Source organism: Bos indicus, chromosome 19 (genome assembly GCF_029378745.1).
Source record: "Bos indicus isolate NIAB-ARS_2022 breed Sahiwal x Tharparkar chromosome 19, NIAB-ARS_B.indTharparkar_mat_pri_1.0, whole genome shotgun sequence".
In the NCBI taxonomy this organism is placed as follows: domain Eukaryota; kingdom Metazoa; phylum Chordata; class Mammalia; order Artiodactyla; family Bovidae; genus Bos; species Bos indicus.
Genome location: NC_091778.1, coordinates 18,010,250 through 18,550,127, shown reverse-complemented (window position 1 = coordinate 18,550,127; position 539,878 = coordinate 18,010,250). Strand labels below are relative to the sequence as shown.

Genomic DNA, 539,878 nt, shown 5'->3' with positions numbered 1-539,878 from the left:
CAGGGCCCATAAATCATGCTTACTGTATCCTGAGGGCAATGGAGAGCCATTGAAGATATAACCCAAATAATTCTTGGTACCTCATGGAGTCATTCTCTGCAGTTTCATCTGAGGAAGCACAGGCTGGCAGTCAAAAGTAATTAGAAAGGAAGACTGATGACAAGCTAGACAATGGTTCTAGTCTGCACTCCCTTGGAGAGACTGGGTGCCTTCAGGGTGGTATGGCTGGGTGGATACTGCACTCCCTTCGGACTAACCTTTCTTCAATCTGGACCAGATAGATGGTGGGGAGATGATGTCATCTCTCTCTCCCTTTTTAATGGCTTTTGGTCACACTGCACAACGTGTGGGATCTTAGTTCCCCGAGCAGGGATCAAACTCATGCCCCCTGCAGTGGAACCTCGGAGTCTTAATCACTGGACTGCCAGGGACGTCCCTGTCATCTCTTATTCATTTTTCTTCTCTTCCCTGGTGCCAGGAGAGAGTCTGGGTTTGGATCCTGACTCCGTCACTCCAGACACATCTCCTTTCCCAACTGCCTGCTTTTCTTCCTTTTGTAAATTGCATGTGACACGTGTTATGTGCCAAGCATTATCTGAGTGACGGAGCTACAAGGCAGAGATTAACCACACAGTTTCTGCCCACGTGGGATGATAGGCTAGTGAGGAAAGGCAAATATCAAGGAAATGACTGTTTGAATCAATGGAAAATGAAAAGTTTTAAAAAGTGTTTTACAAAGAGAGAGAAAATCTTACGAGAGATTGTTAGGGAAACTGATCTATCTAGATGTCAAGAAAGTCTTTGATTGTCGGGGATCTACTCTGTGGAGGATACGCAAGAGTTCAGAGGTGGAGGAATGGAGACGTAAGGAAGAGTCCAGGCAAACGTCCTTTGGCAGAAGGACAAGAATTGAGACAAGGCTAGTGTGATTGGTGAGGAGACTGGGAGGAAGACCAAGTTGACAGTAGAGCAGAAGGTCAAGCCACACCCAACCTTTTAAGCCTGTGAAGGATATTTATTGGTCGTTATGTGGAGTGATGTGAGTCCATTCAAGTGGTATTTATTCGTAGCTTGTGGGGTTGGAGTGAGCTGGAGGTAGAGCTGCAATAAATTTGTACTTTGAAAAGGTCTTTTTGGTTTCTCTATCAATGAACAGTTGGATTAGGGCTTCCCTGATGGCTCAGCTGCTAAAGAATCCGCCTGCAATGTGGGAGACCTGGGTTCAATCCCTGGGTTGGGAAGATCCCCTGGAGAAGGGAAAGGCTACCCACTCCAGTATTCTGGCCTGGAGAATTCCATGGACTGTATAGTCCATGGGGTCGCAAAGAGTCAGACACGACTGAGTGACCTTCACTTTCACTTTCAACTGGATTAGGCCAGACTGGGATAGGGGAGACCCAGTGCTATTGCATTAATCAAGGCAAGAGAAGACGGTAGCTTGGTCTGGGCAGGGAGAGGTCGATGGGAAGTTAGGGGAGTGGATACCTTCAAGAGAGATTTAGTAAGTAAAAGACATAGGACTTGGGGTGGATTCGCTATGTAACAGTGATGCAAGATGATGAGGTATCCAGAAAGACTCCTTGGTTTCAGGTTAGCACACCTATGTTCTAGGACAGTTTGGGAATAGGGATCCCTGGTATAGGAAATGCCAGAGAAGGATCAGGCTTGGGAAAGACGTTAAGACCATCTGCTTCAGATTTGAAGAGTATTAGGTGCATTTGAGATATCATAAGCTGAGTTTGATATTTAAGCCAAGAATTTCCAGATATACAAGCTGGATTTAGAAAAGGCAGAGAAACCAGAGATCAAATTTCCAACATTCATTGGATCATAAAGCAAGGAAATTCCAGAAAAACATCGACTTATGCTTCATTGACTACGCTAAAGCTTTTGACTGTATGAATACAACAAACTGTGGAAAATTCTTCAAGAGATGGGAATACCAGACCACCTTACCTGCCTCCTGATAAATGTGTATGCAGGTCAAGAAGCAACAGTTAGAACTGGACATGGAACAGCAGACTGGTTCCAAATAGGGAAAGGAGTACATCAAGGCTGTATATTGTCACCCTGCTTATTTAACTTATATGCAGAGTACCTCATGTGAAATGCCAGGGTGGATGAAGCACAAGCTGGAATCAAGGGAGAAATATCAACAACCTCATATATGCAGATGATACCACTGTTACGGCAGAAAGTGAAGAGGAACTAAAGAGCCTCTTGATGAGAGTAAAAGAATGAAAAAGCTGGCTTAAATCTCAGCATTAAAACAGCTAAGGTCATGGCATTCAGTCCCATCAATTCATGGCTAATAGAAGGGAAAAAGTAGAAACAATGACAGACTTTATTTTCTTGGGCTTCAGAATCACTGCAGACAATGACTGCAGACATAAAATTAAAAGATGGTCCTTGGAAGAAAAGTTATGACAAAATTAGACAGCATATTAGAAAGCAGAGACACCACTTTGCCGACAAAAGTCTGTCTAGTCAAAGCTATCATTTTTCTAGTAGTGATGTAAGGCTATGAGAGTTGGACCATAAAGAAGACTGAGCACCAAAGAATTGATGCTTTTGAATTGTGGTGCTGGAGAAGACTCTTGAGAGTCCATTGGACAGCAAGGAGATCAAACCAGTCAACTCTAAAGGAAATCAACCCTGACTATTCTTTGGAAGGACTGATGCTGAAGCTGAAGCTCCTGTACTTTGGCCATCTGATGCTAAGAGCTCACTCACTGGAGAAGACCCTGATGCTGGGGAAGATGAGGCAAAGGAAAAGGGGATGACAGAGGATGAGATGGTTAGATAGCATCACTGACTCAATGGACATGAATTTGAGCCAACTCCAGGAGATTGTGGAGGACAGAGGAGCCTGGGTGCTGCAGTCTGTGGGGTCACAAGAGAGTTGGACATGACTTAGCAAACTGAACAAGAACAACAAGCTGAGTTTGATACAATGGTTCAGGGAAGACTATGCTGGAAATTTTTTTAGTACAGTACTTTAAAACATATTTTATTTACTTCTTTGGCTGAGTGAGGTCTTAGTTGCAGCGCCCAGGATCTTTTGTTGCGGTGCACGGACTCTCTAGTTATGGCTCATGGGCTCAGTAGTTGCCATGAACAAGTTTAGTTGCTTCAAGGCAACTAAGGATCTTAGTTGGGATCTTAGTTCCCTGACCAGGGATCAAACCCATGTCCCCTGCATTACAAGGCAGATTCTTAAGCACTGGACCATGAGGGACATCCCTAGGCTGGAGGTTTTTCATAGATCCTTATGTTAGAGTTGTAGCTGACGAGGTGATGCTAGGGAAAGAGTATGGGGTGAAAAGAGAAGAGGGCTATAGGTCACTCTAACATCTCATATGATCTTGGGCCAGTCTAAGGCCATTGTAGAGTTATTTTGATGCTTACATAAAATACTATATGCCCAGTGTCTAGCACTTAGCAGGCACTTGATAAATGCTGCATACATTTCCCTTCTCTCTGTTAACTACTCTGCTACCTTTATTTTATTTTTATGTATTTTCTGGCTCCATGTATTGCCACCGGAGACTTAAACCTAATTCTTCCAACTTGAGATGGCTCCAGGGTACATGTTGTCTATACTAGGCAAGCACCATTCTCCAACACTCAGCCCGGGAGAGCCTCCCTTTTTGAGAGCTGTCTGAATCTGAACTAAGAGAACTCTGGGTTTTTGTTTGGTTGCCCAGTGACCAACACTTGGAGAGCCAGTGTTCTCAGCAGACACAGTGACACCTCCCTTAGAATTATCTACCTTGGATAATCATGCCCCCTATCATTTCTAGGACATTTTGTGTGCTTTTTTGTCTTCCCCCAGAGAATTTTCACAGCGATTAGCTCTGTTGTTCATCACAGGATTTTTCATTATGAAATGCATTTGCATATTTTATTTACCTTGAATTCTTCTCCCAGCACTGAAACCACAGCATTTTGAGCAAATACACATAAGGATGACTTAGGAATTCACTCCTCTCATGCTTAACCTCGCTTTCTCTTGTTTTCCCATTTTATTTTTAAACTGTGAGTTTTATCTTCCTGGTTGTATTCTTCCCCATGTTTCAGCGGTTCTCACAATTACAATCCTACTCTTTTTTTCTTTCTTTTTGGCACCTTGCCCTCTTCATCTCCTTTCACCGACACCAAGTCTTCTGGCCCCCAAAACCCACCAATCTGGCATATTCACGTTTTAGACTCCTCTTCACCTCATTTCTCTCTGACGCAGGTGCCGTTTATTCTGCACTGAAGCTTCATTTGAGCTTTAACTAGAGATTTGTTATGCAAGGCAGCCTCGTCCAGGTTCTTCCTTTGCCCCTGGCATCTTTAAAGATTCTCTCTGCTCCTCAAGTCTCAAATCACTCCCTTCTGCCCGCCTCCCTTCTCTGCATAACATTTCCCTGATTTTCCTTCCTCTTGTCTGGATCTTTGTCTTCTGCTCTCTGTGTTCATCCTCTCACTAAACATGTTGGATCCCCTACGATGAAGCAGGCTGTGCTGGGCTCTGGGGATTCAGACACCTGTGACCTGGTCCATGACCTTGAAGTGCCCTCAGTCTGCCACGGTGGGTTGCAAATCCAACAGCACATGAGAATCATTGAATTTAAAAGAAGGCCGAAATCCTAGACCTGGAGATTCTGATTTAATTGGTCTAGAGTGGAACCCAGGCATTGTTACTTTTTAAAAAGAGATTCTAATGTGCAGCCAGGGATGAGAAGCACTCACTGGCCTAATAGATGAGATAGGTGGGTAAACAAATGATTATAATACAATGTGAAGGCAGAAGGAAGCAAGGGGGGCTGGAGGAGAATAAAGAGAAGCTCCTCATTCATCCCAGGGCCCTAACTCAGGGCCCCCTCCCATTCTAGAGATCCTTTTCACAGAGCCTTGACCGGATTGTTAGGATGGGAGAAACAGCATCTCTCAAAGCAGGGTTACCTTCACAGAAGAGCAATTAGGAGCCGGAGCCTGGCCTTGGGTGTCAGCCCAACCTGCAACCAAATCTTAGTTTTGTCGCTTGTTAGCTGTGTGGCCTTAGGCAAATTGCTTACCTACTCTTGAGTCTCGATGCCCTCGTGAGAATAGGTCCATAAAGTGTGTGTGTGAATTTTTATTTATTTATTTTTGCCTGCACTGGGTCTCTATTGCTGTGCTTGGGCTTTCTCTAGTTGTGGCAAGCGGGGGCTACTCTCTAGTTTTGATGCGTGGGCTCCTCATTACGGGGGCTCCTCTTGCTTCTCTAGCATGGGCTCCAGAGCACAGGCTCAGTAGTTGTGGGGCACAGGCTTCGTTGCTCCACAGCATATGGACTCTTCCGGGACCAGGGATCGAACCTGTGTCCCCTGCATTGGCAGGTGGATTCTTAACCACTGGACCACCAGGGAAGCACCTATGTGTGTGTGTGTGTGAAGTGAAGGGTCTGATGTCTGTAGTGTGCCCTAGCCACTGCCCTACACCCAGTCCGTGTTCAAAACATTTTGACTTCAACCACTTTGAAGTACCATATATGCACTAAAGATGCTCAGTTTTTCTTCTTTCAGCAGCAAATACTCAAATGACCATCTGTGTTTGCCCTGTTGGTCGATCCCTGCCTGAGGGTGACACTCTTCACTTGGTCTCACTTTGTGCAGTTTTCAAAGGGGCTAACATCTGAACTTCACCCCGCCACGGCACCCACTTCTCCAGATTCTTTCTTTCAAATGTTTGCCATTTTCTTCCCTTTTTTTCCCCTCTCTTTTTATTTTTTAAATTTTTAAAAATTAATTTAACTGGAGGCTAATTACTTAACAATATTGTGGTGGTTTTTGCCATACATTGACATGAATCAGCCATGGGTGTACGTGTGTCCCCCGTCCCCAAACCCCCTCCCACCTCCCTCCCCATCCCATCCCTCTGGGTCGTTCGTCCCAGTGCACGGGCTTTGAGTGCCCTGTTTCATGCATCGAACTTGGACTGGTGATCTATTTCACATATGGTAATATACATGTTTCAACGCTATTCTCTCAAATCATCCCACCCTCGCCTTCTCCTACAGAGTATGTTTGTCATTTTCTTTGCCTCCCGAGTTCCCACCACTATTTCTCCTGGTTCATCATCTGGCCCAAAGCCAGTTGTGGACCTGAGTGTGGTGCTCTGTCTCCCCACTTCCTCTGTGGGTTCCTCTGAGACTTCTCCTAGGATGGCCAAGCGGTTGGTTGCCATCCAGCATGGCACCCACAGCCTTGTCTGCGGGGGCATCCGCCTCATGCCAACCTTGGCACAGACGCCTTGCCCCTACTTGCTCCACAGCCCTGGGCTCCAACTTGTTGGAGCTGCCCACTATCCTTTCCATATGTATTGTTATTTTTATTATTTAAATTTTTTTTTTAAAATTGAAGTATAGTTGATTTACAATGTTCTATTAGTTTCTGGTGTATAGCATAAGTGATTCATATACATAGAATAGAATTCTATTAATTTTTAAAAAATTAAAAGTGATTCATATACATAGAATAGAATTCTATTAATTTTTAAAAAATTAAAAGTGATTCATATACATAGAATAGAATTCTATTAATTTTTAAAAAATTAAAAATTTCAGCTCCACCGGTTCCCTCCGGCCCTCCCTGCCCCCAGCATTTCCCAGGGATGCATAACCCTCCACCCTGTCTGCTGCCCTGTCTTTCTCTCTTAATTACCACATCTATATATAGAATAGAAAAGAATCTGAAAAAATATATCAAAATATATAATAAAAACATAAAAAATTAAAAATTGAAGTATAGTGATGTACACGGTTGTGTTAATTTCAGGTGTGCAGCAAAGTGATTCAGTCGTATATTTCTATTCTTTTCCAGATTCTTTTCCATTATAGGTTATTGTAAGATATTGACTAGTTTCCTGTGCTGCACAGTAGGTCCTTGTTTTTTCTCTATGTTATACACAGTACACGTGTATTCTTGTTTCCTTGGCTAACCTCCTTTTCCCAAGACAGCAGTCCAAGTTCTGCTTGGTCTTGAGGCAGTTTGAAGAACTCAACAGCCAGACCCCAAGTCCCTGGGGCGCTGTCTTGGTTTTGGGGCTTGGTCAGTTCTAGAATTATGCCGTTAGCTGGGAGGCCGTGTTCTCTCTCCACAGCCTGCCCGGCTCTCTCTGAGCCTTCCTTGCTCCTGGGACAGACCTCTGAACACTGAGTGCCGTCCATGCTTCTGTCTGGCACCACCTTTGTCTGTCTCTCCTCTTTCAGCTCCACTGGTTCCCTCCGGCCCCGCCCCCACCCCCAGCATTTCCCAGGGATGCATAACCCTCCACCCTGCCTGCTGCCCTGTCTTTCTCTCTTAGTTACCACTCTATTTGTACAGGCTTCTCACTTTGGATCTTTTTTGATTTTTATTTTTGAGTGATTTCTGTTTCAGTCCATCATCTTTGCTGTTTGTCTCTCCGATCTTCATTATTTACTTCCGCTAATGGGCTTGCCTGTTCTGCTCCTTTCAACTCTGGGCTTTATTCTTCCCCGTGAGAAGCTGTCTCATATTGTCTCTCCAGGTGACCCAGCCGCATCTGGCTTACTAAAGATAAACAAAACTGCTTTTTCCTCCATCACTGTTCTTGTTGGACTGATAATTTCCTCCCGACCTGGTGGGACTTTGTGTACCCCACGTGCCCCCTCCTCAGTGGGGATCACATTCTGTACCTACCTTGCTGGGGTCCATGGACCCCTTATGCACATGCCTGGGAGGCCCATCAGTTCAGCCACTCAGTCGTGTCCGACTCTTTGTGACCCCATGGACTGCAGCACGCCATGGACAGGCCTCCCTGTCCATCACCAACTCCCGGAGTTTCCCAAACTCATGTCCGTTGAGTCACTGATGCTATCCAACCACCTCATCCTCTGTTGTCCCTTTCTCCTCCCGCCTTCAATCTTTCCCAGCACCAGAGTCTTTTCAAACGAGTCAGCTCTTCACATCAGGTGGCCAAAGGATTGGAGTTTCAGCGTCAACATCAGTCCTTCCAATGAACACTCAGGACTGACCTCCTTTAGGATGGACTGGTTGTATCTCCTCGAAGTCCAAGGGACTCTCAAGAGTCTTCTCCAACACCACAGTTCAAAAGCATCAATTCTTAAGTGCTCAGCTTTCTTCACAGTCCAACTCTCACATCCATACATGACTACTGGAAAAACCATAGCCTTGACTAGATGGACCTTTGTTGGCAAAGTAATGTCTCTGCTTTTTAATATGCTGTCTATGTTGGTCATAACTTTCCTTCCAAGCAGTAAGCGTCTTTTAATTTCATGGCTGCAATCACTATCTGCAGTGATTTTGGAGCCCCCCAAAATAAAGTCTGCCACCGTTTCCACTGTTTGCTCATCTATTTGCCATGAAGTGATGGGACCAGATGCCATGATCTTAGTTTTCTGAATGTTGAGCTTTAAGCCAACTTTTTCACTCTCCACTTTCACTTTCATCAAGAGGCTCTTTAGTTTTTGTTCACTTTCTGCCATAAGGGTGGTGTCATCTGCATATCTGACGTTATTGATATTTCTCCTGGCAATCTTGATTCCAGCTTGTGCTTCATTCAGCCCAATATTTCTCTTTTTTTTTTCCCAACATTTCTCTTGATGTACCCTGCATATAAGTTAAATAAGCAGGGTGACAATATACAGCCTTGATGTACTCCTTTTCCTAATTGGGGTAGCAATTATTGTTCCTGTTATGTAATTAGGAAAACGAGACTTAGCAGGGAGGAAACTGAAGCCCCAGAGGATGTAAGTCTCCAAGCTTGTGTGGCTAGTAAGGGAAGGTCTGAGAACAGTCAGGCCAAGGCATTCCCAGTTCGTTGCCGGGTGCAGGGCTCTACCTGGGCATGACAACTGGGCAGGCAGCCTGTGCAAGGATGAGCTCTGGATCCCGCTCTCAGGAAGGTTTCATAAACTCCTCTTGGTGTGAGCCTATGACCCTGGCCTGCTGGTCTGTTGGGTTAACCCAAATGTTTCAGAAGGGCAGATGAAACACCATGCTTCTATTTATTTTTAGGGTGTCAGCCACGGGGACTCTAGGATCAAGATTCAGCAATGTCTTCCCTTGTACACCAGATATAAGGCATGCAGTTCCAATGGTTTTCTGGCTTGGATGTGCCTTTTAAAAAAAATCATTTTTAAAAGTTTTTTTTGTGTGTGTGTGTGTGAACCATTTTTAAAGTCTGTTTTGAATTTGTTACAATATTGCTTCTGTTGTTTGCCTTCTGGTGTTTTGGCTTAGCTCCCAAACCGGGGATTGCACCACACAGTCTACTTTGGAAGGTGAGGTCTTAACCACTGGACTGCCAGGGAAGTCCCTTTAGTCCAGCTTCTATGTTCTGTCTGGATAAAAAGTCCAGCTAGGAGAGCAAACTCAATCATTCCATTCAACCTCGTGCTTCCTGCACAGGTGGGATCAGGTGGTGTGCGTGTGTGTGTGTGCATGTGTGTGTGTGTGTGTATGAATATATATGTGTACATGTTCAAGGGTAGGGATTTGCTCTTGCTTACGTGCCTGCAATGTGGGAGCCCTGGGTTCGATCCCTGGGTTGGGAAGATCCCCTGGAGGAAGGCATGGCAACCCACTCCAGTATTCTTGTCTGGAGAATCCCCATGGACAGAGGAGCCTGGTGGGTTCCAGTCCAAGGGGTCGCAAAGAGTCGGACATGATTGAGTGACTAAGCACAGCACAGCACAAAGCTAAGACTAAAAATGGAAGACTCATGTTGTTTTGCAAGAGAATATCTCTCCTCACCTTCCTTTAGAAACTCCACTCAAATGTGCTCTTCTCAAGATGGAGGCATGTCAAAGGATGTGTGGTGTCTTCTCCCCAGTTGTTCTTTATCCCTGCCCAGGAGGAGGAGTGTCCAGACTAGCTGGACAGAAGTGGGTATTCTCTGGATCACTTTCTAGTGGACAGGGCCGCTGTGACTCTAAATGAGTGAGGATCCAGGTCGACTGCTTCCGATCAAGTTCCCTGGCTCCTCAGCGAGCCCTCCTCCTACTGTCTCAAGGTGGAGCATCTTTGGTCCAGGCTTGGGGCTACCTTCTAGAAGGCTCGCATCCTTGTCGGCATAGCTGAACTGAGCTTCCTCTGAGGCCTCATCACAGTCTCTGCAGGTGAGCCTCAGGGTGTGGTGTCAGGAAGTCTGTTCCAATATTTAGATTTGAGAATTTAGAAATCCCACATATACCCTTGGCCTGATCTGAATTCTCCAACATGAATTATAGGAAAGCTCATGGTTAGAGATCTGGAACACACCAGAGTAGACGAGTAAGCTTGATATTTGTTTTCCATTTGGCTTGTAATCCTTGTGTATCTGTGTCATTGGTTTATCTTATTGGAGCTTGGAGAAGGGAGAGAAATGTGTTACCTGGGGCCCCTGCTGTTGGTCGTCGTGAGAAAGGTGTGATAAGAAGTCATAAAATCGTAAACAATGTGGAAGAGTTTAAAGGTAAACTCTTGAAGCACAGAAGCCCCGGATGAAAAACCAGAAACCATCTAATCACTTAGGGGACCCCTGATCACCATGCGGAGGTGCTGAAGCTGCAAGAAGCCTTGAGAAACAAAGGCCTTGTGTGGGCTGGATCCCCGCTGCCCGTTGAGCTGATTTAAATGCTGTCCGTGCATTATTTCATTTAATCTTCACAATCAGTGAAGGATCTTACCAGAAGGATGTGATTATTCTCATCGACTTTTGGATGAGGGCGATCAGGTGTTGGCCCGAGGCTGCAGAATGACTTAGTAGCAGATTTGGGATAAGCACACAGGTCTCCCAAAGCCTATTTTCAGGTCCTTCTCTCCCTATTATGATTCACCCAGTTTTTTTTTTAACTTAATTTTGGCTGCACTGGGTCTTCATTGTTCTGAGTGGGCTTTCTCTAGTTGCGGCGAGTAGGGGCTACTGTGCAGCTGCAGGGCATGGGCTTCTCATTGCAGCGACTTCTCTTGTTGTGGAGCACAGGCTCTAGGGAGCCTGGACTTCATTGACCCCATGGCATGTGGAATCTTCCCGAACCAGGAATCGAACCGTGTCCTGTGCAAGGCAAGGCAATTTCTTAATCACTGGACCACCAGAGAAGTCTTTGCCCAATTTTATATGGGCTGGGTCTGCCCACGGTCCCTGAGACCATGAGGTGCTCCCCCCAGGAGGGGCTGGTGTGGGGAGGACAGCCCTGGCTCTCAGGCCTCTGCCTGGATGCAGCACTGTGGCCAGATGGACCCGTGGGTGTGGCATGAGTAGCCCTCCCTTTCTTAAGTACACAGAGGGGAAAAGTCTCCTGCCTGGGGACAAAGTCCAGAAGGTGCGGCTGGGTGCTGCAGTGTTGGCTGACTGCCAGCTTTGAATAACAAGCCATAACACCTGGAATATGGCACAATAAGATCCAGACTGAGCAAGGACCCAAGTTCATAGTCTTTCCTCTGGGCTTTCAGCAGCCCCTCTTTTCACGCTCCTAGTGCGTGGGGAGCTTGCAGCTGGCAGTTCGCGTATGTTACTCTTCCCTTCCCTTCAAGGTAAAAATTCAGATTCTTGTCTATAGACTTTTTTCATTCGTAGGGGTTTTCCTGAGATTTACTCAAATCAAATAGGTAGCCAGACCTAACACACAAAAGCCCCACTGACGTCCTAAAGTTGGAGACTCATGATTCCTGCTCATGCCTTTAGCCCTGATTCCGCCTTCACTGTCTCCTGGCTTTGGACGGGTTCCCTCTGCCTGGAACATCCTCTGTTGCTCAGTTCTCCTTCAGGGAACCTCTCAAATGTCGCCTAATATAATAGCTAACACTTGTAGACTAATACTGTGTGCTAGGCATGTTCCAAACATTTTATGTTTATTCCCTCATTTCATCTTCTCAACAACCATATAGCCTAGCAACCATTATTATTCCTATTTTGCAGATGAGAAAGATGAAGTGCAGAGAGAGTAGGAAACTTGACCACACAGATGTAGAGAACAAACGCATGGATGCCAAGGGGGAAGGAGAGAGTGGGATGAATCGGGAGCTCGGGATTGACATATACACACTGCTGCTGCTGCTGCTGCTTCTGCTAAGTCGCTTCAGTCGTTTCCGACTCTGTGCGACCCCACAGACGGCAGCCCACCAGGCTCCCCCGTCCCTGGGATTCTCTAGGCAAGAACACTGGAGTGGGTTGCCATTTCCTTCTCCACATATACACACTACTACGTATAAAATAGAGATTTCCAGGCGGCACAGTGGGAAAGAATCCACCTGCCATTGCAGGAGACGCAGGAGGCTCAAGTTCGATCCCTGTGTTGGGAAGATCCCCTGGAGGAGGGCGTGGCAACCCACTCCAGTATTCTTGCCTGGAGAATTCCATGGACAGAGGAGTCTGGCGGCTATAGTCCATGGGGTCCCAAAGAGTTGGACATGGCTGAGCAAATGAACACGCAGCACATGTACAAAATAGATAGAGAACCTGCTGAAGAAAACAAGGATCTCTACTTGGTGCTCTGTGGGGACCTAAATGGGAAGGAAATCCAAAAAAGAGGAATATATGTATACATATGGATGATTAACTTTGTTGTACAAGCAGAAACTGACACAGCAGAGCAAACTAACTATACTCCAAAAAAAAAAAAACCCAAAAAAAAACAAACCTCATTCAAGGTTACACTGTTAATAAGTGGCAGACCTGAGATTGTGTTCTGGTCTATTTCCAAATATGGAAATTGGCAACATGGTATATTGAAGGCGCATAGGTGGGTGCGATTCAAATCCTGGTCCCATCATTAAAGCTGTGTGAATTTGGGAGGTGGTTTAGCCTTTTTGAACTTCAATTTTCTCATCTTCAAAAGGCAGTAATACATCCAACATCATATAGTCACTTATGAGGTTGAAAAGAGATAAACAGAGAAAGAATCGATCACTCATGAGTAAGTAATAAATCTTAGTTTCTTTCTCTTGCCTTTTAAAAAAATTTTTTTTTAACTGGAGGAAAATTGCTTTACAATGTTGTGTTGGTTTCTACTGTACAACAACGCGAATCAGTCATAATTATATTATATATCTGCTCTCCTTCTTGAGCCTCCCTCTCCTTCCCTCATCCCACCCTCCAGATTATCTCAGAGCACCAGGCTGAGCTCTGTGTGTTGTACATTAGCTTCCCACTAGCTGTCTGTTTTGCACAGGAGAGTGTATATATGTCAGTACTACCTTTTCCATTCATCCCTCGCTCTCCTTCCTCTACTGTGTCCATGAGCCCATATCTGTGTTTTCATTCCTTCCCTGCAAAGAGGTTCATCACAACTGTTTGCTAGATCCCATATATATGCATTACTGTATGATATTTGTTTTTCTTTTTCTGATTTACTTCACTTTGTATAAAAGGCTCCAGGTTCGTCCACCTCACCACCACTGATTCAAATTCATTCCTTTTTTATGGTTGAGTAATATTCCATTGTATATACGTAGCACAACTTCTTGATGCATTCATCTGTTGATGGACATCTAAGTTGCTTCCATGTCTTGGCTCTTGTAAACAGTGCTGCAGCGAACATCCAGGCACATGTGTCTTTTCAGAATTATGGTTTACTCAGGGTATATGCCAGTAATGGAGTTGCTAGGTCATATAATAGATTTATTCCTGTTTTTTTTTTTTTAAGGAATTTCCATGCTGCTGCTGCTGCATAATGGCTGTATCAGTTTACATTTTCATCAACAGTACAGGAGGGTTCCCTTTTCTCCACATCCTCTCTAGTATTTACTGTTTATCGATTTTTTGATGATAGCCATTCTGACTGGTATGAGGTGATACCTATTGTAGATTTGATTCGTATTTCTTTAATATCGAGTGATGCTGAGAATCTTTTCGTGTGTTTATTGGCCATCTGTATGTTTCCTTTGGAGAAATGTCTGTTTAGGTCTTCTGCCCACTTTAGGATTGGGCTGTTTCTTTTTCTGATATTGAGCTGTATGAGCTGCTTATGTATTTTGGAGACTAATCCTTTGTCAGTTGCTTCATTTGCAATTATTTTCTCCCATTCTCAGGGTTGTCTTTTAATCTTTTTTATTGTTTCCTTTGCTGTGCAAAAGCTTTTAAGTTTAATTAGGTCCCATTTGTTTTTTTTGTTTGTTTTTATTTCCATTACTCTAGACGGTGGGTCAAAGAGGATCTTGCTGTGATTTATGTCAAACAGTGTTCTGTCTATGTTTTCCTCTAAGAGTTTTATTGTTTCTGGCCTTAACATTTAAGTCTTTAATCCATTTTGCACTTATTTTTGTGTATGGTGTTAGGAAGTGTTCTAGTTTCATTCTTTTACACTTAGCTGTCCAGTTTTCCTGGGCTTCCCCAATGGCTCGGCAGTAAAAAATCCTCCTGCAATGCAGGAGAGACAGGAGATGCTGGTTCGATCCCTGGGTCAGGAAGGTCTCCCGGAGGAGGAAATGGCAACCCACTCCAGTATTCTTGCCTGGGAAATACTGGATTCCACTCCTTGGTCCGGAATCCCTGGGACAGAGGAGCCTGGCAGGCTACAGTCCATGAGGTTGCAAAGAGTCGGACATGACTGAGCAACTAAGCCCTGACTGTCCAGTTTTCCCAGAACCACTTATTGAAGAGGCTGTCTTTTCTCCATTGTATATCCTTGCCTCCTTTGTCAAAGATACGGTGCTCATAGGTGCCTGGGTTTATCGTCTTTCAACTTTGGAATCAGTGAAATATATAAATGTAACATTTTAGCTTAGAATAAGGATGTCAGATCTGGGGAGGGTCTCAGCTATGACCTACCTAGACCTGTGCACTGACTGAACGACAACATCTGCTCAAGGTGACTCAGGAAGTTGGCAACTGTGGCAGAGATTGCAAGCTGCCTTCTCTAATATCTGTTCTCCTCCTCTTCCTTAGTAATGGAGCTCTTGGTTTTCAGCTGGGTTCATAGCTTCTCAGAAAAAGACATTTTCTAGCTTTTCTTGGAGAAAGTGTGGCCATTTGACTATGTTCTGGTCAATGAGATGTTGGTGGAAACATCATAGGGTACTTTCTAGAAGCCTCCTTCAAAGGCGAGAAGGCAGGTCCTTCTCTATTTCTTTCGTCTTGCTACTGGGAAGGCAGATCTGATAACTGGAGCTCCAGCTGCCATCTTGGAAGCCAGAGGACAAGTCACACCATAGGGATGACAAAGTCTTCATACAGCTCTCAATTGTCTACCTGTGGATTTATTTCACATGAAGCAGAAATAGACTTCTGTCTCATTGAAGTCACCGTTGTCTGGGTTTCTTCTTACTTCAGTCTAACCTAATCTTAATGGACAGCTTTAAATGTGGACTAGAACTAAGGTCAATCAACAGTCGTTGAATGGATGATGGATCTCCAAGAGAAGGCTTGGGAACTGGGCTGTCTTTTCCATCTCGGCAGATACAGGTGAGAGAACCTGGGCTTTCACAACGAAACATCTTGAAGCCCTGAAATGCCTTCTTGTGCCTCATGGGTGAAGACGGGGTGCCCCTGGAAAGTGGGTGTGGCTTGAGCATGTTTCTCAGGGATGGCTGGTCTGGGCTCCGTCACGGGGACAGATTCATGGGTGGAACCATCCAAGGGTTCCAAACATGGGTCTCTGAGTCAGGTTTGCCCCGCTGAGTTCTAAGCTAGCGGAGAAAACCCAGAAGGATAAGTGAGATGAACTGATAGCCTCTTCTGTTATTCCTCTAGCTGCTACTGGCATGCTTTGAAATTACAGGCTTTTTTTTTTTTTCCTTAAAAATTTGTTCCTCTCTTTGATTTTCCCCCTTTTATGAATTAATTTTTTCATCGTGAATTATTTCAAGGATCAGACAAGAATAGAAAAGAGTATAATGACTACCTATTTACCCACCATTAAGCTTGATCAAATCTTAACATTGTGTCATATTTGCATCAGATATCATTTAAAGAAATAAAACATTACTGATATAACTGAAGCTCCCTGTACTTCCCACTCCCATTCCTATTCTTCTCCCTCCTCCTCAGAGCTAACCATTACTGTGAATCCAGTGTTTATCATTCCTATGTATGATTTTACACTTACATTGCATATTTATGCATGCATTAATACAATATAGCATTATTCAGTAGGGTTTTAAGTTTTAGATAAAATTGTAGCATCTTCCACTTATCATAGTGTATTCCATCGACTAATTATTCCACAATGTATTGCTCCATTTTCCTCTTGATGAATAGTTAGGTTATTTCCTTGTTTTTTCTTTTTTTAATAAGCCAGAGAGTGCTGTGATGAACTCCTATACTTATCTCCTGGGCACATCTGAGAGAATTTCTTTAGGGCAAGTGTTATTTACCATGGCTGGTAGGTCAAATCCCCCTGTTTTAGTATGGGATCGTAAATTAAGAATAGTTTTTAGTTTTTATTTTTTTAATTTTAAGAAATTAACAATATACAAAACATATAATGTTACTATTTTAACCATTCTTAAAAAAAATTTTTTTAAACCATTCTAAAGTTTAGTAGTCTTGAGTACCTTCACACTGGTGTATAACCATCACCATCATTCATCTCCAGAACTTTTCCATCTTCTTAAATCAAAGCTCTCTGTCCATTAAGCAACAACTTCCTATGCCCTTCTCCACCATCCACTTTCTGCTTCTATGAATCTGACTACTCTAGGGGCCTCATATGTGTGGAGTCACATGCTATTTGTCCTTTGATGATTGGCTTACTTCACTGAGGGCTTCCCTGGTGGCTCAGACAGTAAAGAATCTGCCTGCAATGAAGGAGACTTGAGTTTGACCCCTGGGTTGGGAAGATCCCCTGGAGAAGGGATGACAATCCACTCCAGTATTCTTGCCTGGGAAATCCCATGGACGAAGGAGCCTGGTGGGTTACTGTCCATGGAATTGCAAAGAGTCAGACGCGACTGAGTGACTAACACTTTCACTTCACTTTGCATGATGACTCAAGGTTCAACCATGTTGTAGCATGTATCAGGATTTCCTTCCTTTGAAGGCCGAAGAATATTTCATTGTGTGTGTCTACCACATTTTGTTTATCCATTCACCCTTCAATGGATGATTTTTACATTTTTAATGGTTAAGGAAATAAGAATATTTTGTGATACATGAAAATGATATAAAATTCACATTTCAGTAGCCACAAAAAACAAGGTTTATTGAAACACTGGTAGGGGCATTCAATTAAGCATTCTCTGCGTCTGCTTTTATGCTGCAATTGCAGAGTTGAGTGGTTGTATATGTTCATAGAGACCGTCTAGTCTGAAATGCCTAAAATGCGTACCCTCTGGCCCTTTATCTCTGTGGTGCAGAATGACCTAGAGGTGGAGTAGTTGACTGCTAAGGTATGTGCATCTGTCTTCAGTTCTTCTGGATGTGAAATTGCTCTCCAAAGTGAGAGAAACAAGGAGTGCTCAAATTTCCTGTAAACTTTTCTATTTTAATAGCCAGACTCTTTCTTTAAATGAAGCACTTTTTGAAAAGGCCCTTCAAAAGACATCACGTAGTCAGTGATGTTGCTGCATAACAAACAACTGTGAAATTTCAGTGAGTTACAGCGAGCATTCTTTCTGGGCTTTTGGGCTATGTGTTAGCTAGGGTTTGGTTGATCTGCATTGGGCTGACCTTGGCTTGGCTCCAAGCACTGAAGTGGGTCCTGGTCTTCTCCACATGCCTCTTGTCCACCTCGGACTTGTGGCTAATTGAGGCAATTTTTTTCTTTATTGAAAAAGGCAGGAAATCTAGAGGGTAGGACCAAGGGTTTGTGCATTATGTGCTAAGTTGCTTCAGTCGTGTCCGACTCTTTGCAACCCCATGGACCATAGCCCACCAGAGTCCTCTGTCCTTGGGATTCTCCAAGCAAAAATACTGGAATGGCTAGCCATTCCCTTCTCCAGGAGATCTTCCCAACCCAGAAATTGAACCCAGGTTTTCTGCATTGCAGGCAGATTCTTTACCGTCTGAGCCGCCAGGGAAGCCCGACAGGCATGGAAGAGGGTGTTATTTTAATCCCACATTATGAATGAGGAAACTGGAGTTGAGGGTTAACTGACTTGCCCGAGATTCCAAGGTAGTTAAGTGTTGGAACTTGGGTTTAAGCTTCAAACCCAGGCCATCTAACTCCAGAGCTGTTGGCTTAATCTTTCCACCATGCTACCCAATTAGACTTTTAAAGAATCTTTACATTATGATCATTTCATCGGAAATTTTTCTTTCTCATGGCTGGTGGAGGAGGAATCTCTGACATCGTTACATTAGGGCCACATCTGAGTCTGCATTCTTTCCATTTTCCATTCCTAGAGACTGGGTGTAGAGAAGATGCTTCTGGCCGCACCTGAATGAGGGCAAAGCCAGACGACAAGATAACAAACAGCCCCAGTTTGTGCTGTGACTCAGCCCCCACCAGCTGGATTGCAGCAACCCCAGCTCCTTGCCTGCCTCCGACTCAGATGAAGGACATCCTTGTCCCGTGGAACATCTGGCTCCCAGGTCCTGAGCCTCGGCAGAGGGATGGTGGTTCCTCTCATTACCAGTTTTTCACCGTGGTCTCAGCAGTTCCTTTGCGGCAGGCAGCCTGCTTGCTGTTTCTAGAACTGAGCCAAACCCAGCCCCCTCCGACCCGGCCTCCTTACCTCTTTGCTTCCCCACTGGCTGCATGAGGAGCCCACGCAGGGAAGGAAGAATGCCCAAGTGACGAGCCAGGTCATACCCCATCACAGGCTGGCTAGATTGCTGTATATGGTTTTAAGTCCCCTGCAGACCAAGGCCAAGAAACGAGGTCCAGCCTCCTCTGCCCTTCTCAGGTCACACGAGGGACAAGCCCACAGGGCATCCATCGCAGCCCCTCTTGCTTTGGCAGTGGCCACCTTTACCCCTCCCAGGCCCTGTCCCCAGAGCTCAATCAGCAGATCCATCTCCACACTCTATGTTTTCCATTAGATTTCTCCCACAATAGTCTCGTCCTTGGACTTCCCAGGTGGCACTAGCAGTAAAGAAACTGCCCGCCAGTGCTGGAGATGGAAGAGACACAGGTATGATCCCTGAGTCGGGAAGATCCCCTGGAGGAGGGCACGGCAGCCCACTCCAGTATTCTTGCCTGGAGAATCCCGTGGACAGAGGAGCCTGGCGGGCTACAGTTCATGGGGTCGCAGAGTCGGACACGACTGAAGCGACTAAGCACGCACGCATGCATTCTCATCCTTTACAACTTGGCAGCGTTCGTCCTTTTGTTCTTGATGCCTAATGAAAATTAGTGATTCAGGAAATCACCAAGGAGTCCTTAGGCAGGCAGCGTATCCTCTCATCCTCACAGGGAAGGATGGTGGGGGCAAGAAGGAGGTGCATGGACTTGGTCTCTCTAGAGGCTTTGTTGTGTGTTCATTGATGCTGCAAATGCTTATTAAGCACCTATTGGGTACCAGTGTCTGGGTCGGGGCCTGAGAAGATTGTGAGAAATGAGAAGGTAAGGCTGCATACCCGTTTTCTTCCCTATTTGCTTGCTGGTGAGGTCTTGCCACAGAGGGATAGATTTTTCAGGACTGACTTCTGTACACGTAGCTCTGACTGGTTGCTCAGACCTTCCCTTGATGAACCCTCATCCCCCCAGAGCAGCCTTCCTGACATTTGTTTCTTTCACACTTGAGCTTGCTTTCCCTTTCTGAACTTAACCCCTTGAGCCCCGAGGGGGGCGCCTTCTCCCGAGGCCAGCCGTGGAGCCGAAATCCTCCTCCTACTCACCCTTGCCCTGAGCTCTGCTCTGGCTTATTCTCACCCCCTTGCCCTAGACTCAAAGGAACCGGGTGCTTTTAAAGGACAAGCATTGCATTTAAGGCTGAGTGCTGATAATACAATTAGACTAAAGCTTCTGGAATAACTCCATTGCCTTCTTCTACAGTACATTGACTTCCTTTGCAGAGAACACTGAATGATGACTAAAAGCCAGCTTCCCTGGAGAAAGGGTGGATTAACCAGGAGAAGAGCGCATTTCCACTTCCTTTTTTAAAATGTTGAAGGAAACAGAATTGGATGTTACCGTCCATTTCTGCCTCCTCTACCTTCCTTTCTATTTCTTCTGCGAAGGCTGAGTCTCTCCATCCTCCGAGCAGGAGGAAGGCACACCTGGGAGCTCACCAATGTGCCGTACAAGCCTGTGAACTCGCTGCCTGTGTGCAGGACACATTCACGCAGTGTAGATTCTGAGCTCGGCCACCGTATGTGCGAGAGCCTTAGCAGGATGCTAGCAATCTGGGTTTTAGATCCAGTGGAGTGGCTCAGATTCTAATCATTCCTTGGGGTTGCATCTCCTTGTATTTTGAATGATTGATTTTAGATATTTAACCTGAAGACTTGGCATTTCAGAATGTTAGTTCTCTGCATAGCTTAACTTATCTATGTCCTTGTTGACCTTTAGTGAGTAAAGAATGGTCTTGGCTTTACCATGGGACACATTCTGTATTACAGAGTTGCTTTTTTTGCTGAGGCTCAGGGTTGAAAGACCCCTGCCCTGCTTTAAGCAGTTGGAAGCAGCAATCTTCACTTCCTTTGACTCACACATTCCTCAGCAGTTGAGGGAGGGAGAAGATGCTGGGGTTTAAAAAAAACACAAGCTGGGAATTCTCTGGTGGTGCAGTAGTTAGGATGGGGCTTTTTCACTTCTGGGGCCCAGGTTCAATCCCTGGTCAGGGAAGTAAGATCCCTGCAAGGCATGTGGTATGGCCAAAACCACCACCTCCCCCCCCCCCCGAAAAAAGACAAAAAAATACAAGTTGATATGCTCCATTCATCAGATCTTCATCTTGAGCAAACAACCAATGTTTACTCCTCTGTGTGTGTTTATATATTTCTTTTTCTCTCTCTGTCTGCATGTAGAGAGGTGGTGGGTAGCACAGTCCATCAAACATTTTTGTCTTGGAACCATAAGGGGCTTTGTGGTTTCTCATGAAAATCTTACATTGAGAATACAGTTGAGCCTAGGCAGTACATTGACTGGTACCCATCTGTGGTCTTTAGCATATCATAGCGATGAGAGCTAACAATTATGAAGCACTGACTGGATGCTTTCTCTCACTTGAAATTCACAAGACTCCTAATTGATTTGCAGTTTTCATCTCTATTGACAGTTAGGTCACTGTGTAGGGAATGCAGAGGAGGGGTTTGATTTCAGGCCAGATTTGCATCAAAGCTCTGTAATCCCCACTCCATATTGACTGGGCTGTTGAAATGATTCTCCCATTTAAAAATTTCCTGGTAAAAACATTTCTCCTTAGGATGGATCAGAGGCCCAAATGCAGGCTGTGTTAATCTCCAGTGCCCAAATTGCCTCTACCTCAGAAAGCTGCCTGCAAAGTCCAAGATCCATAGGGGCCTCTTGGAAAGTTCCATAAAAAATGTGATTCTCTTGTTTCAAAGGTCCCACTGCTCTGGTGGCTGTTGAATGAGGACACTTTTGAGGAAATCACAGTTCCCTTGAACATTTCCCCCTTCTGATCCATTATGATTTTTTTTAAGACAAATATTTGCTAAGTGCCGACTATATGTAAGGTTATTCATTTCTTCTCAGACAATGCAGGAATGGTGAAGTAGAAATAATTATAGTTGAAGAAATGGAGGCAAGGATATTCTCTATTTTGCTTGCAGAGACCCAAAACACCATAAGCAAAGTCAATGGGTGGGTGATGCTGAAGCGTAGCTAGAGGATGGGGAGGGGCCCAATCTTAGGAGGGGCCATTTAGATCATCAAACCAAACTGAACATCTTATTTTACAGATCAGAGAACAGAATGCAGCCTCGAGATGAGATGGCTTGTCCAGCATCACACAGAAGATAGGACCCAGCGTGTGTTCATGCATGTTAAGTCAATTCAGTCATGTCCAGCTCTTTGTGACCCCGTGGACTGTAGCCCACAGGCTCCTCTGTCCGTGGAATTCTCCAGGCAAGAACACTGGAGTAGGTTTCTGTGCCCTCCTCCAGGGGCTCCTCGTGACCCAGGGATCAAACCCATGTCTCTTGCTTTGGCAGTTGTGTTATTTACCACTTTCAGTACCTGGGAAGCCCAGGAGGTCCCAGAGTGGGGCTTCTCTATGCTGTACATCAGAGTTTCGACCTCGGCACTATGGATGTTTTGAGTGGAATAATTATTTGTTTTGGAGGGCTGTCCTGTACATCGAAGCATGTGTAGCAACATCCCTGGCTTCTACTCACTACACGTCAGCAGCACGCCTCTCCCCACTTTGGGGTAACCAGAAACGTCTTCAGTCATTGCTAAGTGTTCTCTGGGGGGTAAAATCAGCTCTAGCTGAGAGCCCTTTCAGATCCATTGAACAGCATGAAGCTGGTGCTGAGTTTTCTCCTGGCAGTTTGGGAGGGAAACTGGCCTTGGGTCCAAGAGGAGAAAGCCTTTCCTCCCAATTGTACCATCCCAGTACCTTGGGGAGAGCTATCTGGGGCCCCTGATCTCAGCCAAGAGAGGACAGCTCTCAGAGAGGCGGGGAAAGGGGTCCGAGGGCACGCAGCAGGGCAGCCAGGCCTTCTGAGAGTGTGTGTCACTCCCCCATCTCACAGATGGTCAGCGGGTCAGCAGCGCACATAGAACCGAGTGTGGTTTCTCCTCCACACGCCATAAGGAGCCCCCGACAGTATGCAGGCTGTGTGCGCTGAGCCCGAAAGCAGTAACATCAGAGGGCTCCGCCTGTGTGCTCTTTGTTAGTTACAGGAGGCGTGTATTAATATGAAGCTGTGTTCTGGAAAGTTGGGTCTGGCCTTGGCCCTGACTCTTACCTGACATGGGACCCAAAGCAATGTCTTTTGAGGATTTTTGTCCTCATGTTCATAAAATGACGATATCAGACCATATATGTAAGGAGAAAACTTCCTACTGTCCCCATTGGCCTCCCCATACCCCCAGCCTTGAGAATTGAACAGCTAATAAAGCTGTTTATGGGTCATATTTATTTTAATGAGCAATGAGAGTAGCTTTTTTTGAGTTCTATGGAGGAATAGGGATATTCTTAAAACTCAGTTTAACCTGTTCATTTCACAAGAAAGATGTTACTAAAAATGACATTTTTAGCTCCTGAAATGTGAGCATTCAATATCTGGGCCTTTTAGGAGCAGCAACATGGAGGCAAGTTTCCACACTTTGAGCCATAAGCAAAACGAGTCAGGCCGCGGGTGGCCTGGGTGTGGTCTCAGTAGTCTCTTGTCGCTCTGAGCTTAGTCGCTCAGTCGTGTCCAGCTCTTTTCCACCCCATGGACTGTAACCCGCCTGGCTCCGCTGTCCACGGGGATTCTCCAGGCAAGAATGCTGGAGTGGGTTGCCATGCCCTCCTCCAGGGGATCTTCCCAATCCAGGGACAAACCTGGGTCTCCCACATTGCAGGCGGATTCTTTACCATATGACCCACCAGGGAAGCCCCAATAGTCTCTTGAAGTGAAGTGAAAGTCTCTCAGTCTGACTCTGACAGTCCATGGCACTCTCCAGGCCAGAATACTGAAGTGGGTAGCCTTTCTGTTCTCCAGGGAATCTACCCAACCCAGGGATCAAAGCCAGGTCTCCCGCATTGCAGGTGAATCTTTACCAGCTGAGCCACAAAGGAAGCCCAAGAATACTGGAGTGGGTAGCCTGTCCCTTCTCTAGCGGATCTTCCCGACTCAGGAATTGAGCCAGGGTCTCCTGCATTGCAGGTGGATTCTTTACCCACTGAGCTATGAGCCAAGCACAACAGTCTCTTCAGTGAAGTTGCTCAGTCGTGTCCGACTCTTTACAATCCCACGGACTGTAGCCTACCAGGCTCCTCCATCCATGGAATTTCCAGGCAAGAGCACTGGAGTGGGTTGCCATTTCTTTCTCCAGGGGATCTTCCCGACCCAGGGATTGAACCCAGGTATCCTGCATTGGCAGACGCTTTAGGGACTGAGCTACCAGGGAAGTTAACAGTCTCTTAGGTCTGATATATAATATGTGGTTTTGTGTGCAAGGAGAGCGCCCCCTAGTGTAAATCTTGAAGTTCAAGACTGAATATTGTTCAGAGAGGGCTTTCTGGGTGGCTCAGTGGTAAAGAATCTGCCTGCCAATGCAGGAGATATAGGAGACACGGATTCGATACCTGGGTTGGGAGGGCCCCCTGGAGAAGGAAATAGCAATCTACTCCAGTATTCTTGCCTGGGAAATTCCATGTTTAGAGGAGCCTGGAGGGCTACAGTCCATGGGAAGGCAAAGAGTCAGACACGACTGAGCGACTGAGCACGCATGCTCTTGCAGAAAAGGATGGAGGGGTTTGGGGACAAGATCAAAGTTGGTTTACTAAGAGAATAACCAGAGAAGTATGTTTTTGGGAAGCCTTTTGGACTGGCTTTGCAGTCAAAGGACTTGGATTTTGCTGTCAGACTTGGCTTCAAATCACTACTTCCAAGATTGTACGCACTTGGGTGAGTTACTTCCACCCCATTTTCTTTTTGTGAAACCGAGATGATTAATACCCACCTCTCAGAGTGTTTTTGGGGTAAATGAAGGAAGCGGGGGTTGAGAGAGTGATTGAAGATGAAGTTGGAAAGATTAGGCTTGATCATGAAGAGTTTACGTACTGTGCCAAAGAGTTTGAACTTGACTCAAAGAACAAGAGAGCCAATGGAAGCTTGTGAGCAACAGAGACAGGGTAGCACTTAAGAGTTGGAAACGTCAGGTTGGTTTATTTCTCTTCTTCAGTTCTTGTCTCATGGCAACAGAAATTTGGAGCGATGGACCAAAAAGTATAGGACAACAGGCAAGTTACAGCTCAGTTCAGCTCAAGCAGACAGATCTTTTATCAGTCCAACACTCCCAGAAGAGTCCTCTTTATCCTTCCTATCAATTCCTACTGGCTTCCCTCTTTTACACTCCCAGCTCTTCCTTTTGGTTATGCCCAGTGCAAAGCAGGGCTTGCACCCACCACCAATCAATGAAAGGAAATGCAAATGGGCATAGACTCAAGGCCAAGTGACAATTATGCTATAAAACAGCAAGTTGTCTTGTTTGTATCTTCCTGTAATTCGTCTGTTATAATTAGATGCAGAATATTCATGAGCCCTAAATGGGCTCCTAACTGGCTAAGGTTACGTGGAGAAGCCCCTGTGGTCAGTTTGCATTCCCTGTGTGCCTAGGGCGCATGTGCAGGGCTGGGAAGGTATCTGTGGTTACTTTGTAGCATATCTGTGAGCTCTCCCGTGGGAGGGAGTTTAGAGATCTGCACGCATCCCCGCCTTCCCTCATTGCTCCTGTGTAACGTCCTACCTAACAGAAAGATAAGTGGTGGCAGTGTAGACAAGGGGGCTTGAGACTTTGGTGGTTTTGATGGAGCTGGAATATATGGGAAAGAGATTTTGGAAGTAGCATTGACTTGCAGTTGATGCAATATTATGGTGGGTCTTGAGATGGGAGGGGACAGGGTGCAGCCGGAAATGGCAGCAAGCATATGTGCAGCTTTTGTTAAAATCCTTTCCTATAAGCCTTCTTACCTAATTCTCACAATAGTTTTATAAGGAGATATTGTAATTATCCTTCTCATTTTGTATGTAAGGAGTCTGATAGGGAGATTAAGTCAAAGGGTATACAGTTAGCAAGCGGCCAAATCAGAACGTTTCACCCAGGTCTTTGGTTCCGATTCTGTCTCTATTTCTCAGATCACACTGCATCTCAAGGTTTAGAGTGAAGTCACTGCAGAGAGAGAGGCAGTCTGGGTCCAGGGTTGGATGTGTGCTGGGGCCCCAGGTTGTACAATCTCCCTGGTTGCTAGGAGTCTCTGATGATCAGAGTCCCCAGGTTGCTAGGCGACCTGGGTTGCTAAGAGTCTCAGTTTATTATAGGCCTTGGGTTGTCAGAAGCCTTGGGGTATTCAGGCTTTCAGTTTATGAAAAGCTTCATGGTTCTCAGAGACATCAGTTATTAGGGGCCCCGGGCATCTAGGGCTCTTGGCTCTTAACATCACCAGGTTGTGAGCCCACCCTGCTTGCTAGGAATCTCAGGATGTCAGAGGTCCCGGGTGTGTGAAGGCCTTCAGCTGCTGAAGTGCTGGTTTACTGGAAACCTCAGTTTTCAGCATCTCAGACTTGTGAGGTTACTAAAGATGTGGCCTCCGATTTTTAGGTCCATGGCTTCCCAAAGTCATGGGTCAACATGCAGCTTTCTCCCACCCATTTCTCTTCTTTCTCTTGTCAGAGTTTCTGGAGCTTTCTCTTTTTCTCAGGTGCTTTATCACAGACAGCCTCATTCTGCTCCCGCAGCTGTGCTGACCTGATTTCTTCTACTCCCAGTTCTTCCCACTTAGGTACCAATTCCAAGACCTTTGAGTAGAAATTTGTTACGGTTCCTAAATAAAGCAGATATCGAAGCACATCTGGGTTATGTTTATGTTCTCATCATTCACCCTCTGGCCAGTCAGCTTTAATAATCTTAAATCAGACTTTGTGGAAAAGTCCAGGGTTGAGTGCCCCTCATTTCCAATTATTTTATTAGATGAGTCAGAACAGTAAAACTTGCCTGTGCATATTTTTGTAAAAACATTTGATTATCAAATAGTTATTCTCAGAAAGTTGCAAGGATGGTAGAGAGAGATCCGGGGACTCTTCATCCAGTTTCCCCCAGTGGTTACATCTTACATATCCAAGTGATTCAATGCTAGTATAGTAATTCTCTGCTTATCCAGAGATCTCGTGACTTCCATGAGGGCTAACACCGTGCAAACTTGGATGGGGAAAAGGCCTCTGATTGGTTAAAATAAGCTCCTGCTTTCCCTTTGCAATATCCTTACAGAACACAATATATAATTGGCCTCTTGTATCCATGGGCTTCCACCTGCAGTTGGTTAAATATGAAGATACAAAACCCGTGGATATAGAAGGCCGATTGTACTAGGCCATTCACTATAGGGACTTGAGCATCCTTGGATTCTGGTATCCTGGGTGGGGGCGGGGAGGTGGTCCTGGAACCCAAACCCTACAGATACAGAGGGACCCACTTTTAGTATCATTCAGGACACTTCGATTGTGACATTGTGTGTATGCAGTTCTGTGTCATTTTCTAACACGTGCATTTGTGTAGCTACCACCTGAATCAAGATACAGAACTTGTCCCAGCACCACAAAATCTCCCTTAAGTTCTCCCTGTGGAGTCAAATGCTTTCCTGTCCCTCCCCAGCCAGTGTGGTTTTTAAAAAATATTTCTTTCTATGTATTTATTTGGTTGCACTGGGTCTTATTTGCAGCATGTGGGATCTAGTTCCCTGACCAGGAATTGAACCTGGGCTCCCTGCACTAAGAGTGCAGGGTCTTAACCACTGGACCACCAGGGGAGTCCACCAACCAGTGTGTTTCAAAATATGTAATCCTAACCTTTACTCACTGCCCCTGGGCATCTCACTCATTAATAGGTCACGGAAATGCAGAGATAAATATAATGTCCTCCTTGCTCTGAAAGAACTCACAGACAGGGCTACAGTCATATAAATCATAAATTAGAGTGCAACATGGGAGTCCTGTGACTGAAAGAAACTCAAGGGACTTTGGCAAGAAAATAGACTGGAGGGTTCGGAAGGTGGAGAGTGTTGGAATTAACAGTTTCTGTGGAAGTTACAATGCTGGACTGATTTTGAAGGATGGAATGGAGTCCATCCTCTCCATGCCCAGTGAGGAGAGATGTTGGAAGATCAGTTTGGGGAGGACTGGGTGGCGCAGCACTGTGGAAACCCGGAGCGGGGTATTGCATGGAGAGCGGTGTTGGGAGGAAGGGCTGGAAAGAGGGGGAGAAGACAGCATGTGGAGGACCACCCGGCTGCTGAGCTAGTCCTGCAAGGGGCAGAGAAATCCATCGAAAGATTTAAAAATGGGGGCTGCTGTATTCAGTTTTACCACTTCGATGTAGGGGGACCAGTTAGGGAATGATTGCAGTCCCAGATAAGGTACGCTGGCAGCACCAATCGGAGTGGTGGGAGCAGACAGGGAGGGATCGTTTTTGACCTCTGAAGGACATCGAGATGGGCAGAGGGGAGTATGACAGGGATGAGCAAGCTCTTTTTCCAAAGGGATGTTTTCCCTTTCTCTTTGCTTTATATGTATATATATAACTTACTTATTTGGCTGCAGTGGGTCTAGTTGCCGCAAGTGGGATCTAGATCCGTCATGAGGGATGGAACTTGGGCCCCTTGCATGGGGAGCATGGAGTCTTAGCCACTAGACCAGCAGGGAAGTCCTGTTTTTCCTTTCTCTTCAGTCTGTGTCAGTTTCCTTGAGAGCAAATCCCTAGGATGGAAGTGCAGGAATATGAATGCTAGTAGAGTAATTCCCTGCTTATCCAGAGATCTTGTGATTTCCACGAGGGCCCACACAACACAACCTTGGATGGGGAAAAGGCCTCTGATGGATTCAGACAAGCTCCCACTTTCCCTTTGTAATATCCTTCAGGCCCTTCTACTCAGAGCCTTTTCTAACAATTCAAGTGCAGCTCTTTAAAGGGTGTTTAGTTGGTTTCGTCTCCACCCCCTCAGATAACAATAACTGAAAACTACCTTTATTGGGTGTCTGCTTGGTGCCAGATTCTGTGTAGAATGCTTTGCCTGTTATCCCATTAATCCTTTCAATGATCCGCTGTATGGCTCTTCTTTTTCACTTTACAGGTGAGGATATTGAGGTTCAGTAAGGCTAACAAACCACCAAAGTCACAAGCTAGTGAACTCTGTGACATGAGGACCAAATATCTGGGTTCCAGCCCAGCCAGCCCAGCTGCCCTGGACTGAGGAAGCCACTTGTCACAGGAGGGGAGGGAAGCCGGTCAGCCGGTAGTGGCACCACCACGAAGAACGGAATTATGTGGGTTGATGAACCTGACGACTGTTAAAAATGATCTTCTACCAGCTTCACAGGAGGAGTGTGTCAGTCAGGGTTCTCCAGGGAATAGAACACACAGTATGTGTGTATATAAACACACATATTTGTGTTCCGTCACTCAGTCACGTCCCACTCTTTGCGACCCCACGGACTGTAGCCCATCAGGCTCCTCTGTCCATGGGATTCTCCAGGCAAGAATACTGGCGTGGGGTGCCATTTCCTACTCCAGGGGATCTTCCTGACCCAGGGGTTGAACCCAAGTCTCTTTCATTTCCTGCATTGGCAGGCAGATTCTTTACCACTGAGCCTCCTGGGAAGCCCAGTAAATATACATATGCTGCTGCTGCTGCTAAGTCGCCTCAGTCGTGTCCGACTCTGTGCGACCCCATAGACGGCAGCCCACCAGGCTCCCCCGTCCCTGGGATTCTCCAGGCAAGAACACTGGAGTGGGTTGCCATTTCCTTCTCCAACGCATGAAAGTGAAAAGTGAAAGTGAAGTTGCTCAGTCGTGTCCGACTCTTAGCGACCCCATGGACTGCAGCCTACCAGGCTCCTCCGTCCATGGGATTTTCCAGGCAAGAGTACTGGAGTGGGGTGCCATTACATATAGGGAACTATAAAAAGTTTGGTTAGACCAGTTGTTATATATATATGTGTGTGTGTGTGTGTGTATCCCAAATATATATATATATTTGGGATAAGGCTTATGCAGTAATGGAAGTGGGCAAGTTCCAAGATCCATAGAGTGAGTTGGTAAGCTGGACACCCAAGAGAATCAATGGGTGTCATTCCAGTCCAAAGGCTGGCAGACTTAAAACCCAAGAAGAGATGTTTCAGTTCTATTCCATAGGCAGGAAAAAAGCCAATGTCTCAGTTTGAATTGCAGTTTGACAAGAGGAATTCCCTCTTATTTGGGGGAGGATTCACCTTTTTGGTCTGTTCTGGCCTTCTACTGATTGGTTGAGGCCCACCTACATTAGGTAGGGCAATCTGCTTTCCTCAATCACTGATTTAAATGTTAATCTTGTCTCAGACACAGTATAGTGAATATATGGAGAAGGGTAGTGGTAACCCACTCCAGTATTCTTGCCTGGAGAATTCAGTGGATAGAGGAGCCTGGCGAGCTACAGTCCATGGAGTTGCAAAGAGTCAGACATGACTGAGTAACTCACACACACACACACACACACACATACATAGTGAATATAGACAGAATATTATAATCATCAAACTTGCTGAGAGACTTAATTATTCCAGCTATTAATAAGAAATAATGATGTAATGTGACTGAGGTTCTAATTATGGCTATGATAATGCTATCACAATATAGAAATGAATCAAATTAACACATTGAACACCTTAAACTTACACAAGCTTGTATGTCAAATATATTCCAGTTTTAAAAAATGTTAATCTCATCCAAAAACACCCTCACAGAAACACCCGGAGTAGTGTTTGCCCAAATAACTGGGTACCCTATGGCCTAGTCAAGTTGCCACATAAAATGAACCATCACAAGGAGGAAGACAGATTAATGATGGAGACACAAAAGTAAAAGAACATGACGGGGAGAGACTGTGGAGTGTAGGGTTAATGACTTTATATGCCTCCCAACTCCTGATAACAATGTCTCAAAATTACAGCCACGCCCTGATCAATAATGAAAGTAAGAGGAACACAACTTGCTGAGAAGAGGTTAGCTCTGTTTTCAATGTTCTGAGTTTGGAGTGAATGGAGTGAGCAGGTCTGTTTCTAGGGGCTCCAGGGGCTCCCTACTCGTAGGCAGAGGAGGATCCATTTCTTCATTGTCCAAAGAACCTTTGCACCCTCTTTTGAGACCAGCCTCCTGATGGAGTTCTCTGAGCTGAGGTTCTTCTGAATCAACCATCTAGATGATTTGCATTCATTTCTTCATTTCTTTCCATAGTATTTTTGATCTTGCTCTCAATAATGGAGAAATAGACGATTGAGACACAATGGGCATCTCCTAGTTTGCTGGGAGGGATGGAGAAAGAAGATACTGCTGTAGGGACTTCCCTGGTGGTCCAGTGGCTAAGACTCCGTACTCCCTATGCAGGGGACCCAGGTTTGATTCCTGGTTGGGGAACTGGATCCCACATGGTGGAACTGAGAGTTTGCATGCCACAATGAAGATCAAAGATCCTGCATGCCGCAAATAAGACCTGGCACAGCTAAATAAATATAATAAAAAGAAGATGCTGATGTAGTGTGATAGATGCTGAGATGGCACATTAGCATTGCTGGGTGTGCCAGGATGTAGGGGACTCCTGACTCAGCAAGGAGTCCAGGGGAGGAAGTCAAGCTCCAGCGATGCTTTAAGGAGGACCAGCAGCTAGCAAGTTGGCTGGAATAGAATGGGTGTGTTTGATACAGAGAATAACATATATAATATCATGCAAGACAAGGTTGCACAATATCGGCACACATTTAGGGAACTAAAGTTTGACTAGAAAAGTGGTTCCCACCACTGGTAGCACTTCAGAATCTCCTGGAAGGGTTAAAAAATACTAATGCTAGGTCTTACCCCTAGAGATTTGGATGTAGTTGGCCTAGGGTGGGGTCCAAGTGTTTTTTTTTTTTTTTTTTTAGTGCAGCTAGGACTGAGAACCAGGAAAGTAAGAGGTGCTTTTGTTGTTGTTGTTTACTTGCTAAGTCCTGTCTGATTCTTTTGTGATCCTGTGGACCGTAGCCCGTCAGGCTCCTCTGTCCATGGGATTTTCCAGAAAGAGTACTGGCATGTGTTGCCATTTCCTTTTCCAGGGTATCCTCCCAATCCAGGGATGGAACCTACATCTAATGCATTGGCAGGTGGCTTCTTTACCATTGAGCCGCCTGGGAAGCCCAAAAGATGCTTTAGGATAACTTAAACCTGAAGGCAGCCAGTGGGGGAATCTCTGCTGGGATGGGGTCAAGAATCTGAGCTTGCTTTGGGGAAACCGGAAAGACTTGTGTTGAGCTCAGCAGAGAAATAAAGACCCACCAAATGTCAACAAGGGCCTTGTCTGCCCTCATAACCTTTTTTTTTGAGCTGCTGTTTCTTCTTCTCCATTTAAAAATAAAAGTCAAGTGGGAAATAACAAAGCATACAGTAATATAATAATAAGCTGAAAGATGACTCAATAAAAAGAAGTGATAAAATAATAAAAGCAGGCTGATACAGTAAAAAAAAAACAAAAAACCCAAAACTCAACCAAACAGAATCACCACCCAGGGCCAGACAATAAAAGCAATAGCTAAGATGTACTGATCCAACTGGTGATCGTGACAGTGAAGGAGGATTATTCTCATTTTACAGAGGAGAGAAATGATGCTTGGGGAGATTACGTATCATGGTTCCAGGGGGTGGGGCAGGGGAATGACTCCATGTGATAGGTGAGGAAATGGAGGTTAACCCAACAAGAATAAATAGCCAGTCAGGGGCAGACCAAGACACTGAGCTCAGGTTTTCTAGCTCAAGTCCAGGGAACTTTCACCTGGACAGAGGCCAAGCCTTGGTGGTATATTGGCATCATCAGGGAAGCTCTGAAGAAATCCTGATGCTGAAGAGGTATTTCTTCAAAGAAGACATGCAGATGGTCAACAGGCATATGAAAAAATGTTCCACACCTCTAATTATTAGAGAAATGCAAGTCAAAACCACGATCACACCTGTCAGGATAATTATTATAAAAAAAAAGTGAAAGATAAGTTTTGGCAAACATATGGAGAAATTGGAACCCTTGTGTATTGTTGGTAGGAATGCAAAATGGTGAAGCTGCTATGGAAAACAGTGTCCTCAAAACACTAAAAAATAGAACTACTGTATGATCCGGCCATGCCACTTCTGGATATTTATCCAAAAGAATGGAAATCAGGATCTCAAAGAGATGTTAGCACTCCTATGCTCATTGCAGCATTATTCACAAGTGCCATGATGTGGAAACAAGCAAAATGTCCATCACATGAATAGATATTTAAAATGTGATATATACATCCAAGGGTATAACTATTCAGCCTTAAAAAGGAAGGCAATCCTGTAGCATATGACCACGTGGATGAGCCTTCAGGACATTATGCTCAGTGAAACAAGCTGGTCACAGAAAGACCAATACTATATGACCCCACTTATAGGAGGTGTTTAAAAGAGTCAAGTTCATAGAGTCGAAGAGTGGAACTGTGGTTGCCGGGGGCTGGGAGAGAAGGGCATGGGGAGTCACTGATCTATGGCCATAAAGTTTTAGTTAAATGAGATGAAGAAGTTCTGAAGTTCTTCTGTACAACACTGTGCCTACGATCAACAACACCGTACTAGACATTTAAAATTTTGGTGAGGGTAGATCTCACGATAAGGGTTTCTACCACAATAAAATTAGAAAATAAAAAAGGAGATCCTGATGCAACCACAGGTCAACCCCTCGATTCTAATCTGGTCCATCTGTGGCTAGGGGGGAGGCACACAGGACGGACAGGAGCAGCCTGGCATGTTTTTGGCTGTTAGTAGTAACGGATCCTGTGTCTCGTGCACCTTTCAAGGTATTTCCTGTCTTGCTATTCCCCCTTGAGAATTAAGGAAACAGAGAGGTTAAGTCCCTTTTACTGGGACACCCAGCTGGTAGTCACTGGCGCCTGTCTTCATTCTCAGATCAGCCTGACTGCCAAGTCCATGCCCTTAAGGCTTTGAAGCAGGGGCCCCTGTGGGGCGTGGATGTGGTTGTCACATGCCCTTCCATTTCATTTCTCTGCCCCGCAAGCTTTAGCATCGGCAGCATCACCTTTGTCCTGGGCTTGTCCACTATCATCACACAGATGGAGAACGGGGTGGAGGAGAACGGGAGCAGAACGGAAGAGTGGAATGGTGAGGTCAGCTGCCCGGGGAGACGGTGGGCACCCGCCAGCATCAGCATTGCTGGGTAACCCCCAGAAGGGCCTGTTGGGAGGAGAGGAGCCATCCTTCAAAGTGTCGTGTGTAGGGGCAGAAGCAGGCAAGAGGAGGTGAGCTTAGATACTCTGAACAGGTCTCCAGGCCCTGAAACTGAGGGGTTTGAGTGGGGGTGCTATCAAAGCTCAGTGGGTGAAGATGGTTCTAGAAGATGAGCTCACAGAACTGGGGAGTTCCAGAAGGCCCCGCGTCAGTTTCCCATCATTCTCTCCCAGCCGGGTGCTGGGGGGCCCATCAGTATCATGGGGCGTGTTCTGGGCTGAAGCCGGGTGTCGGGCCACCGCTGTTACTGCTACGGTCACTGCTGCGCAGCTCTGGTGAGGACGACACGGTCAGTGAGCCGCCTTCCCCCTCCTCCTGCAGCTGTTAACCAGGGCCCTGGGCTGGTCTGACCAGAGAGGGGCTTGGGAAAATGAAGGTGGTGGTCAGAGATGGTGAGGGGATACTGGGCTGGTGAGGATGGGGGCGCTGAGCTGAGAGAGAGAGAGAGGGAGAGAGAGAGAGGGGAGACCACGCTGGCAGGTCTCTGGTCTTTGAATCACCAGACCTGACTCCTTCCACCTCTAGACCTGCTGGGGAAGGCTCAGGAAGAAGTTACTTTGAAATAACTCTTGCTACTGAAAAAGCAGAAACAGTCTCTGTATAACAGTGGGTTTTGTTCCTTCATCTATAATTGGGGATAGTAATCCTCCCCGCCCCTCAAATTGTTGTGAGGATTAGATGAGATTAAGTCAGAAAACAGCCAGAAAAGGGCCAGCACAGTGTCGGTCACACTTTAAGAACTCAGAAGGGTGTCTGCCTCCCTCTCACCCCCGACACTTTGATGAGTGGGCTCATGCGCTGAGCACATGACTTCCGTATACTTCAGTCTTGAGAAGGGCCCATTTGATCAGCCACTCCAGGCCGGCAACTCTGCTTGACTCTCAGGATAAGAAGAGAAATAAGAACGCCATTGTTCTCTGGAGGCTCACCTTGTAGTGGGGGAAGGCTGATGTCTTTTACAGTCTAGTGTGCAGAAACACGGCGCTTTGGGGGTCTTGAGGGGGGCCGGGCGCTTCCTGGGGACATCTCACTGGGGAACTCACTTCTGATGTGACCTTTGAAATGAGTAAGAGTGATGCAAGTAAAGGAAAAGGGTTCTCATTCAGATGGCAGGTTCATCATGAGCAAATGACATGGCATTATTGCCGTCATTTAGTCGTTAAGTCGTGTCTGACTCTTTGGCGAGCTCATGGACTGTAGCCCACCAGGCTCCTCTGTCCATGGGATTTCCCAGGCAAGAATATTGGAGTGAGTTGTCATTTCCTTCTCCAGGGGATCTTCCAGACCCAGGGTTCAAACCCACATCTCCTGCTTGGCAGGCAGATTCTTTAACACTGAGCCACCTGGGAAGCCCTGACATGGCATGACTGGAGCTTAAAGTATCGTGGGGAGAGGTCAGCAAGCCTGGGTCACCAGGGTCGTTGTGGACCACACTTGGGATCAGTGATGAAGGACACCATCTAAGGATGTCCCCTGGCCAGGCTTTTTGTTTAAAACCTTCAGTCTGGTGAATGTGTGTAGAATAGTTTGGGAGAAGAGTCAGGACTAGATGCAAGGAGACCATCAGCACACCAGGAGGGTGGTCTGAACTAAGGGAAAGACGTTGCTCTTGGAGGGAAGGTGGCCTCACCAGCACTTCGGGATTGATGGGTTGCGGATGAGTGAAAGATGTTGTGATGGAGAGAAGGAGTGAAGAATGACATTTATATAGCTAGTTTGGATAACCATAGGTTTAAACCATGCAACATGATGAGTTTAAAGCCAAGAATGTTTTAAACCAAGAAGAGAAGACATAGAAAAGAGCTCTAAAACAGTGGGACCATGGGCTGTACTTTGGATGTGCTCAGCTGGAGGTGCCGGTGTTACCCACATGGAGACAGTCAGGAGGCAGTTAGCTGTGAGGTTGGCCGCTCTGGGGAAGATGTAATAGGAGCCATCATCCTGCAGGGGGCAGTAGGGACAGGCATGCTCAGGCATCCTGCAGCCTGCCAAGGTTTCCTTTGTTTTGTCTTTGCCGGGCCTCCTGTGGCACGTGGGATCTTAGTTCCTGGACCAGGAATTGAACCCGTGCCCCCTGTAGTGGAAGCACAGAGTCGTAACCACTGGACCACCAGGGAATTCACAAGAGTGTTTCCTGAAGTGGGAGCGAGGACAGCTCAAGGCAGAAATGCCTAGGAAGTGTATCAGCATTTAAGACCTGGGCAGAAGTGTGTTGCACAAGGGGAGTCCGAGGGAAGCATCGTGGTAGCAGAGAGAGGGAGAGGTAAGAGTTTGAACCAGGTGGAGCGGGCAGCAGGAGGCAAGGCTGCTGAGAGCTCCTGCGAGACAGGAGGCCACGAGGGTCCACTGCACTCCTGGGCAGAACAGTGTCAGGCGAGAGGTCGCGATGGTGATGCCAAGTGTCTCTGGGTTGAAAAATAGGAGGCGAGAAAATCATAGATTTTCATGTAGATGTTTAAATGAGAAGAGAGGAAGAGGGACAGGTCAGTAGAGAGAGCCCAGGGAAGGTATTTTAGGAGCTAAAGACCTAAGCACGTCCGTACCTGCAGAGGAAGGAGGAGCCGATGGAGAGGAGATGCTGGTGATGCTGAGAGAGGAGGAGTGGCTGGTGGAACAAGTCTGAGAGATGGGGAAGGATGAAACGCAGAGCTTGGAGGAAAGATGGGTCCAGATCGGCGTAGAGGCACCTTCTCTGTGAGGACGGCTGAGGCTGTGGATGCCTTTGTGAGTGGGGTGGGGTGAAGGCAGAAGGAAGGAGGACATCTCACAGGGGATCACCTTGTTTTTCTCAGTGAGGCAGGAGGTGAGGTGGGACAGGCAAGGGAGGGGAACTCGAGGACGGTAACGAAGGTCCTGAGTACCCTTTGAGCAAAACGGTAGAGAGAAAGCTGACCGAGACGAGCATCAGTACCTGTGCCAGCATCGCTTTGTAATAGAAAGAACAACCAGCTGAGCTCTAGTGCAAAGAGCCCAGTTCTCTCTGTGTCTTTCTTTTCTTATTCATTCTTTCAACCGTCGGATGAGGCAAGTGTTATTAATTTCCTAATTTTATAGAGGAAGGAAATGCAGCTAGAAAAGTGTTCACATCAGAAACGTAAAGCAAAGAGGTGGGCTTCCCGCTGAGACAAGGCTTGCTGCAAAGCACACCCTTGTTTCGTCACCCTTGGGCTTGGGGCCACCCGTTTTCAGGGACACCCACTCCTGTGGCTGGGTTTCATTTCTGGAGTTTATGAAGGTGGAGGGCCAGTTGGCGGGGGCGGTGTGGAGGTCGTGAGAGACAGGTATGTCAGAGGTGGTCAGGGAGAGATAGAACTGGACTAGAAGGCTGCAGAGGTTGGGGGGATGTGGAATGATGACGGGATGCAGGGATGACGAGGCTGTGGGAGCCGGTCGCTGAGACAGAGTGGAGGTCAAGATGGTAACCAGGTGCAAATGGCCTTTGTGATATTGGGGGCTGATCCGCAGAGCCACTGATGAGAGGCGTGGAGGGCAAACCGAATGGGGTGAGACGAGCTTTGAGGGAGGCAGAGCTTTAGCAAGGAGATGGTTTAGAAGGGGTGGTGGGCATGGAGGAGAGTTTTCAGCACTGCCTGGCCTGGGAGAGGGTCTGTGTGTGGGAGAGAGCAGCCTCCACTTGAGAGGCTGCAGGCTGGCAGTGCTCTAGGGGAAAATCTGTCCTCAGTTCAGGCCAGGAGGGGGAGGCTCACTGAAGAGAGCTTCATGGCCGTGGGGCTGCAGGATCGATATGCACTGATGCTGCTAATCAGCCGTCCCCTCTGGGAACATCTCTCTGTGTGTGTCTTCAGTTGCTCCATTATGTCTGACTCTTTGCAGCCCCTTGGACTGTGGTCCACCAGGCTCCTCTGCCCAAGGAATTTTCCCAGTAAGAATATTGGAGCGGGTTGCCATTTCCTTCTCCAGGAGAGCTTCCTTATCCGGGGATAGGACCTGAGTCTCTTGTGTTTCCTGCATTGGCAGGCCGATTCTTCACCACCAGCGCCACCTGGGAATATCTGCTTATGGCCAAATCCCGGTGGGGCTTTGGAGTCATGTAAACTTTGGTTTCAGTCCAAACTCTGTCCCTTCTGGGAGTTCCCTGGCAGTCCAGTGATTAGGACTCTGAGTTTTCACTGCGGTGATTCTGACTTCCATCCCTGGTCCGGGAACTAAGATCTGCGAACTTTGTCCCTTCTGAGTTGTGAAATCTTGGGCTTTAGGACTCAGTGATGCCTGGCATTTTTTTTTTTTTTTTTTTGGCTGTGACACATGGCATGTAGGATCTTAGTTTCCCGGCCAGGGATCAAACCTGCTCCCTCTGTGTTGCAGAGTCTTAACCACTGGACTGCCAGGGAAGGCCCATGCCTGACATGTAGTATGGAGCTCAGAATGCGTTTGTGTTCTCCCTGGTTTCCCTCCTCTTCTCTCAGCTGCTGGGGCAGGAGGGTACGAAGCAGGATTGGAATGACCCAGCAATCCCACTTCTGGCTATATACCCTGATAAAACTATAATTTAAAAAGACACATGTACCCTGATGTTCATTGCAGCACTATTTACAATAGCTAGAACATGGAAGCAACCTAGATGTCCATCGACAGATGAGCGGATAAAGAAGTTGTGATATATACATACAATGGAATATTACTCAGCCATAAAAAGGAATGAAACTGGGTCATTTGTATTGATGTGGATGGACCTAGAGTCTATCACACGGAGTGCAGTAAGTCCGAAAGAGAAAAACAAGCATTGTATAATAAGGCATATATATGGAATTTATTATAGAAAAATGGAACCGATGAACCTATTTGCAGGGCAGGAATAGACATGCAGACAGAGAGAACAGACTTTGGACACAGCGGGGGAAGGAGAGGGTGGGACGAATTGAGAGACTAACACTGAAACATTTACATTAACATGTGTATTGAATAACATAGACAGCTAGTGGGACCCTGCTGTGTAGCAAGTGGTGCTGTGGGATGACCTATGCGGGTGGGATGGGGTGTGAGGTGGGGGGAGGTTCAAGAGGGAGGAGACGTATGTATATTTATGACCGATTCACGTTGTTGTCTGGCAGAAGCCGGGCTTCCCAGGTGGCGCTAGTGGTAAAGAACCCACCTACTGCCGCTGCAGGAGACACAAGAGACGCAGGTTCGATCCCTGGGTCAGGAAGATCCCCTGGAGAAGGAAATGGCAACCCACTCTAGTATTCTTGCCTGGAGAATCCCATGGACAGAGGGGCCTGGTGGGCTACAGTCCTTTAGGGTTGCATGGACATGACTGAAGCGACTTAGCTGCAGGCACACGAGGCAGAAGCCAACACAATATTGAAACAATTATCCTCGAATTAAAAATAAAGGGAAAAAAAAGCATAACTGAAGGGGAAAGGGGCTGACCTTGGGGAACCCTCTTGGGCTCTTCGGGGTGTGGCTGATGCTCCACCAGGGCGGCAAGGTGGCAGGCTGGCTGCCCCCTTGTGAGGGAGCCCCCCTCCCCACTTTCCCATCTACTCAGGCTCTGTTTCCCTTCTTCTTCCAGGGGTAGCCTTCTGTGAGCGGCCTGCCATCTCAAAGCCTAGCTCTGAGCTAGTGTGGCGGGGGCTCTGTGCCCCCCCGCCCGCATGGAAGCCGGGAGCTGGGCTCCCAGAAGGTGGCCCCGCCCGCCCGGGATCGTGCTGCTGGCCTTGGCTTCTGTCCTCAGCAGCCTGCTCTCCTCCGGCCAGGCCAGGGTCTACAGCCGCTGCGAGCTGGCCAGGGTGCTTCAGGATTTTGGCTTGGAGGGATACCGGGGCTACAGCTTGGCTGACTGTAAGGACCTCGATCTCTCCCTCCTGCTCCCCCTCCCTCCTCCTCACTCAAGGGCTGTGGCCTTGGGAGCCTCTGTTCTCCTTTTTCAAATCAGGATCCTATGCGCTGACAGGTGGAGAACTCCCAGGACTGGGGTAAATACCCAGCAGGCAGGCGACGGGCTGTTGTTGTTGTGGAGTCGCCCAGTCAAGTCTGACTCTTTGCGACCCCAATGGACTGCAGCACGCCAGGCTTCCCTGTCCCTCACCATCTCCCAGAGTTTGCCCAAGTTCCTGTCCGCTGAGTCAGTATTGCATAGGAACCTGGAAGGGTAGGCGACAGGTGACCAAGCAGAATTGCTCCCTTATGTCCTTTCCTGCTGGTAAGTTGGGTGCCACAGGGAAAGAAGGGTTTCCTATCTTTAATGGAATCATGGCCACTAGGATCAGACACTGCCAGTGAAGTCAGGGGCACGCTGAGCAAAGCTAAGGAAGACCAAGCTTTTCAAGCTGGTGGAAGTTTCGAGACACTAACAAGTACAACCACCCCTGGACTCATTTCTTCTCTAGTTCCAGCCCTTTCTCTCGGTCCCACCTGTGCCTTCCCAGTCGTGTCTCTCAAGAGTGAGCTCTTGTTCATTCATTCCCCAAGCATTTCTTGGGTCTTGCTATGTGCGGACGATGAGACCGAGGGAACGTGGCAGGAAGGAGGTCAGGAGACCCATGGACTCCTGCTGTTTGGTAGCTGTGTATAACCTTGAGTAAGTCACTTTGCCCCTCTGAGCTTCAGTGGATTCCTTTGTCAAGGAGGTGAGAGGGTGTCAGCCCTGATCTCCTGGAAACAGGAGTTGAGGCTTGCAGGAGCTGATGCACAGGGTCTACCCCGTGAGCTCTCTGGTCTGGGGTGGCCTTTGTCATCCCACCCGCAGGCCTGTGTCTCCACCCTATGCAGGGATCTGTCTTGCTTACTTCGCAAGCGGCTTCAACACAGGTGCCGTGGACCATGAAGCCGATGGCAGTACCAACAGCGGCATCTTCCAGATCAACAGCCGAAAGTGGTGCAAAAACCTCAACCCTAATGTCCCAAACTTGTGCCAGATGTACTGCTCCGGTAGGCGGGGCCTGGGCCCGGGGCTGGCTGGGGCCTCCTCTCTGGCCTTATTTGCTCCTCTTGCTTTTTTGTCTGAGTGGGAACCCCTGCTGCCTGCCGGGTCTACCAAGGATCGTGGGGTGGGGCAGGTGATGAGAGTGGCCCTCCATGAATCTGATTTAGGATCCCAGGTGGGACACTGTCCGGAGAGCTGTGGGAAGAAATGGGGGATGGCTTCTGATGGGGAAAGTGATGGAGTAAGACCTGTGCTTCCAGAGGGCTTGAGGGACAGGGATGGAGCTAGGATGGAGGAGGGTGTGTGTGTGTGTGTGAGTGAGAATGACAGACAGACAGACTCTGGATGTCCAACTCCACCTCCTGGTCCTTCATCATGTTTCTCTGCCTCCCACCCCAGACTTATTGAATCCCAACCTCAAGGATACTGTTATCTGTGCCATGAAGATAACTCAAGAACCCCAGGGTCTGGGCAGCTGGTAAGTAATGTGGGTTGGAGCCCCCTGCTCCAACTAGGACCACAGCAGGGAGCTAACCTGGGTTGGGAAGATCTCCTGGAGAAGGCAAAGGCTACCCACTCCAGTATTCTGGCCTGGAGAATTCCATGGACTGTATAGTCCACGGGGGTCGCAAAGAGTCAGACACGACTGAGCGACTTCTGCTTTCACACTACTTTCCATCTTAAACCAGGCATCATTTCATGGCCTCACACTCTAATCTGCTCACCACCACCAATGTATTTGAAGACAGTACATTGAGTTTTAGGGAATAAACAAGTCACTGGAGGTCACAGAGTCAAGCCTGGCTCTTCCAAGATCTTCCTAGGTTGGACCAGGGTCTAGTAACTTTGTTTCTTAACTGTGACATCTTTGTCTAGTACAACAGATCAAAAAAGTTCCCTGCTTGAAGCATGATGAGTTCTCTGGAGACCCCACTGTCAGTCTTCCTTGCTCACCTCCTTTCCGCAAGATGGCCTTTGGGAGCCATCGTCAGGGGCAAGAGAGTTGGATGAACATCTGCTGGGGCATCAAACTAGATCTTTGGAGCCCCTGGAGCAGCAGCCCTACAGCTTCCCAGCCTCTTCTGATGGGAGCTTCACTCTGTAGAGCCTCCTACCTCCCTTTCTTCCCATATCTAGATGGGAGACCAGCAGGGGACAGAATGTGGGGCAGGTAGAATTCCCCTAGGTGGTTGGAGCACAAGAACCCATGGCGGATGCGAAAGTGACAAAGCTGGTGAGGTCATCGGGAAGGCATCAAATGTCAGCGCAAAAGTAGAAGGAAGGGGGGTGGGCTACAGGCAGGGGGGACTAGTGGGGAAGCCTTGGCAGGAGTCCAGTGAGAGATGGAAGGTGTGGACGTGCCCAGTTGTATGGGCGATGGGCAGGAGAGGGATGGGGGTGAGGGGCTGCGGAGGAGAAACAGGGACAGGTGATATGTGGCCAGTGAGGGAAAGGAAGAGCTGAAAAGGACTGCAGACATAGAGAAAGTCTAAGGTGGGCCTTGAGGTTGACCACAGCTTTGGAGACATGTTGATTTGCACCCTGAGAACTGAATCTGGAGTGAGGCAGGCTCAGCAGGAGAGGGTGCACATCTGTAAAATCAGGAAGGGTGAATGCAGGCTAAGGCAGGAATCCGAGGACTTGGAGGTACCACTCTGGGATGGGAGAAACAGATTCCATAGGGCTAAGTCAAAGAACAACTCTCTTGTATGCTGGGAGTAAGTCTCTGAGAGGTGTCCCCAGAGGGCAGTGGTCGCAGAAAGAAAGGTGCTGTCTGTTCCCTCCACACAGGCACCTGAGAACTTATCTGTGCCAGGCTCTGTGCTGGGTGCTAGGCTTCAGAGGTGGTGGAGACCCAATTCTCGGCCCTTACGGATCTCAGTCTAATGGAAGAGATGAACAAGCCAGTCAACCCCTCTCACTTAATAGATCTACTGAGGTCCTTTAAGGGCACTCTTTGCCATTGGGCTTTTTGACACTGACATTCTAGAGGACACTAGTTATCCAAACTTGGAACCCCTGGGAATGTAGGACCCCCAGGACCCCAGGATCTTGCTTATCATCCTCAAGATGCTTGTGTGACACTGGAACAAGGTAATGGTCCTAAAAGAGCCTATAAACTATAGTTACCATCAATGAAGAGATCCACATTGGTAGCGAGGGAGAATAAGACCCAGATTGGTAGCCAGGGAGAATGGCATGTGGGTGCATTTCCATCGTTTACAAGCTGTGGGCCATGGGCAAACAATTTCCATCTTAGTTTCAGTTTTTCATTTGGAATATAAGGAACACAGTATCAGCTCAATCTAACTTACAGGGCTGCTGGGGGGATGGCAGATTAATGCGTGATGGGTGTGACAGTGCTGTGTAAACCATAAAGGGCCGCACACCTGTACGGTGGCACTGTCTGCAGAAGCAGCATGGTGTAGGAAGAGAGAATTGGACTGAGGCTCTGGACCTCAGGACCCCAGGCCTTTGCCACTGACTCCTGGGTGAACTCGAGCAAATTATTCTGTATCTCCATCAATAAAATATCAAGCTAGACAGATAACTTGTTACGGGTCATTCTCTTCCTTTAAAAAAAAAAAAAAATCTTTTTTTCCCTAGGGGCTTCTTGGCTAGTTAACATGCTGGCTTGTCTCTCTTCCCCTTGCCTGGCCCCTTTCCTCACCTCACTTCTGGTTTAGTGCCCACACCTCCTTCCCGTTCTTCCCTGGGCAAAGACTGAAGACTGCAGCTGACTTGCTCTCTCCTCTTCCCCATCTTCCACCCTCAGGGAGGCATGGAGGCATCACTGCCAGGGCAAAGACCTCAGTGACTGGGTGGATGGCTGTGAGCTGTAGGATTCTCTCTGGATGGACGGGCAGAGAGAATGGATGGCAGCTTGGGAGACGTTGCCTGGTTCCTGACCCAGGCCTGGGAAGACAAAACAACTAATAAAGTATAGTTTAATACATGTGTTGTTGTGCAGTTGCTAAGTCATGTCCGACTCTTTGGGACCCCATGGACTGCAGCACGCCAGACTTCCCTGTTCTTCACCATCTCCCTGAGTTTGCTCAAACTCATGTCCATTGGGTCGATGATGCCATCCAACCATCTCATCCTCTGTCAGTCTAAGTGTGGTTCTCAGCTATCACTGTGTTTCCAGGTGGTATGTTGGAGCCAGAAGCATCTCAGGAGTTCCTCATTTGTCTCCATGGGCTGGGGTTCAGTTGGTCTTCAAAACCTTCGATGGAGGTTTGCCTCCACTCCTGGAGGCCTGACTGGGGGGTATGCGTCAGTGCCTTTATTGCCCACCCCTGGCAGAGTTTCCCAAGTGAACCTCGTGAGTATATGAATGAGGCATCTTGAATGAATGGTAGACACTCAGCTCAGTTTGTAGAATCAGTGAACGAATGGGCCCTGATACCTCAATGGTATTGGTAAGCGCTAGCTTTCAGGTTCCAGGCATATCTCTAGAGGGAACCATGGCCCCTCCTGGGCCCTCATGGGGAGTGCTCTATCTCTCATAGGGGCCATTCAGGCTGCTTCTCATCCAAGTCTGGCTCACCTCCCTTGGAGCAGGGAGTTTGGCATAGTTTGGGAAGAAGTGGTTGAGTGGGATTTTCTCCTTTATCCTGGCTGCCTGGCCTTGGAAAGGTCATTCCACCTCTCATAGGCAAGTTCCTCATGGGTAAGAGGAGCTAATAAAGGACATCTTACAATAATTTATCAGTGACATAATATAGCACAGTGAAGCGTCTGGTACAGGACAGGGCACAGAGTGGGGGAAGGGGGCTCCAGAAACACTGACCTCGAGTCTGGTTTCCCTGAGGTCTGGGGCTGCCAAGCCCCCACCCGCCTCGTGGGCACATGTCCTGCTTGTCTGGTGACCAGGGCTTCCTTGGGAAGTCTGCACCAGTGCCCTCATCACTGTTTGCTGAGGAAGAGGAAGAGGGGAGGAGAAGGTGCTGGAAGAAGGAGCAGAAGGGGACAGACTTTGGATAAAGCGGCAGAAATTTCTATGGGAAATGGGGGCAAATTAAGTGAAGTTCTCTCATATTTTAAAAAGACTGTTTTGATGTGGACCATTTTTAAAGTCTTTATTGAATGTGTTACAGTATTGCTTCTGTTTTACTTTTTGGCCACAAGGAATGTGGAATCTTAGCTCCTCCACCAGGGATCAAACTTGTACCCCTTGTATTGAAAGGTGAAGTCTTAACGCCTGGACCACTAGGCAAGTCCTGTTTGTCATTTTTTAAAGTTCACTAATAAGGACCTACCATACAGCCGGGGGAACTCTACTCAATACTCTGTAAAGACCTACATGGGAAAAGAATCTTTAAAAAAAAGCAGATATATGTATATGTATACCTGATTCACTTTGCTGTACACTTGAAACACACTGTAAATCAACTATATTCCAATTTATAAAAATAAGGGGAAAAAAGTACAGGTCACCTCATCATTGTACCAGTGTGGTTCCAGGAAACTCATTGGAAATGGACTTTTGTCCAAGGTAATGCAGTTGGTGGAGCTAGGATTCCGACAGGGCTGTTGAACTCCAAAGGTTGTGCTTTGTCCTCAGCGTGTCCCAGCCTCCACAGCTGGGCCAGCTCTTGGACGGGACCCCCGGCATGGGAAGGCACGGTGGACAGAGCGCAGCAGAGAGACAGTCCAGTTCTCTCCAGCAGGCACCCAAGCTTCTCCAGACATTCCACGTTCTCCTCTACCTCCAAGCCTTTGCTCAGGGATCTCCTCTGCAAACCTGCCTCCCTGGCAACTTCCCCCCACCTTTCGAGGCTTCAGCCAGAAACTGCTCCTCCTCAGGAGACAGTCTGGTGCCTCTTCTTTAATGGGTACCTGGTACATCTCTGCTGCCCGACTCTCTGCTCAGGTTCTTGTGTGCTGGTCTGTTGCCCATCTCTGCCTGCCTCCACTCTGAGCCCCATTCTCTTGATATATGAACCCCCTCAGTGGCTAGTACTGGGGATCTCTGCAAGGAGATCAAACCAGTCAATCCTAAAGGAAGTCAACCCTGAATATTCTTTGGAAGCACTGATGCTGAAGCTGAAGCTCCAATACTTTGGCCACCTGGTGCGAAGAGTTGACTCATTGGAGAAGACCCTGATGCTGGGGAAGACTGAAAGCAGGAGAAGGGGACAACAGGATGAGATGGTTGGATGACTTCATTGACTCAATGAATATGAATTTGAGCAAACTCTGGAAGATAGTGGAGGACAGAGAAGCCTGGCGTGCTGCAGGCCATGGGGTTGCGAAGAGTTGGACACAACTGAGCGACTGAACAGCAACAAAGTGCCTAGCGCAGTGCCTGGCTGCGTAGGAAGCTCACAGAAAATGTTCAAGGGGTGAGGAAGTCTGGACAGAGGCCCCACCTGGTGCTTTGAAGTTTTCCAGCTGTTTCTTCTCCTTCTTCCCCGTAAAGCAGGTGGAGCTGAGGATTCTTTGGTGGCCGCCAGTATCTTCCTCTTGGGCTTAACTTGGATGGAATTCCTTTTGAAACGAAGCTGCAATGTCTGAGTTACACTGAAGACAAATGGCCCACGGTGGTGCTAAGTTAGTCAAATGAGCTACTGCAGAAGCACGGCAGCGTGGATAGCAGATTTAAGGAGGCGAGGCGTCCAAATTCCCCATCCCAAGTCATCACTCACAGCCATTAGCACCGGGTGGTTTTATTCTTTTTTTTTTTAAACAAAAGGCACTATTACAGCCTCGCTTGGGAACAAATGAGATGTCAACAAGGTGCCTGTCTGGGGACTCGACGGCAGCCGGAGAACATGCCCACGCATTTCCTGAATGCGGTGGATGCGATGGTCACCTTCCTGAAGAAGCAGGTCACGGGGATGTTTGCAAAGCGACGCTGCAGTTGCTTTCTGCATGTGCAGGTCTCCTTGGCCCTTGCGATCTCCACACGTACAGGATAATCTGATGAAATCCCATTTCCAAGGTTCTCTTTCATCCTCTCTTTCTGCTCATTCATTCATTTTGCCATCTGTGAAAACTTGCTAGTACCCAAGCTGCAGCAGGTGCCAAAGATTTAAAAAATTGCGGGAGAAAAAAAAAAAGGAAATCGATCAAATCCCATCTATCTTTTTACCCTTCTTCCTGTAAATTGAAAAAGGACAGAATATCCTTTATGGGAGGAAAGTTGCTCTTGTGATACCCTGGAGTTCTTTTGGAGGAGAGTTTAACACTTTCTAGACCAGGGGTGAGTTCCTAGAGGATCTGGCTCCTTGGGGTCCATAACCCTTCTAAAATTGTATGCAAAATTTTGTGTACATCTATTAGACCATGTGCCTTTTTTTTCTTGGGGAGACAGTTCATAGCTTTCACGTTTTACAAAATACAAACAAGGCTAAAATCAGTGTTTTACGGGAAGAAAAAGAAAGAAGAAAAGATAGAAAATATACACCTTAGCTCATTTAATTCTCATACTCAGCCTGGAACCTAGGAACCATCATCTCTGTCACATAGATGGGAAACAGAGGCTCTGAGAAGTAAATGGAACATTTGCTTGGATACCTGACACCTATTCTCAATTTAGAGTCAGAGACTATTAGAGTTGAGCTGTACCAGAGACTTTCTGTCCATTTCCCACCCCTCACTTTTTTTCTTTTAATTTTAAAAATTTTACTTTTTTGGCTGCACTGCGTGGCATGGCATGAGGACTCTTAGTTCCTGACCAGGGACTTAACTTGCACCCCCTGAAGTGGAAGCATGGGGTCTTAACCACTGGACCACCAGGGAAGTCCTTCTCATCTTTCATAGAGGGGGAAACTGAGGCAGAGAAGTGAAATAAATTGTCCAAATTTATATGGTCAGTTTATAGCAAAAATAGGCCAGAAATTCAGTCTTTTGACTCTGTCCAAAGCTTTTGCCAACTATTGCTTTGTTCTTGCAAAGCCAGTGAGTGTAGGTTTCACAGAAGGTTAAATTGAATTAGTAACAGATCGTCCCCTTCTACTCATTCTCAGGCTAGGCTTATTCCCACCGACTTGTTTCATGGTCTCCAGGCAACTTGCGGCCTCAAACACACTGAGCCCATCAGTCTTAGGAATACACAGATGCATGTGCAAAATGATTCCACACTCTAGGAATCCCAAATGGGTAGGGACAAAGCCATTAGATAAGGACATCAACCCTTGGCTTGGGAAATCCAGTCCTAGACATTTGGAAAGCTGAGGAAGAAACTTAAAGGATTTCAACCATGATGCAGAGTGGTACCTCAGTGTGGTGTCGTGGCCCTGCATCCATACACGTCCACCAGCCTCTCGGTGGTCATTTTGGACATTTCCCCCCTTTTTTTCTTTACTTGACTCCCCTGGACCTTTGTGCAGTCCCACAGCTGTGCCTCCTCCAGCGTTCCGCCCCCCGGGCTTCCCATATGCTGCTCTAGCGTTCTTCTGATGCAAAAACTCAGATCCATCTTTCAGAATTGTTTACTTGTCAGTATCCCCACTCAGATGAGAAATGTCTTGAGGGCAAGTGCCCGGCGCTTAATAGACAATCAATGAATGGAGACCCTTTGTTCTTCATGTTCTTTCCGCTTCTTTGGTTGCCTGCTCCCTTCCCAGTTGTGCCAGGAAGCTCGCTCTGTGCAGTGTGGAGTCTGCCCCGGCTGTGGCTGGATTAGGGCTGGCGGCACCTCCCCCACCCCCAGAGGAGTCAATTCCTTGCCTCTCTGTAACAGGGGAGCTCATTCATTGGTGCTTTCTGGAGGCGCTTGTCTCTGCTCCAAGTTTAGTTCTCAAAATCGAACTGAATCTCTGAGCTTGTGGAGGAGGAGGTCCCAGATTCCTCCTTGCATTCCAGGCTCAGGCTGGCTGAGCTGAGCTTCACCCAAGGGAATCATTAAAAGATCACACTTGGGCTTCCCGGATGGCTCAGTTGGTAAAGAATCCGCCTGCGATGCAGGAGATCCAGGTTTGATCCCTGGGTGGGGACGAATCCCTGGAGAAGGAAATGGCAACCCACATCAGTATTCTTGTCTGGAGGATCCCACGCACAGAGGAGCCTGGTGAGCTATAGTCTGCTGCTGCTGCTGCTAAGTCGCTTCAGTCGTGTCCGACTCTGTGCGACCCCATAGACGGCAGCCCACCAGGCTCCCGTCCCTGGGATTCTCCAGGTAAGAACACTGGACTGGGGTGCCATTTCCTTCTCCAATGCATGAAAGTGAAAAGTGAAAGTGAAGTCCGTCAGTCATGTCTGACTCTTCGCGACCCCATGGACTGCAGTCTACCAGGCTCCTCCGTCCATGGGATTTTCCAGGCAAGAGTACTGGAGTGGGGTGCCATGGCCTTCTCCGGAGCTACAGTCTACAGGGCTGCAAAGAGTCGGACACAACTGAAGGACTAAGCCACCACACCTGCGGGTGGGGCCAGGCTCTCCCATTCTCCCTTCCAGCTCACCAGAACCTATCTAGAGACCCTCTGTGGATTCTTTGCCATTAGGTGTGCTCACGGTTAAGACTTTGACAAAAACAGGTCCTAGCTGGAGAGGAAAATAAAAGAACTCTGGGCTCTCTCGGCACCAAACAACAAAAGATCAGTGTGTAAACAGCAGGCTCAGCCCCTGGCAAATACTTTCTCCTTTCACCTAACTGTGGCTGATTCTGTTTCTGAGATTATGTGCCATTATTTGATTGATTGATCAACCAGTCAATTGGTTGGTCTGACTCTTTGAGGTCACTGATAATTCATCCTTGTGGTTTGACCCTATGATTGCACCAAGCTCCTAGCCACTGTGTCACCATTTGGGCAATTCTTGAAAATGTGACGCTGGGACCTCCCTGGCAGTCCCATGGTTAAGACTCCACCTTCCTGTGCAGGGGGTGTGGGTTTGCTTCCTGGTTCCACATGCCATGGAGTGTGGCCAACAATTGAAAAAAAGAAAATGTGACACTTTCCAAGTCTCCTATGTCTACCAGACCTCTTCACGTCATCCCTAAAGAAATGATCGCACACATGACTACTTGTTTGAAATAATGATAATAAAAAATACCACCACTCCCAGGAATTTAGGCTTACGACTGTATCTTTGCTCAACAGCAAGTTAATTATTATAATCGGTAGCTGGCTATTGATTTACTCTCTCGGATTTCCTGCCTTTTCTTTAAATAAGTAAAGTTTACAGACCTGCTCCCAGATGAACAAAGCCAGAATTCTTAAATCAGAAGGGATGCATACATACCCAAAGCCTGGAGCAATCCAAACCTGTTAGAATATTCTTCATTCGGTATCCCAGATTGATCTGAAAAAATTTAAAAAGGAAGCCAGAAATCCAATGAAGTAGTTCAAATTGCAATTCAAGTTATAGATTTTAAAAAAATATATGAAACTATTAAACTGGAATGAGGCAGAAGCATCCGACAGACTCCCAACTCACTGAATAGACACTTAATGTGGTTTCCATCCCCCATGGGAGCAGTCTGAAGACACTCTGTTCTACATCCTATAGTCAGGCACCAGAAGGACTATTTCCAGTCTGATGTAGTGAGGACTGAACTTCTCTTTGGAGAGGGACTTCCACACTTCAGGTGGCTAAAGTATTGGAGCTTCAGCTTCAGCATCATTCCTTCCAATGAATATTCAGGACTGATTTCCTTTAGGATTGACTGGTTTGATCTCCTTGCAGTCCAAGGGACTCTCAAGAGTCTTCTCCAACACCACAGTTCAAAAGCATCAATTCTTTAGCACTCAGCTTTCTTTATAGTCCAACTCTCACATCCATACATGACCACAGGAAAAACCATAGCCTTGACTAGATGGATCTTTGTTGTAAAGTAATGTCTCTGCTTTTGAATATGCTATCTAGGTTGGTCATAACTTTCCTTCCAAGGAGTAAGCGTCTTTTAATTTCATGGCTGCAGTCACCATCTCCAGTGCTTTTGGAGCCCAAGAAAATGAAGTCTGTCACTGTTTCCACTGTTTCCCCTTCTATTTGCCATGAAGTGATGGGACCAGATGCCATGATCTTTGTTTTTTGAATGTTGAGTTTAAGCCAGCTTTTCCACTCTCTTTCACTTTCACCAAGAGGCTCTTTAGTTCCTTTTCACTTTCTGCCATAAGGGTGATGTCATCTGCATATCTGAGGTTATTAATATTTATCCCAGAAATCTCGATTCTAGCTTATGCTTCATCCAGCCCGGCATTTCAAATGATGTACTCTTGCATGTAAGTTAAATAAGCAGGGTGACAGCCTTGACATACTCCTTTCCCAATTCTGAAATAGTCCATTGTTCCATGTCCGGTTTGAAAGTGTAAGTGAAAGTCCCTCATTTGTGTTCGATTCTTGGCGACCCCATGGACTATAGTCCATGGAATTCTCCAAGCCAGAATACTGAAGTGGGTAGCTGTTCCCTTCTCCAGGGGATCTTCTCAACCTAGGGATCAAACCCAGGTCTCCCACATTGCAGGCAGATTCTCTACCAGTTGAGCCACCAAGGACGATGTGACCAGTTAATAACCTTGAGATGGGAGGATTCATATGAAATATTGGTTGGGTCTAATACAAAGAGTCTTTTAAAAATGGAAGAGGCATACACTACCATGTGTAAAACGTAGGAAGTTGCTGTGAAATACAAGAAGCTCAGTTTAATGTTCTGTGATGACCTAGAGGGGTGGGATGGGGATGGGTGGGAGCGAGGCTAAGGAGGGAAGAGATATATGTATACAAATAGCTGATTCACTTCATTGTGCAGCAGAAACTGACACATTATAAAGAAGCAATTATACTTAAAAAAAAAAACCTAGTTACCTAAATACAGAACAAAAGAAGAGGCAGGCAGGAGAGGATCTGAGTTAGAGGAAGGCGAGACTAGTAGATCATTGTTGCAATGTAAAGACTCAAACCATCATTGCTGTCTTTGAAGAAGGAGGAAGAGGCCACAAGCCAAGGAATGTGGGCAGACACTAGAAGCTGGAAAAGGTGAGGAAATAGCTTCTCCTCTAGAGCCTCTGAAAGGAAGATAGCCCTGCTGACACCTAGATTCTAGCCCAGTGACAGCCACGTCTGATTTCTGGCCTCCAGGACTATAATACATTTGTACTGTTTTAAAGTCACTAGGTTTATTGTTTTGTTACAGCAGAGATAGAAATCTAAAAGGTCCCTTCCAGTGGCTGCATCCTGTTTCTGGAAATGAAACCCCAGCGTGGCCAATGCCAGCTGAAAGGATGCGTGGAAGGACGCGTCAGGGCTGTGCTCTGTCCCAGCTCCCCCTGGAGCCCTGTGAGTACCAGGTCCTGTCCTTCTTGTGCGTCAGTGTGGCTGGTGTACCTTGTCCCACCGGCAGGGGGAGTAATGCTGTCCTAGCATCTCGAGTCTGAAGGGGCCTCTGGAGAGCATCTGTGAAGACAGGTAAGGTATTATTTGCAGCCTCAGGTGGAGGGAATGGAGCCCAGAGAGGTGCATGATCTCATCCATCACTTCCTTGTGTTAGGAGAGGGAAAGACAGGGATTGGATAGCAAAGCAGGGACCAGACCCCTGGTCTAGCCAGCACTTTCTGTGCACTTGTGCAAGAAGAGGGAGGTATGAACCATCTTAGGTCTTCCTTCATGACTTTGGGGGTGACTTTGAGTTGGGAGTGGTTGGGGGGCAGTGAAAGATTAGACTACAGGAGCTGCCCCTGTGGAATTAGCAGGGCGCTGTGAGGGCAAGCATTCTGCTGGAGCAGTAGAAAGCTGTCTCTTGCCACAGAGGGGCTTGAAAGGGCATGTTCTCTCCCCACCAGAGGCATCTTCCCACCTCCTTTCCCACATGGACATCCTCTCAGGAGGATGCTAGAGTCATGGGGAGCAAGGCAGAAGCAGGTCTGTTGGATGGGGAGACGGGGTGGGTTGTAGAGTGGGATGGGAAAGGCAGGAGGGCGGGAGGGAGGCCAGGCTGGGGCAGGTGTCCAGACCGAATTCACTGACCGGGTCAGGAGGACCCAGGGAAAGCGATGTGAAAGCCTCCTCTAGGGTTTGCAGGTCTGGGCAGCGAGTCCTGCCTCCCTGTCTTTGTGGGCGTGGTGAAGCCATTTACCGTGTTGCAATCAGCACGGTATTTGATGCAGGATAGGACAGAATAGAATAAGAGTGTACATGTTTTGTAAAGGTAAGTGTTTCATAAATTTTATCTCCCCATCTATTTGTCATCTATCTATTATCATCTATGTCTGTCTATCTGTCGGTTTTGACTTGGCAGGTCTGGCCCTTTGCTAACATCTTGGGGAGAAAGAGTGTAGGGAAAAGGCAGAGACGACTCGGCCATGTCCACAAGACCAGCTTTTAATATGACCGTGATTGGAAGCACGAATAAATAAACGCCAGAGAAAATGGAAAAACCAAACCAAAGCTCGGAACATCAAAACCCAGATTCAGAAAACGAAAGGAAACATATCTCCGACAAACAAACAAATCAACAAACAAAAAGCTCGCCCCACCGCGAAGAGACAGAATCAGACTGTACAATCCGTGTCACAGGGAGAGCCGACGGCGGGGGCCCCGAGGCTGTGTCCCCCCGGCCGCCGCACCTCCGTCTCGGGCCCCTGGGAGGGGAGGAGGGCGGCCCCGGGCACCCTGTGGGCCGGCCTGGGGAGGCGGAGGGCGGGGTAGGTGGGCAGGTTAAGAACCTTCACGAACGACAAGAGGACCGGACGGCGTCCAGGGCTCTGCGGGTTCCCTCTGGAGTGTGCAGGTGTGATTCCAGGGCGGCCTCGTGGTGGTGCACTTCGGCGCTGGAACCCGGTCCCTCTGCAGGGCTGCTGGAAACCGCACGGCGAGGGTCGCGGACGGAGAAAGACGCGGACGCGGCGCCGTGAGGGTCGGAGCATGCAGTGCTTTGTACATCTGGCAGTGAGATGTGATGGCGGGTCGGTTCTCAGACAGTTTCAGGGCGGGACTCACTTCTCCTAAGAGGGTCGGACGCGCGGCGGCGGGGCCCGAGGACGCGTCGTGCCAGACGTGGCCGGAGCGAGGTTTCAGCAGAGTTTGCTATGTGTGCATAGGGGGCTCTTGCTTCTTTCCGTCGGTGGGCAGGGGCCATCCGACCTGAGCCTGCGGTCCCCTGTCCTGGTCCCGGGCCAGGTCCGTTTGGGGGTCGGGGGTGGTGGTGCCGGGTGGTCCGAGGGCCGTCAGCAAGCAATCTCCTCCAAGGTCCCCAGGGCCGTCTGCAGGGGCACGTTCACAGTGTGGCTGATGGTTTCGGAGTGGTTTGGCATCGTGTCACAAGTGCTCTGGCGGGGAAGAGGAAAGTGCCTGTTGATGTTCATTCAGCAAAAATGTGTCCCAGGGTCCCTGCAGCCCAGCCCAGGCCCTGGGAACCGTGCAGCCCACATTGGGCTCTGCCGGGCACTGCTGCTCCGCCCCAAACCCCTCCGGTGCTGGGTTGCCACCTTCGGTCATGAAGCTGGGGGTGGGGGGCTCACTGCCTTCAGAATCCTCTCCACTGTCCACCTAGGCGCTCCCCCGACCCCGCCCCACGCCCCAGAGTACAGAGGAAGCTTCCTGGTGATGGGGTTTAACAGCTAGTTTGACCTTCTCTCTAAGGGCTTCCCAGGTGGCTCAGTGGTAAAGAATCTGCCTGCCAATGCAGGAGACATAAGAGACACAGGTTTGACCCCTGGGTGGGGAAGATCCCCTTGGAGGAGGAAATGGCAACCCACTCCAGTATTCTCGCTTGGAGAATCCCATGGACAGAGGAACCTGGCAGGCTACACGTGGGGTCTCAGTGAGTCCGACACAACTTAAGTGACTTAGCACATCTATAAAGAACAAAGCAACCCAAGGGTGGTAGCTGTATTCCCTGTGCTGTACAATATATCCCGTATTTATATCCTGTGGGCCTCTCCAGAGGTCCCCTGCTGTGTCACTGGAAGCTACATCTGAGTGGTGCGTAACCTTGTGGTGTGGATGACCCATCCCGTCCTCGTCCTTGGACCTCTGTTGAGCCCACCTGGGGTGGAGGAGGGGCCACCTGTGGCCTGGCCTGGGCAGGAGCGGCTGCCTGATTGCTGAGGCAAAACAGTGGAGGTCTCTGACAGCTGGGAGTCTGACCCCTGATCCCAGCTGCCCCCAAAGGACCTTGGGGTTAGGCTGGCCTCAGAGAAGGGTTATCTCGGATCCCTGAGCAGGGTGGGGCTGAGGTGGCTTTGAGTCTTCTGGGTGATTCCTGGCCCTGCAGAGGGCTGGAGGCTGGGAGGGATGTGAGCGGAATTCTGTGCCAAGAATTCGGGGGAGATTAGATGAGGATGAGGCTGGGAGCGGTGCAAAGGAGGAGGCTATGTCTCTGAGACATTCTGAAGGCAGAAGAGAGGGTGGGGCGAGGGGAGGGGAGCCTGTATTCGCTGAGTGCTTACTACAGACTAGTCACTGGAAGCTCACTGCTTCCCAGGGCCTGGTCTCATTTAATCTGATGGCACCCCCTGAGGTCCCAGTGGTTTGGCAGCTGCTCAGAGAGGGAGGTGATGTGCCCTCAGGTGCACAGCTGGGAAGAAGGGCCCTGGGATCCAGGCGGGTCAACTGAGTTCAGAGCCCGGAGCTCCTTCCACCCACACTGCCCTCCCCTCCACAGAAGCTGTCTTCTGTTCAAACAGAAGCGGCAGGGACCCGAGAGAATCAAAGTGGGATGTTTAGCCTGGGAGATGAGTAGAGAAACAGTGTCTGGAGCAAAAATGGGAGCCCAGATAGGAGGAGGAGGAGGCTGGGATCCACTTGGGATGTTATGATTTTAAGGCAGCAATGGCCACGGAATGCGGTGTTCTCTTGGGGCGGGGGTGCTGACATGGGGGATACCCACGACCTTCAGCGGAGACCAGGGTCCAGGAACAGACTGAATCTGGGAAGGAGAGTGTGGACGGTGTAAGAGGGGCTGCCTCTTAGACTTGAGGAGAGAGGCAGAGTAGGAAGGAGGCTAGGGTGCCTCCCCAGCTGTGTAACCTGGGCCTCTGGGCCACAACCGCCTCATGTACAACATGGAGATAAAAACAGCCCTTCCTCCAGGTGACTCTAGGGCTGAAACTACGTGTTACTCTTAAGGCACATAACACAGTGCCTGACACATACCAGGCTTACAATGGTCAGCAGTTATAATGGGTGTTATTGCTTCTACCTACTTCAAGGAATCTGTCTGCTAAGCAGGAGATACGGGTTTGATCCCTGGGTTGGGACGATCCCTTGGGGAAGGAAATGGCAACTCACTCCAGTATTCTTGCCCGGAGAAGTTCACGGACAGAGGAGCCTGGTGGACTACAGTCCATGGGGTTGCAAAGAGTGGGACACAACTTAGCTACTGAAACACCACCACTACTTCAGAGGGCCCCACACCCTATGTCCTGTTCAAATGGGGTAGAGTAACAGGGACATTCCTGCTCACATTCTGCCACCTAGGGAATAAGGGAGTGGGCCTACATGGAGCCTCTCCTTGGTCTCCCAAGGCACGAGAACAGGGGCATGGCTTCTGGCTGGGGAGAAGCTGAGCTGGTCCAGGCAGAAGCATCTCCTGGTCTCTGCTGCATCCATGGAGCAGATCCAATCTACAGCTGGGTTCCAGGATGGGTCTCAGAGAGAGGCTCAGGGTTCAGTTGGAGTGTCCTTGGACTTGGGAGCTGCGGACGGTCTTGAGCTATGGAAAGGTGTGAGACGGAGCACTCCTGTCCTGCCTGGCACCGGCATCTGCATTCACACGGCTTGTACACACCAAGGAACTAACCAACCTGCAACCCCCTGCCGGCCGCCCTTACCACATTCTCATCGTGGCTCCCTTCCTCCTCTTCTTTGCCAAGCAGGTCTAATAGCTTCTCTTTGATCAGCTGCAAGAAAGGCAGGAAGGAAGGTCAGGCCGGGAGAAAGGCATCAAAGTAGCGAGAGAGACCTCCTTCCACATGGTTGGGCTGGGGAGGCAGGGGCAGCAGCAGCCCGGGCTGCAGCTGGACAGACGTTGGTAGGAGCCCAGCCTGGCATCCCAAACTGGGGTGCCTAGCCAAGCTTCTGGTGCAGGAGCTAGAGACTGTGTGGTCTCTCAGCGTGGCTGGTTCCCCATCTGTCCTGGGGGGATAGTTACTTGTCACTTTTGAGGCCTGACAATTCCACAGTTCACAAGGTTGGGACACAACTGTGTTAACATTTCATTCTCAATAAGAGAGTAGTTATTAAATATGTTTTCTGATGTGATTCAATTTCTATAACTTTGTGCATCTTTGCACAAAAATGATTAAACAGGGCAGAACCAAGTATGGCTATGGAACCCAGTTTGGGAGCTGGGTCACCATGCTGAGAGGTGGGGTGTGGCACTCCACAGGCCCCTGGTCACCCAGGCCCACCACTTCCCACAGTGACCCCCAGTGGCCTTTGGCCATTGCCGGTCCCCTCTGGGAGGCAGGCCACTGCTCTGCAAGCCCGATCTGCTGGGCTGAGACCCAGGCGGTCCTGGGCTTCCCTGGGGGATTCTGGAGTCCCTGGAGCCAGCCCAGGGCTGGGAGGAATTCAGTAGGAAGACTGATGAGCCTCCAGAGCACACAGTGCCTGAAACTGCTGTTTGTTGTGTGAGAAGCTTCCAGAGACTGTTCCAGCTGCCTCCTGAGGGCGACAGCTCCCTGAACCAGAGTGGCTGGAGTGCCCTTGCTCTTCCTGCTCAGGATTGATGACTTCTCAGGAGTGCTCCTTCCCTAAAGCTGCCTGGACCCCAGAAGGTGCTGCTCTGGTGATGGGTCCCCTGGAGGGCAGGTGTGTGTGTGTGCATGTGGTGTGTGTGTGTGTGGTGTAGGTGTATTTGCGAGCAGTGTGTGAGTGTGGTATAAGTGTAATATGTGTGTGTGTGCATGTGTGGAGTGTGAGTGCATATGTGGTGTATGAGTATGGTATGTGTGTGTGTGGTGTGTGTGTATGTGTTGTGTGTGAGTGTGGTATAAGTGTGTGTGTATGTCATGTGTGTGCAAATGGTGCGTGTGTACAGTGTATGTGGTTTATCTGTGGTGTACGTGTGTCTTTGTGAGCAGTGTGTGAGTGTGGTGTAAGTGTGTGTGGAATATGTGTGTGGGGGGTATATGTGTGTGTATGTATTATATGTCAGTGTGGTATTAGTGTTATGATGTATGTGCATGTCACGTCTGTGCAAGTGGTGTGTGTGTATAGTATATATCGTGTGCCTGTGGCATATGTGTGTATTTGTGAGCAGTGTGTATAAGTGTGTGTGGAATATGTGTATGTGGAGTGTGTGATATAAGTGTGTATGGCACATGTATGTGTGGAGTGTGTGGGGTATATGTGTGTGTATGTTGTGTGTGAGTGTGGCATTAGTGTGTGTGATGTGTGTGTGTATATCAAGTGTATGTGAGTGGTGTGTGCATGGAGTGTATGCGGAGTGTGTATGGAGCGTGTGGGGTATATGTGTGTGTGTATGTTGTGTATAAGTATGGGAGAAGCGTGTGTGGTGTGTGTGTGTGTGGAATATGTGTATGTGGAGTGTGTGGTATACGTGTGTGTGGCACATGTATGTGTGGAGTGTGTGGGGTATATGTGTGTGTGTTATATGTAAGTGTGGCATTAGTGTGTGCGATGTGTGTGTGTATAGCATGTGTATGTGAGTGGTGTGTGTGTGGACTGGATGTGGAGTGTGGCATGTGTGTGTGGAGCATGTGCGGTGTACATGTGTGTATGTTGTGCATGCTATGCTATAAGCGTGGTGTGTGTGTGTGTATGTTGTGTATGTGTATGCTATAAGCGTGTGGTGTGTGTGTATGTGTGTGTGTGGTGTGAGTGTGTGGAGCATGTGGTGTGTGTGTGTATGTTGTGTATGGTATGCTATAAGTGTGTGGTGTGTGTGTGTATGTGTATGCTATAAGCGTGTGGTTGTGTGTGTATGTGTGTGGAGGGTGTGGGGTATATGTGTGTGTATGTTGTGTATGCGTATGCTATAAGTGTGTGATGTGTGTATGTTGTGTATGGTATACTATAAGCGTGTGGTGTGTGTGTATGTGTGTGTGTGGTGTGAGTGTGTGGAGCATGTGGTGTGTGTGTGTATGTTGTGTATGGTATACTATAAGTGTGTGGTGTGTGTGTGTATGTGTATGCTATAAGCGTGTGGTTGTGTGTGTATGTGTGTGGAGGGTGTGGGGTATATGTGTGTGTATGTTGTGTATGCGTATGCTGTAAGTGTGTGATGTGTGTATGTTGTGTATGGTATACTATAAGCGTGTGGTGTGTGTGTGTATGTTGTGTATGTGCATGCTATAAGTGTGTGGTGTGTGCATATGTTGTGTATGCATATGCTATAAGCATGTGGTGTGTGTGTGGAGGGTGTGGGGTATGTGTGTGTGTATGTTGTGTATGTGTATGCTATAAGTGTGTGGTGTGTGTGTATGTGTGTGTGTGTGGTGTGAGTGTGTGGAGCATGTGGTGTGTGTATGTGTGTATGTTGTGTATGTGTATGCTATAAGTGTGTTGTGTGTGTGCGTATGTTGTGTATGCATATGCTATAAGCGTGTGGTTGTGTGTGTGTGTGTGGAGTATATGTGTGTGTATGTTGTGTATGTGTATGCTATAAGCGTGTGGTTGTGTGTGTGTGTGTGTGTGTGGAGTATATGTGTGTGTATGTTGTGTGTGTGTATGCTATAAGCGTGTGGTGTGTGCGTGTGTGTGCGTGTATGTTGCGTATGCATATACTATAAGCGTGGTGTGTGTGTGTATGTTGTGTATGTGTATGCTATAAGCATGTGGGGTGTGTGTGTGTGTGTTTTGTGTATGCGTATACTATAAGCGTGTGGGGTGTGTGTGTGTGGTGTGTATGTGTATGCTATAAGCATGTGGGGTGTGTGTGTGTGTATTTTGTGTATGCGTATACTATAAGCGTGTGGGGTGTGTGTGTGTGGTGTGTATGTGTATGCTATAAGCATGTGGTGTGTATGTGTGTGTGTGTGTGTAGTGTATGCGTATGCTATAAGCGTGTGGTGTGTGTGGTGTGAGTGTGCGGGTGCAGACACACCCAGGTGTGAAGCCCCACACGAGGCCCAGGGGCTCTGCGCCGGCCCCTGCACTGTCTCATCCCCCCTTCTCATCCCTCCAGCTCCCTGCGTGCGGGTGTAGACGGCTCCGAGGACAGGCCTGCGGCTTCCGTCTCTTACCCACCCCGCCCCGGTGCCTGGGGCGCAGGGACAGACCGTGTCCATGCACAGGGAGGGGAGGCGGCCCTGGGTGGAGGGAGGCCGAGCTCTCCCCGCTCCATGCTCTGGTTCTGGGCATCGGGGCGGGATGAGGGCGCCTGGTGGTCCCCCACAAGCAATCCCGCATCTTACCTCATAAATATAATCAAAGAGCTCTAGTATTGTGAGGATACTAGCACCAATGAACAGTCCCATCTGACCACCAATATCACCTGGAGAGAGAGAGAGAAGAGAAAGACTTGGCTTTCCTGACAGCGCTTCTGGAAGGGTGGATGGACAGAGAACTCGGAAAGCAGGCTTTCTGAGAGGGGCCCCCTTCCCAGAGGTGGGGCCTGGGCCTGGTGGCTGGAGGGCAGGCCCTTGACAAGCTGCTCCCTCACTGCGCTGCTCTGAGAGCTGCTGGGTTTCAGCACCCATAGGGGTGGGAACTAACCTGGATGTTTACTTGTGGGGCCTGGAACGGACCTCCCGTGCTGACGGCCTGGTTCAGTTCCATTCAGAACCACAACGTTGGGGCCCAGCTTTGGCTCCGGGCTGGGAACAGATGAGACGTGTGTGGTCCCTGCCCGGGTGAGGGCACAGTCAAGCCTGAGACGTGTGTCAGTGTGTCTGAGTGGGGGTCTTGGGAGCAGGCACGTAAGAGACACCCCCAATTACGACAGGGCCTTTGAAGCTATCTTGAGGCCCCTCTGACCCTTGGGATAAAGTCCTTGGAAGCATCTATCTCCCCTCCCTAAAGGTAAATGTTTGGTTTCTTTCTATTTATTTTTTATTTATTTTTATGATTTTTGGCCGCGCTGGGCCTTCATTGCTAGGCACAGGCTTTCCCTGGTTGCGGTGAGCAGGGGCTACTCTTCCCTGTGGTGTGCGGGCTGCTCACTGCGGTGGCTTCTCTCGTGGGGCGTGGGCTCTAGGCGCGTGAGCCTTGCAGCTCGCAGGCTCTAGAGCACAGGCTCAGTAGCTGCGGTGCACAGGCTTAGCTGCTCCACAGCATGTGCGATCTTCCAGGACCAGGGATTGGACCCTTGCATTGGCAGGCGGATTCTTAACCACTGGACCACAAGGGGAGTCCTTTGGTCCCTTTCTAGAGTACAGGTTCTTGCCCTGAGTGTATGACCCCGTTGACCAGGGGTCTTCTGATCCCCTTGTATCAAACTCCCGGGAGACTTGTAATCAGTATAGATGCCTGCACCCACCTGTTGTTGTGCTTAGTCGCTCAGTCGTGTCCGACTCTTTGAGACCCATGGACTGGAGCCCGCCAGGCTCCTCTGTCTATGGGGGTTCTCCAGGCAAAAATACTGGAGTGGGTTGCCATGCCCTCCTCCAGGGGATCTTCCCAACCCAGGGCTTGAACCCAAGTCTGCCATATTGCAGGTGGATTCTTTACCATCTGAGCCACCAGGGAAGCCCTGGGGCCTATGCAATCAGAGTCTCTGGGACTGGAGGTCAGGATTTTTATGTTCCCAGGTGGTTCTCCAGCCCACCAGAGTTTGAGAAGCACTCTCCTGTGGGAGCTTACGATGGTTGGAGACTCCTTGAATTGAATGCAAATCGTTACGTGTGGGTACCTGGGCATTTGTAGCTGGAGAGTCCGTATTTCGGAAGCTATTATCAGATTCTTAAGGGGGTTCTGATCCCCTGAAAGCCCCCAAACGCTCTGCTCCAGAGGCAGTATGTTGGAGCACAGGGCTCTGAGGCTGTGAATATGGAGGGTGGCCATCAGCTGGCTGTGTGTCTTTGATAAGCCCCGACCTTCTAAACAGCTTTGCCTACCAGGAACATTTGGTGGTGGAGGTGGTTGGGGGAGGGTTGGAGGAGATGAACAGTGAAGTCCTTTCCAGGTGTGACCTCTGGGACTGTGAGCTGCTGGTCTAGGAAGAGCGCTGGGAGTGGGGGCCCTGATGGGGGTGGGTGTACCATCCTCCTGGAGATTCCAGGCTGACCTCTTAGTCTGAGAACTTTCTGATGACACACTTATCCACTCCTCCCCTGATGATGGCTAGGAGAAGGCCAACAAGCACATCCCCAGCTGAGCAGGCTGAGATGGTGGGAAGAGAGCTCTTCCCGGGGTGGAGGGGGACTTGGTGTTGGGCTCACCAGAGCCCCCGCTTCCTTCCCGCTCCCCCCACCCCCTCTAATGTCCTTAATGGAGGCTCACTGGGGCGTGCATACATGCACGTGCCTGTGGGGGGTGGGTGTATGTGTGAGCCCAGTGGCGGAGTGTGCAGGGCGTGCCAGGTGCATTGTGTGTGCATGTTTGGGACAGAAGCAGGCCTTACATCTGGCCACCAATGGCTTTATATAGGTGGCACACGAGTGTGTCTAGGGGTGGCTTTGTGGGGGTGGGCACAGTGCTTCTGAATGTGTAGAGGAGGTGTGAGCGTGCTTGTGTATGGCAGGTATAGGTGTGTAGGCATGTGTGCACCTACGTGTCTCTGGAGTTGCGCGGTTTGCACGTGGGTCTGTGCAGGTGTGCACTAGTGTGTGTGGCTCACTCTGGTGCATGTGTGTACGCTGGGGTGAGGCATGCTCTCTGAGTGAGGGGAAAGCGGCCACAGGGCGGGAAGACAGGGGCCAGCGTGAACTTCCTGACTCAGGGCTTGCAATTGGCACTCGCTCTTCTCGCGAGAGGTACAGACAGCAGTGAGATTTTCCGCGGTGGGCGTGTGAAAGAGCACGCGTGCGCACTAGCGCACACGCGTGTGTGTGGGAGGGGAGCAGAGGGAAGGGGGCGTGTCCTCGGTGACAGGTGCTAAAGCCCCGCCCCATCCTGGGAGTCTCAGCACAGTCCCTCTCTGGCCACAACCATCTCCAAGGCCCTTAGTGATGACCACCTTAGCCCAGTGGGGACCCTGCGGTGTCTGCCGCTTCCTGGGAGAGTGTCTGTCTGGTTGCTGGAAACCACTGTTTATGGGCCTTCTGTGGGCTAGGGCTTGATCACATTTCACCATCATGGCAAGCTCACAGAGGGTTTTATTAGACTCATTCTACAGACGAGGGACCTGAGGTTCAGTGAAGTGAAGCCACCTGCCCACATTCTCCGGGCTGGTGTGCAGCAGCCCCTGACTTGTGCTCCCCTTGAACTGCCAGGTAAAAGGTGTCTGTCTCCCCTGCCCCCCGCTCAGGATGCCTCTCTCACCTGGTTCAGTTCACAGAGACAACAAGAGTGATTTTTCCTCGAAGCCACAGACATCGGATCCTTTTTTGAGAGTGAGTGAGAGTTGGGGGGATGGGTTCAGGGCAGGTCTTTTAACCCCCTGGGGTCTTGTTAGATTTAGCTGGGCTGGGACACCGTGAAATTAATACCCTGCATTCACCATGTGCCCTAGGGGCCAGAGGAGCTGATGTAAACTAAGGTACGGCGGTCAGGTTTGTAGATTTCTGGGGGTACATGGCCCTTCTTTAGTGTTTGACAAAGAGCTCTCAGTCCAGGGGCACCTGGCGTTCTCAACGTGGCAACATTGCTTTCCAGGTGGAGCCTCCATGGGTGGGACCTTCGTGGTATCTGCTGCCTGGACCCATCCATAGCTCAGCCCCGCTGCACCTATCTGCCACGGCCCCAGGGCTCTGACTCCAATCAGGGGGCAGAAGACTGTGGCATCTAAGAAGGCAGCGCCAGAAGGGTCCCGAGAAAATGGCTGGCTCACCTGCCTCATTGTGTCAATGGGGAAACTGAGATTAGACCAAGGAATGAACTGGGCCTAACACCACCGCATGGAGTGCTTCCCACTCTGGGGCAGGAGCAGTGCAAGGGAAGAGGGAGCAATTAGTGGATGAAAGGCTGGACTCTTATAGATTCACCCTCAGGCCACCCACCTGCCCATCCCCGCTTCCTCCCATCCCCTTGGGTGCTCAGTTGCTCAGTGGTGTCTGACTCTTTGTGACCCCATGGACTGTAGCCCGCCAGGCTCCTCTGTCCATGGGATTTTCCAGGCCAGCATAGTGGAGTGGGTTGCCATTTCCTTCTCCAGGGGATCTTCCTGACCCAGGGATTGAACTTGCGTCTTCTGCATCATGGACAAACCCCCTTTCTTTACCATCTGAGCCAGCTGGGAAGCCCCACGTTATAATGCATGCACACATGCGTGCTAAGTTGCTTCAGTTGTGTCCAACTCTTTGAGACCCTGTCCATCCCCATGAGATTGGGCATTTGTGCAATGGACACTCTGACTTACCAAGTAAGGCAGCGACTTCATATGCCTTCTTCTGTTCGATGGTCTCATAATTGAGAGCTTCAAAAAATATATCCAAAACGAGGATGTTTTCTCTGCAGGGGAAACGTTCAGTGTCACACGTGGTGAGAATCATCAGGATCCACAGGGATCATATCATACGATTTTCCCATGGACAGAAAGGGAAACAGAGGCCCAGGGAAGTGAGACAACGGGCTCAAAGTTAGAGCCGGTTAGCCACAGAGCTGGAGTTTGAACCGGGAAGTCGTGATTCCCAGCCCATTGCTCTTCATGGGCCTGGAGGGGTATGCTAGCTCTCTCCCCTTGGCCCCTTATCACTAACCCACCCTCTCTCTGCCCCCTTTTCCAGGAGTCCTGCCCCAGGCCTCCAGGTCTCTATGCTCCAGATGGTCTGCCTGGGTCCTTATGTGCAAGTGAGCTCAGAACTCACTTAACAAGGCTTGCTTGCCTGCCCCCAACTTACCTCCCCTGCCCACCCTGGGGAGGCCCTCAGTTCTTACTGAGATTGATGACAAGCTTCTTCTGGTGGGGGCCCTACCCCAGCATCACCAAGTTAGCTGCAGGAGCCAGGGATCTGGCTGTGGGGTTTTCTGGCAGAAGCACCTTGATTCCCTTCTGCTCTTTGGGGCACTTGTATTCATGAGAAACATCTTGGTGAGAGAAGCCATTACCGTCAGCAGAATGTTTGCAGCTGCAGGGCCTGGCCCCTCCTCTATCGATAATTACCCTGATTCTTTGATGCTGCTCACTAATGCTCTTAGTGTCTCTTGCCCTCAAGGGGCACACACCGTCCCAGGATGAGAACTGGTGACTGTGTGGGAGGGAGAGGCTGGAGGAGGGTTGAAATTAACACCCTGCATCCATCATGTGCCTTGGGGGCCAGAGGAGCTCATGTGAACTAAGGTGGGGTGGCAGTCAGGTTTGTAGACCTGATGGGGGCGGGGGTGGGAGCGAGAGGAGCCCTCTCCACCCGGGGCTCACCCAGGAGCTATCCACCATCTCTTGCCTGGTTTATGACAACTGCCTTCCACCAGGCTCCCTTCTGCCCATCTGTCTGCTCATCCATCCTCCTAACCAGGTCTTCTAAAACCTCTAGACTAGCCCACATAACACAGAATTAGCATCCAGTGCTTCTGTCAGCCAGGCTGCCTTTAAAATGCTCAATGGTCACAGATGGCCAGTGGCCACCACATAGGACATCATGGAGATAGAACATTTCTAGAAGGTTCTACCATAGAACACGTAGTCTAAAATGCAGATGAGACCCTATCACTTGCCTACCTGAAGCTCTTCTGTGGCTCCCTACCCTCTTAGAATCAAATCTACTCCCTGACTCCCACCCCTGCCCAGCTCAGCCTATAAGACCCACATCCACCTCCCCCGGCTTCCTTTTGCTGTACTCTTGTGACACCCTCTTCTCCTGTGTCTTCCTTTCATTTATTTTGTTCAAAGATTATTTTTTTGAGCATCAACTCTGTGCCAGACACTCCACAGCAGAGAACAAAAAAGAAAGGTTCGTGCCCTCAAGAGGCAGGCAGGTAATTGAAGGAAACAGCCACGTGAATATTGAATTACACACAGTGGCGAGTATTATAAAGGAATACACTTGAGTGTTTCGAGAGAAGAATGACAGGAGGGGGCCTAAATTATTGGTCCAAAGACATGACATTTAAATGGAGACCTGCGAACCGAGGAACCAGTTGGGTGAAGAGTGAGAGGAAAAGCATTCTAGGCAGAGGGAACAGAATATGCAAACTCTGCCTGGAAGACTCTTCTGCATCCTGTTAAAACACCTCTGAAACTTTCCTTGACAGCACCCCTCTGCAGGGTACGGCCAACAACCTCTCTTATTATATGCACCAGCCTGGACAGCTTTCAATGGTGTATTTGTCTCTCTGCGGGTCTGTAAGCTCCTGAAAGATGGCGCTGCCTCTTAACATGCTTTGTCTTCATACTCTGAGTCTGAGCACAGAACTTGGCCAAGAGCAGGTGCTCAATTAACGTCTGCCAGATGGAACTAACTGCTTACCTTTGTCCTCTTCCTTGACTGTCCCCCCCTCCTCCCCATTTTTTCCTGGTCCCTCCTCCCCCCACCCCTCTCCACCATGTCCACTTAGCTTACGAGATATATTTTTCTGATTTGTTAAATTTCTTCTCGAGGTACTTGGCTGATGTCTTGCTGGGGATCTTCACCATGGAGAGCTCTTTGTTGTAGCGGGTCAGGTTGCAGGGGGTCCTGCAGAGACAGTAATTACTGTCCTTTTCTGCCAGCAGACCTGCAGGGGAGAGGGAGGCAGGGCTGAGTGGAGTGCAGGGGACTGGGACCTCTGGGCCCAGAGTAGCCGGGTCCCAGGTTCCTGCAGCAGAGAAGAGGAGGAGGTGCCCTCTGTGTGAATGAAGGGTGAGGGGCTGTGGAGAGAAGTGGGGCTGGGCGTTTGCTGGAGGTTGATGGGGGTATGAGCGGTCATAAAAGTGCCCACTGTTTCTATGTTACTCTCTTTTAAAAAAAATAACTCTTTTAATGTACTTGTCAACTAACTCTATTATCTGAATAATTTCTGCATCCATTTCAGCTGAGTTTTTAAATTTAATATTTATTTACTTATTATTTTTGGCTCTGCTGGGTCTTCGTTGCTACACATGGGCTTTTCTCTAGTTGTGGCGAGCAGGGGCTTCTCTCTGGTTCTCAGTGGGGTGGCTTCTTTTGTTGTGGATCACGGGCTCTAGGGCAAATGGGCTTCGTTAGTTATGGCACACGGGGGCTTAGTTGCTCCTCGGCATGTGGACCAGGGATTGAACCCGAGTCCTCCTCACTGGCAGGTGGATTCTTCACCACTGGACCCCCGGGGAAGTCCTTTCTCTGTTACTCTTGGTTCTGTGTTCCTCCTGCTTCCTTTACTGTTAGGTTAACTTTTGTGAGTATGGGCACCACTTTGGAAGCAGGGGCTCCAAGGGAGTCCTGGACCTTTGACCATCCCAGGGCTGTCTTCTCTGCTCTCAGCTTCAGATCTCATCTGCAAAGGGGGCTGTTCATCACAGGCAAGTGTGGGAGGCCACTGCATCTGAACCCCTAGGCTCCGTGGTTTTCCCTTGGGGGGCTCCATAGCCAGCACCCACCGCCTCTGCCAGCTGGTTGAGGACACAGAGTGAGTCTTTGTGTTCACCGGAAGTCCCTCTTTCCAACCAGCCCTCCTGGAGGCATCTGGACATGCGAGTCCAGAACTACTCGACTTAGATCCAGCAAGTACAACTGCTGAACAAACTTGAGTCCGGATGACTTAAATACCCACTGCTTGTCTTGCTTGTAAATCATTTCCCAGATCCCGGAGAGGCGGGCGTGTGGAGTGGGTCACGCTCTGGGGTTGCAGCTTGTTGGTGTGATCCCCGTCACTGGAAGTTTCCCGGGGTGGGAAGTGGGGTGGGCCAACAAACCCCCAGGAGCAGAGGCGGTGGTGGGGGTGCTCCTGCCTCCCCTGTGTCCCTGAGCAATGCACACTGGGCCTCACCCCTCTGCCTGACCTCACCTCTCCTGGCTCAAGGGAACAATGCAGAGAGGACAGCTTGGGAATAACCTCCAGGGTGTGTGCCAGGAGGTATCGCCAAGCTCCTTTGGCGCCCACTCGGTGCCCACTGTCCATCCTCTCTCCATCTCTGCCTGCTCCTCTGCATTCCTCAGTGCTCTCTGCGGCCCCAAAACTCACCCCTTCTCTGTCCCCACCTCTCTGCCTCCTTTCTCTCCTTACTTGGGTTTCCACCCTCATCACTAGCATCAGTTCCCTCGCCCACCCTTCTCTCCTTCCTCCTCTCCACCTCCCTCTCCTGTCCCTGCCGGGATGCCACCCTGTCCAGCCTCTTTCCCCCTCACCCTTCCCTATTTCCCTTTCCCACACCTGGAAGGGCTCCAAGGTCTCAATCGCAGCCCCCACCCCCGTCATTCCACTGGGCCCCTGGTACTGACCTAGGGCAGGCTCTGCACACTCCTTGTGCTGCTCAGGGGTACAGAAAGGGGCATCCCCTGCAAAGAAGAAAGACAGGGAGAGGTACTCAGGCAGCAACCCCTCCCCTCCTTGGGCCGGGGGAAGGGATTGCATCGGGGTACTTGGGAAGGGTCGCAGTTCACCAGTGGACAGTCAGAAGGCAGCTGTCAATCAGGACTGCCAGGGGATAGTGGGGGACCAGAAGACTGGGCTCTGATCCTCTCTGTGATAACAGGAGCCATCTAGCTAATTTCCCCCAGGTCAGACAGCCTGGTTCATACAGGTGAAAGGAAAGTGTTGACATAGGGAGGCAGTGGCAAGTATCTACTAAGCGCTGGGCATGCATTGTCCCCTTTAACCCACTTAGGTACCTTTGGAAATAGGAACTACAGTGTCTGTTTTATTGATGAGAGAATTGAGGTTTAAGTATCCTGCTCTCCCAGGCCTGCAGTGATGGCGGTGGGCTTGGAGCCCAGGTCTGTGTGCTCCCGAGCCCAGGGCTCTTTCCATCACAGCATGCTGCCACAGGTGAGGAAGGCTGCTTGGTCAGTCTCCTCTTTGCTGTGCCCTTCATTCCACATTATAACTGAGATGCCAGTAACAGTGTCATGTGGGGAGCGATTAAAATCTCTCCTGCCTGCTTGGGCTCAGGTTCCATGGGGAAACCTCACTGGCTGGTGACGCAGTCTGAGCATCAGGCCGGTAGCGTGTTTGTTGTTTAGTCTCTCGGTTGTGTCTGACTCTTTGTGATCCTGTGGACTGTAGTCTGCCAGGCTTCTCTGTCCATGGAATTCTCCAGGCAAGACTACTGGAATTGGTTGCCATTTCCTTTTCCAGGTGACCTTCCCAATCCAGGGAGTGAACCCGCATCTCCGGCATTGGCAGGCAGAATCTTTACCACCGAGCCACAGGGATGCCCAGATAGCATTTACCAGTGCTCGATTCTCTCTGGTCTCTGTAGAAATCCAGAAACTTTGTTTTTTCTTTTCGCACATGCTAAAGTCAAAGCCAACTCATTGGAAAAGACCCTGATACTGGGAAAGGTTGAAGGCAAAAGGAGAAGGGGACGGCAGAGGATGAGAGGGTTGGATGGCATCACCGACTTGATGGGCATGAACTCAGGTGAACTCTGGAAGATGGTGAGGGACAAGAGAGGCCTGGTGTGCTGCAGTCCATGGGGTCGCAAAAAGTCAGACACAACTTAGCAACTGAACAACAACAAATGTCAAAGTTCACCACAATATCCTCCTCTTATTTTTTCCCTAAACACTTTTTTTCCCCAAGAGCTGAAGAACTGAAATGGTTCCTCTTTTCTAATAATAAGAATGTAACTGATATGTTTCTCTTTTTGTTTTGTCTTCTATTCCATTCTGTCTTTGCCTGCTTCTCAGAGGCAATTTTAAAGATTGATAATCCTAAATTTAGATTACTAGAGAAATTACTGATTCCTAATGCAATCGTTCAGAATTTAGCTCTAAGGATGTTCATTTCAGCATTGGTTATGACAGAAAACAATTGGTAATGAGCGAAATGTCCAAGGTCAGGATTTAGTTAGATAAACTTAAAGTATGATATAATCATGAAACAATAGCCATGAAATACAATAGTAAAGTTCCCTGCACATAGTAGGTCTTCAGTCAGCAGTACTCTCAATTCCCTTTCCCCATGTGTTAACACAGTCACCACTGACATTTGCAATTGACAAAGCATTTTTTTTTTTGGCTGCACTCTGGGATCTTAGTTCCCTGACCAGAGATCAAAGCCAGGCCCCCTTGCACTGGAAGCTCAGAATCCTAACCACTGGGCCTCCAGGGGATTCCCAACAAAGCATTTTTATATCTTAGCTTAATTTTACCCTCACAGCAAACGTTTGTGTTTTAAAGACGATGGAGGTAAGAACAGAGACGTTTAGTAACTTGTGCCAGGTCACACAGTAGTCATGTGGCGGGAGCTGAGTTGGAAGCCAAGGCCACTGATTGTAGCCTCAATCAAGCTCTTCCTGCCCCAGTCAGCACCAACCCCTGCTAGCTGTGACAAGCCGACTGCCTCTAGTGATGGCTATGTGCATTGTTAGTCTGACAACAGAAATGTCAGGACACACGCGTTCATTTGCTGGCTGATGGACTCTTGCCCCACTTGAAAGAGTGCCAGACATTTGTATGCAAGAAGGGAAATACCTGGAGGAAAGCAATAAACATCTGGGTGTCTGAATGTGTACCACACCAGGATGGGAGAATTGTAAGCATCTGGATATGTGGTCACTAAGCTCTAGGAGGGAAGAAGAGCAAGCAGCTAGCAAACGTATTGAACACTGGGAGGAATGCTCTCCAAGCTTCTGTCCACTCTGGAGACCAGGAATATTGCCTTGGTTGCCAGACTGGATGTTCCCACCTGCCCCCGAAATGTCTGCACATCAAATAACCGTCTTCCCAGAACAGCATCCCTTGGCATCCTTGTGGAGCGGGTGAAGAGTGTCCCATCGGGTGAGAAATGCAAAGAAGGTCGCAAGCGGTCCTGGGTGCCCTGTGGCCGCCCTCCCCCGGCACTGACCTGGCATGTGGACCATGCGACAGTTGCAGTTCTCCACGATGTAGCGGGTCTCACAGTCGATCCTACAGGCGGTGATGCTGTAAACAGGGAAGAAGTCGAGCCCCATCTCGGAGGACCGGCACTCGCCCCACGGCGGGGGCAGGTATGTGAGCTGCAAGACAGGAAGCAGGGGTCAGCAGTCAGCCCTGGAGCTTCAGCTGCAACACATCCAGTGGCACATTCAGTGGAACACATCCTTCATTCACTTATGCAATTAATAAACAATTAATTGATCAACTACTGCGTGACAGCCTAAACTGCAAGGACCTCCCAGGCCTTCAACATCTGGCTCCAAAACCAGTTTTCCTATCTTATCTTTTATAACCTTCCCTATAAATGCTGATCTTCTCAAAGTCTTTTATCCCAGCTGCATCTTCCCACGTCCACAATTTGTTGTCTTGCATTTCTCCACAGCAGAGAAGTGGGATAAGGGCTCTGTGGGTCCCTCCCTCCTTTCTAGGGTTTTTCTCCCCATTTTTTAGCTTTTCTGGCAACCCTGAACTCTGGCTTGAGACTTTTTAACTCCATTATGACTGCTTTCTGCTTGAGCTATATCTATAATATTTCCTTAGAAGTTGATGTGTTCTGAAAGGAGCGATCCGATAAATATTGATAAATGTGTGTTTCATCCAGGGTGGTTCCCTTCCTTCAAGGTCTGTATAAACATTCCAGTTCCTCCCTGTTTTTAGTCTCCCTCCCATAAAGTAGTACTTTTGAAATCTTTTGCCTAGAGTTTATAACTGTTAGTTCCAGGAGGGTTAGTTAGCCTTGTAAAAGTTGCTCCACCGTAACTGAGAACCAAAAATCTCTTTATATTTTATTTTAAGGCTTTCAGGATTCCTTTGAGGGAGATGTTCCTGTTATAATTTTATTTGGGAGGAAACTGAGTATAAGACAGGTTAATAGGGACTTCCCCGGCACTCCAGTGGTTAACATTCCACGCTTCCACTGCAGTAGGTGTGGTTCAATTCCTGGCCAGGGAACTAAGATCCTGCATGACGCACGGCATGGTCAAGTAAATAAATAAAAGAAAAAATAAAAAGAAAGGTTAAGTAGCCTGTCCAAGGTCATGCACAAAGTCACTGGCAGAGTCAGCATGTGGACCCAGGATTCTCTGACTTCAACCTTGCTTGTATATGTACTATTACATTGTCTCTGTGTCTCTATAGGAAATTGACACAAGAGAGAGAGAAAAACACTCCAGAGAGGACCTTTCAGAGCTTTTCTCTTTTGTTTTTTCCTACAGCTCATTTCTTCTTTCTTTCCCCTGAAGGTTTGCATTACTCTCTCATCTTTCTTTGGAATTCATGAGCAGACCAGGATTTTGCAGATTTCCTGAACAACTTTGGATAAGTCACTGCTCTCCTCTGGACCTCAGCTTCCCCATCTGTAAATTGGGAGGGTTGACGAGTAGGTTTGATAGTGTATGATTAGGATGGACTGGGTCCCCAAGTTGCTCACTATTGGATCCATAAGCACACAAACTGGATTTGGGAAGAATTCATAATGACTTTTGACAAGACTGGAGGTCTAAAATGATGTAAAATCATTTTGGGAGAGACTCATTTATTTTTCCTCTAAAACGGTTTCCCACAGTGGATGAACCTAGAATGTAGCAGGTGAAGCTCTGTGGATGGGCCACCGTTTGTTCAGGGTTAGTCACCCCCGCCCTTTTTTAATGCAAAGGTCATGATCCAGACCTGGGGCTTCCCAGGTGGCACCAGTAGTCAAGAATCCTCTTGCCAATGCAGAAGATGCAAGAGACTCGGGTTTGATCCTTGGGTGGGGAAGATCCCCTGGAGTAGGAAATGGCAACCCACTCCAATAGTCTTTCCTGGAGAATTCCACGGAGAGAGGAGCCTGGCGGGCTACAGTCCACGGGGTTGCAGAGAGTTGGACATGACTGAGCACGCATGCACGCGTGATCCAGATACTGTGGCTTCCCTGCAGGGGCTGGTTTATCGTTCGTCCCATCAGCTTTTCTGAAGCCTCCCACAGCAGCAGCTGGAAAATTGCAGTGTGAACAGCATCAACTCTTGCTTTCCAACGGGTGTCTGAAAGTGGGTTGGACTATTTATCCTGGGTAAGCAATGCCTCAGGGGGACCCTGAAGCACTGTCTTCAAATATCTGAAGGGCTGTCTCCGGGAAGAAGAATTAGATTTGTTTCTTGGAATCCCCAGGGAAAGACAGACACAAGAACAGGTGTACTGAGGGAAGTGGGGAGGGCGATCACATTGATTGATGTTGCAGACACGGCGGTAGGCACAGCCCCTGCCTTCCCTTCTTTAACGCTGAAGAAGGATACACTCTGTCTCAACTTTGCAACCTACTCTTATGATTCAATAATAAAATCACTCTCTTGAGGGTGAGCTCCCCATCATGAAGGGTGTGCAAGCAGAAACCATACAACTACCTGGCTGGGATGGGAAGAGAGAGACTCAAGCATTGCAGGTACCATTGGGGATTCAAAAATCTCTTAAGCCCTTATGCCTAGCCATAGACCCTACGTCTATAATTTTAAATTTTTATTTATTTTTAAACTTTTTATTTTGTATTGGCGTATAACAGATCAACAGCATTGTGACAATTTCAAGTGCACAGCAAAAGGACTCAGCCGTACATACACAGTCTCCCTCAAACTCCTCTCCCATGCTGGTTGCCGCATAATATTGAACAGAGTTCCCTGTGCTATACCATAAGACCTTGTTGGTTAATCATTTTAAATCTAGCAGTGTGTACATGTCCATCTCAAACTCCCTAAGTATCCCTTCCCCTGTGGTAACCATAAGATCATTCTCTAAGTCTGTGAGTCTGTTTCTACATCTATAATTTTAATCTGAAAATCAGAGACAGTGGAACAAGTCAGACAGAACCTCGAATCCCACTGTTTCATGGACTAGCTCTGTGACTTTGAATAAGTGATGAAACCCCCATTCTCCAGGCCCAGATTTTAGCCTCCTCATCGGTCTAAATGAGATAAATGCCCAGCAGCTAGTCGGTCCCCTGAGACTTGGTTCCTATCTTCTTCCCCCTAACAAATGTCTTCATGCTTTTCTGCCCTTTCGTTCCTTCAACAAATAGACCAGCCCCACCTCTGCTGTCCTTACAATCTGGTTTTACAGACCAGAAAATCTCCATCCTTTTTTGGCTCAAGTGATTTTGTGTTGGGTTTATTATGATACAGACTCCTGTCAATGCAGACATCCAAGTCGAGATGGTACTCAGACAGCTATTCTAGGGGTCTGAAGCTGGGGACGGAGATCTGGGGTGGAGATGTAAATGGGGGGAGGGTTCTGGTGGACCTTGAAGCTGTTGGGCGGATGAGCCAGCTCAGGGATAGAGGAGAGATGCTCAGGATTGAGTCTTAAAGTGTTCCTGCCTTTACTTGACAACTCATCCATCCTTAGCTTCCCCCCACCGCCGACCCCCATTATGCCATGGAACCAGTGGCTTTGCACAATTGCTTACATTTATGAGCTAAGCCAAGATCCCAGAACTTTTGTGATAGAATACCCTGGTGCTTGCCTGTCGTTGCTCCACTGTCTTGAGGCCTTTCTCCACAGACTTTTTCATTTTATAGAGAAACTGGTGTTTGCACCCTCCCTGTGCTGGGATAGCCTATGCTGTTCCTCAGCTGCTGGCTTCCCCAGCCTCTCCCAGCCCGCAGATTCCGAGGTGTGCCAGCAGGTGGCGCTGCAGTCAGCCTGGCTGCCCATAGTCAGAGATGCCCGGAGGGAGTCAGCCAGTGGCTCAGTCGAGTCCGACGTTTTGCAAACCCATGGGCTGCAGCCCCGAGGCTCCTCTGTCCAGGGGATTCTCCAGGCGAGAATACTGGAGTGGATTGCCATTTCCTTCTCCAGGGGATCTTCCCACCCCAGGGATTGAACCTGGGTCTCCTGCATGGTAGGCAGATTCCTTGTTTTCTGAGCCACCAGTTGACTCATTGGAAAAGACCCTGATGCTGGGAAGGATTGGGGGCAGGAGGAGAAGGGGACGACAGAGGATGAGATGGCTGGATGGCATCACCGACTCGATGGACATGAGTTTGAGTGAACTGCGGGAGTTGGTGATGGACAGGGAGGCCTGGTGCGCTGTGATTCATGGGGTTGCAAAGAGGTCGGACTGAACTGAGCGATTGAACTGAACTGAGCCACCAGTTGCTAAGCTCCGTTGGCCTTTTCCTTGTGTCTGCAACCCACACTCTAAGGCCTTGGCTACGATGCCCCTTTAGGGAGGACGCTGGGACAGTGATGAGACTGTATATTAATATGTTCCTCCTACTCCTGGAAAGGGTAGGAAAGACCAGAGGAGAGAGACAGGAAAAGGGAGACAAGGAGCGATGCCCACTGAGCTTAGCTGGCACCCACCCGACTCTTTTGTTGTGTCAGCCGCTTGGCCTTTTGATTTAGGCACTGGACACCATGATCACCTGGACCCAATCCTTTTAGACTCTGGAATTCTCTTGCCGGCTCCTTCCCAGGGCTGGCTCGGGGTCTTTGTTCTGAACTGCCTGGCTTCTACTTCTTCCTCGGTAACCCACCTGGCTGGGATCCTGGTTCCCTGTCCGCTGGGAGGACCCATCGTAGGAGCACGCGCTCTGTGCTCAGACCCAGCTGGATTGGAATCCTGACTCTGCCATTTGCTTAGTGGGGGACTTGCCCTTTCTGCATGAGAAACACCCTGAGATATTAACTACTTCAGAGGGACACTGTGGGTTTTGAACACAAGGTGTGTGTAAGCCAGCTGTCACCCTTGGCTGATGTCTTCCGGTCTCTGTTCTGTGTCATATGGATGGGATGCAAAACTCAGCCCCTCATTCATTTTCATGAAAGCCCGTTCTCCCAGGGTGTTAGATTATATGGAAGATGTCAGAGTTGGAGGAGGGTCTACATCAGAGCAAAGCCCCTTCTCCTTGCCTAAGCCTAACCCCTCTCCATGTTCCTCCTTCCCTTCCTTCTCTCCCTCCTGCTCTCCTCTCTCCTCATCTGCTTTGCCATCCTTTCCAGAAGCAGAACCCACATATTCTTAAGTAGCTGCATCATCCTGTGACATCTTGGTGCGTGGCAACATCCTCTCCTATGGAGTCTCAAGGAAACGCACTTTCCTCCCTGGGTGGAATTCTAAAGCCAAATGTTAAGATTTTTTTCTGCCGTGTTCTGTAATAAGAGGAAAACATCTCCAAGAGTGTCTGGTGAATAACAGATCTGAATAAACTGAAGATGTTGTTGGCATCTTATCTCCTTACCAGGGCTCTGTCTCACCTTGTACAGTGACCTGGCAACAGAGACCCCTGCCGTGCTTTGACCAGAAATGCAGAAACACACCCTGACGACTCGTGATGCACATGTATTTTCTGTTACTTCTGAAGTCTCTCTGGGATCTCTATCAACCTTTGATTAACTGGGAAGCTAGCTAGCACGCTGTGGTTTTGACCGTTTCTTCGTGATTGTGTAAGAAGTGAAATTAACAGGTAGTGTCGTGAGAGGAGCGTTGCTGGGGCTTCTAGGAAGAAGTGAAGCCCCGTTATCGGGTGCCATCCATGTGTTAGGCTCTGTGCCGGCCCTTTGAGTTTTCTCATTTTATCTTCTCATCGAGCAGCAAGGTTGATATTGTTATCCCCATTAAACAGATGAAGAAACTGAGGCTCAGTCGGGTTATGCCCCATTTCCCTGGGTCACAGATTACATTGATTCCAGGTCTTTCAGACTGCAAAACTCCTGACTTTCAAAAGCCATAAAACTTTCCCTCCCTTCAAATCAAATATGACATGAACACCAATATAATAAACAAGCAAAGAAGAGCTGCTGTGGGTGCAGGTAGGGGATGGGGAGCCCAGAGTCTCATACTCAGTCTCCTGGCCCTTGCGGCGACCCCCAAGCATCTCGCAGGAATCCCAAGGCTTACAGTGCAGAGTTTGAACACCCTGTGAGGTTCCAGTGACTTACATGGTTCCTCAGGCAGGAGTGGTAACCTGTGAACCTCACTTTCCTGCTGCATAAAGCAAGGCATATGGACCAGAGAGCTGCTGAAACGCCTCCAGAATCTTCCAGGTTTTGAGCCTCTGTGTCTCATTTGATACAAACTGGGAGAAAGGGTGGGCAGAGGGTGGGCTGCTCTCAGATGATCAATCGAGTCTGAGTATTTGGCTCAGAAGGTGTTTTCTTCCCTTTGGGTGTTGGGGAAACTGATTAAGAAGAGGCCAGAGGGATCCTGGCTCAGAGCCGGTGGGAAGCTGTCACTCTGGGAATAACCGCCTTGAGAGTGAAGGGAAAAATCCCCTTTGTGAGTTCTTTTGCAGAGAACACAGTCGGCAGGAGTGTTCAGCTCACTCCTGTGGATGAAGAAGTGCTTGGCCAGAGGGGGCTGTCCTTGGGGTGCAGGGAAGAGGCGTCAGGGTACAGCTTGGGCTGCTAACAAAGGCTCAGAGGGGCTTTTGTGGCCCACCAGAGCCCAGTGGTCCAGCTCGGTCGAGCAAGCTCTTCATTAACTCCTACAATGTGGGCGCTGGGGCTAGACGGATGAGTACAACGGGGAACCTGCTCTCCGGGGCTCCTGTTTGCCACAGACCCCTCCTGCCACCACCTGAAGGCATGTTCCCAGATCCCTGAGACCTGTTCCCTTCCTCATCCCCAAGCCCACACAGCTGGGGCCCAGCGGGAAGAGCATGGCACCCTCAGGGACCGGCTCTGTGCCCTCGGAAAAGTCACCTAGCTACTCTGGGCCTCAGCTTCCTTCTCTGCAAAACAGAGCTAATGTTCTGTGAGGAGCAGGGCTTCCCTGAGGGCAAAATGAGACAATAGGTGGGAAGAGCTTCGCTTGCAGTACTTCCTGAGTTTGTTGAGTCTTAGGTTTGGGAAGTGCTTATGAAAGTCCTTCATTTAAGGTGTCAGTAGGCGGCTGGTCCCACGTGCCTGTCCTAATAGGCATCTCGCCTCTCCAGCCACAGTCTTAGCTCTTCCTGATTCACTGGCTCTCAGGCCTCTAATACAGGGCCTGGCACATAGTGGGTGCTTGGTACTTAACTGGATGAATGAATGAGTGAATGAATGAATGAATTGCACCATCCTGCTTTCTCCCAGCCACAGTACAGAGGATGAGTGTGGGCGGCTGGAGAGCCAATCCAGCAGGAGCAGAGGATCCTTCTTGTTGGTCCCTGTGAGCCCTACATTGAGGTGGGCTCAGCATCGAATCACATCTGAGTCCTGGGCTGAGGGCAGGTTTTCCTGTGTGACCCTGAGCCTGTCACTCAACCTCTCTGGGCCTCCCTGTTCCATCTGTTATGGGGCGATGCGTGTGTGCTCAGTTGTGTCCAACTCTAAGCGGCCCCTTGAACTGTAGCCCGAGAGTCTCCTCTGTCCATGAAATTTTTCAGCAAGAATACTGGAGTGGGTTGCCATTTCCTACTCCAAGGGATCTTCCTGACCCAGGGATGGAACCTGCATCTCTGGGCATCTCCTGCATTGGCAGGCGGATTCTTTACCACTGGTGCCACCTGGGAAGCCCCATCCCATCTGTGATGGTTGGGGCCTTAAGTCTTTGGTGGTCTGAGACTCATGAGGTCCCCCTTGGTCCTATCCATGCCCTCCCACCTTCCACTACAACAGTAACTTCCCCTGGCCCAGCCAGATGGAGGGGGAAATCAGAGCCTGCCTGCTTTCTGAGCTGTGATTTTTGGTTTGATGTTTTTATTTCATCCTGCTGAGTGATTTAAGTGTGTTCACAAATGATTATATTGTGCTCCTTTTAAACAATACTAAAATCAAATCAAATACGAAAATCAAATCCACCCATCAGTCAGTAACAGGCAGCTCTGATGTCTCAGGGGAAACAGGTCCTTGTAGGCAGCGCAGAAGCAGTGAGGCATCCCTGCCTCCTGTCCCTGCGGCTCTAGTCACAGCTCAGCCACCAAGGTCAAAGTAGGAGAGATGGCACCAGGAAGAAGTCAAAGTCACCGCAGAGAGACTGAGCTGGGGTCCCGGCTGGAGAGCCCATGTAGGTGCTTAGAAGAACAGTGTCTCAATCCTCACAATGACCCTTTGTGAGTAAGAACTACTAGCCCTGAAGACCCACGGTCGACTAATTGATGATATAGACATTGCTGATATTTATTGAACCCTTACTAACTTACTTGGAGTGACTCTTCAAATCCTGACAACAACCTTGTGGGGTTGGTACTTTTATGATCTCCATTGTAGCAATATATCTCGGGAGACTGGAGTGGAAAAGAGACCTACAGTCACTACTAGTAAGAGACAGAGCTGGAGGTAGAACCCAACCATTTGCACGTTCGTCACTACCTATCCTGCCTTGCCTAATACTGCAGTGGGCGGGGTCCACAGGAAGCAGAGCCAGTTACTGGGGGCGGGGTGTGTGTGTGTGTAGATGGATGGTGGAGACTGTGGCAGAGATCTGGGGATGGGAGCATGGGTTCTCCAGATTCCAGTGTTAGGGGAAACACTGGCTGAAACCGCCCACCCTGCCCAGGCACCATAGTAACCATTTGCATGAGTTATTTTACAACAGGAGGTCCTGGTAAGGAACTCGGAACTAACAAGCCACCACCAACGGGAAGAATTCAGGAAAGGTCAAAAGGAGATGCTGTACGTCCTACCAATCTCCCAGAATCCTCCTTGCTGGAATCCATCTTGGCTGAGTGATGCGTGCGCCACCAGGAAGGACCTTGAGTCGGAGTGATTGGCCAGAGACAACCTGGAAACTAATCCCATCCCCATAAACTGGAGACTGTGAGCCACGTGGCAGAGCAGTCCTCCTGGGTTCCCTTACCCTGCTACGCTCCACCCGCATTCCCCTTCCCAGTAAAGTCTCTTGATTTGATAGCACATGTGTCTCCTCGGACAATTCATTTCCTAGTGTTGGACAAGAGCCCACTCTCGGGTCCCCCTTTGTGCCACACAGACATGGGAAATACTGCATAGGTTCCTTGGACAGTTTATCCTTCACGACAGCTCTGCCACTTAAACATTATCCTCCCCATTTTACAGATGAGCAAACTTCAGGAACTTGCCCAACACCGCACAGCTAAGAAGTGAGAGGCAGGAGTCAAATTCAGGTCTGTCTGTCTGCAAGGCTCCTGAAAGGTACTCAGGAGACAGCTGACCTTGGCGGTGCCTGACCCTACTGTCCTCTCTAGGGGACACAGCTTTTTCACCTGCAGCATCTGGGAATAGATAACCCCCAGGTGTAGTATGGTATAAGGTGTGATCTATAAGGCAAACCACGTGACTGCACTCCTGCCCCGACTCTGGTGTCTGGCAGACATCACCAATCGATCACAGATGTGAAATCAGAACCGAGAGGAAATGTTGTATTTTGGGGAAGCTTCATCTGTAGAAACCATCAAACTACATGCTGTTAAACATTCCCATAGATTGAATAAGACTTAGTATGTGCCTTATAAAATACAGAATGTGACTTCCCTGCGGGAATGGGAACCACAGCCTGCCCTCTTGTGCAGGAAAATCCTTGACTGGCATTCAGACCCTTTGGACCACAGGAGGATCCACCCAGTGGAATAGAGCAACACCCTGGACCTGCAGAGGGGTCACACACAGAGCTCCTTGTTGTGCTGGCGGGAAACTAAGTCATAGTAGTGGCTGATGCAGCACTTCAGCAAGCAACAAAGTCCATTTAAAAAGCGAATTACCCATGGTTTATGACTAATAATAAAATAACGAGGTTACATCCATTGCAAAAATGTCTGTGAGTGGGAGAGAATGTGAGAAGAGCAAAAAAAATGTGAATTGTTTACTCAAAAAAGAAAGGATTTTAAAAAAAAAGACTATAGCTTTCCTCATTCTAGCATGAGTTTCACCTTGGGCTTTGCTGGCTCTAGGTATGCCTCTGAAGCTCTCCAAGGATCTTCCAGCTTTGGTGTCATGGGGTGGACAGTCTTGTGCAGTTTTATTTGCATAAAAATATCATGTTTTCATTATTATTTTCATCCATCCACCCACCCTCCATTCATCCCTCCCTCCATCCATCTATTCATTCATCCATCTATCCATCCACCCACCCACCCTTCATTCATGCCTCCATCCTTCCATCCGTCCTATCCATTTATCAATCCACCAACTCCCCATCCACCCATCCCTCCCTCCATCCATCCATTCATCCATTTACCAACACCCATTCATCCATCCACGCCCTCCACCCATCCATTCATCTAGTCTCCATCCATCCATCCGTTGTCCATCTATTCATCCTTCTACCCACTTACTCACTCATTCACTTTGCAAGTGTGCAATAAATCTGTCCCAGGAACATAGCTAGGAGGAACTGAGGCTACAAAGATGAATAAGACCTGGTTCCTATGACCTGGGGGCTTACACTCTAGAAAGAACAGGCGTGCACCTAATGAAGCACGTGCTGAAATGGAGCCACAGTGCATAGGAATCGTGGGGACACTGAGAAGGGCACAGCCAGACCAACCTGGAGTGGGGGCGGAAGTCAGAAAACTCTTTATGGAGGCAGTGGTCACCTGCGAGCTGAGTCTAGAAAGACTGTTGTTCATTAGATCTGGTGTGGGAAAGGTGTTCTGGGTCCAGGGACCTGCCCAGGCCAAGGCCCAGAGGTAAAGAAAGTCCTGGCCTGGAGGGGGAGCCTCTGGCAGGGCAACAAGAGTGCATGTGGGCGAATGTCGGCCGGTGTGCCTTGCTCAGTGCCCTGGAACAGCCCCGGGTGACTGAAACATTCTCCATCCTTGTTACGGTGACTCCCACGCCTGCAGTGCATCTACATCGCGGGGAGGCAGCAGTCCCTGCAGGATTCACGCCCTGCCTCCACTCCCCAGGGGTGAGAGCTGCCTCGGCAGAAGAGCGTGCTTAAGTGTGTCTGTGCATGCCGACACACCATTATCATTGCATCTTCATCCGGACACAATTTCTTGGGCGGGTGCTGTCAGTGCCGGCAGCGCGTTCTCAGCAAATTGTCTCGGTGTGTGATTTGTTGGTTGAAACAGGGAGAGGGGAAGCGTCGTAGGGATGCAGGCAGGGAGGGGGTCTTATCCAGAGGAGGGAGCTTGGAGGCACACAGCCTGGCTTGGCCACTCACTCTGGGCCTGCCCTGGACCATGCACCACCCTACTCAGAGCCTCGGGTTTTCTTTACTCCCTCCAACCCTGGGCAGGTTGTTGGCATAAGTATCCTTGTCTTTTCCTGTCCTGGGCTCCTAGCAGCTTCTCCCCTGGACTTCAGTGCTGCTGGGGTTCTTGTGACATGGTTCTAGGGGGTCCTGACTCACCCAGCTCCTTTCTCTGACTCACACTCTCAGCTCCATAAGCTGGAAAGTGGCCCTTTGAGCTCCAGATTCTGCCCTGAACTTTCTTTCCCTCCTCTTCATCTACTTCCTCTGTTTTCTTTTTTAAACCCTGGGAGTATTTTCATCTTTCAAAGAAGATCCCTCCATCCATTGTCTACCTCTGAGTATCATCAGCTGGAGAGGCCAAACGAGGGACTGATCACTCGCTCTGTTAGATTAGACCATCTCAGAACTGCCATGCACAGCTGTGCAGGGCGTGCACTGCGCAACAGCAGGACATTCACATGGATCAAGGTGTGCATGTCACCACCAGAGGGCGCTCTGGGACCTGGAGCAGCCTGTCTCCCTCTACTACAGCCCTGCCTGGGTTCCCTCCTTGGCTGGCCGTCAAGCACCATCATCCCATTGTCTCCCCTTGAATTACAGCAGCTTTATAAATAATGAAAACATTCCTGTTCCAATGGACAGGGCAGGGGGTTGGGGCTGGGGTCTCGAATGTGTTTGTAGGGCCACAGAACTGGCCTCCATGCACAGTCTCTATTGGAATGGGGGCCTTTTACAACCCGGCTCTTTTCAGTGGGTGTATTTGAAAGAGAAGTTGGGTCCAGGGTGAAACGTTCACCTAACAGCTTTTCTCCAAGTGAAGGTATCTCAGTGCATTTGCTACAGTTTTGGCTTTTAGCTCCATCCAGAATCCACTTTCCCGACATCTGGATGGGCACAGAGTTGGGGTGGGGGTGGTGTCTGAGGAGGAATAAAAAAATCACAATCACAGACCAAGAAAATCTGGAAGGAAAATGGAATAGTAAATTGTTCTGTATCGTCAAGGCCAAGGCTGTGGGTCTATTATCTCGGTGTGGCTTCCACCCAGGCTGGGAGTGTGCGTGGGTGGGTGCTGGGGGTGGGGTGGGCTGAACACAGGGCGCCCCTCCCAGCTCTGCCCTCTGCCTCCTCCAGTCCTCACTGGGGCCAATTGCCTGTCCCCTCCTCCCCATCCCCACCTCAGCCCTCCATCGGCCCTCAAGCAGATTCTGAACCAGCTAGGAGGACGTCCAGCTGACCCAGCAGCACGCTACATGTCCTAGCCCTGAATATGGACAGACAGGATGCTTGCTGAGCCCCTGCACAGACCGAGTGTGCGGCTCCAGAGAGGTGGGGGTGGGGGCCCTGTGATACCTCTGTGCTCCACACTCCACCCGAGGCCTCTGAAAGTCCAGCAAGGGGATCAGAATGAGCGGCCGCCGCCTTCACCCTATGGGATGGCACTGCTGCCACCCTAGATGCCCGAGTTCGGGAGCCTGGGGGAATTTCCTCCCTGGGCTGTGACCCTGTATGGTGAAGGCTCTGCAGCAGGTAGGCAGGGAGTTTCTGTATGCCTACAACAGGGGCCATAAAATTCTTTTATTATCCTCTTCCTGGAACTTCCCAGTGTGGGGATGGTGGACATTTACAGGCATAAAATGTGTGGATGGAGGACTTCTCCGGTGACCAGTGGTTAGGACTCCTTTGCTCTCACTGCCTTGGGCTCTGGGTTCGATTCCTGGTTGGGGGACTAAGTCATGCAGCATGGACCAAAATAAAAATAAATGTGGATCCTGGAAAATGATCTAAAGTTTATGCTCTTGAGCCACTTAACTCTCAGGTTGGGGCTGAGTTCTCAGGTCTGATCTTTCCAGCTCAGCTCTGCACCAACTTGTCGTTGTTTAGTTGTTAAGTTGTATCCAACTCTTTTGTGACCCCATGGACTGTAGTCCACCAGGCTTCTCTGTCCATGGGATTTCCCAGGCAAGAATACTGGAGTGGGTTGCCATTTCCTTCTCCAGGGGATCTTCCCCACCCAGGGATCAAACCCACGTCTCCTGCATTGCAGGCGGATTCTTTACGACTGTGCCACCTGGGAAGAACCAACTGGACTCACATTTAATTGAATCTTAAGCACTTTTTCAAAGAGGGCTACCTGCTTTGCATCTAGGCTGTTTATAACACCACACTGTGTTCCATCATTCCCCAAATAATTAATATTCATGGGGGGCTCATTATACTCATAAAATCTCATCTATCACTACCTATCAGTCCTTCAAACTGTGACTTCCTGGCCGTCGTCTCTAGAAATGCCACCATCGCCAGCATGCTGGGCCACATTTTTTACACAGTCAGAGTACTTTACAAGCTTAAAGAAACCTTTCTTTTCCACTAAATGATTTCAATTTTGTATGGCTGGGCTGGTGATCCCAGTGATAGTTACAGTCTACGGGGTACGTCCAGGAAATGTTTTGAGGGGGAACTGGGGACACACTGCCCTTTCATAGACATCATCTTAAGTGCTTAGACCATTAGGAAGGACTACAGTGGAAAGATCGATACACCACCAGCCTCTGGAGTTTAGAGTCATTTGTATCCGTTACGGGCTGGCTCCTGAGAAGGACATTCACCCTCACCTTTCCACTGAGGGAATGTCAATGTCAGTGTCCACACAGGACACCACATGGGCTCGTGGAAAAGAGAGCTTGGGGATAAGATATGGAGTACTTCCTGCCATATCAGTAAACAAGAATGTCACCATCATCAGCGATTCTAGCCCTCCACCGTCATCTGGTGAGCCCTAAGGACACTCAGGAAGGGGAAGAATACCTGTGACCTAAGAGCCACCAGGTTGCAGTCACTCCTTAGGGTGAGCCCAAGGGGGCTCAGGGTGTGAAAACATAGGATACTGGCCCCAGATGGCTGAGATGCATATGAGAGGAACGACTGCATTTAAGCCCAGACTCCTGCATCTTCCCATACACAGAAAAGCACTCAATTCCACAACTTGAGATATCTGGCTTCCTTTAATTAACACCAATCTTTTGATGGTCAGACTACCTGCCCTTTGTTGCAGAACTTCTGTGTCACCTGGCTCCTGCCCTTGCCTCCTCAGAACAGTTCTCTCAGGTCCCTTGAGATGCTTTCTCCTGGGCTTGGAGTCCTCAAAAATTCCCACCGAATAAAACACAACTCTCAACTTTTAGATTGTGAATATTTTTTAAGTTGATAGGGGTTGCAGAGGCACGAAGTGTCAGAGGATATACAACATGATATTGAGAAAAGAGAGTGGACTTTGGAATGGGGCTCCGGATTCTAATTCTCAGCTGTTTCTTCACCTCTAGAAGGGGGCACTGGTACCTTCCTGCGAGTCTCCATGGAGACTGAAGAGATGGTCTAGCAGAGAGATGGCACTGGAGCAGAGCAAGGACTTAATCAATACTCGGGGGCAGGACTCTGTGGTTAAAAGACTGGGCTCTGGACTCAGGCAGACCTGGTTTGGGGTTCAAGCTCTGTCACTTAACGGCTCAGTTTCCCCAATTGTAAATTGAGAGTAACAATGCCTATCTCATTGTTGTAAGAATGTCTATATTTCATTAATTGTAAGACACATATTTCCCCATATCCTAACCCCTCTGTAAGACCTTACCATCCCATCCGTGGTAGTGTTTTTCTTTCTTACAGGCACATAACATAATATTGGCCCCTACAGCTGTCGCTGTCTTAGATTTGATGAAGTATTCTAAATGGGCTCATGCCTGGTACCTGGCACACAGTGGGTGCTCAACAAACGGCAGCTGTTGCTATGACTTCCTATGTGATCCTGGGCAAGTTTTAAAATATCTTTGAGCCTCAGTTTCCTCATCGGCACAATGGGAATAATTATCTACTTGTCAGGGCTTGAGGGTGTATGAAACAAGGGAGCATGGAGACTGAGGAGCCCTGGTGTATGAAGGAGCTCTAGATGCATCCTCCCATGGAACTGTACCCAGGGGACACCTCCCCTTTTTGGAGTTTCAGCACAGGTCGGGTGGAGAAGGGCCAGATACCTGAGCTCTGCAGCCTTGCAGGACAACATCCCCTGCTCACCGCTGCCCCTGGTGGTACCAAGGCTCAAGGCAGGCCCGCTTGAAACAAATGGGAAGGTGAGGGAAGACAATGGGGGCAGGCAACTCTGCTGGGCATGAAGACCTTGGCCTCAAACCTGAAGCCCCATGGGGGATGGCAACTAAGATGTCAATAACCCATACGAAGACCTCAGTGGAAGTCCTCCTTCTACCGAATGTGGCTACTGGGAAAACTCCCCAGATCACAGATCTCGTAGAGCCACTCCTGAGTCCCCACTGGCCTTCCGGCAGAATGCACCTCTGTGCTGGAGACAAGCGGTAAGAGAGGGCAGCTTTTGGTTGGCAACAGGGATTGGCAGCATCCCTTCTCCTGTGTTCCTGAAGGACCACGGTCTGGATTGGGGTCGATCAGAGCTAGTGTCGAATCCTGACTCTAGATGACCATGGATGCATGACCCCCCTGTACAGGTCTCAGTGTCCTTATCTGTAAAGTTCACATGTGTGTGCATGCGTGTCAGCTCTATTGTGTCCAACTTTTTACAACCCTGTGGACTGTAGCCTGCTAGGCTCCTCTGTCAATGAAATTCTCTGGAGTGGATTGCCATTTCCTCCTTCAGGGAATCGTCCCTACCCAGGGATCAAACTTGCATCTCCTATGGCTCTTGTATTGGCAAGTGAATTCTTTACCACTGAGCTCCCTGGGAAACCCGCTGTGTGTTTAAAAGTGAAAATGTTAGTTGCTCAGTTGTGTCTGACTTTCTGCAACCCCATGGACTATAACCCACCAGCCTCCTCTGTACATGGGATTCTCCAGGCAAGAATACTGGAGTGGGTTGCCATTCTCTTCTACAGGGATCTTCCAAACCCAGGGGGTGTTCATGAATAGAGTCATAGAGTTGGTACCCCAAAATGTTGTGCTGCCCACCCCACTTCCCTCCTCCCCAACTCAGAGGCTTTGGAAATCGCATCTGGAGAAACCATAAGCGATATTGACTTAACTACAAAATGCTCTGATGTCTTCCCTGCTGCTTTGACAAAGTGGTCTTTGAAGTCAACCTTCCCTTGCAAGTCTGGAACATCACAGATGAACAGATGCAAACTGTCAGACCATGAGGAAGCCTTGGGTTGCTCGCCTTTCAAAGAGGAACAATCCTCGTTCAAGCTCTTTCCCGTTCAAGCTCCTTGAGGTTGTTCCACGGCTTCAGCCCTCCTGCATGGTGGTGGGCATGCTGGTGTATGGCATCATGGTAGAGAGTGGGAGGCTGGGGGCAGGGAGGAAGTGAGACAGACACCTTTTGGCCCAAGCACTTTGCATAGATAAAGTATGAGGTGGGTACCATTGTTATCCCTCTTATACAGAGGAGGAATCTCAGACAGAGTTGTGTGGAGGTTTGCCCAAGATCTCACTGCTGGGAAGTGATGGAGTCAGGATTCAGAGTTGGACAGCCTGATGCTGAAACCTAGCACCTCTCTCCTGTGGTCCCCGCTCCAAGGAAGCCCTCCCTGTCTAATGCCAGGTGATGGCCACTGCCCTTTGAGAGAGGTCACCCATTCAGAGACCCAGGGAGGCTCTCCAGAAGGCATCCTCTTTCTCTCAATGTGAGACAGCCATATTATCACCACTGTACTGATGAGGAGACTGAGGCTCACAGCAGCAAAATGATTTGCCTGTGATCATCCAGCAATTCAGAGAAAGGGTTTAGACAAGAACCCAAGTCTTTTGACTCCTGGTCCTGTCCCACGCCAACTGAGCCAGCTGCCTCCCGCTCCCTCACCCCATCTAGACCTCTTTCTGGGTTATCGCCCAGCCACCTGTGAGGGCAGGGTGATCTCGTATACCTAGTCAACCACTGCACTGTCCACAGCCCTGCGGCTTCAAGTTCTGTCTTTTCCTGGGAGCTTATTTATTTGGTCTTAGCAGCAGCATGGGGGATCCTGTTCCCTGGCCAGGGATTGAAACTGGGGCCCCTGCATCAGGAGCATGGAGTCTTAGCCACTGGACCCACCAGAGAAGTTCTTTTCTGTGAACTTTGCAAAAACACAAATAAATGGACTCAGCTCTGGGGTCCTCCAGGGAAGCCCACAGACAGGCACTTTACTTGGGGGTTGTGTTGGGAGCAGAAAGAATTATGTTTGGAGTTAGACATCCTAAACTTGAAACCCAGCTTCACTGAGTGCTAGCTTGGCAACCTTGGGCAAAACATTGACTTTCTTTGAGTATCAGTTACCTATTGTCTCTGTCCTGGAGAGCTTTTATGAGATAATATATGAACTGAATCCAGTGCATTGTTTATAGGACACAGAGCAGGTGCTCAACATAGCTGAGATCTTGGCCTTCGTCACTGGCAAAAGAGTCCAGAAAATTTTGTTTGCCTTAAGAGCATCCTGTCTATAAAAGTCACCCAGCCTTGAACCAGGGCAGGGGTTATTTTAATGATTCAAGGATCCTCGATTTTCACAAAGGGCTTAGCCAGGGTCCTTTAAGTGGCAGCTACATGTGCATGCTGCCATGCCTGTTTATGATTCATTAGCCATTTGACAGTGACTTTAGTGGCGAGAGAGAAAGCACTCAGCCCGTGTTATGGACAGCCAGCGCTGGGAAACATTACCCGCTAGAAATCAAACAGAATTGGTGGGAAAAAAAAAAGATCTGAAGGAGTAACCCAAGGAAAAGATTTCGTTTATAAATATCCTTCTCGCCCTTTTTCCCAGGAACCCATCCTTCAGTTGTTTAAAAGCAAGATAGAAACACAGAATCAGGCACCCCCTCTTCCAAACGTTTCTCCCTAAACTTTAAAAGCCCAGTGACAGGTGATTGGAACAAGCCTTCACAATGTAAGAGGCCACAGCTGTAATTGTTCATTCTTCCGGCTGTAATTTATCTTGCTATCCCTTTGGGTAGCTAAACAGCTCTGATCATGGGCTGCCCAATCGGCTTATAAGTCTTCTTGATGAATTACTCTCCCTCTCCCCGTCCTTTCTCTGGGCTGCGGTAATTCTTGACAACTGCCTTAGAGCCTCAGTCTCCTGTGGGTGCGGAAGGGAAGAGCCATCTATTAGGAGGAACATGCGGAGAACAGAAAGCTTTGGGCATTGGGAAGCTGGCAGGTGGAGAGCTGAGCCCTCGTCTCAAGACAGAGAGGCCAGGACGCAGAATGCAGTGGATGTTCAGTGACGCCCAGGGTTTGAGGCACCCTTGTCTTTTTGGGGTCTTTGGATCAGGAATGGCTGGGCAAACCTCATCACTGAGCTCCAGTAAGTATCTGGAGCATCTTAAGAAAGTGCCATGTGCTGGAATTGTGGAGCCACTGCAAGGGTAAACTGGACCTTGTGTGTTTCAGTTTTGGAACGCTCATTTTCCTCCTGGGCTGGTGGGCTTTTCCATCCCCCTGTGCCTCTGAGTGGCGTTAGTGGTAAAGAACCTGCCTGCCAGTGATGGAGACATAAGAGACACCGGTTCGATCCCTGGGTGAGAAAGATGCCCTGGAGGAGGGCATGGCAACCCACTCCAGTATTCTTGCCTGGAGAATCCCATGGACAGAGGAGCCTGGCGGGCTACACAGTCCATAGGGTCAAAAAGAGTTGGGCATGACTGAAGCGCCTTAGCACAAATGCACGTGTCTCTGGGTGGCGTGTAGGACTCTTTCTCTTAGGCTGAGGCGGTTAAGAGTAGATGTGCTCTCTCTTTCCACAGCTGATGTCAGAAGGAATGATGAGTCTGAGAGCCTAGAGGAGGAGGACAGAGCCACAGATGGGAGAAAGGTGGGTCCTTGAATGACTGCACGGAGCAGGGCTCCTCTGTCACTTGCACTAGACTACAACACGAAGGAGAAATATCCTTTCACTGTGCTTAACCGTTCACACTGAAGGGTCGATTGCTACGGCAGTGAACCTCTCTTATCTGCTTTGACTTCCCAGGTGGCCCAGTGGTAAAGAATAGGCCTGCCAATGCAGGAGACACAAGAGATGTGGGTTTGATCCCTGGTTTGGGAAAATCCCCTGGAGTAGGAAATGGTGACCCGCTTTGATATTCTTGCCTGGAGAGTCCCATGGACAGAGGAGCCTGGTGGGCTACAGTTCATGGGGTCGCAAAGAGTTGGGCGTGACTGAGCTACCGAGCACACACATCTACTGTGGCAATACTTTATTTAACAGAACTCAATTACTCACACTGAAGGTTCATTATGAGTGAGCACAGTGGCTTCTACTCATCAGACTGTACATGGTATCTCACCTCTACTAGCTGTTATGTGGACACTCAGCTCACAACTCAGAGAACATTGGATACCTGAATTCTTAAATTTTAGACCTGATAAATTGATCCCTCTTCCTTTTCCCTTTGGGCTCCCCAGGTGACAGTAGTGGTAAAGAGCCTGCCTGCCAATGCAGGAGATGTAAGAGACATGAGTTTGATCCCTGGATCGGGAAGATCCTCTGGAGGAGGGCATGGTAACCCACTCCAGCATTCTTGCCTGGAGAATCCCATGGACAGAGGAGCCTGGAGGGCTACAGTTCACATAGGTTCACACAGAGTCGGACACCGCCGATGTGACCTAGCATACACGCACCTTTTCCCTTTACTCCTATTGGATGGGTGAGCAAGTCTGATTCCATCTCGCCACGACTATGCAGGTGTTCCCTCTACTCTACAGTTGCAACTGTCCTCAGCTCCCTCCTGGACCATTGTAGCAGTCTCCTAATTGGACACCCCACCTCTTATGCACCCCCTCCAGTCTGATTCCCACCTGATCTTCCTAAAATGCAGCCTCAGTCACATCACCACCTTCCCCAGTAAAATCCAACCTCCTTTTTTCTGCAGAAGACCCTCTGTGATCTGCCTTCCTGTCTCTCCTTTCATCCTCCCCCAAATCACTGGGCTCCCATAGCCTCTCCACCTTTGCTCTTCTATTTCCTGCTCCAATGTTTCTTCCTGCTTTTCAGCCTTCAGCCAGCTACCTGGACTTCAAGGCTCAGTTTGTGTCCCTCAGCCAAGAAGCTTCCTTCATCCATTCCTTCTTGCCTTTAGACCCTGGTGTTCAGACCTGTGGGCTTCCCCGGTGGCGCTAGTGGTAAAGAACCTGCCTGCCAGTGCAGAAGACACAAGAGATGCGGGTTTGATCCCTGGGTGGGAAAGGTCCCCCTGGAGAAGGAAATGGCAACCCACTCCAGTAATCTTGCCTGGAGAATCCCATGGACAGAGGAGCCTGGCGGGCTACAGTCCATCGGGTCACAAAGAATCAGACATGACTGAAGCGACTTAGCATGCACACATGCATGCCCGTCCAGACTTGTGTTTTATGCTGGCACTTCTGGAACACTTTCTTGTAATCATCAGCTGACCTGCTTACTCCCTAATAGTCCTCAAGCTTTTGAGAAGGGAGGTGGAGGGCCGATTTCTCTTCCCCTGGGTGGGCACAAGGCTGGAACCCAACAGAATCAACAGCTCTCACTCCAAGGCAGCCAAACCAGTTGCCAAAGCAACCTTCCCTCCCTGGGCCTCAGTTTCTCTGTCAGTAAAATTAGGAGGTTGTTTGGCAAGGACCTGTCCTTAATGGTCTCTCTGGGTTTTCCCAGCCCAACATTCTGAGATTCTATCCTCCCGCAAACACAGCATAGTCACGTGAGAGAAATCAATGCTCAGAGTTTTTCCTGAGCTGTGTCTGTGCGAGTCACAGTTCTGCAGGAGACCGTCCTCGGGGGTGCCTGTGGCTTTCGGCTTTGCCTGACGCCAGAGAGAATTCATCATTACAGAAAAGCTTATGGTGCAGGTTTAGTGAATGCGGCGTCTCAGGCATTCCAGAGTATCATTTATCAAGTAAACACAGCTTTGTTATTTAGACTTCAGCCACTTAGCTCATAAACTATCCCTTGGAAATAAAAAACTGGGGTAAGATGTCCCCTTGTATTGATCCCGATGAGGAATGGGCTTGATCAATGATGCCTCGGCCCAGGAATAAGGCCGTTTGCAGGCTTGCAGCTTGTTCCACAGATGCTCTGACTTCAGGGAGAGTGTGGGGTAGGAAGAAGGGACTCTTAGCACACTGCATGCTTGTGCCATGAACAGGCTCAGGGAGCGCCGCCATCATGGGTCACGTGGTTTGGGGCAAGCTCCTTCTCCTCCACCCTGGGTCAGGGCTCTCCTGGCTGCATTTCCCAGGGAAGTGCCCTCCTGGGGTGGGGTCAGGATGGTCCATCCCTCTCCCAACACTCCAGGACTACAGGGTAGTCAGCTGCCTCCAGTGGAGTTACATTCATAGGCTGTGTTTTGTTGTTTAGGTTCTAAGTTGCATCCTACTGTTTCGCAACTCCACGGGCTATAACCCATCAGGTTCCCCTGTTCATGGGATCTTCCCAGACAAGAATACTGGAGTGGGTTGCCATTTCTTTCTCCAGGGGATCTTCCCAACCTAGGGATCCAACATGTGCCTCCTGCATTGGCAGGTGGATTCTTTACCACTGAGCCACCAGGGAAGCCCATATTCATAGGTTTAACAAGCTGAAAACAGAATTCAGTGGATACTTAGGGAGCTGGCAGCCCCTCCCTGCCAAGTACCTGGTGAAGGATTGTGCCCCTGATGCCTGCATGTGGAGAGATTCCTTGTGCATCTCCCCACTCAGTTCCGGCCACCCTACTTACTCGGACTCCACCACAGCACCTCTATTAATCAGTTCAGTTGTCACATGTTTCTCTCCTGCCCCAGGACTATTCATTCCCTGAGAGTCGCTTCTGGTTTCCCAAGGTCCTCTGGGGTCAGCCAGTCTTCTGAGGACTTCCTGTGTCCCTGTCTGCTTGGAGTCCCTGTATTATGGCTGAGTTTGCTAATTTGCATCTCAAGTCATGCCTCCTCCAAGAAGCTCTCCTGGCTCATCCTCCCACTCTCCCTTTCCTTGACGCCCATAGCACTTCCCCTCTGATCACTGGGTGCTCAGTGCATGCGATCCTCTGCCACCATTTATCTTTCTATGATGTGGCCTCTTTCTATCTGTCCCAAAGGCCTCAGGATCTTTGGGACCTCATCTTGCCTGGTGGTTCTTTTGACCCAACTTTACTTAGTTCAGGACCCTGTGAAGGCTCTCATTAAATATCTGTTGCATGACAACATAACAGAAATCCTCAGGTTAAAGACCAAGTCCTTAACCTGGCCTTCAGGCCCTGCTGGATCCACCCCACCTGCCTCCTATTTCCTGATGCAGGCTTTATGTTCTACGGTATGAATTACTCACAAGTCCGTCCTTGCCTCCGTGCCTTTTCTTTGTTCATGATGGTTGGGATGCTTTTCTTTCCACTTTTCATCCAGATAATGCTTGCTGATCCCTGAATACCAGTTGAGACAGGACTCTTCCAGGCAGCCTTCCCTGACCCTCTAAATTTGAGTGAGACTCCTCAAGCACTGTCTGCTTCTCCTCTCCTAGCACCTACCACAAAGCGTTACAAACAGTGGCTCTTGCGTTGGCTGGTCTCCTCCACTAGACTGTGGGCTCCTCATGAATGGGGCTGGGTGTTAAGCATCTGTGGGTTCCCTAGGTGTGCAGATGCTTGATAAATATTTGTCAATTAATGGATGGTTGATGGATGGATGAAGAGGGGGCACTGGGGGGTACAGCCCCTGCAGAACTGGAAATAAGAACACAGGAAGTTGGGGGGGGTGGGATGAATTGGGAGACTGGGATTGACTTATATACACTATTAATACTCTGTGTGAGACAGGTAACTAACAAGAACCTACCGTATAGCATAAGGAACGCTACTCAGTGTTCTGACGGTGACCTAAATGGGAAGGAAATCCAAAAAAGAGGGGATATATATTATATATATATTTCGGTCATCTGATGTGAACAGCCAACTCTTTGGAAAAAATCCCTGATGCTGGGAAAGATTGAGGGTAGAAGGAGAAGAGGGTGTCAGAGGATGAGATGGCTGGATGGCATCACTGATGTATTGGACATGAACTTGGGTGGACTTCAGGAGACGGTGAGGGACAGGGAGGCCTGGTGTGCTGCAGTTCATGGGGTCGCCAAGAGTCGGACACGACTGGGCGGCTAAACAGCAACAACATATGAATATATACGTCTGATGGCTTGTGCTGTACAGTGGGCACTAACGCAACGCTGTGAAGCAACTATACTCCAATAAAACTTAATTTAAAAAAGAAGGACACAGGAAGGTGGGAAATACAGATGTAAAATTTAGGACTGGGGCAGAGATGAGCCGCCAGGACTAGACTGGGTATCAGAAATCTAATGGGGCGGGGGGACTTCTCTGGTGGTCGGGTGGTTGAGAATTCACCTACCAAGGCAAGGGACATGGGTTTGATCTCTGGTCCGGGAAGATTCCACATGCCTCGGGGCAGCTAAGCCTGTGTGCCGCAGCTACTGAAGTCTGTGCTCTAGAGCTCTGCTACAAGAGAAGCCACAGCAAGAGAAGCCCGCGCACCGCGACTAGAGAGTAGCCCCCTCTCACTGCAACTAGACAAGGCCTGTGCACAGCAATGAAGATCCAGCGCAGCCAAGAATAAATAAATAAAATGAAAAAAAAAAAAAAAAAAAGAAATCTAATGGGATTATGGGTTCTCCGGGAAGGGGCGGGAGGGTTCCAAAAGTGAGGCCCAGGAGGGAGAGGGGGGATGCTGGAAGTGCCGCTGCTGGTGCCCACCCCCAGTTCTGCCGTCTAAGGGGGCGTGGTTACAGCTGCCCTGACTTTGCTGCCTCACTTCTGGCTCTTAAAGGAATAGTATGTGCCTATACCATCCCAGGGTTTTCCTTCCTAATTCAGGCTTCAAATCAAACCCCTCTTCACGGTGTATGCAAGCGCGAAATGAAATGGAGCTCCATGGAGGTTCTTATTTATAGTGAGACTCTGGGTGAGTGTTCCCAACAAACAGATTTAGGTGTCTGTGTGTTTTCGGTGGAGGAGGAGTGTGAACTCTTATCGTTTTCTTCAAACTTTAATACTCCTGGAACCACCAGTTCAGTTGCTCAGTCATGTCTGACTCTTTGTGACCCCATGGACTGCAGCATGCCAGGCCTCCCTGTCCATCACCAACTCCCCAAGCTTGCCCAAACTCATGTCCATCGAGTCGGTGATGCCATCTAACCATCTCATCCTCTGTCGTCCCTTTCTCTTGCCTTCAATCTTTCCCAGCATCAGAGTCTTTTCCAATTAGTCAGTTCTTTGCATCAGGTGGCCAAAGGACTGGGGCTTCAGTTTGAGCATCAGTCCTTCCAATGAATATTCAGGATTGATTTCCTTCAGGATTAACTGGTTTAATCTCTTTGCAGTCCAAGGGACTCTCAAGAGACTTTTCCAACACCACAGTTCAAAAGCATCAATTCTTTGGCGCTCAGCTTCCTTTATGGTTCAAGTCTCACATCTGTACGTGATGTGAGAAAAACCATAGCTTTGACTAGACAGGCCTTTGCCGGTAAAGTAATGTCTCTGCTTTTTAATATGCTGTCTAGGTTGGTCATAGCTTTTCTTCCAAGCAGCAAGTATCTTTTAATTTCATGGCTGTAGTCACCATCTGCAGTGATTTTGGAGCCCAAGAAAATAAAGTCTGTCACCAGAGAACCTTGTTAAAACGCAGTTTCTGATATAGCAGGTTTCAGGTAGGTCCCAAGACACTGGGTTTCTGACCAGCTGGTGTTTCTGATGTGTTGATGTCGCTGGTTCGTGGCTAACACTGAATGGCAAAGAACTAGCAGAAGGTGCTGCCTCTCCATAGGGCTTGATGCATATACTCATCTTTAAAAAAATATTTATTTATGTATTCATTTTTGGCTACACTGGGTCTCTGTTGCTGTGCTAGGGCTTTCTCTAGTTGCAGCGAGTGGGCTACTCTTTGTTGAGGTGTGTGGGCTTCTCATTGCGGTGGCTTCTCTTGTTGCAGAGCACCGACTCTAGAGTCTGGGCTCAGTAGCTGTTGCCCACGCATGGGCTTAGCTGCTCTGAGCACATGGGATCTTTCTGGAGCAGGGATTTCGAACTGGGGTCCCCTGCATCAGTTTTCTGGATTATCTCTGGATCCTTCATTCAAGGCTCTAACTGGCCTACATCACTCACCCATTTACTGTAGGTGGCAGACCCCACTGGCACACATCTGTATGTGTATAAGTGTATGTGTGCGTGTGATTCACTCTGTGTCAGAAAATCCAGGCAGAAGTTAACAGTAGAGCTTGGAAGGGAGTTGAAGTAAAGACTTCAAGTTAAAAATAGACATGCTTGATGCTATTTGCCCAGTCATCATGCCTGACAGTTCAGGCAGGGTGTCTAAGCCCTTCCCAGTGCCCCAGATGGGGTTCAGCCTCTTTTGAGGACGGGATACATCACCAGTTCACAGGACTTGTTTCCCAGGCCCTGAGCCATGCTAGGGACCATCTGTGGACTTTTTCAGGTTCTCTATGTCCTTTTATCAGAGGGCCTGCTATCTTCACTGTCTTGTGTAGGAATTTCAAGTCTGGGTAGCCTAGGTTGCTCTATGAATGTTCACCGGCCAATAAATGACTTAAGAGGGATTGATGGAGTTCCCATCAGAGATTGCCCTCAGGAAGAAACTAATGGGCAGAACTGGCTATTAAATTATCTGGGAATGAATATCTTGTTGGGCTGGTATCTTCGTGTACGTGAGCGGCTGACATTGCGAGAGGTGGAGTGTGTTTTCAGTCCTTCCCCATCTGCCCAAGATTTCCTTCTGAAGCCAGGGAGTGGGCTTCATTAGTGGCTCAGGGGTAAAGAGTCTGCCTGCCAACATAGGAGGTATGGGTTCGATCCCTGGTCCGGGGGGATCCCATGTGCTGCGGAGGAACTAAGTCTGTGTGCCTGACTACTGGGCCTGTGCCCTGCAGCCTGCGCGCTGCAACAAGAGAGGCCGCTGCAGTGAGAAATCTGCGCAGCTAGAGAGCAACCCCTGCTTGCTGCAGCTAGGGAAAACCCCATGCAGCAACGGAGACCCCGCACAGCCAAAAGTAAATAAATAGATAAAATTATATCTTTACATGTAAAAGAAGCCAGGGAGCTTCTCCCGAAGCTGCTGAACACATACTGAGCGGCCCAGGTGACACTGTCCTTGGGTCTCCTCTCTGGATTTGGAACTTGCCTGGTCACTAGCCTGCCCAGTGTCAACAGGCCCGCTGTGATTGCACATGTCTCTGTGTTTGTGTGTGTGAGTGTGTAAGCAGGTGGAGAGAGGACGCAGTACCAGCAGGGGTTAAACTAGGGCCACCAGCTGCATGAGTCAGGGCTCTGGACATTGAGTGGCAAGTGGTCCTACCTACCATTCAGGAGTTTTATAATTTGGGGTGCCTCTGTATAACCAGGAGGCTTGTTACAAAGGCAGATTCCTGCGTCCCACCTTCAGAGAGTCCGATGTAACAGGCGTGGGGCTGGGCCTAGGAACAGGCATTTAACCCACTTCTTCCCTGCTTCCCATGCACACTGAGATCGAAGAACAGCTGAATTAGGAAAACGTCATGCCCAATAATGAGGAGATGGAACCCACCACCTCCCTGGACCCCGATATCTCAACTGTAAATCAAGGGGAAGGATTACGTGGCCTTTCGGGCCTTTCCAGCCCCATGCACCTGTGGTTTCCCTCCCTTTGTGGGGAGATGGACGTGAACATGGAAGATGCAGAGGCATGAAGCTTTAAACGCTGCGCAGTGCCCTGGGCGGAGCTGGCCTCATTGTAAGGACTGCCTGCCAACCCCTGGAGTCTTCTGAGGTTCCACTCGGTGGAGGAACCAAACACCTTTCTGGACTATCCTTCTGGAGAGCGGAAGTTCCTTCATAAGAAGGGGACTGAAGAGAATGGTTCTGGGATGTGGTCTTGCCTCCAGGGCTGACTCGCGGAGCCAGGGATACTGGCTGGGGGCAGGCTGTGACTGAGATCCCCAGTTATCCCTTTTTTTGGCTGCCCTGGGTCTTCATGCAGTGCACAGGGTTTCTCCAGTTGCAAGGGGGTTTCTCTCTAGTTGCAGCATGCAGGCTTCTGTTGCCATGGAACATGGGCTCTAGGCTCAGTAGTTATGGCGTGCTGGCTTAGTTGCCCGAGGCAACTCAGTTTAGTTCTCTGATCTCAGTTCTCTGACCAGGGATTGAACCCATGTTCCCTGCATTGTGAGGCAGACTCTTAACTGCTGGACCACCATGAAGTCCCGATCCTCAGTGATTAAGTCAGCCCCATCAGCTGTGGGTCAGCTCAGCTCCCGAGGTCATCTGAACCAGCAGTCTTGTCTGACTTTGGAGCTGGAGGCATGGGGCAGGGCTATCGGCCCACATTCAGAACAGAGAAATGGTGTCTTGCTTCACATAGTCTGAGGTTTCCAGTAAAACTGAAGCCATACCTCACTCTTATAAATTAATAGAAGCCTATTTCCAATGAACTGCATAAAGTTTCCTAGTGTAGTAAAACAGTTTGAGAAACTGTTGGAATGCCTTCTGTAGAGCCCTGAAGATCCTTATACTATGGATCATAATTAATAGGAAATTATTATTTTTTTTATTAATTCTTATTGGCGTATAATTGCTTTGCGCTGCCCTGGTGGCTTAGGGGTAAAGAATCTTCCTGCAATTCAGGAGCTGCAGGAGACACAGGTTCGATCTGTGGGTTGGGAAGATTACCTGGAGGAGGCCATGGCAACCCACTCAAGTATTCTTGCCTGGAGAATCCCATGGATAGAGGAGCCTGGCAGGATTCAGTCCATAGGGTCACGAAGAGTCGGACACGGCTGAAGCAGCTTAGCACACGAGCACGCATAGTTGCTTTACGGTGCTGAGTTAGTTTCTGCCGTACAGCAAAGTGAATCAGCTATATGTCTACACATATCCCTTCTTTTTTGGATTTCCTTCCATTTAGGTCATGCAGAGCGCCGAGTAGAGCTTCCTGTGCTACACAGTGGGTTCTCACTAATTATCTATTTATCTACATAGTACCAATAGTGCATATATGTCAATCCCAATCTAATAGGAAATGATTTTTTGACCAACAAATTATATCAGTGATGGAAATTTTACAAAGGATTTTCATATAGATGAACTTATTTTTTCCTTCTAAGAACCCCTGGGGGGCAGGCCAGGCCGGACTATAAACAAAACCAAAGAAAAGACAGCAAACACAGGGCTGTTCAGTAACCGGCCTCGTGTTAGAACCTGGGCCTTGTTTCTCGAAGCACAGAGGTGTGGCAGACAGGACAAGGCTGGAAGAATTGTTTGCGAAGAGTAGATTTCCATGTGCTTTTTTCCTTTCTTTTTTTTTTTTTAGCTAGCACCACACCTGTTGTGCTTTTAGAGTGATTGAAAATATCTCACTAATCCACATGCAGTATTTATTTTTTTTCCTTCCAAAGAAGAAAACAGTTTTTTCTTGCTATCACTTCTCTCTGACACAGCTCAGCCCGTGATAAAGCTTTGTAGCTGGCAGGCTCTGTTTTTTCTTGTCTGTGGCTGTCAGCTGTCCGGTAACCATCTATCTTTCTTTGGTCTCTACTCTCCATTTTTTTTTTGTAACATGAAAATCTTTGAGAAAATACACTTGGCACTCTATTTTTCAAGAGCCTTACAAATGCTCATTTCCCTTGACTCAAAAATCCCATCCTTATACAAACTAGCATACTGCTGCTGCTAAGTCACTTCAGTCGTGTTCGACTCTGTGTGACCCCATAGATGGCAGCCCACCAGGCTCCCCCGTCCCTGGGATTCTCCAGCAAGAACACTGGAGTGGGCTGCAATTACCCTCTCCAATGCATGAAACTGAAAAGTGAAAGCGAAGTCGCTCAGTTGTATTCGACTCTTAGTGACCCCATGGACTGCAGCCTACCAGGCTCCTCCATCCATGGGATTCTCCAGGCAAGAGTACTGGAGTGGGGTGCCATTGCCTTCTCCAGAAACTAGCATAAGGAAAGAATTAAAATTAGCTTAAGAAGATCATCTTCAAGCTCGGTCCACAAGAGATCAGGCTGAGTTTTATTTACAATAGCAAAAACAGAGAAAGCAATTTCAGTGCAACAATAGAGAGATGATAGGTAAATTACGGTATGTCCATTTGATGGAAATATTATGTAGCCATTCACTTGATGGAGCAAATTGTAAAAACAAGGAGAACATGCTTTCAACAGACTATTAAGTAAGGATACACACTTGCTTATATCCCATGATGATGGCTTAAAAAAACCAAAACCAAACTTACAAAATCTACACGCAGAAAAAGAGATCTGAAAAAATATTTCAAGGTATTCAACTTATGATGTCTTTAGGTGGTTAAACTTTGATGCTTTCTACTTTTATGTCTTTTCCAAGTCTACAGTGCTGCATGGGTGTAACTTCTGAAGTGGAAAGATGATAAATCCTTTGCACAGTAAGGGTGTGAACTTAAAGAAAAGTCGGACTTGAACCAGAGCCCTGTCAATTCCAAGGTCTGTGGGTTAGGCCTCTTGGTGTCAGTTTCACCAGATGAAAACTGAGGATGCACCACACTGAGTGGACAGGGTTGTTTGGGAGTTAAATTAATTTGCTAAAATTAATAGCACATATTAGAGGCATTATACCTATTAAAATGGTTGAATGAATTATTTCTTACTCAAGTGATGAGGGTGGGGGGGGGCAACTTCCATCCTCACCTTCCAGGTATGACCAAATATTTATTCAGCCATCTGGTGTACATTTATGAAGTATCTACCATGCGCAAGAAATTACAGTAAGAGCATGGTTTCCGTGTCGCTAACATCAGACACAGATGTTGCAGCCTCATGCGACATACAGGCTCAGGAGAGAGAACGGAAACTGGGGAGAAATCGAGTTATACACTTCAAAGAATAATGGTGTAAAATGAAAAAAAATATGTAAATCAGATTTTTAAATTGTTTATTCCGTGTAATCCTCACAACAGCCCTTTGAAGTCTAAATGCTTTCCATTTCATTTGGACAAGCAAAGCCTGAGAGACTGAGGCCCTTGTTTAAGATGCCACAGCTGGTGAAGGCAGAGCAGGGTGTCCATCTCAGGCTGGTGGGTCACTAAAGCCCACGCTAAATCACCTCCTACTCTGGCTCTGCAAGGCCCTCTTTCACCAGGTCCTTCCCCATCATGCAAGACCCCAGGGACATCTTTTGGGTCAGAATTTCCTTTGAGGTCATAACTCAGCAGTGGCCACAGGACTGGAAAAGGTCAGTTTTCATTCCAATCCCAAAGAAAGTCAATGCCAAAGAATGCTCCAACTACCGCACAATTGCACTCATCTCACACGCTAGTAAAGTAATGCTCAAAATTCTCCAAGCCAGGCTTCAGCAATACGTGAACCGTGAACTTCCAGATGTTCAAGCTGGTTTTAGAAAGAGGAACCAGAGATCAAATTGCCAACATCCTCTGGATCATGGAAAAAGCAAGAGAGTTCCAGAAAAACATCTATTTCTGCTTTATTGACTATGCCAAAGCCTTTGACTGTGTGGAACACAATAAACTGTGGAAAATTCTGAAGGAGATGGGAATACCAGACCACCTGATCTGCCTCTTGAGAAATCTGTATGCAGGTCAGGAAGCAACAGTTAGAACTGAACACGGAACAACAGACTGGTTCCAAATAGGAAAAGGGATACGTCAAGGCTGTATATTGTCACCCTGCTTATTTAACTTCTATGCAGAGTACATCATGAGAAACGCTGGGCTGGAAGAAGCACAAGCTGGAATCAAGATTGCCGGGAGAAATATCAATAACCTCAGATATGCAGATGACACCACCCTTATGGCAGAAAGTGAAGAGGAACTCAAAAGCCTCTTGATGAAAGTGAAAGTGGAGAGTGAAAAAGTGGGCTTAAAGCTCAACATTCAGAAAACGAAGATCATGGCATCTGGTCCCATCACTTCATGGGTCCCATCACTTTATTTTGAGGGGCTCCAAAATCACTGCAGATGGTGACTGCAGCCATGAAATTAAAAGACGCTTACTCCTTGGAAGGAAAGTTATGACCAACCTAGACAGCATATTCAAAAGCAGAGACATTACTTTGCCAACAAAGGTTTGTCTAGTCAAGGCTATGGTTTTTCCTGTGGTCATGTATGGATGTGAGAGTTGGACTGTGAAGAAGGCTGAGCACCAAAGAATTGATGCTTTTGAACTGTGGTGTTGGAGAAGACTCTTGAGAGTCCCTTGGACTGCAAGGAGATCCAACCAGTCCATTCTGAAGGAGATCAGCCCTGGGATTTCTTTGGAAGGAATGATGCTAAAGCTGAAACTCCAGTACTTTGGCCACCTCATGCAAAGAGTTGACTCATTGGAAAAGACTCTGATGCTGGGAGGGATTGGGGGCAGGAGGAGAAGGGGATGACAGAGGATGAGATGGCTGGATGGCATCACTGACTTGATGGACGTGAGTCTGGGTGAACTCCAGGAGTTGGTGATGGACAGGGAGGCCTGGCGTGCTGAGATTCATGGGGTCGCAAAGAGTTGGACATGACTGAGCGACTGAAGTGAACTGAACTGAACCCATTTATTGCTGGTCCCCATGGAGGGAGCTTCTGTGTTAGAAAGAAGATGTCTTTGTTAATGCTGCTGCTGCTGCTGAGTCGCTTCAGTTGTGTCCGACTCTGTGTGACCCCACAGACGGCAGCCCACCAGGCTCCCCCGTCCCTGGGATTCTCCAGGCAAGAGTACTGGAGTGGGTTGCCATTTCCTTCTCCAATGCATGTAAGTGAAATGTGAAGTCAGTCAGTACTAGGAGACAGTAAAGAGCTTACGGAATTGGGCACTTACTCACAGGCCAGGAGGGCTAGAAAGAATGACTTGGGAAGAATGACCGCAAAGGGGTACCTGGGGGAACAATGGCTGTCTCTGATGATGTACCCTTAGAGATGCTCACCCTGCTTCCTGGTGTGATTCCCTGGACCCCCTGAATGGCCTAATATTTATTCAGAAGGCCTTTATTAGGGCTTTGGGGGCACCCAGCCTGGTCTTCGACTTGGGCTGGGGGGAAGGATGACTTCATGGAACACTTGAAGAGACCAGACATATAAATATTAAAGATTTTAGGCTAAAGCTCAGTGCCACTGAACCAGGATCAGGAAAAGGGAAACTTGGCAGGGCCCTCTTTTTCTATCAAGTCTAATTTCCCTAATATTATAGGCGAACAACTAAAGATTCAGAGACGGAAATTAACTTTCCTGAAGCTGCACAGCAATGGTAATCAGCTTTCAGTACAGGAGGAAGTAAACGAGGATGGGCTTTCGGAAGTGGGGAGCTGACTCAGCAAATCATAACTAAAGAGTGTTGACGCTGAATTATTCATTCAGCAAACATTTGCTGGGTGCTTTATCGGGGGTCAGGTCCTGTGTTTGGGCCTCAGGGATATAGAAGATGCCCTCAAAGTGCCACCACGATAGTGGTGGGGAGGGGACAGAGATGCCAGGAGTTGGGAGAGTACAGAGTAATAAGGGCTCCCTTGGCAAAAGGTGGGAGCCTGGGGACTTGGGGAAGTCAACCTGGGGTTGTGAAATGATGGATGAGTTCCCAAGTGGACCCAGAGGAGGGGCATAACAGGGAACGGCATGGGCAAAAGCCCAGAATCTTCAGCGAGCGAGCATGTTTCTTCAGGGGGGCCAACAAGCCATTTGTTTGTTTGTTTGTTTTTTAATTGTATTTACAGCAAAGGAGATGCAGATGTAAAGAACAGACTTTTGGACTCAGTGGGAGCAGAAGAGGGTGAGATGATTTGAGAGAGTAGCATTGAAACTTGTACATTATTGTATGTAAAACAGATGACCAGTGCAACTTTAAAGTATGAAGCAGGGCATGCAAAGATGGGGCTCTGTGACAGTCTGGAAGGACAGGGTGGGCAGGGCGGTGTCGGGGGCGGCGGTGTTCAGGATGGAGGGGACACAGGTATACCTAGGGCCGATTCGTACTGATGTATGGCAAAAACCATCATAGTACTGTGATTATCCTCCCATTAAAATAAATAAATTAATTTAAAAATTATATTTACAGTTTTTCATTTTAAAATACGTAGATTTATTTATTTGGCTGCGTTGGGTCTTAGTTATGGCACGTGGGCTTCTCTAGCTGTGGCATGCCTGACAAGCTATTTATTATGATGGTTAAAATACAAGATTCTGTGGGGGCGGTAAATGATGGGGCCAGCTTATGGCTGGACAGCCCTGGGCAAGGATTAGAAGATGGGGCGTCTGCTGTCAAGGAGGGATTAGAATTTAGGAGTCTAGAAAACTTGTGTGTGTGAAGAACTCTAACACACAGCAGAGACTGTCAAGAGCCACAGGCAAAGCTGATTCAGAGGGAAAAAAAACCCCTCACTTCCAGCTGTGGGCATCTGAGCTGGTTTCCTGGAGGAGGTGGCATGTAAGGTGAGCAGGAAAAGAAGCTTGTTAGATTTATACATGAAGAGCTGGAAGAGAGGGAATTCTGAGAAGTAGAAATAGAGCAGACAAAAGTTCAGAGTCAGGGGCCTGCCGTGAGTGGCCCCGTTTGATAGAGCATCTCAGGCAGTGTGAACCAGGATGACGGCAGGCCTTGAACTTTGGCTCCACGAAACCATACTCGACTCTTTAGACAGCAGGGAGCCACGGAGGGTGCCTGAGAGAGGGGGGAGCGGGCTCAGGGATGGCTGTGAAGTCTGACTTTTGGAATACCTCCCTTGTCTCAAATATGCAGGAACTCCCACTAGGGCAGGGAGAGGCAGAAACACAGAGAAGTTTAAAAAGAAGGAAAAGTGAACCCTCAGCAGTGATGGTTAGCGAGGCAGAGGATGCCAATGGGCTGGGGGCAAGACCAATTACGCCTTCAAAGCCACTTCCAGCCCTGGCTGTTAGGAGTCACTTTTTAAGGCTTTATCCAGAGGCTGTTACTGAGAACCTGGTGACCTCCCCCAAAGCAAAGGGAGGATTAATTGGGTGTATTTGCAGCCTGGGGTGCCTTTGTAAGACCCTGGCTCTGACTCCTGGGGCCAGTACGCGGAGAAGGCCAAGCAAAGACCCACTCAGATAACCCAGAGGTCACAGGGCAGAGTCAAGATCCTTCTATGGGCAGCTGTGGCTTCTGGGTGATTGGACTGGGGGGAGGGGAGGGTGACTAAGAGGAGGGAGGCTTCTAGACCATTCTAATTTTAGCATCAAAAGTCCCATATCCCCTCAGACTCCCTCAGTTCTGGGTACACCAGGATGGTTGACAACCCTAGATGTAGCCGCTAGAAGCTTCGGAAACTTAAGTGATTGCAAACTTGAACCGTTGCAGCCCAGCCCCAAGTCCTAAGTTGCTGAATTTATTGGCATAGGTTACTAATCATTTTCTCTTACTGCCTTTTCTCTATCTATAAAATCTAGGGACTTCCCTGGCAGTCCAGTGGTTATTAAGACTTCGCCTACCAGTGCAAAGGGTGTGGGTGTGCAAAGGTCAGGAAGCTAAGATCCCACATGTCTCAAGACCAGAAAGCCAAAATATAAAACAGAAGCAATATTGTAACAAAGTCAATAAAAACTTTAAAAACGGCCCACATTAAAAAATATTAAAAAAAAAAAAAAAGAATCAATACCTATGTCATTTCTCTCCTTCCTCATGCTGGTAACTTGTCCCCCTCACCACCCCCCGATCATGCTGAATAGGGGTTTATCAGTTTTATTTATCTTTTCCAAAAAAATCTTCTGGCTTCATTGTTTTTCTCTATTTTTATATTTCATTAATTTGTATTCTGGTCTTAATGATTTCCTTTAGTGTGCTTACTTTTGATTGAATTTGCTTTTCTTTTTCTAGTTCCTTAATGTGGAAGCTGAGATCATTGATTTGAGACTTTTCTTTTTCTAATATGTGTGCTTAATTTTTCAAATTTTCCCTTTTTAGTACTGCTCTAGTGGCATCTACAAATGTTTGTATGAGAGACTTTCATTTTTATTCGGTTCAAAATACTTTCTAATTTCCCTTTTGATTTCTTCTTTCACTCATGGATTATTTAGAACTGTGCTACTTAGCTTCTAAATATTTGGGAATTTTCCAGGTATCTTTCTATTATTGATTTCTAATTTAATTCCATTATAATCAGAGAAGATACTTTATTTTACTTGAATCCTTTTAACTTTATTGAAATTTGCTTTATGGCCCAGAATATTGTCTATCTTGGCAAATGTTCTGTGTGTACTTGGAAAGAATGGATGTTTTGCAACTGTTTCCGGGAGTGCTGTATAAACGTCCATGAGGTCAACTCGGTTGATAGTGTTGTTCAAATATTCTATATCCTTGCTGGTTTTCTGTCTACTTTTCCTATTAATTATTGAGAGAGGAGTCTGAAATCATCAATTATAATTGTAGAGTTATCTATTTCTTTTTTTGCAGCTCTATCAATTTTTGCTTTACGTATTTTTTGAAGCTTTGCTATTAGGCGCATAAATGTTTAAGGTTGTTATGCCTTCTTGATGAATTGACCCTTTCATCATTAGGAAATGACCTTCTTTGTCTCTGGAGATATCATTGGCTCTGAAATCTACTTTGTCTGACATACCAACTTTTGATTAGTGCATGCATGGCATATATCTTTCCATCCTTAATTTTAAACAAAACAAAACAGTTTGCATGTTTATATTTAAAACACAGGTTTTTGCTTTTTTGGTAACTAGAGTATAGTTGGGAATTGAGTTTTTATTCAGTTTGACAATCTATCTTGAGATTGAATGTAGTGCTTAAACCATTTTCAGGGCTTCCCTGGTAGCTCCGCGGTAAAGAACCCGCCTGCCAATGCAGGAGATGCGGATTCAGTTCCTGGGTCAGAAAGATCCCCTGGAGAAGGAAATGGCAACCCACTCCAGTGTGCTTGCCTGGAAAATCCCGTGGACAGAGAAGCCTGGGGGGCTACAGTCCACAGGGTCACGTGACTCAGACACTAAACAGCAACAGACCACTTTCGTAATGTATTTATGGGTGTGTCAGATTTGTCTATTATCTTGCTATCTGTTGATCCTGTTTGTTCTCCCTTCCCCTTACTTTTGCCTTCTATTACACAATTATTTTTGTGTGTGTGTGATTTTATTCATACCCTTTGTTAGGTTATTAGCTGTAACCTTGTTTTGATATTTTAGTGCTTGCTGTGGGGTTTATAGTGTGCACCTTTAACTTATCACTGCTCCCCTTCCTGTGACATGGTAATACTTCACGTATCGTATAAAAATCTTTCAATAGTCCTCTTTCATTTCCCCTGTCTTGGCTTTTATGCTATTGCTGGCATTCTTTTTACTTACACTTATGTTATAAACTTCACAGTACATTGTTATTATTTAAACAGCTATCTTTTATTTTTATTTTTTTTAATAATTTAAAAAATGTGTTTATTTTTGGCTGTGCCGGGCCCTCGTTGCTGTCTGGGCTTTTCTCTGGCTGTGGAGCTCCGCCTTCTCATTTTGGTGGCTTCCCTGGTGGCAGAGCACAGGCTCTGTGGCTCGTGGGCTTTAGCAGTCACAGCACATGGGCACATTGGTTGCAGCTCCTGGGCTCTAGAGCACAGGCTCAAAAGTTGTGGCACATGGGCTTAGTAGCTCCTTGGCACCTGGAATCTTCCTGGATCAGGGATCTAATCTGTGTCTCTTGCATTGGCAGGCAGATTCTTTACCACTGAGCTACCAGGGAAGCCCCTCAGTTATCTTTTAAATGTATTGAAATAAGAAAAATACAGACTTACCAACACAGGTATCATTTCTACTCATCTCTGTTCATTCCTTTTATGTGAATCCATATTTTCATCTGGCATCATTTCTTTTTGCCTAAAAACTTTAATATCTCTTGGAATTCAGATCTGCTGGTGATGGACCTGCTGGATCTTCAGCTTTTATATGTCTGAAAAAAGCCTTTTTTTGTGAAGATATTTTCACTGGGTATACAATTCAAGATTGAGTTTTTCTTCTTTCAGTACTTGAAAGATATTGCTTCACTGTCCTCTTATTTGCATTATTTTTAAAGAGAAATCTACAGTCATCCTTTTCTTTGCTTCTCTGTATGAGAAATGAATTATTTTCCTCAGGATGCTTTTAAGATTTTTCTCTCATCACTGATTTTAAACAATTCTGGACTAGTTTTCTTCAAGTTTCTTGAGACTGGGGTTTGTTAAGCTTTTAAGATCTGTGGATTTATAGTTTTCAAGAAGTTTGGAAAGGATTTGGCCATCATCTCCTCAAATATTTCTCTCTGCCTGTCCCCTTTCTTAAAAAATCCAAATAAACATAAGTTAGGTCACTTGACACTGTCCCATGGCTCACTGATACGCTTCATTTAAAAAATTATTTGTTTTCTCTGTATTCCACTACTATTTCTTCAAGTTAACTAATCTTTTACTCAAGTATTATTATAATATTACTTGAAATAATCTTCTGTTAATTCCTCCAGTGCATTTGCTGTCTCAGACGTTATAGTTTTTATCTCTAGGAGCTCAATTTGGGCCTTAAAAATACATATTCCAAGTCCATATGTTGAACATATGGGGTTTAGTTAATATTCTTTAATGACCTTGTTGGTTTTTTCTCATATGTGTTAGTTCTGAAAAAGTGAAAGTGAAAGTCGTTCAGTCGTGTCCCACTTTTTGCAACCCCATGGACTATACAGACCCCTTGGACTGCAAGGAGATCCAACCAGTCCATTCTAAAGGAGATCAGTCCTGGGTGTTCTTTGGAAGGAATGATGCTAAAGCTGAAACTCCAGTATTTTGGCCACCTCATGTGAAGAGTTGACTCATTGGAAAAGACTCTGATGCTGGGAGGGATTCAGGGCAGGAGGAGAAGGGGACGACAGAGGATGAGATGGCTGGATGGCATCACTGACTCGATGGACATGAGTTTGAGTGAACTCCGGGAGTTGGTGATGGACAGGGAGGCCTGGTGTGCTGCAATTCATGGGGCTGCAGGAGTTGGACACTACTGAGCGACAGAACTGAACTGGACTATACAGTCCATGGAATTCTCTAGGCCAGAATACTGGAGTGAGTAGCCTTTCCCTTTTCCAGGGGATCTTCCCCACCCAGGGATTGAACCCGGGTCTCCTGCATTGCAGGCAGATTCTTTACAAACTGAGCTATCAGGGAAGCCCATGTGTTAGTTCTGGGTTGGTTTAAAAGGATTGATCCTTCTCCTCTTTATAGGTTATATTTCCTTGCTTCTTTGTGTGACTAGTAATATTTGATTGGATGCCAGACATTGTGAATTTTACCATGTTGGGTATCATATATTTTTATATCCCTATACATTTTCTTGAGATTTGTTCTGAGACACATTTAAGTTAGTTGGAAATAGTTTGGCCTTTGGTGGGTTTCCTTCAGGATTTGTTAGGAGGAAGGAGAGCAGCTTTTGGTCTAGGGTTAATTATTCCCTACCACAGAGGCAAGGCCCTAATGGATACCTTGCCTCATGTCCCAGGAATTACGAGGGTTTCCAGAGTGGTGTAGGAATTGACACTATCCGCAGTTCTGTGTGGGTGCCAGGCACTGCTCCCTCCAACCCTCTTAGGTCATTCTTTCCCTGAGCTTGGGTAGTTTTCTCACATGCATACCCCAGTTGGGAGCCTGAATTCTGAAGGGGTCCCTCTGTAGATCTCTGGCATTCTCTCTCTGGGCCATCCTCTCCTCTCTGATCTTCTGTCCTGTGAACTCTGGCTGCCTTGGTCCTCCTGGAGCTTCAGCAAAGGGTTCCCAACTCAGGGCATCCCTGGGGGCTCTGCCTGGGTTTGCCTGCATGCACTGTGGTCTGGACACTCCTTAAGGATGCAAGCTGGGGCAGTCATCGTGCTCAATGTTTTTGTTTCCATCTCTGGGGATCACTGTTCTTTGCTGTCTAATATTCAGAACACTTGAAAAGTATTCTTTGAGGGGAGGGTTGTTTTAGGTAAGAGGATAAGCCCACTCTGTTACTACATCTTGCTTGGATGCAGGAATCAGAGCCTCTGCCACCACCACCTGTTTAAGCCATCTCTATACCAGGCTTATTTTAATCTTGGAGCTTAAATGCTTTGCCCAAGTAGAGAGCAGATTTGAGTCAGGTATGCCTGACCCAACTCTGTGTCATCAACCCTCCATGCAGAAAGGAGAGAGGGAGCTTCTTCACAATTGACATACTTGCCTAATTATTACCAAATCTGATTCTTTCAAGAGCCAAGTGAGATACATAGGTGTTATTAGCCCACTGGACGGGTAGGGACTTGCCAGGTGGCACTAGTGGTAAATAACCTGCCTGCCAGTGCAGGAGATGGAGGAGATACGGGTTCAAGCCCTGGGTCGGGAAGATTCCCCTGGAGGAGGGCGTGGCAACCCACTCCAGTATTCTTGCCTGGAGAATCCCATGGACACAGAAGCCTGGCGGGCTACAGTGCATGGGGTCACAAAGAGTTGAACACCACCAAGTACACAGGGGGTGTGCGTCAGGAGGACAGGTAGAGAGTCTGGGGCCCAAAGAGGTATAGCGAGCAGCTTGTGGCTACGTAGAGAGGGAATGCAGAGTCAGGATTAAAACCAGGGCCTCTGTCCTCCATTCTGGGGCTATATTTGCTGCTTCCTCTCTCCCTGCAAGGCAGCAGGCAGAGAGCTCAGCCTTCATTCCTGCTCTGTAGTGACACATGCATCTCCCCACTGGGAAGTGGATGAATAATACAGTCTGCTGATAGAAAACACGTGGGAAAGCAGTGCCTCATGAATGCAGTGCCAGGCAGGCCCCTTGTGCTGCCTAGACGCATAGCATGGACAGTACCATCCTGTGTCTTTTGACTGTTGCCATGGTGTGTGGACAAAATAGGGGTATGTTTCCTTGGAAAATTTCAACAGTGACTCATCCTCATTTCTACTAGGACCAACTGAAGAAATGAGTAAGCCTCGGGGAATGGCCATAGTAATAGAGATGTTTGCCAGCCATCAGGAAATGGGTTGCTATCATTAAGTGACTTCTTAAAAGCTTGTAAAATAAAGCAACATCAATCACATTCAAAGAGAAATTGGTATCAGAAGGAGATGTGGAGCTCTGAAATGGATTCTTCTTAATTGAGGGTCTCTGTTCCTTTTGTTTATAGGGAATTCTGCCTATACAAGTGGTCAGAAGGCCTGGCTCCTTGGCCAGCTGTGAGCTCAGAGCAGAGTGGGGGGAAAGGGTGCAGGCTTTGGAAGCTGAAAGGTCTGGGTTTGGCATCTTAGTAGTGAGGTGCACTTTCCACTACTCTTTCCACTATTAAGCCTCAGTTTCCCCATCTATAAGATGGGCACAGGGAAGCCCATTGCAAGGTGGCTGTGATAAGGCTACCTGGGTATAGTAGCTGGCCCACCGTGGTCACTCACGACCAGCATCACACCCGTGGTCCTGAGAGTCTAAGGACAAAGAAAGACGATGCCCATGAGAGCTCTTAAGAGCCTTGGACTGCAAGGAGATCCAACCAGTCCATCCTAAAGTAAATCAGTCCTGAATATTCATTGGAAGGACTGATGTTGAAGCTGAAACTCCAATACTTTGGCCACCTGATATGAAGAGCTGACTCATTTGAAAAGACCCTGATGCTGGGAAAGATTGAAGGCAGGAGGAGAAGGGGACGACAGAGGATGAGATGGTTGGATGGCATCATCGACTCAATGGACATAAGTTTGAGTAAACTCTGGGAGTTGGTGATGGACAGGGAGGCCTGGCGTGCTGCAGTCCATGGGGTTGCAGAGAGTCGGACATGACTGAGCAGCTGAACTGAACGGATGAGGGCATCTCCACTGAATGAACTGTGATGGAAGCCTGCTGCTGATGTTAATGAGGGCTCACGACAGGAGAAGACGCTCATGGGAAAGGGTGTTAAGGACAAAAGGAGAGAACAAAACCAAAGTTCAACAAATAACGTGGACTAGAGATGATTGTCAGAACTTGCCCCACGCAAAGCCCTACTGAGAGGGCCCAGTCACCATGGACCTGGGGCGAATGGAGGTTATGAGGAGGTAAAACCATGCACAAATGTGTAAGTTGGTTTAGGAAGGCTGCCAGTCGGGAGAGGACAGAGAGATGGAGAGCATCTTGTGTGGCCTCTGAAAGGAGAGAGAGAGAAAGAGTGACAGGGAGGAGGGGGGAAGAGAGGGCAGAGGAGGAAGAGGAAGGAGGAGGAGGAGGACTGGGAGGCAGAGAAAGGGCGAGAGGATGAGACGAAGCGAGAGGCACGCGCAGATGGAGTAAGAGAGAGCAGCTCCTTGGTTCCGGCTTTCAGACGCCATGAACTGTGCGCTCTTGTCTCTCCATAAGCCCTTCTGCAGCCTTTGAGGACCATGGCCTATTCCAGGCATTATCCTCTGAAGGCAATCTGCTCCTTGTGACCCCGAACAAACAGCAAGGCCCACAAAGAACAAATGGCAAGGAAAGATACCCAAAGCATAACCATGCCTTCCTTTAAGTGGGGGTTCTATGGGTTCTTTTTTCCCATTTTTCTGTTTTCCCCCAAAGCTTCTTCACTGAGCGTATGTGAAAACCTTGCCGGCCCGTAGGACCCATGGCAGCTGCCATCGTACCCTTTTTGGAGCCACTGTACCTGTGCTGAATTCATGTCTGCATGGCCCCTTCCCTGCAGGCCTTCTAGTAATTTCCATTTCCTGAGCTGACTTTCCTTTCCCTACACCTGGACTTCTCACAGCACCTGCTCAGAGGGAGGCCGTGTTTCCTGTCTGGGTTCCTCTCCGAGTTCCTGTTCTCTTGGATAGAATAAAAGCAGGGCACCCCAGGGTAACTGAAGGCCAAATTTCTAAATGGTTTGAGTTCTTGGCTTTGGTGTCAAGCTGGTCCTGATTCCAGGTTGTACTACTTGCTGGCTGCATGTCCTTGGCAAGTTTCTTAACTTCCCTGTGCTCCAGTTTGATTTTATGTAAAATAGTTTCCTACCTTTAATACTTTATTAAATTTGAGAAGCACACCCAGGATTGAGGGTAGGATTCTGAAAGCATTTAGAAAGATTTTGGACTCAAGAAGTACCAGTTCTGTTTCCTTGACTTTTATTTTTGTCCATGCCTTGAGGCAGGCAGGGATCTTAGTTCCCAGACCAGAGATCGAACCAGTGCCCCTGAAAGTGGAAGTGCAGTCTTAACTACTGGACTGCCAGGGAGGTCTCCTGATTCCTTGAAAATCATTTCTGCAAAGTGATGTTTCCCATGCTGCCTTGTCTGTTCTGAGAGGCGGGGAGGCCCTGCCTGTGTGCTTCCTCATTGAGGTTCATAGCTGGGTTCAGCTGCCTTTTCTTCCGTCTGCCATCACCAAGCACCAGCGTGTCCCCAGCATCCTTTCCCTTGGGGTCACAGAAGCACCTGCCCCAGCAATGGGCCTGGGGCTTGACTTCAGGAGCAACCTGACCGCTTTGGGTAGAGCATCCCTGACCCTGGCTGGGTCTGCTCACTCCTGGTGCTGCTGGCTGACTCCCTCCTGGCCTTTTCTTGGAGGTTTGGGTGGCTGAGTTCAGCTCAATTCAATACACATCGATGGAGGCCTTATTACGTACTGAGCACTGGGGAACACACACAGGAATGTCTCAGTCCCAGAGACAGGCACGTGCCAAGGAAAAGAAAGACCTGTAAGTATATATGTTACCTGTTACTTGTAGGGTGGGGCAGGGAGATAGTGTCAAGCTCAGAGCAGGGATGAAAATTGAGAGTGGGGACAGCCCTGTGATGCATGGTTGAGGCAGGGAAGAGAAAAATACACTTTTAGGAGTTATGGAATCATTAACGATAGCTATCAATCTAATCCAACTTAATCAGCACAATCCAATCTAATTCAATCTCATCCAACCCACTGGGCTAATTAAACCTGTCTTACGTGGATGGAGGATGGGCATGCTGCCAAGCACTATGCTCTTCAATCTTAGGGAACGGTGCACTCTGGCTCCAGACCTGGGTAGGGTGGGACACTAATTTTTTTTTTTTTTTTAATAACTAGACAAAAGTCTTTACAAATTTGCTTTTCCTGGAAGGGGAAGCTTCAAGCTGTCAGTCTTTCCCTATGACCTCTGCATGTGCCGGGAGCAGAAGCAAGGTCTGGTAGAGGCTGTCCTCTGGGGAAGGTGTGGCAGGGCCATCCCGCAGAGGAGGCGGTCCTTGGCTGGCGGGAACAGAAGCCGCACTCCTGGTGGGCGAGCCTGTCTGTTTGATGCCGGGTCCAAACCAGAAAACAGATCTGTAAGCAGCTACATTACAAATGTCTTTAAAAAACCGGGCTTCCCTGGTGGTGGTGGTGGTTAGTCACTGAGTCTAGGTGGTAAAGAATCCGCCTGTCCATGCAGGAGACACGGATTTGACCTCTGATCTGGGAAGATTCCACATGCCATGGAGCAATGAAGCTCGTGTGCCACAACTACTGATCTTGTGCTCTAGTGCCCAGGAGCCGCACCCACTGAGCCCACGAGCCCACGAGCTCACGAGCCTGTGCTCCACAAGGTGAGAAGCCGCCACAGTGAGAAGCCTGAGCATCGCAACCGTGAGAGCAGCCCGAGGTCGCCACAACCAGAGGAAAGCCCACGCGGCCATGATGGCCGAGCAGAGCCAAAGACAAATAATATCACTTTAAAAAGCCTGGACAATTAACCCATGAATACACAAGCGCGTTCTTATTATAAATAGTCCAGGGATCCAGAAAAAGTGGAAAGTCTTGCACTCTCAATTTTGTTCTGAGCAGCTGTCAGTATTTTTTAAATTCTCCAGGATTTTAAATCCTCCAGCATTCTTCTGTGTGTTACCATGCATACATGTGCATTTATAAATATATAGTTTAGTCTAGTGTGGGGGTATTTTTAATAAAAATGAGACCACACTGCATGTGTTTTTCTGTCTTTTTTTCCCCCACTTATCAATATGTCTCGGAACATTTCCCCAAGGGACCTCCATTTTAACTGTTGCAGGGAATTGGGGGGAAATACATAAGCATTTGCCCTCCTTAATTTTATCATCCTTTCATTGATGAACATTTAGGCTGTTTCTAAATTCTTGTTCTCACAAACAGTGCTGCAGAAAAGATCTTAATCCTTGCTACTTGGGATACATGTGGACATACTTCTTTAGGGCAGATTCCAAGAAGGAAAACTGCTCCATTGAAGAGGGGGTGTGCTTTTTTATTTAAATGGGTGCTGTCAAGTTCCACTCAACCCCCAAGTCCAAAGGCCCTACCAGTTTATCCTCCCCTCAACAGCTGACCATCTGCATTCTTCACAACGCGTGCGTGCTCAGTCACTTCAGTTGTGTCCGACTCCTTGTGACCGACTCCTTGTGACCCCATGGACTGTAGCCCACCAGGTTCCTCTGTCCTTGGGGATTCTCCAGACAAGGATATTGGAGTGGGTTGCATTGTCCTCCTCCAGAGGATCTCCCAGATCCAGGGATTGAACTTGTGTGTCTTATGTCTCCTGAATTGGAGGCGGGTTCTTTACCTACTATCACCGCCTGGGAAGCCTGCACTCTGCATAGACGTGGTGTCTTTTCTGGGGTCCTGTTCTCCTTCTGCTTCTTCCTTTTACGGTCTTCTTGGCTCTCCTAGAGACCTTGGTCATACACTATCTTCCTGTTCTTTGTCACCTAATTGTGTCAAAGGACAGGAAGTGCTATCTGAAAACATAAAACAGGACCTCCTGCTGGCCCAGTGGTTAAGACTCAGCACTTTCATTGCAGGGGACATGGGTTTGATCCCTGGTCAAGGAACTAAGATCCTACATGCTGCATGGTGTGACCGTAGAATAAAACCAAACCAAAAAAACCCAGAAAGCAGGTAAACCAAGGAGCGATGAGTCTCATTTAGGACTGATTTTTTTTTGGTTGTTGTTCCCTGATAGGATGTGCTGCAAGGTCTGAAGCAATTCATTAACCAATATTGATTCACTCTGCAATTGATTACTTAATTAACTGATTGACAGCATTACAGTCTGTGCTATATGCTCAGAGTTGTTGCCTTCAGACAGCACCCGCTCCTTGATGGAGCAAGACATGCAAATAACTTGGATTATTTAGATAACTTTGTATTAACAGCCAGTTGGCTGTTGTTAAGGGCTTCCCCAGTGGCAGTAACAAAGCCGTCTGTAATGCAGGAGATGCAGGAGATGTAGGTTCGATCCCTGGGTCAGGAAGATCCCAGAGGAGGAAATGGCAACCCATTCTGGTATTTTTGCCTGAAAAATTCCATGGACAGAGGAGCCTGGTGGGCTACAGTCTATGGGGTCACAAAGAGTAGGACACGACTGAGCATGCACATAGGCACGTGGCCGTTGTTAAAATTTTTAAATGCAAAAAGGAGAGAGATCTCAGTCGGTGAGAAATCAGAGATGCTTTATCGCGAGAGCTAACAGATTAACACCAAGATGTACTTGCTCACAGGGAATGATTACAGGGACCGTTGGGCCATTTATCACAACATAAATAGGGACTTCTCCATCCCTGAGGGCAACAGTTGTTTTCAAGCGGGAAGGAGGGGAGAGAAATAGGAAAGAGATGTCTTTCCCAGATGCCCTTGCTCTTGCCCTCGCCAAGGGAGTCTGACCGTCAGCAGGACTATTCACATTCATGCATGTTCTGGTTGATATTTCTAAAAAAAATTGTCTGTGACTATCTAGCCTTCCCCATTGTCAAGAAAAAGCTTTCAGCTTGCATAAGGAGGTGTCCTCTACAGAATTTTTTCCGCCTTATATAAAAAAAACAACAACCATCAGAAACCAAGGCCACCCTGTTCAGAGTTCAGATGCTGCTCATGAATCAAAAGAGAAAGTGGTCTGGGTAGCAGGACTCAATCAAAGAATGTTCTGATGGATTAACTTGCCTCTTGAGTAAGATAAAGTAGGTGAGTCAACAGACAGTAGATCTCCTTTCCTCTGCTGGGTCTGAGGAGGAAATAAGCCATGAAGAGATAAGCAACTGGCTTCTGATGTCAGAATCAGTGAAGAGAGGATCCAGGACAAGCTAGTTCTGCCTGGAAGGATGCTGATGAGAGTGGGTACCATTAAGTTCTGGACTTTGGACCCAGGCTGAAGTTGCCATGTCTGTACTATTTTTGGTTTATCCCTTTTCCCCCATGCATGCATGCATGCTAAGTCACTTCAGTCGTGTCTGACTCTTTGCAACCCCATAGACTGCACTTCTGCATATAAGTTAAATAAGCAGAGTGACAATATATAGCCTTGACGTACTCCTTTCCCGATTTGGAACCAGTCTGTTGTTCCATGTCCAGTTCTAACTGTTGCTTCCTGACCTGCATACAGATTTCTCTTGAAGAATTTTCCAAAGTTTGCTGTGATCCACACAGTCAAAGGCTTTGGCCTAGACAATAAAGCAGAAGCAGATGTTTTTCTGGAACTCTTTTGCTTTTTTGATAATCCAATGGATGTTGGCAGTTTGATCTCTGATTCCTCTGCCTTTTCTAAATCCAGCTTGAACATCTGGAAGTTCATGGTTCACATACTGTTGAAGCCTGGCTTGGAGAATTTTGAACATTATTATGCTAGTGTGTGAGATGAGTGCAATTGTGTGGTAGTTTGTGCATTCTTTGGCATTGCCTTTCTTTGGGGTTGGAATGAAAACTGACCTTTTCCAGTCCTGTGGCCACTGCTGAGTTTTCCAAATTTGCTGGCATATCAAGTGCAGCACTTTCACAGCATCATTTTTTAGGATTTGAAATAGCTCAACTGGAATTCCATCACCTCCACTAGCTTTGTTTGTAGTGATGCTTCCTAAGGCCCACTTGACTTCACATTCCAGGATGTCTGGCTCTAGGTCAGTGATCACACCATCGTGATTATCTGGGTCATGAAGATCTTTTTTGTACAGTTCTCCTGTGTATTCTTGCCACCTCTTCTTAATATCTTCTGCTTCTGTTAGGTCCATACCATTTCTGTCCTTTATCACGCCCATCTTTGCATGAAATGTCCCCTTGGTATCTCTAATTTTCTTGAAGAGATCTCTAGTCTCTTCCATTCTATTGTTTTCCTCTATTTCTTTGCATTGATCACTGAGGAAGGCTTTCTTATCTCTCCTTGCTGTTCTTTGGAACGCTGCATTCACATGGGTATATCTTTCCTTTTCTCCTTTGCCTCACTTCTCTTCTTTTCACAGCTATTTATAAGGCCTCCTCAGACAACCATTTTGCCTTTTTGCATTTCTTTTTCTTGGGGATGGTCTTGATTATCACCTCCTGTACAATGTCATGAACCTCTGTCTATAGTTCTTCAGGCACTCTGTCTATCAGATCTAATCCCTTGAATCTATTTCTCACTTCCACTGTATAATCATAAGGGATTTGATTTAGGTCATACCTGAATAGTCTAGTGGTTTCCCCTACTTTCTTCGATTTAAGTCTGAATTTTGCAGTAAGGAGTTCATGATCTGAGCCACAGTCAGCTCCCAGTCTTTTTTTACTGACTGTATAGAGCTTCTCCATCTTTGGCTGCAAAGAATATAATCAATCTGATTTCAGTATTGACCATCTGATAATGTCTATGTGTAGAGTCTTCTCTTGTGTTGTTGGAAGAGGGTGTTTGCTATGACCATGGAACAACAGACTGCTTCCAAATTGGTAAAGGAGTATGTCAAGGCTGTATATTGTCACTCTGTCTATTTAACTTAGATGCAGAGTACATCATGTGAAATGCCCGGCTGGATGAAGCACAAGCTGGAATAAAGATTGCTGGGAGAAATATCAATAATCTCAGATATGCAGATGACACCACCCTTACGGCAGAAAGTAAAGAAGAACTAAAGAGCCTCTTGATGAAAGTGAAAGAGGAGAGTGAAAAAGTTGGCTTAAAATTCAACATTCAGAAAACTAAGATCATGGCATCTGGTCCCATCACTTCATGGCAAATAGATGGGGAAACAATGGAAACAGTGACAAACTTTATCTTTTTAGGCTCCAAAATCACTGCAGATGGTGACTTCAGCCATGAAATTAAGACACTTGCTCCTTGGAAGAAAAGCTATGACTAATCTAGACAGCATATTAAAAAGCAGAGACATTACTTTGCCAACAAAGGTCCATCTAGTCAAAGCTATGGTTTTTCCAGTGGTCATGTATGGATGTGAGAGTTGGACTATAAAGAAAGCTGAGTGCCGAAGAATTGATGCTTTTGAACTGCGGTGTTGGAGAAGACTCTTAAGAGTCCCTTAGACTGCATGGAGATCCAACCAGTCCATCCTAAAGGAAATCAACGCTGAATATTCATTGGAAGGACTGATGCTGAAGCTGAAACTCCAATACTTTGGCCACCTGATGGGAAGAACTGACTCATTAGAAAAGACCCTGATGCTGGGAAAGATTGAAGGCAGGAGGAGAAGGGGATGACAGAGGATGAGATGGTTGGATGGATCAGTGACTCTATGGACATGAGTTTGAGCAAGCTGCAGGAGTTGGTGATGGACAGGGAAGCCTGGCATGCTGCAGTCCATGGGGTTGCAAAGAGTCAGACAAGACTGAGCCACCGAACTGAACTGATACAGCTCTTAATCTATGATTGATAGATTGTCTGCCTCTACTGCTAGACTGTAAGCTCTGAAAAGAACCAGGTCAGCCCCGTTCATCATTGTATCCCCCTGGCACATATTAGATGCTCAATAAATGAATGAGTCAGCAGGAAATGATCACAGAATGGGGCAGGAAGGCTCATGGCCTGTGTGAGGGCAACACGTGGATCAGAGGGGGCTCCTGTGGAGCAGTGGGGGTACAGTCACTGGAAAAAGTGATAGCAAGAGCCATATAAGGAATTTGGACTTTATTTTCTAGGTTGGGAAAGACATTGATGGGTATCAAGAAGGATAGTGAGATGAAAAAGTAGGCCCTTTTCTCTCTCTTTTATGCATTCATTGAGTCATTCATTCCATTCAATACATTATCAAGCATCCTCTACATGCAAGGCACTATTAAATCTGAGATACAAAGAGCAGAAATAAGATAGAGTCATATCCTCAAAGAGCTCACAATCTGGTAGGGAGATGGATAAGTAAACACATGATTATCATGTGCAAATTTTATGCTAGAGATTCACACGGAATATTCCAGGGTGGCCTTCTGGAGGAGGGAACATTGGAGCTGAATCTCGAAGGACACATACAAATTAGGTAAAGAAAGGGTGGGAAAGGGGTTGCTGGCAGGGATCAAGAGGAGTGAGCATGTGATGCTTGAAAATAACTGCACGCAGTTCAGGAGATTTAGTACTTTGGGTGGGAGGCCAGAGGAGTAGAGAGAGGTACTGCTGACATGTAGGCAGGGGACAGAGCAGAAAGGGTGTGAAGAGGTTCCTGGACTTCATTCTCAAGGAAGTGAGGGAGGGAGATGACCAGATGCATATTTTAGGAAAATCGTGTTGATGGAGAGAATGGATTGGAGAAGGGCAAGGTGGGCAGCAGAGAGACTAGCCAGGCAGCCAGTTCTTATAATGAAGGACCGAATTAAAGCGAGTCTGGGGTGGGTGATAGTGATGGCTGGTGTTTATTGAGCACTTGCTGGGTGCCAGAACTGTTCTGTGTGCATACATTAACTCAGTCTTTTTTTTTTTTCCCCACCATGCTCCGTAGCATGTTGGAACTTAGATCCCTGACCAAGGATTGAACCCTGGTCCCTTGCACTGTAAGATCAGAGTCTTAACCACTGGACTTCCAGGGAAGTCCTTCACTTAGACTTCTAGCTACCCTCTGGGATAGAAACCGCCATAATTCCCATTTTACAGATGAGGAAATGAGGCACAGGATCACCATCTAGGGAATGCGTATTTGTACTCAGGCCATTTAGAGGGTTGGGGGACCATCAGGGAGCAGCAGTTTTGCCGTAGAGGTATGTATGAGACAGGAGAAGAGCGTTCAGTTTAGACTGTTGATTTGAGATGCCTATGGGACTCCGAGAGGAGGCATACGACAGCACCTGGAGTATTGGGAAGAGATCTGGGCTGGAGACAGTGATCTGAAAGTCATGGTAAAGGAGACTCATTCAAGGAGACTGAAGAATGAGACAAGCTGCAACGAGCATCTTGGGGCTCCCATCATCTCAGGAGTGACCAGAGAAAGATGTGCTCATGAAGGCAGCTCAGGAGGAACAGGCTGAGAGGTGAGAAGGAAACCCAGACCAGAGTGGAGAGAAGAGGGTCTCAGGGAGGCCGTGGCCAACAGCCCACCTGCTACTGGGAAACCAGGCGGGATTCAGTGAGGAGTGTCCTTACCATCCAAGATTGGGTTTGGCCACAAAGATTTCATGGGCGGATGATGAAGAGTTTCTGTGGGCTGCTAGAGGTGAGCTGGGAATTGAAAGGGAGGTGAGGAAGTAGAGAGAAGCAAGTCTAGAGAGACTTTGGAGACTCTCTTAGGAAGACAAGGAGCAGAAGAGGCTGCAAGGCAGAGGGGAGGCAGATGGAGTGATTTTATCTCTTTCTAAGACTTGAGCATATTTTGTGAGAACTCACTTTGGGATTTCCCCCAACAGAGCTGTGTACATTGGCTCATCCTAACCAAGCAACACTTCTTTTAAGGACCCTTCTGCCTCTTCCACCTCCGCTGTGGCCTCCACTCTGACAAAAACAAACTCTCATCGTGTAGGAAAAAAAAAGGTGAAAACCTGACTCTTGGCAAAACCATCTGGGGCTCTGAAGACATTTCTCCCTTAGAGACGGAGTGGCAATAAGTGGGCAAGTTGCTAAGCTGGTCGATGCTTAATTGATTCTTATTTTCATCTATTTATGGGAAACACTATTCCCTGTTGATCACGGAGGGGTGGCCACACAGCAATCTATCCTGCCTTCTGGCGCCTCCCTGGTGCTTTCTGGAGCAGAACTTTATAATACCCTGTTTGTGAGGCTCCAGCTTCAACAGTTTGGAAGTTGCTGAAGGCATGTGGAACAAATTCTCTCCCCTGCCTTGAAAAACACAAGTGGGCAAGCCTCCATTTCTAATGGGGCCCGTGAAGCATATTAAGGACCGTGGATTCGGCTGTCAGATTGACAAACGAGTCTCCTTGTTTGAAAGGCACTTTGGAAGTTGTATTTGGAAGCCTGAGAGGAGCTGTCAAAAGCGACTGGGGGGCCCATCCCAGATAACATCTGGGCTTTTTTAATTTGGGGTAGATTGAGAGTAATGTTTTGAGTTGTGAGCCACGATGGGATTCCATCCAAATGTTGGTGATGTGGCCAATCTACGCTGAAGGCAAAGGCTTAGGCTTCTATAGGAACCGACTGTGCCCACACAGCCTGCCAATGACCTAATTGCGGCCTGTGGGATCCCAGCGTTTGTGTCTGCCCTGTATATTTACAGCCCCAGAGAGGCTGGCGGGAAGCTGCTTGATGCAGGGTGTGGTGTGACAGTGGGCGTTCTCCTGGGAGTGTGGCTAAGGCCCAAGTGGGGAACCAACACACAATCCAGGTTGTGGACTTGAAACCGTTCTCCTTTCCAGGGGCTCCACACTGGTTAGTAGAAGGAATTCTTGGTGAGAACGGGGTATATCTGGGCAGTGATTGTCAACTCTGGCTCCTCAAGGCATTTCTTTCTTTTTAAAATCTTTCTTTCTTTGGCTGTGCTGGATCTTAATCATGGCACGCAGGATCTTCCATCTTCATTGCGGCATGTGAAATCTGTAGTTGTGGCATGTGGAATCTAGTTCCCTTGACCAGGGATCGAACCCAGGCCCCCTGCACTGGGAGCAGGAGTCTTAGCCACTGGACCGCCAGGGCAGTCCCTCCCCCTGGACACTTCTGAAACCCTCGCATGTAAACCCAGGGCCATGTTCCCCCTAAAACTTTTTGAACAATGAGGCTGGTGGCCAACTGCCTGCCTGGAGTCTCCAGATTCATTCTAAGTCCCCCCAAGAAGCATGGGCAGGGTGGTTGAATAAAGATTTGATGGACACATTGGATAAAGATTTAGAAAAACAAGACTTGCCACCAGGATCTTTGAGGAGGAAGTTTGAGACTTTTTTTTTTTTTTTTTTAATTCCAAAGCCCATGCTTTTATTTATTTATTTATATTTTAAATTTTATTTTATTTTTAAACTTTACAATATTGTATTAGTTTTGCCAAATATCGAAATGAATCTGCCACAGGTATACCTGCGTTCCCCATCCTGAACCCTCTTCCCTCCTCCCTCCCCTACCCTCCCTCTGGGTCGTCCCAGTGCACCAGCCCCAAGCATCCAGTACCGTGCATCGAACCTGGACTGGCGACTCGTTTCATACATGATATTATACATGTTTCAATGCTGTTCTCCCAAATCTCCCCACCCTCTCCCTCTCCCACAGAGTCCATAAGACTGATCTATACATCGGTGTCTCTTTTGCAGTCTCATACACAGGGTTATTGTTACCATCTTTCTAAATTCCATATATATGTGTTAGTATACTGTATTGGTGTTTTTCTTTCTGGCTTACTTCACTCTGTATAATAGGTTCCAGTTTCATCCATCTCATTAGAACTGATTCAAATGTATTCTTTTTAATGGCTGAGTAATACTCCATTGTGTATATGTACCACAGCTTTCTTATCCATTCATCTGCTGATGGGCATCTAGGTTGCTTCCATGTCCTGGCTATTATAAATAGGCTGCAATGAACATTGGGGTACACAAAAATATGGAACGCTTCACGAATTTGCGTGTCATCCTTGCGCAGGGGCCATGCTAATCTTCTCTGTATCGTTCCAATTTTAGTATATGTGCTGCCGAAGCGAGCATGAAGTTTGAGACTTTGAGGAGGAAGTTTGAGATGAAAATTTTCTGATATCGACTCATGACTGGAAGTCCTGTCAGGATTTGCAATCGTCTTCACTTAGGGGCAAAGAGTCTGACTGGTGATGTCAATGTGAAGACAGTTCATCTGTGCTCCTACCACGCAAATGTCCCAGCTTTGCACTTTCACATGTATTCACTCACTCATTTAATTCTCCCCATCTTCCTGAGACTGGTGCTGCCCCTCCCATCTGTTCTACCCACTCTCGTGTACACAGATAGCTTCCAGATCTCTGTCTCCGGCCCTGGCCCTTTTCATTAGCTTTTGCTCTGATTAGGGTTTCTAAGGGTGCAGCCAGAAATGAGACAGATAGCATCATCCATCACAGGCTGGCTCCACTGCCTCAGGGAGAAGGTGGGCCATCAGGGCAGATTTTAACGGGCTTTTAGCAGGGGTGGGTGGGTAAGGGGGCAGGGAGAGTATCTCAGTGCTCTTTGGGCAGGGAGCACAGATTTGAGCGTACTGTATATTCATTCAGGGCTTCCCTGGCGGCTCAGTGGTAAAGAATCTGCCTGCCAATGTGGGAGACGTAGGTTCAATCTCTGGGGCAGAAAGTTTGCCTGGAGAAGGAAAGGGCAATCCACTCCAGTATTCTTGCCTGGCAGGCTGCAGACTATGGGGTCGCAAAGAGTGGGACATAACTGAGCAACTGAACATACATGCATGTATATTCGTTCTTTCAACCCTGCACATTTACCGAGCTCACATCTAAGCAAGGCATGGGGGATAGAGGATCTGAGGACATCAACCTTGCTTTCAGAGAGCTCCTGGCCTATGGTGAGCCAAGGGCTGATGGAAGCTAAGGAAGGCAGTTCTTAAGAGGCAAGTGTGGGGCTGAACCTTGGTGATCCAGTGGTTAAGACTCCAAACTTTCAATGCAGGGGACTCAGGTTCGATCCCTGGTCGGGGAACTAAGAGCCCATACTCCTTACCTTGTGGTGTGGCCAAAAGATTAAAATGCAAAATGAGGCAGGTGTAAGGAGTGGGGATGCACAAGGGGAGGTAAGTCCTGCAAGGAGAGTCTTGCATCTCTTAGGAGTGGGACACAATTGCCAAGAAAGCTGCTTGACTCTGTGAGCGCTCCAAGGCAGGACCAAGTTGCCGTCATCTTCATCTTCCCAGCAAAGCAGGGTGCTCAGTGAATATAAGCTGAAGGAAGAAGTGAATGTATAAGGTGTGATACAGAGTGACTAGCTGCTCCTTGAGGGGTGGCAGGAGAGGACGGAGGTTTTCTTAAAGATGGTGCTCTTTGAGCAGTAGCCAGAAAAAGGAATAGGCCTTTGCTAGGTAGATAAGCGGAGAAGGCAATGGCACCCAACTCCAGTACCCTTGCCTGGAAAATCCCATGGATGGAGGAGCCTGGTAGGCTGCAGTCCATGAGGTCACTAAGAGTCAGACACGACTGAGCGACTTCACTTTCACTTTTCACTTTCGTGCATTGGAGAAGGAAATGGCAACCCACTCCAGTGTTCTTGCCTGGAGAATCCCAGGGACAGGGGAGCCTGGTGGGCTGCCATCTATGGGGTCTCACAGAGTCGGACACGACTGAAGCGACTTAGCAGCAGCAGCAGCAGCAGGTAGATAAGAACAAGAGGAGATGCTGGGCAGAAGGAACAGTGGGTGTAATGTGCAGAGGCAGATGATGGAGAGCTACTGGAATATTCACTGGATGGTCCTCCAATGCTGGGAGGCAGGGCACACCCTGACTGGGCACATGATGAGGCTGGAGGTGGGCAGGGGCTGAACAGGACCTTGGATGCCATTCAGGGGGGTTGGGCTTTTGTGAATTTCAGGGAGCTGTGAATTTATGGATTCTAGGTAGGGCAGCGAAGTGGCCATTATGGGCTGGGGAAGGGGTGCTACCAAGGAGCATGCCCAGAGCCTCTCTTCCCACCCCACTTCAGTACTCTTGCCTGGGAAATCCCATGTAACCCTGGCGGGCTACAGTCCATGGGGTCGCAAAGAGGACACGACTGAGCGACTAACACTTTGACATTGACTATGTATCTCAGCCCCTGCCTCTCAGAAGTAGGAACCCAGGTTCTGCCTCCCGGACTAGGGGAGGGAGGTTTGTCTTACATGGTCTTAACATGACCGCCACCACTGATCTTAACAGCACCCCATGCCAGCTGGCACAAAGGAAGGAGTCCACAGATGGCCGAGCATGGAGCAGGTGTGGAACTGCCGTCGCCCAAACTTCTGGGTGATTCCTGCATGCCCGAGTGACCCCCCAGGTTTCTAATGCTGGAGGCCCTTTGAGGTCATCTAACCCAGCCCTCCCATTCTACGGATGGGAACCCTGAGGCCCAGGGAGGAAAGCAACCTGTCCAAGTTTTCACAGCACAGTCAGGACTAGAGTCCAGGTCTCTGGCATCGCAGTCTGGTTTTCTGTCCCCAGATATATCTGTGCTCTTTTAGCTTGGTGACCTTTGGCTGGTGACTTAGCTGGGTGGTTTTGTCATCTGGAACGTGGTGACAACAATATCTCCCTTTCAGGCTTGTTGTGGGGAATAAATGAGATAATGCAGGCAAAGTGTCTCTGCAGCTTAACGTCTGGCAGGTGGTGTGTGCTCAGGAAGAAGCGATTGTTACTGCCCTTCCTCTCTGGAGTTTTGTTTCTGCTCCCAGCGTGTCATCCCACTGCCTGTCTCTGGTGGTGGGGGGTCCTGGGATGGTGCAAGGCTGCTACAGCAGCTGAGCTGGGGTGGGGGCACTTCTCAGATTGTCCGAGGAGGGCAAGGTCATGCCTTGGCCTCACTGAGTTCAGGACAAATACAAATTTTAAGAAGCTATCTTTGGTCTGGACTACAGCCCAATGGTATGTTCTTTTGGATTACAAAACAAAGTGAAAAATATTTTGAGAACAGCATGTGTAATTTTTCATGGGTGGGATGACTTTACCACGTAAGAGGACTTTCTAGTTTACAAAGGCACTTAACAGCAGGATTCCTGTAAGTCACCAGTTCTGCACAGGCTTTCACTAAGGAGTCAGTTTCCCTAGCATGAGTCACACTCACTTTCTAGGAACAGACCTTCTGTTGCCCCACGGTCTCGTCACCCCTGGCCTTCCTGTAAGATTCCCATGAGCTTTGAGCTGAAGCAGCAGAATCCTGGAATGGGAGCAGTGCAGCCGCTATAGATTAAGTCCATCATGATTTTCATGGGCCATCAAGAAAGAAAAAGTGGGGCTTCCCTGATGGTCCAGTGGTTAAGAATCCACCATGCAATGCAGGAGACCTGGGTTGATCCAGGGTCGGGGAACTAAGATCCCACATCCTTTGGAGCAATTAAGCATTGACGCCACAACTAGAGTCTGTGGGCCTCATCGAAAGATCCTGCTTGACTCGGCTAAGACCTGACACCGCCAAATAAATAAACAAATAATGGTGAAGAGATAAAATCAAAAGAAAAAAGAAAAAGCTGCTAATTGTAACTGACATGCAATTGATTGGGAAACAAGCCCCAGTTTCAGAAATGTTAAAATGTGAAAGACCACACATCTTAGAACCAATGTTGGAAAACCAGGGTCAGCTGGATGGGGTAGAACCAATGGCAGAACACACAAGTAGGGGCCAGTCTCCAAATTCTACTCGGCTTAAGATTATTTAGTGGTTATTTTTTTAGGTATGAAAGAAACCACTAATATGTAGGTTTTGTGAGGACAGACACTGGTCTGTTTTCTTACCACTGTATCCCCATCACTTCACACCCATAGTAGGTGTTCAACAAATATTTGCTCAACAAATAAATAAAACAGAGCCACCTTATAAAATATGTGGCAAACCCAGACAAGAAAATAAATCATTCATAATCCCCTCACTGTGGGTATTTTGCCTTATTTCCTTCGAGTCTTATTTCCCATGAATATGCTCTTTTATATACATGTAAACATAATGATTATTAGATTTAGCTCCGGGATGTGTTTTTGTATTTCTCTGTTAATATGAATGAAATGATGAAATGAGATGGTGTGGAAATGCTTTGAAGACTGTAAAATGTTTAACCAAATATCTTATTATTAGTTATAATAACCACAGCAATGCTAATATGAATGAGGCTGATTTTCTGAAAATATACTTCAAAGCCAACAACGAATTTGTCCTCTGAAGCTAGGAATATGTTCTCTTCCTGATCACCATGGGGAGTCCCTCTGTTTCATTTTGGGAAGAAAAAGAGACTTAAGGATTCTGAGAAGTTATCAGTCCCAGCCACTCACCTGGTCTAGAAATTTCTTCAGTGTCACTAGCAGAGGGTCAGTGTTGGGGGTGGAGGGGAGAACAGAGGGCATCTTTCAAGACAATGACACTGCTGTCCCTACAGAGAGTTTCCTTCTTTTTAACTTTCACTAGCAGTGAAATGAATTCCCCTATGGGTTTCAGGGAAGGCTGTTCATGTCTCCTGCATGGTAATAGCAACGTGGACATCAGAGAGATGTCAGTACAGGTAAGTCAATACAGGATGGGAGTGGTGATTACTTTCAGTAAACCACAAAGGAATATTTGCCTTGGACGACTTGCCCCGAATTCCCTGTTAGATAGTCAAAGACTTCACAGACACACTGATTAGTCTAACTCATGCCTGGTTCTTCCAAGGGAGGTGGGTTGATTCACATCACACACAGAAGGAGAACTGGCAATGATTCTCTCCTTGAGCAAACTCTAGCCAGGCTCCTCTACGCCCTGTTTCCATGAGGTCTCAACCTTGACCTACAAAGGCTAGGACAAACACGAACACAGCTTCTTCCTCCTTCCCTCCCTGCCTCCCTTCCTTCCTTTCTCGTCATTAGCACTTAATTTTCATTAAAATGAATACTTTGAATGGAGAGAACTTCCCTAATGACTCAGATGGTAAAGACTATGCCTGCATTCCAGGGGATCCTCACCACTGTGGCTCAGATGGTAAAGTGTCTGCCTACAGTGTGGGAGACCTGGGTTCGATCCCTGGATCAGGAAGTTCCCCTGGAGAAGGAAATGGCAACCCACTCCAGTATTCTTGCCTGGAAAATCCCATGGACAGAGGAGCCGGTAGGCTACAGTCCATGGGGTTGCAAAGAGTCGGACACGACTGAGCGACTTCACTTCACTTCATGCCTGCATTCCAGGAGACCCAGGTTTGATCTCTGGATCAGGAAGATCTCCCCTGGAGGAGGGCATGGCAACCCACTCCAGTATTCTTGCCTGGAGAATTCCATGGATAAAGGAGCCTGGTGGGCTACAGTCCATGGGGTCACAAAGAGTTGGACACAACTGAGCGACTAACACACACATACACACACACACGCACACCTTGATGAAGAACAGGATTAGAATAGTGTTTACAATCGACTTGTGAAAAATCACATTATATAAGGGAAATAAAAACAGGTGAGCAGAAGTTCAAAAAAGGTGCAGCTTGTATATATCATTGCGCTTGGATGAAATTTGCTGCTCAGGGGAGCACATACTTAGGCCGCATGAGCCCAGGAGGAAGACATCAACAGAGGACAACCCCCCAGGTAGCAATGCTGAATGCTGAATTCTCCAGCAAGCTCAAAAAATATTAGTATTTTGGAAACATTCAACTCGAGCTCTTTACAAAAATGACCGTCTCTTCAACATGTTTCTACACTAACGTGGTTTCTCATGGTTCAACCCAAATCCTTGGGATGACCCAGCTCCCTTAAAGTACCTGCCTGAAGACTCAAGGCTGCCAAGTAAACTCAAGAGCTTACTGTTTGTTTTTTCGTGCCAGCATGGGAAGGCAGGACCCCTGTCTTCCTGCCTCTGCAGGAGGGGAGAAGCCTAACTATGATGGGGTTTTATTAGCAAACTCAGATGGGTTTCACATGCAATGACCACCCCCTCCAACTTTCCCATTTTTTTGTAATTTTCAATTCCCTGACTCTGCTCAAGTGCCTTCTGTGTCCCACCCTTCCCCCTCATTTCCCCTTTAAAACGCGAAGTGCCTTCTGCACAGATTGAAGTCGAGTTCAGTTCATGATGAACCTTCTTCCCTACTGCAATAGTATATTACTCATTAAATCTGTCCTCGCCGCTTTAACCAGTATCTGACTTTGTTGATCTCTGACAGTACACCCAGGCTCATAGCTTGGGCTCCGGGCTCTCTGCATACCTTGACCTCTGAGTCTGTGTTCTCACTCTTCCTGACTCAAATCCTCAGCCCTGAACTTGGCTCCCTGCTGTCAGCTTCATGTCCTCTAGGATGATGTTTCCTGGTTGTTCCACTTGGCTCCCACCTTGCACACTCTTGAACACTCCACTTCTGCCCACAACGTCTGCCTCCATCTCTGGGGCCTGTAGATGCTGGACCAACTTCCAAGCTTTCTGTACCCCTGCCTCGGAGCTGCCATCCCACCTGCTACGTTCTGCCATGGAGGTTGATCATGACCTTTAGCAACTGCCCAGGTGTTAAGTACAGTAAATTCATGAGGCCTGTGCCATCAATGCTCTCCCAGAGATTCAAAAATACAGCTCTGTTAGAGATTTGGCTCAGATGTGAAGAATCTGCTTGCAATGGGGGAGACCGGGGTTTGATCCCTGGGTCAGGAGGATCCCCTGGAGAAGGGCATGGCGACCCACTCCAGTATTTTTGCCTGGGAAATCCCATGGAGAGAGGAGCCTGGGGGGCTACAGTCCATGGGGTTTCAAAGAGTCAGACACGACTGAGCAACTAACACTTTCTTCACTTAGAGATTTAAAAACAGTTTTTTTCTCTTTTTTTTTTCACTTAAAAATTATTTATTTACTGTATTTATTTATTTGCTGGACCAGGTCTTTGCTGCTGCTGCTGCTGCTAAGTCACTTCAGTCGTGTCCGACTCTGTGCGACCCCATAGACGGCAGCCCACCAGGCTCCCCTGTCCCTGGGATTCTCCAGGCAAGAACACTGGAGTGGATTGCCATTTCCTTCTCCAATGCACGAAAGTGAAAAGTGAAAGTGAAGTCGCTCAGTCGTGACCAACTCTTCGAGACCCCATGGACTGCACCTACCAGGCTCCTCCGTCCATGGGATTTTCCAGGCAAGAGTACTGGAGTGGGGTGCCATCGCCTTCTCCAACTAGGTCTTTAGATGTGGATTTTAAAGATGTGGATCTTTAGTTTCGGCATGTAAGATCTTAGTTGCAGGCATGTGGGATCTAGTTTCCTGACCATGAAATTGGTCCTGGGTCCCCTGCATTGTAAGTGTGGGGTTTGAGCCACTAGCCCACCACAGAAGTCCCTAAAACCAGTTTCCAATACAGAAAATTGCTCTATAAAGTGGCTAAGTACTGGATGAAAAATGATTTGAAACATATATTAAAAACAAGCTGAGCTCTTAAGTTATGTGTGGATCTCTTTGCTCCTCCCTGTTCTCTGGGCTCTGCCTTCCTCATGCTTTAGAGCTGGGCTCCCTGTTGCTCATTCACCTCACTCTTCACTCCAGGCCTCCCAGGGCAAATTGTCTTGGGTGACCTGGTTTAGGATTCCCTCAGTGTCCTAGGCTCTCCAGCTTTTATTCTAAGCAAACCAGGAAATGAAGAGAAAAAAAAGCATCCATCCCAATGTCTCTCTGCAGTCCTGCTTTGAGACCTCCTCCCCACTGAGAATCTATGAAGGTCTTCCTTCTGAGACATGTAGCACACGTCACATCTATACGAGTCCATATTCCATGGACGTGCTGAATTGACAAAGCCATCCTGGCTGGCTGGCTGGCTGGGAGGGTCCCTCCCCTGGTGCTGAATCAGAGAGCAGACATTGACCCATGAAGAGGCTTCCCTCCGATCAAACTCTGAAACGGAGACTGATGCCTGCCTCTGTTCCTTCTTGCAGGCCACCTGGCATTGTATTAACAGAGTGATGAAACACACCAAACCCTAGCATCCGCTGGCCTCCCACCTCACCATCACAAAGATTTTTCCCCAGAATCTTTTAGGGAAAAAAAACCCCAACCAGTTCACTTAAAAAGAAAACAAGCTGGTTTTCCCTCACGCCCAATTTCAGAATCGACAGGCAGTCCAGCAAAATCCACATACAGAGGTCAACGGATACCTTTCTTCAATTTCAGAGGGAGGGTTTTAACTGAACCCAACCCTACTCCTTCCAGCCTCCTGGGTGGATTCTGAGCCTTCCAGAAGTAAGAATCCTATTTCTCCACCTCACGTGGCTGGTGGCTTAGAGAGGCCAAGGACTCCTGATCCCAGAGACCCCAGGGGACTTACCCTCTGCTCCTGTGTGGCCACAAAAGTCTGGAACCCTGGTGCCACACCAAAGCCCAGCTCTTGGATGAAAGGCGGCTCAGACTGACTGTGGATCTGAACCTTCACGCCTGCTTCAAATGTCGTTTCCTCTGAAAGAACAAAGATGGACAGAACCATGGGTCAGTGACAATGGAGGTTTGGGGATTCCTGGGGCTGAAGGACTCAAAGGGATGCTGGGAAGGCTCCACAGCAGAACCACAGCCCCCAGAGATGTATACATCTGCATCCCTGGCAACAGCAGCTATGTTACCTTACATTGGAAAAAGGATGCTGCAGATGTAACCAAAGATTTGGAGATGGGGAAATTGTCCTTGGAGATCCAGGTGGCCCAACAGGATCACAAGGGTCTTTAGAAGAGGGAGGCAGGAGGATCAGAGTCAGAGGAAAATGCTCTGCTTCTGGCTTTCAGGATGGAGGAGGGAGCCATAGGCTGAGGGATGTAGGCAGTTTCAAGAAGCTGGAAAAGGCAAGGGAATGGAATTTTCTCCTCGAGCCTCTAGTGGGAATGCAGCCCTGCAGATACCTTGAAATGCACTTTTGACTTCTGGCTTCCAGAACTGTAAGATAATAAATCTGGGTTGTTTGATGCCACTAATTTTGTGGCAGTCTGTTACAGTACTCATAAGGAAAGAATTCAGGTCATTTAGGCCAACAGCTCCTTGCTTCAGTCTCCAAACTACAGAATGGGATTACAAAGTGAGTCAAGCACCTATGCTTTTTCTTTTTCTTAATATATATATATATATATATATATATATATTTTTTTTTTTTTTTTGGATTGGAGGATAATTGCTTTACAATGTTGTGTTGGCTGCACCTATGCTTTTTATTTACTAACTTCTCTACTGGGCCATGAGCTGAGTCGAGGTGAGGGGATCAGGAGAATGAAAACACAATGTTGCTGCAGTCAGAATAAAGATATGGGGCTTGCTTGCAAGCCCCTTGGAGCTGCAGGAAGTGGGCAACTGGAAGAAAAGCTCCTCCCCTTTTTTCTCTTTCTGGCAGTGATGGAAGGCACGGCAGGAAGGGATGGGGCAGCAGGGCCTGGCTCATCCTATGTGTTGGTGCTCAAAATTAATTGGTGGGGAATGCACCTATGGGATCCTTCACCCTTTCCTGGGCCTCCTTCTCTGTCGTATGCTTTGCAAACAGCCTGAAGAACGAACTTTCCAAACTGCAAACCTGAGTCACTTATAAGGAGCCCAATTGCCTTGACCCGCCTCCATTCCAGCCTCCTTCTGGGCAGCCCTCTGCTTCATGGCACCACGTGGTTCAACCCATCAGGGCCACTGGATTGGCTGTTACCGATCCCTGATCAACAATCGGATTGGTTGTTACTGATCTCTGCTCAGCAGGGGTGCACACGCATCTCATTTGTCCTGGAATATCTTTCTACTCGGGCTTCCCCGGTGGCTCAGATAGTAAAGAATCTACCTGCAATGTGGGAGAACTGGATTCGATCCCTGGGTCAGGAAGATCCCCTCGAGAAGGGAATGGCTACTCACTCCAATATTCTTGCCTGGAGAATTCCATGGACAGAGGAGCCTAGAGAGCTACTTGGTCTACCTGACTGAACATTGCCCTCCTCATCAATGAAGGTTCAACCCTCAGCCCCACCAGAGCAACTCCTTCTGCTTGCTTGTATTCTTCACATACACTTAGCAAAGCCTCTGCCACACCACATCATCATCCTTTATCTCACTGTCTTTTCCACTAGGGCATCTTACAGGCATCCAGGGAATGATTGTTGAATAGATGAGGGAGATATCTGTGATTCCAACCTCACTCACGAATTAAAGAGCAAGGCCAATCTAGAGTCCGCATCAAGGAGTGTTTCAAAAGCAGGGAATGGGGAGAGGATGGATAAATGAAGAAATCAGTTAAGATGGGGGGTGGTAGTGGTGAAGGTCAGAGGTCAAGGAAGGGGGATTGTCAACACCAGGGCCATAGCATGGGGACAGTTTGGGGACATGCTCTAAAGCTGGCACAGAGGAGAAAGGTGAGGAGGACGGAAGGGCTGGAGCCAGGCGTGTGACTGATCAGGGCTTGGGAAACTCTGGGGGCTGGTGACCAAGGCAGGGGAGAGGCCTGGAGCTGGTGAGAATTCCAAGGTCAGGGGCACAGGGCAGGTGGAATGGGAGGAAGGATGGGCAGGGCTCTCACGACCTAGATGAGGAGGACAGCAGCTGATACGGAGTTTAGACAAAAGAGGGCCTCGGCCGGGAATCCTTTCATATGCGTCCTCCTGGAGCAGGAGAGAGTCCCAGGGACATCTCCACTTTTCCTGCAGCCGGGTCAACTCTTCCGCCGTCTCTTTACCCAGATCGCTCCATCCAAACTCCCGCCCATGTCCCTCCGTGCTTGTGTTGAGCTGTCCGGTGGATGGTGGATGCCTCAAGAGAAGAGAGGGCTTCTTGCTCTGTCTGGTACCCACCGTCCAGCCCAGGGCTTAGCCCACAGCTCCATCAGGAAGGGGGAATGCCAGAGAAGGCGGACGGGGTGGGGAGAGGAGGGCTGAGCGGCCAGCTGTCAGGGGCTGTGTTTTCTAAGGCCCGCCCAACGAGCCTAAAGAACAGGCTGTGATGGGGGAGGAGAGTGAACACCGGTGATGCTGGGGGACAGGAATGCCCGTGCCTGGATGAACAAAAAGCACATTCAGTGAGCTGCAGGGGGGTGGGACAGGCGAGATGCCAAAACGCATTTTCCAGAGCTAGTGAAGCTGTGTGCCTGCGATATAAAAGCGAGCTTCGGAAACCTTCGAGCCTGTCAGACAGGCTCGGAGGAGGAGCCGGTGGTTACAGGGAGAAATGAGGAATGAGGACTTGGTGTCAGAAGGGCTGTGAGTAATGGGCAAGGCAGACAGCCAGGCATGCCTGTGTTAGCGAGAGCCGCCCAAGGCTTCTCAGACTGAGTTAGGGTTTGGATGGGGCGTTTATTCCAGAAAGCAGCTGGGGCCGGGCAGAGTAAATTCCAAAGTATTCTCGTATCGTTACAAACATGCAGCCACCAGATGAGCAGAAGAGAACGATGAATCAGGTTTCTGCCTCCTTCAGGACAGAGCTGTCTAGAGGAACCTTCTGCGAAGACAGAATGTTTTATAATCTGTGTAATCCCACTTGGTACTGTTAGCTACAGGAAACGTGACTAGTGCAACTGAGGAACTGAATTGATAAATGAATAGATAAAAAAATAAATAACCCCCCCAACTTTTTTGAAGCATAGTTGACAAAATCATATGGTATTTAAAGGGCACAGTGGGATAATTTGATATATGTATACATTGTGAAAGGATCCTTCCCCCCTCAACGGGTTAATTAATATATCCATTGGAAGAAATGATGCTGAAGCTGAAGCTCCAATACTTTGGCCACCTGATGCAAAGAGCCGACTCATTGGAAAAGACCCTGATGCTGTGAAAGATTGAAGGCAGGAGGAGAAGGGGGTGACAGAGGATGAGATGGTTGGATGGCATCACTGACTCAATGGACATGAGTTCAAGCAAACTCCCAGGGATGGTGAAGGACAGAGAAGCCTGGTGTGCTGCAGTCCATGGGGTTGCAAAGAGTTGGACACGACAGAGCGACTGAACAACAGTCACGGCACATGTGTACCTTTTCCTGGCCTGCTTTATTCATCTATTTACTTTTTAGCCAATTGAATTTTAATTAATTAAAATTTAAAGGGTTCCACCTCTTATTAACATATACATCATTTCACATATTTACCTTTATCTGGCCTGCTTTATTTATCTGTTCATTATTTTATCCAACTGAATTTTAATTAATTAAAATTAAGTAGCCACATGTGACTGCTGACCACCTTACTGGCCAGTGTAGTTGTAGACTGTCAGCTGTGAGCAGACCCGAGGCATCTCAGAGCAGTGGGGGTGAAAAGGGCTTGAGCAGCCTGCTTCCCCATGCAGGTACCCTGCTGTGTCTCTTGTCCAGAAGCAGGAGATTTGGGCGGGGTGCTGAGCAGCAGAGCTGCGCATGTCTGTGGTCAGCCCACACCCAGTCCCAGAGGCTCCCTGACCCTGTCCTCCCAGAGCACCACTCACTCTCACATCTCCAGATAAGACTTACTCTTCCTTCACAGAACTGCCCTCAGCTCCCCTCTATGGAGCAATTCTTCAGTTTGATAAGGCACAACAGTCCCCTCCAGTGCCTGCCCGGCACTCATCCCCTCGGCTCTTGCCTCTTCTGGACAAGGCTCACTCTCAGTGCAAATACAAAGACCCACTTTAAGAAATGATGCCATGAAGCCCAGATTGTTAGAACCAAAGGCTCAGCCCATGTTACCTCCAAAGGGTACCAGAATAGAAGGCAAGTTGCAATCATGTGCAGTGCTCTGGGTGACCACTCCTGGGACTTTTCCTTTTATAAAAAAATTAATTAGAAAACCTTTCCTTTTAAAAAATATTTATTTATTTTTGGTTGCACTGGATCTTCATTGCGGTGGGGAGGTTTTCTTTAGTTGCGGCCAGCGGGGGCTGCTCTTCATTGCAGGGCACGGGCTTCTCATTGCAGTGGCTTCTCTTGTTGCGGAGCATGGACTCTGGGTGCACGGGCTTCAGTAATTGTGGCACATGGGCTTAGTTGCTCCACACACGTGGAATCGTCCTGGACCAGGGATTGAACCCTTGTCCCCTGCATTGGCAGGCGGGTTCTTAACCACTGGACCACCAGGGAAGTTTCATCCCTAGAAATTCTGGTACTATGTCTCTGGGGTGAAGCTCGGGAATCTGCATGTCCAGGGATTCTGATACAAATTATATGCGGCCAAACACATGTGGGCAAGCAGTGATCTAGTGCAGAGAAGGGAAGTGATTTGGCCAAGGTCACACAGCAAGTTAAGAACAGAGCAGGGGTCAACACCCAGGCATCTTGACTCCCAATTTGGCACTCTCCCTTCCCCCAACTAGGAGTATGGTTTATTTTGTGTGAGCGGATGACCTGGTTCATAGCTCTGGGGGCTGGAGAAAGATAATATCCTTTTTATTGTCATATCCCTGAAAGTGCCTGGAACAGAGCAGAGCTCAGTAATTGTTTGTGGAATGAAGTGAATTAGTGAGGGAGTGTCCTCTGCTACGTTGACTGTTCCCTGCCCTTGGACCTGCTGGGAGTCCGCCCAGGGTTTACCTGGACCCTGGGAAACACCAGCACCACCTACCGCCCAGAGATAGGATCCCTCCCGTGTTGCAGGAGGCAGAAGGCCTCATCTGCTGAGATGCCGCTGGGCTGCACACAAAACAACAGCAACAGCAGTGATAATAACAGTAGCCATAACTGGGACCATCTGCACAATTCTGGGAACCAAAAGAAAATGTGGGGCCCACTGTCAAAAACTTACTGAGAAACTCAAGTTAGCAGTTGTTGTTCTTTGTTCACTAAGTCATGTCCGACTCTTTTGCGACCCCATGGACTGCAGCCCTTCAGGCTCCCCTGTCCCTGGGATTTCCTGGGCAAGGATACTGGAGTGGGTTGCCATTTTCTTCTCCAGGGGAACTTTCTGACCCAGGGATCGAAACCGTATTTCCTGCATCAGCAGGTGGATTCTTTACCACTGAGCTGCCATAGCAAAGCACCAAACCAAGAGTCTGGGATTTCCCTGGTGATCTGATGGTTAAGACCCTGTGCTTCCAATGCAGGAGGCATGGGTTTGATCCCTGCTTAAGGAACTAAGATCCTATATGCCACGCAGAGCAGCCAAAACACAAAAAGCTCAAGAGTGTGACCCTCCTGAGCCTGTGTGACTGCAGTGCTCACACACCCACGAAGCCAGCCCTGATGATAACCCTGCTTGGTGCTGGACAGAAATGTTCACATCTTCCTATTCCTTTTGCCACCAAATGATTCAACACTGAGTGGCTTCAAAGAGGGCAGGCTCCCGGTGCAGTGGAGGATTTGTTTACACATCACGAACACCAGGATTCAAAGCCCCAGAGAGAGACAGAGAGCAGAGAACGGGAAGTTACTACACGCACACAGCGTCAGAAGCCCTTGCTAATTGGGACCAAGCTGAGATCCTGATGGCCTAACATGAAAGGTGATGTTGAATCAGGAGGAAGGTAGTAAAGAGGCTTCAACCTGCAGAAACCAGAGTCTCCCAGCATTTTTTTTAGCAGCCGGGTCATGGTTGGCAGCAGGCAAAGGCGAGCATTTCCTGTGCCTGCAGAAAGGGCTGGGAAGCTCTGCGGGAAGAGATGGGGAGCGAGGGGCAGAGTGCATAATGGAGCAGAGAAAGCACATCGCAAGGAAAGCAGCTTATATCTTTAATCTTTGCAAATTACAGGAAGCGAACCGAGGCAATAAACACTGGAGAGAGGGAGGCAAAGAAGCGTCTGAAAATCTGGAGGAATTTTCTAGGCTAAGGCAAGGATGTACTGGCATAAAGCAATCTTGGGTTGGAGGAAACTGTAACAGTGGCTAGGATGGCTAGCTTGGGAGTGAAGGGTGGGAGGGAGGTCAGCCATACGGTGAGATGCATCTCAGCGCAGGATGGCTCTGCGTGTCCCCTCACCATCCTCTCCACTCTGCTCTCTGCTCCGGGAGCTGCCCTTGGGTAGAGTGTACTGCTGGCCTCCCTTGCCTTCTAGCTTCTGGTTGGCTTTAGCGACTGTTGGGCCCAGGTGATAAACAAGGGGAGACAGGAGAGTCAGGCTGGGTTATTTAGTCTCTCCACTCTGTCCTCTGGTCCCTGTGGGTCAGCTGCATGCCACCTTGAATGGCACAGCCCTGGGCTGGGGGACTAGCTCTCCATTCTGATATTGGCTCTTTCCTTGTTTCCCAGGCTTGGAAATGGCTCTCTCTGCTACCAGGCTCAGCACACAGCCCCATTGGCGTGTGCATGCATGCTAAGTCACTCCAGTTGTGTCCAATTCTTTCTGACCCTATGGACTGTAGCCTGCCAGGCTCCTCTGTCCATGGGATTCTCCAGGCAAGAATACTGGAGTGGGTTGCCATGCCCTCCTCCAGGGGATCTTCCCGACCCAGGGATCAAACCTGTGTCTCTTGCGTCTCCTGCATTGGCAGGCAGGTACCACTAGCGCTGCCTGGAAGCCCCAGTGGTACTGCCTTCTTCAAGCCTTGCCTGCACCTTTGTGGACTAGCCCTTCACTAATCGTTCCTTGTATTACCCGGTCTGTGGGTGCTGCTGGTTTCCTGGTTGGATACTGACGGGGAGCATCCCCAGAGGGTATCTACCACCTCACCTCTGAGAGGCAGCAGGAGGCCCCTCTACCCCAGTGTCCACTGAAGGGCAGCTGTTGGTTGGAGTGCAGTTGGGAATGAAAACCTCACTACCTGCAGGGGTAGTCTTTGGTTTCCAAAGTGTATCTTTGCACTGAGTTGAAAATTGCCTGCTTATAGATTTTATCCCCTTTTTCTAGCTCCACCCCTTCTTCCAGGATCTGAAGATATAACCACTGAAGCACTTTTTTTTTTAAGTATTTTTAACTTATTTTCTAGGAGAATTTATTTAATCAATTTATTTATTTATTTGGCATATGGGTTCTTAGACCCCGATCGGGGATCAAACACATGCCCCTGGCATTGGAAACATGGAGTCTTAACCACTGGACCGCCAGGGAAGTCCCACGGAGCACTCTTGTTTTCATGCTGACCCCAACAGAGCTGACTGCAGTGAATCTTTGTATCTGAAGTGCTCACTAGCTGAGGTGCGCTTAGGGATGTGCTTGGCTTGGCCAGGCATATGTGGGGAGGGTCCTCGGACCCTCTCTCCAACCCCCCAGGAGAACCACCTGTCCTGCATGGCTTGTGGAGTTCCAGAGGTCCCATTTCTTACACTGGGTAGGGTTAGCGTGGGCACAGCTTGTGCCCAGAGACAGAGCATCCCTTTCTCAAAGAAGTAAACCGGGCTTTCTGAGCCAATGGACATGCAAGCTTCTGGTATTTGGAAGGTCAAAACCTGAGAACACCCAGGACAGTTGGTTAGATGCTTGCGGCTTGAGGGTCAGGCAGGGTGAGGGTTAATGTTAGGTCTTGGTTATGCAACAGAGAAGTGCAATTCTATTAAACAGAACGGTTACCAAACGTACATTAGAGAAGGCACCGAACGTGGAGTTGGGTCTAGGCTCATTACAAAAAGATTTATTTCAAGGATTATTTAAATAATGAGTTTCCCTAGTTCATTCAGGCTCAGAGATTATAAATGACTGAGAGGGCTGATAAGTCTGGGAGGGTAACCAGCGTGTAGGAGAAAGTGCCAAGTCTCTGAAACTATAGGGGAAGTTGGTGAATGATTAGGATTCTGTTGATAAAGATTCTGTTGATGCACCCTGCCAGCAGAAGTTAGGTCCCACCAGATTGCTGAACAGATCCTGTATGTAGATTGCAAATCTTGTTCAAAGCATTATCAAATTCATAGCAACTTTTTGTTATTGAATTTTTTTCAATAAATGAATGTTAAAAACACGATAGCATTCACGTGTGGGTGATGTCTGAGAAATATCCAGGGTGTTAAAAAGGCATCCTCGTATTTCCAAAGGATGGGAACAGTGGTCTAGATCAGAGCTTCTCCTACTTGAATGTGAGTCACCGGGGATCCTGTTACCGGGCAGACTTGGGATGGGGTCTGAGTTCTGCATTACTGGGGAGCTCTCTAGGGTTGCCAGTGCTGTTGGCTGGAGGACCACACTGTGGGTAGCAGGACCCGCAGGGGAAGATCTAGGCTGCAACAGAGCACACCAGGCCTGTGGAGGGCTGGTCTCTGCCTACCTCTCCAGCCCCAGACCTCACCCCTGGACCCAGCCACCTCGGGACACCAGGGGCTGGGCCTGGCCTTTGCACTCAATTCCCCTCCCTCTGCATGGCATTTCCCCTCCCTATGACTTATCCCCTCCTCTGACCTTCACATACTGCCCAGCCACCTGGCAAACAGGCCTGAGCATGGGACCAGAGGTCATCTCCTTTCTGAAGCCTCCTTGAGAAACACTTTTCTTCTCTTCCAGAACAATTTATCTTCTCCTTTGTACCCCAGCTTTCCTCTATCTGTCTTAACACTTCGAGGCATTTAATTGCTTACATGTGTCCCAAGCAGAGTGCAATTGCCTGCCATTCCTTGAGGCATTTAACGTGAGAACCCTTGGATCAATGAGTTTCCATCTCCTACATAAAAGGAGCCTTTGGGATAGCCCTAGACCGTGAATGCTTTGAAAACCTGGACTGGGCCTTACATCTGTATCCCTGAGTGTCGGGCACACAGTAGGCTCTGTGAGACGTGAGCTCTGAACTGGGGCTGTTTCATCCACCTCCTAGATGGTCCCCTCCGACCATTGCCTGGCTGCCTGGGAGATTTAACTAGAGCACCTGCATAGCACTTAGCATCTGCATGAAGCAGGTCTTCACAGATTGATCTGCTTAATTGATGCCTGCCTTCAAGAGTGCTTCTGACTCATGGCAGCATTTCTCCACATTCTTTGGCACCTGTGGAGACCACCTCTCCAGGACAAAGGTCCACTCTTGAGAGCAAGCTCAGAATCACAGCTGGCTGCAAGCAGCATAGTCGGGTGCTCTAGACTCTCAGAATTCAGCCAGAGCCCACACCTCTCCTTGTGGAGAGGTCCTTGGTACCAGGCACTAGCACAAAAGTCTCTCCTGGAGGCAGAGATGTTAGGGAAACCATAGCAACCATCTCCCTCCACTCTTGCTCTGTCCCATTTGTGATGGGGGCTGGGAACCATGCTACCTTTGAGAGTTGCTCAGGCCCTCCAGCTATATGGAAAATTTATGATTATTTTTTAATTTAATTTTAATTTTGATCAAAGCAATACATGTACATAATTTTAAGAGCCAAATGGTACCTCAAGGCTTTTAATGAAAAACCGTATTTTCCTGCTCCACCTCTCCCCATCCCCTGAGACACACTCCTCAGAGGCAATTTCTCTCAAGAGTTGGAGCTGTTTCTCCCAGAACTGACTTTCATAGTTTCATGGACATCAACTGCTTGACAGTTATTTCTTGATTTTTATAACTTTTAAGTATTATCTACTGAATTTCCACCATGGGAGCTGAAGCTGTAAGCTCCTTATATGAAATATCCTGCATACTCCCTTGCCTTTCACCTAGACGTCAGTATCCAGCTTTCACTTAATTATGACTATGCAAATATTACCCACACCCCAGCCTTAGAGTATATAACATTTTTGATCTCTTCCTTGTGAAACTGTTTTGTTTTTCCTATTTTTTTTTCTTTTTGTTTTGTTTGGCTTGTACCTATGGCAGAAATAGCAAAAAAAAAAAAAAAAAAAAAGATCAAAGTTATAGAAAGAGCGGAAAAGTGGTTGCCAAGGGCTGGGGGTGGGTGGAATGGAGAAGGTAGTAAAGGTGTACAAATGTACAAACTTTCAGTTATAAGATGTCTAAGGTCAGAAGATTTTATGTAAAACATGGTGACTATGATTGATAATACTGTAACATATCTTTCTGATCCAGAGTCAAAACCCAGGTCTCCTACATTACAGGTGGATTCTTTACCATCTGAGCCAACAGGGAACCCAAAGTGTTAACTGTCCAGGAGTGTCAGACTCTCTGCGACCCCATGGACCCATCAGGCTCCTCCGTCCACAGAATTCTCCAGGGAAGAATACTGGAGTGGGTTGCCATTCCCTTCTCCAGGGGATCTTCTCGACCCAGGGATTGAACCTGGGTCTTCAGCATTGCAGGCAGATTTGTCACCATATGACCATCAGGGAAGCCCTTCAGTTCAGTTCAGTTCAGTCGCTCAGTCGTGTCCAACTCTTTGCGACCCCATGAATCGCAGCATGCCAAGCCTCCCTGTCCATCACCAACTCCCGGAGTTCACTCAAACTCACATCCATCGAGTCAGTGATGCCATCCAGCCATCTCATCCTCTGTCATCCCCTTTTCCTCCTGTCCCCAATCCCTCCCAGCATCAGAGTCTTTTCCAATGAGGTGGCCAAAGTACTGGAATTTCAGCTTTAGCATCATTCCTTCCAAAGAAATCCCAGGGCTGATCTCCTTTAGAATGGACTGGTTGGATTTCCTTGCAGTCCAAGGGACTCTCAAGAGTCTTTTCCAACACCACAGTTCAAAAGCATTAATTCTTCAGTGCTCAGCTTTCTTCACAGTCCAACTCTCACATCCGTACATGACCACTGGAAAAACCATAGCCTTGACTAGACAGACCTTTGTTGGCAAAGTACTGTCTCTGCTTTTCAATATGCTATCTAGGTTGGTCATAACTTTCCTTCCAAGGAGTAAGTGTCTTTTAATTTCATGGCTGCAATCACCATGTGCAGTGAAGCCCTTAAGGGAGCAGAAATTAAATGTTCTACTCTTGATATATCAAATATATTTGAAACCAAATTCTATCCTTACTTAATTTATAGGTTGCTGGATATAGAGTTCTCTCTTAGATAAGAAAGATTCCTGCTCCCTGGGCCCTGCCCCAAATTTGAAGGCATTCTGTGTCTTCTGGCTTCTACTGCATGCATTGAGAAATTGATTCTAATTTTAGATTCTAGGTATTTGACTGGGTTTTTCCTCTCCAGAACCTTTTGAAATGTTCTCTTTGTGAGCCTGAATTTTGCAAGGATGCATCTTGGTCTGGTTCTCTTGCCACTTATTGCAGATAGGACTTAGTGAATTCTTTCATTATGGAAAATCATGTGGGTCAGTTGGGAATTTTTCTTATTTTATTTCTTTGGCAACATCTTCTTCTCCACTCTCACTTTTGTAATTCTAGAAATTTTAGTTGTAGGATGTTGAGCTTTCTCGGTTTGCTTTCTCATTTTTGCATTTTTTTCTCTCCCATTTTCCATCTGTTCGTCTTTTTTGTTTTACTTTTCAGGCAATTTCCTCAATTCCAATCCTTCTGTGGGTTTAAAAAATGTTTGCAATCATATTTTTAATTTTCAGTAGGTTTAAAAAAATTTTTTTCTTTGGATGTTACTTTTTAATAGCATCCAATTTTAATAGCTGGTGTTTACAAATGCAGTATCATCTCTTACCTCTTGAGAATTTTAATTAAAATGTTTTGAAGTTTCCTTCTGCTTTCTGCATTTATTTTTTATTTATCAGACACGTACATAGTGCCTGATATTATTCAGGCACTTTGCTAAGTGTTTCACAAAAATATGAACCCATATCTACCTTCCTAACAACCTTAAAGAATAGATAATAATATTATTCTCATTTTAGAGATAATGGAACTGAGGCTCAGAGAGGCTAAGTAACTTGTCTGAGGTCACGCAGCTGGTAAGCTGAATAGCTGAGATTTGAACCAAGGCTCTAGAACTCATGCCATTAACCATTATCTCTATTTCCTCAAAGTTTCTTTTCTGTTTACTTGGTTTTGATTCCTTTCCTGTTAGTGTGTGTGCAGGCTCAGTCGCTCAGTTGTGTCCAATTCTGCAACCCCGTAGACTGTAGTCCGCCAGGCTCCTCTGTCCGTGGGATTTCCCAGGCAAGACTATTGGAGTGGGTTGCCATTTCCTTCTCTAAGGGATCTTCCTAATCCAGGGATCAAACTCAAATCTCTTGCATTGGCAAGCAGATTCTTTTCAATTGTGCCACCTGGGAAGCCCCTTTCTGTTAAGTGGCTTCTCTCAAGGGCTTGACTTTTTGACTCTCCATTCATCATTAAGAGTTAGTGTCTGGACAGTCTTCTTTGTATGTGGGAGGATTACCAGGGGATTTCACCCTAGGATGATCTAACTGTATGGGGACTTCTGCCTGTCATTCTCTGTGGGTATTTTCTCTTGAGCTGGTCAGTGTCTCCAGGCTTCTGGTTAGGGGTGGGAGGGGTAGATTAGTCTGACTGAGGACCTCACTACTCAGGAGGCAGAAGCTCATTGTATCTCCCTGGTTTCTACACAGCACCTCACCCCTGCCCTCAGTTTTGTTTTTCCCCTTTCTTAAAATTAGTTCATTTTTTTCTTTTTAAAAAAAAATTAATTGGAGGCTCATTACTTTACACTATTGTAGTGGTTTCTGCCATACATTGACATGAATCAGCCATGGGTGTACATGTGTCCCCGATCCTGAACCCCGCTCCCACCTCCTTCCCCATCCCATCCCTCAGGGTCGTCCCAGTGCACCAGCCCTGAGCACCCTGTCTCATGCATTGAACCTGGACTGGCGATCTATTTCACATATGGTAATATACATGTTTCAATGCTATTCTCTCAAATCATCCCACCCTTGCCTTCTCCCACAGAGTCCAAAAGTCTGGTTTCCCCCAGTCCAGAGCCCATCTATTTCTTTTTTAAAATGAATTTACTTGTTCACTTATTTATTTGGCTGCAGTGGGTCTTAATTGTGGCCTGGGGCTCTTTGCTGCCACGTGCAGTATCTTTTATTGTGCTGCATGGACTCTCTAGTTGAGACACAAGGACCTAGTTGCTCCCTGGCATGCGGGAGGAGGTTCCCTGACCAGGGATCGAACCCGTGTCTCATGCATTGCAAGGCAGACTCTGAACTGCTAGACCACCAGGGAAGTCCTGAGCCTATCTATTTTTCCATCTGATTTTTTGCTCGGGTGTAAAGAGATATTTGGTTGCATAACTTCTTTCACAGACTTCTAACTAATCCTCCTAGTTTTAGCTGCACCTCTCATCCTCATTGTCTGCAACATCTGATGCCTCCAATCCTCATCCTTTCTCAAGGAAGGGGGTTGTCTATGGACAGAACTGTTTGGCTTTAATCAGTTTCCCTGTGCAGACCCCGATCCTTCAGCCTTGTCTGCTCTGACCAGTCAATTAACATCTGCTCTCCACTTTCCATAAACTTGCTGACAACTACTGTTCTCTTCTTTCCCATCTTCTTTGGCCTTGTGGGTTTATACTTGAAAAAAAAAATTCTCAATTGCCATTTAGGAGAGATTTGGGAGGGAGCCTCCATACAAAGTTATGTTCATTCCACTGTGTCCAGTCAGAAGTTTAGACCATAATCTTCCCTGAGGCTCAGTGGGCACATCATGGGCTCCTTTTACCATTCCAGGAGAAGAGGGATAGAAGTAGAACTGATCCCAGGATGTACACAAGCCATAGGACCAATGGGTGCTTTTCATTCCCAATAGCATCAGCTGCCCATTCAGCCTTTTTTTTTTTTTTTTTAATTTTAAGAAAGATTTACTTTTATTTTTATTTCGCCATGCCTTGTGGCACATGGGATCTTAGTTCCTCAACCAGGGATTGAAAGCACCATCTTAACCCCAGACCAGAGAAGTCCCACTTACTCAGTGGTTTTCAAATTGGGTTCCTTGGAGCCCTAGGGTTCCTCAGAGAGTCTCAAGGTTGGCCACAGTGGAGCATGGAGAAATTAAACTATCTCCAGTTGAACCAGAGCAGCTCTTCCTTTATCTGCTTTATATATTGGGGCTGTGCTAAACCTTTTGTTCAATACAAGGATTCTGCTATGGGAAAAAAAAGAGGAAAAAAATAGAAAGGGAGAACAGCAACAGACCTATCATTATATGCCATTCTGTCTCCAAAGATGTCACTGGAATATTTTTTTCTGAGATATTTTTATGGCTGTGCCTTTACAATCACTTTTTTGAGTTTTAAAGGAATGCAGTGGAAGGAGACTTGCTTGTGGGTCCATAAGTGGGTTTTCAGCTGGGTTCAACTACTTAGCAAGGTGTGTGTTCTTGGGGAGCTTCCTCAACCTCTCTGGGCTTCAGCTTCTTTATTTTGCAATGGGGATTATACGTTGTTTGGAGGGTCACTTTGGGGATTCATGGGACAGAATGTTCATGGCATTGGTGGCTCAATGGTGAAAAAAAAAACAACAAAAACTGATGGCAATGAAAGAGACTCAAGTTTGATCCCTGAGTCGGGATCAAAGATCCCCTGGAGAAGGAAATGGCAACCTACTCTGGTATTCTTGCCTGGAGAATCCCATGGATGGAGGAGCCTGGTGGGCTACAGTCCATGGGGTTGCAAGAGTTGGACACGATGTAGTGACTGAACCAACCAGCCACCCTGGTCCCATCACCGTGCACAGTACAGCAATATTTTCTCTCTCTCAACAAATGTATCAACAGATATCTATTGCCCTGGTATATGTCAGTGAGGCAGACAGTCCAAGATCCCTAACCTTTTGTAGCCTGTGTTTCAATAGAGACAGATTCACAACCCCAAATATTAGTAAATAAGTAACTCATATGGCATACTTGAAGATGACATGATGTAGAACAGAGGACAAGCAAAACAGATAAGGAGGGGTGAGGAGTGGGGTGGAGTGCAGTTTTAAATAGGGCAGTGAGGGGAGGTGAGAGCTAAGCAAGACTTGACGGAGGTGAGGGCATGAGCCACATGGTCCGAGCAGGCAATTCTAGGCAGAGGGAATGGAGGATGCAGGTGCTCAAGGGGAAGCTTTCCTGGGGTGTATAGGGAGTCACAGGGAAGTCAGAGTGGCTACAGCCACGTGAACAGGGGGCTGAGTAGGATGAAATGAGCCTGGGGAGATGATATGGGGCAAGGTATCGACTCTATTAGATCGAGGACTCTCAAAATAATTTCTATGCTTAAAAATATAACATCAAATTCATTTTCCCCCAACACTAGGATTTGGGGACATCAAGGCAGAGTTTACTTGATTAAAAAGTATATTTTCAAAACTTCCCTGGCAGTCTAGTATTAACAGTTAAGACTTCACCTTCCAATGCAGGGGGTGCAGGTTTGATCCCTGGTCTGGGGAGCTAAGATCCCACATGCCTTGTGGCCAAAAAACCAAAACATAAAAGAAGCCACACTGTAATAAATTCAATAAAGATTTTAAAAATGGTCGACATTAAAAAAATCCTTTAAAAAGTGTATTCTCAAAAGGGACCTACTGCATAGCACAGGGTCTATGCTATCTGCTCAATATGCTATCTACATAATATCTGCTCAATATTATGTAGCAACCTAAATGGGAAAATAATTTTAAAAAGAATAGATATATATATATGTACATATAACAGAATCACTTTGCTGGACACGTGAAACTATCATGGCTTGTTAATCAACTATAATCAATATAATATAAAAAGTTAAAAAAAAGGAAATATAAAAATAAAAAATTAAAGTGCATTAATATTTTAAAAAGTGTATTCTACATCAGCTTGAATGAAGGCGATAATTTTGAGCCTGTCTGTCTAGAATGAAAGTCTTTAGCGAGCTCCCAGCACACTGATTCCAGTTTGCTCAGATGTAACCCATCTCCATGCTCACCCCTACCTCCCTGAGAAGGGCCATTCCCAGGACTGGCGTGTGGAACCCAGCTCCCTCAGGGCTCCCTTGTCCTTCCATAGACACGCCCAGTGTCACTGATTGGCCCAGGGGAGAGCACCTGACTGGGCTGGGCCAATGAGTCCCTTCCTTGTTTTTCTCTTTTTAATAGAACAATGGGAGACTCAGAGTGGCCTCTCCCTGACGGTAGGATGTGAAAAATTATAAATCTATTGGGAGCTATGTGTGAAAAGATACATGTGCGGAGAAACCCTGTCTGTAGGGAGAGAGAAAAAAGCAAATCAGAGAGAGGAGAGGTATCAGAAGGGGTGAAAGCCCGAGGAGGCGGGTGCTCTTGTTTCCAGGTGTTTCTCCTGCTGCACCTTTGCCTTCCCGCAGCTGGGTTGCTGAAGCTTGCCTTGGATTCCAGGGGTAATACAATTCTTTTATGCCCAAGCTTGTCTGAATCTGGGTTTTCTCATGTGCAGCCTAGATAACCCACTGCTTATTTCTTTTATCTTTGAAGTTACTCAGAGGCATCTACACAGAGTTTCATTTTTAACAACCTCCCACCTGCCTTCAATTTAATTTCCTTTAGCAAAATGCTGGTCGTGAAATCTGCACTTCTGTAGCCTAGGACAGCTTTTCAGTCCTTTTTCTATTTTGTGAGGTCCTCCATGAAAAAGAAGGTTTTCCACGGTCAAAAGCATTAGGGAAAAAAATGCTTTATGCAACATTCCTATCTTGGAGATTCATAATGTGATGTATGGAGAATCCCTGCCCTGAATTAACGTGTTTAACTCTGCCTAACCAGGGTTCTCCAGATCATTTTTATTCCTGTAACATGTAACATCCAAAACTCAGGATTTGGGGGCATGCTCTCCAGGTCCATCTGTGACTGAGCCTGCCTTCTCTAAAGTGGCGTATTTCCAGGGTGCCTTCCACAAGGATATTTGACCAAGGAGGCATTGTCAGCCTGGGGGAAAGGACATTTTTGATCGATTTTGTAGTCACTTTCTACTTGCTAAGCATGAGTCCATAGGGCTGGCTCCACCCAAAGTGGATGTCTTTTCCTTATTCACTCTTTGGCACCAAAGGTCCTCCCTGTAAGTCAGAGTTACACCCAGAAGCATGGCTCCCTCAGTGCTTCCTGAAATTTCTGAGAGGTGAAGCAAGAATGTCCCAGAGGCTCTGCTTTGAGAATGAGCTACCCAGAGGATAAAGTGCTCCAGGACCCTTGCGTCAGCGTAGGATATTTGGAACAGTCTCTGCCTCTGGGATGGTCTGACCATCCTCCTATCTACTGGTTGTCATTATCAACCTTGACTGTTTAGAGTTTGCAGAGAGTGCTCATCTGATCTGCTGGTAAAGGCAGGGCTGAGTGTCCGATCATGGGTCTGACTCTATAAAGTTACTTCCCTGTTCTACTTCTCTGCCTCTGTCATCAAGCTGTCTGTGGCACTCTCTCAACAGCCAGCTTTCCATTCCTTTCTCCTCCATCATCACCCATCTCTCTTCTCTAAGGACTCAGGTTCCTTTTCCTGGGGATTGAGGGGAATTGGAAAGGTCAAGGAGGCAAGGTGGCATCCGTGGGGCCACCTGGCTTGGAAGGTCAGGAAGGCGGCTCCCTCCCAAAGACCAAGGTGGAATGAGGCTTGGCCATCCCCTCAGTCTTTGGGAGCAATGACCGAAAAGCAGAGTGTGGCCACACCTCCTCAGGTGGCCTTAAGGACAAACATCCCTCACTCACCAGAGCCCCCTCTTGTCCTTCAGCAGGTGTGTGGACGTCAATTCCACCCATATGAGGCTCACCCTCCACCAGGCCAGGAAACAAGCAGTTTTGAGGTGACCAGAGTCTCCAAGAAATACTCATGACACAATGATTTCTCAGCCTGAAGAAAGGTACTGTGGAGGAAGTCTGGGTGTGGGGATTCAGGAGGTGTGGCTGGGTAGCCTGGGTGAAGTTGCCTAACCTCAGCCTCCATCCCTGGCAGATGGAGATAAGGAGCCCTTCCTATTGCTCAACATGAGGGGAAGGCCGGGAGGGAGGGTGGTTATGGCCCAGAGGAATGTGGGGATGGCTGCAAAGCCAAAAATTCAAGAGGTCAAGCAGAGCTACGGAGGCTGTGCTCTCCAATACGGTGGCCACTCACCCCCTGTGGCGATTTAAATGAATATACATCCAATGATAATAAAAACTCGGTTCCTCATTGATCACATATCAAAGGCTCAGTGTGGCTGCCATATAGGACAGCACAGTTAGCATTGTAGCAATGACCAGTTTCTTCTCTAACTGATTTCTTCTGGCTTCTGTCCTGCTTTCAACCTCTTCTCCTTCACACCCAATTCCAACCTCAGAGGACGCGGTTTGAGTGACAAGTGCTGGTGTCTCACTAGGGACAACTCACGCTCACTTTGTGGGCAGGAGGGAGCCTGGAACTTCTGGATTCTGTGTGCAGCTCTGGTTCCTGATGGTAGCTTGAAAGGCAGGGGCTTTGTCCTGTGTCTTCTGCAGTCCGACCGTGTCCTGCCTGGGTGTTAGGCTCACAGTAGGTCCTTAACCACGATTATGGATTTGTCCTGAATGGATATAGCTCATGGTCCATGAGGGCTGACGGCTGGTCAAGAAGCCTGGGGCAGTACAGTCCTGGCTTGGCCACAGATTCACCATGTGACTATCTGTCCATCACTGCTTCCCACCAGGCCTCTGGAGAACAGGCATGCAGGGGCAGGGTGTGTGTGTGTGTGTGTGTGTGTGTGTGTGTGTGTGTGTCTGGAATAGATGGTCTCAGGTTCTTTCCTGCTCAAACCATCCACAGCTTCAGGGAGCAAAATGCAGATTCCCCGGGAAAGGCCCTGTGGTTGGAGCCCAGACCATCAGTGGCCAGTGTGGAGACCCAAGGTGACCCTGCAGGGAGCTGTGCTGGGTGAGGATGTCTTGGAATGGGGCTGCCTGCCTTGTGAGTGTGTGTGTGTGTCTGTGTGTGTGTCTATACATGTGTGTGTGGGTGCATGTGTGTGTGTGTGTCTATACATGTGCTTTGGCTCCTGACTCAAGGTAACAGGTGAGAAATCCAACATTACACTGGAAGGATATAACTAACTTTTGGTCAGGTTGTGGGTATGGGGTCTCCGGGATTCTTTCCTTTTTAATTTAATTTCTGGCTGTGCTGGGTCTCTGTTGCCGTGCGTGGGCTCTCTCTAGTTGCGGCGAGCAGGGGTTACTGTCTAGTTGTGGTGTGCAGGCTTCTCACTGTGGTGGCTTCTCTTGTTGCAGAGCGTGGGTTCTAGGTGTGCAGGCTTCGTTGCCCCTCAGCATGTGGGATCTTCCTGAACCAGAGATTGAACCTGTGTCCCTTGCATTGGCAGGCGGATTCTTAACCACTGGCTCAGCAGGGATGTCCCTCCAGGATTCATTTTATTTTTTATTTCTCTCTTTTTCCACAAGAGGTTCAACTAGCAAATATGTTCTGGTGTCTCCAAGGTAGAGAACCAAGTCTTGGGGACCTGGTCCCAGCTTCCAGGACCCAGGGTTGTCTTTGGGCCCCAGGTCGCAAAACACAGGCTGGCCTGAAGGATGTTTTGGAAACCCAGGCTCTGTGGGCCCTTTTCCAGAGCGTGGCACTAACACATTTCTTTATCTGTTGGTGGAGGGCAGTGCTTAGTCGCTCAGTTGTGCCCAACTCTTTCGGACCCCATGGACTGTAGCCAGCCAGGCTCCTCTGTCCATGGGGACTCTCCAGGCAAGAAGACAGTGGGGACCCTGAATTCAGGGAAGTGGATGGATTCAACTAAGCATCTGCTTGGCAGAGGGCTGCAGCCTGAGGTGAGCTCCCAGAGACGATACTGGATCCATGTGAGTGGGTGATGCTTGTGAGGCCATTTCACTCTTCAGGAGCAAGAGGAGTGACCACAACATGCCCCGAGGGGTGCTCAGAGGCGAGGAGCCTGGAGAGTTGGTGCAGTGGACGGGAGACAGCTCTGGGCTTGTGGTCAGTCTTCTCCAGGGTGGAGGCCCTTGCTGCCTTCAGAAGCCTGGAGGGCTTGGAACTGGGGAGGGCCAGGCCTCAGGACGGGCTGAGGGAACAGCTATGGGAATCACAGGATGGAGGCTGGGCTGCAAGAAATGAGGGCCGGGGTGTTTGGCCTTCACCCCCTCCTCAGCTCCAACCTGAGGGCCGAGGCCTCCTTCCTGCTGCACTCTACTCTCCCTTCCCGCTACCTCGGGGCCCTCTCAGGCGCATCTCCAGACTTCCTCTTCCATTCCCTCTTTGTTAGTCTCTCTTTGGGTCTCCTTGGCATCCAGGATCCCATGCTTGGGCACCTCTTCACTTCACTTGGTGAGATCTAGAGGCTGCCAGCCTCCCTAGGCCTCCCCGCCGTATCATTCCAACCACCGCTCCATCATCACAAGGCCTTCCCTGTCCTTCCTGCACCCCTCTCATGAGGATCTCATGAGATAATCTCAAGACTCCAGGGACCCCATGCCCTGCAATGCTTTCCCTGAAACCCCCCTCCTCCCAGGGGAAGGCTGTCATCCCACCTCAGCACTGGGGACCCTTGGGTCCCAATGGACTGTGAGTCTCCTCTTCTAGGCTGTGATCAAGGGCTTGGTCTTTTTTCAATTCAATATCCTTATTTTGGTGTAAAGCCCGAGATAGCATATGTGGCTTATGAATAGTTTGCTGAATAAATAAACGAATAATTGGATGCACTAAATAAGCTTTGGGACCTGTACACCCGGGTCCCCCATGGGCTCACGCAGGCTGAGTCTGTGCCTTTCCATTTTCCAGCAGCCCCTCCACCTTCCCTCAGCGGGAGAAACCTGCTTTCCTTTCCACTGGGCCCTGTAGCCGGGTTGGGATATGCAAGATGGTGGAAGCGGAAGGGGCTGGTCCATCACTTCCTCTTCTGAAATTGCGCCACCCACCTCTCCAACCGGACTTGTTAATTCAAGGCTTCCTCCGCACCTCCTCTCATCCTACCCGCCTTCCCTTTCCAGTATCCCATCACCAGCCCCCTCCCACCTAGTGAAATCCAAGGAAAACTCAAGGCATCACAGTTTGTGCTGGGACGTCCTTCCGACTCACCAGCATATCACCCACCCCTTGATGGAGAGCAGCCCTTCACCGGGTGGGCCAAGATAACCGCTCCAGGCAAAGGTCTCCCAGAGGCCGCTCCCCTCCGCCCTCACCCCCTGCCCTGGCCCCTGGCCCGGCTCACCTGTCTCGCCCCAGATGGGCAGGTACTCATCCTGCTGAATGTCCAGCATGATCTCCAGCCCGTTGCCTGTCCCCCCCTTGACCGTGGTGAGCAGAGGCTTGCCATCCTCGCCTGAGTTAAACATGTAACACTTCCCATATTTTGTAAACACCTGAGGGAGAGAAGAGAAAGAAGCACGTGGGTGACTTTGGACTGGGCTCCAGGCAGACTGGGAACCCCAGAAATCCAACAGCAGGCCAGCGTCCCCACAGCCCATCATAGTCAACCCTCTTGGGGACCAGTGATTCCTCACCCCCGGTTAATGGGCTGGATTCTGTCATCAAAGAACACATCTGGACACCCTTTGGGGTTTGTTGCCATGCAGTCTTGTCTCTCCCTCTGTTAATCCTTCCCTTTCCACCCCCACCCCCAGGGGGCAGCCATGTCTACTTTCAAGTGTCAAGCAGTCTGTATGCTTTCTATCCTGTAATCTGTGCCTCCAGCCCTGAGCTTTCTCTTGGGCTCCAGACACACTGATCCAGCTGCCTGATACGCATGATTTCAGGGGGACCCAGAGACACCCGACTGCAAGCACGTCCCAGTGGGATCAAGGCTTCCTCAGCCTCCGCACCCCACTGGATGGCTCTCCTGTGCACCGTATCCCGGGGAATAGCACTGTCCCCTGCCCAGGGGCTCAAACCAGACCCTCAGAGCAGGTGTCCCCTCTTCCTCTTTCTCACCCCACATCCAATCAACCAGCAGGGCCCGTCAACACTGTCTCTGCATCCAACTTGACTTTCTGCCTTCTCTCTTCCGCACGGCTTTAACTTAATGACCTCTGTCATTTCTTGCTTGGGCTGCTGCAGTTTCTTAGCTAGACTGCTGGATTCCAGACAACCTTCTCCAGCCCATCCTTTAAGTGAATCGTGGCTCCCTCCTTCAGAAATGCAAACCTGATTATATTAATCCTGTGGTTAAAATCCATCAGGGCTGCCCATCCCCCTGAGAGTAAGCTCCAGGGCCACCCTTCCACACCCAGCCTTCTATGATGCTCTCTCTGTCTGCTTCATCCTCCTCTTCCCATCTGAGTCCATGGGAATTCACTGGAAGATAAGCTCATGGGTTTGGTGGTTACCTCTGCATGTGCACTGAGGAATCTAACCCTGGTGGCTAGCACAGGGCCTGGCACCTGGGGGTATTCCAGAAATATATGTCAAATGGACAAGTGAATGAATAAATGAGTGAGTGGAGCTACATTAAACAACTCTCACACCTCTGGATGTGCCCTGCTGGTTCGCCTACTTGTGGCTTTCTAGTTGCTGCTTCCACTACCTGTAACAGCTCTTGTTCCTTTTTCTGCCTGGGCAACCTCTGCCCATTCTCCAAGACTGGATCGATGCATCGCCTCCTCCAGGAAGCCGTCCCAAGCTCATGGACCAAGTTGTATAACATCCCTCCTCACATTCCCCCTTTGCTCCTTCATCAGGGCAGCTATCACACGCAACAGTAACCACAGGTGGGTATTGTTGTTTCCACTGCGCAGAGGATAAAACCACAGCCCAGAGAGGTTAAGCAACTTGCCCAAGGTCACACAGCTATTAAGTAGAAAAGCTGAGATTCAAAACATCTTTTGGGGCATGTTGTCGTTGTCACTGGGGTGTTTCTGAGCCCTATACTCCTCCTCTCTGCCTTGCTTTTTCCATCAGCCAATCAATAATCATATGCATGAGCTCCTACTACAGGCAAGGCTTATGGAGATTGTAAAGAGGTACAAGCCCTGCACTCCCAGTATTTCCCTTTGTAGCTAGGGTCCCCAGCACCCTGGCCATGGACCGGTACTGGTCCATGACCTGTTAGGAACCCGGCTGCACGATAGGAGGTGAGTGGTGAGATGGAAGTTTCATCTGTATTTACAGCCACTCCCCACCCCTTGGGCTTCCCAGGTGGCACTAGTGGTAAAGAACCCGCCTGCCAATGCAGGCGATGTAAGAGGTGCACTCGATCCCTGGGTTGGGAAGATCGCCTGGAGGAGGGCATGGCAACCCACTCCAGTGTTCTTGCCTGGAGAATCCCATTGACAGAGCCTGGCGGGCTACAGTCCATGGGGTCCCAAAGAGTCAGACACAACTGAAGCGAATTAGCATGCACTCCCTCCCGCCCTTGCTTTACCACCCGAGGTCCGCCGCCTGTCAGATCAGATCAGTGGGGCATAATAAATGTAATACGTTTGAATCATCTTGAAAACATCCCTATACAACCCCCCACACCCCCAACCCCACCCCGTGTCGACCCCAGTCCGTGGAAAAATTGTCTTCCATGAAACCGGTCCCTTGTGCCAAAATGGTTGGGGACTGCTGCTTTTTCATGCATATCAAAGTATATAACTAGATGGTGATTTATAGGACTGTTTGTTGGAGAGAGTAGGGGCTGGGTCTGTCTTGCTGGATGAATGAATGAATGAATGGGCTTCAAGGGGTTGCTACTCCCATTCCCTCGCCCACCTCTGGGAGGCGCCCTTAAGTGTTGGCCCTCCTTGCTAGTTATGGCGGGAACTCACACCTGATATCTTGTTTCACTCCCCTCCCCTCCCTTTCTCTGCTCTGGTCTTCTTAGCTTCCCGCTTAATTGTTCCTAAGTGTTTTTGCTTGCTTTTCCTCGAGGGTATTAGAGGAGAGACAGTTTACCTTCATGGGGGCAGAAGAAGGGGCTCAGAGCCAGGCAGGTGCACACAGACCGCACTTCTCCGCTGGCCTCCCTGCCTGCACCGCCTCAGCCCGCCACTCCTGTATCAGTTCTAGCTTCTCGGAGAGGATCATTTTCCTCTTTGCTCAACATCAAAGGCTGAGAGCTATTTACCCACAGCTCAGTTTTGCTAGAAACTCAGGACAAGATGCCGCTCTCCTTCCCCGTTGCTGTGCATAATGACGTGTAAGAGTAACCGGCGCTTCAAACGTAGGCCTTATCGCCCCCAGCCACAAAAGACAATTTATTTAAGTCTAGACTGTCAGGCCAGAGCTCGCTGCTTCTTCAGACCTGCCATTCTCCGAGGCACTTCTCTGCTCTCCTGGTAAGCGCTGACAGCCTCATCTGGGATGGCAGGGCTGAATTTGCAAGGTTGCTAAGAATCAAGAATAGCTCTTAGTTGAATCCTTTTGTAAGAATTAATGGTGCACATATCAAACCTGGATCTGCAGGAGTGACAGGGGTGGGGGCTGGGGGGAAGCCTGAGATAAAGATGGACCCCAAGACCATCATTTTCATTGCTCACTGCGTGTTGCAGTTGAGAGATGACACGTGTACAGCTTCAACTTTCTCAATGGCCCCAAGAAGTTGGAGGGAAGGAGACTAAAAATTCCTGAGCCTCTACTCTGTGCTGGCCCCTGCTTGGCATTTTCAGAGGAACTATCTTTTTCCTAATTATGGTCCCGACTACCTTGATGGGAAGGCATCTTATTATCACATGCCCATTTTACAGTTGGGAAGACTGAGGCTTAGTGAAGAGGTAGGTAGTACAGCTGGGACTCATGGGTTTGACTCTACCACCAAGGAAGTTCCAAGGGAGGAACCCTGAGATTTTGAGTCAGACAGAAAGGCATCAGAGCACCTTGCTCATTATTTGTCAAGTCTGTGGCCTTGAACATGACACCTTTTTCCAATGTCAGTTTTCGTGTTTGCAAATTGAGCAAGATAACCTTGCCGCGTGGTTGTAACATCTAAATGAGGGCATGCAAGTGGATTTGTTTGGAAGATTACATAATAGACATCTTTAAGAGGTATGAATCCATACTAGGTCCTTTTCAGCAGAAGTGAGAGAAGTTATTTGAGTTATGGGGGGAGGTCAGTGATGAACTGAAGAATGGGAGGTGTTGAGGGGTCCTGTCTTCTCTGTGTTTCAGTAATACTAAGCTCATCTCTCTCTCTCTTTGCTGCATCGGGTCTTCATTGTAACTGTCAGGCTCTCTAGTTGTGGCATGTTGGGCTTAATTGTCCCCAGGCATGTGGATCTTAGTTCCTTGACCAGAGATCAAACCTGTGTCTGCTGCATTGGAAGGTGGATTTTTAACAACTGGACCCCAGGCAAGTCCCATCAAGCTCATTTTGAAGTAGTTACAGGGGATGGAAACCACCGTGTGCCACTGACTACTTATTCCTTAAGAATGTTAAGCCTGTTGTTAAAAGCCCAGGGCAGCCGATGAGATTACTGGGGCCACAGAGTTCTGTGAGAGAGGGCAATGCTTTGATGCACACAATCCACTTTGAAATCTACTTTTGGACAGAATTGCAACCAGTCACTGGTGCAGTGGACAGCCACCATAGTCTGAAGTGTGCACGTTTTAGCCTGTACTCTTCTTATCTTGGTAGTGTCTTTGTCTCATTTTGGTATCAGGGTGATGGTGGCGTCATAGAATGACTTTGGGGGTGATCCCTCCTATTCAGTCTTCTGGAAGAGTTTGAGGGACTTCCCTGATGGTCCAGTGGCTGAGACTCTGAGCTCTCAATGCAGGGAGCCCAGATTCAATCCCTGGTCAGGGAACTAGACACAACTAAGAGTTGGCATGCCACAGCGAAAAGATCCTGCATGCTGCAGCTAGAGATCCTGCATGCTGCAGCTAGAGATCCTGCATGCTGCAATGAAGATGGAAGATCCCGAGCACCACACCTAAGACCTGGCACAGCCAAATAAATAAATAAAGATAAATATTAAACAAAGATTTTGAAACGGGATCGGTATAAGTTCTTATTTGTATGTTTGGCAGAATTCCCCAGTGAAGCTGTCTGGCCCTGGACTTTTGTTTGCAGGGAGGTGTTTTTTTTTTTTTTTTTTTTTTAATTACAGATTCTATTTCACTTCTAGTGATTGGTCTGTTCAAATTATTTATTTCTTCTTGATTCAGTTTTGGTGGGCTGTGTGTTTTTAGAAACCAGTCCACTTCTTCTAAGTTATTCAGTGTTTTGGCATAAATTGTTCATATTTGGCACAATCTAAAGCCAAGAAATCTGGATGTGGGGATGGGGAGAGGGTCTTGTGCCTTCCAGTAGCTCTTAGAACAGCCCTGAGATCACAGACTGGCTTGGCTGCCCTCTCTGGAGCACCATTCACATTCTATCTGCTGTCATTAATTTTTTGCATCAGCCTTATGAGTTTGGTCTTATCACTCCCATCTTACAGATAAGGAAACTGAGGCCCAGAGAGGCTGAGCCAGGTCACAGAGCTGGTAAGTAGAGAATCCAGGGTGTAAGTCATCTTTGCCTCACTCCATTGCCTGTGTTCTTTGCCGCTGCTTCCTCGTAGCTACAGCTACTCTGTTCCCGGCAGACTGATAAAATTGGTGCCTTGCTAACACTAGGGGTCTGGAGCTTGGTAATGGTTGGGGGTAGGGGGGAGCGGAGGTTATATCTCAGAGTCAGGAGAATCTCAGGAAAGTGCAGGCACCACAGATCTTCTTGGGGACTTCCCTGGTGGTCCAGGGGTTAAGAATCCTCCTCTCAATGCGGGGAACACGGGTTTGATCCCTGATTGGGGAACTAAGATCCCACATGCTGTGGGGCAACTAAACCTGAGCCCAGCAACTAATGAAGCCCTCAGGCCACAATTAGAGAGTCTGCTGGCCACAACCAAAGGTTCCTCATGATGCAGTGAGGATCCCATGTGCCACAATTAAGACCCATCACAGCCAAATAAACAAATAAATATAAAAAAATCTTCTTGCCCAAATGTCTCATCTTGCCTGTGGAGAGTCTAAGGCTCAGAGAGGTAGAGTGTCCTGCCCCAGGTCACACAGCTAGTTCGGGGCCAGAGTTGAGACCTGATCTGGGTTTGGGTCTGTGCTCTTCCTCTAAAACCTTCTGTTTGTGCATGATGGGGGTTGGAGATGATGGCTAAGCTCCCCTTCCTGGGGCCCTGCATCCAGGAATAAAAAAGATTAGCAATGCCTGCTGGCCTGGGTACCAGCATCCAGGCCCAGTGTGACCTGTTGGGGCAGCCTGCCTCAGAGTCCAGGAAATGCACAATGGAAAAGGTTAGGGACAGAAGATATCCCTGAAGACACAGTTTTCTGGCCCAATTAGTAGTGCGAACAACATTTCTACACATGGACCTACTTAAGAAAATAAATTATGTATAAGCTCCCTTAAGGACTGTAGAAATATCCACTTACCAGCACACGACTGGGCCTGTAAGCTTCAAACCTTCCAAGCCTTCATTAATCCTGACCTTTAGGGCTTTTCTGAGGCAGTGGCTTCCTTGTCTCTTCTTGCTTATTATGCTTGAACGAAGTGAAATCCTATTGCTCCAAACCTCCTCTAAAACTCAGCCTTTCCCCTCCGCTGAGTTGAATGAACTTTCCTTCCAGTGATTTGCTGAAATTTCTCGTTTGGCTGTTTTCAAAATAATGGACATGTTAAAGCCCACTGTTTTGTTTGCTCTGGCTTTCTCTATCAAAATCTCCTAACACAGCGGTCCTCAACATTTTTGGCACCGGGGACCAGTTTTGTGGAAGATAACTTTTCCAGGAACCAGGGGAGTGCATGGTTTCTGGATGATTCAAGTGCCTTACATTTCTTGTGCACTTTATTTCTATTATTATTACATTAGCTCCACCTTAGAACATCATGCATTAGATTCCAGAGGTTGAGGACCCTGCTTTAACACATTTTGCACAGAGGGAGGAAAACAGTCTGTTAAATGGGTTACCAGGCTTTCAGTAAACAAAATGAAGCTGCTTTTTGTTTTCTTTTCTTGGAAGGAGGGGTGGAAGGTTATCAGTAATTCAACCCTTTTCATTGCTGTGTAGTATTCCACTGCACAGCTATACCAGGATTTATTCATTCAACTACTGATAGACATTAGGTTGGCTATTACAAATAAAGCTACTACTATAGCAGGTATAGATCAGTCTTTGTACGGATAAGTTTTCATTTCTCTTAAGTAAGTGCATAGGAATTGAATGGCTGAATCATATCATCATAAGTGTGTCTGTAACTGTTTAAGAAGTGGCCAAGTTGTTTCCAAAATGGTTGTATAGTTTTGTATTCCCATTAGCACTGTATGAGAGTTTCAGTGGGGGGTGGTTTCCATTTGTTTTCTGAAGTTGTCGTCAATCAACACGTTTGAGAATTAAATATGGCAGAGGGATGCATGCATGAGGAGGGGGCTATAGATGGTCAGCTCCTGGAAGGCGAGGCCTGCATCTTATTAGGAAAAATGCTTATTCACTCATCTCTTCCTGCAACAGGAATTTTTTTTTTTTTTTTGCAACAGGAATTTTTGACTGCCTATTATGTTCCAAGGACAGATGCGTGACTGTGCTTTTACCCCATAGGGAGATTTAAAAGGTGACTTCAACAAGTACCCAGGAAAGCACCTCCGTGTGGCTGTGGAGTCCTTGGGAACCAAGGAGATGAGGGGAATGCAGCCCCTTGGCCACCACTTGTCCCTGCATCCCAACCAAGAGGCCACAGTCTCTTTTAGGACGTCATTAATATCATTCATCTTTGGGTTCCTTTTCAGAAGGGAGAGAAGAACGTCCAGTCACTGGGCATTACCACGAGGCAGGCACTGTGCTGATTGCTTTATACTCCTTCTATCTTTCTGAATAATAATTTAACCAATTAATTAAATACTTTGGCTGCACTGGGTCCTAGTTGTAGCATGCAGGATCTTCAATCTTCCTTGTGGCGTGTGACGTCTTGCAGCACGTGGGATCTAGTTCCCTGACCAGGGCCCCCTGCTTTGGGAGCAGGGCATCTTTAATCACTGGACACCAGGGAAGTCCCCTGTAGACCTTCTGTCTTTCAGGGCTCACAGTGCCCACCGATGTAGATGGTATTCTTCCCAATTTGTAGATGAGAAATCAAGGCTTGGCGAGGCTAAGTCCTTATCCAAGATCCTCCAGCTAGAGAGAGATTCACCTGACTTTTCCCTTTATATTCATGGGTCGCTAAAGGAACCCATAGCATCATTTGAGCATATAATATGGTACTGCAACGCCCCTCCCCTCCACTGAGTCCCTGCCCCTCTATGCAGAGATGTGACATATGCTGTGTTGGCTTCACTAAGAAGCGCTCCTGTCTCCTTCCTCCAAGCCTGAAACACAGCCCGGGGCTTTTCTGGTGGGCAACTGTCCAGAGAGTTTTAGACCGCACTGGAAGAGATGTGTAAGCCCCATGCAGAAGAAAAGAGCATCAGGTGACTGCCAATCTGTCAGCTGGGAAAACAGCACAGAGGGGAGCAAGGGTGACTCTGAGCGCTCTCCAAGTCACACGTTTTGTGAGCAAATGTTCCCCTGGGGAACGGCTCACAGAGGCAGAGGGGCCACTTGAAGGCGCCAGGAGGGTCATTTGAAATTCCAGACCTTCACAGATGAATCCCTCCTGAGCCCTCATGTGAACATCCCAAATTGGGCCTGACTTGGGGTTATGAAATGGGCTGAGGGCAGCTAGAAGCCTTTCAAGGTGGACCAGCTTGGCTGGTGCGGGGAGGGGAGTCTGGGTGATGAAGGTTTCCAGGGAGACTTCAGGACAGGCTGGTTGCTCTTTCTGCTGGGTCCTCCACTGTCTGTCTCCTGTGAGAAGTAAGGGCTGTGTCCTTTTCACCCCTGGCATCTCAGTGCCTGGCCCCATGCCTGGCACACAGTAGGCACTTAATGGGCAGGTGTCTGGATGCAAGAAAAGACTCAAGCATGGAACTGGGAACCAGACAGCCTCAGCTTCCAATGCTGGCTCTGCCCTGATTTAGGGAAGTCATTTCATCTTTTTGAATTTTGATCCCTCATCCTGGAAATGCTGGTAAGAGTAACTTCCAATAGAATTCTTGTAAAGATCAAAAAGGTCATTATGAATCTGAAATTACTCTATGCAGAAAAAAAAAGTTTTCAGCCCAGGCAGAGAACTTTCTTGCCTGTGGTCAGTATCATGGCTAAGCCCTGTAGGGGCAGGGGAGGTGAAAGCATTGTTATTTGCCTGTAGAAATGGAATCTGAGATGTTCCATCTGGGACCACATTTGTGGCTCATCCATTCAGTTGCCTAGTGAACTCTACAGAATATCTCTTGTGTTCTAGCACTGCCCCAGGTGTTGGGGATGCAGAGAAGAATCTGCAGCTTAGACTGCAGATTCTTTAGGGACCACCTAGTAGGGAAGGTGGTCCTGCAGAGTGATTCTGTGTGGAGTGCATAGAAAGAAGCCGTCTGGTGGGTAGGGATGGGAGGATTGGGGGGGCTGATACAGAATTCTCTCTAGAGGCAGGGCTGCTGACCCCAGCAGTATTTAGCAGGCTGAGACAGATTGCTTAGGCTGGCTCCTGGTCTTAACAGGGGCATGCTGATGTCAGGGAGGCCAGTGATGTCTGCTGAGCCCTACCTACCAGCCCTTCACTCCAGCTCCCTTCTGTTTCCACTCCTTAGACAGACAACAATGGGCTCTACTAAGAGACAGGCAGGAAGGACAGACCTTGGAGTCAGATTATCCCAGCTGAACACCTACTATGTGCCAGACACCGTGCACAATGAAGAGTGGAGCTTAGCTGTTAGCCAGTTGATAATCACCAGGACACACAAGCAGTGACTCGGAGGAGCTGGCATCTTGTTCTCTCCAAGGAAACCAGTGTCAGTCTCCCAGGACCCCCGCCAACCCCCCAAGCCTGGCTTTCTGATCTGTCCACTGCCAGGAGGTCACCAAGCCCAACCCTGGGGATATGGGGCCAAGGCAAGGGGTTAATAGAAAGAGCACATTCTTAGGGAGCCACGGCTGACTGTGAAGACCATCCACTTGGCTGTCATCAGATGTGGGGAGCAGGACCCAGGAGGGCTTCCCTGCCTTGAGGGAGGGCAGAAGTGCAGAAAAAGTGAAGGAGAAAGAGTGAGCACAAACTGTCCACAGCCCATCACCATGTCCATCTCCTGCCTCCATTCCCTCCTTCTTAACCCGGCTGACATGATCCCTGCTGCCCCAGCCCATGCCAGTTCCCACGCAGAACCTTCTGAAGGCAGGGTGTGTTCAAGGTGCAGCTGCCCAGATGCACTGGAAGTAGCCCCGAGTTCTGCACCTTTGGTTCTTTCGGGGTGCAGAGCCTCGGGGCGAGGCTCACCTTAGTCTATGTTCTGATTACTTACAAGAGAATGGATGCGAAGTACCCGACAGAGTACTCAGTCAGTAACATTAGTTAAGATAATGTATGGGTTCTGCTCCTGAGTTCTGAAATCTTAGCTCTTACATGATGTGATTTTTGGGTTCCTGGTCCATATTACAAGTTCTTTTTACAACTGCTTGCCTGATCCTGTGACTACAGCCCTGTGCCCACTTCTGACTGCTGCCTACTGGACTTACAGGAATATATGCCCACTTGGTTTCCCTGTGGCCATGCCCAGATGGAACATTGCTAGGGTATTCCTCTATAGGAAGTTTGTATCACCCCAGCTGGGTATTTCTGCTCAGCTGAATTTCACCTTTCCCCCACTTTTCCAGCCTCTATCCCGGGGGCTTGTGTGGGCTTCCTATCCCATTGCATTTTCTACCTGTGTGATCCACCCTGAGATAAGACACGGGTTGTTCCTTGCAGCTGCGTCACTACTCATCTTCTGAAGCAGGTGTGGGATGGGGGGAGGAAAAAGGTAGGGATCAGAAATGTGTTCTATTGTGTTCCTAGTTAATTTCACATTATTCTACAGGGTTGCACAGAAACGATGCATGGGTGAAAACCAAATGATGGTTTATGATGTTTACGGAAGAAAAGCAGATGTTCCAATTAATGCTAGGGCTGAAAACAGTCCCAAGGCAGGCTGATTCTAAAAGCTGATCAAGAAAAGGTCAAATAGGTAACAACCCACATGGCACAAAAATCCTCATACCACATTCTTTCTGATTTCATATTTTCTCATTAAAAACATATTTCACCTTCTCCAGGAATTGCTCAGAGAATGTCAATGTCTTCTAGTTTTTTCCCCTCACTGGTCATGGAGGTTGCTGCTGCTGCTGCTGCTGCTAAGTCGCATCAGTCGTGTCCGACTCTGTGAGACCCCATAGACGGCAGCCCACCAGGCTCCCCTGTCCCTGGGATTCTCCAGACAAGAACACTGGAGTGGGTTGCCATTTCCTTTTCCAATGCATGAAAGTGAAAAGTGAAAGTGAAATCGCTTAGTCGTGTCTGACTTGTAGTGACCCCATGGACTGCAGCCCACCAGGCTCCTCCATCCATGGGATTTTCCAGGCAAGAGTACTGGAGTGGGGTGCCATTGCCTTCTCCAGGAGGTTGAGCAGCATGTAATTTCCATAGCAAAGCTTGCATTATGAATGTTCAAAGGCATCGCAGATTCACAAGTGCAGAGGGTTTGAGGCAGTTCAGTGAGATTGCTTTCCCAACGTGTGGAATTAAGACCTGGCTGGAAGATATACAGCATGCATGATACCATGCTCCTTCCTAGGTCCATAGCAGACATAACTAATGGATCACAACACTCTTTCCCTCTGAGTCTCACAGTTTTTTTTTTTTTTTTTTTTAAGCCGAATAATTCTGGCTGCCACTGTTGGAGGTGGCAAATGAGTTGAATCCTATTTGCCCTTCTTGTGCTGGAAGAATGTACTGCTGATGGTGACAGCATTTCTGTAATAAGAGGCAATGCCTGATAGTTGGGGCAGGCTTGGAGGGCAACTTGAGGGGCACAGTTCTGGGGGCTTAGGCAGAAGGGACTGTAGTTGGTGACAGAGGCAGAAGTAGGACTTTGTATACTAAAAAAAAATTGCTGGACTTCCTGGTTAAGTCCAGTGGTTAAGAATTCACCTGCCAATGCAGGGGACATGGGTTTGATCCCTGGTCTGGGAAGATCCCACACATGACTGGGGGCAGCTAAGCCTGTGTACTTGACTACTGAACCCATGTACCCTAGAGACTGCGCCCTGCAACAAGAGATGCCCTCCCACCACAACGAAGAGTAGCCCCTGCTCACCGCAACTAGAGAAAACCCATGCACAGCCACAAAGACCCAGCACAGTCAGAAATAAATAAAGTGTTGAAAATTGCTTAGACTTGCCGCTCTGCACTCTGGTAGAGCACATATAAGCTTTGGACTGCTGCTGCTACTGCTACTACTAAGTCGCTTCAGTCGTGTCCGACTCTGTGCGACCCCAGAGATGTCAGCCCACCAGGTTCCACCGTCCCTGGATTCTCCAGGCAAGAGTACTGGAGTAGGGTGCCATTGCCTTCTCCGATAAGCTTTGGAACCAAGTACCAATTTTGCCATTCATGAGTTTTTCAAATTGGGCTAATGTTTCTTGACCATCCCTTTGCTTTTCTGTCTCAGATTGGTGGACTCGACTCCCAGGCGACTGGGAATAATTTTCACGGTACCACAGTTCCTTGACTTAGGATTGAAGGATCAAAGGGCCTGAGATGATTAGGGGCTTTCAAAATGAAAGACAAAGCATTCTTTTGTTCTTTCAACATCTAATGAACTACTATCATGTGTCAAATACTCTGCGAGATCCTGGGAATACAGAGATAAATAAGACATGGACACTCTCCTCAGTTGCCCAGGTAGAAATGGAGGAAAAAACCGCTTCAGGCCGTCAAGGAGACAGAGCCGCTGTAAGGCCATCACTGACTCCTGCACATAATTTACAGGATGCAGCTCTTGAGGGACAATGAACGGGATGCAAGGTCCACTTGTGTAGTATTTGCTGTAACCCTTCAGTCCTGTTGAGCCTGTGTGCATTTGCAGAGGGCTGGTTTCCAGCTACTGTATTACTTTTTATCGGTGACTTAAAACAATTATTTATTTGGCTGTGCTGGGGCTTAGTTGAGGCACGAGATCTTTGGTTTTGGTTGCAGCATGCGGGATCTAGTTCCCTGATCAGGGATCGAACCTAGGCCCCCTGCATCAGGAACTTGGAGCCTTAGCCACCGGACCCACCAGGAAAGCCTGTCAGCTACTGCTCTGACATCAGCATGACCTACTCAGGCCTTTCCCATCCTTTCTGCACTCCTCCACCACAAGAGCCCCATCACATCTCCTTACCTCCAAACCAGAGCCTAGATTAGGATGGGAAATGTGAGGTGCCAAGGCACAGAATTTTAGGAGGTATTCAATTCTTGGGATTGAGAGTGGTGAGTGCCTCTTTAAATTTTGCACCTTGGTATCCAACTTGTACACCCTAGTCTGGGCCCTGTTCCAGACAAAGTCAGATGAAGACAGGAAGAAAGACATCCATGATGAAAGTGGCACGACAGCCTGTTCTTACAAGCTTGCAAAATAGACACTATTGTCTTATTTACAGATGAAGAGACTGTGAGTTTCTTCAGATGAAGTAACTCAGAACGGGTGAGTTACCTGCAGAGGCATCACAGAGCCGTAAAAAATCAGAGGCTTTTATTTATTTATTTATTTTTACTGAGACAGACCCAGGTCATGTTCCCAGTTCTGCCTGTCCTGAGCCATGTGACTTTGGGCCAGTGACTTATTTTTTTCTGACCTTCTGATTCCTCTATCTGAAGAATGGGGATAATAATATCTCTCAAGGTCAGATGGGAATGAAGTCCAGGCACTTCCAGCTTCTGGTTCTGTGACTCTGCTTTCTCAGATGTTAAGTGGACTGGTTGTACCTGTTTCACAGAGATGCCCTGGAGACCAAATGAAATGATGGCCGTGCCAGCCCATGGGGAGTTCTGAAGAGCTGTTTGGAGGCTCAAGTGTGAATTCCTTAATAGACTTTTCTGTCTCTCCAGCCCTGTTAACTTCTGGTCTTCTGGGGTGCAAGGAGGGAGGTCAGCGTCTGTTTGGTGAGTGCTTTTAGATAATAGCTTCAGATCTTCTCTAGATGGATAATTGAGATGGGATGCTGGCTACCGGTCAGATGCCACGCCAAGTGCTTGAATGCACCGTTCCATTCAACCCTCTCAGAAACCCTCCTACTACTCCCACTGTCAGAGAAGAAGAAACAAAATCTGGGGCAGGCCAAAGGACTCACCCAAGGTCATGCAGCACGTCAGAGGAAGAGCCAGGAGCTCCACCCATCTGTCTGATGGAGAAACCTGGGCTTTCTGTGTCCTATTAGGCAACAGTGACAGGAAGAAATCCAGGCTGTTTCTCAGCAATGGAGCAAAATCTAGGATTTGCACCTGAGCATGCTCCAATGTACCTGAATATAAATTAGACTCAATGAAAGTCAGGGCATGAAACCTTGTGAGTGCCAGTTGCTTCCTAAGCATGGGTGGAGCGATGGCTTGAGGCTTTCCCGGATGGCCTGAGAGTGTCACTGATTTGAGTCTTTGTTGTCCTTCTTGTTGTTTAGTGGCTAAGTTGGACCTGACTCTTTTCCGACCCCATGGTCTGTGTAGCCTGTCAGTCTCCTCTGTCCATGGGATTCTCCAGGCAAGAATATTGGAGTGGGTTGCCATTTCCTCTCCTAGGGGATCTTCCTGACCCAGGAATTGAACCCGTGTCTCCTGTATTGCAGGCGAATTCTTTACCACTAAACTACCTGGAAAGCCTATGAGTCTTTGCTATGTCCTCAAAATTCACCTGAAATTCTACAACCCTATTCCACCAAAGCTTTAGGGAGAGCTGTCAGCTGCCTCCACTGCAAGTTGCTGGGTGGGTGAATGCCTCCATCCTGCAGCGTTGAGCATCCTCTGTGCTACCATATTCCCTGTGTCCTTCCTAGTTCTGGGGACTTAGCAGGAAATCAATGAATGCCGAATAAATTAATACTTCCATTTATTTGTCTATTTTTTGCTCCATCCCCAAATTCTGAGACTATTTATCCAGGAGCTCTATGCAAAGCCTAGCATAGCATAGGTACTCAGTAGAAGTTTGTTGAATGATTAACTTAAGAGAGAATGATGCAATTTGCCTTATAAAGAAAGAAATCTGCACACGGCGGAGCTGATCAAAACCTGTATGAAGCGAGGACTCCTGTATGGCTCCCCCCATGAACCAGCTCCCTTCAAAGCAGGAATTTTAGCAAAGGGGCAAGACCTCTGTCTTTCCTCCTGGCTCCAGGTTGGATGGGCTGCAGAGAGATTCGGTGAGGAGAAAATCAGGCTTCCTTTTATCAAAACAAGGCAGCCGGTTCTCTCATCTTCTGAGAACAAAGACTAAATGGAGGAACTGGGAGTGTTTAGAAGGGAAAAGAGCAGGCTTAAGGAGGATCACAATAGCTATCTGTAAATATTTGAGGGGATATCATTTGGAAGAGAGAATAGACTTACTCTGCCTTGCCATGGAGAAGAGTGTCAAGATCTGGGTTGGACATAAGGAAAGAAATTACCAGTTAACATACAGGCAGTAATCTTTCTGGGGAGATGGACATATTCTATATCATAAGGCTATGGGTTACACAGGTGTATCTATTTGTCAAAACAATACAGGTAAGATCAGTGCATTTCAACATGCATACATTGTACAACAACAAAAGGAAATGTTAAATCATTATCATCATCATTGTCCTAAAGTGGGGGAGAGGGGTGAGCAGAGGCACAGAGGAAACAAGAATATATAAGTATCAATATTGTTTGATTTGGATAGTGGGCACATAGGGTTCATTGTATACTCCTGTTGATTTTGTATATGTTTAAATTTTTTCATAAGTAAAAGCTGGTGTATGTTCATTATTGAGCAGAGGTGAATCAATGGGGCTGTGTTGAGAGGCAGTGAGCTCCCTATCACTAGAAGTATTTTGCACATTCGCTGTGTATCCTCAACACCCCCCACCCTCTAAGAAACTGGGCTATTGGAGGGCAGTCCGGGAGAACAGATGCTTTTGAACTGTGGTGCTGGAGAAGACTCTTGAGAGTCCCTTGGACTGCAAGGAGATCCAACCAGTCGATCCTAAAGAAAATCAATCCTGAATATTCATTGGAAGGACTGATGCTGAAGCTGAAGCTCCACTACTTTGGCCACCTGATGCAAAGACCTGACTCACTGGAAAAGATCCTGATGCTGGGAAAGATTGAGGGCAGGAGGAGAAGGGGGTGACAGAGGATGAGATGGTTGGATGGCATCACCGACTCAATGGACATGAGTTTGAGCAAACTCTGGGAGACAGTGAAGGACAGAGAAGCCTGGCATGCTGCTGTTCATGGGGTTGCAAAGAGTCGGAGATGACTGAGTGACTGAACAACAACGAGGAGCAGGATCCTGAACCAGATAACCTTGGTCAGGACCCTCACCCTTCTCCTGGGTAGGGGGATTGTCAAGACTGTACCACGGGGGCTGAGGGTCTGGAGGAGAGCTGGACTCTCCAGAGCCATGAACTGGAGCCAGAGTCCCTCATTCCAGACAGTGGGAGATGCTGGGGGTGGAGGCGGGAATATACCCAAGGTGTCTAGGAAGGCTGCTAGACTTGGGGGGAGAGGGGTGTAGAGTGAAGAGAGGATCCAAGTCAAGATGAAGAGTTGCAGGTTTGGAAAGCAGTCTGAGTTTTCAGGCTCTGAGCCATATGCCATGGCTTGCTAGCTGAGTGAATCTGAGTAAGGCACTCTACCTCAGTCTTTTTATCTGGAAAATGGGAGATCAGACCTACCTCATAGGATTAAATAATCCTGGGGTGCCTGGCACCTAGACAGCCATGCTCATTAGGGTTATTACTACTTATAAGGTGGTGGTTGTTTTAGTCATTATGTTGTGGGATCTGTGTATCTGACTCTTTTCGACCCCAGGGACTATAGCCCATCAGGCTCCTGCGTCCATGGGATTTCCCAGGCAAGAATACCAGAGTGGGTTGTCATTTCCTTCTCTAGGGGATCTTGCAGACCCAGAGACTGAACCTGAATCTCCTGAATTGGCAGGTGGGTTCTTTATCACTGAGCCATCAGGGAAGCCCTGTAACGGGGAGATGAGCCCAAGTAAGGACTGGCTCTCGTGGGGAAAAGAGAATGGACTTGAAGGTCTGTTTCCTTCATCAGCTACCACTTAAGGCCACATTTTAGGGATGGCTGAGGGAGGGGTGTCTGAATGGGTCAACCTGACTTAAAATGCAGGGGGAAAAATCTACAAGAACTCTTCCACTGATGACATTCCAGGATTCTGTCGGGATCCAGGCCATTTCCAGGAGTGTCCACGGTACCCCCATTCATTGACGTTGCTGTAGAGATGCCCCGTGCTGGAGAGCTGTGTGTCCACATTGCCAGGGCACAGTTGCCTCTTGGCAGCCCCCAGGGATCCCAGACCCATTTGGCTGCAGCTGTGACCCCACCCCAGACGCTAAGCCCATCCTGATCGGGCCTGGAGTCACACACAGTGAATCCCACAGGGCAGGTAAGGCACTTTCATCTTACTATCTCCAGCTCCTGGCACATAGTTGGCGGGGGGATGATAAATGGGTTCCAGGCAAACAAACGGATGCTTGAGCTAAATGTGGAGACAGGTGCCTTAGTCAGACCTGTTCACTCTGGGGCTCATGTTCCTGGAGAACCTGTGAGGATGGGGGACAGTCTGTCCTCCCCCAGCTGGGCTCATAGACCCCCAAGAGGCCAGTGGACAGCTGCAGTCGACAGGCAGTGCTCCCAGCAGGCGGCAGTAGCCTCTGCATTTCCACAAACAGCTCGGAGCGCCAGTGTGGCCACCCATTGAACACACCATACATCAGATGCCTAATGGCGCGTTTGAGAACATAAGTGGTAACCACCAAATGGGACCCAGGAAAGGAATTAGAGCCAGATGCACAACAGGGAGGGGGAAAAAAACCGAGAAGCGCCTCGGAGGAAATGGGGCCTGATGCAATCATCTCGAGACAAGATAACCATCTCTCAAGCATCTGCAGGCCCGAGGAGTCCATTTCATTTAGAATGGGCACCAGGGGGCTTCCCTGGTGGCTTAGTGGCAAAGGATCCGCCTGCCAATGCAGGAGATGCTGGTTCAATTCCTGGTCTGGGAAGATCCCCCGTGCAACTTAGCCCATGCAGCACAACTACTGAGCCTGTGCTCTGGAGCCCATACGCCTCAACTGCTGAAGCCTGCTCGCCCTAGAGTCTGTGCTCCACAACACGAGAAGGGACCGCAACGAGAGGCTGGCGCACCACAATGACGAGTAGCCCCCATTCACTGCAACGAGAGGAAAGCCTGCGTAGCAACGAGGAACCAGTACAGCCAAAAAACAAAAAAAAAATCGCTCTTTAAAAATAAATAAATTAAATAAAATCGGCACCCTTTACAGAAAGCTGGGCTAGATCCCAGGGCCCTCATGCCTGGACTGGGCCTGTGCCACCCCACCCTGCCCGCAGAATCCTGAACAGCTCCGAGAGCCCGTCTGGCCACTTATTCAAGTTTTAATTCAATAAACATTTTTGCACATCTACTTGCTGGCACGAGGTTGTGTACCGAGGCATCTAAATGCAAGGGTTCAGAGTGTCTGTTTTCGAAAGCTGACTCTGTCCTGACCTGGGAGTTAATCTCCCTTCCTCAGTTCTTCTTTGTAATACCCTCCACCTTGCAAGGCTGCCATGCAGTTAAGTGAGAATATGGGGAAAGTGTTCAGAACAGCTGTGAATACGTCCCTCCTAGGATGCACACAGTCCAGCAGAGGGAGGGGACCAAGGGCCGGACTGCACACAGTAGGAACTCAGGAGATTTTATCTGAATTGAGCAAAGCACAGGCACACACATGCACACACGCATACACACTGGTATACAGGCACACACACGTGCACACACACACATGCCACCGAGAGCCCCCACAGAGATCCATTTCCTTGGTAGGTAGATGGAGTTTTCCAGACCTCTTTGTGGAGAAGTGGCTATTCCTGGATTCTGGCGTAAAGCAGGCGTCTTGGTTCCAGGGATTTCTCATTTCTGGTACCTGGAGTTCCCCTTTCTTTAGAGCTTGGCTCTGTATTACAATTCAAAAAAAAAAAATTGCATGTTGTCCTGCTTGTCTTTGTGCATGGATTGCAAGTCAGGTCTGGGTTGGCTTAGTCCACTGATGATGGAACTAGAAAGCAAGGCTGGAAATGTAATTTTATTTGCTCATGCCCTATCTTGTTTCACAAGGTTTTTGAGGTTAGTTACCGTAAGTCCTCCACGTACGAATGAGTTCCCTTCTGAGAGCACATTCGGTAAGTCCAATTTGTTTGTAAGTCCTACGAAGTTAGCCTAGGTACCCAACTAATACAATCGGCTATATAGTACTGTTCTATAACAGGTTTATAATACTGTTCACACAAATAATACATAAAAAACAAACAAAAAATGAAGAAAACATTCCACTCTCTCTTATAGTAGTTCTTTAAAAAGTACAGTGGTATATACAACACTTTGCTTCCAGGGACTGGCATCAAGTGAACAGGCAAGAAGAGTTACTGACTGCAGGAAGGAGAGGAGGTGGGAGATGGCAGAGCTGAAGGATCATCATCGATAGGAGATGCAGGGCAAGCTGCAGTTTCACTCACGCCTGATACTGACGGAACGCACGTTCACATCTTTGAAAGTTTGCAACTTGAAACGTTCATACGTAGGGGACTAATACAGAGATGAATAAGGTAAGGTTCCTAACCTTCAGGACCCTATAACCCCTTTGGGGGCAGACTGGAGAGTAAGCAAACAGCTGCAATAGACAATCGCAGAAGGAAGGATGTGGTACGAGGCGGGGGGATCAGTTGAATATTCTGGGGGGACTCAGGGTGGGACCAAGGGACAGGCTATGATCTGAGAGATTGACAAGGCTCTGTGGAAGGGATGGATCTGCACTGTGGCTGGCTGGAGGAGGAGAAATGCAGGTCACCCAAAGTGGGGAAGGGCAGAGGAAACAGCACGCGCTGAGGCACGTAGGCACAGAGGCATGGGGAGGTGTTTGGGGCGCTCTGGGAGCAGGGAGCGCGCTGGCGGGGCTGGAAGGGAGGCTGGGGTGAGGGCAGGAAGTAGAGCTTGAGATGGGGAAAGTGGTTCAGGCCAGATGTGAAGACCGTATGCTGGGCGAGGGCCAAGCATTATGTGAGACAGCCTACACAGGCAGTTATGTATAATATTTAATCCTCATTGTGATTCTCTGTGTTATTATGCTTCTTTTAGGGATGGAAAACTTAGGCTCTGAGAGGTTACAAGACATTTTACCATAAGCATAGTATTATTCCCAGATTAGTCCTTTAAGCCCATAAGCAGAGGCCAGTATTCAAACTCAGATCCATGGTCCCTCCATAGCCCCAAGAATAAAATACTATTGCCATGATGCCTTCAGGAAACCATGAGGGACTTTGAGAAATACAAAGGCTGTGTAAGGTCTATATTGATGTCTCAGGGCAGGGGTTAGAATGGAGGTGAAGAACTGCCCTGCCCCCATCACTGCCATCAAAGAGAAAGAAATGAGAAAGGACCCAGAAGCTGAATGGAGGTTGAAAGTGCACGAGCAGGGAGATATCAGTGCAAGGACTGTGAGAAGCCTCTGGGATGCAGGAGAGGGGAAGAGGCTGGTTAAGGATCAAACCCTCTACTCACAGCTCCCTCTCAGCTCATTTGACAGAGAGGGAGCTGGGGTGCGGGGAGGGGAGCCCCAACTTCTGCTTATGTGCTTGATTGACGGATGGACTCATTCATTCGTGCAGTCAATATTCAATTTCCTCTACACCAGGCACTGAATTGTATGGGGTTGCCAAGGATATAGAAGCCAAGAGAACATATATCAAGCTCATAATGTTAGGAAATTACAGGCAATGTCTCCTTTATTCCTCCGAGAGACTCAGTGTGGAAGGTCTGTATAATCAAAGCTATGGTTTCTCCAGTAGTCATATATGGATGTGAGAATTGAACCATAAAAAAGGCTGAGTGCCAAAGAATTGATGCTTTTGAACTGTGGTGCTGGAGAAGACTCTTGAAAGTCCCTTGGACTGCAAGGAGATCCAACCAGTCCATCCTAAAGGAAATCAGTCCTGAATATTCATTGGAAGGACTGATGCTGAAGCTGAAGCTCTACTACTTTGGCCACCTGATGTGAAGAACTGACTCATTGGAAAAGACCCCAATGCTGGGAAAGATTGAGGGCAGGAGGAGAAGGAGATGACAGAGGATGAGATGGTTGGATGGCATCATCGACTCTATGGACATGGGTTTGAGCAAACTCTGGGAGATAGTGAAGGACAGGGGAGCTTGGCATGCTGCAGTCCATGGGATCGAAAGGATTGGACACGACTTAGCGACTGAACAACAACAACAATGTGGAAGGTGTTAGATTCTCATGTTACATATGAGAAAGCCAGGCTCAGAAAGTTCCAGTCAGCTATCTGAGGAAGAGTGGGACTGACATCCAGGTCAGCATAATACCAACATCCATTCCTTTCCACTAGAGCACGTTGCTCCCTGCTGTCATTCCAGGGTGGTTCTATCATGTATGCCCCAAGGAGGGCACCTTTGAGTGTGAAAGGTGGGGACACTCTCAGTAATCACCCTGAGACAACAGACGGAATCTGGCATTGTTCCAAGCCAACTGGGAGGCTCGGTCACCCTACTGTAAAGGCGAATTAGCATTTACATTTGCACGGGACTTTGAAGCTTTGCAAAGCATATCCCCACTTTCAAGTCCTGCCTTAATCATATGGTGAAATGAGTAAACTTGCCCAGATAACTAAAGCTCATCCTTTTAAACGCAAGGAAATGCAACGCAGGTTTTCCTGCTTGAGGAGTGAGTGCTCCATGGTGTTGTCTCTGTGCTGACTTCCCTCTCCAACTCAGCTGAGCAGAGAGCTCCTTATAGCCTTCAGGACTCAGAGCAGAGCTCTGAGAAGGGGGTCTCTGGTACATTTCCTACCCCAAGACAAGGGCAGGCATCAACACTTGCTCTATAAGACTGTTGGCTTCTTAGACCCAGAAGGTCTATATTGGGCTTTCTACGGTCAGCTTCTTTCATAGAAACTCAAAACCAGCATCAACTAAGTCAGAGACTTTGGAGAGCAGAGAACCACCAACCCAAAGAAGATGAGAAGGTGCTGGGGTCGGGGGAGAGGAGATCTTTGAGCTCAGTGAGTTCAAACTCTCCATGTTACAGATGAAGAGAAGGAAAATGACTCACCCAGAGTCACACTGCTAATTAGTGGCAAAAATGGGACTGGAGGGACTTCCCTGGTGGTCCAGTGGTTAAGACGCTGTGCTCCCACGGCAGGGGCCCCCGGTTTGATCCCAGCCTTTGTATTTCCCAAAGTCCCTCATTGTTTCCTGAATGCATCACGGCAACAGTATTTTATTCTTGGAGCCACGGAAGGACCATGGATTTAAGTTTGAATACTGATCTCTGCTTATGAGCTTAAAGGGCTGATTTGGGAATAATACCCTGCCTATGGTAAAATTTCTTGTAATGTCTTAGAGTCTAATTTTTCCACTCCTAAAAGGAGCATAGAAACACGTAAGATTGCATACCACAACTAAGACTCAGGCACAGGCAAATAAAACAAAAAAACAAAGCATTGCAGAGGTTTGTTTCTAAAAAAGTGGGACTGGAATCCAGGTTTCCTGACCCCGCCACGCTCGAGTTCATTCACTGAAACCTGCTGCCCTTTTTCCTTCCCCAACACCACGTGGGAGCTCTGGAGAGTACTCTGGACAAGTTCCACTCTCTCACGCCTCCATGCCTTTGCACCCGCTGTTCCACCTGCCTGGCATGTCCTTCCAGGGATTACCCTGCCTGGCAAGCTCCCTCCTCCTTCGAGACAAAGTGGAAGCGTCCCACCTGGCAGGCTTACCCAAATCGCAGGACCTGGTTGGTGGGTTAATTTTTGGTATCTCTTACACTGTGAAATTTATGTGTCTGCCTGTCGTTTTGATTCCAGGCTCCCAGAGGGCACAGATTCCTTCTTGTTCATCTCTGTATCCCAGCAGCCCACACAGGGCCGGGCGTGGAATGAGCTTTCCATCAATGTGATTGCATTAAATTGAAATGCCCTTGGGGGAAGGGAGTTATGACAGGAGAGGCTGCCTGGGAAGGGGTGAAAGATGGAGGCCAAGGGGGAGCAGACAGGCGCCAACAGCTGATTCCTCCCATCACCGCGGGGCCAAGGGTGATCCTGCATGGAGAAGTGGTTTAGAAGAGGCCTGAGGATGTAGGGAGAGGGCAAGGTGGGTTGGCAACCCCAGAGACTGTTCAACCCTGCATCGGCCTGTTGGAGTCAGTCTCTGGAAAAGTACCAGTGAATTAAAGCCCAATAAAAAAGTCAATTAAGTCTAAACTGGTTTATGCCTTAAGCTCCCCCAAGTCAGTGGGCCAGAATGCAAGCTGGGCCGATATTTCTCCATTTCTTTCCACGTCTACATCGGTCTCCAGTGAGGCAACCGTGACACATTTTATTTCAGCCATAAATGGGACAGATAGGCTGATAGCAAAGTAACGGCTGCTGTGAGGCGACGGGCTCTCTGATTCCATCCAAGAGACTCATGTCAGCGGCGTGATGTCCACGTCCTGACCTTGGGCTCCGGACGGGGCACTGGCCGTCTGATCTCTGCATGTGTTCCCGTGTGCGTGTGTGTTTGCCTACATGCACTAGGGGTGTGTATGCCTGTATCTGTGCGTATGCACCATTGTATGTAGTCTGCACATCTGTGGGTTGTTTCATCCATTTATTCCATACATGTTTATTGGGCACCAAGAGCTTCCCTGGTGGCTCAGATAGTAAAGAATCTGTCTGTAAGGTGGGAGACCTGGGTTCAATCCCTGGGTCAGGTAGATCCCCCGGAGAAGAGAATGGCAATCCTCTCCAGTATTCTTGCCTGGAGAATTCATGGACAGAGGAGTCCGGCGGGCTACAGGCCGTGGGGTCACAAAGAGTCGGACAGTAGTCCATGGGGCCACAGAGTCAGGCACGACTGAGCGATTAATACTTTGTTTTCACTTTTTTGTGTGCCAGACGCTGTACTTGCTTCTGGGGTTTTCATGGTGAAAAAGTTAGTCTCAGCTCCTCCCTCTGGGTTACACAGTCCAGAGGTCTAGAGAGGAGAAGAGACAACAAAACGAGTAATAACAACAAAGCATATCGAATGTTATACGGGTGCAGGTGTGCACACGCGTGCTTGAATATCTGAGTGCATGCAGGCCTGGAAAGCTAAGAACACATGTGCGTGAATAGCATGAATAAAGTGGGATGTGTGTGGGGAGGGGGAGACACAAGAGCGAACTGAGGTCATCAGGGGCATCTGAATCAGAACAAGGGACCTAATACCTAAGGACTGTGCACAACCCATGGCCTTCCCACCTCGTCTTGTTTCTCCTCAAGCTCATCTGATCAGTCACAGGAATGCTCAGAGGCCAGTAGCTGACCCTCATTGCTGGGTGGATGGAGAACCCTGGACTGGGGTGACGGGGACATGGAGTCTATTCGCAGTGCAGCAGCTCATAGGAAATCCACTGCAAAGGGCGGGCGTGGAGTTAGGAGTCCTGAGCCGGCCGCGTAGGAGCTGTATAACCTTCCGAATGTCTCTGAGTCTCTCTGAGTCTCGGAATCTTCCCCTGTAAGTCAGAGTGAGAATACTGTCCCTGTTAACCATCACAAGATCACTGTGACCATCCACCACCTGGTGCATCCATACAAAAGTGGGCAGTAGATACCATGGCTAATAGTTATTGTTCCTACCGTAGCCAAGCCGCCTTTCCGTGTGCCTTTCTGAAATAAGACCCCACTAGTGCCTGAAAATGCCTACACAGCACTTTCCAAAGTATTTTCCAAAAAAATACGATTTCTACAAGATGCTGGAAGGAATAAAAGATCTGTGGTCAAAAAGGTTAGAAAATGCTGGGCTCAACAGAGTTAACCATGTTTATTTCCTGCCGGCCTTCTCAGAGCCTTCAATATACCAACATGCATTGTGAATCTCCAAGAGCAAGCAGAGCAAACACCATCTCTGTTTTAGACTGGACCCCTCCTTAAGGGGCTAGGACTTAAGGGCGGTGGTACATTGTGGAGTCACTTCAGGAAGTCTTAGTAGGGGCTGCAGAACTGAGGCAGGGAAGGGAAGGCCAACAAATATGGTGAACTTGGAGCCAGTTCCTGCTGTGGTGCCCAGGGCTTAGCCCTGTAGGGACCTTCTGTGTGCCTGCTGCCTGCTCCATCACTTCAGTTGTGTCCACCTCTTTGCGACTCCATGGCCCACAGCCCTCCAGGCTCCTCTGTCCATGGGATTTCCCAGGCAAGAATATTGGAGTGGGTTGCCTCTTCCTCCTTGAGGGGATCTTCCCAACCCGAGATTGAACCCAAGTCTCCTGCACTGATAGGCAGATTCTTCACCACTGAGAGGGGAGGAACTTCTAGAGATGGTGAGAACACTGCAGGGTTATCACATCAGAGTGGGGAGGGAGCTGGCCATTCATGTGTTTGCTCTTGTTTATCATTGGTTGAGAGCTGCTTCTGGGATGTCAACACCCTGAACTTTCTGCTTGCCCCAGGCTCAGGCCTAGGATGTCCCTGTGTCCAGATAATGCTCTCAAGCAGAGTCCCAGGTGTTTGCAGGAAGTGCTTGACACAGGAAAGGAGAGTGTGGAGGCCGTGTGGACAGAGCACTGAGAGCATCTCCAGAAATTCCTTAGTTGGACCTTCACGTCCATGTTTGGATCCATGACCACCATATGGGATTATGGGTCCATAGACCTCTTTTCGGTTAACATGGGCCGACATGGTAACATACAAATCCATCCCTGCGGGAGCATGCTCAGTCACTTCAGTTGTGTCCGACTCTATGACCCTATGGACTATAGCCTGCCAGGCTCCTCTGTCCATGGGATTCTCCAGGTAAGAATACTGGAGTGAGTTGCCATGCCCTCCTCCAGGGGAGATTTCGCACCCAGGGATTGAACTCTCATCATTTATGCCTCCTGCATTGGCAGATGTGTTCTTTACCACTAGCACCACCTGGGAAGCCCAATGCATCCACAGATTGGCCCTAATCTATTTTCCAGTTTATCCATTTCTACTTCCTTTGAATCTAAAGGACACACTATATGGATTACTACAGCGGGAGAGGAATTGGGCCAGGTGAAAATAAGCGTCTCTTCCAATTTGAACCTTCCTGGGACAATTTGGAACAATTTGAGTGTATGTTGGATATACCTCCTGGAACAGGGCCTGGGATTTACTGTAGGGCAGAGGTGCCAAGCAATGCAGGGAATGGAAGCTTCTGGAAGGTAAGGACTCAGAGTATTTGGCATCGAGAACGCCAGAATTCTTATTAAGAGAAGCCAGGAGTGAGAACTGGTAAGCCAGACCCAAGCTTTGGGTACAAAGTGTTAGTGAGAAACAACGGGTGGGTGGAGACAGGCCAGAATGTTCCCGAATGTTCCTTATGTGAGACACTAGCTCAGTGTCTGTTCTGGTGTCTTAAGGAGCCACAAACAGAATGCCAGAGCTGGAGGTCCCGGACCCTGGGGATCATCTAACCCCCAAACCCTTGTTTTAGAGAATAGGAAATTGAAGACGAGAGTGGTGAAAATTCATCACCATTACCCAGCGATTTAGGAGCAGAGCCTGATCAGAATGCATGCTTCTTGCTCACTAGTGAGCCCTTCATTTTGGATTTCTTGACTAATTTGGCTCCTTCCTGCCAAGAATTTGACCATCACCCATGGGTTCTCTGGGCTTCCCCGCTGACTCAGTGGTAAAGTATTCACCTGCCGATGCAGGAGACACAGATTCGATCTCTGGATCAGGAAGATCCCCCTGGAGGAAATGGCAACCCACTGCAGTATTCTCGCCTGGAGAATCCCGTGGACAGAGGAGCCTGGAGGCTACAGTCCATGGGGTTGCAGAGTCGACACGACTGAGTGACTGAGCGTGCATATGGGTTCTCTGATGAGAAAGAAACCCCATGCAATTCCCCTTTTACTCAGTCCCCTCCCACTTCTGACTCGGACCGGAGCGGCCATCACGTCTCCAGTCTTCATCTCAGCCCGTGTATTCCCTGGAGGGTTCCTTGCCACCTCAGGTAGCAATAGCATTTGCAGTTTTAGGATGTCAGCAAGTTTCGCCAGGCAGTGTAAGGGAGCGCGAATGCTAATGCCTCCATCTGGGGATTATGTTAATACACTATCCCGAAGTGACATTTTTAAAACGGCACACTTTAATTGGCTGCCTCTTCCATCTCCAAGTCCAGGTTCATATTGTATTTAGTAAGTGGGATGGTGGAGGTTGAGATGGTGAGATGACCTTGGCTGGGTTAGCAAGGTGTACTGGCCTGGGAATCAGAAGCCCTGGCATCTAGTGGCTAAGTATGTGACCTCAGGCAGGTCACTTCTTATGTCTGGGCCTCACGTCTTTAGCTGGAAAGTGAAGAGGTAGGAGTTGACAGTTCCAGTGGCTCCTTCCAGATCTAACCTCCCATGATTTGGGGACTTCCAGAGTCCCACACATTTCTTGCCTTCCTCCTAGCATCCATGACCAGCATCCCAGGACTGGCAGCAGTGCCATTTCTCTCCTGACTCTAGAACTTATGTGTTGGGGAACATACTTCTTCCTGCCTACTTGGTAGTTCCCTGGGTCTTACCTTCCAGACCTCTCAGCCTGAGTCCACTTCTGCCCCAACTGGAGTTAAATATGATAAAGATGGAGCTACTTCAAGTCCCTTCCCCAAATCCATCCTTTCTCCGATGCCCAAAACAAGGGTTCTTGGGAAAATCATTGAGTTCATTCTGTCTTTGACTCTATGGCCAATAGGTTGCTAACTCTGATCTGCCTTTAGTTCATTTAGTACTTAACTGGTGACTGTAGGGCAATGCTGTTCTGGGCATGGACTTCCACATCTTCCTTGATGCTGTCTCCCAGTACTTCAGTGACTGCCCTGGGTGGGTGTCCACTGTCTCTCACTTGGGTTACTGGGGACCCCCTGCACCCTAGTCCTGTTCCCTTCTGGCTTTTATGCTGCCAAAGCCCTACATCAGTCTGTCTCTCCCCCTGCAGGCCCCACAGAATGGCCCCTGGGCTCAAGGGACCACACCCTCACCAAGGGCCCTGTCTTCAAGAGTACCTGCACACTCCACTCCCATCTCGGCTTAGGGTGGTAAGATCGAATGCTTGAAGAAGTATGAAACTCTGAGGCAGGGTAACTTGGACTTGCCACGATCTACTGTGTTCTTATGCGGTCTTTTACTTTCCAGAAATGCACTTCTCCTGTGTGCAAAATGGAACAAACAGGTCTTGCCCTGCCTACCTGCCAGGGTGAAGCTTAATGGAAGAAGTCAGACTGAGAAAAACAAACAATCTGTGTTACCACTTATATGTGGAGCCTCCAAAGTGAAACAAACGAACATATATAACGAAACAGAAGTGGACACAGATATAGAGAAAAAAACTAGCGGTTACTAGTTGGGAGAGGGATGGAGGGGAGGGGCAAGATAGAGGTGTGGGGTTAAGAGGTAGAAATGTCTATATGTAGAATAAACAAGCACTGAGGATATATTGTATAGTGCAGGGACTACAGCCATTGTTTTGTAATAGTGTAAAAGGAGTATAATCTGTAAAAATATTGAGTCCCTAAGTTGTGCCTCTGAAACTAACGGTATTGTAAATCCACTGTGGTTCAAAAATAAACAAATAAGCCTCCCAGGGGATTCTCATGATTTTTGACGTTTAAGGATCATTATTTTTTTATTAGTTAATTTATTTGGCTGCATCAGGCCTTAGTTGCAGCACACGGGATCTGGGTTGCAGTGTTCGGCTTCCCTGCTTATGGAGCGTAGGCTGCAGAACCTGCGGGCTCAGGAACTGTTGCGTGGGCTTAGTTGCCCTGCGGCATGTAGGATCTTAGTTCCCCAAGAGGGGATTGAACCAGCGTCTCCTGCATCGAGGGGGTAGCTTCTTAACCACTGGGCCACCAGGGAAGTCCCGGCTTATTTTTATTACATCAGAAGCCCCAGATCGCACAACTCTCGACTCTCCCTTGAGCTCCTTGGACCCTCCTGCCTGAGGAGTTTCTCTCCCAATTTCCAACTCCAGGATATTTTTTGAGTGTGTCCAAGAGGCATCACCGTGAGGTGGAAAAGGCAGGAGCTTTGAATTAGACCAGTATTTTAATCCTGGCTCTGCTTTGATCATCTAAGTGACTTTAGGCAGATCTCCTAGCTCCATGCCTCTTCATTCTTCTCTCTATAATGGGGATTGCCCTGTTAATGCAGGGGTGTGATGAGGATGACGGGACATAAGCTTACATATAAAGCAGCCGCCACATTGTAGAGGCTCACAAAGAGCTAGTTCCTCCACCCAAAGGGTTGGAGATCTGCCTTGGTTTGTGGATATCACCCAAAGGCAGAAGACAAGATGGGCCCCTGGGGCAAACAGTTGGAGCTCACTCTCTGTGGACTGATACTCCAAGACGAAAATGGCAGGACCATCAAGGCAGGAGGCTGGGCCCTGTCCAGATAGAAGATAAGAGGCCATATATTTCTCATTCTCAAAGTCAAGAGACCTCCCCAACTACACATGCGCAGAAAGGCTCCTTGGAGGTCAAAAGAGAAGTGATGCTAAGTGATGCTAATTACCCATAGGCCTCTTCAGTAGGCTCCATCTTGGCTAAGAGATGTGTGTGTACATGTGGGAGGATCCTGAGATATATACCAAATATGAGCTCTAAACCAGGGAGATCAAAATGATTGGTCAAAGGAAACCCGGAAGAAATGCCCCATAGAAGTGATTTAAACTACCACGAGGACAGGACTCTTTCTGAGTCCACCAGTGTGTTTATCCACATGTCCTTTACTCTTTTTCCTCTTAATAAACACTTTGCTTCACTACTTTCTGTCTCTGTCAGAATTCTTTTTCTGCAAAGCCAAAGGGCCAGGGCCTGGTCATTGACCACTGGTCTGGTGGCTCGAATTCAGCTCTCTCACTGCCATGATCTGACCTCCGTCTCTGGCTGGAAACTGAAGCCCTACTTCAAGCCACTGCAGGCCAAGGCCACCTGAGATCAACTCCACACGGCATGTTTGAACTGAAACCCATGCAGGACCCGATTCTGAAAACCCAGCAGCAGCTGAAGATTTTGGCTGAACTCCCCAAAGCTCAAGTCCTGTCCTAAGTGAGACACACCGCTCTTTCCCTGCACAAGACTATTAAAGTTTAACTAGCAACTCTGTGTGCCATGCATTTTTAAAGCCATGCTGGGGACTGGCTGTTAAACCCAGCTGGGGCCACGGCCAGTGAGCGGGGCTGGCTCCCCTGGGGTGTGGGCCAGGCTGTGGGGCAGAGCTGGAAGACCCCATGACAGGGTGTGGGTAGCTGTCATTCTATCAGTAGAATCCATCTTGGCTAAGATGTGCACACACACGTGGGAACATCCTGAGACATACCGAACATGAACTCTAAACCAGGCAGATCAAAATAATTGGCCAAAGGAAACCCAGAATAAAGCCCCATAAAAGTGATTTAAACTACAGCAAGGGCGCAACTCTTGGAATCCACCCATGTGGACTGAAGCTGTCAGGATGGGGGCTCCAAGGCCTGAGCGATCGGCACCTTGGCCTCAGTAAAGCTCCGTGATCCTAGATAATCTGTGCTGAGCTTGGCAATGGCACTGAGTTGCAGCTTTTCAGCTGCAAAGAAAGACAGTCCACTTGCCTCTCTCATTGGACTGGGGAATCGCCTTGGACATAGCTTGGCCTCTGCCATCAGACTGGGGTTCTCTAGGGTGGGGTCGTGTCTTTTCCATTAGACTGGAGCTTCCATTAGGGCAGGACTGTGATCTCTGCATCAGAGTAGGAGGTTTCCTGGGCAGCGCTACTTCTCTGCTGTTAGACTGAGGTCCCATCCCCAGGGGTGGAGGCTGCTCGCTGGCCTTTGTCCCAGAGGTCCTAGAACACGTCCCCCCTCCTTTTCCCAGCCCTGCTGCCCTGGGGGCTCTGTCCTTTGCTTTGTAAGCAGTTAAAAAACAGAAGGCAAACAGCTTTCTTTTACAGGTTGTTGGCTTTTAAGTAAAGATAGTTAAAATAATTTATATCTTGCTCTGGGGGAAAAACGGAGAGAGAGGAAGGAGGGGCCGGTATTCCTGGCAAGGGAAAGCAGCATAAAACGTCCTGCTAAGTGCTCACTCAGCGGCCTCCAGCCCTTCAAATGCAGAGCAAACACCCGTGATTAAAGAGAAGCTTTGGGGATGGGTTAGTGCTGGAGTTGTGACTGCAGATTTGACCCAAATACTTGGGGGGCAGAGTTGAGCTTCCCAGAAGATGACAGGCAGAGATGGACGGCTGGGTTCTAGGGCCAGGAGAAGAGGGGGCTGGCAGGGTGGTGCCTGCTCGTAGCAGACACACTTTCCCTTACTTGGGCTCCAACTTCTGTTCACTAAATTTTATGCTGAGCTTTAGGGAAGGAGCTCGGGTAGGAGGAAAGGACCTTGGTTTCTCCCAGCTAACTACCTGTGTTACCTGGGTCATCCCTCACTCTCACTAAGCCTTAGTCTTTAATGACCTTGAAGTCCCTCGTAACCCTAATATTCCAGAATCCTTGTTCTAAGTATCTCTGTTAAGCATCCTCCCAGCTTTTCCTTCACACAGTCTGTGATGACACAAGGAGTCCCTGAAGCCTGGAAGCATAGGTGACTATATATCGTGTCAACATAGCCATCTTTAATCTGGTAGAACATAAAATGGTACCTATGTTTCCAGATCTTGTTGGCATATGTCTACCTGTGCAAGAGTATTTGATAAATATCTGTCTCCTTCATCTGATGGTAACCTCCATGAGGACAAGGACCAGAAGTTTGTTCTCTGTTGCCTGCCTAGCCCTCTGTGTAGTGTTTGACAGGTAGTGAGAACTCATTAAGTATCAGTTAAATGAATTAATGAATAAATGAATGGCCAGGCTTATTTTGGGAATGGGGATGGCAATGAAATGAATCGAGAACTCAAAAAGTGGGCTTGCAGAGAACGTGCCCAGGTGTTTGGGATGCCTGGGTCATTCACCAGGCCCTCCAGGGTGTCTAGAGGTAATATTTTATGGAAGATCCGAAATGAGTTTTTGGCCAACCCAACAGAATTTCCACCTGGAGACTTGGGTTGTAATAAAAGAGATGAAGGTGGGAAGCTGAGGGCCAGTATATGGAGATGAATACAGTCATCATGCAACTTCTTCTTAACATTTCTAGATCATTCTTTGTCTTCAACGGATCAGCCGTCTCCTTTGATAAAGGATTAGACTCCTGCTTGGAGAATATGGACCCATGACAGGTCCACTCATGCCCACCTTGGCATCCTCAAAGACCTGGAGCAAGTTCTCTCCCTGGACAAGGCAGAGAGAGCAAGGGAGGCTGGGAATCTCTTGGGACCCTGGGACTCTCTTGGGGTCTTTGTCCTGTGGCTTCTCTTGTCTGGAATGTCCAGCTCGCATCCCCTTCCCAGCCCACTTGGCTTCATCATCTCTCAAGACTTGGTTCAGTGATCACACCCTCTCTCTATTCAGGTAAAAGTGACCATCTCTCCTTTGGGCATCACTGGAAAAATAGATGTTATTTTATCTTGTATCTAAATGTACTAGCTTAATAAACCATTTATTATGGATTCAGCGGTGTTTTCAAATTTGGTGGCTGTCCTGGATGTGTATCTGGTAAGGGGTGAGAGCCTTAAGCTCTTAGTGTGGCCTGTCCAGGGTGTCTAGGTCCCCTCACCCTGGGCGGGCACATCCCTGTCCAGGTTTTTATGGTTGGGGTGGGGGGTGTCATTCTGACCCTGGAATATAGGAGCCTTCTCTTCCTCCTCTGCATATAAACCAGAAAGCTGAATCAGAGCTTGGTAGGGGGCTGAGAGAAGAAAGCCTGCTGTCTGGGGTGACCCGGAAGAGTGGGAAGTGATGAGTCCTGCCTGTTCCCAGTGACTCCAGGGGCTGACAGCATGCTACCTGGTTACAGTCAACAGCAATAGGAGCAAGGCGGGCGGCTTGTTGAGACCTCTGAGCCTTTTACTAGTTCACGTGTGCCGGCTAGGCAGGAAAAGGTATGTTTTGAAAGGTAGACACCTCAGCTAGACGACACGTAATTTGGCTGGACTGCACAGCATGTGGGATCTTACTTCCCTGGCCAGGGATAGAACCTGAGCCCTTGGCAGTGAAAACATGGAGTCCTAACCACCAGACCACCAGGAAGTTCCTGAGACCAGGGGTCCCCAACCCCCTGGCTGTGGATTGGTACCAGATGCTAAAAAGTTTGGGGACCTCAGCCTTAGACAACATTTAGGGATAGCTACAGGTGGGACTAAGGTCTCTTGCATTCTGTGAGGCTATCAACGGCCTATTTTGAATAGTATTAATCTCATGCTGAAAGGTGGTGCAGTCGTAAGAATCCGGCTACCAATGCAGGAGACGCAAGAGACGTGGGTTCAATCCCTGGGTCAGGAAGATCCTCTGGAGATGGAAATGGCAACCCATTCCAGTATTCTTGCCTGGAAATCCCATGGATGGAGGAGCCTGGCAGGCTACAGTCCATGGGGTTGCAAAGAGTCAAACATGACTGAGCACACCCGAACATGCATGCTGAAAACTACTACACCCTTTCAATATTTAAGCTATAATTTAAAAGTACAATTTATTGAAAACTTACTACATGCCAAGCCCCATGACGGTTGTTTTTGCTTTTCATATATTCTCCCTACTCCTCCAAATAACCTGGTTAGGTAAACTGTGTTGATCCCACTTTTGGAAGAACAGAGAATCGCCACAGAGGTCCAATAACCTGCCCAAGGTCGCAGAGCCAGGAAACAGTGGATGAACTCCAGACTGCTGGCTCCACGGACAGACAATAGCTTTTTACTAAACTACCTAATCTTTTGCCATTTGCCTAGCAACAGAGAAAATAGTTTCCATAGCAACAATAGTAAAATCAGTGTTGATATTTGGATAACCTGAGTTTTAAAAAACCCACTTAAACTCTATATAAGCTATATTCCACATCTGGGAAAGTATACAAGGGAAATAACTCTAACTTCAGGAAAGATCTGTGCACAAAGAAATGTTCCAACACATTAGTTATAGCCTTAAAAAAAAGTACCCAAAAGAAATATTCAACAGCAGGGAAACAGTTAAAGTCGGTGTGGTGCTGGCGTCCAGGGTCATACACATGGTCAGGTGTAACACGGTCCCACTTAATGCCTGGTCATCTCTCTCTGTTTCTGGGAACTGAAACTCCCATTTTCCGGGAAGTGATGACTCCTGGTGGCGGGGGGGGGGGGGGGAGGGTGCGGTGGAGGGTGTGTGGCTGGCTTCCCTGGTGGCTCAGACGGTAAAGAATCTGTCCACCATGCGGGAGACCCGGGTTCTGTCCCTGGGTCGGGAAGATCCCCTGGAGAAGAGAATGACAGCCCACTCCAGTAGAGGGGTGGTTGCCGTTTTATGTGGCCCTGCTGTCTTGGTCCAAGTGATGGGTCATAGGTGGGCGCCTGACCCAAGCTGGCCAACCAGTTCCTTTCCTGAAATTTTTGAGCAGTTTGGATAGAGTTCCATTCCTCTTTGGGAAAATGAAGTGAACTGTGACATCAGGCATATTGATTGGTTCTTCCCTTGGCTTCCCCAGTCCTAGAGGGTGGTGGCTGATTCTTGTGGTTATTGATATCTGGGTTATCCTTGCCTTTACTCCTTCAGCCCTTCCAAAACGTTCGCTACTAACTTCCCAGATTAAATGCCCTTGGGGACATCCCCGGTGGTCCAGTGGTTAAGAATCTGCCTGCCAATGCAGAGGACATGGGTTCAAATTCTGCTCTGGGAAGATTCCACATGCCACAGGGCAACTAAGCCAATAGACCATGACTACTGAGCCTGCGCTCCAGAGCCCAGGTGCTGCAATTACTGAAGCCCGTGCGCTCCACGGCCCACGCTCTGCAACAAGAGAAGCCACCGCAAAGAAGAAGCCTGTGCACGGAAGCTAGGTAACCTCTGCTCGCAACAACTAGAGAAAGCCCAAGGGCAGCGGTGAAGACCTAGTGCGGCCAGAAATAAAAATTAAAAAAAATAAATACCCTCTGTCTGAAATCCCTTGCTTATTTCTGTGCCCCCAATAATACATACCTTATTTCATTTTTTGGAATCTTAATTTCTTAACTCATGAAGATGCTGGGAGAATTTGATGAAATAAAGGCAGTCCAGTGCCTGGCACAGTGCTTATTAATGCTGGCTCCCCCTCTCACCTTGTGACTGAAACAGTCAACTCAAGTCTGTGGAAGGCTTTCTCCTCTTAGTGATTTGCTGAACCTCCCGGTCTCCAGGAGCGGCGCCCTAGGTGGTTAGAAGCCCTGTCTGGCAGGGCCCCCTCCCCAGCCTGCAGCAGTCAACCCCGAGGCATGGCTCTGGCACTGTCGTGGCCAGAGCAGGTTCACAGTAAGAACATCAAGCGTTCAGAATGGTGTTTGCGAAAACCTTCTCTCCTCTTAGCATCCCCTATTTTAGTCACTCGAGCAGATTCTAATTTGGTCTCGAAAATATCCTTCAACGGCCCCAGGCAAGTGTCGTGTGGTACGCCATGGATGGGTACACGGAGCTCAACTTCCATCCTGCCTCCTCGAGTCAATCACTGATCCCTGGAAGCTACCGAGCAAGGAAGGAGGAAAAGCTCCTCTCCTTATGACAGCGGAACAGATGACTGCAGAAACACCCCTGGGCGCTGGGCTCTGTGTTTGGGACTCACCTCTTGTTCAATCCGTACAACCACTGACAAGACAGGGGGATGGATGGGTTATGTTTTACGTTATGTCCATTTTACAGATGAGGAACTTGAGAGGTTAAGGAGGGGATCCAGTGTCTTCAGCCCAGGTGTCAGAGCTGGGATGTGAAGCCCCACCTGGCTGGCTGCAGGGCTGCCAGGTGGAGGGTGAGATCTGCCCTCTAGGTTCTCCCTGTGGACACCTGACTCAGCTGTCCACAGTCAAAAACTGGACACAGTTGGGTTCTGCAATCTGAATAGGTGACATTCAGATATCATTTCTCAGACCCTGAGCTCCTAACTGGCTCAGGGTCAAACAGTGGGAACTGGGCTAAAATGAGATCGGACGTGCAGGTCAGGCGGACAAAGGGTGCTGCCCCCAGCCCATGCCTCGGGAACCTTCCTCTCTGTGCCTGCAGAAGGCTGCATCCTGCCTGTGTCATCACCCGCTGCCCTCACCTGGCTGGATTCTCAAGAGCAGCCACTGGAAGGAAGAAAGTGTGTGTGTGTGTGTGTGTGTGTGTGTGTGTGCATGGAAGCATTTTGGAAGGATCTAGAAGTCCACACAGTAAATACCAGGGCTGTCTGTTTGGGAGCTCTTTTACTTTGATCACTCCCAAGGGGGATCTAAGGGCTTCCCTGGTGGCTCAGATGGTAAAGAATCTGCCTGCAATGCAGGAGACCCGGGTTCAAACCCTGGGTCGGGAAGATCCTCTGGAGGAGGGCTTGGCAACCCACTCCAGTATTCATGCCTAGAGAATCCGATGGACAGAGGAACCTGGCGGGCTGCAATTCATGGGTCCCAAAGACTTGGAGACAAATGAGCGACTAACACACACACACACACACACACACACACACACACACACACTCAGCAAATCAAATTTGGGGGGGTCCTCCTATGCTGATAACAACTGACATGTCCAATCAAATCCTTCTATTTTTTTTTTATTGCTGCTGTTTCTGTTTTGCTTCTTGATGTCTCTCCCCACTCTGAAAACTATGCTTGCTTATTTTTAACTCACATTGAAGTAAGTGTTTGATAACATCCCCAGTCTGGGTAATGCTAGGTTAACTGGATAACATTACAGAACTGTAGATGGGACGAGGGCTATTATTTTCACATTGTAGAGCATCTGGGGGAATTTAGATAACTACCTTAGTACATATAAATTGAGCAGTGAAACGATCAAAAAAGGTGCAGATTGAAAAGCAAGTGAAAGAGGAGAGAAGCTAGTTGAAGCCAACATTTGGGATGAGTTAGTGATTACATGTGAACAAGGAATTCAGATCTGAAATTTCTGGTAGCAATATCCGAAAAGAGAACTGATTTTCACTGTTTGATAGAAGATAATGTACAGATACAGCTGGTGTTTGAATCTAGAAGGACAGGTGGGCTGGTGATATCTTACTGCAGAGAAGCAATTGCAACTTTGATGACATTAATACACACCTCTGCTTGAGCCAGAGGAAGTGCTGGATTCTCTAACGAGCTTCAATTCACTGTCTTTTTTTTTTTTTTAATTTTACATTTAATGAGACACAGCAGGATTGTCCTAGAGAAATTGTGGAGTAGCAGCACAGAGGAGGCAAAGCAATCTTTCTGTTGTTTCCACTGTAGACTTTAATTGAGGAAGGAACTGCTAATGATTTTTTTAATGAGTCAAAATGACCCCTTACGACAGTGGAATCCAAAGTCAGTGCCAACGTTGACTCAGTTGGCGTGCAGAGGAAGGAAGAACAAATATTTATTGAGCATGGTACATCCATCATCACTTTCAAATGTTCTCAACAAGACTGTGGACCTGAATCCAGCTCTGACTCAGAGGCATCCCCCTCTTGGTTGGAGCTACCTGTCTTGGGGCTGCGGTTTTTATTGTAGAATGGGGACCAGCCATGACTGGCTCTGTAGCTTCGCTTGGATTCCTGCAAGATCCAAGTTAGGGGAACTTTGGAGATCAAGGAGTCTATTTCTTTCTATTAAACAGATGGGGAAACTGAGACCTGGAACAGGAGTCAGGGTAGAGACAGGAGGAGAACTCGACCTCCCACCATGGTCAACAAGACAGACGAGTGTGAAATGTGAAATAATACCAATCGATAAGGTTTTTTCATAACCGCTGTGCCATTTCATTTGCCCCACAGCCCTGTGACATTGGCAGGGAAATAACTGGACCTTGAATTTCTAGAGAATGTCATATTGTGCAAAGATATATAGACCATGTCACTGGACCCATGCCATTCATGCTGAAGCTGAAGCTCGGATACTTTGGCTACCTGATGTGAAGAGCCAACTTGCTGGAAAAGATCCTGATGATGGGAAAGACTGAAGGCAAGAGGAGAAGGGGATGGCAGAGGATGAGATGGTTGGATGGCATCACCGGTTCAACGGACATGAGTTTGAGCAAACTCTGGGAGATGATGAAGGACAGGGAAGCCTGGTGTGCTGCAGTCCACGGGGTCACAAAGAGTCAGACACAGCTTAGCAACTGAACAACAACACATGTACTTGCCACGTCACCTGGGGCAGGAGTCATGAAACTCGTCTCACAGACAAGCAAACTGGGATTCAGAAAGAAGAAGTGAACTGCCCAAGGTCAGCGGGCAGTGAAAAGGCTAGAACTTAAATCAAGGTCGCCTGACTGAAGTTAGGTCTTGTTCAGTCTTACCACGCTGCCCTCCTTGTACGTATTGGGATGAACTAGAAGAAAACCACTTAAATACCAAAACACCATTTACAAAGTACATGGAGATTAAGATCCTAGGGGCTGAGGTCAACCTGCCTGAGTTCAAACTTCAGTTCTGTTCCTTCTAGGGTCATGCCATATACTTAAACTTGTTGTGCCTCAGTTTTCTCATCTGTAAAATGGAGATAATAAGTACTTCCTTACTGCTTTCTTGCAAGAATTAAACAACCAGGTCATAAAGCATTCAGGTCAATGTCCTGCTCAGGCATTAAAAAAATATCATCTAGTAGTATTCTTGTTATAAAATAATAAGACAGTAGTAAGAAATAAAATTAAAAGGGATACTTCGTAATTTGGGATTAACATATACACACTACTGTATATAAAAATAGATAATCAATACTACTTTATAGCACAGGGAACTATACTCAATGTTCTATAATAAATTATAGTGGAAAAGAATCTGAATCATATATATATATGTATGATGTATGTAAGTATAACTGAATCACGTTGCTATAACTAACACAACATTGTAAATCAAGTATGCTTTAATAAAAATTAAAAAATTAAAAGAAACATTTAAAAGTTGACACATATCTTTCCTGACATCTCAGCCTCAGGTTCGCGTTTGGTTTGGTAGAAAAATGGAAAATATAAACATAAAGTAGAAAACAAATCACTATAAACCCAGCATGCAGCTATCATCACAATATTTTGATATTTTTCCAGCCACCTTTTCCTAAACACAGACAGAACTACACACACCGACAGTTTTAATCAATCTTTTAAAGTCAGCATTATCCCATGGGCCTTTCTCTATGCTATTAAATAGTTTTTAAAAGATCACTTTTAGTCACCCCCAAATGATGCCATTCTACTGGTGAGGCATCATTTAGGTACCCATGACATCATGTGAGGTTGGCTATTCATTTATTCTTGGTTGGTTGGAGAGGCTGTGTCTGGCCTACTGCTATCTCTCTGACACTGACACAGGACTTTGCACACAGTAGGTAGCTCATTAATGTGGGTGAATGAAAGCTCATACTTTGATAGGTACTTTCAGAGACTTCCCACCAATTTACATTCCAACATTTGCTGTATGAGTGTCTTTCTCCTCTCAATCCCATCCACATTGGATTTAAAATAAAAAAAAAAATCTTTATCACTTGCTAAGTAAAATATGGGGTCTCATTGTCTTAATCTTTTTCTTCTTTGATTATAGTGACGTTGAACTTTATTCATATCTTAGTTAGCTATCACTAATGTATCTCCCCCTCTTCTTCCTTTCTTCTTTCTTCCTTTCATCTTCCCCACCTTCTTTTGAAAGCCCTACTTTTGAAGGAACAGGCATCAACCCAGCGCTCTTGATACATTTCTCTTAGATGTCTTCACATTTCCAGGTACTCAATGAGGCTCATGACAAGGAATTGGGGGCTTGTTAATTATTTTAAAGTACCTGCATTAATAAATTCAGCTCTTCATTAATTCCGAGGAAGCCATGACAGCGCTCAAGGTATTCATGAATTTCTCACTCAAACTTAGGGAGTTGTGGGTTGTCAATCAGCTTCCCTGACATTTCAGCTTAGACTGCCATTTTGTTTTCCTGTAATCCCATGCACACCTTATTACAGTTCAATTACAGTTTTGGAGGAAGCTTCATGTAAGGTATTAGCATCCAGTTAATTACTGAGAAGTGATGACAATGGAAGAAAAATGGATTTTATTTCCTATCATGACAACAGATTCCCTCCCACCCACCTGCTGGTACAGGTTCACATTTTGTTGGTACAGACATCCTACCTGCTGCTCAAGGGGTCAGAGAGAGAATCAAAGAACATTCTAGAACTGGAGAGGTCAGGAGATTCGATCCCTCACCTCCAGGGGAATGTCCAAACCCTCCTGGAAAGATGTTGCCCATTCTCTTCTGAAACATCTTCATAAACCAAAGACTCACATCTACCTATAATCCATCATTTCATTGTCTTGTCGCTGACGAGCAAGACATTCTTTCTTTAATCAGAGTGAAGTCATTGCTGCTTTAATTTCTGCCACTTACTCATCTGTGACTTTGGAAAGCCCTCTGGCTTCTAGCTTTCTCATTTCTAGAATGATGGTCCTGGAGTAATGACTGTGTCAAGTCGTAATTCTAAAGTTCAAGATGTAAGCAAAGCGCTACAGGCGTGAGGGTTGCTTTAAAAATGTTTCCCTTTCTGCAGGGCGTTTTGTTTCACTGTTGAGGGGAGACGAGAACCAGCACCGATTAAGGATCTACCATCTAATGGGCTTCCCAGGTCGCACAGTGGTGAAGAACCCACCTGTCAACGCAGGAGATGCAAGAGACACTCGGGTTTGATCCCTGGTTTGGGAAGATCCCCTATGGGAGGAAATGGCAACCCACTCCAGAAATCTTGCCTGGAAAATTCCATAGACAGAGGAGCCTGGTGGGGTACAATCCATGAGGTAGAAAAGAGTTGGAACACAATGGAGCACATACAGACATCTAAATGGCACCTCATCTGGGGACTTTCCATATGTCATTGGCTTTAATTAGTGGTCATGTGGAATGGATGAGGAAGGTGATGTTCAGAAGGGTTTAATTCTCATTCAAGATACAGATGCAATGGTACACCCACTCTTCCCGCTGCCCGGTGGAGAATTCCTAGGCTGCACTAGGCATGGTGGGATTGGTCTAGGGGAAGGAGTAGCAGGAAACTGCAGGAGCCTATCCTCCCACTGAAGAGCCAAGAGGTCTTTACGAGATGCCTTACCCTGCAAGGTCATGAATGCTAAATGCCCTAGTATTTCACAGATAGATGAGATTCTCTCCAGACTGAGACACCGGAGGAGGCTTCACAGAAGAGGCAGGTCTGAGTTTGGTCCCAGAGGATGAGATCACCTAGATAAACAGCAAAGCAAAAGGAAGGAAGAGAGAACAACAGAGGCAGAAAAGGAGGAGAGAGCAAGGAGGACTGAGCGAGGAGGCCCGGGAACACGAGGTTTACAAGAGACGGTGGGAGAGAGACTGCTGGAAACGGCAGTTAGCCAATGGCTCATGGAGGATTTCCAATGTCAGGTCAAGGGGTCTGGATTTATAAATTATTCTGGAGACCTGGCCTCCCAAAGTAGCCATAGAGCATTGACTCTGGGGAGAGCCTCAGAGGAAAGAATAAAGCAGGATTCCCTGCAAACCACCCCTTTCCTGGTGAGTTACAACTCAGATGAGCGTGGTCAAGGGTCTGAGCAGTCCTGCAGAAAAGAAAGACACAGAAGGTATTTATTTTTAACTCTTTCCCTGGGAAAAATCTAAATTTAAATAAAGTTTTGTAAAAATAAATCCTAAAGGAAATTAACCCTGAATATTCACTGGAAGGACTGATGCTGAAGCTGAAACTCCAATACTTTGGCCACCTGATGCAAACAGGTGACTCATTGGGAAAGACCTGATGCTGGGAAAGATGGAGGGCAGGAGGAGAAGGGGATGACAGAGGATGAGATGGTTGGATGGCAAACTCTGGGAGATGGTGAAGGACAGGGAAGCCTAGCGTGCTGCATTCCATGGGGTTGCAGAGTCGGACAAGACTTAGCGATTGACTACCACCAACAAAAATAGAACCTAGCAGCCTGGTGATGGAAAATCTCCCTTCCTGGGCTGGTAGGAAATTCTGTCGTGCCCCTTCCCCACCCCACCATGGTGTTGGGGAGGAGGTGAGACCTTCAGAAGAAGAAATCACCTGCTGGAGACTGGGATGGCTGAGGTGCTTTTCCCCTGTAGCCCCTCCCAGCCTTTCTCTTCTCTGATTTCCAAGGATCTGTGGCTCAAAAAATCCTCTCCCACTGTTAACACACCTGGTCTACATGGTAACCCCGGGACAGGGTGATAGTTATCCCTACTGTGCTTGCACGCTCAGTCTCTCAGTCGTGTCTGACTCTTTGCAGCCCCATGGACTGTGGACTGTCAGGCTCCTCTGTCCATGGAATTCTCCAGGCAAGAATACTGGAGTGGGTTGCTGTTCCCTTCACCAAGGGATCTTCCTGACCCAGGGACTGAACCTGGGTCTCCTGAATTTCAGGTGGATTCTTTACCATCTGAGTCACCAGGGAAGCCCCTTAACTCCTCAACCAGGGATCAAAACCGCATCTCCTGCATTGGAAGGTGAAGTCTTAACCACTGCACGGCCAGGGTAGTCCCCTCTTTCTGGGTTTACATCACAGATTGGCTACCAGGTCCTGATTCCCCTCCAAGCCACAAGTGTCGGTCCCAATGAGTTCTAAGTCGCTCAGCCTTCAACTCTGTGAACCGTAGCCCGCCAGGCTCCTCAGTCCATGGGGATTCTCCAGGCAAGAATACCGGAGTGGGTTGTCATTTCCTCCTCCAGGGGATCTTCCCAATCCGGGAATTGAACCCAAGTCTCTTATGTCTCCTGCGTTGGCAGGCAAGTTCTTTACCACTAGCGCCAGTGGGTCCCGAGGGTGCCCCCTAATGGACACTCTGCATTAAGCTTCACCTCAAGGTCCACTTTCCCAAAACCAGGATGACCACGCATCCCAATTAGTCCAAGACATGGGACCTCCAGTACTAAACCCAAGACAGTCCTGGGCACACAGGCGCCCCACAGCACATCCAGCCTCTGGCAATGTGACCCTGTATATTCTTATGCTTTCATGGTGATTGATAATTATTTTTTACTCTTTCAAAAATGGATGGAGGAACTTCCCTGGTGATCCACTGGTGAGGAATTCACCTGCCAATGCAGGGGACAGGGGTTCCATCCTTGGTCCAGGAAGATGTCACATGCCTTGGAACAACTATTAGATTTCTGTACCACAACTACCGAGCTTCAGCGACACAACTGGAGAGTCCATGCACCACAACGAAAGATCCCGTATGAGGCAACTAAGACCTTAGGCAGCCAAATAAATAAATATTAAAAAAAAAAAAATGAGTGGAGAGGCAGGTACCATTTCCCCCTTAACTCTTCCCAACAATCTCATGACAATCTTGGGGAGGCAGGTATTATGATCTTGAAGGGAAACCAGGGCTCAGACAAGTTGAGTAACTTTCTCTAGGCTACACAGCCATGCAGTAGCCATCGGATTCAAACCCAGGCCTGATTAAGTCCGCTTGGGCTTTCCCCCCACAGCCCTCTTTTGTTTTAAAATGTGTTCCTTGGCTGTCTGTTCCAAACACATCTGTGGGTGGCTCTGAATGCAGAGAGGAGCGCTTACAGAATCTCAAACTAGCTCAGAACTTTTTTTGCAAAACAAAATCACACACTCTTTTTTTTTTTCCAATTTCTTCCTCCCCCATGCAGGCCCTGTTCTAAGCATCTGAACTCTCCGCTAATTACTGTCACATTAATTAAAAAATAAATCCTCTTTAATTTCATAACAGGTGGTTTGTGAGGCTGGAAGAGAAGTGAACTTGTGTGTAATTATTGTGTGTCTTATTTGCATTTCTAATTGCTCTGGAGGACACGGAAGGCCAAGCCTCCAGTCTCCTGGCTGTCTTTCACCTCCACTGGCTGTTGGCAGCCGTGGCTCTGTCTTTTCTCCAGGTACCACCTGTGAAGGTAGCGGCTCCAGCTGCAGTCCTGGGACTTCCCATCCACATGGGCAGCAGCAGGGCCCGCTCTGCCCCAGGTTTGCTGGGAAGGGTCTCTAAGTCAGTAAGGACCCCCGTGCCCAGCCTCCAGTCTGGCGTTGGTTGAGCGCTCAGTGATGCTGGCTGAGCGGTTTCTAACCTAACCCTCAGCTTCCTGCCCCAAGCAGCAGGTGGGCACTCTAAGGGCTGGCATCTCCAGTCTCCAAGGCAATGGCTCTTTTTTTCCTTTAATTTCTTTTATTTGGTCCCACCAGATCCTAGTTATGGTGTGCAGCATCCTTTTGTTGCAGCATGTGGGATCTAGTACCCCGCCCAGGGATGGAAACCAGGCCCTTGGCATTGGGAGTGTGGAGTCTTAGCCACTGGGCCACCAGGGAAGTCTCCACCCGTGCAGTGACTCTTGAAAGTGCCCCGAAGATGTGTCTCTAGAAGTTGTCTATAAACTGAACTTCTGCAGACTGAATCCATTTCCCTTACGGATCTCTTCTTTTTAAGATTTATTTATGTATTTGACTGTGGTGGGTCTTCATTGCTGCGAGAGGGCTTCCTCTAGTTGTAGTAAGCAGGGCTACTCTTTGTGTGGGCTTCTCATTGTGGTGACTTCTCTTGTTGCAAAGCATAGGCTCTAGGATACGTGGGCTCAGCGGTTGTGGCTGACAGGCTTAGCTGCTGCACAGAATGTGGGATCTTCCTGGACCAGGGATTGAACCCGTGTCCTCTGCATTGCAAGGCACATTTGCAATCACTGGACTACCGAGGAAACCCCCTTACTGACTTCTGACTCACTCTGGATACCTGCTTTTATTTTTCAGGGGCTTCCTAACACTTCAGATTGAAACTTCTTTGACCATTTCTGCCATCCCAAGTCTTCCTATAAAGGAGTTAATGAGCCACACGATATTTATTATATTATAAGCCCTTTTTAGTAAATGGCTCGATGTGGTAGAAAGACTTTGGAGTCAGACCTACCAGGCTTTGCATACTGGCTCAACCCCTTAGCAGTTGAGAGGCCCTGGAGAAGTCACTTAACCTCTCTGGCCTCAGTATTTTATCTATAAAATGGACAGAATCGTAACTTGGTTCGCCATTTCACAGACTTTAGCTATAACATTGAAATTACCTGGGGAACTTTAGAAAATGACCAGTCCTTGGACTGTACTTAGGGCTGATTAAATCAGCTTGGGCACTGGGGTGGTGGCTTGAGCATTATATATAAAGAACTCCGTGGGTGATTCTATGAATCACTGGGAACAACTGTTTGGGCTCCTGAGGAAATACAGGTTTCAATTCTCCCCTTTCCTTTCAGGGGAATGCTTCCGGGTCACAGTGGGTCTGGGAGGAGCTGGGGGTCCTGGGAAGGTTACTGAGACAGAGATCTTCCCTGCAAAGGGCAGGACAGAGACCCAAGGTGGTGCTAGCTCACGAGGTGAGGCTTAGTCCAGGCACAAAGCCAGCCGCTCCATCCTCTCCCTGGCCAATCAAAATGAGAGGCTACCACTCCAGTGGTTCTTCCAACCCCAGGCAACTCAGGAATCCAGCCCATCAGCAGAGTCAGGGGCTATAACAATGAGAAGGCCAAGAATGACATCACTGAGGAAATGGCACCTATTTTACTTTGGGCCAGCCTTCACGGCTCATCTCTTTGGATCCTCATCACATCCCTGCAAGAGAGGTACCGTGATGCCCATTTTACAGATGAAAGAACTGAGCCTCTGCAGAGCTAAGTGACTGACTCTGTATTCTTTAAGTAGCCATTCAGTTCAGTTACTCAGTTGTGTCCAACTCTGAGACCCCACGGACTGCAGCACTCCAGGCTTCCCTGTCCTTCACCATCTCCTGGAGTTTGCTCAAACTCATGTCCATTGGGTTGGTGATGCCATCCAACCAACTCACCCACCGTTACCCCCTTTCTTCTCCTTAAGTAGCAGAGCCAGGAGCAAGCTCAGTCTGTCTCATTTCAAAATTCTTCATCTTTCTCCTCCACATTAGTTTTCCTTTTATCAGTACATGGCTTACTTCGTCTTTGCGGTTTCTTGGGCCGGATGTCCTGGAGGCACTCCTCTCTTTCCCTTACAGCCCACATCTAACCCACTGGGAAATCCCACTGGATCTACCTTTACAATCTGTCCAGAACCCAAGCGTGTCACCACCTCCCTGCTGCCACGTTGGTCCAAGGACCACCAAGTCTCACTTGGACAGTGGATGATCTCCCTGCCCTTCCCCTTCCCCATACTGCATATTTGCAGCACAGTCCTTGGAGTCACTGATACAGTGTTTCCTCCACATCGGCCTCTGCTGGTTGCCCTCTCACTCTGGGTCACCGTGTCTTGTGCTGCGCCGTGTAACTGATACCTCCGGTCTCTTCTCTGATCTCATCTACTGCTCCTCCCTTGTTTTCCCCTAAACTCTCCAAGCTTGCTACCACCTCCAGCTTCTGCACTTGTGGGTCCCTCTGCTTGGGATGTCCTTCCCCCAGGGTCCACTTTGGTCCTTTCCCCTCTGCAAGATTTTGCTCAAATGCCACCCTGTTTAAAACGGAAACGAACCTGCTGGTGCACCCCATTGTTTCTGCTCCTCTAGTTATCTCCGTGGTACTTATCGCCATCTGGTACACCACTTGTATAAACTTACTGATGTCTACTGTCTGCCTTTCAAGACTAGATTTTTGTTTGTTTGGTTCACTGCTCCATCTCAGGCGCCTAGAGCAATGCTTAGCACATAGGAGGTGTTCCAGGAAGTACTTGAATGAATGAATCCAGTCATTGCCTCTTGCAAAAGGTGGGAGGCACTCTGAGTCACAGCTAGTAAAAAGACTGGGGGTGGGGGTCATATTAGGGAGGGGTGTGTCCCAGTGGTCTGCTACATTTTTCCTCCTTGGTGTTGGATCCGGGGCGGGGGTGTGTACATGAATGTGGACACGTGGTCCTACCCATTTGCTGTTTGTCCTGTCCGTGGCTCTGAGCTCTACTCCTTGCTATGTTCTCTCAGCTCCTCCTCTTCTTTATGTCCTCACCTTGCCCTGTCCTCATCTTGCATCACCATCACCTCCAGAAATGATAGTTATCAGGGACCTCCCGCGTACCAGACACTATGCAAGCCCAGGAAATGCCCCTATGTCACTGAAATGTCACAACAACTCTCCAGCAAGATATTGTGGTTATAGATGAGGAAACTGAGGCTCAGAGAGTTAAGCAACTTGCCCATGGTCACCCAGCTAGAGAGTGATGAACACAACATTCCACCCAGGTAATCTGCCTCTCTTGCTCACTCTGTTTCTGCCTCAGGTATGCATGAACTGGAAGATTCTCAAGATCCCTTATGTTCTACTCAGCCCGAAGCCATCTTCTGTATACACGTCCCAAGGGCACCTTGCTTTGTCTGGAGCCGTGAGTCTAGGGCAGGGCTTCTCAGCCTTAGCGCGGTCAGGCTGGATGTTTGGGGCTGGATAGTTCTGTGTTTTGGGAGGCTGTCTTCTGCATAGGAGCACGTGTAGCAGCATCTTTGTCTTCCACTCACTAAGTACCAGTGCACGTGTACTAAGTTGCTTTAATCGTGTTCGACTCTTTGCAATCCTGTGGACTGTAGCCTGCTGGGCTGCTCTGTCCATGGGATTCTCCAGGCAAGAATACTAGAGTGGGTTGCCATGCCCTCCTCCAGGGGATCTTCTGACCCAGGGATCGAACTGGCATCTCCTGCATTGCAGGTGGCTTCTTTATTGCTGAGCCACCAGGTAAGCCCCAAGCACCAGCAGCATCTCCATCTTCCCAAGTTGCGACAGCCATGACATGGCCAGGTGTCTGTTGTGGGAGTAAAACCACCCTTGGCTGAGAAGCACTGTCTAAGGGCTGAGTGGTGAGGTGGATCAGGAGGCCTATTAGCTGCCAGGTGGACGATTAGCTGCTGGCAGGACCGTGGTCTGTGGATCACCACAAACTCCAAGGATCTGGCAAGCTCTGAATGCACCCAATAACCAATGTCCTCTCTTGGTTCTTTTAGATGAAAGACAGGCATCGCCAAAGACATCCACTTTTACCTGTTACTGGACTTACTTCTCAGTGGTCTACCATGCACAGGATAGCTCAGCAGACTCGGAGCCTGATGGCCTGGATTCAAAACTGAATTCCACCACTTATTAGCCATGTGTCCTGAGGGAAGTTGCTCCATCTCTTGGATCTTATTTGTAAGACAAAAACCAACCTTGGACCCTGAGATGAAGCCTGCAGAGGGCTTCATGCAGGGACAAGCGCATGCTGATAGAGAGCCGCCCATGTTACCTAGCGAGGTGCAGTGAGTTATTAAACAACAGCATTTAAGGTAAAAATGAGTGTGTCATCAGAGTTTACCAAAGACTCCCATTTGGTGTTCTGTCCTCAAGTCCCAAGCCACATGAGTGGCACTTCAAACTCTCATGTACTTGAACCCCTCCCAGAGTTAAAAAGCCCTGCGGAGATCAGGAGAGGGGGGCTGTTATCCTTGAGAACATTGGCAATACTCTCTTGAGCTGGTACTGCTTTCCAATTGCCACCAATCTTGCTTTTTAATTATAAATTACCATTAGTTCAGTTTCATCATGACCAATTTATTTGTTGTGGGTTGTTTGCTTAACAACAGTAATTTGGGCTTATGATTTTTCAATGGCTGAGTTTTATAGCACATGTGTAGGGCAGTTCAACAATGAATCATCCATTCCCCTTTCCTAAAGAAGATCCATCTCTAATGTTACCCCCAAATGGTCTGCAGTGAAATGCTTTCAGATGGAAAGTTCCATCTTTCCTGATGGAACTGAGAGCAGATGGGGCAGGAGGCTATCGGTCCTTTAACCCTGCCTTAGTGGGCAAGAATGCAAAAGGGCGAGAGAGGCTCTTCTAGATCCAATCTTCCCTCTTCCTCCAGTTTTATAGATGTGGAAATTGGTGCCCAGAGAGGTGAAGGGTCATAGGTCATACATAATCACTAAAATTGAGTTCTCCTAATTATCTGTTTCAGGCTTCCTCCATGGAGGATGCTGAGTTCCCCCCAAAAGTGGCTTGAAATGGACCAGCCTTGGGTTAGAACTTCCTCATGGGTCTTCCCATATGGTGGTCTGAGCAGATCTATGCCACACATCGGGCTTCCCTGGTGGCTCAGCAGGTAAAGAATCTGCTTGCAATGCAGGAGGCGCAGGAGACTCAGGTTCAATCCCCAGGTTGAGAAGATCCCCTGCAGAAGGGAATGGCAACCCACTCCAGTATTCTTGTCTGGAGAATCCCATGGACAGAGGAGCCTGGCAGGCTACAGTTGGTAGGGTGGCAGAGTTAGGACATGGCTGAAGCGAGCGAGCACACATATGCCGGGCATAAGGGCTGGGGCTCTGGAGGTAGACTTCTTTTTAGCTGTATCATTCAGACAAGTTACTTAATCTCCCTGGGGCTCAATTTCCTCTAGCTGTATCATTCAGACAAGTTACTTAATCTCCCTGGGGCTCAATTTCCTCAACTGTTTTATTTATTTATTTTTCATATTTATTTGTTTATTTGTCTGACTGTGTCTTAATTGGTGCATGTGGGATCTTTGATCTTTGTCACAGCACACGGGTTCTTTTAGTTGTGGCACGTGGGATCTAGTTCCTTAGCCAGGAATCAAACCCAGGCCCCCTGCACTGGGAGCTTGGGGTCTTAGCCACTGGACCAACCAAGGAAGTCCCTCCTCAACTGTTACGTGAGGCTCATGACAGCATCAAACTCCTAAGTTTGGAAGAATATAATTGGACAATTCACACAGAGGGCTTAGCATAATGCCCTACACACAGAAAAAAAAAAACGCTCCGTGGATCATGATTATTGCTAACATTTTTGGATGTCTAGAGCTGATGTTTCACTCCCACCTGGAGCCTCTTATGAGAAAGAAAACATTGTATAGCTTTTAAGATGATCAAGTAACTTCATTTATATTATCTTATCTAATCCTCAAAATAACCCCAAAGCAAAGGTTGTTATCTCTGTTTTATAGATGGGAAAACTGAGCCTCAAAAATGCAATGCAGAATCTTTACTCTGAACTCAAGTCCTGTGGCTTAACAACTAGAGCCCTCCCACCCCGACCCTGGCTTCAGGGTGACCTTGGCAGCTCTGCACTCAGGTCCTACTTTGACTTCCTTCTGCCTCACCAACGCTCTGCTCTGTCATGGGAATGCCAGAGGAGCTGTCTACACATGTCTAGGCCACTTGGAGATCGTTCTCTCTTCATTCTGCATGGAGAGAGTCTCTCAACTAGATGCAGGTGACCTTAGCAGGAACAGCAGAAGCTGTCTGCTATTTCTGTAGAACACATCCGAGAGAGGGTGGCCAAGAGCAGAAAAACTCCGGTGATAGGTTCCATCTGCCTGACTGATGGGAAGATGGCTGGGGTGGGGCCTGGGTGAGGAGGCGCTGACAGGTGCCGCACAGACTGCAAGCCTCCCCATGGACCGTGAGCTGCGAACACAGCTTGTGGGTGAGGAATGGCCGTTGGGCATCTCTGCAGCCCTGGCCCCAGCTTGGCTCATGTGCACAGAGGAGCAAATCTGGGGCAATGTCAGGAAACACTGCTCTGAAATCACAGCCAATAAAAAGGACATAAAGATGGGGGAGATGAAGCTATCGACAGCAGAGACCCAGTCTGGGGGATGCTTGTAGCTGGGTTTCAGCAGGAATGAGGGGCTTCCCCAAATCTCATCACCAGCCTGGAATACAATTACCACCAGAGAAGTAGTAACATCTACTGTTACGGTGGGAGACCGGGAGCTGGCTCAGTGAACGTTCTAGCCTTCAGTGGAACGTGCTGCCATCCTCTGCCCACACTCGGAGACCCTCCCATGTTACCTCTGGTGGATCCCTCGCCAGATGTCATCTACCCACCAGCTACCACCAGGCACACAGCACCAACTGATTTCCATGCACCATCTTCCTCCCTCACTCGTTCTTTCCTTCCTTTCCTCATTTAACCACTTATGCGTTTATCCAACATATATTTATTGTATACCTACTAGATTCTGGGCACTGCTCTAGGTATGGAATTACATAGCATCGCACAAACAGATGTGAGCGCATGGGATTCACATCCTAGTGGGGATAAAGAACAAGTAAGATATATAACACATCAGATGATAAATGCCATGGGGAGAAAAGGACTATGAAAACATGCGAAGGCAGGGAAGGGGGACCCAAAAATGTCAGGGCTGGTCACAGTCTTAAGTAGATGCTTAGCACAGACTCACTGAGAAGGTCACATTTCTTATTTTGTTTTAAAGATTTTTTAATTAATATGTAGACCATTTTTAATATCTTTATTGAATTTGTTTTGTTTCTGTTTTATCTTTTGCTTTTTTGGCCACAAGGCATGTGGGATTTTAGCTCCCTGTCCGGGAATGGAACACACATTCCCTGCTTTAGAAGGTGAAGTCTTAACCACTAGACCCCAGGGAATTAAAGATTCAAAGGGGGATGAAGAACAGCCCATGTTCACGCCTTGGGGAAAAGTGTAGAGGGAACAGCCTGGCAAAACCCTCTGGTAGGAGGATCCTTAGACCTTCAACTGCAGTTGACCTCACTTTCTAGGGGAGTAAACCAGGGCTCTGGGAGGCTGAGTGCCTTACTCAAGGTCACATAAGTAGAACTGGTGGGCACACGCGTCCTGGCCACAAAGCCTGCACCCTGCACCACTCTCCCCACCCCCCAACCCCCGCTCTCCGGAGGCTGGCTTCCAAATTCCCAGCAGGCTTTTTTCTCACCTGGGCCTGGCCCAGGGCCAGTCTGAGCCCAGCACACGTGTCTGGTCACCAGTCCCGTCATGTCTCCTCCCGGCCTGCCCGCCCTGGGCTCTGTGTTTGTAGCTGACATGAGCTCATCTCCCTTTTGGCAGGGTGGCAGTTTCCATATTTAGGCGACTCGGTAACCTTGCTGGGATTCTGATGAGCTGCTGTCTTCCAGGCTCTCCCCTTGATTCAAGGGCTCACTGAGGTCTTTCCAGTGGGACTTACCGCAGGGATGGTGGGTGGTAGTGGTGGGGCAGGGGTGTAATTGGAGGGTAATTGGCAGAACTTCCTCCAGTCACTGACCCAACGCCTTGTGGCCCAAATCTTAGCAGGGGTGGCAGTGACATTGAAGAGAGCTCATGAGCTTCTCCAAGAAAAGCTGTCCCAAACCATTAACACACATACACATGCACACAATCCCCCAACACCCACAGTGACACATCTAACTACACACACACACACACAACTACACACCCAGCTGCACACACATGCACACCTTCATTCAGTCAACGAATCATTCACTGAATAATGAATTATTGGAGATGCGATGAGATATTCCAAGCCTTGTGCAGGGTGTGGAAGGGTCAAGAATATACATGAAAAAGATAAAGGGTCCACTGGTAAGCACATTCTAAATTCCTACAGTGGACACTGAGATACCCTGAGGGATGAAGGGTGCATGGACTCTGGACACAGTCCACACGGGACTGAATTCCAGGCTCCGAGTCCTGTGACAAGCTATTCAGTAATAATTGCTATAATTGATAGAACATTTGCGCCAGGCACTTGTCTAATAGCTTTTCTGAATTCACTCAATTGCTTTAATCTTAAATTTTTGCATCTGGAAAGTGGGCATGAGAATTCCTTCCATCAGGTTGTTGTAAGGATGAAATATTCTAAGAGCTGTAAAGTGACAGCATTTTGTTCGACCCCTAATAGGTGCTAATGAAACATTACTTCCTTTCCTTGCCTTCTCTGCTCTCAAGTAGCTCATAGTCTAGAGGGAGAAATGATCTAAGAATGTAGCTAATGAACGCAAAGTTGAAGGTCAAATTTCAAAGGGGAGGGACTTCCCTGGTGGTCCAGTGGCTACGACTTTGCATTCCCAAAGCAGGGGGTCTGGGGTTTCAATCCCCGGTCAGGGAACTAGATCTCAAATGCCAAAAGTAAGAGTTCAAATGCCACAATTAAAGGTGGAAGATCCTGTGTGCTGCAGCTAAGATCTAGGGCTGCCAAATAAAATAATATTGTAAAATATTAAATTAAAAATATTTAATATTAAAAAATAGTTTCAAAGGACAGTGACCAAGTACTGTGGGGGACAGTTAGCTGGGAAAATGAAGAAGTGGTTGCCCCCCTCCTTGTTTCTGGGGCCCTAGAAGCCTGTCCCCTCGCCCCAACTGCAGGATCACTGAGGTCCTGGCACGCCACATGCCCCAAGACTCCTGAGTGAAATCAGGACCTGCTTCCCTAGGGCTTCAAGTAAGGCCCGCCCCTCCTGGCCTCATCTTTGCAGTGACTGGAAGGAGATGGGCTGAAGGAAATACAGTGAGGTCTAAGACAGCCGGCGGAGCCCAGAGTCGGAGCAAACAGAACTCTGCTCTCCTGCACGAGGGGAGCAGAATGGCATAGCACAGAGCCAGCTCTGCAGAAAGCATCTTGACAACTCATCAGGGGATGTCAGATTTCACTAAAGCTTTAGAGATGACAGCGATTTGTTTGTTTCCTCCGAAGAGCTCAAGAAAGAGGCAGAATTTGACTTGCTCTGATGAAAAGAGCATCATTTGGTAACAGACTGGAATCACAGCATCACAGTATCTTACGGCTGAAGGGAGAGGAGTGCCTGTCTCCCAGGCAGGTTGTGGAGGACTAAGTGAGCCGATGCCTACAAAGATTCCCATGGAGTTAGGCACATAGTAGGTGCGCACTGCCTGATCACATGATCCAGCTCCAAGCATCAGTCTGGCACGTGACACTTAACATGTCCCAAACACATTTGCCATCTGCATCTCCGCCTTCACCAGCCCTGATGCCATTGAATCAGCCTCTCCTCCTTCCGTCATTTCTCTTGGTTGTACTTCTGCACACAAATGGCAAGTCAGCCATAACCGAAGCCTGAGAGGTAGATGGGACTCCTTTAAAAAAAAATTTTTTTTTTTAATTTTATTTTTGGTTACACTAGATCTTTGTTGCTGTGCATGGGCTTTCTCTAGTTGCCATGAGGTGGGGGTTACACTTGGGCATCTCACTGCGGTGGCTTCTCTGGGTGGAGAGTTCAAGCTCTAGGTGTGTGGGTTTCAGTACTTGCAGCCCACCGGGGCCCTGTAGTTGCAGCTCACGGGCTCTAGAGTGTGGGCTCAATAGTTGTGCTGTAGGGGCTTTGTTGCCCTGTGGCATGTCCAATCTTCCCAGACCAGGGATCGAACTGGTGTCCCCTGCACTGGCAGGCAGATTCTTAACCACCGAACCACCAGGGAAGCTTGGGGACTCCTCTCTTGACCTCTGGAGTCACTTAGCAAGCTACAGGGCTTCCTCCCACAGTGGCTCCCAATTCTGCTTCTAGCTTCTGAGCACCACGACCATCGCCCTAGTTGAGTTCCTTGTAATTTCTCCCTGGACCATTGCCACAGTCTCAGCATTGTCCCCCATCTCCCACTTCCAGTTTTTGCATCTCTTCTCTCCAAACACTGCTACTTATGAAGCCAAATGGATTTTTCCAAAGGTACCTTGGCTCTCACTCCTGGATTCAAAAATCTTAAATGTCTCCCCACTGCCTTCTGCGTTAGATACAAACTCCTCACTCTGGTGTTTAAGCTCTTACTCCATAGGGTTTTGGGCTGAGCTCTCACAGCCTTCTTTTGGCATCTCTCCTGGATAAATGCTGTGCTCTGCAAAACCAGATCATCTACCATTTCCCAAACAAGGATTTTCTGGCCCATTTGCCCACCTCCAAGCCCTCTGCCTGACACGTCTTCCTCAATCTCTATGTGTGCAAGTCCAACTCATCCTCTGGGGCCCTTTGAATGCCATTTCCTAGAGGAAGAAGTCCTTCTCATCTCCAACCAGATGTTATCACTATTTACCTATGAATAGCAGAACACGATGGCTCAGACCTCTCCTGAGACTCTTCCCCTGATGCACCCTGCATGATGGATGTTTGTAGACAGGTCCTATGTCCCATAAAGCACAGGGATGGAACTCAGTTCTTTTGAATGTGCTATAGTGCTGAGCAGGGCTGTCTACACTATAGACACAATGTGAGTGCCAGCTGGAAAATGAGATTTCCCATTGAGTGGGTGGGTCATCTGAATCCTTCTCCATCCTCCCTGGGTCAAGCTTGTGCTATCTACTGTTCAAAGAGGGAGACTTCCTGGAACCTGCAAGCTCTTGAACTTCTCAGTCTGTCTGTGCTTTGTACCTAGTCCTGTCCGACTCTTTACTACCCCGTGGACTGTAGCCCGTCAGGCTCCTCTGTCTATGTGATTTTCTAGGCAGAAATACTGGAGTGGGTTGCCGTTTCCTTCTCTGGGGATCTTCCCGACCCAGGGATTGAATAGGTGTCTCCTGCATTGGCAGGTGGATTTTACTACTGAGCCAGCTGGGAAGCCCTTGGTACTGATTAGCGGTTGTAGATGTTACCAAGTTGCCAAGCTCTGAGGACCTTGAGACCTTATCCTTTCTAATTCCCTCATTTCACAGAAGAAGAAACTGAGGTACAGAGAGCGGAAGTTACTTATCTAGGGTAAGGCTGGGCTGGGACTGGAATCTTAGTGACTTAGTCAGAGGTATTTCTAGCTAAATGGACTGATTCATTCCTTTATTTATTCCTCTGTTCAACTTCCTTCACTGAGCATCAGATACCTGCCAGGTACTGCAGGAGGTCCTGAGGACTCAGAGATAAGAAAGAGTCCCTGCCCTGAAGGGACTCACAGTCTGGTTGGGTGGAAGGGATGGATATGGCAATAGGCAAGGAGAGAGGGGGTGATGGGAGAACAGAGGTGGGCCCCTCACCCAGCCTTGGCCAGTGGTGAAGACGGTGTCTTCCATCTTCAAAGATGGTGGTTCTGCAGCGACCACACACACCCAGCTCCCACCCCCACCCAGGTCCCACCCCCCACCTCCAGGGATGATCAGCTTCTGCTGTGTCTCTTCCTTCCAAATCCTCTCCCACAGTCTGTGATGCTGAGACAGTGTTTGATTGAAGCAATGAAATGGAGAAAGATGCTTTACATCACCCCAAGATCTGCTGTAAAGATTCAATTAGACAAGGCATATAAACCACTTAGCTTAGGGCCTTGCAGACAGCGAACCCTCATTCAAAGTTAACTATTATTATCACAAATAAGAAACCAGAGGCTCAGGGAGGTTACATAATGGACCCAGAATAACACAGCTAGTAAGCAGGGGAGCTGGGCTTTGAAGCCAAGCCTGTCTGCCTTCAAAGCTCTTCTCTTTCCAAAACGCCACCCGGACTTAGAGAACCCAAGTGTCTCTTGTGCTCCTCCAGCTGATGGAGATGATCCCAGGAAGCCCTGGGGTCAGAGAACCCATGCTGTGTCCCAAGTGAGTGTCTTTTCACACACTCAGAAAGAAGGCTCCTGGACACCACTGAAGAAGCATAATACATAACAATATGTGCAGAAAGAATAATTTCTGCAGGCTTGAGTGGGCCTCTTGGTGCCCTTTTGTACCAGGAAATGCACAAGACCCCCAAGATGAGTCAATCCACTTCAGAGCCAATCTTGTCCTGTGCTAGGAAGGCAATGGAGGAGAGAGAGCTTTCTGGAAGCTAATAATATGGAACTGACAAAGAAGACCATACTCCCAGCAGCGCTGGAAACATGCACAGTCATTACGTGGTAATGTGGGAGCCCTTCCAAGAGGACCAAGTGTAGCCAAGACATCCTTTTGGTACATTCTTCCTCTAGTTTTATTCACCTAAAAAAATTTTTTTTCGTATAAATGACCGGCAGGGTGATTTAAATCTAATGGGGGAAGTGGGTGAGCCAAATGGCAGGACCCTGATTTAGAAGACTCAGTACGCAGAAGTCTAGATATCTGGAACCCATCGGAGGTTGCTTCTGTCATAAAAAGATTCATCTCTAAATTACCTACAAGTAGGAAATGGCTTCCCATTGTCATTTGAAAAGCAGAATACTATTTGACTAGGAGATGGGGGAGCATAAGTTCGAAAAATTAAAGGCACAAGTAGGAAAAATCTGTCAACTGAAAGTCCTTTAGGACAGCTCTCCAAATGCAGACAGGAGGGAAAGGGACCTCAGTCCTTTAAGACTTTGTTTTTGTAGCATTGCCTGTCTCCTGTCACGCAGGTTCCACCAAGGCAATTGTCTGCATGTTTGTGTAGCTCTCACATACACATTACAAGAGGCCCTGTGTTTCCTGTACCCCCACCCCTCAAAAAACAAACACAAAATACATCCAGGAATCCAACAGAAGAGCTTAAGAACTTCCTGCCTGAAAGAATTCAAAGATCTCACAGATCATAATGGACTCAAGATCAGATGGCTCAATCATCATACACCTTTCTATAATGTTGGTGTCAAATATTTACCCCATTTTCGCTGTGATGGGGAGCCCTCTACTTCCTAAGGCAACCCATCCCACTCTGCACAGCCCTGACCAATTGGGAGTTGTTGGTGATGAGCCCAACACATGGAGCACCATCCACTTGATCTGGGTTTCTAGGTTTTCCCTCTTCCACTCCACAGGACTTCAGATGTGTGACTTTATAGGTCCCAACCAACATACCCAAGAGTCAAGGCTAGCTCTGGCTCCATAAAGGCCAGCATTTAAATGCCCAGGAAGGCATCAAGTCTTTTAACACACAGGTATGGTTTGATGTATCATCTCTGAGCCTGAGGGGCAGCAAGATGGTGCCAGGTTTTGAAAACCCCAAGTTTTTCATCTTATTCTGCTCCTGGTTCTCTCTAACAGCCAGCAAAAACGAACATCTTTTTTCCTACCTAGGAAATTTCACTGAAGCCATGGTTTGTGTTGCCTAGCACATTTCTGTCACTAGTTCAAATGTCTTCTCAGGACTCCAGATCTGGAAGTCCCACTGCTTATTCCATATCGTGTTTCAGTACTTTTAGAGGCTCTTCCAACTCAGTACATTCAACTCAGTAATGCCTCGAATAAGACAGAATTCTCAGATTTCAATCCTTATTATTATTATTATTTTTTTTCCTGTCAACACATGGCTGGAAATTCAGAAAAAAAAAATGGTTTGCAGCTTGTGTGCGACCTGGTTGTAGAAGACAGATGTCAGCCCAGTGGTTCAAAGCCTGGCTTAGAGCAGGGCAGACCTGGGTTCTAAGTCACTTAGTAGCCATGAGATCTTGGGCAAATGCCTTATTTTTCTCAAGTATCAGTTCTCTCAATGGGAAAATGGGGTGGGGGAGGAGAAGCATAACATCTTCCTTCCAGGGCGGCTGTGAGGCTTAAAGGAGAAAAGCTCAGCAAAGCTGGCAGCACCATGCCTAACACAAAATAAAGACATCATCTATGCTACTCTTTTTCCTCCCTCTTGGCCTCTGATGGCTAATTCCTGAGTCCCAGACAACCCGGTGATGAAACCGTTGACAGGCTAGCTGCTCCATTAGCCTGGTGGAAGTAGAGACTTCAGAGTCCCTCCCTTGCCTCGGGCGTCTGCTCTGGAGGCTTCAGGAAACCAGATGTGTTCCCTTCTGGGGACTCAGAAAATTTTGAAGGAAAATTGGCTGAAAGAACATAGGCAGACTTCTCAGGACCTACACATTTAGAAAAGCTCAACAAGTTCTGAAAATCAGATCCACGTGTCAATACATTCCTTCACACATTTGTCAAAAATCCACCATCATGTACTCTGGAAGAGGCACTGTCTTGGTGGGACCAAGACTCATGAGCTGGGCCCTGCTTTTGAAGTGCTGCCGTCTTAGTGGGGGTGTGAAGGGCTCGATGGCTTTGTGCCGCTGGGCAGTCAGTGGGCCTCTCCACAGTCTTCTCCTCCCAGGCATGTGGTAGGGTAGGGCTGCACGCCCCTGCACTGTGACTTTTGGTCACACGGAGATGGAGTCTGGATCCCTGAGTGACCTGCTGTGGAGCCACACTGGACACAAAACATGAGCCAGAAACCAGATTATGTTGCGTTAAGCCACCAAGATTCGGGGGTTGTTTCTTACCAACCATAATCCAGCCCATTCTTCCTGATGCAGCCACCAAGCTCCATACCAACCCCAGTGTCTTTATCATAATGAACAAATTCTCCCCGCTGCCTGACTCCCCCACACCCACAGAAAATGGAGCTTCTGAATCTCCCTGGTGGTCCAGTTGTTAAGAATCCACCTGCCAATGCAGGCAACACAGGTTCAATCCCTGGTCCTGGAAGATCCCACATGCAGTGAGGCAGCTAAGGCTGTGAGCCAGCACTACTGAAGCCTGCATTCCCTAGAGCCTGTGCTCTGCAACGAGAGAAGCCACAGCAAGAAGAAGCCCATGCACCACAATGAGAGAGTAGTCCCTGCTCGCTGCAGCTAGAGAAAGCCTGTGCGAAGCCACGAAGACCCAGTGCAGCCCAAAATAAATAAATTAAAAAATTTTTTTAATTAAAAAGGAAATTTTACAAACAATGAGCTTCCTTTATCAGAATTTAAACCCCTGAGCAATTAAGATGTTGTAAATTGAAGAGTTCTTTCCAATGAATAAAATTCCTCTTATTTCTAATGAATATGAGATGGCTTACATGAAGCTAAGTACTCCAGTGATTATAAAATCGCCACCATAGAACATCAACATTTCTTCTTTTACTGTTTAAGTGGCCTATTAAATTGATACTGATTAGGCATTTTTCTTTCTCAAATTCTTTCTCTCTGACACTGATCTTTTGCATCATTTTTAACCCATGGTCTGATCTGGGCTGAAATGCTTTTTTCCTCCCGATCTGTTTAGGGGGCATTTCTAGGCACTTCTTCCAAGCTGCTGGCAAAAAGCAATTTCTGTGCATCTTTTAGGTCCCCCAATTTCCAAACACTGTCCTGAGTTAATGTCACTTTATTTTCAAAAGCACTCCTTTCCTCTTGACTGTTCCTAAGTGGTTTTGCCTCTGTATGACCATAGAGATAAAAGAATTCACAGATAGAAAGAAAAGGCCCTTCCCCTTCTTTTGAAACTAGAAAGCCTAGCCGTGTGGAGCCTGTGGCAGGCTGAAATGACTTCACGTGGCTCCCACATACAGAATGAGGAAGCGCTACTATATTGAAGAAGCCGCCCTTTTGATCTATAAACGCTTTCTCATTAATTCATCAGGTCTGGTTGCTGCCACTGACCTGGCGTCTGCGGACTCCATTCTGTGCCCCGAGTCTGCACGCCACCCTCACCTCTTCCCCGGATGGCTACCTTTTGCTCCTGACTAGTCTTGGTCCTCTGCATCTTGCTTTTCCAATGAGCTCTCTATCTTGTAGCCAAGAGTCAGCTTTCTAAAATACAAATCTGCATTTTTCAATGCCTTGACTCAAAAGCCCTCCCCACTGTTTTCTGGAAAAAGACCAATTTTGGCATCCCTGTATGATCCTGTCCCTGATCATGCCTCCAGCCTGTCTCTCTGACTCTCCTACTGTGTGCTGAGCAAGCTGGGAGCCCCAGAAAGGTGCCGTATTCTTGCCTCCTGGCCTTCGCACCGGCTGTTTCCCCTTCCTAGAATGCGCTTTATCTCTCCTTCTCTAGCTAACATTCATTCATCCTTCAGATCTCTGTTTCTCCTCTGAGCTGCCTCCATTTTTAAGAAAATGTTTCTAGCCATGTGGTGTGCTGGATATTAATTCTTTGACTAGGGATTGTGCCACCTGCAGCGGAAGCATGGCGTCTTAACCACTGGACCGCTAGGGAAGTCCCTGAGAGGTCTCCATTTTTTAACTTTTCAGGTTGGCAGCCTGTGAGCTTTCCTCTAGTGCGGTCACAGTTTCCACATCATGTTGAAACTGGTCACTTGTCGGTCTCCCCCATTAGATTATGAGCTCATTGAGGGCAGGTTGTATATCTCCTTTCTCTTCATACCTCCAGAGCCTGGTGCAGAGGGGGCTCAATAAGGATTTCTTGAATGTGGGTGACTGCTGCTGCTGCTAAGTCACTTCAGTTGTGTCCGACTCTGTGAGACCCCATAGACAGCAGCCTGCCAGGCTCCCCTGTCCCTGGGATTCTCCAGGCAAGAACACTGGAGTGGATTGCCATTTCCTTCTCCAATGCATGAAAGTGAAAAGTGAAAGTGAAGTCGCTCAGTCGTGTCCGACTCCTAGCGACCCCGTGAACTGCAGCCTACCAGGCTCCTCCGTCCATGGGATTTTCCAGGCAAGAGTACTAGAGTGGGGTGCCATTGCCTTCTCCGGAATGTGAGTGAAAGAACCTATTATTTCATTTGATCATGATGACCATTTAGGAGTGTAGGCAGAGCAAGACTTATCTCCAATTTCACAGGTGAGGGAACCGAGGCTCAGAGACACATGGCCTGCTCTGACTTGCTGTGATGCAGTTATCATCCATCAGTTGATGGGTGGGTGGTGCTGGCAGTGGTGTGACTGGAGGAATCCATGTCTGGGAATCTGGTGATGGTGGAGGCCGGAGTCAGGGCTTAAGACCATTCTCTCACTCACTCACTCAGCGAACACATCCTGATCACCTACTGTGTATCAAGCATTGTGCTAGCCAGGACCCTGGCCTCCGAGTGGGCACAGCCCAGGCCTCTGCAGACTAGTCTAGTTTCCAACCTTATTCTAATCACAAGAACCTGGTCAGAGCTGGGACTTTCCCTCCAGAAAAAGATGAACCTAGGTGCATGCGTGTGTGTGCACACACACACACGTTCTGTGTACATTTCAGGGTGTCTGAATTCCCCTGAAACTTACCTGTGGGCCCTCGGTTAAGAGTCCCTAGTTTAGATGAGAAGACAAGCATGGAAACAGTTATGTGATATGAAACACGGGGCTGAGAAATTAGAAGTTCCACCCTTAATGGGACAAAGGAACTAGAGAAGACTGGGCATGTCACTCACTTGACATGAGTTTTACTGAGCACCTACTATGTGTCAGGAGCTGCGCTGAACACCAGGGACAGATGGTGAATAAGACCGTAGAATCCCTATTCTCTGGCTCTTACAGTCCAGTTGACCAGGCAGTGGCATTTGAACTGAGCCTTAAGTTCAGGAAAGGAGATGGGGGAGGGCAGTCCAGGCAGAGTGAGACCAGTCTGAGATCTGGGAGGACAGGCAGACAGGCACCACCCCCTTCTCTGATGCTCCCCACCAACTAGAGGTGAGATGAGTTTCCAGCGCTCACTCTGGAAGATGACACAGCCCAGCAGGGGATAGCGCCATGGAGGGCTGGGAGACTGCGTGCATGCATGTGCGCTTTGCGCACGCACAGACACGCATGAGCCGATCAGCTCGTTGTCACCGTGGACCACGCTTCCCTCTGGCCTCCCTGCAGTAGCACCCACAGCCCGCACCTGGGATTGCCATGCCCGAGACACCACTGAGGTTGCTTCCCTGATCTCGGCCCCGAACCCCGGGAGAGAGCTTTCTCTTATTTCTTTCCTCACCTTGGTCAGAATTTCAGGTGCATGAGAAATAGAAGCTCACGGGCAGCTTGGATACTAATGGGTCCCTGCAGCCGAGCGCAGTCCGCAAAGCACCAGCGCCTTGGTGCACAGCCATCCATGCAGGCGGCAGGGGACCCCAGCGCGCAGCTGTCCGCTCGGGTACCTCTTCTTCAGCCTCAGTGCTAGTTTTCCACCTCAAGACCGCTTGGCTTTAATGGAAGGAAACCAGTTCCTGCCTTCCTTTTAGTTTCTTGGCACGTATAATGCCCCCAGTGATATTTTTGGCGGATGCGTAGCTGGCAGTTAGAGGACGTTTTGTAACTACCACAAAACAACCGTTAAGTACCAAAAAATAAAAAGAGTTTTTCTTTTTGGATCACGAAAGAATACAGACACGTCTGGCTTTGTAAAATTACTGTCAGTCAGTGGGCATATGGGTTCCTGAAAAGTTGGGCAGAAATCACAATATTGTGGAAAGCATCCTCGAAAAGCATCCCACTCTACCTGGCAAGGCCCGTACTCCTCCTTCGGATCCTGCCTAAATGGCTCCTTCTTTAGAAAGTCTTTTCTGGATCCCCTCCAGTGGAAAGAACAGATTTTTGTTGCATCTCTACCATGTGCCACTGTCTGAGCGACATTATATGTTATCGCAAACCATCCTCTCTACAACCCCAGAGATGGTAGCTGTGCTGTATTACAGGTGAAGAAAGGAAGGCTGCGAAGTGAAGAGGCTTGTACGGGTTTTCAAAGCTCATAGGTGATGCAGCCAGAGGCTGAAACCCGGACTGAACTGATGCTAAAACTCATGCTCTGTTCAAACAGCTGCTGAGTTAGTTCTTCTGCTTGGAAGCTCCTTCCCTTCTGACTTTGATCATAAGTCACATCCACTTTAAGCATTTGTTGACCGGTTCTTTCTTTCCATTTGGTGGGGCTCTGATGCAGGTATCATCATGGCCTTCTTAGGGTCTAGTTTTCTTCTCCCATAGGAGGAATGCAGGGAGTATTTGTGGAATGAAAGTAGGAATTGGTGGGTATTCCCTGATGGTCCAGTGGTTAGGACTTGGCACTTTTACTGCCAGGGCCCAGGTTTGATCCCTGGTTGAGGAACTAAGATCCCACAAGCTGCATGGTACAGCAAAAAGAAAAAAAAAAGTAGGAATTGATTATAGATTTCCTCAGAGATAGCTAATCTGCAACAATTTTCAGTGTATCTGTAACTCTTTCCTAGATTTCCTTGTTTGCCTCCCGTGGCTTTCTAGATAAAGAATAAGGCCAGGCTCCTCTGTCGATGGGATTCTCCAGGCAAGAATACTGGAGTGGGTTGCCATTCCCTTCTCCAGGAGATCTCCCTGACCCAGGGATTGAACCTGTGTTTCCTGCACTGCAGGAGAATTCTTTACTGTCTGAGCTACCAGGGAAGCCCAAGTAATAAGGCCACCTCTGCTTTAAGAAGCCTAGCCTCCCCTCACATTCTCCGAGGAGTAAACATATTCTGGAAAAGAATGGCCAGAAAACTATTTAAAGGTTGACTATAAGATCTTGACCTGAAATCCCCATTCACTGAAAACAGGACTTGGCTAACAATAGTTCTACTAATTTCCAACTTTCAGAAACATCACTTGAGACCACTGAGCAGTAGACCAACATACAAATGCCCTCAACATACAAAATGCCCTTGCTTCTTCTCTTGTTCCCCCATCACCATCCTCGCTATTCAGTCTTGGTCCTCCATCTTGGTAGGCATTCTCCATATAGTGACTTTTTGCCATCGCCCAGGGTGGGAAGATGAAACAAGAAGTTTAGGCAGAAGCAAGGATGCTTCTGATTGTCAGGCTTCAGCATCCAGCCCATCCCAAGCCTTTCAATGGATCTACTCACAATAATAACTGTGTTAGGAGTAATTGCCAATATTCATTGAGTACCTTTTATATGCCAGGCACTAAGTAGTTTCTGGGCTTCCCTGGTGGCTCAGACAGTAAAGAGACGCAGGTTCAATTCCTGAGTTGGGAAGATCCCTTGGAGAAGGGAATGGTACCCACTCCAGTATTCATGCCTGGAGAATTCCACAGACAGAGAAGCCTGGCAGGCTATAGTTCATGCGGTGGCAAAGAGACAGACCTAACTGGAGTGACAGCACTCAGGCAATCTCTGCAAACTTCATTTCATGAGTAAGGTAATGGAAGCTAAGCCGTTAGGAGATTTTGCCTTAGTCACAGAGCTACAAAATGGTTGAGGTTGTATTTGAATCCAAGCAGGATATCTGACTCCAGAATTGCAAGTGTAACTACTTTGTATCAACACTTTACCTTGGAGCATCCCAGCATCACCCACCCCCTCCAACCACCTCTTAGTCACCCAACTGTTTTGCCCAGTGCTCTTCGCCCTGGTCCTTATTTCAGCTTTACCTTTGGCACAGGCTGAGAAATGCTTTTCTGTTTGTCTTAGAGGCTCTCTTTCAGAATCTGGTTGTACTTTTGCTTGAGAACTACACACTGCGTTTCTGGATAACAGACCCCACCCCCAGCACCATGTCTCCATCAGGAGAGGGTGATCAGACTCCACCTGTCAAGGAAGCAAGATTCTCTGGCATGCAGCCAGTTTTCCTAACGAGGTGCACTTCTCTTGCAAAAGGTAGTTTGCTAGCTATATTGTTAGCCTCCAGAGCTCAGTGAAGTCCCCCGTCTATCCCAGGTCTCACAAAGGAGGAGGCGGGGAGCACTGTCTGAGTGACAGTGACCAGGTGGGAGGTGGAGAGCATTACCCTGCATTCATTCCTGCCGGGTCCCTCCCCTCGGCTAGACCCTCTGTTCCCAGCACGCTCTGAACAAAGGCAGTACGTCTTGAAGAAATTCAACATCCCTTCCCGGGATCGGGTGCTGGCCAAGTGGGCGGAGGGAATGGTTTCATTTGAAATCTCCCTTCATTCCCCCATCTCGCTCTCTGTCTACTGGTCCAGGAATCACAAGTCTTTGGCAGTGATTTCAGGCTGGCTGATTTTTCATGGAAAATTTCTATTGGAAACCATGATGGGGAGGACTCATTCAGCTATTTGGGGGACCCTATGATGTTTAGAAACTGTGCTTCTTTTAAGTCTTTATTGAATTTGTTACAGTATTGCTTCTTTTTGTTTATGTTCTGGTTTTTTGGGCTTGCAGCATGTGGAATCTTAATTCCTAGACCAGGAATGGAACCCATGCCCTGAGCACTGGAAGGCCAACTCTTAGACAATGGACCGCTAGGAAAGCCCCTAGAAATCATGCTTCTTGAAGCCCCCGACTCTTGGCCAGAATCCCATCTCCAGACGACATCCAGGCATATTCCCTGAGCCCTTGTGTGGGGAGTTGTGTGAAGCGACCAGCCTGCAGGCTCACATGGTCATGCGGCACTGGGGACCCTACCAGGCAAGTCTGATTGGCTAAATGCTCTGCTCCTTCTGGTCTCTGTGGGCGAACTGTGAGGTCGCCAGGGCGTGCCCTGTTTCACATCTGGATATACTTTAGCAATGCAGAGCCTCTTTGGGGAGTTTTGGTTGACTGAGGAAAAAAGACAAATCCCTTTGTTGGCAAGCATCTGGCCAATTCATAGACTATTAGGAGCTGGAAGAGACTTCACTGGGGCTCAGTGGTAGAGAATCCACCTGCTGATGCAGGAGACATGAGTTCGATCCCTGATCTGGGAAGATTCCACATGTTTCAGGGCAACTAAGCCCGTGTGCCGCAAGTACTGAGCCTGAGCTCTAAACCCCGGGAGCCAAAACTACTGAGCCCGTGTACCGCAACTCCTGAGCCCGCATGCCCTAGAGCCTGTGCTCTGCAACAAGAGAAGCCACCGCAATGAGAAGCACCCCCATCACAACCAGAGAGTGGTCCCACTCGCCGCAACTAGAGAAAAGCCTGCACAGCCATGAAGACCCAGTGCGGTCAAAAATAATAAATAGTTATTTTAAAAAACTAAAAAAAAGGAGAGACTTCACTGGGACTACTAGTAGCCAGAGGTCATCTGCATCACAATGCCAGGCAACCCAGCAGAAGCTGAATTCTGACCTCTGACCCAACACACAGCAGCAGAGAGCTCTCGGATAAGTCATTTATTTTGTCAGCACTTTGGTTCCATTGTCTGTAAAATAGGGCTAATACTAACAGCTGACACTGAGAGAGCTACTTACTGTACCACTCTTTATATAGATAAGATCATTACTGCCTTTCAACGACCCTATTGTGTTAGTTTCCTGGAGCTGATGTAACAAATCAGCCCAAGTTTATTGTCTCAAAGTTTCAGAGACCAGAAGTCTGAAATCTAGCTGGATGATTTTTATTAAAAAAACCATTTATTTATTTATTTTTGGCTGTGCTGGGTCTTCGTTGCCGCTCAGGCTTTTCTCTAGTTGCAGCTGGTGGGGGCTACCCTCTAGCTGAGGTGTGCGGGCTTCTCACAGCGGGGGCTTCTCCTGTTGCAGACCACGACTCCAGGGTGCAGGGTCCTCAGTAGTTTCGGCTACGGGTCTCCAGAGCCCAGGCTCAGTAGGTATGATGCACAAGCTCATTTGCTCCTCAGCATGTGGGATCCTCCCGGATCCGGTATCGAACCTGTGTCTCCTGCATTGGCAGGTGGATTCTTTGCCACTGAGCCACCAGGGAAGCCGCCATAGCAGGCGCACCATTGGCTGGGCTGTGCTCCCTTGGAGGGAGGTAGGGAGAATCCATCTTTACCTCCTCCAGCCGTTGATGGCTCCCAGCACTCCTCAGCCTCCACAACTCTCTCCCCTGGGGCTCACATCCTACTTTCCTTCCTCTCAAGGATACCAACCACTGGATTTAGGATGCACCCAAAATCCAGGATGATATCATGCTGAGATCCTTAGCTCATTCGTATCTTCAAAGACTATTTTCATGTATTCGTGGGTTCCAGGGGTTAGGACTTGGAAATATCTTTTGGGATACGACTCAACTCATGGCACCTAGGACAAAGGTATCTCTCTGATGCCCATTTTACAGATGAGGAGACCAATCAGGGTCACACAGTGAGGAAGTAATGGATCTGAAATGCAAACCCATGTGGTCTGACTTCAGAACTTGTTTTTTTTTAAGTTTTTTTTTTTTTTTTTAATGTGGACCATTTTAAAAGTCTTTATTGAATTTGTTACAATATTACTTCTGCCTTGTGTTTTGAATTTTTGGCCTTGAGGCATGTGGAAGCTTAGCTCCCAGACCAGGAATTGAACCCACACTTCTTGCATTGGAAGGCAAAGTCTTAACCACTGGATGGCCAGGGAAGAACCCAGAGCTCATTTTAAGAAATCATTACATTAGACAAATACTGAGTAGAGTTGTAGATGCTAGAGATGCAATAGTACAGAAAAAGAAAAGAGGAAAAAAACAGATGCTGAAACTGTTCTTGGAACAGCAAGCAGGCCAGAGTGGCTGAAGTGGAGACAGTGACAGAATTTATAGAACCTTCTAGTGATTTCCATGTTCAACTCACATGAGATGGGAAACTCATAGAGGGGTTTGAGGGAAGAAGTGACAGCATCTGCCTCGTGTCTTTAAAGGACTCCAGAGAGACCAGTGGGTTAAGAAGTGACTATTGTGGGTCCAAGGCATAAACAGGAAGACAGCTGGAAGGTCCAGGCAAGAGATGAGGATGCCCAGAGTAGGGAGGCAGTGGTGGTAGAGAAGTGATCAGATTCTGTGCATATTTTGATGCAACAGCCAATAGAATTTGCTGGTGGGTTGGATGTGGGCTTTGTAAAAAAGAAAAAAAAAGGATGCCCAGATTTTTGACCTGAGCACCTGGAAAGCTAGAGCTGCCCTTGATTCCTCTGCTTCTCCTGCAGGATACTTGTAGCAATCAAATGTAGTAACAAGCGGGAAAATGCTGCCCTGAAGCTCTGCCAAGTACTTTCCTTTGCTGGTGGTGGTGGTTATTATTATTTGTTCTGCGATTTGAAACTTTTTCCAGCTCCAGGTTGCCAGGAGGTGCCAGACTGGGCTGAAAAACTGTCAAGCAAATCGCTGTCTGAATTACGAGAGAATATAATTATCTGACTGTAATTTTAAACTGTCCTTTATAAGTCCCTCACTGTCTTCCCTGCCTGTGCTCAGTGCATATTTGAGATTCAAGATGCTGCTCTCCCATCATAATGGACGAGACAATATCAATATAGGCAGAGACAAAGGAAACAGCGGCAGTTTGGAAATTATCTCCTTCGGATCCTTATCATTCTCCCCTGAGCCTCTGGATGTAAATGGAACCATTGCAAGCTTTTTGCTCTTTGAAGTGTAAAGTACGCGATGACTGGCTACTGTTCTAGAAGCGATAAATTCCTTCCCTCCCAACGTGCCCAGGTTTCTGGCAACGTTCTTATCAATGTGACAGTTTTCTGTTGACTTTTTTCTTAATGGAGAGTAGTGTTCCACATTTGATCCATGAGTGTACCGGTGAATTTCCATTGCTTCTTCAATTCCTTCATTCAGACATTTCACAATGCTTATTAACACGAAGCTATTATTTTCATCATCCTTATTTTACAGATAAAGAAATTGACATTCAGAGAGGTGAAACTCACATGCTCAAGGCCACACAGCTAATAAGAGCAAGGCCTGGACCCGAGAACCAAGGACCTCTTCACTTCAAAGCGTGACCACCACACTAAGTAGTGGGTTTTCAAAGTAACTGGTTTTACTGAAACCAACCTTTACTTCCCACCCCCCCACCTCACCCTTTGCAAAACATTTTTTTTATTAACCTTAGTGAAATGTCACAACCATAGAGTGATTTTAATGAAAAACAGTTTTATTACTTTCAAATGTTATATAAATGATCAACTAAGATATAATAGAGTGCAAATAGTGACTATGAAGGGAGTTAATGAAAAAATTACAATTCATAATAAGCCTGTGGAACGCAGTGTGTATCATAAACACGAAAGACCTTTAACATTACAATAATTAATTGCAAGACTCAGAAGTCGCTGATGCATGAAAGGAATGCTTAATTTGAAAGCTCTTACTTTTAGAAAAAGGATACTGATTTTTAAATGGATTTCCCATACCTACTGAGACACCCAAAGTTCTCAGAAGTAGAGGTAATTTCAAATGATTTACTAAAAAAAAAAAAAAAGACCACAGACACTGGATCTGCTTTTATATCAAAGTGTGAACGAATGGGACTCAAATTAGGAAGCACTTATTGGATCCTTAATAATCTTCCATCAGTGGCCCCTCATCAAGCCCTGGTTAGAGCAGTGATGGAACAACAGGGCACCATCCACACTCTCCTGATCTGTTTTCCTGGGACTTATATCAGATTTTAACATTTGCATTCTAACTACATATATTCAGTTGCTATTGTTGTTGAATAAGGTGCTAAGTCATGTCCAACTCTTTTCGACCCCATGGATGGTCGCCTGCCAGGCTCCTCTGCCCATGGGATTTCCCAGATGAGAATACTGGAGTGGGTTGCCGTTTCCTTCTCCAAGGGATCTTCCCTGCCCAGGGACTGAACCCCTGTCTCCTGCATTGGCAGGTGGATTCTTTATTGTGAGCCACCAAGAGAAACCATTGGTACTTTGCAAAATTATCATTTGTTAGAGATAGAAGGGAGCCTACAGTTTTGGAGTCAAGACCTGCCATGGAGTCCTGGCTGTCACCTTGCTGTGTAAATTTTGGGCACATCCTTAAACATTCTGAGCTGCAGTTTCTTCATCAAATTGAGATGATAAAATATTAAGTGAAGTAAGTCAGACAGAGAAAGACAAGTATCATATAATATCACGCATATGCTGAATCTAAGTTAAATGAAAAAGGAAAGGAAACAAATGAACTTATTTACAAAACATAAATAGACTTACAGATATCAAAAACAAACTTATGGTTGCCAAAGGGGAAACATGGGTAGGCGAGAGGAGATAAGTCAGAAGCCTGGGGTGAACGCACACACACTGCTATATATAAGATAGATAACCAACAGTGACCTGCCGCATAGCACAGGGAACTCCATTCAATATTCTGTGATAACCTATATGAGCAAAGAACCTAAAAGAGAATGAATATATGTACATGTAGGGCTTCCCTTCTGGCTCAGATGGAAAGAACCTGCCTGCAATGTGGGAGACCAGGGTTCCATCCCTAGGTGAGGAAGATCCTTTGGAGAAGGGAATGGCTACCCACTCCAGTATTCTTGCCTGGAGAATTCCATGGACAGAGGAGCCTGGAGGGCTACAGTCCATGGGCTGCAGAGTTGGACATGAAGAAACACAAGCTGGAATCAAGATTGCTGGGAGAAATATCAATAACCTCAGATATGCAGATGACACCACCCTTATGGCAGAAAGTGAAGAGGAACTCAAAAGCCTCTTGATGAAAGTGAAAGTGGAGAGTGAAAAAGTGGGCTTAAAGCTCAACATTCAGAAAACGAAGATCATGGCATCCGGTGCCATCATTTCATGGGAAATAGATGGAGAAACAGTGGAAACAGTGTCAGGCTTTATTTTCTTGGGCTCCAAAATCACTGCAGACGGTGACTGCAGTCATGAAATTAAAAGACGCTTACTCCTTGGAAGGAAAGTTGTGACCAACCTAGGTAGCATATTCAAAAGCAGAGACATTACTTTGCCAACAAAGGTCCGTCTAGTCAAGGCTATGGTTTTTCCTGTGGTCATGTATGGATATGAGAGTTGGACTGTGAAGAAGGCTGAGTGCCGAAGAATTGATGCTTTTGAACTGTGGTGTTGGAGAAGACTCTTGAGAGTCCCTTGGACTGCAAGGAGATCCAACCAGTCCATTCTGAAGGAGATCAGCCCTGGGATTTCTTTGGAAGGAATGATGCTAAAGCTGAAACTCCAGTACTTTGGCCACCTCATGCGAAAGAGTTGACTCATTGGAAAAGACTCTGATGCTGGGAGGGATTGGGGGCAGGAGGAGAAGGGGATGACAGAGGATGAGATGGCTGGATGGCATCACCGACTCGATGGACGTGAGTCTGAGTGAACTCCGGGAGTTGGTGATGGACAGGGAGGCCTGGTGTGCTGCGATTCATGGGGTCACAAAGAGTCGGACACGACTGAGCGACTGAACTGAACTGAACTGAACTGAGCAATGAAAGTTCAAAGTTCATATGTACGTGTATAACTGAATCTCTTTGCTGCACACCTGAAGCTAACACAACGCTGTAAATCAACCACACTCCAATTTAAAAAAAAAAAGACGCTAATGATCATGTCTGTGTCGTAGGGCTATTTTGAGGATTTGAGCTTTGTATCTGAAATGCTGACTATGGTAACTGGCATATTACACAGTGCTGAGTTAAAGGAATCTCTCACTGTAATTGAGCCATACAACCCAATCCCTTTACTCTAAAGAGGAGGAACCAAAATATCAGGAGGTTAAAGTGACTTGCCCAAGTCTACCTGGCTATTTAGTGACAAGATGATGTAAAAGCAGAAGCAAGGTATCCTGCCTCCAACGCAATACCTCATCAACCATTATGTTAACACTGAACAACATCTCCTCCTACATAGCCATCGTAAAATCTCTCCACCTGGAACATGCCAGTCTAGAAAGCCTGTGAGAAGATATGCTGAGGGGTGGGAAAGTCATGAATGCCCCCAAATTTCCTTAAAATGCTGGTGTCTGAGACTTCGGAAGGAAGGACAGGCTCCCTAGTCTTATGCCTTTAACCTATGTCTTTGTGAAACTTTCTCCCATGGCATGTGGTCTATTCCCAAATGTGTTAGATTTCTGGTCCTCTGCATTCTTCATAATCGGCATCCCGAATACCCTACCTGCTCCTGGTTATCCTGACATTTGAGTCTTGTTGCTTTTTCTGACCCCTTTTAATTTTTGTTGCTGTTGTTACATTTGTGGTTGAAGCTATCTTCTTGGGAGTAGAGTTACTTTACAATGTTATATAACAAAGTGAATAGGTTATCATTGTTGTTGCTTAGCCGCTCAGTCATGTCCACCTCTTTGCAACCCCAGAAACTCTAGCCCACCAGGCTCCTCTCTCTCCTCTCCTCTCCTCTCCTGGGATTTTCCGGCAAGATCACGGGAGTGGGTTGCCGTTTCCTCCTTCAGGGGATCTTCTCAGCCCAGGGATTGAACCTTGACTCCAAGTCTGCTGCACTGTAGGCGGATTCTTTACCTCTGAGCCACCAAGGAAGCCCAAATTAGCTATATGAAATGCCAATCCACTCCAGTATTCTTGCCTGGAGAATCCCAGGGACGGGGGAGCCTGGTGGGCTGCCGTCCATGGGGTCGCACAGAGTCGAACACGATTGAAGCGACTTAGCAGCAGCAGCAGCATACACATATCTGGGCTTCCCACATGGTATGGTAAAGAATCCACCTGCCAATGCAGGAGACATAAGAAATGTGAATTCAGTCCCTGGGTCAGGAGGATCCCCTGGAGGAGGAAATGGCAACCCACTCTGGTATTCTTGCCTGGAAAATTCCATGGACAGAGGAACACGGTGGGCTACAGTCCACGGGGTTGCAAAGAGTCGGGCATGACTGAGCACACCGGGATATATATATGTTGCATGCATATATATATCCCTTCCCTCTTGGACCTCCCTCTCACCCCCACCCCCATCCCACCCAACCAGGTCACCACAGAGCACAGAGCTGAGTTCCCCATGCTGTACAGCAGGCTCCCACTAGGTATCTGTTTTACACACACATGCACATACGTCAATCCTAATCTCCCCGTTCATCCCTGCCCTCTGCCCTGCACCCACATGTCTGTTCTCTACGTCAGCATCTCTTTTCCCGCCCTGCAAGGTTCATCTGTACCATTTTTCTAGATTCCCCACATATGCATTAAAACTCCCTTCCCTTGCCCCCCACCCTTTTACACAGCTCCCTGCATTCCATCCATCTTTGTCCTCTTTGTGGCAAGTACCCAGCACCACCAGCAGACCTGCTAATCCTAAGTATTGGCCTATGTCATCTGTGGCCTTGCTGGGTTTGTTCCAATTCAACAGTGTCAGACAATGAAAGGCAGTCCTATTTCAGAGAGTATTAAGCTCCCAGCACTAATTACCCCCAGAAAGTAGTATAGATTTATATCAAATTTAGCACCTGCTTAATGTAAGCAAATGTGTTAAATTCATGAGACCTGGAATCTTCATTAAATATCTCAGAAGCAATCACCTCCCACCACTCCTTTTGTGGAATTAATAAAAGAGAGAAATTTGCCTTCAAGATTGATTCAATTCCAACCCTCTAGCACCTTCTCCGGAATCTCTTATTAAAGCAAAACAAAGCAACAATAATAAGAGAAGTCTAACCGGAAATCAAACTGATCACGCCTGTGGCATTTGTAAAAATTGACTCTGTGAGTTTGAAATATCTCCTTCCTAGGGCAGTATGTTGTTTTTCAGTTTTTGATTGAGTTCTGTTTGCTTGTTTCACCGTCTCCTTCATGACATGGCTCTTGACGGTTCGAAGGGATAATATAGTCTCTATAAAACCAGCACCCCGTCCACCCTCCTGGATGACTGAGGAAGATCAGTGGTGGGGGCGGGGGGTTGCTGCACATGGAAAAACTATTCCAGTCTGGCTCAAACAGTGCACTGTTTAGTTTGCATAAAAACCTAGAATGGTTTTCAGACACCGGATAACAGTCAGCATAGGATGGTGCTCCCCAGGAGAAGGGCAACCAACAAAGTCAGCCCCACAGTCACCCTGTCTACTTCCAGGAGAGTTTCTAGGCTGCAGGACAGGGAAGGATAACCTTAGCAGAGGCTGGCAGCGTTCGTGAGTTGAGGTGACAGAGTTGAAAAATTCAGGCGTTCCAAATGCCTAGAATTCATGGGGTAGAATACCTAAGGGATAAAGTTGTATGAAGAAAGAGTTCCGGAGATGTGCAGAAAGTCTCCCTGGAGTCTTTGCTGAGAACTGATGAGGGCATGCCTATAAGGAAACAACCAAGGCTGAGAGACTCCCCAGAGACCAAACAGGGCCAGGAACCTTATATGTTTCTCTTAGCCAGAGTGCAACAACTTTGCAACATGCCAGGCTTCAAGCAGACTCCTCAGAAGGGCATTTCTTCAGTAGTGGAGACAAATTAGCCATAGACTAAGGCTGTCTTGACCCACCTAATAAAGCTTAAAAGCAAGCTTCTGAAGCAGGGGGTTGTCAAACATTTTCTGTAAAGGGTCAGATAGTAAATATTTTAGGCTCTACGGGCCATATGGTTTCTGTCTCAGTGACTTAAGTCTCCTGTTTTTATACAAAAGTAGCCACACATAAATGAATAAATGAGTGGACGGAGCTGGTGACTGTAATCCATTAAAACTTCGTTTAAAAAACCAGAAAGTGGGCTGGATTTTGCATGCAGAATATAGCTGGCTGATCCCTGTTCTAAAGCATTAAAATCGTCTCTGAATAATTTGACAGCATCCCAGAACAAAGCCTCTCAAAATTTAAAGGAATTGAAAACCAACAGCAAACAGCAGAAAATTCATAATGTCTAACACCTAGTCAAAACTGATAAGGCATACAGAGAAACAGAGATCTACCGTCCATAATAATGAGAAAAACCAATCAATGAAACAGACCCCAAAATGAAAAAGATGATCAGATTAGTAGACAAGGACATTAAAACAGTTGATATACGTATAGACCATGTTCAAGAAATATAGGGGAAAACTGAGCATGATAAGGAGAGACAGGGATGATATCAACAAGATCCAAAGCAAAATTTTAGAGACGGAAAGTATGATATCTTCAGTGAAAAATACATTGGTGGAATTCACAGCAGATTAGGTAGCACAGAAGAAAAGATCACTGAAGCTGATGACACAGCAATAGACACTGTCCAGAATGAAACACAGAGAGAAAGGACAGAACAAGACTACTGGAGTATCAGTGCACTGTGGTATGGCATCAGATGACCTCATATTGATGGAACTGGAGCAATAGGAGAAGGGAGAAAAGAAAAAATACTTGAAGACATAAGTGAAAGTCGCTCAGTCTGTCTGACTCTTTGCGACCCCATGGACTATACAGTCCATGGAATTCTCCAGGCCAGAAGACTGGAGTGGGTAGCCTTTCCCTTCTCCAGGGGATCTTCCCAACCCAGGGATTGAACCCGGGTCTCCTGCACTGCAGGCGGATTCTTCACCAGCTGAGCCGCCAGGGAAGCGCTTGACGAAATAAAGGCCAGAATTTTTTAAAAGTTTGATGAAAAGGATAAATCCATAGATGTAAATCAATCAATGAACAGCACATGTAAGAAACACAGAAAACTACATCAAAGCACAGTTATCAAATGACTGGAAAGCAGTGACAAAGAGAAAAATCTCAAGTCAGAGAAAAAGACACATTGCATACAGAGAAACAGATATGAAAACAAGAGCAGATGTCTCAGAAACAATGAAAGCCAGAAGACCACGGAGTGGGATCTTTAAAGTGCTGAAAGGAAATGACCGTGGATCTAGAGTTCTGTATCTAGTGAAATGTGTTTCAGAAACAAAGGTAAACCAAAGGTTTTCTTTTCAAACATACAAAGAGTGACTATTCATCATTAGCAGACAACTACCGAGTGAAATGGTAAAGCAAGTCCTTTAAGCAGAAAATAAAATGATACCAGATGGATATGTGAATTTATATAAAGAATATGTGAGTAAATATAAAATATTCTTTCTTATTTAAAAACTCTTTGAAAGATGATATTTAACATGTAAAAAAATGATGTATTGTGGGGTTTACAGCACATGTAGCAGAAAATATGTGACAAAAATAGCAGTAAGGTGGGGTGGGGAAGATGTAAGTATACTTTTGTAAGTTTCTTTTATTTGGTATGAAGTGATAAAATATTCACTTGAAGATAGATTGTGATGTTAAAGATTTATACTGTAACTCTAGAGTTGTGGTTCCAGGGTTGCCTATCCTGGGGATATTTGTCACAATGTAGGGAGGGGTTCTTGGCATCTAGCGAGTCGAGGTTAGGGATACTGTTAAATATTTCACCAGGATGCACAGGACAGCATCCTGTGACAAACAATTATCTAACCTCAAATCCTGATAGTGTCAGAGTTGAGAAACCCTGTTCTAGAGTAGTCACCGAAAACAGTAAACGAAGAGACGGAACTAGGAAGCCCACAAAGGAGAGGAACGTGGAATCAAAAAAAAGATAAATCAAAAAGAAGACCAGACTAGTAGGTAAAGAAAACAAAGACTAGATGGGGCAAATAGACAATAAATAGCAAGCTGATAGACTGAAAACTCAATCATGTCAAAAACCAGATTAAATCAAATGGTCTCGACATCTCAGTTAAAGGCAGAGATGGTCAGACTGGATATTAAAAAAGCAACACCCAACTATATGCTGTTCACAACAACAACTTTAAACATAAAAACAAAGATGAAAGTATATAAAAAGGGAAACCACGCTAATTCTAATAAAAAGACAGGACAGTGGCTTTCTTACTATCAGATAAAGTAAATCTCAGAGCAAAGAATATTATCAGGGACAAAAAAGTTCACCTCACAATGGTAAAGGGGTTAATTCGCCAAAACGTGAATAATAATAATAAATATTTATGCATTTAATGGCAGAGCTTCCAAACACATGAAGCAAAAACAGATAGACTTGAAAGTAGAAATAGACATAACTATAGTTACAGCTGGGGGCATCAATACTCTATTAATAATGTATACAATATGCAGACAGAAAATTAGTAAGGGCATGGAAGACTTTAATAATAATGGAGAAAGAGTGAATGATTTTCCCCTAAAGATCAAGCACGAGCCAAGAATGTGTGCTCTTACCACTTCTACTAAGCATTGTATTGGAGGTCCTAGCCCGTGCAATGAGATAAGAAACAAAAGGCATATCAACTGGAAAGGAAAAAGTAAAACGACTTTAGTCACAGAGAAAACAATAATCTATGTAGGAGATTGCAAGCAATTTGCAAAAAAAAAAAAAAAAAAAAAAAGCGACCAGAACCAATAAGTGTGTCTAGTTGATACATACAACAATATGGAGAAGTTTAAAAGTTATTATGCTTGGTTAAAATCAGACAAGAAGAGAACATATTGTCAGCCTCCATATCTATAAAATTCTAGAAAATTAAAACTAAAGGAGGGTGACAGAAACCAGATCAATTGCTCCCTACGGATGGAGATGGAAGGAGGGATTACAAAAGAGATGTGAGGGGATGGAAATGTTTGTTTTCTTGATTGTGTTGATGGGTTTCAGGCGTCTTTGTCAAAACTCATCAGACTGAGCATTTTAAATATGTGCATATTATTGTGCAGTGATCATATCTCAATAAAGTTGGAGAAGATGCTAAAAGAAGAGGAAGGGGAAAGAAGAAGGGGAGGGGAGAGGAGGTGGGATGGAGAGAAGGAGGTAGAGATGGAGAAGGCGCATGAAGAGGAGGAAGAAGAGGAAGGGAGGCTGCCGGCCACCTAGAGCTAGGTCAGGCAACATCGCAAGGACTCCGTCCAGGCTGCCGCTCACAGCACTGCTTTCTCAGAACTCAGGCTGTCTCCCTGTGTAGCTGCCCAGGATCACTGTTCCTAACGTCCTTGTTCATGTCTGCAGGAAGGATAAACACACTCCCTAAAGTTTCCTCTTAAGACAGAAAACACTTGCCCAGCAAAGTACTCCTTATATCTCTTTGGCCAGAATGGTGCTACATGCCTTTTCCCGAACCTTTGATTGAAGAGGGGGCTTGCACGTTGAGGAATTAATCCCAGAGTTCGCTGCAGTGATCTTACTCTAAGATATTTTTCTCCTCACCATAAAAGACAGTTCTTTTTCCTTCTCTCTGTCTCCTCCTTCCTCTTCTTCATCTTGTTTTTCTTCTTCCTCCTCTTCTCCTTCCATTTCTCCTCTCCCCACCTCCACCTCCTCCTCCTTCTTTCTATTCCTCCTCCTCCTCCCCCTTCTCCTCCCCTTCCCCTTCTTCTTAATAAAGACACATCATAGGTCACATTAATTCACAGATTTAAAATAGTGTTTAGATATATTTATGAAAGATGAAGCTATAAGTGGGGACAAGAGATGGGTTTGCTCTGTTATTAAGGTGACATTCACTGAGGACCATCCACACGCCCTGGGGTCTCTCGGATGGGCAGGGAACAGAGACACGCCGCTGCTCCTAGATCCTCACCTCTGAGTCCCTATCCATCCAGCTCTGTGATGATACGGTGTGTGACTTGATTTCAAGAGGCAAGAACTGGAAGGCTGCCTCTGGGGCTATTTCTCATAAATGCATAGATATTAATATTTTACAGGTTAAAAAGCAGTGCCCAATTTTCTAATTGACATGGTCCTAGACAATAAAGCAGATAAATTAAAATTTAATAATATTTTTTTTGGGGGGGGGCATGTGATTCACTATAGCTATTTCTGGACTGAATGGAAAAAAAAAACCCTTGCACATAGGGTATTTTTCATTTGTTCTGAATTGGCCCTTGTTCAAGAAGCACTGCTCACCACAGTGGCCTACAGGGCAGGAATTTGCTGACCAACTGGAGAGCTCACCCCGGTTTTCAGGGAACTGTTTAACCTACTTGAAAGAACTAATGCATTGCTAAGTGCATTTACATGTTAATGCTCTAATTACAAAGATGTTTTATCTTCTCATTCAATGAGGGTAGCCCTACTTAACTCTACTTAGAACCCTTTGTTAATAAAACTTTCCCGAGGATGAATCTGGAGATCAGCGACTTAGTTTGCAGTGGGTCCCATTTTGGATAGTTTGCAACACTCCAACACTCTTCCCCAGCTGACTGTCTGAGTGACTTTGTGCTCACAGGTGCTGGGCTAAAGATGTTGTCCTGAATCTGCGCTTGCCCTGGGCTACGGGGGTGATCAGACCCCACAGAGCTGCACTCGAACACCTCCTGGAGCCTTCACTTTCCTGCGCGTGGCTCCTGGCCAGGTGCACTTCCAGTCCCAGCTGCTAGCCTCTGTCCATAGGCTCTCCTCTGCCTGTTGAATCTGCATCCACTACGTGGAAGCTGGAGGTACCTGGGAATTTACATCTCCTTGAAGAGCAGCCCTTAACCAATGACAGGCAGATGCAGCGTGTGTAAGTACTCTGGCTCCCTTGTGTGCCCATGGATCAACTCTGAGGCGTGATCCTCTCTTGTGGAGACGGTCTGCACAAGACCTGGAGATCCGACGCAGAGACTCTGTGCCAGGGTTGAGACTCTGCATTTCCGACAAGTTCCTTGGTGATTGGTGATGCTGTTGGTCCTCCATGCTTGGAGTCTCACCGGTCTACGCTGTTTCCAGAATTACCCACCCCCTGCCCAGGACTGAGTGAAGTTTCCTTCTCAGGGACTTTGGTTGCCTTGCTTGGCTTAGTCATCTTCAAGGTTTCCCTATTGATTTTTCCTGGGAATACTCCTAATAAATCACTTTCGCATGAATCCCTGTCTCATGCTCTGCTTCTGGGGATCCTACCCTAAGGCAATAGAAAATAAGCACGTTGGCGGGTGGAGGATGCTAGTTAAGGCGCTCTGTGACAAAGCGTCTACTCAGATCGCAGGCATACCATGAAATTCTCAAGCCTCCTGACTTTTGTTTATGCTGGTCCATAAAGCTGGAATTATTGCTTTCCACTTCTCTGCACAGTCCTCATTTTTCAAGACTAAAGCCAACTGTGCATAAGTGTGTGCTAAGTCACTTCAATCGTGTCCGATTCTTTGTGACCCTATGGACTGTAGCCCACCAGGCTCCTCTGTCCATGGGGATTCTCCAGGCAAGAATACTGGCATGGGTTGCTGTGCCCTTCTCCAGGGGATCTTCCCGACCCAGGGATCGAACTGGTGTCTCTTCTGTCTCCTGCATTGGCAGGTGGGTTCTTTATCACTAGCACCAACTAAGAACCAAAGTCAACTTAACCATGAAGCTATTTTTGATCTCTAGAGTCCGAATCAGCCCTTCCTCCCCTTGCATTTTCCCATTTTGTTGCTTGTGCCTTGGTTTCCTACTCCAAACAATGGGTTTATTGATACTTGCCCTTGTTGCTCTCACAGAATGGTTGCAACAAACAAACAAGAGGATAGATGTGAAATTTTTCACCAAGCTGAAAAGGTCTGTATGAGTGCCAGCTGCAATGACGATGAGTATTATATGGGAAAAAATACAGCACCTGTTCCGTGTGCAGCGTTTTTCTAAAATAGTTTTTGTTTTGGGGATCTATATATGAAAATTTAGATTTATAGCACTGGTAAGTAGAGAACATATTTTTTATGTACAAACTTAAGCCTTAAAGTTTCCAGATTGCAGCACAAATCTGTTACTTGGGAGCTCCCACTGCTAACTTCTAATAGCACAGCTCAACCTATTACATTCTGTAAAATCAAGACCAAGGTCAAAGGGGGCCAGGTTCTAGGGTAGTATACGGGGTGAAGTCCAGCTTCTGGGATGTCTCAGCAGGGTTCCTGAGGACCGTCAGCTTTCTCGCCATCCACACACCAAGCTTCAAAGCTGATCACAGTAGGCTGAGCAGAGCACTTTGGGGAAAGACAAAAAGCTACTGTTTGCCACTTCTCCAGGAATGATGACAGCACCCAGGCAGAAATATCTGGAGCTCAGCGGGATGTGTGAAGACCGGACTGAGCAAGAGAGGTAGGAGGTAGGAAGATGAATGTGGGAACAAGCTAAGTCGGGTTCCGAGCTTGAAAAATTATTATTCAGCCAGCTTGCCTGCGTTGTGACATATTATTTATTAAAATGGAAAGGAAATTTAAAAAGTGAGATGTCAGCCTCATCCTCAACCTTCCTAAGCATAGGCAGTTGGCACAGAGCAGCCTCTGCACAGGATAAAAAATCCCAGATGATGGGAATGTGGGGGAGAAAAACTCAGAGAGCCTATTTAGAATCACAGAGATGTAGGTATAAGTGTAGCTTTGTCACCTAGTATCTGCGTGACCTTGGGACATTCCTCTACCCTCTCTAGACCTCAGTGTTCTTACTGTAAAATGGGGATAATCATGTAGGAAAGAGTCACTTTCAGGATTAAGTCGAGTATGGACGGAAAAGCACTGTGCCAAAACCTTCGTAAGACTATGACCATTATTACCAGCGATGATCATAATGGTGGTTGGGTTGATGTCTTACAGTATTTAAAGTTTTTTTCAATCCACTATAGTAAAAGGTTACTGGTCTTCAGCTTTTTTTTTTTTTTTTTACATTAAGAAATGAACCCTGTCCTCAAGGTTTGCAGGCTGTCAGAGTAAACAGATTTATAATCCAATCATTAAAAGGTATTATTTTCGGTCAGAGAACACCTGTGATCATCTTTACTGTACAGAAGGGGGAACTGAAGATCAGAAAATCAAATGACTTGCCCAAGGTCACGCAGCTAGGAGGAAGAAGGGTCATGGCTCTAGCCCAGCTGTCTGACCCTACACTACATCCTGAGGATGGCTGCCTTCACCTGTCTTCTGGGACACAGTGAGTGGACTTGGAGATCAATGGTTGGGAATGGACGAGGGATTGGAGGAAGACAAATGATTTGAATCCTGCCAAAATCTTATTGGACAGGATAACAAATCGCAAATGATGGCAATGGTATAGGTATTTAAATACCTATTATAGTCCATGAGATGAAGCAATATTTTGGAGAGGAGGAGGCTGCCCTGCTCTCATTTGGGGTACTGGGGTGTGGTACCCTGCCTGGGACTCCCAGCTGCCCAATTTCAGGTGCCTAAGGAGAGAAAGCACGGTCTGGGTGTCACCTACCCACACAACTTTTTAGCCACACTGCTTTCCTTGGGCAGGCATGTCCTCTCTAAGGACGAAAGGAGAGAGTCCCGCACTTGTGGCCAGGCTTCCCAGGCGGGGGTCCTGGCGCTGCTGCTTATCTGCTGGGTGAGTTTGGGCAGTCACCGGATTCTTCTGAGCCTCGGTTTCCTCTTTTGTAAAAATGTGGCACTTACACATGCCCCACCTCACCCCTCAAATAGCACATCTGCCCTGTGCCAGGTTCTTGCTGGGCACTTTACATGTTTCAAAGGGATTAGGAGGCAATGAGGCACAGGACGGATGTTCCCGGAAAGTTATAAGCAGCGCTAGCAGCTCATTTTATCATTTCTTTACCATAATTCCTTCCTCATCCTTATTTTGCAAACAGGGAAACTGATACTTGGAGAAGGTTAAATAATGAAATCAAGGTCACAGAGCTATTGAGAGGTGAACCTCAGATACAAATTCTGACTTTAAATCTGTGCTCTTTCCATTAGGCTATGTTGCTTGCTTAAAAGCACATGAGATGAGGACAATGATTATCACTGATGGAAGAAGCATGTCAGTGTTAGCCACAGCAGGAGATACTCCAGTTCTTTCCATCCATGGAGAAGGGTAAAAATATATGGTGGGGCCCACGGGGCATCCCTGGAGCTCTCTGCCAGGGCTTTCCCAAAGCCCAGGCAGGAGCATGGAGCTCGCTGAAGGGAATAAATAGAATTGCAAATGGCCCCTCTCGGTGAAATCAATGGGCCCATGTCAAAAGCAATAAGCTCCAAGTGCGAGGAGGCCCTCGCTGCCCTGAGTCGTGGCCCCATTCATCCCGCTTAAGTCTGATTAGGAAACACCGTTGCCCTTGGTGGCAGCGCCTGAGGTCACAAACAACTCCAGTGATAAGAGTGTGCCTTCGGGCTGGAGATCGCAAGGAACTGAGGCTAAAATTCAGTCCTGGCAGGTGGGAAGTGGTTGGATATAAATATTTTAAGACAACAAATATGATTCAGGAGGCTAGTTGGAATGCACTGATACCTCCCAGGGCTCCCGGCGGCATGACGCACAGATGGGAGTAGAAATCACCACCTCAGCATTAGAACACACGCTGTAAGTCACTTGGAGGGAGCTGTCCCCTGCAGGGACGCATGTCCGAGTCCTCCGTAGAAAGCTGGCAGGTGGCGTGGGGAGCTCTGGGGTGATAGGGTGGGGACAAGAGTGAGGTAGCAGCCTATCACTTCATCTTTCTGAGCCTCAGTTTCTTTATAACATGGCTGGAGAGTGAAAGTAACAGTGAGCAGGAGATAGACTTGTTGTTTAGCGGCTAAGTCATTCATGTCTGACTCTTTTGTGATACCATGGGCTGTAGTCCGCCAGGCTTCTCTGTCCATGGGATTTTTCAGGCAAGAGTACTGGAGTGGGGTGCCATTACCTTCTCCAGGGGATCTTTCCAACCCAGGGATCAGAGCCATATCTCTTGCTTTGGCAGATGGATTCTTTACCTCCAAGCCATCTGGGAAGCCCCAGGAGATAGACTGCTGCTGCTGCTGCTAAGTTGCGTTAGTCGTGTCCGACTCTGTGCTACCCCATAGACAGCAGCACATCAGGCTCCCTGTCCCTGGGACTCTCCAGGCAAGAACACTGGAGTGGGTTGCCATTTCCATCTACAATGCATGAAAGTCAAAAGTTAAAGTGAAGTCGCTCAGTTGTGTCCGACTCTTAGCGACCCCATGGACTGCAGCCTACCAGGATCCTCCGTCCATGGGATTTTCCAGGCATGAGTACTGGAGTGGGTTGCCATTGAGAGATAGACTAGAAGGTCTTAAATTGCCCAGCTCTCTCCCTGCTCTAACCCCGTGGCATTCTGGGAATCATATCTACCATTTGGATTTGATGTTTTGGTTATTGAGATAATTCAGCCCAGTGGTTTAGCACCTGGCCTCTGGAGCCAGACACCCTGGGTTCAAACATCAGCTATGTCACTGAAGTTGCTCTGGGCCCTGCACTTTACAGAGTGCTTCTCTGGCTCTTTTCCATCTGTGTCCTTCCCTACAGGGGCCAAGAGGATGTGTCCACTGGAACCTGTGTTTCTCATCCTAGAACACACTCTGGTCCCCTGGAACCAAGGATCTCTCTGCCTGAATGACTCCATGTCAGCTCCCAGGGCCCAGGAGTCCCTCAGCTGTGGGTCCATCCTCCCGAGAGTGGATCACTGCTGGTGTGCACACCTCCTCCTCCTGAGGGCTGTTTGCAGTGGAAAGTCTAAAGCTCGGATGTGTGTGGGCTGGGTGACCAGAGGCACATGTGAACAGTCCCTCAAAGTTTAAGACAGAGCTGAGTTTGAGTGAACTCCGGGAGTTGGTGATGGACAGGGAGGCCTGGCGTGCTGCGATTCATGGGGTCGCAAAGAGTCGGACACGACTGAGCGACTGAACTGAACTGAACTGAGAATAGGAAGAGAACAAAGATGAGCTGTGGGTCAGGGAGAGCTCTTCTGGGGTTAAATCCTGGTCTGGACTCCAAGGCATGTGACAAATCTGAATTCAAATTGGGTTTTACAAAGAGACACCTCTACCCCAGTGTTCACTGTGGCACTGTTTACAATAGCCAGGATACGGGAGCAACCTAAGTGTCCATCGACAGATGATGGATAGAGAAGATGTGTACATATACACAGTGGAATGCTACTTAGTCATTAAAAGGAATGAAATTGCGTCATTTGTAGTGATGTGGATGGACCTAGAAACTGTCATACGAGTGAAGTCAGAGAGAAAAACAAATGTATGTTAATGCACATATATGGAATCTAGAAAAATGGTACAGATGAACCTATTTGCAGGGCAGGAATAGAGATGCAGTCTTAGAGAATGGCCTTGTGGGCATGGGGTGGGGAAGGGGAAGGTGGGGTGAGCAGCATGACATATATGCACCACCATGTGTATAGCAGACAGCTAGTCTACTTTACTGCTGCTGTGCAGCACGGGGAGCTCAGCTCGGTGCTCTGTGACGACCTGACGGGTGGAGTGGGCTCAAGAGGGAGCGGATATACAGATACACATCGCTGATGCACTTTGCTGGACAACAGAAACTAACACAACATATTAAAGCAATTATATTCCAATAAAATTTTTAAGAGGATTAAAGATGTTTTAAAAAGAAAAAAAGAACAAATTGGGCTTTGCAGTCACTATACGGGTAGATTTGTCAAATAGGATGAGAGAACATACTTTATTTAATAATTTGTGGGCTAGATTCTTAACTTTCGAATATTTGACATGTGGTCTATGGACTTCCATATACACTTGCCTTGAGCCGCACACAGGTTAACAGGGAGTCTGGACCCTGGGACCATAGCTTAACCTTTCGGTACTAGGTTTTCCCCTCTGTAAAGTAGAAATAATAGCAGAACTAACCTCACTGGAAGGACTGAGGCTGAAGCTGAAGCTCCAATGCTTTGGCCACCTGATGCGAAGAGCTGACTCATTGGAAAAGACCCTGATGCTGGGAAGGCGGGAGGAAAAGCGGGTAGCAGAAGATGAGATAGTTAGACAGCATCATCGACTAGACGGATATGAATTTGAGAAAATCCTGGGAGATGGTGGAGGACAGGGAAGCCTGGTGTGCTGCAGTCCACGGGGTCACAAAGAGTCAGACACAGCAGCTGCACAGCAACGAACCTCATAGAAATATTATACGGGCTGGTAGGCTGGTGCATGGGAATGAGCATTCTGCCCAGGGTGCGGTGAGCAGTCACTAAAATGCTAGCTGTTGCACTTTCCTACCATTGGGTATAGCATCCTTCCCACCATGCTCTGCAGACTTCCCCATCCCCCGTCAAGGCTTCACTTTGTCATCCCATCCTGCCACCTGCCACAATAACCAGATAACAACTCTGCCTGGCATATTCCTACCTCTAGAGGTCACCTTCAGCCTGGGTAACAACCCTCCTCTAAGTCCCCCAGCCTGGAAGAACCTCCCCCTACCTCTCCTGAAAGCTCCCATCCCAGGGAACAAAAGACCCATCACCTGCATGGCTCAAGTCAGTGGGGCAAAACTGAAACAGGCAAATAAAAGCTTCTTGAAATGTCAACCACCCCAGCTAGGGAAAGACGCATGGGGAGCCAAAATGAACAATCCCTCTTCTAAAGAGCAAATAAATAAGCCTGAAATACAGGCGCCAGCCCTCGGCCATGTCATTAACCATTCTGCTTAGAGACCTGACAGGTGATAACAAAGCAAGTAGGAAGGATTGCTCTTTCAATTTAACTTCGCTATCATTAAAAAGCCTTCTGTAGTTCCTCTGATACACTTATTTTATTTTTCTGGCATCACGCCAGCCAAAAGCAGGATAAATGATAAGTCTGTTAACGAACACCTCAGTTAATTTTATGGCAGAGAGAGCCGAGGGAATGGGTGGGACCCCCCTCCCCACATTGTGGTCTCAGAACCACTCTGAGCATCAAACATTTATTAAGGACCAATCATAAAAGCCTCCATGATGGGGTAATGGCTCATTTTAAATCCTTCCTGATAATAAAATGAGCACTGATTGCAAAGACAATATTTAAGCTCTATCCACAGTATGTCAAGGAAAGGACAAGGTGGATGAGGCGTGAGAAACACTTAGCCAACTTGTTTAATCATCAGGCGTCCTGCTCTTGATAGGTAGGAGGATATTCACTAGGAAATGTGTTATCAAAGGAGGCACCTCCAGACCTAGGCTCAAATCCTGCCTCCCCATATTGGCACTGAGTGACTTTGGACTTGATACATAACCTCTCTGAGGCTTTGCTGTCCATTTGCAGGGCAGCAACAGAGATGCGGACATAAAGAAAAGACTCGTGGATATAGTGGCGGAAGGAGAGGGTGGAGTGACTTGAGAGAGTAACTGAAACATACATATCACAATATGTAAAACAGAGAGCCAGTGGGAATGTGCTGTATGACGCAGGGAGCTCAGACTCAGTGCTCTGTGACCACCTAGAGGGGTGGGGTGGGGAGGGAGGTGGGAGGGAGGTTCAGGAGGGAGGGGACACATGTAGACCGATGGCTGACTCATGTTGATGTTCGGCAGAAACCAGCAGTATATTGTAAAGCAATTAACCTCCAATTAAAAAGAAATACATTAAAAAAAATAGACATCCATACTTCTCTTGTGTGGTGGTTTGGGGGTGCATAAAGTGATTAGCAGCTTCGATACGTTTGAAGCTCCCGTCCTCCTTCCCTTGAGCTGGAATGCGGTGGTCCTGATCTGGGAAAGCACCCCTTTAGCTTCAGGGCAGGTACTGTGCCAAGAACAAAGGAACAGGCTCTGAAACTGATAGCTCCTCTCCCTGGCAAAGGACTGCTTCACTGAAGTACACTGGCCACCATAAGTGACCTGGATCCAAGTTACAGGAACCAGATTCCGATTGTTAATGAAGTGAACCGAGGATGACATTCCCGTGAGCGTGGTCGTCCAGTGGCCCTTCCTTGCTTACCACGCTCCCCAGCACCTTGCCGTGCCTGTCTCCCACTTCCCCGCCTCACGGCCCCTGCCCATCCCGCATTCTTCCCGTTCCAGCCCAATGCTCTGTGCCGCCTTCCTGCCTTGGCATTTGCTGTTTCCTCTTCCTGGAGAACCTTTCCACCCTCTCCGCCTAAATGACTTCTTCTACCCTTAGAGGGAGCTCAAGGGTTTCTTCTGTAAGGATGCCTTCCTTGACATCCCCAGCCCACTCAGGGTTAGCTTTCCCTCCGATCCACGAGCTTCCCTCCTCTGGCAATGACCACTGCTTTGATGTTGTGTTCTCGTCTCTGTTGGGCCTTACAGAGAGTCTCATCTCCGTGTGTGAAGCAGTCATTGTGGTGCCGGGCACAGAGGCAACAAAACTATTATTAAAAGTTTTTTCACTCTCACTCCCTAGGGAATCTTGTCCAATCTCAGAGACTTAAAAACTATTACAGCCGCTATGGAGAACAGTATGTGCCTGCTAAGTGGCTTCGGTTGTGTCCGACTCTTTGCGACCTTATGGACTATAGCCTGCCAGATGCCTCTGTCCATGGGATTCTCCAGGCAAGAATACTGGAGTGGGTTGCTGTGCCCTCCTCCAGAGGATTTTCCTGACCTAGGGGTCGAACCCATATCATTTATGTCTCTTGCATTGGCAGGTGGGTTCTTTACCACTAGCACCACCTGGAAAGCCTGGAGAATAGTATGGAAGTTCCTTAAAAAACTAAAACTAGAATTACCATATGACAGAGCAATTTCCCTCCTGGGCACATACGCAGAGAAAGCCATAATTACAAAAGATACATGCACCCCAATGCTCATTACCACACAATTGACAATAGCCAGGACATGAGAGCCACCTAAACATACATCAACAGAGGAATGGATAAAGAAGATATAGCACATATATACAACGGAGTATTACCCAGCTATAAAAAGAATGAAATAATGCCATGTGCAGCAGTATGCATAGACCTAGAGATGATCATACTAAGTGAAGTAAGTCAGACAAAGACAAATATTATATGATATCACTTATAGGTGGAATAATACAAATATTATTTGCATTATACAAATAAAACTATGCAAATGAATCCATCTGCAAAACAGAAACAGGAATAGAAAATAAATTTATGGTTACCATGTGGGGAAAGGGAGGGAGAGAGGGACAAATTAGGAGCATGTGACTAGAAACCTCTTTGCAACCCCTTCGACTGTAGCCTGCCAGGCTCCTCTGTCCATTGGGATTCTCCAGGCAAGAATACTGGAATGGGTAGCTGTTCCCTTCTCCAGGGGATCTTCCCAACCCAAGGACCAAACCCATATCTCCTACATCGAGGGCAGATTCTTTATCATCTGAGCCATGAGGGAAGTACCCAGATACAAACTACTATACATAAAATAGATAATTAATAAGGACTTACTATATAGCCCAGGGAACCACATTCAATATCTTGTAATAACTTGTAATGGAAAATAATCTAGAAATATACATATATATGTATACATATGGAATCACTTTGCTGTCCACCTGAAACTAACACAATATTGTAAATCAACTATACTTCAGAAGAAAAAAAAAGAAAAACTCTCTAGATGCTGGGTTTTGGAGGGAGATAATGAGCTGCTTGGACTTCCCATGTGGCCCAGTGGTTAAAGAATCTGCCAGCAATGTAGGAGATGTGGGTTCAATCCCTGGGTTGGGAAGAGCCCCTGGAGAAGGGCACTGCAGCCCACTCCAGTATTCTTGCCTGGGGAATCCCATGGACAGAGGAGCCTGGTGGCCTACAGTCCACAGAGTCGCAAAGAGTCGGACACGACTGAAGCAACTGAGCAAGCGTGCACACACCATGGGCTGTGTGGTGTCCCAGGGCTGCTAGAAGCAGGAATGGTTTTCTCTCTAAGGAATCTTCTAAAGAGGATTTCAGAGCATGAATAAATTAAATGTGAGATGGAGGCAGTATGTATGGGGCCCAGACACCCCACCCACCCTGAGAGATTGGTGTCCACACCCTGGGTTCATTTTTACCCAGGGTTTGGCCAGCAGGTCTGTGCCTTCTTTGGGGCCCAGTGTAGGGTAGAGCTGGGCTCCAGCTGAACTTGGCAAAATGTAAAAGGAACTATGCACACAGAGCTAATTCCCTTCCTCCATTAACATATATATTAAAAAAAAATAGATAAGTGTGTCTGTGGAAAGAAAATGTGACTTTAAGATATAATTGCGGTTTCACTGTTCTTATAATACCTTCCTAAATAATGCTGTTATCAAAATTTCTCCTCCCTGTTTTATTGAGCTTAATCCTTGTATGTGTGACTTGATCCCTGAAGCCTTCCCAGGATGGGTAGCACTTCAAAAGCCAGAGAGAAAAAAGCAAGGAACAGCCCTGACACTGTGAGCTGGCGTCTCATGTGGTGCCTGCCCCAGTGAGCTCAGAATCTTCTCAGATGCTGAGAGAATTCATGGGCTTCTTCAGGCCAAAGAGCCAGGAAAGACAACTGTTAGGAAAAGCCAAGGCCAGAGGGCCTAAAGGACCACTATTCAACAGCTGGAGCAGCTGGGCACTGATGCCACAGGATGGAGGATGAGGAACGAATTCCTCAGGCAGAGCTCAGGGAATAAGAGAGAACATTTGGGAAAACCCTTCTGATTCAGCGGTTTGGCGTCAGGGCTCTAGGCCTGGAAATCTTGTCTTAGCCCCCTTCTTGCCATCTCCTCTGACTTGTTCATGGAGGCACTGGTCCTCTGACCTCTGTGTACCCACAGCCCCTTCCTCACCCGGGGCTCCTTTAGCGCATACATCACCGTACGGTAGAAGCGATGGTTTCCAAGTCTTCTTCTCGAGGTTGAAAGGAGCATGAAAGCAGGGACCACATTCAGTGGGTTTGCATGGCCCCAAAGCTCAGAGGGTAAATAATCCGCCTGCAGTGCAGGAGACACGGGTTCAATCCCTGGGTCGGGAAGATTCCCTGGAGAAGGAAATGGCAACCCATTCCAGTATTCTTGCCTGGAGAATCCCATGGACAGAGGGATACTCCCTGGAGGGCTACAGTCCATGGGGTCGCAAAGAGTGGGACATGACTGAGCAACTAGTACTTAAAGCTTTGCCCAATGTCTGACACATATCATATATGTATATATATATATACACACACACACGTACATACACACACACATATATGTATGTTCTTATATGTTTACATGCATATATATACTTACATGTTTTATATGACCTTATATATTTAATATATAAAGCATATATTTATGTATAAAGCACATATACTTATATATGTATAACTATACATATGTTTGTATACATATACTGCATGTGTGTTTATGTATGTATCCACATGCCTTCTAAAATCATATTTTCTGGTTCTTCCAGGTAACAAACCCTCTGATCCAGTCAGACTCCAAGTCTCATCCTGGGTCCTGCCCACATGGCCAAAGGATTTAACTGGAGCCACGAAGAGGAAAGTGGAGATCCCTGGACCGATGTGGACAGCCCTTCCTTTCTCTCCCGGAGCGCCCACTCCTGGCACAGAGGAGGGCCTCCCACAGTACTTCCGCCTCTGAGGAAGGTGAGCTGAGGGCGGGGGTACCCATTCCCCGCTCCTTCTTAATTCTGCCCAATTAGAGAGAAGTGGCTCATCTGATTGGAGAAGCCAGTGGCACCCCACTCCAGTGTTCTTGCCTGGAGAATCCCATGGACAGAGGAGCCTGGTGGGCTGCAGTCCATGGGACTGCACAGAGTTGGACACGCCTAAAGCGACTTAGCAGCAGCAGCAGCAGCAGGCTCATCTGATGGGCGGGGCCTCTTTCCTCTGAGCGGGACTTGTGCATGTTGGGAGTGGGCCATGGCCTCTGCCTGCCTTTGTTCTTTCTGGGAACCTGCCCTGCACCATGGGACTTGCTCCTATGTCCCCGGTCATGCAGGCTGAACCCCTTAGGGTGGGATTCAGACTGGGAGAGGCTTGATACTCTCCCTGCCTATGTGGGGCCGGCAGGGGTCGGTCTGGCTTTCATGATCTGCTCAACTGGCCAAGGCAGGTGTCAAGGTCTGAGTTAGTGTGGAGGGTTATTAGACCCCCATTTCAGCCTCAGGAAAGTCATGTTACCCCATCTGGCTCATGCCAGAGAGCCCTGCATTTGGGGAGGTATTATGAACATCTGCCTTGAATCAAGTTGGTATTTTATTGGCATTTGGCTGGTGATCCTTGTGTTGGTCAGACCTGGAGAGGAGACAGGATGAGATGTGGGTCCCCTCGCCTCTGAGAGCTAGGCTGGAAGGGCCCCTGTGTTCGGTTTCTCCTAAGTCTGGTAAGTGTCTGACATTTAGTTTCCTGAAATATCAATTCTTCCAGAAGGACTTAGCCTGTCACTTTTCTGGGCAGAGTCTACCTGTCCCTCCCTTGTCCAGCTCTGTTCTTCTTGACACCCGCAGGCTCAGCCCTTGTCCAGCCACTGAACCAATGAGAGGCCAGCCTGGCAGAGTGTGAGGCGTCCCTTCATGCCATCTGGGCAGGATGGGGTGGTCAGCGGCTGCCACCCCAGGGGTCAGCCAGAAATGCAGCCCATCATGGACATTCCCTGTGTGTACTGCCAGACACCAAGCACCTTCCTGGTGACAAGCACCAGCCCTGCCTTTGGGGAATCATCTCACCCACACAGCCCATGGATGTCAGATAAAGACTCTATCCAGACTCTGAGGGTGGTACCCATGGCCAAGGCCAGGCCAACAGGTACAGTTCATGCCCAGCACAGCTGGTTCAGAGCTGAGCGTATGATCCAAGTCAGGTGAATGATAGCCAGTGAAGCTCAGTTCTAGTGTGCACGGGTGTGTGTGTGAGCATGTGCACACGTGCCCGCTATTGGAGAAAAGGGCTTTCATTTCCATTGGGTATGAAGCTGGAAGGAGATAGAACTTCCTGCGGCCACTGTAAAGAGATTGTCTGGCCAAGAATAAAGCCAAAACAGAGGAAGCAGAGCCGGAATGCAGAGAGAGAAGCCTTATCCAGGTGACAGCATTGGATTCCTGGAATGAGCCATGCCTGAAGGCCAAACAATCTACCCGGATGGACTGGTCAGTTACATGACCCAAGAAGCATATATGACTGGAGTTTGCTCACTTGTAACCAAAGTATCATCACTGATTCAGAGCCTTCTGTCCCCACCGATCACGGTTTAGCAATCCCACTCTTCTTACCCTTGTTCTGTGGTGTCAGAAATTTTTTCTCTCCACCCTCAGTTAGCAGTGATCAACTCGAACCACTGCTGGGAATGGAGTCTAGCTCTCTGGACACGATGCTCAGCCAGGCCACCAATCTGGCGATTGGTCCCTCTCAACTGTCCCTTAAAAGTCTGGCCCCCATTGTCCTTATATCACCTGATACTGAGAACAGCACAACCTACAAGCTCCTGCCTTGTGCCCCATGAAAATGCTGCCAGCCTGGATCAGCAGTTCCCAAAATATGTTCTGAGGAACACTGGTACCACTGGATGCTGTTTTTGGAGATTAAAAAAAAAAAAAGTTTGCAATTAAAAAAAAAACCAACAAAGCTCTGTGTTTTATTTATCTTGAGATGCACAAGCACATTTGCTTACTAAAGGCTCTGATAAGTACTGCATTAAAGAGAAGTACTTGACATATCATAAGTTAGCCTTTTGAAATATATTTGATTACTGAACACCTATGTTCTTGGTTGTAGGTGTAATACTTATAACATCCTGAAAATGTTGTAGGGAACCTTAACTAGAATTTTCAGAAGCCCTTGGACCTGATGCCTGTATAACTGGCTTCTTTCTGGAGGGGGCTAGCCATTCAGTCCTGATTGGGGCTTGACATCTTCATCCTGGACTGGTGATATTGACATTATTTCTTTCTACCTGATCCCCCAGAATGCTGCAGGGCTGGGGCCAGCTGGTCTGAGCTGTTTCTGATCATAGCATCCCCGCAATGGTGGCAGGGGACAATTAGATTGGGCTGACAAGAGTCATTCTTTTCTGGGCCATGTGGACTCTCTGGTACTCCATTCTGAGACCACGGTTCAGATCTGGCACTGAGGGTGTCTGCAGTTACATGTAAACAGGGAGCTTAACTCTGAACTGTGATTGATGTTTCAAATCAAACGCTCTCGGGGTCAGGATGGTAGATGAGTTTACAGAAGTCAGGGCCAGTAATGAAACCCATCAGGGTCATAAAAATGCAGGATGGCCACAGGGGGCCCCAGGGAGACTCAAAGCTAGATGACAGGAAAAGAGCTACATTTTAGTATATCTTGCTCTCAAAACAGCAGCCTCGTACTTCCCAGGAAACGGAACTGCCTGCCAGGTATTGCCTCATAAATCCTCATGACCTAAGGGGGTAGGAGGAGCCAGGGGGTCCAGGCAGGATTAGTCCTGAGATTGGGCAGAAGGAGGGCAGGGAGGAGTGAGGACCTACTATGCGCCAAGCCCTCTGCTAGCTGCTCTGCATTCATGATCCTTTTTAATCTTTGTAAAATTCAATCAGGTGGATAGTGCTTATATGTTACTGGGGAGAAAACTAAGATCCAGAATATTGAAGCCTTTTGCTTAATGGAGACCCTGGGATTTGAATCCAGGTCTGACAGCCACCTAAACCTATCCCTGGAAGGGATTTCTCACTGGTGTCTTATGGTAGAGAGACATCTCAGACTTTGTGAGTCTGTCCCTTGAGTGGGGTTGTTTTCCCCTTCCTATCCTTTGACAGCCTCTCAGTTGTGAATCCCAATCAAGATAGAAATATGCTTCTATGGGTTCTGGTCTCTCTGATGGGGGAACATGAGCATCTGAGGAGATGTGAATAAATTGGATGCAGGGTGAAACTCCAAGGTGATCCAGATACCTCAAGGTTGGAGAAGCTGCTTTCTTACTGATTCTAGGTAAGTTATTAGAGATGAGTAACACCAGACAGCCAGCAGGCTGGTCTGTCCCCTGGAAACATCTACATTTATTTATTTATATTTTGCCCACGCCACACAGCATGTGGGATCTTAGTTCCCTGGCCAGGTATCAAACCCCTGGCCCCCTGCAATGGAAGCACTTAATCACTGGACCTCCAGAGAAGTCCTTGTTTATTTATTGGCATTATCCCCAAACAGTTATTCCAATGGGTGGTAAGTCAACAGCTCATTGGATTGGAATCCTGGTCCTGGCTCTGTTCCTCTCTTCCAGTACAACTCTCTCCTTCTGAGCCTCAGTTTCCTCATCTGTAAACTGGGTTTAATCATGCCTTCCCTGCCCACTTCCCAGTGACAACAGATGAGAATCTGCAAATAAACTGGAACCAGGGGGAACCTCCAAGGTTATCCAGAGACCTTCAGGTTGAATCAACTCAGCTAGGATTTATTGAGCGCTAACCACACACCAGGTACTCTACCTGATTTGAGGAGAGAGGCTTACGAAGGTGGATCACGTCAGCTTCCTGCTCTTAAGTGATTCATTTGGTGCAAAGAGGACGAAGGGAGGTGATGAACCAGGGTTTATATTTCAATGGTGTTCTAGTGCCTTCTCATTTACTACTTCACTTAAAAGCATATGATGGCTGTCTGAAGTAGGCAGAGCAAGTATTCTCATTTGACAGATGGAGGAAGCTAAGGTTATACAAAGTAAAGTGACTTGCAGAGTAGTGATAATAATATCTTAAGTCTGTGCCCACAATTCATTTGTACAGAGTTTTTCATATGGGACTTGTCATCAAATCTTCAAAATATCCCTGAGTGGTAGGACTTAGCATTAGACAGATCTCATAGATGAGAAAGATCTGTCTAATACTAAGTCCCACGAGAAAGGGCTTCCCCGGCGACTCAGCACCCACCTGCAATGCAGGAGTCACAGGTTCAATCCCTGGGTTGGGAAGATCCCCTGGAGGGATCATGGCAACCCACTCCAGTTTTCTCGCCTGGGAAATCCCATGGACAGAGGAGCCTGGTGGGCTATAGTCCATGGGGATGCAAAGAGTCGGACACAACTGCAGCAACTTAGCACGCACAGCACATAGATAAGAAAAGAGGCAGGGTCAGAATGTCAACTCCTGGAGAGAAAAAAGACGCACCATCTTCACCTACATCTTCTCAGCTCCAAGCATGAAGTCTGGCAATGAAAGCAAACCAATAACCCAGTTAATGAATGGGCTGTGGGCTTGAATAGACATTTCTCCAATGACATACACATGGCCAACAGGCATGTTAAAAAATGCCCAATAGCATTAATTATTGGGAACATGCATATCAAAACCACCATGAGACATCACCTCACAGCTCTCAGGATGGCTATTATCAACAAACCACAAGACAACCAGTGTTGGGGAGGACGTGGAGAAATTAGAACTCTTGTACACTCTTGGTGGGAATGTAAAAGGGTGCAACTGCCATGGAAAGTATTTAGAGCTTTTTCAAAACATTTAACATAGAACTACCATGGTGGTGGTTTAATCGCTCAGTCGTGTCCGACTCTTGCAGCCTCATGGACTGTAGCCCACCAGGCTCCTCTGTCCATGGGATTTTCCAGGCAAGAATACTGGAGTGGGTTGCCATTTCCTTCTCCAGGGGATCCTCCCAAGCCAGGAATCGAACCCGGGTCTCCCAAATTGCAGGCAGATTCTTTACCGACTGAGCTATGAGGGAAGAACTACCATACGATCCAACAACTTCACTTCTGGGTATTTATCTGAAAGAACGGAAATCAGGGTCTTAAACAGACATCTGCACTCCCATGTTTATAGCAGCATTATTCACACTGGCCAAGATGTGGACACAACCCAAGAGTCCATCAATCGACAGATGAATGGATAAAGAAGATGTGCTTTGTACATGCAACGGAATACTATTTTTCCTTTAAAGAGAAGGAAATGCTGCAATGGGAGACAGAATGGATGAACCTAGAGAATATTATGCTAAGTGAGGTCAGTCAAGTCACCAAAAGACAAGCACTGCTCTAGCAGTCAGAGTCTCAGAATCAGAGTGGAATGGTGGGCTGAGGGGAGGGATGACATGGGGAGTTACCAATCGACAAGCATAAGTGTTCAGTCAAGCACGATGAGTAAGTTCTAGAGATCGGCTGTAACAACACTGTACCTAGAGTCAACAATACTGATTATACGCTTAAAGGTTGTTAAGAGGGTCTCAGGGTCAGTGTTCTTCAAAACAATAAAATAGGGACTTACTTCCCCGCTACTCCGTTGGCTAAGACTGTGCTCTCCCAACTCAAGGGGCCTGAGTTTGATCCCTGGTCAGGGAACTAGATCTCACATGCTGCAACTAAAGATCCGGCATGTCACAACTAAAAAGAAAATAAAGAAAAGAAATAAAGAAAAAAAAAAACAATGAAGATGGAAGATCCTGCATGCCATAGCTGAGACCTGGCACAGCCAAATAAAGAAATATTAATAAAAATAAATAAGTGTAACAAGTGCTTAGAAAAGGTGCTTTCAGTGCCCTGACCACATCCCCTTGCACTTAATGATTTTAATGTGGGATGTCCCAATTTTCACCTACCAGCACCTGCATTTCTTTGCCTGCAGGAGAAAGCTCTGACGGCAGGAGCCCTCTTTGCCCACCCGCAGGGCCACCCTGAAGCGCCAGAAGATCAATGCTTCCTGGCAGCCACACCAACCAGCACGGCAGGAGTCGGCACCTGCATACCTGCCCTCCCTCACCCTTCAGGTGGGATGACTCCCAGAGTTCCCTGTAGGACTAAGGTCCAAGTGCCCATAGTGCTAACTTGCTTAATAATGCACTTGTGTTCATTACTCTCCTTCCCTGTCTTGCTTTCAGCTTCCCTAGCAGTGTTTCCTGGATTATCTCCCAAATAAACGATGTATCCTGATTTCAGGGTCTGCTGCTAGGGGAAGTGGACTAAGAGATGGGTTCAGTAACAGTTTATGGAGTGAGTGAACGGAGAAGTGAGAGGCTGTGTCCACCCGTGCCCCCTACCTAGGAAGGTCAAGGGAAGGGGGGCCGTTGCTCGGGCCTTGATGTGTTTGTTTCATGGAGACTGAGGTGGGCTTGGGAGGGACCTGCATCATGCCTGCTGTGCTGGTGAAAAAAAGCAGAGAAAACATGCTAAGAATCTTATGCTGGAGAAAACATGCCTTCACCTTGCCAAGGTTGGGGTCAGGAACGTGATTCCCAAGCTGTGTGGTCAGTGTATCAGGAGCACAGGATGCCTGCACTTCGGTCCCCTCCCTGGGTGCCCCGTTCTCAGTCCCAGCTCCTTACTCAGGCCCGACACCCTCCCCATCCCAGACCCCTTGGTCTCATTTGGGGGCTCGAGCTTTATACCCTCTGTGTCCTCAACACATGGAGTTCATCTCTCCCTCGGGGCACCTCTATTCTTCCTGGCTCATTGCCTGGAATGATCATTCCCCCAGAGCTTGGCCTGACTCATATTTTCCTTTTCCTTTGGATTTCAGCTTAAAAGTGACCTCCTTAGAGAGGCCTTTTCTGACCAATCAACTTAGTTACTCCTTATCACATCACCTTGTTCTAGTTTCATAAAATCTGTACCTGTGGAATATTTCATCATCATCATCATTATTATTAAACCTGTTCTCTTTATAAAGTATAGGTTCTAGGAGAGAACTGGTTTATTTTGTTCACTGATGCAACCTCAGTACTTGGAAGAGAGCCTGGTCATAGAAGATGTTCAATAAATACTTGTGAATGAATGAAAGAATGAATGAATGATGAAGTAGGGAGAGGATGGCAGTGGGCAGAGGTCTGTAAGAATTCTGGAGTGTGAGGGCTAGTGCCTTTGGCTGAAGGAATGCCCTGGTTAATATTAATTTGGACCAACTGGCTGTCTTTAAGGGTATGTAAGCTGGAGGGAGGGGTGATGTGAATGGCCTAGGATCACTCAGGCAGGTGTAGGAGGGTCAGAGCCTGAACCTTGGGTCCTGCTCACAAAGCCTAGGCTTTTGACCTCAACTACCATCTTGTAGGGACTCCCCAGGTGGCTCAGTGGCAAAGGATCTGACTGCCAAGGAGGAGACTTGGGTTCAGTCCCTGGGTTGGGAAGATCCCCTGGAGAAAGGATTGCAACCCACTCCAGTATCCTTGCCTGGGAAATCCCAAGGACAGAGGAGATTGGTGGGGCTACAGTCCACGGGGTTGCAAAGAGTCAGACATGACTTAGAGACTAAAGAACAAACATCGTCTAAGGGTCACCCCATGCACCTGAAACAAGACTTCCTGACCACATAGCCCAGTCTCCTACCATGGCACAGGTATTATTCTTGTTACTGTGATACGTAAAACTTTATTTAGAAATTGTCCCAGCTTTATCTCTTTTTTTGGCTGCACTGCTCAGGATTCAAGATCCTATTTCCCCAGCCAGGGATCGAACCCATGCCCCCTGCATTGGGAGTCTCAACCACAGGACCACCAGAGAAGTCCGTACCCAGTTTTATCTTTTGTTGGTTTATGAACAAATATAAAGGTCAACCATACAAGTAATTTGCCCTTGAAAACATGTCACATTAAAAAGACGCCCACCTTCATTCCCAACCCTGCAAAGCTTCTAGACCATGGTTTTTCCACCCCCTCACTTCTGACATTTTGAGTCGGACAATTCTTTGCTGCGGGGATTTGTCCTGTGCATTTTAGGAGGTTTTGCAGCTTCCCTGGCCTCTGTCCACTTGATGCCAACAGCACCCCACCCCCAGTTATGACAATCAAAAATATTTCCAGACACCAACCCTGGGGACAAAACTGCCCCCACTTAAGAACCATTCTCCTGAGCTAGAGGAAGGCAGGTACTATGTCTCTTTTGCTTATGATTGTGCCCCCAGGGCATGGCCCAAGTTAAGTGCCCAATAAAGATTTGTTGGAAGAAAAGACGGATACCTGAGTGACTAAGTGGATGAAGCAAGCAAACATTAGTCACTTAGTCATGTCTGACTCTTTGTGACCCCATGGACTTTACTCCAACAGGCTCCTCTTTCCATGGAATTCTCCAGGCAAGAATACTGGAATGCGTTGCCATTTCCTACTCCAGGGGATCTCCGTGACCCAGGAATTAAACATGGGTCTTGTGCATTGCACACAGATTCTTTACCATGTGAGCCACCAGGGAAGCCCTGACTAAATGAATAAAGGAGTGCAGAACTCCAGCCAGTGTCCTTGGACTGAGCCTGCTGAATCATCCCATCTCAGCAGCTTCTCTCTTGCCCATCGTCTTGACATCATGTCCAGCAGCCTCACTGACCCATCAGTGCTAGCCACTGGCACAGTTGCTCCATCTGGTTCCCTATAAACTATCGTAGGCAGCAGCTCCCAACTTGGTCTGTCTCAGACTTGTGCACAGAATCCAGAAACCAACAACCCTCCAGTGAAACAGGGAAAGGGTGCAGAACTTGGAAGCGTCTGCAACAGATGCCCCCACCAACTGGGGGGTCATTCACACCTACTGGGAGCCAAACCGAGATGCTACAGCAGAGGAAGTTACTGATAAATATGTCCCCCATATTTCTCCATCTCACAGACACCAGAGAAGCAGACATCCATCAGGGAACATTACACTGAATAATGAAGCAACCGCACTCACATCCCAAATAAGAAAATGGGAGGCTTCTATTAGACTTTAAGCTGCTCAGATTCACTCAGCCTCTGCTAATGAAAATATGAGCGGCATCCAAGGCTAAACCTGCTCCCTCATGTGGGCTGGTGAATATCTTAATATCTCCAGATTCCTTTCAGCCTTCTAAATTGTGTGCATTGCTTCTGACATTTACGAGTTATCTATGATGCCTGCAAGATTAAGCCACCACGAAAACTTCTCCATCTGCCCTCTTATTTCCACACCCCCTCCCCAACCCAGGCTGAGCTAGAATCTCTTAGACTGTTAAAGCTTATCCCATATGGGTGAGATTGGAGGCCAGCTGCAGACCTTTTAGGGCGCAGTTCCCTCCCCATGGCTATTTTGCATGGCACATGCTGGGAGATTTCATTTCAAGTCCTGGCTGAGTGAGAACCTTCTGAGTCCCAGCGATCTTGAGGGGTAGACAGCAAGGAATGAGAGCTGGTTCTGCTGTCCCAGGAAAGGCTTCAGCATTTATTGAGCACCTCCTGTGTGCTCTGTATATACCCTTACAGTAACTCCTCCAAAGAACACAGGGTGTGAATTGGTCTCTGCAGCCATGGAGCCCCCTTCCCCTGGCTGTCCTCTTAGCCCAACTGGAAACATTTAATTTACACCCCTTTCCCATAAGGAAGGCTGAGTACCAAAAAATTGATGCTTTCCAATTGTGGTTCTGGGGAAGATTCTTGAGAGTTCCTTGGACAGGAAGGAGATCAAACCAGTCAACCCTAAAGGAAATCAACCCTAAATATTCATGGGAAAGACTGATGCTGAAGCTCCAATACTTTGGTCACCTGATGTGAAGAGCCAGTCCCTGATACTGGAAAAGATTGAAGGCAGAAGGAAAAGGGGGTAGCAGAGGATGAGATGGTTAGATAGCACCACTGACTCAATAAACATGAATTTGAGCAAACTCCGGGAGATCATGGAGGACAGAGGAGCCTCGTGTGCTGCAGTTCATGGGGTTGGACAAAGAGTTGGACATGACTGAGTGACTGAACAACAACAACAGCCCTTGCCTCCAGAAGCTTCTAGCTCTGGGGTTTGGCTACTTTCAGGAGGCTGAGCAAACTAGGAAAGGAAGGATTCTGCCTGTGGTGTGTATGGGTACGCACCCAACCCTTGACATGTCTGTACACGGGGTGAGTGGTCTGTGAGTATGTGTGTGTACATCCCAAGGAACGAAGGTGAACACACCCATGTATGCACTGAAAACATGCCTCAGTGTGTCCACGTGTGTATGCATGAGTCCCTGGGTGCCCGTGGTGGGGGCTCTAACTGCATTTTTGGTTTCCTTGCTCCAGGGGTCCCACGATGCCCAAGGGGCCACCTGCCCCCAGAATCCTGCATGCTGACCCGGCCAGATGGCGGGGCCTTGGTCTGCTTGTTCACAGGACAGTAAAAGCACTTCTGTCATCCTAAAGGTTTTTCTGATTGAAGTTGTTAAAAAAACAAGAACGAAAGAAAGAAAGAAAGAAAAACCCTTGTGAAACCCTTGTTTCATATTTGAGAAACACATGTGCTTTAAGTCACAGAGCTACGAGGGGAATTTGACCAAAGCCAGTGTCTTTCCAAAGCCAGATGGCTGGGAAGATGGACATTTAGTGACTGAGCTGTACACGGGGCAGGATGAGGACAGTGCCAAATAAAGACATGAGGTGCCCCGCTGGGAAGCAGAGGAAGACAGGGTTAAATCGCATGAAGGATTTAATGGGTCCAGGTTTGAAGAACAAAGACAGTTTTGACTGGGTGGAAACTGAAACATTCCCAGGGCTGAAATGTATGCAAAAGCACAGAACTGCACGGCCCTTCCATGGAGCTAGGGTGTGTGAAGAGCTACTAACAGAGGGATGAGGGTGCACGTGGTACAGCTGTGTGCTGAGACCAGTCCGCACAAGCTCAAGAGAGCTGACCCTCTCATCCTGCCCACCTAGGTGCTCAGTGAGGTCAGGTTAGCAGCTTGAAATCAGCCATGGGAACATTCACACCAGGGACATGGACAGAGGATGTTCCCCCCGGAAGTCACTTGTGAAACATTCACTAGTACACACTGAGAATTGGGGAGCATTACCTCTAAGGTGACTCCAGAAACCCACATGTCAAAAATCAGCAAGTTGGTGATGCTATGGATGAAGATGCTCCAGGAAGGTGACGCTAGTGGCTGGAAATTCAGATCTCTGTCGTTTAGAAACCCAGAGGTGCCTGCTTCCCTCCCCACTCCTTTCCCAGGCAAAATGGAAATGCCTCATCTAAAGGGAAGTAAACATCCCTTTATAATATGTATAAAATCAATAACTAATGAGAACCTACTGTATAGCTCGGGGAACTCTATTCAGTGCCCTGTGGTGACCTAAATGGGAAGGAAATCTCAGAAAGAAGGGATATAAGTATATGCACGTGGAGAAGGAAACTGCAACCCACTCCAGTATTCTTGCATGAAAATCCTATGGGCAGGGGAGCTTGGAGGGCTATAGTCCATGGGGTCTCAAGCAGTCAGACACGACTGAAGCGACTGAGCACATACACGTAGCTGATTCACTTTGCTATACACAAAGAAACGAACATTGTAAAGCAACCATACTCTAATAAAAATTAATTAAAAAATAAATAAAAATTCAAAACCACACAAAACAACAGCAAAAATATCCCATTAAATGAAAAAAAAATTCAAAGTGAAGATCTGACCTGCTGGAGTTTCTGAGCAGGGAATCAGGCAGAGCACGCAGTTCCTTCCGTTTACCACCGATATTACATTATCCCAAACTCACTGATTCAGAATTCTCTTACCATAGATCAGGGCTTTGGCTCTTCCATTACTAGCTAATCCAAATGGACATGGTGCAAACTTAATTTTGAGGATAATAGAGGCCCCATCCATTTGCACGATCCGCTGGCTCTCGCATCCTTAAAGCATTTGCTGACTCCTTCAAATCAGGAAGGCTGTGCCAGCTCAACAGACCCTCCTTCTGAGAGAGGAGAAGCAGAGTTCTAGGATCTCCTGAAATCTCTGGCTGCCTACACTGAATACCTATACGACACCTCTTGGGCTTCCCAAGTGGCATCAGTGGTAGAGAATCTGCCTGCCAATGCAGGAGACGCAAGAGATGTGGGCTCGATCCCTGGGTTGGGAAGATCTCCTGGAGCAGGAAATGGCAACCCTCTCTAGTATTCCTGCCTAGGAAATCCCATGGACAGAGGAACCTGGTGGGCTACGGTCCACGGGGTTGCAAGGAGACGGGCACAACTGAGCAGGCAGACATACAAGGCACCTGCCACAGTGCTGGGTGTTTAATGCTGGGTGCTTGGTTCCTGGTCCTCATCACAGCCCCGAAAGGCAGGTAACATGACTTCCATTTTTTATAACAGGAAACAGGATTCCTAGGAAGGATGAAAAAATAGGGCCCAGGTCATGCGTTAGCAAGTGTCAGAGTTCAAATATGAGCCCGTGCTTGTCTGTCAGCTCAGATTCTGTTTTGTTTGTCTTTTAAAACAGTTTTCCTAACTGGATGTCATTTTTATACTTAATCAGCAATTCAGGGTCATTTCAGTTATTTTTATTTATTTATTTTCTGGCCAGGCTGTGCTGCATGTGGGCTGTTAGTTTCTTGATCAGGGATTGAAAATGACACCATCCCCTCTCCACTGCATTGGAAGTTTGGAGTCTTAACCACTGGACCACCAGGGAAGTCCCAAGGCTCAATTTCTTAAATACTCCTTATTGCTGTTTATAGTAAGCTGAACAATGTACCCCCCGCCCTTAATTTATCCACCCTGTGACTATTTCCGTATACGATGCAAAGAACTTGGCAGGTGCAATTAAGTTAAGGTTCTTGAAAGTGAAACTGAAATTAGCTCAGTCATGTCCGACTCTTTGCGACTTCATGGACTACACAGTCCATGGAACTCTCCAGGCCAGAATATTGGAGTGGGTAGCCTATCCCTTCTCCAGTGGATCTTCCTGACCCAGGTATCGAACAGGGGTCTCCTGCATTGCAGACATGTTCTTTACCAACCGAGTTATTAGGGAAGCCCCAAGGTTCTTGAGGTGAGGAGATTATCCTGGATTATCTAGAAAACTCAATGTAATCCCAAGGGTCCTTAGAAAAAGAGAGCAGAGGAAGATCTTACCACAGAAGAAGGCAATGTGATAGTGGAGACAGAGATCAGAGTGATGCGGCCACAAGCCAAGGATACCAGCAGCCGCCAAAGCTGGGACCGGCATAGAATCACTCTCCCCTGGAGCTTCCAGAAAGAACCAGCTCCCCCAACACCTTGATCTTAACTCTATAATATAGACTCATTTTGAACTTTCAACCTCCAGAACTGCAAGCCAATTTGTTTCGGCTATCTTAAGGCACTATTTGCAGTGATTCGTTACAGCAGCAATAAGAACCTTATACTTCCCAAAGCAGGAGGAAGAGAATGGGGCAGAGATGACAACAGAAGGAAGGAACAGGGTGAGGCTGCACCTCCAGCTGTCCTTGGCTTTCTCTAAGCATAGGATTTGAACAGAAGGGCCCTGCTCCCTTCCTGTCATCCCACCCCTCTTAACCACACTGACCTCAATCTGAACCAAAGCAATTGGTAATTAAGATAAGCCTTCCTTTACCTCCCTCACAGGGGAAGGGAAGGAGACAGCTGATTGACAGAGGACAGCACCCTGGGCTTGGGTCCTGGGTTCTGCTTCAGTCTGCCAGCCCCCTCACTATGTGATCTTGGGCGAAGTGTATTATTTCTCTGAACTTCTAAGATGCTTCCACTTCTCTGATCCAGCTCTAAGATTCTTCTAAGGGTGAAGCAAACTAATTTGTATAAGCTCAGAATGGGTAGAATGTTGAGCCCCCCAAAGGAGTATCTGAAACATCGTCCCTGCAGCTCCGTCCTATTCATCTTGTATGCAAACAGGGTGCCGATGCTCTGGGTGGAGGCCTACCAAAGCTGCAGGCTGGGGAACGGACCCTCAGGGAGATGCTCTAGTGCATATTAATTTGGGAATATGTCTCTGGCTGCCATGGCCAGAGGGTGGGCACAGATTGGTCCTATGAACCAAAGGGAGGGGAAAAAAAACCCTTCTTGTAAAGATCAGAAGCACCTCCTGGAAGTCTGCAAATAAATGAAATGTGCCCAGCATCAGCTGAGCTGGCAGGGATGAGAGGAGTGGCGGTCTGGGGGCTGAGAAGGGAATGCTGGTGGTCCAGGAGAAAGCATGCTACATCTGCCCACAGTGGTGGGTTTCTAGCTGATGAGTCCTGCCCAACTCTTTTGTGACCCCACGGACCATGTAGCCTGCCAGGCTCCTCTGTCCATGGGATTTTCCAGGTAAGAATACAGGAGTGGATTGCAATTTCCATCTCTAGGGGATCTTCCTGACCCAGGGATCGAACCTGAGAACTGAGTGGTGGAGTCCTAATGAGGTTATTCTTTTAGCCATAGAAGGCTGGGTCTGGTCACGTGGTGAAATTGGGCCTGGGAGTAGAGCTTAGTGGGATACAGCATGGCTTAACTGAGAATCGTGACCCATGTTTCTAAAAGCCAAGCCCTAATGCAAGTCCTGCCACCATCCTTTTTGGGGATTTTGAGTGTCTTAACTTTCAATCTCAGCTTCCTGATCTGCCAAGTGGGTGAGGGATAAAGAGCTCTTTGGAGTCCCTGCTTCATCCCTGGCAGGCCAGATTTCCTAGCTGCCAAGCTCTTGGAGGCTTGGTTTATTCAGCTGGAAAATGGGGTTTCTTATCAGAGCACTGATGGATGAGATATTAAATGGTACAGGCCCTGGAGTGCCGACTTCCTCCCTGCCCCTGCAGGCTCTCTCACAGGTCGAGAGGAGAACGAGACACAGCAGGACACCAGATGTGTGTGTGTGTGTGTGTGTGTGTGTGTGTGTGCACGCGTGCGCGTGCTGCGGTTCCTTCTGTGGGTGGCTGGATCTATGCAGCAGGGTGAAGGGTGCCTGCCTCCTTGTCCCCAACCAGCTGCTGTTCTCCCATATTCCGAGCAAAACTCCTGTCTACCTCTCAATCCCTAAGTAAGCATGATATGCACAAAGGGTGGGGCTTAAATGACCAAAGGTCTGTGGCAACCCACTCCAGAATTCTTGCCTGGAAAATCCCATGGACAGAGGAGCCTCATGGGTTATAGTCCATGGGGTTGCAAAGAGTTGGACACGACTGAGCACGCACACACACACCTGCTCTCTAAGCTCTGGAGCATCCCTGGCTCCCATCCGAGGCCTCCATTATCAGCTCCAGGTTTTCAGAAAGTTAACACGATAGGGGGCCAGGCAGTTCCATCTCATGGAGTCCCCCACCTCTTATCCGCACCCTGGCTGATTCTTCCCTGTGATGCAACCCTTTCTCAGGCAAGAAGTACAACAGTGAGCTGCTGGCTGAGGGCTGCCTTCCCAAGAGATTGCCTTGTGAGGCTGACTTTCCAGTGGAGGGGATCTGCTTGCCTTAGGGGCTGGCAGAAGGATGGGGGGGTGTGTGCCAGGTCTCCCAGTGACAGGTCCATCATCTACCTCTTTCTCTCTGAGTTGGTCATGTCTGGAGAACACACCCATTTTCCTCCAATCTCAAAGCCTAAACCAAGACTCTTCAAACCTTAATGTGCTTATGAATTACTTGGGGATCTTGTTAAAATGCAGATTCTGCTGGAATGGGTCTGGGTCAGAGCCCAAGGCTCTGCATTTCTTGAAAGTTCCCCAGTGGTACTGAGAATTTTGGTACTGCTGATATCCAAGCAGCAGGAGCCCTGAAGGATCATCGGAGGCAATGACAAAGAGCTCGAGGCTCAAAAAGAGGGAGAAGGGAATTAAATGGGAGCTGTGAGCTGGGGACTGTGTGAGGTGGTTGAAAGTTGCTCCCTGTGCAATCCTTACGTCAAGTTAGTAAAGTTAAGTGTTAGCATCCTAATTTCACAGAAGGGGAAACAGAAGGTCAGGGAGCTATAGACACACGCCCAGAGGCACAAAGCTGGCAAAAACAGGCTGGGATGGAGTTCGTATGTTCATCCTCTCTCTTTCTCTACTAAGATGCTTCCCTATAAATAAAGATGAAGCCCTTTTGCAACTCACCAATGGAAACACCTCTCACAAATAAACATATGGAAAACACTTGGTCTCATTCTGCATCCAATAAATACAAAGCAAAACGGTGTGAAATGATTTCTCACTGGTCAAAACAGAAGAGACGGTTTCAGTGGCTCAGTGGTAAAGAATCTACCTACCAATGCAGGAGACACAGGTTTGATCCCTGGTCTGGGAAGATCCCACAGGCTGGGGAGCAACTAAGCCCATGAACCCCAACTAAGCCTGTGCTCTAAAGCCTGGGATGGCAACTACTACACCCATAACCACTGAAGCCCGTGTGCCCTAGAGCCGGTGCTGTGCAACGAGAGAAGCCACTGTAATGAGAAGCCCGAGCACCGCAACTAGAGAGCAGCCCCGACTCGCTGCAACTAGGGAAAAGCCCGTGCAGCAGCAAAGACCTAGCACAGCCAAAAACACACAAATAAATAATAATAATAAAAGAACAGGCATTTTAAAATAAGGATTGCAGGTGGGGCAAGGTGTGTGTGGTAGATGGGGATTCTCATACACTTCTCGGGGGAATGACTGATTGGAAAACCAGTAGCAACATTTATCAAGAGCCTTAGAAATGTTCCTAGCGTTTGACGCAGTCTCTGCTTCCGGGAATGTGTTCTAACCACGTCTTGAAATATGTCTGTCCCAGTATCATTCAGGATAAGGAAATAGTAGAAATCATTTAAACATCTAACAGGAGAGGAATGAGATGTAATTACAAAATTCCACGCAATGGAATTTTATGTAGCCACTGAATGATGTGTATGTAACACCATGAAAATACTAATGTCATAAAGGAGAAAAGCAGTTTGCAAAATGATACATAGGGAATAATCCCGAATTTATAGTTAAAAAATTCCCTTCTACCTATACCGATGAAAAAGACTGAAAGGAAGGAAACCAATTTATTAGTCTGAGTTGTGGAACTATGGGTAGTGATTTTTTTAATGTATTTTCCAAAATGTTTCTCAGGAGTTGACTTTTATAGTGATTTTGTAAAAATGTCCTTTCAATGAGCATAGGTCCTTTGCTCTTAATCCAACTTAAAAGTCAAATGCACACAAAAGGCTTTATAAATTATTCTTTATTTTCTCATTGACTCACATGATGATTTCAGAGACAAGTGAACTTTACTTTTGATTGATCATTGATTGGTAGCAGCTTTGGGTTCTCTGTCCCAGCTCCTATGGTTAAATATATCAGGGATAAAATATGCCAGGGATTCCCTAGTGGCTCAATGGTAAAGAATCCGCCTGTCAATGCAGGAGATATGGGTTTGATCCCTGGTTTTGGAAGATTCTACATGTTGTGGAGCAACTAAGCCCATGCACCACAATTGAGCCTGTGCTCCAGAGCCTGAGAACCACAGCTACTGAGCCTGAGCACCCTAGAGCCCCAGGGCCAGTTCTCCACAGCAAGAGAAGCCACCGCAAAGAGAGGTCTGTTCACTGCAGTAAGTCCGTCCACCGAAAAGTCTGTCTACCGCAATGAGAAGTCCGTGTACCACAACTACAGAATAGCCCCTACTCACCGCAACTAGAGAAAAGCCCACATGCAACAACAAAAGCCCAGCACAGCCAAAAATAAATAAATAAATAAAATTATATGAAAAAATGTCACAATGTCTAAACAAGCACTCAAAAGTCATCATGAGAGTGATACGTTAAGAGGATCTTGTGAGTGATCACTCATTCATTCAACAGACTGGGCCTTATGGAGGCTGAGGAGAGGAGCCTGGGTATAGTCCATGGGGTTGCAGAGTCTTTTCTCTAGTTGCGGTGAGTAGGGGCTATTCTGCAGTTGTGGTGCACGGACTTATCATTGTGGTGCACAGACTTTGCGGTAGACAGACTTCTCATTGCAGTGGCTTCTCTTGCTGTGGACATGACTGAAGCGACTTAGCATGCACTCAGGCAAACTGTCACCTCAGCATCCATGGGTTTCCCAGGTGCCGCTAATGGTAAAGAACCCACCTGCCAATGCAGGAGACATAAGAGATGCGGGTTTGATCTCTGGGTTGGGAAAATACTCTGAAGAAGGAAATGGCAACCCACTCCAGTATTCTTGCCTGGAAAAATCCCATGGGCCAGGAACACGGCGGGTATAGGGTCACAAAGAGTCGGACAGGATGGAAAGCAACTTAGCAGTAGCACTGGAAGGCGAGAGGAACAGATCAATTCTGACAGTCCAGAGAGCGCAGAACTTCAGGGTCGAGTAGCGTGGGGTGTGCTGGAGACAAGGTGGAAGGGACCCCTTCTGCTGGAGACAGCCTAACTGGAGAGAGATGTTCGATAAGGAAGGGACAAGATGGAGCTCTAAGCAGTGTTTGCCAAGACTCTAAGGGGAAACATGGAGAGCATGGTAGGTTCAAGGAGCCGCCCCAGTCTGGTCTGACCCAAGGGTGGCATGTCTAGGGAGGAAGAGATGAGTTGAGAACAGCCTAGATCTTCACAGGCTGCAGATGTCATGCTGAGGGGTTTGGATTTTATTGAAAAGGTGATGGAGACCCCCAGGAGGGTTTCAAAGAGGGGGAAACATCATGACCAGACTGGAGATTAACAACGACCACTCTGGGTCCACAATGGAGGCGAGATGGCAGATGGTTTATCCCGGGAGAGTGTTTGGGTGTGTTAAGAACTAGCCCAGGATGTTTGGAATAGATTAGGTGAGAAACAGCGGAGGGAGCAGGACAGATAGAAGGGGCACTTAGGCAGTAAATCAACAACTACAGGCCTTGCAAATTAATTGGATGTGGAGAGTTAAGGAGAGGGAGGAACTTCCAGGTTTCTGGGAGTTCAGAATCTTCTGAGTTGACTGTCAGAATATTTATAATTGTTGATTTATGTATTTTTGCAGGCTTTAATTTCAGGGTACATTAAAAGGTAATTTGATTGAACAAAATATCATTTAGACAAGACTTTTCAGGGATACATACTGCTGTTGAAAACATAGTTGCATCCACAGACCAAAGGCCCATATCTTATCCACACGCCCTGGAAAGATGCAAGGGCCAGCTCCTTTCTAGCGGCTCTGGAAAGTCCTCGGCTGGCACTGAGATGCTTCACATTGAGGAGCAGAGTCAGGACGCTGGCTGGCTGGTGGAGAACTGCTCCTATATACCTGCCCTGGTGGCTCAGAAAGTAAAGAATCCACCTGCAATGCAGGAGACCCAGGTTCGATCCCTGGCTCAGGAAGATGCCCTGGAGAAGGGAATGACTATCCAGTTCATTGTCCTTGCCTGGAGAATTCCATGGACAGAGAGCCTAGAGGGTTACAGTCCATAAGGCCCTGTTGCACAGAGCCTCAGGTGGCTCCCCCAAATCGAGGCAAGGTATGGGGGTGGAAAGTGAGAGGGTTACAAGAGTACATTGGTTTGGTCACCTTCTTTCTGCAGGTGACCTTTCCTCCTTGCAAAGCAGAAAGGAATCACAATTTTGTGATTTGCTCTGATGCATCTGTGAACGGCATCACACACAAACGCATATACATGTTAGAGAAGAGTCTTGGCAGGATTGAGCCGACTACTTTCCGTTGTGATGCTTACTAGGGCTGAGCCATCCCCAGACCTGAGTCTTTGGCTCCAGGGTGCTTGCCCTTTCCTGTTTGTCTTGTGGAACCCGTTTAAACATTCTGTATCTACCGCTCCCCCAAAGCACTTTCGTTTTTGTTGTTTGTTTTTTTCCCCAAAGCACTTTGAAACCCACAGTTTGGTGAAGTGGAAAGAGCCCAGACTCTAATTGCAGACAAGAGCTGTTTGGAATGCAGGGTCTCTCCCTTCCAGGGGAGGCGGTTCCTTCTCTTTGACCCTCAGGTTTCTTCTCTGTACAACAGCCTCACCTTGTCAGCTTGCCTTGTGGATTGAGTAAGACGAACTCAGACAGTGGATCGAGTAAGACGAACTCAAAGTGCTTGGCACGAGGTGGGCACTCAGTGCTTGTTTCAGAGCTGGGAGGGACAGCCCATGGCCTACGGGTGTGACGAGTTACAGCCTCCTTTCTGTATCGTGGGGCTTCCCTGGTGGCTCAGACAGTAAAGAATCTGCCTGCAGCGCAGGAGACTCAGGTTTGATCTCTGGGTTGAGAAGATCCCCTGGAGAAGGGAATGGCTACCCACTGCAGTACTCTTGCCTGGAGAATTCCATGGACAGAGGAGCCTGGCAGGCTACAGTCGATGGGGTCACAAAGAATCCGATGTGACTGAGTGACTAACACTCTGTATCTTGGGAGAAGGGACATGTGAGACAGGTCTAATGTGACATGCTGTGCACAGGGGCCCTCATGGGATAACCTTAGCCCAGGGATATCCCTGTATAATACAGTAATTTCTGCAGTGAAATCTTCTGTAATGATAAAGACAAAGTCCTCTTTACTAACTAGTGCAACTCAACTGTCTATGCTTAAAATAAATTAGCCATGCTGTTGACGCTGGCCCAGAACCACGTGGGGCTGTGCCCCAGTCTGCCCTACAGCACCACAAGGCTGTCTCAAGTGTGGTTTGTGCCAAATTCCTGGGAATCCGGGATCCTAGCTGGGGCTGGACTGAAAGGTGGCTTTCCTGGTGCTGAAAGCCGGGCTCGGTCTGGGGTGCAGAGAACTGGCTCCTTACCCCTGCTCCCCAACTACTTGCTCATGACCTTGGGAAAGACACAGACCCCTGTATTCAGCCCAGAGCCTGTGTTCTCTGCTTTGTTGCATCGTTAGGGTCCAGTCCAGTGGCTGGCACAGTGGGGGCCTCAGAGTCCCCTGGGTGAAGGAATTAAGGAATCAGAGACTCTGCCTCACCTTCCCGAAGACTTGGATACTAATTCCAGGCTGGAAGAATTGTATCAGGGCTACTGAATATAAAATGCCAAGTACTGTGCCTGGGGCACGGTGGATGCTCTTACGTTATTATTCTTATCATGAGTATTAGTTGAGCCGTACCTCTGGGCTCAACTGCTGCTTTCACTGAAGGCTGGCAGTGAACCTCAAACACAGTGGGTGTTCAATCTACAATAGAATATTTCTTTTTAATATAAATCTATTTATTTTAATTGGAGGCTAATTACTTTACAATATTGTATTGGTTTCACCATACATCAACTTGAATCTGCCACGGAGAAGATTTTTTTTTTAAAGAAACATTTTAGTAAAAAAAAATTTTTTTAAGACCTATTTTTATTTTATTTATCTTTGTAAAAAGTGTTTTTTGGCCAAATGGCATTTGAGATCTTAGCTCCCCAACCAAGGACCAAACCCACACCCCTTGCGTTGGAAGGAGAAGTCCCAAGCCCTGGACTGCCAGGGAAGTCCCTTCTTATCATGAATATTTGTTGAGTTTTGCCTCTGGGCTCAACTGTCACTTCCACCAAATCTGTCAGCAAGCCTCACACAGAGTAGGTGTTCAGTCAATGATGGAGGATTTTGTTTTTAATGAAACATTTTAGTTTTATAATTTTCAAAAACTTTTTGGCCACGTGGCACGTAGGATCTTTGTTCCCCAAGCAGGGATTGAACTCACACCCTCCTGCACTGGAAGTTTGGCGTCTTAACCACTGGACTGCTAGGGAAGTCCCAAATGATGGAGGATTTTTAAACCCGTTTTTCCCCTTTGCTTCCAGTGTGGACTGTGACTCTGATCCAGTTGCTCAGAGTATCTCTCCTCCCCCACTCCCTCCCTCCCCTCCCCTTCTCACCACTCCAGGGGCCACAGGGATGAATTGGGGAGTGGGAAGGGGGGAGGGCTACTGTACTGGATCACTCAGGACCCCACACACCTATTTTCCAATCCCGCCCTTGGAGGGAGAACCAAACCAGGCCCCAGGAAGTATTTTCGGTATTTTCCCCAGCTATTCTCATCGCTAACATTTTGTAGTGGGTGGTTCGAGCTGGTGATTTTCCTTTCTTTTGTGCAAACGAGACCAGAATAAACAGCGTAGGGTGAGTCACTTCAGCTCTTCAATTACTTAAAAACGCAAGGGCCTGATGAAGCTTAGAATGTCACCTTCTTCAGAAAAGCCAGAGCAGATGGGAAACACTCCATATTCTGAGTAGTCTCTGCCTTCCTGGCACAGGAGACCTGCTGCTAGCAGGCGACTAGCGCCCAGAGAGAAGAGGCCGAGGAGAAGCAGCCTTCACAGGCTCCCCCCACCCAACTCTGGATGCCAAGACCTCTGCACACATGACTTCATATCTCAGTGCATTTCATATTTGCCATGACCTTATGAGGTAATGCATGGAACTTCTATGAGGTCATGAATAACAGCCCCATATGTATTTCTGGTGCTGGAGAAGACTCTTGAGAGTCCCTTGGACTGCAAGGAGATCAAATCGGTCAATCGTAAAGGAAATCAACTATGAATATTCATTGGAAGGACTGTTGCTGAAGCTGAAGGTCCAATTCTTTGGCCACCTGATGCAAAGAGCCAATTCACTGGAAAAGACCCTGATGCTGGGAAAGATTGAAGGCAAAAGAAGGGGGTGGCAGAGGGTGAGATGGTTAGATAGCATCACTGACTCAATGGACATGAATCTGAGCAAACTCTGGAAGATAATGGAGGACAGATGATCCTGGTGTGCTTCAGTTCACTGGGTTGCAAAGAGTTGGGTACAACTTAGCAACTGAACAACAACATATATTTGTCGCCTGCAGAGGTGTCTGGCCCACTCCCCACATGGTATATCCTTGAATCCTTGCAACAATCCTAGGACATAGTTATTGCTCTTTTACTTTCATAGACAAGAAAACCGAAGCTCAAAGCTATGGATTGAGGCCAGGTCTCCCAGTTTATAAAGCCTATAGTCTTATAACTCTGTGTTTCCCAAACTGTGTCCTGAGGAACTGCAGGGTCTCTTGAGATGCTGTCAGGGGCAAGAAAGGGTTCCATGGCCCAAACAGTTTGGGAATTATTTTTTAAAGAATTTTTTTGATGTGGATCATTTTTAAAGTCTTTACTGAATGTGCTGCAACACTGCTTCTGCTCTATGAGTTAGTCTCTTGGTGCTGAGGCATGTGGGATCCCAGTTCCCCGACCAGGGATCAAACCCACATCCTACCACACTGGAAGGCGAAGTCCCAACCACTGGATCACAAGTGAGATCCCAGTTTGGGAATTTTTGCTTGCACACCCTGCCTATTAGAGTCAGCACATATGTTACTTCCTAACGGTCCTGAGAGAGTGTGTGTTAAAGAAATTTGCGGACTTTGTTAGCCTAGTCACTTCTCTAACCTGATTGGTCATGTAGCTATTCACTCATTCCCAGAGTGTTTATTACCATCTCATGGACCCCTGGGCTCAGTGGAGCAGGGCTATAATCCCTGCCAGAGGACTCAAAAACAGTGCAATTTTACCCTCGTGTTCCCACTGGAGTCAGTTCTTGGGGGAGAAAACATCCAATGGAGGAAAAAGTGTAAGAAATCACTTATAAAAAGTGAATGCCATGTTCTTGAATACTCAGTGATTTATCAACCTTGCTAAAGTCTCATCTGGCACTTCTTGTTGAAGAGGCTTGAAGAGGTCCTCTGGTCTAACTCTGTGATAGCCACCAGAGCCTTGACTCCACCCTGGCCTTCCCAAGTCATCTTCCAGCCTCTGTTTACATACTTTCAGGGACAGCGAACTTGCTACTTTGCAAAGCAACCTGTCCTACATAGATAGCAGCTGTTAGAAAGTCATTCTTTTCACTGACATGAAACACTTCCCAGCAGTTCTTATCCTGTGGTTCCTCTTGCTTCTGCAAACTCTAAAAAATGGTGAACACCACTAGCATTTGTCCTAGAGTCTTCTGTTCTCCAGGCTAAACCTCTCCACTTTCCCATGGACTTGGAGTCTAGCTCCTTTGGAAGAAGTAGACAAATTGAGAAAGGGCATGGGCCTTGGAGTTTTGAGGGGTCAAGTCTCCGACTTGTTCACTAGTAGCTGTGTTGTTGTTGTTCAGTCATTCAAGCATGTTCAACTCTTTGCGACCCCATGGACTGCAGCACACCAGGCTTCCCTGTCCTTCACTATCTCCCAGAGTTTGCTCAAACTCATGTCCACTGAATCGGTGATGCCATCCAACCATCTCATCCTCTGTCACCCCCTTCTCCTCCTGCCTTCAATCCTCCCCAGCGTCAGGGTCTTTTCCAATGAGTTGGCTCTTCGAATCAGGTGGCCAAAGTATTAGAGCTTCAGCTACAGCATCAGTCCTTCCAATGACCTTGGCAATTTATTTAATTTCTCCAAGCTTCAGTTTCTTTATTTGTGAAAAAAAAATCCTGGAGGATTTTATGGAATTTGCTGTAGAACTGTTTGAGGATGAGATGAAATAATGCATGCAAAGCACCCAACACGGTCCCTGGCACTAGGGAGGTGATCAGTACACATTATTGATCTTTCTTTGCTGCCTCCTCCATCTTTCTGGACTCTCCCCTCTTCCTGTGTAGAGGTTTCAGATTGTTACCGTCCCCATCTCCAGGCTTCAAGCAATTCCAGAATTGCTCCCCTACACTGTAGCATCATTTCTCTTATTCCAGAAACCAGTTGATACCCTGGTTCTGCTGTGAACCCCAAGGTGATCTTGGCTAAGCACTTCCCCTCTCTGAGCCTTTGTTTCCACATCTGAGGTCCAACTCTGGTGTTCTGAGGATGTTCATAAGTGTTCAAATTCTCTTTTATATTACATAAAAAGCCAGCAAATGATCTGTTTTTTTTTTTTTTTTTAAGAAAATATAACAAAAGCCCCTTTGAGAATATGGTACCTCGCAGAACATGCTTGTGATTTCCCTGGGTAAACAAAAAATGTTGAATCTTCAAGGACTGGAAAACATTATTACTATTCGTATTTTTCCCCTTCTGAAAGACTTGAACTTTTGAGTTCATTTTCAACTAATTTTGAAACAAAGAGAAATCTGGTTGATTGGAATTCGGGTAAAAATTTTAGGCTTCTAGATTCTGGTTTTTGTACTGAAAAAAAAATCAAACAGTTTAAAAAAATGCTTATTTTAAAGAGGGCCAAATAAAATAAATTCAATTCTTTTAGATTTGACTTGGTAAAATAGCCATAATTTGCATTCTGAAGAGTCTATCAAATTGGTTTAGGATTTGACCCAAACACAGAATTTATTTTGAGCTTTGAAATGCAAACTCTTTATAGGAAGATCATATTTTTTTTTCCTGGGAAGTTCAATCTTAAAGATAATTATTTAGAATTTGGATTTCATTTCTCTGCAAAAATAAAGTTACAAATGGCAGTCCGGTAAACTAGAATCACAGATGCTAATTACCTATTCACAATTGTTAATAATTTATATTTTTCCTTTGGAATGATTTCTGTTTTCTTATTGTCACTGCCTCTGTGGTCCTCCCAACACTTGGGGGGCTCTGTTATAAATGAAGTGTGTTTTGGGGGGGTTGTCCCGGGAACCTAATTATTCTCTAGGATAAATGGATCCCTGCAGAGCAGCAAGAAGAGAATACGGTACCTCGAGGAAGATGCTTATGATTCCCTCTGGCAAGAATTAAATTTAAAAAAACCTGATGAATGGATAGATAAATGTAATATACCCATACAGTGGAATGTTACTTGGTACTAAAAAGTCATGAAGTACTGATACATGTTGCCACATGGAGGAACCTCGAAAGCATCATGCGAAGTGAGAGAGGCCAGGCACAGAAGGTCGCATATCTGTATAATCCCATTTATATGGAATATCCAGAAGAGGCAAATCTATGGAGACAGAGAATAGAGATGGTAGTTGCTTAGGGCTGGGAGAGCAGACAGTGACGGGTAACAAGTTCCTGTTTGTTTTGTGGGGGCGAACATTCTAATCTGCAGCTATGGTGATGATTGTACATCCCTGTGAATACAGTAAAAATACTGACTCACTCACTTTAAATGGGTGAATTGTATGGCATGAGAGTTATATCTCCATAAAGCTGTTCCTTTAAAAACAGAATTAAGCAAGGCAACTGGAGCACTATTTCCCTTTCCTGTGTTCCAAAGAGAGCTTTCTCCACCCTGTGGCTTGGTGCTGGGCTGCTGATCACATAAATATACTGGAATGTTTGTAGCGCGAGGATCTGTAATTTAGACAATACTTCTACACATCTCTTAAGAGAGCATCTTTTGTAAAATATTATCCAATAAAGCTACAGTCTAGCAGTATTCATTCATTCATTCACTCATTCCTTCCTTCCTCCAACAAACTTCTCCTGACCACCAGGTCTGTACCAGATAGCCAAGTTCACATCGGGGAACCATGTTTCTATGAGCAACCAGATTTTAACCAGGGATCCAGGTTCACACCAGGCAATCAAGTTTGTATCTGGGAGCCAGGATTTCACTAGGGAATCAGGTTCATATGAGGCATCCAGGCTCATACCAAAAAAAAAAAAAAATATGAGATTCTCACCAGAGAACCAGGTTCTTACAGGGATCCATGAAAAGTACTCTGATGTGCTAAAAGCCCTAATTAATTCTTTTCCATGCCAACCTGCATCTCACAGAACCCAACCAAAATATATTGAATTATCCTTCTCCCTTCCTCTCTTCTTTCAAATGTTTGCTCTTTGGCAACAGATTTTTTTAAGAGGAAAGAAAACAAACACCCAGATGTTTGAGGTTATCAGCTAAATTGATTAGTGTACTTTATGATAAGATTTCCAGCCTGGCTTCAAAGACAGAACTTGCCTGGTGCATTTTAATGTATGTACATATATACATATATATATATATAGTCTTCTCAGGTGGCCCTAGTGGTAAAGAACCTGCCTGTGGAAGAGATTTGGGTTCATCTTGGCTCTATTTACTTATTTGTTTTATCTTTTGACCATGCTGCCTGTAGGATCCTATTTCCTCAACCAGGAATTGAACCCACATCCCCTGCAGTGGAAGTGCAGAGTCTTAACCCCTGGACTACCAGGGGAGTCCCTAAATGTTTCTTTATAGAATATTTGGTCCCAGAGAGGAGACCTCTAAGACAAAGAAGCCTAGAACTTTAAAGTTCAAGGAAACCACACACGAAAGTTCTCTCAGAGATGGGGAGACAGTGTCCCCGAAAAGATAATGCAAGTGAGGGACGGTGCCCCAAATCTTACTTAGGGCTTCCTCTGTGACAGATGCTATGCTAGAACCCAGGTAGAAGTGGGTCACGGATGACAGACCTGGGGTCTGCCTTGGAGTTCATAATTTGCTGGGGGAGAAGAGAAGTCAAGGGACAAAGAAGATGCTGGTCACAAAACATGTGATTTTTGCATGGGACATTCCATGGGAGAGGTCTGGGTATTTCTGCAGACACCTCTGTTTCTTTTCGAGGATTTTACTAATAGACCAGCTTCTTGGATAGAGCTCCTGTTTGTATTACATGAGACTTGGAAACATCGTCTCGATACGGAAAACAACTGCAAACACAAGCCAAGAACAAGGGGTCAGGTGCTGTGCATTTAAACTTGGCAAAATCCTACCCGTAAAACGGATGGGCTGTTGGAACTGGAGTTCCCCCTCCGCTTAATGTTAATTATTACGCTCTGGCTTTCTGGGTCCTGAATTATTCATGAGGCCACATATTAAATATGATGGTGATTGGCAGTCTCCAGCTGTGGCACCTGAGTGTGTACACGTTGCCTCTGTTTCCAGGAAACAGAGACTGAGGGAAGGGACTCACGGGTCTCAGGGCTTTGGGGGAGCACGAGATGGTGGGGAGGGGAGGAGGGAAGCTGGAGAAATGAGATCCGTGGGAGAAAGGTAAAGCGATGTTGCTTTCAGAGAAGGTGGTTGTGAGCTGAATAATGAATGGGCTAAAACGTGGGGAGCAAGAGAACTGATGGAACTGGAAGGAAGTACTGGGTAAAAGTCAAAGGAATGAATAAGTGAATACATACTTGCTTAAAAGATCTGTGCTTGAAGGGAGGCGTGTGTGCTCAGTACTGTCTGACTCTCTGTGACCCCACGGACTGTAGCCTGTCAGGGTTCTGTGTCCATGGGATTTCCCAGGAAGGAATACTGGAGTGGGTTGCCATTTCCTCCTCCAGGGGATCTTCCCAACTCAGGGATTGAAACTGTGTCTCCTGCATCAGCAGGAGGATTCTCTACTACTGAGCCACCAGGGAAATCCTTTGAGACATCTTATTTAATTCTCAGGTCTGGACACACACCTGTTCACTTAGTTCCCCACGACTCTCTGATTTGGGCATTAGCTGCTTTGCTATGCTGGAAGCTGGGGCTAGTGCCATTCCTTGGCTAGTCACGGGGACTTCAGGACATGCTGTCCCATATCCACCGGGAAGAGTCTGGTTTGGAGGATAGGGCACCCCTATGAACATCAGGTGCAGTTGAGAGGGGCTGTCAAAGCCTTCCTGCCTTGGGAGGAGGAGGAGCTCTGCTGGGAACCCTGCCAAATGGAGCCCCTGAGCCCGAGTCTGATGGGGAACTGATTGCCCCTTCTGGTCCTCACCATCTAAAGCAACCTCTGCAGCTGTTTGCCAGACTGGCATAGAAAAGCTGCCTCCTGAGTGTAAAACGGTCAGCCTTTTTTGGAGGGCAACTTGGCACTCTCTATAAAAATGAAAAAATGCCTAACACCTTTGACTTGACGCACATACTGTGGCAATGTTTGTTACAGCAAGAAAACAAGAACCACTCAAGTGTTCACCAGCAGGGAGGTGATTAAATATAATTCTCTGTACAGAGAGGCAGTGTACAAGTTAGAAGGCAGCATTTGGAGCCCTGCTTTGACACTTACTGTCTCTGTGATTGAAGCAAGTTGCTAATATTTCTGTGCCTCAGTTTTCTCATCTGTAAAGTGGGGATAATAGTGCTCATAGGGTCCTTATAAGGATTGTAAGAATTAATCTATGCCAAGTGCTTAGAACAGAGCCTGGTATATAGTCAGGAGTTAATAAATCTTAGTAATTAACAGTACTCTGTAAGTATGTCCTCATTCATAAGATTCCCTCTTATTTCCCTCCCCCTAGCCCCCTATGACTCAAGTCTTTCCCCCTGGGCAGGCGGCCATTGAGCTAGTTCTGGTTCCAAGGGACAGCTGACCCCATGGAGCTTAAGGACTGGGACTGTGTCCAATCCTAAAACTCAGACAGTCAAAAGCATAGTATAGCTATAGTATACATTGTTGTTTTGTCGCTAAGTCGTGTCCGATTCTTTTGCAACTCTATGGACTATAGCCCACCAGGCTCCTCTGTCCATGGGATTTCCAAAGCAGGAATACTGGAGTGGGTTGCCATTTCCCCCTCCTCCAGGGGATCTTCCTGACCCAGGGATCTAATCCGAGTCTCTCGCATCTGCTGCACTGACAGGCAGGTTCTTTGCCACTGAGCCACCAGGGAAGCCCATAGTGTACATAGCTCTGAGCTGCCAGTCGAGGCTTCAGTGGGAGCAGGATTAGGCAGCAAGCTTTCTCTGGCACCCAGGGCTAAGAAGCCACTGGCTACAGTCCTTGATCTCAGCCAGCAGCAGCAAGGAAAGGTGAGGAAGTATAGGGACCTGTGTTTCCTGCAGGGAAAAGAAGTTTCCATGGTCCCAGGCACTGATGTCATTACTAACAGCCTCCCTAATGTCATCACTTCTGACTTTTTCCTTCCTCCTTCCTTTTCCCCCATTCATTTATTAAGAATTTGTAGTGATCTCACCATGTGCCAGGCAGCATTCTAAGGATTCTGGGCACACAGAGGCAAAGAAAATGGCCATCTTTCAAGGAGTCAAACATCCTTTGACAAGAATTTCATCTGTTTATCATTGATTCCTGGCTTCTAAAGCAGTGTCAAGTACATAGTAAACCCAAATTAATATTTATGGAATGGTTATGCACAACAGTATGATGTGTACAAGTTACAGAATTCATACCAACCAACTCTATTTTGGAGGCAAGAAAGTCTTAAGACAGAAAATGACATATGAACAGCGTTTTGGAAGATGAAGAGGAGTTTGCTAGTTTGACACAGCATGCAGTTTAAGATGTCCAAGACGAAGTTGTGTAGACAAAGAGCGTCTCCTGCCTTTTCAGCAGAAAAAGTATGTCAGCCGTAAAAGTCATCAGCCACTACTGCAACCCTGAAAAAGTGCACCCTGAGGGGATTCAGGAGTTAGAAAAACTGAACACTGGCTCTAGATAGCTAAGGTGCACTTTAAAGGCGTAGTTTGAATGAGCCCAGACTCTTGCATCTTCCCACACAGAGAAAAGCGCTAAATGCCTTACTTTGAGATGTCTTTTTTGGTATGATTAGCAGTAGTCTTTTGATGATCAACTGCATGTTTGGTTTTTTTTCCAGCAAGAACTCCTATGTGTTCTGGCTCCTCCCTTACTGCTTTGGAACAGCTTCTCAAAACTATCTAAGTGGCTGTATTCCAGGCTACAGTCCTCGATAATGTCCCGAATAAAACATAACTCTTAACCTTAAGGTTGTGTAAGCTTTTCAGTCAACAGCTACAATGATAAATTTTGAGGTCACGGGAAAACGGCACGGCACACGTTCTCACATCAACGAATGCAGAAGAAACAGGGCCAAGAGGTGATGAACAGCTTCCTCCCCTTAAGCCCCGGTCACTCTGTTCATTTTCTTCATTTCCTCTATAACCCTTATCATAGTGATACATAATCCATTTACCTGCTCACGTGTTGTCTGGGTCCCTGTCTCTCTGGCTCCTAGAACAGCGTCTGCCTCATGCTTAGAGCTCAATAAATGCTCACTGAGTCCATTAATAAGTGAGGGAAATGAGAAGAGGAGAAAGATCAGGCCCTGGGCACCCACAGCCGAGGACTCCCTCCCAGGGTGGATGGGTCTGCGGCAGCATGGTTCAACAGAAATATAAAGGGAACCGCCGATGCAATTTCAAAGTTTCTAGAAGCTATGCTTGAAAAAAAGTTAAAAAAAAGCAGACTTTCCTGGTGATCCAGGGGTTAAGACTCTGCCTTGCAATGCAGGGGGTGTGGGTTTGATCCCTGGTCAGGGGACTAAGATCCCACATGCAGCAGAGCAGCCATGCCTGGGTGCCACACCACAGCTACTGAGACCACACAGCACAGCTGGGGAGTCCGTGCACAACAACGAAAGATCCCACGTGATGCAACCAAGATCTTGCGTGCCACACCCAAGACCCAACACAGTCAATTAATAAATATCTTTAAAAAGCAGGAAAAAACACACACAGACGAAAGTAATTATTTAGCCCATTACATCCAAAATAGTATGACTTCAACCTGCAGTCAATATAACAATTATTGATATTCTTTTCCCTAATCTAAGCCTTTTCACTGGAAAAGACTCTGATGCTGGGAAAGACTGAGGGCAGGAGGAGAAGGGGGTAGCAGAGGATGAGATGGTTGGATGGCATCACCGACTCAATGGACATGAGTCTGAGCAAGCTCTGGGAGAAGGACAGGGAAGCCTGGCGCGCTGCAGTCCAAGGGGTTGCAAAGAGTTGGGCACAACTGAACAACAACGAACAGCAAAAGCCTGTGATTACACTTAAAGCACATCTCAGTCGGAACCAGCCATTTCAAGTGTTCAGTAGTCACAGGAGGCCGGTGGCTGCCAGAGTAGAGGGTGGGCCTGAGGCCTCCACCCTGCCGCCCACTGTGGGGTGGGCACGGACCCTGCACGACTCGTCACCCTGCTCTGGGGAGGTGAGGGAATGGGAATAAAACCTCTTAAAATCATGGAACGTGCACTCTGGCCCCCTCTCTATGTCAGCACTCTGGCGTGCCAGCCCCTTGACACCTCCACGCAGAGGCTGAATCCCCTCCCAACTACAGTTTCAGTCCCTTCCCTTCTCTGCTGCCTTCTCCTCCTGCTCAGCAGAGAGCCCAGCATTTTTTACAGCATATTTGCATTGATCAAGTGTGACAGCAAGACCCACTTTTCCAGGTCATTTTATTAAAAAAAATTTTTTTTTCTTAAAGTTTCTCTTTTTTTAATGCGGGCCATTTTAAAAGTCTTTATTAACCTTGTTAAAATATTGCTTCTGTTTCATGCTTTGGTATATTTGGCCACCAGGCATGTGGGATCTTAGCTGCCTAACCAGAGATTGAACCTACATTGCAAGGCGAAGACTTAACCGCTGGACTACCAGGGAAGTCCCTCCAGGCCATTTTAAATGAGTGAAGATCTGGGGTGGGAGTGCGGTGTGTCCAGGGGTACCTGGACACTCTTGAGCCCCTTCAAACAACCTTTTCAAGGCTCCCCTGCACTGTGGGGGCCTGTGGTCTGGGAGCACCAAAGCCCTCCTGTAACAGGCAGGGAGGACCAGCGGGCCACAGTCCTTCCACCCACTCGGGCATTGTTCCGAGAGCTTTGCCTGGATTCACTTGTGTAAACCCCACAGCAACCCTACTTGACAGGTGCTGCTGTTCACCCCATTTTACAGATACAGAAACTGAAGCACAGGGATTAGATAAGCTGCCCAAGGATGTATACCTCGTGGGAGGTCAATCCAGGATTGGAAGCCCGTGTGCCTTGCTCACGATCTGTGCCCTTGACCGCTGTGCCCTATAGGAAAGGGGCAAAGAAAACACTCTGGGAACAGGGTGGGGGGAGATATGGGGATGGCTTCCTGCTGGTGGGGAGAGCATGGAGAAGATGCGCCTAGCCAGCAGGTGGGGACCTGGCGGAGTGACCTGAACTGAACCTACAGGGATGACAGACAGCATTTCCCATGTGGGGTCCTTGCTTTTCTCCCTCTGAAAGGCTCTTGGGGTCCTCACCACTTACAGCCAGGAAGCCCCCAGGGCTGCTCGCATTTTCTGCTGATAAAATGGCCAAGGAGAAGGAGTGCTTAACGGCTACGGAGAGATGAAAAGCTTATAGAACTAGAATGATGATGGTTACACAAAGCTGGGAGTATACCATGTGCCACTGGATGGACGCTTAAAAAAAAAAGGTTAAAATAGCAAATTTTATGCTTTGTTATGGTTGCCATGATTTATTTTTTTTTAAAAAGGGGGAAATTGCCATTTTAAAAAAGGGAAATTGGGACTTCCCTGGTGGTCCATTTGTTAAGACTTTGCCTTACAATGTGGGTTCGATCCCTGGTCGGGGAGCTAGGATCCCACATGCCGCAGCTAAGAGTTTGCATTCTGTAGCTAAAGAGCCTGCATGCTGCAACTATGTAACCCAGCGCAGCTAAATAAACAAACAAGTCTCTCCTCATGATTCTCACGTGGGTGAGCAACAGCCAGATCCCAGCAGCGGGTCAGACCTGCCTGGAAACCTCTAACAGGTAAGAGTGAGGGTCCATCACACAGAAGCACAGGTGACCACTCAGTGTCGGGGGCTGCAGCCAAAAAATGCTCACATCTACCCGCTGCCAGGGGCAGCCTTTATCCATGCTCCTTCCCTGCCCTGGAACAAAGGTCTCTCTGACCCCCCAGCTCTTTCCATCACGCGAGAGGGACACACCTGCATCCTACGTCCCCCTTTGCCCTCCAGGAGCTGGATATCAGCTATACGGATGCAGAATCCAAGAGACTGACATGGGGACCCCCGAGCTGAGGCTGGGGAAGACAGAGGTCCGCAAGATAGTCTCTGAAAGTTGAGCAGGGGAGGGAGAGACTTCATCTGGAGGAGAAACCCCTCTGGGGAGTGGCACAACTAACCACTACTCCCCAGAGGGGTTTCTCCTCCAGATGAGAAACACTTGCCTTGAACTTGGAAATTCAAGTTCATAGACTCTGAGAGGCTACTTAAAACAGGACGATTCGGGCAAATCACCTAGCTTCTCTAACAGTGGGATGAGTTATACCCAGCAAGGGCTCTGATGGGGAAGGGGACTCAAGAGGAGGAGAGAAAAGGTAAACGGAAATGAAAGAGAGTCTATAAGGAGGCATAGAGATTACTAAAAGCATTTTCACAGCTTATCCAGTGTTCATCCTTTCAATCACTCATCTGTCTTTATTCAACAAACCTCTCTGGACCGAGAGCTGTGGAAGCGAACACAAGACACAAGAAACGTGGTCCCTGCTCTCAGGAGGCTCACAGAAGAGCGGAGGATAGGATGACTATGGAAATGGGTTTCCAGGGTGACAAGGGCACTGGTCCATGTCTACACAGGCTCCCCCTGAGGAGTGGGAGATGCGGAGTATTCTAACTATGGAAGGAAAGTCTCGGGCAAGCCCTTATGGAAGAGAAACCGCCCGTGTTGCACCTCATAAGGCAGGTGTGTCTTCCCATGCAGGTGGGAGATGTGGCTCGAGGAGCGTTGCAGGAGGGAGAACAGGGTGAGCAAAGACGTGCAGCCATGAAACGACACGGCTCATTATGGGAACTGAAATATGGCCCTAGCGTTCGACATGCAGGACATGGTAAACAGACATCTCCTTGTTGCTGGCTAACTGGGTGACCTTGGGACAAGCTGTTTTTCTGGCTTGAGAAACGTTTCTGTCTGTGCAATGAGGGGATCAGATGAGATGATTCTTGGGGGCCTCTGCAACTCTGGCTGCTTCTGGGGGCATTGAGATCCCTGTCACCCAACATATTCAAGCAGGGAGGAGGTCATGTCACCCAGGTGGGATTGTGGTCTTTAATAGGCGCTTGGACCAGATAACCTTGAAGGTCCTTTCAAGCCCTGAGCCACCCTGGTTCTGGCCCCCAGATGGGGCCTGTGGGGCTGTGCCTGGTAGCTGAGGACGGTCATGCAGGGCATCTGTCCCCTTCTCCACATCCCAGGTGGGACTCATGCTAGTTCACGAAAGTCTGACGAGCCCACACAGGCTGACCACTGAGTGACTCAGAGGAGGACTCTTCACTTCTGTCTGACAATGGTCAGAGGACCCTCAAGGCCAAAAGCTGGCAGCTTTGTGCTCAAAAAGACAGCAGAAGACTAGGGCCCTGGCTTCTGATGTATTAACTACATATGTATCAGAGCTTCTGCTTTTCTGGGCTCAGAAGTCCCTCTGGTGATAGCCCATCTTTGGTGAAAGCCAGTGCCCAGGGACAGGCTATATTCAATAAAAGGATGCAGGTAAAGAGAAAGGAACACAAAGCCCTGCCTGCCCGTCCAGAAACCACGAACAAGGCAGAGATCTATTGCCCCTTCCATCTTCTTATGGCCTATGGGGAGGGCACCCTTTGGGATGGGCTTCCAGCTCAGTTCTGCCATCGTCTCAGCTGGGTGATCTGGGGGTCATCGTGTCCTCTCCAGAGGCTTTTGTTTCCCCTCCTGTACAGTGTAAATAATCATGTCCATATGTGCACGCACGCGTGTTAAGTCACTTCAGTCATGTCCGACTATTTGTGATCCTATGGACTGTAGCCTTCCAGGCTCCTCTGTCCATGGAATTCTCCAGGCAAGAATACTGGAGTGGTTGCTATGCCCTTCTCTAGGAAAACTTCCTGACCCAGGTGTTGAACCAGGTCTCCTGTGGCTTCTGCATTGCAGAGCCACCAAGGAAGCCCATGTCCATATGTACCAAATAAAATAACAGGATTCTGTAAGCTGACTCACCAGTGTGGATACCCAGGTTGATGGTAAGGTCCCATTTCTAGGTGATGTGCCAATGAAAATAAGTCCAAGAGAGATGGGGGCTGTTTTGATATGTAAGTATATATGTATTATATCCTTGCCTGGAAAATTCCATCAACAGAGGAGCCTGGTGGGCTACAGTCCATGGGGTAGTAAAGAGTCAGCCATGACTGAGCAACTATGCACGCTGTATTATATAGTACTATGAATATTATATGGTATAGTTTTTTTCCTTTCTACTTTGACCTCCTTCCCCCATTTTCTCCCTTCCCACCCTGTCAATCTGTTCTCTGTATTTATGAGCGTGTTTCTTTTTATAGATTCCATATATGAGAGATTCTATGTCTGACATTTCACTCGGCATAATACCCTGTAAGTCCATCCATGTGGCTGCAAATGGCATTATTTCATTCTTTAAGGCTGAGGAACATGCCATTGTATGTATGTGCCACATCTTCTTTATCCACTCATTCATCAACGGACAACTTGTTTCCGTATCTTGGCTACTATACATAGTGTTGCAGGGAACACTGGGGTGCATATATTCCTTCAAGTTATTAATAGTATTTTCATTTTCTTTGGATAAGTACCCAGAAGTGGAATTGCTGGATCATATGGTAGTTCTATTTTTAATCTGGGGGGGAATCTTATTCCGTTTTCCATAGTGACTGCACCAATTTACATTCCCACCGACAGTGCCCAGGGGTATACGAGGGGTTCTTTTTTTCTCCACATTCTCATCAACACATTTCTTGTCCTTTTGATGACAGCTCTTCTGACAGGTGTGAGGTGATATTTCACTGTGGTTTTGATTTGCATTTCCCTGATGATTAGTGATATTGAGCATCTTTTCATGTGCCTGCTGGCCATCTGCTTGTCTTCTTTGGAGGAACATCTATTCAGATCTTGTGCCCATTTTTCAATTAGATTGTTTGTTTTTGTTTTGCTATTGAGTTGTACGAGTTTTTAAAAAATATATTTTGGATGTAAAAATATTGATGTGTGAATGGATTTTCAGGAATCTGTATCTTGCTTAAGTCACAGAAGAGGTTTCAGCTGGGTTCTGTGTCAATTCCCCCATTCCTTGAGGAGCCCAGTTTGTAGACAGACAGGCCACTATGCTTGGAAAACTTCCAGGACCACGGAAGTTGGTCTTGGGAAGACCCAGTGGGTCACTCAGTTAATTTCCTTGGAAGGTAAACCACACTCCTCCCAGAGCCAGTCACAGAAGCCACAGACACGCTGGCAAAGGCTCTGGAGTCTGGCAGCCCTGTGGTCCCATCCCAGCTGTGCCCTCTATTTTCTGTGTGACCTGCAGCAACTGTCCTGTCTAAGCCATAATCCCTCTCATGTAAAATGGGGAACAGCGTTGCCAACCTTACGGTGGTGCTGTGAGAATCGGCAACGATGAGACGAAGCACCTAGTGCAGTGCCTGGCACAGACGGACACTCCAAAAAGGTGCTAAGAGCACTTACTAAAGAGCAAAAAGCGGGACTTCCCTGGTGGTCCAGCGGCTAAGACTCTACACTTCCCACACAGGGGCCCCAGGTTTGATCCCTGGTCAGGGAACTAGATCCCACATGCCTCAACTTAAAAAAAAATAATATCCCACATTCGGCAACTAAGACCTGGCCCAGTCAAATAAATTAAAATAAATATGAAAAAATCTTTTAAAAAGAGCAGTAAGTCACACACAGAGCGTTACCTGGATTTTGACCAATGAAATATCACAGACGTTCCAGAGAACAGCCAATCTTGTGCGCCTGAGATCTCACATTCATTTGTGATGTGGGTCTAAATGCACTTCTAATAGTCTATACCAATGAAATCTTTGTCAAATGCCTGCTATAAAGCTCAGTACTGTGACAGGTGCCTTTCGGGAGAGAAACAGAAGACACCCCTCTGTTAAACAAAGGGGGAACCCAAGAGTCGGCCAACTTCAGGAGTCTGACAGGGCTCTCTGGTCCTCAGGGAGCTTAGCATCCTGGTGGAGGAAAGAGCTGGAGTGAAGAGTCAGCTGAGGCCCAAAGGCCAACCTATGTGCTCAGCACTAGAGGTGAGAAAGGCTGATGGTTCCTCCCGGGAATGGGGGCGTGGCATCAGCCAGCCAGGCACTTGCCTTCCTCAGCTTTGGGAGGAAACTCACCCCTGCATCTGCCCATGCCCGGGTCTGCCTGCACACAGGTGTGACATATGCTAATTTGTGGGGCTTGGCACTCTTGGGGAAGGGAATTCCAGAGTGTGGCCAGGGGTGGGTGGAGAGGTGGAGTTCCTGGTGGTCATGGTCCTTTGGAGCTCACACTGCTCACTCTGTACGGAGGTTCACGGCAAGCTGAAGACCAGAATGAACCCTCCAAAGCCTGGAGCCTGCGTCTGAGGGCATCCAGCTGCCCTTGCTTGTGGTAGCCCTGTCTCCTCACAGACGGACTCTGTTGCATCTTCCAGGGGTGCTAGCAGGATTCCCTTCCCTTCCCTGATGGACCACCATGGTGGTCCCAAGCCGCAGATCGGAGCCTCCGAGACTGACTCTGCTGCCTGGCAGATCCAGGCCGGACAGATCCTTTTGTGCCTTGCGATCAGGGTCCTGTGATCACTGACCCCTGGCCCCACTGTTTCCTCAGGTTAAGAGACTCTCCTTTCCAGCCTGCTTCTCCAGTTAGCTTCTTGCTTCAGCATTTCTCATCAACAGAGTCCCCTGCATTGTAGACATCTTTCAGGAAATCCTGATAACAACATTTGCAGAAAGTTAAGATTAGCAACCAGGAGGGAGGCAAGCAGGAGCCACTGGATAAGATTCTGGGCCCCTGTGTGCCATCCAACTCTACCACTAATGGATTTTTATTGCTATAAAAATAGTCATAACACAACATGTACCATTTAAACCATTTTCAAGTGTACAATTTGGCGCCACTTATTTCTGTTTTAATAGACAAATCAAGCATCCTCTGCAGCTTTAATCTCCTCATTCATATCCATTACTTACTTCCCCCCCCCCCCAATCCACAAATATTTATTATCTACGGCATTGCCAGCACCGTGCTAGGTACTTGATCAGTTTTGCTAAGGTACTCCTACAATAAATTTGAACAACTCTTAACCATGCGAACGTTTTAAAGCAGCGTCTAAATGTAATTTATTTTATATTTGTGGTTTAAGTATATTCTCACCACAACCTTGGGTTGTAAATTTTGCTCAAGGAATTTATGGAAAATGTCCTTTCTACAACCAGTAGGGAAGGAAAAACATTTTCTTCAAGCCTCTTTAGGGTCCTTGGCGGGGTGTGAGAACTCAGCTGACACAGATAGATTAACAGCAAAAAAGCACGCTCTTTTTTTTTTTTTTTTTAATTTTTAGATGGATATGTGAGCCTTTACAAGAGAATGGAGACCCGAATACATGATCAGGAAGTTTACAAACCTTTTAGACAAAAAAACCAATACAGGTAAGAAGAATGGATGAGACAAAGGAGTCTGGGCTGGCAGTTAGTGATGAAGAAATAACTAGCAAGACAAGGGTTAGTTTAACAGGATCTGTTTATGCAGCCTTTTTGGCCTCTATGTTCCTCTCTCAGGTGGTAAGGATGCCTCCTGGTTCAGGGAGTACCACTGTCACAGGGGAATTTTTGACCTGTTTCTGAGAAGGGTGTGGGGGAGGTCAGAGTGAACTTCCTGCTTTTGTTGTTTTCTCAAATTCTTTTTTCCCGGTTTTACTTAAAAAAAAAAAAAGTTTTTTTATTGGCATATAGTTGCGTTACAGTATTGTGTTAGTTTCTGCTGTGAAGCAAAATGAATCAGCCATACATGCACATATATCTCATTTTTGAATTTCCTTCCCATTAAGGTTCCCGCAGAGCATGGAGTAGAGTTCCCTGTGTTATACAGTAGGTTCTCATTTCGAATTCTTTCAGCTTAAGATATCTGATAGGCCAGGGTGCCATATTTTGGGGGGATCATGTCATGAACCCTATCACACCTAAATGGCAAAGTCATCCTTGCTGTCAAATGATTCAGCCAAATCAGACTTACTTTCAACCCACAAAACCTGACATCATTTTTCAATTCACCCTTTAATATGCATCCCTGTGGCCACTTCCCAACACTGAGAGGACAATGGGGAGGTCGATGGACAGTGGCGACCTGGCTGCCCCATCCCGACTTCTCACTGAGCCCTCCTTGCTCTGTCTCAGGTATCGCTCCTTCTGTAGCTGCATATTCCTGATTTGTCCCTTTGATGGCACCAAGAGAACTGTGCCACTCAGGACAGTGCCCCCTGCCCCAGAGGTGTGAGGCTTGCCTTTCTCTGTAAAGTGGGAGACTCTTCTCGGGGGTCACCAGAGGGGAGCAGAGAGGGCCACCAGCAGATTCCAGGCACCGTCCCTCCCACGTGGGGACTGTATGGAAGTTGAGGACCTGGAGGCTGATTCTTTTACCCCTTTCTGTGCCTATGCACCCCTCAGAAAGCTTCCTGCACCCACACCCACAGCCACAGCGATCTCGGTCCCTGGATTGAGGACAGCCAAACGAGATGATCGTCAGTCCTAGCATTCTCGGATCCATGCTGGTGTCAGGGCTCCACTGAAACCCCCAACCCTCCAATCTCTACCCCTTGTACATCCAGGACAGTGCCCTGGGCAGAGAGAGGTGCTCACACCGCCGCCCCAGAGCTGAAGGGCAGCACAGCGTGTCACCCCAAAATACGACTGAAGGAGTTCAGGACATGTCACTCCCAAATTCCCTGCTTTGGCACATTGATTTAAAAAATGCATTGTTATTTATTTATTTGGCTGCACTGGGTCTTAGTTGCAGCATGTGGGATCTTAGTTCCCTGACCAGGGATTGAACCTGGTCAATTGGAAACACGGAGTCTTAGCCACTGGACCACCAGGAAAGGCCCTGGCATACGGATTATTTGGAGCTGTTGGCACTTGAAAAACAGCAAACACAGGAAAAGGCTTTCTTTGAACTCTCCTTATTTGTTTAAAAATAAATTCTCTGAAAGGAACTCAACTGTCATAAATCCCCTTCCTGGGGATGTCACCAACTGAGGAAGATAGACTCTTGTCACATGAGGGGAGACGTGAAGCTGACCCCATACCCAGACATGCTTCGCTGCAAACCACCATACCTCCTACCCATTCTTCTAAGGGCACATTCATCCTAACTTGAGATCGTTTACTCTCCCCTAAGAAGTCTACATCCCCCCTCTCTTTCCCATTAAGGTGGTAGTAAATATTTAATTTAAAGCTACCTCTGAGTTACTCATTGTCTCCTGGATATCTTTTATGATTAACGTGAGATATACATGTTAATAAACTTTGCTTTTCTCTTGTTCATCTGTCTTTTATGACAGGGGTCTCAGGTAAGAACTAGGAAAGACAGAGGGAAAATTACTCTTCCTCCCCTACAGAGATGTTCTACTCTAGAAACAGAAAACTCACATACTATGCCACGTTATTTTCTCCCGAGTTTGAAATCTACTATCTGACCCAATTCATACACACATGAGCTCTTTCCAGAATTTCAAAACCGTAACGACACTTTAGGTCACTGAATAAGAAATTATACACACACACACACACACACACACACACAGACACGCATTTTTATTTTATTTTTTTGTTAAAGTGGATCGTCAAAGGACACCCTCCGTGCACACACACACGCTCACAGATTTGGTTTCTGTACTCTTGGGTTTCCTTCAAGCGGGGCAGCCCTGCCAAGCCCTGGATATTGTATCGTAAAGACCAAAGTAGGTCATGGCCACAGGCTGGCGGTTCTCAGCATAAATCAGTTGCTTTGCAGGGAGATAAAACTTGTCCCCCACAAGGAGGCAGACACGTGGCACCCACACGGCTGCTCTGTCTCCTTCTGTGAGGCTGAAACGGAAACCAAGTTCCTGGGGAATGCATTTTATTACAACCACCAAAATGCCTGGAGCAATTTTTTTTCTTTGAAGTTAGCAGCTTTTAAAAGGGAAGGTGAAGTTCGTAAAAACTGGGGATGTTCTACAAATACACCATCCATCTTTTATGAGGTTTTGGGAAGGTGGGGCGCCCTCCTGTAATTTACTAAAAATGGGGGTCTGAGAGGCCACCAGTTCTTACTAATAAGTTTCCCTTTGACTCAGGAAAGGCTGTGATAGGCTGTCCCGGCCAGCTCCCTGCAGTGTCCGGAGGGCACGCTGGTTTGTTGAGCTGGAGCAATTAGGCCTGTGATGGGAGGGGAGCAGTTTCAGAGTGTTTCAGAGTGAGTCTGGTCTGCCAGCCACAGACATTGGGGTCACCCATCTCAAAGAGACGCAGAAGAATCAGATTAGTCTGTGATGCTAGTCATACTCCTGCGTTCCCCACCCCCGTGGGATCAGGCTGAGGGTAGATACAGAGCTGTGACGTCATCCTTCCCTGCCCTTTCTGGCTTTCTTCATTCTCTTTCTCCTGAGGGCATGTGGCTCTGGTCCCTATACTGTGCTTGTCTTCCCAGCCTCTGTTTTTGGAAAGCGAGGTCACTGCTGGACCCAGCTTGAGTGAGAGTCACAGGACAAATAACCACAAATGCAGGCCGCCGAGGCTCACCGGCTCTGTCTCCATGTCTGGCAATGACTGTATACGTGGGTAAAACCAAGCGGGCCCGCTGCTCTCTGCCTTCTTCCTTTCCAGGGTCCTGCAGTCAGTCTTAACCCGAGGAAACCATAAGAGGCGTGACTCCCTGCCTCCCCGGCTGATGTGGGAGGGAATTCCCTGTTGCTGCGGAGTTTGAGAGTTGCGGGAGCAGAGGCGGGCAGCAATGACTCAAACATGGGATGGGAATTGGTCCCGTTCGGTTTTGAGAGTCTCTGCTCTATTTCTAAGTCAAATCATGTTTGGAATGAGTCAGGGCAGAAGTGCAGATTCTACATAGACATATGTGGTGATGGTAGGGGTGGCTTAGGGGCTTGGAAAGCTGATGAGTGACCCTAGTCCAGCTCCCTTAGGGACAGGGGTCACCTGCCCTTCTTGGACCTGGTTGGGAGGGGTCCTCTATGTAGCCCTTCTACTGAGCTCTGCTCGGGAAAGGAGCCGGCCCGCTGTGTACCCAGCCTTGGCCTCCACATAGCCAGTGGCCTCCACGTGGTCTGTCTGATCTCCCTAGTGAGAGATGGAGAAGAATCTTGCCTCAGGAAGGATCAGACCCAGAGTCTCATCCATACTTGATTGCGATGATGAGATAGTGGAATTTCTTGAATTGACATGATTTAAATAAGATTTTGGATTTAGAGATGATGCTGGAATGGGTTAATACTTTGGGGATCAATGGGATAGGAGTGAATGTATTTTGCATGTGGGAAGGAGGTGAGCTTTGGGAGAAGGAGGCCAGAAGGTAGACTGTAGTGGGTTGGATGCTGCTGCTGCTGCTAAGTCAATTCAGTCGTGTCCAACTCTGTGCGACCCCATAGATGGCAGCTAACCAGGCTCCCCCATCCATGGGATTCTCCATGCAAGAACACTGGAGTGGGTTGCCATTTCCTTCTCCAACGCATGAAAGTGAAAAGTGAAAGTGAAGTCGCTCAGTCGTGCCCAACTCTTAGCGACCCCACGGACTGCAGCCTACCAGGCTCCTCCGCCCATGGGATTTTCCAGGCAAGAGTACTGGAGTGGGGTGCCATTGCCTTCTCCAAGTGGGTTGGATAGTGTCCCTTTAAAATTTGTTTCCACCTGGAACCTTAGAATGTAACCTTATGTGGCAATAAGGTCTTTGCAGAAGTAATTAGTTAAGGATTTTGAGATGAGATTAGCCAGGATTTAAAGTGAGCCCTAAAGCCAATGGATTGGTGTCTTTATCAGAGAAAAGAGAGGAAGACTTACTTGGAGAAGGAAATGGCAACCCACTCCAGTATTCTTGCCTGGAGAATCCCAGGGACAGAGGCGCCTGGTGGGCTGCCGTCTATGGGATTACACAGAGTTGGACACGACTGAAGAGACTTAGCAAAGCCACTGGACTGGTGTCTTTATCAGAGAAAAGAGAGGAAGACTTACTTGAAGGTGGAGAGACACAGAGATAAGAAGGCCACGTGAAGACGGAGACAGAGGCAGGAATTACTCTGCCTTGTACAAGCCAAGGAACACACAGAGCCACCAGAAGCTGCAAGAGGCAAGAAAGTGGGCTTTCCTAGAGCTTCACAGGGATTGTGATCCTGCCAACACCTTGACTTTGGACTTCTGGCACCAAATGTGAAAGAATACATTTCTGTCATTTTAAACCACATGGTTTAGACGATTTGTTATCACATCCCTAGGGAATGAACAGAGTGTGGTTCAGGGACATGAGAAATCACGCTAAAGAGGGTGCTACCTAGAGGCCTGTCATCTGGGCCAGCAGCAGAGCACTGTCAGAGCCATCGTCATGAAGGTGATTGGTGGCATTCCCCCAGTGAGGCCAGGTGGTGGCTGGTGAGGTGTGTTAGGGGAAGCCAAGCCCCAGCCAGGGCTGGGCCTGGGGAGGGCCTTCAGCTGGGGCCATAGCAGGGTTGGGTGTGGGGAGACCCACAGGACTGGCCTCTTGAATTAGTTTAGACTTGATGACATTGCCACTTAATAGATGCTGGTGTTTTGTTTCTGTTGAAAGTTTGGGTTCTCCACCTGATTCTACTGCGACTGTAGCCCAAAGGCACTTGCTGGAGAGTTTGGTGGTGAAGAATCCTGCTGCTATAATTGAAGGAGAAACCTGGATGCCGCCTGCCTCTCCTGGGAGCTGCTTCCTGACATTGGCAGGTTTTTGGACTCAAGGCTGCTCCTTTGACTTACTCATCCCGAGAGAGGGGAGAAGGCACTGGGGACCCTGCCAGGAGCCAGGCAGCGTGGCCCAAGGTGATGCTAAGGCTTTGGCTGCAGGGAGCTGCCTCCTCCTCGGCCTCCTTGCTTCCCCTGTGGTCTCCCTCCAGGCTCTTCTTGACAACAGAGCCATCAAATTTAACCCACAACCGCTCTGCTCAAACTTGACTCTTTTCCTCATTTCACACCTAGCAAAGCTGCATGCATTCTGTGGCCTGACTGCCTTCTCCCTGAGATCTGACTCCTTTCCGTCCCTCTTGCCTCCCTGCCGTTATTAAACAGAGGAGGCTCATTCCTGCCACAGGGCCTTGGCATGTGCTGTTTCCTCTGTGAGGAGTATTCTTCCCCTAGATATCCACCAAGAACCCTGATCTTCCCTTTTCAAGTCCTTGCTCAAATGTGAGGCCTTTCCTGAACACCCTATTTAGAATTATAACCGCCCTGCTCCACACTGACCCCACAACACCATCTCTGCTATTAGCTCTGTTTTGTTTTTTCTCCATATCACTGATTCCACCCAGTATTCCATGTGGGTCACATATATATTTGTGTCTCTTATATCCACAATAGCTTGAGTCAAATTTCTGCAGGGCAGGCTTTTTTGTCTGTTTTGCTTATTGCTGTTCAATCTAGGGCCTAGAACACTCTCTGGTGTGTAGTAAGTGTTCAGTAAATATTTGTCAGATGATGAATGGATGATCTTAAGATAGTACAAGGTAATTGCGACTGCCATGGCACATAGCAGGTGGTCCGTGAATATTACTATCCTCCCCTCCAAAACACCCGATGATTATACATTTAAAGAAGAGCCTGCCAGGACTTCCCTGGTAGTCCAGTGGCTAAGACACCTCGCTCCCAATGCAGAGTTCGATCCTTGGTCAGGGAACTAGATACCATGTGCTGCAAAAGAAAGATCTCGCATGCCTCAACGAGGACCTGGCAAAACTCCATAAATAAATATAAAACAAGAGTTCGCTGATACCTGGGGACACAACTGCAGAGACATTTGCAAGCTGTCATAGATGTGAGTACTGAGCAGTCTTTGGTGTTCACCTACAATCAGCAGTGTGTGCTTTCTCCGTAAGCTCTCTTCTCCCCAGCCCCTAAGTGCAGGCATGTGCTCGTTCTTAAGTGTCCCTTCCTCCAGGAAGCCCACCCTGACTTCCAGACAAAGTCAAGTCTCCCTCATCAGTGTTCCCCCAGGACAACACATCCCACTCTGTTCCATACCTGCCTGTTAATTTGCCTGCTTATCCTACCAGTCTGTAAGATAAGCACCAGGTCTGGACCTGGCACATAGTAGGTACACAGTAAAGGCTCGTTGGATGAGTTTATGACACAGGCCCCCCAAAATTTTCCAAATGAGCACGTCTTTCCTGAGATAGTTGGTCTGGATCCTTCAAGCCTACGGGTGTTGGTTCCATCCCCACCCTGACTTGCAGCCTGCAAAATGAGAGAAGCCCCAGATTGTCTTGCTGTTGTTCAGTCGCTCAGTCGTGTCTGATTCTTTGCGACCCCATGGATTGCAGCACACCAGGCTTCCCTGTCCTGCACCATCTCCCGGAGCTTGCTCAAACTCATGTCCACTGAGTCTTGGAGGAGCACAGACGGTGCTCCAAAAAAGTTCAGTCTCCCCTACATCCTTCCCAAGATAGGGGTCTCAGGCCCAAGCGGCTTCATATATGAAGCTTAGGCCCCTGTTGACCTCACTCTGGACCCCAGCTCATAGTTAAAGATTTCTTTCAGGCCAGCCATCCCTGGCGCTCCTCTTCTAGGTCCAGGTCACTTGAGTGACCACCATTTGTTGAGGATGGAAAGCGAAAAGCTTTTTGCAGCCAGGGAGACAGGAAATGCTGGGCACTAGGCAATTGGTCAGGAAGCAAATACCAGCCTCATCTCCTGGGGGCCTACCTAGAGCTCAGGCCTGGAGTTCTTTGTTGAAAGGACAGTTTCCATTTCACTAGATTCCTCACCTGATCTGCTTGAGGGGCTACAGGAGGCCACCAGGGGCTGTCACACCCCAGGCAGTGAGACAGGAAGGATCTGAAACACCAGAAAAAGTGGGATGGGTCTCCCACCTCCCCTTCCTGGAGGGTCCTTGCCCTGCTGGTGTTTCTTGCTCCTCTGCCTTCAGGCAGCCTCCTTCCATAAATCAAGATGCTCTAGAGCCATGCTCTTTATCTTCTTTATTGGCCAGCCCTCTCAAGACACACACACACACACACACACATATACACAAAGCATTGAAAACAGAATTCTGGCATACCAGAATCTGGGCTGTGTACCTCTTCAGCTGACTTGACCATTTATGAAGTCCCTCCTCTATACCTAGTAATAAGCCACCTGATCATTTCATTTATCACCCAGACCAACTCTGTGACAGAGAAATCATAGATCTTCTTTTATAGACCAGGAGACTGAAGCTCAGGTAGCCCAAGAGAGTGGTTCAAGATCATCTGGCTTGTAAAGTGGCTGAACTGTATTTAAATACACCCCTCTCACCCCAACCCTTCCATACTTAAGCCGCCACTGTCTCTCTAGCATGACCTGTTTTATGCATGGCAAAGGTTAGCTGGGCATGAGCCCTCAATTAATAAGACTTTAAGGATGTTGGGTCTTTGACAGGCAGGAAATAAACACAAACAAACCGCCTTCTCCCTCGTCAAGGGGATGTTTCTTCTCTGCTGTTGTCTTCACACACCAAAAGCTTCATTCCTGCAATATTCAGCTTTTCTCCTGGGTCCCATCTGGGGCGCCCTCTCCTCACTACACAGGGAGGCCCGTCCAGAGCTTGCTGCCTGGTTGTGGGAGAGTCTATATAATTCTAGCACTCAGCGTTTGTTCAGGAAGTCATCTTCCTGAAGATATAAACCGTCCCTCATCTAGACCTTATTGGTCACAAAGGTGACATTTTTGGCCTCTGTCTTATTTACTCTTTTCCTCTTATTTTTCAAACGGCTTTGAACCCGGGCAGGAAAGAGGCCTGTATTGATTGGACATTCTGGAAGACCCTGGTGATCCTCTGAATGAATTCCATGAGATTGAATCTAGGACCCCTGCTCTGTGAAGCCGCCATGCACACAGATTGTGCCCATGCCACAGAGCACGCTCCCTACTCTTCTTGTAACTGGGAAGGGTTGGTGTTGAATTCACACTGGATCTGCTCTGTGACTTTAATCCTTATCTTGCCATGTGCTATGTGCCGTGCTAAGTGGCTTCAGTCGTGTCCGACTCTGCAACCCTATGGACCATAGCCTGCCAGGCTCCTTGTCCGTGGGATTCTCCAGGCAAGAATACTGGGGTGGATTGCCATGCCCTCCTCCAGGGGATCCTCCTGAGCCATGGATTGAACTTGTGGCTCTTGGCAGGCAAGTTTTTAACCATGAGCATCACTTGGGAAGCCCTTTGTTAATTTAGGCATACATAATGGCCTGCCCCAGGGAGATAACCTGACCCTGCCCATCTGTGAAGGACTGTGACTTTCTTAAAGTCTTTGTTGGCAAATGGCCAGAGCTTTCTAGGTGGCGCTAGTGTTAAAGAACCTGCCTGCCAATGCAGGAGACGAAAGAGACCTGAGTCCAATCCCTGTGTCAGGAAGATGCTCAGGAGGAGGCCATGGCAACCCACTCCAGTATTCTTGAGTAGAGAATCCCCCGGACAGAGGACCTTGGTGGGCTACAGGCCATGGGGTTGTAAAGGGTGGGACACAACTGAAGCGACTTAGCCTGCACGTGGTAACTGGTGCGGTGCCCCTTCTCTGCTGCTTATGCTGCTCAGCGGCGAGGCCCAGAAATATACATTTGGGGAGGCCAGAATCTCAGACAGACACGGCATCTTTGTTTGTGGACATGACAGGAGATGTTCCATTTCACACCACCCAAGGAATGACTGTCGGGAAGTGAAACTAACACATTCCCCTGCCTGAGGCTTGCCATTCTGGAGGACATCTGCAAGGACTGAATAGTCTTTTTTTCTTTGTTTTCTCACCCCACCCCATCTCTGATCCATAAAAGAACCTGGCAACCCGGCCCCAACAAGATGACTATTTCGAGGCACTAGCCTGTCATGCTCTGAGTCAGCCGGCTCCCTAACAAAGTCCCTTCCTCGTCCCAACATCTCGTCTTGGATTTACTGACCTATCTTTTGGCGAGCAGAGCGAGTTTGGACTGGGTAACAATCTGGGCTTCGCAACCAAGCTGGGGACGCCCAGCTGAGCCACAAGACACGTCTGGCAAATCTCAGACAACACAGGAGACCGTGCCCACTATGCCATCAGAAAACCATGGGGCAATCCATTAAATCAATATCCTAGTTCAGCGGTCCCCAACCTTTTTGGCACCAGGGACTGGTTTTGTGAAAATGATTTTTCCACAGACTGGGTGGAGAAGGATGGTTTGGGGATGATTCTCATAAGGATCCTGCAACCTGGATCCCTCACAGGCGTGGTTCATGGTATGGTTCGTGCTCCTGTGAGAATCTGATGCCACCGCTGATCTGACAGGAGGTGGAGCTCAGGCAGTCCTGTGAGCGATGGGGAGTGGCTGTAAATGCAGATGAACCTTCGCTGGCTCAACCGCTGCTCACCTCTTGCTATATAGCCCAGTTCCTAATAACCCCCCAGGACATGGCCCAGGGGTTGGGGACCCCTGCCCCAGTTGATAGGTGCCATTTAGAAATGAAAAACCCAAGTTCAAAATATTGAAATGCAATAATAAATACTCTCCATTATAACTCAGAACCTATACAAAAGGAAATTTACTCTTTCTTCAAGGAATCAGAAAGGCTTTCGTAATCTTTTAGGAACTTAGAGAAATCACAGCTGCCTGTATTGCAGAGCCGGGCTCTGCACCCAATTCTTTCCCAGTTAATCTTTGGTGCAACCCTGCTCAAGGAGGTTTTATTATCCCCATTTTGCAGATAAAGAAAATGAGGCTCAGAGGACCTCAATAACTTCTCAGGACAGACTGAAATTGGATTTAAAGCCAGCCTGTGTGGTTCCAACGCCAAGTCCATCCCAGCATATCACGCTGCCTCTCTATAAACAGGAGAGCATTAAATCCTTGACATTCACGAGAGTAATCCTGAGACCTCTGGGAGCTCCTGATTTACAAATTCCACTTTAGCATGTAATCGTCTCCATAAAACATCTATTTTCTAGCTAAGACCTATCTTTTCTCAGTCTTACTCCATTGTCAGAGGTGGCCGTTAAGACTTGCTTTGAGGCAAGGGTTGCTGTGCAAGGAGGGTGAGCAGAGATCAGGGAGGCCAGGTCAGGAAGTGAACGCAGGACTGTCTGCTGGGGTCCTCCACCAGCCACACGCCAGCCCTGTTTCCTGGAGCACCGGGCAGAGAGCTTAAGAACAAGATGTGTCTGTCACAGTGGTTAGATGGCCCTGAACCACTGCTGAATACACACACATACCCACCCTGCCTGACCTTCCACAATCACACACTGCAGCCTTCTGGGCAGAGATACTAAGCAGGGCAGATCCCAGGAGACAGCAGGGCACTGGTGTTTCCTGAAGCTAGGTGTAAATTGAGATTTTAAATTGTACATTGACAGACATTCTGTTTTTGAAATAACTGTGCATTTCATAATGACTATTTGAATAAGTGTAACTAATACAGCAAACCCTGATTTCATAGATAATACAGCTGATTTTCCATCCATAGTCATGATATGGTTTCCTCTGAAAAATATACTGAAGTAAAAAAATGAGACAGCCAAAGGAAAATATAAAGGAAACCATAAAGAAGGCTGAGCGCTGAAGAATTGATGCTTTCGAACTGTGGTGCTGGAGAAGACTCTTGAGAGTCCCTGGGACAGCAAGGAGATCAAACCAGTCAATCCTAAAGGAAATCAACCCTGAATATTCATTGGAAGGACTGATGCTGAAGCTCCAATACTTTAGCCACCTGATGCGAAGAACTGACTCATTGGAAAAGACCCTGATGCTGGGAAAGACTGAAGGTAGGAGGAGAAGGGGACAACAGAGGATGAGATGGTTGGATGGCCTCACTTACTCCGGGGACATGAGTTTGAGCAAACTCAGGGAGATAGTGAAGGACAGGGAAGCCTGGCGTGCTACAGTCCATGGGGTCGCAAAGAGTAGGACACAACGAGTGAATAGCAACAACAAAGGAAAATCTTTAGTAAATGGTGGGTGCCATGGTATCTGGTGATGGCCAAAGGGTAGTCTGTGGGTGAATGAAGTTAGAGATATCCTGGCTGGGACGTTACTATGTGGGCAGGAGGTTGAGAAGATATGGCTGGAATAGAGGCCTGCGGCTCCCTCCTGAATGGATCTGGACCTTCAGAGATGGGAAGGCCTGCATTCTGGTTGGTAGCAGAAGGGGGAAAAAAAAACAAAAAACCAAACCCCAGTCTTCTTCACCATTAGCAATTACATGGTGTGGAACAGACTGTGTGTAACATTAGAGAAATTCAAAGTAGAGGAAAGATCCCTTCGGGAAGAATGAAACAAATCTTCTTTGAAAAGGTGATTATAGAAAACAGGACCCACTCCTGCGATAATCAAACCCTCTCCTAGGGCTTTTTTTTTTTTTTAACTTTTTAATGAAAAGTTTCAAACATAAGCAAAAGTAAAGAGACTAGTGAGTAGTACAAAAAAATCCCATCTACCTTTTCCCAATTTCTTCTTAATCATGTTTAAAAATAATTTTACTTATTTACTTATTTTTGGCTGTAGTGGGTCTTCGTTGCTGCTTGGGCTTTTCTCAAGTTGCGGTGAGTGGGCTCTACTCTCTAGCTGTGGCACGTGGGCTTCTCACTGTGGTGACTTACCTTGTGGAGCATGGCCTCTAGGGCGAGTGGGCTTCAGTAGGGGCGGCTCTCGGGCTCTGGAGCTCAGGCTCAGTAGCTGTGGAGCACAGGCTTAGTTGCTCCGCAGCATGTGGGATCTTGCTGGATCGGGGATCGAATCCATGTCTCCTGCATTGGCAGGTGGATTCTTTACCACTGAATGACCAGCGACGCCCCTTCTTGATCATTTTTAACCAGCTAAAGGAAGGCCCAACTAACTGAGAGTTGGGAGAATTGCGTTCTAGTTATGGCTCTGCCACAAATTAGCTGTGTGACCTTGGACAAGACATTTAACCTCTCTGAGGCTCTGTTTTCTCTTCTAGAACACGAGGGAGATGAGCTAGATCTCCCCGGAGCTTCCTATCACCCCAACCCACTTCTATAACATCATAAAATAGCAATAAAAATGCAGAATGCTAGGCTAACTGTGGTGCTGAGCCAATTAAACTGGCCAGATCTTTCCGTCCTCTGGCACGTGTGGTCAGTTGCTAAGTCATGTTGGGCTCTTGTGGAACCCCATGGACTGTAGCCCACCAGGCTCCTCTGTCCGTGGGATTTCCCAGGCAAGAATACTGGAGTGGGGTTGCCATTTCCTTCTCCAGGGGGTCTTCCTGACCCAGGGGTGGAACCCAAGTCTCCTGCACTGGCAGGCAGATTCTTTATCACCAAGCCATCACTGAGGATCCTCTCCTATCCTTGCGCTCTTTGTATAACCTTTCCCATGGGAAAAGTTTAAAATGTGGGGACATGCTAAGTGACCCTGTTAGGACAGACGCTCAGCACGTCAAATATGCTAAGACATGTATATTCTCACCTGAAATGAAGGAATTAGCAGGGGAAAAAATCATTTTATGAAGTGTTATGGAATAATAGAGGTTTTGTATTGGCCGTATTTGGGGACACGTCTGTGTTTATCTCTAATTCACACTGGAAAGGTAAGGTAGGTGACTATCCTTGGATTTGGGAAAACCATGTGGACCACCAGACTGGAAAATGAGGTCCCCAGGAAGCCTGTGAAATCCTGATTAACACAAATGGTTGGCCTTTGTTGGTCCAATGAATCAGATCAGTGTTGACATGAGCAAACACGTATCTGACGTTGAGCACAGTGCCTGACATAATAGGTATTAAACATCAATTTTATGATTTCTATTTTCCATGCAGATACTGAACTAAAGGGTTTAAGCAGACACATATAAAGCTCACACACACTCAGCTTTGGTAACAAAAGAGCAAACAAAGGCATAATAATCTACTTTGCAGGGATAATCTTATGTACCTGAACAGCACCCAGGGAGGAAATCAGCGGCTCTTTATCCCAAAGAGTGCTTGTGGTCCTGACCACACCTCCCCACCCCGTGAGCTCTCAGAATGGCCTTGAACACCGGCTGCTATCCTCGCAACACACAGCCTTCAGCATTGATGACAACGAGGGCCCTAGCACTGGCTCTGCCTTCTCACTGGTTCGGCATCTCTGCTCAGGTGAGAATTCTGCAGAGAAAATGAGGTGGTACAGGCTGCTAGCCAGAGGGAGCAGAAGAGAACAAGACAGGGTTGGAAGCTCCGAATTTCAGTCTTGGTTCTATTATCGTGTAATTAGGGACAAGACCTTCTTCATAGCGCTCTTGGCTTCACGTGTATAACAAACAGTTAAACTGTGTCTTAGGGTGTTTTTAGCAGGAACATAGTCTATTCTATGATGATTATCATATAATAATAATAATTATATGAATACAGATAATAATGATGACAATGTATAATAATAATCACATGCAATGCATAGAATCTGAGTCAGACCCCGATTTCTGAGACTGCTATTTACCCCTTAAATAGGGGCTTCCCTGGTGGCTCAGGCGGTAAAGAATCTGCCTGCAATGCAGGAGATGTGGGTTCAATCCCTGGGTCAGGAAGATCCCCTGGAGAAGGAAATGGCAACCCACTCAGGATCTTGCCTAAGAAATCCCATGGACAGAGGAGCCTGGCAAGCTACAGTTCATGGGGTCGCAAAGAGTCAGACACGACTGAGCGACTAACACACACACTCCTTAAATGCATTTTCACAGGGTTAGATGCTGGGGCACATGGTTCCTGGCTTTGAGAAGCTCGTCGGCTACAGGAAGAGACATAAAAAAGATCAATTAAAGTGCAGCAAGAGCTATTACGGAGATAAGAACAGGTGCTTGGGGAGTCCAGAGGCGTCTGCAACGATCCTAGAGGGGCTGGGATTCTGGCTCATCTCTGGGTTAAACATCTGTTCTCCCACACGGAGTCAATATGGAAATCTTCATTCATTCAACAGCTGTTTGTGAAACATCCATGAAGTCCCAGGCACTGTGCCGGCCTCCCTGCAAGCCCTCTTGGAGTTACTGACTTTGGGGAAGCAGGCATCATGCAACTAAAGGCACAAGAATGTGGTTTATGGGGACTTCCCTGGTGGTCCAGTGGTTAAGAATCCGCCTTCCAATGCGTGGGACGCAGGTTCAGTCCCTGGGTGAGGAACTAGGATCCACAAGCTGTGGGGCAACTAAGCCCATGCGCCTCAACTACTGAGCCTGTGTGCTGCAATAAGAGAAGCCCTTGCACCCCAAGTAGAGAAAGCCTGTATGCCACAACAAAAACCTAGGGCAGCCAAAACAATAAAAAAGAAAGAAAGAAAGACTGTGGGTTATGAATTGTGTGCAGATCTATGAAGGAAGCTCAGAAATGATACAGGAGAACACAAAGACTTAGAGATCTGGGGAGGCTTCCTGGAGGAGGTGGCTATTGAGCTGGGAGCCAAAGAGTGAGAAGGGGAAAAGCATTAGATGCAATTAGGGTAAAGATGCAAAGAGCCCGGTGGGCTCCAGAATCCAGGAGGCCCAGTGTTCAGAGGGAGAGGGCTTGTGATGAGAATGAGGTCAAAGGGTAAGACTGGTATCCCATAATGAGTCCAGGAGAAGGCACTGATCCGATTCACCTTTTTTAAGAAGCACTCTAGATCCCAGTAGAGAATGGGATGGAGGAGGATCCTGTGAATGGGGGAAGGCTGGTTTAGAGACTCTTTCCATCCTGGGGAGAAATGATAGTGGCAGTCAAGATGGAGAGAAGGAAGTGGACTCTGGAAATGAGTTGAATGTGGACTTGGCCAACTTAGCTGATGAATAAAAGATGCGGGCGAAGGGATAAAGAACAGCTCCCAGGTCCTGGCTTAACGCATGGGGTGAAGGCAGGTACTGGGTACCCAGAGAGTACAGACAGGGAGAGGAAACAGAACACTTCTGAGCTCACCAGCTCAGAATACCTCCCATATATACCTCCTCCAATATAAAGAATACCTCCCATAGAGTAGTCACTCAGTAAGTGCTGGTCCTTTCAAGGCAGAGGGGCAAGTTTACTAAAATCCAGGCAGATCTGGCAGCCAGATTGACAGGCAGATTTAGAGCGAAGAACAGCTGGGCAAACAGCAGGAGCTGGGCCAGGGAGCCTTGCAAGGCAGCGGCAGGCTCACACCTGCAGCCCTCCACACCTGGGCTCAGGTGAAGTCAGCCGAGAGATTGGTAAAAATGATGGCCATAAAGAGCATGTGTATATTGCTTTCCTGTTTACAAAGCACCTGTGCCAGACACTATCCCATTTGATTCCTGCAACAACATGGAAGCAGAGCCCAAACCCCAATTCTAGGATCAGGGAAGCTTAGGCTTAGAGCTTGAGGGACTTGTTCAAGCTGACATGGTCCATATTGGGTAGCACCCAACTATTCTGGTTCCCATTGTGGGCTCCCCAGCACAGCCAGTTTATACACCAGTCACCACCGATGCAGTCCCAGGGACCTTAGAGGTTTGCAAGAGCCTACAAAAAATAATACTGGGGCCTGGAAAAATGGATGGGCTCCAAAATACAAACAGGGCAGAAATGAATGAATGTTTATTTAAGTGTCTACAAAATGCAATGTCAAGTCAACTTCATTAACTGTTCCATAGAGCGTGTATTAAAATTTCATTATGTTGGGAAATAAGGTGTAGGCTAGATTCTCCTCATTCTGCAAGAATTCCGTGCAGATATAGAGAACAAGCTGGTGGTTGCCTGTAGGGGAAAAGAAGGGGGAGCGGCAAGATAGAGATAGTAGATTAAGAGATACCAAGGACTGTGTATAAAATAAATGTGTGTATAAAACAAATAAGCAACAAGAATATATTGTACAGCACAGGGAAATAGAGTCATTATTTTGTAATAACTTTAAATGGAATATAACCTATAAAAATACCAGATCACTACGTTGCACACCTGAAACTAATATAATATTGTCTATCAACTGTATTTCAATAAAAAAAGAACTCCAAAGTACACAAGATGGTTGTTAAGTAATCATAGCCAGTAGTGAGTGAGATGAACAACTTGTAGTCAAATAACCACAAAGGCAGAACTTCAATAATCCTTCCAAACTCTATTACTGCAAAAGATTATGTTTCCTGTGGGATAAGGGGTTTGTGTTAGTGTGTTTGATGAAACATGGGGTGAGGTGCCAAACAGAAAGGTCTAGAGCAGGACAAAATAATGCCTTTTGCAGCAGCAGGGATGAGCCAAGAGATGAACACTAAGTGAAGCAAGTCAGAATAAAACCAATACCATCTGACATCACTTACATATGGAATCTAAAACACGGCACCAAGGAATCTACTTATGAAACAGAAACAGGCTCCCAGATGTAGAGATCAGACTTGTGGTTGTCATGAGAGGGCTGGAGTGGGAGTTTGGGATTAGCAGGTGAAAGCTATTACATTTAGACTGAATAAACAAGGTCGTACGGGGAACACTATCTAATCTCCTAGGATAAACTGTAATGGAACCGAATATTTAAAAAGAACGCATATATGTGTAAAACTGAGTCACTTTGCTATACAGCGGAGATTGGCACAACATGGTAAATCAACTATACTTCGATTAAAAAAAAAAAGACAGATCCAGAGTCTATGAGACCGTAGGTGTCCAGCTGTCAAGCCTCCTTGGATCTCTCTTCTAAGTGTATTTAGTTTCCGCGAACCCAGAAATACACCTGAAATGGTCCCTCAGGTTTTGAACCCACCAGAACATTTTGGAGGGAGTGTTTCTAGGAAGCAGAGATAAGCGAGACCAGAGTGGCTTCCAAAAAACCAAGGTGGGAGGGGCCACTTGTGTCCCCTAGGAATCAGGAGATCAGTAGGGGGGTGACTCAACAGGAGGAGCTTTGTTGGAGCCCCCTGGGGCAGAAGGAGTGAGTCTACTATAAGCCAAGAGTAGGTTCCCACAGGAAGGTTTAAGGAAAGGAGGGGTGAGTCTTACCTAAGAACAAAGGCAGATACATTTCATAGATCACACATGCACCTGTTCATTCAGCAAATATTTTCTGAGCATCTCTTCCGTGCCAGCCTCTGCTTTAGGCGCTTGGAATATATCAGTGTGCAAAAGCAACAAAGGTCCCTGTGCCCCAGGGAACTTGTATTCTAGGTACAGTCACATGGTGTTGGGGAGACAGGCAGGAAACAATAAACATAATAAATGAGAAAATGATATTAGGGTTGTAGAAAACTATGGATAAAATGAAAATCAGAGACAGGTGAGGAGAACTGGGCATGCCACGGAAAGAAGGGGTACAGACTGTGGCTTAAATAGGGTGATTATGGTTGAGCTCACTGAGAAAGTGAGATCTGATTTAATTCTCAGCTGCTTCTTTTTTTAAAGTGCACAATTCAGTGATGTTTATTTTATTTTACAATGTTTATTTATTTGGCTCCATTGAGTCTTAGTTGCGGCGTGCTAGATCTTCATTGAGGCATCTTTCATTGCGGCTCTCGGGCTTAGTTGCCCTGCCATGTGGGACCTTAGTTCTGGACCAGGGATCCCTTGCATTGGAAGGCAGATTCTTAACCACTGGACCACCAGGGAAGTCCCAGTCTCAGCTTTCAGGACTGCAGAGTGATAAGGGAGTGAGTCATGTAGATATCTTCTGGAAGAGTATTCCAGGAAGAGGGAATTGCAAGTGCAAAGGCCCTGGGGTGGGTGCATGGCTGGCCTGTTCATGAAACAGCAGGGAGTTCAGTGCAGCTGAGGGCTTCCCTAGCGGCTCAGGTGATAAAGAATCTGCCTGTAATGTGGGAGACCTGGGTTCAATCCCCTGGGTTGGGAAGATCCCCTGGAGACAGGAATGGTTACCCACTCCAGTATTCTTGCCTGGAGAATCCCATGAACAGGGGAGCCTGGCAGGCTACAGTTCATGGAATCGTAAAGAGTCAGACATGACTGAGAGATTAATACACACACAGTGTAGCTGGAATGGCTGAGCATATGCTGGTAAAACAGGTCAGGACAGTAATGCAGACAAGAACATCTAGCCACTGTGATGACCATTCTTTTCTGAATAAAAGAGGGGAGATTCTGAAGGGTTTTGAGCAAATGATTAATGTGATCTTATTACTATTTAAGGAGCTTCCCTGGTGGCTCAGATGGTAAAGAATCCGACTGCAATGCCAGAGACTTGGGTTCAACCCCTGGGTCAGGAAGACCTTCTGGAGAAGGGAATGACTACCCACTCCAGTATTCTTGCCTGGAGAATCCCATGGACAGAGGAGCCTGGTGAGCTACAGTCCATGGGGTCTCAGAGTCAGACATGACTGAAGCAACTTGGCATGGCACTTCTGTTTAAAAGAATGTGATAAGGAAAGACTGTAGAGGAATGTATCACTTTTCTGTGGCTGCTGTAAATAATTACCATGAACAGGGTGGCTTAAAATGACAGAAACTTCTTTCCTCACAGTTGCGCAGCCCACAAGCCCAGAATCAGTGTCACTGGGCTGGGATTGGTATGTTAGGGCCATATTCTGTCTGGAGGCTCTCTCTCTCTTTTTTTTTTTGTTTTAAGTTTTTTTGATGTGGATCATTTTAAAAGTCTTAGTGCATTTGTGACAATATTATTTCTCTTTTATGTTTTGGCTTTTTGACTGTGAGGTATGTGGGTTCTTAGATCCCAAACAGGGATTGAACCCACACCCTTTGTACTGGAAGGCAATGTCTTAACCATTGGACCACCAGGGAAGTCCCTGGGGTCTCTTGAGGCGAGTCCATTGCTCGCCTCTTCTGGCTTCTGTAGTCTATAGTGTTCCTTAGCTTGTAGTCACATCACTCAACCTCTGTCTGCATGCTTACAGCATCTCCTCTGTGTATGAATATCAAATCGCCCTCTGTCTCTTATAAGGACACTTGTGGGAGCATTTAGGGTTACCTAAGTAATCCAGGATAACCTTTCCATCTCAAGGTCTTTAACCACACCTGCAAAGACTCTTTTCCCAAAGGAGGCAACATTTATTAATATATATTCCAGGGATTGGAACCTGCTATCTTCCGGCGGGGGCAGGGTGTGTGTGTGTGCATTAATTCATTTTCCTCTGTGGGTGTGGGTGTAAGGAGAGTGTTAAAAGGTTTTTGAAGTCATCCAAGCAAGGCATCACGATGGTCTAGACCAGATGGGTGCAGTGCAAGTAGTGTGAAATCCTTGGATTCTTGGCATATTTTGAAGGTAGACCCAACAGGATTTTCTGACCCACCGGAGGTGGGGCGAGAGAGAAAGAAAGGGCTCCAGACAGACTTTCCCCCTGAACAAGGGGAAGGGTGCAGGTGTCCTCACTGGGATACAGAAAGCTGGGAGTGGAGTAGTTTCTGGGGGAGGGGAATAGAAATTCAGTTTCAGAAATGTGGGGTGTCAGATGCTGTCCCAGAAATGAAGCAGGTGGCTGGGCAGGAGGGTCTGGGGTTTTGGAGACAGGTCTGGGCTGGGAGCATTGGCACAGAGGATATTCAGAACTGTAGGACTTAGAGTGGCTTAGCTTGGGAGCCAGTGCAGAGATGGGGGATTATGGACTGAGCCCCGACGTCCCCAACACCAGGAGGTCAGGGAGAAGAGCAGCAGAGATGTCCCAGTAGAGGAGGCTGAGAAGGAGAGAGACAGGGTCCCATCCAAGAATCCAGTGGAAGAAGTATATCAAGGAGGCTGGGGAATAACACAACCTCTCAACCAAGACAAAGAACCATGGCTTCGCCTACTTGCTTGCCTCCCTGCCCTCAACTCTGTCCAGTTTTGCTCCAGCAGGAACATCTGGCAGTGGAGCACTCACTCTAGAGAGGAGGCCTTTGCCGCTCATAGCAGCAGCAAAGTCGCTTCAGCCGTGTCCGACTCTGTGTGACCCCACAGACAGCAGTCCACCAGGCTCCTTTGTCCCTGGGACTCTCCAGGCAAGAGCACTGGAGTGGGTTGCCATTTCCGTCTCCAAAGCACGAAAGTGAAAACTGAAAGTGAAGTCGCTCAGTTGTGTCCGACTCTACATGACCCCATGGACTGTAGCCTACCAGGCTCCTCCATCCATGGGATTTTCCAGCCAAGAGTACTGGAGCGCCGCTTACAGGCCCCCGTGCAAAACACTGGTCGTGGAAACTTAGTTCTGCCACAGGCGTGGTGGGCTTGCATCCAACAGGAGGTGTTAGTCTAAACCCTCCAGCCTCTCAGAATGTAGTTAATGAGCCTTCAGCTTGGGACCCTGGGCTGTCAGGCTGTAGCTGGGGAGGTGTGATGACTGGGAGATGAGAAAGAGGACCCAGAACACAGTGGGTGTGGTCAAGCCAGAAGTCATGTGTTGAGTTTGAAACAGAGATTCTGCTCACCACCCCTCACCCCGACCAGAAGTAATCCTGCCTCTGACTGCGTGCTGGCTGTGTTGGTTCAGACTCGTCACCTATCTTCTCTAAGCCTCAGTTTCCCTATTCGTAAAATGGGATGGCAAAAATCTACTTTCCCAAGGACTTACTGTATAGCACAGGGAACTAGACTCAACATCTTGTAATAACCTATAATGGAAAAGAATCTGAAAAAATATATGTATTGATATTATATATATAAATACACACACACACACACATATATATATATATATTTAATATAACTGAATTGGGGCTTCCCTGGTGGCTCAGATGGGAAAGAATCTGCCCATAATGCGGGAGACCCGGGTTTGATCCCTGGGTCAGGAAGATCCCCTGGAGAAGGGAATGGCTACCCACTCCAGTATTCTTGTCTGGAGAATTCCATGGACAGAGGAACCTGGCAGGCTACAGTTCACAGGGTCTCAAAGAGTCGGACACGGCTGAGAGACTTTCACAGTATAACTGAATCACTTTGCAGTACTCTTGAAACTAACACAGCACTGTCAATTAACTACACTTTAATAAAAAATTTTTTAAACATTTGAAGAATCTATTTCCCAGGGAATTAATTAGAGACTGCCAAGGACATCGAAGGTGCTCAGAGAGTCTGTTTTCTCACCCAATGCCTTGATTTCAAATGATGTGAGTCAATCTTGCCATAGCCCCCACCCAAAGGGACAGGTCTCTTTTTAGAGGCGCCAGTATGGGGTGGGTGTCCAGTCCATGAACCTGGAAACCAGAGCCAGGAGCCTGCTGCTCGTGTGGGCTGCTGGCCTCCTGCTTCCGCTCTCAAGGCCAGCCCAGCACCACGTGGCCATGTCACAAACACACGTCCAGTGGGAGAGCAAGCTGCTGATTCACTGCAATCATTGCCTCTAGACTCAAAGAACGCTCTCTGATCAGAACAGGGAGAGGCCTGGGGCACCGGTCTGGCCTTCAATCCTGCTGCTTTTTACTCATTCCCTGTGACCTCAGTAAGTCACCACTTCCCTGGAAGCTTCATTGTTCCAACTTGGGTGGTGAGAGGTTCGAGCTCCATTAGTCATTTTCACAGTTTTGTTTTATAGCAGAAAGCTTTTATTTTTTATAAAGCCTACATAGTATCCTGCTGTTTAAAATAGATTAAAGATGCTCTTGTTAAAGTGGGGAGGGGACTCCTCTTTATCAGCCCAAGGCATTTCCAGGAAACCCTATGTTTCCCAGGGGACAGACTTTGAAAGATTCTGACTAAAGGCAAAATTTGCTAGCGACTCTGAGTTTAAAGCTATATGTGATTGGAGTTAGATGAATTGGTGCTGATGAATATGTATTTCAAGTGGTTAAGTGTAAAAATGTATTTGTGTGTATGCTTTATTTCCATTTTTAACCTGCAGCTCGCCAGCCAGATTCTTGGTATCTTATGCCCGCTTGTTAATTTCTTGATGTCAGATCTGCTGCACTCTTATATATTGAAGGGGTTGACTTAGTATTGGTAGCCAGTTAAAAATGCTTTGACTCTGAGATAGAAATAAACAGATCCTGAGCTAAATATTTCTAAGGTCTCTCATAGCTAAAAAAAAAAAAAAAAAATCTCAAAAATCCTAACTTTTCCTTGTGGTCGATCTTTCCCATTTCATGAAGCAGGTTCTGGGTTCATAATGAAAATAGGGCAAATGCTGCTGTTCAACAATCATGGCAGGAAGGAGAGTAAAACTGGTTTTAGCTGAGCACTACTGTGTGTCAGGTACCATCTTATACCTTAAGCTGGTTAATTCTTTGAGGCAATGGTACAAGGGTGCAAGCATCTTTATTTCTATTCCACTTATGGGGAAACTGACTCTCAGAGAGGAAAGGTGACTTACCCAAGGTCATAATGGCTAGTAGGGTTAGGACCCAAACTGGGATCTGTATGCAAAGGCTGTGCTCTTCCCACCTCACATGGTTTCTGAGGGCAAAAAGTCCCTCTGATTTCAGTACAGCCATTGAGTTGTATAAAAAGCAATCCTTTTTACTGACCTCCAAGTTCTTGGTTCAGCGCCAGCTCTCCCATCTACATTACTAACGCTGATCTCCTAAGAATCCTGGGAGGTCAGCAGCAGGTACTATCGTACCCATTTTTCAGAGTGGAAAACTGAGGCTGGGAGAGCTGGAGGGACTTGCCTAGGGTTATACAGAGTGTGGGAAGAATGGGGGTTTTGCTATTCCCTTCTGAATCCTCTCTCCAACCAGAGGGAGAGCCAGAAACCCCAGGGCTCCCTTGCTCAGGGAATTCATGTCCCCTTCTTTAGCAGAACTTCATTTTGTTTTCAAATTGCTCCCAATCTTTTCATCGCGGCAGGCTTTTCATTTATTAGGCATTCAATTTCCCTCCCGTTCATCATTTATTTGCTTTTGCTTTTCATTTTTTAAGAGGTAAAGGAAATGCAAATTAGCAAGTGAATGGCATGCATAATACAGCCAGACTCTGCTATAAACAGTCTGCTCAGTTCTAGGACAAATTGGTCTACAAGGACCCGACACACCTCTCGGGGTGTGTTCACACAGACCCAGCCTGGAGACCCGATTTCCTGCTGACGGCCTGCCTCAAGAGAACAATGGTAAGAACGTGCTTTGGTTTGGTCAACCGTTCCCGAGGTTGATGCCTTGGTCAAAGTCCAGCGCACAGCTTCCCCGAGTGCCGGGGAAATGTGTTTGCGGGGACCAGTGATATATGGTCATATATGATCACAGTGATAGAGCAGCAGTCCAGTGCTGCTCATATAGCATTGCCTGGGGCAACCCCCTTATTCATTTTCTTAATTACATTTATGTGGCTGCACCGGCTCTTAGGTGCAGCAGGTGGAATCTTCGATTTTCACTGTGGGAGGTGGCATCTTCAGTTGTGGAATCTTTAGCTGCAGCTTGTGGGATCTAGTTCCCTGGTCAGGGATCGAACCCAGGCCCCCTGCATTGAGAGAGCAGTGTCTTAGCTACTGAACTATCAGGGAAGTCCCAGCAACCCTCTCACTCTTGGCCTTACTTCCTGAACTACCCCGAAGGTGTGTCCCTTACACCTTGCTCTGTTTCCCGGCTCTCATAGCTGGAGTTTTGTGGCTCTTCCTCCTAGAATGTCTTTGTCTAGATCTTGGGCTTGTTATGTGTTCTTCTAAGAACTTGGTTTTCACTGGGCAATGGCTGTATCTCTCTATTTTAGCAAGACACACACAGGGTCCCCTGGCCTCTTAGATTTACTGAGGACCCTCCCGTCCTCTACTCTTTGTCTCTACTAGGTCTGACTTGTTCTTGTGGGTGGAACGCAGATGCACTCAGATTCCTCAAAATTCACATGTTATGCTCCAAAAGAAATAAGAGTTACCATTGACTGAGGGCTGGAATCTATGGTATGTGCCTTTGCTTGCTACTTTCTATCTCAGACAGCGCTTTACACTCCCGTGAGACAGTTATTACAATAGTCCCACTTTGCAGTAGAAGAAACTGAGCCTCAGAGAGGGTATTGTTTAGTCGCTAAGTTGTGTCTTGACTTTTTTGAGATCACATGAACGCAGTAGCCCACCAGGCTCCTCTGTCCGTGAGATTTCCCAGCAAGAGTACTGGAGTGGGTTGCCATTTCCTTCTCCAGGGGATCTTCCCGACCCAGGGATCAAACTTGCCTCTCTTGCACTGGCAGGCAGATTCTTTACTGCTGAACCACCAGGGAAGCCCCAGAAAGGATATATACCTCCCCAAGGTCACACAGCTCACAGGGGACAGAGCTGGGGTTCAAGGTTCACAGGTGCTTAGTTACATGCAACACAGCCCTGCATTTAGTTAAGCCTTGCTTCAGGAACTCAGGACCAAACGGGTGCCTTACTGACTGGTTTCTAGCTTCATTTAAGTCCTGAGTGTACTCAGACACAAGCACGTGCGTGTGTGTGTGCCCACACACACCCCAGCCCTCATTCCTGTCATTGGGAGTTATCTGAACCAGACCAGAGTTGAAAATGAAAAATCACTAGTGGGTCGGCATTATTCATGCCTCATGGAAAACATTCCACTTCCAAACAGTTGGGTTGATGGATTTTCCTGAACTTCTTTGTCTTTTTCTTTTTCCCACTTAATGTTACAGATGTTTACAAGAAGAAACCACCGTTTCTGCCTAGGCAGCATTGATTGACATTTGCTGGAGGAAGAGCCTTTCGATGAGCCAGCCAGGGGCCTTGAGGATGAGGCTGGGGAGGATTTGGGCGGAACAGATGTGATCATCTGGTACCTGAGACTCTGGTTTTCATGAAAGGAAAAAAAAAGAAAGTGAGGATCTGATTAAAAAGAGGATTTTAGGTGGGATGAATTAAGAGATTGGGACTGACATATATACATTACTATGTATGAATGGATAACTAATGAGAACCTTCGGTATAGCACAGGAAACTCTACATCATGCTTGTGGTGACCTAAATGGGAAGGGAATCCAAAAAAGAGAGATCTATGTGCATGAATGGCTGATTCACTTTGCTGTACAACAGAAACTAACACAACATCATAATTGTACCTCAATAATTTTTTTTTAAAAGCAGGGGCCCCAGTAAAGCCTTTTCTGAAAAAAATAAAAATAAAAAGAGGATATTTTAAAATAAGTGAGACATCTAGTCTCTTCTTCTAAGAAACCTGGGTCTCCCAACTGTAGCCTGTGGGAGGTGGTCTGATCTCTGGAGATGTTCCAGCTCCGGGAAGCTGAGACCATTGCCCTGGGGAACATCAGAGGAGCAAGCATCCTCAGACTCGGCTGTGGTTTGGACAATGAGACTACCTGTCAGGTTCTATCATTACCTGGGTTCCCAGGTTCTTGTTTCCCCTGAACTTCTGTTTTCCGAAATACAGGGCAGGGAGGGGCAGCTGTACAAGACAGGAGCAGATTTCTTGGTGCAGGTTTTGCAAAAGCATTTCCATCAAATTGTCAGTGGTTCTGTTAAGGGGCGCTCTGGGACTTGGAGGCAATGTGCACCCGCTGAGAACATCACAACCACCAAAAAGACTCAGGCAACTCTTCCAGAAGTGCCACTGGCTTGTGGGGGCAGAAGGAGGGCCAGGTGAGTTTTTAGGTCATCATAGTGAAAAGGTCCAGGCATGTCTGTGCCCCTCTCCCCACCTCCTGTCGCACCTTCTCCAGTCCTGTTCCCACACGGTCACCAGAGTGATCATTCTCAAATGCAAATCTCAGGCATGATCATACCATCTCCTCTCCCCTTCCTCTTTCAATAGGTCCCCTTTGCTTTTAGGACAAAATTCAAGTCCCTTAATCCAGCTCCAGCCTTCCAGGAGCTGGCCCTGTCTCCCTTCCTCACCCCAACCCATCAAATCTCATTCAGGCTTTAAATGCACTAAACTTTCTTTTACCTCTTGGCCCATGCTGTTCCCTCTGCCTGGCACACCTAATGTCCTTTCTTTTTTTAAATATTCTATTTATATTTATTTGGCTGCGCTTGGCCTTAGTTACAGCTCATGGTATTCTATTTTAGTTGCAGTTTGTGGGATCTGGTTCCCTGATGAGGGATCAAACCCAGGTCCCCTGCATTGGGAACATAGCGTCTTCGCCACTGGACCACCAGGCAAGACTCCTTATTCCCCTTTCTTCTCCATCTGGCTGACTTCCGTTCATCCTTCAGCACTCTGCTGAGGTACCACCTCCTTCAGGAAGCCTTCCCTGACTGCTTGTCCCACTTCACAGCCATGACAAACCTAACCTCACAAAATTAGTTTCAATTCCTTTCAAACTTCCTATTTTAAAAGAAAACTTAATTCATGGGAATGATGCTCACATTACGATGTTAAGTCAGAAGAGCAGGATGTTAAGAAAGCACACCAAATGGCACCATTCTGTTAATCACTCCCCACACAGACAGACATGCAGACATGTGAACAGGTTCAACCAAGACACCCAAATGGAACGTACAGGAGCTAACAGGGGTTACCACTGGTGGAGGGGTTAGGGGTGAGTTTTATTTCCTGCTTTGATGTTTACAAATTATCTGTATTTTATTTAACTACTGGATTACTTTTATAATTAGATAAAATGTTCAAGAAAAAATAGTTGCACTGAATGTTGGGTTTGAATGTAAAGAAATAATTTTAAAAAAAGAGAGTGTAAGATTTAAATCTACTGGGGGATGCCTGTGATAAGTGATGAGGCTTAAAGAACCGATTTTATTTTAAATTAAAAATTTTTTATTGGAGTATAATTGCCTTACAGTGTTGTGTTAGTTTCTGCTGTACAACAAAATGAATCAACTATATGTATACAAATGTCCCCTCCCTTTTGAATCTCCCTCCCACCCTACTCTCCCATCCCACCCCTGGAGGTCATGACAGAGCACGCGGCTGAGCTCCCTGTGCTGTGCAGCTTCCTGCTGAGTGTCTGTTTAGGAGGGTGGTGTATATATCTCAGTTTTACTCTCTCAGTAGTATATATATGTCAGTTCTAATGTGATTCACTCTCCCCTCCCACCATATCCACATATCCGTTTTCTACATCTGTATAAACAACAAATTTTAGACTGCTGTGCATAGTTTCTCATTAAACATACAAAAAGAGGTCAATATACACTAATATATCCATGTGTCAACAAGGAGCAAGCTGATGACATCTATAGCAGTCTGATAATGCTGGCTGTCTCAGGGGACGGGAGGGGCAGGAGGGGGTGGACCAGGCAGGAGACTCACTTTGCCTGTGTCCATCTTTGTACTACTTCACTCGCTAATGTCAGCATGGCTTGCTACTGTGAATATTTTCAAACATCAAACAGTAAAAACAAAATAGAGAATAAAAGACTCTAAATACCAGGATGAATTAAGGGGCTTCTAATTAACAATAGAATATTTCAGGCAAGTCACAAAGTGGCTTCATAATAGGAACTTGTTAACAGTTTCAGTTTGGAAATTATTTTCAATTTAGAGAAAAGCATCAGAAATACGACAAAGAACACCCACATCATCTTTACCCACAGTCCCCTAACATCACCAGTGTGTCCCAACTGCTTCATGATTTGTTCTCAGAGTCCTGTTTATTCATCCTAGGAAAGGAAGTATCACAGGTTGATAAATCACTATTTGAGGTCAGATGAATTGCCATGGGTCTGAGTGGTCACCTTAGAAAAAGACGTATTATATCTTAGGCTACAGACATGCTGTATGTACCCCCAAAATATATATAGACAAGGTTGTTCTTTGCAGCATTGCCCATCTCAGAGGAAAACTGGATCCCATTAAAGGATCTGACCACTGGAACTGGCAAACCTGCATTGCAGGCAGATTCTTTACCAACCGAGCTATGAGGGAAGCCCATAAAATATAAAATAAATGATGGCAAATCCATGCAATGCCTCGTGCGGAACAATCAGAAACAGAAGATGAATTTGTGAGATGCTTTGAAAATACGTCTAAGGTACACTAGGTAATAAGTGCAAAACAACGTGTGTAGAATATGAACCCAGGGTATAGAAAAAAGGGATGCATGCTGGAAAGAGACATAGGAAACTATTTCTAGGAAGAAGGTTGGAGTCTTTTATACTATTCTATACTCTTTTACACCATTTGCATCTTTTAGCCATGTGAATGTTCCACGATCATGATAATAAAAACATAAACTGTCATGAAAAGACTTTTACTGTAAGAGAAAAACTGTCTGCCCGCCCTCTTAGAACATCTCTTTGGGTTTTTTGGTTCTATTTCAATTTTATTTTTTTTTTATTGGAGTATAATCGCTTTACAACGTTGTTGCTTTCTGCTGTACCACGCAGTGAGTCAGCTCTATGCATACATATGTCCCCTCTCTCTTACACCTCTCTCCCCCACTCCTCGTCATCCTACCCCTCTGGGTCATCCCAGAGCACTGAGCTGAGCTCCCTGTGCTACACTGCAGCTTCCCACGAGCTATATTACCCATGGTGGTGCGACAGTGAAACTGCTCAGTCGTGTCCGACTCTTCGAGACCCCATGGACTGTAGCCCGCCAGGCTCCTCCATCCACGGGATGTTCCAGGCAAGCGTACTGGAGTGGGCTGCCATTTCCTTCTCCAGGGGATCTTCCCGACCCAGGGATCGAATCCAGGTCTCCCGAATTGCAGTCTGAGTCTTGAGCATCTGAGCCAAAGGAAGCTCACGGCAGTGTATCAGCGTCAAACCGAATCTCCCAGTTCATCCCACCCTGCCCCCTTCCCACTCAGTGCTCACACGTCTGGGTCTCTATTCCTGCCCTGAAAACTACAATGAAGTATCACCTCACTCAAGTCAGAATGGTCATCATCAAAAAGATCTACAAGCAAGAAATGTTGGAGAGGGTTTGGAGAGAAGGGAACCCTCTTGCATTGTGGTGGGAATGTAAATTGATACAGCCACTATGGAGAATGGTATGGGAGTTCCTAAAAAAAAACTAAAAATAGAACTACCATATGATCTAGCAATCCCACTCCTGGGCATCCCTGTGGTTTTAGAATATGGAAGGAAGTCATTCCCGGTCTCCCAGGGGTTTGCCAGGTGGGCAGCCTTGACCTCCTGTGTGATTCCCCTACCAGCAGGTCTTCCCCCGACAGACAGATGCAGAGATGGGCAGGAGGCCTGTCTGTCAGGCCCTGGTCACAGATATGTCTGTTATCATCACAGACTGCAGTAAAAAATGGTGTCAATGTTGAAAAAGATTGCCCACAAGAAAAGTCAGATTCCTGGTCTATCTGGAAACATTTGGCAAAACCAGGGCTGTATTTGTGAGCTCAATGCTGGGCGGCAGCCAGGCGAGGTTGCCTTGAGCAGACGAGCAGGCTCTGTTGGCTGGACCCCCTCGTTCGCACAGCCCATCTGGGTCCTGACGCCAGGGGTGGGATTTGCAGCCTCCACTCTGATGTCTCACGGGTGGGGTCTTCCCAGTGGGATCTGCCTTTCAGCATCTCAGTCCAACAGTAGTTTCCAGCAGGGTCTCTTCACGCATATCCTAAGAAGCTCCATAGAGGGAGGAGGGTCATTATCTCACACTTCCATCATAAACATAAGGAGGCTGTGGCCCAGAGAGGTGAGGTGACTTCCTCCAAGATCACACAGCAAGCTATTCTCAGGGATAGGACAAGAACCCCGAGCACCAAACTCCCACCCTAGTGCGTGTTACACTGCCTCCCAAGGGTGGTCCCCAGACTGGATGATGGTTGAAAATCAAGGGGCTGGGTCCTCGTTGGCACCATCTCCTGGGTGAGGCAAGAGGCTGGCATGTGTGTGGATGGTACCAAGGTGCTTATCCTCCAGTGGAACCAGGTACAGTAACAATGACAGCCACAGCTTTGTTCATAGCTCGCTCATTTAGAGAGGTGTTCAGGGCAGAGAATAAGAGCCCAGCTTTGACCCATGGCTGAGTACTTGGTAACTGGGTGACCGTGGGTAAGTTATTTTCCCTCTATCGCTCTTGTTTCCTCACTTGCTAAATGGAGATGATAATAATACCATCTATCTCATAGGATTTGTTTGAAGGTTAAGTAAACTAATAGGCGCATGCATATGAAGTCACTTCAGTCGTGTCCGACTCTTTGCGACACTATGGGCCATAGCCTGCCAGGCTCCGCTGTCCATGGGATCTCCAGGCAAGAATGGGTTGCTGTACCCTCCTCCAGGGGATCTTCCTGATCCAGGGATGGAACCCGAGTCTCCTGTTTTGGCAAGCAGAATCTTTACCACCAGCACCACCTGAAACCATGCCTGCCACATAGTAAGTGCTCAATAAACGTAAGTGGGTATGATGACTGTAAGGTAGGAACTGGGCTAAGTGTTTTATCTGCTTTATGTCGGTTAGTCCTCTCAGCTGGCATCGGGTAAGTGCCATTCATTCATGGCATTCATTCACTCACCAGTTATTTATTAAATTTCTAGTTATGCTGGATCCTTGGTGCTGGGAAAACAGCATTAAATACACAATGTTGACATTCTCTCTGCCTTCTGTGCTTGCAATCTAGGGAGGGGTAGGAGGGCACAGATCCCCAAAGCATCAATTAGTTAATGGTCAGGAGTGATCCAAGCTATGAAGGAAATAAGAGCGAGAGATGGAGAATAAGGCTGGGTGGGAGGCTGGGTGAGAAGTCTGAGGAAGGGGAGTGACGGAAGGATGCTCCCATGAGTTCATCTGTACAGAGACCTGAGTGAAGTGTGAGGGGCCAGCAGATGAATACAGGAAGAGCCTTCCTGGAAGAAGAGAGGGCAAGTGTGCCACGGCCCCAAAGCAGGAATGAAAGATGGCATTCCTGGAGTGTTCCAGAAGACAAACGGAGGCCTTGGTGGTTGAAGCCAGAGAGCTGATGGCAGGGGAGTGGGGTAGAGACACACGTAGAGCAGGGAGGGAGAGAAAGAGCGAGCCTTATACTCTGATCTCTGATTTGCAGAGGAAACTAAAGCTCAGAGAAGTTAAATAACTTTCCCAAGCTGGTAAGGAGGGGAACTGGGGATTTGAACCCAAGACAGTCTGGCTTCAAGGCATATGTTCTTAACCATCGGTATATATGGACTCAGGCATGAACAACCAGCAATACAGTGGAAATCCGGACCCACCTATTTGTGCTCCAAACAGACTTCTGGGAGAACAGGAACAGAGTATGAACTGCTGGAGGGATGAGGAGTGCGTGCGTGCGTGTGTGTGTGTGTGTGTGTGTGTGCATAAGGAGGGGGTCTAAGGCAGAAGGGAAGGGCCTCTCTTTCTCTCCTGGCGCACACACCCATATTCACCTTGGCAGCTCCAGCAGGCCACTCGGGGATAATGGTGAGGGCTCAGGATTCTACAGGAAATCTGGAATAGTCCCCAAATCTGTCAGATCTTGGGGCATCTCAGAACTGACAGTTTTAAAACACCAAAGGCACTTAAATAAAAATAGCACATTCTAAATGCAATATCCTCCTTGGTAATGATATATGAGGCCTCCATGGCTGGTGGCATTATCTTCTATGGCGATATATTGCATTGTTACAATTCATGCCATCCGCCTGCAAAACCAGGGATGTAAAACCCTGTAATTTATAACAGAATCTTGCAAACCTATGTATTATATATGTGTGACTATCACTACCTGGTAATCCATATGCAGTAACCACTTGGTTCAGAAGTTGGGCCCTGAGAAACTCTCTCCCCCAAGCCATTCTGTAAATGCCGAGCTCAGCAGATAAGAGGAAGGGTGTGCCTCACTGCCAAGCCCCCAGACTGAGCAGAAATTAAGTGATGGGCTGTGTGTTGGTGGTAGAGGAAAGCCAAGATACTGAAACCGTGAGATTTGGATGGAAAGAACAAGGAATGACGGTCTGGAGACCCGAAGTCGAGTCTGGGCTTCCTCACTTATTTTGGGTCTCATGGAGCCATCTGATCACACGGCCTGTCCTCGATGTCATGAACTGAGATGGAGATAAGGATGGACAGAAGACACCATCCTCCTTTCAGGGCTTACGAATCACCTGGATCCTGTTGGACCACACCTGTTGGGCTGCAGCCCAGGGGCCCCTGATTTAGGTCTCATGCCTGATAATCTGCATTTTTTAAAAAAAATTAAATTTATTTATTTTAATTGGAGGCTAATTACTTTACGATATTGTATTGGTTTTGCCATACATCAACAGGAATCCGCCACAGGTATACACGTGTTCCCCATCCTGAACCCCCCTCCCACCTCCCTCCCCAAACCATCCCTCTGGGTCATCCCAGTGCACCAGCCCCGAGCATCCTGTATCCTGCATCGAACCTGGACTGGCAATTCATTTCACATATGATATTATACATGTTTCAATGTATAATGCATTGAATGTATACACTTACAATGTATAATGCAGACCACTTTCAAATGCATTTCAAATGCATTTTCAATGCAGACCACTTACATTTTGAGAGGCAGCATTCTGTTTTAAAGGCTCTTTTTGTTTTTCTGACAGTATTGGTGACGGGGTCAAAACATTGAAGCTGTGGTTTGGTGGGTTTTCGATTTTTTTTAAGGTCATTCTCTGTGCTATCTTCAAAAAAACAAAAATGTTGCTTCTGTTTTAATGTTTTGATTTTTGGCCACTGAGGCATGTGGGATCTTAGCTTTCCGACTAGGGATCGACCCCATACCCCCTTCATTGGAAGGTGAAGTCTTAACCACTGGACCGCCAGGGAAGTCTGGGACTCTACCTTGAGTCACTCTATTTCATCTGTTCCAGATGACTTTAGGGACCTCCATATGAAACCTGCAAAGGAAGAGATGATCTGCCCAATTTACTGTGCAGCACAGGGCAGGGCAGACGTGCAGATGAAATCTGGTCTTCTTGACCCCGAGCCAGTGCTCTTCCACTGGGCTGCAAGCCTGTCTCCCAGCTCCGCCCCAAGCATACTCCAACCAAGGGAGCAACAGCAGTCAGGGGAGGCCCCAAAGAAGGCAACCAGACCATGCAACTCGAAACAGAACCTGCCGGGCACATTAACTCTGCAGGGGCAGGTCAGAGCCACCGGCAGGGGCCACTCTGATCTCCCCAGGTCTCCTCCGAAGGTCAGGCAGAATCATCTAATGGCTTCTTGAAGGGAAAATGACGGTCTGATGATTTTTTTCCTGCTGAACTTCATCACCTCCAACAGCCAAACGATAGATCCCTGCCTCCGGGGGGCCGGGGAATACTGGGCTGGGCTGCCCTGCAAGGCAGAGAGCTCTTTCAGGAGAGGTGGTAAATGGCTTATGGGATCAAGGTAGCAAGTGGGGATGCCATCCTGAGCCCCACAGGCAGAGATGCCTAATACTCACCTCCCCCCAATCCCAGAGCCGGGCCCCTGCCTGCTTCCTCATGGAGAGCTCTTGTCTCTCCCCAGGGGTGACTTCTCACCACCACCCCTCGCTGGAGCCCTGCACAGTGCAGATCCTGGGCTTCTGCACATAAATGGGCTTGGGCCGACCAAGTACAGGCCTCCCACTGCCTCTAAGCATGATTGCAAAGATGCTTTGTTGCCACGATATTGCTCTTCCCTAGGAACCACCTCTTCAGAACCCTTTTAAAGCCTCTCCAGCAAACATGTTGATTTCATTCCTTATTGCCCTCATCTGACTGCAGACCCTCACACTCCTGATTTGACTGCAGACTTAGAATAATAAGCATCCAAGTGTTCCCTAGTCAAAGGGCCACTTTTATCCAGAAAAAAAAATCTGTGAATCAAATAGCATCCTGATTCTCCATCATTAATTTCAGAAACTTGGTTGTTTCCAGCTTGCTAGTGCATCCCCCATCATTCCCTTTCATGGTTATCAGAAGTACCACATACCCTCTTAAGCAAGATGGGACCTTTAAGGGTGAGTGCTGTCTCCCACCCTCCCTTCCCCCCCTGAATCACAGCATCATCTGATCTCATCTTCCTGCCATTCAATTATCCAATTACTGTTCTCTGACCTGCTACTATATGCCTGCTGCTGGGTTCTTATCCTCATGCGGCTTCCAGGAAAATGGGGGAAACAGCCAGGAAATGGGGAACTAAGCTTCGTCATGGATTTGCTAGTGGCCTGGAAAAAAGTCAGTTAACTTGTGCTGAGTGAGCAAGGTCTGGTCCCTGCCCCTGGGGAGCTCACACATGAATTGGGAAGACAGGCACCCAGATTGTCGCAATAATAGTAGCAGTCCAGATGTTTGCAGCACTGACCGGGTCCAAGCACTTTATGTGTGTGTGCGCTAAGTCACTTCAGTTGTGTCTAACTTTTTGTGACCCCATGCATTGTAGCCCACCAGCTTCCTCTGTCCACAGGATCCTCCAGACAAGAATACTGGAGTGGGTTGCCATGCCCTCCTCCAGGGGATCTTCCTGATCCAGGGCTTGAACCCACATCTCCTGCGTTCCCTGCATTGGCAGGCGGGTTCTTTACCACTAGTGCCACCTGGGAAGCCCCAGGCAATTTAATGTATGTCAGTTAATTTCATACTCACGTAAACACTATTGTTGCATTGTCCACATTTTACCCAGAGAAGTGACTGATAAGCAGCAGAGCCAGGATTTGAACTCAGGAAGTTGGGCTCCAGGGTTCATGCTTTCAACCTGGGAATCACGGTCCTGAGCGGGCTGGTGGGGCAAGTGAGGCTGGCGGCTGTCTTCACTCTGGAAGTGTCTCCCATTCCAGAGGAAGCCCGGTCCCTCTCTGCATACATGTAGGGTGCTAATGGCCTCTCCGTGCCACTGAAGTGTGACTCTCTGGGGCCCTTCGGAGGCAATGTCTGGATACAGGCTTAATGAAGGGGAGCTGGTGTGTAACCAAGTTGTCAGGCTGGGGACTGAACGGTCTGTGCTGGGAACTGGCCCGTGAGTCCATGTGGGCTCTGCTGAGCCGTGGAAGCATCTAGCCCTCCCAACGCCGGCTGAGAAAGGCCTCTAGGACTGAGTGCCCAGCCCCCGAACAGGATGGTCCAAACCCTTCTGCCCACTTCAGAATTCACTGATCCCTCTCTATGCCCTATAGTCTTTTCCTCTCTCTTCTCTCTCTAGGACTAGAAGAAGGGAGAAAACAAAGGAGCAAGGAAGGGAGGTGGGGAGGAAAGAAAGGAGGGAAGGAAGGGAGGGAGTGATGAGGAAGGGATGGAGAAAAAGTCCATAGCTACTCAGGTTGCTCAAGCCTTATAGGGGGAATTTCTCAGCCTGTCATTCGACCCCACCCTTGTATTACGGCCTCAACCACTTGCCAAACTTACCCATCACAATCTCCCCAAGGATCATTCATTTCTCGACAGTTAATTTATGTGTCCAAGAAAGGGACAGGTACTCTGCTAGACTCTGGTTAAACAATGTGAATACAACAGGCAGTCCCTACCTGCTGATAGACATACACAAATACATACACAAATAAATATGTGATGATGCACGCTGAGTGCTGTAGGGAAAAGAAAACAAGTGGACAAGGCATGAGCCGGCAAAGCAGGGTCAGAATGGGGGGAGAAAGCCTTTCGGGTGTGCAGGGAAGAAGAGTCTGGATAGAGTTTAAGGCTGCCTCGGGATGAGGGATGGGCACTCAGGTCTCAGCCAGGCGGGTGGTGCCGATTCTTGTTCAGTCACCCAGTCGTGTTAGACTCTTTGTGACCCCATGGACTGCAGCACACCAGGCTTCCCTGTCCTTCACTATCTCCCAGAGTTTGCTCAAACTCATGTCCATTGAGTCGGTGATGCCATCTGACCATCAAATCCTCTGTCATCCCCTTCCCTTCCTGCCTTCAATCTTTTCCTGCATCAGGGTCTTTTTCAGAGTCAGCTCTTTGCATCAGGTGGCCAGAGTACTAAAGCTTCAGCTGAAGGCAAAAAGACTCGAGAGGATTTCGAAAAAATGCACGGCTGTTTGCTCTGTAAAAGAGCTATTAAGAGGAATGTTATGGATGCCGCTTAGTTCATTAACTGGACTGTGGGCTCCCAGAGAGAAGGGCATCTGTTTGTTATTCTTCTGTGTGTTTCCCGGCCCTGGCTGAGTGCTCGGTATTTACATACGGATACAGACACCGCCTGGCTCTGCAGAGGGTGAGCTGCGGTCTCTTCAGGGGCAGGCATCCAGGAAGGTGTTTATCCTGCACAGCCCACTTGCTGCCCCTCTGAGCCCCGAAGATAATGTACATCTGGAAGGACCACTGTCCCACTCGCACGCCATGTGCTGTGGGTCTGGGCGATGAGTCCAGAGGCCAATCTGTAAGCTGCAGTTGTCAGCTTTTTGTGTTTTGGTTAGAAAGCCTTTTCTCCAGAGAAGATCTTGGTTGTAAGTCCATCATAGGAGATGGACAGAAGCAGAGAAGCCCTGGCGGAATCACTGACCACACACAGGCTGGAGCCCAGCCAGTCTCCCAGCAGGCGCTTCTGAGGCACCCGGTTTGATACCCGCTGGCCTAGGTGCTCTCTCTGGCCCCGTGAATTCCAGGCTCAGGAGTGAACACGCCGACCCCCCAGCCTGAACACTGTGGGCTGTTCAGAGCTGACTGTATGCAAGTTGGGGCTGCCTGCCAGAGAACTTCGTCTCTTCCCATCTTGTTCCAGGAGGAATTTCTAGAACCTTTTTGGCATCCGTGTGTGTTTAGTCGCTAAGTCGTATCTGACTCTTATGCGACCCCATGGACTGTAGCCTGCCAGGCTCCTCTGTCCATGGGATTTCCCAGGCAAGAATACTGGAGTGGGTTGCCAATTCCTGACCCAGGGATCAACCCATGTCTCCTGCTTGGCAGGTAGATTCTTCAACACTTAGCCACCTGGGAAGCCATCTTTTTGCCACCAGAAACCAATTTCGTGGAAGACAATTTTTCCATGGACCAGGGTGGGAGGGATGGTTTCAGGATGATTCGAGCACATTATGGTTACTGTGCATTTTATTTCTAATAGAATGCTGCTGCCGATTGGACAGGAGGTCCTGGTCCACCGCCTGGAGCTTGGGGAGCACGGCAGGGTTCCTCCTCGTGCTCATCCTCTTTGTGGAAAAGGAAGGGGCCACTGCGGACAGAGGGTGAGGGCTGGTGAGCCTCAAGTGACGCCAGCTAAGTAGCTGCAGGCCCTGGAGTTGCAAGGGGAAAGGAGAGGTGGTGAGTAGGGGAAGGGCCAGTGCTCTGGGCTAGCATCCTGCTCTGCTCTGCTTCCAGGCCACTGTGTGCCCTTGGGCAAGTGACTCAATCACTCTGAGCCTTTCTTTCCACATCTGCAAAAGCCACAGTGTTCCTGCAATGATTGAATGAGATAATATGAGTGGAAAAAAAAATCAATAACAGAATGAAGACTAATCCAGCATCTGTAACACACTTCATGAGCTTTCATGTCACCACTGCGAAGAGAAGAGAAAAGCACCCAGAATGGTGCCTGGCACACTGTGGGCACATTGATAATGGCTCTTACTGAGGCCCAAGACCAATGCCAGGCTGCCACAGATGGCACTAAGTGCATGGCTGGGTTCGAAGTGCTTTGCAGGCATCACCTCACGCAACACTCACAGTAACCCCATGAAGCAGATGTGATTATTCTCCTCGTGTAACAGACGAGGAAACCGAGGCATAGAGAGGTGAAGCAACCTGCCCCGCGTCACACAGCTAGTAATGAGGGAACGTAGGAATTAAACACAAGCTACCTGACTCTGATCCCAAGCTGGGTACCACTTTACAGGCTGTGCCTTCCCCTTCTGAACCACTCAGACCTCTCACAACGTTTAGTAGAGGAAACTGTAAGGGAAGAGGTATTCCTCCCATCTCACCCCACTCTGATCATTCAGCTGTTTTCCAGATAGCATCAGATCAGAGGCCAAGAGATCGGTGTTTAGGTTTCAGTGTTTCTACCTGAAAGCTCGGGTTGGGTTAATTCAGCTCGCCTTCCGCCACTTCATTCCCCGCAACGTGATGTTATCGGCGGGGTGAGGGTATGGGTAACAGGGAATCGGGACCACGCTGGTGTTAGGGGTTGAGCCTAGAATCTGAACAGTTGCTGGGAAGAGCAACAGTTGGGAAAAGTGAGAACCCCGCCCGAATCACCTGGAGGAGGGAAAGACATCCCCAGGCTGGCTGGAGGTCAGCTCTGCCAGGTCCTGGCACCGGCCCCCACGAGAATGGTTCTGGGATGTCCTGACTCCTCCAGTGCTCTGAACACCTGGCCTGATCACCTTCACTGGGGGAGGAGTCAGAGGCGGGCAGAACTGTACCCTGGGGACCCTCACTGGGTCACAGGATCCAGCCCACAGGCCCTGTTACTCTGCAGAGGTGCCTTTCTCACTGGGGGCTCCTTGCTTTCAGGCTCCAGGCTCTTTTCATTGCCTGGAATGTCCTCTTCCAACTGCCTGTGTCTGCCTGGCCAATCCCTCATCCCCAAGGATTCGGTGTGGGGCCACCTCTTCCAGAAAGTCTTCCTGGATTAGGTGTCTTGACTCTGGTTCTCAGAGTCCTGGGCTCATCTCTACCCCAGGAGATTCTACACCAGGCGGTCAGTGCCTTTCACGCCTTTGTCTCCCCCTCCCCTGGCTGTGAGACCCTGGAGGCAGGTGCGTCCGTCCACCCACTGCTGTCTCTCTCAGCATCTGCTCAGAGCCCAGGCATGGAGGAGGAGCACAGAGCAGGGAGAGCAGAGATGTGGTTCAGGCCCTCTGACATGAGCTCTCTGTGTTCAGAGCCTATGGTTCCTCTGAACTGCATCAGGAGCTTCTCCGTCACGTGGAGACTGACATTCAGACTCCCTACCTGAGATGCCTGGGAAGCCCGCCTGGCCCCACTGCCCCCCTCACCTCCTGCCCCGTGGCCATAATGGTTCTCTCGCTCAGTTCCTTCCCGCCCGGGGCCTTTCCACAGACTTCTCCACCAGCACTGTTCTCCCAGGGAACCTCATACATTTGACTCCTTGTCACTTAGACCTCAGGCTTCCCAGGTGGCGATAGTGGTAAAGAACCCACCTGCCAATGCAGGAGACATCAGAGATGAGGGTTCAATCCCTGGATTGGGAAGATCCCCTGGAGGAGGGCATGACAACCCATTTCAGTATTCTTGGCTGGAGAATCCCATGGACAGAGGAGCCTGGAGGAGAATCCCATGGACAGAAGAGCCTAGCAAGCTACAGTCCATAGGATCGCAGAGAGTCGGACATGACTGAAGCGTCTTAGCACCCACGCACATATTTAGACCTTAGGTATAATGCCATTCCCCACTCCCCAAAAGAGGGATTTATCCTGACCATGGTCCCCCGGTCACTCCTGTTTTCGTTACTTGGAACAGCACATGTGTGTTTTATCCCTCGCCTCTAGAACATAAGCCCAATAGGAGTAGGAACCTGGTCTGTCCTTTTTTTGACATATCCACAGCACTGAACAAACCTGACTCAGAGCAAGCGTTCAGTGAACACACACCTTATGAAAGAATAAAATCTAAGTTCTTTTCCAGCACAAGCTATCTGTGGTTAATGAAACACAAGAAACTCTCAGTTTTCCATTTGGATTGAAAAGAAAGTGCCCTTGCATGTAGTTCAAAGAAGCAAAAGAGAGTAGAGATACTTTTGCTTGCATGCTTTTCTTTTCTTTCTTTCCTTTTTTGGGGGGGTGGGGTGGGGGGCACTCCAGGGGCTCAGGGGCTGCAGAATCTGCAGAACCATCCCTGCAGAACCTGCCACTCAGTGGTCTCAGTCCTGACCCGGGCTTGTTCCCGTCTGCACGCCCAGGGCTTCCTCCTCAAACATGCTTCTCCGACATTTGAAACCAAGCACTAAGTGGATGATCGCTATAATTAAACTGCCTTTTAATTATTCAAGTAGATGTCAGTGGTGTGCGCCATTGTGACATTATAATGGACTCCGACTCCCTCGCAAATGTCGAGAAACACAGGGGACCATTACCTTGTCAAAATGTTCGCTCCTTGTGACTTTATTTCCAGTACACCAACTAATTTTTCAAGTGAAACAGCAGAGTGAGGAGGGATGGTTGACAAGGGTATCTGCTCATGAGTGATTTTGGCGACACAAGGATTCAGTTGATTCTGTCCAGATGCAACAAATGGTCCACCTTCTGAAATTCATTGACTCTCAAAAGAAATGAAGTCTTAGGGGTAATCAATCTACATTTCTTGGCTGCTCACTGGGCAGAGGGGCCTTATGGTAGGCATGAGCTTGGGCAAGGATGGGCAGAAACAAGAAGAACACTCTGAAGCAGTCCTGGCAGGGCTTTGTTTATTTAATTAATTAAGCCACCACTGGCTGAGGATTTACTGTGGCAATTATGGTACTAGGCTAGAACCTACTTAGACAGATCACACACACACACACCCCTGAGGCAACAAGGACTGCTGGTTTGGGGTTGGAAATAGTAGGAACTGGTTCCAGACCTAGAATTGTCTCTAACTAGTTGGGCAACTTTGGGTAAGTCAGCTCTGAGGGGCCCTGGTGGATTCAACTCTCAAAGGATGTTTGGTCAGACTCATTTCTAAGCTATGATAATACACCCAACATATGCCACACACTCTCATTGTAAGTTGATCAGCATGCATTTACTTGACACTGACTCTGAGTCCAACACTGTGCTAAGACCATGGGGAATAAGAGGCAAGTTTGACAAGGCTTCTGCTTTCAGGAAACTTTGAGTGGAGCCCGGATCCCAAAGGTGAAGCAGAAAACAGGCTATGTTGTCGCTCGTTATGAAGTCGCCAAGTCTGACCGCAGCCCTCCAGGCTCCCCTGTCCTCCACTACCTTGCAGAGTTTGCTCAGACTCATGTCCATTCAGTCGATGATGCTATCCAACTGTCTCATACTCATGCTCTTTCCCAGCATCAAGGTCTTTTTCAATGAGTCAGTCCTTGGCATCAGGTGGCCAAAGTAGTGGAGCTTCAGTCCTTCCAGTGAATATACAGGATTGATTTCCTTTAGGATTGACTGGGTGATCTCCTTGCAGTCCAAGGGACTCTCAAGAGTCTTCTCCAGCACCACAGTTCAAAAGCATCAATTCTTTGGTGTTAGTTAAAGATAATTCTGGTGCCTGCTGATGGCAAAGGCAATTGGAGTGCAGGAAAAGGAGCAATCAGCGTGGGCTTGGGAAGCTGCAAAACCTCTTGAGTCCCTTGGACTGCAAGAAGATCAAACCAGTTAGTCCTAAAGGAAATCAGTCCTAAATATTCATTGGAAGGACTGATGCTGAAGCTGAAGCTAAAATACTCAGGACACCTGATGTGAAGAATGGACTCATTGGAAAAGACCCTGATGCTGGGAAAGATTGAAGGCAAGAGGAGAAGGGGACAACAGAGAATGAGATAGTTGGATGGACCTGACTCAATATCACTGACTCAATGCACCTGAGTTTGAGCAAACTCCGGGAGTTGGTGATGGACAGGGAAGCCTGGTGTGCTGCAGTCCATGGGGTCTCAAAGAGTCGAACACAACTGAGTGACTGAACTAAACTATAACCCTGACATTCCTTCCTGCTCTCAGACCCCAGTCCTCTCCAGCCATAATAAACCTTCTCCCCAGCCCAAACAGAAGAAACCTACAGACTCCTGCCCTTAGCTTTCACTTTAACTAGCTGCTGATCTCATTTACAACTTATAGTCTACAGCGAGTAGGTTTTCTTTTGCATCAGTAAACTAATTCATTGCAAAAACAACTCGTTTAAAAAAATGCTTTTTTCTCCAAAAACCTATCAAACCTCTAGCTTGGCAAGTTACTTCCATTAAAAGGCAAAAACTCTTTAATCCTGTAATCATCTTTACATTTTGAGATGATCAGCCTGCACACTGATTATAGAGCTAATTATGTGATAATGAGCCTATTTCCTCTCCTGGTCCCCTCTCACCTGAGTGAAGAGTTTTCTGGCTCCTCTCCCTGTGGGGAACTCACCCGCACCCGACTCCCAACCCTTTTCTAAACCATTGCTTCCAGAGTAGTTTTTCTAAAATGCAAATCAGGGCCTGTCAATCTCGTACATTCCTGTTTAAAATTCCTCTCTGGTCCAGCGTCACCTTACAGGGGTCTCAAACCCACATGGCACTGGGGCTGCATGAATGGGTTTCATTTGGTACTCATGGGACTTAAAACATTTTCACTAGGATGTCTCTAGGCAGGTCACTTGTGCACCAGTTAACCAGTGGCCTTACCCGTCCCTACCTGCTTCTGTCTGGCTACTCCTTATAGTCCCTGTCTGAGCCGTAAAGCCAACTTCATTTGCCTCACCAAACGAAAGCTGAATTGCCCATGAAAGATTCCCTTCATCACCTGGCACCTCTGCAGCATCTCTGAGTGACACCACCAGCACCCACTCATGTAGTCCAGGGCTCACAGGGTCCGGTACATAGTGGGACACAACTGAGTGACTGAGCACACAGCCACACACAAACACACACACAGAAGCCCTCGACCAATACTTGCTGAATGAATGACTGAAATGTCTAAGAGGTGGACTGAATTCTGAAATCTGAAGTTGACTTTAGGTGAACAATACTGAGCACCTAACTTGTATACAGAGATGTCTGATGGTCTGAGGAAAGCCCTCCTCTTATCACAGAAGTCCATGGGCTCTGTGATAAGCACATGGTGGTATTTTCACCATCATCATTATCATTATCAGCAGCATCTTTATCACCACCACCATCATCATCATACTCAGCATCGGTCAAAATGATCATCACTCTCATCACTGGCACCACGACGATTATGTCATAATAATGGTGATCGTCATCCCCATCACTACCTGTACCATCATCGTTATCCCATCATCACCATCACCAGTCATCGTCATAAGAACCATCATCACCATTATCAGTCAAAATGATCATCACCATCATGCATGTGTGTGAGCTAAGTTCCTTCTCTCATGTCCGACTCTTTGCAACCCCATGGACTGTAGCCCACCATGCCCCTCTGCCCATGGGATTCTCCAGGCAAGAATACTGGAGTGGGTTCCCATTTCCTGCTCCAGGGGATCTTCCTGATCCTGGGATTGAAACTGCGTCTCTTGTGGCTCCTGCATTGGCAGGCGGGTTCTTTACCACTGTGTAACCTAGGAAGCTCATCAGCATACATCATCATCATCATTATCACCACCACCACCACCATCATCATCAATCCTGTTTACTATCACCAGCATCACTCCCACCACCATTATCATCATTATCGCCACCATCTCCACCACCATCACCATCATCATCACCACAGTCAACGTCACCATCAGAAGTCACCATCACCAGTCACGATTATCCATCACTCCCACCACCATTATCATCACCATCACCACCACCAGCGTCAGCAGTAACACACTCTCCAACATGTTTATAGTATTCTGTGGTTGTTCAGTCTCCAAGTGGTGTCCAAACTCTATGAGACCCCACGGACAACAGCACACCAAGCTTCCCTGTCCCTCACTGTCTCCCGGAGTTCACCTAAGTTCATGTCGATCGCATAGGTGATGCCATCCTACCATCTCATCCTCTGATGCCTTCTTTACATTGAACAAAACAACTTTTAGACGTTATCTTTTGGGGTTCTCAGAACATTCCAGTGAGGGAGGTCAGTCCCTAATTTTTGTCCACATTGTGCAAATAAGCAACTTGAGCCCTAATAGGGAAGTGACTTGCCCAAGATCACTCAGCAACCAGGTAAAAGAGAGGTGACTCAAATCTAGCACTTGGGCTGCACACACAGTTCTGACTGAACTGCCTCCCTCCGTACCCGCCTCCTTTGCCACCTGAAGCCAGGCGAGGCAGGTAAACCCAGGACTCAACCCTATTTTAAAAACACACCAATTGAGAAATTGCCTCTGAACCTGCACATTTTTTATTCTGGCAATGCAGGAGAGGGGATAGCTTTTAAATTATAATCTGTGGTCACATTTTATGGTTGCTGGAGGGGGGGAAAAAAGCTTAAGGTGAGTTTAAGAAGACTTTTTGGTTGGTTAAAGAAAAAAATTACAAAATTAAAAGAGTGGTAAAAAAATAAATTGCTAGTGACTGTTTTTACTACATGAGCTTACAAGCTGGAGTGGAGAATTAAAAAGTTATATAGCTAGGGTTGCTAACCATGACTTATCACAGACAAATCCTCCATATTTATAGCTTTTTCCATCTCAAGACAGCAAGCAATCCCCTGATATAGGTGATTTTCTCCGCCTGGGAACCCTGGAGGCTGTGTGTGCTCATTAGTGGAGCTGTCAAGGCTGAGGACACAGCTAGGATTTGGTTGTTTACCGTCCCTCTGCCTGGACGGGGGGGATCACTTCCTTGATCACTCAACACTCACTGGGGATGAGGGTGGGTGGGTAGAGTACTCCTCTGTGTCAGAGCCCATGGAGGAGGAGAAGGAAGCTCTAAAGAAGTTAGAATGGAAACAGCCAAGGCTCTATGCTAGAAGCTGTTCTCTCAATACATTAGTCCTTACAACCACAATACTACCAATACCCCCATTTCACAGATGGGTAAACTGAGGTTCAGGGAGACTAAACAACTTATCCAAGGTCATGCACAGTGAATTGCCTCTCAAAGTCTCAGTCCTTGAAGAATTTAAAAACAAGCAGGGGGAAAGGAAGGCAGAAAAGAAGAATGGGTGAAATTACCGAGGGAGGAAGGGAGGAAAGGAAAAAAAAATTTTTAAATGAGCATCTGCTTTGAGCCAGGCTCCAGCTGGCTATCTTTATTTCCTCCTCACTCTATGGAAATGGGTGGTACTTGTTTCCATTTACAGATAAGGAAACTGAGGCATGGAACAGTGAATAAAGTGGTCAAGGTTAGTTGGGTTACAGGGGTTTGAACTGATGTCTGTCTGGTTCTAGTCCTCCCGGCTGGATGGCCTTGGGAAAGTTGCCCAACCACGGTGGGGCTCTGTCTCCTCACCTAGGGAACAGGAATAGTATTCTCCACTCCCGGGCTGCCCTCTCTCAAGCACTGGAAGGGGAAGTCCTTGAGAAACCAGATGGCACTGCCAAGTGAAGTCTGGTCCAACACCCTTGCTTGCAGAGGGGCAGAGGAGGGCTGCTCTCTCATTGTCTAGGATGAAGGGATTGAGGCCCAGGATCCCCGGAGCTGACACAAGAGGGGCTGAAACTGAGCCTCCTGCTTCCTGGTGCTGTTCCAACATTCACTGATAAGAAGGAAATTCGCTGGGGAGGAGGTCAGACCTGAACAGGTATATCGTACCGCCGGAAAAGTCTAAACATGGAAACAAGGGACCCTGGATCTCCAGGTCACTGACTTGCCGCTTTTTTCAGTGATAGTCTCCTGTAATGTCCTGTCCAACCTAAGAAAGACTGCATGGATGAGGTAGTCCCAAAACTCTCAACTCCTGTTAAAGCACACCTGAGTCTGGGCTGTTCTTCAAGTCAAAGGAGTCAGAATCTCTAGAGATTGAGCTAGGAGCATTAGTAACATTTTTTTTTTTTTAAATATTCTTTTGATGTGGACCATTTTATTGCATTTGTTACAATATTGCTTCTGCCTTATGTTTTGGCTTTTTGGCCCTGAGGCATGTGGAATCTTAGCTCCCTGACCAGGAATGGAACACATACGCCCTGCATTGGAAGGTGAAGTCTTAACCACTGGACTACCAGGGAGGCCCCCAGTAAAATTTTTAATTAAAAATTTCCCATTGGTGATTCTAATGCTCAGCCAGAATTGAGAAATACTGATATATGATTTCCTTTACTTTCCAGATGGGACCAGAGGCTCACAGAGGGATAGCTAAGGGCCCAGCTGTTCGTGGCAGAATGCAAAGTCCAGCCTCATGGTTCCCACCTTGGAAACTTTCACTCTGGTCCTTGAGACCAGACCATCCTGGTGTCCCCTGGTATCTGAGAGATGGACACCCCCACCCCTCCCAGTTTCCCTCCCTCCTTTAGCATCTCATGTCCCGAGACAGGTATGGGCAGCTGGGAGGCCTGAATGGAATCACGACCCACAAGACTGCACCTGGACTGGTCTACATCCTGCAAGATGAAGTGGGGGAACCGAGGCAATTATCTAATGTATTAGCTAGCCCGTCCCTGCGGCACTCCTGTGAGCCAAAGTAATAAATACAAAATGGTAATTTCTCTCTAGAAGCCTGGCTCCAGCCTCCCACTCAATTCCCCTCCCACCCAGAAGTCATATACCACTGCCTGCTTGTCCTTTCCTGTATGGGGCAGCAGTAACTTGGAGTTATTTAAATATCGTGGGCAAAATTTGCTTTTCAAAACCTGAATCATCATCCAATAACCTCCATTCTCCTCTGTGGCTCACTTGTCTGGCTAGAGCAGATATTTCTAGCCTTCAGTAGAAAGTAACAAAATGCCCTACAGGTATTATTAATGAGGACCAGTGGCCAACATCCCTGTTGTGTATGTTGTAGACTAGCCTCGGCCTTGGAAAGGGAAGATTTAAGTTGTAGCTGAGACTTGACCAGCTTTGTGACCTTGAGTGAGTCACTCTGCTTGCCTAGAATTTGCGACTTTCTACCTTCCCTTAGAGCTGTCATGCAAATCCCCCTGGAGAATGGACATAACTCTGCTTGCACAGACTCCAGTAACATCTTTCGTGCATGTTAGAGTATCTCCAGACCTCCATGGCTATATGCAGAGGAGAAAGAACCAAATTCTTCCTAGCATGGAGGCATGGAGTGAAAGTTGCTTAGTCATGTCCGACTCTTTGTGACCTCATGGCCTATACGGTCCATGAAATTCTCCAGACCATAATACTGGAGTGGGTAGCCAGCTGTTCCCTTCTCCAGGGCATCTTCTCAACCCATGGATTGAACCCAGGTCTCCCGCATTGCAGGTGGATTCTTTACTAGCTGAGCCACTAGGGAAGCATGGCAAAGGGGAGAAGATGATAAAGCTGAGTCTGGAAGGATCTTTCTAGGAAGACATGGGGGTTGCGGGACATTTCAGACCAAGGCAACAGCACAGGAAAAAGCCCTGGGTGAATGTGGAAGATGTATGGAAGCTGTTCAACATGGCAGAATGCATGATATGCAGAGGGAGAGGGCTTGGAGCCTGCCTGGGTGCTTGGCCTTATCTTTGATGGGGGACCACATGATAACTTTGAGCAGATTCTCAGAATAAAGATAATAAATGGTTGGTCCAGTTTTTCAGCACTAAAACGGAGAAGCCATTGAGGGGGTATTGGCTGTGGTCTGGTTATAAGATATATACAAGGGCAAGGACATTGAATTGTCGAGGACTTAGAATGGATTCACTCTGATATCCTTAGAGCCCAGCATAGTATCTGGTATATAGAAGGCAGTCACTAAATGTATGAATGAGTAGATGAATCTGAGTCAGTGAAAGAATAAAAGAAGGAGCAAAGGGATGAATGACTAAAATAACAAACAAGAGTATGAATGAGTGAATCATATGAACAGTCCAAAGCGTGGTCAGCAAGCCGCCTTAGCAATTCTAACTGGTGGCCTGTAGCAACAAAAGCACAGGCTTCGGGCTGCATTACCTAGAAATGCCTTATTACTGGCACGATTCCTTCAAACTGAAGGCTTCTCCCGCTTAGGAGCAGCACGCTGCCCAAAGACAAAGGCTCACGATTACTGTGATCAAGCAAGAGGTTGTCCTTCCTGGACTCACACCTTTCAGGACACGTCCCATGGACATCCACACAATCAGGACAGGGTGCAGAAACACCTTGAGTCGGCTCATCCTCGTGGGGAGCTCCCTGGGGAGGTATGTGACCCCACTGCCCCATCTCCATTTACATGGTTTCCTTAAATGACTCGTCATTCCAGTATCATATAAAGACAAAGAAAAGAGTGATCTTTAACAAAGACTTACTTATTGCTGTGCCCTCCGCATTTCTAAGCAGCAGCTGTAGCAGCCTGAAGGTCTAGCTTGGAAGAAGCAGCAGCTTTGCTTCTCAGGGCAGGATTCAAGACAACATGGTCCCTCCCTGAACTCTCTCCCAAAGGGATGATTGTTGAAACACAGGATAAATTGTTGGGGTTGATACACACTTGGGTCTGGGACCAGAAGCCCTTTTTCTCTTATTCCAGGCTGTCTTTTCCTCATGCCTTGTAGATCCTTGCGAATCAAAATGTGAGCTGTGGGGACTTCCCTGATGGTCCAAGGGTTAAGAATCCAACAGGCAATGCAGAGGACACGGGTTCGATCCCTGGTTGAGGAACTAAGATCCCACAAGCCGCTGGGCAGCTGAGCTCATATACGGCAACTACTGAGCCCACACACCACAAACTACAGAGTTCTGGAGCCGCGGTGAAGATCCTGCACGCCGCAACTGAGATCTGACACAGCCAAATAAATAAATGATAAATGTTCATTTAAAAAAAAAAAAATTAGTGAGCTGTGAACCAGCAGCATCAGCCTTACTCAGGAACTTGTCAGAAATGCAGAATCTCAGGCCCCACCTACTGAATGAACCAGAACCTGCATTTTCACAATATCCACAGGTGACTCTCATGCATGTGAAAGTTCCTGAAGTTTGAGACTCTCTGCCTGTAGGGGACACAGACGCCTCCAAGCTGGAGGATTCAATCACCTGACCAGGTTTCATAAAGCCCTTCAGGGAAGACCTTCCCCAGGAGGTGGCCCTGACATTGAGGCTCTGCAGCCGGCCTCTGATTTGGTCTCCTCGTTTTAACTCATCACCACGGGCTGGGAGAAGTACCAGAGTTGGAGTCAGAACTCCTTGGGGACTTTGGGCAAGTCAGTTCTCCCTGAGCCTCACTTTCCCCATCTGTAAAATGGGAACCGTACTGCTGGCTTTTCAGACACAGGGTTATCGTGGAGACGAACAGAAGTAAAAGATCTGCAAACTCTCTCTGAAACACAAAACCAGGTGAACCAGCCTGTGTTCAGTGTGGACAACCAGCCATCCTGATCGAACACTTTAGAGGCTGAAGAAGGAAAGTCCATGTGAACCTCAAAGGTAATTGTTATGCTCTCACAAAAATTAATCAGCAGAGGAACGTGGTGATAATTAACCAGGATGTAGCCCTCCAAAGAAAGGGCCTGACCATTTCGGTCTCACTGAGCTGCCCTCCAACAGGGATTTGCAATTGGATTCTTGAAACTGCAGGTTTTTTCCACTCACTTGGAGTTATTTTTTTAAAGGAGAGTTCAGCCTAAGGACCTAGGGCTACATTACATTAGCATTCCAGAGGTCAATATTTCCAGAACAGCTAGAATCATGTTGTTCTCTTTACATTGTGTGGGTGAGAGAGGCAGCTACATTTTGGAAGGAGCCAGATGTGCTCATAGAAAAGGAAAAAAAAAGGAGACTTGAGCTACAGAAGATGAATTTCCAGTGTTGGAATAAGGAGGCCGATCCCCCTCCCCCAGCCTCAAGCCCCTGGTCCCTCTGCTGTGAATCTGTTCTCGGAACCCTCTGTTCTTAATTCCCAGTCTCAGCAGAGATATCATCTCCTCGAAGAAGCAATCCTTCCCTGACACTCTCTATCACATTCTTTTTATTTTTTGCTTTAAAAGAATTTATTAATATTGGAAACAGTCTTGCTCACTTATTTATATATCGTATGGATCTTCCCAGATGGCTAATGGTAAAGAATCCACCTGTCAATAAAGGAGTTGCAGGAGATGCAGGTTCAATCCCTGGGTCAGGAAGATCCCCTGGAGAAAGAAATGGCAACCCACTCCAGTATTCTTACCTGGGAAATTCCATGGACAGAGGAGCCTGTGGGCTACAGTCCACGGGGTCATGAAGAGTCAGACATGACTGAGTGGCTGAGCATGCGTGTTTATCTGTGCCACTGCCTTCCTCCCACCCCCGCCAACACAGAATATTTTCCTAACATCCTCAATCAACTGGGGTTCTGCATTCAGAACAGATCGCTGGATCTCTCCCCATAAATTCTGATTCAGCAGGTCTGGGTTGGGATCCTAACATCCTCAATCAACTGGGGTTCTGCATTCAAAAGAGATCGCTGGACCTCTCCCCATAAATTCTGATTCAGTAGGTCTGGGTTTGGATCAGGGATTTTGAAACCAGCCCTCCCAATGACTGTCACCTTCATGGAGATCATTCACAAGCTCCATGGTGGAGGGCACACATCCATGTCCCTCTGAGCCTTGCATCTGGCACGATGCCCCCTACAAGAGGGATCTGGCTGCCCCTTCGTGGATGAATGAACGAATGAATGACCAAATGAGTCATGTATACTTTGGTGGAACCATCACCCGTAGGTCCCATTTTAGCGGCTCAGTATTTGGGCAGGGCACCTGTCACTCACGAGAAATGGAAGTAGGTACTGGACCAGTCAGAAGATAGAGCCAGGCATGGCCTCTGCCCTCACGGAGGTGACAGTCTGACGAGGGGAGATGGAGTCTACGGAGGATAACAGTAAAAGACCGAGAAAGGAAAGAACGGTAAGAGGGACATAAACAAAGTGAGTGATGACGGGTCAGAAGGACGGGATCGTGCTTTCCAGATGGGCTAACTTCAGAAGAGCTGGGATTTTCCCCAGACAGCACTTTTATTGTGCATCATATGTTTGTTTGTGATAAATTATACATACATGTGGTTAAAAATATTCAAACCATAGAAAATGATGCAGAATGTGAAGCCAGGCTCCTTCCCAGCCACCCTGTCCCATCCTTCCACTCCCCTCCTCAGAGGCAGACCTCATGCACCCTTCCAGGTATATTCTGTGCGTAGCTAACGAAACCCACAGCTAGACAGGACAGAGAGGGTGGACAGGCAGAGACAGCAGATGAGGGGTCTGGGTAAGGGAACAGCCCAAGGAAGGGGGTGAGGGAAGCCAGAAAATTCCTTGAGAAAGATCAACAGCTCTTAAATGACTTGCCTTTGTGACTCAGGGCCATGGACCCACGACTCCAGGATGGTGGGAAGAGGGAGGTCAGACAAGGTGTTTGATTGGTGGTTTCCCACATCGCTGGCTGGCTAAGTTTCTTGGAGCATGGGGCAAGGTGAGTACGGGAGGGGTGGGGGTGGGCGTGAGGCAGCCAGGGGTCAATAAATATTAAATACTGAAAATGCTCTCCTTATATTCTATGACATCCCTTATACGGGGAGTCTAAAAAGAAATGATACAAATGAGCTTATTTATAAAACAGAAACAGACTCACGGACTTAGAGTACGAACTTATGGTTGCCGGGGGTGGGGGAGGATGGATGGAAGGGATAGTTAGGGAGTTTGGGATGAACATACCGCTTTATTTTAAATGAGTAATCAACAAGGACCGGCTGTATAGCACAACTCTGCTCAATGTTATGAGGCAGCCTGGATGGGCGGGGGTTTGGGGGAGAATGAATATCTATATATGTACGACTGAGTCCCTTTGCTGTCCATCTGAAACTATCACAGCATTGTCTACCAACTATATTCCAATATTGAATAAAAAGTTTTTTTTAAGAAAGAAAATGCTCTCCTTTAAAAGCACAAGATGCAGGTCCTCACCACCACTTCCCGCATTAACCTTATGGGCCTCGATTCCCTCATCTATAAAATGGGCACAAGAGGACTGTACAGAAAGTATTGCCATGAGGGTGGGAGACACAAGCATGAGGCACAGAGCCTGGTGCAGAGGAGGTCGTCTTCTGTCTGATTCCGCTTCCTCTCGTCCCACCTCTTGGCATCAACCATTGTACTCAACTTGCCAGAAATGCCTTTGCAGGGACCTCAGTTGACCCCGGCTCCAACATTTATTTATAAATGTCACTTTGGGCGAGTTTCCTTTTATTCTCTGGGCCTCCACTTCCTCGCCACTGCGTTGGTGGTGCCACAGCAAAGAGAGCTACGAGGACGTTCGAGACCTTCTGCATCAGCCCTGGCATTACCTGCCTACTAAGTGCCTGCCCAGCCCCTTCTTTCCTTAGCATCACAGCCCATCTGGCTCAGCTCCTCAGCCACGGCCAGAGTGATGGTGCTCTTGCTGCCCTAAAGACCCGACTAAAGAAGATGAGAGCCACCCCAGGTCAGAATTTTAAAAACAAAACTTACTTGGATGTGAAAAATGCACCCGTGTTTCTTTGGCTGGTTAAAATATTTGATGCTCATCGAATATTCAACAACAACAAAAAAAGGTTTTCACTCCCTGTACTGTCAGAAATGTAATGTAATTATAGCGATGTTAAATATCCCCAGCTGTTCTGAGATATTTGAATCTTAAATCAAGCCTGCCTCTACACATCCTGGGTTGCAGCTGGAGATCCACACCAAGTACCACACCAAGGCAGAGCTGGGGGAAGTTCAAGCGAGAACTCTGGGCTATATCTCCAAGCTTGTTTGTGAGATCTGGGCTTCATCCCAACATCGCTATATGGACCCCCAACCTGGGCTGTTGGCAGCATCACCAAAGAAAGCTGTGTTCCTCAACAGGGCTGTGCAGACTTGTAGGTCATAAGCATCTATCCAAACAGGCTTTCAAATCCATGTGCAGGGAGCATAAAGAGATAGTGTAAAATAAACGGTAATAAAGTGAATAAACACACGTCTCACTCCAGAGCCTCTGAGGTTCTTCTATAAATCAAATTCTTGCCATAATTTGCTCTGCGAGGCTGTGCTGAGCAGCAGAATCAAACCTCATCTGCTTTCCTGAGTGGTAGGCTTAGATTTATGGATGTGAGTTCACAGTGGATGCCCATGCCATTTCAAAGTGGGAAAATAATTTTCATTAGGAGGGGTTCCAAGAGGAGATTAAACCTTTCACTTTCAGAGATCAGAGAATCAACAACTTTCAGATCAGATATGCTGCTGGAATCAGAAGGGGATGGTCAGTGTATGTATTTTGCAAAAAGAGTAAACTTGCAGAGGAAGAAATAGACACTGTGGTGATATAAAAGCTTAAGCACAAATATCCTCAGAGTCGATTTCAAGCGTCTCAGTGCCATTCTACGTGACCTTGAGCCACCCAATCTCCCTGTTTGCTTTTTAAATTTGGATCAGGGGACTAAAGAAACCCTCAAAGACTGACCTACGCATATAGGTTTGGGATTAAAAGTACTTAATTATTCCTGGCTAGAATTGTAACAGTGTATAGAAGGTCATGCTATTCTTCCAGCACTTGGAAATTTTTTCTGCAAAGAAGTGAGAGGGGTCATCATTATAATGATGATAAACATGATAGTGACTTTTCACTTTTATCTAGCATGAACACATCTGTGCTTTTACATTCAAGACAGTGGTGGTGCTTTCTGTATCCATACTCAACTTTCACCCACCAGGACTAGACCACACCTGGCTTTCAAGAAATCATTTTTGAATGGATTATTATATTGTCTTTAAGTTTCATAACAGCCCTGCAAGGAAGGTATGATCTCTGCTTTACAAAGAAGGAAACAGAATCTCAACGAAGATAAGCACCTCCCACCCTAACAGCCACCTTGTCAATGCTAGGCAGTCCTGGGAGTTGAACTTGAGTCTGACTCTTGAAGTCACATTCTTCCTACTTCCTCTTACTTTTTCTAGTTGTACTCCTTTCTAGTTGCTGGGGTCCAAATTCCCAATCTGGCATGAATGTTAAACATGGATAAAATACTCCCACGTGGACTATTTTTGAACCAAGCTACATGTTTGTTATGGATTCTTTCATTTTCTTGGTTTTAGGATAGACCCTGATCTAAACCTGGACTTCCCTGGTGGCTCAGATGGTAAAACGTCTGTCTACAACGCGGGAGACCTGGGTTCAATCCTGGGGTCAGGAAGATTCCCTGGAGAAGGAAATGGCAACCCACTCCAGTACTCTTGCCTAGAAAATCCCACGGACGGAGGAGCCTGGTGTCCATGGGGTTGCAAAGAGTCAGACACGACTGAGCAACTTCACTTCACTGATCTAAACCTACTCAGCCTGGTTCACTAGGTGTAACAGAGAGTGTTTTGTACAGCAAATGAGGCCTGTATTAAATTTCTGTTGCTGCTGTAACAAATTACCACAGTCTTAGTAGCTTCAAACAGCGCAATTTTATCAGCGTATCATTCTAGGTCAGAAAGCTAAAATCAAGGTGTCAACAAGGCTGCATCCCTTCTGGAAGTTCTGGGGGAGAATCTGTTTCCTTGCCTTTCCTAGCTTCTAGAGGCTACCTGCTTTCCTTGGGTTGCGGCTCCTTCCTCCATCTCAAAGTTGTCCGTGCAGTGTCTTCAGATCTCTCTCTGACTCCCTGGCCTTAGCTTCCACGGTTCCATCTTCTCTGACCCTGACCTTCCTGCTTCTCTGTTACAAGGACCTTTGTGATTACATGGGGCCCACTAGGTGGTCAAGGATAATCTTTCCATCTCAAAGCCCTTATTCTGGATTTCCCTGGTGGTCCAGTGGTTAAGAACCTGCAGCAGTGAAGACTGCTGCTGCTGCTGCTAAGTCGCTTCAGTCGTGTCCGACTCTGTGCGACCCCATAGACGGCAGCCCACCAGGCTCCCCTGTCCCTGGGATTCTCCAGGCAAGAACACTGGAGTGGGTTGCCATTTCCTTCACCAATGCATGAAAGTGAAAAGTGAAAGTGAAGTTGCTCAGTCGTGTCCGACCTCAGCGACCCCATGGACAGCAGCCTTCCAGGCTCCTCCATCCATGGGATCTTCCAGGCAAGAGTACTGGAGTGGGGTGCCATTGCAGCCAAAAATAAATAAATAAATAAATATTTTTAATGTCCTTAATCACATCTGCAGAGTCCCTTTTGCCATGTAAGGTAACGTATTCACAGGTTCTGGGGATGAGGACCTCTTTGAGGGGCCATTATTCAGCCGACCACATGGCCTTTGCAATTTGGTTTGAGTGACACTGGCTTGACGCACGGCCCCTGTGCAACGCCTGCTGTGATGTGACATTGATGCCAGAACAACAATGCCCCTGTTATGCACTTCCTCTGGGGTTCACTGGGGAACCCAGGACTCCTCCCCCAGGTACCTTCCTTGCTCCACTCCAGAATGCCCATTCTGTGTGTTTTCTTACAGACCCAGTGAGTCAGATGTGACTGAGAAAGCCCATGGATGCCTCCTTCTCAGCATTCATGGAGCCCAAGCCTCGCCCCTCAAAGTGTGGTCCACGGACTACCAGCATCTGCATCACTTGGGGGCTTGTCAGAAATGCAAATCTCAAGTTCCATTCCAGACCTACCAAATCAGGATCTCTGCCACGGGCCCAGGAATCTGAGTATGCTAAATTTTTAGGAAGCATGGGTCTAGAAGCTTCTCTATTCATCCACAGCCGATTGGAATATGCCAGAACAAACCTGCCTGGGAAGGAGGGCAGGCCTCCGGGCAGAGATAAAGAAGGAACCCAACACCTCATCTTAGCAGCCAGTTTGAGCGCTGATTCTTTTTGGCAGGGCACTCAGAAGTCCACTGCCTTTCTCTTAAGAAAGTCTTTCAGGGCAGACAATATGCCCCCAAGTCCCACCTGGCCAGGAACAAAGTTGCTAGGGAAAGAAGCGGTATATAGGGGCCATAGGAGGACTGCATTCACAGTTTTTGGCTAATTTCTGTTCCTGTGTCATGTGACCCTGGGCAAGACACTCCACCCTCTGAAGTTAGACAGGCTGCTGCTGCTGCTAAGTCGCTTCAGTCGTGTCCGACTCTCTGCGACCCCATAGATGGCAGCCCACCAGGCTCCCCTGTCCTTGGGATTCTCCAGGCAAGAACACTGGAGTGGGTTGCCATTTCCTTCTCCAACGCATGAAAGTGAAAAGTGAAAGTGAAGTAGCTCAGTCGTTCCCGAATCTTTGAGACCCCATGGACTGCAGCCTACCAGGCTCCTCCGTCCATGGGATTTTCCAGGCAAGAGTACTGGAGTGGGGTGCCATTGTCTTCTCTGTAGACATGCAATAGAGTGCAATAATCACCCTCTGTTCTTACAAGGATAAAATGAGATGGTAATGTATATTACACAGTCCTATCCAGGTATGATCACTGGTTTAGTCACTAAGTCATGTCTGACTCTTGTGACCCCATGGACTACGTAGTCTGCCAGGTTCCTCTGTGCATGGGATTCTCTAGGCGAGAATACTGGAGTAGGTTGTCATTTCCTTCTCCAAGGTACGATCACTAAAAGTCGGCTAAGTAGAAATGCAGGTTGGACTTGCCTGGTGGTACACTGGTTAAGAATCCATCTGCCAATGCAGGGGACATGGGTTCAATCCCTGGTCCAGGAAGATCGCACATGCCTTGCAACAACTAAGCCCCTGCATCACAACTACTGAGCCTGTGCTCCGCAACAAGAGAAGCCTCCACAGTGAGAAGACTGAGCACCGCAACTAGAGAGTGAGTAGCCCCTGCTTGCCACAACTAGAGAAAGCCCACACACAGCAACAAGCACCCGGTGCAGCCAAAAAATAGATAAATTTAAAAAACAAACAAACTAAAAACACCTTAAAAAAAGAAATGCAGGTTAATCTAGCCAAAGCTGCACTGGGATTTCTTTGTAGGAAAAACTGTGACGTAGGGAAAGGAGGGTTGACTTTGGAATCCTAAGATCAGAGTCTTTGTCTGTGACCTTGGGTGAGTTACTGAACCTACTCACTTTCTTTATCTGTATCAAGGAAAGAGGAATACTTTTCTGTCTGGTCCGTTGTTGGGCTGGAATAAAATAATGAATATAAAAGGACCTGGCAGAGAGCTCAATAAATGTGTGCAGAATCAGAGGAAACAATTTACTAAGCAAATTAATAGTATAAACAATGGTGTCAGGGGAGATATTTGACATGCTCAGGAGAACAAACTTCCCCAGTACGTTCATGGCCTCTATTTGTTTTACCAACAATTCATGTTCCAATTATGCATGAGTCATTTGTTTGTTCGTTAGCGCAGGTCTGAGCTGGAACTCAATTTGGCAATAGCTCCTTAGCCAGGATTTCAAAGTTATCCATGTCCTTGAAAGAATGAATATGGGAATTTAGTTCAGGTTATGGCTACATGAAAACATTTGCATAACTCCTGAGTAAGTTCCCCATGATAGACCTATAATATTTCCATTGGCTGCAAGTCCATCATGGATCCTAGGAATGGCTTTTCCTTCTCAGGGTGGCAGGGCTTGGAAACCAGGATAAATTCCAGGGGCTGTACCAACTTGTAGTGAAAGAAATTTTCAGTGAAGGCTTGACTGTATGGGACACCTTCTATGGAAAGATTTGTTCTCACCAGCATCTTTGAGAGTTGGTAGAATGGTGTTAGAGAAGGAAACGGCAACCCACTCCAGTGTTCTTGCCTGGAGAATCCCAGGGACGGGGGAGCCTGGTGGGCTGCTGTTTATGGGGTCACACAGAGTCGGACACGATTGAAGTGACTTAGCAGCAGAATGGTGTCATCAAAAAGAATATCAGCTTCCGAGCTGGACTAATCTTTGGTTGAATCTTAACTCTGCTGCCTCTGAGCTATGACTTTGTACCTCTCTTGAGCCTCCGTTTCCTCATCTGTAAAATGGGTGCCATAATAGTCATTCGATTCTGGTGAAATTGATGTGACCCATTTACATAACAGGTGCCCTGTACAAATCCTGGTGCTTCCCTAGTGGCTCAGATGGTAAAGGATCCTCCTGGAAAGCTGGAGAAGCGGGTTCAATCCTTGGGTCGGAAAGATCCCCTGGAGAAGGGAATGGCAACCCACTTCAATAGTCTTGCCTGAAGAATTCTAGACAGAGGAGCCTGGTGGGCTACAGTCCATGGGGTCTCAAAGAGTCAGACATCACTAGCAACTAACGCTTTCATACGAATCCTGGGCTAGAGTCTGTCCCCTTTCCTGCACCGGGAGGCACACTCAGCTCTGCAGGACAGTTTACTGCAAACAGTGGGTTTGGGCTCATCTTTGTGGCCCAGTGCCTGGCAAGCAGTAGATGCTCAATGTGCACCACTGGACTGAATCTCTGAGTAGCCGATCCCAGCAAATCACTGAGGAGAACCAAAGTGACTGATGCGCAAACCGAATGGTCTGGTTATTCCTCCAGCCCTTCTCAATTGGGCAGACATCTGATTGGTGCCTTCATGACCAGCCACAGTGGCCCCCGAATAGCCACTATCAGAATCAGTGTGACGTGGGTCCATTTGGGTATCTACAGACCTGAGCAGAACTGACATCTGATTCCCCAAACTGATTTCCCCAAAGTCACATAACTGGGGGAAGTCTTTTAATGTTCCTTGCATAAATGTCTATTTAATCACCATCCTGTCTCTAGCACTCCAATAACGTGTACATTTCCCCCCGCTTCATCACCGCAAAGAAACAAAATGGTTGGCTGAAGAGCATGGGCCATCTGCAGTAGTTAAGTCCTATTTTCCCCTGACTGCTCACTTGGATGGAGAACTTTGCAGCTAAGTCCCATTAGTCATTTGGCTCCTGCTCTCATTTCACAGAGGAAGCTGCAGAGGCCAAAGTCACATAGGCTGGTCAGGGCAGAATAGAGGCTGGATTGGTCTTCCCAGAAAAACCTCTGCCCCACCAAACCTGCTCCTTCCTCATCCAGCTATGTAGCTACGCCTTTGTGGTCCTGAGGATTTGGGTTCAGATCCCAGCTTTGCTATATGCTGGCTCTGTGACTTTCAGCTTAACTACAGAACTGCCCAGAGGGGCATGTCCCCCATCAGCCAAATGGCGATGATTACACAACCTTTTAGGGTGATTGTGAAAACTGAGATGGTGTGAAACGTGCTCAGCTTGGGTCTGGCACATCGCAGCCGCCCGGTACTATTTGCCTTCGTCCTTCGCTCGAAATGTTCACTGCAAGTAATATGAACGGAAATAGCTCACATTTATTGAGTCCTTACTGGGTTCCAGAAACTCTTCTAAGCATTTGACATGTATTAGCTCGTTTATCCCTCTTTCTCTAAAGGCAAAGGTATCTTTCTCTCCTCCCTGAAGCCATCCATCTTCACAACTATTGGGCTGCCTGGCCTAGCACCACTTCAACGGAATTTGCTGATTTTAAACAACATGTTGCTGAAATGATTTCTTGTTTTCTGTGGCTGGCTTGCAGCAGCCAGCCTGCTTCCTGTGACAAAGTGTGATGAAATCACATGCTGTTGTCTTGGCTTTTAGTACAGAGGACCGGTCCAAAATCTGCACTCAGGGTTGACTCCTGCAGATGGGGGGAGAGGGTGGTGCACGGTTAGGCAATGGGGGGCAGGGAAGGCTGGAATTCTGATGGAGTTAGGAAAGGGGGTGACAGCTGGATGGGGGTTGGGACCAGATGAGATCTCCCTGTCAGTGTGACAGCCAGCAATGAAAGAAGTCAGACATTTTGCTACAGAGTTCAAAAACTTAGTGTGGCCTCCAGGTGTTCACACCTTTGCATTGTTGTCATTGTTGCTGTTGTTGAGTTGCCAAGCGGTGTCTGACTCTTTGTGACCCCATGGACTACGGCACACACGGCTTCCCTGTCCCTCACCATCTCCCAGAATTTGCCCAAACTTGTGTCCATTGAATAGGTGTGTTGTTACTATTTCCCCAACTCATCATATCCAGCCCCAACCCCCAAGCCCTGTGCACAGCTTTGAGCCACACTCAGCCCCAGAAAGGACGTGTCCAATTTCATTCTCTCACGTCTCCATTCTCCCCATTCGCACAAGGTGCCCCCTCTCCACGAAGCCCCGTTTCTCTCCTTCTCTACCTTGGAACTCCTACTGATCCTTCCAGACTCAGCTCCGATGTCACCTCCTCCCAGAAGCCCTTAGAGATCCCTAGTCTGCTCTGGGTATTCCTTCTGAGCCCACGAAGCACCTCTGGACTCCTGGCATCTGTTGCTGCTATCTCTTTCTTCAACAAAACTGCAGGTTCACGGAGGACACACCCCATGCCTTATTTAACGCTACATCCCCAGCAGCTAGTTTAGAGCATGACATACAGTTGACACTTAGTATACATTGGGTGTTGGAATGAATGAACCAGGAAATGAGCACATCGCCACTCAGGTAAGTGCTCCTGATAAGAGATGATAATGATATTGATCATAATTAATAACTGCTACCATGAGATACAAAGACTGTGCCTATCTCTTTATCATATTATAACAACAGCTCTTGAATACTGAGTTCCTATGCTGTTCAGGCTGGAGAAGGCAATGGCAACCCACTCCAGTACTCTTGCCTGGAAAATTCCATGGACGGAGGAGCCTGGTTGGCTGCAGTCCATGGGGTTGCAAAGTCGGACACGACTGAGCGACTTCACTTTCACTTTTCACTTTCATGCACTGGAGAAGGCAATGGCAACCCACTCCAGTACTCTTGCTTGGAGAATCCCAGGGATGGCAGAGGCTGGTGGGCTGCCGTCTATGGGGTCGCACAGAGTCGAACACGACTGACGTGACTTGGCAGCAGCAGCAGCATGCTGTTCAGGCAGGGGCTGGTCACTGCATACGTATTATCTTCTTCCCAGCTTTCAGGGGCTTAGCGAGGGAGGTACACAGCTAAAAAGGGACAAAGCCAAAGCTTAAACTGAGGTCTGCCTGGATGCTTCCCCTGACCCTTGCCTCCTCCCAGAGAACATCACTGCTTCTTGTCACTGGGCCCTGACTGGCCTCTGTCTACAGCTGTTCCCAGACCCTTAGGCCCTCCTCCGAGGCCCCATGCCCACAGAGCCTGGCCTCATCATTCCCCGTCCTGTCCAATTACTGGGGAAGGCTGGTCTTCCCGCCCCCAGGAAAGCCCAGAGCGGCCAGAGTGTTCAGAGCCTGAGGTCCACGGCAGAAGCCAGGGAAATCACACAGACAGTTGGAAGCAGAGCTGCTTTGTCTGACCACTGAGTGATTAACCATTTCGCAGCTGTGACAAACATAGAGAGGAGTTGCACGTAACCACATGCTGAATGGCCTGCGGACTAAAACCTGACAGACACCCCCCACAGCCCTCTGATCTCCCCTGTTGAGCTTATTTCTAGAGCCTGAGGCCAACAGGATAGAATGAGATATTGGGGGCACATCTCCCCACTGGTCCCCCCGGAAGCTCATCCCTCACCTGGGCCACTTAGGGCTTCGGAACCCCAGGTACCTTGGCATCCTCATTCTCTCTCTCTCTGCTCCCCAAAGTAATAAATGCCCCCAAACTGACTGGGCATTTCCTCATTAGAAAGGCATTCCACTGGTACTCCCTGGAGAAATTAACCCAGGAATTCTGGAAAACAATGAGGTCTTGAGGTTACCTGGGGAAGGTCTTCACTCCCCAAACCATTCCTGAGTGCTTAACATGCATATCAGGGTCTGTGTTGGGGGCTGAAGATGTCAGGGAAATCAGATCTGATTCCTGCTTGAGTCTGGGCGGTGTGCGTGAGGGGGAAGCGTGGTGACACTCATGCATGTGAGGACTGACACCTAAACGGGAGGCAGAGGGCAAAAAAGAGGAAGGTATCAGTTTCAGTGAGAAGCGGAGGTAGTGGTTGGTCAGGGAAGGCTTCAAAAGAGAGGAAACCCCAGGGCTGGAGGCTGAAGGATGACTGGGCATCCCCAGGTCACCATACACACTTACGGTAGCAGAGGAAGCAGTCCAGCTGTTGTCAGCTGTTCAGCAGAGCTTGGGCACGTGGTACCAGAGAGAGCATGGCCAGAGATAAGGAAGGGCCCAGGTTCAGGGCCTGAGGAACCAGGACCTGGGACAGGTGAGTCACTGAAGGGTTTGAAGAAATGGGATGCTACGCTCTGAGTGGAACTTTAGAAAGACTGCTCTGACTATAGTGCCAAGGGTGGATGCAGAGGGCAGGGAGCATAAGCTGGAGGCCAGAGACCAGTGAGGAGGCTGATGCCCTTTAAAGGCGGCATTTTTGTGGGGACCCAACACAGTCTAGAGTGTCTATCTCACACATACCTACGTGCATGCTCATTCATTCAGTTGTATCCAACTCTTTGCGACCCCTTGGATTATAGTCCGCCAGGCTTCTCTGTCCATGGAATTCTCCAGGCAAGAATACTGGAGTGGGTTGCCATGCCCTCCTCCAGGGGATCTTTCCCACCCAAGGACTGAACTCACATCTCCTGCACTGGCAGGCGGATTCTTTACCATTGAGCCACCTGGGAAGCCCATAGAGAATGTGGTGTATGTACTATTGTTACCACCACTAGATGGAGCAGGAAATTAAAGAACAGAGAGATTAAGTCACCTGTCCAAGGGCACACAGCAAGTGGTCATCTCAGGATATGAGCCATCAGTTCAGCCTGAGAGTTCACGCTCTTAACCACTCACTATAGTGTTCCTTCATCAGAGCCGACAAAGGCTTGGGGCAGGGTAGAGTGGTTAAAGAAAGGATTCCTTAATGGGCCCACCCACTGTATATTAAGGGCTCCCCTGAAATAGCTTCTGGCCTCCATGGATAGAGGGGTGCAATCTTTAATCCTGAGGCCCTTGGAGAAAAACTACAGCATGAAACGTGATGGCGCTGAAAACTCCCAGGGCAGTACCATGACGTGAAGCCACTAGGGGTCACTTGAGTCCCCAGGAAGGTATGGAAGTAACACTTTGGTTTAGGTGGGTGTGGGCCTGCAAAGTCTTCAGACACAGGAAGGCAGGGTACGGGTGGTCACAGAAGGGTGTACCCCAGTGAGAAGAACTCGATTTTCACCAAGTCAGGGCATTCCTGCCAGGGAGACTGAGGTCAGATGACTCCTGCAGGCACTATGTGCTCTGTAGACCCCTAACAAGTGGCCAAGGCTATGACCCCCTTGCAGGGGGCCAGTTTCCACTCTCCCAGCCTTGCTCCCAGAAGGGACAGGATTTGGAGGTGGCTGATGGCTAGAGTCCTACCCAGGGATCCTCTGATAGAAGAGAGGCCCAGGGTCAGAGAGGAAGGTTCCACGTGGCTTCTGTGTGTGCGTCTGGTGGTATACAAAGTTGGACTTTGAGCTTGCTGACTCAGGGCTCTGGACTGCATCTTAGTGCGTCCGATCCCTCATCTTTAACATGGGAATAAAACTCTGCCAAAGCAGGGCTGTGGTAAATGTCAAAAGTGAATCCTGGCAGTTAGCCCGCGAGCCACGCTTTGTAAAGCCATCATCAGATGTGCTGAGTTTTCCAGGTGTTGTATAGCTTGGAACTGGAGCTGCTGATCCTTGAATGTAACAGTGAACTTCAGTCTAATTCTAGGGGCTGCTAGCGAGTGGTCAGCCCAAGAACAACACAATAAGCTCCTACAGGCAAACGAGCTCTGTTCCAAGATCACGTTCATGCGTCCAATATTTAAGTCCAGCAAAGCCAGCCTAGATACCCAACTAACACGATTAGCTATATGGTACCATACTGTAACAGGTTTATAATACTTTTCACACAAATAATACATAAAAAAAACAAACGAAAAATAAAGAAAACATTTTTCATCTTATAGCACAGTACCCTGAAAAGAACAGTAGAACCAACTACATCACCGCTGCTTTTATGCTTATTTCCAGACATCCTGGGCTTGAAAAAAAGGTACTGTACTACTGTCTTCTATACAATACTGAACAGTAAAGGACACAAAAGCACAGCCACTTGGGGAGGATGCACGCATGTGACAATGTACTCCAGACACATGAACTTATGTGATTGGACAGGCAAAGGTAGGTTTGTATCTTTGAAAGTTCGCAACTTGAAGGTTCGTATGTAAGGGACTTACTGTAAACAATAAAGGCTCATGACCTTCCTTCCTCTATCTTTGTTAGACGGAACTCAGAATTGTATCTGAAGTCTGGGCGAAGTCACTTAGAAACATATGTTAACAGCACCTCCTGCTTGCTAAGGCGGGGGAACCATGAAATAGGTATTCTTTTAAAGCAAGCTGAAGAGCTCAGGAAACAAGGGATCTTTGGGGAGAGGATAATTCACAGCTACCGCTAACGCAGGCTTAAAGCAAAACAAAGAGTAAGACTGAGGCCAGGGTCACTATCCTAGACCAGGACTGGGCCAATCAGCCCGTCAGAGCCCTGGCCTGATGGGCATCTGTGCCAACACCTGTTGGAACCAAAGCATCTCTTTATTATCCTAAAAAAAAAAAAAGCACTGTCAGAGATGAGACGGTCAGGAGGAATGCCTAAAGCTGGTAAAATCACCATCAGAACATTATGAACAAACTACACACATGGACATTCCCGGCACTGGTGGCAAAGCCCAACCCCCTGAAGGGGCATTTACACACGAATGGCTGGCCAGGCTGGTGCCACGCTGAGGCTTGGCACCACAACTCCTCCTAGGCAGACCACACAAAGCAGATACCTTCTGTCTGACAGCTGCCTTATCCAGACTCCAGCATGGGAGAACCAGCACAACAAAACGTTTACAAAGCCTTCAATATCAATTGAGCACAGCTTCACTATCTCTGCCATGCTGCTTTCCCACTGCCGGGCGTTGGCTCCCCTAGAGGGACAGACCCATTCTCACACCTCGTGGGGACAAGGGGCCCCATGGCGCCCACCACGGCTCCATTTCCAGATCGCTTCTGACACAAGCTCGTACCAGAAGGGTACTTCCTGACACAAAAAGTACCAGAAGGGGCTGCTGCTTCTCCCACCAAACTAGGTACAGCTTCATCCTCCGCTGGTATTCTGGTGATTTCCTCCAAAGTCTCCCAAATTGGAAGTGTTTGGAAACTCTCGAGTCATAAGCTACTTAGAGTCCCCAGCGAGCTTAGGGGGTCTACCTGATTCTTGCCCATATTTAAAGAGCTTCCTATTGAGTTTCCCAAAGAGAACAAGCCCACACTTCAGACAGGCTTCTCTGTCTTCCCATTCCTTCACCCCCAACACAGAGTAGCTACGTGGATCCTGTGGATCCTGGGGTGGGGGGTGGGGGTGAGGCCTGGAAGAAAGGGGACTGGTATTCCCAGAGGGGGTTTGGATGCAAAGAGAGAGGCCGGAACAAGGGAGCCAGAGGACTCCTCCTGCAGTGACGTCCGAGTTCCCATAACCTGGAGAATATGCGGGGGACCTAAGACTGGGTTCTGCCCCGGGCCTCTTGGGCTGATATCACCTCCAGGGGCCTGGGGTCCAGCCCCCGGGCTGGGGAAGAGCTGCCAGACCCCGGGGCTGGGGAAAGTGAGGGAGCAGAGGGAGCGGGTTCGCGCAGAGGGCCACTCACGGAGGAGAAGTTGTGCGGGCCGCAGAGCTCGCCGCGGTACTTGCAGGAGAGCAGCATGTCCTCGAGCTGGTGGCCCAGGCGGTCCATGAAGGCGGCGCTGATGCCCTCGAAGTGGCGGGGAGGCAGGAAGAGGCGGAAGTCGGCCAGCTTGCGGAACCACTGGCGGCGCGGCTCGTCCCCCCGCAGCAGCTCGCTGACCAGCGGGCGCGCCGTGCGGTTGGGCAGCAGCAGCCCGAGCCAGTGGCCGGCGTAGTAGAGGTCCCCCTTGGAGAGGCGCGGGAAGCGCAGAGGGTTGTTGTTGCACACGGTGACGGCGGGGAAGGGCAGCTGGCGGCTCCACTCGCGGTGCACACGCGTGTGCGACGGGAAGCTGAGCCAGTAGAGCAGGCGGTTCGAGGACCAGGACAGCAGCAAGCCGAGGGACGTGCAGAAGGCCAGCACCCAGAGCGCCCGCCGCTGGAAGGAGCCCCCGGGCGCCGCGCGCCCCGCGCACATGTGCCGCAGCCCGTGCAGTTTAGCGCGGCTCAGCGACGGCCGCCCTCTGCGGGCGCCCCCCGGCCCCTGCAGCGCCCGCTCGCGCTCGCCGCCCCGGCCGCCCCCGGGCTGCCCGGCCGCCGCCACCGCCGCGGGCGCCGGTTCCTCGCGGGCCATGCGGAAGCGTCCCGGGCCGGTGAGTGCGGCCGCGGGCCGCCCGGCTCCGCCGCTCCGGCTCATTCATTCAGTCCGTGGCTGGCGGCAGCGGCGGCGGCCCCGGCCGGGCGGAGCCGCCATGGAAGTCCGCAGCAGCGGTGGAAGCAGCAGCGGCAGCCGCCGCGCGCAGCCCGCGCCAGGGAAGCGTGCGCCCGAAAGGAGCTCCGGTGGCGCGGCATGCCCGCCCGGCGCCGCCACCGCCGCCTCCGCGGGCGTCCGCCCGGGACCGAGCCCGCCTCGGCCCGCCGCCCCTGGCACGGGCCTTCCCGAGCGCCTCCCAGGCTCTCCTGGCTCCGAGTCCTCCTGAGGATGCCCGACGCCGGCCACTACCTTTGGAGCGGCCCCGCTGGGCGCCGCCTCTCCGGTCCCGGGGTGCTGCACCCGCGTCCCCTTGTCCTGGACCTCGGGGGACCCTGAGCTGAGTCTCTCCGGGCTCCGCCTAACCCCAGCTTTTACGCTGGTCCCGGGAGAGCAGCCACTCGGCCACCATGCCTGATTCGGACATCCCCAAGGGCCCCCCGCCGGTGGCCCGCGGTGCTGGGACACCGTGGGGAGAAGGTGCCGGGGGACGAGCGCCCCCAGAGGCGCGCGGCCGCTCCTGGCTGGGCGGGTGGGGTGGGTGTGTACCGGGATGAACGGTCGCCCTGCTGGCCCTCTTTCCCTTTCCTCCGGGACCCTCCTAACTGCTCCTCCGGCTGCGCTCGGTGGAGACCTGCTAAGGCTCCCCGGAGTCCTGCGCCGCCGGCGTCCTGCGTTGCAATGTGACCGCCCTCGCCCGGGGCTGGGGGCGTCTCAGGGTCCCGCCGGAGGCTGCCGGCCGACGGGCTCCTTCAAGGCTGCTGGCCAGAGGGAAGTGTCGCTTCTCTCCCCCGCACGGCTCTGCGAAGTGCCTCGAATTTCCAGAAAAGCCCGATCTCGCCGTCCCTCGCCTCTTCTTTTTCCTGCCTGGGTGCTCCAGGAGCTGGGGACTGCGGAGCCCCGGCTACTCCTCTCGGGGGTGACCCGGACTCGCTGCTCCGCGCTCCGGCTCCTCTCGAGACTCTCAGCCCCGCGGTAGCGGCCGCGCCGGCTGCGCTCGCCTCCCGCCTGCCCGGCCCTCCTCGGGGCCCCCGGGCGAACTTGGGCAGCGGCCGCGCGACGCTGGCGCGGCTGGGTTTCCAGCACCTGCTCCTCGGCTCGCCGGCCCGGCGGCTCCGGGCTGGCGGGAGGGGCGGCGGCGGCGAGCGCCGTGCGCTCCCGGAGACGCGGTGCTGACGCGCACGGCTCCTCCTCGCTGCATTTTAATTCCTGGCCACTGTGGCCGCTGCACACCGAGCGGGAAGCCTCTTGCCAGAGCCGGCCGGGTGGGGGATGCGCTGCACAGATGTGTCGGGTTGTGCGGGGCTGGCGGGAGAGACGTGGAGTAGCAACATTGCGTGTCTGTGGGTCGTGTGTGGATGACTGTGAGGCCACGTCTCACTGTGTCGGGTGGGCTGTCGAGAACCCGAAGCCGCTGTCTAATGTGGGCCTTTGAGCAAGTGTGTGAGTGGGGTGTCAGGCGCTGAGTGTGGGTAGGATGTGCCTGTGTACGTGTGAACGGGCATCTCGGTGTATCTGGTGGGTTTATTTTTGCAGATGCTGTACTGTGGCTATTTGAGTATGTATGTTGTGTGTAGGATAGAGGGATGGTGTGTATGCTGTACTTGGGTGGACCGTTTGCATTTAGCGGGTGGTGGGTGCCACGTGTGTTGATGTGTGGGTGGATATCGGCAGCTTCTGGACGTGGTGTGTAGTTGGTGTTTTGCATGTGTGCGGTGTGTAGATGAGTATGTGTGTTGAGCTGCTGGGAGCAGCCCCTGGGTCTCTGGCAGATTGGGCCCAGCAGGGGCAGCCGTGCCTTTTAGGAGCTTCTGGTGTCCCCTCTTAGCCACTTCCCTGGGGAGGTCTGCTGCTGGCCCCTGACCGCAGTCCACCAAGCACAGCCTCCCTGGACGGGCAGGAGGGGGAGAGTGACTTCCGTGGACCCGAGACCCCAAGTCTGCCATTCTTACAGCAGGGTTCCTACAGCTGCTTAGCTGATGATGTCTTTCTTCCCTCCTGGGCAGGTTCAAGGTCTTCCACTAACCTCTGGGCACTTTGGACACTTTCATTCAGCTTTTTAATTAATCAATTAAAGTCTTTATTGGATGTGTTTCAATTTTGCTTCTGTTTTATGTTTTGGTGGGGTTTTTTGGTCCTGAGGCTTGTGGGATCTCAGCTCCCCAACCAGGAATCTAACCTGTACTGCCTACATTGGAAGGCGAAGTCTTAACCACTGGACTGCCACGGAAGTCCCTAGCTTTTTAAAATGTTCCGCCTTGGTGTGTCTCATTCACTTGGGGAAGAAGCTCCTGAAGTTGGGTTTTGCTAAAATTCTGCTCTGGATTCGGTTCCTTGAAGACATCTGTTGCTGGCTTTGGGGGAAGGTTCCGAATCTACCAGTTTCGTGGGGGCTCTGACAGAGGCTCACTTACCCGGGCTTCAGTCTGGTCCCAGCAGCCCTGGGAGGGGGGCCACTGTGACACATATCCTGGCCAAGGTCGGGGGAGCTTGGGAGTTCAGTGAAATGACTGATGAAGCAGCCAGACATACCCCCGCATCACAGCCCTGGGGCAGCACAAAGCCCTGTCCTGTAGAACCTTTGAGACCTTTTATGTTTCTGATTTGTTCAGCTGTTATGGGCTTTTTCTTTCTTGTTTTGTTTTGTTTTTTCCCCCTTGAAATGTACACATGCAGTTTTTGGTTGCCTGAGCATCTTCTCTGCCGTGGCTTCTCCTGTTAATTCTTCAGATGGGTCACCTCTTCACAGAGAGGAAGGGTATCCTGCATGGGCCCCAGGGCTCTTGGCACAGAAATCCAGAGGCAGACACAGGGGTGATCCCAAGTGATCGCGGGCTTTCTTTTTGGCACATGGATGCAGTGCGTTTCCTACACTGCCTGAAATCCCCCCCACCAACTTCTTGACCAATACTTGGACCAGCTCTGTGAAGTTCTGCCCTTTCCTCAAATCCCAGCTGAAACATTGCCTCCTAGGTAACTGGATTGATAGGCCCATCATAGCCTTTGTATAGCGCCTTGTCACGTGTGTGTCTAGGCTTTCCTTCTGGACGTGAGCCCTTTGAGGACAGAGACCACATCTCATTCTCATTTTTGCCTCTATCTCTTAGCACAGTGCCCTGGCACCTAGACAAAACACATCAAGATGGGGAAGAGGAGAAGGGAACTAAGATTTCCTGAATATTCCTATATGCCAGGCAACTGAACCAGACACATATTTAATTTCTCATTCCAGCCTTGGGGGTGGGGGGCGTGTGGTATTTTTACCCTCTTTTTACAACTGTCGAAAGGAGTTGAACTCAGCTCTAACTCATTCCAAAGTCTAAGCTTTTCCTTTCCCATCCTGCTGCTTTCAAAAGCATGAAAAATAATAACCGTATAATAAATGTAGGTCTTCCTAATCACTAGGACATGTTCCAAGTGACTTACGTTAAAAACAAGTGTCAGGACTTCCCTGCTTGTCCAGTGGCTAAGACTCCGAGCTCCCAATGTGGGGGATCTGGATTTGGTCCCTGGTCAGGAAACGAGATCCCACATGCCCACAAGGAAAGAGTTCACATACTGCCACTAAAGACACCGCCTGCGTGCCACAACAAAGACCTGGCACAGCCAAGTAAATAAAGAGTAAACCAAGCCTGCCAATGCAGGAGATGCAAGAGATCTGGGTTTGAGCCCTGGGCCGGGAAGATCCCCTGGAGTAGGGAATGGCAACCCACTCCAGTATCCTTGCCTGAAAAATTCCATGGAGAGAGGAACTTGGTGGGCTACCGTCCATGGGGTTTCAAGGAGTCGGACACGACTGAGCACCACCACCGAGAGCAAACCCAAAAAATGACAGAAAAAAAAAAAGTGTCATAAACATTCTAAATGTTTAACCCTCAAAATAATCCGATGAGGCACCTATGAATATTGCTGTTTACTCCAAAGGAGAGGACTCCTGACCACAGAGAGCTTGAGTTTCTCACCCTAAGCCACGAAGCTTAAGCAGGAGAGCAGCCTTTCAGTGCAGGCAGCCCAGCTCCAGCCCCTGTGCTCTTAAACCCTGCCCCACGGCATCGGTGCTGTCAGAGCTACACTGACATGACCTCTCGTGAATCAGGCGAGCTCTCTTGGCTGAAAAAACAAATTTACAAGGCAGTTCCTGAACTGCCCCATGTGACCTATCCACCAAGAAGTTCACATTTAGCATTGTGATTTCCCAATCATAAGCTTTTAAGAAAATTTCCCTTTTCCTGTTTGTGGCTAAAACATCTGTCGCTCCACACCTGGCTTCCTGGCCTTCGGTGTGACCTTTGGGCACCAGCCAGCCTGCATTTCTGTTGGGTGACCACCACTGCCAATTATCAGCTCTTTCTCCCACGAAATGAGTTTGCTGGGAGGGAAGGCCCATTGAAGTCAGTATGATTTTCTGTTTTTCTAATCCTGTTGTAGGAGCTGACAGTTGTGGGCTTCATCAGGCTTCACTGGAGCCCTTGACATTCCTGCTTATCCCCAAATCCCTGCTGCTCAGGGGCATGGTTATTGGAATGCATTATGTTGCTCAGTCGCCCAGCTGTGTTCGAATTTTTGTGATCTCGTGGACTGCAGTACTCCAGGCCTCCCTGTCTCTCACCATTTTCTAAGTTTGCATCAGTGATGCCATGTCCATTGCATCGGTGTCCACTATTTATCCATTGCATTGGGGATGCCATCCAGGCATTATGTCCATTGCATCGGTGATGCCATCCAGGCCTCTCATCCTCTGATGCCCTCTTCTCCTTCTGCCCTAAATCTTTCCCAGCATCAGGGACTTTTCCAATGAGTCAGCTGTTCAGATCAGGTGTGCTCCAGTATTTTGGAATGTACCATAGGTACCACCTCACCCAGTTCTGCGGAATCCCTGCTACACATCCCATCAGTGACAGTCCACTGGTAACTGATTGTATTCCAAAACATCTGGCAGTGTTTAAAGCTCCCTTTTGTCACATTGGAATCAGTCTCTTTGCAAATGTCTCCTAATTTATCCCTGGGGAGCCACATAAAATAAGTTTGATCTTTCTTTCACATGGGAACCCTTCAAAATACTTTATAAAATCAAAGTACATCCGTGGTGAAAGGGGTGCCAGCAGTCAGCCTTCTAGCCAAATCTTCAAGAAAGTCTTTTCTTCTCCAGATTAAATGCCGTCAGCTCCTTCATCTGTTTCTCCTGCATTTTCTGCTCTTGGGATGGGATCTCGGATGTTGATGTCTTTAAAATGGTCCCATACCCATTGGTACGAACCCACCAAGCCCTTTACTTCAGACCTGATCCTTCCAGAACCTCATCTTTCTTCTGATGGTTGTGGCTTCTTTTCTGCCCCCATCACCACCTCTGGGATTAAGTGAAAGTGGTGGGAGGGAAGAGGAAAGCGTGGGCAGTAACAATGTGTTCTTGGTGGCTCTGCTTAAGATGCCAAGTGCATTTTCTTTTAGGACTCCTGGTGATGAGCTGACACTGCTTCTCCTCCTAGGGTCCATTGCTATTACGGGGCAGGTGGGCTTCTGTGGGTCTATCTGTGAACCTAAATAGCTCGCCTTTTCTTCCTTCTTTCTCTTTGTTTTTCTTTTTCTGACCCTGTACTGCCCTGGGGTCCCTATCGCTCTGCCTCTCTCTTTCCTCCCTTCTCTTTTTGCCTTTTCTTTCCTTTCTTCTCTTCCCAACCTCTGCTTAAAGCCTTGAGGTTCCCTCTTATTCTTAGCTCATGTAACTGCTGACCTCTGAGCTCAATGAGGCGGCTACAGTGCCACAAGATCTCAGCCAGTGTTGAGTGGTCATGATGGGGGCTCCAGAGCTGCTAGAAAGGGCGAGCAGAACGTCACCAGGGTTTTGATCACTGGGCACCTGATTTCCCTATCCTTCCCAGCCTCCCTCCATGGGGCTGGCACTGGAGTTGCTGTTCCATCTCACTTTGCACATGCTTCAGCCTCTCCACTGTTTCCCCCACTCACTCTATGGCTTTCTTATATTATACTTGGCCCCGCCTAGTACTTTCTTCTTCCAGGCTCTTTCTTAGATTTCTTTGAAATTTTTTTTTTTTTTGGCAGTTTTTGGTCATCCTCATTTTACTGGAGTTCAAGCTCTCAGCTTCTCATCTCTCACCAGCACTAAATCCCAGGGCTCAGAGGGCAAACAAGGGCACACAGCCAGCAGAAGAAAGATGGGGACTGGAAGGACCAGGTACAGAGTCGAGGGCTGGTAAGTTCATGCTCTGCTGAACCACTGTGCTCCAGGGTGAAAGCAAATCCTGAAAGATGGGAGGATGTAATGTAACCTAATGTCTAATTGAACCCCTTCACTCTGGAGGGTGGGGGCAGCAGGATGAAGCAGAGGTCCAGAGAGGGGAATGGCTTGTATAAATCACACAGATGGATGCTGAAAAACACACAACCAGAACCCAGATTCCAGCTTCTGGTTTGTTCTCTGCTCACCCTATGTAATGGGCTTCCCTGGTAGCTCAGCTGGTAAAGAATCCTTCTGCAAGGCAGGAGACCCGGGTTCAATTCCCAGGTCAGGAAGATACCCTGGAGAAAGGATAGGCTACCCACTGCAGTATACTTGGGCTTCCCTGGTGGCTCAGATAGTAAAGAATTTGCCTGCAATGCAGGAGACCTGGATTAGATTCCTGGGTTGGGAAGAACTCCTGGAGGAGGGGATGGCAACCCATTCCAGTATTCCCTCCTGGAGAATCTCCATGCACAGAGGTGCCTGGTGAGCTAGAGTCCATGGGTTGCAAAGAGTCAGAATAAATTTTCAACAATCCATTTTGAAACCAGAAAAGTATTCACATGGTCAAAAAGGACAAAAGAGTAAAAAGTTTAATAAAACAGTCTCTCTACCCCTCACCTTCATGGCCACCCATCTTTCCTCCCTGAAGGCCACTAATGCTATCAATTTGTTGTATAATTTATTAGTGATACTTATGAATATACATATGTGTGTATAATCACCATATGTCTCCCTTTTCTCACGCAAATGGTTGCATTCTGTGAATACCATTTACTAGAGTAATTGTATTCTATATTCTTCACAGCTTTTTCTTCTCTGTGTTTGCAGTTATTTTATGGTTGCCTTCCTTTGGCATCTCATTCCAACTTCTGTTATTTTCCTCAATTTCTCATTTCACGTTGTCCTGCTCTTCCATCCAAAAATGAGAGTGGGTCCTATGGCAAGGTGGTACATAGAGCTTGCTGTTTTATTATCAGATTTTCCGTTAACTCTTTGTTAGACATGCTGATGGATGAAAGCCCTCGTGTGGATAATCTCAAACAGCAGGCAGTGCAAAAATATGTCCATTTGGTGCTGAACAGTATTAGATGATGCATTTGCAAAGGATTTAATTTTCTAGTCATATTTTCTTTAAACTAATTATAACACACACACACACACACACACAAACACAGGCAAAATTGAGTGTCCTGAGCACACAGCTCCAGTTGGTTTGGGAAAGTGGTCCAAACATGCATTGGTAGGTAGAGAAAGCCAGTTTTGGATTCAGAAATTTCTGTGACTAATATAGAAAGCAGGTAAGACACACCCTTGAGAGAAACAGAGGGTGTCACGGCCAAAAGGGATCTTAGTGAGCATGCGGTTACTCTTAGAAGAGGATATCGATAAACAAAGTTTAGTGACTTGCCCTGGTCACTGGGAAGTTGATCTTATGATGGTGATGATGATGGTAGTGATGTTGGGTGATGGTGATGATGGTGGTGGTTGATGGTGATGGTGATGATGGTGTTGATGATGTTGGATGATGGCGATGATGGTGTTGATGATGATGGCGATGATGGTGGTGGTTGATGGTGATGGTGATGGTGGTGATGATGATGGTGATGGTTATGATGGTGTTGATGATGGTGGTGATGGTGATGATGGTGGCGATGGTATTGAATGATGGTGTTGATGATGATGGTGGTGGGTGATGGTGATGATGGTGTTGATGATGGTGATGATGGTGGTGGTTGATGGTGATGGCGATGATGGTGGTGGTTGATGGTGATGGTGATAGTGGTGATGATGATGGTGATGGTTATGATGGTGTTGATGATGGTGGTGATGGTGATGATGGTGGCGATGGTATTGAATGATGGTGTTGATGATGATGGTGGTGGGTGATGGTGATGATGGTGTTGATGATGGTGATGATGGTGGTGGTTGATGGTGATGGCGATGATGGTGGTGGTTGATGGTGATGGTGATGATGGTGGTGATGATGATGGTGATGGTGATGATGGTGGCAATGGTGTTGAATGATGGTGTTGATGATGATGGTGATGATGGTGGTGGGTGATGATGTTGGATGATGGCGATGATGGTTGTGGTTGATGGTGATGGTGGTGATGGTGGTGATGATGATGGTGATGGTGATGATGATGATGGTGATGGTGATGATGGTGGTGATGATGTTGATGATGGTGATGATGGTGGTGGTTGATGGTGATGGTGATGATGGTGGTGATGATGATGGTGATGGTGATGATGGTGGCAATGGTGTTGAATGATGGTGTTGATGATGATGGTGATGATGGTGGTGGGTGATGATGTTGGATGATGGCGATGATGGTTGTGGTTGATGGTGATGGTGATGATGGTGGTGATGATGATGGTGATGGTGATGATGATGATGGTGATGGTGATGATGGTGGCGATGATGTTGATGATGGTGATGATGGTGGTGGTTGATGGTGATGGTGATGATGGTGTTGATGATGATGGTGATGATGGTGGTGGGTGATGGTGATGATGTTGGATGATGGCGATGATGGTGGTGATGATGGTGGTGTTGATGATGGTGATGATGTTGTGGTGATGATGGTGGTAGTGGTGAGTGTGATGGTGGTGATAATGGTGATGCTGATGCTGATATTTGATAGTGAGAACTAATTGTCAGGCACTGTGCTTGACATGCATGAGCTCATTTAACCCTCACAGTAACCTTATGAGGTATGTGTCACCATCGTAGCTCTTCTGCACAGGAGGAAACTGAGGCAGATTGGATAAATAACTTGTCCAGTCAGTACATGTTTTGGCTCTGAAGTACAGGGCTGAATTAGGTGAAATTATGACTGTAGTAGATATTGACTGAGCACCTAGCATGTGTCAGACACTGTCCCAGGCGTGGGAAATGCAGCATCTACTAAGACGTGATCTCTGTCTTAGCTTGCGGTCTAGTGGGGGGTGTGGGTCAGAAAGTACATACTTGTATTAAAGTATGATAAATGCTATGCCAGAGTGTGTGGAGAGGGCTCCTGTCCCTTGGTCTGAGAGCAATCATCATACACTGAATTTGGTTTCCAACTGAATTTCCCCATGCATTTTCATTTTCTCACCCAACTCATGGAGAACTGTTTGACTCTGTCTACAGGGATCCACGTTGGAGCCAGGATCTGAGACCAGAGGCAGCACCAGCAGAAGTCCATGTGGAGGAGCCCTGACCCATGACATCCATGTGCCCACATTCACATCCTCCTCCCAATGTGGGTTTTTGTGTCCTTGGTGGTGTCCTGTTGACCTGTGACATTTACTTTCTGAAGCCAGATCACATCAATAATGAATCTCTCTCTTCCTCCCCATCACCTTCCCTATTCTGGGTTTAGGCTTGAATAACTGGGTGTTGGTTGTAACTCTAACCATAAAGTTAGCAGAGCAATGGAGCTTTGCACCCTTTTCTACCTAATTTCCTCTCCCATACACATAACAAAACTCATTAAAACAGTTAAGCATAATAACCGTCTCTAGTATAGTTACCATCCACTCATGGTACAAAAAGGCAGGCAGTTAAAATCGGATTTAATGACAGATAAAACCCGAGGTACAATTAGGCATTTTATTTCTCAATTCCTTGGCTGTCCCCTTCTCAGCCATGACTTAGTAGTACCCTGGCTCTCACCTGCCCTTCGGGGAGCACTCACTAACCAGCCCTGAATCTGTTTTGCAGACAGACCCTCTGCAGTGACTCAGAGATTTCAGGCTGGGTTGATTTGTCAAAAGCCTCCTTCCCGGCTGCCTTCCCTCGAGCCACTGCTTTTCTCTGGCTCTGCCACCAGCAGTTTGTTTACTTCCTTCCCCTTATAAATGACCCGGGCCAAACCACTACCTCGGGTTTCTCTCCTCCTGGTTTATCTTGCCTGTCCACCCACAGGAGGGGCAGATTGGGAGGGGTTTTGTACATTTTTTTCCAGTGGTACAGACCTCTGTGATTATCCAAATAGAAGACAGGGCACAGAAGGGCAGGGCAGGAAAGGCAGGATAAGAAAAGGAAAGGGGAAGGGAGGAGATGATAGGGAGGGAGGGAGAGAAAGATAACACAGCATCTGCTGGGTGCCTATCACATACTATTACGGACACCACGGAATGTTTTTTATTTTTTTGGCTGCATCATGCTGCTTGTGGGATCTTGGTTTCCCAACCAGGGATCGAATACAGGCCCTCAGCAGTGAAAGCACCAAGTCTTAAGCACTGAACTTCCAGGACATCCCCCCACGTGATATTCTTTCATGACAGTTCACGATAATATGATCCCATTTTACAAATGGGGACATAGAAATTTTATCCTTCTAATCCTACTCCCTCTGTTGCTGGTTTAAGCACAGCTCAAACCATAATTACCCAATGCAACCACTCACTGAGCTGGATGTCAAGCACTGAGTTAAGCCTCATCTTCTAGATATAGAAAATGGGGCTCAGAGACAGGAAGTTACCTGCTTAGGGTCACACAGAGTAAGTCGCATAGCAGCCGAGCCAGGATTCCAACCCAGGTCTGACTCCAACGTGTTGTTAATTATTAGAAAGGCAGGAAATTGGGAGTTAAAAGAGAGAATAGATAACGTGGGTGGCAGCATAATTTAGAGTTTTGCAAAAGCCCTCAGGGAGATGGAGGAAGTGAAAACAGAAGCCAGGTTCTCACTATCGGCAGTGCATATGGGGCTCTTTTTTCCCCCAGTTTCAGTACGATGCATCATGGGCAGAGCTAAAAAGTATAGGAGCTCAGAGGCAAGGAAGAGGTTTAGGGGGCTTCCCCAGTGGCTCAGTGGTAAAGAATACACCTGCCAATGCAGGAGACACGTGTTCGATTCCTGGTCCAGGAAGATCCCACATGCTGCGAAGCAGCTAAGCAGGTGCTCCACAACTACTGAGCCTGCGCTAGAGGCCGGGAGCCGCAACTGCTGAGCTCTGGCGCTGCAATTACGGAAGCCCACGCACCCTAGAGCCCAGGCTCCACAACAAGAGAAGCTACCGAGTCCCCGAGCGCCACAACTAGAGAAAGTCAGTGCAGCAAGGAAGACCCAGCACAGCCAAAAATAGGTATATAAATAAATACACTTATAAAAAAAAAAAAAAAAAAAGAGGTTTAGGGAAGTACGCATGTGTACAAGTGCTATAGGCTGAGCCAAGTAAGTTGAAGAAAGCCCCACAAAATATTTCCTCTCTCAACATCCAAATGATGAAACACACTGAAAACCATCACGTGGCTGCAAGGTGGGAAGCCATCTTTACAAACCACAGACTTTGAGCCTACTGTCTCCCTCCCTCCTTCCTCTCCTCTCTTCCAGACCTCAGCTTTGCTTTCTTCTTTTAATCAATACTTCTCTAGCCCAACAGTGCTTAAGTTTACTCATTCAATAATTCGCAGCAGCCTACAGTACTAACACACAACGTTAGATTCAAAAGAGCCTTCTGAAAGCCCCCGGAGTTATAAAGGCAAGTTCATTAGCTCAATGTGCAATAAGAGCAGAAAACAGTTTGCACCCTTTGACCTGGAAATCCCATGCCCTAGAAGCTTCCCCAAGGAAATAACCCCCAAAGTACAGAGGTATTTGCAATGAGTGCTTTTCATGCTAGGAAAAAAAAAAAGAAAGAAAGAAAGAAAGAAAAACAGTTCACATGCCCAACACTAGGCAAACAGCTAAGCTAATGATGGTGACAATATGTTCATGGAAAAATGATGTCATTTTTAGAGAAAAGATTAGGACAAGGATGCCGGTGTGTTAAGTTAGAGATGAAATAGCAACAAGTAAAAAGATCTGAGCACAAAGGGTACACGCACCATCCAGGGAAACACCTTTGTACCTGAACAATAGTCAGGGGAGAATTAGGAGAGACAGTGTTTATTAATAAACAGGGTTTTTTGAATTCTTTGATTTCAGAAAAACAAATGAAACATAAGCAAGCTTACCAAAGCCAAGCTTGGAAACAAGGGATGCTGTAAGAAGAAGAATTTCTGTCTCTATGCAGTGGGATCTTTGGATCACGAGCCACTGGACCTGGTCCTCTTAGCTAATCTCACCAACCTTCCCACTGTGGCACTGCCCACGTGCCAATGGAAGCGAGCCATAGGTGCTGCCCTGATGTGGCTGGAGCCATCACCCTGAACCCTGCCCAGTCCCATGTGTTCCTCCCGATTCCTGGGTACCCTTCCCCTGCATGACAGGATCCCTGCCTCAGTCTCAATCCCTTTTGAACAAAACCCCAGCAATAGCTCATACGATAGATGCTAAGTGTCCAAATAATAGCTCATAATAAAAGCTGACACGGAGGTGAACTGTCCCCAATATGGGAGAGGTATTCGATGATGATCACACTGAGTTGTTGCTTTCCTGTGTCCTTTCTGCTGGCTGAGTCTCTGAGAACTGTCTCTGATCATGGACACGGAATCTGTACCAAAGAGGAAATGACTTCTGAAACAAGGCGATTTTATGAATGTTTAAAATGTCTAGAACATTAAAGGAATCATATTTCAAAAAACAGAACAAAACAAAAACCAGACTCTGCCTAGAGACCTTACTCTGACTTGTGATTAAACTCACGGCTGGCTGACTTGGTTTGGCGCACTTGACCCCGCCTGGACCTCGACAGTATGAAGGGTCTGAGCCCTTTCTCCAACTGCATCACGCTTCTATCTTTAACTGTGGTTGAAATTCTCCTGGTCTTGGCACCGGTAATATTCTTCATTCCAGTTTAGAGGCAGTTCAAAGAGATAAGGAACAGTTTGAGCAGTCACAATGCATGCCTCCGAACTAATAATAATGATAAAAGTAGCCTTAATTAATTGAGGATAGTAATGGGGCAGGCATAGAGCTAGGGACTTTGCATGCATTATCGTATTTAACCTCCAAATAACCCTAGTGAACATGGTATTCTTTCTCTTTGTGCCAAAGAGGAACCTGAGGCTGAGAGAGATCAAGTGGATTATTTAAGGTCAAATTCGGGTTTTGCTGATGTTAAATTCTCCTCCTAACCCCTATTACATGATACAACCTTCCAGCCACTATCGCATAGTTTGAGCATGAGTGAACCTTTGATTTTAGGGAGCCTACTTTTACTTTATGTACAATCTTGAAAACTTGCTTGGTTATTTGTTTTTCAGGCTCTCAGGAGAACAAAAATGATATACATCATGAAAAGAAACAAGTAGATTCAAGATTCAAGTACCCTTATATTCAGAGTGTATAGCCAAAGTTGGACCGCAAAGGAAAAGACAAAACTATAAAAACGGGGACTAAAAGGGTTGAAAAAAAGATGCCACTTAATGTTGGGTAACCTCCATATGTTTCTAATCACCCTGAGTCTTTTAGCCTCAAAATAAGAGTTGGAATTTACAATGATGCTCTTGAGTTGCCAAGATCACATTTTATTGTGCATAATTTGCATAAGAATATATGAAAGAATGGGATCTTTTTCAGAAGCAGTTTTGGACAAATGGTTCCATTAAAAAAAAAAAGTTGTGGTGCTCAAAAGAATAAATAAATCCTTAACTCTTGGAAATGTTGGCTATGCAGAAAAACAACTTATTGCTTTGGAAGAGAGAGTCTAAATGACAAAGGTCCATTTCTTTCTTTGGTGCATTGTTGCAGCCATCACCTTGAACAAGCTTCCCTGCTGTCATTTTGGTTGATGGCCAAACCATCATTCGGTACATAGCTTAACATTTCCAATTGATTACAATGCTGTCAGTTGGGTTATGTTGTGGGTGTTTAGTTGTTCTATAAAAGGGAGTTTTGTGGTATTTAAGTGTTTCTTTTCTGTTTCTTAAACTAAAAATAATGACAGACCAATTTTTACCTCATTTTTTTTTCTCTCCCTGCAGGAAGAAACAATAAAGGAAAAATGGGATTCTATTTGAGAAAACAGTTCTCCTGGTCATGTCTCCATCAGAAACATTTTAGGGTTCTGTTCTGTAGGACCTCGAAGTCTTATGCAAATGGTGATGGAATTCTGACTTAAAGATAGGTGTCAGAAATCAGAATGTTTCATCTAATGGAGCTCATTTATTAGTTTTCTGAAGACGAACTTCCCTTGGAGGATTTTGTGTGCCAGTGTGTGTATGAGTGTGTATATGTGTGTATGCATGTGTATGTGTCTGTGTGTGTATGTGTGTGTCTGTGTGTTGCCCTTTTACATGTGCACACTAATTGACAAAAAGGAATGTGAAATGTCTGTGTGATGTGTTGACAATATATCATTTTAAATTTGGAACTGGACTTTTAGACAGGGGAAGAGAGATTTCATTCATGAATTCTGCATCCCTTTTTCACCTAGAAATCTTGGAATTATCCTCAACTAAGTCCTTACTTTGGAGGAGGAAATGGCAACGCACTCCAGTCTTCTTGCCTGGAGAATCCCATGGACAGAGGAGCCTGGTAGGCTACAGTCCACGGGGTCGCAAAGAGTCGGGCAAGACTGAGTGACTTCACTTCACTTTCACTTTCAAGTCCTTACTTAGTTGGGCTTCTGAGGTGCTGCAATGATGAAGAATCTGCCTGCCAATTCAGGAGATGCAAGAGACGTGCATTCTATCCCCCCCCCCGTCAGGAAGATCCCCTGGAGTGGGAAGTGGCAACCCGCTCCAGTATTTTTACCTGGAGAACCCCATGGACAGAGGAGTCTGGTGGGCTATAGTCCATGAGGTCATAAAGAATCAAACATGACTGAGGCACTGAGTAGGCACACAAGTTTTTACTATGACTCCCCCCACCACCCCCAACATTCCATTCATCATTAAAGGCTGTCCATTCTGTCCCTAAACTATTCTCAAGCCCCTGGGCTGTGTTCCTTTCTCATGGCTGCTAACTCGGTTCAGGCCCTCTGGTCTACAGCTCACAGCCTACCCTGTTATTATAGCTCTTAATGGGCCCCTTGTCTTGATTTCCTCCCTCGATGATCCCTTCCTGACCCTATCATTCTGATTATGTCATTCTTCTGTTTGAAACTCTTTAATGGCTCCCCAAGGCTTATGACAGTGCTTCACAGCCTGTGTGTTGTGTCACATAATGGGTTGAAGGAAGTGTGGGTATTGACTCTCACAGCTTTGGGGGCAACAGAGCAGGCTTGGGGCAGCAGGAGCCCCAGGGGCTCTTCAGGACTATAGCCTTTGCTCCAGTATGCTGTAGAGATATCACCGATTTTCTTCTTGAAAAAATTCCAGAAAGTTCTGGAAAAGCCTAGACTCTAAACCCCTTTTCACCCCAGCCCTATTTATTCCATCAGCCTCTCCTGCTACATCCTACCCCACAAACCCTTTACCCCAACCACCTAAGCTTCCTGCTTTTCCATCTTCAATCCATACCACATTTTTGAAACTTTCTGACTGAAGTTGCCATCTTCCCTTTTCTTCTTGGTGAACCTGTCACTTTTTAAAGATTTATTTATTGATTTTTGGCTGTGCTGAGTCTTCATTGCTTGGCATGGGCTTTCTCTAGTTGGGGTGAGTGAAGGCTACTCTTCGTTGGGGTGTGTGGGCTTCTCATTGCAGTGCCTTCTTTTGTTGCAGAACACAGGCTCAGTAGTTGTGGCTCAAGGGCTTAGTTGCTTGAGGCATGTGGGATCTTCCCAGACCAGGGGATTGAATCCACGTCCTCTGCATTGGCAGGCGGATTCTGAGAAGGCAATGGCACCCGACTCCAGTACTCTTGCCTGGAAAATCCCATGGATGGAGGAGCCTGGTGGGCTGCAGTCCATGGGGTTGCTGAGAGTCGAACATGACTGAGCGCCTTTACTTTCACTTTTTACTTTCATGCATTGGAGAAGGAAATGGCAACCCACTCCAGTGTTCTTGCCTGGAGAATCCCAGGGACGGGGGAGCCTGGTGGGCTGCCGTCTATGGGGTCGCACAGAGTCGGACATGACTGACTCGACTTAGCAGCAGCAGCAGCAGCAGTTCTACCAGTGAAGTCCTGAATACAAGCCAGCTACGGGAAATTCGAAAAGTTATTTAAACTCTCTGAGTCTTAATTTTCTCATTTGAAAAATGGAGATAATAATATCTGCCTTGCACTGTTAGCCTAAAGATTAAATAAAATAACATATGTAAAGCATTTAGTACCAAGCTTGGCATGTAGGAAGCACTCGGGTAAATATTTGTTGAATAATAAAGGGTAGTGGCTCTCATTAGCTGTCAGAATTTGCCGATGTATTCATCCCATAATTATGCAAGGGTTGTTAACTCCTCTTTTAAGATTTTCCTATTCATGTCAGTGCAGTAGATTCTACTCTGCTAGGGTGTCAGCTCCATGAAGAAAGGAATCTTGAGTTTATCCACTGGTGCATCTCACACACACTCAACTGGACCTGGCATGTCATAGACCTTAGTAATCGTTGTTGATTGCTTGCTTTCTTCATTCGGCTCCTGGGAAGGTCAAATGGGATGATGCATGTGAAATACTTTGAAAGTATACACATCTTGCAAATACCTTACAAGTCTAGAAATTGCCCTTTCAGGGACACTTTTAGTCTCAAGGCTGATGATCAGGCTGAGCTGCCAGCATACAAACATGCTTGTAGACCCATGTTCCGTGGCATGGCACGTCAGTTCTAGGGCAGTCTGAGGCCCACACAAAACATTGGCATTTTAATTTGTTGGACAGAGTTAACCAAGGCAGGCATTCTATTTGTGTCATTATCTTCTGAAATAGATGCTTGAACAGAAAAGTCATTTATGGATCTGTCGGCTTCAGCTCTCATGCTTCTAGTAGCGATGTAATTCTAGCTGTTTTGTCTGCTGAATTTCAGATACCCTTGTTCTCTAGAGCAGGATGTGGCCACCCTTACCAAGGAAGAGGAAGTCATCCTGGGAAGGGCAGGTGAGGGAGACTCGGGGTAGACTTCACGTCAAGTGAGAACGGGACGCTTCTTAGTGATCAGCTGGTCTCCTTGGTCCAATTCATAGAACGAAATTGATGCCCAGAGAGAGTCAAGGACTTGTCCCAGGCCACACAGCCACTGCTGGTATCCCCTTCAATATTTTTTTCCTTTTACTTTGTACAGCGTCTATAACAGAGAGAGGAGGAGGCGTTCCAGGCACTGGAAATAACACTAGTAGAAAAACAGAGAGTCTGTAGAAGGGCTCCATTCATATGGATTTGGTAGCTCAGGTCTAAACAGAGGCTGAGAAGTGAAAATTCTCTGTATGTGATAGTGAATGAACATAGATAAGGTACAAAGACCAGATTGGGGTGTGCGTGTATGTGTGTGTGTGTATACTTTATTATAAGCTTATAAAGGGATTTTATTTTTCATTTCATTTGCAGGAAATTTGGGTAGCTAAATAATATGAAGCTTCTAGAAAATTAGTTTCTCAACAGGTAGTGGCATGGATTGGGGGTGGGAAGAAAAGAAGGCAGGGACACAATTACACTCTTCTCCCCTTAAATTAATGAGGGTCTGGGCACAATGGTAACAGTGGAACAGAAGGAAATATTTCCCTGGAAAAGAATCATTAAGGGCTCTGTGTGAGAGAGACAGAGAAGGAAGGAGCATCACGAGATACCTCAATGAAGAAGTGGTAACAATTACTCAGATGCCAAGGTGATGAAGTGCAGGTCAGGCAAGTAACAAGGCTGATGACAAACATCCCTGAAAATGCAAAAAAAAAGAAAAAAGAAACCCCCAAAAACAAAAAACAGAATTTTATTTAAATGAACAAACTTTAGCTTTTTTTTAAAAAAAAAGCCATGCCGCATTCAGAACTTCCCTGCAGTGGAGACTCAGAGTCCTAAATACTGGACCACCAGGGAAGTCCTTTTATTTAGTTTTTCAAACTTTAGCTTTAATAATAGGAGTTTCTGGCCTGGAATACAGAACCAAACTAATTAGGGAAGGAATGACTCAGTGGCTTTCAGTTTATTATTTAAGAAATCTCTAAATTTATGTGTTTTTATCACAATCAGATGATGTTTACCCAACATTTGATTTTATTATTTATTTTTAGGCCTCACTGCACAGCATGTAGGATCTTAGTTCCTTGACCAGGGATTGAACTCATGCCCCCCTGCATTAAGAGTGTGGAGTTTTAATCACTGGATCTCTGGAGAAGTCCTTGTTGTTGCTGTTGTTTAGTTACAAGTCATGTCTGGCTCTTTTCAACACCATGCACTGTGGCCCACCAGTCTCCTCTGGCCATGGGATTTCCCAGGCAAGAAAACTGGAGTGGGTTGCCATTTCCTTCTCCAAGGGATCTTCCTGACCCAGGGGTCAAACCCACATGTCCTGCATTGGCAGGCGGATTCTTTAGTGCTGAGCCACCAGAGAAGCCCAGGGAAGTCCTCACCCAACTTAACAACCATGAACAGGTCCTTTAAACCACCACGTCTACCTCTTCCCCCTTCTCCAAGGGGAGACAGTCCTTTCCTGACCTTCCAGGCCCAAGACAGTGGGCTTGTTTTGTCCTGCTCACAGGACTGCGTGCTCTCTGATCCCTGCTCTTTCTTCTGTACCTTGTATCTCTTCATCTGGACATGACATTGGAATTTCTTCCTATTCTGATTTCCAAGCCCCTGCTGAGTTGCCTTATTTAAACACCTTGTTGCCTGGAGCTGGTCTTGCCAGCCTCATGATCATAAAGCAAAACCCAGTTACGGAGCCTGGCCCAGTGGTGGCCTACTGTGGGCACTGGATGATGTTATGTTGTTGCTGACTGCGTGAATGAATGAATGAAAGATGAAGGGCACAAGGAAGGGAGGAAGGAAGATGGGAGAAATAAAAGGAACACTTTTATTCCACTGATAGATTTAATGTCTATGACACCAAAACACTTGGTTGAGTTGGTTTAATTCTGGGAAAAGGCAGGACCACCTGCATATCAACAACATTTCGAATCATCTACGTAATTTAGGTAAAGAGCTATATTATCGGTGAAAAAAAAAGATTGAATAAATAGTTTCAGTGAATGGTCAACCCATTCAGTGACAACTATCCAAGTTCTTTGTTAAATAGACATTCTCTGAGCTGACTGGATATAGAGGAGTTCGGAGGACTTCCCCAGTGGTCCAGTGGCTAAGCTTCCATGCTCCCAATGCAGGGGGCCCCGCTTCCATCCCTGGTCAAGAAACTAGATACTGCATGCTGCAACTAAGATTTCATATGCTGCAATCAAGATTGAAGATCCTGCATGCTGCAACTAAGACCTGGCACAGCCAAATAAATAAATAAATATAAAAATATAAGTAGAGAAGCTTGACACCGAAGTAGCCACCAACCATTTGGAAAGGGCCCCACTGATTGGGAGCTGATGGCTTCTCACCATGTTGCAACTAGGAATAAAGTGGTGACTCATCGCTTGATTGAATCACTTCTCTACAGCCACCGTCTCTCAGGTCTACAGCCACATCCCAGATCTTTGCTCTGTTTTCTTCTCTGCCACTGCCCCTTCTTCCTCCATTTCCTCCCCTCCTCTGCTCAGATATTGACTTTTGAAACTCCTGGCTCCATTCAAGAGATTGTCTGCAGACCTTTTACCTCCATCAACCACATCAAAATGACAGTAAAAGAAGAAAAAGAAATGCTTTCAAAGACAAAGAGGAGACATGGGCGAATTCGATATTTCAATCCATTTTGGAAAGGCAGGATGTAAGTGGCAGGACAGAGGAGCTGTGAGCGGCAATGCTGGCAGAGAGGGAGTCCCTCAAGAAGTGAGCTGAGCTGGTCCATCCACCAGAATCCTTGCACTTGGGTGCCCCTTAGGCTGCCTGAACTTAGTGATGTTCCATACTGAATTCATCATCTTCCTCCCTTCACCTCCTCTACCCTTCCCACCACTGTGGCCACCTCCACTGTCCCGCTTCCTCCCCTCCTCCCCTCAGCGCACCCTTGCCTCCTGTGGTCCTTATCCCAAAGGATGCCACTGACCACACAAACTGAAGCACAACCCTTCATGTCCGTCTCTCAAAACCCATTACACCGTGACACAAACCATTTCACGGTGTCAATACATGCTCCCGTATCTATTTTCCCACCAGATCATGAGATTTTAGAGACCATTTCATTCTTGACAGTAATCTCAAAGTGGAGCACATGCTTGGCACATCCGAGGCATTAGATAAAAATTTTGTAAAGGATCCCTCTCTCTGGAGGATGATTTGTGAACATAAAAAAACACCACTCTCTCTTCCCATCCCATGGAGTCAAGCAAGATGATGCCTTTATCAGCCAAAAGTTTTCAAAATCGAGTCACAGAATAATATTACTGCAGCCTTAAATTATCCTATGAGAGTAGATTGTATTACTCTAATATTATCTCTCTGTTATTGTAATACCACTGTTTGATGCTTGTCTGTTGAAGTGAGTATTGTGATGCCTATGACATCTCTTAACCCCTTTGATGTCCATTTTCATGCCCTGTGTGTGATACTAAGAGATGACGTTAATGCTCAGAGAGGTGGTATTGGGATGATGGTGGTATTGGGTTGGCCAAAAAGTTCATCTGGGTTTCTCCTTAAGATGTTACAGAAAACCTGAATGACCTTTTGGGCCAACACACTACTTGGGAGTCAAGAGCTCTGGGTTCATGTCCCATATCTGCCTTTGACTCCTCCTGTGACCTTAGGAAAAGTCACAGGGACTAGTCTCTGGATGTAGGTCTTTCATCTTTTTTTATTTATTTAATTTTGTTGTTGTTGTTGTTGTTGTTGATTAACAATGTTGTGATAGTTTCAGCTGAACAGTGAAGGGACTCAGTCCTACTTAGCCCCCAAACTCCCCTCCCATCCAGACTGCCATGTAACATTGAGCAGAGTTCCCTGTGCTCTACAATAGGTCCTTGTTGGTTATCCATTATCAATATAGCACTGTGTCCACGTCCATCCCACACCCCCTAACTGTCCCTTCCCCCTGGCAACTAGGTCTTTCATCTTTAAGATGACATAGTTGAACTAGATAACTTCTAGAACTGTGTTTCTCTAAGACCTGTACCCACCTGAGCTGATCATTAATCTCAGACCGGAGCAGACCCTGTCCCATCCTTGGAGTGATCCCACATGCAAGCATTGCCACCTCAGTTCAGGTAGCCAGTGTCCAGCCACAAGGACAGAGCTCAGGGACTGCGGTGCTGATCTGAGGGAACAACCCGCACTTTCATCCTCAGGCTCAGAATCTGTGTTAAAAACCTCTGAAGAAGTTGGACCCTGGCTGCGTGTGGGTTTGATCCTTCCTTTGTATCTTCTGCTGTTCTCTCCCTATGTGTTTTTCTGGAAGGAGAAAATTACTCACATAGAGTCCAAGAGACAGAGTCTTCTCTTGGAACACACACCTGCTGATTCCAGCGCTGTTTGCTACACACGAGATTGCTTGGGGGCTGGGAGGAAAACTTTCCTTATCCTTTTATATGTCAAAAAGAAAGGCTGCATTTCTTTGGTTTTAGCATTGCTAATCTGGTTCAAGGGCTGGAGCTTTCTGGGAAAAAAAAAGCACAAAGCCCGATTTTCCAGCCTCTGGTTAAAGAGGCAGAGAGGTAAACAAAGACCTACCGAAGCCCCCTGTGGGTTCCAAAGGCTTGGGAAGCATGCTCCTCCGGTGCTCACCCTCTCTGCATGCCGCTGGCTCCACCGTAGACTGGGGATGGAGAGCAAGAGGGAGGCAGCACTTCCGTAGTTGGATATCTGCTGCGTGTACAAGGTGTCGCCTGGCTGCTTTGCATCTCATCTGGTCTTTTAATTTTCTTTTTTGTTGTACTGAGTCTTTGTTGCTGCCTGCTAACTTTCTCTAGTTGCTGCAAGAGGGGGCTACTCTTTGTTGAGGTGCATGGACCTCTCATTGTGGTGGCTTCTCTTGTTGCAAAGCACAGGCTCTAGAGCCCAGGCTCAGTAGCTGTGGCGCTTGGGCTTAGTTGCCCCCGGGGCATGTGGGATCTTCCCTGACTAGAGAGTGAACCTGTGTTCCCTTCATTGACAAGTGGATTCTTAACCACTGGACCACCAGAAAAGTCCTCATCTGATCTAAACCACCCTTCTAGGTCTCTAGGGCTTCTGAGTTGGTGCTAGTGGTTATAAAAACAAAACAAAACAAAAAACTTGCCTGCCAATGCAGGAGACAGAAGAGATGAGGGTTCAATCTCTGCATTGGGAAGATCCCCTAGAGAAGGAAATGGCAACCCATTCCAGTATTCTTGCCTGGCAAATTCCATGGACAGAGGAGCCTGGCAGGCTACAGTTCGTGGGTTTGTAAAGAGTCAGACGTGACTGGAGCGACTTAGCGCACATACACTCTAGGTCTCTAAGGAGGAGGAGCATAATTCAAGAACTGACACTTGGAGAGCTGAAATAACTTGCTCAACTTTCCATGTTAAACCTGGGATTTGAATCGAGGTCTGTTTGACTCCAAAGACTGTGCTCTTTTTACTGGATTCTGTACTCCCCCATGCTGCTTGTTCCTGGCAATTGTTTTGGGGTGGGGGTGGGGGATATGTTTGCACGGGGGAAGATGGCAACAATCAGGATGGGGGTCTGCAGGGGAACCAGTCTCTCTGAGCTTACATTTATTTCATAGGCAGGAAACTGCTGACTCAGCATGTATTTGTTTGCCCTGCTACATGTAGAGGAGATGGAGAGAGAACATGGGGAGCTCAATTCTATCAGAACTCCAAGAGGCAAGTAGAAGCAGGAGGGTAGATAGCCCAGAGACCAGGAGGGGAGCTGGAGGGTTGTGTTTGAACCCAGAGAGAAGACACTCCCCACCGTAAGCTAATCTCTAGGCTTCCCCTCTTTATCCTATTTCTTACTGTATAGGCTTTCTTTGGAAAATCATCTACTTTCTTGGTTTCAACTCGCAGATGAACTGATGACTTCCAAACAAAGATTTCTGCCAAATTTTGCTTCTGAGTAAATGTGACTCCTTTCGCCGACTCCGTGGCAAGTTCCCCAGCCACCTGAAATTCAGCATGACCCACACTGACCTCCTCATCATTTTCTCCTAAACACCTTTCTCTTAAGTTTCTCACCTCAGCAAATGGTGCCGCCATCACCCAGTTGCCTGGGTCAGAAACCCAGGTGTCATCCTGGACTTTTTCCTCTGTCTATCCCCAAGCCTTGTTGATCCAAACTCCAATATCTCTCAACTCTACCTACCTGTCTCACACTGTCTCCATTCTTGCCAATGCTTTCTTTTTCTTTTTCTGGCAGCACTGTATGACTTGTGAGATCTTAGTTCCCTGACCAGGAACTGAACCCCGGCACCTGGCAATGAGAGTGTGGAGTCCTAACCACTGGACTGCCAGGGAATTCCCTCACTAACCTTTTGGAGGCTCCCATCATCTGGAATCCTGCTTCAGTCTTCTTTTTGGTCTCCACTCCCACCAGCTTCCATCCACTTCCCATGCTCCTGCCAAATCAGCACACTGCACTACTCTTCTCTAGACCCTTGGGACATTCCCTTGGTCTTTAGAGTAAAGTTCAGACCCTGCGGTGGTCTTTGGGACTGCTGTCAAGAAGAGCAGGTACTAGAGGAGGATGTGTAAGGAATCTAGCTTTGAATATCACCTCTGTAACATGCTACACATGTGACTCTGGGTGAGACACACAATCTCACCAACTCTCTTTATCTTCCAGTTCAGTTCAGTTCAGTCGCTCAATCATGTCCGACTCTTTGCAACCCCACGGACTTCAGCACGCCAGGCCTCCCTGTCCATCACCAACTCCCGGAGTTTACTCAGACTCATGTCCATTGAGTCGGTGACACCACCTAACCATCTCATCCTCTGTCATCCCCTTCTCCTCCTGCCTTCAATCTTTTCCAGCATCAGGGTCTTTTCAAATGCGTCAGTTCTTCACATCAGGTGGCCACAGTATTGGAGTTTCAGCTTCAACATCAATCCTTCCAATAAATATGCAGGACAGATTTCCTTTAGGATGGACTGGTTGGATCTCCTTGCAGTCCAAGGACCTCTCAAGAGTCTTCTCCAATACCAGAGTTTGAAAGCATCAATTTTTGGCCCTCAGCTTTCTTTATAGCCCAACTCTAACATCCATACATGACTACTGGAAAAATCATAGCTTTGACTGTATGGCAAAATGATGTCTCTGCTTTTTAATATGCCATCTAGGTTGGTCATAGCTTTTCTTCCAAGGAGCGAGCGTCTTTTAATTTCACGGCTGCAGTCACCATATGCAGTGATTTTGGAGCTCCCCAAAATGAAGACTGTCACTGTCTCCATTATTTCCCCATCTATTCTCCATGAAGTGGTGGGACTGGATGCCATGATCTTAGCTTTCTGAATATTGTTTTAAGCCAACTTTTTCACTCTCCTCTTTCAGTTTCATCAAGAGGCTCTTTAGTTCTTCATCACTTTCTCCCATAAGGAAGGTATCATCTGCATATCTGAGGTTATTGATGTTTCTCCTGGCAATCTTGATTTCAGCTTGTGCTTAATCTAGCTTGGCATTTCGCATGAAGCACTCTGCATGTAAGTTAAGTAAGCAGGGTGACAATATACAGCCTTGACGTACTCCTTTCCCAATTTGGAACCAGTCTGTTGTTCTATGTCCAGTTCTAACTATTGCTTCTTGACCTGCATACAGATTTCTCAGGAGGCAGGTCAGGTGGTCTGGTATTCCCATCTCTTTAAGAATTTTCCATAGTTTGTTGTGATCCACACAATCCAAGGCTTTGGCATAGTCAATAAAGCAGAAGTAGATGTTTTTCTGGAACTCCCTTGCTTTCTTGATGAGCCAATGGATATTGGCAATTTGATCTCTAGTGCCTCTGCCTTTTTTAAATCCAGCTTGAACACCTGGCAGTTCTCGGTTCATGTATTGTTGAAGCCTGGCTTAGAGAATTTTGAACATTATTTTGCTAGTGTGTGAATTGAGTGCAATTGTGCAGTAGTTTGAACATTTTTTGGCATTGCCCTACTTTGGGATTGAAATGAAAACTGACGTTTTCCAGTCCTCTGGCCGCTGCTGAGTTTTCCAAATTTTCTGGCATATTGAGTATATCACTGTTACACCATCATCTTTTAGGATTTGAAATAGCTCAATGGAATTCCATCACCTCCACTAGCTTTGTTTGTAGTGATGCTTCCTAAGGCCCACTTGACTTCACATCCCAGGATGTCTGGTTCTAGGTGAGTGATCACACCATCATGATTATCTGGATCATTAAGATCTTTTTTGTACAGTTCTTCTGTGTATTCTTGCCACTTCTTCTTAATATCTTCTGCTACTGTTAGGTCCACACCATTTCTGTCTTTTATTGAGCCCATCTTTGCATGAAATATTCCTTTGGTATCTCTAACTTTCTTGAAGAGATCTCTAGTCTTTCCCATTTTATTGTTTTCCTCTATTTCTTAGCATTAATTACTGAGGAAGCCTTTCTTATCTCTCCTTGCTATTCTTTGGAACTCTGCATTCAGATGGGTATATCTTTCCTTTTCTCTTTGCCTTTAGTTTCTCTTCTTTTCTCAGCTATTTGTGAGGCCTCCTCAGACAACCATTTTGCCTTTTTGCATTTCTTTTTCTGGGGCATGGTCTTTATTTTAATGTGGATGGTCCTTATCTTTACTGTGGAGCTAATAACATTGATCAGATTGCCAACATCTGCTGGATCATCGAAAAAGCAAGAGAGTTCCAGAGAAACATCTATTTCTGCTTTATTGACTATGCCAAAGCCTTTGACTGTGTGGATCACAATAAACTGTGGAAAATTCTGAAAGAGATGGGAATACCAGACCACCTGACCTGTCTCTTGAGAAATCTGTATGCAGGTCAGGAAGCAACAGTTAGAACTGGACATGGAACAACAGACTGGTTCCAAATAGGAAAAAGAGTACGTCAAGGCTGTATATTGTCACCCTGCTTATTTAACTTATATGCAGAGTACATTATGAGAAACACTGGGCTGGATGAAGCACAAGCTGGAATTAAGATTGCTGGGAGAAATATCAATAAGCTCAGATATGCAGATGACACCACCCTTATGGCAGAAAGCAAAGAAGAACTAAAGAGCTTCTTGATGAAAGAGAAAAAGTTTGCTTAAAGCTCAACATTCAGAAAAATAAGATCATGCATCTGGTCCCATTACTTCATGGCAAATAGATGGAGAAACAGTGGAAACAGTGACACACTTTATTTTTTCAGGGATCCAAAATCACTGCAGATTGTGATTGCAGCTATGAAATAAAAAGATGCTTACTTCCTGGTAGAAAAGTTATGACCAACCTAGAGAGCATATTAAAAAGCAGAGACATTACTTTGCCAACAAAGGTCTGTCTAGTCAAGGCTATGGTTTTTCCAGTAGTCATATATGGATGTGAGAGTTGGACTATAAAGAAAGCTGAGCACCGAAGAACTGATGCTTTTGAGCTGTGGTGCTGGAGAAGACTCTTGAGAGTCCCTTGGACTGCAAGGAGATCCAACCAGTCCATCCTAAAGGAAATCAGTCCTGAGTGTTCATTGGAAGGACTGATGTTGAAGCTGAAACTCCAATACTTTGGCCACCTGATGCAAAAAGCTGACTCATTTGAAAAGACCCTGATGCTGGGAAAGATTGAAGGTGAGAGGAGAAGGGGACAAAAGAGGATGAGATGGTTGGATGGCATCACCAACTCAATGCACATGAGTTTGAGTAAACTCCGGGAGTTGGTGGTGGACAGGGAGGCCTGGCGTGCTGCAGTCCATGGGGTCACAAAGAGTCAGACGCAACTGAGCGACAGAACTGAACTGAACTGAATAACATTGATGAGGTTAAGATTGTTAGATGATATCACCAGTTCAATAGACATGAACTTGAACAAACTCTGAGAGATAGTGAAGGACAGGGAAGCCTGGCCTGTTGCAGTACCTGGGGTCCCAAAGAGGTGGACATGATTTAGTGACTGAACAAGACAAGAACAACAACAGCACTAATACTGTTCATTTTTGTGAAAATTGAATCAAATGAGCATAGGATACATAGCATGTGGAACCAGAGCCTGATGTATGACAGCTTTGAATGGCAGCCATTCTTAAATCAAAAGTTCTAAATCATGTTGTTGGTGGGACTTTTAATGATGTTACACAGGAAGTGTCTCCATGCCCAGCTTTCTACCTAAAGTGGGAATTCCATTTCATCATAGGTGCCAAGGGAGGAAGTGACTTTTCTGACAAATGTAGTATATCTTACTTTGCCCAATGAACGGTATTGGGGAAAAAAAAAATCATGGGTCCTATTCATCAGAAAAAAACCCTAGATACAAATAAACAAATAAACAAAAACTTAGATCAGCAAAGTCAAAGTGTAGCAAAACTACCTGGCCATCCTTTGAACAAGAAGTACAGCAAGCAATAAGGAGCGAAGTAAATCCAACCATAAAGATCACTGAGAAAGAATCAGTGAAGAGTGGAAGCAAAATCTCAGGGTTTTCTGTTATTAGAAAAGGATCTCCCTCAGTGGAGGGGTTTCTTTGGTGGCTCAGATGGTATAGAGTCCACTTGCAATTGAACCTGGGTTCAATCCCTGGGTCAGGAAGATTCCCCTGGAGGAGGGCATGGCAACCCACTCCAGTATTCTTTCCTGGGAAATCCCATGGACAGAGGAGCCTAGTGGGCTACAGTCCATGGGTTTGCAAGAGTCAGACACAACTTAGTGACTAAACCACCACCATTCAGTGGAGGCAGGGAATCTTTATTTTTTAAATTGGTTTATTTCAACTGGAGGATAATTACAATGTTGTGATGGTTCTTCCCATACATCAGTATGAATCAGCCATAGGTACACATGTGTCCCCTCCACCCTGAACTCTCCTCCCTTCTCTCTCCCCACCCTACCCGTCTAGGTTGTCACAGAGCACCAGCTTTGGTTTCCCTGTTTCATGCTTCCAACTCCAACTCCAACTCATGCTTGTTATCTGTTTTACATATGGTCATGTTTATGTTTCAATGCTATCCTCTCAAATCATCCCACCTTCTCCTCCCACTGAGTCCAAAAGTCTGTTCTTTACGTCTGTGTCTCCTTTGCTGCCCTGTACATAGGATCATTGGCACCATCTTCCTGGATTCCATATATAGGCAGTCAATCTTAAGAGCAGCCCTGCGCTCTCATGAAAGAATCTCAGCAGGACTCAGCACGCTTCTTTAACCACAGTGGTCAAAGGTTATTCTTCTTCTTTAGAGTTATTGCCTATTCTGCCACCTGGTATCATAATCCACTCGACCATTTATTGTGTCTAATTATGTCCAATAAATGTCTATCTTTTTCTTCCCAGCAGTGTAGACATCACCGTTCTCAACAAATCCCTATGTTTCCTTCACAAAATCCAGGACTAAAAACTCTGCGAGTGACTGTGTCCTGTGGATACCTGGACTGGGGAAGGGGAGGGTGGTTCCTCTGTGATATTTGTTAAGCAATCCCTTCTCTGTGAAGCTAATGGGATCTCTGCTCTCGTGTTTCCTCTTATTTCCTTGCCTATTACGTATGCTCTTTGAAGTGTTCTGATTGTTTCCTGTCTGAATGTACAAAGAGAGAGAGACTTGTGTCCAAGTGGGTCAGAAGAGCTAAGAGGGAGAGGGTCATCCTGAGAAGCCACGTGCCATGGCAGCAGAGAGTGCTCTGGCCCGGGAGCCTCCACAGAGGGATTGCTGGTGGCACTTGGACAAACAGAAGGTGGGGACAGCTGTCATGGGTGACCCCTTCCTACAGGGAGTCCTCTCATGAAGGATGTGTCATTCTTTGTGGGCTATTCAGGGTTTGCTTCATCTGTGGTTATATGTGGTCGTGGACATCATGAGCAGGAGAAGCAATGGAGTGTGAGGCTAGAGACACTGGCTTTGCTCTGCAGCTGAGTTTTTTTTGTTTAGTTTTGGTTGCACTGGGTCTTTGTTGCTGTAGTTGTGCTTTCTGAAGTTGCACGGAGCGGTGGGCTACTCTTGGTTGTGGTGCGGGGGCTTCTCATTGCAGTGGCTTCTCTTGTTGCAGCACATGGGCTCAGGAGCACAGGCTCACTAGTTGTGGTGCATGGCTTAATTGCTCTCCACAGCACATGGGATCTTCCCAGACCAGGGATCAAACCTGTGTCCCCTGCTTTAGCAGGCAGATTCTTAACCACTGGACCACCAGGAAAGTCTCTGCAGCTCCATTCTTAACAAGCCAACATGATCTTGGGCCATGTTGCTACTCAGACCCTCAGTGTCCTCCTGGAAATCTTGTTGAAAGGATGATGTGAGGATTAAAGGAGATGCGTGGTAAGAAGACTTCAGCACTGTTTTGGACACGATCGTGTTAATTTCCTTCTTATTCCTTTTCTCTTTCCTTCTATGACCATGGAGGGGGCCTCTCCGCATGATGTTATCCCAGTCTGCTGAACTTTCCCAAAGGCACAATGCCTTCTTGGTTGAGCAGGCATATTTCCAGGGACTTGGACTTTCTGAAATGTGGATGCCAGCATGGGAACCCCCAGGCCTCCCCTCAGATGGACAGGGACATGATAAGAAGCCCATTCTTGTGTACAGAAGAATTTCTAGTACTTCAGTTCCCAAATGTCCTCACTGAAATCTGCCTTTCTGGAGAGGGCTGGGAAGGTGGGGGTTCATTATATAACATGGATTTGATGTTAGGATTTGCACATTGAGTTTTCATTACCAGGCCTCATAAAAAGCAGAAGAGCTCAGTGGAAAAGATTAAAAAAAATTTTTTTTTTTTTACAAAGATAGACAAGTCAGGGGGTCTGACACATTCTCCACTCTGGTTCTTAAGGACAAAGATAAATGGGGGAAAAAAAGAAGATTCTATTTTTATGCTTTGAAAGAGCATACTTTAGGTTAGGAAAATAAGCCAGTTTTGATGTTTAGTTCTGTCAATATAGTTTGGACCAGATCTTTCTTTCTGTATCTTTTTATTAATTAAGGTAGCTGACAGAGTAGGAAGAGAGGTTGACATACAATCTTGTGAGACATACAATCTTGCCTGGTCACAAAGGGGTTAAGGAAATTGGACCTCCTTCAGTGGAAGGAAAAGCAAACAGGTTTTGATATTAAAGGGAGTTCAAATCTCATTTCCACCCCTTACTATCTGTGTGACCCTGGGCAAATCATTTAAGTGTTCTGGACCTCAGTCTTCCCATCTGTATAATGGGGATAACAGCAACTACTTTGCATACTAGAGAGATTAAATGTGATAGGGTATGTAACAACACTGTCTGATACCCAGAGGGTGCTAAGTGCAAATTCCCTGGTGGTCCAGTGACGAAGACCATGGAACCAGGTTCGATTCCTGATTGTGGAACTAAGACCTTGCAAGCCAAGCAGCAGGAAAAAAAAGATCCATGGAGTACACACCAAAACGTGTTCAGGGTGTTTTATATGGAGCAACATTGTTATTTGGGAGCACACTGTAAATGGAACCTTGAGAGGCAGGAGGCATAGGTCTTCCCACCATAGGAATGATTCTGAGGTTTGTTCAGAGTAAAGGTTGAAAGAAAAGTAGAAAATAATGAGAACACTTTCTCATACATTCTTATATATTCTCCGTTTGTACAGCAAAACGTTTTGCAGTATCTTAAAGTATATGGATACGATAAAGTAGGACAAAATTTTAAAGCCTATAAACGACTGAGAAAGCAAATACTGTAATTACTTTGGCTGACATAGCGGACTGAGTTTCAGGATTGAGTTTGGAACATCCTGGTAAACAAACCAGGAAAAGAGCAAATTGATGGGATTAAATGACTCCCATCCTCTGGGAGAGCACACGGTCTTTGTAAAGGAGGAAACGTTTCCCACAGGAATTCATCACAAATCCCTAAGGTATTTATGACATTGCACTTGACATTTGCTGCCTAGAACAATAGAAGATCACTGTCTCTACCACACTGTGTGTTCCGTTTGGCCTTGGTCATCCTGACTCTTGAGGGAAGCCACGAAGGGTAACAGATCTTGGTGGAGATGCTGATTGGACATTGAGTACGCTTGGGTTCAAATCCCAGTTCCATCACTTTCTTATTATGGATTAACACACACAGAGGTAAGTGTTAACCACTTCACACACACAGTGTTTCATGGGATACCTTTTCCTGCTGGACTCTGAGCTCTTTGAAAGCAAGAACATTTTCTCCTTCATCTTGGTATCCTTCATGCTTACCACCAGCCCATGGTGGGGAAATAAATGCTTCCCCGAGAATAAATTAATACATTCTGGGCAAGTGAATAAGTGACAACCTCTGGATCCAATGTCACTGACTCTTCAAGTGAGGGCTGGAGACTGGGATTCAGCTTGACCCTGTGAATTGACTTAGCCTCACTGAGTCTGTCTTTCCTCCCCTTCCGTGGCACCACTGTGTCCCCTGAGCGAGCAGACAGGAGTACCCCACCCAGAGTATGTGTTGCATACATTGAATCAGTTCTCTTCCCCTCTCTTTCCCAGACTATAGCCTGGGGTGTGTTTTCCTGGGAACATCTAAGCTGATGAGGTCCTTCATTTTCAAGCCTCACCATGTCATACGTTCTAATTGCCCAATAGCACCAGAGACATGGTTCCAAAATACAGCCCTGAACACGTCCCCTCTCTGCCAAACGCTCTCCAGAGTCCCTCTGCTGTCTACACATCAAGTGAGGATTCCCCCAGCTACTTTCAGAGCTCTTCACCCACAAGCTCTGTCATCTCCAGACGTTGTCTCCAACAAGTACTTGAAGTTCTAGACATCATAAACTCTTGAGCTGTCCCGAAATACATAATGCCCTGGCACAATCTTTCCCTTTGCCTGAAGCATCCTTTTCCCCTTCCTCTTGGTCAGCATGGCACACAAACTCATTCATCCTTTTTTAAAAAAAAATTTTATTGACATATAGTTGAATTACTATGCTGTGTTCATTACTGCTGTATAGCAGTGACTCAGTTTTGCACGTATATACATTATTTTCCATATTCCTTTCCATTATGGCTCATCACAGGATATTGAAGATAGTTCCCTGTGCTATACAGCAGGGCCTTGTTGTGTATCCATTCTATATATAATAGTTTGCATCTGCTAACCCCAAATTCTTCCCTCCCCCACTCCCCTCCTCCCTGTCAACTCCAAGTCTGTTCTCTCTGTCTGAAAAACTCAATCATTCTTCACGATTGGTCAAATAGTGCCCTTTCTGTCAGGCCACCTATTGCTACCCATTGAGTCTCTGTCTCTGGCTGCCCGTGGTGACTCTCTGACATTCGTTCGCAATGTCCTTTCTCTCTTTGTTTTGCTAAACTATGGGCTCTTTGAGGCCAGAGATGATGCCTAAACTGGTGAGAGTTAGTGTCTCCTCCTAGCTGGGGCCTCCACTGCAGCTTGTCCACACCTCTGACTTCCCCTCTGTCACTTTAACCACCCACGTGGTTCAAATGGCTTCCCAGGTGGTGCTAGTGGTAAAGAACACGCCTGTCAGTGCAGGAGACATAAGAGATGAGGGTTCGACCCTTGGATTGGGAAGATCCCCTGGAGAAGGAAATGGCAACCCACTCCAGTATTCTTGCCTAGAGAATACCATGGACAGAGGAGCCTGGCAGGTTCCATGGGGTTGCAAAGAGTCCATGGGGGTTGCAAAGAGTCCATGGGGGTTGCAAAGAGTCCATGGGGCTGCAAAGAGTCGGACACAACTAAAGTGACTTGACACACATGTGATATCTTTTCCTGCTGGACTTAGAGTTCTTTGAAAGCAAGAACATTTTCTCCTTCATCTTGGTATCCTTCATGCTTACCACCTGCCTGGGGTGGGGAAATAAATGCTTCCTCAAGAATAAATTAGTACATTCTGGGCAAGTGAATAAGTGATAACCTCTGGATCCAATGTCACTGACTCTTCAAGTGAGGGCTGGAGATTGGGAGTCAGCTTGACATTTTAACATATTTTCACTTCAGACGCATCTCTTTATCATTCTCTGGCGATTTGAGGGGCAGGAATAGAGATGCAGACGTAGAGTAAGACGTGTGGACACAGTGGGAGAAGAGGAGGGCCGGAAGAATCGGGAGAGTAGCAGAGATGTGTATCCACTATCGTGTGTAAAACCGCTAGCTAGTGGGAAGCTACCATATAGCACAAGGAGCTCAGCTCGGTGCTCTTTGATGACCTAGAGGGTGGGGTAGGAGGGAGGGGATATATGTATACATATAGCTGAGTCATGCTGTTGAACAGCAGAAATGAACATAACCTTGTACAGCAATTATACTCCAATTAAAAAAAATAAATTACAGCTCTCTGGAATTACATCTCTGGTGGGGATTAGGTTCTCCTATGAGGTATAAGGTGAAAATCAAGCAAATAAAAATCACCCTTGAAAATCGCTCAGGAAGGAACCCCAATTGAAAGTACTATTCCTCAACAAGCCCGGCTTAGTCAATGTCTTTTCTGCTCTGGAAAGGTTAATTTTCTCTAGTGGAATCCTAGGAATAATTCATTAGCTTGTGTTTAGGGGATCGTGCTCAATCAAAAATACATATTATTACCAGACTGGATTGGGAGCCCAGAGGGAGGGACCCAGTATAGGAGTGGGTGGTGGGGACATGGCTGGGGGACAATGAATGGATGGAGGCTGAATCTTTTTGGGCACAGGTGGCTAGAAAAGGCTCACACTGCAAGAGTCAAGGTGGACCCTAAAAGGGGGTCCACGGATGAAGACAGAAACAGGCTGGGGGTCGGGGAGTCAATGCAGGGAAACGGCATGGGTCTGAAGAAAAAGCATGGAGATGCTCAGACAGAATTACAACGTGTCAGAGTGGGTCCCAAAAGCAGAAGGCAGAGAGGCAGTAAGAGGGGTCTGAGTTTCACAAGATGCCATGGGACAACCAAAGAGGGTTGTCACAAAGCCCCTGGGCCAGTGCCTTGCTCTAGTTGCAGCCACCCTGAACTGGTGGGCTCCCCATGCAGGACTCTTGGTGCCACCATGCTCTTGGCTTAGTCAAAGAGTGACGATTTACAGATCTTAATAAAAAATGTTTTAATTGCGAAAGTTAACATTTCCAGGACTTCCCTGATGGTCCAGTGGTTAGGAATCCACCTGCCAAGGCAGGGGACATAGGTTTGATCCCTGGTCTGGGAAGATTTCACATGCTGTGTGCCAATGAAGACCCAATGCAGCCAAAATTAAATAAATGCATAAAATTAAAAAATAATTCCATCATAAAATTCAAACTTCTACCTTTAAGTACATGAAATAACACTGAAGGATCCCTCTTAGCTTCTTAGTGTCCCTAGTCCTATTCTCCAAGGGGAACCAATGAGTGTTAACAGTTTAATATATATCCTTCCACATGTATTTTAAGCACACACACTCAAACACGCACAGACATTCACACAGTCGTGTTTTTTTATGATTAAAAATGTTATTGTTACCTACAGTCTCTTATGTGCTATTTTTTCTCACTTAGTAATACATCACAGCAGCCTTCTGCATTCTTTGCTCTTGTACCTGATATTTTTCAGAGTGAAGGTCCCCCAAATATCAGATGATGGGAAACCATTAAGACCAAATCTTGATATTCTAAGAAAGCTTTTCTTCCATCCAGTTTGGTCTGTTAGCCCCAGTGAACTAGAATTTAAAGATTTATGTTACTAATTATTATTTTTTAAATAAAATCTTAAGGGCAGAGCTTTGCTGGCAACACACACGGTAATTGTGTTTACTGATTATCACTACTCCTGAACAGCGATTCACAGTATAAAACTCCAGTAATTAGAACAATAAGCCCAGGTTAATTAAAATACTGGGTAGCATTTGGGCAAGGAGAAAACCCACGCTGGAGATTTTCCAGGCACACATTCATTTTGTAGGCACTTAATTCGCCCCGGGAGCCAGTGCTGACGAGGTAAGACGCTCTGTGCTAATCTGTGCTGGTCCGCCTTTGATCATGCCTGGTACATTTCTCTCCTCTGGCTTCAGGACCAGCTTCGGAGAGCTGAGTCCAGCCACTGAGAGAACAGCCCTAAGCTTGTTTAGGTCTAATCTTGGGTCCCATTTTTGTGTTATTACCGTCCATGCCACTTGTCTTAATGGTTGCAGGCAGGTTAATTAAAGGCATTAATCAAGCCCCCCCAAGAAGTTTGGATGCTGTCTGGAGTTTCTTCTGCCTTTGTTCTCCATCTAGCGCTGGAAGTCGGCTTCCCTCGGGATGCTGTGGTCCCCATACCCTCCTGGATGGTGGACTGGGCGTGCTGTGAACGGTTCCTCCTGCCACGACCATGGATTGGCACGAACTCTGATGGAGGGCTTTGGAGGTGATCCCTCTAACATTTTCTCCAGGGGAACCTCTGCTCTAGGCTGCGTGAATGGGAGTTCTGCCTGTCAATTTTTATTGACCCGATGGCATTGTCAGTATGGCTGTACATGTCTTTGAGTTCCATGAGGCCAGACCTGTGTTTTTCATTTTGTATTTTCAGAGCTTTGTCCAAGGCCTGACTATAGGGAGTATTCAATTAAAAAAATCCCCTTGCCACCTCTGCAGGCTTCCCTGGTGGCTCAGATGGGTCAAGAATCTACCTGCAATGCAGGAGGTCAGTGTTCAGTCCCTGGGTTGGGAAGATCCCCTGGAGAAGGGAGTGGCAACCAGCTCCAGTATTCTTGCCTGGAGAATTCCATGGACAGAGAAGCCTGGCGGGCTGCATTCCATGGGGTCGCAAAGAGTCGGACATGACTGAGTGACTAACACTTTCACTTTCTCTCTTTTTTTTTTGCCACTGCTGCAGCTCCTTTTTACCCAATGATGAATAATGAATTCCACAGCTATTTATGGAGGTCTCCCTTTGGGTCAGGTACTGCTCTGGGCACCATGAGGACTCAGAAATGAATGACCAAGACATGGCTTTTAGATGCAAGGAGATTACAAGTTACTGGGAAGATAAAACACATTTACAAGTGGCTATAAGACATGACTCCCATAAGAGAAGGTCAAAGAAGGTGCCGTGGATTGTCAGAGCAAAAGAAGGACACTACCAGCTAGGGAGATCTGAAAGGGCTTCTTGGAGGAGGTGACATTTTGGCTAGATTTTTAATTAGCTAATTTATTTTTGGCTGCACCGGGTCTTTGGTGTTGCACTTGGGCTTTTCTTTAGCTGCGGTGAGTAAGGGCTACTCTCCAGTTGCAGTGCACAGGCTTCTCATTGCGGCGGCTTCTCTTGTCGTAGAGCATGGCCTCTAGGGCTCTCAGGCTTCACTAGTAGCGACACAAGGCATGTGGAATCTTCTGGACCAGGGATCGAACTCATGTCCTTTGCATTGATGGGCAGATTCTTAACCACTGGACTACTAGGGGCATTCCTGAATAAACTTTTGATATTTATATAAATAGAATATATTTGGATGTGTAGAGACACACACGTGTGTGTGTGTGTGTGTGTGTGTGTGTGTGTGAGCTTGTGCGTGGGGCTAGTAAAAGATATTGAGATGCTTCCAGGGAGTAAAACCTCCAGCATAAGCAAAGGCAGTGCTTGTATGCATGCAGTGTTACATTCATCAGAGATAAAGCACTGTTGGGGCAGCAGCTGGCAGCCCTGAGTCAGGAAGGACCTCTGCAATATTGTGGGGCAGGTGAATTTGGAATTGTCTCCCCCTTGCTGCCTTCCTCTTCCCCTTCCATCCTTCTCCCCTTCCTTCCCATTTCCAGACATGCTCTCTGGGTATCTGGGTCTTCCTTTTCCTTCCTTAACAATGCCCATTCTCAAGGAAAGATCAAATAACTCTCTGCTTGCAAGTGAGTTTGGGTTCCAGGCTGTCCATTAAGAATATCATTTAGTCTGCCTTAGCCCTGGACTGATTTCACCTACTGCGGAGCCACGAGGATGTGGTACCCAAACAAGGTCCTGATGTGCCCTCGGCTTTCTTCCTCTCCCGGAAATTGATGAGAGGGAGTGCCCTGCCTCCTCTGGCCTCTGCATCACAGTCGCAAAGCCAAACAGTTTTCTCAGCTACTTCCCATTGAGCAACTGGTTTTATTTCTTCTTCCTATAATTAGTGGAGTAAATAAATAGAGCAGGATGCCTTGCTAAGATCAAACTGGCTTTTATTTTCCTCCTCTATTCTACCGTGCATCTTTTGATCATTATCAGGAGGCAAGTCACCTCTAGGGTCCAGGAGGAGCTCCTGGGGGCCCTGTGTAAGGCACCCTGGCGATCAACAGGGTGGCTTCCCATCCCTCAGGTGGGTAGAAGGATGATTGCTCTGGGCCAGAGAGGGGTTGGAATAAAGGCCTTTTGGTTTTGCAGTTGGAAAGGGAAAAAGCGATTTACTCCCCGGGTTGGGGGTGGGTGATGTTGTTTCTCAGGGAAGCAAAGTGATTCTAGGTCTGCAAAACATAGCCTCCAAAAAACAAACCTGGGGGACTAGAAATCCGGAGGAAGTCTGTGGGAAGCACTGAGCCTGCTGACTGTTGAGAAACACAGTTCTGTGCACCTGTGGGGGGTAGTTTCAGGCACACTCAGCACTGATGGAATGGTTTTTCCCTTTCTCAAAGGTCCACAGTGTCCCGCATCGGGGTCGGGACAGGAGGATGTTCAGAAATACCTGTTGGGCTGCAAAGGACCAGCTGATCCCAACAACATGAGAGGGAGGAATCTGGGATTTCCCTGTATTCATGTGGGATTCAGACCCTCCCCTTTCTTGGTCTTCGTAGATGCTACGATTTGGAAAGATTCTATGGTGTGGGAAACCCCATGGACTGTAGTCCGTCAGGCTCCTCTGTCCATGGAATTCTCCAGGCAAGAATACTGGAGTGGGTAATGATTCCCTCCTCCAGGGGATCTTCCCGACTCAGAGATCGAACCCCCAGTCTCCTACATTGCAGGCATATTCTTTACCATCCAAGCCAGCAGAGAAGCCTCAAAAGTTTCTTGGTCTATGTAAATGCTACAATTTGGAAAAATTCTATGGTGAGGGTAGGAGGTAGAAAATAATCAAACACACTAAGCTCCCCAAGCTGATTAACTCCTTTTCAACCTAGGGTGTGACCCTGAGGCTTCCATCAGCAGCTCATGAAGCAGTAAAAAGCAGGAGTTAATAGGGATGGGAGTGGTCTCCCACAGCTCAGGGCACACAGCCCAGCCCCCAGTCTGTGAAAGCCGGTGATAAAATCATAGTCGAACATCTTCCAAGCAGACATCTCCTCCTTTCTGAGACCGGTTCTCGACAAAATTCTCTCATAAATTTTGTCTAGTTTTTGTTTTTTTTCAAAAGAGCCCCTCTGTGGTTTAATTTTTGGTAAATGTGATTTTTGTGGAGGAATTCATTACTTCAGTTGGTGGGTTTAGAGCAGCCCTCGTCTTCCATGTTTTAAAAGGTCCCATTATTATTATTATTATTTTTTATTGGACAGCTCTTGGTGTCTGATCATTATTGGTCTAGAGATGATTTGAGTAGGAAGGGACTCTCCAGACCATCCCGGCTCACCTCTTATCTTCCAGACGAGGAGCTGAGATTGAGTGAAGGTACTGAAATTGCCCCAAATCAGAGACGGAGCTGGAGCCCGTGCTAGGGCAGTATGTATAGATTTGAGATGGACAGGAGCTTGTTTGAGAATTTTGTTGTTGCAAACACATTGCCTTGTTGACTCATGCCGAGTTTGGAATTGGCTGAATTCCATAAGTAATTTGCTTTTGCGTGTGGAACCCTTAAGTCATGATGTGTCTGTTCTCTGAGCTGCAGACACTCACCTTCCTTCTCCTTATCTTTCCTGGCAATTCGTCCTTCCTGACCACTCCAGGTGGCCTCCTCTGAAAATCCTTTCCTGTTGCCCCAAGGATGTTCAAATCTATCTGTGCCCACTGCACTCTTGTGCCTGTTCTGTTAATGAATGTCATAAAGTGTCCATCATTCTTATTCAACCTTGAAACCCTTGCAGGCAGGATCAGTGCTTGAATTTTTGGGTCCTAGCACCTAGCTTGCAGTAGGCATAGAGTTGGTTGAATGATGGGACTTCCCCAGTGGTCCAGTGGTGAAGAATCTGCCTGCCAACGCAGGAGACACGGATTCAATCCCTGGTCCGGGAAGATTCCACATGCTGTGGGGCCACTAAGCCTGTGCACCTCAATTACTGAAGACCAAAGGCCCTAGAGCCCATTCTCCACGACTAGAGAAGCCACCTCTAAGAGAAACTGTGCACCACAACTACAGAGTAACCCCCACTCGCCACAACTAGAGAAAGCCTATGTGTACCAATGAAGACCCAATGCAGCCAAAAAAATATTGGTACAATGACCACGTGGGCCATTGTTTCTTTGGGCCCAAGTGTGGTGCTTTTACAGTTAATAGAAGCACGCTTCATTTCTACGGAAAGTGAAGTGAAAGTATTAGTTGCTCAGTCATATCCAACTCTGCCATCCCATGGACTATAGCCCACCAGGCTCCTCTGTCCATGGCTTTCTCCAGGCAAGAATACTGGAGTGAGTAGCCATTCTCTTCTCCAGGGGATCTTTCTGACCCAGGGATCAAACCTGGGTCTCCTGAATTGCAGGCAGATTCTTTACCATCTGAGCAACCAGGGCAGCCCATAGCATGGTTACAGAACTACAAAAATTTAGTGTTACATGTTTTCAGTATATCAACGATGGAAAGGACCAGTTCATAAATATGAAGTCTGAGGCCCAGATAGGAAATTAACTTACCCAGAGATGCACAGCATTTCTGTATAACAATTAAAACTGAAACCAGGCCTCTGTGAAAATACAAAGCCCTGTTTGCTGATCCTGTACCACTGTTTAAAATATTTATTACTTGGTTTCATTAAAATAATATTCCTATAGAATTCTTTGCTGCATAAAAAATAAAAAAGATCAAGAATTATGTTTTTAGCATTTCTTCTTCTTATTTTGTTCCTTCCTAATGAAATTATTTTGTTTCTTCCTAGAGGGAAGGATCAGAAATGGCCATTCCTCAGTCATGGAGAAAGCAAGTCTTAATTCCTGTCTATCAAATTTTTTGTAGAAATGATTCCTTCTTACACAGGGAAGCGAGATCTACTGAACTTTCATCACATATTTTCTTTTCACTGTGTTTATAGCCCCCTGATGAGAAGCGTGATGCCAGCTTAACTAGAGCATTGAAAATGCGCTGCTCTCCTCCAAGCCATCAGCAGATCATGGATGCCATGGCTTAAGCCAGATAGCTTACAGTGTGGGAAATTAAACAACAGTAGGAACGGAATAAGTGGCAATATCCGGTCTTAGCTTGCCCAAGAAATCATGGCTTCCGGGTCAGCTGTCTGGAGCCCAGGAGGGCTCATCATGGATTCATGCTCTGCTTCCCACTCTAGAAAGTGAAAAGCAACAGAGGACAAATAGGCACAGAATTAGCCAATGGCAAGAGCCCTCTCTAATGACTCTGCTTCTGAAGGCTTGGTGGGTAGAGGAGGTGGGTGGGTCTTTATTTCTATCACAGCAAGCCTGGCTCCTGGATCTCAGATCTTGAGAGATCAGAGCCTGAGCCAGGATGAAAGTGGGGCAAAGTCAGCTCTGTGTGTGGGTGAGACATGCATCTGAATCACCCCACTCTGCCTCCTGAGTGGTAGGAGAGAAGCGAGCAGGGAGGAAGATCCAAATGTGCCAGATTCCAGAATGACTCTTGTCTGTCCAGCCCTGGTTTTCAAGAAGATTCTCCCCTTTAGCAGCTGGAGGTGTTGGTTTGCAATTCACACCAAATCTTGCAGCAAGTCTCTGTTAAGTGCCTGCTGTGTGCCCCATTAATCTAGTGGGGATGATATAAGAGTAGGAGTTTTGACTTCTTGACATATCAGATAGTAGGAAAATTCATCCATTCATTCAATATTTTATGAAAACCTACCTTGTGTTCCATACAGTATTAAATACAGAAGGCATAAACAGCTAAGCCACAATACCTCCTTTCAAGAATGCTACTGCCTGATGGGCTGATGGAAGAGACAGGTGCCTACAAAATGGGTAAGAAACGCGGAGAAAACAGAATGGGCTGGAAGCAAAAAAGAGGGATATTTCATGCAGCCCAGGTGCCTATTAAAAGTAGGTGACACTTTAATAGCATCATCACCACCATCATCATGAAGGATGATAGAGTTAGTGGGGAAATAAAAGTATGTGTGTGCAGCGCACACAGTCAGAATCATCCCTTTTTAGAATTTGGAGATGGTTTAACAATTCATGAGAATAGAGGACTAGGAACTGAGACTATCTCTTTCCTGATGTACCCACAAATAACCAGAGAGCAATTTAAAAAAACAGACAAGAAATAACTGAATTCTTATATGCTGGTAGGAGTGGTAACTGGTACAACTGTATTTGGATAACTGCAAGTATTTGCCAAAGGTCAACATAAGGCTCCCCTAGGATAGAGCCATTCTTCTTCCAAGTACATACTCAACAGAAATGCATGCATATGTGCACCAGAAGTCATGGACAAGCATATTTACAGGGGTGCTATTCCTAATAGCTGCAGAGCATCAGTATAGAATGGATAGATAAACTGTGGTGTATTCATACATCAAAGCACCATACAACATTGAGAATGAATGAATCGTCACCATTCACAACAATAAGGGTCAATCTCAAAAATCTCATGTTATCAAATACCAAACTACTGAGTATAACAAATAAGAAATAGACTCACAGATATAGAGAACGAACTAGTGGTTACCAGTGGGGAGAGGCTGTATAGGGGCAGAGGATTAAGAGGTACAAACTCTTGTGTATAAAATAAGCTACAAGGAGATTTTGTACAATACAGGGAAGATAGCCAGTATTTTATAAGAGCTATATATGGAGTATGACCTTTAAAAATCGTGAATTTAGCGAACACCTATAACCTGCATAATATGGTACATCAACTATTAATATGTCAATAAAAAGCTCTGATCTTATAAAGTACAAAACCAAGCAAGTTAATCTATGCTGTTAGAAGTCAAGATAGTGGTTATGCATGGGGAGGGTAATAATTGGAATGCGTGGGGTGCTTCCTGGTGCTGGTGATGCCCTATTTCTTTTTTAAAAAATTAGTTTATTTTGGGCTGTGCTGGGTCTTCGTTGCTGCCTGGGCTTTTCTCTAGTTTCGGTGAGCAGTCTACTGCTCCCTACTTGCGACGTGCAGGCTTCTCATTGCGATGGATTCTCTTGTTGCAGAGCACAGGCTCTAGGCTTTCGGGCTGCAGTAGTAGCAGCACATGCGCTTAGTTGTTGCGGCTCCCGGGCTCTAGAGCACCAGCTCAGCTGTCGTGGTGCACAGGCTTCGTTGCCCCGTGGCATGTAGGATCTTCCTGCATCAGGGATCAAACCTATGCCTCCTGCATTGGCAGGCAGATTCTTTACCACTGCGCCTCCAGGGAAGCCCTGATGCCCTATTTCTTAAGGTGAGCACTGGAAAGATGCTCACTGTGTGAGAATTCAGTGAGCTGTAAACTCGCGGTAGTGGGCTGTCTTATATGTGTGAAGTGTATTATCCTTCAAGAAAAAATTGAAAGCCACTTGTAATCCAGGGAGAGGCTGCAGTTCAAGGGTGGATGGTTAAGACTGTAGAAATTTAGAATACAGAAACCATCCATGGTGAATCGGGTCTTTTGCGGGTAGAAGAGTGGGTGCTCACAGGAGGCTTGGTTGGTGTCCTTATGTCATGAAGTCAAGTATTCATTTTCCCACAAAGAAGGCCTCATTCCATTCATTTAGCTTTTGCAGCATGTGTTACCTTGACCAGCGAGCAGCTTGACTCTCTGCCCCTCAGTTGCACATCAGGTGAATGGAGTAACAGTCCTGGCTGCTGCTCTTGCAGAGTTGGTGCCATGATTCACTCCTAACTCCATTAATTGTCTGCCTGCTAGGCTCCAGGAGGATAAAGAACGTGTCAGGATCTTGCAAATCCAAGGGCTTATTGTATTCTGACCCGGAGGGCTAGGAGGTGGGGCGGGGGTGGGGGAGGGGCGGGGGGGGGCGGATGCTGAACTACCTGGAGATGCTGGGACAGAGGCAGGGTGCTAAGCCCTTGTGCCTGATGCACCCCTAAGAAGCCTCCCATGGAGGTAAGGACTGCTTTAATGTCACATGTGACCAAGCCACAGAGCCCATCTTTGCATTCCCTTCCTTTCATTTAGACAGGAGGCCGGGGGCCCGTGTTTCTAGCCGCATCCTCAGCAGCACAAAAGCCGCATTCTCTCTCTGCTCCAGAGAAGAAAGCAGGGAGAGGCCATGTGAAGCTGACGCTAATCATACCCCCCAGGCTGTGGTCTGCCTGCTGCCCACATCACTGCAGTCGCTAGGAAAGACACGACAAAATCACCCTGGAAAGAGATGTGACACAACCCACCATTGTCTCTGACAGCCCGGGATCCCAGCTTGGTCCAGAGCCATATGGAGGGGGAGGAGGCGGACAAAAAACACGGGCTGCACACAGGCTTCATTTAGCTCTGTGCTTGATGCTTTTCATTTGATGTTTTTTCCATCATTTGGTAACTGTCTGTTGAGAACCTATGAGAGCCTGGGCACTGAAGGTGCCACCCACACACACACACACAAATAAACAAAAGTAGATCCTGACTCCACGGAACTCATAGTGCAATGGGAAAACAGACATCAAACGGATGCTCGTGTGCATGATCAAATAAGTGGGTCTATGATAGATGCGAGGAGAAACAGAATAAGGATATCTGAGAGCACATCCCAAGCGGACCTAGGCTACTTGGGAAAAGAAGGAAAGGTCTGCAGAGGAGGCAACTCTGAAGCTGGTACCTGAAGGCTGAACAGGAGTTACTGGGTGATGAAGGTAGGGATAATGTTCTAGGCAGAGAATAGTGCACAGAGGTCTTAATGCAGGAAGGAAAAGCGTGGCATTCAGAGGAGCTAAGAAAACGCAAAGGTGGCTGACGTGTGATGCGTAGGATGGAGAACAGCCCAAGAGGCAGCTGGAGAGTCAGTCAGCATCCAGATCACAGAGGGCCTTGTGGCTTGTGGGAAGAATTTAGACATAGATTTTAAGAGTAACGGGTGGCTACTGAAGTGTTGGGGGCTTCCCCGGTGGCTCAGTGGTAAAGAATCTGCCTGCAAGGTAGGAAGCTACCTGCAATGTAGGAGTCACGAGTTCAATCCCTGAGTCAGGAAGATCCTCTGGAGAAGGAGACAGCTGCCCACTCCAGTATTGTTGTCTGGGAAATCCCATGGACAGAGGAGTCCGGTGGGCTACTGTCCATGGGGTCCCAAGAGTCAGACATGACTTAGTGACAGAAGTGTTTTCAGTATGTTTCAGTTTCAAATATAAGTATGATATGCTTATATTTGTGGTTTTTTAAGGGTCACTGTGGCTTCTGGATGGAGAGTGGGCAGACAGAGGGTTAAAAGGCCTGAGAAAGATGAGCAGGTGATCACAGCCATCATCCAGGCAAAGAATACAGTGGGTTGGACTGGAGGACTGATAGCCGTGGTGGCACAGAGTCGAGACGCTTGAGCTGTGCCTTGGTAATGGGATGGCTAAGATTTGACAATGGAAAGGCTGGGTGAGGGAAAGGGAAATGACTGGTGACTGCTGGGTTTTGGCATGTGCAACAGGGGGAGATGGTAGGACTATGGCTGAGATGGGGAAAAGTAGATATGTGGAGACAATTCTAATTTCTGTTTATCTTAATCCTCAGAAGGGCCCTCCCTCTGTGGATATAAAGTTGAGATCCAGAGTCAAGGAACATGGCCAAGGTCACAGAGCAAGTTCTCTAAGTCATGGCATCAAGGTGCTTTGCATCCAGTTTCAGAGACTTGTGTGTGTTCCACATCTGCATGCCTGTAGCATGTTATAATTTACAAAACAATTTCAAATACATCAGCTTATTTTTGACTTTGTATCACTACAGCCCTGCACGGTAAACAGAACAAGTATCATTATAGCCATTCTGTAGGCAAGAAAATTGAGGTCATTAACTTGACCAATGTCACAGCTATAACTAGTGTGGATAGGGTGGCTCTCTGGTCATCATCCCTCCCAGTTCACGCTTTTCCTACCTTTCCTCACTGCTAAGCTCACCAGCATGGGAGTGAGAAAAATTGCTCGGTGGACTAATACTGGGAAATTTATTTAGCCCCTCTGCACCCCAACGTCTTCACCTGCAAGCTGGAGAAATAATATCTGGCTCAAAGGCTTGTCATGAGAGTTTGATGTACTGGTATAGGTAGAGAATTCAGCATATCACCTAACACAAAGTGAGCACTCAGTTCTCCTTAGATAAGAAGCTGCTGTTGAGTATGCTTTTCTCTATCCAGACACCCCCTTTCTCCCTGGAGAAAAAGCAGCAGCTCTCAACGCTGGGAAGAGCCTCGAGAACTGCTGACCAACTTGTTCCCAGGGGACTCTGATGCTCTCTATCAAGTTCCCATAAGGACTTAGCACAATTTCCTCTTTCTCGCTCCTCTGTTCCCACTGCCACCGTCAGCCAGTCACTGACTCTTGACAATTCTTCTTACACAGCGTCCTTCACTGCGTTCCTTTCCTCCCCATCCCCAACACTGCTCCAGTTCAGATCCCATTTCTTTCTGTCTGATCTGTCACAACAGCCTTTTAACTGATCTCCCAAAGGCTTGCCCAGTCTAGCACATCCTTCCTTCCCTATGTTTTCCCTTTGTCTACATGATAATACCTAGACCCCTTTGCCAATAAGTCAGTCATCTTCCTTTCCTGTCAAAGTCACTTCCCAGTGCGATTCAATAGAGAGTGGAAGCCAATCCACTGTCCCTCAATGCAGCATCATCAACAGTCTCTCTGCCATACTTCTGACCATATTGTTCCTCACCCCCCTGAACAGCCTTCTCTCTGCTTCCCATTTCTTGAAGGTGCCACTCACATCTCATCTCTTTTGTGAAACCTCCTCTGATTTCTCTAGGCTAGAAACTTCTTCTATTGACTCTCAAAGTATTTACTACATTTTCTACCACTTGAGGGCTGGAAAAGCGTCTTACTCATGATTGCAGCCATAATGCCCAGCATCAATAATCTACCCATGGTATGGTTAGGACCTGTGATAGTCATACCTATGCAGTGGTTCTTTTGACGTATATTTGAGTCAATGGAAACCCAAGACCTGCACTCATTTGTTTCGTGAACCATGACATAGTGGATTGTCCACCTAATATGTGCTCTTGCCATGCTGGAATGCCAAAATGAGTGAAATCAACTCTCCTCTCACGGAGCTTGATGAATGGGAGATATGACAATGGACACTTACTTTCAGTGTAACACATGCTGAACTGCAGAGCACTACAGTAGTTTATTGGAACAGACCTGCTCTAGACTGAGGCAATGATAAGGGTACTGGGGGTTGAATTGTGTCCCTTGAAAAGCTATGTTGAATTACTACCCCCTAATGTCTGATGCTGAAGCTGAAACTCCAATACTTTGGCCGCCTCATGTGAACAGTTGACTCATTGGAAAAGACTCATGCTGGGAGGGATTGGAGGCAGGAGGAGAAGGGGACGACAGAGGATGAGATGGCTGGATGGCATCACTGACTCGATGGACATGAGTTTGGATGAACTCCGGGAGTTGGTGATGGACAGGGAGGCCTGGCGTGCTGCGATTCATGGGGCTGCAAAGAGTCGGACACGACTGACTGACTGAACTGAACTGAACTTAACTGATAGACACAGGAAAGAACAACTGTGTGGGATGACAGTGAGTCGGAAATTGGAGTATGCAGCATGCACATCTGCAGGCTGAGGATGGAGGATGGCCAGTAACCACCAGAAGCAAGAAAAGAGACAATTCTTCCCTTCCCAGGACCTTCAGAGGGAGTATGGCCCTGCTGATGCTTATTTTAGATTTCTAGCCCCCACGACTGTGAGACAATAAACATTTGTTGTTTTAAGCCACCCAATTTACAATACATTGTTATGGCAACCCTAGGAAACTAACACAAAAGAGTAACTGAAGGAGGTGAGTCCTAAGTGGAGGGAAAAACCCTTAAAATGACATTTGTCATTTTACAAAAAGTACTCGGTTATTCTGGGAATAGTGTTTGGAAGGTGGGAGGTCTGGGTTCACATTGTTGTCTAGTCACTAAGTCGTGTCCAACTCTTTCGCAACCCCTTGGGCCGTAGCCTGCCACGCTCCTCTGTCCATGGGATTTCCCAGGCAGGAATGCTGGATTGGGTTGTCATTTCCTTCTCCAGGGAATTTTCCTGACCCAGGGATGGAGCCCACATCTCCTGCATTGGCAGGCAGATTCTCTACCACGGAGCCACCTGGGCTGATATAACTGCTGAGACACGGAGAGGCGCTGCCCGTGGTGCTGACGGAGACGTTTGGTTGGTAAGTAGGTTGGATTCAGGACCAGGAGCTGGACTGAAGCCACTCCAGATCCTGAGGGAATCAGGTTATCCTTATGCTTTCTATTCCTCTCCCTACTTCTTTCCTCTCTCTTTCACTCTCCTTTTCTCCTCCTGAGATAACCAAGATGCGGTGGGTCTTGATACCTATCCAGCACCTATAAGATTTCTGTTTCAGGGGACCAAATTTTTATGATTGAGACACAATCTATTCAGGAGGCCCATGCGATGCTCACTTTCCCTCTCTCCCACCCTTTAATAGGCTTCCCAGATGGCTCAGTGGTAAAGGTTCTGCCTGCTAAGTCAGGATGCATAGGAGATTTGGGTTTGATCCTGGGGTTGGGAAGATCCCTTGGAGGAGGGCAGCAACCCACTCCAGTTTTCTTGTCTGGAAAATCCCATAGACAGAGGAGCCTGGTGGGCTGTAATCCATAGGGTTACAAAGAGTCACACACGACTGAGCGACTGTGTCTGAGCATGCACACATGCTTTAATGATTACTCTCCTGCAGGATCTCCTCTCATCCACTCTCTTTTGCTCCCTGTGTTCTCCCCTCTCTCATCTAGCAGAAAGAATCAGGCCAAAGAGCTTTAAAAAGAACCCTTGCTTCCACTTTAACTTATCTTCAGCACAGCTGTTGTTTCTGAGTTGTTTTTTTTTTTTTTTTTTTAATAGAGATTCAGCAAATGCTGTGATACTTACTGATGGTATATATACATATATTTATATATTAATTTAGTCTCCAGAGGATACCCTGCTAAATATAGTAATTATGTGAATGTTTCCAAACACCTTTCTCCTCTTGTAACTTTTCCCCGCTTTTTCTGGAGCTGAGTTGATGCTGCTGGGGAAACTGAGTGGAACCTTGGCTGACTGGCCAAGTACTTTTGTCCTTTAGGAATGAACTTGTTTAAGAAGCAGGAAAAAAAAGTCTCAGACTCCAAAGGAAATAAATGTTGGGAATGTTTGGGTGGTGAAGTTGGGGGGAATATGGAGCAGTTGATAAAGCAGATGTAGGTTTGAACCAGAGCATCATCCCTGACTAAGTATGTAACTGTGGGAAAGCCCCTTGCCCTCTTAAGGCCTTATCTTCCTCATTTGTGAAACAGAGGTCTTAGGCTCCACTTTGCAGGATGTTTCAGGATCAGGGATACTTAGGTGCATAGTAGATAGTAGGTGCTTGTAAAGTGGTGGCCATTAGTGTAATTAGACTGTTCATTCTTCCCTGGCTGAGAAACTCATTAGGATTAATGGGAATATTAGCCTAAAGGGAATAAGGAATCCTGAGTCAATAGGGAAGGATGAAGACTCAGAGTCACAGCTGGTCAGATCTGGAAGGGATTTTAGGGGACATCTGGAAAAACCTCCCATTTTACCATTTAGAAAAATAAGACCCACTCAGAAGTGGCTTGGCTGAGGTCAAGAAACTTATTCTACAGACTGGTACCCTGATTGCTTGTAATGGGCCCCCCTGTACATGGTAGCCAATTATAACTTAGGTGGCACTGTGTGGCCTCTCTATGGAGTGTTTTCTTTTTATATACAAACTTGGAACAAGAGAAGTTGAGGGGCTTCCCTGGTGGTCCAGTGGCTAAGACTTCCATACTCCCAATGCAGGGGGCCCAGACTCGGTCCCTGGTCAGAGAACTAGATCCCCCAGGCAGCAACTAAGAGTCCACATGCCACCACTAAAGATCCCACATTCCACAGCTAAGGCCCAGTGCGCCAAGTAAATAAATAAACATTGGAAAAAGAGAGAACTTGAGTTCAAGTCTTGGCTGTGTCCGTAACAGTCGTCCTTTGACCTTGGATGAGCCGTTTAGCCTTGTTCAGCCCACTGTTTCACCTTCCCAATGGGGCTCACCACCCTGGCCCTGCAGGTTTATGAGGATCAGAGGTGCTGGATCTACAGAATTATCCAGAGCCCCCATGCAGGTGACCGCACCTGGGCTCTCCTCCTAGAAAGGGGCTGTCTTTAGCAGTGAGGAGCAGGAGGAATGTATTTGGGGCGAGAGGAATAGGGTCCTCCTCAGGCCCTCGAACACTTGGGTGTGTGGCTGTGCTCTTAGAGACCTCCCCTGGCCCAGTGGGAGAGGGGCCAGATTCTCACCGCAGCTCTGCACCTGTCACTTTGTCAAACGTCAGTTTCTTTCCTTCTCTTGAAGTCTGCGAAAGGGTAGCAGGGGTGGGACCAGATGATCTCTGAGTCTCCTCTTGGCCAGGAGCCATTCTCTCCTGCTCATACCGAACCCATCTCTGTCCATTCTAGGGGGAGGGACTTTACCTTCCTGGGCTGAAGCATCTAGGTTTACCCCAGGTTCCTCCTCCCCCCACCCTCCTCCTCAGGCAGTCTTCTGTGAGAGATGTGCGGAACTAGACCCTACGCCCTCCTAATTTTCTCAACTCACTCCACATTCCTTAAGTAACTGGGCCTCTGGTTGTGGTGGGGTCTTGAGGACTTGGATCCCACAGTGATGGGCCAGGATCATCAAAATAGAGGCTACTTTTATTGAACTGGAGCCTGTACACAGACACTACCATAATAACACCTTCCTGACATCCCAGGAGTGAAGGTGAAAGTGTTAGTCGCTCAGACATGTCCGGCTCTTTGTGACCTCATGGACTGCAACCCACCAGGCTCCTCTGTCCACGGAATTCTCCAGGCAAGAATACTGGATTGGGTAGCCATTCCCTTCTCCAGGGGATCTTCCCAACCCAGGGATCAAATCTGGGTCTCCCGCATTGCAGGCAGATTGTTTACCGTCTGAGCCACCAGGAAAGCCCAGCGGTGAGTCATACTACACTCATTTTACAGATGAGGAACCTGTGGCCATGCAATCACATTATCTGACTGGAACACAGGGCTCCTAAAAAGGGCTAAGCCGGTATGCAAGTCAATCTCCCTGATCTAAGGCACCCTCTTTGTATGTCCTTTCTTGCACCATATGCTCTGTCCACTTCCATCCCTCTCTCTCTGCATTGCCATTTCTCTCAGGTTGGTGGGCATATTCTGCTTTACCAAGATTGACGCCTAAGGCTAGACCTGAAAGGGATCTGTGAGGTCAACATCGTAATTGTTTTCAGCAAAGATCTTGAGGGCAAGAGAGTGTCTGTGAGTGTCCTCAGTCAACTCAGGATAGAAGTCAGGGAGAAACAAATTTTAATTGAACTCCCGTTAAATTCCAGGTACTATGCTGGGTGTTTCTGGTGGGTTATTTTATTTAACCCTTTCGACAATACTGTTAAAGCAGACACTACTATTATCTTCATTGTCTGGATAAGGAAACTAAGCTTCAGAGAGGTGAAGATGCTAATTCAAGGTTGCTCAGCAGCTGAGTGGTGGAGCCAGAATATTTAGTATGTTTGCTCTGAAAACCTCAGCAATTTGATGTTTACTCCACTGGGTGCTGCCTCAGTTTCTTTTGAATAATTAATATCTGAGACACCAAAGGCACTGAATTGAAAGACACAGATGAAAGCAAGCACACACTTTATTTTGCCATCTTTTTGATCTGCACTCTTGCAAAGGTCTGTACTGACTCATAGTCAAAGGCAGCTCTTTGTTATGCTAAGGAGCAGTAATACATAACCTATATGTTAAAAAGAGCAGCTAATATTTATCATGCATTTTTTGGATCCCAGACAGTGTGTTACATTATCTATATGGATAACATCATTTAAAGCTGACCTCAACTTAATTGTTAACCCTATTCTACAGATAGGGCTGCCTTGGTGGCTCAGTGGTAAAGAATCTGCCTGGCAATGTAGGAGACACAGGTTCAATCCCTGGGTAGGGAAGATCCCCTGGAGATCGAAATGGCAACCCATTCCAGTATTCTTGCCTGGGAAATCCCATGGACAGCAGAGCTTGGCAGGCTACAGTCCCTGGTGTGGAAAAAGAGTCAGACATGACTTAGTGACTAACCAACACAATTCTACAGATAAACAAATGGAGATTTAGGAAGGTAACTAAGCTGCAGCTGTAACCATCCATTACCATCCGGCTAGCAGGAGGCAGTCAGAATCCAGACCCAGCAGCTGCCTTGAGGACTGCATTCTCCACTCTGGATCCACGTGAAGACCACGTGGGGAGCTTTGGAGAAACAGGATATTGTGCCCTTTTGCAGATCACCTGAGTCAGGGTCCCTGGTACACAGAGCACAGAGCATCTGTATTTCTCAAGCTCGTCAGATGATTCTGATACCCAATGAGCAGATGATTCTGATGCCCAGTGAAGGTTAAAAACTACTGCTTCATCAACAGAGGATTCTTTATCACTAAACCATGTTGCCTAGGCAGCAAAGTGGTACCCACCCTCCTTAATCCCCTTGATGTTGCCAGGGAGGCTTATACTAAATCTACTTGCTACCAGTGCTGTCCAATAGAAATAAAACATGAGGGAATCGCCTGCTGGTCCAGTGGCTAAGACTCTGTGCTCTAAATGCAGAGGGCCCCAGGTTCAATCCCTCGTCAAGGAACCAGAGCCCACGTGCCATGACTAAAGAGTTTCTTTGCCTGCTGCAACCAAAGATCCTGCGTGCAACAGAGACGATCAAACATCTCCTGTGCTGCAACTAAGACCCGGTGCAGGCAAATACATAAATAAATATTTTAAAAAGAAGAAGCAGTATAACATGAGACACACAGGTAAATGTACATTTTCTAGTAACTCTTTTTAAAAAATAGGAGAAACATGTGAAATTAATTTTCAAAATATATTTTCTCTAGTGTACTACAGATAAAATATTATCATTTCAACATGTAATTGTTATAAAAATAAACAATGAGATACTTCACATTCCTTTTTTAAAATTTGTATTGAGTCTTAGAAATCTGGTGGATGTTTTGTCCTTTAGGCACATCTCAATTTGGAGAAATGCTTGATGTCTGCTGCTGCTGCTGCTGCTGCTGCTGCTAAATTGATTTAGTCGTGTCCAACTCCTAGCGACCCCATGGACTGTGCGACCCTAGAGACAGCAGCCCACCAGGCTCCCCCGTCCCTGGGATTCTCCAGGCAAGAACACTGGAGTGGGTTGCCATTTCCTTCTCCAATGCATGGAAGTGAAAAGTGAAAATGAAGTCGCTTAGTTGTGTCTGACTCCTAGCAACCCCATGGACTGTGGCCTGCCAGGCTCCTCCGCCCATGGGATTTGCCAGGCAAGATGTCTCATGTGGCAAAAGTGGTTTATGCATTGATGGTGGTGGTGGTTTAGTCACTCGGTTGTGCCCAACTCTTTGTGACCCTGTGGACTGTAGCCCACCAGGTTCCTCTGTTTATGGGATTCTCCAGGCAAGAATACTGGAGTGGGTTGCCATTTCCTTCTCCAGGGCATCTTCTTGATTCAGGGATTGAACCCAAGTTTCCTGCTTGGCAGGTGGATTCTTTACCCCTGAGCCACCTAGAAAGCCCTATGCATTGGTAGATGCCCCTTTAGATAATGTCCTCTGGCCTTGTTTCCTTTTCCATGGTCTCAGCTTCATAGAAATTATATCAGTATGCTCAGGAGAGATCTCCCCTCATTGAATTTTTGTGGTCTTCTAAGTACCAATTTATTTCATTACCTACACATAGTCTGTTCGATCTATAAAAATCGGTCTCTGATTTCCCAAATGCCCAGTGATTACCATCATAGCATTAGCTAACACTTATATCCTGTCACATAAATACCATTTCTTTTTTGTGCTGGGAACATTTAAGATCTATTCTTTTAGCAACTTTCACTAGTGACCCTTTAAGAAGGGTCTAAGCCTTGGGGATGGTTCCAGGGCCCTCCCTTTGGCAGGATGACAGAAGGCCAGTCATCCTCCCCTCATACTCCTTCCTCTGTTTATTTTTAAAAGTGAAATGTCTTGAGAAGCAATTTGGTGATATGGATCAGGAGACATAAAAAATATCCATTCCCTTTGACCAAGTAATTTCCTAAGGAAACAATCCAAAATGTGGAGAAAGTTTCAGGCCTGGAGATGCTTATCAGGGCCTTATTTATACTGTGGAATAACTGGACACAACCCAAATGTTCAGTGTTTGGACAGCGATTACAAGGGCTGAGCCAAGTTGTAAAAGTGGGAAATCACGCAGCCATTTAAGGAAATATCTGAGTGTGATCATAAAGGCGACTTATGTTAAAATACGGAGGGAAAGAGCAAGCATCAAAATGGTTTGCGCAGAATTCTCAGTGTGTGAGAAAGTCTCAACACAACAAAATGACAGAAAGAGAAACCACCGAGGAGTTTAAAGTAGTTATCTCTGGGTGGTGTGATCATGGGCAATTTTCCCCCTTCCTTTTTCCCGCTTATCTGTATTTTTTTGAAAGACAGTGAGTACATATGCCTTTTGTAATAAAATAGGCTTCATTATAATAAGTAAACAGTGTTGAAGAGAAAAAAACCCAATAAACCTTTAAAAAGCAATTGAAAAGTTTCTGCTGTCAAACGTTGGAAAATCTTCTGGCTCTGCCAGGGGCCCTGGGGGAGGGGAAGGCGCAGAAAGAGGGGAATTGTGGGTGTGAAGGCGCCTCTCCTCCCAGGCGGATTTGCATTTGGCACACTGCCGCACCATTTCTGACAATTTGCAAAGTCTTTCCCTAGAGCCTCGGACAGGGGGCTGCTCCTCAAACAAAAAGTTGGTTTGTGAAGAAGACTCTTCTTCAGTGGTGTTGACACAACAAACTCTTTCTTCAGCCTGGAGCTGCAAAATGGATGTATTCAAAGCTCTCAGGAAGGGGGTGGACCAGGAAACAGCTTAGTTGTTCTAAGCCTCAAATGAAGTGTCTGAGATGCACAGCCATTTTTGAATCCCCTGGGCAAGCAGAATCCTTGTTTCGGGGCACTGAGTTTGAAATCCTGAGGCCTTCTAGAGTCTATCCCTTCCAAAAGAGAGCCTCGTGACCTCTGTTAACTGCAAAATAAGCTCAGAGGAAGGAGCATGAGCTGAGGCATCATGAGGTGTTAATGTACCCATTTCATAGATGGAGAAACTGAGACACGGTTTTCGGGGGGCAGTCACGAAAGGTGTGAGGGGTACCTTGGAGGTTCAAATTCAGTTATGTCTGGCTCCAAAGCTCATGCACTTCTCACTTTGTGACACTGTCAGCCTTCTCTTTCCTCCTCCTCTCTGTGAGGGCTATGGATGAGGCGGACACACCCTGGAAGATGCAATCCTAGCTGTTCAACTGGCTCCCAGTTCTGAGCAATTCCATTTTCCCATTACTGGGTTCTCGCTGCTCATATAAAAAAGGAATATAGGCCTGGATTCCAATGCCCATAGCTATAGAGCCTGTCCTAAGTAGACCCCATCAGCAAATCAACTAAGTCAGTAGCAATGCTAAAAAGTTGAGAAGTTTGACCAAAGAGGACATTCTTACCCACAGCAGTATCTGGAGCTCTCACAAAATGAGGGGAGACAGGCTGTATCATTTATAGGCATTATTTAGAATGCAAGCGATGGTTCCTTCTCCCCAAATGAGCAACCCAGCCCAGCACCAAAGTGGCTCGTGTATCATCCTCTCCTGACAGGGACAGACAAAGGGTCCTCTTGTATTCGTCAGGTGACCAGGGTCGTATTCCTTCAGGCAAGCGCAAGATAGATGATGCTTTCATTGGAAGATGGAGGAATAGCACTGGCAATCTGTAAACACGCAAGCTGACAGTGTGATTCACGGAGTAATTACAGAATAATACAGTGCAAACTATTAGGGGATGATAACAATACGTCAGGATCGACTCTTTGTTTTGAAAACTTGGGGCTGACAAACTTGCCACTTATCGGCTAGTTCTCAAAGTCTGTGAAATAGTGTAATGGGAGCAGAGCCTGGCAGCTGGATTCAAAGGAGACGGATCTGTTCTTCCTTTTTACAGTAAGCATAAGAACCCAGGAAAGGAGAAATAAAAATGAAAGCAGTTAGGTTAATCAACATTAGCATCCAGGTACAATGATAATTGTCAGGTGTCTAAACGCCCCAGAAATGAGGCGCACTCAGTTCACTGAGAGCCAGAAATAACGACAGAGCCTAAGGATGGGCATACCTTGCTGTAACGGAAAGGAAAACAAAAATAACAGTAACTACAAAGCCTAGAATTTCTGGGGTTTCCCTGGTGGCTCAGTGGTAAAGAATCTGCCTGCCAATGCACAAGACGTGGGTTCGATCCCTGGGTCGGGAAGATCCCCTGGAGGAGGAAATGGCAACTCACTCTGATATTCTTGCCTGGGAAATCCCATAGATAGAGGAGCCTGGAGGACTACAGTTCGTGGGGTCACAAAGAGTCAGACATTACACAGTGACTGAAAAGCACCAGAATTTCTGGAGCACCTACTACATGCCTGGTATTTTATACACATTCCATTCAGATGAACTAGCAGGTAAGAAAGCTTAGTCTTGTGTTTGGTTGAAGAAACTGGTTTAGCTAATCTAAGTAGCACAGTCAATATGATGGAGATTGTAAGTGGGGGAGGTGGGTTTCAAACCCAAATATGATGAACTTCAAAGACCAGGCACTTTCCATCACATCAGGCTGGGTCCTGGGGAGCTGTAGGGGTGGGGCTGGCAAACCCATAAGCCTGGTTGACCTATGTGCGTGCTTGGTCGCTCAGTCTTGTCTGACTCTTTACGACCTCATGGACTATATATAGCCTGCCAGACTCCTCTGTTAATGGGATTTCACAGAGAGCCTATATTCCTAAGGGCTTGCAAAGGAAAAGTGGCACACGCTGTGGCTGCCACCGGGATTGGTCAAGGGCAAGGCGGAAGGGGGTCCAAGCACAAGGGGGACCCAGCTGAGAGGCTATAGCGGCATGTGTGTGAAGGCAAGGGTGTCAAGGTCAGGATGACTGATCGAGTATTTAGGAAGCACTTACGTCGTGTTAGGACTTGAGGCCACAGAGATGAATTGGACTCCATCTCTGTACATCCCTAAGCTTCCCTATGTCCCTTTATCCCTAAGCCAGATCAGCCTTCTGGCTCCCACCATAGACACACAGCAAGCGCTACGGAGAAATACTAGATTCACAGAAAGGGGAGGAGCATAGTCTCCTCCAGACTCTTTTGAATAGAGGTGACAGTTAAATGAAACACGGAGTGATGATTAGGAATTTGCCAGGAAGAGAAGGAAGAGGGTAGAGAGAGCAGCCTAAGCAGGAAAGTGCATGGTGAGTTCTGGGAAGCACACCCCGTCTGCTGTGGCCGAGAGGAGTGTGCACAGGTATAGGAGCCCTGGGTGGAATCTTAATTGCGTGCAGATTGTAAAAAGCCCATCAGAGTGCGTAAGCAGTCTGGACTTGATCAAGTATCGGTGGGGAGATGGTCAGGGTGGACAGATTAATGATTCTCAGAGAATCACTCAGGGTCTAACAAGAGGGGCTGGTAGGGAGACAGATGTAAGGACAGGGTCTGGAATCCCAACCAGGGAACTAGGAGGTCTGCAGACATGGGAGGGAGGAGGGGCAGAGACAGAGAGGGAGGCTGCCTGGAAAGCCAGAGGCCAAGATCAAGGCTGAGCCCTGCAGTGGAAGGATTGGAGCAGTGGTGGCTATAAAGGAGCTGCTTGCTGGATCGGTGCTGTGTGAGCCTGGGATTTCCAGGGGCAGCTCTCGGGATTCAAAGTTCAGCCAATGGTGTCTTTTCCAGTGGCAGCCCTGGAGCCATCCTGGTGTTTCATGATGTGCCTGCAACCTTGGGACAACTGTCCATGCTTAATTCTTTCCAAATTGCTCCTTGATCTCTGTCCCTCCTTTCCACATCCCTACCCCTCGGAGTCTCTGTCTATAAAAGAGTATGGGGCAGCGGGTGAGATGGTCCTGGGGGAGTCACAGGCCTGCCTCTAATTCCCAGGTTGGCTGTTGGTTCTGACCAGGCATCTCCCTCACCCCGGGCTCTCATCCTTCAGGACAATACCTAGATTATTTCAAAACCCCAAAACAATGGTGTTTATAACAGCAATGCTCAGCTGTGTCCAACACTTTGTGACCCCATGGACAGCATCACACCAGGCCTCCCTGTCCTTCACCATCTCCCAGATTTGCTCAAATTCATGTCCATTGAGTCCATGATGCCCTCTGTTTCCCCTTCTCCTCCTGCCTTCAATCTTTCCCAGTAACAGGGTCTTTTCCAAAGAGTCAGCTCTTCGCATCAGGTGTTCAACTTCAGCATCAGCATCAGTCCTTCCAATGAGTATTCAGGCTTGATTTCCTTTAGGATTGCCTGCTTTGACCTCCTTGCTCTCCAGGGACTCTGAAGAGTCTTTTCCAGCAACACCTCTAGGTCTGCTGTCGATTCTGTTAAGTCTCTCTATTCTTTCTTCAGAGGGAAAGGGAAGGGGTGCTACCACGCCAAGCCATACTGGGGCAGAAAGCAAAAAGAAAAATCACTCATATCCATCCTGTCTTTAATAATAATGTACTCTCTGGTTCATTGTGGGGTTTTGACATACTTTTGATATTTAAAAAATACTGCATTGATTAGTTATTGAGATGTTCTGTGTGTTAGTCATTCAGTCGTGTCTGACTCTTGGTGACCCCATGGACTGTAGCCCACCAGGCTCCTCTGTCCATGGAATTTTCCAGGCAAGAACACCAGAGTGGGTTGCCATTTCCTTCTCCAACTGAGATGCTTTGACATCTGCTGAATTTTGCATGTGAGGCCAGTGTTGCCCTCACCTCATGCTTTCCCCAGGCTGGGAAGGGGGCTGAAACAGATGGATGCCTGTCATGTACGAAGTGTTTACAGATCCTGAACTGAGCCTCATAAGGGATGTGTGGGGAGGCGGGTATTGGTCCCGTCCTGCAGGGGAGGAGGGTAGAACCCAGAGAGGTTACGAAAGTTGCCCAAGTCTGCCTGTGTCTGGCGAGTGATCAGTTTTTCAAGGTTCCCTCAGAGAACCATCTTGTGTGTGCATATGCATGTGTGCGTGTGTGTGTGTATGTGAGTGTGTGTGTTAGTGTGTGTGCGTGTGCATGTGTGTGTGTGTGTGCGAGTGTGACTGTGTGAGAGAGAGAGAGAGAAAGAACTGGCTAGAGTCTAACTGCTTCTGCAAAGCTGGGCCCACTTGGCTGTGGTGTAGCCTGTCGCACAGAAGGTAATGGGGCTCCTCTTGACTGATACAGAAAGACACTGAGTGGCCAGCTTTGTCAACGTGCACAGGCGCAGAGGAGCGGGGGAGACGACATCGGGACAAATGGTGTTGGTTCCTGAGCTGGAAATATTCTTAGAGCAGAGAGGAGTGATTCATCAGCTGCCCAGGTTGGATGGAAATATCTCCCAAGAATATCCAGCTCCTTCTCATCTGGGGCTTTCCACACAGGTCCAGAGCTGGCTTTGCATTCCTGGGGGTGCTGCCCCTGCCTCACAGAAGGCCATGGGAGACGAGTGGCCCCAGGGCACCCATCAGCTCTGACTCAGCTTCCCCGTGCAGGAGCCAAATGGCACTCCAGTGAGGAGGAGGGATAGAAGAACAAAGGGCCTGGAATCCGCAGCCATTGAGTCTGTGTGTCTGCGCGTGTGTGTGCTTGGTCATGTCCAACTCTTTGCAACCCCGTGGACTGTAGCCCGCCAGGCTCCTCTGTCCATGGGATTCTCCAGGCAAGAATACTGGAGTGACTTGCCATTTCCTCCTCCAGGGGATCTTCCCAACCCAGGGATCAAACCCGCGTCTTTTGAGTTTCCTGCATTGCAGACAGATTCTTTACCACTGAGCCAACAGGGAAGCTCACAGCAATTAAGACCTGGGTTCAAACCCCAGCTTCATCACTTAGAGTAATAACGACTACTACTTGCCAAGGCCTGCCTGGGCCACTTTGTATCCGTCAGCTCAGCGAGCCTCAGTATGAATCTATCTCCATTTCACACATGTGGAGACTGAGGCTGCGAGGAGTGCTATTGCCCCAAATCCAGGTGATAATGAGCTCCCTAAATGACAGCATAGTATCTTTTTTTTTCCATGTACAGACAAATAAAATGAAAAAAAAAAAAAAAGAAGAGCAGAAAGACACAGGGTGTATTACACTCATATATATACATAGGGTGGTCTGACTCTAGAGTTCTTACTTCCATGCTTCCTCCAAGTCATGTGACCTGGGGCAGGCTACTTGACTTCTCCAAACCTAAGCTTCCTCCACTGTTCTCAGGGGCCACTGGTAATGTTGTCAGCGTTCTTGTGAGGATTTAATGAGATAATTCATTTGTTAAATATTTATGAGGTGTCTGCACTGGAAGACCAAAGAGGATGGGGACGTTTCTTCCTGTCAGGATCCTGGCAATGACTGGATGGGATCGGGGAGTGAACAAAGATGGCAGCACCCAGTGAGAAGCACGTGGCTGGGGAGAGTGCTGGGCTGACGGGGAGCAAGTGGGAGAATCTGAGGCGGATTCCTAGAGGAGGTGACATCCAACTTGGGCTTTGAAGGACAGAAAGTGAAAGTGTTAGTCACCCAGTCATGTCTGACTCTTTGTGACCCTCTGGACTGTAGCCTGCCAGGCTCCTCTCTCCATAGGATTCTCCAGGCAAGAAGACTGGCGTGGGTTGCCATTCCCTTCTCCAGGGGATCTTCCCAATGCAGGGATCGAACCCAGGTCTCCTGGATTGCAGGTAGATTCTTTACTGTCTGAGCCACCAGGGAAGCCCTTTGAAGGAATGCTGCTGCTGCTGCTGCTAAGTTGCTTCAGTCGTGTCCGACTCTGTGCGACCCCATAGATGGCAGCCCACCAGGCTTCCCGTCCCTGGGATTCTCCAGGAAAGAACACTGGAGTGGGTTGCCATTTCCTTCTCCAATGCATGGAAGTGAAAAGTGAAAGTGAAGTCGCTCAGTTGTGTCCGACTTGAGGGGAAGGTAATTCCAGGCACAGCAGAGCAGCATGTAAGGTAAGAAGGAACAAGGCAGGTGGCCAGGTGCCATGGCCAGAGCATGAATTCTTTTTTTTTCTTCCCTAGAGACATTATTTTATTTAAAGCTGAGTCTTTTTGGCGGGGGGAGGGGGGCTGGCGGGGGCTGCACTGCGTCCTCACTGTACTGCTTGTGGATCTCTAGTTGTGGTTCGAAGGCTTAGTTACTTCAAGGCAATTGGTATCTTAGTTCCCCCACCAAGGATTGAACCCGCATACCCTGCATTACAAGGTGGATTCTTAACCACTGGACCACAAGGGAAGTCCCCAGAGCTTGTATTCTTAATGGGAAGATCACCACTAATGGTGAAAATGGATTCTTGGGGGAGGAGGGCGAGAGATCTTGGCTATTTTAATGGTTTATGGCATTCCAAAGGATCATAGCCCACAAACAGATATGTAGTATATTTGGGATATTAAAATTTCTTGGACAGATCAGGGGGAAAAAGTGTCTAGAAAGGCTCTGTAGGCTACAACATGGATGGGACTTGAGGACATGTTAAGCGACATAAGCCAGGCACAAAGACAAATATTATATGATTTCACTTATATGAGGTACCTAGAGTCATCAAATTCACGGAGACAGAAATAGCATGGTGGTGGTCTGGGGCTGGGGGGGAGGGGGAAGTGGTGAATTAGTTTAATGGGTACATAGTCTCTGCTCTACAAGATGAAACCTTCTGGAGATTGGTTGTACAACAATGTGAAAATATTTAATAATACCGAACTGTACACTTAGAAATTTTATGTTGTCTGCTTTTTTTTTTTTCATCACAATAAAATTTTTAAATTTTTCTTAACAATGAAAAAAAAGGAAGGCTCCATAGGGGACTATAATGAGAAAAAAAGGGGGGGGGCTGAGAAGCCCTGGGCTAGAGCATGGGAAAGAGGGAGCACCCTAAGATGAGGCTGGGGAAGGAACAGGGCCAGGCCTGCAAGATCTCAGATCTCTTATTCAGTAGATCTGAGTTTGGGATCTATAAGATCTATAAGTTTGGGATCAGCAAACTTTTTCTGTAGATATTTTTGGTTTTGTGGTTTATATAGTCTATTCAACTCTGCTGTAGTTGAGCAAAGGCAGCTGTTAACAATATGGAGATGAGTGGGCATGGTTGTGTTCCAATAAAACTTTATTTACAAAGATAGGGGCATCTAGATTTGACCCGTGGGCCATAGTTTGCTGACCCCTACCTTTGGAAGTGTTCACACAGGGGCTCCAATTTGCATTTTAAGAAGTTACTTTGGCATCTATGCAAAGACTGGACTGGGCAGAGTAGTGCCTGTAAACGGCCAAGCCCAGCACAACACCTTGCCCACAGGAAGGTAGGGGTCCATTCAGTCCTACATGCCAAAGAGTTACTTTTGTGTTGGGGCGGCGGGGTTGTTAGGATAAGGTTATCTCTCTGGGGCTGTCTCCTCTTGTTGACCTCGTACAAACCCATGCCTGTGATGGCTCCCCAGCTCCCAACATTGCTAAAAGGTGTACTAGCAAGGTACAAGGCAAAGAGATGGACTTTTTCAACATCTTTTTAGCTGCATCAAGAAGAGGCAGAGCCATCAACAAAATGAAAAGGCAACCTACTGACTGTAAGAAAATATTTGCAAATCATGTATTTGATAAGGGCAAAATGTCCAAAATATATGAAGAAACTGTACGAAGAAACCGTACAACTTAATAGCAAAAACAAATAAAAACACAAAGAATCTGATTTAAAAATAGATAGATCAGAATACACATTTTTGGGTGATGCTACGGGTAAAGCATCTGCCTGCCAATGCGGGAGATGCAAGAGAAGTGAGTTTGATCCCTGGTCTGGAAGATCCCCTGGAGTAGGAATGGCACCCCATCCAAGTATTCTTGCCTGGAAAATTCCAAGGGCAGAAGAGCCTGATGGACTACAGTCCATGGGACCGCAAAGAGTTGGACACGACTGAGCGTGAGCACAAAGAAGACATAAATGGCCAAGTAATGAAAAGATGCTCGACACTGTTAATCGTCAGGGAAATGTCAATCAAAATCGCAATGAAGTATCATTGTACATCTGTTCGAATGACCGTTACCAAAAGATAAGAAATAGCCAATGTTGGGGTAGGATGTGGAAACAAGGGAATTCTTGCACTGTTGGTGGCAATGCAAATTGGTACCTCCACTATGGAAAACAGTATGGAGTTTCCTGAAAGCAATTTGAAACAGAACTACCATATGATCCAACAATTCCGCTTCTGGGTGTTTAGCTGGAGAAAATGAAAACACTAACTCAAAAGGATACCTGCAGCCCCATATTCATTGTGGCATTATTTACAATAGCCAAGATATGGAAGCAACTTAAGTGTCCATCAAGGGATGAATGGCTAAACAAATTGTGGTGTGTGTGTGTATTCTCTTATATATAATAATGCAATAATATTCAATATTATATTACATAACTACTACATATGTAATATAAATGTAATGGAATATTATACAATGGAATATATATATATATATGTGTGTGTGTGTGTGTGTGTGTGTGTGTGTAATGGAATGTTATTCAGCCATAAAAAAGAATGACATCTTCCCATTTGTGACAACATGGATAGATCCTGAAGGCATTGTCTTTGTTCGAAAAAAGTCAAAGAAAGACAAACATCATATAATCTCTTTTACGTGTGGAATGTGAAAAACCAAAAGTAAACAAATAGGCTCATAGATACAGAGAACAGATTGGCGGTTGCCAGAGGCAGGGGTGAGGGGTGGGAGAGATAGTTGAAGGGAGCCAAAAGGTAAAAAGAAAACAATGAAATGAAAAAGTTTACAATAGTAACAAAATTTTAAAAGCCTTAAGCAACCAAAACAGATATCCCAAATTCCATGGATCAAAAAACCCTTCATTTTATCTTATATACCTTTACAACGAGTTTGCTTAGCCTGTTTCCTAACCCAGAATAAATTAAAGAAAGGAAAGGAGGAAAGGAAGAGAAGACACAGAGCTAAATTTGGCCCTGGTGACACTTGGATGGGTATCTGATATTTCACCGTAGGTCATTTCCCAACAAAATCCACACCCCTGCCCTGTATTACATAGCTTTGATTCATTAACTCTAGCTGCTGAAATTGCAGGTAACACTCTGAGTTGCATTTTAAACAGATAAGGATGACTGCTTTAAAAGTGGCCCCTCTAAAAAGGTTAATATTATAAATGCAGCTTAAATGCCTAATTCATAACCAAAAGCCACAAATATGGAAATGTTAGCAGTGTTAAAACTTAGAGAGCAAGAAGAAAACAGCTCATGTTTGCTTTGCTCTCTGCTATGAGTTCTGTGCTTCTAAGTCAGGCTGCCAGCTGGGCTGGAGAAATGTCTTCAGGTCCCCTTGTGACTATTTAGCCATGCCTGTGAGCTGGAGTGGGCCAGAAGGGAGAAGACTGCCCCCTGCTTATAACATGGGAAAGACACCCTTGTGGTGAATCCGCCTGCAATGCAGGAGACCCGGGTTCAATCCCTGGGTTGGGGAGAGCCACTGGTGAAGGGAGACTAGCCACTCCAGTATTCTGGCCTAAAGAATTCCATAGAGAATTCCGTGGACTGTATGGCCCACAGGGTCACAAAGAGTTGGACACGACTGAGTGACTTTCACTTTCCACTTTCTAACGTGCCAGAGTAGTGGTTTCTTTACATGCAAAACTGGGATCATGATAATTCCTGCCCTATTTACCTTATCTAGAAAGTTCAGAATGTTCTTGATATGAAAGTAATAGTGAAAGTGGAAGTCGCTCAGTCGTGTCTGACTGTTTGCAACCCCATAGACTCTACAGTCCATGGAATTCTCCAGGCTAGAATAATGGAGTGGGTAGCCTTTCCCTTCTCCTGGGGATCTTCCCAACCCAGGGATTGAACCCAGGTCTCCTGCATTGCAGATGGATTCTTTACCAGCTGAACCACAAGGAAAGCCCAAGAATACTGGAGCAGGTAGCCTATCCCTTCTCTAAGGGATCTTCCCAACCCAGGAATCGAACTGGGGTCTCCTGCATTGCAGGCAAATTCTTTACCAACTGAGCTATCTGGGAAGCCTGTTCTTAATATAGCCCCATCATAAATGTTGGGTGATATTTTTCTAGTACCTAGGCCTGTGCTTGGCACACAGTCAGTGCTCAATAAATGTGCTCAATTAATGTTCATTGAATGAGTATTTCTTCTCTTTTCTTCCACTTTTTTTCCTTCCCAAGGTCTATAGGGCTTCGAAGTTGGCTTTCATTAGTTTATATAGATGCTAAAATATTGAGTGTGGCTTCTCCCGGGTATACTTGTGTTTTCTGGGAGACAATTTCAGAGAGAAACTTTTCCAAGATTCAGAGGAATAACATGTTTAATAGTGGAATTTCAAGTATATCAATAGTCCAGGAAGGGAGTCATTCCTGATCCTCAAATGAAACTGCAGAGGGGGCTCCTGCCTCACCAAACTAGCTCTTAATAATGATTCTGTGCGTGTGTACCTGTGTGTGAATGAAAATGTATACATATGTGCAAGGGTAAGTCTGGACCAGAACTAGAGTTAAGCATATGAGATGCTCAGGGAACATCATTTAAGAAAGCCCTCTCAGCACTCAGGTGCTGACCCTGCATTTGCCTGACCCCAGGAGTGAGTGCCTCCTTAAATATTGGGTTGGGGTGCTTCACAATCTCACTCTAGTCCCAGCCTCAGGATATTCATACCTGTTTACAGATGGGGCATTACTGAAGATGAAGTTCACAAGGAAGAGCACATAACCTTGTCCTAAAGAGCCTAAACCAAGGATAGATTTCCTTAAATTCTGGTGAATCTTTATGATCATCCAATACAATGGTACAGGCTTCTCAGGTGGCGCTGGTGATAAAGAATCTACCTGCCAATGCAGGAGAGGTAAGAGATGTGGGTTTGATCTCTGAGTCGGGAAGATCCCCTGGAAGAAGGCATGGCAACCCACTCCAGTATTCTTGCCTGGAGAATCCCCATGGATAGAGGAGCCTGGCGGATACAGCCCATACGGTCACAAAGAGTAGGACAAGACTTAAGTGACTTAGTGCACACACAATACAATGGTAACAAAATACTAATGTCCATCAGAATCACCTGGGAAGAGCTGGCTAAACCTCTAAATTCCCAGGACCTACCCCTAAGTTTCAGGACTGGGGATCCGAAATCAGCCTGTGTAATACGCATGCCCACTCCCCATTTCAGGTAACTCTGAAGTGAGTTGTCCAGGACTACCCAATGAGAAAGTCATCATTAGGGTTTCATCATGCAATTCATCATGCAATCCAGGTCACTTTTGAGAGTGAAAGGAGTTTGTGGTCATTTAAATCAGAGGGCGGCAAACTCAGCCTGTTTTTGTAATTGAAGTTCCATTATACTCAGCCATGTCCATTTGTTTATGTGTTGGGTTGGCCAAAAAGTTCGTTTGGGTTTCCGAACAGTCGTAGGCAAAACTCAACAAACCTACTGGCCAAACCAATATTATCTACGGTTGCTTTTAAACTGTAATGACAGAGTCGATTAGTTGCAAGAGACAACACAGCCTGCAAAGCACAACTATATGGTTATAAAAAAACATTTACTATATGGTTCTTTACAGAAACCGTTTGCCAACACCTCGTTTGGATTATTGTTCAGCAAAAATTTACTCCCACCTTTTTCACCCGTGGGCAGAGTATGCTTCTTCATGTCACGGATGTTGGGTATAGCCTTATCTCTTACCTGGGATGATGAGATGTTAGGGGACATGCCATGGGCTTGCATTGTGGGGCTGGCTTGCTTATTATCCTCTCATTTCAATGAGAAGAGCATGTCCTGGCTACCCTGCTGGCCCAAGGAGAGTGAAAGCCATGGAGAGCAAGTGCAGATCCAACTTACCTGGCAGAGCCCACCCAAGATCAACCAAGCCTATCCTATACCCAGACTTAGGGGCAAGTGTAACTAATTTTTGTTTTTAAGCCACTGAATTTTGGTTTGTCAAGCAGCATTATTACAGTAATTGATACAGAGACACTGTTAATTATTCCACATTTACAGACACAATCTGGATATGGTTACCTTGACCATTATAGTTTAATCATCCTCCTTTCACTTAGAAGGAAGATGAGGTCCCGAGGGTTTAAGATTTGACCAAGTAAATTTTGAAAAATGCTTGAATAGATCATTGAAATACATCATTTAAAATCAGGTTGTAGATACACAGCTGAACAGCCTCTAAGGAGAGATACTTAGCGGTCCTTATGATAAACTGGTGTGGACTCAGGGAGGTGGGGTTAATTTGGGGGTTTTCCCTGGCTTTTGCTTGTGCCCCTTTGCTGGGGAGCTGGGGAAAGGCCTGCCTCAGACCGACATCTGTTGAGATGAATGCCCACCCCTCTCTGTCATAACAGATAAATAGCGAGAAAAATCCACCAAAGGGAAGTAGCAGCAAGACTAATTACCTAGTAGGCACATATTTTGATTCAAATGCAATGTTGCTTAGCAAAAGAAAATGGGCTGTGAATAAACAGAGATCAGTCCAATGCCACGGTCAAGTGGTAGGTGATATCAGCAGAAGATGGATTTAAATCCTTCTTAGAGCCTCAACAATTCTAGTCCCATGCATGGCAGGATAAGCGACCTTCCCCGGGGGTTCCCTGGGAGGCAGTTAGCAATGTGGAAGGGGCTTCCTATGAAATATTTACTCTGGTGATAGAGATTTAAATTGCAAACTGGTTTTTTGTGTAGAAGCATGTGCCCATGTGTGTGTGTGTGTGTGTGTGTGTGTGTGTGTGTGTGTGTGGTTTGGACATCTTTGTGCAAGTCTATGTGGCTTGTGTTTTTTAAGGGTGTGTTTCTTGTGTGTTTGCTTATGTTGTCTGTGTGTGCTCATATATACACACATGTTTATGTGTATGATGCTGTGTGTGCATGTGATCCTTGTTATCTAACATTGTTAGGGTCTCTCTGCTTGCCTGCTGCCCTCCTCAAAGCCCGAATAGTCCTGGGAGAATTAGATGACCATCTCATTCTCCACTGACTAATTAATCCCTCATTAGGGTCATAAGTGATCATTAGTTTCAAATCAGCCTTGCTACCCAGGAGAGGCACAGCTCTGAACTGGAGACCTTGCAAAATAGGGAGATAATTCTCCCAGATGCATCACCATCTAATCATTTCTGCTTATCTGAGGTGGGCAGAGTTTCTGGGTGAAGTTCCTCTTCTTGTACCTCCTATTAATTCCAGACTGAGTCTGTCTTGATGGCTTAAAGCTATGATGCTATTCCAAAATCTTGTTCTTGGAATGGATGGGCTGGATAAGATGGGGTGCTGGAGGGAGGCTGGATGGGCCTGAGATGCTACTAAGAAGGACCTGAAGTTCATATATGGACAGGGGCCTATGCAAATTACAGCCAAACAGATTGGTTCGAAGTCAGCAGACAGAAGTAGTTTCAAGCAGCAGGTCTGAGAAACAAGAGGGAGGTTGAGTCTGGCCAAGGAGATGGAGTGAGCAATTCCAGTCAGGGCAGGAAAGAGAACAAATGGCTCTGAACACTTCAGAGGGGCCAGAACTTTGAAATGAAAGTGAAACTCGCTCAGTCTTGTCCGGCTCTTTGCAACCCCATGGACTATACAGTCCTTGGGATTCTCCAGGCCAGAATACTGGAGTGGGTAGGCTTTCCCTTTGAAGAATCCAGTCCAAATGACCCATGGCCAGATGGGCCTGCTAAGATATTCAGGGCTGGACCAGGCTGACCATAAAGGCCCCCTCCTGTAGGAACCTTTCCCTAATAAAGCTCACTTATTTATTAAAAAAAAAAATTTTTTTAATGTTTTTACTTATCTGTTTTTGGTTGTGCCAGGTCTTCAGCACTGCCCGTGGGCTTTCTTTGGTTGCAGTGAGGCTGCTCTCCAGCTGTGGTGTGCAGGCTTCTCATTGCCATGGCTTCTCTTGTGCGGCACGGGCTTAGTTGCCCTGTGGCATGCAGAATCTTCCCAGACTAGGGATCGAACCCATGTCCCCTGCACTGGCAGGAGGATTCTTAAGCACTGGACCAACGTGGAAGTCCGAAGCCCACTTACTCTTCAACCACTCATAGAACCCCTATCCCACGGCTCCTAATCCCCTCCAGAACACTTCTGTGATCCTTAATAGATTCCACTGGCTACTCCAAGAATGTGTTCAAGTTCCCTGGACATTTAATCGAATCCAAACATGAGCTAGCTCTGGTCCAAGCCACTCCCTTGATGCTTGTCATCGACGGCCTCACCATGTTACTAATGTTTGCATGTCCCTACATCTCATCTCTGCATCTCTCCAGCTCCCCCGGCACAGGACAGTGTCCCATGAGGCTTTGCCTTCCTACCATCCTGTGCAATCATATGTACTCAAGCCAGCTCTTCTGACTGGTGGGTTGATGCTGTTTTCAGTATCTTAAAGCCCACTGTACATGAGAGACACTGAATCTTAGCGATATTTTCTTCTTCTGTACTCTTCAGTCTCAAAATTTTGTGCCTACCTCCATCCATGGCCTGTAGGCTTAGACCTGTCTACGTCTTGAACCAACTCAGACCCCTCCCCGCATCACCACCAGCTCCACTATCTACAAATGTGCTCATACAGGAGTGATCAGATCTATTCTCCATGTAAAAGTCATGGATGTGAAATGGAGCAGGACCCTATGGTCCTGCCTCCCCACCCCATGTCTTCTGCCTGCCTTTTGTCTGTAGAAAAACTTTAGCCAAAGGATAAGTTTAATCAGAGAAGTGAGAAAATGTAGAAGCAAAGGAAATCAAGCAAGACCAAATAATAATAGTTTAATCATCAAACAAAGTCAAGGACTTTTAGTTCCTCTTCAGTTCCATGGACAGAGGAGCCTGGCAGACTGTAGTCCATAGGGCCACACAGAGTCAGACACGAGTGAAGCGACTAAGCAACAGCAGCAGCAAGGCCTGTAGATAATGTTCTGAGCCGTGTTCTTTGAGCTATCTTGTAGATACTGAAACCTCCACCAGGTGGAAGAAATTAACTATATGATGACCACATGGTGGCCATGACATAAGCTGCCACAATTCTAAGAACTGGCCTCAAAGAAGTAGGAACAAACTGACCCTGGAACTGAAGATTAACTGTACTTAAAACAATCAAGATGATGCATATTAGATCACCATATGACCAATTTCAAGATGACTGTCAGAAGCTGGGGCTTCCCTGGTGGCTCAGCTGGTAAAGAATCCACCTGCAATGCGAGAGACCTGAGTTCAATCGCTGGGTTGGGAAGATCCCCTGGAGAAGGGATAGGCTACCCACTCCAGTATTCTGGTCTGGAGAATTCCATGGACTATACAGTCCATGGGGTCACAAAGAGTCAGGCACGACTGAGCCACTTTCACTCACACATGGAGTCAAGTGGTCAGAAGCCGACTGTGCTGTTTCTTCATGTAGCCCACTCCCTCCACCTATATACCTCTGAAACTCCCTTTTAAAAGCTCTTGCCCAGTGATAGTTGTGGGGAGTCAGGCTTTGGACATAAGTCCACCCTCTCCCCTAGTTGTCAGCCTCCAAAACAAAGCAAATTTTCCCTTCCCTTTCAAGGAGCTAGCAGCCAGACCTCACTTTCAGTAACAGATGGATCCCTACAGAGTTCCCTAAAGATCCTTTGTGCCCTTCCCCTCACGTTTCTGCCAATACGTGGACTGCCCTTTACTCTTCTGTGTTTTGTGAGTGTTCATCATTTTTCAACTTGGATTAGCCATCACTTCCTCTGGGAAGCCTTCCCTGATTCCTCCAGGCCTGAGTCTTGTCTTCCAGCCTCTGCCCTCCCATGAGACCTTATTCATGCATCATGATAAGCACTTAGCGCACTGTGGGGCAAAATTGGCCTGAATATCCAACTTTTCCACCAAACAATTAGTTCTTCTAAGGCAGGGACCATGTCTCAGTCATCTTTGTAGCTTCCTGGTCAGGAAGCAACAGTTAGAACTGGACATGGAACAACAGACTGGTTCCAAATAGGAAAAGGAGTACATCAAGGCTGTATATTGTCACCCTGCTTATTTAACTTATATGCAGAGTACACCATGAGAAATGCTGGGCTGGATGAAGCACAAGCTGGAATCAAGATTGCTGGGAGAAATATCAATAACCTCAGATGTACAGATGACACCACCCTTATGTCAGAAAGTGAAGAAGAACTAAAGAGCCTCTTGATGAAAGTGAAAGAGGAGAGTGAAAAAGTTAGCTTAAAGCTCAGCGTTCAGAAAATGAAGATAATGGCATCCGGTCCCATCACTTCATGGCAAATGGATGGGGAAACAGTGGAAACAGTGGCTGACTTTATTTTTCTGGGCTCCAAAATCACTGCAGATGGTGATTGCAGCCATGAAATTAAAAGACATTTACTCCTTGGAAGGAAGGTTATGACCAACCTAAACAACATATTCAAAAGCAGAGACATTACTCTGCAAATAAGTAGTCAAGTATGGATGTGACAGTTGGACTATAAAGAAAGCTGAGTGCTGAAGAATTGATGCTTTTGAACTGTGGTGTTGGAGAAGACTGTTGAGAGTCCCTTGGACTGCAAGGAGATCCAATCAGTCCATCCTAAAGGAAATCAGTCCTGGGTGTTCATCGGAAGGACTGAGGTTGAAGCTGCAACTCCAATACTTTGGCCACCTGATGCGAAGAGCTGACTCATTTGAAAAGACCCTGATGCTGGGAAAGATTGAGGGCAGGAGGAGAGGGGCATGACAGAGGATGAGATGGTTGGATGGTATCACCAACTCAATGGACATGAGTTTGGGTGAACTCTGGGAGTTGGTGATGGACAGGGAGGCCTGGCGTGCTGTAGCTCATGGGGTTGCAAAGAGTCAGACACAGCTGAGTGACTGAACTGAACTGAACTGATCCCCTCCCAGTGCCACATGCATATAGATTCTCAGTAAAAGTTGGTAAAACTCTCTGGACCAGTCATTGGAGAAGGAGGAAGACCCCTGAGGCAGGTAGATCAGAGCTGATAGAGGAGCAGCTGCTGGAGGGGATGTCCAGTGTTGGATGGTATGGACTTTTCCCGCAGTGTCACCAGACTGCAGGCCAGCAGCTGGTCGTCACTGTTACCTGGCACTGTTACTAGGAGGGTCTGGAGCAGATAGTAGGTTACCAGGACATAACTATTGGAGGCACCTGCTAGCGGGAGAGAGCCTGCTCAGAAGAAATGGATTACAAACCTCATCTGACCGCTTAGCACTGATGACCCTGAGCCAAGGATTTAACATCTAGGCAATTCAGTTTCTTCGTCTGTAAATTGGGGATAGAAATCTTGGTCTCATAAGGTTTGAATGAGGGTGTGCATGTGTATGCTAAGTCACTCAGTTGTGTCCAACTCTGTGCGACCCTTTAGACTATAGCCCACCAGGCTCCTCTGTCCTTGGGATTCTCCAGGCAAGGATACTGGAGTGGGTTGCCATGCCCGCCTCCAGGGCATCTTCCTGACCCAGGTATTGAACCTTCGTCTCTTCTGTCTCCTGCATTGGCAGGTGGATTCTTTACCACTAGTGCCACCTGGGAAGCCCTGAATGAGGCTGAAATGAGATAATACGTCCAAGCAGGGATCATAACGCTTCCTTGACTGTATCAGATCTCTCTTTGGTCTCTCCTTCCACCTAACCCTGTTCATATATTTCTTATGTTGTTAATCTACTACCTCCAGGAATTTATTTACTCATTGAGGGCTCCACAGGTCAAGAATCCACCTGCAATGCAGGAGACTTGGGTTCAATCCCTGGGTCAAAAAGATCTCCCGGAGGAGGAAATAGCAACCCACTCTAATATTCTTGCCTGAAAAATCCCATGAACAGAGGACCCTGGTGGGCTACAGGTCAAAGGGTTGCAAAGAGTCAGACACGACTGAGTGACTAAGCACAAAAGCATGTTTGGTGAGTACACTGGACCTTCTTTGAGGACAGAGACCAGGTCTCAGCTCTGTATTTGTCGTAAGTACCCATATGAGGGCCAACATACACCTGAACAAATGAATGAATGAACAAATGAATTAATGAATGACTATAGATTGTTAGCGAGGAAGTCACACCACTGCATACATAGCAAAACCTTGTTTCTTTTGGGCTGAGGATAGCAGCTTGAATTAGCCAATCACGAGAAGATTTAAAGCAAAACAAAAAAAAGTTAGAAAAGAAAAAGCAAATTTCCAGTTTATAAACCACCAGAACTCCTGACTACCAAAGTGTTTCCAGATAGAGGTCTTGCCAGAGAGGCTGTCATGTATAGATAAGGCTCATTTGTAATTAGTAAGTGTCCATTTGCATTCCAATGAAGTAAGATGTTCAAGTTCTTACAAACAATCTATTCTCTGGAGAAGGCTAAACATTACTCTTGTAATCTTGGAGATTAGCAAATTTTTTTTCTTGGTAACATTTTTTGTGCATTCCTTCAACAAATGTCTATTGAACTCTTATCCTGTGCCAGCTACTATTTTGGGCACTAAGAACATAGCAGTGAATAGGGCACGTGTCCTGTACTTATATAAATTATGACAGTGAAGGGAGATAGTCAATAAATAAACAAATAAAAATGGAAATGGTGGTAGTGGAGAAATGGTAAAGCTAGCTTAAAACTCAACATTCAAGAAACTAACATCACAGCATCTGATCCCATCACTTCAAAGCAAATAGATGCTGAAAAATTGAATCAGTGACAGACTTTATATTCTTGGTCTCCAAAATCACTGTGGATGGTGACTGCAGCCATTAAATTAAAAGACACTTTCCTCTTGGAAGAAAAGCTATGACAAACCTAGACAGGGTATTAAAAAGCAGAGACATCACTTTGCTGTACAGTCAAAGCTATGGGTTTTCCAAGAGTCATGTATGGATGTGAGTTGGACCATAAAGAAGGCAGAGCACCAAAGAATTGATGCTTTTGAATTGTGGTGCTGAAGAAGAATCTTGAGAGTCCCTTGGACAACAAGGAGATCAAACCAGTCTATCCTAAAGGAAATCAACCCTGTATATTCATTGAAAGACTGATGCTGAAACTCCAGTATTTTGGCCACCTGATGCGAAGAGATGACTCATCAGAAAGGATCCTGATGCTGAGAAAGATTGAGGGCAGGAGGAGAAAGGAGTGACAAAGGATGAGATGGTTGGATGTCATCACCGACACAGTGGACATTAGTTTGAGCAAACTCCGAGAGATAGTGAAGGACAGGGAAGCCTGGCGTGCTGCAGTCCATAGGGTCACAAAGAGTCGGACATGATGAACAATGACAAACGGTGGAGCAGAGATTGAAACCAGGATGGTGTGCTTATGAGCTATCGGGTGGTCAGGCCAGGGGGAGAGGCAATTCCAGAGAGAAAGAAGAGCTGGTACAAAGGTGGGAAAGAGATTGGCAGAGCCAATTATGGACATGAGGGAAGAGAGACGAAAATGAAGTTGGAGAGGAAAGTGAAAGCTGAACTATGTATGGTGTTGGAATCCTTGGGGGAAAAGCGTAGATTCTGTTTCAAGTGCCATGCGTGGGTTGAAGCGGGAGTGATGTGATCTGTTATATGTCTTTAAATAAATCTCTCTGGCTCCTGCATGGAGAATGGATTTCAGGGACAAAGAATGGAAGCAGAGGCCAGTTAAGAGGTGATGCCAGTGGTGTGATGAGAATGTGGATGGTTTGAAGGAAGGTGTTAATAGCAGAGGTGGAAACATGGTGACATGTATGTACATTTCCAAAGGTATTTTGGAAGTAGGATCAATAGCCTTTGGGGTTTTTTTTTCTCCTCTATTGGAGTGTAATTGCTTTACAATATTGTGTTAGTTTCTGATGTACAATGAGATGAATCAGCTATGTTATTGTTATTATTGTTTAGTCATTGTGTCTAAACATGTCCATGGAGCCATGGACAGGCTCCTCTGTCCATGGGATTTCCCAGGCAAGAACCCTGGAGTGGGTTTCCATTTCCTTCTCCAGTGTATCTTCCCGGCCCAGGGATTGAACTTGCATCTCCTGCATTGGCAGGAAGATTCTTTACCACCGAGCCTCCTGGGAATCAGCTGTGTATATGCATATATACCCTCTCTCTTACCCCTCCCTCCCCGCTCCATCCCATCTCTCTAGGTCATCACAGAGCTTCAAGCTGAGCTCCCTGTGCTATGGAGCAGCTTCCCACTAGCTATCTATTTGACGCATGGTGGTTGCATGTATGTCAAACCTAACCTCCCAATTCATCCCGCCCTCCCCTTCCCCACCTGTGTCTGCAAGTGAATTGTCACAGGTTGGGGAGAGCAGAGAGTCAAAGACAGGAATAAAGGGGAACTCCAACCTTTTTGGCTTCTGATAGGGTGAAGAGGAGTGATATTTTCTGAGACAGGAAAGCACAGACAAAATTTGGGGTTTTCTCTGTGGCTATGTGCATGCATGCATATATCTGAACATGTGTGCACATATGCTTCAGTGGTGGGACAGGCGTGTTTTAGGATTAAGGGTTTTACTCTGGTCATGCTAAGTTTGAGGTGCCTGGTAACGTCCCTGTGGAGATGCCATGCTGGCAGTTGGATATTTGCAACTTGAGCTCTGAGAAGTTATTAAAGCCGGAAATACAGTTCTGGAAGTTATTTGCATACAGACTACCAAAGGAAAGGAGTGTAGTTAGAGAAGAGAGAGCAACCTCAAACAGAGCCCAGAGACCCTCCAATATTGAGAGCTTCCACAGAGGAGGAGGAACGTGCAAAGAAGACCAAGAGGGAGGGACTGGGAAGTGGGAGTCATATCTGAATGTGAGCTGAAACCAAAGCCAAGAGAACAGGCTCCAGGAGGGAGGGAGGGATAGATAATGTTGATTTCAGCATGCCCTACCACCTACGTGACTATAGGGCAGCTAGTGACCTTGACTTGGGTAGTGTCTGTGCAGAAGTGGGGTTGCACTGTGACGATAGGGGGTTAAGAAGACAACATTCAACTGACTCGTTTGTTCTTTTTTATGGTTGAGTAATACCAAGGAGGGATAAGAAAGACTTCCTCAGAGATCAATGCAAAGAAATAGAGGAAAACAACAGAATGGGAAAGACCAGAGATCTCTTCAAGAAAATTAGAGATACCAAGGGAACATTTCATGCAAAGATGGGCTCAATAAAGGACAGAAATGGTAGGGACCTAACAGAAGCAGAAGATATTCAGAAGAGGTGGCAAGAACACACAGAAGAACTGTACAAAAAAGATCTTCACAACCAAGATAATCATGATGGTGTGACCATTCACCTAGAGCCAGACATCCTGGAATGTGAAGTCAAATGGGCCTTAGGAAGCATCACTACGAACAAAGCTAATGGAGGTGATGGAATTCCAGTTGAGCTATTTCAAATCCTGAAAGATGATGCTGTGAAAGTGCTTCACTCAATATGCCAGCAAATTTGGAAAACTCAACAGTGGCCACAGGATTGGAAAAGGTCAGTTTTCATTCCAATCCCAAAGAAAGGCAGTGCCAAAGAATGCTCAAACTACCACACAATTGCACTCATCTCACACTCTAGTAAAGTAATGCTTAAAATTCTCTAGGCCAGGCTTCAGCAATACGTGAACCATGAACTTCCTGATGCTCAAGCTGGTTTTAGAAAAGGCAGAGGAACCAGAGATCAAATTGCCAACATCCGCTAGATCATCAAAAAAGCAAGAGAGTTCCAGAAAAACATCTATTTCTGCTTTATTGACTATGCCAAAGCCTTTGACTGTGTGGATCACAATAAACTGTGGAAAATTCTGAAAGAGATGGGAATACCAGACCACCTGACCTGCCTCTTGAGAAACCTGTATGCAGATCAGGAAGCAACAGTTAGAACTGGACATGGAACAACAGATTGGTTCCAAATAGGACAAGGAGTATGTCGAGGCTCTATATTGTCACCCTGCTTATTTAACTTCTATGCAGAGTACATCATGAGAAACGCTGGGCTGGATGAAGCACAAGCTGGAATCAAGACTGCTGGGAGAAATATCAATAACTTCAGATATGCAGATGACACCACCCTTATGGCAGAAAGCGAAGAAGAACTAAAGAGCCTCTTGATGAAAGTGAAAGAGGAGAGTGAAAAAGTTGGCTTAAAGCTTAACATTCAGAAAACTAAGATGATGGCATCTGGTCCATCACTTCATGGCAAATGGATAGGGAAACAGTGGCTGACTTTATTTTTCTGGGCTCCAAAATCACTGCAGATGGTGATTGCAGCCATGAAATTAAAAGATGCTTACTCCTTGGAAGGAAAGTTATGACCAACCTAGACAGCATATTGAAAATCAGAGACATTACTTTGCCAACAAAGGTCCGTCTAGTCAAGGCTATGGTTTTTCCAGTGGTCATGTATGGATGTAACAGTTGGACTATAAAGAAAGCTGAGCACTGAGGAATTGATGCTTTTGAACTGTGGTGTTGGAGAAGACTGTTGAGAGTCCCTTGGACTGAAGGAGATCCAACCAGTCCATCCTAAAGGATATCAGTCCTGGGTGTTCATTGGAAGGACTGATGTTGAAGCTGCAATTCCAATACTTTGGCCACCTGATGCAAAGGGCTGACTTATTTGAAAAGACCCTGATGCTGGGAAAGATTGAGGGCAGGAGGAGAAGGGGATGACAGAGGATGAGATGGTTGGATGGCATCACCGACTCAATGGACATGGGTTTGGGTGGACTCTGAGAGTTGGTGACGGACAGGGAGGCCTGGAATGCTGCAACTGATGGGATCACAAAGAGTCGGACACAACTGAGCAACTGAACTGAACTGAACTGAATATTCCCTTGTTTATACGGCCCACAACATGAGAGAGTAGTATTGACATGGATACACTGTGTGTGAGTGCCAAGTCACTTCAGTCATGTCCGACTCTTTGCGACTCTGTGGACTGCAGCCTGCCAGGCTCCTCTGTCCATGGGATTCTCCAGGCAAGAATACTGGAGTGGGTTGCCACGCCCTTCTGCAGGGGATCTTCCCGACCCTGGGATTGAACCTGGGTCTCTTACATCTACCTGCATTGGCAGGTGGGCTCTTCTCTGCTAGTGCCATATGGGAAGCTATATACACACATATATATGCATATGTATGTATGTGTACATATACATATACACACTACCATGTGTGAAATAGATAGCTAGTGGGAAGCTGTTGCATAGCACCAGAAGCTTCTCCTGGTGCTCTGTGACCTAGATGGGTGGGATGGGCGGGGGCGGGGGGGGTGTGGTTGTGTGTTGGAAAGGAGGTTCAAGTGGGTGGGTATATATGTACACATATAGCTGATTCATGTTGTTGTATGACAGAAACTAACACAACATTGTAAAGCAATTATCCTCCAATTAAAAATAATTTAAAAAGACAACATGAAGTGGAAGCATGGGCAAATCCAGACACCCTTTTTAAGGAAAGTTTTGCTGTGAAGTGGGGACAGAATAGTGGAGAATGGCTGAAGGGTTAAATGGGATGTGTGAGCTGAAGGTAAATTTGGGAATAGGTTTGTTTGTGGAGAGAAATGATGCTAGAGGAAGGTAGAAATGGCTGATGCAAGGGAGGAGGAGGTGGACTGCAGATATGAGCTGATGGGGAGGGAGAGATGAATGGGACCCAGAACCCAAAAGGAGGCGTGGCCTTAAAAAGGGGTGGAGACTCTTCATCCACAGAAATAAGAGGAGAGACAGAGAAACGGGGTTCAGAGGAGAGTCTTTTCAGTATGGACATCTGAGAGTCTACCTGCTGCTGCTGCTGCTAAGTCGTTTCAGTCGTGTCTGACTCTGTGTGACCCCATACACGGCAGCCCACCAGGCTCCCCCGTCCCTGGGATTCTCCAGGCAAGAACACTGGAGTGGGTTGCCATTTCCTTCTCCAATGCATGAAAGTGAAAAGTGAAAGTGAAGTCGCTCAGTCGTGTCCGACTCTTCGAAACCCCATGGACTGCAGCCTACCAGGCTCCTCCGTCCATGGGAGTTTCCAGCCAAGAGTACTGGAGTGGGGTGCCATCGCCTTCTCCGGAGAGTCTATCTAATTAATTCTAATTGCATTCAAGCATGAGGTAAGCACTGTGGCTGTTGTGTATGAGTATGTGTGGGAGCATTTTGAGGGGAAAGGATGTAGGACTTTTGAGTAGAGGGGAGGAACTGTGAAACAGTCATTTAGAAGCATAGGCAAGTGAATTTACTTGGAGAATGTGGTAGGATTGCCAGGCAACCCTGAGTGCCAATTTGAGGTTAATGTCTGTGAGCTGAAAGTTGGACCAATTATCCCACGAACCTGTGTTTTTGCCTGGCAACTTGGAGCAGGTGGAGAGTCAGGTTTAATCATGCCCAGGGCTTGTCCTTGTTCTTAAGAAGAGGCAGAGGTGGCAAAGAGAATGAGGGCGTTTGATCAAGAGAGTGATTATAATGACAAAGCATGAGTTTAAAGAAAGACAGACCAGGAGGGTCATGAGGACCTGTGGAATGATTGGCGGTGAGGGGTGTAAGGGTCATCCATCTAGAAGCCTCAATGAGATCACATAATTACAGGAACTTGAGCACCGGTGTGGCTGAGCCAGGAGGATAAGCAGTTGTCATCAGAGGGAATACTTCAAGTCAAGATTTCTTGAAGGTGATACAGTTGTTGGTGATGATAAGGTCAAGATTATGACCATGGAGCTGGGTAGCTGCCGCAGGGTGAGTGAAAAATAGGTTACTGGAAGAAGTGATGTCAAGAAACTTAAGAGGCCAAGGTGTTGGATGACCCATCCACATGGATTCTGAGGTCATCGTGTATAATGACAGAGTGCTAGGAAGGACACAGAGAGATAGGTGAGTGAGGTTTGTTGTGGTGTCGGCAACAAGGACGTCTGGATGGTGGTGATGACTGCACTGACCCACCTCCAAGGATCTGAGCATGTGTGTGTGTGTGTGTGTATTTAAGTGAGGAGCATATGTGATTAGAAGGCAGTGCTTGGGAGCAAGGAAGAGGAGACACACCCCACTTTCAGACCTTAAATGTAGGTAGAGGTGCAGGTGAAAATGTTGAAATGGACAAGAGTTAGGACAAAAAGGTGAAGAGGATATTCAGAGAAGAGCTGTTGCTGTCAGGAAGTCTCTGGCCCATAGACTGTGAGCTCCAGGGCCCACAACACCAGGATGGGGAGGGCTAGAAATAGGGTGAGATTAGGTGTTGTGCAGAGCAGGGAGGGGATGAGGTCCTGTGATGATGGATGATGAGGTGCTGTAGGGGGCTCGGGCTTTTAGTGGGGGCCAAGCCGAACAGGTGAGATGGTTGGATACCATCACCAACTCAATGGACATGAATTTAAGCAAACTCAGGGAGATCGTGGAGGACGGAGGAGCCTGGAGTGCTGCAGTCCATGGGGTCACAGAGAGTCAGACACAACTCAGTGACTGAACAACAACAAGCTGAATAGGGGGTGGGCTTCATAGGTTTGGCCCGATGGTCTCTTGAGAGAAGGTGGGTTCAAGCTGGACCCTGGTCCCCTGAGGTTGCATCAAGGATTTGGGTGGTGCCTTGGGCAAGAATGAACCAGATCTAGAGCAGGGATGTCGTGTGTTCCTGGGCCAGGCGATTGAGGTAAACAAGAGAGGCTGCCTGGGCCAGCACCGGGGTACCACATCACTGCTTCTCCATCTCCGATATGCAAACAGAGCACCTGGGGATGCTGTTAAAATACAGATTCTGATTGAAGAGGTCTGGGGTGGAGCCTGAGATTCTGCATTTCTCACAAGCTCCTGGGTGATGTCCATGCTGCTGGTCTACAGTCCGCACTTTGAGTAGTGAGGACTGGGGGTCCATGGTCTGCTAAAGGGAGCAGCTGCTTCTCATCTGTACTTACTGTCGTCATCTAAAAATGATGGCTCACTGGTGTTCTTATTTTTAAAAAGAAGCCATATAGGGATTTTTATGTAAAATCATTTAAAAATATTGGTAAATAATAAAGAGCTTGTAAAACACTGGATGGGGGGCAAATAAAACATGTGCGTGGGTTGAATTCCACTTAAGGCACATGGGTGTGTGATTCTGAAGGAGAGGAATTAGGATGGGGTGGAGTAGGGGTGGTGGGGAGTGGGTGGGTTAGGGGAGCACTGGCCCGGAAGTTAGCTTTTCCAAGTCACCGAAATGGCTCTGCCTCTGGCACTCGAGGTCACCATTTATGTGACATTTGAAAGTTAAAAAACAAGTTTCCAGGCACCTGGGCTGATGCTTGCCCCTGCCAGGCTTCCAGCCTGGGTGCATTCTCACCTCTACAGAAATGTTGTCCTTTCAGCTTCTGTGATCTAGAATACCCTCCACCTGCCCCAGCCCCCACCTCCCAATCTATCCCACTGGCTTTCAAAGTGGTTTAGGTGATGGAGCACCTGGAAATCTCAGTTTTCTGCATGAAACGCCAAGAAATATTGACATATTTAATTCCATCACTCAGACCAAGAACGATTTTTCTAGCAGGAAATATGACCATAGTGTATGTACGCAGGTCTCTGCAACTCAAAAGAAGAATAATCACACATAAAATATTTTGAAGAAAACACATTCCTGGCCTCCCATTAGCATTTATTTCCACTTGATCATTCTGTCTGTTCCCCTCAGCCCTCACTAGCTGGCAAATGGTAGCAGGCACCCAAAGTTTAAGAAAGGTGTATTTTTTTTTTTTAAGAAAAAACACAACATAGAAAAAATTCTATATGTTAAGCTAATGTGTTCTGGGAATTGGAATGTCTATTTTTCTATTTTAGTGAAGGAAACCTATCACTGAGCTTGTAGAATGCTACTATTCCAAGTAGGAGTGGGCTGAAAACTTGCCCAAATGCCATCCATTCTTCAAAGTCTAGGTGAAGACCCACCTTCTTCTCTACTGAGCCTTCTTAGGTTCTGTTTGCTCCTCTTCATCATTTATCACCCTCATTGCTGAGCTGCTCTGTCCAAAACATACACTGAATTCTTAGTTATGAGGCTTCCCAGGTGGCGCTAGTGGTAAAGAACCCACCTGCCAATGCAGGAGACATAAGAGACCAGGGTTCGATCCCTGGGTTGGAAAGATCCCCTGGAGGAGGGCATGGCAACCCACTCCAGTATTCCTTCCTGGAGAATCCCAGGGGCAGAGAAGCCTGGTGGGCTACAGTCCATAAAGAGTCAGACACATATACCATCTTCAATGAATGTATTGTGTAGCTGTCCTGCTGTAAGCTCACACAGACTGGGACTACATCTTGCACCTTTGCTGAGCCAGCAGAGAGCAGATTCATGAAATCCTTAATTGCTAACTTCTCTCTGCATCTCAGGACCTCAGCAACTCCTAACCTCCCACGAGTCACAGAAACACTCTGAGTCTGATCAGGTTGTATGGCGTCACCCTGCAGAAACAACGCCCATTCACGTGACAAAGTGAAGGTGTCAGCTGTTCAGTGGTGTCCAACTTTTTGCAACCCCATGGACTGTAGCCTGCCAGGCTACCCTGTCCTTGGAATTCTCCAGAAGAATACTGGAGTAGATAGCGATTCCCTTCTCCAGGGGATCTCCCTGACCCATGGATCGAACCTGGGTCTCCTGCCCTGCAGGCATTCTTTACCATCTGAGTTACATTTCACCATGATATTGGGAGATTCTTCAAACTCCCTAAATCTCCTTTTTGGAGCTTACTATGAGAATTCTACTTTCCCTGTAGGGTTGAAACAGTGCATAGCTTTGGTATAGAAAGCCCTAGATTCAAATCTTGGTCCTATCACTTATTAATCATAGGACTTGATGAGGTACTTGAATTCTTTAAGCCTCAATGTCTCTATCAGCAAAATGAGACTAATGCTTAGACCTCTATTATAGAGCTAACATGTGGGGTGCAATTATTTTTGTCCCCCTCCTCCTCTCTCCTTTCTACTTGTATGTGTGTGTGTACATGTGCGTGTGTATGTGTATGCGTGTGTCCATTCAGTGGTGTCAATGTTTTGTGACCCTATGGACTATATAGCCCACCAAGTTCCCCATCCTTTGGATTCTCCAGGCAAGAATACTGGAGTGGGTTGCCATTTCCTCTTCCAGGAGCTTTTCCCCACACAAGGATTGAACCCAAATCTCCTGCATTGCAGGCGGATTCTTTACCGCTGAGCCACTGGGGAAGCCCTCTCTGCCTGCGAGTCCCTCCCCATTTCTAAGGGTCCACTGGCTATTGGAGACTGCTGGATGTTTGGACATCATGACCTGCCCCACTGCAAATGGAAGGGCAAGGAGAGCGAAGCTGGTCTTAAGCTCTTCCTTCCAGTGCCCGTCTTCTCCCAGGCTGCCATACTAAGGCATTCATTCAACATTCATTCCCAGACTGAGACACTTCCACACAGGTCTAATGATTTCCCACCCTCCCCTCACCAGTCTTTTCCTGTTTACATGGCCCCCTGAGGTACAGAGCTCCATTTTCTCTGTGGGATCCTCCCTTCAGGTAAACCCCGACCTCTAAGCAGCGTTCTTATACATCCTGAAGACTCATTCCCCCCACCTCCAAGCTGTTCCTGTGATTACAAAATGTTTAATTGTGGACCTCATCAAAGAGCATTCATAATGCAACTTTGTTTCTCAAAGAAAATTCCCAGGGGAATTCAAGGTCTTGGGAGTGTGGGTATCCTGGGTTTATGATTATTGGGCATTTTTGAGCTTTTCTGGTGGAGTTCTTTACCCTTGTGGCCAGAGCAGGGTGGGAGGGGACCCAGCGGTGTTGTGGGGATGCTGGGGAGCATGATGAGTGAGGAGATGGAGCACCTAGGGTCTGGATCTGAAATTTGCATGGGTGACTGTGTGACCGGGAGCAGGTCTGCTGACAGATGGGTCTTAAAACCATCTTCTTCCTCCAGCAGTGCCTTTCTGATGCCTCCTCTTCAGTCTTCTCTGTGGTCCTCTCCCCTAGGCTTTTTCTTGTGTCTCATCTCTCCTCTTTCCACTCCCTGGGTTAGCTTCTCTACTCCCATGGCTCTCATTGCCGCCCCTCCGAGAAGGGCCCCTTAGTCTACACCTGTAGCTGAAACTCTCAGTTTTATGCATCTGACTCTCTGACTTGACCTCCATGTGGACACCTTCCAGATACCTCAAAATAGGGATGCTCCGAATCAAACACACAATTTCCCCAGCAACTCACTCAAGTAGATTGCCTCACAGTTACTAGTCCATGTTTTCTCCTCTGGACCAAGAAGCCAGAAATCCTGGAACTGTCACATCAGCCCTCTCTTTCACTGTCTATTCAACCTGTCTGAACCAGAGGATGAGATGCCTTGGTATCTGCCAGCGGTGCTCCATGGGCACCGCCCTTCTGGCTACTTGCCTGGACTCTTGCAGTGCGGTCTGATCACCTCTGCCCATGGCACTCAGCCTTTCCCAGCTCCAACTCACTAGCAGTAAAGCCCTGGATGATTAACGGGACTCTTTCTGCTTCTGTCAAATGAGATCTAGAGAAGACAATCTCATCAAGGCCCTATCAGTCTTAGTTCAATTATTGTCCCCATTGCTTACAACCCTGCAACAGAACCTTGCCTCGGGGTTCTTTCCTCTTCTCCCAGCCACCCTCCCAGTGATTTCTAGAGGGAACTTTTCATGACTGGAGGAAGTCCTGTGATGTCCTCCAGGACTGCTTTATGCCTGTTGCCCTCTCTGGCCTTGGCACCTCCCCATGCGCTTCCAGTTCAAGGTGTGCATCAATGTTCAGCATGCCCTCACCCTCACCAGCACTCTCATACTTCCAGGCTGCTTATTTCCTCTTCCCGCCATTCGGATTTCTCTCTCCACCCCTGTCAGTTCTTTTCCTCTCCTGAAACTCACCTTTTCTTTCCTTGGGTCTGTCTTGTGAACTCAGCCTTATTACTCAAGGTCCACATTAAGCCTCACGCTTTACCTAGCGATGCACTAACAGCTTTTACACATCTTCCCCCTCCCCTCACTTACACACCTGCCCCCCTCCACTTACACATGTGGGTCTTATTCACACATCTGCCTCCCCACTGGATTCTGAGCTCCTTAAAGGTCCAAACATTGCATTCCCAGAGCCCAGTATGGTGGCCAAGAAGATGCAGATTCAGTAATTGTACTGTGATTGAATGGCTCCACAAATCCATGAAATAACATCCAATCTCCGTATTTTGCCACTTTAGACTATTTCCATTCCAGACTCGTCCACTCTCAGCTATTTTCCTGAAAGCACTTAAGTCAACTGTGTCATTCATCCTTTTGTTATCCTGTCCTGAACACACCCATCACCACAGTGGGACCTTCTGCTGCCCAACCTCCCTTGCTCTCCTGTCTACAGCTTATCTCCTGTTTTAAGTCCAACAAAATGTCACTTCTTCCTTGTCCTTATTCCTGAGCCAGGAGTGACTTCCTCTTCCCAGGGTTCCACTTTTACATTTCTTAGCATTGGGAGCCTTGTAATAAAGTGATGGTATCAATTTAATTCATCTGTTACTGACTCGTACTTCCGGACCCTCTGACCATGTTCAGGGCCTCCATCAAGGTTATACTTATCACGTATACCATGGGTCTATTCAAGACTCACCCAGTGATGGTCCATGAGCATCTTTAAACGCATTCATCCCCATATCTCCACCCCCACCAGCTTCCTAGTGAAGATGATCCAATCTCTTCCCTGGTCCATAGAAACAGTCTTCTAACTGGTATTCTTGTTGCCATGACATCCTGCATAAACTTTTAACTGTGCAGACCTGACCAAGTCCCACCTCTTACCATTCTTCCCATTGTTCTTGGGGGAACCACCCAAACCCTCAACAGAATCTGTCCCACGTGCCTGCTTCTCCAGCCCCCCTCCCCATCAGTTCCCCCTTGCTCTCTGCTGTCCAGCAGTGCTGTCCTTCTAAGTGCTCTGGACTCCTTCCTATGCAAGGGCTGAAAGGGAAAGTGAAAGTGGCTCAGTCGTGTCCAACTCTTTGCGACCCCATGAACTATATAGTCCATGGAATTCTCCAGGCCAGAATACTGGAGTGGGTAGCGTTTCCCTTCTCCAGGGTATCTTCCCAACCCAGGGATTGAACCCAGGTCTCCTGCATTGCAAGGCTGGATGCAGGCTATTCCTTTGCAGGGAATTTTCTTCAGCTTTTCTTGGTGGGCTTGCTGAACACCCCTCCCCAACCTTTGGGTCTCCACTCAATCATCACTCCTTTTTCTCCTGACTCCCACCACTCTGTCAGCTCCCCCTGATTGTACACTCAGCATTTATCATGGTTTGTCAGCCTCCTAGAAGGATTACTGGGGGGCAGAGCCATGTCTTTTTATTCACCACTGTCCTCTCCCCAAATCTCTGTCCTGTAGAGTAAGTGCTTGGTATCTACCTGTTACATAGATGCCAGTGTGTATGTGTTGGGCTGCCCTGGTGACTCAGACAGTAAAGAATCCACCTGCAATGCCGGAGATCCAGGTTTGTTCCCTGGGTTGGGAAAATTCCCCGGAGAAGGGAATGGCTACCCACTCCAGTATTCTTGCCTGGAGAATCCCATGGACAGAGGAGCCTTGCAGGCTACAGTCCACAGAGTCACAAAGAGTCAGACACAACTGAGCGATTAACATACACACATGTATGTGTGGGCCATAACAGACTGGAGAAGGGGCTGACTCATTCATCTTCATTGGGAGCAAGAAGTATGCTGGGTATGTGACTATGTGTGCGTGTATATGTGTATATTCAGAGTTTTGAATGGCAGCAGATAACACAAAAAGCATTAGAGCCCATGTACACACATTCGAGAGGCAGCACTGGAGGAACAGTCTGGCTCAGAGCCCATCTGAGCAGAAAACAGAGTAATGGTGAGATGATGCCTTGGGCTCGATCTCACAGGATCCCGAGAAATTTCCTGGGGCAGAGTTTGTTACCGGGTGTGGATTGGTGGAGGAGCTTCTTGCTCCCAGGATGTGCCTTGTGTTTCTCACATGCACGGCTTTTAAGATTTAAATGATTTGAATGTGGGGACTGTATTTTATCTATCTTGGACTCCTCTCTTCCCATAACAGCTCTCGCTGGATTGATGAATTGATCCTAATCAAAGAATGAGCTCTGGCAAGATTTGTTCATTCATTCAATCATTCATTCATCATTTACTGCACACCTACCTGGGTGGCGCTAGGGGTAAATCTGCCTGTCAATGCAGGAGATGCAATAAACCTAGGTTCAACCCTTGGGTTGGGAAGATCCCCCAGAGTAGGAAATGGTGCCCCACTCCAGTATTCTTGACTGGAAAGTTCATGGGCAGAGGAGCCTGGTGGACTACAATCCATGGGGCTGCAAAGTGTCAGACACGACTGTGCAACTAACCACACACTGTTCATGTTTTTATTCAGCATTTATTGTATTGCACCCCTACTAATTACTAGGCATGGGGCTACAGTTGTGAAGACAGGCATGTTTCCTGTGTGCTCAGATCTTATATAGTGTGGAGGGAATTTGGATGGTGCAATTGGCGCAGGACTAGGAAGGATCGGGGCAATGAGATCTCAAAGAAAGAGAAACTAACCTAGACTCGGGGTGGCGGTTAGGGCAGTCTCCCTGGAGGAGGTGATTTCTAAAGCTGGAGTCAACCAGGAGTGGGGGATAAGTGCAATGAGTATTTCAGCAGAGAAACAGCATGAGTAAACGTTCAGAGAATTCCAGGACATTCACTGATTCATCACAACAGGAGGGAAGGGTGGGGAGTGGAGGTGACTGATGAGGCTGGAACTTGTGTGAGCACCTGCCTGCTGATAGGAGGTGCTGAGCCAAGTACTTTAATAAATTCAGTTTTACTGTATCTTCAGAACAGCCCTATGAGGCAAGGATCATTGTTCTATTTTTTTCAGAAAAGGCTCAAGAAAATTCAGCAGCTCCAGAAAGCTTGCCCAACTGTCCAGCAGCCAGGCCACACTTCCGATCTTTGGTCCAGTCCTCTCCTATCCCTGTACCACCTCTGGATTCTGAGACTGTGGAGGAGGAAAGGCAACGATGCTGAGCAGACAAGGGGACCAGAAGCGCCAGCACATCCCTGACAATGTGGCCAGTCTGCATCCCTAGGCTCCCGGCTGGTCTCCACCGTAATTAGGAGTTGCTGTGTGCTGCTTAGTGGGGGTGGGAGGGGAGCTCAAAAGGCCACCTCTGCAGACAGTGCTGTTGGCCACGGAGTGCATTCACCTCTTGTCTTAACAATATTCAAATGAGGCCTCCAACCCATGGTGCTCAGAGCTAGCACCTGGCTGCACAATTTGGAATGAGCTTCACAGGCATGAAGGCCTCATTATGTAATTAGGTCTTTGGAAAATGAGCTATTCTTCAGCCACTGCAATCAGAGGGCTTGATGTAGCCCCGGGGCTCCGAGGGGATGCTGGGGGGTGTGTCTCTGTGGCTCACTGCTGCTGCTGCAGCAATCTTGTCATTAAAAGCAAGCAGTTTCCAGGGGGTCTCAGCCTCCATGACAAGGAAAGAGGGCTTTCTTTTCCTTTACCTTCCTGTAGGGAACAGCGTAGAGGTCATGGAGGGTCTGGAGAAGTGACTCTAAATCCGAGCTCGCATCATGATCACTGGGAGGGTTCATTAAAACACAGATTGCCAGGCACACCCCCAGAGTTTCTGTTGAGCTGGGTTTGGGTGGGGCCAGAGAGCTTGCATTTATAACAAATTCCTGGGTGATGCTGTTGCTGCTAACCTGGGGACCACACTGGGAGAACCACTCTCTACAGTGAAGAGAGTCACCCAAGCCCAGCTTCCTCAGGAAGACGCTCTACCCCAGTCCCCAATCAAAGCTGAACTTCTCCCTCCCCACGAACACACAGGGTCACTGTGAGCTTCAGACTTTAGTGAGGGAGGCAGGCAGGGGAGGTTATTAAGTTATTCTGATTTTTCAGATTAGGGGGCTGAGGTCCAAGTTCCCATGACTTGGAAATGGTAGAACTGGGTCTAAAATCTTGTCACTCAAGGCTTAAATTTGCAATGAGTAGACCATTAGCAGTTCGTTACTTCCTTTAGCTCAGGGGCTGGGGCAAGAGGAGCCGGGCATCAAAATCGATGTTCTTTTCCAGAAATGGAATATTTCCTGCCACATTAGTAAACAAGGGTGTCATAGTCATCAGTGATTGCAGGCCTCCAATTCGACTTCCAGAGCCTCAGGGCACTCAGGAAGGAGAAAAATACCTGTGATCTGGCAGCCGTCAGGACTGCAGCCACTCCCTACGGTGAGCCCCAAGGGAGCTCAGACTGTGAGAAGACACAGGATGTGGGCTCAGGATAATTGAGATGCATATGAAAGGAATGATTTCAGTGAGCCTAGACTCCCGCATCTTCCCATAGACAAGCACTAAATTTCTTAACTTGGGATATCTGGTTTTCTTTAATTAACAATAATCTTTTTAATGTTCAGGCTACCTGCCCTTCATTGCAAAACTTATATATAAACTGCCTCCTCCCCTCATCTCCTTGGAACAGGAATGGTTCTCTCAGGGTCACTTGAAATGCTCTCTTGGGCTTGGAAGTCCTAAAAACTCTCATCAAATGAAATATAACTCTCAACTTTTAGGTTGTGAATATTTTTTAAGTCAACATCTCTTCCTAGGTCTCCAGCTGAACTATTTCTCCCACCCTCCTTCTAGCGGGTTAAGGCCATTCACCAACTTCTTGAGATGGAGTAGCAGTGATGCTCACCACTTCCAGATTTTTGTCCCCTATAAACCTCCCACATGCTCTGCTCCTAATGTTTGTTCTCCTGCCTGCTTGTGGATGTCAACTTCCAGAGTGGCTTTGGATTTCATCAGAACCTGAGGTCTTTAATACATGTATGGAGGAGAGTCATCCATGAGTTGAATAACTATCCAGAAGTCTATGTGATTAACTTCTGTTGTATTAAGTCCCTAACATTTGGGGGTCCATTTGTTTTGGCTGCCTGAGTGCATGCATGCTTATTCACTCAGTTGTATCTGACTCTTGGCAACCCTATGGACTATAGCCCACTGGGCTCCTTTGTCCATGGGATTTTCCAGGTGAGAATATTGGAGTGGGTTTCCATTTCTTCCTCCAGGGGAGATCTTCCCAACCCGCATCTCTTGCATCTCCTGCACTGCAGGTAGAGTGTTCATCTATGAGCCACCAGGGAGAATATTGGAGTGGGTTGCCATTTCTTCCTCCAGGGGAGATCTTCCCAACCCACATCTCCTGCACTGCAGGTAGATTGTTTACCCATGAGCCACCAGGGAAGCCCCTTTGGCTGCCTAACCTGCCTTAATTCACGTGGTTGGTTTTCTCATAGTTTGATCCTAGAACTGCTTGCACCAGAATCACCGGCTTTCTAAAAATGCCGATTTCTATTCATCCCTACTTAAATGGATTTCTGAGCTGCAGAGCCTGGCAATCAGTATTTTAAAAAAGTATCTCAGGTAGTTCTTTTTAAAAATATTTATTTATTTGACTGTACCAGGTCTTAGTTGCAGCATGTGAGGTTTTAGTTGAGGTATATGGGATCTAGTTCCCTGATTAGGGATGGAGCTGGTGTCCCCTGCATTGGGAAAGGAATTCCTAACCACTGGACCACCAGGGAAGTCCCACAGGTAGTTGTTATGTGTGCTAAAGTTTGACAATTGTATTCTAGATCTGGGTTGGCCAATTATGGCCCACGGCCAAATGTGGTCTGCCACCTGCTTTTATACAGCCTGTGAGCTACAAATAGGGTTTACAAAAGAAGAATAATAGAATAATACTTGGCAAGAGTAATAGAATAACACTTTACAATGTGTGAAAAGTTTTATTGGAACACGGCCATGTCTATTTGTTTACACTCTGTCTTTGGCTGCTTTTGTGCTCCAAGGGCAGCTTGAGTGGTTGCAACAGAGGCCATATGGCCTGCAGAGTCTAAAATATTTATTATCTGGATTTTCACAGGAAAAGTTTGCTGACCCCTTGTTCTAGATCTTAAAACTCTACTTTAGAAGATGGATGGTAATGTGTACCTATGTCATCATGAGCTACAGATTTACATTCCCTTGGGGCATGAAGAAATGAGGACAAATATTATTATGCACTCATTCATTTATTTATCCTTTCTTTTGGTAAACATTTGTTGAATGCTCTTGGAGTGCTGGGTATTGAGATCCAAAAGAGAACATGATAGGTGAATAATACATAAGCTTGGCAATTATGTTTTTTTTCCATGACACTGAAGCTCATTATTACATGAAAGGTTAAATATTAACTAATCTCTAATTACTGTATAACAATGTTACGTCTTGCTGCTCAGGGATTTTTGTAGAAGCCATTAACAGAAAAGGTTCATACTTGGAGATAAGTGCACCTACTGTAGATCCTTCATTTCATAGGAATAAAAAAAGCAACAAGGACTGAGCTGGAAGCAATTGCAGACAGAGTCAGAGAACTCGATATTTTCTCTTCCAGCCCAGAAGAACATAAACCAGTAGGAGAGGCAAAAGTGTCCTGAGGGCAAACACCTAACACCAGCAGTGGAAGAAGAAGAAAGTCTGGAACGCCCGGAAGTCACACTGGGAGAAGAGATACGATCAGGTTATGTTTACCCAGCCTGGCCCTCACCGCCTAGAAAGCTAAATGGCAGGAAGGGAACAGGTGGACCAGAGACAGAGGATTTGATAGAATTCACTAGATGCCAAGGGCAGGAAAGGGAGCAAAGCTAACTCTCATATGATCCAAACATAAATTAATGTCTCAGGGGTCTAGTCTGGGATTGGTGTGTAGTTAAGTTGGAAGGCATTTCTAGGTAGCACTGATTCTCAGTATCAGGTAGGGTCAAGATTTAAAGTCAAGGGAGTACATCCAAGTCGATGAAAAGAGTTCCTGAATTAGGACCTCCTTTTAGAAGTTGAGTGAAAACAAAGCAGCAGAGTCCTATTGCCACTCTTGCCCAGTCTAGGGCTCAGGGCCCAGTTCTAGCTTTGATGGAGATAACTGAAAGTCAAGGACAGAACCAGGGCAGAAGTTCACACACGCAGCAGAAACCAAATAGAGAGGCTCAGGGTGCAAGACGTACCTAGAATTGGACTCTCACTCATGCACCAAACACGGCTCCATTGCAACTTAAGGTATAGCCAGCCACCTGACAAAGTTCTAGCCAAAAAGATACAAGAGAAATCATTGGGGGAACTTGTAGAAAAGCTCCTCCAAGAGGGCTGACTTAAGTGGGTAGGACATCTTTTTGCCCTCCTCTCCCTTCTTACTGCCTCCCAGAATATAGATGTGATGGATGATGCAGCAGCAGCCATTTCGGGCCATGAAGTGACTTTGAGAATGGAGGGGGACTTCCCTAGTGGTCCAGTAGTTAAGACTTTGCCTTCCAATGAAGTGGGTGTGAGTTTGATCTCTGGTCGGGGAGGTAAGATCCCACATGCCTCTCAGCCAAAAAACCCAAAACATAAAACACACAAAAAAATTGTAACAAATTCAATAAAGATGTAAAAAGAGAGAATGGAAGAACATCCTTGGATAGTGTTGCTAAAAAATAAAAATCTGGGTGTTTTAAAACCTGGGAGCAACCACACCAGACTTTGGGTTGTCTGTCTCTAGCCTTCTTTTATGTTAGATAAAAACAATATTCTACCTTGTTTAAGCAAGTTATTTGGGGTTTTTCATTATGTGATGCCAAATTTACTCCTAATGGACATCTCACCCCCCACTCAGAAGCATTTCCCAATGTATGGTTTATGTATTACAGATAGTGTACAAGACACTTTTAGAAAGTATTAACACCTTGTGAGTGCATGTGCACTAAGTCGCCTCAGTCATGTCTGACTCTTTGTGACCCTAGGGACCGTAGCCCTCCAGGCTCCTCTGTCCATGGAATTCACCAGGCAATAATAATACTGGAGTGGGTTGCCATTCCCTTCTCCAGAGGATCTTTCTGACCCAGGGACTGAATTCACATCTCTTATATGGCACCCCACTCCATTACTCTTGTCTGGAAAATCCCATGGGTGGAGGAGCCTGGTAGGCTGCAGTCTGTGGGGTCGCTGAGAGTCGAACACGACTGTGAAAGTGACTTCACTTTCACTTTTCACTTTCATGCATTGGAGAAGGAAATGGCAACCCACTCCAGTGTTCTTGCCTGGAGAATCCCAGGGACGGGGGAGCCTGGTGGGCTGCCGTCTATGGGGTCACACAGGGTCGGACCTGACTGAAGTGACTTAGCAGCAGCAGCAGCAGTAGCAGCAGCATGCCTCCTGAATTGGCAGGCGGGTTCTTTACCACTAGCGCCACCTGGGGAGCCCAGTTCACCCTGAGAAAACCCATAATTCAAAAAAACACACGCACCCCAATGTTTACTGCAGCACTATTTACAACAGCCAAGACAAGGAAGCAGCCTAGATACACATCAACAGAGGGATGGATAAAGAAGTTGCGGTTCATATACACAATAGAATCTTACTCAGCCATAGAAGGAACAAAACTGGGTCATTTGTAGAGATGTGGATGAAGTTAGAGTCTGTCATACAGACTGTCATAAGTCAAAAAGAGAAAAACAAATATCATATATTAACACATATATGTTGAATCTAGAAAAATAGTACCATTGAACCTATGTGTAGGACAAGATTTAGGTACAGGCATAGAAAACAGACATGTAGACACAGCAGGGGAAGAAGAGGGTGGGACGGATTGGGAGAGTATCATTGACATATATACGCTACCATGTGTAAAATAGATAGCCAGTGTGAAAGTGCTGTATAGCAAGGGAGCTCTGCTTGGTGCTGTGTGATGACCTAAAGGGTTGGGATGGGAGGCGTGGGAGGAAGGCTGAAGAGAGAGGGGATGTATGTACACTTACAGCTGATTCACAGTATTGCACAGCAGAAACTAACATGACATTGTAATTACCTTCCAATTTAAAAAATAATTTAAAAACATGAGTGTTGACTGGAGAAATGGGGTGGACTATAAATTAGTTAATTAAATATATCAAATGGGAAGGAATAAATAAACCAATCTTAAGTTAGTATTTATGTAATTATATTAAAAGTAAACATTTTGATTAATATTTTAAAAAGAAAGCATTAATTCAGACAAGCATAGGTCTTATGATTATGTATTCATTTTAATGTATACTAGAGAAAATAGAGCCCAACACTTTGAATTTGTGATTTCATGGGTAAGACTCAGGTTGGTATTTACATTTAAAAAGTAAGTCAATTTAAATTAAACGGTTGAACAAATAATAGAAAAACCAGCCTGCAGAAATGGCAACAACCTTGAAGGTAGAATTTGAGTGAATGAATGTTTGCAAGCGATGCCGTGGGGAATGGTACTGAAACTGGACATGTCTTGTTTGCGCAAGACAGTCTTACCTGGCCCACAGCAAATGCTCAATAAATGTCTGCGGAATGAATGACAACATCCACCCCCGTCTCCCTGAATGAGCTCTGCCTTTTCCCCACACACCTCTTCTGTAGCCCACCCTCCCACTGCCACCCTCTGCAAAAGACCCCCAACCTCTTTTCTCGCCTGCTTTTCCCAACCTTCTAATATGCAATTTCTCTTTTCAAAGCACAAGAAGGTACTCTGCTCTTAGGGCTTTTATTTTTCAGGTTTTATTAAATGGAGCTTTTAGCCTCGGCCATTTTACAATTCCGCGTTGATCTCTCTTTTTGAACCGGCTCATTGGTTGGGGCCCATTTCGTGTGGTTGAAATAAAAGGAAACTGCCTCCCATATAGAAGATCTATGGCTGCTTGTTGCTCTTGTGCATAAATATATTTATCACCTGTGGCCAGACAGAACCCTGAGCAGAACCTGTCTCCTGAGGATGAGAGGAAAGAGGAATTCCCTGGCTTTCAACCCTTTCAACCAACTCAGTTCATCTCCCCCAGCCCTCCGCTACAGACACCTCCCTTAGCAACGCCCCCCCACCCCCGACCCCTATTGCCCCAAACCCAGAAAAAGATCAGCAGTAATGCCCTGGGTGTGTGGGCCACAGTAAGGGTTTCAAAGTACTTTCAGATATCTCGCCTGAGTCTCTGCCTGCACAAAAGCATCTGGAATGCTTGTTTGTCCTCAGCCCCACAGTTTTAGGAGGGGATGGCCGTGGTCTCATGCTCACTAGCCATTGCAAAAATCCTAGAAAAGGCTGGGAAACACGTGTAGATAAGGAGGCTTTAGTCTAGAAAGAAGGCTAAATGGAATCTACAAGGAGGAGTGGGGATGTGCTGTATCTACACGGAGATGATCCATGATGTTACGGCAACTGGGCTGAGAGAGCAAATAGGAAGTCCCTATGGGAAGCAGAGTGGCAGATGGTGGAGAGAGAGAGAGGAACAGTGTAAAGTACAACCCAAAGGTCTTGGGTGGGAAAGCTGAGATCACTGAGAACCAGGTGGGGCAGGATGAGGACAGGGACTTTTACAAGGTAAGCCTGATAGTAATCAGGCGGGAAGTCATCAGATCAGCTCTGCTGGCACACAGAGACAGGACATCACTTTACCAGCAAAGGTGCGTCTAGTTAAAGCTATGGTTTTTCCAGTAGTCATGTATGGATGTGAGAGTTGGACCATAAAGAAAACTGAGGGCCGAAGGATTGATGCTTTTGAACTGTGGTGTTGGAGAAGACTCTTGAGAGTTCCTTGGACTTCAGGGAGATCAAACCACTCCATTCTAAAGGAAATCAGTCTTGAGTATTCATTGGAAGGACTGATGCTGAAGCTGAAGTTCCAGTGCTTTGGCCACTTGATGCGAAGAACTGACTCACTGGAAAAGACCCCGATGCTGGGAAAGATTGAAGGCAGGATGAGAAGGGACAACAGAGTATGAGATAGTTGGATGGCATCACTGACTTGATGGACTGAGTTAGAGCAAGTTCTGGGAGTTGATGGTGGACAGTGAAGCCTGTTGTGCTGCAGTCCATGGGACTGCAATGAGTCGGACATGACGGAGCAACTGAACTGAACTGAACACCTGTAGCTTCCGAAGTCTGGTTTTCTGAGATGTTGTAATCTGTCAGTACAACCTCTGCTGGTGGGAACTCCCCTGTTTGTAATAACATCTGGCACCATCTCTGAGCCTCATGGCAACCATGGTGCAAGTGGGTCCACGGTGATGTTCCCATTATACAGGTGAAGTAACTGAGGTTCAGAGAGTCTCACCCAAGGTTGTATTGATGACAAGTAGCAGAACCTTATCCAGATTCTTCAGTCCCCAGATCTAGGGCTCTTTATAGCACCCCAGAGTCCTTGCAATCTGAGACTCAATACAACAAGGTGTTTAGAACAGTTTTGAGCCCTAAAAGGTGATTGAAGGTAGATACAGATAAGCTGATTGAGTTGTGACCTTGCTAAAGTGATTCAGTTCCTTCCCTCCTCACTCCTGGCCCTTCAGTTTTCCTCTGTGTGACTGCATCTCTGTAAGTTCTACATCTAGTCGAGTCTTCTCCTTAACCTTCACTTGGCTTCATGATCTCACCGGTTACTTCTCCTCTTCCTCTTCCAGACAAATTTCATGAAGAGCAAGGTTTGGGGGCTGACAGTTTGTAGGCCTGTTATGTGTTATACCCACATAGTCCCTGGTGGGTGGTAGAGAATCCACCTGCCAAGGAGGAGATGTGAGGGTTTGATCCCTGATCAGGAGGATCTCCTGGAGAAGGAAATGGCAACCCACTCCAGTATTCTTGCCTGGGAAATCTCACTGAAAGAGGAGCCTGGCAGGCTACAGTCCATGAGGTTGCAAAAGAGTTGGACATGACTTAGCAACTGAAAAAAACACAAAGTACAACTAGTTAGGAGTGGTGACCTTTTCATCCACTTGTTTTTCCTCCACATAGGCTGAGTGCCAGGCTCTGTGAATGAAGCCAGAGGAAACAGGAACAGCTACCATGGAGAACAAGCCTAGTAGGTTTTCAACCTTTTCTGTGTTGCAGAGAAGAAGCCAGTTCTGACTCCAAGTTGGAAACGGCTTGGCTTGTTTTTCATTGCTTTTGTTATTATAATGATCCATAATGGCTTGCTTCAAAGGACTCTGTCCCTCTGCCTGAGTGTAAACTAAAGTGTCTTTGTTCAGCTCTGAGAGAGATAATCTGACCTTGCCCACCTTTGAATAAAGGAGATTAACACACCCCTTCCAAAGGCTGACCCTTCCTGGAGAAGTGTTGCCAGACTGAAGACCTTTTTACTTTACTTCCCCATTGCCTCTCCCTCTCTGTTCTGCCTTTTGACTTTAGTTCCGCATTGCCTCTCTCCCTGGTTCTGTAAAAGAACCTGGGTTCCAAACCCAGACAAATTTGTATTCCTTGCCTCAACATGTGTCTCTTGGATTCATTGGCCTGTTGTGTGAGCTTGGACTCGGTAGTACAGCCTCTGCACACCTTGGAGAAACTGGTGAGTAATCCACCTCTCTCCTCTCAAAATGAACATTTAACCATTTGATTGAAGTTTTGCATGAAATGATAAAGATTTTTGATCTCCTTTTGGGCCTATCTGTAAAAGCGCTAGTGGCCTAGGGACCTGCAATTAAAGATAGAGGTGATGGGAGCTGTGGATGAGCAAGAAAGCAGTCACATGGAGAGGAAAACAAGGCAGAAGCTGAAAGGGTGTCTCAGTTCAGTTCAGTCGCTCAGTCGTGTCCGACTCTGAGACCCTATGGACTGCAGCATGCCAGGCCTCCCTGTCTGTCACCAACTCCTGGAGCTTGCTCAAACTCATGTCCATTAAGTCAGTGAGGCCATCCAACCATCTCATCCTCTGTCATCCCCTTCTCCTCCTGCCTTCAATCTTTCCCAGCATCAAGGTCTTTCCCAATGAGTCAGTTCTTCGCATCAGGTGGCCAAAGAATTGGAGTTTCAGCTTCAGCATCAGTCCTTCCAACGAATATTCAGGGCTGATCTCCTTTAGGATAGACTGGTTGGATATCCTTGTAGTCCAAGGGACTCTCAAGAGTCTTCTCAAACACCACAGTTCAAAACCATCAATGCTTCGGCCTTCAGCTTTCTTTATGGTCCAACTCTCACATCCATATATGACCACTGGAAAAACCATAGCCTTGACTAAATGGACCTATGTTGACAAGGTAATACCTCTGCTTTTGAATATGTGGTCTAGGTTGGTCATAGCTTTTCTTCCAAGGAGCAAGTGTCTTTTAATTTCATGGCTGCAGTCAACATCTGCAGGGATTTTGAAGCCCAATAAAGTAAAGTCTGTCACTGTTTCCATTGTTTCCCCATCTATTTGCCATGAAATGATGGGACCAGATGCCATGATCTTAGTTTTCTGAATGTTGAGGTTTAAGCCAACATTTTCACTTTCCTCTTTCACTTTCATCAAGAGGCTCTTTAGTTCTTCTTCACTTTCTGCCATAAGGGTGGTGTCATCTGCATATCTGAGGTTATTGATATTTCTCCGGGCAATCTTGATTCCTGCTTGTGCTTCCTCCAGCCCAGTGTTTCTCATGATGTACTCTGCATAGAAGTTAAATAAGCAGGCTGACAATATACAGCCTTGACATACTCCTTTTCCTATTTGGAACCAGTCTGTTTTTCCATGTCCAGTTCTAACTGTTGCTTCCTGACCTGCATACAGGTTTCTCAAGAGACAGATCAGGTAGTCTGGTATTCCCGTCTCTTTCAGAATTTTTCGAAGTCTATTGTGATCTGCACAGTCAAAGTCTTTGGCATAGTTAATAATGCAGACATAGATCTTTTTCTGGAACTCTCTTGCTTTTTCAATGATCCAGCGGATGTTGGCAATTTGATCTCTGGTTCCTCTGCCTTTTAGAAAAGGAAGCCTGGCTTGGAGAATTTTGAGCATTACTTTGCTAGTGTGAGAGATCAGTGCAATTGTGAGGTAGTTTGAGCATTATTTGGCATTGCCTTTCTTTGGGATTGGAATGAAAACTGACCTTTTCCAGTCCTGTGGCCACTGCTGAGTTTTCCAAATTTGCTGGCATATTGAGTGCAGCACTTTCACAGCATCATCTTTCAGGATTTGAAATAGCTCAACTGGAATTCCATCACCTCCACTAGCTTTGCTTGTAATGATGCTTCCTAAGGCCTACTTGACTTCACATTCCAGAATGTCTGGCTCTAGGTGAGTGATCAAACCATCATGATTATCTGGGTTGTGAAGATCTTTTTTGTACAGTTCTTCTGTGTGTTCTTGCCACCTCTTAATATCTTCTGCTTCTGTTAGGTCCCCACCATTTCTGTCCTTTATTGAGCCCATCTTTGCATGAAATGTTCCCTTGGTATCTTTAATTTTCTTGAAGAGATCTCTAGTCTTTCCCATTCTATTATTTTCCTCTATACCTTTGCACTGATCACTGAGGAAGGCTTTCTTATGTCTCCTTGCTATTCTTTGGAACTCTGCATTCAGATGGGTATATCTTTCCTTTTCTCCTTTGCTTTTTACTTCTCTTCTTTTCACAGCTATTTGTAAGGCCTCCTCAGACAGCCATTTTGCTTTGTTCCATTTCTTTTTCTTGGGGATGGTCTTGATCTCTGTCTCCTGTACAATATCATGAACCGTCCATAGTTCATCAGGCACTCTGTCTATCAGATTTAGTCCCTTAAATCAATTTCTCACTTCCACTGTATAATCGTTAGGGATTTGATTTAGGTCATACCTGAATGGTCTAGTGGTTTACCCCACTTTCTTCAATTTAAGTCTGAATTTGGCAATAAGGACTTCATGATCTGAGCCACAGTCAGCTCCTGGTCTTGTTTTTGCTGACTGTATAGAGCTTCTCCATCTTTGGCTGCAAAGAATATAATCAATCTGATTTTGGTGTTGGCCATCTGGTGATGTCCATGTGTAGAGTCTTCTCTTGTGTTGTTGGAAGAAGGTGTTTGCTATGACCAGTGCGTTATTTTGGCAAAAGTCTATTAGCCTTTGCCCTGCTTCATTCTGTATTCCAAGGCCAAATTTGCCGGTTACTCCAGGTTTCTTGACTTCATACTTTTGCATTTCATCCCTATAATGAAAAGGACATCTTTTTGGGGTGTTAGTTCTAAAATGTTTTGTGGATCTTCATAGAACCATTCAACTTCAGTTTCTTCAGCATTACTGGTCAGGGCATAGACTTGGATTACTGTGATATTGAATGGTTTGCCTTGGAAATGAACAGAGATCATTCTGTCGTTTTTGAGATTGCTTCCAAGTACTACATTTCGGACTCTTTTGTTGACCATGATGGCTACTCCATTTCTTCTAAGGGATTCCTGCCCGCAGTAGTAGATATAATGGTCATCTGAATTAAATTCACCCACTCCAGTCCATTTGAGTTCGCTGAAATGACAGTGGTAACACTTCTCACAGGGCCGTTGGAAGACAGAAAAGATGACAGACAGGAGGGCCCTACTTCTGTGTCTGTCTCCACTGGATCTTTGGGCTCCTCCTGGACAGAAGAAGCGTTAGGTTGCTCAGTTGTGTCTGACTCTTTGCAATCCCATTGACTGTAGCTCTCCAGGCTCCTCTATCCATGGGATTCTTTAAGGAAGAATACTGGAATGGGTTGCCATTCTCTTCTTCCAGGGGATCTTCCCAACCCAGGGATCAAATCTGGGTCTCCTATATAGAAGGAGATTGTTTACCTTCTGAGCTACTAGGGAAGCCTCCTCCTGGACAGGGACCTTGCCTTTTATCACTGCATCCCTAGCATCTATGGTGCCTGACACAGAGGAGGCACCCCCTAAATTCATTTGAATAACAGTCACCAGAGTTGAGACTATCTGAGAGTCTACTGAATAAATTAGGGAGGCAGGTAGGAGGGAGGAAGTGGCTTGATACTCTCCCAAGGGAGGTGACCTATTAGTGTAGGAAATGCCTACCTTACCCAAATAGATGTCTTCCTAAAACTCTATCTGTGTGTAAATTGAAGTCTGACAAGAAAAATCCTATTCCCCTAATGACTTTGATGATTTCAGAGAGGCTTTGCTTTCATTTCCTCTTGATTTAAAATGGGCAGTTGCCTAACATATTGGCCCCTAAAGCATTTTTCCCTATAAAGGAAGAAATGCTCAGAGAATCAGCTCTTAAGTGTACCAGTAATGATGGGGAAGAAGGGAAGGATCACTGGTTAACCTTTTCATTTCAAGAGACTTTGTCATTTCCCAAGCAGAGACCCTTCAAATATCTCAAGGGACTCACTCACAGAGCCTCAGGTAGGAGGAGGGGCAGGAGAGAGCCTGCATCCGGGCTCCTGAATTGTGATGCTTGTTTTATGCTTAAGGAAAGCACAGCCTAAAAAGATGAAGTGGCCTGTCCAAGGCCACACACAAGTTCACTGTGGAGTCAAAGGCAGTGACCTTTCCACTGGCTTCCATAAATAAGTGCTCAAAGTAAAAACGAGGTGACTTATAATCTGGAAAATCCTCCTTTTTGCTCCCTACCCCTTGTCAAGCTGTGCTGGGAGGCAGTGTTTGTAGAGGAAGGATGGCAGCAGCTAGACACACCTGATTCAATACCCCAGCCCTGCGTCCCAAGCTGTGAGGGCTTACTATGAACCACCAAGGCCCCAGTGTGTCCCCTTACCCGCCCCTCCATCCAGGGTCTGTCTGGTCTCCACTTGTAGGGCAGTTGGACCCTGCTCCCGGGCTGAGCATTGGGAAATGAGAAGAATCCAGAGAAGGGTTGCCATGGCAACAGGAGAGCAGTGGCTGCTGCTATGCAAGGTGATCTCTGGCTTCACACACGTCAGAGAGTTTGCTTGTTTGCTTCCCACCTGGGACTCAGAGCTTCCAGGTACACATTGCGGGAATGCGAATGCCACTTTGTCCCTTCTCTCCCTCTCCTGGGGCGCCCCCTGGGCTTTGGGTACCACCTGCCATCAAACTCCCCTAGGGAGTGGCCAGAGACAGTCTGGGAAGCTGCTTAGGTTTTTCAGCCTCTTTCCTCACTGGATAGTTGTCATGTCACATCTTAGAGCTGGGAAAAGTTGCAGTGATCTTTTTTGGTACAAGACTTTCATTTGATATGTAGGGAAAGTGAAGCCCAGAGAAGGCCAATGACTTGTTGAAAAACACACTATAAACATGAGTGTCTTAGTCTGTGTGGGCTGCCCTAACAAAATGCTAGAGGTTGGGTGGCTTAAACAACTAAATTTGTTCTTACACTTTTGGAGTCTGGGAATTCCAAGATCAAGGTCCTGGCAGATTCGATTCTGACGGGGCTCTCTTCCTGCTTGCAGAAGCTGGCCGCCTTCTCTCTGTGTCCTCACATGGCCTCTCCTGAGTGCATGGACATGCAGAGGCAGTAGACTCCCCCATGTCTCTTCATATAATACAAGGGCACTAATCCCATCATGAGGACCTCACCCTCATGACCTCATCTAACCCAAATTACCTGCCAAAGGTCCCATCTCCAAATACCACCCCACTGGGAGTTGGGGCTTCAACCCTAACTGGAGTGTGGGACACAAATATTCAGTCCAAAAGAATGAGGAAGGACCATAACTGGAACAGTTCAGTGCTTTTTCTGTGTCAGACTTTACTTTTCTGGGCTCCAAAATCACTGCAGATGGTGACTCCTTGGAAGGAAAGTTATGACCAACCTAGATAGCATATTCAAAAGCAGAGACATTACTTTGCCAACAAAGGTTCATCTAGTCAAGGCTATGGTTTTTCCTGTGGTCATGTATGGATGTGAGAGTTGGACCGTGAAGAAAGCTGAGCACCGAAGAATTGATGCTTTTGAACTGTGGTGTTGGAGAAGACTCTTGAGAGTCCCTTGGACTGCAAGGAGATCCAACCAGTCCATTCTGAAGGAGATCAGCCCTGGGATTTCTTTGGAAGGAATGATGCTAAAGCTGAAACTCCAATACTTTGGCCACCTCATGCGAAGAGTTGACTCATTGGAAAAGACTCTGATGCTGGGAGGGATTGGGGGCAGGAGGAGAAGGGGACGACAGAGGATGAGATGGCTGGATGGCATCACTGACTCGATGGACATGAGTCTGAGTGAACTCCGGGAGTTGGTGATGGACAGGGAGGCCTGGCATGCTGCGATTCATGGGGTCGCAAAGAGTCGGACACGACTGAGCGACTGATCTGATCTGATATTGCTTCTCTGATGCATGTCAGAAGGGCTCTTTAGAGACTGCCTAATAACTGGGTAATTTTGGCCAAGTCACTTCTCTCTGGAATCAATTTACCATTCTGATAAATGAGGGATTCAAATTCACAATTTATAATTCTCTCCTTTGTTTACAGAAATGACATAACCTGCTATATTTTTCTTTTAATCTTTTGGCTGTGCTGCACGGCATGTGGAATCTTAGTTCTCAGACCAGATATTGAATCCATGCTCCCTGCATTGGCAGTGCAGAATCACCAGGGAAGTTCCAACATAAGCTTCTTGATGACTCAAAAATGGGTCAGAATTAGACTCCCAGATCAAATCCTATGATCTCATTAATTTTTCTTGGTGTTAGTACAGAAGTAATGTCAGTTTGCAGAAGGTTATCAACATCTTAGCTATAAAGACTCCCTCCTTATAGTGGCTAAACATAGACAAACGCCTCCCACTGGTTATTCTGGTTCCAGCCCAACCGCCCCCCCCATCCACCCACACAGACAAACCTCTCGACTTATCTTCCTAGGACCCACATCTGGCCAGCCATTCTCCTTCCCTCTGAGCATCCTCTTCCCCTTTCCTCTAAGCAGCATCATACCAGCAACCTTTGTCATCACCCCTCTGCTTCCTTGTGACCATGATGTTTCTAGAACACGCTTGGATATCTCCAACTTTGTATACATGGATCCCTCCACTTTTGCTCACCCCACTTACCCTAATTCCCCTCATTCTTCAAGAGCCAGGGTGGGTATGTCCCTGCCACTCCAAGGTCACCTCAGCACTTAGAGCTTCTGTCTATGGGAGCTTTTTTCATACCGCATAATTATTGTTTGTTATCCTCCTCTCGCACCAGGATATAGGCTTTTAGGATGAGAATGAGGTCTTGTTTTCCATTGGTTCCCTCACCTAACCCTGAGCAGGTACTCAGGTAGGGTTTGCTGAATGAATGAATAAATCTGGGGAGCTGTTTAAAAAGATTTTTCAAGCTCAAGTTGTGAGTGTCAGTTACTCATTGTGTTTACCAGCCTGTCTGTTCCTTTTATCAGGAGGCCATCCCGAAGAGGCTCATGGGTCTGAGAGTCAGAACACCCTCAAATGAATTCTTATTCCTGGAGAAGTCATTCCTCCTCCTTGGTGTTAGCTACAATGAGAGGTTTGGGTATAGTGATCCCTAAAGTGTCTTTTATCTTTAATTTCCAATAATTCCAAGATATCCAGTCAGCAGTCAACACATAGCAAATATAGTAAGTCACGGGGAAGGAGAAAAAATACTCTTAAAAGAAAATAGCTGTGCTGGGTCTTTGATGCTGTGCATGGGCTTTCTCTAGTTTTGGCAAGTGGGGGCATTTATTTAGTTGTGGTGTGTGAGCTTCTCATTGCAGTGGCTTCTTTTGTTGTGGCGCATGGGCTCCAGGGCACATGGGCTCAGTAGTTGTGGCACATGGGCTTAGTTGCCCTGAGGCATATGGAATCGTCCTGGACTAGGGACCGAACCCATGTCCCCTGCATTGGCAAAGCAGATTCTTAATCACTGGACTACCAAGGAAGTCCCCCTAAATACTCTTGATTTAAAGTTTATTTGTGGCTGAATCTTGGGAACAAGGGCAGTGACATGGTAGGTCTCAACTACAGGGGCCCCAAACAACTGTCCAGCTGAGCAGGAAGGAGAACATAGAGAGATCACAGGTCAAGTTCATGTTGGTTATCTAAGGCAGGTTGGAGCAGGCAGGTGGGGCCAGAGGTCAGTGTCAATTACTAGGTTGGCAAGGCTGATCCAAGAGCAGATACTGTTGGCTTCTTGCTCACCAACCCTCCTATGATGGTACGAGGGCTGTCAAAGGCCAACATTGACTTGACTTGAGCACTGCTCTTGACTTGAACAGCTTCATCATTTACTCATAGAAGTTATCTTAGCGACTGTCAACTCACTGACTATCTGGATAAAATTCAAGGTTTTAAGCTAGTTTCATGACTACAGAATTCTGGAGCATGCACGTTCAGTTGCTCAGTTGTGCCTGACTCTTTTGCAACCCCATGAACTGTAACCCAACAGGCTCCTCTGTCCATGGAATAGTCTAGGCAAGAATACTGGAGTGGGTTGCCATTTCCTACTCCAGGAGATCTTCCTTACAGGAAGGTGGGAGGATTCTTTACCACTGAGCCACCTGGGAAACCCAATAGAATTCTGGAGAAAGATAAAACTCTTCAGTACAGCATTCAAGGCTCATCATTATCCCTTTCTTTATAGACTCTAAGCTCTCAGTTTCCTGGAGGCACTATACTCTCCCATGCCTTGATACCTGGACATGTGCTCCCCTCCCTTTTTCTCTGTTCTCCAAGTCAACCCTTATTCATGACTCAAAACTCGGGCATCATCTCTAGGAAGAAGTCTTTGATTCTTCCTCCCTCAAATCTAGATTGGGGAACCTATCATATGCTCTGATAGCTCCCAGTGTTCTCCCTGGTAACATCCATTAAAATGTCTCTTATTTCATTGCTTTCATTAGGAACATGAGTTCCTTGAGGGCACGAACTCTTACTTGTTCATCTTCAGTGCAATAATCAATGAAAATATTTTTGAGTGAATAAATGGATGACAAATAAAAAAATGGAATGTAACTTTCAAGGTCTAACTATAGTATTTATATCAGCACAGGACAAGTATGCAATTGGTCCATGAGTCCTTGAGAACCTTGTATACTCCATTAATGAATAGTAATGAGAAATGCTTGCAATTAGCGTACTCTTAGTTGAATGGGAAATGCTGTGGGTGGCAAATGTGTTCACTTTCAGTGTTTTATGGACTAAGCATTCCCTGTTCTTACACAATTTAGCAAACGATGTGTATAAACTCAGGTGGCCATAGGGTCTCCCCCAGGTCCTTCTGATTTAGCATCTTTACATGGTAATGGCATGTGAAGAGAGACGTTTTGTTTTGTTGGGAGTCTGTGTGTTCTTCCATGCTGGCATTTCTTTCAGGGAACTCTACTCATTAGGAGATACATTCTTTCAGAGTTCTGTTAAGCAGTGAGGATGCCAAAGGCTCAAAGGCAGGTGTGAAGGGCAGGGAGGGGAAGGTGCACAGAGGGTGAAAATGCATAATAAACAGGATAAACTCTACAAAGCCCCTCGAGAAATATGCTGGTATGAAGAAGATAAGTGCCAGTGGCACTTTCCCTCTGGCATTTCTATTCCCCCTTGAGGTTCTCCCACTTTGATCTTTCCACTGTCTGCTCTGTAAAAGAATCTAACTGAAGCAAAACACAACATGCTCCAGGGCTGAGCTGGGACAAGCTCTCCAGAGAGAGTTCATGGGAGGAGCAACAACTGCACCTTGGCGGCCCTGCGTTTGCAGCCTGCAATGCAGGAGATGCGGGTTCCATCCTTGGGTTGGAAAGATCCCCTGGAGGAGGCATGGGAACCCACTTCAGTATTCTTGCCTGGGAAATCCCATGGAGAAGAGGAGCCTGGTGGACTATAGTCCATGGGGTTGCAAGAGTCAGACACAGCTGGAGTGACTTAGCACGCACATGCAGGCACAGGGGGGTTCATGCTGATACCTGCTCTCATTCATGCCTGTCGGCAGGGGGCCCTGCTCCTCCTTGTCTCTGACTCAACTGTGAGTCAAATCAGAGCCTTCTTTGGGGGTTTCTCGGCATCATTGACATGGGCTCAGTTTTCAGAAAGATCTTTACCAAAAATGAAGGGGAACTGACTAAGATGAGACTGTTAGTACTGTTAGTACCGCTAACAACAACCAAACACAAAACAATAATATAGCTGAGATAGAAGAGTGCAGAACTCCTGTCCATTACAGTTAGGGTCCCAGAAATTGCCTCATTTTTCTCTAAAGGAATATGCTAGTACCCACTTCATCTAAGTCTTGGATGTTATCTTCTCTAACTCTGTCTTTTCAAGGGACACTCAGTGTCTGTGCTTTTAGGCTTCCACCCAAACTGACCATTGCAGCATGAGAAGGAATGCTGAGAAAGGTGGCTGATTATATTCTCTGAGATCCCCTCTGGGCTATGTGTGCTATTGCAGATACTCTTCTTACAGTGTGGCATAGACTCTCCTCCATCAGGGTGTGGAATCTTTGTTTCCTCTACTTGAACCTGGTGGACCTTTGTAACTGCCTCGATTAGTAGGACATGGTGGTAGAACACTGCAAGATTTTTGAGCCTAGGTCATAAAAAGTGATACGGTTTTCCACCTGGTGTCAATATGGACTTTGGAGCTGGCTACTCTAAAGCTGCCAAGTTGGAGAGACAAGACAAAGAAGCCACATGGAAACAGAAAGAGCTGCCCACAGAGCCCGAGCTGACAGCTGTTGAGTATTCCCAGCATCAACCACAGTGAATAAATCTTCAGATGATTCTGAAGTCCTGGAGGCTTCTAACTGATGACCCAGACATCAAGGATCAGAGAGAAGCCTGTTCTTGCTGTGCCCTGTTTGAATTCCAAACCCTCAGATCCAAAAGCATAATAAGGGGTTGTTTTATGACCATTAGATTTTTGGGCACTTTGTCATGCAGCGTTAGATATTCAGCATAAACAAAGAGAGAGCTTTCCACTGCCTTGCTGCTGTGCTGTTTGTCCTAAACTCCATCACTGTCTACTTTTCACCTTGCAACTGACCCTTTGCACCTTACATCTCTTGATTCCTCCCCCACTGAAGACTTCATTATGCCCCTTTATTTGGATGTTGCTTTTTTTGGCCACCATCTTTACTTTTCCTCACTGATGATAGCTTCTGCTTGTGCTTTGCCTGCTTTCTTCCTCTGCCCTCTCTTTCCTTGGTCTTAGCTCAGGATCCTCTGCCATGGCACAAACTTTCCACAGGAGGTCTTGGGTTGCAGTCTGATTACCGGGCACTGGATAGTGTATCAGTATCAGTTCAGTCGCTCAGTTGTGTCTGACTCTTTGTGACCCCACGGACTGCAGCACACCAGGCTTCCCTGTCCATCATCAACTCCCGGAGCTTACTCAAACTCACGTCCATCGAGTCAGTGAGGCCATCCAACCATCTCATCCTCTGTCGTCCCCTTCTCCTCCTGCCTTCATTTTTTCCCCAGTATCAGGGTCTTTTCCAGGGAGTCAGTTCTTTGCATCAGGTGGCCAAAGTATTGGAGTATCCAATGAATATTCAGGGCTGATTTCCTCTAGAATGGACTGGTTGGATCTCCTTGTAGTCCAAGGGACTCTCAAGAGTCTTCTCCAACACCACAGTTCAAAAGCATCAATTCTTCAGTGCTCAGCTTCCTTTATAGTCCAACTCTCACATCCATACATGACTACTGGAAAAACCATAGCCTTGACTAGATGGACCTTTGTTGGCAAAGTAACATCTCTGCTTTTTAATATGCTGTCTACATTGGTCATAGCTTTTCTTTCAAGGAGCAAACGTCTTTTAATTTCATGGCTGCAGTCACCATCTGTACTGATTTTGGAGCCCCTCCAAATAAAGTTAGCCACTGTTTTCATTGTTTCCTCACCTATTTGCCATGAAGTGATGGGACGGGATGCCATGATCTTAGTTTTCTGAATGTGGAATTTTAAGCCAACTTTTTCACTCTCCTCTTTCATCAAGAGGCTCTTTAGTTCCCCTTCACTTTCTGCCATAAGGGTGGTGTCATGTGCATATCTGAGCTTATTGATATTCCTCCCAACAATCTTGATTCCAGCTTGTGCTTCATCCAGCCCGGCATTTCACATGATGTACTCTGCATATAAGTTAAATAAGCAGGGTGACAATATACAGCTTTGACGTACTCCTGTCCTGATTTTGAACCAGTGTGTTGTTCCATGCCCAGTTCTAACTGTTGCTTCTTGAATACAGCTTTCTCAGGAGGCAGGTCAGGTGGTCTGGTATTCCCATCTCTTTAAGAATTTTCCAGTTTGTTGTGATCCACACAGTACTAGGTTTTGATGTAGTCAGTAAAGCAGAAGGAGATGTTTTTCTGGAACTCTCTTTTTTTTTTTTTTTATTAACCAATGGATGTTGGTGATTGGATCTCTGGTTCCTCTGCCTTTTCTAAATCCAGCTTGAACATCTGGAAGTTCATGGTTCATGTACTGTTGAAGACTGGCTTGGAGAATTTTGAGTATTACTTTGCTTGTGTGTGAGATGAGTGCAATTGTGCGGTAGTTTGAGCATTCTTTGGCATTGCCTTTCTTTGGGATTGGAATGAAAACTGACCTTTTCCAGTCCTGTGGCCACTGCTGAGTTTTCCAAATTTGCTGGCATATTGAGTGCAGCACTTGCACAGCATCATCTTTCAGGATTTGAAATAGCTCAACTGGAATTCCATCACCTCCACTAGTGTTGTTCATAGTGATGTTTCCTAAGGCCCACTGGACTTTGCATTTCAGGATGTCTAGCTCTAGGTCAGTGATCACATCATCATGGTTACCTGGGTCATGAGGATCTTTTTTGTACAGTTCTTCTGTGTATTCCTGCCACCTAATATCTTCTGCTTCTCTTAGGTCCATACCATTTCTGTCCTTTACTGTGCCAATCTTTGCATGAAATGTTCCCTTGGTATCTCTAATCTTATGGAAAGTATGGGAAGACAATATCATTTCTTGCCCTCTTAGAGCTCAGGCTGATAATAAAACATCATAGACTGGGTGGTCTATGTAAATAAGAAACAATTATTTATCTGGATGCTGTGAAGTCTAAGATCAATATGCTAGCATGTTTGGTATCTGATGAGAGCTCTCTTCCTTGTTTGCAGACACCTGCCTTCTTGCTGTGTCCTTATATCATGGAGAAAGAATGAGTTCTAATCTCTTCCTCTTCTTATGAGGACACTAATCTCATCATGGTGGTTCCCTGGTGGCTCATAGGTCATAGGTCTTCCCTGGTGGCTCAGACAATAAAGCGTCTGCCTACAATGTGGAAGACCTGGGTTCAATCCCTGGGTCAGGAAGATCTCCTGGAGAAGGAAATGGCAACCCACTCTAGTTCTCTTTCCCGGAAAATCCCATGGACGGAGGAGCCTGGTAGGCTACAGTCCATGGGGTCGCAAAGAGTCGGACACGACTAAGCGACTTCACTTCACTTCACTTCAATCTCACCATGGTGGTTCCACACCCACGACCTTGTCTAAACCTAATACCCTTCCCAAGGGCCCCACCTCCAAACACCTCGGGGGTTAGAGTGCATGAATTTTGGGGGAACATATTCAGTCCATAACATTTGGCCTCTGACTTCCCAAAACTCATGCTCTTCTCTTGTACAAAATATACTCATCCATCCTAATAGCTCCCCAAAGTCTTAACCCGTTCTGAATCAACTCTAAAGTCTTATCTAAAGATCATCTAAATGCACTTTTCATCCTGAGGCAAAATTCCTCCCCAGCTATGAATATGTGAAATTTGATAAGTTATGTGTTTTCAAAAGACAATGGTGGGCGGGCATAGCATAGACATTCCTGTTCCAAAAGGGAGAAATCAGAAAGAAGAAAAGGGTGCTAAGTCAAAGCAAGTTAAGAACATAGCAAGGTGAATACCATTGATCTTAAGCCTTGAGAATAAAGCCCTCTGGTTCAATGTGCTGCCTTCCAGACTTAATAGGGCAGTGGTCCTGCTTTCTAGACCCACTGAAATGGTGGTTCAACCCCTGTGGCTCTACCAGGCTGGGATTACACACCAAGACTCAAGGATAGGGACCCTTCTTTTAAGGCCCTGGGCAGCCAATCCGGCCTACTGAAAGCAACGCAGTGCCCTCCCTCTATTCCCTTTGCCCCCAACTTGAGACAGAGGAGGCAGCCCTGATGATCTCTGAATGGTCTTTGAAGTCATTCTTCCATTATCTTAAAGAATAATACACAATTTGCTGCCAAATGGCTCTGTGGTTCAGTCCTGTAAGAGCTAAGAAGTCAGACAACCTTCCTTCATTTCTTCTCATTTCCAACCCTTTAGGGCAACCTGGCAGTGTTTTTGCTGGGCTGGTTAAGTTCTTGGTTGACATCCATAGTAATTGTATCATCAAATGTCTGTTGAGCACACCCTTACTACTCTCTTCTGAACACATTTTCTTATTTTTTTCCCATATGGATAGGCTGAGAATTTTTCAACTCTTTAACTCCTGGTTCTTTTTATTTTTTAACAGTTCCTCCTTTAATTGGTTTCTCTCTTTTCACATTGTACTATAAACACTAAGGAGGAACCAAGCCACTCCTTCAATATTCTGCTTAGAAATCTCCTCAGCTAATTATCCAATTTCATAGCTCACAAATTCTTCCATAAAACACTAGAAAATGAACATAGTTCAGTCAAGTTCTTTGTCACCTTCTCTCCATTGTCCAACAGCATGCTCTTCATTCCTCACCAGAATGGCCTGTTACTGCCTACTGTCAATATTTCTACCAGTATTTTGTTTATAAATATTTGTGTATTGTCTAAGAAGTTGGAGCTTTTCTCTCCAGCTCTCCTCTTTTCTTTCCAAGTCTTTGTCAAAATCACCTTTAAATGTCCCTTTGTAAATATCTTGGCTTTTTTTTTTTTTTTTTTTTGAGACTGTACCTCAAAACTCTCACCACCTCTACACCATTACCCAGTTCCAAAACCACTTCAATATTTTTAGATATCTGTTACAGCAGCACCTCACTTCTTGGTGCCAATTTCTATCTTACTCAGCTTGGGTTGCCATAATAAAACACCATAGGATGCCTGGGTTAAACAACAGTAAAACATTTTTCACAGTTCTGAGGACTAAAAGTCTAAAACAAAAATCATATGTTCTGGTAAGAACCTCCTTGCTGTCTTATAGACTGCCGCTTTCTCACTGTGTCCTCATCAGGCAGACAGAGCAGGCTCTGGTATCCTTATCTTATAACGACACACATTCCATCCTAATGACCTCATCTGAACCTAATCCAGAAAGGAGTACATCAAGGCTGCATATTGTCACCATGCTTATTTAACTTATATGCAGAATACATCATGTGAAATGCGAGGCTGGATGAAGCACAAGCTGGAATCAAGGCTGCCAGGAGAAATACCAATAACCTCAGATATGCAGATGACACTACCCTTATGGCAGAAAGTGAAGAAGAACTAAAGAGCCTCTTGATGAAAGTGAAAGAGGAGAGTGAAAAAGTTGGCTTAAAACTCTACATTCCAAAAACTAAGATCATGGCATCTGGTCCCATCACTTCATGGCAAATCGATGGGGAAACAATGGAATCGGTGAGAGACTTTATTTTTTGGGGCTCCAAAATCACCGCATATGGTGATTGCAGCCATGAAATTAAAAGACGCTTGCTCCTTGGAAGGAAAGTTATGACAACCTAGAAAGCATATTAAAAAGCAGAGACATTACTTTGCCAACAAATGTCTGTCTAGTTAAGGCTATGGTTTTTCCAGTAGTCATGTATGGATGTGAGAGTTGGACTATAAAGAAAGCTGAGTGCTGAAGAATTGATGCTTTTGAACTGTGGTGTTAGAAAAGACTGTTGAGAGTCCCTTGGACTGCAAGGAGATCCAACTAGTCCACCCTAAAGGAGATCAGTCCTGAATATTCGTTGGAAGGACTAATGCTGAAGCTGAAACTGATACTTTGGCCACCTGATGTGAAGAACCGATTTATTGGAAAAGACCCTGATGTTGGGAAAGATTGAAAGCAGGAGGAGAAGGGGATGACAGAGGATGAGATGGTTGGATGGCCTCACTGACTCGATGGACATGAGTTTGAGTAAATTCCGGGAGTTGGTGATGGACAGGGAAGGAAGCGTGGTGTGCTGCAGTCCATAGGGTCACAGAGAGTCGGATACAACTGGGCAACTGAAATGAATTGAACTGAAACCTAACCCTCCACAAAGTCCCCTTCTCCAAGTACCATCAAAGTAGGACTTTGACAGTGTGAATTTGGGGGATTCTTTCTTACAATAATTCTTTGTGTAACACTGGTGAACCTCATCAGATAACACTCGCCTAGACTTAAACTATCTAGACACAGCTCCATTAACTTTTCTTCAGAATGGGAGAAAGGGGACCAGACATGAAGATGATAAAGGCCGTCTGCTTCTCAGTGAAGACCACCATCCCTGGTGGAGAGTAAAACACAAATGCAAAATGTTCCTTTGGTTCCCCAGAGGAACCAACATATCAAAAGCCAGCAAGTGTTTCATCCAAAGATACCAAATTGCCGAGAAGGTTTCCAGAAGGGTTGGCAAGGGCCTGCCACAGAAGCCCCTACTTCCCCAGGAGCGGTGGACCTGAGGCATGGAGGGCTGGGAAGTGCTCAAAGCAGAGAATGTCTCTGGTACCTGAATCCCCTCTGAGAATGAGCTGGATGCTTTGGGAAGATGATGGATGAGCCTGAGTCACATAACTGGAACGAATCCAGAGGCAGGAATTAGACAATGTCAAGTCCTCTTGCTTCCCTTACTTGTTCTGTGTGACCACAGACAAGTCCCTTTACCTCCTTGAGCCTTCCTCTTTTGTAAATGGGAGAAACTCCAGCCTGCCTTATCTCCTCCTTGGGCTCTTGTGAGGATCGAATGACCATGCACAGGATGACACTTTAATTGAACATTCAGCATGTGCTGGACATGTCGCTTCCTTTATGGCACTTATTCCTCATAAAAACCCTGCAGTGTAGAGATCATCACCCCATGCCACAGCTGAGGAAACAGAGGGCAGTGGGGCCATGCAACTCTCCCAAGATCACATGGCTAATAAGGAGTAGAGTTGACATTCCAGCTCAGATTTGCCCAGCACTGAAACCCATGTTCTCTCCACTAGAGTACAGTTACTGATATTGTTCTTGTTACTGATTTTATGTCTCTTCTATGATCCATCGTGGGAACATTTTATTCTGTAGAAGGGACATGGGGGTACTCGGGCATCATGAAAGTGCACCTGGTTGTCCACCAAACCCCTCAGTTTTGACCCCGTGAGCTACGCTCCGACTGAATTAATGAGATTTCTGCAGTGCTGTCTCACAAGAAGGTCTAGACTCCTAATACCAAGGTCCTGATGGTATGCAGAACCAGAAAAGAAGGCACAGTGATGTTGATGAGAACTATTTCCGGCCCCTGCTGATGACATCATCAAGGTGAGACAGCACCCCCCGCCCCCGCCCCCGCCCCCGCCCCCGCCCCCGCCCCCGCCCCCGCCCCCGCCCCCGCCCCCGCCCCCGCCCCCGCCCCCGCCCCCGCCCCCGGGACACTCACCTTCGAGACGGGTGATGTGAGGCTGAGTCCCTGCAACCTACAGGGGACAAAAGAGGAAGCCCACAGTGTGGGCACATCTGGCTGGACCACCCTCCTGGACTGGAGCGAGCAGAATTTCAGCATGTTCTCTCATCCACAATGCTCCATAATTGCTTTTTCTGGCAAAGAACAAAACCCGCAGAGGGGCAGCCTGGCAGCACTGGCAAAATGAGCCACTAGGCATGCAAGCCACACTCTGCTTTCCGACAATTAGCCTGGGACGTGTGGATCCTGACCACAGAGAGTCAGTGTAAGAGGAGATGGAAATGCCAGGGCAGGGCCTCCATTAAGGACAGCTCTCCTGCCAGGCAGAGGCTGGAGGGGCGGGGAGCTCTGGCTTCTTAGCGATCAAAACCAAGGCAGGGCAATTTGCAGCAACATGGATGGATCTAGAGATGATCATACTAAGCAAAGGAAATCAGAAGGAGAGAGACAAATACCACACAATATCACTTACCACGTAAGTTCATGATGCAAATGAACTTATCTATGAAACAGAAACAGACGCACAGAAACGGAAAACAGACTTGTGGTTGCCAAGGGGAAGAAGGAATGGGGAGAGAGTTTGGGATTAGCAGATGTAAACTATTATATATAGGATGGATAAACAACAACAAGGATAAACAACAAGCATAACACAGAGAATTATATTAAATATCCTGTTATAAACCATAATGAAAACTATATATATACATATATGTATGTATGTATAACAAAGTGTTTGTTAGTCACTCAATCACATCTGACTCTGCAACCCCACGGACTGTATCCTGCCAGACTCCTCTGTCCATAGAATTCTCCAGGCAAGAATACTAGAGTGGGTAGCCATTCCCTTCTCCAGGGGATCTTCCTGACTCAGGGATCAAACCTGGGTCTCCCATTATTGTAGGCAGATTCTTTACCATCTGAGCCAGCAGGGAAGCCCATATGTATAACTAAATACATATGTAGCATACAACTACTGAATTGTATGGTGGAAATTAACCCAGCATTGTAAATCAACTAAACTTCAATAAAATAAATTTTTTAAAAGTTAAAAGGAAAAGTAAAGCCAAGTCAGGGCATTGCAAGGCAAAGACCCCAGCTCATCTCTAGAGGCAGGTTGGAAGAAGGGCTGTGAGAGATTCCATGCCTCCCAGCTGGAGGGAAGCTCAAAAAGTACAGAGTAGATCCTATGATTAGTGCTGGGAAATCCATCTTCAGGAACTGACTGATCCCCAGAATCTCCCCTGGGATCCTTTTCTGAGCACTGCATGGCTGAGTAGAAAAGAGGACTTGGAGAACCTCCTAGCTCTGTTATTTAGGAGTCTGATACTTGGGCAAGTTCTTGGCTGTGTGTGTGTGTGTGTGTGTACAGAAAGCAAGCATTGGTCAATGTAAGAGGCTTCACAGGAAGAGACCACACCATGCACAGCACTGCAAACGACTGAAAAAATACAACAAAAACATTAGTTGGCCTTTGTGAAGCCCGATGGGAATCTTATTAGATCCTTCCCTTCCTCCTTGACACTTGGTTCCCACATCTCGACCCTGACACTTACTCATCCGTGTGACGTGGCTGAGTTATTTACTCTCCCTGCGCTTCGGTTTCTTCACCTGTTAAAATGGGCATCATCCCGTGTTCTTCAGGGCCAGTGAAGGGAATCAAATGAAGTGATGTGTGTGAAAAGCGCTTGGCAACTATAAATACACTTCGGAGTTGCTGTTGATGGGGTGAGAGTGAATATCAAAGGTAGAGAAAAGCAAATTGCAAAGCAGCGTGTGTCTCCTCTTTGTGAGAATGAGGTCTGGAGGGGCTCTAATCCTTAGAGATTGTGCTTTAGGGCCTTGGGAAGATGAATTCCAGAGCCTCTGAAATGAATTGGAAATTGGAATGAGAATGCTAAAGCACTGCTGCAGTTTTATTTGCATAGGGTCAGGGAGCAGGTGCTGGGGAGGAGGGCGAGCCTGGGAGGAGGTGTCTGTTCTCCCAGGTGGAGGTGAGGGCAGCAGACAGGACGGCCGTATTCCTGGGAGCCTGGAAGGTCCCAGACAGTGGAGAAATGGGAGCTGGCAAAACATGCATGCAAAGAAGTCTCCTGCAACCCACACTAACCCTCTCTGCCTCCTCTTGAAAAATAAAAGTGAAAGTGTTAGTCACTCAGTCATGTCTGATCTTTGCGACCCCATGGACTGTAGCCTTCCAGGCTCCTCTTGACTATAGAATTCTCCAGGCAAGAATACTGGAGTGGGGTGCCATTTCCTTCTCCAGGGGCTCTTCCTGAGCCAGGCATTGAACCTGGGTCTCCTGCATTGCAGGCAGATTCTTTACCATCTGAGCCACCTGAAGCCAAACTAGATGGGCTGGGGTAGGGACTGAGCCAGCTCAAATACTTCCTGCCTGGAGTATCCTTTTTTCTTTTTGAGAACTGTAGCAGGGCTGAGTGTACGGTGTGATCAGGATGCTGGAGGTGGCCAACAAGTCATGCTGATACTGAAGAGGAATGAAGGTAGACAGCTGCTGTTACTGGTGGAAGCACAGTGGGCATGCCCATTGTAGGAGCATGCCCTCTACCCTCTCTGCACTTGTCTCTGAACCTGACGTCTTATTCAGGACAGGGCCTGGGGCGGGTCTCCACCAGCGGTACTCCTGGAGCTCTGGTGCCTGGGGCAGGGATGGGATGGGAGTGGGGCACAGGATCAGCAGGAGGGGGGTGGCTCTGAAGCTTTAAGGACAGAGCTAAACAGCACTGACTGTGAGCACGTCTGGTTCATGGCAAGAAGGGAACCTGAGAAAAGGAACCATAAGTCCCTAGATCTTGAGGCATGCATGCATGCGTGCGTGCTAAGTCACTTCAGTCATGCCTGACTCTGTGCAACCCTATGGACTGTAGCCCGCCAGGCTCCTCTGTCCATGGGATTTCATACTGGAGTGGGTTGCCAAGCCCTCCTCCAGGGGATCTTCCCAACCTAGAGATTGAACTGGTGTCGTTTATGTCTCCTGCATTGGCAGGTGGGCTCTTTGCCACTAGCACCACCTGGCACTGATTTGAAATGGGGTCTCTAAGTCGTGTGGTAGAATTGGCCAGAAATGTAGAGGGATAACATTTCAGATGCTAGGGAAAAAGAAGGAGGATGGTGACAGGGCCCTTTTTAGCACAGCAGTAAATGCAGATGTGAGCGTGCAATCTCATGAGTTTGTGAGCAGACCTACAGACTAAGAGTCCAGACAATAGAGTCCTAGTCCCAGCCTTCCTGTTTGGGCTCCAGGGGACCATGAGCCAATTTTCTGTTGATAGAGGAAGAGTCTCCTGATGGTTAAGCACCTTCTGTATGCTTAACAGGGCCCAGAGCAGTTTTTCTTTGAATCAAAGCTCTGACAGGTACAAGGAATTACCTCTATTTTACAGATGAGGAAACTGAAGCCCAGAGAAGCTTGGAGATTTTGCCTCAACCAGGTAGGTGTCTACTGGGCCAAAGAATCTGTATTCTAAGAAATCTGGATGCTCCTTAGGCAGTTGTGAGCCTAGGTCATTCATTCATTCACATTTATGCAGAGGATATTTTTGAATGTCTCTCATGTCATGAGTACCATTGAGGTTATAGCTATGAAAAAATGACCAAAACAGTCACAATGGAGTTTATGTTCTACAGAAGGAAGACACATAATGAAGAAACAGGTAAGTAAATACATAGAATATCAGATAGTGATAAATACTGTATTGAAAAATAAGGCAGGCTAAAGCTCAACACTCAGAAAACAGATCACGGCATCTGGTCCCATAGCTTCATGGGAAATGGATGGGGAAACAGTGAAAATAGTGTCAGACTTTATTTTTTGGGCTCCAAAATCACTGCATATGGTGATTGCAGCCATGAAATTAAAAGATGCTTACTCCTTGGAAGGAAAGTTATGATCAACCTAGACAGCATATTAAAAAGCAGACATTACTCTGCCAACAAAGGTCCGTCTAGTCAAGGCTATGGTTTTTCCAGTGGTCATGTATGGATGTGAGAGTTGGACTGTGAAGAAAGCTGAGCACCAAAGAATTGATGCTTTTGAACTGTGGTGTTGGAGAAGACTCTTGAGAGTCCCTTGGACTGCAAGGAGATCCAACCAGTCCAACCTAAACTCTGGAGATCAGTCCTGGTGTTCTTTGGAAGGACTGATGCTAAAGCTGAAACTCCAATACTTTGGCCACCTCATACGAAGAGTTGACCAATTGGAAAAGACTCTGATGCTGGGAGGGATTGGGGGCAGGAGGAGAAGGGGACAAGAGAGGATGAGATGGTTGGATGGCATCACTGACTCGATGGACATGAGTCTGAGTGAACTCCGGGAGTTGGTGATGGACAGGGAGGCCTGGCGTGCTGCAATTCATGGGGTCTCAAAGAGTCGGACACGACTGAGTGACTGAACTGAAGGGGCAGAAACTGCCGTGGTGGGGATGTTTGCTCTTTTATCGAGGTTGGTCAGGTAAGGCCCCACTGACAAGGGCCATTTGAGCAGAGACCTGGAAGAAAAAAGGGTGAGAGCCATGTGGCTTTTCAAGGGAAGAATCTTCCAGCAGAGGAAACAGCACGGGCAAAGACCCTGAGGCAGGACTGTGCCCAACAGGCCAAAGAAGAGTAAATTGAGGGGCTTTCCTGGTGGTCCAGAGGGTAAGACTTTGTCTTCCAATGCAGGGGGTGAGGGTTTGATCCCTGGCTGGAGAGCTAAGCTCTCACATGTCTTGGAGCCAAAAAACCAAAACATAAGACAGAAACAGTATTGTAACAAATTCAATAAAGACTTTAAAAATGTTCACATTAAAAAAAAATCTTAAAAAAAAAAGTGAATAAGTTGGCCTATGTGGCTGGAGCAGAGAGAGCAAGAAGAGAGGAGCAGTGGACGAGGTCAAGGTGGGAACAAGGGCAGACCATGTAAGGGCTTCGCAAAGCTTTTATCTTTTACTACAGATGAGATAAGGAGCCGTTAAAAGGTTGTAGCCACTAAGTGCCAGGCTTGTAAAATATGGCTTGTATTTTATTTTCATTTTACTTTTTACTTTGGATTTTGCATTGGAGTATAGTTGATTAACAATGCTGTGTTTCTTTCAGGTGTACAACAAGGTGAGTCTCCTTCTCGCTCTGTTATTAGGACTGGACTCTAGGGGGTGTATAAGAGACAAAGCAGGAAGAGCACTCAGGAGGTACTGAGGTCGTGGAACGGGAGATCATGTGGCCTGAACCCTGAGAGAAGCAGTGAAGGAAGTGAGAAGCTATCAAACTCAGGAAGCATTTTTGAGGGAAGCGCTATTTGCTAATGGAGTAAATGCGAAGTATGAGAAAAGAGAACAGAAGTTGAATCCAAAATTCAGACCTGAATCACCTAAAATGTTAAGTAACAATTTACTGAGATGGACAAGAATGAAGGATAAGTGGTTTGGGGCCCTGAGGATAAGAATTGGTTATGGATGTATTGAGTTTACCATGTCTGTTAGATATCCGCCTGGAGATACAGAATAGGCAGTTGGATTTAGGAGCCTGGAGATCAGGGGAGAGCTAAGCTGAAGATATAAATTTGGGAACTGTGAGTACACAGGTGGTATTTAAAGCCATGAAACTGGATAAGATACCCTAGGGATTAAGAAAAGATGTCTGTAGAGAACAGACTGGTAGCTGCCAAGAGAGACGGGGCTGGGGAAGGAATGGAATGGGTGATTGGGGTTAGCAGATGCAAACTTTAATATACAGAATGGATAAACAACAAGGTCCTACTGTAAAGCACGCACGAAAACTAAATTCAATATCTTATGGTAACCCATAATGAAAAAGAATATTAAGAAAAAATAATGTACATATATGTATAACTGAATCACTTTGCTGTGCAGCAGAAGTTAACAAGACATTGTAAATCAACTATGCTTCAACAAAAAATAAATTAAAAGGAAGAAAAAAAGACATGCTTTCCTTACGTTGTCAGCGATCAGAAAGCCATTTGGTTTCAGCACTTCATCCACAACTGGTCTCCCAGATGCCCAGATTCAATAGGACTCCTAGCACCCGAGACCTGGTCAGGGGGGTGACAATTCCCACGGATGCTGAAACGCCATCCAGAGCTCCTGTTACAGACTTCAGACCTCACACCCTTGCACACTTCCCTCCCTCTTACACCTTATACCCCTCTCAGGCATCCTATAAAATGCAGGCAATAGGACTTGCTCTATTTTCTTCCCAGGCATACTGTTAAGATCATCAAAGTGACCCTCATCAGCTTTTAAGCTGGTCAACTGTGGCCACAGATATTAGTTACCTATGGATTTTGCCATAGCTAATGGGAGTGGTAGCAGCCAGGAAGAGACAAGGGAAAGGGACCTGGTGGCTGGTAAACTGAAGGTGGGGCTTAGAGAGAACAAACCAAGTTCAAGTGTCTCAAGATACATCTGTCTTTTCCACTGTCCTCAAAATTTGTCTTGGATGTCCAGCACATAGTAGGAACTGAGTGTCTTGCACAGAGGAGGTCCATAGTAGAACTTAGTTAAAAATTGGTCACACTGGACCTCCCTGTTGTTCCAGTGGTTAAAGAATCTTACAGCCAATACAGGAGACACGAGTTCGATCCCTGGTCCAGGAAGACTCCACATGCTATGAGGCAACTAAGCCCAACTAGCCCACATGCCCTAGAGCCAGTGCTCTGCAACAAGAGAAGTCACTGCGATGAGAAGTCACCGCGATGAGAAGCCCTCACCCTGTAACCAGAGAGTAGCCCTGGCTCATTGCAACCAGAGAAAACCTGCATGCAGTAAGGAAGACCCAGTGTAGTCAAAAAGAAATATATTTTTAAAAACAGAAAAAAGAACTTGTCACATTGATTCTCATCTTACATATGATAATGATTATGATGCTATCAACACTGGTTAGGTGCCTACTGTACGGTAGGCACTCTGAAAAGCTAAAGTGTTAGTTGTTCAGTCATGTCTGACTCTTTAAGATCCCACAGATTGTTAGCCTATATGCATGCTATCTGTAGCCCACCTCTAAGGTCGCAAGTGGTATCTTTTGATCAGGAGAAAATACACAGGACAAAATTAAGCTCGGGGAGGTTAAGTGACCCACCCACCATCACAGAGCTGGCCAGTACAGAGTCCCATCTGCCTCCAGATGGTTCTGCATCCAGAACCTATCTTCTTCCCTCAGAGTCTGGGCCAAGCTGTCAATTTTAAGTTCCCAGATTGGCAGGCATCTTACACTTGAAAGTGATCACTGGCTCTTCAGCTTTTCACAGGTCAATCCTTTTGTGGCCTTGGACAGCACTCTCACAGGCTGTGGAGCTGTCTCCTTGATCCCTTATCCAGGGCACACACGTCTTCCAAAGAACCCTGGCATGGTGAGAGGCCTGGACTTGGGTCTGCAATGAAGAAGGAGTGAAGGGGTCCTCCCCGAGGGCCTCATAATTGCTGCTCTTCGGCACACTGGCAGCCCTGGGAATCTCTTTGACCTCTGAAAGTCTCAGCCCCCACCCCTTGCAGATAAATGGCTTACCACCAGGGTGGTTTGCATCTCTCCAAACCAGGCCACTGCAGCAGCCCCTTGCTGTGGAGTGCCCCCACACGCGCCAAGATCTGCTCCAGTGAGACAAAACGGAACAAAGATAGGGCCATGGAGGCAGATTTGTGTTTTAAAGAGGAGCTGGACTCACTGTTCACAGTTAGAAATGGCCGAGTTTGGGGCCCAGGAGAAGGAGACCTGTGGCTTTTCCCAGCAGGAGGCTTATAACAATATTTAGTGGGTGGTTGTGTTTTCTTTGTCTGTAAAGAACGAAGTGAAGAATTATCGTTCCATCTCTAGAAGGCACATGTGTTGTTCAGAAAGGCTTTATTATTTCTGCAACCAAAGCTTGCCACCAGCCTAGAGGCATCTGAGGACTGTCTCCAGCAATCCAGGTCACAGACCTCTCTGTTGTCACCAAAGTCCCCAAGGACATCTCACCATTGTAGAGGCTGCCCGGAGGCACCTGCAGGCATGGAAACAAGATGGTTGGCTGGAAGAAATGCCTCGACAGCCAGCCAGTGTTTTTTCTTACTTTGAACACCAAGACTGTTTTTCTTAGAGTTTCAAAAGGGTGTTAGCTCATATATATATAAATCAGTCAACAAGTGTTGGATCTAACAGCGTTCTGAGCGCATGCAGAGATAAGGATCTTGGTCCCTGTACAGGTGACGTGTTCCTGACAGGTAAAATGGGCTTCTCAGTTCTACGTGTATGCTCAGTCGCTCCATTATGTCAACTCTTTTGTGACCCCATAGACTGTAGCCAGCCAGGCTCCTCTGTCCATGGGATTTCCCAGGCAAGAATATTAGAGTGGGCTTCCACTTCCTACTCCAGGGGATCTTCCTGACCTAGGGATTGAACCCCAGTCTCTTACGTTGCAGACGGATTCTTTACTACTGAGCCACCAGGGAAGCCCCAGAATACATTAGGAGCTCCCTAAGTGCTGAAGTGGTGAGAACGTATTACTTCTTTGCTTTATTTTCTACTTGACCCACAGACTTCTTGCAATTTCCCAGCTTGACACATCTCTTTCTGGTCCATAATTTCATGCCTTCTGCCTAAAATCTCTCTCCCCTTTCTCCACTAAGCAAATTCCCATTCCCCCTTCAAGCCCTAGCTCAATATCGCCTTTTCTGTGAAGTCTTTCATTGTCCTCTCCATAGAGCTAGCATCTTCCATGCAGGGTCCCACAGGAAGTTCTCCAGCCTTCTAAAAAAGCATTTATCATAGGTTACAATTACTTGATTATATGTCCTTTTCTTTCATTAGCTTGAGGGTTAGGCCATGTTGAAATTGCCTCTGAGCCCAGAATGTCCATATCAAACACAGAGAAACCATGTATGGTATCTTGTCTTCACAGAAATATTCCATAATCACACTCATTTCTTTTTCATTTAAAAATAGCATACTCAACTCCTGTATCCTGAGAGCATAGGGTACTTTTTAGGTTGCTGATACCAAGAAACAGGTGCACAGGAAATTGTCACAGAGTGAGTGGCAGTTGCAGGCTTTATGGCAGAAATATATCTCAATATCAATAGTAAATTGACCTTTTGACTCATACTTGGCCCTTTGGTGAGCTTGATACAGCAGATTAATTTTTCCGTGACTCAATGTCTAGACATTTGGAGACAGTTCGTTTAGCCAGCATCAGGGTCCCACCTGAGGCCTCTGTTCTTGACCTGATAAGTCCCATGTTCCTGTCAAGGACTCACAAGAATACAAGGAGCTTTTGCTCATCAAATTTGCAGATGACAAGACAGTCATGGGGATGGTGATTATGTCCGATGAGAGAAACAGGATCCAAAGTGATCGCAATAAGCTGGAACAAAGGGTCAGCTCATTGAACTGAGATTAATCCCGTGTCCAGGAACCAGCTGCACAGGGACTGAAGCTGGCAGGGGTGTGACTCTGCAGAAGTGTGTGGGGGCAGTGGCTGGTTTACTAGGGAGTGGTGTGGCTATTAAGAATGGAAGCTGACTATGCATTATAAAAAGTAGGGGGGCTTCACTGGTCACTCAGATGGTAAAGAATCCACCTGCAATGCAGGAGACCTGGGTTCCATCCCTGGGTTGGAAAGCTCCCCTAGAAGAGGGCATGGCAAACTATTGTTGCCTGGAGAATCCCCATGGACAGAGGAGCCTGGCAGGCTACAGTCCGTGGGGTCACAAAGAGTCGGACACAACTGAGCGACTAAGCACAACACAGCACAACTAAGCCCCAGCACCACAACTGCTGAGCCTGTGCTCTAGAGCCTGGGAGCTGCAACCACTGAAGCCCTTGTGCCTTAGAGCCACGAGAAGCTTGTGCACTGCAGTGAAGAGTAGCCCCTGCTCATCGCCACTAGAGAAAACCCATGCAGCAACAAAGACCCAGCACAGCCCCAAATAAATACATAACATTGTTTTAAAAACTAAGGGTTCTCGAAGGCAGGAGGTGATGGTTCTGCTGCACTAGTCTCCAGTCTGACAGCACCTGGAGGTCATGCTCGTTTCTGCTCCCCACCCTTTAGTGCAGTGTTGACAAACTGATCCATGTTCCAAGAAAAGTGATCTGATATTAAGGGCTCTGATATCTGAGAACCTGGGGGAATGTCATCCTGTAGAACAGGGGCTGAAGAAGGAACACCTTTGCAAATATCCAATTTATCACATTGCAGAGTGATTTTGTAAGGCTAACGCACAGAAGAAACATTCACTGTAAAGGTGCCAGCCAGATATATTTCTATTCTAGTAAGAGAGAATATTCTAGTAAGTCAGCACTTACTAGAGCTGCCCTGGGATGCTGGAAGCTCTCTTTTTCTTGAATTATTTGTCAGGAGTATTATGGGAGGGATTACAATGTTGGAGAGAGGTACCAACTTCTGGGTCCTTGAGAGGCTGAAATTCCAAATTATACTTGTTTTCCTGTTGTTTCAATGCCCTGAATTTCTGCAGGCTATCTCAGCTCAAGGGGAGGGGTGGGCAGAGGACAAGTGGTGTTATTAGAGATGCAAGCTATGGTGTATCTAGCCTGCCAAGGACAGATCACTGACCTTGAAGGAAAGTCCTGTCCCTCTGTTCTCTTGGTGCTTGGGGTAAGGGCTTTCTGTAAGGCTCCTCTTTTCTTCACGCACATACACTCAATCCTGAGGCAGGCCCAGCGGAATCTTAATCCGCAAAATATTGAGCCCAAGTTCCCTAGCTGGGACCACTCCAATAACTGGTGTGTGTGTTAGTTGTTCAGTCATATCTGACTCTTTGCAGTCCCATGGGCTGTAGCTCTCTAGGCTCCCCTGTCCATGGGACTCTCTCAGTAGCCATTTCCTCCTCCAGGGGATCTTACCAACCCAGGGATCCAATCCAGGTCTCCTGCATTGAAGGCGGATTCTTTACCATCTGAACCACCAGGGGAGCTCTTTGATAACTAGGTTACTTGGGTTTTAAATCCATAAATTTCACTCACACACCCAGTGGTAAATCCCTGGAGGGTGGGGCTGTATCTGTGATTATGTTAAGCTCCTCCGTCATTATCATAACGGTTAGATGTGCAGACAGACTTGGATTCAAATTCCAAGCCTTTACTAGCTGTGTGAATCCGCTAGGAACCATAGGAGCCTCTCGAAGGTTCAGTATCCCTGTCTGTAAAATGGGGGTAATAACATCACCCAGTCATCAGTTGGAGGAATTAAATAAGATGTGTACATGCAGAATTTAGCAAAATGGTAACTCATGGTAAGTACTCAACATACTAACCACAGTGACTATACTATGACTACAAGATTGAATAGCGTAACTTCTGGGTTTTTCCTGGCCTCTGCATCTATCCCCACCCAGGCCCTGTGTCCTTCCCTTTGGGTTCTACCTGGGACTATTGTTTGGAGCATTCCTGCTTCCTCCTGGGGAACCGCACCTTTTGAAGGAGTAGCCATTGTCCCCGCATCCCTTCCTTCCTCATGGCACACCACTCTCATTTTCCTCCCACGCAAAATCATTCCAATTGTAACTTTCAGATTGCTCTTATTTCAGGGGGAACGCTATTTTGCCTATGTCTTGCATTTTAACAACTTTCATTGCTATTGCTCATGTTAATTTGTTTAATAACATGTTTTAAACTAATCCCCTGTAATAAAAGGATTTCATTACTTATGGAGACGATTGCGTAATGCGGTGAGTTTTGTTAGTTACACTCTTCAGATGAAGCCTACCAGAGTCAAAACTTTTGCTAACTCTGTAAGTTTTGGTGATGAGTGTTGCCCAGGGAATCTGAGATGGAGATATCCATGGCAGGGATGGGTCCTCTGGATACAAAAGAGTAGAGTTTGGGTCTGTAGAGACTTGGTTGCAGAGGGTGGAAGAATCCCTATCTCATGGCTGGTTGATGACCCTGAGCAGGAATTATTGTTTAGCTGCTAAGTCATGTCTGACTCTTTTGCCACCTCAATGGACTGTAGCCTGCCGGGCTCCTTTGTCCATGGGATTTCCCAGGCATGAATACATTTCCTTCTCCAGGGGATATTCCCGACCCAGGGATTGAACCCAAGTCTCTTGCTTGGCAGGTGGATTCTTTACCACTGAGCAACTTGGGAAGCCCAGCCTTAATGAAGACAAAATGTCACAGTGAGTGAGGGGCTCCTATGGTGGGGACAGACCAGGGCTTACGGATCCCACCTAACCCCACCCACTGGCAATGATGATCACAACATCCAGTTTGTTACTATGTGTATCACATCACACTTGATTACCTAACAGATCCAAGGGATGATGCCTTATTCATCTTTGTATTCCCGCTATCTAACTGGACCGGACACAAACAAGGTGCTTGGTAAACTGAAATAAATCCTTCTCCCCCTACATTTTCCCCCCAGGTGCTCTCTCCTAAATGCACATGTCTTCAACAGCCACCACTGAGCAGATGACAGAAACTTCTGTCTCTTACCCTTCACCTTTAGGGATCTATCTATGTCTCCAAGGACCCACTAATTTTCACCACGGGGCTGTGTCACATTCACTTTCAACTTAATTTGTCTAAAGTTAGACTTATCACCTGGTGCTTTGCATGTGGTACTTATTGCAGTGAATGGCTCCACTGGTACCACTGCACACTCAGTTGAGAACACAGGAGATCTTGATATCTCTCCACCTTCAGTTCAGTTCAGTTGCTCAGTCATGTCTGACTCTTTGCGACCTCATGAATCGCAGCACGCCAGGCCTCCCTGTCCATCACCAACTCCCGGAGTTCACTCAAACTCACGTCCATCGAGTCAGTGATGCCATCCAGCCATCTCATCCTCTGTCGTCCCCTTCTCCTCCTGCCCCCAATCCCTCCCAGCATCAGAGTCTTTTCCAATGAGTCAACTCTTTGCATGGGGTGGCCAAAGTACTGGAGTTTCAGCTTTAGCATCATTCCTTTCAAAGAAATCCCAGGGCTGATCTCCTTCAGAATGGACTGGTTGGATCTCCTTGCAGTCCAAGGGACTCTCAAGAGTCTTCTCCAACACCACAGTTAAAAAGCATCAATTCTTTGGTGCTCAGCTTTCTTTATAGTCCAACTCTCACATACATACATGACCGCTGGAAAAACCATAGCCTTGACTAAATGGATCTTTGTTGGCAAAGTAATGTCTCTGCTTTTGAATATGCTATCTAGGTTGGTCATAACTTTCCTTCCAAGGAGTAAGCGTCTTTTAATTTCATGGCTGCAGTCACCATCTGCAGTGATTTTGAAGCCCCCCAAAATAAAGTCTGACACTGTTTCCACTGTTTCCTCATCTATTTCCCATGAAGTGATGGGACCAGATGCCATGATCTTCGTTTTCTGAATGTTGAGCTTCAGGCCAACTTTTTCACTCTCCTCTTTCACTTTCATCAAGAGGCTTTTTAGTTCCTCACCTTAGCAGTGATCTAATCAATCACAGAGTTTTGTTGATGCTACCTATGAAGTACAGTTCAAATCCCTCCACATCTCCTTACTGTATCTGTCACCACCTCCATCAAAGCTACAGCCACACCTCCTGTGGACTTTAACCCATCATCACACCATTCTCCAACAGGAACAAGATTTTTCCTCTCTAACTATGTCCCACCCCCTTGCTCTATGCCCTTTAAATTATCCCACCAACATCCTTAAGTGCTCAATGGGTTCCTGGCAGAGTGAGGCCTTTCTGATCTCATTTAATACCATCTTTTGTGTAGCTTTCAGATTTTCTGTCACATCTCTTATTTGAGGGGTCCCTTAGTCAGTATAAGCTAGGCTATGCTGTGTAATAAATTAACCCTCAAATTTCAAATAGCAAATTATTATTTATTTCCTGCCTACTTAAAGTCCAGGGCAGGGTAGTTGTTCTCCATATGGTAACTCAGCAGTCCAGGCTGCTTCCACCTTCCATATCTCCATGTCAATTCCTGGCCTCTGTGGGCATCTCAGCAGGGGAATAGAGGTCATGAAGAATCCACCCTCTCTGTTAACTGTCCTCAAACAGGGACAATATATCCCTTCTGTTTATAGCTATTTGGCCAGAACTAGTCATCTGAGGGGCTTCCCTGGTGGCTCAGATGATAAAGAAGCTGCCTGCAATGTGGGAGACCTGGGTTCAATCCCTGGGTTGGGAAGATCCCTTGGACGAGGACATGGAAACCCACTCCAGTATTCTTGCTGGAGAATCCCCATGGACAGAGGAGCCTGGCAAGCTATAGTCCATGGGGTTGCAAAGAGTCAGACATGACTGAGTGACTGAATAAAGCAGAGGATGGCAGTCATCTGAGTCCCAACTGAACTGCAAAGTAGGCCAAGGAGTCTGGATATAAACACTGGACAGAGAAAAAAATGGATATGATAAGACTTAATCATCTATACAGAGAGAGATCACCCTAGGGCTGCCAGCAAATTCCATGCTTAAATGGAAATCCCATCATATGTGAAAAGTCACTGGGTAGGGTTTCAGAAAATATGTCAGCAGAGCAAAAACAACAAGATGAGACCAGGAAGCTAGTTCTTCTGAATGAAACTGGGTAGGAAATGAACGATAGCTCTCCCAGGACTGGGACACTTTGTCCATTAGTTAAATCTGTCTGCAGTAAAGAGGTTTCAAAAGAACATATCACAATAGCCTCTAACAAAAAGATTCTCTTATGTCTTCATGCATGCAAATCAGTAGGCCTAGCATGAGTTCCTGAAAATCCTGAGAGACTTGGCAAAGTATGTATGAACAGAACAATACCAATATGATGAGTTTGGGGAAATGAGAATTGAGCACAATAAACATTTTCCAAGGATTGTGGGGAGGTGATGATGATGAATTAACCACAATAAAATGCATTAAGCAAGAATAGAGGACTAACTCCCTCCTGGGCTCACTGAGTCCCCAAGCCTGAGACTGGCTCGTGCCATTCCTTCTGCCCTGGATGCTTCTCCCATTCTTCTCTTTTCTTCCAAGATCTAACTACTCTTTTTCTTCAAAAATTCAGTCCTATTACCCTATTTGTCTGTCATGCAGTTCAGCGGTCCCTAACGTTTTTGGCGCCAGGGACTGGTTTTGTGGAAGACAATTTTTCCATGGGCTGGGGAGTGGGGGATAGTTTCAGAATGATTCAAGCACATGCCATTGATTTTGCATTCTGTTTCTATTATTATTACATCAGTTCCATCTCAGATCATCAGGCATTAGATCCTGGAGGTTCAGGACCCCTGATGTAGTTTGTAATTATGTATTGCTGTGTGCAAATCACTTCCCCCCAACTTAATGGCTTAAAAACCCAAACAGTCATTGTCTCATGGGTTTTGTGGAATCCTAGGAATTCAAGAGCAGCCTAGTTGGGTGCCTCTGCCTCAGGGCCTCTAGCAAGGTTGCAAAGTGTCTGCTGGGGCTGTGGTCTCATTTGAAAGCTCAGCCAGGGGGACTCCTGTGGTTGTCAGCAGAATACAGCTTTTCATGGATGGTTAGACACCTCATTCACCATTGACTGGGGGCTTCCTCTGGTTCTTTGCCATGAGGACATCTCCACAGGACAGCTGACAACGTGGCAACTGACTTTCCTCAGAGTGAGACGGTGCAAGAGAACATGCAAGATGAAAACCACCGCCTCTTTACAACTCACAGGCTTTTTGAGTGTCTTTGTCATCTCAGGAGGCACATCCATCACTTTTGCATATTATTTCTTCAGAAGCAAGTCACCAGGACCCACCCCACCCCACTCAGGGGAAGACACTTATGTTAGGGCAGGGATACAAGAGGTGGAGAACACTGGGTAAGAAACTTGCATGTGTTCCTCCCTCCAGGAAGTAGCTGTGGCCACACAGAGCAAAACAAAGGAAGCGGTATAGTTTCTGTAACACGTACAGCATGTCACCCTAGCCATCTCTCCACCATGTCCCACAGCCCTGTTCTGCTGCTTAGTATCTAAGAGCTGGAAAGGAATTTAGACATCATTTTGTCTAATACGATCATGTTAAAGATGAGGGAAAAGGCATAGAAATGGTGTGTGACCTTCCCAAAAGGATGGAGTTATTTGAAGAGTGGGGCCTGGAACTCAAGTCATCTGCTTTTCTCAAATTTTGGCTTCTTTCATCTACTCTCTTTTACTTTGTATTCTCCTAAATGCCTCTAACTTTCTCAGTACAAGTCATTCCATAGGAAGTATCTCTCAAAGATCACCTAGAAACTTCTCGGTCAAGTATTTGATCTTGACCCACTTATGTTCTCACTTCCTTTGACTTGCATGAGACCACAGAGATCTGGTCCCACCTGCTCTCAGTGGTAAGTTCCTGGTCTTCCCTTTGTACCAAGCACAAAATTTTACAATATCCTGGACACTCAATCTTAGACTGTGTTCTTAACTTGGAGGAAAAGTTATGACCAACCTAGACAATATATTAAAAAGCAGAGGCATTACTTGGTCAACAAGGGTCCATCTAGCCAAAGCTATGGTTTTCCCACTAGTCATGTATGGATGTGAGAGTTGGACTATAAAGAAAGCTGAGCTGAAGAATTGATGCTTTTGAACTGTGGTGTTGGAGAAGAGTCTTGAGAGTCCCTTGGACTGCAAGGAGATCCAACCAGTCTATCCTAAAGGAAATCAGTCCTGAATATTCACTAGAAGGACTGACGTTGAAGCTGAAACTCCAATACTTTGGCCACCTGATGTGAAGAACTGACTCATGGGAAAAGACCCTGATGCTGGGAAAGATGGGAGGAGAAGGGGACGACAGAGGATGAGATGGTTGGATGGCATCATTGACTCAATGGACATGAGTTTGAGTAAGCTCTGGGAGTTGGATGGGCAGGGAAACCTGGCATGCTGCAGTCCATGGGGTTGCAAAGAGTCGGACATGACTGAGTGACTGAACTGAACTGGCTCCATGATGGACTTGATGTTCTTGGGCCTTTGAAGATTGCATGCTTTTGCCTTGACCTTGTGACGCACCTTATCTCCCCATTTCTAACTGTCTGCTGGGCATTCTCAGTGACCTGTCATTGATGCCTAAACTCAACCATGCTAATGAGAACAACCTCAACTATCCTTTAGTGAGCTGATATATGTGCTAGTTCCTAGAGTGAGTGCTTGATTTAAATTTCTTATTTAATCCTCTCAAGAACACTGCATGGCAAGTAATACATTTCACATGATATAGATGAGAAAACTAGGTTCAGAAAAGTAAAGTGACTTGTCTTTATTCCACAATGGAACAAGATACTTTCAATTCAAAATCTGTGCTTTGAACCACTCTCCTCATGATGTTTCCCCTAAAACCGTTCCCTTAAGACTTTCCTATTTCTATTCTTCCCTTCTCCACTGTATTCAGCATTAAAATCTTGGCGTTTAAAGCCTGCCATGTGGGCTTCATTGGTGGCTCAATGGTAAAGAATCTGCCTGCCAATGTGGGAGACATGGGTTTGATCCCTGGTCTGGGAAGGTGTCACATGCTGTGGAGCAGCTAAGCCCATGTACCGCAACTACTGAACCTGTGCTCTAGAGCCGGGGAGCCACAGCTACTAAAGCCTGAGCACTTTAGAGCCCATGCTCCACAACAAGAGAAGCCATGGCAATAAGAAGCCTGTGTACTGCAACTAGAGAAAAGTCCAGTTCAGTTCAGTTCAGTCGCCCAGTTGTGTCCGACTCTTTGCGACCCCATGGACTGCAGCACGCCAGGCCTCCCTGTCCATAACTCCCGGACCTTACTCAAACTCGTGTCCATTGAGTTGATGATGCCATCCAACCATCTCATCCTCTGTTGTCCCCTTCTCCTCCTGCCTTCAATCTTTCCCAGCATCAGGGTCTTTTCAAATGAGTCAGAGAAAAGCCCATGCAGCAATAAAGACCCAACACAGTAAAAAAAAAGATTAACATTAGTTTTTTAAAACTAATATTAGTTTTTTAAAGGCTATCCTTTAAAGACTAAAGGATATTACTTTTCAAAAATACATGCCATGCCATGAGATATCTCTATGCCTTTGTATATATTGTTTTCTCTGCCTGGAAGGCTCTTCTTCTAATCATCAATATGGTCAGTACATTTCATCCATGTCACCCCACTGCTGACGTCATCATTTTCTCCCTGGTGTCACATGTCTGGGTCTTGGTGAACTTGAAACTGTCCTCATTGGCTGGGTCTTTTTCATAGGAGTCAAGGTGCCCCGATGCAGAAATGGTGCCTGAGGATGCCTCTACAAAAGCAGCTATCACCTGAGCTGTTATGTCCACCTATGGGTATCCCTGTCTGTATAGTATACTTTATAGGAGCAGGAGCTGTGGAGCTTTTCAGCTTTGTAGCTCCCATCCTGGCAGCAGACACCTGATGGTTAATGACTCATCTCTGATGCATGTCATTCCTTTAATCCCCACAGCTCATCAGCAGGCAAGCCCCGCAGAATTTTGTTAGATTTCTTAGACCTCTTCCTCACTTTCCATTTTCCCAGCCATCATCTCAAGTATGTGTCTCCTGACCTCGCATGTGGCCCAGTGCCATCACCTCCGAACTCACCTCCTGGCTCATTCCTTGTTCCCACGTCCAGTTCATCCTGATGATTTCTACTCTATTAACACTGCTTTGTGCACATCACTTGCCTGCTCAATGACTCCCTGATGCCTGTATTATAAAGCCCAAGCTCTTTAGCTTTGCTTTCAATAACCTTCCCAATATGCCTGCATGCACCCTCTAATCTTCCAGTCACTGCGGCTCTGTATAAACAAACTGTTCTAGCTAAGCGTGCTATTTGCCGTGTCTTTACTGCTCCACTGAGTCCCCTTCCACGCCATTGCCCATGCTGTTCCTCCTGCTTGGAATGCCACCCTTCTTCCCTCCACATATCTGAACTCTTCCCCATCTTGACATCCCAGTTTAATTCTTGATTCCTCCTCTAGCTGTCTCTGGCCATTGACCCATATCAACTTTTCTCATCTAGTGTAGAGGGAAAAGCTTGGACTTGACTACCGGAGAGATATGGGTCAGAATTTCAGCTACTGGCTAGTTTCATGGATCTGGGCAAGTTATATAACCTCCGATGCTAGGCAACCTCTCTTGCTACCATGAAACAGAGCTAAGTATTTGATAATACTTTGGACTTAGATCTTTATTTGATGCTATTATATTTAGGGAAAGATTGAAGGCAGGAGGAGAAGGGGATGACAGAGGATTAAATGGTTGGATGGCATCACCAACTTGATAGACATGTTTGAGCAAGCTCCAGGAGCTGGTGATGGACAGGGAAGCCTGGAGTTCCGCAGTGCATGGGGTCACAAAGAGTCAGATGTGACTGAGTGACAGAACTGAACTGATTACATTTACTGTTTACTTAATGCCTGGTCTCCGATTTTCAAACTAATATGATTTAGCAAGAGCTCACCAGGTGGCACAATGGCAAAGAATCTGCCTGCCAAGGCAGGAGGTGCTTCCTGGGTCAGGAAGACACCCTGGAGTAGGAAATGACAACCCACTCCAGTATTCGTGCCTGGAAAATTCCATGGATAGAGAAGCCTGGTGGGCTACAGTCCATGGGGTCGCAAAGAATAGGACATGACTGAGTATGCACAGACACAAGTTAGGCAAAATAGGAGACGATGGGACTTCCCTGGTGGTCCAGTGGCTAAGACTCTGTAGTCCCAATGCAGGGGGCCCACATTTGATTTCTGGTCAGGGAACTAGATCCCACATGCTGCAGCTAAGGTTTCGCATGCCACAACGAAGAGCCCTTGTGCCACAGCTAAGACCTGGCACAGTCAAATAAATAAATAATTCATTCACTAAAAACCAAAACTAAACAGGAGATGACAATGTCTATGTGTTGGGATCGTGAAGAGGATGAAATGAAGGAATGCGTGTCCTGAAAACAGGTTTCAGTTGGTGACCTAAGCTGGGTTAGTCCAGGATTCAGATGGAGTTGGACACACCTGGAGTGTCTATGGAGGAGACATACATGACATTCTTTGCACCAAGAAAAAGAACCCACCCATGGTGCCTAAGACACCAGGCGACCATGCTTGCCTGAGACGCTGCCTCGGTGACAGGGACCAAGCACAGCAACGGAGGGCCTGGCTCCCAGGGCCCACGCTCCTGCATTGGAATTCCACTGCTTCTGCTTTTTAACTGTAAAATTTGGGGCAAGTTCCTTCATCTCTCTTTTTCCTCTCTGGCTTAATTTTTAAAATAGGGATTAAAGATGGAACCTATTTCATGGGGTTAATGTGATGATAAGTAAATTATCTGTAAAGAGTTCAGCCCATCTCTGGCAGACTGTAAGCCTTTAATAAATGCTAACTATTAGGTCTTACAGTATTATTCTTGAGGCTGGCCTGTATGGACTTGTTTCTATCCCAGGGCAAGTGCAGGGGTGGGGTGCTGTGAGTAAAAAGAGAAAGAGATGTTTTCCTAATCATACCTGGAAGAGCCCAGTGGGAGCCAAGGGAAGTCTGCTCCAGAGAGCATCTGTTACAGAAGGTAGAACAGGTGAGAAAGATGCCTCGGAAGACAGCCCGAAACTGGGTCACCCGTCAGGAGGAAGACAGCCGTGGCTCTCAGCCCTGACTGCAAGTTGGAGCTGGCGGCTTGTAGCCAACGCTGATGCCTGGGCCCCACCCCCAGAGCTTCTGACTGAATTCGTCAGGCCACGCCCACCTATGTGTATTTCTTAAAAGCCTCTTGGTTGATTCTCTTGGGGATCAGGGGTTGACAAACACTAGGCTAAAGAGAGATTGAGGTTAGGAAGCAGAGGGAGATGTGAGTGGGTAAAGCAGAGTTGAGGGGAAATGATCCCAAAGACTAGAGCTCAGGACCCAGGGAGGTGCTTGGGGAGGTAAATTTATGGAGAGTGACTACCTTCTTAAATTTTGTTCCCTAGGCAGCTCATTTGACTACCTCAGAACCAGTCCTGCCTGGAGACTTTCTTGGGGGCTGACAGCAATGTCTTAAGTGCTTCATTTACGTTGGTGGGTCATATCTTTCTGGAAGCAGATACAGTCAGTCCCCTCCATATGAACATGTTTCCTTCTGAGAGCATGTTTGTAAGTCCAATTTGTTCATAATTTGTTCATAAGTCCAACAAAGTTAGCCTAGGTACCCAACTAACACAACTGGCTATATAGTACTTTACTGCAAGGGCTTCCTAGTGGTAAAGAACCTGTCTGCCAATGCAGGAGATGTAAGAGATTCAGGTTCAACCCCTGGGTTGGGAAGATCGCCTGCAGGAGGACAGGGTGACCCACTCCAGTATTCTTGCCTGGAGAATCAAATGGACAGAGGAACCTGAGGGCTACAGTCCATAGGATTGTAAAGAGTCAGACATGACGGAAGCGACTTAGCATGAGTGCATGCACTGTACTCTAAGGTCTATAATACTTTTCACACAAGGAATACCTAAAAAACCAAACACAAAAAAGAAAGACAACATTTTTAATCTTACAGCATAGTACTTTGAAAAATACAGTAGTACCGGCTACATCACTGCTGCTTTTATGCTTACTTCAGGACATCCTGGGCTTGAAATAAAGATACTGTACTACTGTCTTCTATACCCCACTGTACAGCAAAGTACACAAAAGCACCACCACTTGTAGGGGATACACACATATGACAATGCATGGCAGACACGTGAGCTAACTCACGTGACTGAACGTGTGAACACATGTTCACATCTTTAAAAGTCTACAACTTGAAGGTTCGTATGTAGGGAACTTACTGTATACAAAAAGGGAAGAGACTAAATTTCTACTTTTATCCATTCATCCATCCATCCCCCATTCACCCATTTATTCGTTCAATAAAAATACACTGAGGACGTATTATGCACAAATACTTAGCTACGTCTCTGATCTGCTGTAATCTACAGAAATGGGTCCAAATTGTTTGTTGCTTCTTTGCGTATCTGTTAGGGGTTCTACTTCTGACCTTAGCTTGTGAAGACGAAGACCAAGAGAAAAGCCTGGCTCTTCTCCAGCTCTGGAACCAGAGTCTGGAGCTAGACGGGCTGGCTGAACATTGCTGTGGGTGAAGTCATGGTATGTGAGCTTTTCCCATCAGAGGTCTGGTAATTTGAAAGGGATTAATTGTGCACTGACTTTGACAGTGAGTAGCAGTTGAATCCTGACCAATGTTTTTAACCTCCCCAAACTACATTGCAAAATTGTAAGATGGGAACATTAGGTGATTAAATAAATAAGTAAGCATAAATAAGTAAGCATGTGAGGTCTGATTCATGGCAAGTGTTCATGACAAAGGCCAGAGAAGTCATGAATTTGGTGGAACTTTTTAATTACTCTGAAGCTTTTGTTTTTCACTATGTGATCAGTCGGAGAACATCAGATTTTCCCTACTTAAGCAGATCCCTTCATAACCAGAGAAACTTAGAATTCAGGATCAGCAGAAATATAAATGTTAACAAGTCCAACTCCCTTGTTTTACAAATGAAGAAATCAGCCCAAAGAGGGGCAGTGCTTTGGTTGAGGCAGCACAGCATGTCATGGACTTGGCACTGAACTCGGCAAAGTTTGGAATAATTTGTCCTAGCTCTTACTGCAGCACCCAGGAGCAGACTCACCTCTGGATTCCGCTGAATACAATATGAACTGTTTTAAAAAGTACAGTTTGGGGAACTTCCCTGTTGGGTCCAGTGGTTAAGAATCTGCCTTGCAATGCGGGAGATGTGGATTCGATCCCTGGTCCAGGAACTAAGATCCTACATGCCATGAAGCAACTAAGCCTGGGCCACAACTAGAGAGTCTGTGTGCTGCAATGAAGGGTCCCATGTGACACTGAGGATCCCGCGTGCACAACTGAGATCTGAGACAGCCAAATAGATAAATAAATATATATTTTTAAAAGTTATAAAACTATGGCTCTGCAGTTCTGAACTGATGCAACAGAAAGAAGGCTCAAAAATTTCAGTTTCTTGAGCATCTACCATGTACTTGTTCAGTCGCTCAGTTGTGTCCAACTCTTTGTGACCCCATTCGCTGTAGCACTCCAGGCTTCCCTGTTCTTCACCATCTCCCAGAACCTGCTCAGCCTCATGTCCATTGAGTTGGTGATGCCATCCAACCATCTCACTCTCTGTCACCCCCTTCTCCTCCTGTCCTCAATCTTTCCCAGCATCAGAGTCTTTTCCAGTGAGTCGGCTCTTTATATCAGGTGGCCAAATATTGGAGCTTCAGCTTCAGCATCAGTCCTTCCAAAGAATATTCAGGACTGATTTCCTTTATAATTGACTAGTTGATCTCTTTGCTTGAGAGTCTCCAAGGGACTCTCAAGAGTCTTCTCCAGCACCACAGTTTGAAAGCATCAATTCTTCAGTGCTCAGCCTTCTTTATGGTCTAACTGTCACATCCGTACATGACTACCAGAAAAACCATGTACTACGCAAACATATTTGCGCTGTCTCATTCAATCTTTATAAAACCCCACGAAGTAGGAATTATGATTATTTCCTCTATTTTACAGATGTGGGAAACTGAAGTTCAAAAAGATTAAGTGACTTTCCCAGGGACTCATCGCTGGGAAGTAGCAGTGTGGGGCTTGAATCCGGGTCAGTGTGACTTCAAAACTCACACTTTCTATGCTTCATCTCACTGCCTCACTTACAAAAGCTGTCGCCAAATAATCTATAGAGATTTCTGTGTCTGGAGTGGGTCTTGAATCACGCATCTGGGACAACAGAGGAGGACTGATAGCCTTTCTCACTGTGGGGACACAATTAGACCACCTCTCTAATAATCTTTCACATACAGCTGAAAATATATCAGAGGGAACTTCGATAATGAGGAAAGACATTGGAAAGTTCATCTACCCCAATTCTCTGCCTCCTCCAGTGTGCATGAAATTCTGCCATTAGTGATTCGTTCCTTTGGCTAATTCGTGACTCTCACAGCATGAATGAGTTTATTCTTCCCTCTCCCACCTGTTGAACTCTGACTCTTCTTTCAAGGCCCAATACAAAAGTACATTCATCAAGTACAGGAACTTATGTTCTGAGTCATCACTCTGGACTCTGTGCTGGAGATACAAGGACCATCAAGGAAGCACAGGTCTTGCCTAGACTACTTACTGTCTGGTGGGGAGGCCGGCTGAGAAAATGCACACTTCCAGTACAAACTGGAAAAAAAGATGGATGTAAACACAGGGACATTCAGAAGGGGCTCCCAACCCAGAAAAGAGAGGACACAAGGACTATGTCTGTTGCCAAATTTTCCTGGAGCAGAGTATCTCCACCCAAAGTGCTCACCTAGCATTTCACACAACCTGTCACAGCATTCATCCTGGCCACTTCTGAAGGTCTCTTTAACTTGTCTGTCCTAGGATGTGGGGTCATTTGTCAGGGGCCCTGGGTCACTCAGCTCTGTGTTTCCTGTGGCTAGCAAGGGGACTGGCACATAGTAGGTGATCAGTTAATGTTACTCAAGGGAAAAATGGATAGCAATATGGGGAAGACTAAAGATAAGACATAACAGGGATTCTTGGAGGATAAGGAGACTAGAAGAAAGACACAGACATGTGAGAGAGAAAGGTTGGGACTGGGGCCCTTCTAAACCACACTGGACCTACTTTATGTTTCAGCCAGAGCTGGGGGCCTAGGAAAGAACAGAGGCCTAGGAAAGTCTCTTGGGGCCCTGGAGAAAGGAAGTGATCATCTTTCCATCACCCCATCAGCATCTGATCTGTGCAGAGCGAATGCTCAGGGTATAGCTCAAGGTCTAGCTGGAGGAGCCCCATTGGGCATTCTCCACCTTCCAGCTCTATATCACTTTAATATTGCTTTTCATATTGATTGAGGTCCAATTTTATTGTGAATAATTCACTAATTCACTGTAACTTTTCTTGAAATCTCTTTAATCAGATTTTTTGTGTTGTTTTTGAGTTACAGTGATTTATATCTGTTGAATAATGACCTTGTCAATGAAGATGACGGTGAAAAAAGAAATCTTAGACTGAGAAGTTTCCCATGATGGTGGGAACAGTGCAGACGGTGGAGAAGGCACAGGGAGATGCCTCTGTCTGGTCTCTCTCCTTGGGCTCCTGACCTCACTCTATGTTCTTGTTTTCCTTGGCTTGATGATCTTCTAACACACCATATCATTTACTTGTCTACCATGCTTATTATTCATTGTTAATTTCCCCCTCCCACCCTATAATGTAAGTTCCATGATATTAGGAATCTTTGTCTGTTTTGTTCACTGATAAATTCCTGAAATCTAGAGAAGGGCCTGGAGTTTTGAATGTGTTCAATCAATATTTATTGTATGAATGAATGAATAAGAGTTAGCACATGTACGTGTGTGCTAAGTCACTTCAGTCATGTTTGACTCTTGGCAACACTATGGATTGTATCCCACCAGGCTCCTCTGTCCGTGGGATTCTCCAGGCATGAATACTGGAGTGGGTTGCCATGCCCTCCTCCAGGGGATCTTCCCGAACCAGGGATTGAACCTACATCTGTTACGTCTTCTGCATTGGCAGGTGGGTTTTTTATCACTAGCACCACCTGGGAAGCCTAAGAGTTAGCACAGGTTAATGTAATCCAAGGTTTGGAGGCCGCTCTGAGTGAAGGGAGGAGGGAACTTATAAAGTTGTGGACTCATGACTTCTGGAAACCTGTTGGAACCAAGATGGCATGGAGCAGCCAGCAGCATGGTGATGACGATGATGATCGGGGTGATGATGGTAATCGCAGTGGGGGTGATGCGGATGGTGGTAGTAATCATGATGACAGTGGTGGTACTGCTGCTATGGATGGAGACGGTCATAATATGTGGCAGAACTGGGACTACAGCTCAAGTCTTAATGTCCAATAAGCCACCATTTACCAATCTCTTGTGTTCTAGGCACACTTCTAAGGCTCCACACTCCACACTGGAGATTTAGGAGTCAGAGACTCAAACACTTCACTGCAAGTGTCTCGCTTGTAGGTGATACAGGTGACCATTTCCCACCATGTGCACAGAGGAGGAGAGACCGGGAGGCGGGAGGGAGAGAGGAGGCTTGCCCTTGCACCCTTAAGTGATTACACCCTGCTTTCCACTTTGGCTCCATCTTCCACACTCTCCTGCTGCTGCTACTGCTGCTGCTAAGTCACTTCAGTTGTGTCCGACTCTGTGTGACCCCATAGATGGCAGCCCATCAGGCTCCCCCGTCCCTGGCATTCTCCAGGCAAGAACACTGGAGTGGGTTGCCATTTCCCTCTCCAATGCATGAAAGTGAAAAGTGAAAGTGAAGTCGCTCAGTCGTGTCTGACTCTTCACGACCCCATGGACTGCAGCCCACCAGGCTCCTCTGTCCATGGGATTTTCCGGGCAAGAGTATTGGAGTGGAGTGCCATCGCCTTCTCCGCCACACTCTCCTGACCCAGCCTAATCCATGCTTCATTCTTAGGTATAACGCAGGATAAAAAAAACCTACCTAAAACTAGGTCCTCATCTGACCGAATGTTCCTCGGTTCACACTGGCCATCACGTGCAGGCCTGGTACTTGGGCCCCAGCAGTGATGGAAAAGCAGCTTCTGTTCTCAGTGTGACCATAGTTTTGTAACAAGCCATGATAAGTGCCCCTCCCCATCTTCCTGGTATTTCTGATGGGGGAAAGCCATGGGCAGAAAGTCAGATGGGATTTCCTGAGATGTGTGTGTATGTGACAGACACTGGTGGACGTACCAAATGGTGACCTGAGTTCAGTGTGCCTGTCTTTCTGCTCCATCCAACTCTTGGACCTTATCACTTTGGGGAGTTGGAAGAGTGGGTCCTTTTCAGATAAACCTCGGACTCTATCTACTTCATTAGTTAACTTCCCAAGAAATCTGTCTTAAAGAGGGACAAAATAAGCAGACCGAGGTTATTTTAGAGACCTGTCTGCATAGGTCTGGGCCAGAGGTCTGTTCTGAAATACAAATTATTAATTTCTCTATTGCCTGTGAGGAGGTTCGTCTGAGTTGAAGCTGCAGACCACTGAATTTTGACTTCCCAAGAATCTCTCCTTTCTCTCCTCCAACTACAAAAGCCATTAGGATAGGAGTTCCCGTACTAGAATATTTGGAAAGGACTTGAGAAGTACCTTCCAGAAGGAAGGTAGGTGCAAACAGATGTTGAGGCCCTTACATGCCCAGCTCTATGTGCCTTGGTCTACCTGTGTGGTCTTGTCAAAGGCCCCATCCGAGGGTAACAGCAGCCCAGGGATCTGTTAGCACCTAAAGTTTGAAGCACACAGACAATCTTGGGACCAGTCTTCTTGTCTTGGGAAGATCAAGTAAGAGGAAATGATCTTGGAGGACAGGTCTTTAGGGGAGGGATATAAAGTAGGAGAAACACAGAAGGTGGATATGGACTGGTGTCGATGAGTTTGTGAGTATTGGGGATCTTTCCAACTCTACTCCCCTCCTAAATATGCCTGGCAAATTGATAGATTTGGGAGGCAGAAGTCCCTCTTTGGAAAAGAAAACAACAAAACAAAACTGGAGCCTTAATCCTCCATCTCCCTAGGACCACACAGATCAGCATATAATCAAGACTTAAAAATGTAACTTCCACTCATTTCCATTTGATTCCATTCCAGGGGCCTATTCTATGCAAACTGCTGTCCAGGGTCTGAGAATTCGAGTCACTCAGATTTTGCCTCTCACCTGTCCATACCCTTTACCCTTCCTGGTTCCTATCTGGCCTTCCCTAGCCTCTTCTTGCTACCAGTTGGTGTCTCTGCTTTCAGTCCACGTCCATCAGTTTCAACAGTTCGAGTTATGATGAAGTAAGCACGTCCAAAATCTCAGTGGCCTAAAACAACATGGCTTTATTTCTCATTCACACTACATCCTGAAAGGTCACTGGAGGTTTCTGATCATCTTGGTCACTGAGGAGCCCTGTCTGACAGAAGGTTAACTAAGTGAATGACATCATCATCTCAACACTCCACCAGAGGAGAAAACAAGGGCAATTGCCTGCTTTTATGCTTCCAGTTTTTAAGTGCATCCACCCAGAACAGACATATGTCACTTCTGTTCTTAGTTAATTGGCCAAAGGAAGTCATATAGTTATATCTAACTTCAAAGGTTCAGGAAGGTATAATCTTCCCTTGTTTTTTATTTAAAAATTTTTTGATGTTGACCATTTTTTAAAAGTCTTTATTGAACTTGTTGCAACATGGCCTCTATTTTTTATGTTTTGATTTTTTGGTCTCAAGGCATGCAGGAGCCCAGCTTCCCTACCAGGGATTGAACCCACACCCTCTGCACTGTAAGGTGAAGTCCTATCCACTGGACCTCCAGGGAAGTCCTTTCCCTTGGGTTTGAAGACTAGGAAAGCAGAAGAATTGGTGAGCACTCCAGGTTATGTAGGCTTCCCCGGTGGCTCAGATGGTAAAGAAAGTGAAAGTCACTCAGTTCTGTCCCACTCTTTGCGGCCCCTATACAGTCCATGGAATTCTCCAGGTCAGAATACTAGAGTGGGTAGCCTTTCCCTTCTCCAGGGGATCTTCCCAACCTGGGATTGAACCCAGGTCTCCTGCCTTATAGGCGGGTTCTTTACCAGTTGAGCCACCAAAGAATATGTTTGCAATGCGGGAGACTTGGGTTCAATCCCTGGGTCAGGAACATCCCCTGGAGAAAGGAATGGACACCCACTCCAGTATTTCTACCTGGAGAATTCTATGGACAGAGGAGCCTGGTAGGCTACAGTCCATGGGGTTGCAAAGAGTTGGACACAAATGAGTGACTCACACATACACACATCAGCTGTGCGCCTCATCTCCTGTAACCCACCTCCCTAATTCATTTCTCTCCTTTTCCTTTCCTTGATCTTCTATCTTAACCCTATTTCTTAACTCCTTGGCCATTGTAATGTTCCCTTCCTCCATTCCTTCGTTTGTCTCCATGCCCTTCTCCCTAAATCCACCATCTGCTGTCTCTCATCCTGTCCTTCTCTTCCCCATCCAGCCCCTGAAGGTCATGCCTCCATCACTTGGCTGGCCTTTGTTAGACGTGATTGAACACAATCTCTAGCTCTAACTCCACAAGTTTCTTTTGCCCCTTATTGAGCTTAATGATTTATGTCTTGTAATGGACACAAATGGGTAAGAATTCCTGGATCTCATTAATAATTTTAAGCATGCCAGAAGTAGGATTTTAAATCCTAAGCAAAAATTAAATGGCCATGAAATCTTTGTTTGCTTCCCAGGAGACAATCCCGTTTCAACTTGACAGCTTAATTAAAATCTGGGTAAATTGGACACAACACTTAATAAACAGGATTTGGCAAGCCTGGGAAGGAGATAGAAGGGAGGTGAGAGTGGGAGAAAATGAAGCTCACAATGTAACAAAAGGAAATTAAGTTATGGGAGTTCTCTCTCCCTTAGCGCGACCTTTCTGGGAGCTTCAGATATCTTCAAATGACATGCCTGACCCACACGATTCTGAGAGAATTGATTCTCTTCTCTGACTCTAATTTTCTCCAGGGCCATATTATTCCACAGGGCAGGAAAGCCATTGTTTGAGAATGCTCTTGGAGGATCTTTGCTTTCTTCCCTTTTGGGGTTCATATCTGACTCCTTCTGGACCAAGTTTCTTGCAAGCCCAAAGTCTGCTGGGAAAGTTGTTGGTAGGCTGTGGGGGTTGGAGGGACGGGAATGAGGGACTGCCTTGTCTGGTGGGCCCCATGCACATGCTCATCTTTAGCTTCAATCTTTTTTAAATTTTATATGTTTTTTATTTTATATTGGAGTACAGCCCATTGACAATATGTACCCATCCTTCCCCAAACTTCTTTCCCATCCAGGCTGCCACGTAACAGAGGTCCATGCACTATACAGTAAGTCCTTGCTGTTTATCCATTTTAAATATAGCAGTGTGTACACATCCTTCCCAAAGTACCCAACTATCCCTTCTCCCATGGCAACTGTAAGTTCATTCTCTAAGTCTGAGAGTCTGTTTCTGCTTTGTAAATTTATTTGCATCATTTCTTTTTAGATTCCTCTGATAAGGAATGCTAGTCCTCCTTCTCTGTCTGACTTACTTCACTCAGTATGATAATCTCTAGGTCCTTTCATTGCTGCAAATGGCATTATTTCATTCTTTTTAATTAACCTCAGTCTTTTCTTTCATTTTATGGCCTTGCCTTTTCCTGAGATCTGCTCTTTGACCATGAGTTTCTATGGTCAAAGTATTTCCACTTCTAGTAAGATTTAGATTCTTCTCTGACTCTGCTGTCTTTACCTGCTGTGGGTGATCAGGCTTAGAGGTCCAGCCTGGGACCTGGCTGCAGACTTCATCAATGAGATCAATGACCATCTTACCCAGAGTTCATGAGTGGACTTAGGCAGAGGCTCTGAGAAGTTCTCTGGTTTCCATTCTCAGCATCCTTAGCATAACACGGGTCTCATCATGTAAGTAAGCTCACTGTATAGAAGGGGAAGACTGGGAATAGGAAGAAGGCAGGTACAGAGCTTCCTACCTCCACTCACTCGGATGGGATTACTTTTCCATTTACATTGAGGAAGGTCACATCTCTCCCCCATCAGTTGCCTGTTGCCTTGACCTTATCTTGACATTCAGCAGTAATTTACCTACGTGTAGTTGCCACGTGGGGTTCTCCAGGTGAGAATACTGGAGTGGGTGGCCACTTGATGGGAAGAGCCAACTCATTAGAAGAGACCCTGATGCTGGGAAAGATTGAAGGCAGAAGGAGAAGGAGCAGCAGAGGATGAGATGGTTAGATAGCATCATCGGCTCATTGGACATAAATCTGAGCAAACTCCAGGAAATAGTGAGGACAGAGGAGCCTGGCGTGCTGCAGTCCATGGGGTTGCAAAGAGCTGGGCATGACTTAGTGACTGAACAACATAAGTTGCCACACGCTTCTTTTAAAATAAGGTTGCCTATCTGTCTTGTGCAGAAAAAAAAATGTTTCAAAGAAAGAAAGAAATTAAAATGCATTTCAAACTATTTTATTCTTCAGTGAAAAACCTCGACTGGTGGAACTGGCCACAAGCACTTGGACAATGATCTCCCAGGCAGGTGCGGGATTGGCTGACCTTTGAACACAAGCTACTGTTGAGGAAGAAAACAATTTTCATCACCACTTATGGTCTCCTCTGACTTCCATGAAAGAATATGTAAACTTCAAGCTGGTGGAAACCCTGGCAAATATCTGGGTGAAGAAGCTGAGCCTTACAATAGAGGAAGTGACTGGCCCAAGCCCCTCAGTGAAGTTGCACTGAGCTATCAGGCTGATGGCTTCTTCTGTCAGTAAATAACCTTAACTTACAATGACACTCAGGCTTCCCAGGTGGTGAAGTGGTAAAGAATCCACCTGCCAATGCAGAAGATGTGGGTTTGATCCCTGGGTCCGAAGGAGCCCCTGGAGAAGGAAATAGCAACCCAATCCAGTATTCTTGCCTGGAAAATCCCATGGATAGAGGAGCCTGAAGGGCTACAGTCCCTGAGGCCACACAGAATTGGACACGATTGAGTGACTGGGCACACACGCAGAGAGAGACTTGTGGCCTTATTTTATTTGGCTATTGGACTTCCCTGGTGGCTCAGATGGTAAAGCGTCTGCCTACAATGCGGGAGACCCGGGTTCGATCCCTGGGTCAGGAAGATCCCCTGGAGAAGGAAATGGCACCCCACTCCAGTTCTCTTGCCTGGAAAACCCCATGGACGGAGGAGCCTGGTAGGCTACAGTCCATGGGGTTGCAAAGAGTTGGACACGACTGAGCAATTTCACTTCACTTCATTGGTATTTCTAGCTTCATGCAAAGCTATAGTTTTACCAAGTCACCTGCTTGTTGAGAATACATTTCATTCTTTTACACTGACTTCCATAAAAAAGCAAAAGAGGTGTTCTTGCTTCAAGGACCTTAGTGGCCTAAGTTGTTGAGTTTGGGTAGGAAAGGGTTGAAGTGATAGAGTGAAAGATGAAGGTGCTTGGTGGTGGCCTGGAACCAGAGGTAGAAACTGAGAGTCACTGCAAATAAATAGGAATGAGGTGTTTTGTTTTTTGTTTTTTTTAATCCTGGCATGATGGAAAGTTTCTAAAATTAGATTGTGGTGATGATTTTACAACTTTGTAAATTTAATAAAGGTTATTGAGTTGTACACTGAAAAATGAATGGGACTTCCCTGGTGGCTTAGTGGATAAAAATCCACCCACCAATGCAGGGGACACGGGTTCAGTCCCAGTTCAGGGAGATTCCACATGCCGCAGAGCAACTAAACCCTCAAGCCTCAACTACTGAGCCCACATGTTACAGCTACTGAACCTGCAATGCATACCCGGAGCCTGTGCTCTGCAACAAAAGGAAGCTGCGACAGTAAGAAACGTGCGCACCAAAGTTAGAGAGCACCCTGCTTACTGAAACTAGAGAAAGCCCAGGCTGCAATGACAACCCAGCATGGCCAACAATAATAATGACAATTATAAAATAAATAAATAAAATTATTCTTTTAAAATGAATGAATTTTTTGGCGTATCAATTGTACCTTGACAAAGCTATTTCTCCAAAAAATAAAGAAAGAAAGAAAGACATGACTGAGAGTGAGGGCTCAGATAACACTTGCAAGAGACAGAAGATTATAAATCCTGGAGCTCCAGGTTGGTTTGTGTTTGGACTCTTGAAGGCTCTCTACCTCCAGGAAACAGGGCAATGTTTGAAGCTGATAACTCCATTTCTAATTAGTTAGACTCCAGATCCTTGTCTAAGGGCTCAGTCTTGATCAGACAGCTCTTCAGTTTCTGTCAAATGCATGTTGAGTTGGGTGACATTTAGGAGGGACAACATATGCATTGTTAACCACACACCCCTCTGGGCGGTGGAATGCTTGTTTGATCCTCATAGAGCAGCTGTTTGTGCTCCATTAGCCTAGATATCCCTGGAAACGCGTTTGCAGCTGTTACAATAATATTCTTTTCATTTTATCAAAGTTGAATTGATGCTTTTGAACTGTGGAGTTGGAGAAGACTCTTGAGAATCCCTTGGACTGCAAGGAGATCAAACCAGTCCATCCTAAAGGAAATCAGTCCTGAATATTCATTGGAAGGACTGATGCTAAAGCTGAAGCTCCAATACTTTGGCCATGTGATGTAAAGAGCCGACTCACTGGAAAAGACCCTGATGCTGGAAAAGATTGAGGGCAGGAGGAGAAGGGGGTGACAGAGGGTGAAATGGTTGGATGGCATCACTGACTCGATGGACATGAGTTTGAGCAACCTCCAGGAGATAGCGAAGGACAGCGGAAACTGGTGTGCTGCAGTCCACAGGGTCACAATGAGTCAGATACAGCTTGGCGACTGAACAACAAGAATGAAATGACCACATAAAGACTATATAGGCATTTCTCGCCAATATAGTGACCATTATATTACTACTTGATGAGCTTTCCATAAGACCAAAGTTAGCAAGTACTCCCACAGAATTTAGTACCAGGGGAAAAAATGTTTCTCTCCTGAAAACTTGAATTACTTATTTGATTGGCAGTGGGAGCAACTGAACGCCAGTGCAGGCAGCTTCTTCTTCTCCTTTGTCGTCCTCCTCTTCCTCTTTCTTCTTCTTCATCCCTGTCTTCTTCTGTTTTGTCCTGATTGCCAGGCCACTCTGAGCTAAAGTGAGAGCAGAGCCACAGGTATGTCATCTCTGATTCAAGTGTTCCCTGCTCTCTGGTCCATTTCAGGTTGCTCCCACACATTCTTTCAATCATCAAATGTTTCTCGAGCCCATGGCATGGTCCATGAGCCGTATAAGACTCTGGGGTTGGCTTGATGGCTAAGACATGATCCTTGCCCTCACAGAGGGAGACAAGGGAATAATGGCAAATAGAATCTCAAAATAAGGGCCTGCTCCAGTTGCTACAGGAATAGAGCAAGGAGGAGGCAGTAGGCACAGAGAAACAGAGGACAACTTTCCAGGGCAGTATACTAACTATGGGCTTCCCCGTTGGCTCAGAGGTGAAAAATCCGCCTGTAATGCCGGACATGGAGGAGATGCAGATTCGATTTCTGGGGTCAACAACATCCCCTGGAGGAAGGCATGACAACCCACTCCAGTATTCTTGCCTGGAGAATCCCATGGACAGCAGAACCTGGTGGGCTACAGTCCATGGGGCAGCAAGCATGTGCTTACTAACTATATTTTCTTATTTTCTGAATTCTTGATGCTCTGGCATTTGTGACCTCAAATGGGGAAAGACTGTCCCTCCCAAGGCTAGCCAATTCTTAGTGATCACAAAGTGCTAGGGAACACACCTTTGATATGTAAACTAATCAATCCAGGGCCCAAATTCAGAACCACTTCTACCAGGCGCTTACATTCCAGGAGCCAATATTCCTCTGCCCTAAGTCACCCTAGGGCCAGGTTTAGACAACTGGAGGCCATCCTTCTGACTCAGAGCCTGCCAACACTATTCAAATGAGCCACTCCTAAGCTGCTTCCCTGCTCTGGTTTGCCTTTCTCACGGACAACACAATCCAGGTTTTGGATCCTGCTGCTTCCACAACTCCCCTGCTCCCTGATCAAATCTGGTGCTTTCCCATGTGACCCTGCATGGCATGGCACACCCCCTCCTCTCGGGAAATGTAAGAAATAAAAATCATCTTTCAATGGCGTTCGTCTCTCAAGGTCATCACTCAGTTACCCTCATGAATGAAATCCTGTGGGAACAGTTGATACAAGTAGCTAATGCTTGATGGGTGATGGGGAATTTTCCAGATGGAAAGGTATTTAAGAAGGAGAACTAGCTTATGCACTGGCCCACAGACTTGGTGAGACAGGAGCACTAGGGTGCTGTGTCTAACGCATATTTTTAGCTCTTTAAAGGCAGTCTGTTAACATTCCTTCTGCCATGTGAGCGGAGCATAAATGATAAATAACAGGGTCTGCACCAAGTCTTAGCTGGAACAACACTGAATTTACTTATAGTCAGGTTTGGGCTGTTCTTTCTTTTGTTTTCTCGAATGCAGAACATAGCACAGCGCAGACTTTGACTTCTGACTCTATCTCTTGTTAGCTATGCGTCTCTGTGTCTTTGTTCAAATTCTTAAGCTTTCTCTGCTTCAGTTTCCTCATCTAGAAGAGGAAATAAGACCAAGAGCCTCCTCAGAAAAGTTGTTGTGAGGATTACATAGCTAAATATTCGTAAAATACTTAAAATGGTGGCCAACATGTAATAAGGGCTATGCAAGGATTTGCTACATTATTTTCTGAATCTTGCTGTGTGAAGGGTACTGTGCTGAGATTTTAGAATCTATAAAGATGTAGAATGTATGTTCCTACCCCACAAAGAGTTTACAAGTATGAGAGCCTAGAGAAGTTTGGAAGATTGAAGGGTTGCTCATGAAACTATATTTGCATGAGATGTTGAAAATGTTGAAGATGATAATAGATGAATACATGCGTGTGTGTGTATTAGGTGCTCAGTTGTGTCTGACCCTTTGTGACCCCATGGACTGTAATTGTCCAGGTTCCTCTGCCCATGGAATTCTCCAGGCAAGAATACTGAAGTGGGTTGCTATTCTCTTCTCCAGGGGCTCTTTCTGACTTAGGGATCAAACCTGGGTCTCCAGCACTGTAGGCAGATTCTTTGCCATCTGAGCCACCACAGAAGCCCTAACAGATGAATATGGGGACCCTTAATTACTCTCCAGTAGGAAACAGAAAACAAACTGAACTGGGTTTTGCGTCCAACAGCCCTGGGTTCAAGCTCTGGGTCAATTGTCTTCCAACTGTGTCATTTTCGAGCCATGTGATCCAATTAGTCAAGTTCTGTGAATCTTAGTCTTCTCACTAGTATAATGTAGGTAACAATATCTGCTACAGCAAATGGGAGCAAAACAGATAACAATAACTGATATTTACTGAGCACTTGCCATGTGCTAGGAACTGGACTAAGAATTCCATGAGGAGGTCAGCTTAAAGAAAGGTCAGCAACTCCATGTCCAAGGTCAGCAATAAGTGGCTGAGCTGGAATTTGGAACTAGACAGTTTGATTCCAGTGACTGTTCTAAAAACTGTTATTTTATGCTAAATCACTCAGAGTAGTCCTGGAGCCAGCAGGCACTCAGATAATGATAACAATTATTATTAACTGTGTAATATCCTTAATCTATTTGACTAACAGCCAATGACCCTTTAAGTCTCCCTTCAAGTATTATATTTTTCTTCTTATCCCTGGAACTAGCCTGGTGATGCTCCTATGATACATCACTCTGGGCAAGCATAGGCCCAATTCTGTGAAAATCCTCAGCTTCATATTTTCTTCAAGTGAATAAAAGGGAAGGTCTTATCGAGTCCCAGGGACATTAATCAAAGATTAATCCAATAATGTTAGTAATGAAACAGTCTGATTAAAAAAACAACATGAACTGCAAGCATTTGCAGATGGGGAACATTAGATCCAATCAATGCTTTACTCCAAATGGATTTAATGCAAAAACACCATGACCTGAAAGCCAAGGAAGCCCAAGGAATTCTGGGAGCCAACTTGGGGTTGACTTGGCCTGGTAGCAACCCTACAGTCTTCAGCCAAGTCAACTCAGGTATTGGAACCAATGCCAAGCCAGGGCAAGGAGCAAAGCTGGCAACTCAGCCCATCAGAATGTCCCTAACAGCAGATGATGTCAGCATGATGATGTCACTTCTAAATTCTTCCCGTTCAAGGTGGGAAGGCAGCCGAAGCCAAATCCAGACCCTCCCAGTTTAAGATCTGTGGCTCCACCCTTAACAAGAGCAATGCCATGTGTACCCTGCTGCCTCAGGGAATGGCTTTCCATGAGCATCGTTTTCTGTTCAGATCCTGGGCAGAATGTTTAACATGCAAAAGGCAATATACACATAAGCTGGGCTTATGCACATAAATTCACTTGACTAAATTATGTTAAGAAAGGAGAAAATAGCTTAATTCCATAACCAACTTTTGTCTCATTTGTGGCTTTCCTTTTCTGTTCTGACTAATTTTCATTCCCCAACAAATGGCATGGCAATGAGAAGCAGTGGCAGGAATACCAGGAAACAGACTGACTTGAGTCCATCTCTGGGCTATAGGTGGTGGATGGTGGAGAGGCAGGATACTCCAGAGTAGTGTAAAGAGAAGAAGTGAGATTGGGTTTGAATATGGCTCTGGTACCTCTAAGCTGTCTGAATTTCAGTTTGCTTATCTTTAAAATGTAGGGTTTTAAAAGAATTGATGCTTTTGAACTGTAGTGTTGGAGAAGACTCTTGAGAACCCCCTGGACTGCAAGGAGATCCAACCAGTCAATCCTAAAGGAAATCAGTCCTGAATATTCATTGGAAGGACTGATGATGAAGTTGAAGCTCCAATACTTTGGCCACCTGGTGCAAAGAACTGACTTATTGGAAAAGATCTTGATGTTGGGAAAGATTGAAGGCAGGAGGAGAAGGGGATGACAGAGAATGAGATGACTGGATGGCATCACCAACTCAGTGGACATGAGTTTCAGCAAGCTCCGCAAGCTGGTGATGGACAGGGAGGCCTGGTGTGCTGCAGTCCCTGGGGTTGCAAGGAGTTGCACTGAGCAACTGAACTGAACTGAAATGAAAGTGTGGGATAAACATTAACTTAAAATGTTTAGCCACAGGTAAGATAATGGTAGAGTAGATAATTCAATTAAAAATTATTTAGTGCTTATTAGATCCCTGATAAGACACACTTATAATAATCATCCCCTTTTCTCCATTAGAGTAACAATGCTTTTGTCCTCCATGCCCTGGGTGAAAATTGGCAAAAGTCAAATGAATGGATGGGTGGACAGATTGGATGAGTAGATGGATGGGTGGTAGGGCCTAAGAGAAGTCCAGAAACTTCAGAGCAACAAGTCAATTTCTGAAGAAGAATCAAGAAATCCTTTCTGGTGTCTCAGGGGGAAGATAACAGAATGGGAAAGCCACATGAATGGGGAAGGAGTGAACAAACAGGATGGGAGATGAAAGAGGACAGAGAAAGTGCCCAAGAATGTTCAGGAAAGACAGTGTATATGGAATGCACTAGTCTTGAATTTCTAGATGCCATCAACCCCAGCATTCAGGGCATGGGCTCCTGAAGCAAGTGAAGGGCATCAGCAGTGAGGTATCAGCACAGAAACTGGAGTGACCCTCAAGAAGTCAGGTGCCCAATGTGGACCCCTTCCTTCCTCCAATTTGGGACGGACCAGGAGTCAAACTTAACATCTTGTCTGAGCAAACTCCTGACAAGAGCCTTGACACTAATGTCAAGAGTGTGGCCAGAATTGGGGTGAACGGTAGGGATACTCCAAGTCAGCATCCATCTTCTCTCAGCCATGGTCGCTGCATGCCCACCACCCTGTCCCCATCCCTCCACCAATTAATTCATCCAGATCAAATGGAATCATGGATAGGAGAAGGAAAGCATGCAGTATTTTCTGAAGCTCTGATAAAAGACGAATCTTGGCGAGGAGGTGACAGAAGAAGCCGGGCCATTTGGCTTATGCCTGGGGGTGGGGTGGGGGTGGGAGAGGGTGGGACCAGCCACAGGGCCTCAGCTGAAAGGCCTTCGGGATGTTTTAGAGTTGGGACACATGAACAACTAATCTTCCAGGATCCTAGCCCAATGTGACTAAGCTTGTTCTAGTCTAGCAGTGTTTGGCTCTGTCCAGTTCAGCCCAGTTTCCACTCATCCACATCTACCCAGTGTATCCAGTTCAGCCCAGATGACACCAGTCCAAAGCAACTTTCTCTAGCCCTACTCAGCAGAGCCCTCTCTGTTCCATGTAGTTACGATGACTTGGACTTACACTTTATGATCACGGATGATGGATAGACAGACAATGACAAATGGCCAGCCTAGAGGTAAGCTTCAAAGATGATGTGGAAGTTCTCACAAGGCAGATCTCAGGATCTGTGTCCACCTGAAACAGGTGATGATGAGGGTTCTAAACACTGGAGCTTCTAAGCCTGCCCACTCTAGGCATTCCTTACTAGTTTGCCCTTCTCGGCAACAGTGGGAAAACATGATGATGAGCCACTGCAGCCAGAAGCTATATAGCACTCTGGACCAACTCTACATAATAAATATATGGTTTTGTGCTTAATTGGATAGGTAAGTAAAGCACATTAACAATTTAGAAACATATATGAAAGAAGGGAAATATTAGTTGAAAGAATCCTATTCTTCATCTTATTTTCCTTTCTGAGTTGAGGAAAAAAATCAACAATATGGGTTAGTATAGTAACACATTCTTCTGCAGGTCAGGGCTTGATAATTACTGTTTTTGAAGGACACACTCACTTGGGACTTAAGATCTCGGTGAGCACCAGCCCCTCCCTGTGCTCCTAACTCACCTCTAGCTTCCTAGCACATCCCCGTGAGGTCAGGCTGCAACCTTGTCTTCATCAAGGAGTTTTTGTGTCTGTTCTTCCATCTGCTCATTCCTTTTTGTTAATCTTGGACCCTCATCTTTGTCAAGTTCCTTCCCTGAGTGGGGTGCCCTCAAACATCCCTCCCTTGCCCCATTTCTATGTTAAAAGCAACAACAACACAGGCCCAAATGGAGTCACTTAGGCCAGGTCATGCCATCAAACTCGGGCTTGATACTGAGTCTTCAACCTCCCCCAGAAATGTAGTTTTAACTAGTCAGGAATTTTCTGGTCAGCACCAATGAGGTAATCTGTCACATGGGCCCTCTCCATTCCCCAAAGGAAGATGAGGTAACCCACCTAATAAGACCCTCCTTTCCCAAAAAGGAGATGACCTAATCCTTCTTCCTGTTTATGACTTCCTTGTCCTTCCTTTAAAAACCTTACCCTTCTGTAACTTTCTGGAGCTCCTCTTTGCTTGTTAGATGGGATGCTGCCTTATCCATGAATCATTCAAAAAAGCCAATTAGACCTTTAATTACTTGTTGAACTTTGTTTTTGATAGATTTGGTGTCCGAAACAGGATCCAAGGCAAACTTCTAATGGTACATGGGAGCAACAAGAAACATAAGGTGTGGTACTCACGAATCCTTTTTTTGAATTCAGTCTTCCTCACTGATTCTGAGAGCCTTGGGTAAGTTTCTCTTGGTTCTGAACTCTGTCCAGTTTACATCGAACTCCTGATCTAATTGGTTTTCCAGCCAGTCTCCCATTTTTCTGAAATCACTAGTTCCATGATGGGAGCTGCTGGTAGTTTGGACCATAATCTCCCATTTGGTTGGAAACCCCAGTCCCTTGGTTCTGTTCCCAGATTCCATGTTGGGAGCTGCCAGCAGCTTGGTCTGTAGTACCCTGTTTGTTTGGAATTCTCCCCCAGATTCCACCTTGGGTGCCACTGGTGGCAGCTGCACTTCCCCATTTGAGGTTTGTTGGTCCAATCCTTCCCCTAGTCCCAGATTCTACGTCGGCATTGTTGGTGCATTTTGTTTGGCCAGGTGCAGTAATTAGTTACTGCTGGAGTATTAAGATGCACATGCTTGTTTGTCTTATTCTCGGGAGATAAAGTCTACCTACAAGAGGTAGAATCTTTAATTTCTAAAGAGTCAAGTGCACCATCTTCCAGTACCTGCTTATTTTATGTCTATGAACTATAATCCTAGAAACTGTACTTGTCTACAAAAATGGCAAAATATTACTAAAAACAGCCTAGAATTACAACAGTCATTAAGGAAATGTTCCAATTAGACAGGATCATTTATTTAAGAAGTGCACTTGAAAGTAAGGGTTCCCAAATTAAACAAACAGAATGGGACACCTATTTTAATTGGTATGCACAGCTCCCAAAAGGCTTCAGGATTCCAAAATAGCATCATTAAAAGACTCGTTAGAAAGTGCCAATGAAAAACTAAAGACACAAGAGGTACCAAAAACAAAAGATGATAGGACTAAAATGAGTCCTGCTGCTCCTCTCTATCCTTCACCTGAGTACTTTCATTTTACTAATCCTCTGCCTGAACTGCTTTTCCACTCTGAAGAGACTATTGAACACTTACATTTTAAAATAAAACCACCCAAGGTTACTAACCTCCTTAGATGTCCTTCACCTCTTGGTCAAAGATTGAACTAAGGGCCATAGTTAATGCATTTCCTACACCTAAGGAGGATCCCCAATTTTTTGGAAGAATTTAGAGTCAGGGCATATGACCTCAGGTTTTGCATGTTGGTAGGATCTGGGGAAGCCCCAAAATGGAAGCAGAATGGAAAAATCCTGAGGATGATATTTGAGATCGTCAACCAGGAAAAAAGCTCTCAAACAGCAACTGATCTTTCACAAGTCATTCCTAGGGTTTCCACTGTATTGACTGGTCTACTATTTAAACATGCAAACGAAAGAAAGATGAATCTGTGGCTAACTTTAAGGCCCTCTTGAAAAGCTTCTTCCTATAGCATTCTGAGTTCCATATAGTAAATAGGGTCACCCAACCTGCTCACTGCTTTATTTGAAAATAGATTATCACCTGAGATTAGTAGATTGATAAAAAGACAGCAAATAGGATGGGAGGCTTATGGCCATAGCCAAGCGTTTTGAAAGGACCTTAGAGCAAGATCGCAAATACCAATTCACTAAGGTGTTTGCCTTATGGCTACATCAGCTCCAAGGTCAGAGACCTAAAATAACACGATGAGGGAGGTGGGATCAAGGTGATGGAAGAGGGAAATGCTGTGCTCACCTCCCCTCAGCAACACATCAAAATTACGACTATGTATGGAACAACTCTCACTGACATGGACCTAAAGACTAGCAGAAGGGCTAGTCTACAAACAAGGCAATAAAGAAAGATCCACATGGAGTCTGGTAGGGGGAGTGGAGATTGGACCTAGTTGGGAACCATACTCCTAGCAGGGGACCCAGAAGAGGAGGGGGGATACCACAGGCTCAGGGATCCTCCTTGAGGAGCCAGAGGTTTGAGCCACATATTAGACATCCTAGCCCCAAGGTCTAACACTGGGAAGATGGGCTCCTTAGCTGGTCTGAAAACCAGTGGGGGTTATATTAAGCCTGTGAGAAACCAAGACTCCACTCTTAAAATGCTTGTGCATAGACTTGTTGTTCCTAGTCACACCGTGGAGGTAAGCAGATTGAAAACTGACTGGTGCTCTAGCCAGCTTGCCAGAACTGCCTCAGGGCATCTCCAACCCTGCACAGGCCTCCTGCTCTAGCCCCTTTTGCTCCTGTGCTGCTGCCCGTTAAGGCTGCCTTAGCCAGTGAAAGTGCAGACACTTAGAGGGAACAGAGTTGGCTCGGGTCCCGGCCCTGCCTCTGATCAGAACACTTGGAAGGAAGTAAAACCAGCTCCAGGGTGGTGACACATTAGACCAGTTGCATATCATAGATATCTATAGGATACTCCATTCAAAGCCAGAAGAATACACATTCTCTTCATGTGCACAAGAAATGTTCTCTAGGATAGGTCGCATGCTAGGCCACAAAACAAGTCTCAACAAATTTAGAAAGATATAAATTATATCAAGCATCCTTTCCAACCACAATGATATAAAACCAGAAATCAATTACAGGAATAAAAATGGAAAACACACAAACACATGGAAACTAAACATGCAACTAAAAAACCATTGGGTCAACAAAGAAATCAAAGAGGATGTCAGAAAATGTCTTGAGACTAATGAAAATAAAAACACAACCTTCCAAAATTTATGGAATGCAGCAAAAGTAGTTCTGTTTAAAGTGACACAATCCTACCTCAAGAAACAGAAAAATTCCAAATAAACAACCTAACCTACCATCTAAAGGAATTAGAAAAAAGAACAAAGTTCCAAGTCAGCAGAAAGAAGGAAATAATAAAGATCAGAGTAGAAATAAATAGGGACCCCACTCCCCACAAAAAACAGTAGAAATAAATCAGTGAAACCATGGGCTGGTTTTTGTTTTTTAAAAAATAAACAGAATTGTTAAGCTGTTAGCCATGATCATTAAGAAAAGAGGCAGAACCCAAATAAACAAAAAATAAAAGATGATATAATCATCAAAGACATCAAATGCTGGTCCCAGGGGCTGATGCTGAAAGGTCATCTGCAAAGTCTGCAATGTGAGTGTCCTCATATCTAACCCCAAGGGAGGGCCTCCGTACGGCTCCCTGTCAGAGTTGATGGGACCTCAAGGGATCCTCTGATAAACTATTACCAGTAATTCCTGATCAGGGGGAAACTAAAATTACAGTTAATGGAAACTTTGCCAAATTCTAATTGATACTGGAGCTATGCTTTCTACCTTAAACCCACTCTTATAGGACAGTAAATCCTTAGGAGTGAAAAAATGGTTTCCATAGTTGGGATGTCTACTAAAATTTAGAGTGAATTTCTATTTCAACCAGTACAAATGACTCTGAGACTTTTTACTGAGATGCATTCTTTTTTTTTTTGGTGTATGACACAGCCCCAGTCAATGTATTAGGTAGAGATCTCATTTCTAAACAAAAAGAGCTGATACATTTTGCTTCCAACGGAGACTTCGCCTTAGAATTTTTTGACCAACTTGAACCTTATCTTTTATGTTCTTTACAATTTGTCCCTGATTTAGAACAGGAATTCCAATAAAAGTCCCCTAATTTAATCAAAGGGCTCAAAAATCTAATATTGACATTGGGAAAATAAAAAGTGCAAAGCTTTTTATTCAGATAGATATGAATCTTATCTGAATTTTTATCTGAACAAAGAAATCTTTATTCAGATCAAGATTCAGATATGACTAAAATTTCCTAAATTGCCTCATATCCACTGAAGCCTGAGGCTGTACAATGCCTCTCACCTTGTCACATAGCAGAACACAATCACTCTGAGGCTGATCTTTCCTGTACCGGCCCCTGCAACATGCAGATCCTCCCAGTCCTTAAACCTAATGGCAGGATGATGATTTGTCCAGGATTTAAGAACTATCAACAAGATAGTTGTTCCCTGTTTCCCAGTTGTTCCAATCCTGAGCATCCTTTTATCACAAGTTTCACCAGACTTAAAAGAGGTTAATGCTGTGGACCTTAGCTCAGCCTTGGTCAGCATCCCTGTTGACCCCATGGCTAATATCTATTACCCCATGGCTAATAGATGGCTAATATCTATTCACTTTGACTTGGAACAATCAACAAGGTACCTGGACAGTCACACCTCAAGGCTTCACTGAGGCCTCTTCTTGTTCCTCCCAAGTGCTCCCTCAAGATGTGTTCATGCTCAGTTGCTCAGTCAGGTCTGACTCTTTGTGACTCCATGGAATATAACCCACCAGGCTCATCTGTCCATGGGATTATCCAGGCAAGAATAGCGGAGTGGGTTGCCACTTCCTACACCCAGAAGGTGAACCCGCCTTTCTTACATCTCCTGCTTTGGCAGGTGGACTGTACCACTGGATCTCCTGGGAAACCCTCCACCAAGATTTAAGGCCCTCCAATCCCAGGAAATCAACCTTCTACGGTAAGTAGATGACCTCTTGTTGTGCTCAGTTGCCAAAGAGGCATCCATAAAATATCCATATTTGCCATAAGTAAAGTTACAATTATCTCTAGACACTGCTTATTACCACATCAACCACATCATAATGTAAGTGCTGGAGGAATTCAGCTATCTCCAGAAAGGATGAAACTAATCCGAGGATTTCCTAGGCCCACAACTAAGTAATAGCTTTGTGGATTTCTAGGCCTAGCTGGCTATTGCCTTATGGGTTCCTAACTTGTCCCTATTAACTTCCTAATTCTATGAATTTACTCAAATTTCTGCCCCTGAACCTTTTCCATGGGGAGATGAACATGGGCAAGGCTTTTTAAGACTGAAACAAAAACCTCCTGCCCGGGGGCTACCTTACCTTGCAGGAGAGAGAGAACCAGATCCTGGGAACATTGAGAGCTTAGTAATAAACACAGGCCTGTTATGGCATCAGATTGATTCCATTATTCCTGCCACCCCAGCTGTCCTAAGGCTACAACCACAGCTGCAAAGTTAGTGGCAGCTTCACCAGATCTAGCCCCAGGAAATGGCATTCGTTTACAAATTTCCTCACTCTGTCTCAAGTTTTCTTAATTCTGAAATGACCCAACATTTCTCTGCAAGCAGACTAACTTCCTATGAGATCCTTCTGCTCTTGCCACCTAACCTGCATCTTGAATATTAACAACATCCTTAATCCTGCTATGTTACTATCTCTGCCCGACCAAGGTGAGCTCTGCAACTATGAGATGTTAATGTCCCAGTTTGTAATCTGACCCAATAATTTATGAGACACCTTCTCAACTAATCCTGATCTAATTTTGTTTGTGGATGGTTCAGATTGTAAAAAATGAGAAAGGGGAGTAAAGGAAGAGAAATGAGAAAGGGGAGAAAGTAAAGCAAGTAGAGGACGGACTTACTGCCGTTATCTTAGCTTCTGAAATTGCCCTCATCAAAATTGAGGCTCATACAGAAAGGATGGGACCTGAGGATCCGGGAGATGCACTGGCTGGCTTTCACGCAAAGGGTATGAAAGACTCTCTAATCAACAGAGATTATAAAGATGGTGGCACACATGGATAAAGTCCATTCTACTTCTACAAAAGTGACCCCTCTGTTGCCAGACTTTTGCCATCCCAATGTCCTTGTAACATGACAACACTCTGTTCCTGAATCAGATTTATTAAGACGGGCAAACAGTGGTTCTAAATTAAATAAACAGTCAGAGGGTCATGGGAAAATTAAGACGGCCATTTGGTTCTTCATGTCTTCCTGGCAAATATCAGCTTTTGGTTTTTGCATTCCTTCACACACCATAGTGGAATCATTACAGTCCCCATCACCCTCAATCATCAGGCAAGATGGAGAGAACTAATGGGATTCTCAAAGTTAAAATCTCTGAACTTGCTGAAACTTTCTGAATTCCTTTGGTCTAAGGTGCTGCCTCTGACCTTGCTGACTATATCGTAGTCCTCCCTTTGGGAAACAAACTCATTCCACATGAGACAGTCACTGGTAGACCAAGGTCTCTTGGTATACAACTTTCTGCTTATCTTTTGTTTCATGCTAATGTAATCAGCTACTATAAGACTTTAATATCTTAGGCTAAAGCTATCATCTACAGATTAAAGAAGTTTTCCTGGTTCTCAATTCAAAGGATCCTGTTGGTCACGGTGTGGAGCCTGGTGATTAAGAATTCTGGAAACGCCAAAAGAGGAATACAGTCCTAGAGCCCCATTGGAAGAGAATGAATAGATGAAGAATAAATCCATGAATGCCTAAGAAAATGGAAGTATGAGTAACCATTAGAATGGGTGAAAAATAAGTGAGTCAATGAATGCTGTGTGAATGGTCACAGTCAAATGGATGTCACAGACCATAATGAGCACCAGGTGCTTTTCCAGAGTGGCCAACCCAGCCTGGGTGAATGTGTATGGTCCTGGCGGCAATCCACTACAGGATCTTCATTAGAATAGCAATTTTCCACCCTATTATTTTGAGTTTGGATTGTATGATTATTACCATTTGTCCTCAAATGATTAGAAAAATTTTGAGCTGGTAAAGACGAGCTTCTCCAATTGTGAGCCCCCAAATGAATATCGGTGCAGTTCAGCCTAGACTTCCGGAGCTGGTCTGTCATTATGTCAATCTGATGTTAATTACAATGGTAATTGGATGAGAGCTTTCAAAGGCCCTCTTTGCTGGCCTCGTGAGGCTTCCCACTGGGCTGATTTTGGAGGGACAGAAGTCAAAGCTGGGAGGGGAAGGAGAGGAAGGAAACCCTGGGTTCTTGTGGGCCTGGAGCTAACACAGACATCTATCTGTTTGGCTGGACTTCAGAGAGCATTTTGATACTCTGGTTTCATTCTGAGTCAGTGGTTTAAGAACCAGGGAAGTAGCAAGAAGAAAAAAGAAAAATGCTAAGATTGATATTTACAGCCCCAGTTTGAGGACTGACTTCACCACAGACTGTGTGATTTTGAGCAAGTCTCTTGTCCAGAGTGAGTCTCAGTTTCTTCATCTGTGAAATGGGATGATTCCTACCCTAATTGCAGCATCACTAAGTGGGTCAAATGAGATACAAGTGAAAGGCTTGAGTAACTCTAGTGTGGCACATGATGAAGATCACTATCCTGAGGAACTGTCCAAAGAGGGTTTTGGCTAGTGTTGGAACAAGCCTGTGAGTACTATGATTCGACTTGAAGTTCAATAAATACAAACAAAATTCTAAGTGGCATTTAGGCACTGGTGTCTCTTGCTTGTTGCTTTGGATTTGTTTAGCCCAAACTCTGGTTGGGCTGTTTTTCAGCTCTCACCGGTCCTATTGCTTCTTACTGTGCTGAAAAGAAAGGGGTTGGGAGGTCAGCTCTGCCCAACTGTCCAGCAGAACAGACCAGATGGCCTTTGCAGTTCTTGGAATGCTGCTGATGACCTGGGTGCCAGGGGTAATGATCCTGACCTGCCTTCCCATGGCTCATGGTAACTGCAGAGAGGAAGGGAAAGGGGGGCGCTTCCTTCATGAGAGCCGTCTATGGACCAGGCACTGTGCTAGGCATTTCCCCACCATGAAGATGGTCCCTGAGGTCAGCATTGATCTTCCTTCCCAGAGAGGCAGGACCAGGGAGGTCAGATCATTTGTCTGAAGTCAGACAGTGAGGAAGAGGTAGAGTTGGCATTAAAATCCTGGTCTTGGTGAGGCCAAAGCCATCAACTATCCATTAGATGGGTTCCAGGTTCTATTTCTCCTGAAGTCTCTGGGCTGGATATGGGTGGTTTCTCCAGGTAGGGAGTGATTTAGTACAGACTAGGGAAAGGCTTCTCCATCTTTGTCTGCAAAGAATATAATCAGTCTGATTTCGGTGTTGACCATTTGGTGATGTCCATGTGTAGAGTCTTCTCTTGTGTTGTTGGAAGAGGGTGTTTGTTATGACCAGCGCATTCTTTTGGCAAAACTCTATTAGCCTTTGCCCTGCTTCATTCCATATTCCAAGGCCAAATTTGCCTGTTACTCCAGGTGTTTCTTGACTTCCTACTTTTGCATTCCAGTCCCCTATAATAAAAAGGACGTCTTTTTTGGGTGTTAGTTCTAAAAGGTCTTGTAGGTCTTCACAGAACTGTTCAACTTCAGCTTCTTCAGCATTACTGGTTGGGGCATAGACTTGGATTACTGTGATATTGAATGGTTTGCCTTGGAAACGAACAGAAATCATTCTGTCATTTTTGAGATTACATCAAAGTACTGCATTTCAGACTCTTTTGTTGACCATGATGGCCACTCCATTTCTTTAAGGGATTCCTGCCCACAGTAGTAGATATAATGGTCATCTGAATTAAATTCACCCATTCCAGTCCATTTTAGTTTGCTGATTCCTAGAATGTCGATGTTCACTCTTGCCATCTCCTGTTTGTTTAACCTCTATGCAGAGTACATCATGAGAAACGCTGGGCTGGAAGAAGCACAAGCTGGAATCAAGATTTCCGGGAGAATTATCAATAACCTTAGATATGCAGATGACACCACCCTTATGGCAGAAGGTGAAGAGGAACTAAAAAGCCTCTTGATGGAAGTGAAAGAGGAGAGTGAAAAGGTTGGCTTAAAGCTCAACATTCAGAAAACAAAGATCATGGCATCTGGTCCCATTACTTCATGGGAAATAGATGGGAAAACAGTGGAAACAGTGTCAGACTTTAATTTTTTTGGTTCCAAAATCACTACAGATGGTGATTGCAGCCATGAAATTAAAAGACACTTACTCCTTGGAAGGAAAGTTATGACCAACCTAGATAGCATATTCAAAAGCAGAGACATTACTGTGCCAACAAAGGTCTGTCTAGTCAAGGCTATGGTTTTTCCTGTGGTCATGTATGGATGTGAGAGTTGGACTGTGAAGAAAGCTGAGTGCCAAAGAATTGATGCTTTTGAATTGTGGTGTTGGAGAAGACTCTTGAGAGTCCCTTGGATGGCAAGGAGATCCAACCAGTCCATTCTTAAGGAGATCAGCCCTGGGTGTTCTTTGGGAGGAATGATGCTAAAGCTGAAACTCCAGTACTTTGGCCACCTCATGCGGAGAGTTGACTCATTGGAAAAGATTCTGACACTGGGAGGGATTGGGGGCAAGAGGAGAAGGGGATGACAGAGGATGAGATGGCTGGATGGCATCACTGACTCGATGGACGTGAGTTTGAGTGAACTCTGAGAGTTGGTGATGGACAGGGAGGCCTGGTGTGCTGCGATTCATGGGGTCACAAAGAGTCGGACACGACTGAGCGACTGAACTGAACTGAACTGAGGGGAAGGCTGCCAGGCTCATCTTTACTGCCGCTGGGAGTGTGAAAGGAGGAATGGGCAGAGGGAGAGAACGTGGTGCCCTGTGACAGGTCCAAGGCCAGAGGGATGAAAAGATCATGAATTCAAAGAATGAACTCTGTGTGGCTAGCAGTAGGTCAAGGACTAGGCTGTGAGAGCGACTGGAGATGGAGAAGCAGCTAAGGGCTAATGGAGGTGGAGTGTGTCAAGGCTCGTCCACCTCTGCTATTTTCTGCACAGCATCAGATAAGGTGCTGCGAGCAAGCTGCTTTTTATTCCTTCTCATTCTCAATGAGGTGTTTCTGCCCCTATACCTTAAAGGCACTTGGCTTCTGAGAGTCTGGGGTTGATGACCAGACCATCTCCAGGGGTTGTTTCTATCTCCAGGGGTTCTTTGTGTGTGCTAAGTTGCTTCAGTTGTGTCCCACTCTTTGTGGCCCTATGGACTTTAGCCTGCCAGACTCCTTTGTTGATGGGATTCTCCAGGCAAGAAATACTGGAGTGGGTTGCCATGCCCTCCTCCAGGGGATTTTCCTGACCCAGGGATTGAACCTGTGTCTCTTATGTCCTTGCACTGGCAGGAGAGCTCTTTACCACTAGAGCTATCTGGGAACATAGGAGGGATGCAACTGGCGACCACCATGATATCTTCTGGGGTGTATTTTTCCAAAGTTCTCAAAATCAAGTGAAGTGGAACACAACTGGCAAAGCAGGGGTTCTGACTTTGGGGTTAAGAGCCTCGATATTCCCACCCAAGACTAAATGCCTCAGCAGGAACAGAAATTAGCAAATTCATTCATTAAGGGCTCATTGACACTTCTATTATAAAGACTAATCATTTGTTTTTATTGAGATCTTTTCCCTTAATTAAAGCCATTAGCACCAATGAGTAACCATCGATCAATCAACAAGCTTTCTTAAATGCTCCGACTTGTCCTGATTGCCACTGAATAGAGTCCGATTTTACCTCTTAAGTATCTCTCCAAGTTGTCCACTTGTCTGCCCCCTCCAGAGAGACCAGTCTAGTCCAAGCCCACATCCTTTCTCACCAGGACCACTCTGATAGCCTCCGGGCTGAACTCCGCATCACTTCTTGCCTGGAACCGTGTCTCTGCCCCGTCACCTCCTGCGGCACTCACTCTTCCAACAGCCTCGTGTGGTCCTTCGTCCGTGTCTACTCCCTTCTGCTGCAGAATTTTATCTGCTCTTCCTCCTTCTCTCAGTCTTTAGCCACCCACCCCCACCTCCAGGCTCATCAGATCACACTTACTAGTCAGCTGTCAGCCCACATGTCAATCCTCAGCGAGGACTTCCACGTTCCCCCAGCTGGACCAGACCCCACCAGTTGTACTCTCTCCTGGCACTGGCCCAGTTTCTTTAACGTGCTTGCTTAGTTGATGTTTATCTTCTCTCCCTTAGCTGGTGAGCTCTACAGAGGCAGAAACTAATATCTTATTCACACTTGGTTTTGGGATGGGGACCAGGGTGACACATCCTTTAAGGAGGCCTTCACTCTCAGGTGCTAACTCTGAGCTTTTATGAGTCAAAGCTTTTGGGCCTCCTTAAATCTTGCTTCTGGGCCATCACTCACCTACCACAGTCCTACTGCTGCTTGGTTCGCCAACACTTAGCCTGAGACCCCCATGGGGAAGATACACTCACTGATACTTGTAGAGTAAATGCATGGGAGACAGAAAGACTCAGGAAATGGAGCTAGTTAGCAGGTTGTGCCTAAGGTAGAGAAGAAAATAGAAGAGCTTAAACCATGTAGTGGCAGGCAGGGGACAGGGGACAGTGGATGTGAGACAATCTGGAGGATGGAGGAGAGGGGATGGGGTGGCAGTTTGGGTGCTCATGCTGGGAAGGGAATGTTTCTAGGTTGGTAACTGACAGTGCCCATGGAGAGGGGTGAAGACGAGCTGACTGTCCCCTGAGAGGACCCCTTCCTGCTCCCACCTCAGAGGCTGCAGTTGGGGCTTGATTAGGACCTCTCTGGGGAGGGGCATCTTTCACAGGGGATGGGGGGGGGCTCTCTTCTTTCTCAGTTACCCACCTGGGGCTCTCATGTCCCCAGAGGTCACTGCAAATGGCCAAGCCTTCTAAGGTTTTCCCAGGACTCTTAGGGAGCTACCTCATCTTTAACAAGGTCTGTTTTAACAGAGAATGCCAAACATGTTTCTTTTTTAAATTTTAATTTTGTTCTGTCACTGATATCACCGTAGACACCATGCTACCCCTCAAAATGACATCTTTTAATGTCCCTGGATATGCAGATATGCCATGAGAGCAAACAGGTTCCAAAGAGTTTCTCTCTTTCCTCTGGCCCCTCTTTCTCCCTCTCCATTCTAAAGAGGACAAGCAGTTAGGGTTTCTCAACCAGGACACCTCTGGACCAGATGGAGGGATCGACCACCTGATGCTAATACTCTGATTTTCGTTCCCAAGCATCCCTCACCCCCTACAGCTAGGGGCAGGAGGTCAGACCACCCTCTGGGGACTTTCTCCTTAACTGCACTGATTTACTGATTTGGAAGTCTTTTACCCTCTCTGGAGCTCAGTTAACACAAGATGGACTTGAACTAGAAAATATGACATATTTTCATTTGAAGTGCTTCAATTCTTCTGAAAGAGACAGAGAGACATGGGAGGGGGAATGGACAAAGAGACATAGATAGATGGCGGAATGGATGCATAAATGATGGATGGATGGATGGATGAATAGATATATAGACAGATGTTTAGTCAATAAGTCGTGTCCGACTTTTTGTGATCCTATGGACTGTAGCCCGCCAGGCTGCTCTGTTCATGGGATTTCCCAGGCAAGAATACTGGAGTGGGTTGCCATTTCCTACTCCAAGATAGATACACAGATGAAAGAATTCATTCAGTTCAAGGTGGTCCAAGTCTCCTCCACTGACCACAGATCTCACCCCTGCAGTGGTCAGTCAGTGTTGTGGGAGCTTCAAGGGCCTCATATTACATCCTGCAGGGAAATATAGAGACAGGAATCAAGGGAGACAGAGGAAGAACAGGCAGAAAGAGATACATAGGTAAGGAATGACAGAGGAGAGAGAGGGAAGAGGGGGAAAAGAGAAGGAGGGTTCTGATGACATTTTGTCCCTGTGACACCAAGGCTAAACATCATTTGGGGAATTGTCTGAAAGCCCAGGACTTTTTAGGGGAAGCCTGTGCTCCTTCCTGTTCTAGCTGGAACCTGTGTGGGCTCTGGGGGTGAGATACGTTAGAGAAGGAAAATGAGCTCCACGGTGGCGTGAGTCCACTTCTAACTGATGCGCAAAGCAGGAAGCTGCAGTCCCCACTATTCTGTCAGGCAGAACCCCTGGGGCTCACTGTTCACTTGGGAACTGATGCCTTCTGCCTGCTACCTGCTCGTTGCACAGGAGTCTGCTGAGCCCAGCTCTCTGGTCTGACTCATCCATGCATGATACCATTGCCCTGGAGGCAACTCACATACCCATTTCACAAGGCCAAAATCAAGGCAGACTTGATTTTGGAAGTCTTAACAGAAGCACGATTCATTAATTTTCTCATTGTCCTCCCCTCAATGAACAAATCGACCAAGCTTGGATCATTCATCATAGCAGTCGACATTCTCACTTCTTCTTTTTTCCATTTGCATTCTGGGCCCTTGCCAGTGAATAACTACTTCTTGGCATCACCAATCTTCTCTGCCTTCTCTCATGGGCCTTCCTCTTTGCTATTTGATCATTCTGTTTTAATTTGGAGGGCCTGGGGACTCCTGGAGGACAGTCTCCCAGGGGGTGACTGGGTTGGGCAGTAAGCCAGACTCTGGCACCTGGGATCAGCTGCTAATTACTGCAGGTGCCTGTCTGCACCCCACTGGGTGTCTTGCCCACACAGGCAGCTGAGGATGGCACAGCTCTGTGGTTGCAGGAAGATGCCAATGGCTTTTTAATAGCCGGGGGCTCCTCCTCATTCATCTGTGCGTGCTGAGTTTATTTTGCCATTTGTCAATTTCTGACTCTAGGGGACCTGGGTTCAGAATGGTTTCGGCTTCAAGATTGATGATCCAAGTGAATGACAGGTCCCCCCTCTCCCCTAAACAGTTGGCGCTGCCAATAGGAAGCCCACAGCCCGCTCATCTCTGAAAGGCCCATTTCTCCACCTCTGCTGAGGCTGGAGATAAAATATTTATTTGGGATTCAACCAATACGCCCCAGCTGCCTTGCTAGACAGTGAGCAAGCTTCAAAACGAGCAAGAGCAAGCAGCTTAATGGCTCAACCCAGGTTTTGCTTTGCCAAAGGGAGGAAAGAGAGAAAGAAAGAAAAAGATTCCAGTCCTCTGTTTGGAGAACTAATATTCCTTGGATGGAAAGGAGCTCTTCATGGGGGTACAGTCCATAACTGCCGTTGGTAGAATTAGAACGCAGGCTGGTGTCGGGTGCTGAAGTAATAGGGTGTTTGAGAGCAGAAAACACAATTTTTCTCAAGCGGAAATGGACATTTCATAGAATCTTTCATTCCCAGCGGTTGCAAAATCTTACAACTCACCCAGTGCAAATGTGTCAGTCTTGAATCCCATCGAGATCATTACTCCCTATATTTGAAAGCTTCCAGTGATGGGGAATCATGACTAACTTCTCCAAGCAGATGCTTCCCTGCTTGGAATAATCTGTCTGCTGAAAGCATTTTTTAAAAATTGAGTTTACATCTGTCTCTCTGTAGCTTCTACCCACTGGATCCAGATTGGCCTCAGAAGCACAGAACACACACATTCCATTCAGCTCAGTGGCCTTCAGTTGAAAAAGAGTAATTTCATCCTCTTCAAGACTTCATTTCTCCAGGCTGTCTCCCTAGTGGGTTCTTGTTCAGTGCTGGGGATTCAAAGGTAAATAAATCCAGGGAGATCAGGGGCACGTGTCTGATGTGACATGCTTTCAAATCCCTTCACTATGCAGGTTGTGGAGGAGAGACCCCCATGTCCATGCTGACATTCCCACTCCTCTGCTCAATCCCTTCCTAACTCACACCCAAGAGGGTAGGGCTGACAGTTCAGGGTCCAAGACACTCGCTGAGCCGTGTTTGACGATGGGCAGAACCACTGTGCCTGAAGTGTTGATACCACCCTGTGGTCTTCCCTTTGCAGTCTGGCCACTTGGAAGTAAGCAGGGCAGGCAGGGCTGGAGGCTCAGGACAGGCTCTTTGCACTCTACTTCTTCTGAGCCTACAGCCAGGCCAAACCTATTGCGTTGACTAAGCCATCTGAGAAGCAGAAGTCATTGGCATGCAAATGTCTGTGTGAATATGTGTGTGTGTGTGTGGGTATGGCGAATGAGTGAAATCCTATGTCAGGGGAAATCAGAACTTGTCCAGCTAGGAAGAGTGATTCTAGGAATTTCCTGGTGGCCCTGTGGGTAGGGCTCTGTGCTTCCTCTGCAGGGGGCACAGGTCCAAACCCTGGTCAGGGAACTAAGATTCAGCAAGCAGTAGTAGATCACGGCCAAAAAAAATTTTTTTTTTTTATTTTAATTTAAAAAAAAGAATGCCCCTTGTCTATCTTGTTCTTCTCTGGGAATAACTCCCTAGTTTGAAAGCCCACACTGCAGAGGAACTATCAGAAGGGCAGCATTCACGAATTCCCTAGCTTCTGGCTTAGCATCACCCGGACAGCACCAAACGTCATTCTAATCTTCAGTTTCCCTAAGCCTTAGAGTGCAACGCCCAGCACTAAAATGAATACCTGCCTTTGAAAATAATGATGTTAAAAAAAAAAAAGCAGGAATATCAAACATGGAGCAGGTCCATATGCCTTGCCTGCCAGAGAAAGGTGGGGAAGCATCACTGGTACCCACTGGTCTCTCTCCTCCTTGTCCTGGAGGAAGTGGCGATGCTGAGTGATGAATGTGTGCGTAGTCTCCTCCTTATCTTGGCTACTGATCTATGGGCAATGATGGGAAGCTGCTCAGAGAGATTGAAGCGGGTGTGATCACCGAAATCACGGCAAGAGGTACGCCCTGTGAGGCTGAGGCACTTTTTCATCCATGATGAGTGCTCTGTGTAACCCCGTGTCATGGCAGCACAAAGCTGGTTGGCTCTGACTGCCTGGTGGAATGATCATTAAAGAAATGCAGAGGTCTCTAATGCCAGCAAAGGTAGATGTGAGCAATGAGTAAGAATGAAGAAGCAGATAAAGACTGCATGAGAGGAAGATGACAGCATTCAAGTCTCCATGTGTTTGGAAGACAATGCAGCAATATCTATCAAAATTAAAAAGACATCTCCTCTTTGACCAAGAAATTCCATTTTTAGGTTTTTTCTCTTATTTTCCTACAGATAGACTTGTACAGGTCAGTAAAGATGGATGTACATGGATATTAATTGCAGCATTCTTGGCAATACAAAGACAGGAAGACAAATATAGTCAACACAAATACAAATACATTTCCATCAGCAGGGGACTGGTGACATAAAATATGATCTATGTATATGGTGAACTACCATACAGCCTTGAAAAAGAATGAGGTCACTCTAGTGGAGCTGAAGCACAACTATCTTGGAGACACATTAAGGAAAAAACCCTACACAACAGCATGCTTCTATCTGTGCAAAATATGAAGGTCTATTCAAAGACATGGGGGATTCCCTGGTAGCTCAGCTGGTAAAGAATCCGCCTCCAATGCAGGAAATACCAGTTCTATTCCTGGATCAGGAAGATCTGTTAAAGAAGGGATAGGCTACCTACTCCAGTATTCTTGGGCTTCCCTGGTGGCTAAGCTGATAAAGAATCCACCTGCAATGCAGGAGACCTAGGTTCAATCCCTGGGTTGGTAAGGTCTGCTGGAGAAGGGAATGGTTACCCACTCAGTATTCTGGCCTGGAGAATTCCATGGACTGTATAGTCCACAGGGATGCAAAGAGTTGGACACAACTGAGCAACTTTCACATCACTTCACTTCATTCAAAGACATAAGGGCTTATATGTGTGTAGGCTATTTCTGGAAGGATACACAGATAACTGGTAATTCTGTTTATTTTGGGTTTGGAGTTATTGTTGTTCAGTCACTCAGTGTGGTCCGACTCTTTGCAACCCCATGAACTGTAGGATGTCACGCTTCCCTGTCCTTCACCATCTTCTGGAGTTTGCTCAAACTCATGCCCATTGAATCAGGGATGCCATCCAGCCATTTCATCCTCTATTGCCCTCTTCTCTGCTTGCCCTCAATCTTTCCCAGTATCAGGGTCTTTTGAGGAAATAAGCAACAGGAATGAAATTGGCTTGTTTTTCCTTCTATACAGTTTTACACCACAGAAATTCATTAGCATAATCCTGTACTCTATTCCCGCAAAACTAGTTCATAATGAAAAGAAAGCATATGCTTTCTGCACACCTGCCAGGGCTGCACTTCTCACTGACCTAGATATTCACTGAACGCCCACTGTTCGTAGGAGACTGAGCTAGTCCCATTGGGAGAGAAAGTGAAAAAGATATAGTTCATGCTTTCGGGGCACCTACTCTCTATATGGTGAGAAATAAATGTGGTCACTCAGTTATTCTAGAAGTCAGAGAGAACATTTAATCTTGACTAGGGAACTGGAGAAGATTTCATAGAGCTCGACTGTAAATTATTGGTAGTAGAATTTTGAGCCCTGAGGATGGACAAATGGAGTGCAGAATTTCCAATGGAGAAAACCACATGAAGGAGAAATGTAGAATGGGAAATGAAAAATGATGTTGGGGGACTTCCCAGGCAGTCCAGTGGTTAAGACTCCACACTTCCAATGCAGAGGTGCTGGTTCGGTCCCTGGTTGTGGTTCTAAGATGCCACGTACCACAATGTGCAGCAAAAGCCACACCAATGACAAGGAAACCAAACCTTGCCGTGTCGCCGGTACCTCCTCATCTGTTGGCTGTACCATCAGAAATACTTGCTTTGGGGTTAAGACATGGTTTACCTTCTGAAGTCTTTATGAGAATGCACACACTTGCTTTAGATCGAGGTTTTCAAGAGGCCAGATTCCATGGCAAAGAATGCTATAAACCAGCTCTTCTACTGTCCCCCACTTGACCCCCCAAATAAATGGATTTGTAGCATTTGCCAATTCCCATGGTGTAAATATCCCCACTGTGGCTGACTTCAGGCTGCCGATACAGAATGGGAGTTGGGAAGAGACACGCATAGTCAACTCTCCTAGGCCTCAAAGAGCTCGCTTGGACATGCCACTGAATAAATGAGAATCCCAGAGCATCAGAGCCAAAAGGAACATTAAAGAAATTTAAACTGAGCCTTAGCTATACATGAGGAAATGAAGGTGTTTGCACAATGTCAGAGGAAATGGCAGAGTTTGGGACCTCATCTTCTAGGTCTTAGTTTAGTGAGATTTCTCCTTTTCTTTGGATATCACCAATATAATAGAGGGCACAAAATAAAGGACAGTGTAGTTTTGAAAGAAGACGACAATTATAAAGAAAAGTAGAGAGGTTTCTCTGGCAGAGCAGCAGTGGATAGGGTACCAGAATGGTCAACAGGAAGGATCTGTGCCCTGGGAGTTATATGAAAGGACCATAGCAGGGAGAAAAGGGAAGAGTCAGGAGAGATTTTAGGGGGAGGCCTTAAAAGACGAAATCCCCAATTGCAGTTCTGCTCAGGACTGACTTTTCTTCCTGGAAATATAATGAACTGATCTGATACTTGGAAGAGATAGCTTGGGCTAGTTCCTTCCATGTCTTTGATGACCGGTGTACACTTGGGTAAGTCATTTCCTCTCTGCAGAAGTCAGAGCCTTTTTCCTTCACATGAAGCCAGGGGTGGGGTTTAGTAGATGATTTCTTGAGACCTTTCCAGTGTGACAGTCTCTGTGCCTGTGAATCAGTGGCTCAGAGAAGAAAACCCAAGAAACATCCATGTTAGACTACAGGGAAAAAATGCAGCAAGATGGATTTATTTATTCATACCCAATGTGAGGTAGACAGAGAAATCAAAGCCACAGGAAGGCAAACGTGAGGTTTGTTTTTGTGATTCTATGGTAGGGCCAAGGAGTGGAAAATGCATTAGGGGGAAACAGGACAGAGAATCTTCTTTATTGTGTCATACATTAAAAAAATGTGACAACCCATGCAGAAAGCTCTTCAGTAGGGAGCCATTACCTCCCAGGCAAGGTCCAAGTTCCTTTGCATGGGTACAGAGACCTCCATTTTCTGTCCTTGGTTTATCTTTCAAATCTCCTCTCCTGAGTCCCCCAACCTAGGTAACTCTCTCATCATTCAGATAGGGCTCTCAGAACAGACACCGCATGCTATGATTCTGCAGGTTTGAGGCCTCAGTCTTGGCACAGATCTCTGCCTGGAAAGTTCTTTCCCACCCTATCTGCTGGGCGAACTTCTACTCTATCTTCGAAATCCTGCTGCAGCTCCTCACTGTCTTTCCTAATCCTTTCTTACACAGCAGCCTTCCCCTGCTCCGCCTGCAGATAAAGATAATCACTTCCTCCCCTGACAGGCACTGCTTCTGTGTGCATGTCATTTGAATGGCAATATGGCAATTTTATTGAAAGTTTCTGTTTTTATCCCCCTTACTTCACATGAGCTCAGCCAGGTCAGGAAATTCCTATCTTGGTTCATGAAGTGGAATTGATAAAAACATGTTGGAGCTGGTGATGCTGGTAAAGTCAGATAGAGAGAAGGGGGAAAATGCTGCTTCAGTACCTCCCTGCCCCCATCTTTAGAGCTCCACCCTGAGAGAGGAAGAGTAAGGTCTGCTGCTGCTGCTAAGTCGCTTCAGTCATGTCCGACTCTGTGTGACCCCATAGACGGCAGCCCACCAGGCTCCCTCGTCCCTGGGATTCTCCAGGCAAGGACACTGGAGTGGGTTGCCATTTCCTTTTCCAATGCATGAAAGTGAAAGGTGAAAATGAAGTCGCTCAGTCTTGTCTTGACTCTTAGCAACCCCATGGACTGCAGCCTACCAGGCTCCTCTGTCCATGGGATTTTCCAGGCAAGAGTACTGGAGTGGGTTGCCATTGCCTTCTCCAAGGTGTGCTAACCAGATGCAAAGACTTTTGCTGAAGGCCACTGGGTGTGCTGATCTGCCAAGCCCCTCAAATTGTTTTTAGCAGAGCCCCTGAGGGAAATTGTGTGAATCTCCCAGGGTGGGAGGAGGGTTGTAAGGCTGTTGTAAATAATGTAATGAAAGTCTTGACCAAGGTGGCTCCATGCTGGGCTCCAGCAGAGTCATTCTAACTCTCTGGAGGGGAAGATCTTTCTAGCTCCCACACAAATCCATCCCACTGCCAAAGACTGAAATGGACGCTATATCGTGCCACCCAGATCCCCCTTCAGCACTGAAAGACTTACTTCCCTACTGTCTTTTCCTTTCAACAGGTGCTGCCCTCCAGAGCAGGCCCTGATCAACTTCCTGCAAGCTAGTCTCCATGCCGGAGTTTGCTTCCAGGAGGAAGGAACTCAACCTAAAAGGATAATGTCACCCTACTATTAAGGGCTGTTAATTATTAGCAGACTGGTCAGAGTTGGTAGGCTTGGGTGGTGAGCTTCTGGGACAGCAGTAGGAACTGAGACTATAGGGAGGAGGGTGATGGCAACAGGGCAACCAGGAGAAGAAGCACAGAGAAGACTGGGATCTACCGATGTCATTGGTGTAGTGTTTAGCCCTGGCAGTTGAGCAGCAGCCTGCCATGGCTCAGTTCAGTTCAGTCACTCAGTTGTGTCCGACTCTGTGATCCCATGGACCACAGCACACCAGGCTTCCCTGTCCATCACCAACTCCCAGAGCTTGCCCAAACTCATGTCCATCAAGCTGGTGATGCCATGGCTATCAGGGATAATTTTAGCAGCAGTGGGGAGGTGGCAGTGGGAGTGGGTGGCACTTTGGATAGCACATTAATAGGGGCTTTCACCAGCTTGGTGCTGTCCATCCTGTAATGTTACACATTAGATTTACTTTAAAAATGCTAATTATAGGTCTCAGCCTTAAAGAGATTCTGATTTAACTAGTCCTCAGTAAGGCCTGAGGCTTTGTATTTTTGTTGCTGTTGTTTGTTTGTTTTGTGGGGTGGGGTGAGGCAGGGGGAAGGCTTTATTTGTTTTAAATGCTCACTGGAGATGTCTAATGTGCAGTTAGGGTTGACTGAGAACTACCAATATAAGGAGTTATTATCATGACTGTTGTTACTACTATTTGACTCATAATTGGCCTTTTGCCCCTTCTTCCCCAGAGTATAGTACCTTATAGTAGACTTCCCAACCTTAACCTCTGTCCCATTATGGGGGAGACATCGTTATCCCAGTTGGGCCCAGCAAACTATGGCTGTGGCAGCTAGATGTAAAACCAATGACTCTCCTGGGGTTGACCAGATGACCAAACATTGGCATTCACAATTATACTCCTGTTCACCCCTAGTGTAATGCATGTAGCAGTTCAGCCCTTCAAGATGACACTGGCAGGTATGTGGCTGCTGTGTGGAAAACTAAGCAGGACAGGTTTTGCTCATAGACAAGGGCAGCAAAAAGGCCCAGGAAACATAAATGACATCCCAGCAACTGCACTCCTTACAGTGCAGTTCAGCACAAATCCTTTCTCCTCTCTATGCCTCAGTTTACTGCTCTGTAGAATATGGGTGGTTTATCTGGATGAATGACAATTCTGTTCAGTATGGTGCTGCCCCCTGCCCCCTCTAGAATATGCTTTAGAGGGCTGACTTCATCTCCACCTTTTGTCATAGAGACACCAATGTCAAAGGCCAGGGTTCTGAGCGATGCCACTTTAGAGCGAGGGACCTGAGAGTCTGTCCTGGCCACTGCCCACCCTGGGTTTTAAGTTTCCCCATTTCTCCTCCTGCCACCCAGAACTTTAAATAGCCTCCAGCACACTACGTGGCTGCCAGAAGTTGTAATTAAATAATGTCCAGCTGTCAAAAGGCTGTTATAAATGGTCTTTTTGTCTGCACCACTGTCTGGGAAGATAGGAAAGAGAAACTGGAGGGTTATAAATATGAAGGGCAGAAGTTCAGTGGGGAACCTGGGGGACAACAGCTTTTAGGGACCCTGAAAACTACTGAAGGTTTTCTTTTTAATGTTTACACACTGGTCCTTGGAGGAACTCCGTGTCTTGGCTCTATGACTGGATTTGTGCATGGGATAACCTGACAAGGGCTGGGGGAATCTGGTTCTTATCTAGAACTGGTTCTTCTAGAATGCAATCACTACCCCCTTTCAACATCCAATCAGGAAAGTAAAAAGGACAAGGCAAATGCTGGCAATCCATACAGTTCTCAGATGAACCACTGTGATTTCCCCCTTCTTCCCTTCCTCCTTTTCATCTGTCCTCTTTCCCTTCCGACAAATACTCTTTTTTTTTTTTTCCAACAAATACTCTTAAAAAAATTATTTATTTGTCTGTTTTGGGTCTTGTTGCAGCACACAGGATCTTTCACTGTGGCATGAGAGCTCAGTAACTCTGTGATTGACATGTCAGATCTTAGCTCCTCAACCAGGGATCAAACACACGTCCCCAGCATTGCAAGGTGGATTCTTAACAACTGGACCACCAGGAAAGTCCCCCAACCAATACTCTTGAACCATTATTATGTTTCAAGTTCTCACTAAATGAAGAATATGGAGAAGAAACGTGCATTTATTGAACACATCAGTAGTGTTAGATATTGTATGTACATCCCTCCAGTTAATTATTACTGTACAACTAGGAGTTAATTATTATACAACTCAATACTGTAGAGGAAGAAACTGAGGCCCTTTGAGATTGAATGACCTTCCCAAATCCCAAGTGAAAGTGAAAGTCGCTCAGTCGTGTCCAGCTCTTTGCAACCCCATGGACTATACAGTCCATGGAATTCTCCAGGCCAGAATACTGGAGTGGCTAGCCTTTCCCTTCTCCAGGGGATCTTCCCAACCCAAGGATCAAACCCAGGTCTCCTGGTTTGCAGGCGGACTCTTTACCAGCTGAGCCACAAAGGAAGCCCATCAATGATTAAAGGGCTGGGGATGTGAACTCCATGAGACTGTGTGCATCATGGAGGCAGGGACTGCGTATCTTCTGTGTACTGTCTTGCTAGGGTGCCGCATGGTACCGGGCACATAGAGGACTTAAGGAATATTTATGGAAGGAGGAACAGAAGGAAGAGAGGAATCAACTCAGTTCTGTCAGACACCAAAGTCAGTGGTCTTTCTATCAATGCACATTATCTCTGGAGCGCACAGCAGGCAGATAGATATAGATACATATATACAGATATAGATACAGATCTAGATCTAGATAGACCCTGATGGTTCAGTGTTTAAGAATTTATCTGAACACAGGAGATGCAGGAGATGCGGGTTCGATCCCTGGATCAAGAAGATCCCTTGGAATAGGAAAGGGCAACCCATTGCAGTATTCTTTCCTGGGAAATCCCATGGACAGAGGAGCTGTCCTCTGTCCACCATGGACTGGTGGGCTACAGTCCATGGGGTCACAAAGAGTTAGACATGATTGAGGGATTGAGCACTGAACTGAGATAGATAGATAGATACAGAGAAACATATGAAATAGTTGGGGTAAAGAGGTGTTTAAGCATGTGCAAAAACAACTTGATTAGAAAGTAGAAAGTTGGTTTCAAGAGTCTCAGTGGAGGTGGAGCAGAGGTGTCGTGAATGTTCGGAGGGGAGAGGAAACACCTCCAGCTGCAGGAATGAGGGGCTTCATGGAGGAGGCAGAATTTGAGTCTTGAAGGATGAGTAGGAGTTGGACACGCAGAGCTGTAGGGTAGGGAAGGATGTTCAGACAGAAAGAAATGGAGAGAATCAAAAATGACCTACCAGAGAGAGGATGGACCAATGGTCAGGGTAATTGGTAGCCACTTGGATTGGAACCCCAGCCTACGTGTTATTCTGGCAGGGTCCTGGGGATTCATCTGACGGAGCAGCCCCCTGTCTCATGAATGAGTGAGAGGTGTTCAGGGTAAAGGCAGTCCAGTTTGTGTGTTTGTGTGAGTGAGTGGGTATGTGTTTTGTGTGTGTGTGTGTGTACGCGTGTGCTAATGGGAGTTTGATACTTCCTTCTGAACCTAATTGGGAGCCAAGAAGCCCAAGTGGAAATTCATGTTTCTGAGGTAGGGCTGTCCGGTATGGGTGGGTCCACCATGAACCTCTATCAGAGCCCGTGGACATATATGCTGGCAGGTTCTGCAGCAAAAACATGTGGTGTGGCTACCAGGCTGGGCATATTCTGGTGGGTAGGGGACTGAGACTTTGGCCTGTCCCTAGGAGGTGGGGTCAGATGTGGCACCAACAAAACTGATTTTGGGGATAGAAAGCACAACACAGGGGCTTGGGAGCCGGAGGGAGCCAGTCAAGGATAAGCGCTCTGATTTCACTTCTCTTTATTTGTCCCCTAGCAAACTCCTACCTGCCACCCCCAGCGGCACAGAGCACCTGGCCAGTGCCTGGGAGCTTGTCAAGGCTGTCGCTGAGCTGTCCCTCACTTCTCAGGTGAAACACCCCCTGAGAGTGGCAGGAACACAGGCCACAGACACAAACAGCACAGTGGTTTTGGGGATCATTGAATAATTACAGCCAATGCACATCTTATTCATAGACAGGCTGCCTGGTGGCATTGCCAACGGCCAAATAGAAATTCACAGGGCTGTTGCAAGAGCCGTGGGTGCCCAGAAAGAGAAGGCCTGTGGTAGAAAGATTCAGGGTTATTTTGATAAGAGCCTTCCGCCACAACATAAGAGTCCAGCCAAAGGCAACCATCAGTTTCTGGTGAGGGGGTGACCATTTGACCTCCTCAAAAACCTGGCTGTTCCATTGATGCAAAGCCCTTGAGGTCAACTTTAGAGCAGGTAGTGTAGACAGCAGTCCACAGGATGGGATTCCAGGCACAGAGGGACACTGGGGATGGAGTGGAGATTCTGAATTTAGCATCTCTGCCAGCATGGTCCTAGAAGGTTTCCTGTTGCCTGCCTAAGCGGTCTTGGTCATGTCTTTCAATGTCTCTGGACCTTGGTTTTCTACTCAAAAACATTAATTCAGCAAGCACCCATTGAGCACTTACTATATGTCAGGTGCTGAGTTAGGTACAAGGGCGTGGAAAGCAGAGAAAAATAAACGGTCTCTGCCCTCATGAAGCTTCCAGTCTAGTGGAAGTAAACAAATAATTGCACAAATAAGTGCATTGTTACACATGAAAATAAATGCTATGAGGGAAAGAGCAGAGTGCTATGAGAGAACCCTTTATGCTCAAGGATCAAGGAAGATCTCTTTGAGGAAGTGGCTGGGAGCAATACCTGAAGGATAAGTTACCAATCAGACTTGGAGGAAGAGCTTGTGCAAAGAACCTGAGGAGAAGAACAGAATAATATGTTTTAGGAACTGATGTTAAGCCTGTATGGCCAGAATGCAGTAGCAAGGGGCCAGATGGAGTGACATGAGGCTGGGGTTGGGGGACAGGAGAGGGGTTAGTGATGCCCATTGGCCATGAGAAGGATTTGGGACTTTACCTGGTGACTGTTGGGAGGCCATTGTTCCATTTTGAACAGGAGTGTGGCCACTGGATTCACATGCTAAACATCAACAATAAGAGATGGAAAAAAGATGACAGAAACCACAAAAATACTTGGAGCTATACATAGTCAGTTGCATTATCGAATCTATCTCATGGGAATAATCTGCTAGCAGAACAAAGGATTATGCATAAAAGATCAACACCATTCTGGCTGTGGTACGAAGAGAGTAAACACTAATAAGTCTTGCCTGCTTCCAAATCGAATGAGAGGAGGACATAAAAGAGCTCTGTAGGCGATAAGGGGGACCTGAAAGTCTCCCATCATCCCGCTCTCCATCACCCCCAACACCTAAATAAAGTTTATCCCAGGAGCCTAAAAGCTTTATATCTATTAAGAAGGAAATCATCAAGGAGGGTCATGCCTTGAATTAAGCAAGACAAAGGCTGAGTCTCACCCCAAAGGGACCAGAAGAAATGCTCCTCAACCCTGGCTATACTTTAGAGGTAGCTGGTGTGGCATATATATATGTATATATTTATATGTTAAAACAGCAAAATATATTTGTTGCTTTAAGTCAAATGTTTTCCACAAAGCCTTATCTCCTGGCATACAAGCCCATATGCAGCCCCTCCCACAATGAATAGGACTATAGGGAGCTTTAAAAAATATTTACGCTCAAGTCCCATCCCCAAAGATTCTAATTCATTTGGTCTGGGGTAAAGTCCAAGCACTGGTACATTTAAAAGTCCTTGGATGACTGGGAGAAGGTGAAAACCCAGTTTAAGGACCAGAACCCTAGGTGGATAATTTATCCTAGTGTTCACAGCTTTCAACCATGGAATTCCTTAATTTCCCTGAGGACACAAGCCCACAAGAAGGAAATCCAAAGCCCTTAGTTTAGGGGAAAAGAGATGTCTAGAGCCAGGTAGATAGATCCACTTTCTACAGACATTAACTTTGTCTCATGAATCCTCCCTTTGAATGAACGTGTGCCTGACACCCAGTTCTCCACTGGCAAATAGTCCTTCTGCTTCCACCCACTCGCCTGTTACGTTTTCACCTTCCTGCCTCTGCATGTGCTCTTTGAAACTCACGAGCAATAAGGAAGACTGATTCTGAGAACCTTTGTGTGTCCTCGAATTTCCATGGCTCATGGGATACTGTTCCTGTCTCTCAACAATAGCTCAAGAGGCCCTACCCTCTCTTGGCTCTCTCTCATGCTATCTCCCTGATGAAATCTTCCATAAAATAATTACAACGATTGTAAAGGGAGTCTCAGCAGATAGAAGATACTGGTGGGATTATCAGATACCGTGAGCTTGCCCCACCTCTCTTGGTGTTGCGTGTCGGGGTGGGTTGGCTGGTCTCTCTGACTGTCCTATGAATGGGCACTGGTACAAACTGGCATCTGTCTGTCATGGCACAAGTGTTGATAGGCATTGAGCTCCTGTAATGTTCTACATGTAGGAGATATTGAATTTCACAAGACTCTCTTCTTGTTCTCAAGGAGCTTTGAGCTTAGACAAATAAGGAAATGGATGATAGAGTGTGATGAGTGACTCCCTGGGGGCCTGTGTGAGCACTTATGAGACATCACACTTGGCCTGTGATATCTTTGGAGAGAGGAGATGCGATATTTCTGTTGCCTGGGCGAAGATGGAGGGACGTCAACACAAGAGGAACAGCGGGTACAATGCACAGGTGCAGAAGCTTGAGGATTTTCAGGGAGTTATAAGCAGCTCCTTGTGGGTGGAGAGATTTTCCTGAGATCTATGGCTCACAGAAGTGGCCCGTATGCATCTGGTGAGTAGCACCTCTTTAAATGACTGTATACAAAAGGGACACAGTGAACAGAATTCATCATCAACCAAATATATCCCTGACCCAACTCCACTCTGTACACAGATCCTACTCTTTTTTTCACAGCCCAAGTATCAGCCTCCCCTTCAGTGCCCCAGCCTCATGTTTCCTCCAGCCCCCGTTTCCGGAACAAGGACTTGAATTGGCTTTCTCCTGTGCTGCCTGGCCTACTGACATCCTGTCTCCTGCTCTCTTTCTCCTGTTTCCTGCCTACATCTTGTTCAAACTGGCCTCTGTGTGATCACCCTTTGTGACTCTCAGACAGGTTTCAGGGCATTCTCTTATGAACTGAATCCACAGGCAGCCTTAGCATCTACAAGTGCCTTTTGGGACCAGATGCTTTGCAGAGGAAGTCTGCAAATCTAGAAGGGGCATAGGTATTAAGAGTAGGGCACCTGGGGTTTAGAATGGAGGAAATGTGGTGGGGCCACATTTGCACAAAATCCTGTGTGAGGAGGCAAGGGGCTCCTGATACTCCCTACTTCCCGTCACTATGCATGCATCCATGCTAAGTCATTTCACTCATGTTCAACTCTTTGAGACCTTATGGCCAGGTTCCTTTGTCCATGGGGTTCTCCAGGCAAGGATACTGGAGGGAGTGGGTTGCCATGCTCTCTTCCAGGGGATCTTCCCCACCTAGGGATCAAATCCACATTTCCTGCAGCTTCTGCATTGCAGGCAGATTCTTTACCACTGAGCCACCAGGGAAGCCCTCCTGTTACTGACCAAAACAAAAGTCATAGTGCGGATGTCTCCTTGTAGATGTAGGGCCAGGAAGATGGTGTGACTAAGCCAAGGGGTCAGTGAAACAGTGGGGAAGGAAGGGCCACAGCAAAGGGGAGCTCATGGTTCTTCTAGTGAAGGATGCTGCCACCTCACTCCAGCCACATGAGAATGTGGTGATGCGGGAATAACCAGACACGAGACTTCCCTGGCCACCCAGTGGTTAAAGCTTCCAGTGCAGGGGGTGTGGGTCTGATCCCTGGTTGGGGAGCTAGGATCCCACATGCCTTGTGGCCAAAACACCAAAACATAAAACAGAAGCAATATTGTAACAAATTCAATAAAGACTTGAAAAATAGTCCATATCAAAAAAAAAAAGAAAAGAATAACCAGACATTGGAACTTTTCAAGATAAGTTTCATATCTGGATTTTAATGGAAAAGAGTTGGCAGTTCAAATAAAAACAAACAAAAACTACCTAAACGTAGAAAAGAGGGCAGTATGGTGTTTGAATTTCACTGATTTTCCACAAAAAACATGAATGGAATGACTAAGACCGATACCCTCCCCCTTGCAAGCCGTCGACAACTAGTGACAAAATATCCCTTGAACGTGAAAAACGCAAGTGGCTGGGGACAGACCACCACCAAGCCCAAGCCCTGCATAGTCCGGGCATCCATGTTGGGGGAGCCGAGGGGAACAGTGAGGTAGCTAATGGACCCGAGAAAAGAAGAACCCACACAGAGCTGATGGATACTCACCCGGGAGCACAGGAGTGGGGGAGGAGTTTGAAAAGAGCAGGTGAAACTGGGAATTGTTCTGCGCAATCGACAAATGGGTAATCACGTGCAAGGCGGTCTGTGCATGGTCTAAAGGAAGAAGCAGTTCAGATCACGTGAGTACTCAAAGCTGATCAGCCAGGATCCTTAATCCAGGTCCACACACTGATGAGAGAGTGCTGGGTGTGGGAATGAAATTGAATACAATGGGGACAACAGAATTAAAAGAAAAAAGAAGGTCCGTGTGAAAATGGGTAGGGAAAGAGAGTAAATCTCAGAAAGCAAGCTGCCATATTTTTAAATACTGCACAAAACAGCCAAAGAGGGAGTTCTGTAAAGTTCAAAAACTACCCTGAACCAGGACTCTCATAAAGATCAGGAAAACTGTGTTCACATAAAAATAAACCTCATAAAAACATCCAGGACAAAACCCACACAAATTTATAAGAACAAAGAGAATAAAGTATGGAATAACTTCTTTAAGACAGTGAAAGAATGCCAGAAAAACAAATCAGAAGTGTACTATTTCAAAATGAGCTAAAAGACACCGGTGGTGGTGGTTTAGTCCCTAAGTCATGTCCGACTCTGGCAACCCTATGGACTGTAGCTGGCCAGGCTCCTCTGTCCGTGGGATTTTCCAGGCAAGAATACTGGAGTGGATTGCCATTTCCTTCTCCAGGGGATCTTTCCGGATCTCCTGCATTGCAAGCAGATTCTTTACTGACTGAAATATGAGGGAAGTCCAAAAGACACTAAGAAAATGATACAAGCATCAAAAATTGAGACTAATAATAATAAAATCCTCAAAGATTATTTGACAATCACGGGAACAATTTGGAAAGAAAGCTGCCCTTTCAGAAATGAAGATCAAAACTAGAAGGAACACAGGAGTAAATGATTATAATAAACAATGCCTTAAGAATGAAAGAAGGTAAAAAGGAAGAAATTTTTAAGAACTGAAAGGAAGCGAAAAAAAGAGATCAAAGGAATTGAGAGAAAATTAAAATAACGAACAAAGAGATAAACTATCCCGTATGTAATGATAAAGGTCCCTGAAATAAAAAATAGCCAAAGAAGAAAACTTCCTAGAAACAGCATTACTACTACAAATAGTAATAATTAACAATGAAAGATCTGAAATTACAAATGAAAGAACACAGGCACACAGTGTATCTGAAAAATTAAAGTGAAAGTGAAGTCGCTCAGTCGTGTCCGACTCTGTGCGACCCCATAGACAGCAGCCGACCAGGCTACCCCGTCCCTGGGATTCTCCAGGCAAGAACACTGGAGTGGGTTGCCATTTCCTTCTCCAATGCGTGAAAGTGAAAAGTCAAAGTGTCTGACTCTTTGCAACCCCATGGACTGCAGCCCACCAGGCTCCTCTGTCCATGGGATTTTCCAGGCAAGAGTACTGGAGTGGGGTATCATAGCCTTCTCTGATAAAAAAAAAAAAAAAAAAAAACAACTAAAAATTAAAACTCCATGACAAATAGCAAGACATAGTCTGGTAAAATTGCTATACTTTAAGAAGAAATGAATTTTTTTTTTTTCCCAAAAGCAGAAACCTACTTAGCCATCTAGCCAAAAAGAAGTAGCAGCTTTTATGGAAAAGAAAAATTAGGTTATCATCAGACTTTCTTACAACAGTGGTCTATGATAGAAGGAATTAAAGTAACATTTTTAAGATATTAAAGGAAAGAAAATATAATCCAAGAGGTTTATGTCCAGAAAATCTGACTTTCATGTAGAAAGAGCACAGGTAACTATTATAAGTATGCAATAACTTAAGGAATATTATCCTTATAAGCTTTTCTTTTGAGATTTACTAGATAATAAGCTCCAGATAAGCAAAATTACTATAAAGACTTTGATGTTAAGGATCAGTGGTGATCATTAGATACATAGCTACTTATAAAATTAAGAATGAATGAGGGTTAAAGGAAGCGAGTACAGTATGCAATGACTGTGGGATCTGAAAATATCAATATAGCACAACGACAATGAGAGGAACACGGGCAGATTTCTTTCTAATTATTTTCACTAATCATGTTTCCATTGGTAGTATTTATATTACTTTTCTGAGACAGCTGTGTGGGTAATCTGAGATAAAGCAAGTAATTGATCATGAGAAATTCCAATCATATCATCTCCTGCATCTTCAAGGAACCAGGACACTCAGTTTGGAAGAAAGTAGACACAAATGTCGGGCTTCCCAGGTGGCGCTAGTGGTAAACAATCCGGCTGCCAATGCAGGAGACGTGGGTTCGATCCCTGGTGTGGGAAGATCCCCTGGAGGAGGGCAGGGCAACCCACTCCAGTATTCTTGCCTGGAGAATCCCGTGGACAGAGGAGCCTGGCAGGCTACAGTCCATAGGGTCGCAAAGGGTCGGACACGACTGAAGCTACTTAGCACGCAGGCAGACATAAATGCAACAGGGAAGAGATTAGGTAAAACCCGTTATTTCTGTATTTGAGTGGAAAGTATCAATATCTGTACAGTATATATATTTTCTAGCTTTGTCCACTGAAAAGAACTAGAAATAATGACCAACCCAGAAGCAATGAGCATTCCTAGTACCGAGACCATGGTCTTGAAAAATCATTTCCCACTAGAAGAAATCTGGGACTCCTGAGAAATGGCAGATTTCAGATCTGAGGCTGGAAATGTCCAAGATAAATCTGGAATATTTTTCATCCTAGATGGTAGCTGCTGCTGCTAAGTCACTTCAGTTGTGTCCGACTCTGTGCGACCCCATAGATGGCAGCTCACCAGGCTCCTCTGTCCCTGGGATTCTCCAGGCAAGAACACTGGAGTGGGTTGCCATTTCCTTCTCCAGTGCATGAAAGTGAAGTCGCTCAGTCATGTCTGACCTTAGCGACCCCATGGACTGCAGCCTACCAGGCTCCTCCGTCCATGGGATTTTCCAGGCAAGAGTACTGGAGTGGGTAGATGGTAGAGAAGTTATCAAAGATCACTCAGTCAGTCAGTTCAGTCACTCAGTTGTGTCCGACTCTTTGCGACCCCATGAATTGCAGCACGCCAGGCCTCACTGTCCATCACCAGCTCCCGGAGTTCACTCAAACTCATGTCCACCGAGTTGGTGATGCCATCCAGCCATCTCATCTTCTGTTGTCCCCTTTTCCTCCTGCCCCTAGAATTGTGTTAAAGGATGTAGGTGCTAACTTAAAGATCTTCCACTCCCAAAGATGAGTCTATTTAACTTCAAATAAGAATAATCATTGAAATGGATTAAACCTATCAGTTTATTTAAACACTTGTGTTCACAATCATTTACATAGCTATGTATTTAAAATATATGACCATAGAATATATATTTAATAAATGCGTGTGTGCTCAGTCGCATCCAACTCTTTGCGACCCCATGGACAGTAGCCCACCAGACTCCTCTATCCATGGGATTTCTCAGGCAAGAATACTGGAGTGGGTTGCCATTTCCTATTCTAGAAGATCCTGCCCATCTAGGGATCAAACCCTCGTCTCCTACATCTCTTACATTGGCAGACAGATTCTTTACCACTGAGCCACCTGGGAAGCCCATATTAGATAAATACTGTAAAGAATTAGTAGGAGAAGGCAATGGCACCCTACTCCAGTACTCTTGCCTGGAAAATCCCATGGATGAAGGAGCCTGGTAGGCTGCAGTCCATTGGGTCGCTAAGAGTCGGACATGAATGAGTGACTTCACTTTCACTTTTCACTTTCATGCATTGGAGAAGGAAATGGCAACCCACTCCAGTGTTCTTGCCTGGAGAATCCCAGGGACCAGGGTGCCTGGTGGGCTGCCGTCTATGGGGTCGCACAGAGTCGGACACGACTGAAGCGACTTAGCAGCAGCAGCAGCAGCATAAAGAATTGGTCAGTTTGGGGAAATGATAGGAAACCAGTTTATTATCTTGAATCTGATAAAGAAAGAGGATGGATCAGGCATTTATCCTGCCTTTCCTATCTGAACTATAGGGAAAGTATCTCTTTATAACAGTATTCCAACTAACAAATGGAAAAGAAATGATGGCATTGGAGTATTACCATTTATTGTTTATATCCTCTAACAAGTGGTTGAATCTAGACAATGGGCACCAGTGGCTGCTAGCATCATAAAAAGGAAACAGGGCATGAGTTGCCTTCTGATGTACCCCTTGTCATCTGGCCAAAGGGGTCAAACCTGAGTGCAATCGGGCTTCCAGGTCCAGTTGCCCGTTTGTGGAAAATTTAGGGGACATGAAAGAGCAGTCAGCAAAGCCAAGACAGAAGGGAATTCAGAACAAGTCATGCAGATTCTTCAACAGATAAATTGTTAGAAAAAGAAAGGGATGAAGGGTAACCTGCAATGCTTTAAAATACCTGCCAACTTTTAAAAACTATAGTCACTACAGATGTACCCTTGGGTGACCAAGCTGTAAAGAAAGCACAAAGAATTATGTACTATAAATATCAGAATAGAATTAGTTTGGGAGGAGGGAAGAGGCTGCAATTGGAAAGGGGCACAGGGAAGGAGCTTCTGGGGATGTTGGCAAAGCTCTATTTCTTGACCTGGGTGGTGGTTAAGGGGGTCATATAATAACACTGGATTGGCCAAAAAGATCACTTGGGTTTTTCCATCTTGTAGAACTTTTTGACCAACCCAATAATATAATAATAATTTCTTCAAGCTATACATTTATTTTGTGTGATTTCCTGTATTTTGTTTATATTAATATAATAATATATGATATATTATTATATATAATAATATATAATATAATATAAATAAAACAGTTTTTTTTAAAACTCATATATATATGTAAAAAAGATGGAAATACCAGACTACCTTACCTTCCTCCTGAGAAATCTGTATGCAGGTCAGGAAGCAACAGTTAGAACTGGACATGGAACAACAGACTGGCTTCAAATCATGAAAGGATTACATCAGGCTGTATAATGTCACCCTGCTTATTTAACTTATATGCAGAGTACATCATGAGAAACACTGGGCTGGATGAAGCACAAGCTGGAATCAAGATTGCTGGGAGAAATATCAATAACCTCAGATATGCAGATGACACCACCCTTATGGTAGAAAGCAAAGAAGAACTAAAGAGCCTCTTGATGAAAGTGAAAGAGGAGAGTGAAAAAGTTGGCTTAAAACTTAACATTCAGAAAACTAAGATCATGGCATCTGGTCCCATCACTTCATGGCAAATAGATGGGGAAACAATGGAAATGGTGAGAGACTATTTTTTTGGGCTCCAAAATCACTGCAGATAGTAACTGCAGCCAAGAAATTAAAAGATGCTTGCTCCTTGAAAGAAAAGCTATGACTTACCTAGACAGCATATTCAAAAGCAGAGACGTTACTTTGCTAACAAAGTTCTGTCTAGTCAAAGCCATGGTTTTTCCAGTAGTCATGTATGGGTGTGAGAGTTGGACTATAAAGAAAGCTGAGCACTGAAGAATTGAGGCTTTTGAACTGTGGTGTTGGAGAAGACTGCTGAGAGTGCCTTGGACTGCAAGCAGATCCAACCAGTCCATCCTAAAGGAAATCAGTCCTGAATATTCATTGGAAGGACTGATGCTGAAGCTGAAATTCCAATCCTTTGGCCACGTGATGCGAAGAACTGACTCACTGGAAAAGACTCTGAGGCTGGGAATGATTGAAGGCAGGAGGAGAAGGGGACGACAGAGGATGAGATGGTTGGATGGCATCGCTGACTCGGTGGACATGAGTTTGAGGAAGTCCCAGAAGTTGGTAAAGGACAGGGAAGCCTGGTGTGCTGCAGTCCATGGGGTCGCAAAGAGTTGGATACCACTGATTGACTGAATTGATTTATATACATGGGCTTCCCTGGTGACTCAGATGGTAAAGAATCCGCCAGCAATGTGGGAGACCTGGGTTCAATCCTTGGGTTGGGAAGATCCCCCCAGTATTCTTGCCTGGAGAATCCCCATGGACAGAAGAGCGTAGCAGGCTATAGTCCATGGGGTCGCAAAGAGTCAGACATGACTGGGTGACTAAGTGCAGATGATATGTATACATATATGGAGGCTAAAGATAACACATCTACCAGGCAAGCTTGGTCATGAAAACTTCCAAGTTCAATTCTGCCTTGGAGGACAGGGTGTTGGTTATAACGTGGACTTTTAACTGCATGATCTCTCTGGCTTCTAGACATTTAAAAGAGAGTATCTAATGAATAGGCAGAGGTCATAAGAGTAAGCCACAGGCTTTTATTATTAGGAGCCAAGAATGAGCTGAGTAATAAAATATAACTTGGCCCAGAGTAGAGGGCTCCCTGCGTTTGACATTTCTACCTGATTCTAACCAGAAACCCTCTGGGAGCCCAGAAAATGTCATGAAAAATGTATATTTACAACTGTGGCTCAGTATTGTTGTGTGAATTCTACCTTAATAACATCCAGCATGCAAATTTTCAGATTAATTGTGATATTTCCATCACAATTAGATTCTACCTGTGAAAGAAGTGTTTGGCTTCAAGGCCAAACAATAGTAGCTTGCAGGGTAAAGGTAAGCATTTGTTTACAAAACTGTAATTGCCTCAGAGAGTGGAGAGAGGTGTGGGCTCTTCACTGATTGTGCCAGGAGGGTTCCTGGTTGAGAAGACCATTATAATGTGCATGCATGCTCAGTCACTTCAGTTGTGTCTGACTCTTTGCGACCCTATGGACCATAGCCCGCCAGGCTTCTCTGACCACAGGATTCTCCAGGCAAGAATACTGGAATGGGTTGCTGTGCCCTCCTCCAAGGTATGTTCCTGATTCAACTCAAAGAACTGGGCAATGTCAGTCATTTTCTACTCCCCAGGCCAAACTCCCAACTTCTCTTTTTAAGCTTATATTTTCACACTGTGTGTGTGTGTTTAAGTGTGTGTTAGCCACTCAGTTGTGTCTGACTCTTTGCGACGCCTAGGACAGTCATTCTCCAGGCCCCTATGTCCTGGGAATTCTCTCGGCAAGAATACTGGAGTGGGTAGCCAGTACCTTCTCCAGGGGATCTTCCTGACCCTGGGATCTAACCAGGTCTCCTGTACTGCAGGCAGATTCCTTATTGTCTGAGCCACCAGGAAAGCCCCTTCACACTGTAAGACATTTCTATGCTAAGAAAAAAACAATGAGCTCAGTATTTCTGAATCATTTTGCTGAGCACATTGGGCTACTCATTTATCTAAGTAGTTAGCATTCAAATTAGCCATAAAGGCTGTTGTGGTTATCCTGAGGCTTTTTAGATCTGAGTTCCCTTCCTCTCTTTGGAGACTTCCTTGTGGCATAAATTTTGGTGAGAAGAAGAGACTATCTTTCACTGTGAAAGCTGAAAAGGCCAATTACAGCTTTTGTTATCTGTTATACAGCCCTCTGTTATCTGTGGTTTTCACACTTGGGAATCAACCAACCACAAATAGAAAATATTTGGAAAAAGAGATTCCAGAAATTTCCAAAAAGAAAAATTTGAAATTGCTGAGTGCAGCAACTGTTTACATAGTATTTACATTATATTCACCACTATTTACATAGTGTTTACATTGTATTAGAAAGTATAAATAATCTAGAAATTGAAACCAATAGATCTATGTAGCTGCTTTCCTGGTGACAAGACCCCTAGTGTGTTCCCTGATTACTGATGATTAGGAAAAAAAACTGTAGGAATACACTCTGGCCTCCTAGGTCCTCCATGAGTAGAGAAAGAAAGGAACAAAACTTAATGGCTGTGATTGGAAAAGCTAAGGAATGCAGAAACAAAGGCAGGGCTGTACGGCAGAGAAATAACTATAATTTCAACAGTAAATCAGCCCCAAGAACTTCCAGTTGTGTCTCAAAGGGAAGACCAAGTCGAACGCACATTTCTCATTTGGTTTGCAGAAACCAGAGCCCAGTCAGACAGAGAACAGCGTGTAGACCTCAGGCCGGCTGGGGCCTGAAGATTAGAATGTTAACCCACTGTGACCTCACCTGGCTACCTCACCACCCACCGGTCAAAAACCTGCGCACACTGATCACATTCGTCACACACCTCTCCCTCACCTTGCCTTTAACACCCCTTCCCTGAAAGCCGCGGGGGAGTCTGAGCACGAAATGCCCACACTCCTCGCTTGGCTGTTATTGTTGTTCAGTCACTCGGTTGTGTCTGACTCTTTGCGAGTCTGTAGCCCACCAGGCTCCTCAGTCTGTGGGATTTCCCAGGCAAGAATACTGGAGTGGGTTGTCATTTCCTACCCCAGGGGATCTTCCTGACCCAGGGATCAAAGCCGCCTCTTGGCAGGTGAGTTCTCTACACTGTGCCACCAGGGAAGCCCCCCTCGCTTGGTACCTTGCAATAAGAGCTATGCTTGCCGTTACCACAACCAGTGTCAGTAGATCGGCTTTGCTGTGTATCATGCGGGCAGACCCAAGTTTGCTTCAGTAACCAGAAGATTGAAAGGAAATGGGAGCCAGAGACAAACCATAATTCAAAAAGATACATGCACTCCAATGTATACTGCAGTGCTATTTACAGCCAGGGCATGGAAGCAACCTAAATGTCCATCAACAGAAGAATGGATAAAGAAGATGTGGGACATATATACAATGGAATACTACTCAGCCATAAAAAGGAATGAAACTGTGCCATCTGCAGAGATGTGGATGGACCTAGAGACTGTCACACAGAGGAGGAGTCGGAAACAGAAAAGACAAATATTGTCTATTAACATCTGTATGTGGGCTCTAGAGAAGTGGGGCAGAGCAACCTATTTGCAGGGCAGGAACCGAGACACAGAATAGAGAACAAATGTATGGACGCCAGCAAGGGGGAAAGGGGGTGGGATGAATGGAGTGATTGGGATTGACATATGTATACTACTACATGTAAAATAGATAACTAATGAGAACCTACTGTATAGGACAGAGTACTCTACTCAGTGCTCTGTGGTGACCTAAATGGGAAGGAAATCCAAAAAAGAGCGGATATGTGTACTCGTATAGCTGATCCACTTTGCTGTACAGTAGAAGCTAACACGACATTGTAAAGCAACGCTACTCCAATAAAAATTAAAAAAAAAATAAACAGGAGGCTATGTGTAGGTTATATGGAAATTTGTACCATTTTATAGAAGGGGGTTGGGCTTCGGAGGATTTTGCTATCGGATCCTGTGGGGATCCTGGAATCAATCTCCCATGGTTACAGAGGAACAACTCTACTCAGTTTCATTTGTGGCTGGATTGCAAGCCCACGACCCGACTCAACCAGTCAGGAACACTCACTCCAGGCTGTATGGCCAAGAAACACGATGGTGGAGGATTCTTGACAGTAGTGGAGAGGAGCAGGGACATCTTGTTTCTGGGGATGACTCTGACA

At 46.9% G+C, this 539,878-nt stretch overlaps 2 protein-coding genes and 3 non-coding genes across 5 annotated transcripts; 2 read left to right on the top strand and 3 right to left on the bottom strand.

The window, feature by feature from the left end:
- Window positions 1-27,223: 27,223 nt before the first annotated feature.
- TRNAK-CUU (transfer RNA lysine (anticodon CUU)) lies at window positions 27,224-27,297 on the bottom strand. Its single transcript has one exon. It is a non-coding gene; the product is annotated as a tRNA-Lys (tRNA).
- Window positions 27,298-33,963: 6,666 nt separating this feature from the next.
- On the top strand, window positions 33,964-43,801 carry SPACA3 (sperm acrosome associated 3). Its single transcript, XM_070772689.1, has 5 exons — window positions 33,964-34,097; window positions 39,342-39,610; window positions 40,541-40,699; window positions 41,094-41,172; window positions 43,471-43,801. The coding sequence occupies exons 2-5, from the start codon at window positions 39,424-39,426 to the stop codon at window positions 43,535-43,537; spliced, it is 492 nt and encodes a 163-aa protein (XP_070628790.1). The 5' UTR covers window positions 33,964-34,097; window positions 39,342-39,423; the 3' UTR covers window positions 43,538-43,801.
- A 9,144-nt stretch (window positions 43,802-52,945) lies between these two features.
- Window positions 52,946-348,945, bottom strand: LOC109573181 (acid-sensing ion channel 2). The gene is made up of 10 exons (XM_070772693.1): window positions 348,232-348,945; window positions 153,067-153,217; window positions 131,613-131,740; window positions 70,551-70,701; window positions 67,982-68,038; window positions 66,146-66,299; window positions 64,006-64,097; window positions 59,963-60,042; window positions 56,414-56,482; window positions 52,946-53,908 (listed from the first exon to the last, which is right to left on the bottom strand). Exons 1-10 carry the CDS (start codon window positions 348,943-348,945, stop codon window positions 53,807-53,809), a joined length of 1,698 nt encoding a protein of 565 aa, XP_070628794.1. The 3' UTR covers window positions 52,946-53,806.
- Window positions 123,255-123,361, bottom strand: LOC139177918 (U6 spliceosomal RNA). The gene has a single exon (XR_011562377.1). It is a non-coding gene; the product is annotated as a U6 spliceosomal RNA (small nuclear RNA).
- Window positions 216,287-216,358, top strand: TRNAK-UUU (transfer RNA lysine (anticodon UUU)). The gene has a single exon. It is a non-coding gene; the product is annotated as a tRNA-Lys (tRNA).
- Window positions 348,946-539,878: the final 190,933 nt, after the last annotated feature.

What these genes read in the sequence shown, in the direction of transcription:
- SPACA3 (XM_070772689.1), top strand. Translation starts at nt 39,424, where the DNA reads ATGGAAGCCGGGAGCTGGGCTCCCAGAAGGTGGCCCCGCCCGCCCGGG. An exon ending in GTGCCAGATGTACTGCTCCG is followed by an intron (nt 40,700 to 41,093) that starts GTAGGCGGGGCC and finishes CTCCCACCCCAG; the next exon opens with ACTTATTGAATCCCAACCTC. An exon ending in CCCCAGGGTCTGGGCAGCTG is followed by an intron (nt 41,173 to 43,470) that starts GTAAGTAATGTG and finishes TTCCACCCTCAG; the next exon opens with GGAGGCATGGAGGCATCACT.
- LOC109573181 (XM_070772693.1), bottom strand. Translation starts at nt 348,945, where the DNA reads ATGAGCCGGAGCGGCGGAGCCGGGCGGCCCGCGGCCGCACTCACCGGC. An exon ending in GCCCGCACAACTTCTCCTCC is followed by an intron (nt 153,218 to 348,231) that starts GTGAGTGGCCCT and finishes TCTCTCCCTCAG; the next exon opens with GTGTTTACAAAATATGGGAA. An exon ending in TCTTTGATTATATTTATGAG is followed by an intron (nt 56,483 to 59,962) that starts GTAAGATGCGGG and finishes CCTTTCTTGCAG; the next exon opens with CTGATCAAAGAGAAGCTATT.